General features: G+C 40.0%; 2 protein-coding genes across 2 annotated transcripts; one reads left to right on the top strand and one right to left on the bottom strand.

Moving 5' to 3' along the window:
* The first annotated feature begins 98518 nt into the window (after positions 1-98518).
* Hmcn1 (hemicentin 1) lies at positions 98519-523356 on the top strand. Its single transcript, XM_051147547.1, is given in 107 exon segments — positions 98519-99174; positions 208983-209053; positions 220316-220474; positions 221625-221747; positions 260718-260889; positions 263213-263319; positions 271696-271816; positions 272704-272967; positions 274201-274345; positions 277900-278021; positions 281912-282187; positions 301430-301571; positions 303112-303239; positions 305375-305488; positions 310644-310802; positions 319346-319540; positions 320622-320717; positions 321855-321982; positions 323523-323667; positions 327408-327520; positions 329015-329174; positions 329799-329967; positions 333070-333197; positions 334235-334507; positions 335717-335812; positions 338482-338676; positions 340142-340272; positions 340416-340563; positions 342999-343125; positions 345553-345707; positions 351559-351837; positions 352296-352577; positions 354398-354506; positions 355348-355517; positions 356931-357085; positions 368309-368432; positions 379810-379911; positions 380713-380889; positions 382904-383055; positions 384987-385110; positions 387966-388141; positions 392075-392171; positions 395795-395917; positions 396548-396709; positions 398581-398862; positions 400163-400330; positions 403008-403121; positions 404017-404103; positions 405950-406141; positions 406920-407093; positions 410184-410297; positions 411450-411595; positions 413639-413789; positions 415361-415555; positions 416454-416567; positions 419879-420066; positions 420543-420639; positions 421639-421800; positions 422760-422873; positions 422992-423194; positions 423485-423566; positions 423676-423807; positions 424307-424456; positions 426760-426919; positions 429522-429646; positions 429846-430029; positions 430624-430721; positions 433433-433711; positions 441014-441210; positions 444119-444200; positions 446463-446599; positions 447744-447885; positions 449010-449154; positions 449526-449653; positions 449924-450080; positions 453597-454060; positions 456113-456220; positions 456776-456916; positions 457046-457180; positions 460679-460948; positions 463442-463632; positions 466416-466629; positions 468539-468673; positions 469302-469492; positions 471597-471678; positions 473934-474203; positions 474683-474853; positions 474982-475152; positions 479492-479662; positions 479923-480093; positions 481389-481559; positions 481706-481876; positions 484894-485043; positions 485614-485751; positions 486845-486966; positions 487708-487945; positions 493498-493560; positions 494701-494820; positions 495253-495387; positions 501850-501963; positions 503013-503138; positions 505892-505995; positions 505997-506021; positions 509707-510057; positions 513557-513676; positions 520113-520239; positions 522703-523356. Coding segments are annotated over 107 exon segments (17088 nt in total). The 5' UTR covers positions 98519-98906; the 3' UTR covers positions 523070-523356.
* A 22733-nt stretch (positions 523357-546089) lies between these two features.
* On the bottom strand, positions 546090-547352 carry LOC127190510 (heterogeneous nuclear ribonucleoprotein A1-like). The gene has a single exon (XM_051147546.1). It carries the CDS (start codon positions 547315-547317, stop codon positions 546367-546369), a length of 951 nt encoding a protein of 316 aa, XP_051003503.1. The 5' UTR covers positions 547318-547352; the 3' UTR covers positions 546090-546366.
* Between the last annotated feature and the right edge of the window lie 29364 nt (positions 547353-576716).

Raw genomic sequence — 576716 nt, 5'->3', positions numbered from 1 at the left:
GTTTTATAGTTGTTTATGTTGTTCTCATGGTGTATGTGTGAATAGTGGAGAGATCATGATATTGTTTCAGCTTCTAATTTAGCCTTTTTTTGACTGCTTGGAATCTGCCCTGTGCATATGTTGTTCAGAAGTCAGCCAACAATATGGACAAAACACATCCACTGAAATCATGACTCTGCTTTTATGGCTGTTACACCCCCTGGGTGCCTCTCTCCACTCTCCAGCAAACTCTGTTTTCTGATTCTTTGAGTCACTGAGTCTGAGTGTCCTAACCAGGTCCCAGCTATATAATATTAGACAAAGTGGCGGACTTCCTTCAGCATCAAGGCTGACAAATGAGAAGCACTCCTTGGTAATGTCCTCAAAATGTCAGCACCCCTCCACTATCTGTTTGCTTTTTGGCTATTTCACAGTGCCTTCAGAAAACACCTTTTATTTTGTTCCCAATTTAATACTGTTGTCTGAAGCAGCTTCAGAAAGAGTTACCTAGTTAAACCTAAAGATTTCCACTTCTATTCTCAGAAGTATGTAAGTATCAGTTCATTAATACTCACAACTCTGTTAACACCTTAAGAGTCGCTGTCTTAGTTATTTTTCTATCGCTGTGATTAGACACCCACTATAACCAAGGCAACTTACAGAAGGAAGGGTTTATTTGGGGTTTATGGTTCCAGAGGGATAAGAGTGCATGACCTTCATGGCTGGGAAGCCTGGCAGCAGGCAGGCAGCCACGGTGCTGGAGCAACAGCTGAGAGTGCACATCTTGGTTCACAAACAGGAAGCAGAGAGAACTAATTGGCCTCCAGTAACACACTTCCTCTAGCAAGGACACACCTCATAATGCTTCTCAAACGGCACCACAAGCTGAAGACCGAGTATTCAGATGCCCAAGGGTATGGGGGATATCTCCTTCATACTGCCATACTCATAGATGAAACTGATGCTTAGAGAAATTCAGTCTCTTTTAGATCATATTGCTGGTGAATACAGACACTCAAGAGATAGATCTTCAAGCATTTCTTAAAGTGAGAGATTAGTGGTGGGCACAGAAAGAAGTGGACAGACCTTAAAACTATTAGTTTTGTGATTTGAGTGTGAAGTGTCCCCAGGTCATGTACTTAAATACTTTGTCCCCAGCTTGGTGGTGCTGTTTGCAAGGCTGTGCAAACTTTGGGTAGACTCTTGCTGAGGGAAGAGGTGAGCTTTGAGGTTTTATAGTCTCACCCCACTTTTGGTTCACTCCCCGCTGCTCCCTAAGTGCTTATGCAATGTAAATAACCACTCTTCGGATCCTGCTGCCATGCCCTCCCCACCGTGATGGACTGTGTCTCTTCCAATTGTAAGCCAAAACCGCATCCTTCCTTAAAGTGTTTCTTGTTAGGTATTCTGTCACAAGAATGAGAAAAGAAACGAATGCAATTAGGAGATCAGAATGTTTCTGAGATGTGGGGTAGGAGTATTGGAGACTTGTTCAGTTTGAGGTTCTACTACACATTTGAACAGAGTTGCTGGAATACAAACCTGGAGTGTGGGGGTGGGTTGGTTCACACTGGAAGCCCAACTTTCGCAGCCACCAGCAGATGGATGTCCTTTAAAGCCATTGGGTTGCATGAGATAACTATGGCAGAGACAGAGAGAGAGAGAGAACAGATGGCATTTCCCTCCCCTGGACACTTAACTTTAAAAGTGGCAGGAGAATTTGGCAAAAAGAGCCTAAGAAAGAACAGCCAGTGATTCTGAAGGAAAACCAGGAGAATGCAGTGTCCCGGAAGCCAAGAGAAGAGAAAGTGCGGAGAAAGAGGTGCTAACGTGTGAAACACGCTAGAAGGGCTTAGAAAGATGAGGACCGGATTTGGGGACCAGTCAGGGGAAAATGAAAGTTGAAATCCAGGCGGGAGTAGGTTGAGAAATCAGTGTTTGAATGTGACAGTGGGGGCTGTGGGGGGCTGAGGCTGAAACTTTATTTAATAAAGTTTTCTGTGAATTGAGAGTAGAGGAATGAGGATTTTTTTATATATATATATAAATAGGATTGATACAGTGCAGAGGGAGATACTTATCATCCTTAATCATTAACCCAAAGCAGTCAACCTGCTTCCATATGTGAGAACAAAATGGAATGTGCCTTTCTGTCTGATGTATTTCACTTAATATAATGCCCTTCAGTTTACCCCTGTTTCTGATCTCAGAGAGGCAGAGAGTAGAAAGGTAGTTAGCAGAACCTGGGAAGGTGTGGAGGCAGTGGAAGATGGGCAGAGGGCTGTTTGTGGTACAGTTGGGCAGGACCAATAACCTCTGATATTTGTTAACACAGTGGGATGATGATGGCTGGTAACAATTGATTGCATATGGCTATTACAGGAGGGATTTTGAATATTCCCAACAGATAGCAATGATAAATGTCTGAGATCAGGGCCAACTCCCCTGCTCTGATCCCTACACATTGAATGTATCTATTGTAGTGTCACACTATAGCCCATGAGTAAGCTCAATTACTGTGTGCTGATAGGAAATAAAAAAATATATATCTGAAGATTTCTGGTTTGGGTAATTTGTTGGATTGTTCTGAAATAGCAAATGATGTATTCAAAACTGCTCTTTATAGAACAAGTTGTGCTGAAATAGTTTTAGGAATATGCCTTTTCTAAAGTTATAGCTCTTAGGGATCCTTGTGTTTACCTCACACAGTAAATCCCTCATGGTCATGGTCCACATTGCCTCTGGCTTTTAAGTGCTGTACACAAAACTTGATGCCTAACCAGTGCTTTTTCTAAGTGTTCTCCTATGGAGCATCAGTGAATTGTTTCAGTCCTCTAGACTTCACTTTCCTCATTTTAAAAAATTGATGGCAAAATGTTTGCTGTCAGAGAGGTTCAAACATAGTGCCAAATGGAAACATGTTTTTTTGTGTTTGTTTGTTTTTGTTTTTTTAAAACAACGTACTGGGGACTGGAGAGATGGATCAGCAGTTAAGAGTCATGCTGCTCTCGCAGAAGTCCTCAGTTCTGCTCATCCATACCCGCTGGATCACAACACCTTTTATCTCTCCAGCTCTAGGGGTCTGATGCCCTCTTCTGACCCCAGAAGGCAGTACACACACACACACACACACACACACACACACACACACACACACACACACACGTACGATGATGGCTGCTAACAATGAGCTCTATGTTGAAAATAGCTAGTACAGGGAAACCTTAAATTAAAAATAAAACAAGTCTTTAAAAAAAAAAAAACCAGAATATTAGGGCCATGGACATAGCCCAGTGGCAGAATCTATGCCTGACATGTGCAGGGCCCCAGGTTCAAGGCCAGCACTATTACAAGAAGGACCAAAGAAACAAGCAAATCTCAGGACATCATATGGAATTTCACTTTTGCAAACAAAAATGGTATACAAGTATTTATTGACTTCAATTATTTATTTTATATACTGATGACTGAAATGATTTTAGATAAAATATCAAGGCTTGATATGAAATAATTTTTAAAAATGAGGAAACAAAGCCATGCAAAATCAGCTTAAAATATTTTCAACCCCAGTGAATAGATTTGCTCATTTGCAAGGGGCTGGATATCAAGTCCTGGGGGCCTACACGGCAGAGGCACGTCCCCGTGACTGATTTGTGTCTGCACTCCGACCTATAAAAGGCCCTGTTAATGCTGCTGTTTCCGGTGCTCTGGACTGAGGTAAAAGCCCCGACTACATTTGGCTGTCTTCCTGTTCTTCTCTAAAAGTCCCCACTTTTTTTTTTTTTCTGAGCTGGTCCTCCACAGATTCTCTCTACTTTTCCATTTGGGTAACAGTAACAGCTCAATTTCCTGACACATTTTCTTGAGCGACTTCTTGGGGGCTCTGCTTCTGAATAGGTTTGCCAGGCAAACCCGACTCCTTCTTTTGACTCTGGTCTTCCTCAGCTCAGTGTCAGGTCCAGGGCACAGGTTCGATGCCTGGCTCTGCAGGACAAGTGCTGCTCTTTGGGTGGCTTGTGTTGTCCCTGTGTACCCGCAGTGGCCTCTGCTTGTAATGTGTCCTGGCACCCTGCTGCAGCGGCCTGCCACTTGGAACACTGCACCTTGGCATGTCTCATCGCCCTGGCATTCTTTGAGACTGTCCCTCAAGGACTTCATGAGAAGCTGGCAACTTTGTGTTTACTTGGAGGCTGGGAAGAAAGTCTTTGAAAATCCCAAAACAAAAAACAAAAACACCTCATAATTTAAATAATTTTTGGTGTCGTTGGCTTTTTCCTCCTTTTAAATGCCTCCTGAAGGCTAAGGGGTTGTAGACCGTTCCTGTTTGTTCGGCGTTAAACTCGGGCCCTTCCTTTTCCTCTGCCTCTGTTTAGTGTAGTCCCGTTGGCCTTCAAGGTCCTTCCTGAGTCTTAACGGCCCAGCAGCCTTCCTTATCGTCCTGGCCTTGGGGCTTTGTCCTTCTCCGTGCTCTGATAACACACAGTTTCTGCAGGACTTCTTTAAACATGGCCGGCCCTGCTTATCTAAGTTTTGTCTTTTCACTTAGTTCTTTGGCTCACCTGCTCAAAGTGGAGCCTCTGTGGGCCCCAAGGTCTAGAATCTTGGCCTCAGGATTGTTTAGCCGTTTCAGGCCACTTGCCACTGCAATGCCTGAGGCGCCACCTAATTTACATTCCAACACGGAACAAACAGTGAACGCCTCAATTATTTATTTAAACACTATCCTTACGAGAGCCGCAAGGTGCTTTGAAAATGCCTGTCTTGCGGTGGAAGCTTGAGAAAGTTCCCCCCTAAGAAGCAATAAGTGAGTTTAGATTTGAAAAAGGAATAGGCCCGAACCAGTGACGTGTCGGAAGGAGCGCTCCAGGCAAAAGGAATAACATGGGGGTGAGGTGGACTCCCAGCTGGCAAGAAATCAGGGTGTAGTACCAGGACCTGAAAGATGGAATGCACGCAGCTGGAACAAAACGCTTGATGAGCACAGAGCTCCAGAGAGCCCGGCGTCTGTGCTGGCCATTTTCCCATTGTCTTCTGCCTGTTTTCCAGAGAGCGATATACATACGTGCGAATCATTTAGAGGACATGGATAAAGGGATTGATTGCTTTAGGCACCAAAATAAAGTCGCTTGGGGGGGAGGAGAGGGGAGGGGTCAGTGATATGTCACAAAGATCCACCCAGGAAAGAGGACGCTGCCTTAGACATTTGACTGTGAGGACTTAGGGCGAGGATCTGCTAGACCAGGCACCGTAGAAATGAAAAGCAGGAGAGGGGGTGCAGAAGTAACAAAGGGGAGCTGTTAAAAGCCGCTGCCTCTCCAGACCAGAATCTTAAGCTTTGTGTCCAATGCTTCCCTCTCCCTGATCTAGTCCTTCACAGCCCCCTATTTTTAGCATCCGGGGAGTAGGGGTAGGAGGATGGAAGCTGCCCTGCAGGTGCTATGTCTGGGGAGCTCTGGAATGCTGGGAAGCTTTCCCAGCCAATGCTAGCGCCTACGTTTCTGACAGAATACGTTCAGATTAGTTTGAAGACTCCTAGAAACAAATCAGAGGCTAAAAGCAACTGCCCATCGTAGGATGGAGGACCACTGCAAAGGCAGACACAGAGCAGGTGAAATGAGGAAGGAGGAACCGCAGAGTCTCCCTCTAGCGGCCACTGTTGGTAGAAACTACCAGGGAGTAGCCGGAGTGCCTGCCCAGGTACCCCATTACAAAGCAGAGAAGGGTGTGTGAAAGCTTTAATTTTAATGAGTTATTAGAAAGTACTCAAAGGATGGGGAGGACAGAAGGACAAGGAAGGCGCTGAAAAATGGCAAAAGGGACAGAATAAAAAGGCTGTCTCGTATCTCAAAGTGCTCTGAGTCTGTGCAACACACATACATACACACACACACACACACACACAGTAATAATAATAGTGATATAATAATGATAATAATAATAAGCTGACAGGGTATGTAGACAGACATGGCTATCACAGGGAACTCTCAAGCATGACTTTCATTTCTGCCTTTCCTCAGCACAAGTTGCTTTGGAAGCTGTTGTAGAAAAGCTGTCCCATGGGCCTTTTCTGGCATAATAAAGATGTGCTCTCTGTCTAATGGAGAAACAGATAAAGCCTCTTTGCTAGTTTTCTGAATTGGAAAGGAAGCACACACGTTTTTATTATATTATATTCATTTTATCCACTTAAGTGCATCTATTTTATGTTACTGATAAGGAAGAGAACTCTGAATTCTGACTGTTGGGTTTAAAGCTGTTGGGAACAGTGACCCAGACTAGTTAAACGGAGACCGCCAAAGGAAGTATAGTTTGGTTTCACCTCCTGAAGGATATTACCGTTTACAGCTCTCCTACCCAGGACCTCCTCTTTTTCTGGAGGGCAGTTGTCAACTCCCTACATACAGAGTCCCCCAGCCTTTGCTTTACGCTGGAAAAGCTGAACAGGACTCCAGGAGGGCCCTATTCAAATCCAGAGACATGCTTTTCCATCTTTTTGTTTTCTTTGCCATTTTTGTTTTTCTTTTCCCGCTCTCTCCCTCCTTCCTTCCCTCCCCTTCTTCCTCTCTTTAGTGTTCAGAGAGAGTCTTGAACTACATGACTGGAATTGCCAGGTAGAAAGGTAGGTTATAGAAAGATACAGTAAAAACAGGGGAATTCCTGCAGGCCTCAGATTTGTTGACATTCTTAGTTTTTTGACTAGCAACAGTTAGCTGTCTGTCCATTTTGCACATTATAAAAGATTTATTATCTGTTAGTCAGAGACACAGAAGTAGGCAGAGATTGCTGTTTAAGAGTGCTAAGGACAGCGCACAATAAAGTGTAACTGGGCTCTGTGGTGCCAGCCTTCCAGCCTCCCTACAAATAGTGAAGCTCTAATCATTTAATCAGCCTTCCAAAGAAGTTCTGTTCTTTCCAGAGACTTCGTTGACACTCTACAGCACACACTGGCTTTGAACTTGTGGAATCCCTTCCTCAGCATCTTGAACATCCTGGGATAACAGACACATACTGCTGTGCCTGCCTCAGAGACCTTTTTTCTTATTCTCTGCTCCTGATATGAACGATATTCAAACCTAACCCATAAACCATGCGTTACCCTCACAAATAGCAGTAGTCTTGAAAATAACCAAGACGGGGCCTGCCAAGATGGCTCAGTGGTTAAGAGCACTTGCCACTTGCAGAGAACCTGGGTTTGGTTTCTATTACTTACATGGTGGCTCATGATGGTCTGTAACTCTAGTTCCAGATGATGTGATATCCTTTGCTGGTCTCCATGAGCCTTCTACACCCATAGAGCACAGACACCCACAGGCAAGACATTCAGACCCCAAAATGAAAATTAATACCCACAAAGCTGAGGCAGGAGGACTGGTTTGAGTTCAAGGCTAGCCTGGGCTACAGAGTAAAAGCGTGTCTCAAAAAGAACAGAAAACAAAACAAAACAAAACAATAAGGCAAAATCCCTAGTTACCCTTTTTGATACCACATTGTCTAGATGCCAATCAGAAGCAAATTCATATTTTAGTCATCTGAAGCAATTCTAACACAAATAACTTGGTGACTTCATCACACAGTTTGAAGCAGTAAGAATTATATTTGTTTTCAAATGCACCATAATAAAGGATGTGTTTGTGAAAAAGATCGATGAAGTGCCAAAGGTGACTTGTGACAGGTCCCTTTGGCCAATGTCAACACATTAGCACTTTAGTTCTTTTCTTCCAACTCCTGCACTTCTCCAGAGAACCAACAACACGAGTACTTTGGTGTGAAAAGAGCTATAACCACACAACACCATATAAAAGGGGCGTTGAAATGCTATTGTTCAACTGGACTCATCTGTCTGAAGCAGTCATGTCTTGGACACGATTCCTCTGATTACCTGCACTAATTATTGCTGTATTTTACTGACCGCTCCCACGCTTCTGAGGCTTGACACTAGAAGGCAGTGAGGACTTCGATGAAAGGCAGTCTGTCCTACCTACTAATTCCTCATTAATGGCTCATGCTCTCACTCTGTTTCCCAAAATAGATGCAGATTGCTCATAATTCATTGTTTCCCAGCAAAAGCAAAAAACACTTTTAAATCAGGTTTACAAATTGACAATAATTATAAATATTTTTCATTTCAATGAAAATACAAGCTTGTTATGACTGTTTCCTAGGTCACCCTAGACATTAATTAAAAATAAATAAAATAGTCTCTACTTAAGTATTTATTTCGTTGTTAGTGGCAATATTAACATGAGAAGCAAGGACCAATTGTGTAAATACAGCACACTTTTGGTGCATCTTTGAGTGCTGCTTTTGACTTACCATTTGCTATCTGCTGTCCCTCCAGGGGATCGGTTACGAGGTAACAGACTGACCCCTGATATCCCAGGTACTCCCTGTGCTTTGCCACCAAGAGCTGAGTATAGATCATACTGTGGAGTCGCTCACTTTAATGCCAGTGCAAAACTCGGTCACTCTCACTAGCTTGGCTATGTGTAAAATACTTGTAAGAATTAAAGGATGTGGTTATTGCTTTTAAAGGCATCTACCAGATCCCACACAAAATGAAAAGCGATGAACAAAAGCCAAGGAGAGGTATGTGCCTTTATTGATGATCCTTAACTGTTGGCAACCAACTGTTATCTCTTCTCTCTGTCTCTCTGGCGAGAAGCTATTCATCTCTTGCCTGCTCATAGGCCCTTTGGGCCTTTCCCACACTATAACTATATTTTAACAGTGGCCCAAGGTCATCTTGTTTCCTCTATGATTTTCTTATTAGGGGCAGCCCTTCTAGCATGTTTAGCATCTTCCCTTACTATTCCTTAGTTCTCGTGCTATCCAAGTTCTGTGTACCCAGTTTCTAACTTTTGCCTAAATGTTGTAAAGCCTGCCTTGATGCAGAGTGCGGCTGTTAGTGAGAATTGCAGGTGGGACACTGGGACATGCTCTCCCTAATAGCAGCACACTGACTTAGTAATTGCACTCCTGGCACCCCAGCTATGGATTCACTTACTAGCTCCATGTACCCTGTCCTCAGGAAAATTGCTTCAAAGTTCTTTTCTTCTTTGGAGGTAAGTTGTTCATGTAGATTCCTATAAAAGAGAATGCATATCAAGTCAATGCCATACCTAGCCCCACACACGTGTCCTAATGTACTTTTCATGGTCCTATCAAGGTAAAAGTCTAGGCAACACCCAAACACAACTTTAAAACATTACACTTACCACTGCCAGAAAGTTAAAAAAAAAAACACACACACACACAAAGTAATTTCAGGATGGGTTCAAATATTGGGAGAAAATAGTATTTGTGTAATTGTACTTTTTGTAACTGAACACATTTAGAAAGCACCTAATAATAGTTCATGGTAGAGCAGAGTTTTGAGATCAGGTCTGAGACTTAGCAAGAGTCAAAGAGGCTCCGTTTCCAGTTTCAGTGTTGCTGGGACATCACCACTGGGTAGAGTTGAGGCTTAAGCTCCAAACTCTCCCTTAAACTGTATAGAATTGGCACCTGGAGCTTAACCCAAAGGCTTGCACGACAGTTTCACACATCTGTGATGTAAGGGTATGGTGGAGGCTCACCTAGAAATGACGTGGCACCTGAATATGCGTCTGTGATCGAAGACAACTACAACGGGGACCAGCAAGGAAACCGCTGAAGTGAACAAGCATCCCTGAGCATGCAGTGTTCCGTCACGGGGATGAGTTGCTACTGAGAGATTGGGCTAGTAGTGGGACACTTGGTTCCTCTCTGCTTTGTGGTCTGAAAGAGGAACTAAAACAAAATATCTGGGCTGAGTGAGACATAGGAAGCAGAGTTCAGAGCAAGCAGTGGTTTCTAAAAGGGGAACCTGAGCATCCTGTCAAGAAAGCAGTCCGCTGGCTTTCTAAAGGAGAGATGATGTCCTTTGTATTCCAAGCTGATGACAAAGTCTGTGTCGGAGACACATGGTTGAATATGTTAAGATGATCATAGTCAGTTTTTGTTTTTTGAGACAGGGTTTCTCTGTGTAGGCTTGGCTGTCCTGGACTCGCTTTGTAGACCAGGCTGGCATCAAACTCACAGCGATCCACCTGCCTCTGCCTCCCCAAGTGCTGGGATTAAAGGCATAAACCACCTCACCTGGCTTGATCAGTTTTTATATTCAAATATTTGTGCAATAATTTACATGCAAATATTTATGCACAGGTCTTCCCACTCCAAATTTTATTTATGGAACCCCAGCCCTTGCTTTGCCTCCCACTGGAACACAGTAGAGAGATGGAAAATGGGTGCCCAGGGAACACTCAGAATAGTCCATATGTTGAAAGAATCACATAGCTTCCATAAATAATTCAATTTGTTCAAGAAACTGCTTGCAACTGAAATTTGAAAGTAATGACTGTGGAGGCAAGAGAGAGAAACAGTCGGAGGAAGTGAGTCTAGAAGACACTTAAAAAGGAACAAAAAACCAGGAAGTTCTCTGCCATGCATATGCAAATTTGGATTTGTATTTTGAGCCTGCCAATGAATCTTTCTGGAAATTTTTGATCTTCCTTTTTTTTTTTTTTTTTTTGGTTTATTTGCCATGTCTTTTTTATGTATACACTTTATGTCATAGTAAACCGTGACTCCCCCCACCCCCTGCCTTTTTTTTTAGCTTTAATTATCAGCTTTGGAAAGTTTACATTGTCCTACTGTTACAGTCTGTATTCACTTAGTGAAACACACAGGGACGTATGGCACTCATCACTCATTGTGGAAATGAACTTGATTCTATCTTCTTTAACTCTGAAGGAATATGGAAGGATGGAGTGTAAGTTTGGTGACAGTTGTAGACTGAGATGGAGGCACATGCAGATGATGTTTTATTAATTGTCCCTCAGTATTCATTCCCCTTCTTAGCGATAGAAATCCCGAGTTTTGGGTTTTAAACGTGCAGAGAATGAAGACCGTGTTCCCATCTTGGCTTGAAGCAATGCAGGGCCGTATGCCTAAGTGCTGGCCAGTGGACCCGGGGGAGGTGAGCTGCCTTCTTCCTCTGTTTCCCCCAGAATGGACAAAGAAGTGAGCTTGTGGATAGATGCCTAATCCTTTGGACTCTGGAGCTGCACAACAATCCTGAGTAACCTACCTCTAGGTAGATTTTCTATGAGGAAGAAACAGATTACTGATAGGTTTAAGCCTTATATTATATTAGGTATAATTTTTTTTGAACAGGATGGAACCCCAACTGATATGTAATTTTAAGTTTGGAGGTCGATGTTCATACCTTTTCTTTTAAAGTGATATCATGCTTAATTCTATAGCTTAAGTTTTTTTTTTTTGTTGTTGTTGTTGTTTCTTTTGTTTTTTTTTTTTGAGACCTCAAACTTTAGATTGGGCCACTCTTATTCTAGTTGAAGTTATGTTGGTGGTCTGTTTCCCAAATAACCATGAGCCTGGTGCCCAGCCCATCGAGCCTGGCTGTGGGCCACTTGGGGGTTTTGTGGGGCGTTGGCTGTGGACCCTCTCCTTACTCTCTGTATGTGTTGTCTAAGTGGCCCCAAGGACAATCCTTACAGCTGTGACTTCAACTATAATGCTATCACTGTTCCTTTAGGTTGGACACTCTTAATTGGTTCTTAAGACAGTTTGCCATTACTATTTCCCCCTTCGGCTACTTTGCCATTTATTCTCTGACTGTGACCAAGCGTCACTTTCCGTGTTCTGCTGCTGTGGAATGAATATTCCTATCAAAATGCATGCTGCAATTTAATCTCTGTTGTGAGATAATAATAACAATATAGACACTGAGTCTGTGGTGTTTGGAGGGAGGATCTCTGAGAACTAAAGTAGACAAGCTTATTGACATAACAAGGCCTATTCAATGGGATGATGGGTTTTCTACGAAGACAAGAGACCCAAGCTAAGGACCTACAGCCCCTGTTACGATTTGACCCCCATACAACCAGAGGTTACTTCAGGGTCCTCACAAGCAAGAAGGACCTCATCAGACACGTTGCGCACTCTCAGACTTCTCAGCCTTCACCAGAGTGAGCTAATCATGCCTCTTTTCCTTTAAACCTACTAGTGTATGGTATTAAATCAAGGTAACAGAAAATAGATGAGGTCTCTGGTCATTGAAGGAGCAGAGGTACCATCCTGAGACTTGAAAGTGTGAAGGGTCACCGTTTTATTACAAGTGGTTCTTTTTTCTCTAAGGGGGGAAAATCACAGTTGACAACAGATGAGGAGGATAAGGTGAAATATTTTGGGAATGAAGATTATCAAATCTGTGTCTAAAAATGTCAGCACTCTATGGGAGATAAACGCAGGGAAGAGGGATGTAAGGAAGGAATAATGGTCAGGTGGTGGTTAGACTGTCTTGGATAGGAGATGGCAAAACTTGAGGGCTGGAGAGATGGCTCAGTGCTTAAGAACACTGGCTGCTCTTGCAGAAGACCGAGGTTCAGTTCCCAGCACTCACATAGCAGCTCACAACCATCTGTAACTCCAGTTCCATGAGACCCAATGATCTCTTCTGGGCCTCCACAGACACCAGAGGCCCCAGACACAAGGCACATGTGTGGTACACACGTGTATGTGTGGGCAAGAACACCCATTACACATAAAATATAATAACAGTTCATTTTTAAAGGGACATTACAACTTAAATCAAGGCACTTATTAGAGCTGTTAGAGAGGAAGGCCTTTAAAGGCCTCAGATAAAAGGATACAGAGATTACATGCATTGGGAAGGGGAAAGCAAAGGATCTGGAAGGACCCCAGATGGTCCCTAGATGAAGCCCAGATGAATATGCTAGAGTTTTTATTTCTTTGACAAAACACCATGACGAAAAACAACTTGGGGAGAAGAGGGTTTGCTTTGCTTACACTTGCACATTATAATACATCATCAAAGGAAGTGAGGGCAGGAGCTCAGCAGGAATCTAGAGATGCAGGAAGTGAAGCAAAGGTCCTGTAGGGTGCTGCTTACCGGCTTGCTTGCTCATGCCTTGCTCAGCCTGCTTTCTTATAGCACTCATGATGATGAGCCCAGGGGTGCTACTCCACAGGACTCTAGGCCCGCCCACACCAATCAAGAAAATATCCTCATAGAATATTCACTTACAGGCCAAATTTTTTTCTCACTAGTGGTTCTGTCTTTCCTAATGACTGTCTAGCTTGTGTCAAGTTGACGTAAAACGGGCCAGTACAATGTTTTAGGAAATCATTGTGACGTGGGCTGTTCCTTGAAATGGCAAAGAGGTAGGCTAGAGTATAATTTAGGTAGAATATAATAAGTTCAGCTTGGGTTGCTCTTCATTTGAGAACTTTGGGGTCACCTAGGTAGTGGTTCTCAACCTTCTTAATGCTACGACCCTTTAATACAGTTCCTCAAGTTGCAGTGGTCCCCAACCATAAAATTATTTTTGTTATTACTTCATTGTAAAAAACCAGGATTTACATCCACGGGGTCTAGGGGTGGCTGAGTGGGACAGCAGAGTCGGTGAGAAGGAGGGTCCCAAGGCTTTTGCTCTGGGTGTATTGGGGCTAGGAACTTGTTGTGTCCAGTGTTTCTCTTTGTACTTTAATAAATCTTTCAGGTTATTTGGGGCCCCGCTGGTCACAGCAAGAAACTCTGAACTTTCTTAACTCTTCACTGTGAGGCTGATGGCTCTGGGTGCTGTACTTTAGCTCTTAAACTCCCAGCCTTGCTATTCAGGGCCGCTGGTTGCAGCGAGAAGAAAGAAAGAGAAAAACCATACATTCACAAAACATAGGGAACTCCCACAGATCACTTATAAACATACATAAAGACATAGACAACCAGACAGACAGACACATATTTGGTGGATGGTGGATGGAGGAAACTCCAATCAGCCAACAACAACTTTATTTCTGTCCTGGGTTTTTTATATCATCTATTAAAAAATGACCTCATTCAGAAATAGATGCAATTGTTACATAAAAAGGGAGTTACCAAAGGACTATTGATTCTAAGTTCTTTCATTAGAACACAGCAATAAAATGACTCTTAGTGACAGATTGTTACACCCATAGCTCACTCAACCCTCATCACAGAAGCTTCTTGACATGGCAATCAACACAGAGACTGGACAATGTGCAGTTAGTGAAAGGCTTTGGAGCACTCAGTCCTAAACGGGATGTCTTCATCAAAGTCTTCCCTTCAAGGCTCAGGGGCCTATGGGGGAGAGTAGGCAGAAAGACTGGAAGAGCCAGAGGGGGGAGGGGGAGGATGACTCCAAGGAAACAATGTCTTCCAGATATAACAGAATTCATGTAGATGTGAACTCAGAGAGACTGTGGCAGCACACACAGGATCTGCACAGGTTCCAGTCAGACAGAGTCCCAGTGCTGAAAAGGGGAAGTGGTCATCATGTGGCATGGAAGTGGTCCCCTAACCATGCCACATGGCCATGAGTAGTTGGCCAACGCATAAGGTGATTAAAATGAAAACAAAACAAAACAAAACAAAACAAAGCAAAAAAGCCAACTGGCTTTCTTGTTTCATTTGTTCACTCATTTTTTTTCCTTTAAAAAAATGTTTGCTTTTCTTTCTTGTCTTTCTTTCTGTTTGTTTGAGAGAGAGAAAAAGAAGACATGAAGCAGACTTGGTAGAAAGTTAGGGAGGATCTGGGAAGAGTTGGCGGAGGGAAAATTTTGATCAAAATATATTGTATGAAAAATTAATAAAAGGAGAGATCAAGGAAAGGACGACTGAAAAATCGTGATCATGAGAGGAAGTAGCATGCAAGGCCTTTACTAATCCCATTGTTTAGGATTATAAGTAGACTATAAGTCGTTCAAAAGAGTCAATCCTTCCAGAGTCCTTTAAAAGCAACAAGAGCCTAAGGACTCCCAGAGGACGAAGGATTGAAAAATGAATTATTTGCATGAGAGCTATTTCTCAGCAAATAAAATGTGGTCTGTATGTCAGAGATGAAAATGAAAGCCTTATAACAGCAAAATTCTATGTTATACACAAATATTGTACATTTTCTGGTATTTATGAATATTTTACAAACATATTTTATATCCCATATCCATCCACACCTCTATCTACGTCTATACTTAATCTGTCTATTTGTCTGTCTGTCAGACATGAAAGGATAATGAAGACTACTTTGGAAGAGGAAGAGAACCAGTGATGAGGAGAGAGGACAAGAAAAAATAATAGGGTGACAATGGTCAAAATACATGATATACGTGAATGAAAATATGATACTCATAATTTTGTACACTGTGTATACACTAATAAAGAAGAAAACAACATAGTTGCTAGGCCTTTGAGGGAAGTACAAAGCAGGTAAATTCTAAATGGATAAAATATGTGTGCTTATTCTATTTTTAAGATAGTTGAATGGTGTTCCACCTCTCTCAGAGGAACTATTAGCAGTTAATGGTTGTCGGGGGGAGGGGTGTTATTTTCTTCAGTGGTGTAGTCACAGATAAGTTGCCCTTGCTCTATTAAATAACCTCCTACCTACACTTAGGCAAGTAACTCTTGTTTAATTCAGTGGGCCTCACACTAACAGAAGACATGAATATAGGCAGGAGGCTTGCTGAGAAGAAAAGCTCCAGTAAGAGACTGAGGGGAATGAGGGAAATATGAAACAGTCAAATAAAATTTTTCCAATAACCTAATGTATAAAAATTTGAGGTTGGTGTCCATGGCTTTGAGGTTAATGCCTTTCACCCTACAGTGTTAACCACTTAAAGGCCAGTAAATGTTCATGCCTTTTGAAAATAGGTTGGTGGATCATGTGGGAATTTACATTTAATGCTTTGTGGACATGCCATAATATTTGGGGGGAAGAGTATCTTACATTCCCACCCATACTATGTTGAAAGTTCCAATTTCCCCACACACTTTCCTTATCTGGTTTTAATTACAGTTCTTTTAGCATAGCATGAAGTGGTATGCCTTTGTGGGTTTTCATTTGCATTTCCCTGATGGGAGTACTGATGGTGAGCATATTTCTATTTGCTTATTGGAAAGTTATGTATCTTCCTTACAGAAGTGCTTATCTACATCCTTTGTTCACTAGTTGAATGTGCTAATTTTCCTTTATTATTAAATTCCTTACATTTTCAAGAAAAAAAAAAAAAAACCAAATTCCACACCAACAAATAGGAGAGCAGTCTGGATGGTGGAGGTAGAAGTAAAAACTTCTTACAGAGAGGTGGTGGTTGGGACCAGAAAAGTGAGCGAGATCACTGAGGAAGACCACACAGGTCGAGAGTCACAGAGCACCAAATCACACCGTAGGAGCGGAGATTCTTGGCGGGAAATGAGATAAGGTAAGAAAGAGGAAAAGAGATGGCAGAACTAGGAAGGCAACTGGTGTGCAGTTGCTTGAGCTTCAGTCTGGTTTGTCCTTTGAGGGTTCTTGGGTTAGAGACTTGCTCACCAACCTCTGGGACTATTGAGGTATCATGGCATCTTTAAGATGTGGAGCCCCTAGGAGGAAGCTACACCATTGGTAATGTACTCTTGAAAGAGATACTTGGACTCTAGCATACCCACCCCCACTCTTTTTTCCTTTCAGCCACCACGGAGGGTGCAGCTTCACAAGCCCGTGCTGTGAAGTTGTCCTTCACCCCAGAGCGGTGGAACCAACTAAGCATGGACAGACACCTCTGAAGGTGGGAATCACCTTCCCCATACATCTCTGTTCCTATCTCACGTACTTGTTATAGTGACTGAAGCTAACTCTTGTGTCAGTACCTACTTCTCATTGTAGAAACCTGGTTTAAGCAGCTTTGACAGATACAAGATTCTGTATTGAATAAACCTCTGTTTCTCTCTCTCTCTCTCTTTCTCTGTCTCTGTCTCTGTCTCTCTCTCTCTCTCTCTCTCTCTCTCTCCTGTCTCCTGTCCTCTCTCTCCTCTCCTCGCCTCTCGCTCTCTCCCTCTCCTCTCTTCTCTCTCTCTCTCTCTCCTCTCTCTCTCTCTCTCTCTCTCTCTCTGTCTCTCTCTCTCTCTCTCTCTCTCTCTCTCTCTCTCTCTCTCTCTCTCTCTCTCTCAAGGACATAATGAGCAAGTGTTTTAAAAGCATGCCAATTTCGCTAGTAATTAATTGAATGAAAATTATAGACTTAAAGTTGGGTTGACAGGGAGTAGAGAGCTAGAGTAGAGCGCTATGTGATAACAAATCCCGTTCACAAGAACACTCCTAAAGGGAGAGCTGACTGGCAGAGCCACTTGGAAAAGCAACCTAAACATAGAGGCAGACCTGACCTGTGCATGCTAGTTGAGCCAAAGCATGTGCTCTTGTGCTGTTGTTCTATAAGAGATCATCAGGTGTCCTGGATTAGAGTACTGGACCCACACTTGTCTGCGGTAGCAGGCAACCAAGTATCTGTAACTTGTAGGTGGATGAAGGCTAGGCTGGGAATGCACAGTAGAACACGCCATTGTAGCTGGCAAGCGTGGCATACAGGAAAGCAGACACACCTAGGGAATCTCAGTGTTGAGGGGAAAATGGGATTCAAACAATCGCCCTTCATTTATATAAATTAAAATGTATGTATATAAAAGAATGGCATGACTTTTTGAGATGCATCCATATCTGACCCACATTAAAGAAGTTGAAATGATGTCTTCCCAGGAGGAAGGACATAAGAATAAGAAAAAGGAATGAAGAAGGGGGAAAAAAATAAACAAGGACAGGATTTTGCAGAAGCCTGTGGACATAGCTTGTAGGGATGCTAGATTGACTTCTTCTCCTTTGGACCTTGAGAGCACACAGTTCAATCATCTGTGTGCTCTCAAGGTCCAAGGGAGAAGAAGTCAATCTAGCATCCATCCTGTTTTGGTTAATTTATTCTTTCAAAATTTCATAATATATCACAATGTATCTTATTCATATTCAATCTATCTCCTCCTCGCAACTCCCTCCCAGACCCTGGCCCCCATCACCTCTCTCTCTCTAAAGTTCATGTCCTCTCTATCTATATATGATCCAACTAATGCTGTCTACATGTGCACAGGAGTGAGGTCATCCACACATGTACAGAAGTGAAGTCATCCACACATGTACAGGAGTGAGGTCATCCACACATGTACAGAAGTGAAGTCATCCACACATGTACAGGAGTGAGGTCATCCACATGTGTACAGGAGTGAGGTCATCCACATGCACAGGAGTGAGGTCATCCACATGCACAGGAGTGAGGTCATCCACATGTGCACAGGAGTGAGGTCATCCACATGTGCACAGGAGTGAGGTCATCCACTGGGTCATGGAGAACCTCTCAGGGGCCACAATCTCAAAGAAAGATCTCTCTCTCTCTCTCTCTCTCTCTCTCTCTCTCTCTCTCTCTCTCTCTCTCTCTCTCTCTCTCTCTCTCTCTCCCTCCCTCCCTCCCTCCCTCCCTCCCAACAACCATTTACTGTCAATAGTTCTTTAGTTAGGGGTGGGGTCTTGTGAACCTCCTTCCTCTCCTGTGTGATTTTCACCTGGGTTGATCTTATGTTGGTGTTGTGTAGGTAATCACAGCTGTTGATAATTCATGTATGCGGATGCAGAAAATATTTCACAACTCTCCTTCCTGTCCTCTGGCTCTTACACCCCATGGGAGATGGTATAAATGGCTCCTCTACAGATGAGTACTCATGGTCACTTATTCTCAGTACTTCGAACAGTAATGTCTTTCCACTAACCATTACACATTGCAATAAGAAGCTTCTCTGACCAAGATTGGAAGTAATGCAAATCTAAGGAGATAAACATAAACATTTAGATGTCAGTTTGACAACAGGACCACTTTAAAAAAGAACAATAGGTTCTCCTCCAGGACCTTTATTTGCCCTAGCCATGGTTTTTAAAACAGTGTCTACAGTATCAACGTGAATTACCTGTTGCGGAGTAGACCTCAATCAAGAGAGCAGTTGGTTACCACCATAAACTGTCTTGCCACTGTTGCAGTAGTGGAAACATATCACCTATCTTGTTGATATTGTAGCAAGCATGGTCCAGTGCTGGGACTGATAGCTTTTTCTCTCCTAGCTGCCTGTGTAACACCTCCCGCACTAGGAAAGCTGTCTAGCTGGAAGAGTTTCCCGATTGTTCAGGACTGGTTCTCTGTGTCCTGAAAACGAAATGTTTGGTGTCTTCAGCAGAGTCCTACCACCTAGCTACAGTGGGCAACCACGAGCAAGCAATGGTCTATATTGTTTTGGAGCTCTCTGGGGCCTCCCAGACTGATAGAGAGCGTGTCTGACACCGAGACTTTTCACTTAATAACTCTTGGCTTTTTCGAGTAGTATTGGTCATCTAATGTGGAGTTGTTCTGTTCAAACTGGTTTTTCAAATTGTATTGTTAGCTAGTGTACAGTGTGGTTTCATAAAGGCTTCTTTATATATGCTTAGTTTTAGTTAACCCACCATTACCCTCACCCCATGCCAACTCAAATCTTTAGCCTAGTATTCTCCCTCTGTTATTTGATATCATATATATTCTACTACACACACACACACACACACACACACACACACACACACACACACACACACACACACACGCAGACATAGCACATTTTCATTGTGCCTTCATTAATTTCTGGATGTCTAACTTGATTCTGTGTCCTAGTTTTTGCCAGCAGAGCATCAATAAACATGGAGGTGCTCTGACTGGAGTGAAATGCAATGTTAATGTAGTTTTAATCTGTAGCTCTCTGATCTAGGATTAGTATCCCTCTTTTTAATTTTTTATTGGAATAACTGGTTGCTGCTCATGAGAGATGTGGATGCCTTAGCTGGATTTGACCTGCTTAGACTGGTCTCTAGAAAAAAGGAAACCTCATTATTTTAAAGGAATATCTAAATGTTAATTGTCCTAGAAGGGAAAAAAGTCTAGTGGGAGATTTGATTTCAGTGAAATTCACTGCACTCTTTGGCAGGAAGTGGGAACGGTGGTGGATGGGGACGAGTGAGCAGGGTTTCCATTCATCTCCTGGCTCGTTGCAGTCCAGTGGTGCTCTGAACTCAGTCATGTGAAAGACATTTACATTATGATTCTGTTTTCACTCCTGACTTGCAGTTTTGAGCCTTGGGAAGCCCCTGAGGACTTCCTGAGCGCTGGGCCATGACCAGAGCAGTTTTCCAAGAAGTCTGGCTGTGTGGATGTGGGTGGCCTCTGGAAGGTCAGAAGACAAAGCAAACACTGTACCCCATCCACCCCCATTACAATGCAGCAGCTTTGTGCATCCACAGCTTCTGGCATCTGCAGCATGAGCATATTTCTAAAAGTAGCCAACACTATCCTCGTGTCTACCGGTGAGAGGAAAGTGATGGATAAAAGGCAACCAGCACAATAATAAAACATTTTTGTATTTTTCTTTAAATGTGAGGCTCTATTATTTTTATGTATGCTAAAACCTGCTTATTTTAGCTTTCTAGTTTAAATGTATTGTATGTGAAGACTCCGTGACATCCCTGCTGTTTAAAAACCTCAGCTTTGTTTGGTCTGCAGAAGGAATTGTTTCTCTCTCTGACATTTAGATCTATGGATTTATTTCTGTGGCTTGAGAGAGGATAGTGTTTATTTCTTTCTTAATTGCCATTAGTAGACCAAATATTTAAACATCCTAACAATGTGTACCAATAAGCGTAAAGAAGGAGCATTAGAAGAAAAGCTTAATGCCATAAAATATTTAGCAATTATAACTATCTGTATTGGGGGTGTATAAATGAATGTAAACATCCATTAAGAAATAACAATACCACGGAATAAATAAACAAATGAATAAACAAGTGAGTAAACTGCTGAAATTAAGTCCAAAACAACCATTTTTCTTTGCATTCAATTGTAAATTTTGCATGCGATTTTCTTTGCAGTCAATTCTGCTCGAGGACTTTGGATTTGTGTTCCAACTCTCTAATCTACTCACCCTGAAAGTGGAGGAAGTCAGCGCTGTGGAAATTCTACCAAAATTAGGGGCACAGCCTGAGCTTCTGATTCTAAATGATAGAAAACTCAACAGTATAATAGAGGAAAGTTCAAGAAGAATATGAGAATTAATTCAGGGCAGGTCAAGCTTATGATCTCTATTGAATCTGTGTAACTTTTGGTAAACGCTCGAGTTATTGGCTGACTGGGACAGAAATATGGGTGGAATTTCTATTTGGACGTCAAGTGGTTCCCTGAGCTGCTATATGTAAGGAGGTTCTGCACATGTAGTGATTCAGTTTCCAGACAGGGAAACCATGATATGAAGAGGGTGGATGGATGGCATGGGGAGACAGAAAGAGTGGATAAATGGCATGATATCCCAGACCTAATATGAAGCAGTGAACACACCTGAGATGCTCTGTGGTCACCAAGGAACTTGTTGGAATAAAGACCAGACAGACTGGACACTTAGGCAGCACTGAGTGTCCTTCAGAGTCTCCCAGTGTGGGCTTTGCTCAGCACCTACAGTAGAAGCTTTTGAAGTACAGCGCCCCATTGTGCTCCGCTTCCCTCTAGTTTATCTGTGTTGGCCCCTTACTCATGTCTTTCTCTATGTAACCCAATCCTGTAAGTCAATTCATGTGTTTCTCATAATACTTTCCATCACTTTACTCTGACCTTACATTTTCTCACTCCTTCAGTTAAAATAGTTCTCATTCGCTTTTTAATCAAAGCCAAGAATTCATGCTGAACACGTAAGCACATCTCAGAAAGGAAATTTGAAGAGCCCACTTCCCAAATCAGTTTATCCATCAAGAGCTTTGTGGAAAATTCAGTGGTGGGAACTGGGCAGAGAAATGCACTCCATTCCTGCTAGCATGATCATGTAGGGGGATTAGTTTTGGGGGATTCCTTCTAGTCCTTCATGACTAACATTCACCCACCTAAACATGTATACACACATGCATTGATCCATGTTTTTCAAACAGCACATTTATTGTGTTGTTTATACCCAGCTTTGTTTAGGTCCTGAAATGACCCCACCACCACCACCTCACATACAAAATATTCCTGTTACCAGGAGGCCTTGTTTCGAGGTCAGGTTCAAGTCTCGCTCGCCAGGTCATTAAACAGCGCTCTGGGTTTTTCCTTTCCCTGCCTATTTATCTATGTGCTCTATCCATAAGAGATAGCTGTAAGAGTTCTCTTTCTCTCACGTGGGACATGAAACTCCTGACTTCCAGAGCTGTCACAAGCCAGAAATGCAAACAAAAGGCTTAACAGTACCAAGAGTCAAGGTGAATTCCCGAATGACATTCACAGGGGCACCAAATGAAAGTGAGGCTGTCTGTGTTGTCTAAAAGTCCACGACAGGGGCAGCCATGTTCTTCAGTGTCCCTTTGAGGCGTTGCTACCATGAATATATAAAACAAGAGAAACAGACACAGGGTTCCAGGCATAATTCACCAGGTTGTTGCTTCCTACCAGGGCAACTCATTGAAGCTCAGATTGTTTCTCTGGTTGTGATCTGATTGAATGTATCCTCCTTTTGGGGTGGGCAGCGAGTGGGAATTATGCAAAAAAAAAAAAAAAAAAGCAAAGCAAATATGGAGACTATCTGGAGGATAACTTACATATCGTTTGGACTATACAGAGTCTTGAATAATTGCTTAGTTAGCCTTTATTATTATTATTTTTTTTAAGGAAATGGCATCTAATTGCTTCTTTTCAAGGCTTCAGCTTTACATTTGGTTGAGTGCGTGTCTTCTGTCAATGTCTCGCTGCATGCATCTCCTGCAATGGCCCAGACCTCCCAGCACCACTGTGTACATTCCATTTGACTCCATTTAAAGCACTAGTGGATTAAGTGTCTGGTTTCTGGACCTGGCAGGCTATTTCTCATGTTCCCTAAGAAAACATTGCAAACTTCCTCATAGTCTTCCAAGGCGGGGCATATGGAACACACATTGCAACTTTCCAATTGGTTGCAAGCTTCATATGAAATGTTAACAGGGGCATGAAAAATTATTACAATACTGGCCTCTTTGTAAGCTCCATTTGTGCTGGTGAGTTTTGTGTTGACTTAACATAAGCTAGAGTCATTTGGGAAGAGGGCACTTCAACTGGAGAAATGCCCCCACCAGGGTGCGTGGTATTTTCTTGATGGATGTTTCATGTGGGAGTGTCTAAGCAACGCCACGCTGGTCCTGGGTTGCTATAATCAAGCAGGTAAACAGTATAGTAGAATTGTAAGCTGAAACACGCTTTTCTCCCTGAGCTGCTTGCGGCCATGGTGGTTTTTATTACAGCAATTGAAACCGTAAGACACCTCCCAGCTGTAAAACTGGTGACACAGGTCTTAAGCAGATCACAGGGAAGGCCTCCAGAGCCAGGGAATGGCTGTTCTTGTCATAACTTAGAAGATATTGGTGGGCTAGTTTTCATCTAGAGCTACAGTGAATGTCATTCGTGGATTTACATTAATCTCTTGTCTTAAAAAGTATTTATTCCTAAGACTTTCATATACGTACATGATGAAATATGATCCAAACCATATGTTAAGCTTATACCTCTTAAAGAGTGAGCTCATCTTTGCTGTTGCCATCTGTGCTACAGGCTGGATAATCAGTTTGGTAGCCTTACTTTTCTCTTTGGTGGAAATTCCTCAAGTCCTGAGCGTGGACAGCTAGCTTTGGAGCAGTCTTGAGCCCCTGAGGTGCTGCATAAGGTATTTAACAACACTGGGGCAGAGCCAATCATCCTGATCGTGTCCGTGAGTCTCAGAATTTTACCCCCATTTCCCCGACCCTGAATTTCCCTCTATCAGCTATAGGCAATCACAATGGAACACCCTTGCATTTCCCAACTAGAAAATCGATGGAACGATACTGCCTAGTAAAAAGAGCTAAGAGAGAGCAGTGTGCACTCATTCTTCTCACGGACAGTTTACTCTTAAAGACCTGTCAGCTCAGGCTCCGTCCGAGTTTCAGACGCAGCCGCCATCTGAGTTTCTTTGCAGTGTTTAATTAGTCTCTGTCCTTGAAGCTCATAAATTAACATGCCCCGTGATTTCCTCCTTGTGATGGCCTCTGGCTGTGTTCAGTGCCTTCACAGCTACTGGCAGGCAGCTGGTCTCCCACATTCCCTCAGAGTAAACAGGAATTTGGTCCCTGGGTTATTGGACGCTTTCCAGTGTAGGAATTTGAGTTATTCATGAGCCTTGTGGGCTGGCTTCTGCTTAAACCAGACTGTTTTCACCAGGGAGCACAAGGACAAAAGGAATTATGAAAGGTTTGAATCTTGAGGATTATCCCTTTGTGATAACCTGCAACTCTTCTCCCCAAATATTTTCTAAATCCTCTCTTGACCTCTTCCACTACCTCACATGTCATGGTGGTTACTGGAAAGTTACCAAGGAAGCTGCCTTGAAATTACACATTCCTTTCAGAATACAACTGGCCCAGACAGATGTTCATATGCTTCTACTTTCTAGATAGAATATGCTGATAAAGCTTTTAGAATTAAAATTTTGATGCAACCATAGGGTAACTACCCAGGTTATGTATAATTCAAGCTAAATGTTGGGAAACAAGAGAGGAGAAAACTTATTTTCAAGGATAAGGGGGCATGTGCTCTAAATTTTGAGATGGATTATACTGATATGCTCTAAGGAAAAATTAATAAGCTTAAATATTAAAAAGGCAAAGAATTACCTATGCATTATATTTGAAAATGAGATAAAAGAATTAATTCTAGGCTTCTGGAGATGGGTAACTAGAAGATGCGTCTTCTTTGTAATGTCACCTAAGAGGGTTGTATAGTAGCACTGCCCTTCTACAGTCAACTACACTGTCCTCAAGCCCCCAGGAGATCAGCATTCAAGATCTAGGCAGCCTAGTCTTTGACAGTTATTCAAGTCTCAAGAACAAGAAATAATAGCTGCTTCAGTTTACCAAACACTGTGTGTGAATGGTCAAAAGACAAAATGTTAAGTATACCACACAGACTGATTTGGATAAATATTTATTGAATGAAAAGTTTTGTGGAGAGATAGTGATTTTTTTTTTTTTCAATATGACCTATAAACAACTGATTCCTTATCATTTCATTCCCGGTCAGTCTGTGGTACTATCTGGCTTTCTTAATTATGACCCTATCAGTATTTCCCAATCATGTAGAACCTTCTGGATAGATACATGGAAGTATGTAGTGTGTGTGTGTGTGTGTGTGTGTGTGTGTGTGTGTGTGTGTGTGTGTGTGTAGGATGTCAGGTCCCTGAGGCCAAGGCTGGTCTTAAATGCAAGATCTAAGGCTTCCCTCTCATCCCCCCCCCCCCCCACCCATGCCTGAATAGCAATGTGAGTTCTTTTTGGCACACGATGCAGCTTTAAAGCCCACAATATTTCACAGATCAAACGCTGACACTCTAGCCACTAAGAGCTTTAGAGTTGAATGATATATGAATTTTGGCTTCAAAGAGTCCTCAGTTTGGTGGAGAATTTTAACACACAAGCCTATGCAGAGTGGGGAAAAATACAGTAAAGAGGGCGGTAGGCTGCCACGGAAACCAGAATAAGGCAGGAATCCATCTTGAAAGGCAGATGGCTCAGGTGAGTGTTAGAGAGCAGGCATGTCTGAGCTAGATATTGGAGAAGGTGGGGCTTGTGGGAAGGTGCAATAGTGTCAGGGATGTGGTCCTCTTGGGTGGTGGTAAGCGGAGAGTAGCTAAGATGTGGAAGTGGAGAAAGATGCTCTGTGCAAGCGATGCACGCCGGGCTTTCTTCTGCCACAGCTAAACCTTCAAAGAGAAGCACAGACTCAGGTGCCACGTGGGAGTTTACTCATGGGATCCAAATGTTTCACAAATGCTAATGAACCAACCTAAACCTGCGAGTGGGTTCATATATGATTTATGCATTTTGGCAAAGGTTTATTACCCTGTAGGTTTTCTTTAGAAATTGGGAAACTTCTTAGTAACTGAAAGTTTCTCCCTCGGGATATGTGAAGAGCAAGATAAAACTAGCCATGCTTGGAAGAGTTCTCACTGAAACCAGCTTAAGCAAGAACAGACATTTCACCAGTCAATCCCTTCCTTCGATGCATCTGCAGAAGCATTCGAATATTTGTTTTGGAGACATTTATTTATTGATTTTTTTTTGTGTGTATGTATGTGTGAGTGCATGTATCGTAGCATGTGTGTGGAGGTCAATAGACACCCTGTGGGACCTGGTTCTCTTTTTCCACTATGTAGGTTCTGGGGTTAGAACTCTTGGTTGTCAGTCCTGGCAGTAAGTGCCTTTACCCCCCAACCCAGAGCAAGTCTTAAACTGTGGCTTATGAGCAAATTGGTGGAAGCCATGAAAAGTCTGACAGCTGTAAAGGGTTTCTGAATGTACAATTGAACATTAACTCAATAAAATGTGTTATGAATCCCAGGTGCTTCTGAGTTCCTACCTTCCTGCATCTCATGACTGTAGCCTTAGTTCTGAACACACAGCACTCTCGCCCTGCCTTGTGCTGCCTCCACATAGTGCAGTGCTGAGCAGTAGGGCCTAAAAGCTTTGACTCAGAGTCCAGAGCAGTGCTTCTCAACCTTCCTAATGCTGTAGCGCTTTAACAGTTTCTCATGTCATGGTGACCCCCTCAACCGTAAAAGGATTTCATTGCTACTTCATTAACTGTAATTTTACTGAATTGTAAACATCAGATACACAGGATATCTGATATGCAATCCCTCTGAAAGGGTCATTTGACCCCCTGAGGGGTTGAGACCCACAGGTTGATTACTGCTGTTACAGACTATCGTGTGGTAATATATTATAGTGTTTTAACTGTGGCACACACAGTTCTGCTCTTGTAGAACTGTGATGATTTAATTATAGGAAGACTTTCACTATTTCTCTGCCACCATTTCACAGCTTTTTAACAACTTAGTACATCTTAGAGCTGTATTGTCAGGATATTTGATTCTAAAGTTTTCTATAGGAGATGCTGACCAGAGTTTTATATTTTAAAAAAAGTCATTAAGTGAATCTTGGCTTGGGATGAGGACAGAATTTCCAATATTTTCTGAAATGATTATAGACATATTTTGTATTCTATACTGTGTTTTTATGCAATGCAGTAGTCTCAGCATTGATGGTTATAAAATTAAAATACCCATCAGCTATAGAAAATACTCAAGATGTTCTACATTCTACATTATCAAATATTCAGCCAAAGTTGGAATTTTTTTTGAGATAAGGTCTCTCTAATGTAGTCCTGGCAGTCCTGGAACTCACCATGCAGACCAGACTGGCCTTGAACTCACAGAGATCCGCCTAACTCTTGCCTACGAGTGTTAGGATTAAAGGTGTGTGCCAACTGTGCAGTAACCACCAAGCACATTATCTCATTAGTTTGCAGATTTGCTTTCATCTTTAATAAGTAGTGGAATCTCAGGGATAGCAAATAATTGATTGAAAATAAATTTCTTTATGATTTCTTATCATTAAATGTTTTGTATACCTGTTTTCTATACCTATATATTTGAGATTATGTAAAAATTTACCAGGCAAAAAAGAGTCACAAGTAGGAAAGGTTTGAGAAATGCCACATCAAAACTCCTGGGTGTGAGGGTTAGGATCTTCTTGCTGTTGCCTAGCCAGCTGCTCACTCTTTGGTAAGCCACCTGACTTCTTTGGGTTTATCTATAAAAGGGGTGTGTGTGTGTGTGTGTGTGTGTGTGTGTTTAGAGCTCTTGATGGCAAGAGGTACACTTGAGGACTAAGTGAAGCCAAATGAGCTACGCAACAGATTTGGGAAACGTACGTGTAGAAGGATGTGGTTTCACTATCAAAAGCGGAAGTCTAACTGATCACAAAACACCTGTAAAGGTACTTCCCCAATTTTCACATAGGATCTCACTTAGTGAAATTCTCATAGGGAACACTTTTTTTCTGTCTGAAAGAAAGAAGGCTCGGCTAGGAGAAACAGCTCAAAGCTGCTCTGTCCCTACAGTGCTCACTTCTCACTTTAAAGTGAGGCGAGAGATCATTAACAGGCAGCTGAAAGTGTGCTGTTTCTAGTGTTTCTTTTCACTATCAGAACTAGAATCCTGGAGAAGGAAGTTGCTCTCCTTGCCTTTATTCCATATAAGAATAAGTACTATTATTGTTGGCTACAAATATATAATACTCTGGATTTTTGTTGTTAAAATATGACTGAAGGAAGAATGTAACATAGCGATCTTCTGTTGATTAGAAACAGTACTTTTTTTTTCTTTTGGTTTTTCAAGACAGGGTTTCTCTGTGTAGCCTTGGCTGTCCTGGACTCGCTTTGCAGACCAGGCTGGCCTCGAACTCACATCAATCCGCCTGCCTCTGCCTCCCAAGTGCTGGGATTAAAGGCATGTGCCACCACGCCTGACAACAGTACAGTTTTTAAAATTATGTTTTCTTTAAAAATAATTTTGTCCTTTAATAACAATGGTGCCAAAGAAAAGAATGTAGGAAACATGAAATGCTTGGCCTTATCTTCCTGCTCCAAATCCCATCTTTCTTTGAGAACTAAATAAAAAGCAGGAAGTTTGTCACATTCAGGACCATGAGGAGCTGAAGAAGCTGAGGCTCATAGAACTGTGTTCTGCAATTTTCTAAGCACTCTAACAGTGTTTTCTGTATCATTTACAAGTGGTGTAGCTTTTAGAGGCAAATAATTAATGTATACATATATACATATACAAACTTGGTTTCATAATGGGATAATAATTATTGATATAATTGACTTACCCATGGCTTAGTGTAATTATTCACTGGATTAAATGAATCCCAGCATCTGTTCTTTGTTGGTATGAGCCTTGTTGCATCACCCAGATGTACGTTCAGTAACTTTCAGATCATCTTTCTGTAAACAGGTATCAGTGTGTTAGCGTTGACCTGAGGAGCTGGGACTAGACTTCTGCCCTCAGCAAGCATGGCTTCTGTTGCTAGGCAGTAGGTGGCAGAGTTGAGCTTGTCTTTTGTTGTGGCCTTTTTTCTCACCTGTCTATTGGTGGAGTTAAATCCTAAAATCACTACCTAAGCCAGCTCTGTTTTTTTAAGTTAAAATCTGTGGGTCTATTTTATCCTACTCGCACCTTTACATTGTATAGTAAACAATGCTTTGATTTTCTTCCAAAAGTTTATAGTAATAATCTCAAAAGGGTAGTGCCCTCCTTTTTCTACGTTTTCTGTTTTATTTTCTTTTCTCTAATTTCATTAAGTTCCTAGTATCCTCTTCCATCCCATATGAATAAATGTGAAAATCAACACTGCATTATTTTCTTTATGTCTTTCAAATTTTCAGATAAATCTACTTGTCTTAACATTATAATATAAAAAAATCTGCCTATTAATGGTGAGAGAATTAAAGAATGTACCATGGAAGGACACATGATCATCTTTTGATGTAAAATTTATTTTTTAACATTTTATTTTATATGTATAGATATTTTGTCTGCATATATGTTCTAGCACCATATGCATATCTGGTGCCCAAGGAGGCCAGGTGAGGGTGTCATGTCCTTTGGGAGTGGAGTTACAGATGGTTGTGAGTCATTGTGTGGGTACTGAGAATCAAACCTGGGTCCTCTGCAAGAACAGTCAGTGCTGTTAACTGCTGAGCCATCTCTCTTGCCCCTAAATATGAGTCTTGAGATTGTTTTTCAAGAAACAGATACTCGAAGCCAAGGAGAGGCACTTGGGATGGAATTCAGGGATGGGCTGGGGAAGAATAAATGGAAAATGTGTGAAAGTAGGAATCTGAGAGTAGGGCGTTTTCTTCAAGGGTGTGAATGCTATGGAAAAAGCCAGACGCCAGTTGATTTTGCTCTGATAGTGAAAGTTGGGAAGCACAGAATACAACTTAGAAAATCTTTCTTACAGTCACATAAGGAACATGAGTGGCCTGATACCGAATGCAAAAACGAGCTAAGAGGATACCCCCATGAGAACTTCTTGAGATGACAACGTGCCAATGTCTTTAAAATTCAGTCTTTATCCTAAAGAGAGTGTAACTAGACACCAGTTTGCAATGAGTGGGACTAAGAGAAGAATCTAAAATTGATTTGGTGGTAGGAACAGACAGCAAAAGCTTAACCCTGAATCAAAATGAACAGTTAATTGTTTTACTCACTTATACATAACTTACTTTGTATTTCTCCTCTTCCTCCTCCTCCTCCTTCTTGATTTTTTGAGACAAGGTCTCTCTGTGTTGCCTTGGCTGTCCTGGACTCACTTTGTAGATCAGGCTGGCCTCGAACTCACAGCGATCCGCCTGCCTCTGCCTCCTGAGTGCTGGGATTAAAGGTGTGCGCCACCACGCCTGGCTCGTATTTCTTCTCAGAAATGTCTTTGCAATTTATCTGCTCAGTGAAACATTTTATGGAAAGCCTCACATAGCAGGGCCTGGTGATGTGTCCCGCGTAAGCCCAGCTACTCAGGAAGCTAAGGCAGGCTGGTCACAAGTTCAAAGATAGTCTGGATTACAGAGCAAGTTCAAGGCCAGCCTGAGCAACTTCATAGAGCCTCTCTTGAAATAAAGAGGCTCAAAGTGGGTTGAGGGTAGAGTTCAGAGACAGAGCACTTGTTTAGCATGCATGAGGCCTTAGTGCAATTCCCAACACCTGAAGAACAAAAAGTAGAAGGAAATAAAGAAAAGGAGGGAGGAAGAAAGAAAAAAAACCCATGCGTGAAAGATATTTGAAGGGAAAGAGGTGGCAGGCACTGGTGTGAGTAGAGAAATCATTGATAGTCACCAAGGCTGATTCACAAAAATTTCTACAGTAAAATCCCAAATTAACAGGCAACTTAGTCCCCTTCCAATTTTTCTCTTCTCCCTTTCTTTCCAGTGGAATCCAGAAACCAATTTTGAGGAGTCTTCCTACACAGGGCCTAGGGATGGAACTTAGGCTCTCAGATTTGTGTGGCCAACACTTTTATCTGCTGACCAATCTCTTGACCGGACCTCCCTGTCTAACCAGAAGTCATTACTCCCTCATTCCAGCCCTATGGTTTGCAGGAAGGAGCTATCAGAAAGGCTGTGAAGACTCCAGACGAGCCTTTCAGACCCTTTATTTAACACATTATTATATCAGTTCCCCTTGGCCAGTTGCTTTCCTACTCAGTTGTCCATTTTTCATGGAATCTAAGCTTAAAACACATATTATTTGGGTCCATGGATCTTTACTTCTGAAGGCTCCTTTGTCACATACAAATTTGAGTTGATTAAATTTGTTTCGCTTTTCTCTTGTTTGCTTATCTTTTGTCTAGGCGGAATGGTATTGCCCGAGGCCTTGGACCTTTCTGTCTGTAAAGGAAGAAAACATTCACAGACATGTGGCCACTATTTTAAAAGCCATGGTGTCTTAGTGTCAGTTTCTCCTGCTAATTGCTTAGCCAGTCCTTGGCAAGGGAGCAGCAGTCATTTTCCTAAACCTAAATTTAACAGACGCCTGATAACTCTGGCCTTGCTGATAGAGACTCAAGTAAACAGAGTTGCTCAGGTACCATTGTACACTTCACCCCAGGAATCTGTGTGGGAGCAGAGGCACAAAGAATGAGACTTGCTTGCAAAGGAATTTGTCCCTGACCAAGAAGTTAACCTATGTTCTGTCACATTTAACCCAGTGGAAGAAAGCCTTCAACATGATTTGAAGACCCTACACATGATGCAAAGAACTTAAGTCAAGTCACTCTTCTTTACTATAGAGAAGAGTCTGTAGCTTCAAATTGAAGAGTTCAGAGCTGTTACCCAGCGATTGTTAACCTGTGCGGAACAGTGCAATTGCTTAGAGAGCTGTGAGAGGACACTGGTGCTGGGCCCATGCCCTACCCCTGACTCTTTCATCTGTCCTGAAAGAGCCGGGGCAGTAAAATTTTAAAAGCTTCTGGGAAGTCCCAACTTGGGAAACTTTGGTGCCTGGAACAAAGGATGCCAGTTAAGGAATGGCACAGAATGCCATCCCCGGAAGAAAGAAGTCTGCACATTGAATGAAGGCGTCTGCGTGGAGAGTTTGACAGTTCTCTAGACAGAAGGGCCATCACTTTGCAAGGCCCTTTGTGGCTAGATTGGCCTTTGATTCATAGTAATATGAAGTAATTCGTATTATTACCTGCTTCAGCCTTCTAAGAAATAGCATTACAGGTGTGAGTTCTGAAGTTCACAGGTGCACGAGCAGCTCTCTCCTAAAACTGTTTCTGGTTCTCAATTTTAGCTTCTCTCTTGGAAGCTTTCTTTAAAATGATTTTTTTTTTTTTTCCTGCTGATGACTTTTTTTTCTAACTCGTTCCTTCAAAATAGTGTCCTAAAAGCATCCCTGATTTGGTAACAAATATAAAGCATGAAGTCTCTTTAGTCTGTAGGTCTCTTCTGTCTTGAAAGAGAACACACACACACACACACACACACACACACACACACACACACACGCGCGTGCACACACACACACACATACACACACACACACACACACGCGCGCGCGCGCGCGCACACACACACATCTCTTTATGCTACTCTTGCAGAAACCTATTCTTTCAAATAACCTGCTGTCTTTGTTAGAATTTTTATGGCTGTACTAAATATCATGACCAAAAATGACCAAAATCAACCTGGGGAGGAAAGGGTTTATTTCATCTTATGGCTTGTAGTCCATCATAAAGGGAAGTCAGGCCAGGGCCCTGAAGCAGGAATGAAAGCAGAAGCCATGCTCACTGGCTCACTCCCCACAGCTTTCTTGGATTGCATTTTTACACTACCCAGGACCACCTGTCCAGGAGTGGCTCTGCCGGCAGGGAGCTGGGCATGCCCACACCAATCTTTAATTGAGACAACTCCCAACCGAGTTGCCTTCAGGTGATTCAAATGGAGGCATTCTCTCAATTGAAATGGTTTTTCTAACTAACTCTACCTTGTATCAAGTTGACAAAAAACTAACTAGCACACCCAGAATTATAAATCCTTTTCAAGGAAAAATTCAGTGAACAGATTTTGGTTTAACCAATAGGGAATCGGTGATTCACAAACTGGAGGGTCAAATGGAATTGACTACCATTAGAAAAATTCAAACGAGGGTCACCAGTAAGAAATGATTACTTTCTTTTTAACTTAAGCCTCTGAAGAGACACTGTTGCTTGGCTTGGATCAGAGTCTCCCTCAAGGAGTAGTAAGTTGGTGACTATGCCAGAGATAATTATGAAAGAGCTTGAAATGAGGCATATGGGAGGTGCCCTTTCAGTCAAATGCTGTGTCTTTCCTAGTGTACCCTTGAAGCTACTTCGCTCCATAGAGTTTCATGCCTTTGTCTATTGTATAGCTGTGGATGGAAGAAAAGTGATAATAACACAAATGGTTTTGTCCAATGAACAAACAGACAGTTACCATCTACCCTGTGATTGTCCTCTTCTGTTTGTTCAGTAGTTGGCGATTCATTTCCGTATCAGTGACCGTCCCCCAAAGGGCTTGCACAGCAGCCTTCATCCTGGAGCAGTGAGCCCCGTATTTTGACAAACTAGATGTTCTGTTAGAAGTACAGGTCTATGGGCACACGGAGCTTACATGGCACTAGCTACTTGGTCTCCATCCCCCAGGGATCAAACTAACACTGTGTGGTCCAGTACATCAGACAGATAAAAATAGTCTTAGCAAAGGTCATCCCCAGAGTGTTAAGCTTGCAACTGCAGAGGATGAATAAGCCAGAGATCACTTTGTTAACTCTTTATATACACATGCTGTTTGTATTCTTCACTGACTGGCTAACACTATTGTTAATTTTGTCTTCCCAGTTTCCTTGTCAATGGGCTAAATAAAGTCTTTGGCACATTTAAATTCCACAAGTCATGACTTTACCTTTTTAAAGTTAAATTTAAGAAGCATTGGAACATAAAAGTCACGAATACTTTTGTTTTTATTTGTACACTATGCCTTCCCCCTCCCACCAGCTCTCCTTAACCATGTGTATGCTCACCAACGAGAGCACATAGAAACACTGAGGCTTAGCGTGCACATTTCTTATTTCACACTTCGTGCCATTGTGCAATGTTGTCTGTGTTAGTTAGGAGCTTGGTGTGTCTACATGGAACTTTAATATGCACAGGACATTCATAATAACTGCCTTGTCCACATTTCCCTCTCTTCTACGAGTCAAGTGTCACCGCCATTATGAAGATAATGAGAGAACTTCAGACTTAATAAGGTTATTGTCTGAATTTATAATTGGGAACTGGTCTGACTTCTGAGTAGAGACCGAGATCATATACTCAAGACCCTGTGGGATCTCAAATTTAAGATAAAAATCTGGTTTCCCTCTTCTTCTGACCCCATTTTTCCACTTTCCCAGTTTCTCAAATGGAAACCTAATCCTCTCCTCTCCTCTCTCTCTCTCTCTCTCTCTCTCTCTCTCTCTCTCTCTCTCTCTCTCTCTCTCACTTTCCACATCCAGCCTTTCTTTAAACTTCTTGGGGTCCATAATAGCTTTCTGTTTCTGTAACAAACACAAGATAATGAACTTATAAAGAAAGAGGGCACAGTTTGGCACATGTGTTTGGAGGATTCTGGCCTAAGGATGGTTGGTTAGTCCCTGTGCTTTGGGCCTGGAGAGAGGCAGCATCTTATTGGAAGGCATGTAAGCTTCCCTGATGGCTGGGGTATTAGAGAAAGGAGGAGGGGCCAGGGTCCCAAGCCCCCTTTTAAAACACATCCCCAGTGATCTAACTTTCTCTCACTAGGCCTTATCTTTTAACTCCCAAGTCCCTACAGGCTGGGGACAAGTCGTTGCCACGTCATCTCCGCTGCATGTATAGACCCAGACTCCAGCAGCTTCTCTCTGTCTCCACCCATAGATATCTTTCCATCTTATCATGTCCACTCCTGCTCAGGACACCAGGTCCTTCTGCAGGGCTTCTTACCTTTTTATCTTCCTTATATTTCAGTGTTCTAGCTGGAGTGACGAGTAGTTAAAAAGAAATCTCAACAATGCACTTAAAATCCTTCCATGCCATAGTTACTCACTCCCTAACATGCCCAGGTCTGTGTGATCTGACCCCATCTCCTTCCTCCAACCATTGTGTTTTTGTCCACCATACTCTAACCCTTTGGACTGCTCTGTCCCTCAGACATTCATACATGCTCTGACTGCTTTAAGGACTTTGACATATTCTTTTCTCTGCTTGAATGCTGCCCTGCCTTGCTCTTTGACCCCCTAGCTGCCTGGATAACACATTTGCAACCTTTAGTTTAAAAATATTGCTTCCTTGGAGTCTTTCTTTAAGCCACCCAGCTCAGCATTAGTCTCTCCTGTCATTTTCTAATTACACCTTGTTCTTTGCCTTGTGGTACTTATTAGAATTATAATTAAGTATGAAATTTTTCATGTCCCACAAGTTCTATGACAGCAACGATTATGTCTGTTTTACCCAGAGTTATTGCTTAGCAATGATAGTTAGGAAAGGGCTTGGTATAGGGCAGGGTCTCAGTACAGGAAAAAGCAAAGTGCATCCCAGAGCATTTATTTCTAAACTCAGAGGTCATTCTCTTATTTTTTTTTTTACTATTTATTGTGCATTTACACTTAATTTTTTTTTTATTTCTCCAATAAAGAAGAGCCAACCATTAATATTTTCAAATGTTCCACTAAATGTTTGAAGGTGAATGTGTTTTGAGGGGCTTCTAAACTGGTGAAAAGAATGTGGGACTCTTATTAAAAGAAGAGGTTTCTTCTTAAAATCCATTCCCAAACTTTCTAAAATTAATCTCTTTTATTTTTCTCTCATATATTACATCCCTACAGTAGAAACTTTTAAAAATGTCTTTTCCCTTTTTTCTTTTATTCTTCTCCCATAAATTACATGCCCATCATAGTTTCCCCTCCCCCAACTCCTCCCAGTCCTTCCTCCAACCTCCGCTCTCTCCCAGATCCACTCTGTCTCCGTTTCCCTTAGAGAGAGAGAGAGAGAGAGAGAGAGAGAGAGAGAGAGAGAGAGAAAGTGCAGGCCTCCCAGAGATATCTACCGAACATGGCCTAACATGTTAAATTTAGACTACACATAAGCCAAGGCCAGTCGTGCCAATCCAATAGAAGGAAAGGGGTCCCAAGATCAGACAAGAGTCAGAGGCACAGCCCACTGTTGGGAGTTGCACAAGAACACCAAGCTACACAACCATAAGGCATACGCAGAGGACCTAGCTCTACCTTGGAACCACACAGGGTCTATGTTTGTCGATTCAGGCTCAGTGAGCCGTTATGAGCCCTGCTTAGTTGACTCTGTGTGCCACGTTCACGCAGTATCCTCTCTGCCACTCTGGCTCCTACCATCTTTTCTCACCCCCTTCTGTGGGGTTGCCCTGGTTCGCCTAGTGTTTGGTTGTGGGTCCCTGCGTCTGCTCCCCTCAGTTGTTGGATGAAGTACTTCTGATGACAACTGGGCATGGCACCAGTCTACCAGTCTTTATTATAGCAGACTATCATTAAGGATCATTTCATCGACTTCTGTTTTGCTTTGTTTTGGCCAGTGGCGTTTCATTCTATCATGGGTCTCTCTAGGCTGTCTTGCCTCGGTGCCCAGGCAGTGTCAGGTGTAGGCGTCCTCTGGTGGATCCTAGCCATACGAGTGTGGCTCCTACCAGTGGGACTCCAGCATCAACCTAGGCACAAAACCTTCAGCATACAATCTGTCCTGCCTGCAAGATGTGCTGTGGTAATGGTGGCCAACCATTGTCTGGGTCCAACTTGAGGTCCCTAACTCTGTGTGTATGTGTGGAAAATATGATGCATTTTTAAAAGGGAGGTTTGAATGTGAGCATGCTGCCTTCTTAGAGTTCCTGTGTCTTGATTGCAGCAGCGCACAGGGTGTGATTCCCTCCCTATGAGGTGTACTGTAGTGTTCCCACAATAACCCTTTAGAGGCGGCTTCCCCGAGTCACACTGTAAAGATCTTATCACATCCATTGAATGGCTTCTAGATTATAGAAAGCAATCTCCTTAAATCTCAGTGGAAGAAATGGTTTATGTGTAAGGGAAAAGAAAATTACTGCCTCTTTCTGATAAGATCCAAAGAACATGAGCCTTTTGTTAGCATAAAGAACGGGGAAACAAGATAACCACAGCTCCCTGGTGGCAGGGAGCCTGCCCTGTGTAATTTGGTGTTCTTCAATTTTCTTTTTTATGTAGCCAGTTTTTAAAAAGCGTCCTTGCAATGGGTGAGTGAACTGCAGCACCCTGAACGGTAATGACTTCTTACACTCACGTGGCAGTCACGAGTAGTATGGATCACCACGCAGTGTCCGCAACTTTCTTCTAGGGTACTGTACTGAACAGCTAGCTCTTCAGAACGCTATTAAATTGGTCCAAAGAACACTTATTTTCCTTAGCAGCTTTCAGTGGGGGGTAAGTGAGCCATTGGCTAGTGCTTGGGAGCTGTAGTCCCAAGGGGTAGCGGTGCTGTAGGTACAGGACTCCTTCACCGCCCACAGCTCTTTCAAGGCATCACACTACAGTGCCTGATTGGAACTCCAGAGGGCGTTCATGAGTACTGTTGATGGATGAGATTTAGCATTCACACCCCTCGCTCCACTGTCATAAATGTGGCAAAACCCTTTTAGATCTGGAAGGGAGCGTAGGTCGATAATAACAAACGTTATTTTTCTAAGCAAGTAATCTAATTGGCCCCTGGCATTCAGGTGAAGCTGACATTCTATGGAACAGCGGTGCCGTCTGTTTGGATCCAGCAGGGTATGTAGATATGTATGGGGCAGAAATCAAAGTTGGGGAGCAGAGAGCCCTGGATTTCTTGTAGTGAGTTTGAGACGTTTGCAGGCTTGCATCCTCAGACCTCCATGCTATGGATGCCTGTGGCTCTGCTTCCCTGGGAGAGTGGATGCTTCAGCCAAGGTTGCATCTCCTCCGGGGCCTCTTTCTGCACCAGCATGTTCAGCCTAAAAATTGCTGAGTTAGGGAGAGACCGAAGGCTCAGGGCCCCGGATATCTCGCTTTATACAGAAGGGAATTCGTTAAATGCACGAAGGAGGTTTGAACGAGTAGCAACTAAGATTGCGATAGACGTCCATGGACTGCATCAGGTTTCTTGCCTTGAAGTGTGCTAGAGAGTTCTAAGGGCTGCTTTACAGTTGTATGGAGCTGAACAGAAACATCTGATCACCGACAGTCTTGTGCGCTGTGCCTGTGGTCAGGGCCCGGCCCTGTGTCAGTAGCCTGCCTAGGTCACTCTGCTGTGCAGACTTTGCTTCTCTTACAACTGTCGTTTGTGTTTGACTGTTTCCCATCTTCTATCCTGGATTAAGTTCAAGGTGGAACTGATATCAGCTGAAATGATAAAAATATTAATTTTTAATAATAATACAATATAAATATATAATATAAAAATATAAAAGTTGAGATTAGGTTGTGCCCTGTCCCAAGTTACTCCATATTGTATAAAACATACTTTTTTTCTGACTCTACTTTGTCCCATAGATTCCATTTTATAAGCAGCTGTTGATTCTATTTTAGGGACAGAGGATGATTCTACACCTGGGTGGACACAGGACCAGCAGTGTGTATCTGGCACAGTCTACTTGACATAGATGACAAATGATTTATTCCTGGGATTGCAAAGGGTGCCCCTTATAAATATATCATCAGAGTTAATAGAAAACATAGGGCCATATGGGCATATTAAAATTTTATTAGGAAAGCCAAGCCCAAGAATGTATCAGACATTCTAGACCAAGGAAAGGGTGAAACTCCTTCATTCCAATCTTGTAAAGAGCAAACACATAGACACCTAACACTGTGAAGGTAGTGGCTCCTCCTGTCCTACTGTTGTCTACCCACAAAGCAACCTGCTACCTGACCACCTAGTGTGTGCATCAAAGAACAGAGGGCAGAGAACTACCTGTCCAAGAGACTTCAGTTCAGCTCAATTGAAAAATATGGCCTACTTGAATGACCCTACATCTTGAATCTATGGTCCAGCAGCAGCCACAGTAAAAGCCACAGTAGCCACAACAGTCACAGTAGCCAGCCTCTGTAGTTACAGCAGCCACAGTAGCCACAGTAGCCATATCAGCCTCAGCAGCTTCTGCAGCTCTGGCTTAGTTACCTCATCCCTACAGACTCACATTCCTGGTATTTTCTAAGCTCTTTCAGGATTATTTGCCTCTTGAAACGTTTGTACCCATTCTCTCTCTCTCTCTCTCTCTCTCTCTCTCTCTCTCTCTCTCTCTCTCTCTCGCTCTCTCTGTGTGTGTGTGTGTGTGTGTGTGATTAGTGCTATATATGTGTATGACTATATGTTAATATATGTTATATATATAATAAATTACTATGTAATGAGCAATGTGTAAGAGTTAATAATATCAGTCAGTTCCCTTAGCCACTTGTCCACCTTGTCCCACAAGAAAGTTAGCATCAGTAATTAAGATTAGAATAAGAGCACTTGTGTTTGCCTTGGCTGGGTCTATCAAGGACAGCAGGAGTATTTGGACAGTGACACTGCAGTATCTTGTGAATTCATTCTTATCTGATAAACTCTGACACTGTGGAAAGACAAGTGTATTCCTCTGTCACTGTCACTGGTTTCACTCCATGAACATGTTAGGACTTCTTTAGAAATTGCATGTATTCCCTGGGATTTAACAGGCTGGCATCACCACAGGACAACATGTTTGTGTCATGATGTGACTTTTTTTTTCTTGAGGACCTTTCATGTTTCACATCTAGTTTAAGATTATTTACTCTTAACAAAACCTGGGTCTATGTAGCCTCTTTTCTGTCTTTGGGATTTACGCTGACCCCCTGCCTCCTCCTCTGCTTGGTTGCTGTTTTGTTTTTCTAGAACTCTGGTCATTTGCTTCTCCTTTTTACAATTCCTTCCCTTGTTGTCAATGACGCCTTAACCTTGAGGAAACTGTGGCAAAGTCCACTGAGCTGTTATAAATAGGGAGTATGCTGCATGTCCTAGATATAAAACAGAAAACCTAAACCTATCCCAGTAGTTCCCTACCTATGTAAACAAAATCCAGGGACACTGGCTTCCCTCAGGGACTTTAAACAGCAGGCACCTGTCCTCTCATGGGCCTGGAGCTCAGGGTTTGCAGTCAGTGCGGCAGTGGGTCACGCTTCCTCTGAAGGCCACAGGGAAGAAGCTTTCCTAGTCTTCTGCCTTCTCTGGCTGAAGTCAACCACCCCTCAGGTTCCTTGGCTGGCAGCTACGTTGCTCCAGTGTGCCTCCATATCCGTAGGTATGTCGTTTCCTGAGAGATCACTCACATTGTCCTAAGGCCCATCCGACCCTGGTGCGACCTCATCCTGCCTAATCTCATCAGCAGTTATGGGTTATGTCTATGTCCAGGTAAGATCACATTGTGAGGTTCTAGGGTAAGGACCTTAGTGGTGTCCTGGGAAGGACGAGGCCATGGTGTGGTGTGCTGTGGTTCAACCTATAACAGGCAGTGAACTTTCCAGGTAACATGAATTTTGTCCCTGATAGTTTTTCTTACGGATAGAGTCTTTTCTTTCATTAAAAAAAAAAAAAAAAATGTGAGAATCAAGTGTAAGATGCAATGACACTAACTGGACTAGAGAGAATGAGCTAGCCCTCAAAAAATGGCTTCAGTGGCGTCTGCTTGGGCTGGAGCAAAGCAAGGCACAGGATGCAGGAGAAGGGAAATGACACGGGCACCTCCTGGAAGGTGGCCAGAAAGCAAGTCTTCACTATCCAGCCAAACCAACGGCAAACCCTAGGCCACCGGGGGAGGGACTGCATGGGTTGGCCTCACTGAACCCGAGGCAGCAGTTCTGACTCCATGTTCACTGGAATTACTCCTGGGCTCTTTGGGAAACCCCAATTCCCAAGTGCACCCCACAGAAATTAATTAACAATTTCTGGAACTCGAATCTCAGAATGACATTTAAAAAAAAAAAAAAAAAAAAAAAAAAAGTAAGGCCCATGGTGATTCCAGTGTGTAAACAAAACATTATTTCTCAAGCCTTTAAGTCACCCACATCGCAGGCCTTCTGTTGACATGGGAATGTAAATTCCAAGTCATCTGGCCTGGTGGAGCCTGAATCTTCTCGCTCCCAGGAGCTGTTGATGCCCTTTGATTTCCTTTGTGTCTTTTGCAGTACCTCCAGGCACTTGCCAATGCCTAGTAAATAATTATCCAGTTACAGAATTGATAAATATTTTGGATATAAAGGAAGAAATAATCTTCAGAGATGTTTAATTTATAAATGCTTCAAAGGGAGTTTTGTTTTCTCCTTTCAGGCTTGAAGAAGACAAAAGAAAAGGAAAAAATAAAAAAATAAAAAACCCGAACACTTCAAACAAAACGTCTTTTGTTTTCTTGGGTTCTCTGTAAGAAAACAGACTCAATAAGAGATAACAGCTTGTGTTGTTTTCCTGTGCCTTGGACACAGTTTCTTCAAATTCTGTTACGAGGCTCCCTGGGTACAACGTTCAAGAATCGTTCCCAGAGTGCATTAAGTTCCCGTGGAGTCATCATTTCATTACAGCTGAGGTACACAGAGTAACGGCTCGATAGACACAGGCCCCTTAACGCTCTTTATTAAGGTTCACACCACTAACGCATCGTTTTCTGGTACACAGGACACATCCCAGATTTGTTTGAGAGATGCTGTTGAGGATAAAAGCTACAAGATTCCTCAGCCTCTCATCAAAGCTTAGAGCATTTGACTTAATTAAAAACACTCCTTCAAAATGCAATCCATTACAGAACCTCTCAGGGCTGAATGATCTATTAGCCCCGAGATGGTCTAGAAGGACAGGAACTAAAGCATGGCGTGCCCTAGCTACCTCATTCTTTCTTTCTTCATTCGCCCTCACCAGATCTATTTTGTTTTTGTCTTGGCTTTGTATCCTTTCCCCCCCCCCCCCCCTAAGGTGTTTTGGGGAAACTTTTGCTTGAAGAAAGAAATGTGTGAGCCACACAATTTTATGAGACAGTCAGACTAGATACCAGAACAATCTACTTTGCCCGGTGTTCAAACTCAGTTCCTGCTTAGCACTTAGTTAGGGCCTTCCTCTTCTCCCCGACCACCTCTCCTCCATCCCACAGGCATTTGTCAAATTCCAATTCTTTTCGAGTCTTTAAATGGTGGCCTTTGCTGTTTTATCTGTTGTAGACACTTAGCTTCGTGCTAAGGGTGCCATGGTGCAGGATGCACCCATTCTCTGAATTTTTCTCTTCCTTTTTGCCGACCTCCTCATGTACTTTTAGTGAGTATAACGCAATTAGGAGTAATGGCTCTCTGGTTTTCCTGTGGGCTATTTCTGACTCCCTAAGTAGATCAAAGACTTGCTGAAATCTTGCATTGGCAATATTTACAAAGGAAAAGCATGCCCGAAAGGCTAAGAAGGCCCTGGAAAAACATGGGGGTGGGGTGTGCGGAGGGGATCCTGTCCTAACTTTTGGGTCAGGAAAGTAATGAAAGAAGACAGGACACTTAGGCTAAGTGGGATGGGGGGGGGCAGGAGAAGGGTAGAACGAGGAAGAGTGTGGACGGCCGGTGTCCACACTCCAGAAGAATGCTTGCAGAGAGAAGCTGAGCTGGGACTTGATTTGTAGTTTGCAATCACTAAAGAAGCTTAAAGGAGGTAGAAAAAAAAAATTTTTTTTTTAAATACAAGAGATAATACTAATTGTACTTTAAAGTGTCAGAACAGTGCTACAGACACATGATTCAATGTGTTTATCCAGTTCGCCAGCCACTTTATACAGCAGACAGCGCTATGAGACTGAAGTGATGAACGAGGGCTAGAGCAGTAGCCCAAAAGAGAGGCATCCCCTGCAGGCTGGAAGGACAGGCTGAACAGTGGTTCCGTGCTGGCAAGTAGATATGATGGGCCTATGTTGCTTAAAGTGAGAGGAGACAGATTTGTTCCTTGACTTGTTGTGATGGGTTCAACAAAACACAAGCCGGACCTACTGTGTATTGCTTTGCCACCCAGGCATCAGGACACAAAACTATTCATTGCGCCCAGTTGTCAATTTTCTCAAGTCACCAAGTGTATTTTGTCTGATCATTAGTTCTTATTCATAATTACAGCATTGGCATTATTTATGTCCAAATTTTCAGTTAGACAGACTATAAATGTCTCCTGAAGTAACCACCAATGACCTAAATGGTACCGTGCAGCGTCCTTAGAAATGCCACCACGATTCTTTTTATCTACCGTCTTAACGCTCCTTCTATGTTCTAAGCACGGTGGAGCATGTTTTAGAAACTTCACGGCATCCAAGGATTTTCTGTGTATCTAGCACCCCCTTCCTCCTCTCGAAGTGATCTTTTTGGATTTGCTTTGTTCTGGAGACTCTGACTGTGTGCCATCCATTGCACGAATGTGTACCACTGACCCCCTCACTCTGGATTTTTATATGATTCTTATTATGGGAGGGCATGAGATTCGTGACAGGATTGACGTGGTGGGTCACAGGTGTGCACATCGTCCAAGATGACTGAGCCATGCTGGGGCTGACTCTGCTGGTGCTGTTAGTTAAGAGCTGCTTTTATTAGGGTCCCTGAGTATAACACCTGTGCAAACCTGCGCCTAGTGTGTTCCTCTGTTACCATGAACAGAGGCCAAATTCACAGGAAAGCAGAGCCCCTGGTCTAGAATGGCCATTTAAAGGCCCATTTGTTAAAGTTTTTGTCATCAATTTTGGCATTTTTGGCACGGTTAAGAGAAAGAACTTCATGAGAGGAAGTCAGCGCATTGGGAGCATGCGCATTGGCTGGGATAGCAGCACCTCAGCCCCTTCCTGTCTCGTTGCTTCCTCTTTTTGCTTACTGGCCAACGTGGGTTATCTATCTTCTTCTGCCATGAACTTCAGCAGTGATTTCCTCCCTTGCCACAGGCCCAAAGTGATAGGCCCAACAGCCACGGAATGAAAGTCGGCCGAGATGAATGTTTTCTCATATTAAGATGGTATCTTGGCTATTTTTCACAGTGGTGGAGAGCTGACAAATCACAAGTTCTTGGAATCTGCAGCTGGAACCCAGGCACCGTGGTGCACACCTGTAATCCCAGCACTTGGGGAGGCAGAGGCAGGCAGATCTCTGTGAGTTTGAGGCTAGTCTGGTCTACAAACTGAGTCCAGGACAGCCAAGGATATACAGAGAAACCGTGTCTTGAAACAATAGCAATAGTAACAGCAGCAGCAGGAGCAGGAGCAGCAGCAGCAGCAGCAGCAACAACATCTGAAGCTGGTTATTCCTTAGGAAGTATACTCCAGGCTTATTCAGTTCTGGTACCCAGAAGATTTCTGTTATTTCCTGCTGACTGGCTTGAAATGGGCTCTTGCTATTGGCTACAGCAATAGGCACGGACAATCATGAATCCTGGTCTTAACTGCCAGAATCTTGATGTGTGTAGGAAAAACACCTGAGTAAACTTAAGAGCGAATCCCTTTCCACCCCAACGTTCAAGAGTTCCTTAGGATTGTAGCTTAGTGAGGGAACAGTTTGTCCATGTGAGGGTAGGTAGCATTTACTTTCTGTGGACAAGCCCTACAAATATCCGCTGCAGGTGTGGAGGGGCTGTTTGGGGGTTCCACATATTCCTAGCAAGGATTTTATAGCACTTAGGGAAGTTGTTCTCAACCTGTGGGTCGCGACCCCTAGGGGGGTTAAAACAACCCTTTCTTTCACAGGAGTATCCTGTAGACCATCAGAAAAGGCAGGTGTTTACATTATCATTTATAATAGTAGCGAAATTACAGTTATGAAAATAGCAATGAAAATAATTTTATGGTTGGAGAATCACTGATTTAGAGCGATGATAAAAGGTAGGAGGCTCCCCATAACCAAGTGGGGGGAGGGACCCAATGCTCATGTGAAACTGTAAGCAAATGGCTCTCATTAAGAGATGGGCAACTTCTGATGCCTAGAACCAGGCTTGGAATGGTGCAAACACTGTCCTCTTAGAGCTGCTCCCATCTCCTCCTCCCTCAGGAAGGTCTTTCAAAGAGAACAGTGTCTCACCTTTAGTGATTAGTTGATTACATGCCCACAGTCTCCTGTTGGTTAAAAACTGCACAATTTATACTAATAGAGTCAAGAAATCCCCAGTCTCAGGGAGTTTGAACAGTAGCATAGATTGCTTTGGGTTTTGGGAGACCTGATTTCGCACTACTTAATAAGGGGGAGCTTATGGAATCAATTTTTCCAGTCGCGTATTTCTATTAAATAAATAAAACAGCCTTAACCCAACAGACTCACTTGGTTCCCACCCTGTTGAAATGTCCTTCAAGATTAAGTACAAAGTGAGTCCGGGACAGTCAAGACTACACAGAGAAACCCTGTCTCAAAAAAACCATAAAAACAAAACAAAACAAGATTAAAGCAGGGCCTGTATCAGATGATGAAAACGCACACTTCTGGAAATCCCTGTGCACCGTAGCTCGTTCTAGAATCATTGGATGGAACTGAGAAGCCATGAATAATCAGATACCCACACAGTGTCCTGTGCTGGAGAGAGATGGCTTCTGTGTTTCGGCAGCATCTGTTCTAGTACACTCCAGAGCAGCGGTCCTCAGCCTCCTAACGCAGAGACCCTTTAATACCGTTGTCGTGATCCCCCCACAATCTCACTGCTGCTTCATAGCTGTAACATTGCTATCACTATGAATAATAATATAACTATCTGTGTTTTCTGATGGTCTTAGGTGACCCCTGTGAAGAAGTCATTTAGTGCCCCCCCCCAGGAGTCACGACCCACAGGTTGAGAACCATTTCTCTAAAGGAAAGCTCCCCCCAAGTTATAAAGACAAGAGCTAATTATGTATGCTAACGATAATTTTCCTGCCTTTCTGTTATGCTTCAGTAGACTTTGAAGTGACTCTATGATTTTTGAAATGATTATGTTAAATGTGTTAGGAAGTATTTTAAAGCTCTGCTTCACTGTCAGGTTCCCAGGGGGAGCTCGTTTAAAATTAGTTGGAAAAATAGCTTTGTAGCTGTCAGTGCAGTGTTGAGCTCCTGGTCTTTACATCCCTCTTAGGTTCTAGAATTCTGACAGGCGTGTTAGCGAGAGACAGCTTAGAGCAGATGGGTAGCACTGACTCTTCTCTTTTTGAACCGTTCCTCTGGCTCTAAGGTTTCTGCCTCTCCTTCTCTTCCTCCTCTTCTTGCTTTGTGGATTCACTTGTTATTTGTTTGTTTGCTTGCTTGTTTTGAGACATGGTCTCTTTGAATAACACAGACTGCCCTCAGAATTGTGTATAGCACAGGCTGGCCTTGAACTCCTCATCCTCTGGCCTCACCTTCATGAGTTGTGCGACTACAGATGTGCTCCACCATGCCTGGCCCACTTAGCTGCTTCATCCTAAGGAGCATCTTCTGATAGGTGTTCTTGACGATAGTGACTCTGGTCAGGGGTCAGGGGCTCTTTAAACTGGTAGCTAAGCAACCTTATTCTCCTCAGGCCAGGTGTCCTGGTGGTCCTGATTGGCTGTCCATTTTCTGTGGCATTTCTAATAACTGCTGAGCTCATTTCTGAGGAATGGAGGTTCAGGCCTGCTCCAAGCTAACAAGAAACTTAAGCCTGACTTAAGCTAACCAGGCCTCTTCACTTGTAGACAAAATACTATAATGCAGAGGTGGGTGGTGGAGTGGGGTGGGGCATGAAGACCAAACTGCTATGGAGAAAGACACACTAAGAAAATAGAAAAGATATATTAGAAATTATAAATATAATAGGGTGGAAACTTAGAAGATAAAACTGAGGCTTCCCCGCCCCCATTAAAACACAAATAACAACAAAAAGGGGACAATAAATCAAGGTGAATAATAGTCAATTCTGAGTATCTCATATCTGATTAATAATGATCCTGAATAACCGATGGGGATTTTCAAAGTTAGGAGAAAATATGGAGTCCACAGAGTTTACGCAGAGAAAGACCTGATTAGAGGTAAGAAGGTACAATTGGCACATCCATTCTTGTCTTTTCTCTGGCTTTATGGAATCATAGGGGGGGGGGGGGGGGGAATGGGATGAGGAGGGGCAGGCGCAGGATCATCCCAGCAGCCGTGTTCCATGTGGTTTGATTTGAAAGTGTAGAGGTTGTTCCCTGAGGAGTAAGGAGGGCGGGGGGGTTGTAACTCAGGCACCATCTCTGTAGAATAACTATGTTTAATTCAGGCTTGTTTTGAAAGCGGACAAAAGTGATATATTCAGTACACTAGGAAGTGGACACAATGTAGCTGCTAAATGGAGGCCCTTAAATGTTGACAGGAAGGGAGTTCAGTGTGACATGTTTAGTAGGAAGTGGGAGAGGAGAGGAAGCGAAAACAGACCAAAGTAAACAGCAGCTCAAGACAAATGAAGAGCGGCATATCCTCCGGGGGCCCCTCCCCCACCCTGTGGGAACAAGACCATCAGCTCCCACGAATCCTTCCGTGTTTCTACTGTTATGAGTACAGTTGTGTTGTGCTTAGCACCTTCTGATGTTTTTTTTTTTTTCTACCTGTTTGTTTTCTAAATGCTAGATAAATGTTCCAAAGTCCTATTGCCACACCTCTTCAGGGATAACTGTCAACCTTTATTCGGGACTATGTCACATAGAGTTTCAAGCTTCAGAGGGTAGCAGTTGATTGAGATGGTGAACTCCTCCTCCCTGTCTGTTTGACCCTCTGCTTTACTCTTAGACTGCTTCCCATTCCGTGCTCTGCCGAAGAGCCCAAGGGTGAGGGATGAGCTCCAGGAAAAGACTGGAAGTGCTGTTGAAATGTGAAATCATGATTTAAGTAAAAGTTCAAGCAGGTGGAATTTCCACCCCGCCCCCCCCCCACTATCATTCAATGAAAGAGGTGAAAAGGATTTTGAAATTCAGGCAGAACTCTGGCTTCACACGTGAAACTCTCTGAGGCTGTAGTATGAAGGGGAAACTGCAGCTCATGTTTGAATTACTGGGATGTAGGCAGTAAGTTAAGGAGAGTGTGCCATGATGAGGCTAACAGCAGGAACCTGCAAACCAGACTGAGTTGGGTACCCGCTACAGTGGACTCTATCTTGGAGGGCTGTTGTAAATAATGTAACAGATTCATCCCAGCCCAGAATGCAGCAAGTGCCCATCAAATGGCACGTCCATCACCATAAAGAAGCTGGCACAGATACGAGGCAATGTGACATGCCTGGTGGAGTGCACCTGTCTCCTGCTCTCACTGCTCATTTTACAGTATATGGAAGGATTTCTTAGGATTTATTCCCTCCACATTTTTTAATCTTATGGAAGTCAATTATAAAATGCAGACTCTCTGAGTCCCTTTTGGTTTGTGGGATAGACAGTTTTATTTTCTAATGAGTATGTTCCAGGTTTTTGCAGTGATGATTTCATTCATCACCGCAAAACTTCTCTATTTCTGGAATCGGCTTATGTCATCGATATCTCAAACAGTGTTCATTTCATTGTGGCATCTACAGTACATGCTTTGTTTAGAAACAGAAGGGAATTAGTAATTGAATAAGATTGAAACAGACATGTTCGGAAATTCACAAAGTGCACAGCACAAAGGCCTGGAACTCTTCTCTGACAGAGAAGGAACTGTTGCTTATCTGTGACCTTCCCAAAGCAAGTGAGCAGAGACGCCTTCTTTTAGGTGAGGTCTATGGATATGCCATGGCTGCATTTTGGTTTAAGACTACATACTAGTTTTAAAAATTATTTTTTTCTTGACTTTTTCTGAGACAGGGTTTCACTGTATATCCCTGACTGGCTTGGAGCTCATTATGTAGACTAAGCTGGGCTCGAACTCAGAGAGATTCATCTGCCTCTGCCTCCCAAGTACTGCAAGGAATGTGCCACTACATCCAGCTTAAAAATCATTTTCTAAGTATAATAGTTCCCTGAAAAAAGTCAAAGGCTTTGAGATTAGTGATAGGTTAGTCTCTTGGGATGAGGAGAAGTTTAGAAGTTACTAGAAAGGGAGACAGGAGGACAGTGAACTCAGCCCAATGTGGAAGGAGCAAAGGAGAGGAAGTCATGTGACATCTGGTCTACCCAAGTTTATTCACAGGGCAACTAGCCAGTGTGTACCTTTAAATCAGTTCACCTATTTGGTCTTCAGTTCTATCCTGTGTCAAATGGGGTTGGGAAGGCAAGATAACTTCCAAAGTGCTATCTAGGTTGAATAGTGTAGTCTCAGATGATTTAGTTTTGAGAAGTAATGTATAACACTTTTGTACTTTGGTGGATGATGAGGTATAAGTCAATCTCATCTTTAAAAAGCATTTTTTGGAAACTCTTGGCCAATATTTTTTTGTAGTTGAAATAGTATTGTTTACTATTTAAAATGTCCATCTAGTTCTATTTGTTAAGATAAAAACTAAGTCAATAATGTGCGTGTGTGTGTGTGTGTGTGTGTGTGTGTGTGTGTGTGTGTGTTTTTAAATACTAGCAGTTACTTTAGGTGAATAGATCAACTCATGATTTCATTGCTTCATTTTTTTTATGTTCACTGGGCTTTCTGGCAAATGAATCGGATGGGTCTTTAAACAACAGCGGGATTAGAGGACACCTCGAGTGCTGTGGCTAACTGGAATCCGTGCATAAGCCTACGATTGTATTCCACTAATGCACCCACTGTTGAGTCAGGTCAGCACGGTCCTGGGGAGGGGTTGTTGTGTTTTCACACAGGCCTTCTTGTCAGGTGGTCGTTTTTATTGTGAACTGAGCTGTGGTGGATTTCTGAGCTTCATGGAGTTAATAGCCATAAAGTGAACTGGTTGACAGAGGTGGAGAATAAAAAGAGAGTTCTGGAAGGCATTACCAGCCCTGAATAAAGTATGCACTACACTGAAGTTTTTTGTTTTGTTTTGTTTTTTTAGTGTAGTAAGTAATTATGAGTCACTGTTTATAAACTTGCTTACATTTGTATCACGCAAGAGAAGTGTTTTGAGAAAACCCATAATTATTCTGGAAAATAGTTATTCATCACTATTAAGATAATGCTTTGAACACAAAACATGCCAATGCTGTTTGAAATGAAATTTTATGCTCATACTGCAATAATTATTTTTCTAACTTGCTTTTGCTCCTTCCCTTTAATACCTGAGAGCAATAAAACCACTTCCTGTGAAGCAAAAGTTCGTTTCCCCTGAAGACAGCTCAGTCTCACAAAACACGAAGTCTTGTTTCCAAAGAGACGAGAGCTTCGAATGAGTTGGATGATGGGATAGCAGCATTTACTTTTAATAATTTCCTTAAGAATACAGGATATATTTGAATTCGGAATTCCATAGCCATTCTCGTGTAGTGTTCATTCATTGATATTACAGTCACCAAAGCCTACTGGCTTCCTTCAACTTCAACAGTCTTCTCCTAGACAGGGCTTGGTATGTATTTACTGTCTTCAAAAATGCAGTGGTTCACATGACTCAGGTTTACAACTTCTGGGTGTGTGCCTCAAAATCACCGTGGAACAGAGCTACCTGCACACTCCTGTTTACACAACGCTGAGGTGTGGGGTCCACATGGGTGATCATCCAACAGACAAATGAGGAGACTGTGGTGTCCACATGTAACAGACTTACTCAAACATAGGGAAGAATGGAGTGATGCCAATGTAAGAAGAGAGATGAAATGGGATCATCGCGTTAAGTGCAATAAGCCATCCCCACAAAGAGAGATATTGTGTGTTTTCTCTCACATGTGAAAAATTGTGGAAAAATAAAGAACACGGAAGTAAAAAGGGTACTGTTGTGATGTGGAAATGGAAAGGGGAGAGAAAAGAGGGTAAGACTAAGCAACTAAAACGGTGCCTATGAATAAAGCATATTAAGTGCATATGGAAAATACCATTACGTTCCTTTGTATAATTTGTGTATGCTAATAAAAAAGGAAGAATACCATGAACTCTAACCCATGGGGATTGACCATCCATTCTCTTGGTATAAAAGCATTAGGATTGAATACCTTGATGGCAGACTGTAGAGGAGGTGGTGGCTGCCCTACAGGCTAACCAATGTGTAGCTAGCAATTGGAGAGGACGTGTTTCCTGTGCTCTCCTCGGAAGCCCTGTTCATTTTATCAGAGTCACCACAGTCACCCAAATATACATTGCTTCTTATTAAATGTCAACTCACAAAGAATATTTAAGGCAATCCAGAGAGACCTGCCCTTCAGTAGAGTCTAACTGGGAATCTTGGTAACTGTAAAGAAGCAAATGTTCAGATAGCAAGGAGAAGGCACAATGGCCTCGAATTTTCTGCAATTCAACATTGAGCTGTGGAGAACAGAGAACTGTTTTGTTTTGTTTTGGCTCATTATAGAACAAGTTTGTCACTGTGCACCAATACTATCCTCATTTGGAAAACAAGAGGACTATATTGGTTTATAATTCCATGATTTTTGTTTGACTTTTTGTTTGTTTGTTTGTTTGTTTGCATTTTAACAGTGCACTACAGTTTTAATTGCCTAAAGAAACAACTAAAAGCTTTTTAGTACTTTAGGAACTCTATTTAAAAAAAGAATTTAAAAATGTGTGTGTGTGTGTGTGTGTGTGTGTGTGTGTGTATGTGTGTGTGTGTTTATACCATATGTGTACATGTGCCTCAGAGGTCAGAGGAGGAGGTTGGATGTCCTGGGGCTGGAATTATTGATGATTGCGAACCACCCAACTAGAACGTTGAAAACTGAACAGGAGTTCTCTGAAAAAGCAGCAAATATTCTTAACTGCTGAGGTGTCTCTCCAGCCCCTGGAGTCCTATGTTCAATATACTTTCACATCTGAGATACTGTTACTAGACTCAGGCAGCCCACGATCTGTGTTCACCAGCAGGACCTGTGTTCTTCATCGGAGAGTTTCAACACTGAACCTGTATTTTGTTTTGTTTTTTTTTCTTTTTTAAATAAAAATTCAGCAACATGGTTATAGTACTGAACAGCAGGCCTGAAAGGGTTGCCAGTTGGCATCAACTTAAATCAGTGGCATCCACCTGAGAATCACCTTGAGCTTCTAGAAATTCTCAACCTGTTTCCTAGATTTAGTCCTTGTTCCAGTCCCCTTTCCAGGAAAAAACAAATACCTATGTGAAGGTTAAGTGCAGTGTCGGCACAGCCCCTAAGAGAGCGCTTGCGTTAGGGAAATTCTCTGGCGGACAGACAATGAGCATTTCCTGCCATTTGGCAGAGCAACTCAGTCTGTAGACTAAAGCCCCTGGAAGAGGAAGAGAAAACAAGCCTCTTTGACCTGGACTGAACTTCCTCATGCGATTCTCCCCACGGGGAGGAAAGTCAACTGGCAGCTTCTCAGAAGGACAGGAAGGCCGTGAGCAGGTGGCCCAGCACTTGGTAGAAAGAGCAGGTGTGCACAGCCACGCTGGGAGGCCGGTGGGAAGACCATACGTGCCGCGAGGCATCAAGTGGCCTCGCGGTCCCCAGAGTGTCTTCCTTTATTATATAACCTCTTAACAAGGCTTCGGTGAGGACCCACATAGCACTTTGTTTACTTGTCGACCATTGACCACCAGGATACCATACTATTACTTCCAGCAAAGTAAAATGATGGTTAGTCCATTTTCACTACGCCTTGGAGGCAGTCCGCAGGAAACCTAAAGCCTTCAATCGTTTCTACGTCAAATCTTTTGCCCACAAATGGCTTGCCCACAAGTCTTCATTCAGCTTAAGTGTCCAGCTTCATGCCTTTCCTCTCATCTGGCTCACACTGTTCAAGGAACAGGGGAGGGGCCAGGGTATTGGGATCAGGGGGAGGTGCTAGATTACACATAACTGCAACCAAGACAGGACTTTATGAGACTTGTTGCCTTAAAACTACTCTGCAGGGGTCAGAGCCATCAAATCAATGTCAAGAGCCAAGCTGTCAACTTCACCTTCACTCAACTCACGTTACAGTGTTACATCGAGTGCTGTGTACAATATGTGCATTCTTCCTGATTGAGCTCAGATGCCTCTCCCATCTGTTCCTGGGCTTAGCCATCAAATGGAAACCCCTTCCTGTGTACACTGCCCTCTGCCCGCCCTCCCAGGCTGCTGTCCTGACCTCTACCAACTCTTCTCAGTTCACTGTCTCTTCGCTCTTATCATGTTCTTAAGGTGTTTGTTTGTTTGTTGGCTGAATTGGAAACCTCTGCCATATATTTACTTCAAAACTGTTCTTTCCTCCCGCAGCACCCACCCGCATGTACTCACAAAGGCTGTTCCTCCCAGTGAGGTGGTGACACTGGGCTTGTCACACTTAACATTCTGAATGTGTTTGTCGAATGACTGACTGACTCCGCTACCTTGCCTCTTCTCACTCTGTGACTTCAGCTTTTTGCTCTCACCCTGGACTTCCAGTTTGCCTCACAGATTTCCTTCATAGATTGGCCCTGGAATTCTAGCCAAACCGAAGCCCTGACTCCCTTCATCCAGCAGGAGTTCAGAACTCCTTTAGGATCCACAACAGTGTCTTTGACATTTATTCCGGACTGTCTTCCCTTAGCTAACCTGCCCACGCTTCTGCTCTTTCTCTGTTTCTTAGTTTCAGCTTGACCTTTCAGGGACCGTTCTAATAGCCTGGTTTATTTCTAGTCTCTGATTGCTGATTTTTGGCGCCCTCTTGTGGATGTCGGCTTGAGTTCGCCCTTTCCATGAATTCCGCCGGAGGTGGTGCTGTCCAGCCTCATTTCTAAGGGAAAGGGTATGCGGATAGTGATAATATTCGATAGTACATGCTTTGATAAAAAATATGGGTACTGAATAGAAGGTGTTAAGGAAACTTAAGTCTCTCTAGGAGAGTCAAGCTGGGCTGTAAAGAATCATAAAGTGAAAGGGAAAGTGGGGTTCTTTCCGATAGACAAGGAGACAGACATAAGGCAAATCAGTTTGAGCTGGCTGGGCTAGGGGAAGGGTGGGTCCCCGAGTTTAGGCCAGGTTTATGGCAACGAGGGTGCTAGCCCTCATAGTAGGGGAGACTAAAAGTTGGGATTGGTGGGTAGTTCTTTCCATTTTATATATTTCTTTATAGGTGATCAAAATCATAACTATAAATTATTATTATTATTAAACATTTTATTAACATACTTGAATAATTAGAGAGATTGGTTATACTTAGATAACCAATCAAAACATTATTTTGGTGGCAAACACAAAGTTAGTTTTAAAAAAAATTTAATTAAGATAATTTTGGGGGGATATATTCCTAGTTTCAGATAATAAAACTGTAAATATATATTCTTATATAGTGTAAACTTTTAATATTTAAAGCTTGGTGTTATAGATCTTTTAAGCATAAACAAAAATAGAGAAATGCTTTAGCAAATACCTATCTATCACCAATCTTTTAAAAATAATTTGAGAAAATAATTTAATTAATTAATTTCCATTCCAATCTCAGCTTCCCCTCCTTTCTGTCCTCCCAGTCCCTCCCTCTCCTCTCTTCTTCCTCATCTCCCATCTCCCTTTCTCCTCAGAGAAGGGAGGCCTCCCATGGATATCAACCAGCCTTGGCATACCAAATTACAGTAGTACTAGGTGCATCTTCTTCTATTGAGGCTAGACTAGGCAGCCCAGGTAAGACAAAGGGATAGAAAGGCAGGCAACGGAGTCAGGGAAAGCCCCTGCTCCTGATGTTAGGGGTCCCACATGAAGACCAAGCTGCACATCTCTTACATACGTGTAGAAGGCATAGGCCCGTCCCATGAATGCTCTCTGGTTGGTGGTTCAGTCTCAGTAAGCCCTTATGGGACCAGGCTAGCTGATACTGTAGGTTTTCTTGTGGTGTCCTTGACCTCTCTTGTTCCTTCAATCCTTCCTCCCCCTCTTCTACAAGATTTGCAGAGCAGCACCTATGTCTAGTTGTGAGTCTCTGCATCTGTTTCCATCAGATGCTGAGTGAAGCCTCTCAGGTGACCATAGGTTAGGCTCCTGTCTGCAAGTATAGCAGAATATCATTAATAGTGTCCGGGTTGGTCTGTCTCTCATGGCATGGTTTGAAGTTGGGCAGATTATTGGTTGGCCATTCTCTCAATTTCTGCTCTGTCTTTATCCCTTCATATCCTGTAGGGAGGAAAATTGTGTGTTGACAGTTTTAAGGCTGGGTTGGTGACCTCATTCCCCCATTGGAAGTCTTTTCCAGTTACAAGAGATGGCTGTTTAAGTTCCATGTTGACTGTCGCTAGAGTTACCCTCGTAGATTCCTGGGAGTTTTCATTGTCTTAGGTTTCTAGTTCTTCCCAGAGATGCCACCCCCACCCCAGCACTGATTTCAGTCTTCTCTTCCAGTTCTCTTTCCCTTCCTCCTCCCAACACTTGATCCCTCTTGTTCCCTTCCTCACCTCGTCTCTTACCCAGTTCTTTCCCTCTACCCACCATATTTCCCCTTCTCTGTGAGAATCAAGCATCTTCCCTTGAACTTTCTTTGTTACTTACCTTCTTTTGGTTTGTGTGGATTGCTTTTATGTCAATACCATTAACTGTTTATTACTATTGCTCTCCAGTACATCTTGAAATCAAGGACGGTGATACTTCCAGAAGTTCTTTTATTGTACAAGATTGCTTTAGCTATCCTGTTTTGTTTTGTTTTTTTCTCATATGAAGTTGAGTATTACTCTTTTAAGGTCTGTAAAGAATTATGTTGGAATTTTGATGGGAATTGCATTGAATCTGTAGAGTGCTTTTGGTAAGATGGCCATTTTTACTTTGTTAATCTTACTAATCTATGAGCATGAGAGATTTTTCTATCTTCTCATATTTTCTCCAGTCTCAGAAGCAGATGCGGCAGCAAATGCTTGCTGGCTCAGAGAAACAGAGAAACTACCCTGCTGACCTTCTTACTTAGCTGACAACCCTGAAGGAAAAAGTCCTTTCTACTTTTTAAATACCTATTTTTCAATGTCCTTCCTTTCTGTTTAATCCCCATTAACTGGTTGCTTCCTGCACCTCTTGACCTAGGGTTAATTTTAATCCTGTTTACAGAAAGCTCTCAGATTAAAGGTGTGTGCTAGGACTGGGCACACCACAAGTACTTATTTATGGTAAACAGAAAGCTCTAGGATCAAAGATTGAGCCATACCACAATTAGAAACAGATTTTTACAGTTCACAATTTCAGGGTTCACAATAGGATCAAATATCCTACAATTGCCCAAGCCTGTACTTCAAGTACTGTATTGAATAGGTATGGATAAAGTGGGCAGCCTTGTCTTGTCACTGGTTTTAGTGAAATTGCTTAAAGTTTCTCTTCATTTAATTTGATGTTGGCTATTAGCTTGTTGTATATTGCCTTTATTGTGTTTAGATATGTCCTTTCTATGCTGATCTCTCCAAGACTTTTATCATGAAAGAGGGTTGGATTTTGTCAAAGACTTTTCCCAAATCTAATATAATGATCATGTTGGTTTTTTCTTTTTCTTTTCTTTTTTTTGATTTAATCATTTTACAGCCTAATCCCAGCTCCCTCCCTCCTCTCCTTCCACTCCTGCTCTCATGCTCCCCCCCCCTTCCCCCTCTCTCTTTCTCAGAGAAGGGGAGGCCCCTAAGGGGTGCTAACCCACCTTGGCACTTCAAGTCGTAGCAGGACTAAACACATCTTCTCCCACTGAGGCCAGAAAAGGCAGCCCTGGTAGGGGAAAGGAATCCAAAGGCAGGCAACAGAGTTAGGGACAGCCCCTACTCCCATTGTTAGGAGACCCACATGATGACCATGCTGCAATCTGCTACATATGGGTCTAGGACCAACCCATGCAAGCTCTTTGGTTGGTGGTCCAGTCTCTGTGAGCACCCATGGGCCCAGGTTAGTTTACTCTGTAGGTACTCTTGTGGTGTCTTTGATCCCTCCAAATGCCACAATCTTTCCTTCTACTCTTCCATTAAACTACTCGAGCTTCGTCTGTTGTTTGTCTTTGGGTCTCTGTATCTGCTTCCATCAGCTGCTGGATGAAGCCTCTCAGAAGACAGTTATGCTAGGCTCCTGTCAGTGAGCATAGAAGAGTATCATTAATAGTGTCAAGGGTTGGCTTGTTCCTATGGGGTGGGTCTCAAGTTGGACCAGTCATTGGTTTGCCACTCCCTCAATCTCTGTTGAATCTTTATCCCTACACTTGTAGACAAGACAAATTTTGAGTTGATGGTTTTATGGATGAGTTGGTGTCCCTTCCTGTCCACTGGAAGTCTCACCTGGCTATAGGAGGTGACTTCAGGCTCCATGTCCTCCAATATTAAGTATCTCAGCTAGGGTCATCACATATACTCTCGTGGACTTCCCCTGTCCCATAGATGCTCCACTACCCATTTCATTTCTCTCTCCAGGTTCTCCCCTCTCACCCCCACCTGCTTGCCTTTCAGTTTATTTACATAGTGGATTACACTGATAGATTTTCATATAATCATCCTTGCATGCCTGGGATGAAGCCTACTTAATCGTGGTGGATGATGTTTGTGATGTGTTCTTGGATTCATTTTCTGATTTTTTTTTAGAATTTATTATTATTATTATTATTATTATTATTTAGTATTTTGTATCAATGGTCATAGGGGAAAGGGTCTGAAATTCTCTTTCTCTGTTGAGTTTTTATGTGGTTTAGGTATCAGTGTGACTCAACCTCACAGGATGAGTTTGACAGTGTTCTTTTTGTTTCTATTTTGTGGAATAGTTTCAAGAGTCTTGATATTAGCTTTTCTTTAAAGGTCTGATAGAATTCTGTACTGAAACCATCTGACCCTGGGCTTTTTTTGGATGGAAGACTTTTGATGACTGCTTCTATTTCCTTAGGGGTGATAGGACTATTTAACTTGTTTACCTGATCTTGATTTAACATTGGTAAGTGTAGTCTATCAAGAAAATTGTCCAATTTATGTAGATTTTCCAATTTTGTGGTGTACTTGTTTTTTAATTAAGACCTAATGATTCTTTGGATTTCCTGAGTTTCTGTTGGCTCCCCTTTTCACTTCTGATTTTGCTAATTTGGATTCTCTCTCTCTCTCTCTCTCTCTCTCTCTCTCTCTCTCTCTCTCTCTCTCTCTCTCTCTTCTCTGCCTCTGGCTTTTAGTTAGTTTGGCTAAGGTTTTTTTTTTTTCTTGTTGATTTTGTCAAAGAACCCACTATTGGTTTCCTTGATTCTTTGTATTGTTCTATTTGTTTCTAATTCATTGTTTTTGTTGTTGTTTTGTTTTGTTTTTTGGGGTTTTTTGTTTTGTTTTGTTTTGTTTTTTTTAGCCCTGAGGTTGATTATTTCCTGCCATCTATTCTTTTGGATGTGTTTAATTCTTTTGTTTTTAAGCTTTCAGGTGTACAGTTAAGGTGCTAGTTTGGGTATGTTGTGCCTTTATTTTCATTGAATTCTAGAAAGTCTGTAATTTCTTTTTTTTTTCTGTTCCTGAGCCAATGGTCATTGAGTAGAGAGTTGCTCAGTTTCCATGGGTTTGTAGGCTTTCTGACCTCTGCTGTTGTTGACGTCCAGCTTTAATCCATGGTGGTCTGATATGATACAGGGGGTTATTTCAATTTTCTTTTATCTACTGATACTTGCTTTGTGACTAAGTATATGATCTGTTTTGGAGAAGGTTCTGTGAGGTGCTGAGAACACACATACACACACATACATACATTAAAAAAGATAGTGTACTTGAAATAAGGCTTAAACAAAGTCCCTACATGGCTCTTTTGTTTACATTGAAGTATATTTTAGTACTATGAAGGATTTCCCACCACAACGCAAAACTTATGTATGCAGAAGCTTGTGTTTTCTTTCACTGTTCCATTATGCTCTGGGTGTTATCATTGTCCAGTTTGGGTCACTCAGTTCCTGAGAAGTCCTTACTGCACCTCACAGGCGCACTGTTAGTGTTTGATGTACGTCCGGATGGATGGCTGGCAGAATGTGGGTAAGGAGGCACTTCAAGTTGAGAGAGTAGCTGCAAGTGTGAAGACATGAAGACACACGAGGTCAGGGCACTTAGACAAATATTGGTTTGTTTGACACAGGGTATCCTACTGCCCAGGTTGGCCTCTAACTTGCTACTTGGCTGAGGCCGCCATTGGATTCTTAATTTTTCTATCTTCGCCACCCAAGAGCTAGGATAACAGGTGTGCCTGTCTAAGCTCGGCAGTCAGTATTCTTTAGTTCCTCATGTTGTGGTGATCCCAAGTATAAAATTATTTTGTTGCTACTTAATAACGGTAAATCTGATACTGTTATGAACTGTAATGTGACTATCTGATATGTGACGCCTGGGAAGGGTAGTGATGGAGAGGTTGAGAACCCGTGTTTCATATGTATGGTTGGAACACAGAATCGGGGGATAGAAGGTGCGGTTGAACTTAAGTAGGAGCCAGGCCCCACAGTACTAGGCAGGCTGTTTAGTAACTTCTGCAGGACTTTGCAGAGCGTCGGGCTTCACACGGTCAGGTCGGGTGAGCGTTGCATTTTGGGAAGCCTGGGATTTTCCATGGTGACCGAGAGACTGAAAGATTCTGTGTAGACAGTGTCACCAGAGAAACACTACCAACCAAACAGCCAAAACCAATTCAAGAGAACTCAAAACATTTATTGTGGTGTCCCAGGAAAATTTCAGGGTGAACCTCTGCAAATGTCTCCTCCCAAGTCCTGCTCGTGAGCTTCGTTCACACGGCTTTCTCGGACCTTTGACCTTTTATCCTCTCTGCTCATCTATTTTGCTTTGCTGTCTCCAGCAAATACAGATATAAATACAGATAAGCGTCGGTCTTTTCCAGTTCCCTTTCAGACCATTAGGCCATGTGGCAATCTCAGTTGGACAGGATGGTGGTGGGGTGGGGGAGCAGTTGCTCTCCCATCTCCTGTTGCTGTCTCTTATGTAGTGCAGACTTCCACGGGCCCCGGAGCTCCTGTCTGGATGATGGAGAGACCATCCAGATGATCACGCTGTAATCCATTTCTTTCTACCTGAGCTCTGCCACGTCGCACCTTGACAGTGTATGCAGTCTGTTTTGCTGTCCCTGTCCCAGTCTTGGAATTGTACTGAGTGTTCCTTACCGTTTTAAAAATGAAGGTGAGTTTTTAGCAAAGGAAGCTTTTAGGCAGGTGAGGAGGGAAATAAGATGAGGTGTAAGGCTGGAGGTATAAGTCAGGGAGGGCTCCAAGAAGCTGATTTTGCTATGGGATTCAGAGCTTAAAGACTGTTTTGGGGAGCTGGGTTGTTTTAGATGAAATTTAAAGTAGCTATTGGAGATATAATGATTATATATTTGTGTATTTTATGGTCTGCTAATTTGTGTAGTAGCTTTGGAATCTTAATACTTACATTAGAATTTTATGTAAGTAGTATGGCTTTCCTAAAAGAAATCTGTATAGACCAATCATGAAATCTTCTTCTTCTTCTTCTTCTTCTTCTTCTTCTTCTTCTTCTTCTTCTTCTTCTTCTTGTCCTCCTCCTCCTCCACCTCCTCCTCATTCTTTTACTAAACAGCTGTTGCTAGAATGGATTTTTTAAAAATTAAATTTCTTTTAAAAGTCGATGTAGAATCACACTTCTCTGAGGAAACATTTCAGCAAACTTGTGTTACTGTATTAATATTTTCATTACTTTCGAGACCTGTATACACATATGCAGTGAAATTGATTACACCCACTCCTACTTCTTTCAACTCCTCCATATCCATCTTAACACAGTTTTCTCCCAGTGTCCTCTGTCTCTCTCTCTCCTCTCTGTCTCTCTCTGTCTCTGTCTCTGTCTGTCTGTCTGTCTGTCTGTCTGTCTGTCTGTCTCTCTCTCTCTCTCTCTCTCTCTCTCTCTCTCTCTCTCTCTCTCTCTCGCAGTGAGTGCTACTTATATGCACATGGTGTGGGGCTATGTACTGGAGCATGGGGATTGAATCAGTTGTGTATGTCACATTGTGAGAGGCACACAAGATAGGCCTTCGATAAATGGCTACAAAGGGGCTTTCCCTACCTTTAGATTAAGACTTGAGGACTTCCATGTAACAGGAAGCTGGACTTTCTGCAGCTCTGTTGACATAGAAGAGGTTTTCCTTCAAACGAATATTCAAATAACCAGATGGGGAAAATATTAACCATTCAGTTTTTAAAAATTCTGTTCACATGGAATAAAAAAGCACAGGTTTCATTGTTTCCATTCCATTGGCAGACATGCTTTGTCTACTTAAAAATGTATCAGTGCTCAAAGGATGAGTGGTTACTTTGTAAGCTAGAGACCAAGTCAGCCTGTAAGGCAGTTGTACAACAGACCAATCCTAAGCCTTGTAACATACGCAGAAATTCTCTCAGTAAAGCAGTATTGACTCACGTGAAGGGAGTATTGATTCACGCGAAGGGATAAGCAGTGCCTATCACCACCAATCTGGCTTGTCTCTAGTTTCCCTCAGAAATTCCCAGATGCAAAAGTTAATCAGTGGCAGAGTGGACCCTGGAACCTCATTTCTGTCTCTCTGTGCAGAGGGGGTTTTTCCTTGGGTCAGACGACTCTCTTAGCTTTTAAAATGAGCACTTAAAACACATGTTGATTCAGACTGGTGAGATTGCTAAGTAAGTGGGTAGAGGTACTTACTGCCAAACACAATGACCCGGAAGGAGAGAACTGCTTCCTGCCAGTTGTTCTTTGACCTCCACATGTGTGTCATGATACACGCACATGCACAATGTTAAAAAAATAAAACTTGAAAACACATAGATTTGCTAGCTTTCAAGTGCCGGAATGTGAGCTGACTTATAGAACATGTCAAAGAGCCTGGAGTCTGTGCTGGAGTGGCAGGGAGTTTGGAGTCACACTGGCACATCATTAAGTGTATTTTTTTTTAAATGTCTCCTAGTCTTTGCTCCTGTGACTTCTATCATCTCATCATCTCTACCTGGCCTCATTTTTACGCTGGTAACATACATTATGGGTTTGCCGATGATGTAATGAGGAAGCTAGTTTGGAATGTAGACATACTTGCAGCATGTGTGCACACTTGTGGCTTTGAAGTTCCTTCTTCTATTACAAAGGAAATAAATTGCAGAGCAGTATATAACTTCTGGCAAGAGTAGCATTTCTACTGCATTCTTGGAAGAGGAATTCCCCCCTTCCCCTGTGTCTGGTACAAATTATGACTCTTAACACTGGGTTTATTTTTATAGAAAGCTCAATTTATCTTAGAAACTACCACTAACAACCATTTAAGCTGAGGCCAAATGTTAATGCAGAGTTTGATGGCAAGGACTCTATCATCCTAGCTTTCAGTAAAATTTTGTATAGTTCTTTGTATTATGCCTTCCCTAGATTTATTGAGGTATAGTTGGCAAAAATATATTTATTTAAGATGTATGGCATGATGTCTTGATATACATTTATATTTGAAATGATCACTGTGATAGATAAATGTAGCAATAACTCCCTGTAATTTCCTTCCCTACCTCCCTTTTTCCATCTTTTCTTCCCTCTGATATGTCCCTCTTTTCCTCTATGCTCTCCTGTCTCACCCCTCCTTCCTGCCCCCTCTCTCTTCTATTTAAAATATTACTGATCACTGCAGGAAGAGGATGAGAAGCTCTGGCCTAACAGATGCCATATTTTTCTGAGATAACCAAGAGGTTTCACACTGACCTTGTGAATTAACAACAGGTTATATCAACTTCTATTTTTCTTTTACTCTGAGTTGTACCAGACTTGGCAAGTTCCATGAAAGTATAATTTTTTATTCTAATTCTCCATCACTTATTTATTTCTAGCCTTTAATGGCCTGAGCCATCTCGCTAGCCCCTCCCCACCACCACTTATTTCTATTGACCAATGTGTACCTAAAACTTCTAGACCCACCTGGAACAAAACAAGTCAGCAAACCAAGCAAAACAAAACCAAAGTCACCTCGACGTGAACTTTATGTACACTCTCTTCAGTAGAAACATCTACTAAGTTCAGTGTCTAGGATAGAGAAGAGGTCCATGCCAATAGCAAACCGTGGGCATCCAGCTTCTTGACTGGGACATCAAACTGAGGGATTTAACAGTGAGCAGAAGCTGGTACTGACACCTGGAAGTTGAGCATTTGTGGGGAGTCTAGCATTCATTCTCCTGACCACCAAGTGCTCATAGCATCCAACAATCTCCAGAACCATTTCAAATACCATTACCTATCATGTAGACTATATGGCAACAAGCCTCACTTTTCAAATTTTACTTTAAAAATCATTTCAGAAGAATGATCTCAAAATTCTTTAGCAGTTCACAAGTGACCAAATGGATGGCTCCCCCGAGGTCACTGCATGGATGAAGAGGGCTGAGGGTTATTTATACTAGGTCTGTTCTCTTCCATTCCCACAACTGTACACAGCTCTAACACGGTGCTTCTTAAATTATAGCAGACTATGAATTGCTCATTATTACAATGTAGATTTTGATCTAGTAGGTTTGGGGCAAAGCTAGAATACCTTTGTTTTACAGAAACAGTGCAGAGAAGTGAGCTTCAACTAGCTCTTCACCCTTTGCTCTATACATTGTAGAAAAATTTTAAGTCTATGAAAATTTGTGGACCCATTGGCAATAAAATTCCCTTTAACAACAGCAAGGAGTTGGGAAAGGCTCTTGGAATAAGTGGAGGATAGTAGTAAGGGAGTGAGGGACAGTAAGTTTATCTAAGTCATAAGTTTTTGACAGTGGGTCAGACCTCACACCTGGTGTAAGAGAGGTAAGCCAGCAAAGCCCAGCTCTTCGGGAGTGGCCAAGATCCCTAGGTCTGATGTATCAATTTTAGGGGAGAGACACATATAAAACTTTACGAGAACACCCTTTCCCATGGACAGATTAAAAGGGAGGGGAGATGCAGTGGTCTCCTGGACTGTGGGGGTGAAGAATCCCATGTTTATGGACTCAACCGTCTGTCTTTCCTGGATACCTTCAAAGAACCCAGGCTGTGACTAGGAAATTTATGACTGACACCCATTGTTGGCTGGTGGTTACAGAGAGAAGGCATGACGTAAAGCCAGTTTAAAACCACAGCCTGCATTTGAAACAAGCAGTCACAGGGCTGGAGCGCTTTAAGAAGGTGAATTTGTGTTTAATACCCCGTTCTTTCCCCTTCTCTGCTTTGGCCTCTCTGCACTTTCTGCCCTCTCAAGTATTCTAGAGAAGGTTTTATTTCCCCCAGAAATAACCTCATCTCAATCTCTTTGGTGGGGTTACTAGAACATAAATACTTCTGGAAGATATTTAGTCAAGGGGACTCTGAGAGGCAGTAAGTCTTTACAAAAGATGAAACTTTTTTAATTGCCACTTCCAGTTTCCTAGTGGATGCATCTTTTGGGTGATCTAGTCTACAACTCTGAAATAAAACAAAATCCTGTTCATATGTCTGATTATATCACAGCTTAAGTGAGAAACTCATCTAGATCATGACAGATTGCTGGAGAAGACCCCAAACAAATAAATGCTATCAGTCTCCTTTCATTAATACAAACCCAAATAAAACCAGATTCTAAATTTTCTCTTATATTTAGAACTCAACGATTATTGTTTACATGTGAATTGCTTTTTCATAATAGATCTGTAATTGAAAAAAATGCACCCATTAATGGAGTAAACACACAGACTATTAGCTGAATGGTGTTGGTGCATGCCTTTGATGCCAGCACTCAGAAAGTAGAGGCAAGTGGATCTCTGAGTTCAAGGCTAGAGGTCAGCCTGGTCTACAGAGTGAATTCCAGGACCACCAGGGTTATGCAGAGAAACCCTGTCTTGAAAAACCAAACCAAATAAACCAAAAACCAACCCAAAACCTGTATGTGCCTGACACCTGATGTATAGAATTTATTTGGTTTCTATTGGCTAGATAATAATGATTATTATCTATATCTTACAAAGAAAACATGGTTCTGGGAGGTGAAGTGATTTGCATAGATCTACAAATCCCCATGTGGTTCATTCTGCCCCCTTATTTTCTTAATTTTAATCTTCCTTAAAAAAAAAAAAAAAAAAAAAAGAAGAGATCCCAGTAGCTATTGAGGCTTACCATGTTTCCCCATTTTCTTTAAATATTGTGTCAGTCTTATTCATGTGTATAATGGTCACATTCATCCCCGTTTTACTCTCATCCCATCTAATTTCTACTCACTCCCTTCTTCCTCACAACTAGTTCCCCTCCTACTTCATGTCTTTTTTGGTGCAGGCCTTCTGCAGATAAACAGTTTCAGTTGTTCATGGTTGTCTCAGCCTTGCCAACTCCAGAACACTGCATTTCATAGCCCTCCTCCCATCCTCTCACCCTCCTCCCATCCTCTCACCTTCCTCCCATCATCCTCTCACCCTCCTCCCATCCTCTCACCCTCCTCCCATCATCCTCTCACCCTCCTCCCATCATCCTCTCACCCTCCTCCATCATCTCTCCTCACGCTCACCCTCCCCCATCCTCTCACCCTCCTCCCATCCTCTCACCCCCCCATCCTCTCACCTCCTCCATCCTCTCACCACCCCCATCATCCTCTCACCCTCCTCCCATCCTCTCACCCTCCTCCCATCCTCTCACCCTCCTCCTATCCTCTCACCCTCCTCCCATCATCCTCTCACCCTCCTCCCATCCTCTCACCCTCCTCCCATCCTCTCACCCTCCTCCCATCCTCTCACCCTCCTCCCATCCTCTCAACCTCCTCCCATCCTCTCATCTTCCTCCGATCTTCTGGATTTAACAATGTTTCTGCTTCTTCTTGCACTGTTTTTTGGGGGAGGGTTGTAGGGGTGTTATAAATGTTCTGTTTAGGACTGAGGACTCAACAGTCACCTATTTTAGCATTTTGACCAATTACACATCTCTACATTATCTGTCACCCTCCATGAAAAGAATCATCTTTCATCAGGGCTGAGATGAGTTTAAACATTGCATATTTAGAAGGCAGTTTGACCACATGTCCATTCAACAAAACATCAGTAGAATGATCTCCCACCACTTCCTGCCCAAGGGCATGTGACCTCTGCAGTCCTAGGCTTACTCATAATTAAAATTAAAACTTTTAATAATATAAAATATTTGAATGATAAAATGACAAGTATTTAATGAAAAAGAAACATATGCACACATTATGAGTTTGTATTTTAAAATAAAAACATATTTTAATATGCCCAGCAAATAAACATTAAAACCCTATTATTCACATACCAGACTTAGAAATATTGGGGTGTGTGTGTGTGCATGCATGCGCACATATGCATGTGAATGTGTGTGGGTGTTAAAAATTCTAATGTTAGTTTACAGTTTCCAAAGACATTATACTAACTTTCTTTTATAAAATAAACTCTATTATGTTGGGGTTTGGTCTGGTGCTATGTATTCTGATGCTAATTACTGGCCCCCAAGATCTGGTTGCTGCCCAGACGAGCACATTCTCATGCACACCGGTCTTTGTTGTATAGACCTTGCTCTACCTAATTTTAGGTTGATTGGTCAATAAAATTGCTGAAGCCTGTGACTGGGCAGAAGACAGGTAGGGGAGCTTAGGTTCCCAGGCTGGGGGTCTGAGAGGGACCACGAGGCTGGGAGGAGAGAGGAGAGAGGAAGCAGAAGATATAGACGGAGGGAAAGGAAGCCAGGGAAAGGAAGTCACCACGGGGCAGTATGGACCATGAGCACATGGCCATGGGTGCTGGCCTGATGGATCAGAAGCAGCCCAGCCTGGAACTTTAAGGCAAGTAAGTTGGGCTGTGTAGTAGGGAAATAACAAAATAGCTCAGAGTGTTGATACCTGCCCAGTATTGGTGCTTTAAACCTTATTGTAAGTCCAAGAGGTCTCTGTATTTATTATTTGGGAACTAGGCGGAGTAAGGAGGCCCATTAAGAGTCCAATATTAATCCCACAACATTATTATTTTAAAAAGCCTCGCAAACAAATAAAAAAAAAGTCACACACCCAAATCAACCAGACCTAAAGTCTTTACAACTATTAATGAACTTACACAGTTAGAACTGGCATTCATAATCCTGGGTATATATGTGTACATGTGGGTACAGTAAACATGAAGAAAGGAGAATGAGAAAGTGTAAATATTAAGGGATGAGAAAGCACTGAATGCAGGAAATGGTCCAAAGTTATGAGGGAGGATATAGCACGGATGTTTTCCCAGTTCTAATAAGCTCTCCTTTATGATTCTAACGCACTCTTTGAGAACCATTGCCTAGAGTTGAACACCCGGCAGCCACCTTGTCACTTACTAATTGGCACGGACTGACTGTCCAGAGATTGCTCCTGGCCAGGGCTTCCCTCTCTCCTTCCCCAGAGAGCTAGCACTTGTTTCGCACGCTGAAAGTTCCCTCTATGTTTTGTTCTAGTTTAAAACAGGGCACATAGGCTGCTTAAGTAAACAGGCAACATTTGAACTAAATTTAACCGGGATGTTGTGGTGCGTTGCAGAAAGCATTGTGCTCTCTGGTTGACAGTTTTTTGTCTCTCCGCCTTTGGCTTTCCTCCGGAACAGGAAGTGGGCGTTCTGAAGTACCACAGAGCCTGCTCTCGGCATTTCCGGGCTCGCTGAGACCAAGTGAGTGGCGGAAGAGACAAATCCTTGTTAGATAACGTTCCAGGTTGATTTCTAAATCAGGGTGCACAGGATCAAAGGTCTCCTGGGTACAGATCAGCATCCCAAACTTTGACGCTTATCTAAGCAAACCACTTGCAACTCTTCCTCAACCAGTTCTAGTGGGCAGGTGCCTGAGGTAGGGAACAAGTCAGCCCTGAGGAATGAGGGCACGGCTCCCACCGGAAGGATGAAAGCAACAGCGTTCCAGTCTGTGGTTGCCTTCTCTTAACTTTTTATGGCGTAGGTAATCAAAACCTTTAGTGACGCGAAGACTTGAGGCCTTAGAAACTGCAGTGGACATGGAGAAAACCAGCCTTCACGCAAGAGTTCTATCAGTGTGGCAAAACAAACAAACAGAACGGCATCAATATCCTCCTCCCAAAAGTTCTTTTAGGAATTCTTTCAAGAATTTTACCGGAAGCTGAGACTATGTGACAGCTCCCATCTGTTCTAGGACATCTAAAGCAAGGGAAAGCGTGCAGGGTAGAACAGACACAGAACATTCTATGCTGTATTTCCTAGAATTTTGGTTGTGATCCTAACTCCCTCTCAAATTGACAATGTCTTTTCCTATAGTAATTATTGTTACACATGTATGTATAAATATATAGATACAGCCTGCTTTGCCCACTTAGTGCTGCTTGGGTGAGTATGGTTTCATTGCCAAGCCCTTTGTATTGAATAACTAAGTAGGGCTCATCTCTGGGGAGGCTAATTCTCTCTCTCAGCAGTCTGCTCTTCTTTGTCTAGTGGTGGGATTCCCTGAGGTGACATTTCCACCTTTCCTGTTAGCATGAATATTGATATTGTCATTGTTCAGGTTGTCTTTAGGCAGCTGCTTTATTGAGTATTATGGGTGAAGCTCTGTTGGCTCTGTTTCTTAACTATTAGACTTTATCATGCAACCCAGCTATCCTGTACAGGAGGGGAAAAGGTTAAAGGGAAACAAGAATAAACCTTCTGGGTATCAACTCCATGGGACGGATCCCTTGGTGTCTCCGTGACTGTGCGCTGATCCTCTCCCCATCCGATCCACACCCTCGTGATCTGAACCTGCAGCCTTCTCCACTCCTCTCTGCCTGCCTGATTTCTTTCTTGCCACAAACACAGGGGAATTCCAGGGACTGGAAGATTCTTTGATGTGTTGAGCCTCCACCTGCTCTTTCACTAAACAGTGAAGCGCCTGTAACTTGCCTTTTGTTAAGGGCCACTGCTCCCCCCCATACAGGTCTGTTTGAAATCCATTTTAGGGGCAAGGCTGTTGGTATCTCAGCAGTGACCCCTCTTATGAATTTGGATACTGTAAACCTGAGAAGTTCTGAGGTTGGACAGTAGGCATAGCTTGCGGTCGCCCCTGATTACTTGCATTAATATCTTCCCCAGAAGCATGTACCAAAGCTCTCCTGTCAGTTCTGAGAGACACAATCTTAGAATATGGATGGCTTTTCCTTACCTTGAGAAATCTGTTCTAGGGTCCTTATGGACTGAAGGGATTTTCAGAGAGCTGCTATTGAATGATACACACAAAGTAAGGACTAAGGAGGAACTTGGTTGGTTGTGTACACACACACACACACACACACACACACACACACACACACACACACCACCTACATCACACACACACATATCACACATACCCTACACATACCCCACAATCACACACATGCCCCACACATCACACACCCCACCCCACCCCCACACCACCCACATCACACACACACACATACCACATACACCACATACACACCCCACACACCTCACACATACACCCCACCCATCATGCGTGCGCACACACACACATACCACACATACCACATATACACCCCATACATCTCACATACACACCCCACACATCATGCACACATACACATACACTATACATCACACACACACACTACACAACACACACACACACACACACACACACACACACACACACACACACACACACACACCCCTCAACCATTCCTTGGAAACTCAACTGGAAATGATAAGAAATCCAGGGCTTTGCAACCGTAGACCACTGTGGAGGTCTGCAGAAAGTATCTCAATACATGGTCAGCTTAACTTGGTCTGAGACAGACAGGTGATATCTCACAATGCGCTCTTTACATTTTCTTACTATGATGTAAAAATGCTGACACCTGCTCCATGCCAGCAGGACCCTTGCAGGATAAGGTCCACACAGGTTAGAACTTTTGGGTTGGGAGAGATTTGATTTATGGAGTATGTTATTAATTTCATCTGCTTACATAGTATCTCTGACCATTTTTTTCTTCACACCTTATAGCAGACAATACTCACTCTCTTTTATCCAGAATATCTGCCTTTTCCTTTTCTTTTTTTTCTTTTTTCTTTTTTTTTGCCATTTCCATCATCCACAGCGAGCAGACTGACCCTGTTAGGACATAAATCCTACCCCTGTCAACTCTCTTCTTAAAAAATAGGGACTCTTGTCTCACTATGGACTCCCCTTTTTTTCAGAAGAAGAGCCCAGACCCTTATGGGAGCCATCAGGACCTGCTTTGCCTGGCTGTGTTACCTGTCCAAGGTCAATTCTTTTGGCGCTTGTTTTCAATCTGTGCAGCCGCAAGGCCTCCTTCCTGACCTTGGTACAGAAGCATCTTGAGTGACCTTCAGTGGGCTTAGCTGCTCCCCTCCCTTGATACCCACATCCTGGCACTCTCACTAAAGATTCTTATGCCTTTCCTGGTCACCCATTTAAAACAATAGCATCTTTATCATGCTTCATAGCCTGGCCTTAGCTTCCTAGTTCATGCCTATGTCCTACACATTGTACTTAAAAAAACAAAAAAACAAAAAAACCCAAATCTCATGCATCATCCATCTTCTTCCCTAGGATGTGAGCTCCACAAACAGGTTTTGCTTTTTTTTTTTTTTTTAATTAATTAATTGATCTTTTTTTCTTTATAGTCTTATATTTTAGTACTTACAAACGGTGCCTGGCTCAAGGTGATAACAGTAAATATCTCTGTGGGATTGATTGTCTCACACATTGTTTCTTTAAAGCCCTTGGGGCCATGTATTGTTTGTTTGCATTCCTAGGACAGAGCACAGTGCCTGGCAGTTGTTTTTAATAGGCCTTTGGCATATCAGTAAATGCAGATCAGCCTTCCAGAGGACTCTCATGTTACTGAGTGTATAAACACAGCGTGGCTGAGCCCTTTCTTGTCTGATTTTTAAGTGTCTTCTACTGAACTGTCTTTAAAAGCATCTTCATTACATTTCGTATTATTCTTGTTAACTATCGGACAATGCTGTTTAAATGTTTAAAACTCTGCACTTGAAAATGTTTTTTTTTTATTAAACTTCACTCCAATGTTCTTCTCCTGGTGGCTATCAGTGAGGTAAACATTGAGTACATCTAGACTTTTACAAAAGCTTTTATTCTATACATCTGTGATTTATACCATTATGATATAGGATATGGTGTAGACAGGCAATAAATGGTAAAAAAAAAAAAAAAACAAATAACTATACTCTCACATAGTTAATTTTTTTTTCTGCAAAGGAGCAGCTAAAATCTTAAAAACGTCAAATGTCAGGGACTTCATATTTACAATACTTCTTTAGGTAACTCCATTCTACATCAGCGGTCCTCAACCTGTGGGTCATGACCCCTTTGGGGGGGTCACATATCAGATATCCTACATATCAGATACTTACATTATGATTTATGTAGTAGCAAAATTACACTTATGAAGTACTTGTGAAATAATTCATGGTTGGGAGGTCACCACAACCTGAGGAACTGTATTAAAGGGTCACAGCGTTTGAAATTTGAGAACCACTCTTCTACATATTTTCCTCTTTATATCCCTTGACCTAGACCTCCTTGATCGTCTTTCTACTTTCCTACCCTTCTGTAAGCACAATTTTAGTATCTAATCTTAATATTTGATTTTTAAAAAAAGAAACAATAAATGTTAGAGTAAACTGATACATAAAAAAAAAAAAACTAGCGTATTTCATTTAGCATAATATCCTTAGTTCTAGGATCCAGGGTCTTCTTTATAAGGTTTAATTTTCTTTTTAAAGGTTGAATAATATTCCATAGTGATGTCAACCATATTTTCTTTGACTACTTGCCCACAAACATTGTTTTCTTGATTTCGCTCTTTGATATAACTGCAGTGAACATGAGAGTTGAGTTTAATCTTCATAGGAGGAGGATTTACTTTTGCTGAGTAAACATCCAGAAAAAAGAGTTATTGAGTTACACAATGTTTAATCTTTAACTTTCAGAGGAATCTCTATGCTGTTAAAACCTTTACTACCCATAGTATTTTCCACAGTGACTGCCAGTCTATATTTCTATCTGCAGTGTATTTGGGTTTCTCATTCTTCGCACTCTTGACAACTTTGGTTCTCTGTCATCTTTGTCATTCTGATAGTAGCTATTTTAATGTGTATGAAGTGGTTTTAATTTGTATTTCCCTTCATATCAGAGATGGAGATTCTCCCTTCCTGTAGCCCAGGCTCAACTGATAATGTGAAAGCACCACTTTCCCTGGTGAAGAAGCTACAACCACTCAAATTTAAAATGTTGTTACTGTCTATAGTCATCACGTTTGTATCTCCTCCAGCCTGAGTCCCCATCTGCTGTCTCAACACCATGATTAGTCACAAGGCAAGGTCAGTTTTTTTCTCATTCCAAAACCTTTAATGCATCCCCCTACCCAAAGCCTGACTGTGTCTGCTCCCAAGGTTGATATGTGTTGCTTTCCAAACCTTCCATTCCTCCCTTTATGACTACCTTGGCATCCTGCTAAAAGAAGATTTTACATAGAAGAGAGACAAGTGAACTTTATAAAAACCAAGATGACTGGGCTGGCAGTGTGGCTCAGTGGTAGAGTGTGCGCTTAGCATAAAGACCTTTTGTTCAATTCTCTGAACCCAGAAAAACAAAACAAAACAAAAAACAAAAAAACCAAACAACCCGCCCCAAACCAAAACCAAAACCAAACCAAACCAAAACAAACCAAAACAAAACAACAACAAACAGTGATGATTTTACTCTCTGAGGTTTGGTTATATTAACCATAAATGTTGGTGGTTCCAGGAACTTGGCATGTAAGCTGCATAAACTGTTTTTTAAGACTGAGACATTGTTATGGGATGATGGGAAAGACCACATTCTGTATTCTGGTGCAGCTGATTAAATTAAGCAGGAACAGTCCAGCATGAGTGAGCCATGGACGGACATGCCCTTTCCCCTAAAGTTAAATGGTCTGAGTCTGTGACCTCTTCCTGCTGCTCACATCGCTTTAGGAACATATTGCTTTATGTAGTGTATCCCTAGAGTTGTCAGGAGGGCACAGATGAGATCTAATGAGCTTCTTAGGTGGACTGTATTCCATGGATAAGCACATGCCCTGAGTTGAAGTTTCTCTAAAGTCCCACTCTACTGATGTCTATGTGCTCCTCTTCTGCCACATGACTTTACACATTTGTATTGACAAAAAGAAAAAGGAACGCAAAAAAAAAAAAAAAAAAAAAAAAAAGTTTTACGTCTTAAAAAATTTGTATAGTGGAAATTCTACGAAGAGACTAGTTTCCCCTTTTAACAGTTTTTTTTTTTTTTTTTTTTTTTTTTAACTTTTGAAGTTACCTGAATGTATCATATCCATCTGGTTTTTTTTTTTTTTTTTTTTGCTTATGAAAATATTAATAATATTTTAAGCACAAATCCAAATTATCCATACTTTTATTTCTTTTACATTTTGGGTCTGTGAGTGTAGGGTCACTCATCTGGTTCACAGTAGTCACGAATTAGGTGAAAATAATGCCAGTCTTTGCGTTGACGAGCATCGCGCTAACAAGGCATAAAAAAGCTCACACCTCGGAGTCCAGCTTTGTTTTTTAGCCTCTCCTTTTGGCAGGAAGCCTGCAGTGAAAGTGCAACTTGTGTGCATGAAGCTAGCCAGATACTGTGTGCTTGTGCTAACACGAACTTTATCTCTCTACCACTAACAATGATTGGAATAAGCAGGGAAGGAGAAGCCCGTATCAATTACTGCAGCGATCTTGAACTCATTGCTAATACAGCTGTGGGAGAGGCTTTAGAATGCTGCCAATCTGCCCTCTGCTGCCACACCTGCCTGAGGCCCAAACACAAGCCTGCCCAGGTGGGAGAGAGCCCACGGAAAAAGACAGATGTAACAGATGAACCAGGAGGTGACAGTTCACATTGCTAAACGGCATTGCCATTTGTAAGATATTGGCCGTGGTAATTCTTTTCCTACCAAGTTTTCTCACATAATTTCCAGAAAATTAAAACCATGACCTTGCATGCAAATATAAAATGAACACATGTCAAAGATTTATTCAACTCATTTATTAGACTTGAAGAAATAAGCAAATGCTAACACTGTTCTTAAAAGTATTTGAAGACTTAAGTATTTTAAAGAAATTTAATGAATGACTTCTAGGATAACACTCCTGGATTAGATTTTAAAAATATGTTTACTATCCTATGAGACAATGAGTCATTGTCCTAGTGCATTTTCTGTTCTAACAAGAGCAGGCAGCTAACAAACGAGACGTATTAATCCCGTGGCTCTAGAAAGCCATGAGCATGGCGTCGGAGTCTAGTTGACATCTGGTGATGCTTTCCTTCTGGGTCACGACATGGCCGAGGGCATCATGTGTCAATGCAGCAAGTTACCTTGGGTGTCTGCTCCTCCTTAGCAAGCCTCTCCTACCACCACGGGGGTGCCTACTCTCATGACTCCCACTCCTCACCGCTTCCCACTGCACCAACTCCAAGTTCTAGTTACCTACGACATTGAAGGTTAAGTTTGAAATCTAGAATTTGGAGGGTAAAGTAAAATAATACCAAGCATGAACTTTGGAGGAATTTATTTTACAAAACAGAACAAAAGGCATTTTTATTGGAAGAAATTCTGCAAGTGTTAACGGCATTCTACCTACATCTCAGAGTTTTGAGTAGAAGGAAACAGCTGCTTCAGCAAGGACATTGCCCTGGAGTACACGTTGCCTGTATCTGTAGCCATGTGGTATTCATACAACTTACCATCTATACTTTTTCCATGGTGAAGATTACAAAACAAACAAACACAATGCCCCCCGAAATCCCCCCCCAAAAAACAAAAAACAACCCAAACAGGTCATTAAGGATTAAAAAAACTATATATTTTTCTAACAGAGGCATCACACATACAAAACCATATGGGAAATAACCTCAAATATTAGATCAACATAGGTGGTGTGGGGAGAGTGCTAAGTGCTTAGACAAATCCTTTGAGGTAGGGCAGCATGGACCACTTTGGCTTTACTATTGCTATTGTCAAATCTTTGTAGCAGCCCTGTTCATGTGAGCAAAAACCAGAGATAGCCCAGGGGCCCCTTCAGAGGACCATGGGCAGACAGCTACCCTGTTCTATCTCTAGGTGATCATTGTGCAGCCAAAAGGCACAATAAGGGTAGATATTATAAGTATTAAAAAAAAAAGCTTCAAAGACAAACATAGAGATGATATAATTTTGTAACATTAAAAACAATCAACTTAAGATTTATTACTAGATGTGCATGTAGATAGATGTTCTAATTGTGTGAGATGATTGGAAGAAAGAAACGTAGAAGAAGGCTGGCAGTTCCATTAGGTTGGACGATATAGAGGGATGTAACGGCGCTGACTATATATTGGCTTCTCATTATTATTTCTATATAAAAAACTCTGTAAAATTTAGTGCTGAACAAACCCAGCTGCTTAATTATATCTACAGATTTCATCGGTCAAAGATTTGGGTAAGACACAGAGGATTCACTTGTATTTGCTTTGTGACGTCTGTGTCTGTTGGGAAGACGTGAGGGATGGGGCTGACAGAGTCCTCTGGGGATGTCTAGCATTTTATACTACCTAATGGCAGGAATACCTATCTATGGCCTGTGCACATGGATTCACAGTGTGGGCTAGTATGAACTTCCTCACAATGCTTGTTTCATCCTAAGAAAGACAAAAAGATACAGCATCCTTAGGAGGTAACCCAGTTGCACAGTGTGGCTTTTGCCAAATGGAGTTGGTCAGGCAGGTATAGTGATCCTCCCAGTTTCAAAAAGATGGCACGGAGACGTCGCTACTCTGTGGGCAGAAGGCTAACGTCACAGCATATGCGATGGGAGCTGCCTCTGTGGCCATTTCCGGCTGTGTTTTGTGGATTGCTGTAGTCTGAATCTTACATGTCCCCTGCAAAGGCCCACCTGTTAAAAGCTTGTTAGTCATGCCATTGAGAGGTGGTAGGTAGTTCAGAGGCGGGACACAGTGATAGACTTTAGGCTACTGAAAGCGTGCCCTGAAGGGGACTGGGGAACATCTTCATCCTCCTCTTCTCCCTTTCTTGATGCTGGCCATGAGATGAAGAAAGAGCTCTGTGCAACCTTGGCAAGCTTCCTGCCCTAATGTGCTGTCTTTCCCAGGCCCGAGAGCAATAGACCATGCACCGAAAGAGTGATCCGAAACAAACTTCCTCTCTTTATATGTTGATTAGCTCAGGCATTTAGTTGCAGCAGAGGGTGGCTGACTAATGCACAGCCTCTGACAGTGGTAAAGATATTGTCAAATCTTGTTTGTTTGTTGTTGGGCTCTTTGCACATTATCAGAAAGACAAAACAACAACAACAACAGCAGCAATAGAAAAACACCTACCCCCAAGTAAATAAGAGCATTCTTATACCCGTAATGCATCTTAAGCAGTATTATATTTACTATGCTTTGCTGCCCTGGCAGTCCAACACACAAAAACTAACCTGAATATTAGTGTTCACTTCCCTCACCATGGATTACTAACCTTCATTGAGTTTCCTCCACACGGTGCTGCTTCAAACCTTCCCACTGTCTAGGCTCCCCAGTCCATCAGCGTTAAGATGGACTGTGTCCGATGAGCGTGCAGCGAACTATTTGCTCTTGTAATATTCTAGAGGATTTTTCTTTTTTCTTTTTTTTTTTTTTTGTCTTTTTAAAAAAGATTTATTTACTTATTTTTTTATGTATATTGTTCTGCCTGCATGTACACCTGCACACCAGAAGAGAGCACCAGACCTCATTATAGATGGTTGTGAGCTACCATGTGGTTGCTGGGAATTGAACTCAGGACCTTTGGAAGAGCAGACAGTGCTCTTATCCTCCGAGCCATCCCTCTAGCCCAAGGATTTTTCTAAGTACTGAAAGTCCACACTGACTCTTCAGTAGACACTGCACGTCACTGCCTCATACCCAATTAGGGAGGCAGAAGGCTTTGCAGTATTCTTTTATGCTGCATCACACAGCACATATATAGACTCCAGTCAAGATTTCTTCATTTGAAATAGTTTTTATGATCTAATACAGCCATTAACATTTTAAATGGAGAAGTTTTAGTCCCAGTTTTACTGCTTTGAGAGAAAGAAGAATCCTTGATCTGATATCTAGTATATTAACTGCCCTAACCAATTTTTGCCATATTCACACATTTAATTAACTAATTATATTTTGATTTAAGATGATCACAAACGATCAGACTCCTAGTAACCCTGTGTTTTAACATATGCTTATAATCACTCACTCAGGATGAGGACTCATGTAAGTCCAAAGTCAACTTGGCCTACATAAAGAATTCCAGGCCATCCAGGGCCCTATAGTGAGACTCTATGTCAACACACACACGCACACACGCACACACGCACACACACACACACACACACACACACACACCACTACCACCACCACCACCACCATCATCACCACAGCCACCACACCACCACCACCACCACCACAACCACCAAAATAATAAAACATCGGTGAGGTTAACTCCGCACGAGTTATTTTTAGCACGTGTCATTGTTTTTAAGGACACAATTGCTGCTGCTCATCTTAAGATTATGTGACTGTTTTATTTGTCTCCTGTATGGGCTTCAGAATCTATATAGTGGTAATGTTCATTCATTTACTTATTCATGTTACATAACCTATACATAGCCCTACTGGTAAGAATGTAGGGTGTAGTCATTGAGTTCAAAGGCCGTGTGCCCCTGCTCCTGCCTCTCCCAGCTTCCCCTTGAGCAAGGGCCTTGGCCAGTCTTTGGTCTGCTGGCACAGCTTCACAAGGGTCAGATTTCCCAAGAGTGTCACCTTAAGAAGGCAGGGAAAGGTAGGAGGTGTGGATTTGTCACCTTAAACAGGCAAGTCTTGGTAGAGGAGATAGGATCCCAGGAGGTTTTTTAAAACACTTGGTGGATTTTTTTTCTAAATCTTGTTTGAATTTGGTCAGTTTTGATATAAGCCAGAAACACCCTAGAACTCAGAAGAAATCATTAACTTGTCCTAAATCACATAATAAATGTGATAATTTTTATTGGTTTTGGAATAAGCCTTAGTATGTGAGAACCAACATGTAATTCACACCAAAACTACTTTTTTAAAAAAATCAAGTTTATTAAAAATTTCTCTTGAAGTTTTATTTTGATATTCTGTATGAGTGAATAAAGCCAGCCTAAATAAGCTTCTGGAAATAGTGCCTTGAGCACTGAAGAACCAATGTTTTTAAATTTTATTGCACAGCTAACTTTCTTCTTCAAAGCGGTTACTTTTAACTGCCTGGTTGTGCCCCATTAAGTGGTAATAAATCTATAGGGATACAAAATCAAAATTTTACTAAAAGTGATCCAAGTGTGACTTCCCCCCAAAACTAACTTGTTAAAATACTCCTCTCTATTATTATTTCATGACTAACATGTGCTTCATTTTACTATTTTATTCTCTTCAGCCAAAATTTTGTCCATTCTGCAGGGACTGCACACTTCACGTTGCTGCAGGCAATAGTTTCCCTTTTAGCTTGCTTTCCCCTCACTCAACAGCGACTCTCTTACTGGATGCAAAGAGAAGTGGTGGTGGTGGGGGAAGGATTTTCAACTCTCCTTTCCCAGTTCTGCCATTTTCTTTTTTGGGTGCTTTATTATTGGCCAAATGGAAGGTGGCTTCAGTGAGGGTGGTTTTTCTTAGGAGCAGCAAATTATTGAAAAATCATTAAGAGGAAGGCAGTGGAAGTGACATAGAGGCAGCAGAGATGGTGAGGCTGCATGGTAGTTGGTGCATGTTCATGAATATTTGTTCTGTTACTAGTTGTTACTTTGATGTCAGCCCCAAACTCAGCTCCTTGTCCTCTGAGAATGTCCTCAGAGAATGTGTACTTTTATACCGCTCTCTCTCTCTCTCTCTGCCTGAAAAGAAGAATGGAAAGAAGTAGAGTAGGAAGGAGTGTTGAAAACAAAGAATAAATATAAAGCCTGAATAATATGTACACACATACATACATACATACACACACACACATATTTGGCTTAAAGTTCTGAAGTTCTGAGGAAACTCAGGGTGTGACATTGGCATATGCTTGCCTTCTGATCTGGTGACAGTTTTCTTGCTAAGGGTATCATAGGGCAAGAAAAGCCAGAATGTGTCAACCTGGGCTTTTGTGTATTTTTATCTATGTATCGGGTGTGTGAGAGTTGTGTATATGTGTTTGTGCATATGTGCACATGTATGTATGTGCTGGTGGAAGTCAGAGGTCAATGGTGGGTCAGTGTTGGGCATCCTCAACTTTTTGAGACATATCTGCAACTGAGCCTGAAGCTTATTAATTTAGCTAGGTTGGATGGCTAGCACGCTCTGAGGATTCTTCTGTCTCTTCATCCTCCCCAGTGCTAGGATGCTATGCCCAGCTTTGTGTGTGTGCGTGTGTGTGTGTGTATGTGTGTGTGCGTGTGTGTGTGTGTGTTTTCTACATAGGTGCTGGGAATCTGAACTCAGGCCCTTGTGCTTGTGTGCAAGCGCATTGCTAACTTATCCATCTTCCCAACCACCCCCTTCCTCTTCTTGTAGTCCCTAATGTCACCAGGAGGTCCCTGCCCCCGTGAACTTATCTAATTTACTTACCTCCCAAATACCTCTTGTCTAAATAATATCACCATAGTAGCTTGATCACTAAGTTAGCAACATCTGAGAGTTGAAGGACACACCAAACCACAGATGAGGTGTTTTCCAATCAGAGGGGGGGGGGTCTGTCTAGAAACTTAACTGAGGTTTATTAAAGCCTGAGTCTGAAGACAACTTTATGAGACTGCACTGTTGATTTTGGTCAATGGATAGTGCATCTTGGCATTCATCATGTTAAGGCAGATTCAGAATTTCTATGATCTTTCTCCTGCTGTGATAAAGAAGGTTCTCAGGCAACAGCTTTGAGATGGATGCTTTTACGAGGACAAGATGATGGGAGAAGCACATGACACAGAACCATCGCAATCAGAGCACCCATAAGTTAGTCAAAATTAGGCGTTTGCTTTGCTTTTAAACACAGGATGAGCTTCTGAGCTTTAGTGATAACCATCACCTCCCTGAGAGTCTTTTAAAGAAGTCCTTCTGTATGCTTTTTGTTAGTGTGGTATGAGTTATGCAGAATAATAGTGTAAAATTTTTGCTTATGACCAATTTTTGTAGAGTGATTTATCAGCCATTACCTGCTAACAGATAGCCTATTTTCACTTAAATTTTTTTCTGTGTTTTTAAAAATGGTGCATGTGCCTCCATGTGTGTGTGTGTGTGTGTGTGTGTGTGTGTGTGTGTGTGTGTGTGTGTGTGTGTTTATACACATTAGTGTGGTGCTCTTGGAGGCCAGAAGAGAGCAGCAGATGAATTCAGCTGGAGTTACAGGTGGTTGTAAGCACCTGCGATGTCAGTGCTGGGAAATAAACTTGGGTCTTCTGTAAGAGCTGTGGCTTAGTTACAGTTTCTATTGCTGTGAAGAGACAGCGCGCCTATGGCAGCTGTTAACAAGGAAAGCATTTCATTGGGGCTGGCTTACAGTTTCAGAGGGTTAGTCCAATATCATCATGGCGGCAAACATGGCAGTGTGCAGGCAGACTTGGTGTTGGAGAAGGAGCTGAGAGTTCTACATAGTGACCCATAGGCAGCGGAAGGAGACTGAACCACACTGGGTGTAGCTTGAGCATAAGAGATACCAAAGCCCGCCCCCACAGTGATGCACTTCCTCCAACAAGGCCACACCTAATAGGACCACTCACTATGGGCTACGCATTCAAACACGTGAGTCTATGGGAGCCATTCCTATTCAAGCCGTCACAAGCAGCATGCACTCTTGCTTGCTGATCCACTTCTCCAACCCATGTGTGCTTTATCCCTACTTAACTCAGTTGTTAATTTAGCCCTTGAGGGTTCCCACTGCTGACTGAGAAGAGGTGTACTCTTCTACCACAGCCAATCTTTACCTTCATTGTAAAGAGTGACTCCATTTGAGAATGTGCTCAAAGTATGCCTTCCAGAAAGTATTTACATCCACTTTCCCCACACAATTTCAGGGAGGTAGAATATTCTGGAAGGTACAGGGATCTAAGATTAGCAGTACTTTTATGGAAGGACGTGTGATCAAGTTGAGAACAGATGATCTGTGAAGGACTAGATATAGAGCTGGAGTTGGGACAGAAACAGCAGTAGGCAGTTGTTGCCCACATCTTTGCACAGACCGTTTCTTGATGGTGTGAGAGTTGTTGATGAGAACAGCTGGCTGCCACTGGCACTGGGACACAACAGCAACGTCTGCACTGCACCAGGGAAGAAAACTTACAGGCACAGCTGTTTCCAATGGAGACTCTGCTCTGTAGCCCTACAGACAAGAGCTTCATCTTTTCCATTCCACTTAGACTCACTGTAGCATCTTTAATGTTGAAAATAAACCGAGCACTTCCCCGGAATTGTTAAAAAATATCACTAAGGGCATTCAAGCTTGGTACCAAACCTTGGGAAAGTAGCTAATTCCAAGCAAGGCACCACATGCTAGCTGTGAGTCACTGAGGGGGCAAAAATGAGCCCCAGGACTCAGGAGTTGGTTGTCTCAATGGGTAGGCTACAGGGCCCCTGCAGCAGGAGAAAGCAGGATCTGAGGATGCAATGCCTGATGTGGAGCCTCGGGGGCGCTGGCGAGTACAGAATGGCAGCGGCAAGGCAGATCACAAAGGACCCTTGGACAAATGGAAACACAAAGCTTCTAGAGTTATTTCCCACATCTGGCAGGTCTGCCCTCCCTCCATTCCTTTCCTTAGCTTCTTTTAAATGGGGGTTGATGCGCAACTGAAGTGAGAACGTGGATGGAATCGTTTTGAAGTCTAAGGATCTTTGATTGCAGGGAAGGTCAGGTGCAATTCTCCATCTTTGCCTAACAGGAGAATGGCTGACAGGCAGTGAAACAAAGACCCCTCTTGCCTTTTCCAAAAACCTCCTTTGAAACCAGTAGCAACTTTAAAGAGGCAAAATAGAGGCGGCTATACATTTCTACTAATTCTTATTCCTGTCAAGGAAATGAAAGACTTAAATGGGGACAAATCAATGTGAGAGCCGCAGATTCTCTTTCTCGATGTCTTCGAATGGATCCGAGACCACTTTAATCTATAGCTCTGATGATCAAGAGAGAAGTGAACAATTTATCTGAGAGCTCAAAAGAGAAAAAATTGGAATATTCACCATGTACCAGGAATTTTCCAGAACACACATTGCATATCCTATCCCTGTGAGAAGAAAGAGGAAAAAAAATCTTATTTTATGGATGGTGAAGCCACAGATTGGGGATATTAAGTTTACTCCCAACATATAGCTGGGTATCAAAGCCAAGGTTTAAGTCTAAGTCTGTATGGTTCAGGAGCAAATTTTAGCAAGAAAAGGGTCTAAAACGATTAAACTAGTTAATAAGCCTTAAGAACACAGTGCTAAGTAAGCATTGGAAATGCCAAGGTGAATTAGTGCAGTACTCATTCTCATGGGACTGGTGGCCAAAGCTGTTTTTATCTATCCATATCTACGGGGGAGGGGGGGCTCGGTATAAAATGCCAGAAGCAACCCCGGTGCATGCTTTGTCTTTCTAATTAACAAGGACTGTTGTTTCATGAAGCTCTGCCCGTCATACATAATATCCTCTGCTTTAGGGTTTATAAAACAAGTATCTTGAGATATTCACGCCCCCAGGCCCCATGCTACAGCAGAGTGACTGTAGCTACTTCGTGTACCCCCTTGGTGAGAGATGGAGGCAGAATCGTGTCATCGCCTCATGAGGGCTGATTACACTTGAGAACTTTCTCATTTGCAGGAAGATGAGAGTCCTAGATAATTAAATTCATCTTTAATCGGGTACAATTCTGACATCGTAGATTTTGAACTGTTAGGTTGTGGGACAATGCCTCTTATCATTTTGATGGAGCTATATTTTTAAAAAGCATTGGTTTTGGTGGATATATATATATCATCACTACATATTTTGCATTTTGTTTCTTGATGACCAAAAATATTACTGAAGAGAAGCAAACTCTAAATTCTAATCTCTTAATGTCAAAATAGATCCCCAAAGACTGAGAAGTGAGTTACCCCTACTAGCGCGGCTCACTGCAGAGATCGACCAGCAGAGGGCAGCATTAGTTTTCGAACGTTCCTTATGTTTCTACTGCTCTTAAAGCACCAACTTTGCAGGAGCTATTTGGTAGAAATCGTAGGCTCCGAAACATGTTTTTCCCCCCAGTCGTAGAACAGTAATAATATGGGTAAATTAAATCAAAGGGTGGTGAAGATTACTAACATTCCAACATCTCTGATAAGAATCAAGCAGATTTTGTCTATTTAATTTGTAGGTGGTGATTGTACACATCCATGTGGGTGAATATACATGCATGCAAGTCAGAAGATAATGTTGGGTATATTTCCCCATCACTCTCCTCCCTAGGTTTTGAGACAGGGTCTCTCAATGAAACGAGCTCATTGCTTCAGCTAGGCTGGCTGACCAATCAGCTCCAGGAACCCGCCTGTTTCTTCTTTCCCAGGGTTGGGATGAGAGATACACGCCCCTCTGCACTTGGCCTTTCTGCAGGTACTAGGGATCTGAACTCAGGTTCTCATGCTTGCATGGTAGGCATGTTACAGCACTCCAGCCAAGCTCCCGTATGGCGTTGCCAGGGAGCACCAGTTGACTCTAATGCCATGGGGGACCTCAGCACTAAATAGCTTCTGAGGAGCACGTGCTTACTGAATGTGTGAGGTTAGGGAGAGTCCAAGGGAAGGATGAAAACTTTTCACTCTAGTTCAGTGGCTCTCAGGAGTCACATATCAGATGCCCTGCATTTCAGATATTTATATTATGATTTGTAACAGTAGCAAAACTGCAGTCATGAAGTATCAATGGAAACAATGTTACGGTTGGGAGACATCACACCCAGACGAACTGGAATAAAGAGCTGCAACATTAGGAAGGTTGAGGACAGACTGTTTTGCTCTCACTTAAAACACACTTGTTTCTGTGAGAGTGTCTCAGGGAGTTTAGGCTCCATAGCTTTGCCTTCAGAGCGATGAATGTCCCTGGCCGACTTTCTATTGTGCAGGCCACACCTACATATGCTTGGCTTGACTGGACTTTTGAAAAAAGAAATGAAAATAGCATCTATCAATTGTTGGTTGAATTAGATAAGCCACTTGACAGAGCCAAAGTCATAAAAAAAAAAAAAGACAAAACCAAAACCAAATTAGGGAAGATGTAATGCAAGTTGTTAGTAGATATTTGGGCATGTGTGCAAGTGTGCATATACTTGTGTGCATGTGTGTATAGAGGCCAAAGGCCAGCCTCAGCACTAGCTATTTGTTTATTTGTTTTATGAGACTGGGTCTTCCAATGGCCTAGCACTTGCTAAGTTGCCCAGGCTAACTGGCCAGTGAGTCGCAGTGACTCATATCCTTGATGCTGCTTCCCCAGGGTGGGGATTACAAGTATAAAACCACCAAGCTAAGTCCCCTTCTCAAGATCTGGGTATCAAACTCACATCCTCATGATTGTAAGAGTCTACTGTCTAAGCCATTAAAAAAAAAATCTTACTTTTGTTGATTCTTAGTTTGTAATTATATCATTTATTATTATTTTGTTACATAGGTCGATAGCAGCAACACTGGAAGCTTACATTACTTGGCATGATGCCCATTTCTTTTCAACATCTGTTATGTATGTTTCTAATTTTATACTCTCAGTTTTGGGGCACAGCTAAATATTTGGCGTTCAGGAATGCCCGTCGGAGATGAGGGAATGAATTTTAATGCCTGCACCAGCCAGCGCACTGTGCAATTCTTTTGAGAAAGTCAACCTTAAGACATTAAGTATAGAGCAAGTGGGAAGAAGTCTTCCTTAATACACTTTTGAGGTTTCCTAGTTACCTCCACCTCCCCCAGCTTCTATGTTTCCACTAAAGAAATTGATGGGGTCACTTTCACAGCATGTCACATCTCCAGGTGGGCTAGGCTTCAGTGGGTGTGGAAGGCTTTGGTTGAAATTAGCTCATCAAATTATGTTGACGTTTTCTCTGACAAGAGCCGTGCTTGGTTAGAGCTCGCTCTGCCCCTGCTCAGGTTCCGTGTCTGGGGTCACGCAGGTCAAGTTCATCAAGGAAACAACAGCTCTCACACACATCCACAAGCTGTTTTGCTTATGCGGTTTCTCTAGGAAGGGTTTGGGTTTATGCTGCTGTAGGTTCTGTTCTGTCCTGCACTAACAGTTGCAGGGGAGGAAGCACATACTGAGCCAGAACCTGCCACAAATATAGCCGAGTTAACTGACTGGGGGCTACCGATTTTAGTCCCATTAGCAATCTTTCTGAGAAAAACAGTTGTAACTTAGAAATATGTATATATATATATATATATATATGTGTATGTGTATGTATGTATGTATGTATACCTACAATATGTATATATATGTACACCCATATACATGTATACATACAATATGTATATATGTACACACACACATATATACATATATTATTTATTCACAAATTGTTACCACTCTTAGTATTTGTGCAACCCGAGGTATATTTTTTTCAGCCTTGTTTTCATGGTAATGAATTGGCAGGTGGCAATGAACAACAGTAGGAATACTGTTTTAGGATGCATTGGCAATGTTTATGTTTTTCTTCAGTTTGATCTCTGTTAAGTCCAACCAAATTTCTCCAGGAGGTTCTGTCCTCAAAGTGTAAGACTTCTCCCTGTCTGTTAGGCACACTCATGATCTGTGATGGGTTATTTAGTTCACTTCGTTGTGTGGATGACACTGAGAAAGAACAACTTGTTTTTGATGTCTTAGTATTTGTCAAAAGGGTTAGTTTTTGTAGTTGAATTGTATGCATTAGCTTTAAATTTTATAACTGCTTTAGGCTTATAGAGGATTATAGGCAAGAGTAAATTCACCCAGACCCTAAGCCCAGCTCCCATGTTGCTGACATCTTATGCTGGTAAACTGGCAAGCTGTACTTTTTATAATTAGGGAACTGTCTTAGTTCGGATTTCTATTGCGGTGATAACACATCATGACTAAAAGCAACTTGGGGAAGAAAACTAATTTCTTTCACCCTAAACTTCCAGATAACACTCGGGGAAGGTAGTACAGCCAGAGTGTGGAGGCAAAAAACTAAAGCAGAAACCATAAAGCAGTGCTGCTTACTGACTTGTTCCTCATGGCTTGCTCAGTCTGTGTCTTAATAGCACCCAAACCCACCTGCCATGGGGTGGCACTACATGAGCTGGGCCTACTACCTTAACCATCAATTAAGAAGACACACCACAGCTTGCCCACAGGCCAATCTGGGTGAAGACATTTTCACAGGAGAAGTGCCTTCTTCTCACGTGACTCTAGCTTGGGATCACACAAAGCAATACTGATCCATCATCATTAACCAAATGTCATACTTTGTTTATATTTTGCGTTTTTGTGTTCTGTTCCATATTTCATTCAGAATACTACATTACACATTAAACTCCTTGAACAATGACAAGAAGCCCAGGGAGCATTCTTGGAAGGAAGAGCAGAGCCTTTCCTTCTCTGGTACCAAGAGTACATACTATCAGCAGGGAAACTCAACGCTGATCCCACCCCCCACCCCTCCATCTTTCAAAGGTAGAATGTGCTGGATTTCTCACGTGAAGTATGGCTCTTCTGTGTTCTTTCCCATAATATTCAAGAGCAAATCCATCTGTAGTCCACACTTATGGGATGGGTATTTATTCCTTGTTTTCCTGAGCATCGAAAATCTAGGCATAGCATTTTCAATTCTTCCATGTGAGGATTTTTCTAATCATTTCATTAAATTAGCTAGCTACTTGAGAAAGCTACATGGCCCAGGATGATCCCAAAATTGCACTTGGACTCATGATCCACCTGACTATGTCTCCTGATTCCTGAGCTTACAGACACGGGACACCGCACCTAGTGGCTTTATTTCAGTTACTTACTTATATCTTTGTGTACTCAGCGTATATACTTTAATGCTGTGCTATTCATTGCCTTGTTTAAACTTTTTTCTAGTTTTGATGACAGGAAATTCTTAAAATTTTTGTCCCTTATGATAAAGCCTATTGTGTATAGTTTTCAATAGTGTTTCTTATAGTTTCCTCACTTCTGATTCTACAAGACACACCAGGTTAATGTTGCTATTCCCTGTTCCAGCCTTAGAATAAGTCATTTCTCCAAAGATACTGGTTTCTTTTTATTATAAACAAAATTTTGTCATTGAAAACCAAGATTTGGGCGCTTGGCATACCATTCATGATGGGGTGCCATTGCTTCCGGAGTTCTTTTCAGCTGACTGAAAAAGAAAGCCTATGTGCACACTAGTGGGCATGTGTCCATGTGTTTATATATTTCTGCATGAGTTCATGCTTGTCGAAACACTGCCCATGCATGGAGCTGTGTGAAGAGCATTTTGAGCGCTTGTGAGAAAACTATAAGAAAACAAGACAACAGTCCTGTGACCTTGGTTTCCTCAAAACATGGAATTGCTCTTGGAACGTCTTTCGTGTTTCTCCCAGGTACAGCAGGTAGGAATGAGTTTACTTCAGATTTTCCTTACAAGTGGCCATTGTTATCTGTTTACATGCTTCCATGGAAAAATGTGTTTTTGCCACATGTGGCTTGTCCCTGAGTTAGGACACTTTACTCATGTGACTCGTCCTAAGCCTCAGAGTGCAAACTCTCTGATGCTCTGAACAAAGTTGGCCATTACATGAGACTTCAGCCTGCCTCATTTGGAGGCTCCACTCGCCAAGGTTCAGAATGCTGCCGCTGGGAGCAGTAAGCAGTACACACAACTCAGAAGCCATCAGCACGCGATCGTCACTCTAGCTTTCTGGAGACGAGTTTTTAGTTTAAAATATTTTAACTAGTGTAGATTGAACATAAAAGGGATGAGAGGAGAGGAGAGTTGGTTTCATGGTGCAGTTTCTTGTTTCTTCAGAGACCCCAGGAGTCATTTACTGTCTTCATTAACATGATTTAAACAGGACTGAGTTCTTAGCAAAAAATAAATAAATAAATAAAGGCAGTTGGAATGAGGCCAGTTCATTCCTCCTCTCATTAATTAGTACCGGGAAACAGTGGAAGGCTGCAAGCAGCTGTAGTTTCTCTGAAAACAGAGCAAGAGGAAAGAGTCTCAAACTGCATTAAAAGAATCACGAGGAAAACAAATGTGACAAAGGGCTACCAAGTGTTGGAATGTAGAGTACAAAGGTAGGTGACATTCCCAGCTGTCTAGATTAGTAGGTGTTCTGGTCTCAGAGCCCCTTTCTGACCCCATAAGGTGAGGTTTTGGGGAGTGCAAGTGAGTCCTGAGCCCAGGAAGAGCGTTGTTTTGAAGGCACAGAGGTAGGTCTGCAAAGAGAGAAGGAAGAAAGTTTTACCCTTTTAAAACAGAGGAATAAAGGTGCCAATGGGAAGCCGGTTGTGCCTACCACCTGAGTTCTAATAACGGTCCCTATTGTTCAAGGGACATCAAGAAATGTATATTGTAACATCATCTGCCCTTTAAAAATAGACCATGATCAGCAGGGGTGGTCACAGGTCATGAGGGTTTGCCCCTAGCAGACAGGCCATGGGTTCATGAACTCCTTTTATTTTCCTTAAGGAGCTTTCACTTCAAGTTTAACACATTCTGCTAAATTATCTTCACTTCTACAGCAACTCGATTACCTACTTGGAGGTAAGTAATGAGGTTTCACCCTAGCAAGTTGGTCTAAGCAATTTCTCTGTCCTTACAATGATCAGACTTGCTTTTTGTAATGTTTGGCTTTCCAGGAAATTCACGGGCAGCCTTATTATAGAGTCATTTTATGACAATACGTTGTGCTGACAACCGTACTGAGAGGCCTGCAGTTTACTCCTGCCTGTCCAGGCAGCACTGATGCAGTCTTGTCATTCTGAGTATTGTTTGTACATATTTGAAGTGGTTAAGGAAATGCTCACCTTACGAGGCTGTTGGGAATATTAGGTGTGTTCGTCCCTGAGCGTGTTTACACTTGTGTCTGAGTGAAAGTCTCACATGAAGTTGTTGTCATTGTTATGAACAACAGTGGATTCAGCAGTTCCTTAAAGGGCCATTATTGAATTCATACCACATTAGAATGAATAAAACACAGCTCTTATTTCAAAGGAATTCATGGCATTGTGGCAGAAAATAAAATTAGCTTTAATTTATAACTAATAAGAAAGAAAACTCAGGAAAACGCTGAGCAGGAAGAAAGGCCCAGCATAAAAGACTACTTCATGAATAATTTACACATCAAAAGACACTACAGATGGAGTATCATTTTCTCCTGAAGAGACCACAATGGTGTGTAATGGACCCAGACAGCATCATAGAAGGCAGTTGTGCATTCTCAGTGTTGCCACCAACGCTTTCAGTTCTACAACAAATTGACAGGGACAGTATGGACTAGAGGCAGTATGGACAATGACAGGAAAGGCAAATTGTGGTAAGTTGGCAGGTGCCCCAACCTCTCAGTATTCTTTTTTTTACTTTCTCTTTTGCAGATTATTATATTGATTACCTATAAAATTTTGGAACAAAGGTTAAAAGTGGTCAAGTCTGTCAATATGTACCAACCTCCAAAATAGTGCCTGGGATGTAGTTAGAACTTAGAACTGTTAGGTAGTGGGTCAGGTGAGGTGGGGGAAAGGCCAGTCATGGGATTAAAAAAGAAAAACCACTTATAGCACTGTTTCAAGTGTTTCCTTTTTGTTCTTAGGCAAACTGCTCTCTCAACCTCAGTCTCTTCTCTGTTTAATGAAGGTCCCTTGTCAGTTTTCTACTGAGGTGACAGAGCAGCTGAGATAACCAACATTAAAGGGAGAAAGACTAATTTTAGCTGACAGTTCTTGGGTTTCAGTTCACTGCTGCTTGGCTCTGTTCTTTGGGCCTGCTGTGGTCCAGGGGCTCATGTGAGAGCACACAGAAGATGTTGGTCATCCCAGTGCTGTCATGAAGCAAAGAAAGAGAGAAAGGAGAGCCCTCATTCTCCACAGCCTCTTCAAAGGCATCCCTCGATGACCTAATTTCTTCCCACAATGCACCACTTCTCAGAAAAGTCATACTATAGGCTGGTGACCAAGCTTTTTAATACATGGGACTTTTCCCCTCAGTAAACATTGAGTTCGGCTTTATGGGATTTTTCCTAAAGTATTAAGAGAACAGCCTGTAGGTCTCTGGGTCTTTATTGCAAGTAGAAGGGAAGTAGAGAGCCGAGTCTTTACAGAGCAGGCCATAAATGAAACACAAACTAGAGTCACAAACCTTAGAGAGCCAGGGTCTCAGCCAATCCCAGAGGACGAGCTTGCTTTTTTTTTTTTTTTTTTTTTTTTTTTTTATCCTCCTGCCCTGAGCCTATTCCCTCTTCCCAAGGCAGCACATTTCCTGTTCTATCACTGAAGAAAAGAGTTTTGTCTATATAAGGACTGGAAGATTAGACCCCCTAGTGTTCTCCCCCTTTGGCCTGTTCTCCTTCCTGACCACAGGCTTTGTGGCTTCATTAAAAAAAAAAAAAAAAAAAAAGTAAAAGCAAAGTGTTACATTCCCCAAAGCATGCCATGACATAGCTATTCTGTGCTTTCTTCTGTGCTTTCCCTTGACATTGGTACCCAAGGAGAGCAAGAATGTAAACATCTGTTTTATATAAGCCCATTCCAGACTTATAACTTGATTAGTATAGAGAATATTTGATGTGATTAATTTTCCAGTTACAGCACACACGATGGCTTTCTGTCCTTTTATTGCCTTCTGAAGGGAGACAAGAGAAGGGCAAACCTAGCTTTAATGTGTGTGTGTGTGTGTGTGTGTGTGTGCGCGCGCGCATAACTGCAATGCCAGTTATAATCACTCCGGCCCCTACAAAAGTCTACTTCACTTAATTCAATGGCAATTGCTAGTTACGCCAGCTGCAGAAATGTGCTAAAGCAAACATAACATAATGCTGGGCCACCTTCCATAGAGAAGCAGACATTTTGGAAAGGATCATTGAGGATACATGAAGCCGTTTAGAGATTTGCAAAAGGCTGGAGAGTCTTTTATGGCTCTAATTAAGTCAGTGTATGCCTGAGCTAGGCTTTATCAGGCCCAGAGCAACCGGTGATCCCAATTAGACGAGCGTGTAAAATACTTAACCAACACACTTGTCTGCTTCAGGGCACACGGAAGAAGTTCAAGGGTAAACACAGAGTTGGAGAGATCTTTCTATTGAGTGCTGGGAATGTGCTAGACTCATTAAGAAAAAAGATGTTTTCTTATATACTTCATTTCCCTCTCCCTCACCAATATCATAACTAATGAGATTGCAGGCAAAAGACTTTTGAGACTAATTTGGTGACTGTGAAGCAAGCAACTGGCAGTGTCCAATCATCTGCTACATGTTCGGGAAAAATCTGCTATGGTGTTCATAGCCCATCTCCACTCCCACCACTGCCTCTGGGAACTCTCAAGGGGTCTCAGGCAGATCTAGGACAGATAAACTGAGACATCCTTTTGCTTTTTGTCCGCTTGTCTCTGTCTCAGCCCTTAGAGTTTTCAAGGTTGTTTGTGAAGCCTTTATTTATTTTAGAATTCCATTTGTAGCAATTTTCATTAAAAGCAACTAAAATCTACAGATAATTTTGAGGTTGTTATCCTAGCCCCTCCTTGTACTGTACATGACTTATTAGCTCATGTCCTCCTGAAATGCAGCGACACTGAGGAGCCGTGATGAGCAAGGGCTTGAATAGGAGACTCTTCCTGTCTGTACCTTTGACTTAGCCAGGATGTCAAGCTGTACATGCCTCCATTCTCTGAGATGAGGGATGCTGTTAGTACTGGGAATGCAGTTTATTTCTCTCTCCTTTTCTAATTCACATCTTTTATTCTGTCTTTCAAAATCTGAGTGATTTGCCCCATGCTGCCTAAATGTTCTTTAGTTTAAAGCCTTTTATTGTCTTTGTGTGCCCTAAAGATGGAGCCCAAGCCGATGATGTATGCTGGTGTTCCTGTTGCTGTTGCCTCTTCCAGGGCTTGTCTGTTGATGTCTTGGTGCAGGACACAGTACACATCAGATCAGAACCTTGGTATGTGAGAGTTAAAAGTGTACATGGACTTTTGACCACTGGGGATGGGTCCCAATGGATAGGTGCCTCCCCATTTTACCCCACCAATTCTCCTTTCTCTTTCAAGAATAAGTTTTAGGTATTTGATAGTTGTAAGGGATTGAATAATTAGTAGCCCACAGCAACAGCTGGCATCATAAAGCAGTCATAAAGCCCTCACTATGGCCCTTCTGTCAGGTCCCAACCTGCGGGAAAAATCGAATCAGGGTTCACCTGAAAAAGGGAGTGGGGATTGAAAGTAGGATACAGAGATGCGAGAAATAATGAATCAAGTCAGGACATTTCTGATCAAGATTCACTTTATTGCCGACTAGCAGGAACATATATAGGGGAAGGACAATAGGATCTATTCTTATCTCACTCACCCTAGCCCCCGGGCAAGAATACAATAGCCTAAGTTGCTCCCTGTAGAACTTCCTAGTTCTCGGAGTAGTTCCTTGTAAGAACTTCCTAGATTCTCTACTTCTTTCAAAGGTAAATAGTCCAAGGATGGCCTAGAACACAAGACCTCGTGGTGAGGTAAAGGTCAGCAACTCGAAGGTCACAGCATACAGCCTAAGCACAGGATTTCTGACATGGAAGAATTTGGCATGGGTTCCCACACCATCCATTGTTTTTACCTACAGTAATCTGTACCTTCTTCACATCCTAAGGTCATATGGATAAGACTCTCAGAGTTATCACTAGAACAATTTTAGAAACTCTTTTATGTGTCCTGCAGGTAAATGATAGAGCTGAATCAAAGACTAACATATGATCAAATTCACAGACTTGCTCTTTCCAAATGTATATACTTTTCAATAGCAAAGGTAGAGAACAGGCTAGAATGCACTTTTTTTCCCCTGAGAAATCAACGCTGTTTTACAATTATGTTTTTGGCCTTCCCTTTCCTATCTTCAACCTGGGATGCGTATCTTTCCTAACTCACACCTTTTCCCAACTTATAATCTTGGTTTTCTCAAGTGGCTGCTGCCAAAACATGCATTTAGGGTTTCGTTAACTAGAGAGAATGAATAAATTTCCTGTCTACTTGTTTCTGGAGACATGCATTTCAATAGAAACCAGACTTTATTGAAAAGGAATGAGAGGGTATATGGAGGCCTTTGCTCTACCCAAGACATGGATCATTGAGTGCAGATGGGCAAGGCAGAGAGATACATCTGGGATTGTAGAGGGTACAAATACGCATGTCTCTACATAGACGCATATGTAAGGAGCATGTCTTTTAAGAACTGAATATTCCTTTTTGTGTTATCCTCCTTTCTAACAGTAGTGTCCTAAAGACATTCAATACAGTCTGAAGCATTACCACCCACTTGTTTCAGGATAATAGGGAAGCTATGTGCTAATTAGCTTTCAATCATTCTAAAAAAAAATGCACAAGAGAGTAAACTTATGAGAAGGGAAGGTTTGTCTTGGGCCAGTTTCATAGCTTTCAGCTCATGTTCAAATGGTCTATTGCAGTGGTGTTCAACCAGTGGGGGTCAAGACTCCTCTGATGGTCTAATGACCCTTTCACCGGGATTGCCCAAGACCCTCAGAAATATCAGATATTTACAGTATGATTCACAGCAGTAGCAAAATTACAGTGATGAAGTAGTAACAAAAATAATTTTATGGTTGGGGAGGTTACCACAACACGAGGATCTGTATTAAAGGGTTAAAGCATTAGGGAGGTCAAGAACCACCGATCTATTGTGTTTTTCAAGCCTCTGGTGAGGCATAGCATCAGAGTAGATTTCAGGGCAGAGGACATGCTCACCTTATGAAAGCAGGAAAGTAAAAGATACAGGAAGGGGCTGAGGTTCCTGGATCTCCTTCAAGGACAAACACTCACCAACCTAACTTCCTTCCAGCAGGAATAACTTCCTGTTCTCATTTCTCAGTTTCATCATCTGTAAATGCATCATATGTTGAGGTCAAAGCCACTGGGAGGCAGTCAATATCCAAAGTACAGCAGCTACTAAAGACATTCTATGAAAAAAATAAACACCCTCTTTAGTTGTTTATCACTTTTCATGCCTTGTATTCTTAATGTAAATGCACATAAGTTCAAACATTCAAATTAGTTAAATATGATGGCAATAAAATTAAACTTTGAGTATAGAGTGTATTGCTAGTTACTGGGCTAAATATGAGTACTGCTTTATTTTATTCCCAGGAAAAAGAAAGCTATCTTACAGAGATGGAAAACTACCAAGGTAGGACCTAGAGCTTTCTTAGTTTACCGTCTTGGAAGAATTCCCAGGTCTCTGAAGGCCAGTGGAGTCAGGACCCTGGTAGGGGCTAGTAGACTGCTTAAGCTAAGGAGAGGGACCTGGAAGTCCAGGGAGCTTTTGCTAGAATGTGTAGTAGACAGCCCTAAGAGGAGCCATGTGGATAGAGACCTTCACAGGTTTGCAGAGAACCAGTAAAGTCTATGTCAGGAAAACACTCAAGACTCAGGAAAGAAGCACTTAGTGGGATTCAAGGTGATACATACTCAGGGAAGAAAATTTGCTGCCAATTCTCACCGGTCCTGTCATCCAGCATCAGGTCACATTCAGTTATTTATAAAACTATTTTAGCTATACCAGTCTATGAGACTATCACTCAAAGTTCCTCAGAAAGCAAAAATGAAGGCATAAGTTGTGGTAAGTAAAAGAAATGGAACAAGGAAGAAGCTTATTTGAATGTTATAGGAAGCTGGCTATTGCTAAAGGCTACTACCTAATTCATTCCCACAAAAATTATCAAACGTCTGAAAGCTGCTCTCCAAGAAGAAAGGCGGATAAGTGGGGCACAAGCAAGATCCATTCTCTCTGGTCTTGACTTGCAGAGTACTGGGTGAAAGACACAGATAGGTCCTTTCCTAGCCATGGTGAGTAATTAGCTTTAGACTGAAAACTGTCCTGGTTATATATAAAAAATTAAAAAGAGAATTCTAAGAAGGAAATAACTGTTTTCCCAAAAGACTTAACTCTGTCCCAGGACAAAGTTCAAGGATACTTACAGGAGTACTGAGATGTCTAGTACCACTTAAAGTAAAACTCACAATGTCTGACATGCCAAGATTCCGAATCCTAAGGAAAAGCAACCCATGTACTGAGACAGATGTTAAGATTACCAAGCAATTACCAACTTCTATTCCTGCATGCTGTGGATGAAAGATTGAAAGGGAGGTATCAAAGTTTTTAAAAGGATCTAAATTGAACTCCTGAAGATGGATGAAAACTGCAACGTTTGTGATGAAAAGTATACTAGGGGGACCACTGAAGTTTTAGAAACAAAGAACAGATGATTAGAACCTAAAGAAATAGCATAGAAATTATAAAATAATGAAACTAGAAAAAGGAAAAATTAAGGAAAATGAACAAAATGCCAGTGAGCAGTGGGACAGCTTCAACTAAGTGTCCCTTGCACATATCTTCCCAAAAGGAAGTCAAGGAGGGAGACAGAAAAGGGCAGCAATGTTCCAAATAGTCCAAGTTTGATGACAAGAGATAGAAGAAGTTTAAAACCTCCAAGTACAGGAGATACAGAGACAGCAATAACAACAGCTAACAACAGCGATAACAATAAGACTCCTAACATCACCAAGAGGAAAAGACCTGGTTCCTACAAAGGAACATATAGAATGATGGGCAGAGATTTCTCACTGGAAACTGAATGAGAGGAAGCACAGGGGAAAAACAAAACAAAGCTGTGCAAGCTAAGATTAAAAAAAAAAAAAAACGTTTCTATGTTTTTCAAAAACAAAGATGAAATAAAGATCTTTTCAAACGTACAAAAGTGTGACAGTCAATTTCTAGTAGAACCACACCCCAGAAACTAGTGTGGTACCTAAAATGCACCACTTTAAGTTAAAATGGATGCAACATAGCAAAGCGGCTCAGGAGGGGTTTGCCCAGCCATAGTCAGTCCTTGGTTCTTCTACATGTAATATACCCGAAGAGAGGCTGTGTTCAATTAAAGATACAGATGATTAGAAACTCTATATCAACCACCAAGAAAAAAGTAATAGTTAACAATCTAATGATGGAGATATAATAAAAATCATCACCTGTAAGCATAAGGTTATTGTGTAGTTTGATTTTCTGTCTAAATGTTGTGTAAACTCTGCTCCCCAATTGTCCTCCTATTATGTCAATAAAGCAGCTTACAGCCAATCAATGACCAGGGGAGAGAATAGGGCTGGACTTCCTGCCAGCCAAGGGAGGAGGAGTCAGGGAGAGAAGCAAGAGGAGTAGGCCACTAGGAGAGGTCCATGGAAAATGAGGAGAAAGGAGCTGGAGCCGAGGAAAGCTACAAAGTGCAAGTATTGCTGGGAGTAAGACAAAATAGCATAGAAGGTTAAGAACAGACTTAAACTGCTCAGATTGTGTTGTGAAGCCTTGTATTATAAAAGAGTCTCAATTATTTGTGTGATAGCTGGGTCAAGAAATAAGCTAAAAGAAACACAGTTTGATAAAAATAATTTCAACAATCACCCAAACCAAAATATTCAAAATAAGGCAAGAAACTAGGAAAAAGAGGACAAAAAACAGCTAGACTTCAAATAGAAAGGTGATTGTTCTAAGTACAACTATACCCTCTAACACACTGAATGTAAATGGACTAACTATATTTATAAAAAGGCAGAGATTGTTGGCTTGAGTTTTTAAAAAGACTCAATTATATGATGACTACAAGAAATACATTTTACATGTAGTGACACAAGTAGGTTAAAAATGAAAGATGAAAGCAAACACTATACCAACACTAGTCAAAGGGAAGTCAGAATGCTGTTATTAATGTTAGTCAATGTATATCTCAGATAAAAAATTAGTATCATTGAAAATAAAGGTCACTTTGTAATGCTAAGGATATTTTTTATCAATCAAGAGGACATAATACTAACTGCATTTGGTTACAAACCTTCAAAATGCACAAAGCAAAAACTCACAGGACTTCAAAGAGGATTGACAAACCCACCGAGTCCTATATTTCAATCCTATTTTCGATTACTGATCACAAGTAGGTAGAAATCAGCAATGATACAGAACATTTAATTTAATTAAAATTTAATTTTAAGATTTATTTAACCCCATTAAACAAACTGGTCTGACATTTCTTGAACAGTCAAGTTTACACAACAACACCTTTTTTTTTTTTTTTTTTTTTTTTCCTAAAAAAACCCCAAATGCATCTGGATCATACATGGATCATTTACTCCTGATTAGGTAACCGCCATCGTTTCCAGTTACCAGTGAATACGAGAAAGCAGGAAAGAGGTAGGCAGATTGCTGAAGGTCACAGCTATTAAGCATCACGCAGGGCTTTGCACCGGTTGTCTGTAGAATGCGAATGCGGGTACTCTCCCACCTCCCTGAGCACCTGGAATAGCTCAGGTCTCTAAGACCTAGAATGAAATCCTTTTTAAATAAACAAAAGAATGGACTACTCACATAACGTTCCCTAAATACCCCTTTCCCCCTTCTCCTCTCATATTCCCACCCAGCGCAAATGGCCTGTGTGCTTCCTTGAAGTGACATGACTTACAAGTATCATAAACTCAAGTTCCACAGCTGGTGGGTCTGAAAGGGAAGACAATCGGATAGTATAAAAGGCTTGGGGGAGCTGGCTCTTTCCCAGGCTGCCCCGTGGTTGGAGGGTGGTCTCGTATACACACACACACACACACACACACACACACACACACACACACACACACACAAACTCAGTTTAAAGGAGCCGAAGGCTCTACTTGGAATACTTGCATCCAGACAATTAGTAACTCCTTCTCCGAGGGGGTGGGAAGAGTTATTAAAAGAGAACAGAGAGCAACTTTTCTTTGCTTTCCTTGTTAAACCTGTTCATACGGGGCTATCGTGTATATATAATGGTTATGACTTGGACGACCATTGTAATGTTTTCCACGGTAAAGTTTCCTTGGGTATTGGCAAGAAAATGCCATTGCAGGGAACAGCGTTTTAGTGGGTCTTTGCCTGAGAGCTGACACACAGTTGTGCAAGAGGAAACGTGAAATGGGGATATTATTCCGCACCACCATGCTTCGCAGAGGATTTAGACTGATCAGCCAGGTGAATCTTGATAATGGAATCACAACTCCCCTAGGTTTGTGATGTGAATTCAGTATGTCTCGTTGTCTTCTAAACCACCCACACCATCCATCCTGTAGCTGCAGCCCAGAGGAAAGAATTTTCCAGCTCCCCCTTCTGGTTGGGCTAAATAGGTGAGTTGAGGGACAAGAAGCTGAGCTGGGGCGTTTTTTTAGCTTTGTGTGTGTGTGTGTGTGTGTGTGTGTGTGTGTGTGTGTGTGTGTGTGTGTGTGTGAGAGAGATTATGAGAGAAGTGTCCTAAGCACTGTTGCACACACTAGAAAAAAAATGTGCATCAATTCCCCTGTGCTAGCTAATGTAATGCCCTTGAATTTGAGACTGGGCCACAAATTCTTGAAAACCATTGTTTACCTTGGACTTTTGTAATTTGGTTATAGTTCTAAAGGGAACATAGGAGCTGACTTTGAAAAAGCTTCCCCGGTACTGAAGTGACTAGGAACTCACGGAGGAGAAAGTAGCCCTCCGGGGTGGGGGCTCCAGCAGAGGAGGGACGGCTGCCAGCCAATCAGAAGAGGAGGTTGAGCCCGGCTTCGCCTCCCAGGGGCTAGCTGTGGAAAGTTGGGAGCCTCAGTCGCTGGCCTGGAGCGCAGCAGCGGCGGAGGCGGCACCGCAGGCTCGCAGCGTCCCTCAGGGCATGGACCCGGTGCTCTGCCGGTGCTCAGCTACTCGGAGCGCCCTGCACGCGCCGTAGAGCCAGCGACCTACCCAGGCGGACAAAAGGCGCCACATCCCTGCGCTGCCCAGCCCAGCCCCTTGAGGCAGCCGGCCTCCAGGCTGGTCCCCATCTCATTCTCCGCTCCAAAGTTTGAGTTAGTTCAGAAACTGCAAAAGGCTGATGAGGCACCAGAGAGGAAGTCCTCTGCCTGCTGTTGAGGAGTAAGCACGGTGCTTAGGAGCTGAGGGCAAAGAGAAAAGCGGCGGGCAAACAAGGAAAAAAAAATGACTGCCCAGGAAGTGGTCCACATAGTATTCCTGGTGGCTCTTCTGCATTCTTCCCTAGCTGGAGATGGGACCTCCCAGTCTGAGAGCAGGGCTGAGGAGATTCCAGAGGGGGCATCCACGTTGGCTTTTGTGTTTGACGTGACTGGCTCCATGTATGATGATTTAGTTCAGGTTATTGAAGGGGCTTCCAAAATTTTGGAGACGTCCTTGAAAAGACCCAAGAGACCTCTTTACAACTTTGCTTTGGTGCCCTTCCATGATCCAGGTAAGGGAAATACTTCAGTATTTGTTGTGATTCTTAATTCTATTACTTCTTACTGCTATGAATTTGTTTTATTGTCAGAAAGTTTCAAAAGCATTTTTTTTTTAAAGTGTGCAGCTGTAACAAAGAATTGCTTACTGGCATCTGGGTTTGCTCTCATACCTCCTTTAGCGCTCAGCGGGGCTTAGCCGTGGAGTGAGTAGATGTTTAGGGAGATTAAACAGCCGTGCCCTGACCTGGAGATGCGGTCCTCTGAAGATCAGAACCAGGAACCTGCAACAGCGCCCGCAGCAAACTAAGGGTTAACTGGTCTGCATTTTACAGCTAAAGGCGGTTTTAATTGCAAAGGCAGCCAGGACAGGGACTTGGTATTCAAGAGCAAGGCACTGGATTTTTAAGAGCAAATACACTCTCAAGATAACCTCACACAGGAGAGAAACAGACCTGCTGTGGGACACATGAGCAAGTCTGTAAATAGCAGCTGGGAATGGAACTGACGGCATGAAAATGAAACACAGAAGCCATTCATTTCTCATTGTATTCGGGTCATCATTAGTTAGATTCACAGACGTGTTGTAAACAGCGTGGCCATGTCTCCTGCGGTACAAATGCATGTAATTTGCTGGGTTTGTGCTCTTGAAAGGTAGTTGAAGAAAAATAGCTTTATGTTGTGCCTTGGAGCTGTGGGTTTCTGCTGCTGCACGGTAACATGATCCTATTTACTCTTTTCAGTTTCTTTTTAAAGTAGCACCTCTCTGTGAGCCTCATAGGAGCCCACATTGTCATCTGTTGAGGGTAGCGTTGCAGGGGGAGCCCTGGGGCTCGCTGTCTTGTGTCCACCTGAGTTTCATTAGTGCAAGTAGCTGCTCAGTGGAAGAAATAAAGCAGTGGTTTCTTAAAAGCCCTCCCCCACTGCTCTCCCACATTCCCCTTTGCTTTTGAAATTCTCCCTTCACGAGACTTTGGCATAGACTCTTTCACCATGAGAGCATGAGGTTAAAGATCTCAGGGTTGATTTTCTTCTTCCTTGTGCATTTGCCAAACATATTAAAATCCTAATTATTGCTAGTTATCAAATGTGGTACACTTCAGCTATTCAAAACTCTATTCTTCAATGGCAACAATAAGCCAGCTTGCTCTTCTTTGGTCTACATATGCATTTCCACACTGCTCAGGCGTGATGTGCTTTATTTATCTGAATTAAGAGTTAGATGGTCCTTGGCTGTGTTTACTGTCTCAGTGAGACACCTCAAATGTCATGATGTTTCAGTTTATAAGATGCCAAATGCCACTTACGATGCAGTCCTAGCTTGCTTGTGTTATTTTGGAGTAGCCTAAACATATTTTGTTAATAGTGATAGGTCCAAAGTTGGCTCACATATAAAGTAAAAGCTGATTTTGCTAATTTATAGCACAGTTTGCTTGCCTTCAAAAAATGACATTATGTTACTGAAAAAAATTAAAGTATGTTTCATCTTATAAATGTAAGCAAACTGCCATATTTTGGAGTGATGTGGAAATATTTTATAACAAATTGTATAAATGTGTGTTATTTCCCAACTGCTAGGCAGTGAGAAAGTCTGCACACTGATGCAGTTGATTTTCCTATAGTTTAGTAATCAGAAATCAAAGTGGGGGAAACTTGGTATGTTAACTGGAGGTCACTAATAAAACTAGAGCTTTTAAAAGTTAAACTGTATTGAGAAAATAATTTTAATTTTAAACTTGTTTAATAACATTGCTTATAATATTTGTAGCTCATTGTCATACCGATTATATTTCTATTATGATTAAAAGTAGAGAAGAATGTCAAACAATTCATATTATCCAAGAGTATTTAAAATATTTTTACAGATAGAGGAATATAAGCTAAAATATGCAATTAGCATTTAACTTCAAATTCACTTTAACAGATTACTATGATTGTGTTATTTTTTTTTCTGATTTCCTCTTTGTGTGTGTGTTCATTTAGAGGTTTTGTTTCTCTTTTAGTTGATGATCAGGATGTAATGATAAGAAGGACGTTGAATGGGGCTTGACTGTCTTACTGACAGTAGGGGAAGATCAATTTACATTTTTGAAGTTCAGTTTCAATATCAATGAGTGAGAACTGGATTTCAACATACCTAAGGATACTTCTAATTGTGACATTTTGTGATTCTTTATTTCACATATGGCCTTTTTGTCATCTCTAATACATATTTGTACTATTGAATAAAGCAACTAATGTGGAAAGAAACAACATCTAGCATTGAGCTCAAGTAACGACACTCACGACCCAGTGCTTGCTCTGTTGACACCTACCATCCCATGTAGCCAGGTGGGATAATGGGTGAGTTTGGGGGACAAAGTCTGAGACTTGTGAATAAAATCTTCAGGTCTTTGGAGGTGATTATTTGACAAGTCCACATGACAGTTCAGGCAATGGTGTGTGGCTACAGGTATGGACAGGTCCACATGACAGCCCAGGTGATGGTGTGTGGCTACAGGTGATGGACAGGTCCACATGACAGCTCAGGCGATGGTGTGTGGCTACAGGTGATGGACAGGTCCACATGACAGCCCAGGCGATGGTGTGTGGCTACAGGTGATGGACAGGTCCACATGACAGCTCAGGCGATGGTGTGTGGCTACAGGTGATGGACAGGTCCACATGACAGCCCAGGCGATGGTGTGTGGCTACAGGTGATGGACAGGTCCACATGACAGCTCAGGCGATGGTGTGTGGCTACAGGTGGTGGGAGTTTGAAAATACACGAGGAACATGGAGCCCAGGGAAGAAGAGTGTCTAATTGTGGCCAGTGTGGTGATAAAACACATCAGAAGATGCTCACATGGGAAAGGGTGGGAAGGATCCTGGAACACCAAGAGGCACGGGGAGGGAAGCAGCTGCCTTGGACTGCCTCAGTTCATGGAGGTGGAAACTGGCCTTTTAAGGATAATTAACTGTGTTGAAGAAACCTTTTAACCTCCAAAGTCATGCTTCCTGTATTAATTTTAATCAATTAATTACTTTTCGAGACACGGTCCTTTTAGCCCTGGTGGTCTGGAATTCACGATGTAGGCTGGGCTGGTCATGAACTCATGGACTACCTCCTGCACCTGATCCTGGTGCTGGGATTTCAGGTGTGCACCATGACACCCAGCTACTGCATTAGTTTGTAATGGCCTTGTTAAGACATATGTCCTTTATCATACAATTTACCCCTTTATCATATATAAGTTAATGATTTCTGTTATATTTACAGATTGGTGACATCATCACGATTGGTTTTAAAAACATTTTCTCACCCTGAAAAGAAGTCCTGTGCCATTTAGTTGTTAGTTTCCTACCCACTAATTAAAGTATTCTTCTCCTAAGAAAGCCACTAACCCATTTTCTGTCTCTCTGGGTTTTCCTGTTCTGGGCTTATACATTATAGATATTGTTTATAATCATATGTGGCCTGTGTGACTGGATTCCTTAAGTCAACATGATGCTTTCAAGGTTCATTCATATTGAAGTATGTGTCAGTCATCATTTCTTTGTATGATCAAGTTATCTTCATCACATAATAGACCACATTTCACCTATCTACCAGCCAGTGATGGAGTTGTAGATATTCTCTACCTTTATGTGAATAACTTGGTGAATATCTGCATATACATTTCTGTATAGACATGTTTTTATTTCTTTTGAGTGTATATTTAGAAGTGAAATCCCTGGGTCATGATAACTGTATGTGTAATTCCTGAGGTGTGGGCAAGCTATTGTTCAAAGCAGCTATAACATTTTATGTTCCCAATAGCAGTCTGTGTGAGATCCCATTTCTCCATATCTTCATCGCTAGGTCACCAATTATTAGAATATATAGTAAACTTTTCTGTTTTTGATACAACTCAAATTTCATTCCTGTGTTCCTCTGAGCACAACAGGAGACAAACTGATGGTCCCTCCTGTCCTTTTATCACTCAGTGCCCTATTTCCCCCTGTCTCTGTGAAGGCAGCTTTCAGAGCCAGGAGGAGGGAGAATGGGTACCACTTTAATGAGCTGAACATCTTCTTCCCTTTGACAATCACATTTCACTCTCTGGAACATCTCATACTGGTCTGTGTTCCTTATTCACTTGCTTGCTGTGTTTCAGGCATTGCTTAATGCCCTGTGGAGCCAAAAGAAAATAAAACCAAAAGGAAGGCTCCTGCCATCATGGACCGTACATTCTACTGAAGAAAAGGGAACACAGGCAATAAAGAAAATGATCAAAATACACACAAGCATTTGATGCCTATGATTGCTATGAGGAAAACAAAAACCAGGAAAAGGACATGAGGCGGATTTGCAGGTGTTAGAATTTTAAGTATGGTGGCTGAGAACAACCCGGAAGAAGAGATTTCATTTCAACAGTGTCTTGAAGGAGGGAACATTGAATATATCTTTTCTAGGCAGATGAACAATTAGCAAAATGTCTTAGTGATAAGAACATCTTGATACATTTAACCTGAATGCCTGTGATGTAGAAAGTGATAGAGGGAATTGGAAAATGAGGCCTGCAATAAAATAAGACCTGTTCAGGAAAGGACTCATAGCCTTTCTTTCTTTCTTTCTTTCTTTCTTTCTTTCTTTCTTTCTTTCTTCCTTTCTTTCTTTCTTTCTTTCCTTTTTTCTGTTCTTTACTTTCTTTCTTTCTTTCTTTCTTCCTTTCTTTCTTTCTTTCTTTCTTACCATGATTGACATGGAGAGCTTCTTTAGAATTTTATTGTTTAATTTATGTCTATGAGTGCCTTGTCTCCATGTTTGTCTGTGCACCACGTTCATGCAGTACCTGCAGGGGTTAGAATAGGGCACGGGTTAGAATGGGAGTTACAGATGATTGTGAGCTGCCATGGGAATGCTGGGACTCAAACCCATGTCCTCTGGAAGAGCAGCCAGCGCTCTTAACCCCTGAGCCCTCTCTTCAGCCCTTGACCATAGAGTTGCTAAATGGAGCAGTGACACAGTCAGCTATGTACGTCTACAGCATTATTCTAGCATTAGGTACCAATGGGAAGCAGATAAAGAGCAGAAATGAGTCAAATAGAAGACTGTGGATTCCTTCTTGTGTGGAGTTGATAGCTAGAGATGTTTGCTTATGTTTTGAGTAGAAAACCAAGGAGACTTGATGATGTGCTGAATGTGAGGTACAAGGGAAAAACAAGATCAAATGAGTTCTGAGACTCGGCTTGAGTAAACAGAAGTGTGGCAGCACTATATTCTGACATGGGAAGTAAGATACTGAGTGACAAAAGGACAGGAGAGACCATCAGCTTGCCTCATATTGTGCTCAGATGTGGGAGGGTCTTTCATTTTTGAACATGTATGAACTTGATACACATTTGATAAATACATGGAGATGGAATAAGGAAGTCATGCATATGACATAAAAGTCCAAGGGGAAAAAGCACAATGAAAGATGATTATTCCAGGCCCAAAGGCATACAGATATCATAAAGATTGTGTTTAGGGCTGTCAGACTAATGAAGGGGCTGACTGTGCTTGGGGAAGAGAGGCCTGAGGACTCATCCTAGAGACGCAGGGATGTTTAGCTAGAGCGGTGACAAATAACCAGTGACGCGTCCAGAGACACTGGAATCAGAGGGGGCAGGAGAAGCTCTGACTTCAGGAAGGAGACTGACGGTCAAGTGAAGGGAGTTTAATAATGTGGAAGCCATTGGTGACGAGTCGTCTCAGTGACATGAAGGTGATGAAAGCCTGTAGGGAGAGAATGCAAGAGAATGGAGAAGAGAAATTGAAAATCTTTGTACCTGTATTTCTGTGCGCAACTGCTGGGATGATTGCCTTATTCATAAGGCTAAATTTGAATGAGGTTGAGATAAATTATTCAGTTGATTCTTTTCAAAATGCAAAAGTCATGCAGTAGAGTGAGCATCCATTTTGGGATGGAAGGCTGAGTGGTTTTCCTGACTCTTGCCATTTAAGCAAGCTGTCTAATAATCTTGACAGGTCCTTCTTTTGCTGCCTATAAAATTAATGCATTGTCATTACCAGACGATGATTTTTACTGTAATCTTTTTTTTTTATCATAATAAAGTGAAAGGCAATTGACTTTAATGAGACTGGAAACAGAAAGGATTTGATTTATTGACAGAAATATCAACATTGCATTTCCCTTATATTTAAGAATTTCATTTTAATAAAACCCATAAGCCCTCAGTGGCTTTGCACAGTTTGATCTGACCTGTGTAGTGTTAAGAAAGCACCCCGAGACTTTTGTAATATAAAGATTCTTAGAATATTTCTCCGACCAACAGCACAATTACTCTAAACCACAATGAACAGAAAGATTCTTACATAATTTAGACTTTGAAAATTTAGCTGCTCTTACATGAACTGTACCTCAAGTTGAATGATTTCCACTTCAGTAAGTATGGGAAACAAGGAGCTGTCAGACCTCGCCATGTCTCTAGCATATTGTGCAGGAACAGGAATTTTCACGAAGGCAAAATACAACACACACACACACACGGTATACATATATGATGTATATGTGTATATGTGTATATCTATATGTATATGTATGTACACACATATGTTTATATATATGAAGGAGAGTGCTTTGAGGAACTAAGGAAACTGCACCAACAGTTAAATGAGGGTTTTAGTTTTTCCCCCCCCTTCATTCAGCTTTGGTGACCAGAGACAAGCAGTCTGTGTCTAATTGCCACTCCTCAGCACCAGAGTGAGGGGTCTTGGGCGAACAGCGATGATTTGTTTCACAGAATGAAGCATTTTAACCTGAGGTCATGGATTCTTCTTCTTTGGATAATTCTAAGGCTGAGTAGAGATACTTTGCTATGCATAATAAATACTCCTCCAAGAAGCTAAAAGAGATAGGGACTGGAGGGATGGCATAGTGGTTAAGAGCTCTTACTACTCTCAGAGGACCTGGGTTCAGTTCCCAGCACTCTTACTAGGCAGCTCACAACTGCCTGTAACGCCAGCTCCGGGGGATCTGAAACCATCTCCTGGTCTCTTCGGGTACCGGTATTAATGTGATTATACCCACGCAGAAGCACATGCCTATATAAGTAGCTAAAAAGTAAAGCAATGAGGAGTATATTAAAGACTGGATTATGATAAATAAAGTTTTTAAATTTTATTAAGGATTTTTGCTCAGGGTTACCACAGAATGAAGATATTTCATGCTTATGTGGTTAAACGGAGGTTAAACCCTTCTAATTATTGGTACTAAAACAAAATTTGGCTTTATGGTTTGCTTCTGTCAAACAAGCCATAATTGATAATTTTTGCTGCTTTCTCCTTAAGAATTCCATTCATGTTATAGGCCCAGCAACATGACAGATGCTTAGCTATTTCTTCAAGGAATGCATGGATGAATAAATGAACGCTAAACAATGGAGGAGTCCTCTGTGTGTTTTTGGTCTACTCTGTGCAAACAAGTGCTTCAAAGCGTATTTACATTTTGCTTTCCACATCTGTGAATTAGTTTTAAGTCACATTACTGAGGAGACAAAAGCTCCCGGCACATTAACTTGTCAATTAGGCCATTTGGTGATAGTTTACCTCTCATTTAAGCTTGACTGAGGAGGAATATTGTGATCTAGAAAACACTCCATTCTTGGGTAGTTACTGAAAGCTTGCGTAAGCAGCTGATTACACTGGGCAATGTGTCCATCATGTGGAATTGTCTCAGCCTCATGCCCTCCGGCAGTCTGCTTACTCTCCAGTTTTAACTGGACCTACTGATGGAGTGTCACAGCAAATAAAACAATTCCCAAGAAGCATTGTACAAACAAAAGAGCCACACTGTTTCTCCCCACAAGTCTACAGGGTTTTCAACTTCAGGTCTCTGTCTTCTGGTAAGCTCTGTTAGGGTTCTCCATATCTATGGAGGATTAAAAAAAAAAAAAAAAAATGAAGCTGGCTCCATATAAAAGTGCAGCAATGGCAACTCTTCATTCTGGTGGCATTACCATGGTTAAATAAAGCAGTGCATGTGAAAATGTTTTAGAAGTACTACAGAGTTCATGTCCAAGTTAGTATTTGATGACCTCCCATTGGTGAGGAGGCATGGTGGCCTTCAAAGAAAGAATAAGCAGACTACCAAGATGAGACTTGATAGTCTATAACAATAAAGTGGGGGAGGAGGCTCCCCTCGGTCACAGACCTAGGGGAGGGGAATAGGGTGAAAACTGGAAGGAGGGAGGAATGGGAGGATACAAGTGATGGGATAACAATTGAGTTGTAATCTGAATAAATTAATAAAACAAAATAAAATTAAATAATAATAATAATAAAAAAAGAAGTACTACAGAGATGGCCCAGCAAGTTAGGACACTTGTTGCTAAGCCTGGCTTGAGTTCAACCCTCTAGGTCCCCCATAGTAGAAGGAGACAGCCAACTGAAAGTTGTCCTCTGACCTCCACACATATACCATGTCCCACTCCTAATAAATACGTAAACAGAACCAAATTTTAACAGTAAAATGTACTATAATGTGGATAGTTCAAAGTCACATTTGTCTGTAAAAGTTGAAGAAGAAAATGAAGTTACAGGAGAAACTGTACAGTGTTTGTATAATTAGGGAATGGCGCTAAACAGATGTTCACTTGGTGACTTGGCTACAAGTCAACATACAGGCAAAAGACAGTTCAAACCGGTTCAGCATCAGTTCCGCTCTGATCCATGGACTGTTTCAGACACATGTGTTCCTTCTTACATCATTCCCCTGACCCCACACCACTGCCTCATTATAGAGGAAAACTGCAAGGGAGTAGAAATACTCCATTATAAACCTTTATATTTATTTATTCACTCATTTATTCATTCCCTAGTCAGCACATTTGTTATTGTTTATTAATATTAAGGATCATGCCATGTGTGTTGACTCAAAAACAGTGAAACACACTTCAGAAGAGGCTACGGGTCTATGAGGAGGGCCACAGGGGGAATGCAATACGATATACCACAGTATATTCTGTGGTGCAAAGAAACACCAAATTCTCTACCCTCTTGGATTCATGCGGGGCTGGCTAGCAAAGGTGTTCTGGAAGAAGTGTCATCTGGGCTGAAATCTGAGGAAAGTTCATGAATAAAAGCAGCTTAATCAAAATGTATTAAAGGTTTTGCATTTCACGATGAAAGCTCTTGGGAGCTGGGAAGATTGCAAGGATTATCATTGCATCGCTGCGTTTTTCAATTTAGAACTTTGTCTCTTGGCACAGCAGAGCAAGGGAGTCTTCAGAGCTGGTAGCTGAGGGATGAGGCCTCCGCCATTCAGGGGAGGAAATCCTGGGGGCATCTTCAGGAGACCTGTGCACCTGGAGAAAAGGATAAATTTATGAGTAATTAAGGAAGTCCAATTGACTTGACTTTGTCCTACTTATATTGGAAAAATAAAGCTAACAACTACTTTGTGAAGAGCGCATGCGATAGGAGAGAAGAGGTATGATGCGGTGTTTCCTCTGAGAGGCAGCGTCACTCCGAGGGTTGTGAGTATTGATAGCAAGCTCTTTGTAGATTACCTTGTCTGAAATGAACATCATCTACAAGTTCATGGGTCAGCAATAGTCACAGAAACATATTTGAGCAGTGTTCTAATTTCCAACCAAGTCCTAACCAGGACTCAATGTGTTAATTTATTTTGCTCTTGAATAACCGGGATTCCACTGTGGTGATGGACTGTTTTCCTTATAAATATGTAATGATGTCGTTATACATTAACACCAAACAATTAACTGTCCTTGTTCTGGTTGCCCCCACTCTAAACAGCTTTCTGATAATGTAACTTCATGTCATTCTTTATGGGGAGAGAGTGCTCCAGGCAGACACATACATCAGGTTCACCAGACAGTCATATTCTTCACTGGTAACTCATACTTTGGCATTCCAGTTGTATACATCAGCCTCCCTTGTTTAAAATGCTATGACAGTGTCATGCTCAAGTTTCTGGGCTTTTAAGTCTGGAAGCCAGATACTAGTCAGTGATGGCAAATTTATCACAGTCCATGTTTCCCTTGTGGGTCTGTTTGGGTGGCCTGTCTGTCTCCAGGTATCACTCCCAGCATTTCTCGCTGTCAGTGTTAGCTGAGTGTGCCAAGTAGCTGTTCTATCCACTTGAAACTTAGACAGATGACAGTTGAAGCCATCGGAATGGGTGAGATCATCCAATGAGTGAGGCTCAGAAAAGAAACTGGATAGAGCTGTGGAGTATGCAAATGTTCAGGGGACAGAAGAAAAGAAGGTCACAGGGAATTCGGAAAAGGAGAGACCATGAAAACAGTAGGAACAAAGGCTTTAAGCAAGCTGTCAACTCTTTCCATTTATAGATTGATGAAGGGAAAGGCCAAATAATATTAAAGTTATTTATTCAAAAAGTCTCATTTGACTTGTGGAGGCATAGGCTGAGTGGTAAGAAAATGAATCTCGTGAGTACACGCTGTTTCTGGAGTTTGATCTGTAGCTTGCAAGCCCAGCTCTTCCAATGGCTTCCTGGACAGTCATCTTTCTGTGTAATATGATGTACCTTATAAGGTTTGTGCATGGGCTAATTGTAGTAGATGTTCAAAGTTTCGTGCACATAGTAAACGCTCAACAGACGTTAGGTGTTGGGTCTTAGGGTTGTGTAAGGATGTTTTGATTTCAGACGATAAGAAAGAAAGAGTCTTTAAGTACTGTTTGAAAGTAATCCACATAGTTGAAAAATATTGCAAGTGACACCAGAGAGACTAGATAGCATATGGAACCAGGACTTAGAAGAAAAGAGATAAGTTACAAAGAAAGATCAGTTGTTGGCAGGTAATGTTCGTTCAGTATGAAAAAGAGAAAAGCAGAGAACAGATAGGCAGAGTTACAGACCCGCGGTACATGAGGATACAGGATATGGATTCTTTTCTGCGCATGCGTGGGTAAAATGGCAGCTCTCGATTTTTACGTACCTCGTAACTCAGGCTTATATGACCTCACAAAATATGCCAACTTATTTTTGAAGAGAAGTCGATTGTCACAAGTTCTTTTTTATTTCTGTTTTAATATTTTGTTTAGGGGCTGGAGAGATGGCTCAGAGGGTAAGAGAACTTGCTGTTCTTCTTCCAGAGGCCCTGAGTTCAGTTCCCAGCAGCCACAGGGTGGCTCACAGCCGTCTGTAATGTGATTCAATGCCCTAGTCTGGTGTGCATGAAGACAGCGTACTCATGTACATGCACCAGATAAATAAATCTTAAAAAAATAATATTTTGTTTAGATAAACGTGTGAAATCAAGTTGTGCCCAAGAAGGCAGGACAAAGTGTTTACTTGACCTATTGTAGCAAAATACTACAGACTGGATGACTTGAAAAATGTAAATTTACCATCACAAGTCTGAAGGCTGAAGTCCAAAATTCCAAAACTAAGGTGTTAGTAGGATAGCTTCCTCCTGAAGGCCGTGGTGAAGAATCTGTGCCAAGTCTTCCTCCCCGCTCCTGTGGTGTTCTTGGCTTGTGGTCCTTAGCCAGGTCTTTGCCTTCATCTCCACGTGATGTTCTTTCTGTGTGCTGTGTCAAACCCCACACATCCCATTTTTTTTTTTTTTTAATTTTTTCCTTCTGGTGGGGAACACTAGTCACACTGGATTAGTGGCCCACCATATTCAAGCATGATCTCATTTTAACTAGTTATATCTTCAAGAACCCTATTTCCAAATATGGTCAAAATCTGAAGTGCCAAGGATTTCAACACCAAGTTTTAGAGGACACAATGCCACCTATAGCAGATTATCCATCATGTAACATTATAATTCAAAAACTCTTAAGTGTTTTTTTTCTATCGGCACTCATGTCATTTAGCAAATTTCTTAAACAAAAGCTTGTGTCAGCAATCATCTTGGGTTCTAGTCTCGGATCCCTTTGTGGACATGAGCAGAGTCCTGATTGGCAGCTGTGGAGAGAAACAGCATCACAAGCACAGGATTGCTTAACCCCTTGAAAGAATTTTCATTAAGAACCCTGTGAATATTTTATTCATAAAGCATGGCATTTAATAAAAACTCTTTTTTGATCTTTTAAAAATGAATTTTGGGATATTTACTTTAATTTCAAAATGGTGGAAGTTGTACAGCGGTTAGGCATTCTGGGAATTCTGTGTAGGCACCAGGATATTTTAAGTTTTTATAACTCCAGATCCCTTTCTCGGAAACTTTAATGTTAGAATGTTTTTCTCCCATTGGTACAACATCTCTGAGAACTTTGTTTTAAAGTTTTATGGGAGGTGGGAGGATTCCTTGATGTTTCAAAAATAGAAGGTCGTTGCCACTGAAGATGCTTCAGGGCAGCCCAGTAGCTGCTCTTGCCAAGATCTGCAGGGAGAGCCTGGTTAGATGGGCCTTTGGGTGACAGGTAGCCACAGACATGGAGCTACTACCTATCACCTACTACCTACTATGTTTGTTATCAAGCAGAAGGTCAAGAAAACACTATGTCACAAAGCACAAGAGAGCCACATTGTAAACACAAAGTTCTACTATGCTAGGAAGTACATTTTAAAAATTATTTTATTTTTGTACATATATGTTTATATTATTACATATATATATATATATATATACATACATACATACATACATAAACAATAGATTGCCTATGGCAAGAAGAACCTTGACACAATCAGGAATTATATAAAGTTACATTCTTAGTGTTTTGACTTTTTGTATTTGACAGTCTAAAGAAGACATTTTTTCTATATTGAGCATCTAAATTTCTGAATGTAAATCAATCTCCATCACATATTGTCATTATCACCTATTTAGACCTAAAAACATCTTAACCCCTAAACAATTAAGCTTCATTGTAAATCTAAGCTACCTGGTCTTCAACTCCCTCAGGGCCAGAAGGCTGAAGAAGATGCTCCAACGATATAGAGAGTTTTGGGTGACTATTCAGGTAGAAAACTGTCTCTGTCATCTTTTCATTTGGAAAGCTACAACCTGCACTCCCAGCATACTCAGATAATCAAATTTACTCCTTCTCAAGTCTCAAGGGAACTACATTTTTGAGATTCAAAGTAGAATCTACTTTGCCTTTTATTTTGTTGGTTATTTCTGGTTCAAAGCCCTTTGCCAGAGCACATAGGAAACTTCATTTCTATTGTTTTCCTAGTCCCCAGAGGCTCGCCTCTGCTCTTCTTAGGTGTGTACTCTCATTGCTGCCTTGATCAGGTCTTTGCATTTTTGCCTTGAAGTTATCTCCTTAGCCACATCCAAAAGGAATGTCCTACAGTCCCCCCGCCACTTAAAGACTCCCCACAATGTTATGCCTCCCAAGGAATCATCCTGGAATACTAGAAAAGCATATTTCTTAATGTTAAGATACTTCTTTATGTTTATTATGTCTGCTATGCCCTTGGTGACTTTCCATCTTTTTATTTCTTACATGATCTGAGGAAAATTAAGAGTGGATTTGACTTATCTTGATAAATAGATTTTAGTAAGTTAGAATGACATAGGCTTGGAGTAAATGAATCCTAATGTCAGATAGGACAATATTGATCAGTAATTGATATATAATTACATGTGTGTTACAAGTTAGTGATTTACTTATTTCTCAAAACCTTAGTCTGCTAACATTAAAAAGGACAACAGTTATATTTCCTTCTTAGAATTGTCTTAAGATTAAAAGAAATACACCAAAACTCTTTAATGAAGAATGAGGACTCAGCAGTGTGCTAGCAAGGGAAGGTTTGACCGTGATGTGATTTTACAACTACAGAGGTCCTAAGTCTTATAGGGTCTCAGTTTCCTGTGCAAAGCACGGAGATGAAACTAAACCACGGACTCACTGAAGGTGGGGAAACAACTCTTTACTCGTAGCACTTGCCAGTCTCTATTGTTTAGTACTTCCCTTCCACACGGCCACTTCAGCCTAGTTGGACGCCACTGGAGGTGGCATTGGGAGTAGATATACCATATCCTTTCCCCACCCACCACTTGAAATTTCTTCCAGAAGTGGGGATGCTTAGGTTTTAACGAGTCTATTGTTGTGAAAGGACTTACTGTCATAGGCATCCTCTAAATGTTAGTTTAAATTTGCTTAGAAAGTGAATTCTGTGGGCAGAAAGTGGTGAGGGTAGAATTAGCCCCATGGTGACAAAAACATAGGGAAGGTTCTTCTTTAGTGTTTGTTCTTTTGTTTTTCGAGACATGTTTTTTTTTTTTTTTTTCTGTAGCCCTGGCTGTCCTGGACTCACTTTGGGTAGCTGATTAGCCTCGAACTCAGAGCTCTACCTGCCTCTGCCTCCCAAGTGCTGGGATTAAAGTCATGCACCACCACACCTGACTGTGGGAATGTTTTCTTTTACATGATGATCTTGGGGAATCTAAACAGCAAACACCCAGGGAGGCTCATCAGCCCCCAAACAACAGGAACATAGACGCGACATAAGAGGAAGGTACTGTCTGCCTTGATCTCCATAAGTGTGGGCACCTCACACTTACCAAATGCTTCCCTTCCATGTTACGTGTGTTTATTTTTTCCAGCCTTCTCATCTCAGCACGGGCATCAGAGTTTTCTTAGCTATTTGGGCAAAGTCCTCGGAGTCACCGGGGACATCTCTTTACACCCCAGATATAATCCCTCCACAAAATCTTTTGGCTTAATTTGCAAGATAACTTGGCGTCTCTTTGTGCCTTTTGATGTCCTGTAGCCTGAGACACTTTAACTGGTCTCCTTGGTATTCCCTCCAGAGCTGCCAGAAGGATCTTTTAAAAATGAAAGGCAGATTGCCAGCTCCTCTTTTTTTTTTTTTTTTTTTCACTTTTAGCGAGTTGCTGCATTATTGTCTCTGACTTGTCAGGCCCTTTCCCTCCAGGGCTCCCACTCTTGCTGTTCTCTTCTTCCTTACATGACTATGTGACATCTGTCACTATTTCCTATAGCTCATGTCACCTCCTCAGAGAAGCCTTCTCTGACTGCAGTCCAACAGTTTCCCTGACTATTGGGTTTAACCTGCTTGGCACTAGAAACTAAGCGAATCCATTTTTAAAAAAATGTTCTACTCTTTCCATTAAATGGACACTACAAGGAGGCAAGCACTTAGGTTTTATGATTTTATTTCCCAGGACACTCAGTAAATATTTAATGAAAAATGGCTTTTCCCCCTAAATGTTACTTTCTCAACGCTGTGATCAAATGGCTGACAAAAAGTAAAGGAGGAAGGGCTTATTTTCGTTCATGGTTTAGGAATCTGCCTCCACTATGACTGGGAAGGCATACTGCTAGAAGTGGCCCACAGGCGTGTGAGGCTGCTTACTCATGTTTTGATGGACTAAAAAGCAGAGATGCGACAGGAAGTAGGTAGGACCAAGCTATAACTCAAGACCGTCCCTCAGAGATTCACTTCTTCCAGTTAGGCTCCACCCCCGAAAGGTTCCACAACCTCCTGAAACAGCACCCCCAGGTGGTGAACAAGTAGTCAAACATAGGAGTCAATGGTTTATACTCAAATCATCATGTACGGGAGATTCCCAGGAGCTACAGTTATAGGCGGATGTGAGGTATCCGACATGCGTGTTGTGAACTGAGCTCGTGTCTTCGGCAAGAGCAGGAGATGCACTTAACTACTGAGCCATCTCTCTTTACTAGGTTTTTAAAATGAGCAGTGGCATGTAAGCAGTGACATGGTTAGCATCAGTGACAACTTCACACGCCTGGGAAGAGGGACCTCAACTAGGAAACTGCCTTTATCAGATTGGACTGTGGGGATATTTGCGGAGGGAGGTGTGCGCGGGAGCGCGGGGGCATTTCCCTAATTGCTAATTGATAAAGGAGGGCCAAGTCACTGTAGGTGGTGCTATCTTTGAGCAGGCAGCCTTGGATTGTATAAAAAGGTAGCTGAGCAAGCCACAGGGACTGAGGCAGTAAGCAGCTGTTTTCCGTGGTGTCTGCTCCAATTTCTGTTCTAGGTTCCTGCTTGATTGACTGAGTTCCCCGGTTGGATTCCCTCAGTGATGGCCTCTGACATGGGCTTCTTAAGCTAACCAATCGGTTTCTTCATCCAAGTTGGATTAATAAAGTTTTAAAATTCCATAACAGAAGGCAACCTGGGATAAGCAGGAAATCATTTCGATCTTTATTTGATAGTTTTTGAACAGCACCTTAATTTAAAAAAATCATCTTACATAATATATATATACTTCATTAAATAGTCATTGCTTTTGAAAAACCAGCCTTTCTTTGGTAAGTTAGGTACAACAAAAAGAAAGTTCACAGATTTTAAGTGACTGATTTGATGAGTTTGACAAACCTGTCCAACAACAAAGCAGATAACATTTTTTTTTTCCTGCCAAAACTCATTCAACAGCTCCTCACACGCCAACCCTCCATGTTAATGCTCTGACTCCTGCGCTTCTTCAGAATGATGAGTTTCAGATTTACTTATTTCTTTTGCATACATAAATAGTTCCTTTTTTTTTTTTTTTTATTACTGAGTGGTATTCAATGGTTACCGTTCTCTTGTTCACCTGCTTTCAATAGATGTTTGATTATTTCCAATTTGCAATTACTATGGATAGAATAACCATGAGCACTCACCCGTTAAGTGTTGCATGGACTTTTCTTTACTCCTGAGGTACATGGCCAAAGCATGCTTAACAGTGTAAGAAACCACTGATTTATGGTCCAGCGTGGTTGCACCATTTAGTATTCCTGTCAGTAGCTCTCAGGTATCTCAGTTGCTTTATATTCTACCACGACTTGATACTTTTAGTCTTTTTTTTTTTTTTTTTTTTTTTTTTTTTTTTTTTTTTTTATTGTGACCAGTCTACAGGGTATGCAGTAAATACCTTATGCTGGTGAACAGTTAGCTGTAGATAGCTGTAGAATTCTGTACTCCACTCACATACTGAGTGTTTTATTTTTCAGCTTCTTTTGTTGCCTTCCCTCTAGCTAATATTATCATTCTTTTAAAGGTAAGCTGGGTTTTCTCTACAGTTGTTTGTCCATTTCTTTGTCTTCATATTTTTGCAGCTTCTTTGTGTGTAGACATAGCCTTCGTTTTGTTTTGGTTTTTTTTTCCTGCTTTGTCTTTCTAAACTGAAGACTAAAATTCTTATTAAATGCTTGCATTGTGTAGATTTGCAGCAGGCTCCACATCAGCACAGTAAAATTGATAGCATTATGCTTTGTGAATATCAAATATATTTGAACCGTGTATTTAAGTCCTTTAAAGTTATTTTGTGATGACTTTTGGGTAATTTGTTTGTGTGCATACTTATGGTTTTGCTCTACCTGGACCTCAACAGGCAGTTTAATGTTGTCTTATTTCTCTCTTGATTTCTTGGGTAGAAATTTCTGTTAGAGTATAATTTGGAAATGTATTCATTAATTAACATGTTTAGTTATGCAGTATAATCCACAATGGACTGATTTTCAGCAACTTGTCAATGTCCTTGATAGAATTCCAAAAGCAGCAACTTGAGTAAAACATACGTTTATTTTGTTTAATTTATAACCTGTTTCAAAAAGGAAACATTTTAAAACGCTGCTCCCTACTAATACAATTTTTAATTTTGGGAAAATTTTTGGTTAACATTAAAATATACCTTTTAATTTGTTAAAAAAATTCTTGAGATCTTCTTTGCTATTCTTGGTGCTGTCAGAGATGGAACCTGGGGTCTTCCACGTGTGTACACACCAGACAAACATTCCATCACTGAACTACGTTGTTCTTCTGTTCTGACTATTTCCTTTCCTGATTTTTTGTAATGGCTCCTGGTATAAAATCCTGTTCTTTTAGATATTGATTCTGGGTGATTAAAAAAAATTCTATATTTCTTTTTAGTTATGTCCAACTTTTTCTCTTACAAATTTAGGTGTGTGTGTGTGTGTGTGTGTGTGTGTGTGTGTGCACGCGCACCACATGTAGGTGCCTGTACTGGATCCCCTGGAGTTACAGGCAGTTGTGAACCTGACATATTTGGAACTGGGAATGAAACTCAGGGACCCTAAAAGAGCAGCAAACATTCTTAACTAAGCCTGCTGAGCTTTCAATTTCAGTGACCATTGTTCTTTATTTTCATGTTTCTTTCTTTTCATACCTTTTCTTTTGTTTTTTTAATCACATGCTAATCAATATTATAGTCTATTTTGCTGTGTAATTTTTGCTTTTTTTTTTTTTAGAATTGGTGCCAGTTCTTCCAGTGTTAGGTCAGCTGCCTGTCTCTCACTGTGGGCTGTTTTCCTGTCTAGTTGCTAAGTGTTGACTATGAATGCAGTCTTATGAAGGAGTTAGGGCAGCGTGGATGGTTCACTGGACCCTCATATCTATAATGTAATTCACAGAGGGGATTGCATCCATTTCTGAAGGCATCCTAAAATTAGTTTGTGGGCTAATTGTTTTGGATTATGACTCATGTACCACACAGGAGTTACATTTTGCTTAGAAGAATTTGTTTTCCTTTATAGATTTGGGCAGATACCAAGCTTTGTTACCAATTTTCTGGGCTAGTAGAAGGAATTTCTGCCGAGCCTTGTTTTCCTGATAAAGTTCCATTTTAAAAGGCTATTCTGTAGTAACTCTCTGACCCCAAGAGCCTGTGACCATAAAAATTGTACCCATGTGGATATTAAAATCTCAGTAGCCAAGACTTGTATCAGGTTTTTTGTGTTGCTACGGTAACAACTGGTGTTTATTTCTGGTTTGAGTTCCCTTATTATTTCTGGCATTTGAGAGATTTCCCTTTATTCTCACCATCAAACTTGGCTATTGATTAAAAAGAAAAATTTATATTTTGTCTAGTGTTTCTGTTTGGCGGAAGGAAGATCTTTCATGTCCTGCAGTCTGTCATAATACTAAAGGCCGTGCCTCATAGCCCTGCACATTTCCTTGCCTCTGTGTTTGTTTCCTATGCCCGAATCTCTCCTATTAGAGAGAGATCTTTGTTGTAAAACATCTTCCTGCAAAGAAATCCCCAGGCCCAGATGATTTCTCAGGAAAAGCACCATCAAGGAGAAACAGCCATGGTTTCACAGAGGTATTTCCTGGCAATAGAAGAAAAGGGAATGGTTTTCACGATGCTAGCATAGCTCTACTGTCAGCTGTGTGATAAAGGAGACTACAGGAAAGAAAAGGCCTTTAATAAATCTGTGTGAGAAACTCCTCAAGTGAATTATAACAGGCTAATGGGACGGTATGTAAAAAGAAGCTTATGCAATGTCTGGGTTGTTTTATCTTGGGAACCAAAAGATTACTTAAGACTGGAAAAGAAGTAATTACATTGTAATATTAGTGAATAAAAGGAGAAAAAAAAATCACACCATCATATCACTACATACACATATATAGTGTTTGATATATTTATTCATGTTGATTGGCAAACAGCACCAGCAAAATTAGGAGTGCTTTAATCTGAAAAGCACCCTCAGACACTGAAATTAATCATAACAGTTAGTCGTTAATTCTTTTACATTGCAATGGAGATAAAAAGTGGCATGAGCAATGCATAAGTGCGTTCAAATGATGCTTGCGATTTCATCTCTAAGAATATTTCTGCTTCTGTCTTCTCATGAGCATCTTAGATCAGTTTTTCAGTTCTAGGAAAACTTCATGAAGTTTCTTTTTTAATCATCTGAATATCTAAATGTTTTTGCTTTCTGTTTTAAGTTTTGCCTCCTACATTTTATTGCTTCTCAGCTTCTGCAACACTTAGTTTTTTTCTGTTGTTTCCTTTTGACTTGTAAAATTCAATATTTTTCTTTCTCATTTATAATGCATATATTTAAAGCCTTTAACTTTAATAATTATTTTCATGAACCATTTTAGTTGTAACTTAATCAATTTGATCTCCTGCATTTGTGTTATAATTTAATTCTAAAATAGTTCATAATTTACATTGTATCTCTAATGATCAGCTCTTAAGAGCATGTTTCTTAACTCCAGTGAGACATGCCACCCTTTCAGGGGAGCTATTGCCAATCTGATGAATGATAACCTGTGTTGGTGAAAATATGGAACAAAAGAAACTTCTGTACAGATTATAGGAAAAAATAGTACAGCTATTATAAAAACTATGTTCCTCAGAAACATAAAGCTGGAATTGCCACATGATCTAGCAGTCATACTTCTAGGTTATTTGCCCTGAGGATTTGAAACGAGCACATTCCAAAGACCATTGTGTTTCCATGTTGTATTGTAATACTTCTGATAGCTCATTTATAAAGCAGTCATATTTATATTGTATTTTAAATGACTTGTTTTAAACATATTATAATGACATATGAATGTATTGTTGTGATTATAAATGGCTTATTTATAATGTCTGTATTACTTATAATAGTTAACTATGGTAAATGAAATGAAAGCCATGCACAGGAAACAGAAATACTGCATGTTTTCACTTATCTATAGACTCTTAAACAAGTGAATCCATAGATGCAAAGAGTAGGGATTAATTAACAGAGGCTGGAGGGGATAGGAAGACAATGGTCAAATGCTATAGGGTTTCAGGTAGACAAAAAGAGGTAATATTAAAAAATAATTTCAAGCTGGTGTGGTGGAGCATGCCTTTAATCCCAGCACTGTGGAGGCAAAGGAAGGTGGGTCTCTATGAGTTCAAGGCCAGCTTGGTCTACAAAGTGAGTCCAGGACAGCCAGGGGTATTACACAGAGAAACCTTGTCTTGAAACACACACACGCACGCACGCACGCACGCACGCACGCACGCACGCACGCACGCACGCACGCACGCACGCACACACACACACAAACCAAGCCATGCTAAATTAAATTTCCCATATAAAAATTACTATTTCAAAAGATATTTGTTTGAAAAAAAAATAATGGCTTTTAGATTTCAACATATGTACCTTAAAAATAGTTGAGACTTCTTAGGTGTGAGAGTTAGTTTTGATTGTCCATTTGATGCAATCTAGAGTCACCAGGGAAGAGAGTCTCAGGGAGAGACTGTCTCAGTCGGGTTGGTTTGTAGGGGCATTCTTTGGGAGACTTACCTGGATTCCATTAGTTGACATGGAGATCCTGTCCACCGTGGGTAGTGTCATTCCCTAGGTCCTGGAGTGTGTGAGTGGGGAAGGCAGTGAGCTCAGTGCCAGCACACATGCACTCATTCTTTTTCTGTTCTTGATTGTACATGTGACTCACTGTGCCTTGCCTTCGCTGCCATGATTGACCATAACCCAGAACTGAGAGCTAAAACAAGCCATTTCTCCCTAAGTTTCTTATTGTCAAGATATATTATCACAGCAACAGAAATGAAATTCAGACACCAAAGAAACCAGTTTGGTTAATTCTTAGTTTATAAACACGGTGGATACACTTGAAAAGTTTTGTTGCATTAATTTTTTCAGAAAAGTGAACAAATGTCTTTTTACCCCAGGCATGGGACCAAAGACACACTAAGGAAACAATTCAGTCAAAGTTTAGCATAGTGAACCAATGTGCCTATTGAAGTTACTTATAGGAGAATGAGTGAGAGGCTAGGTAGAAGTGTAGGTGACTCAGAGGTCAAGTAGCATAGTTGGTTAATCGTATTGCACAGAGAGGTGATGTAGCACTAGGTAAAAGTGTCACAGCCTCTGGAGAAGTTGGCATGGGTTTTAATACTTACTCTGGCTCTTTAAATTTGAGTATAACCTGTCTTCTTTACCTTTTGAATGTATATTCTGATGGTATGTCCTCTTAGAATACTTTTCAGTTTTAAATTACCAGCAAAGTACTTAGAACTGTGTTTAGAAAACACTAAAGGTGCATAATATTGAAATTACCATTTCTCAGTCTGTATTTCTGTTTACCTTTATTTTCTTAGCTCCATTAGTTTGGGGTAGTATTATATTTAATCCACTTACTGTAACATGCTTTTCCATTGATGTTTTGGTCTGTCTTTGTTAACTGTGTTTGAAGCTGTAATGTATAAATACAGAGTTAGCACATTTAATTAGTGTATAATCATTTTGGTATTACATGCTAACATCCATTGGATCCAGGGCCTCTTCTTAGTCTGTGTGGATATAGAAAGTCATACCATGTACTGCAAGCAATGTGTTTTGTAGCTTGCTTAGGAAGGTACAGCCCAAAGATGGCTGTATCACATGGCATCCCTGGACCAGGGCATGCCTGGAAGGTTTTTCACTGCCTTTCTACTGCAAGGTGCTGCCGAGCCTCAGGATGCAGTACTAAGGTAAGACTCTGGAAGAATTTGGCTGCTGTGATACCTCTGTGATCTACAAGGATATTCCTATATGAAGTCAGAAACCTAGATGAAAAGCCTCAACTGCAGAGTCATGGGCTGCCTGAGGAGATCCAGCAGTTCCAAAACTGTACATCTCAAATTCAGGTGTGAGCTGAGGAATTAGGCGGCCAGGCATACCTGATGAGATCAGAGGGCATGGGGAGTCCTCAGGGATAGGGTTTCTGAAGCCAGTGGGGATTCACAGAGAAGGGCATATAATCTGAAGGGATTTTCCATGTGGGGAGCAAAGGCAATTCAAAACTCTGCACAACCCAGCAACCTTAGAAAGCAAGGGCTTTTCTAACGTATTGCGCAGCATGGTCATAGAACGCTCATACATTAAGCCAACGAGGTAGGGTTAATGAGTTTGGGAGGCAAAGCCTGGAGAGACTGTAAGTTAAAGGCTTCACATGACGACCTTGATAAAATTCTGGAAGTAGAGAGAGTCGTTAAAGAAAGCAGCCAGCTTGACTTCCGGAAATTGCCCTTTATGCATGTATTCTTCAGTCAGACTGACTAACCTCAAGATTCTGTTTCATCCCCAGCCTTTCTTAGGGCCCCAGGGAAAGACCATAGGTCAAGAAAAGACACAACTTTGAGTCAGAAGACGCCAGATCTGGAATGTTTCTTACTAAATAGCAAGACTGTGGGCAATTTACTTACTGTTCCCCTCTCCCTGGGTGTGTCTATTTATCTCTGTTTTACCTCATAGGCAAAAAGCCAAGCAAAATAAAAACAACAAAAAGCCCCCCACAACAAAATCATAAAGGGAGGGGTGCTTCCAGCATCTTCTGTAAACTGTTAAAAGGTTTAAGAGAAACAGAAATACTGATAGCATGTGGCCAGTAACTATCCACCTCTTTCTTCCATGTCTCTCTTCTTTATCATGTCTCTCTAAATATTTAAGTCAAACTGCTTACACACACACACACACACACACACACACACACATACACACACACACACACACACACACACACACTTTTTTCTTTTTATTTACAAGTCACAGACCTCGTAGCTCCACTTCTGAGAATCTGTTACCCTTTCCCACTTATCGCCATTCTCCTCCCTTTGGCAACAGCGTCCTTCTTGGTCTCTGGCAATCTCTCTCCCCCTGATGTGACAACCACGGCTATCTAAAAATGTCATCAATAAGGTAACAACCTTTCAACAGCTTCCCATAAGTTTGAGTTCATACAAAATTCTTCCCATGTGACCTGTCCCCCGAATACTTCTCCATGCTTTCCCTTTCTTCCCTCTAGTCTCTTTTCAAATGCCGTGTTATATACAGGGCATTCTTGTTACAATTTCATTGCACCTGATCTTATTCCTTTTGCCAAGAGTGCTTTCAGGTCTCACCTCAAATGTTCAAAATAAATTTTTTTTTGTCCATTTATCTGAAGTTGTCTCTCCTATTCCCATATTGTTCTCCACTAGTTTCCATTTGTAATTTATTAAAAAGCATTGCAATTATCTAACTGATTACCATATATGTTTAAATATGTATGTTTGATTGTTATTTTCTTCCTCTACAGTGTATAAGTTTTATCTATCTTGATCAATGAAGTGTTTCTAACTCTTTAAATAGTACCTGACACTGGGCAAATGCCAAAATGTATTTGCTGAATGCATAGATGAATAAATGAATAAATACTTTCTTTAGAAGGCCTTTTTATAGTACCTCAATTCCTCCTTTTGGGATCCCTACTCTATTTAGAATCCATTTCTTTCAATATTATCATGGTCCTTGCATTTTGTTTGTATGTATTCCTAAGTATGCTCTACCAGACTGTAGGGTACTGGGGGGGGGGGAGGGGCACAGAATTAGAGAACAGATGTTCATTAAATATTTGTTGAACTCATAGATCAATCATACTTGATAACATTTCTCAGAGCTATTAGAATATAGATAGAAGAGACCACATTAAATACAGCTATCCCTTGGCTCGCTGCCACTTCTCCACATGTGTGGACAGTTGTGACATTTGGATTTAGATGAGCTTTTTGAAGAATAGGGATATTCTTTAAGACTGTTTAGGGGTACAGTTGTATAAATGGTCCTGAAAACAAGTCCAGACATCCAGTAAGTCTAAGAATCACATATGTCAGTCTAAGAGCCGACACCAGGTTATAGAGAAGGTATTTTAACAACTCATTCAAGTCAAAGTCTTCAAGGGCAGTGCACAGTGGAACTCAGTAGGAGAGAAGTGGGAAAGACTCCAGAGCATTGGAGGCCCTGAGGGTGTGAGTGGAGGGCCTGTCTGACACCAGAGAGAGGGCTTTTAAAGATACAGCACGCATTGTGCAAATGGAAGAATAAAGCCACGACGAAGGAAACATCATTGACAATATTTCACGTATTCTTCTATGCACATACATATATTTATTAAATATCTGTCATCTTTTGTATGCTTTAAGTTGTACTTGGTACACAGAATACAACAATTAGTAAGACAGAAGGTCCTATCCCTTATAGAGTTCCTAATCTGTTAATAGAACACAGTAGCACGGTACATATTGATCTAGTACTAATAGCAATAACTGGATATGGAGGATCTTGGCCTAATGGCTTATGCTCATTGATACATAGTTTCATCAGGTGCTCCTCTTAGCGCTTCACATGCACTGCCGCATTTGAGCCTCATAATTAGTCTCCAGAGAAAGTATTATTATTGTTGTCTCTGTGTAAAACAGAGGGCTAGAAAAGTAAACTTAAACTATTCAGTAAATATTTCACAACTAGTAGTGGTAGGTCCAATGTCTGAAACCCTTTTTAATTTGGAGACTCAGCACTTGTAACCAAGCCCGTTCCACATCCCCACTGCCTATTATCATTTCCGGTCTTTGGTAGGGAATGGGATTGGATCTAGTACAAGTAGCCAAGAAGAGGTTTCCTAAGCAGAGATGCTGCATAAGACCTAGGTGAAGGAAAGCATGTCTGGGTGGCTGTTAGGGACTGGGAGTGAGACAGCGCTAGGATGCTCATGAATCAGGGGTGCAAAAGAAATGACTAAGCTGTAGAGCAATCAGACATTCAAAGAGGAGTGACTGCCTGTTTCTGTTGATTGGTGTGTCAGTTGTTTTTTTTTTTTTTTTTTTTTTTTTTTTTTTGGTTTTTCGAGACAGGGTTTCTCTGTGTAGCCTTGGCCGTCCTGGACTCACTTTGTAGACCAGGCTGGCCTCGAACTCACAGCGATCCGCCTGCCTCTGCCTCCCGAGTGCTGGGATTAAAGGCGTGCGCCACCACGCCCGGCTGGTGTGTCAATTTTTACTGGGACCCAAAGTAGATATGCTAAAGATGCTAGCCCTGTAATCTTATCACCAGGCAAGGGCCTCTCTTCTAAGATCCATACACCGACCTACCTTTCCTGATCACGTTCTTTTTTTTTTTTTTAATTTCTTTTTTAATTAATTTATTCAGATTACAACTCAATTGTTCTCTCATCACTCATATCCTTCCATTCCTCCTACCCTCCCACCCCCATCCTATTACCCTCCCTTAGGTCCATGTCTGAAGGGGATCTCCTCCCCCACTTTATGGTCGCAGGCTAACAAGTCTTATCTTGGTAGTCTGCCTATTCTTTCTTTGAGTGCCACCAGGGCTCCCCATCGAGGGGAGGTTGTCAAATATGGGGCACCAGAGCTCATGTCAGAGTTAGTTCCTGCTCTCCACATAACTGTGGAGAATGTCCTGTCCATTGGCTAGATCAGAGTAGGGGTTCGGTGTTTACTACTTGTATTGTCCTTGGTTAGTGCAATAGTTTGGGCAGACCCCCCTGGGCTCTGCCTGATCACATTCTTTTCTGGTTTTGTGTGTCTAAAGTCAAATCTTTTCCCATGCTGACATCATGTAGTGTGACAGGGTGTCTGGACCAGATCCTTATTTCTCATTGTGATTTCACTTACTGCTCATTAACTTCTCCAAGAAAGGATTAACTTAGTATATGAAAAATTGGTAAATGAATGAAATGAAATGTAAAAAAAATACAGTAAATGAAAAATAGCCTAGCAAAGCATTTTATGGCTCAGGAAGTACATATTAAGTATAATAAATGTTATTAGAGGGAATAAAAACGTGACCAAATGGCAACTGCTCTGTCTTTAGACAGTTAGGCCGTTTTGGTGATATAGGAGATGGGAATTTTAAAGAACACAGAATCTGGGGATAATTTATCTGTGACTTCTGGTGGTGACTTTAGAACGAGTGTTTCTAACTTTGTTAATGCTAATCGTATGGCATAATTAATCTCAGAAAAGCACTAAATTTAAGTGCTTTGGTAGGAGAAAAAAAATAGTGCTGAGTTAGAAGTCAAGTCTGAAATCGGTGTCCATTGTTGCAATTGGCCATGTACGGCAACAGTTTCCTGGCCTGCCACTGTGCCTAAGCAGTGTTGTGGCATGCATTCCTGGCCTGCCACCGTGCCTAAGCAGTGTTGCGGCATGCATTCCAGCTTTCACACTGGTAAGCGACCAGATGGCTTTTTTTGTAGTTTCTGTAATTCGCACACCGGGGGATAGAGAGTAGAGGGATATATCCCAACAATGATTTCCTTTGTTTCTAGGAAAGGCCTTACTTATACTTTCCCTTACATTGTAGCTCAGCCTGGAAGGACTAAGTAACATTATTATTACTTTCCAAAAGGGGCAACCTGTATAATTTAAAAGCAGAGCTTCCTGAACTTTTGGGGGGTTGAGAGTTATATACTGTAGTCATTTGTATCAATGAGGCTGAAGTTTCATCAGAAAAAGGATTTTTCAGAAGTCGTGTAGGACTTTCACTTGTGAGTGCCAGTGCGTGTTGAATGCACACCCTCTGACAGAGCATGCACGGGGTTTCACACTTATCTTGAGCACGGCTATAGTTGAAGCAGCTAAGATTAGTGCTAGTGGTGTTTTAGTAACCCGAAAACTGTAGTCGTGATCCTTGTGCCTTCTAGGAAACAAGCAAAATGGGGGGCAGGGGGAGGATCTGGACATATCACCAGGTTAATCAAAGAGGGAAGCTGTGTCCTTCTTAGCGACAAAAGCCAGGGAGAGAGGGTAACAAGAGAGGGCTGAATTGATCCCAGCAATGCTGACCATAAGCATTAGATATGTCACCAATGGATCCATTTAGCACTGGCTCTGACAACAACTGCATCACTTTAGCAGCTTCCGCTCAAGGCTTTTCGTGCGGATGAGATTCCAGTGTTGGTTAGGATCAGAGGTTGATCCCAGGCATTTCGACACTCAAGAGTTTTAGACAAATGTTTGCAATTTCCTTAAACACTTTAACAAAACGTATATTCTTGTCTAATCTCCTTGTCTTCCTCAAACCAGAGGAAGTTTTTCCTTGGCTAACTTCTCTGTCCTTTCATTTATACTCCTAGAGTTCAGAGGTCAAGAAACTGAGTTACAGATGTTAGAAGAATAGAGATCTAGCCTGTGGGTGGAGTTGCCTGGAAAACTCAACTTGATTCTAGCATACTTAAATCCCAGGCTATTAATATATTGGTCATGCCTGACTTTCTGCAGCCAAGAACGAGGGCTCTCAGAGGCCCTTGGTGACATTGAAGATGACATTTAAGACAGACTGATGAGCACAAAGGTAAATTTAGGTTTTGGGGGGTTTCCACAGCTAATGTTGGGGACCAAAAATTGGCAGGAATTACAGAGAAACAAAAGGCTGATTCCAAAATTGAAGCTTTAGCGGCTGAAAAGATCTGCTTGAGGGAGGATCACAATAATCAGTCTGAAGGTAGAGACAAGGGAATAATTTTTATTAAAATGACGTCCTTGCCTTGTTCTCTGGCTGGAGGCTGGCTTTATCATTCTAGGGACATAATGGTATCTCTTCCTAAAATGCTTAGCACAAACAGAAGGCGATGCCACACTTTGATAAGACCGCACACCTCTTATGTATCATAGAGAACAATAACAGAGCAGATACATAAAAATTAAAACCCCAGCAAGGGCTCATGCCCACTGTCTCGTTTGGGTCTCATAATCTTGTTACAAGATGGATAATATCTTGTATACCCCTTTCATAGTTGAAAAGATAAGGTTGAGAAATTATATAAATAACCTGAAATCATTCATACTTTATTTTCCTTGTTACATAATTATTCAGGCTCTGTTTGGTGTAGTGTAATATTTACAATATGTATAATTTAGACAACATGGGCACACATAATATGAAGAATACCTATATACAGTGGTTTGGGCAAGCCATTTACTCAGATCAAAATGAAAAAAAAAAAGTGCCCTTAGACCTAAGAAACTGCACGATCATCCTGAGATAGGTCCTTGAGGATATACGCTTGTATCCATGATGGGAAGGAACCAACTGTCCTGAGTGGAGAACAAATATCTTCATTTTAAAATAGTTTATAACTCCCTTGGCTGATTTCTTGAGTCAACAAATAGAGTCTGGTAGGATAAACACAAGAAAGGTAAACATATACCTAAATGCTGTACTGACGGACATTTTGAGAAGAGAAACATGTAAATTTGTGCTTCTATGCACACTGAAATGGAAGGTAAGGGGAGACAGTGCACCTGTGGGTGGTATGGTTCAACGGCACAAGAAAGGCTCAGTAGACATCCCGGTATACTCAGAGTTGATGGATCTACAACCAGTATTTATGGAAGAAATTGGGATTATTGTGACTAATATTTTAATATGATGCTTTTAAAACCACAGATCTATAACAGAGTTACTATGAATGTCATCTTTCGAAATGATTGTTGACCATCTTGATCTCTGTCAAGTTCACTGTGCCTTCATGTTTATAACACAGACTTCCTTCTGAGCATCACACTGTGTGTGTGTGTGTGTGTGTATGTATATACCTATATATAATTATTCTCTTCTTTCTTGCTTCCTGACTGATGAGACTAATGCTAACATAGCTGTTGCTGACTTAAACAAGTGCTGCAATACTTAGAGAGGTGCTGCTGACAGGCTCCAGTGATTTGACTATGTGTGAAACAGATAAATGAGGACTCATTTATATATGAATAAAGCCCATATAAACTGTAGGTAATTTAGTGTAAGGGTACTTGATTATGACATTTAGCGCTAATGAAAGCAGGTGAGCAATATGTTTATTTTTCAAGTTGACAATTGTGCTTCATGGATGTGTCCATCATGGTGTCGATTCCATGTTTAGAAATGTCTAAGTGACTCTTTCCCATTCACAGACACTTCTGGAAGACAGCTTCCCGCTGCCTCTTCTGCTCACGCTCCGTAAAGAGCATGAGCATCACTGATTCCACAGGGAAAATGCCTAAGGCCAAGGGAAGCAACTGCATGGGCTGCTTGGTAATCTGTAACTTGGCATCATGCCAGATAACAAGCTGGACTACTCAGGTTATCTTTGGCAGTTTAAATGGAGGAAATATGCACATAATCAGGGCATCACAGTAATAAATCAACTCAAAGGTTGGGAAGGAGATAATCCATAAAATAAAGAGAGTCATAGTAGAGCTGGAGAATTTGGCCAGTGTATGCTATGCTGGAGTTTCTTAACTGATAATAATAGTAGTATTGGGTATCACTGAGTGCTTTCTAAGTACTAGACACTATTCTAGAAATGCTACAAGTTTTATTTTATTTGATGTCAACTCTAATGGTTAATATTGATTGCCAGCTTGGCAGGATTTTGAATTACCCAGGAGTCAGATATCCTGAATATTAGATATTGACATTATAATTGATAACAGTAGCAAAATTACAGTTATGAAGTATCAGTTAATTTTATGGCTTGGGGTCACCCCAACGTGAGGAACTAAATTAAAGGATCCCTGCATTAGGAAGGTGGAGAACCACTGCTCTAGAGGCTTAGAAAACCAAGGCGACTTCTAGGTTTGGAAACACAGGAGGCTAGGATGCTCAGACCTAAGGTCCTAAGAATTACTGTCTGAGGGTAGGACAAGTACAAGCCGACACTTCTTTCCTCCAGCCTCAAGGGATTTCAGCAGAAACCATTTTAGTAAATTGGGTGTGGTGGCACACATCTGTAATGCCAGCACTTAGGAGGTGGAGACAGGTGGATCAAGACTAACCTTGGCTACAGTTTGTTCAAGGTCAGCCTTAGCGATAAGAGTTCGTGTGTCTCAAAACCAAAAGTTATTCTAGTGCTGAATGGACAATGCCTCAAAATCATACAAGTAAAATAAATCATTGGGAACTTTTTTAGCCAAATCCTGGTTCCTATGTGTGTTTGGCAGAAACAAATAATTCTAGGCAACTAGTAACTCATATACATAAAATGAGATACTCACAGTCTAATTTAATCAAGTACCCAGGGAATTCTTGAGTAAAAAAAAGAGGTCCACAAAAAGTCAGGGTTTCATAATTTTTAGACTGATTATAAAATCAAATCTTTTCTTTAAAGAAATAAAACAACCAACATCAAACTAAATGGTGAGAAACAAATCAATTCCATGGAAATCAGGGACACGACAAGGCTGTCCACTCTCTCTGTATCTCTTCAACATGGTGCTTAAAGTCCTAGCTAGAGCAATAAGACAACTAAAGGAGATCAAAGGGATACAAATTGGAAAGGAAGACGTCAAAGGTTCACTATTCGCACATGATGTAACAGTTTACATTAGTGACCCCAAAAATTCTACCAAAGAACTTCTATAGCTCATAAACACCTTCAGCAAAGTGCCTAGATACAAAATCAACTCTAAAAAAAAAATTAGTTGCCCTCCTTTATACAAAAGACAAACAGGCTGAGAAAGAAATTAGGGAAACAACACCCTTTACAATAACCACAAAAAACATAAAATATCTTGATGTAACGCTGATCAGCAAGTGAAAGACTTGTATGAAAAAAACTTCAAGTCTCTGAAGAAACTGAGGAAGATATCAAAAGATGGAAAGATCTCCCATGCTTATGGATCTGTAGGATTAACATAGTAAAAACAGCCATCTTACCAAAAGCAATCTACAGATTCAATGCAATTCCTATCAAAATGCCAACATAATTCATTATAGACCTTAAAGAACAAATCTCAACTTCATATGGAAAAACAAATAACCCTGAGTAGCTAAGGCAATTATATACAATAAAATATCTTCTGGAGGAATCTCCATCCCTGATCTCATGCTGCACTACAGAGCAACAGTAATAAAAACAGCAGGGTACAGACAAGTGGATCAATGGAATTGAATCAGAAACACAGAAATAAACCCACACACCTATGGACACTTGACTTTTGACAAAGAAGCCAAAACCATACAATGGAAAAAAGATAGCATCTTCAACAAATAGTGCTGGTTTAACTGGATGTCTATGTATAGAAAAATGCAAATGGAGTCTTATTTATCACCGTGTACAAAACTAAAGTCCAAGAGGACTAAAGATCTCAACATAAAACAACCAGACACACTAAATCTGTTAGAAGAAAAAAAATGGGGAAGAGCCTTGAGCTCATTGGTACAGGAGACAACTTTCTCAACAGAATGCCAATAGCTCAGGCTCTAGGATTAACAATTAATAAATGGGACCTCATGAAACTGAAAAGCTTCTGTAAGGTAAAGGACACTGTCAACAGAACAGAACAACAGCCAACAGACTGGGAAAAGAGCGTCACCAATGCTACATCTGACCCAGGGATAATATCCAAAATATATAAAGAACTCTAGAAATTAAATACCACCAAACCGAATAATACAAACACAAAATGGAGCACCAGAACTAAACAGAATTCTCAACAAAATAATACCAAATGGCTGAGAGACACTTAAAAGAAATGCTCAGTATCCCTATTCATCAGGGAAATGCGAATCAAAATGACTCTGAGATTCTATCCTACAACTATCAGAATGGCTAAGATAAAAAATTCAAGTGACAGCACATGCTGGTGTGAATGTGGAGAAAAGGGAACAGTCTTCCATTGCTGATGGGAGTGCAAACTTGTACAACTGCTTTGGAAATCAATCTGGCACTTTCTCAGAAAATTGGGAGTAGTTCTACTTCAAGACCCAGCCATACCACTCCTGGGCATGTACCTGAAAGATGTTCCATCATATTACAAGGACATTTTCTCAACTGTGTTCACAGCAGCTTTCTTCATAATTGCCAGAATCTGGAAACAACCCAGATGTCCCTTAGCTGAAGAATGGATAAAGAAACTATGATACATTTACACAATGGAATACTACTCAGCTATTAAAAACAAGGAAATCTTGAAATGTGCAGGCAAAGGGATGGAACTAGAAAAGATCATCCTGAGTGAGGTAACCTGTTACAGTAATTTGTATCCATTCAGCCTATGAAGCCAACAGCTGACACAGGGAGACTGAAAAGTACTTTAAAGCTGCCAGCACTATGCCAGGCAGAATCTAAACTGGTTCTAATCTACTTGTAAACTAACATAAATTACTGTAAACCTCATAACATACATATATCCCAAGCACTTGCCACTATGATCCTTGGGCCGTCCCCCCCCCACCTCCCCCCCAGTCCCTTCTCTCAACTGTCAATCTTTGTTCTGCCTCCTCTCCAGGAAGTACCACCTTCCACTTCCTGTCCTTCTGCCCAGCTGATCCGCTAAACGGCGCTTTATTGACAGTTGTTACATCCACCCAAGACGTTCCTCCACAGTAACCTATACCCAGAAAGGCACACATGGTACATACATACTCATTTGTAACTAGATAATTAGCCACATAATGCAGGATAACCACACTACAATCCACATACCTAAAGAAACTAAATAGCAATGAGGACCCTAGATAGAACGCTTAATTCTCATTCAGAAGGACGAATAGAATAGACACCAAAAGCAGTTGAAGAAGGAACAGGACAGGAGCCTACCATAGATGTCTTCTGAAAGACTCCATTCAACAGGGGAGTCTAAGTTGGTGCTGATACAGCCAAACTTTGGGGTGGAGCTCAGGGAGCCTCATGGAAGAGTTTGGTATAGAAGGACCTGGAGGGGACAGGAACTCCACAAGGAGACCAAGAGAACCAACAAACCCAGGAGGAGGGGGATGCTGCAGAGACTGATACACCAACTAAGGACCATGCATGGTGAGGACCTAGACCCTCTGCTTAGATATAGTAGATAGGCAGCACAATCTGCTTGTGGGTCCCATAAAATGGGGAGTAGGGAGTATTTCTGACATGGACTCTGGCCCCCTAACATTGATTATTTCTCCCAGTGGGGCCGCCTTGCCAGGCCACAGAGGAAGAGGATACAGGCATTTCAGATAAGACTTGATAGGCTGGCGGGGGGGGGGGGGTCAGATGTTAGGGAAGGAGGGCTCCTTTTTCTGAGGACTAAGGGAGGGGGAGGGAGCATAATGGAAGGAGGGTGAGACTGGGAGGAGATGAGGGAGGGGCCTACAACAGGGATATAAAGTGAACAAATAAAAAAAAAAAGAAATAAAACAATCTTCAAATGTTTTCAGGTGACAGAAAGTCAAAATTCTAGGAGATAGGAGGTTAGGTAGCGTCTATAAAAGCAATATATCAAAGGAGCTCAACTAAGGGAGTAATGGTGAAACATTTTCCTCTGCTTGGATTTCCTTTTCCCTTTCTTTTACTTCCTAGCAGGGCAGCATTGTGTTGTCCAGGCTGGCCATGGACTCTCAGTTCTCCTGCCTTAGCCTCCTGAATACTAGAACCACAAGCAAGAGTGGCAGGTTGTTTTGTTTTGTTTTGTTTTGTTTAACATTTAAAGTTCTAGAACAATGTCATGCACATATAAAATATGTTGTGTGATCATAGTCACCTTACTCCAGTACCTTCTCCTCTCCTTCTCCCATTCCTGGTGATGCCCCTTTCCCAAACTAGTCACCCCTCCAGCATCTATGGTGTGTGTGTGTGTGTGTGTGGTGTGTGTGTGTGTGTGTGTGTAAGTTGATACAGCTGCTGTGTGATCATGACCGTGTCAGCCATGTCATATCCGGAAGACAGCACTCCACTCCATTCTCCACCATCTTTCCCCATCCCTTCTTGTGTGTTGTTTTCTGAGTCTTGGAGGGTGATAAAGCTGTCACGTTTAGAGCTAAGCTTCAACAGTCACTTCTCCTCAGCAGATTAATACTGTGGGACTCTGTATAAACCATTACCCTCTGCAAATAGAAACTTCTCCAACCCAGGAAGAGAACAACAGTAGTCTAATGGTGTAAACACTTAATACAACGTCTTCTCCCCTGGGGCTTGTGACCTTTTCAGCCACAGAGTTTTGACCAGGTTTGCAGTACCAGACATGTGCTCTGTCCTCTAAAGCAGACATCTAATCCAATCTGAAAGTGAGTGGATACCCCCTAAATAGTCTTGACACTGTTGCACCACTGAGTGTATCTTGTCTGTCAGGTTGGTATTGTAGTGTGAGGGGATCCATAGCTGGGAAAGACCTTTAATGGTTTTTCAGGAACCTGCAGAGCATCTTTTGGTACTATGAATGCTAGCCAGCAGGGAGGAAGCTGCCAGCTAGGTTCCAGTGTCATTTCTTCATCTCCTGCATCCAAAACACATGGTGTTTCAGTAATAGGATCTTACTCTATAGTTTCAATAGAGCAATGGCAATGGCACTTATTGATTTGGAAGCCTCTGGTGGCTTTTTGGCCAACAGCTCACAGGGAAGAATCTCATACCCGGTTATGGGACTTTTTAAAAAAATTTTTGTGGCTTCTGCAAGCATCATCATTAACCCATGCAGGATGTAATATCAACCATCAATTCTTTGGATGAGATTTTGTGAGGTATAATTTATGCAGTTAACTTTAGATTTAAATATATTAAACATAATGGCATACACCTGTAATTCCATCTACTCAGGAGGGGGATCTGAGTTGTGGGATTATAATTTTAAGAATGAACCTGGCTAGAGGGAGATTCTGTATCAATATTAATAATATTATCAATTTAAAATTAAATATAAATTGCCAATGTATGAAGATAATTTCAAGTGCATTAGACATACATTAAATTTGTCTTTCAGTTTCTGTATCCACTTGAAATACAGATACAGATAAACAGAACAAGGCCTTTTACCTGTTGGTCTTCATATGTCATGAACTCTTGGGTTTTGAAGGTGAATATTTTAGTTAAATATTGTCAGTTTCCCATACTACTTCTGAAGTTTAATTAAGTGTTTGAAGAGTATAAATAACATTGGGGAAAACGCAAAGATAAGACAGTAGAAACAATTTTGGAAATGTGTATATGATGCAACAATCTTACAATCTGTGTCCTCAGAAAATCACCTCAGTTTTCTGAACTGCTACATTTTCATCTGGGGCTGACTATGTGGAAAGGATGGAGCCATTGTATTCTGCCCATGAATAGAGGTATCTGCAGATGTTGGCTATGTCTTGTCCAATTCATCCCTGGAGATGCTAATTATTCTTTAAGAATGTGGTAATGAGGTGAAAACACACTATGCGCCAGCAGGCCTAATAGATCGTATTTCCTATCACTCATTCAAATCAGTGCATTAATTCTCATTACAAGATAAAGCCAGAGATAGAAGCAGAGGCAAATTATGGGGAAAGGAGAGTCTAGCAAGTACAGGCAGCAAGCCACACAATAGTTGGCTCTTGAAATGCTGATCTCATTAACTTGTAGCCAGACTTGCTGAAAGATGGCTATCAGAGGAAAAACAAAAATCCCCTCGATGGTGCAATATTCATGTTAATAGCCCTTAGCAAGGAAAAAACATACAGTTCAAGTCCAATGCCATAAAGGATAATTCCTTTAAATGCAGCGTTAAACCAGAGGGAGGAGTTACGCTTTCTACTTTTTTTCATTATTGTTTTTCAATACTCATTTACTGAACACCCATCGTGTCAAAGTAGAAGGGAGAGCAGAGTTTGTTCAGAAAGCTTACAATTGCTATGACCCAGGGCTGGGAGATCTCATAGCTAGGCGAAAGTTGGCCTCTTAGACCTAATTAATTAATGTGTTCAAGTTTTGATTCTCATTGTCTTTGTCTTCTTCTGTCTACTTCAGCTGTTGGTTAGAATACAGTCTGGAATACATAAGAGGGTTTAGGGGAGACAGCTAATTTGTTCTCCAGGAAAATGTATATGTAGGGGAGTGGGGGAAAATGGTTTAATCCAATACTGTGACCGCTGAGATGAGAAAGAAGCTGGAAGGTGGGCCTTAAACACTGATATTTCCCTCAGATCTTAAGGCTCAACACTCAAGAGTGGCGGGACCAAGCATTGCACTCTTATGCCACATCTGCCACCTGAATGAGTGAATAGAATAGGGGAACACTTAAGGAGTTTCTAAGTCATTTCAAACACTGAATTGAAGGTGTTTGGAAATAAACAATAGCTTACAAATTTTAATGGAAGGAAAAAAAAAAAAAAAAAAAACCACCTCCACAGGCTTAATCATCAGAAAGAAACGAACTTGAGCTTTACCTCTCACTTTTGACCTTGAACACTAGGTAAATATCCACATGGAAAAAATGAGATAGGCTGGGTGTATGGCTCTAGGGGTAAAAGCACCTACTATGTAAATGTGAGAACTGTGTTCTGACACCAGGAGGCACATAATGCTAGGTGTGACACTGGAGTGAGTCTTGAAGAGTGCAGAGAGGTGGCTCTTGAGGGCTCAGTGCTGATTGGAACCACTCAAAAGGAAAGGCCAAAGTTCAGTGAAAGGCCCTGTCAGGGAGAGAGAGAGAGGGAAAGAGAGAGAGAGAGAGAGAGAGAGAGAGAGAGAGAGAGAGAGAGAGAGAGATGTAGAAGTGATGATTGAGGAAAATATTCTAATATTGACCTGTGCCTTCTCCATATGCAACCATGGATGAGCACAACACACACACACACACACACACACACACACACACACACACGTGTGTGCATGTGCTAAATGAAAAGAGAGATGATCTCAAAGTGTTAGACACATAGTAGGTAATGATCTTAAAGTGATATTAAGGATTTATTTTTGTCTTATTTGATGGTTGTATTAATGTTTTTTAACTAATTGATAATTGGGAAATTTGCAATCTTTTGGTGTTGAATCAGTTTTTCAGAGGAACAGAGCCAACACAGTGTATGCATAATCAAAAGAGGGAATTTATTAGATTGGCTTATATGATTACAAGGTGAATGACCTGCAGCCCCCTTCCCCACCTGCAGGCTGGAGTTCTGTGGAAACCAGTAGCTAGTTCAAGAATCTAGAAGCCTCGGAACAAAAGGAACCAGTGACGTAGCCTCAGTTATGTAAGCCCAGTGGCAGTTCTTGGTACAGATCTGTTTTGGGGACTCAAGAATCTGGAGTCTGATTTCTGTGGACAGCAGGAGCAGGAAAACAAATTAGTTTGGTGTGAACGCAGGAGGCCCCTGTTCTTAGTTTCTGTTGTTGTTGCTCTGCCTGGGACTCCAGCTTAATGGGTAGCGGCACCTACATTTGTATGATTTTCCCTGGTGTTGGTTGATCCACAGGCCAGCCATTTGCTGAAAAGCCCCCATCTTCCAGAGAGCAAGCACATTTTTCAGTGTTCTACAGCAGAGAAGTAAGTGTTAGCAGATTTTATAGCAAGGATAATTTGAGAAAAAGCTACAAGATTTCTTGTTTTTGTTTTTCTATTAGGCATCAAAGTCAGAGTCGTTGTCTTAGGGTGCTGGGGAGCAGGTCCAAAGGGTGCCATGAAACATGGCCGGAGCTGGGTGTGGGAAGAGCACTGGAAAGATGGTAACAGGAGCTAGTGTTGCTTTCAACCAAAATAAGTGGACTACAGGGATGTTTTATAAAATGCTTTTATTCCATTGAGAGAGAAAGGGAGGGAGGCAGGGAGGGAGAGAGAGCGAGAATGAGGGAGAGAGAGAGAGAGAGAGAGAGAGAGAGAGAGAGAGAGAGAGAGAGAGAGAGAGAGAGTGAGAGCAAGAGAGCCTAGTTTTACCTGGAAGACTGCTTATGAGTGACGGCGTGGAGATATGCCTTATCCACCCTCAGAATTTATGCTCTGCTTTCCCACCAGAGCTCACTTGCCTCCACTACGGAGATATCATTTAGTGGGCACAATTTTCCTATTGCAGTTGATTGTCAAGAACCAAAAGTAAAAGACACAGTTAAGTTCAGAACCTTGGAAGGGTGGTGTCTGTGCTCAGCAGCATGCTAGTCAGCACGCCTCGCCTCACTCGGGTCAGGCTCTCTGACTTCCTGTTTCTTAGTGCTTGTAGCCGGTTTTGCCATTATTGCGAAGAGCTGCTCCTGGCTTGTTGCTGGCCAACAAGGCTAAATAGAAACCCAGAGAGCAGAGAACATAGGGCAGTACAATGACACTGGTGTACAGATCTCATGGTGGATACGAGATTTAGCAATGTGGTGGAGGCGCTAACTACATCTGTAGTGTTGAAGACACTGATTTATGTGTGCACAAGGTGAGGAAGCCCCTAGAATTAGACCTTTCTAAAATCCCCACTCCCTTGTACCGTGGCCAACACGACATCGTGGTTGAGGCTCCTCATGGTAGCCTGGAAGACATGTAGAGTTTAGCGGGTGGCGTAGGCTCTCTTCACCCTGTTCAGACAAGGCAGACAATTAAATACTAGGCCTTCCTTCATATTGTAAGGAACAGCTAATCTTATGATATTTTTGAAGTCAAGCCTCAGAAACGGCTGTAAGATTATCCCTTTTCTTCATGACAATGCTGATGAGGCTTACAACTGCAATTTTTGAATTGAGTTTTGAGCTTGTGAGACTTCACAAGAAGGGGAATCAAGCTGAGCCAAAAAGCCTCTGGCATGTTTTGTTGGCCCTGCCTCAGTAGCAATGTGCCCAAACACGGGTCTTTTCTGTGGGGCAGCTGTTTGTGCCTGGATGCACGTGTAAATGGCATTCACTTGAAATTCATCCTTTGTTGTATCTGACTTATAATGAAACTTTCAGCAGGTAACATAGTGCAGGAAGTCTGGAAAATAATTATGATATAAAATTTTCTAATGTGTTGACCTAAGTATCACCATGATTATTTTTGGTATATTTAGGCAGAACCTTCCTACAAGTAATTTTTAACTTGTGTAATTATAACAAGAATAAAATTTGTTAATACAAACATTTTAAATGTAAACATATATCTTTATATTTTCACAGAGATGCTATGTAGTTTTCAAGAATTATCCTTTCAGGTAAACATGAAAGAGCTGTGACTATTCTCTCTCTCTCTCTCTCTCTCTCTCTCTCTCTCTCTCTCTCTCTCTCTTAATATTTTTATTTAATTTTAATTTGTGTGCATTGGTGTGAGGGTGTCAGATCTTGGAGTTACACACAGCTGTGAGCTGCCATGTGGGTGCTGGGAATTGAACCCAGGTCCTTCAGAAGAGTAGGCAGTGCACTTAACCACTGAGCCATCTCTCTAGCTCTGTAACTATTCTCTTATGCTGGACTGGATTATAGGTCCTGCAGAAACAACTTGTGCACTTCTTTCTGGGTTTTTAATTATTTGCCTAACAAAGGTTTTTAAATGGAGTCTCTGTGACAAAGAGAACACACATTTTAAGAAGCATCACATTAGCTATCCAGGAACTGCACGCTGCTTTCCCAGTTTATAGATAGCCTGTGCCTTAAAGGATATGATAATGGACTGAAAACAGTTGTGCATCGGCGAGTGACTCTCTCCAGATGCTGTATGTACCTTGACCTATTTATTTTGCATTCCCTTTCTGCTCTTATCTGTCAGCGTGTGTGTGTGTGTGTGTGTGTGTGTGTGTGTGTGTTTGTGTGTGTGTATGTGTATATGTGTGTGTAAGCTCCCCATTTGTCTTTGGCTTAATTTCCCAGACCTGTTTGCGTCTCTTGTTTGTATCTCTCAGGTCTGGAGATAATCCTACATTATCTCCCATTCTCAGAGACACTTCCACACCCTGCTGAACGCTGGTGGAGAACTTTGTAGAGTAAACTGCATAGTGCCCAGAAGTGCACAAATGTAGCAGCCCCTGCATCACACGGAGAACTGCAGATATTTGGGGTACAGTGGTAATGGAGAGATGAGGTTCACTGGGTGCTTAATAGAGCGCACTGGTAAGAGCTGTTGATGTCTGGCCACCGGCAACGAAGAAAGCATCAGGATGACTGTAGAGATCTTAAGGTTCACTAAGTATTTAGAGACTTACATGTTAACTGATAAGAATCTAGGAGGATAAATACCCTTCTTGTTTTGACAGCATAGTAGTCATAATAATTACTTCTGATCTTGAGAGAAGCTATAACAGAGTGCCACAGACTGATGCTTCCTAGGAACGGGCATTTTTCCTCTTAGAGCATTGGAGGCTAGGAAGTCCAAGGTCAAGCTGTTGGCATCTGGTGAGCAACTTCCTGCTGTTTCCTCGCATGGCGGAAGGCAGAAGGACGAGCTTGAACAGACTCTGTACACTAACAAGGCAGGCAATGAAGAGAGAACACATTCCTTTCCGTCAGTTCCTCCTAGAGCATCAGTTCTCCGCCTTCCTGACGCTGTGACCCTTCAATACCACAGCTCCTCGTGCTGTGGCGACCCCAACCATGAGGCTATCTCCATTGCTACCTCATAACTGTAATTTTGCTACTGTTATGTAAATATCTGATATGCAGGAGATCTGATATGCAACCCTTGTGAAAGGGTCATTTGACCCTCCCCAAGGGGGTCATGACCCACAGGTTGAGAAACACTTTTCTACAGTGCCGATAATCTATTCATGAGAATGCGGTTCTCTTGACCTAAACACCTTCCTCAAAGCCCCTCCTTCCAACACTATTACACTAGGAATTAAATTTCCTACATTTGAATCTAAGTGCATAGCAATGACTCACATTTATGATGTTAATAACAGGTAATATAAAGAGGCCAGGGACACCTTTAGTCATCTGTTGTTCAGTGTGCAGCCCTCCAGAACAGTTATCTACCCCTAAATGTCAGTGGTCCCAAGTATAGAAACCCTACTGTACATAACTATAGCAATCAATCTATTTATTTATTTATTTATTTACTTTTCAAGACAGGGTTTCTGTATGTAGCCGTGGCTGTCCTGGACTCTCTTTGTAGACCAAGCTGGCCTTGAACTCACAGAGGTCTGCCTGCCTCTGCCTCCTGAGTGCTGGGATTAAAGGCATGCGCCATCACTTTTTTATTAAAATTAATACTTGGTTTAGGGATAAGCATGAGTCCAAGGCAGTCTACAAAACATTTCTCTTATAAGAAGTGGTACATTTCTCTCTATGGTTGGTGTTATCTCTGAATATGACATCTAGAACTCTTGTATTCATCTTGTTACCAGCTTGAGGATGAGAGCAACATCCACAATAGACGTAGAAAACTGAAGATGAAAAGGCCCAGAACTTTGATGCGCATCTGAACAATTTCTATTATGGGTTCCTCCTCTTCTTATATGGAGGAGGAAATTCATATATGGCCTGGGGCAGAACTCATGGGGAATTCCTGGTACTTATCCTAACAGATAAGGCCACTCCTAATTGCTTGTGATCAATTCAAAATGATGGCACTAAACAAGGTGTTTAAAGTGCAGTATTGGAGCATAGCAAAATAGTCAAACAGTTTGTGTTATGGAAGATTTCATACAGAGATGATGGGTGTGGTCATGGTAGTGATACTCCACTTCAAACAGAGCTTACAGAGCACGAAGGAAATGCAAGAAAAGCAGAGCATTAGAAAACAACTTTTTAAAAAATATATTTTATTAATTCATTCATATTACATCTCAATGGTTATCCCATCCCTTGTATCCTCCCATTCCTCCCTCCCCCCTGCTTTCCTCTTACTCCCCTCCCCTATGACTGTGGCTGAGGGGGACCTCCTCCCTCTGTATATGCTCATAGGGTATCAAGTCTCTTCTTGGTAGCCTGCTGTCCTTCCTCTGAGTGCCACCAGGCCTCCCCATCCAGGGGACGTGGTCAAATACCGGACAACACAGTTCAGGTAAAAGTCAGTCCCCACTCTCCACTCAACTGTGGAGAATGTCCTGTCCATTGGCTAGATCTGGGTAGGGGTTCGAAGTATACTTCACATATTGGTGCCATAGTTTGAGCAGGACCCCCAGGCCCAGATCTGCTCTTCATAATGTTCTACTTGTGGGTTTCTAGGACCCTCTGGATCCTTCTATTTCCCCATTCTCCATACTAGAAAACAACTCTTAACTTGTGAGGCTGCAAAGAGGATGACATACTGAAAGATCCTCTTAAAGGAGGTAGGCAAGCTATGCTTGGAACCTGGTGAGCAATATGGTGAGCTCCCATTTATACAAGTAGGCAGTGTTACTAACAGGTGACATAAAGAGATCGGGGATGACACTAGACATCTGTGGTGCATGGTGTAGCCTTCCACACCACAGAGTTATCTGTCCCTAAGTGCCATTGGTTCCAAGTGTAGGAAATTCCAGTATGGGAATTATTCACTGTGCAATCATCACCGGTATAAAGTTCTTGACTACATTTCGTGGAGATCTCTAACTATGAGAAAGCTGGGAGTTTGCTTGTGTTTTGAAAACTTGGGAAGTCTGAGCAGATATCCTACATGTCCGGGGAAGCAAGTCAGTGCAGCAGAAGAAGAACATTGCTAAGAGGAATGAACGGGAGGGCGGCTGGCTTGAGAGGCCACGAAAGGCTGTGTTCACTGAGGGGAGGCCACGAAAGGCTGCGTTCACTGAGGGGAGGCCACGAAAGGCTGCGTTTACTGAGGGGAGGCAGCTTTTGAAAGCAGCAGTGCAAACACCATCCGGTCCAGTGCAGGCAGCAAGGCAGGAAGAATGTGTACAATAGAAAAGAAGGGAGGAGCCAAGGGGTGCACACTTTAAGTTTTTCTTTTCTTCTGAGAGTTGACTGCTGAGGATGAGACCTGCTCAAGTAGGGAGTCTAGAGCTTGGAGGGAGTGATCAAAGCTTTGAATAATTTAGGCAATGGAAAGAGGAGCTGAGGTGGGGATGGGAGTGGGCGGGGGGAGGGGAGGTGGAGATAAATACATGAGGTCACCCAGCAGCTGGAGCTGAATCTCATACATTTGTGATGGAACCCATCAGCATATTTATGTGATTTTTGCTCTGGAAAAGCTCAGAGACCCTTGAAAGGAAAGAAGCCAGTTTTGCTAACCCTAGCTGTGGCTGGGAAGGATGCACGGAACAGAAGGTGGACCGACTAGGTAATTATGGAAGGCACGGGCTAGAATGCTGCAGAGGTGACTCAGCACCACATGTCCAGGAGAATACATTCAGATAACCTGCAAACAGGAAGCTGAAGAAAACGCTCTGGGCAGTTAGAACAGATCCATAGCCATCGTTTGATCTTGTATGGGGAATGAAGCTAACTGTGGGTAGGGGTTGAAAACTCCAATGTTCATGAGTGAAACTGGTCTGACATTCTCTTTCTTTGCTGAGTCTTTATGTAGTTTAGGTATCAGGGTGACTGTGGCTTCATAGAATGAGTCTGGTAATGTTCCTTCTGTTTCTATTTTGAGGAATAGTTTGAGGAGTATTGGTATTAGCTCTTCTTTGAATGCCTGCTAAAATTCTGCACAAAAACCATCTGGCCCTGGTCTTTTTCTTGATTGGGAGACTTTAGATGACTGCTTCTAGTTCCTTAGGGTTTATGAGACTGTTTAAACTGTTTACCTGATCTCAATTTAACTTTGGTAAGTGAAATCTATCAAGAAAATCATCCATTTCCTCTAGATTTTTCCAGTTTTGTGGAATACAGGCTTTTGAAGTAAGACCTAATAAATTTTTTATTTCCTCAGTGTCTGTTGTTATATCTCCTTTTTCATTTCTGATTTTGTCAATTTGGATACAGTCCCTCTGCCTTTTAGTTAGTTCAGCTTAGGGTTTGTCTTACCTAGTTGATTTTCTCAAAGAACCAACTCTTGTTTTGATTGATTCTTTGTATTGTTCTCTTTGTTGCTAACTTATTCATTTCACTCCTGAATTTGGTGATTTTCTTTCATCTACTCCTGTTTGGTGTGTTTGCTTCTTTTTGTTCTAGAGCTTTCAGGTGTGCTGTTAAGTTGCTAGTATGGGATCTCTCCAATTTCCTTATGAAGGCGCTTAATGCTATGAGCTTTCCTCTTAGCCCTGCTTTCATTGTGTCCCAGAAGTTTGGGTATAGACCCACCCCATGGGAGAGAACCAATCCCTAACATTATTAACAATATTCTGCTATGCATGCAGACAGGAGCCTAGCAGAGTTTTCCTATGAGAGGTTCCACCCAGCAGAGCTTTGAAACAGATGATGAAACTCACAGCCAAACATTGGGTGATGCATAGGGAGCCTTGTGAAAAGGTGTGGGGAAGGAGAAAAGGACCTGGAGGTGACTGAAGATCTACAAGAAGACCAAAAGCACCAACCCAGAGAAACCTGCTGACACTGACGTACCACCCAAGGACCTTGCATGGACTGGACGTAGGCCCCCTACTGGATGTAGCTGATGGGCACCTTAGGATTCATGTGGGTCCTCTAGTAAAGGGAGTGTGGACTCTCTCTGACATGGACTTTCTTGCCAGATTTTTTTTTATCACTTCCCCCTGGTGGGACTGTTTTGCCACACCACAGGGCAAGAGGACTAAGTCCTGATGTGACTTGATGAGCTGGGGTGGATGGGAAAAGGAGCTCCCCTTTTCTGAGGGATAGGGAGGGAGGATGAGGGAGAGGGAAGGGAGAGTGGGACTGGAAGGGAGGAGGGATGGGGCTACGACCAGGATGTTAAGTGAATAAATAAATAAATTATTTTTACGAACTCACTTAAAATTATAGTAGAATAGAAGAAAGTATGATTAGAATATCAAATCACTTCTCTCGTGAATTTTTCATAGTTGTTAATATAGTTAATATTATTATTTATATATTAATTGAGAAGTTTGTGACAATATATTTTGATCATATTCACCCCTCCCAAGCCCTTGCTTCTTCCAAAACACATCACACCCCATTCTCAACTTCCTATCTTGTTTTTATTTAGCTTTATAATCCACCGAGTCTAGTGATTGCTGCATTGGATGAGCATGGAGAGCCTGGTCCTTGCTCCTCATCCTTAAAGACAACTGATTTTTTCTTTCCCAGTAGCCATCAACTGTCAATTATTCTCAGCTAGGGGTCTGTGAGTTCCCTCACTCACCCATGCTAAATGTTGACTGGTTTGATTTTGTGCAGTCTTGGGAAAGCAGCTACAGTTGTTATGAGTTCATAAATGCATGGCTCTATCATGCCCAGAAGATACTATTTGTTACAGTCCTCCTTTACCATTGTCTCTGATGCTGTTTCAGCCCTTTGTCCACAATGTATCTTGGGGGAGTCAGCGATATGTATGTTCCACTTGAGGTTGACAGAATTACTTAAATTACTGTTATGGTTTTCATACTAAATGACTCCCAAAGGCCTCTGTGCATTAGTTTCCTGTTGTACTACTAGAACATAGTGGGACCTTTATTATATAAGTCCCAGTGGGAGGATGTTGGGTCATTGGGTGTGTCAGATGACCCTCCTCTACCATGACACTCTGTGTCACCACAGTCTCAGAGCAACCCGACCAGGATGTGGGAACCGAGTCCTCTGAAACCGCAAGTCCAATTGAACTTTTCATCCACGAACTTTGTTTATCTAAGGCATTTGTCACAGTGATGGAGAGCTAGCAACCAGCACTGGAGATCAAGAATGTGAATTCCAGAGGTGGTAAGGACAGATGTCAAGGTCAGGTGGTCATTTTCGCACTAAAGATTAGAACCAGGATAGCTCGGTTCTTGGCTGATCATGCAGTTCTGACACGTGTGGGGGAAAAAGGTGCTTTGCAAATCTCCAGGCAATGAGAAGGAAACGAAATGCGGACTTCCTCAGTTAAGCAAATACTTTGTAAATGCCTTTGCTGGTCTGGGGAATATTCTGGAGACATTTCTGTATTCTCCATGTTAGGGAGAGTCTCTATGGCTGGTTGTTGTCTTCTGGGAGGGCCAGGCTTGTGGGGAATCTGGCAGAAAGCCAGATGAGGCAGTTGTTTAGGAGTCAAGTAACAGGGTGATAAAAAGTCACTGGAGGGAAACAAAAGGGGATTTGATGTAACTAATTGATTGTGAATGCAGCCTGGAGCATGTGGATTGGGGGAGACCTTCACAGTCTGATGGCTCCGTGGACGGTTTAATCAAGAGGTTAGTGTTCACGATAAGTCCTGCTTTTCTTTTGAAAGGGGCTTATTCATTGGAGGAGTTATTGGGAACATGTGTTTATTAGACTGGGCTGGAGAGAGCTCTAACATTGTTGAAAGGGGTCAGCCGTGTTTCTCAGCCTCTGCCATAGTCTGTGGTAGTTGACACCACCACTAATAGAAAGTGACGGATAGAGAAGTTGCGGTTTTTCATTTGAGGTTTGATTGGCAGTTGTATATGAAATATACCACTCTGAAGTCTAAGTTTGTTTTCATGTGGGGCTAGAGACATGGCTCAGAATATGTAGTTTTCTGGGTGATAAGCCATTGGTGTTCATTTTTATTATTTTTATTATTATTGATTATATTTCTAGTTTACCATTTTTAATTTTAAACACACTGTCAGCTCATTCTTATTTTCTTCTTGGAGATTTCTTTTAAATTTTAATTTCTCTCTCATGCTCAGTTACGGAAGACCATAGATATCTCTCAGTGTTTTACTTTGTTGTAGGGTTTATGGGGCCTTTACTTCCTGGACTAACGTCAGTTGCTATGGTTGAGGTTTCCCACATGCTTTAGGTGGTGATTGTATGGTTCTTTTTTTCCTGTGTGTTTTCTTAATGAAAATAACCACACACCGATGTGGGGTAAGTTCAAGTAACTACAGATCATGGCTTCCTTTTTCTGTAATTAAAAATCTCCCTAAGTTAGTTGCTTCACTGGGTCTGACTACGATAAATTGTTTTGAAAGCTTGATTAAATAAGCAGGGCTATTGTGGCAGAGGGAAAATATATAAGCTGCTAGCAACCATAGATGCTTCATTTAATTTATGATATCAGAAAGCACGATTACATAAAATGCTCGTTATAAAGGGCATGTTGTCATTTGAGTAATTGCTTATTTAGAATATTCTTTTTTTTACTTTTATGTCTTCTTAGGTAGGATTTTCACTGTTAGGACTTTACAGATTTTCTTTCAACAACTGCTAGCTTCTTTTGGTGAGCACCATCTAGTCATTGGTTAAGGCTGAGATTCACATTGTCTTTGGAATTAACTCAGTTAAGCAGCCAGAACAAAAGAGTGAAGCCATGCAGTGTGCCTTATTCCTTGAGCTTCCTGTTTAAGTATAAAAGAGATAGCAATGGGCCGATACAGGAACATTTCCTTACTGTGCTGAATAGTTAATGTCAACTTGACACAGCTAAGCCATCTGAAAGAAGGGAACCACAACTGAGAAAAAGCCTCCTTAAGACTGGGTTGCAGGCAAGCCTATAGGGCATTCTCTTAATTACTGATTGATGGGGGAAGGCCCAGCCCATGGTGGGTGGTGCCCTGTGTGGGCTGGTGATCCTGGGTTCTATAAGAAAGCAAGCTGAGCTTCCTTTGAGTCCTCTGTTGAGGGGAGTGGGGCCTCTCTCTGGCATGAACTCCTTTGCCAGTTTTTTTGATTACTTCCCTGTGGGGAGGGACTGCCTTGCCAGGCCACAGGAGAAGAGGGCAGCCTAAGTCCTGATGTGACTTGATGAGCTGAGGTGAATGGGAAGAGGAGCTCCCCTTTTCTGAAGGGAGGGGGTAGGAGAGGGAGAGAAAGTGGGACTGGGAGGTAAGGAAGGGACAGGGCTACCACCAGGACATAAAGTGAAAGAAAGCAAGCAGGCTGAGCTCCTGTGAATAACCATGGAGGTGGAAGTCTAAGCCAAATGAACCTTTTCACCTCTTTAGTCTCCAGTTATTTTTGGTCCTGGTAGTTCATTGCAACAGCAGTGGCCCCGGCTGAGGAAGGTACTACCTATTTCACTGTGCTTTCAGCATTTAGGAGCTGCTGACATTTTCAGCACCTCTTTCCAGACTTTTCCTGCTTTTTCCCAACCAGGAAGTTGTGTAGGAAAATAGACAAGAATGAAGAAAAGACATCTCTTGCTAATTCCTCTCCATCAATATCTGTTGGAAAATGTCAAGCCTCCTGTACTGGGATTAGGCATTTACTGGTTATATTTCATCTCTTATGCTTCATGTACTGTAGTGTTAAAGCAAAATTTGCTTCAGATGTGTGGTCCCATGGTAAAGTTGGACTACCCATTTGCTGGGATGCATACTAACAAAACTTCTGATGTACGAGGCTGTTTTTCTGTATACTATTTATTTTATACGTAGGCAGTTCTGTTGCTATGAAAGAATTGTTGCCTCCAGCTGCTATGATGTCTGGTACACCCTTAACACCTTTCACAGGACTGCTTCCAAAAGCCACCAGCCCTAGGCATTCACATGCTCTGATATATCCAGCAGCTCTTCCTTTTAGTCACCGAGGAAAAAACTGTGTGCTTTGGTCATGGCCTGTGAGTGCTCAGAGGTGTGGCTACTGTCAGAGAGACCTGTGGTGTCTTTCTTGCTGAAAGTTGCACATTCTTTTCAGTAATCCTCTCTGCCTTTCGTATTCCCCTTTTCATCTCTCAAATCGTTGCTCTTTATTGCTGGAGGTTTAGTGGGTGTGTTTCACTAGCTCTGCCATTTTGCCTTAGCTTTCTTTTTCATCAGAAAGAGATGAGTTGGGTAGACTCCATGGAAATGTCTGACCCGTGGCACACTGTCATGGCCTTTCTAATCTGTAAGAGTTTCCATATCTTTTGCCTGTATTGTTACTTTCCATTTTAGTCTACTATATATATATTGATATGTAGTGAATTTGCACATCTTTACATATGATACATTTGATAATTGTGTATACTCACGGAGCCCAAGCTAAAGGCAGAGAATGTTTGTTTGCCCTGCATGTTTTCTGACGTATCTTCTTTGCACCATACAAGCACTCACTGCTTAATATCTCTTACCAAGGATTAGATTTGCATTTAACAAGAGCCATAAACTTTACATTTCTTTCTTTGAAACAGCGCACTGTTTTGCCTAGATCAATTCTTTTTTGTTACTAACTGATATTCCTTTCATTAGCATGCCTCATTTGTTTATTCTCCTGTTGAGAGGTATTTGGGTTGCTTCTTGTTTTTATTTATTTATTTATTTATTTATTTTTTTTTGCTGTTGTCAATATTTTATACACTATCTATTTTGGACATTTGTTTTTATTTCTTTTGAATAGTATCTGGGAACACAGTTGTCTGATTTTTGTTAGATATGTTGCTTAGCCCCATTCTGAAAAAAAATTGTGAATTTTTATAGAAAATCTAGGAATTGTATCCACTTTTTTTCAGACTATTCTGATACATATTAGGTATGCTTTGTGATAACTTCTGTTTTCTAGAATATTATTTCTTATTCTCTAATGACTATTTCTTAGGAATGGATATTAAGATCACAACTTATTCTTTATTTGTTCTATAATTTATTGGTTAATTTTATTTTTTGTTCATTTATTAGATGTGTGGGAAAGAATATTTTGTAATTCCTTGTATGTCCAACATTCAATAGAGAACATATAAAAGATTGCTTCACTAATTTAAGGTCCTTCCCCACACTGAATATTTAATAGGTAAATTTCAAAGCAAACCGATGTGTTTTTTGTTTGTTTGTTTTGTTCTTTGAAACTCTGTGTAGCCTTGGCTGTCTTGGACTTGCTTTGTAGACCAGGCTGGCCTTGAACTCACAGAGATCTGCCTGCCTCTGCCTCCCTTAGTGCAGAGACTAAAGGCATGCACCATACCCGGCTACAAACAGGTGTTAAATCCAAATGTAGCTCAGTGTGATTTTGCCTCAAAATGGTAAGACTTCTAGTTTGAATGCCAATTATGGATTGTGACAACTGTGATGTGATACTGTTTATAGTTTACAGGAAACTCTATCTTTGAACTTATCATTAGCATAAACAAATCTTGGGTGAGTTCTGAGAACCCTTCTCTAGTGTGATGAAGTGAACACGAGGGTCATTCTTCCTAAGAGATTTTGAGTGATTCTATTGTGAGCTTATCTGCTTGAGAACAACATTGACTCTTGTATAGAGGTGTATCACATTAAGTTGGGGACCCAGCCTGTAGTCCTGTCTCCTCACTCCTAGTTGGGAAGTCCTTGCTCTTTCCGCATAAAGGCTGCAGCCAAGGAAAGGCTGCAAGTGCATCTCAGGGATCCTCTTCAGATTAACAAACGAAGGGATGTCTGTAAGAGATTCTGAGATATTTCAGAAGAATGCATTTTGATTTTATAACATCATGCTGATGTTGTTATTTATCAGGCTCCAAGGAGGCCTCTTTTAGTTTCCTATTTGAAGGCCCAGAAATAATTTTTCCTAACATGATGTTTTCCATGGAAACGTAGAAACAGCCTTTGGAACATAACATTTACACAATACACATTCTTCTGTATTCTCTTTGTGAGCTCATTACTTTGTATTTAGCCTAGATTCCCCCTTCCTTAAATTATGTTAATTATCCATTTCTTCTGCCATTTTTTTCTTTGGAGGGCCATCACTATTTGGGGGTTTAGAAACAATACTAATTTTCTTTGAGGATGAAAATGCATATAGGCAGAGAGTGGCTGGGCTTTGATTTAAACACCACATCTTGGCTCTCTTTGCCTCATCTGGGTTCCCTTGTACCTTGGCTTTCTTTGGCTTCCTTGGGAATCTGTTCTATGGCTCAGCCAGGTTCCAGCAGGTGTAATGCACCATCATGCAGACCTTTGTTAGCTACGAATGCTGTCTTAAAGCGTATTTAAAATTTCAACCCACAGTGTTCATGTTAGAACTGCTTGAAGACAAACACATTTCCAGGCACGAAGCCAACATGAAACTTTTACACAAATAAATATGGCAGAACCAAACTAAAACTCTTGAATTTTCCTCCGTTCTAGATTTGGGCCATAGCAATTGCCTAATTTTCCATTTGTGGATATCATTATTATGTTCCATACTATGTGCCACCTCAGTTCTGCCTTGGCCAACATTGCATAGGGGTCCCTTTTGCTCTCCAGGCTTGCTACAAACCAAATATGCAAAGAAGAGACACACTTTTTATATTTGCCTTTAGTTGCATGAAATGACTTTCAATGCTCTATTATCTCTCTCCATCTTAATGTAATTTAGCAAATTAAAGCATGTTATTTAAAATTTGAAGCTATGAGTTGAATGCCTTTTGTGTGGGTGTGTATACACTTGTGTCTGGCAGAGTGGGAGACAGGAAACTGTGGGTGTGCTAAAATATGAGTTTTCTTCATTAAAAAATTTCGGCAAGAGAGAGATGGGAAATATGTACCTTTTGGAGTATCCGCTCTACCATTAATAGGATGAGGTTGGGCTTGACAGGTAGATGATGCACTCGGTAAGGTGTTTTAAACACCATCTGGGCTTGATCTACGACCATAGGTTGGGAGAATGAGAACCAGCAGTGCAGCCGCAATGAATTAGGATCTGGAGAGGTTGGCAAGAACACGTCCAGCATCCACGACGCCAGTCGCTGAAGCGCAAGGCACACTAAGATTGCAAAACCCACGGCTCTGTCGCCTGAGAGTTCACAGCAGAGTGTGGTAGGAAGGGAGTCACTGTTGTGGGAATGAGGAGGACAAAACCCCATAAAACTCCAAAGCACTTCCATCATCACTTCCCAGGTTTTCTTGCCAAGGCTGTCCTTACTGTGATCCTCGGTTAGCGAAGTGCTGGGGTAGGCTTCGGTTCTGCTTCTCAAAGTAGAAGAAGCAAATGCTGGAGAAAAAAGATGGAAGGGAGCTAATCCCCATCACACCTCTCAGTGCCTTTTCACTTTCAGTCTTTAAAGATAGCTTTAGCGATTTACATTTTGCTCTATTATATGACATACACATAGATGTGATACACATACATATATGTGTGTAACATTTATTTTACATTTATATTTACTTTCATATGTTATCTATTTATTTTATTATATTATAGATAGGAGAACAAAGTCAGAGAAGTGAGGGGACTTAAAACTAGGCAGCAGGTAAGTGGCAGTCAGACTTCAGGATGTGTGCTTGGATTAGTGTGTAGTACATTTTTCTGTCCCATATGCCCACTTACAAATACTGATATTCATTGTAGCTCATTTGTCTCAAATGAAAATCAGTTTGGCCTCACCCTCTCTCCCATAGTACATAACTGTTAATTAAGAGTGAATTAAATTAATTTCAGAACAACACTTGGTATGTTTGAGATACATAGATGTTATTTTATAATTTAATTTTTGTTTTAAAAAGGTATCAGCATTACTGCAATGTTCTAGCACTTCTGTAATGCCAACACAACAGACAAAAACAAAAGACTATAGCCTGATCAACACTTTTTTTAAGTGGCTTTGCAAACACATCCAGTTTCACAAATCCCCACACATATCTGTAAGGTGCTATGTTTAGCTCTTTCTTGCTGTCTTCCAAGACAAAGCAGAAAACACACACACACACACACACACACACACACACACACACACACACACACACACACACACCAGGGGTGGTGGTGGTGGATAGCAGTACATTAGAGTACATTAAAGTTTCTTTTTGTTTTATGTGAGGCAATAAAACATGTGGGACTAGAAGCAGAAGAGAGTCACTATTGACAGATAAATGTGGAGATCAATCTTTAAATAATAGGCATTTTAAAACTGTTTGAGTTGGAGTTTTGCCATATTGTTTAAATTAGCTCGAGAGCAGAGAGGAGGCTCTTACAGGAAGCCATTGTAATTTTCTGCCCTTAGACACTAGTGTTTTTACGAGTTGAAGCTAACTATCTTAAGGGACAATGGAATCTCTCTGCAATGTTTTTTGAGCTTGTTGAACTGTATGTTGGTATTTCCAAGCCTCCCCTTAGAAGAGCAAAGCCTTTATTTCATTCTGTGATGACACAACACTGTCCCCAAATGTCATTTTTTTACAGTAAGTTTTTTTTCAAAACTGTGTTCAGTAAAAAACACTTCAACAAATTTCTTCAGTAAATGTGTTCCGTGTTTGCTTTGAAAAAGATCATAGGGATTTAATTATTATTTGGCTTTTAATATCTATGCAACAAAGCAACAGATTAAAGAAAACCTAGTAAGGCAAATTTTTTCTGAGATATATAAAGTATAATAAGCATTTTGAGGTAGAGATATGAAAACATGTATTATGTTTGTTCCCATTAAAAATACTCAAACTTGTTATTTTTACAAAGTTAAAATTCATGTATAGTGCTTTTTAAAAAATAACTTTACCATCATTGATATTTATAAAGCAATTTCTAACAATGCTGCTTTGTTGGATGTGACTTGACAAACATTTACTGTTCCTTGCTTCTACAGTTGGGTCAATGGATTTCCTGTTTAGAAAAGTGACAGGGTGGAAGGGAGTGGGTGTGAGAAAGCAGGGCGATGCTGGGCTCACACTATGTCCAGATGGTTTGTGGGGTTGCTCAGAAGGAGTCATTGAGACCCTAGTAAGTCAAACTGAAGAGCTAACATGACATGCTATGCATATCTTGGTTTATAGCAAGAAACATTTGAAAAGACCAGTCCTCATTCTGACATAATAAAGGATGAGTGTTGTGCTGATAAGGAAGACTATCACACACATTGGCCACATTGTCACTTTCGTGCCACATAGATGTTCTTATAAATTTTACCTAAATTATGCCACGAATTGTAGTAGAAAGTTATCACATTATTTGTGAAAGGCACATGAACGCACATACATACACACACATTTTCTCTCTCTCATACATACATAACACACATGCATACATATATGCATACACATATGCGCTCCCCCTCTCCTCCCCCTCTCTCTCTCCCTCTCTCTCCCTCCCTCCTCTACCTCCTCCTCCCCCCACTACACACTGTATAGCTCTTCCCTACAAGTAATCCCTTGACATAGACATGAACAGTAGGTACAGATATGTGCTGGTATAACCCAACTATCCCATCAAAGCAACATTCATTCATTCATTGTCAGATTTACTAAAAGAATGGATGAGGTCTACTTGAAATCTGAAGCCCCTATTCAGCCTTGAATGCATTCCTAGTGACAGAGCTACCACCTTCTATAGTCACTACTGGGCCAAGAACAGAGATTTGCTCAGTCATTGCTTTTCTGCAGCCGGTGATGCTGCTAAGCACTCAGCCCTTTCTGGACTTCATCTTCTGGGCCTGGGTTTTCACACTGTTTTCTTATCTATTCTCCTTATCGATTGCATCTACGTTTCACATAATAAATCCACCAGATGGATGAAGCGGGGCTTTGCAATTTGGGCTTGGCGTGCATGACTCTAGTTGTGACTCTCACCATCTGTAAACAGGACCCAACGGAAGCTCTGGCTCTTGAGACACAGAGAAAAGAATGAAGAGGAAGTGTTTGATGCTGCAAGGCCTAGAGCAGTGCTTCTCAATGAGGCCTTGTCTGCATAGGGGTGGGACGGTTCTTTCCAAGGAAGGGCTTTCCCAGGCACTTCAGGCTCCTTGGCATGCCTGGCCTCCAGGCTTTAACTGCTGGTGACTTCCTCCACTGCGTCATCCACAGACTGCCCCATGCATTGCATTCACGGTGGTGGTGGTGGTGCAGGCCTGTGTTCAGAGGTAACTGGGGGTTGTAGTTACCCTTTTCCTCTGAAGCCACTCATCCTTTATCATTGTTATTTGGGGTAGAATAACATGGTGTATTCATTCTGTTTATGTTTACGTTATGTTATGTGTTATGTGTTTATGTTATGCCATTGCGAAGTGTACATCTCCCACACTATCCTGTTCATGGGCTTTCAAACTGTTTCCTCCTGCCAGGGCTCTGTCCTTATTGAAATAAAACTTTGATACGTAAAGAAGCTTCTCATACTTAGCTCAGCCCTAAACCCCTGGGATTCTAGTGTAAACCATCTCCCACAGACTCCCAGTGGCTCAGTCACATGTATCGCATTGCAGCGCACTACACTTCATGCCTACCTTTCAGTACATGTAAGAACAGATAGCATTTCGGATGTGCCAACAGCTATGTGTAGCACGTAGCAGAGTGTCAAGAAATCTTTTCTGTTGTTTAAATAAAAGGGAGGAAAGGTGTTGAGGTGGGAAACACTTGAACTAGCTTGTATCAAGTGGCCACATACACTGTAGAGTACAGTGGGTTACGTTTTAATCTTCAAGTATGGGGTGAAGGTGTGTGCTCTCTTGTTCTGACACTGGGGGAGAATTGACTAAGGATAAATGGTCTGGGTTAGCACAAGGCATCACCTGAGGTTAGAAAGAACATTTTTATAGTCAACTTAGCTTTTCATTGAAAAGATTTTCAAAAACCTGAGTGAGATTAAAACGTGAGAGACCGTGATTATTCAGAAGGATTTCAGAACATTGTATAAGCATGGCTCCAGTACTCTTCCTCCCTTTCTTTTTTTCCCTCCCTCTCTCCATCTCCCCCTTTCTTTCTTTTTTTAAATTAAATTTAATTTTTTTGAGACAGGGTCTCCCTGGGTAGCCCTGGCTGTCCTAGAACTCACTCTGTAAACCAGGCTGGCCTCAAACTCATAAAGATCTGCTTGCCTTTGCCTCCCGAGTGATGGGATTAAAAGTGTGCACTTTCACCACCTGGCCCTTTTATCCCTTTTTATCATAAGGCAGGGTCTCATTATGTAGCTGTTCTGGAACTAACTCTGTAGATCATGCTGGCCCAGAATTCCATCTGCCTCTGCCTCCTGAGTGCTGAGTTTAATGGCATGTACTACCGAGCCTGGAAATTTCTTCTTTCTTTCTTTCTTTCTTTCTTTCTTTCTTTCTTTCTTTCTTTCTTTCTTTTTTTCTTTCTCTTTTCTTTTCTTTCTTTCTTTCTTTCTTTTTTTTTTTAAACAGGATTTCAATATATAACCCTAGTTACCCTGGAACTCAACTATGTAGACCAGGCTGGCCTCAAACTTGTATTAATCTCCTGGCACACACCCTGTAGTGTTGGGATGACAGGCTTGCACTCCCATAGACAGCTCCCTCTCTATCCATGTTAACTTCAGCAGTTAGCACTAGACACAGCCTTTCCCACATGATCCATAGGCTGACGTCAGGTGCCACTGGAGAGAGGATGTGGGCACACGTGCTGCCCATTCTCTGGTCTTAGTCTTCGCTCTGTTGGTGCTAGTGAAGATCTCAAGTGGGTCAGGAGCCAGGGAAATGGTTTGCTTTTCAGGAAGTGCTCTATAATTCTATCAATAACAAGTCACTGTTCAAAGGGCTTTGTAGTTTTTTTTAATCCTGTGGTACAGAAAGTTAGGAAAAAGATGTTTACTTTAGTGTACTAACTTCATATGTATAGAGTTTTGTTTAAAAATAGCCTTTTATCAAAGCCTTAAAACGAGAAAAAAAATTCCCCTTAATGTTTTATTTGGGGATTTTATTCAGTTTATTAATTTTCTTAAGAGTATATTTTTGTATATATAATACACATCTATAGTATATACTATACTATGATATGTAATGTTATATATAGTATATAATAATGTAATATATTTCTGTATATATGTTTGTATATAAATAAGCCAACCAAACAAAACCTGATGTGTCCAGAGGTTGAAGTTGGTTATAATCAGTATACATATTCAAATTAAATGATGCAAGTTTTTGCCCATCTGAAATGTGTAGGACAGCCCTACCAGCTAGGTTAAATCCAGGCAAATTGTGATCTTGTAAACGGTGATTCACTTCCCTCAGGTACAAGGCAAGATGAGGTTGAAGGATACTGGTAGCAAGACTAATAGGAGACACATTTACAAATGCCCACTATCGTACAAACAGTGAGGACATAGACACAGAAGAGACAATAAATCTTGTCCTCATGAGACACGCCATCTGAAGAAAGAAGTAGGCATATGAACAGCTGCAATAAATATGAAAACAATGTTCAGGTCTTTGTAGAAGGGTAGCTCGAAGGGTGGGTCAGGGAAGAAAAGGAATTATTCACCATCACTGAGCAAGTAAGGGGAGGTCATTTGTATTTGCACAGACTCCATAGCATTAAATAAATCTAAAGCTATAAATGGCATCTCTTTGTGAGTGCAATATTGAGGTAGAACTGCGAGGAAAGCTGTTCCAACCTCTCGCCAATGTTTTATTGATAGTTCAATGTTTTTTGAGCATAAAATAGTTGCCCCAGAACATGCAGGGCTGTTTGACCAAACGACGTGCTTCATGTCCATGTCTCAGCTCCAAAGGACCCCATGTCAAAAAATAACCCTGACCCACCCAAGCCCAGGTCCTCTTTGGACATCTTCTGTTTTTTAAAGAAACAAAATTTAAAAATCCATTATAAGCAGCAAGGAACACACTCATGAAGTGTTCTTTTTTTCTTGATGAAACTCCAGACTGTAATTTCATGAGCTAAGATAACAGCATTTTCTGTCTGGCTCACTGTCAACTAATTCATGATCATCCCATAGCTGGGCCTCATATCCTTTCATGCTCACTCATGATGAGGATGCTGTGCTACCACCCACAAATCATCAACAAATCATCGCCCTCATAGTATTTTCTAACAATTTTAAAAATTTATTTGTTTACTTTTAAATTAATATGTACTATGAACATTCTGGCAGAGCTCTGAATTCTTAATTCTGGTCACTTCCTATTACTGCATTAAAATATTAGTTTATTATCTATTCGTTTTGAAAGTCAAAAGTCCAAGTATCAAAATGTCCAAATATAATAGCTCCCCTCCTCTGGAAGCTGCCAGGACCCATCCCTTTGTCTGTCCCAGCTGTCACTCATTTCCAGCTGCTGTTCCTTGTGATACAGTCCCTGCCTTGCACTGTCCCCAGCTTGTGTTTTTGTCTCTATTTCTTCTCTGAAATTTTTTGGTAAAATATTTTGTGATTAACCTGCCACCTTGGCAATTCTTCCCATCTCAGAATACTTCTCAGGTGCTTGGATTTCAATGTGGATGTATTGGTGGTGGAGTGTGGGGGTATTGGTGGTAGTGGTGTGGGTGTAGTGATGGTGGTGGTGTGGAGGGATGTATTGGTGGTAATGGTGTGGATGGGTGGTTTGGTGATGGTGGAATGGATGTAGTGGTGATGGTTATGGTGGTGTGGAGGGACGTATTGGTGGTGGTGGTGGGGCTCCTATCCTGTTGCTCGCAGATGGCTTCAGTGGCTAATAGTTGAGTTATTTTAACTAACATTTTACGTGAGGATAAAAAGATAGAAAACATTTACTAATATTTGAAACAAGAGATGGGCCTGCATCTTAAGAAGTATCCAGGCTTCAGACGGGACATTTCTAAAGTAGCATGAACCTCTGAAACTATTTTATGTATTCTTGGTGAGGAGTAAGGTGGCATTGCCATCTGCCATCTCTCTAGGTCTGGGAAGACTGAATTATATTCTAGAGACACGGGCGATTGAGATCCCTGTGTGGATGAAGTGTGTAAAGATCTAAGGAGCAGTTCTGGTCCAGACCGATAAATTTTGTTAGGAGCTGTCGGAAGGTCTATCCACAAAGTGTTTAAATAGGTTATGCCTCTTTGTGTGCAGTGCTAAGGCTAGCCACTTTTCACTCTACAGTTCACTCAATTATACAGCATAATATCTTTACTTGTTTTTCTTTAGTATGAAAAGACATACCTTTTGAAACATTGTTGAAATTGAGCTTGCATGCTTATCAGTGTAAATAAGTGCAACACATTCTAAGGGCAAATCACACAGTTAGCTCAGTTTTATACAATATATGCAAGATATTAAATTTTAAAAACCATCATAACAATATAGTCAAACTTGGAATTTTATAAGATATTGAGCCTCTACAGAGTGTTTCTACTTCTCCCTAAGGTCTCCTGTGTGTTTCTGGGAACAGAAGGAAGAACGTGAGTGTGAGTGTGAGTGTGTGTGTGTATGTGTGTGTGTGTGTGCGTGCGAGCGCGTGTGCCCATGTAAGGACCTTAATGAGTTCTTGAAGATACTGGGATTTGAAAGAGAGGTCCTGTGATGCAGAGTCAAGTTCTAGAATGTCATAGTTAAACTTCTGAGGTTTCTTTCCCATAGTAATTGGGCATTAGTTGACAGACACTATATCTGCTTTGATTTACTCATTTCTTTCAGTTGCCAACTCAAATATTTCAGTTTCTCAGCTGTCCAAGAAATATACATTTTTATATTATTATTTCATGTAATCATTAAGTCCTAAAAAACAAATTAAAGAGTCTTTTTTGAACTCTTTTCCTAAAAGAACACCCCCTCCCCAACGAGCTGTATGTATGAGCTGATAGGTCATAGCTCATCAGTTTCTGACTGTTGAAATGACCTTGTAGAAACTCACTCACTTGGTGCCCTTTCGCCAAGGATGCAACACAAGGAATTGCAATAAGAATTTTGGTGCCAGATTCTACTCAACCACTCCCCAAGGGGATGTCCTGAATAGACACACTTGTCCTGATCACTGAGCCTCCTCAGAAACAGATGTGATCTGTTTACAGTGAAAGGTCATGGAGAGAACCATGTCCAGGGTATGAGAAAGAAGAATGGGTCATTAAAAACAAAACAAAACAAAAACAAAAAACCTCTAATCCTAGAAAATAGTTGCTTAAGGAATCAGCCTTGGGGTATTCCTTTTAAACTCCAACACAGCTTTATTCCTGTGAATTTGAAAAGATGTAAACAAAGGTAGACGGTTGTTTCTTTGTTGTTCACAGTTGCATTCCACAGCCTAACATATCCTAGATGCTTATTAAAGGAATGGTGATTAATTAAGGCGTGTTAGTGGTGCTTGTCCTAACTGTGTTGCCATTTTACTTGAAATTTACTTTTAGCTGATAGGTAAAACCAAAAAGCATTGTTGTGTGCCACTGTAATGCACTGATGCATGCATGTATACATTGCGCAATTTTTAACTCGGGATGAATGTATCTACTTTGTCTTCAAACATTTATCAAGTGTCTGTGAGGTTTTCAAATACTATCTTTCTTGTAGCTTTTTCGAATGCACTGTACATTGCTGTAGTCTGTAGTCACCATCTGTGCAATGTTTCACCAGAACTTACTTCTGACTACAATTAGTATCCATTGAATGGTTTCTAGCAATTACTCCCTGCTTCTTGTTCTTTCCAGCCCCCGATAATGATCATTCTACAATCTCTATGATTTCAGTCATTTATCTATCTATGTATTGATCTATCTATTATCTACCTATCTATCTATCTGTCAATTGTCTGTCTGTCTATCTATCTAACTATCTATCTATCTTTATAGACAGGGTCTCACTATATAGCCCTATCTGTCTTGGAACTCACTATATAGACCAGGCTGGCCACCAACTCACAGAAATCTGCCTGCCTCTCCCAAATACAGAGAATAATGGCATTTGCCACCACATATGCCTTTTGAATCTTATGTACAGGTTGAATGACATTATGCAGTATTTGTCTGTCAGTGCCTGGTTCATCCTACCTACCACCATAACAATGGTCACTTCTGTATGTGTTGTTGTGAAGGACAGGACCTCAATCTCTATATGGGTGAGTGGCACTCCCTAACTTACATGTACCACATCGTCTTCATCTGTTTATCAGTTGCACTGACTCAAGTCTTGGTTATTGTGAATGGAACTCCAGTGTCCTGAAGTCTTGCCAATGTATTAGTTTCATAATCTTTTGCTCTATATCCAGAATTGAGTCACCTTATTCTATGGTACTTCTGTTTCTATTTTTAAAATAATATTTTCTGTGATTGCTCCACCTACAGCTTTGCAGGGTGCTATTTCCTCCACATCCTCACCGGCTCTTATCTTGGTAATAGTCATTCTGCCGGAGTCAGCTACCTCACTGTGGCGTGGAGTTGAAGTTCCCAGATAATAGTGCTGTTAAGACATCTTAAAAATATACTTTGTTATTTATATATCTTCTTTGGAAAATACCTATTTTAGTATATTGCTGATTTTTGCCTTTTATTTTTACTAGTGTATATTAATTACATACAATGGGTATTTAACCCCCTGCACTGTTCTTTCCTTCCTTCCTTCCTTCCCTCCTTCCTTCCTTCCTTTCTTTCTGTCTTGTTTGACTTTTTATTGGGTTGACCACATAGAAGCATCCCTGCTACATATGTTTAAACACAAGTAGAGAATATTATTTTACATTAATATATTCAGGTTTTATGCCTTTTATCTGGAGAGTGCATCAAAAGCTGCAACTTACAAGATAGATCAGTAAGCATCCATGCTTTCTAAAAGCCTTGAGCTCAACAAGAATTTATGAAATTTTCATTGAAATATTTGGTGTGGCATAAAGACACATTGCATTATTTCTTTTTAAAAATGCAACTGGCCGTGAGCACGTATGTGCTCAGCACTTATGTGGAATCCAGAGAATCAGGTTTTAGGACTTCATTCTTATTTCCTAGCTTGTTTGAAGCAAGTTTTCTTTCTTTTTCTTTCTTTTTTTCATCTGTTCAATTCTTTCTGTAGCGTCTTTGCTGGTGTTCACTGTAGGGCTCATTTTTAACTAGTGGTTTTTTCCTTTGATTGTTTTTTTCTTTCTTGGTATTGAAGTTCCTTATATATACCAGGAATTATATTATCAAAAGTATAGTTTACAGACAGTTTCTTCCACCCACTCTGCCTATTACTTCTTTTGTTGAGCAGAAGGTTTTCAGTTTGGTGTAATCCTCTTTGCCTGTTTCTGCCTTTGCTTCCTGTGTTTTGGGGTCTCACCTCCCTGCCCTTTCCAATGTTACCAAGCACATTCCTGCATTTCCTTCTACTACTTTCATAGTTCCAGGTCTCCCATCTAAGTGTGTAATCCATTTTTACTTGATTTTTGTAACTAATGCAAGAGTGGGGTCCAGCATCATCCTTGTGAAAGGAGATGTGCAGCTTTCCCAGCACCACTCACTAAGGACCGTTCTTTCTCCAGTGCGTGCTTTTAGCACCTTTGCTGAAAACCAGTTGGCTGTTAACATTTGTGTTTCCCAAAGATCATAACAGAAAACTTCCTAAACCTTGTTTAAATCACAGCCACCTGTTTAATCTTTTGCATTTTCAAGTTTCAGTGTCCAACTCTGTAATTTATTTCAGCATAGGTTATGTTTCACAGGTTTGAAAGTTCATGGTGAACACCTAATTCATAGGATGTATTTACTAATTGGTAATTATAGATAATTACAAGTGGAGAAGTCACAATCATTTCTCGTTTAAACTGGATGGATTATTTATTTCAGTAAATTTCAATACATTTCCAAGTCCACAGCTGTTATGCTAATCATAAGTCAGTTTGTAAATGATTTTACTATTTATAAATTCTTTTATTAAAAGAGAAAATAAATTCATGCTACAGGGCATAGGTAGGCTACACAGGAGACACAGCAATCCGACAAAATCTTTTCTGTTTTGTTCTTGTGGAAAGGAAAGTATTTAAAACTATGTATTTGTGTGTCAGCTAGGAAAATAAATTGCTGTTTCTAATAATTTTATTAAGAAATTATTCCCATTCTTTTTGGGTTGTTCTGAACTTTGCAGGTTTTAAAACAACTGGACAAGGTAAAAGGTGAGTTACTTTCGATATAATTAAAAGTAAAATAAATCCATGACAATGTCATAACACAAGCTCGGCTCTATAGCTCCCTTCCACCTTTTCTTCTCTCTCCTCTTCTTCCTCTCCCCTTCTCTCCTCCCTCATGTTACACCAAGTAGGATAACACCCTCCTTGCCAGAAGAAAATTGTATGCTTCTCCTATGAAAGGTTTTTATAGTTAGGGTTTGGTCAGTAATTCAGAATGATTCATGTTAGTGATGAGTGCTGAAACAGAGAAAAAAGTCAACTGGCTAGGATATTATCACTTGCGTGCTAAGAAAAATAAATGTTCTAGAAAAATAACAGCCCAGAGGACTGGATACATTCTTCTTTTGTTTCTTTCATGGGGCCCCCAACTGCAGGTTGTAATGGCTTAGTGCTCTGAGTTTCGAATTCCATCACATGCTCCTTTCTTCAGCAGATACTGAACTTCTGCAATGTGCTAGGCACTCACTTGGCATTGGGGTGCCTGAAAACAAAAACCAGATGGAGTCCCTCCCCTCTTTGGCTAACAGTCTGCAGAGAGAGAGAAATTGATTAAATAGTCAAATTAAACAGTTGAAAATCTAAAATGTAGCTTGGAGACTATGAATTAGTTGAGGGAGGCAGGCAAGGCTTCTCCACAAGGAGGGAGGACGAAACTAAAATCCTTGGAGAAACAGGAATTAACAAGGGGAATGATAGAGGCACGAACGGTTTAGGAAAAGATACGAGGAAAATAGCCTACGGGACAAGAATGTGCAAACCAAGTAAGAGAAAATAAAAGACAACCAGGGTTCTAAAGGTGGAAACCAGACCACACAGGACAACAAAGTCTCTGCTTAGGGGTTTCATCCTAACACTGGAGGGATTTAATTGGTTTATGATGCAATGGTGTTTATGTGTACTTGCTGCCCCATGGGCAATGGATTAAAGAAGCCTTCCTAATGCTGTATGGAGGGGCTGTCAAGGTTTCCTCCTATAGTGTAGGGTCATTGTAAGCCAAGAAGATGAAGCTAGGGCCAAGCTTGTAGCTGAGGGGATGAGACAGCACTGGCAATATTCAAAAGCCGTTTGATAGGTAAAATGGGTATGCTTTGGTGGTGGTTTGGTATGGGAGGAGCAATGTGGATGAGCATTGATTCAATGCTGATATCGCCTACATCTTGAATTGGGCTAACCAGAAGGACATAGATACGTTCTCCAGAGATGATAGACAGGTTCTAAGGAAGAACCAGATTTTAAGATAGAAGTGAAATTATAAATTTTTGTTTTGATATTTCAATGGAGATGATATAGGACCAAACACCATGGCAGATAGTACCGTAGCGAAGTTGCATTAGATGGGAGAGGTACACAGGTGAGGCACCATAATGGGGCAGTGCAGTCTACCATGCAGTGACTATTAACTTGCCAAGGATGAAATCACCCAGGGAAAATGCAGCTAAGATGCCCTGGAAAAGATCCTCTAAGAACTACAAGGTCTTTATTGACCAAGTAAGGAGGAAAGAGTCTGCCATAGAGAGTCCCAGACACAATCATAAAAGAGGAGGGAGGAAGCCAGGATGATGCATCAGCAAGGACAGAGATCATTTCAGGAAGAAAGAATGGTGCCAGATGTTGCTGGAAGATCCACGGAGATGGAGACAGAATGGCGTTTGCATGGTGTAATGTCATTCGGATCACTCATGATTTGATTCCAAGTTGTTTTAGTGAACTATTGAGGGCAGAGGCCAGTTTTGACACCACTTGAGACTTCAATGAAGATGGAGAGGAGCTAACCACAGACACATAGTTTGATCTTTGTGCAGAGGAGACAAGAGATGGGATAACTGGGAGGAGAGTTAGGGGAGCAGAGCTATTCTGTTGTCTTGTCACGCTTCGGGTTGTAGAGTTGTGATGGACTTGAGAACTGATAGAAATGAGATTAAGCATGAATGGCAGCATGATAAAGTCACAGACACCAAAGCTCCAAACGTCATGTTTGACATTGGTTTGCCCTTTGGTTCCTAGATTCTGACCGTTCACTTGTACCAACCCGTAAGGAGAAGGACGGCAGGATTCTCTGTGAACGTCTTGACTCCCTCCCACAGTAACAGTTGCTGGTGAAAAAGAGTCTTTATTAGAATCAAAAATCAAACAAGGAGGGCATGACTTAGGGAAGTAAACATGGATGAGATTTTAAAAAAGAGGAGGAAGAGGAAGAAAGAGAAGAACATCCTCATCATTCATAAACACTTTAATTCTTTGGACATTTTAATAGTTAACAGCTTCTTCATAAACTCACCCTGGTGATTCAAGCCTGCAGACATGAACATGGGCCCCCATGTGGTCATAGAAGAAGAAAGATTCAGTATGTTTTGTCTAATAGCATTTTCCCCCTTTGTCCTAGTCAGTTTTATTTTCCTAAAGGACTTGTGGTGGCAGGGAGATGGAGTTGAAATGTAAATCTCTAATGAACAATGTCCTTCAAAAAAAAGGATTAGTGAGGGGACAAAATAGGATGAGATGGAAAAGCAGTTTTGAAAAGACACTATCTGCTTAGGAATAGGGGAGTGGGACAGATAACCATAATGCTAGGATTTTGTTTTAATCTCCTTAGGTCTTATGTTGGATATCACTATTAAATTCACACCTTTCTATTTGGTCTTTGCTAAATCTTTCTTCTCACCTCCCATGAGAGTAAACTGGGGAAACTTGATAGAAGTCAGCTCTTCAGCTTTGTAATTTGTAAAACGAAGTGACTGGCAGGGATTGTATTCATGTTCTCTTCCTGGTTTGAAATTCCAAGATCCAGTTAACTTTGCTTATTGCTTGCTGGCTATCAGTTTGTCATTCCCAGAAGGTTCTTTGTGGGTCCCTGTTTTGTCAATGAAAATAAACTGTATTTGTTTCTCAAGTATCCACTTAGAACCCCAGATGTGTGAGCTGGTTCATAGAAGAGAGAATGCAACAAGTCAGGCAGGCACCTAGGTCCTTTTCTTTTGTGCATCTTGTGAGTACTTCACTAACTAACCGAAGCAAAGGAAAGTCCTGCTGTACCTCAAATTTACACAATGTAACTTGAGGTTGTGCAAGATCTTAGGACCATCAACAGTCTCCCACATCACTGTCTTTAGGAAATTTTATGACTCCCTAGGTTTTTAAAAAGTAACTTTAGGGCTTTCAGATCAAAGCACTTGCACACTCAAGCATGCCTTCTCTTCTATGATGCACATTTTTATTTAAATTTAAGGCGATGTATAATGGTGATTGTCACAGTCCAAGTCACCAAATTATACAGATACCACTGAGTAAATCTGTATTTCACCACCAAGTTAAAAAGTCATGAGAAGAAATGCCTTTTTTTTGGGGCACCACACAAATTTCTCACCCTTTTACAAACCCATCACTTATATATCTGTTTCTGTCACCTTTAGGTCCTTCTTAAATATGTCCTTATTTGCCTTGCTTCTGTAAAACTCGTATTTATGTCTTAATTGTTTCCTGTTGTGACTGTAGCAGTTCCCTTTGGAGTCTTTCTAAATCCCTACCCTTTAAACTTCAGAGGGGCTCAGACTGTCATGGCGACACCTTGGATTACTGCTGTCATAAAGAAATGTGCCTTGCATTGAAGTAAAGTGTGGTGACTCAGTGTGTTTTTCTCGATAAACAGTACTATCTCCCTATTGACATGCTGTAACGGCTTGATTAGAACACAGCTGAGATTGCTTTGGGAAGGACTGCACAGCTGACAGATTCAGGAACTATACCTTGCATCGTTTTAATTAATTTGATGGCAGACTTTCTGTCTGTTTATGGTGGTCTTTTGTCATGCAGTTAACTTTAGAGTGGGGACATGAGATGCTTGTAAAATGTAATCATCTCTTTCATATACTGAAGACCCTCAAATGCTTTTTAACATTATTATAATGAGATCGATCCACTTTTGCATTATTTCTATAGTTTTTTTTTTTAATTGATCACCCAACTCACAAATCTTTATAAAAGGAATACCAAGTTTTGCCTCCAACCCCTGAGTTATCAAGCAGTAGAGAAGCTACAAAGTTCAAGAATTTCCCCTGTGGAAATAGCAATGAATTTATGATTACATAATAACATTTAGGTAGAAATGGCCAATCTTTAGCTGTCAAATGCAGTTGGCTGATGAGCCTTGGGTTTTAGCTCAATGGTAGAACCTTCACCTAGCAAGCGTTGAAGTACTGAGTGTGACAGAGGCTTCTGAATCTTACAGGACATATTGGAGAGCTTTCATCACACCTTATTATAGGCAAGGGAGAAACTTGGTGTCTCTGTACTGCCTCCAGAAAAATCTTTAAGCAAGCTTATTTTTATGGAACAAATGTCTCAAATGTATAGCTGATTGAATACACTGATGCATCGTCACCAGCAGCTGGGGCATCTCTTCTCTTTGTGTTCCTGGTGTAAATTGCTTGGGCTCTGTGCTTTGAACCCAGCTTGATAAGCCCTTTCCTACTTAGCTCCTGCCCTGGCCAAGGAACCTCAAGTCTCCAGTCTCTCAGAGACCACAGCTGGAGTAATAAGCTTATAGCTGGGGATTTCCTTACAGAGTTTGTCGCATGTGGCTTCGTCAAACAGGACTAGATTGTTGAGCTTGTCCCAAACTTTGCCTTTGGATTACTTCTTCTTTTTGGCCTTGCCACCAGACTTATTGAGTCTTTGTCATTTTGGGCCAACTTTCCAGCATCTTTCCTCCTCTTGTTGTTCTTGGGCAGCACGGTGAAGCTCAGACTGGCGACGACCGCTGCAGCCTCACTAAGATGTCGGGATAAAGAAGCTGGAACAAATATTTTAAGTGTGTGAGCTTTTGCAATTTACTCTGGATAAGCAGGATATTGCTGCAGCCCACACTTCCTCCCCCCACCCCCTTTACTCTCTGCCACTGTCTCTGGCTCGTTACCACATGTCTAGTACTGATCTTTGAAGTGTAGGCTCTTCTGGAGATCTGGGTAGCACAGCTCGTCAACTTCATGTTTTGTCTGAAAGGCTCCTGTAGGGCCAGGGCTTGAATTGATCCTGGGGAAGCAAAGCATGAACTCTAATCAATCCCATTTGAGGCTACATTTATAGATGCGGTGTGGCTGATATTCTACTAAAAATGGGTCTTTTTTATTCCTGGAGAAAAAGTGTTTTTCTTGTAGCAGGCATACTAGCTGAAGGAGATCAGCATTGAGTGGAGGGGAAGCCAAGCATATACAAGTGACATTCTGATGAGAATAAGTGTTCTGTATTAAGAGATTGCCACAGCTCCAAACGCTTTTGTTCATTAACTCACTTATTAAATGTGTAATGAATTTATGAAGTAGTTCTGTTAATTTCTTTATTTTATTAGTGGAGGAACTGTTACTAAGAAGTTAAGTGCCCAAACAACCGAAAAGATACTGGTTTGAACAGTCAAACTCCAGAGCCCATGTTCTTTATTTTTAATTAAAAAAAAAAAAAACCTCCCATATATTACATTCTGAGTGCAGTTTCCCTTTCTTTTTCTCCTTCTTTTTTCTTTCTTTGTTTCCCCCTGTTTTTCAAGACAGGATTTCTCTGTGTAGCCTTGGCTGTCCTGAACTTTTTTTGTAGACCAGGCTGGCCTCGAACTCACAGAGATCCACCTGTTTCTGCCCCCAGAGTGCTGGGATTACAGGCGTGCGCCACCGTGGGCCCTCTATCCCTCATGCAGAGGGACCGTCTTCACTTCGCATCTCATGCTTGATGGGGTTCATCCAGTAACATCTTTAGAAGCGTTTTACAAAATGCCATTTTTCTTAAAAAAAAAAAACTTTTAATTTTATTTTTAAAATTAAATGTAACACACTGTAAGCATTTTTGTTGATCAAATTTGAAAGCAAATGTAAATTGCCCTTGATGGTGTTTAATTTATTGAATGCAACTGAATGCAGATGATAGACCAAGAAGATTAAGTCAGCCTTGTTCTGAGGAGCACACCAGTTTCACTTCTTGTTTTGGAAATACTTTTTCTTAGTTCATCAGTGATCAAGTTAGAACATTTTTCAGTTATTGATAATACTTACCACTGTTTTTTTTTTTTTTTACATTAAAGTGCCCTTGAAATAAGGTTGTCACAGTCATTATCAAGTGGTTGACGCTTAAGTCTCAAATGTGGATAATTTTTAAAGAAAACAAATTTTCTGTTAAAGTCTTTAGTCTACCTAAGAATATTCTAGAAGAAAAACACTTTTAAATATTTCAGCATGCTTTTTCAGGTTATAAGTTACATAAACTGTGTGTGTGTGTGTGGGAGGGGGGAATCAAAAGTCATGTTATGGTTCCTAAGTGTCACTCTTTAGGTTTTTTTATGCCACCTTTCTTGTTCTGAATAAGAACTATTTTGTGCTATTTTGACTCTGTAACTTATTCTTCATAGATCAATAGACCATTTCTTATAGTATGCAAGATAAATCTGCTTGAGGAAAGAAAGCTTGTACCTTCATTCATGTGTGGAATGTGCACATGTATTGAAACACACTCATGCACATGTAGGTTGCTACTGTACACCCACCCACACTTACAAACTCGTGAATACACTAAGCTACACATGTGCACCACTCGTGTGCTCAAATACACACAGTTTTGAAAGAGAGAACGGTTCTGGCTTAAAGGCTTTCTGTGGCCAATTTTGATTTGGTGCTAAACTCCTTGAAAACAACCTCTCGACATTATTTATAACTTGTCATAATGAGCCATGCATTCCTGCTTTTAGTATCACGTCCTGCATATTTATAAATTTTAAATTTCTACATTGGATCCTTTCTGTGAAAATTCTTTCATGACAAGAAGATTTCTTTTCCATGCAATCTGAAAGATAAGAGATAACAAATTAAGTGGTATAACTTTACTAACTTTCTAAAAGGAAATATTTTGAAAACATAATGTTCAGCAAAGGAAGTGAAAAATACTGTCCTTTAAAAACATTTAAGACATGAAGCTTTCTGATTTAATTCTGGGTGGAGAGACATTGTTCCTGCTTGGTGTTGAAATTTTCAAATAATTATAAAAATCTTTAATTGAAAAACAAACGTAAAGCCTGCCAAGTTTCTCTGAGTTGCCTTCATTCTCATATTGTTATAAACTATGAATTTTTGAATGGCCTATGGTGTTTCACACAAAATTTTCTTTTGTGGGAATAAATCTATGGCTGTGTTTTATATTACATTCTGATCTTTGCAACATGATAAACTCTATGAAATAAAGGATTCCTTCAAAGACATTCTATTTTCTCTACTCCCCAGGCATCAGAATGATAAGAGAGGTTAGCTATTCAATTTTCTTGGCAGATCAATATTTCTTTCTTTGACTCTTAATGATGTGATGGCATCCAGCATGGATCTCTGGGCAACTCTCACAAGACTCGGAAGAATTCGGAAGGGAAATAGCAGCAGGCAGTACGTAATGGATCAGCTCTGTGGAATGGAGAGCTATTAATTTATACCAGACCACTCATTCAAGGTCATGCTTCCCACCCTCCTCTGTGATCCAGAGCCAAAGGATTCTAATGGGTAATTACCTTGTGTCAAATTATGTTTTGACTTACCTTACAGCATAGAATTTTATCCCAAAGGGCTTATAGACACTTTATTAACATGTCTCTCATTCTTAACATATGCTTAAAATGAAGCTAGAAGCCAAATATTTTCATTTACCACAGGAAAACCCCCATTTTCCAGACAGTGATGGAGACTATGTGATTGTACACATACAACTTCTATAAATTTCTAAGAATCATGTCTAGAAACATATATACCGAGAAGAGGAGAGGTGTGTGAAGGAATTGGAGAAAGGAAAGGGAAGAGAGAAATGCTGTAATTGTAGTTTAATCACAAAGCCACTTGACATAGATGTATCTTTTTCATAATCTTAACTGTCTACCTTCATTTGGTTGCTTGATGAAGGCAGGAAGACAATGTTAGTAAAAAGGTGAGTTTTCCCCCCTTTCAGGTAGTAATACCGGAGGTCATAATGAGTGGTATGGAGCTTAATTTTTGATCCTTATATTGTAGGGCCATCCAGGCATGTCATATTTAGAACTACTCAGAGTCTGACTGCACCTACATGGTTTAGTGAAGTACCTTGTTACTGATCACCTTTGAAAGTTAAGATGCCTTGTTAATCAGTTCCAACACCTACCTCTATGTGTCAGAAAGTTTCTTGTTGCAGGATTCAGATCATCTTTATAGAGCTGTCCAGTTTGATATCAATATTTAGTCTGCACTCTAGGATTCTTTTGGCTTTACTTATGGTTAGTCCTCTCCTGTGAGGACATGAACAGCATGGGAGTAATAACTGGACCACTCAACTAGTGGATACTCTTTACAGGGATGATCAGTTTACAGAGTATTTTGACACACTAGATTGTACACTATATTTAAGAAAAAAGGCCAGGCCTATTTGAACCTTCTTCATCTACATTTTTTTTCATTATCAATGACCTTTCCTGTTTACAAAGAGTAACTTTGCTAAATGATATGTAGGTCATTTTCCCTTAACAATTGAACAGGTCTAGGCTGTACTGGAATTCATGGTGCTCTGGCTGCCTCAGCCTGGCAAATGCTGGGTTACAGATATGTGCTATAAAACATGGCAGAGCAATTTGGCATTTTGTTAATTACATAAAGATGGATTCAGATGATTGTATATGGTAAAATAGACTATTGCATCCATAATGAGTTTACACGAGATGTTACGTTCCTAAAGACTGATGACAATCAAATAAATCCTAACAGTATGTGTATATCTCAGATATACACAGCATGGATAGATCATGAACTTTTCCCATAACTATTTAAATAAAACCATATGGGAAAGAAATAAAAATGTAACAGATATATTGATCAGGAATATCAAATACATAAGTTAATTTATAGTAAATTGGTAAATTCCATTTTCAAAGTTCAACTGGGTGGTGGTTTCATGATAAAATATTCAGACATTTCAACATTGTTTGCTTATGGAAAACATTTGGCAATTTTGTTAGCAAAGAGCAGTGTCAAAAATCTAAACGTTTTCCCCTCAACATCTGCATTTGTTTATTAAAAAACAAATCCACTCCACACCCCCATCTCTCAAACAAGTTTAGTTTGTCACGGAATGCTTTTCAATTGTCGTGAAATTCAATCTTAAATTTTTGTATATGTAGGGCTTAGTTTATTTGTTTATTTCATTTCCACATGTCCTGACATCTAAGACTTTAGATAGGAATGATCTTATAGCACACACACACACACACACACACACACACACACACACACACACACACACACACACACACACTCCTACCTCACAGAACTAAAGGAAAGGAATCACTACTTTCGGGTTTGAGCCTCAAGAAGGGCTATTAGAGAAAATGGAGAGATTGGTTTCTAGCCTACACCAAGAGACATGTGTTCCCTGTCCTCCTGAAACTGTTCCATCAACTGAACTTCGCACATTTCTATGCCATTCTCCACACCTCAGTCTGCTTGAAGTGTCTTTTGGGTAGAAGTATATGAACGTGTGCTTGTCAAACCCAACATTCTCATTAAAACCAGAAGACTGACTAGTGAGAAGGAAAAGACACTGTTCTCTCTTGCTATAAAAATGTATAGGTGCACGCATGTGTGCTTCTTCACTAAATTCTTTTAACTTTTGTCTAAAAGAACACACTGAAATGATCCAGGGCATCTTCCTTCTTGACATTACTGATGCAGCTTTTCCATTTAGAACTCATTAAATATATCAAGGTTGCCCTGGTGAATGGGATTGAATACTTTCTAGGGCACTTCCTTGAAATTTGTGAAATAGAAGACTTGATGTAAGCATAAGCCATGTTCATAAAGGTCACTCTCTTTCTGTTTAAGGCAAGCCCTATTGGTTAGGACTTCAGAGTACTCAGCCAATAACAAAACCAACCTGTGTCAGGGTATCATGCATTACACATCGAGTGCAATTTTCAGGCCTCATCAGAAAAGCTTCTTACTGTGGTGAGGAGCAAGTAAGATTGAGACTCAAAACTGGTCAATGCGCAGATAATAAGTGACTGTGGAGGGTTCAGCAATAACTGGCACATCTTTGTCACATTTTTCGCCAAGGCTCAGGGACCACCAAGAGAGTGGTGGTGGAAAATTTATAGGAGTCAGAGGTCATGGATGACTGCTGTGAATCTGTCTTCTGGATGAGACACAGCCGTTACACTCAGGAACTTAAAGCACTTCTGTTTACCTGCACGAGACCAAGCGCACTGGTGTTATGATGGAGAAGGGACACACGAGACCTCACCCCTAGCTGAGGACATAATTGCAGTTGATGGCTAACAGAGAAGGGAGAGTCATATTTTTCAGGGTGTGACCCCTGGTGGATTGCCCATGAGCCAGTGAATGATTTAACTCTCATCGAGCATTAATTGGATGCACTGGGTTAAAAACAAGCAAGCAAACAAACAAAAAAAATTCCCCAAAATAAAACAGCAAAGAAGGCTTGAAGTTGATGTGTTTGGAGGAGTCCCAAAGCACCAGAAGGGAGAACATATATGCGCAGAAATGCACTGTATCCATCTATGAAACTCAAGATATAAAACAAAGCTAATAAATTTACATCTACTTAATAATGCGCAATATTTTTAGAGAGAAATTGTGATGTTAAACTGAAACAGCTTGTTGTATTTTGTCTAGCCTGTTTGACCAATTTCCTCCCAATAGCATTAATTTTCATGTTGTATTTGATGTGTTTTGAAAGCCTTAACACAAGTGTACACCCGCACGCTCAAATCAATGAGAACACATAAAACCGAGTGGGTCATCTTGAAAGATGATTGACTTGGAGTAAAGGAGCATAAGCCCAATTCACTGGCGCTGTCTCCTTAACCAAGCAAAAGTGACTCACTGTGTGACTCCAAGGAAAACGAGAATGATTTCTTATTTGAAATAGCTTTTGTGTTGCCATGTTTTTTGGTTATCTGTCGATTGCATGACACATAATACCCGAGAGTCTAGAAGTAAGATCCGCTTGATGTGTTGTGCACTGACAAGGGAAGCCACATGGGAGCACGCATGGCTCTAGTGTGCAGCGCTGGGCCGGGAGCCAGGGCTTCATGCTTTCATGGGTGCCACCATTGAGCCACGGCCCCTTGGTCCTTCATTTTGTGAGCTCTGTAAGTTAAATATTTAATGCACATATTAGGTTTTTGGGAAAAAGCTATTTTATATAAAGTAGGAATAGTGAGCAGTTCACTAAATAATTAAAGGGGAAAGCATTGAACATGACTTTGGCAATTTAGTTGTCCAAGGAATTGCTTCTTGGTTCTTAATTATCCCCATCTTGACATTTTCTTGGAATCTAAAGACATGGATGCACAAACCCACATGCACATACTCTCTTCATTAGTGTGCATCATGCTTGATAACGTGAACTGCGAACTCTTCCCTTCTAATGTAAGAAAGTGTGCGTCAGTATGTTCCCAGGCTTACAACAGTGTGCTTTCACAGATCTCAACACTGCATATTTTCCTCTGTTAAGTATTATTACAGGAATCCAATTTCCAAATGCTCTTTTTAAATTAAATTTATTTATTTTTAATTTATTAACTTTACATCCCGATTGTAGCCCCCCTTCCTTGTCTTCTCCAGGTCTCACCCTACCCCCCACCCCGTCTTTCCTCCTCCTCGCCTCCCCTAGTCCTCAGAAAGGGAGAGCCCTCCTCCCCTACCATTTGACCCCAGCCTGTCAAGTCTCATCTGGACTGCTTGTATCCTCTTTCTCTGTGGCAAGGTCTCCCTGCCAGGGGGTGCGGGGTTGCGGGGGGAGTGATCAATGAGTGAGCATCAGGGTCCATGTCAGAGGTGACCCCTATTCCCCATAATTTGGGGCTCACATGAAGACTGTGGTGCCTATCGATGACTACATCTGAGCAGGAGTCTAGGTCTTCTCCGTGCATGGTCCTTGGTTGTTGCCTCAATCTCTGCGGACTCCCTGGGCCCAGATTTGTTGGCTCTGTTGGTCTCTTTGTGGAGCTCCTGTCCTCTCCAAGTCCTTTGATCTCCCAACTCTTCCATAAGCCTCTCTGCTCTGTCCCAAAGTTTGGCTGTGAGTCTCAGCATCTGCTTCAATCCCCTGCTTGGTGGAGTCTTTTAGCGGATCTCTATGGTAGGCTCCTGTCCTATTCCCTCTCTTCAAGCACTTCTTGTGTCTGTTCTGTTTGTCCTTTTGAGAATTAAGCATCCTCCCTAGGGTCCTCCTTGTTATTTAGTTTCTTTAGGTCTGTGGATTGTAGTATGGTTATCCTGTATTATTTGGCTAATATCTACTTATAACTGAGTATATAGCACGTGTGTCTTTCTGGGTCTGGGCCACTTCATTCAGTATGATCTTTTCTAGTTCCATCCATTTGCTGGCAAATTTCAAGATTTCTTTGTTTTTAATAGCTGAGTAGTATTCCATTGTGTAAATGTACCTGAGCATCTTTATGCATTTTTTGGTTGAGGGACATCTAGGTTGTTTACAGATTCTGGCTATTATCAATGAGGCTGCTATGAACACAGTTGAGTAACTGTCTTTGTTGTGTGGGGGAGCATCTTTTGGGTATATAGCCAAGAGTGGTATAGCTGGGTCTTTTTTTTAAACACATTTTTATTGAAAAATAAAATAATTCATATTACATCTCATTTTCTATCCCATCCCATGCATCCTCCCATTCCTCCCTCCCTCCCACTTTCACCCCAATCCCCCTTCCCTATGTAGCTGGGTCTTGAGGTAGAACTATTCCCAATTTTCTGAGAAAGTACCAGATTGATTTCCAAAGTGGTTGCACAAGATTGCACTCCTACCAGCAATGGAGGAGCATTCCCCTTTCTCCACATCCTCACCAGCATGTGCATTTGTGTTCCAAATGCTTTTCTGATGAGAGCATTTCCGGCTGCTTCCTTACTGCATCTGACTGATGTGTATAGCAACAACCTGAGTGGGCAGTCGTTCAACTTTTCTCCATCACTACATTATAAATGCCATATCTGTCCTGTCAGCTGCACTTTCCAAAGACTGATGTGGAACTTGACTCATGACAGGTCCTCAGTTGATATTTATGAATGAAAGAATGAAAGTTACATACCTACATATGTTTATTAAAGTTAAAAGAGCTTAATTGTTAGAGTAAATTAATGTCTGATGTTTTACTTGATGGTATAGTTAAACATAAATATGTAAATTCTTTACATTGACATTCCTTAAAATTTTCTAGTTAATAAATGCCAAGTAAGACAGTGTGTGATTAACTTTTCTTGAAGAGAAATGTAGTTCAATAGCAGACAGATTGTCAGATAATTTTTACCTTAAAATATGTTCTTAAAAATAAAATCTTAATTGCTTTTGGAAGGTAAGCATCTCTAAGCGGCTTTTGAATAAACACAAATTTAGTAAGAATAACTGGCCTGGAAAGGGTTTAGAACATGGATATGGAGGTGCCAGAAGGTGGTGCTGTATTCCAACACTGCTTATGAAATGGAATCTTCCAGGGGATGGATACACTTGGTAAAACCAAAGTTCTATCACTAATTTTACAAGAAAGATTGCATATCACTCTATGAAGTACATATTAATTCATACATGTGATATACATTTGCTTGAAATTGAATGGGACTGTCTTTTCTCTTTTGCATTTATTGTTTCTAGGCTCAGGTCTGCTATCATATGCATGGGTATAGTTTCACCAGATTATATTTTCTTTTCTTTCAATGCATACTGAGATATATGAGCAGCTGGATTAAATATTACTACAAAGCCACGATCAGACTTGGCTTGGAGAAAATGTGGCCACATAGTGGAGGTGTTCTATAGAGAATGATAGGGAATTTTATGGTGTTAGTTCATGTGAGTATGTCTGTTTCACATGGCACTTCTACATTTATTGCATTTTGTTCACTTTAAAATTATTTACAAATTCTTTTATTTTTATTTTCTCTTTATTAATGAGCATGTATCTCAATCTCGTAGGATTCCAAGTACGTATTATGTGTCATTACCCATGCTGCTTAGAAACATAATTGGATATAAAATATCCCAGGAAGACTTGTTAAATGGAAACATCCATTTATGTCCTACAAGAACTTTAAAAATCTCTTCTTCTATCCCATGGAGTATTTACTAAAGAGGCAGTTTTGCTAAAAAAAAAAAAAATCAAACCAAGAGATTTAGGTTCAAATATTCATGATAGCATGTATGGCTATGTAGGCTAGGAAAAAACAAAACAAAACAACAACAACAACAAAGAAAAGAAAAACATATCTCAATTGTTCAACAACAAGATGTGCCAATTTTAGACAAATATTTAAGTGTCCCCTAACTTCAAAACTATTCATACAGTAATCTATGGGGGGTCAAAGCTATAACTTAGATCTTTAGTGTATCCTAAAAATTCCTAAGTCAAAGGCTTCATCCACAGACTAGCACTAGCCCAGGTTGTTGGAGCCTTTAAGAAGCAAAACCTCATGGGAGACCTCAAGGTCACCAGGGGATCCCAGTCCCCTTTTTCCTTTCTTCTTCCTGTCCACAAAGGGAGCACTTGTACACTATTGTGTGCCCTTTCTGTGATCTATTGCATCCTCACATGTCCAGCAAGCAGCAGGGTCAATCAGTGGTGGGCTGTGACTCCCCAAACCGAGCTGAAGCAAACTTTATGTTTTAATAACTTGATCATGTCTGGTTTTTGTTTGTTTGTTTTTCTGTTTTTGTTTTTTTTCTACAATGATGGAAAATAGACTCATATAGTATAACTTACAGTAATGCGATTAAGCTTTCTTATCCTGTTATCTATAAAAGTGCCATTTCAAAACTGGAGCTTATTGCTATTTTTCTCACAGATTGTCTTTGTTTACAACATAGCCACCTAAGACTTTTAGGTGGCTGCAACTCCTTGCTAAAATCATTGTCATTTTATATTTTGGATATTAATCCATTGTGCTCATTCCTATAGTTCCAAAAGCTGATGTATACTCAGTACCTTTCCTTTAGTATTAATGTGTACATGGCACTGTGTCATGGACAGAGCCAGTGTCATCACTGAGGCAAGAGTTCATGGATCAAGTCTTACACAGGCCAAAACTGGGATCAGTTGGCTAAGGCATTCTTTTGACATACCCAGAAAGTAATCTGAGTTATTTATTGTTTTTAATGGGTTGAATTACTGTTCAGAGAGGAAAACTGAAGGGCTCAAAAGAAGAGCATATTCAGGCAGCTACTAACAAAGGCCCATCAATCCGCATGTTCACCTCACGTTGTAGACTGGATAAGGCTATCTTTTGCCACTTTAACATGTAAAGAGCAGTTATTGCATGTTGAAGCACTCAGCTGACTATCTCATCTTGTAATATCTTAATTGATTAAAGAAAAAGTAACCAGAATTTTCTATTACCATGCCTGGATCCCCGCTTTCAAATCTCACAGCGAGTATACTTACCATGGTGACTTCCAACGCATGTCCGTTGATTGGATCCAGGCTAAGAGATTAAGACAGTTTATTTATCTGCGCTTTGTCCATCATAGTATATGTTTTAGATAATTGTGTATGGCTAGGATGCTCATGCCATCTGCATCTGATTAGCAATAAAGGCAGCTTGGAACATGAGGTGGAAAAACTGGTGGTCAGCATTGGGTAACATCCTAGCGGGAATGACTCAGCACCACTACCCGGGTGTGTGGGACGAGGCACTGAAGTACATCTTGTCTTAGGAGTTTTGGAAACGTCACTAGGGCAAGCACCTGGAACTGGTTCTAGCTGGGGGAAGGCCAAGAGACAGGAAGTGAAAAGTAGAGAGGGCTTCGGCACTGACACTGATGCTTTAAGAGGGGACCGCCTCCGAGCGCCTGTGCTGCAGTCTGATCCTCCTTTTAGTCTCTTGCTGAAACCTTCAACTCCACATGGAAGAGTCACAGGGGAAGAGAGTGCTGTTGTCATCTTATTTTATTGCATACATTTCCTTTGCTTGTATTTTTAATGTCTAGGATGGTGTGCAATATAAGCTCAGTATATTGGGGGGTGTGAATAAATTATTGAAATAACTTTCCTGAAAGACTGTTCCATGCACATTTACTAAGCTTGATGGGAGAAAAATGCAAATGAAAACTACTTAGCCAGGCCAGAATCCAATGTGTGTGTGTGTGTGTGTGTGTGTGTGTGTGTGTGTGTGTGTGAAGATATAATAGCTTAATATTTCCAAGGTTGTAGATTCACATGGTACCTGAAGTGCTTCTAGTTGGGAGGTAGGACTGAACTTACAGTTCTCCTCAGAGCTAATGAAATCTAGCTTGGTCTTAAGGGATACAGCCTATAATAGATAGTAGTGTTAGTGTGCCCACGTGCGTGTGTGTGTGTGTGTGTGTGTGTGTGTGTGTGTGTGTGTGTGCGCGTGTGCATGCACGTGCATGCACTGGGATATTTCCAGGCTGAGTTGACAGCTGGAGTAAAACTGGAAACTTCGGACCATAATTACAAAGCGAGTGGAGAGGGTAGGCTTGGGGTAAGGTGTGTGAGGGGGACAGGATAGGATGAGGGTTGACAGGAAAAATGAGGACTAACTCATAGAGAGCTAGCCAGGCCAGGACAAAGAAGCTTATATTTTAGCCAGTGGGGATTTGACCGAGAAATAGTGGTTTGTATATATGTCATAGTCATGAGAAGTGGCCAATACTAAAATCTTAAAGGTCACTGGCCATGATTTTTTGTGTCTTAGTATGTTCTATTACTTAGAAATGGCTGATTTGATTATTTTAATCACAAATTCACAGAATATATAATGTCTTTTATAACATGTCTTAGAAAGGGCTTAGGGAGGGTTCTTGCCTCTTATTTGTCTGCTGATGTTCAGTTGGGTTTTTTTGTTTTTGTTTTTTCCATTTAGCTTTTGTAACATGGAAAGGAAGACTGAGAACGTCTACAAATGGCCAATCTGTGCCAGGCACACAAAAGCTGTTTCGGGTCATAGAGTCTCAGAAGTGGGGAAGAAAACTTAGCCAGGCCTGAAGCGGCAGCTCCCTTGTGGCTGCTGTTTGCCCTCATGTCTGTGCTGTGCCACCCTTTCTCTTCCAGCTGTCCATCTCCTCTGGTGTTTTCTTCAAAGTTCAGACCATGCGATCCTTGCGTGGCACTTCTCCAGACACCTTTCTTCAACTCCCCCACCTCTGACAGGCAGGGCGCAATCCCACCTGCAACTGGGTATTCAGAATTCTTTCAGGGTACAGTAGTTATCTTTTATTGTAGAAATCAATAAATCATTTTAGCCATCATGTGTCCCTTCACAGCGCTGGTGAAATTGATTGCCTAAGCTTCTTCTACATACTTGCAGGGGCAGAGGACCAGCTCACCACAGCATTTTCAAATGTTAGAAAATGCCCTCTTATATCGAATTGAATTCTGTTTGCTTCTTTTAATCAGTGAGCCTTCTGTTCCTTTCCTTCTGAGTGACATGGCTGTTTGCACACCGTCATTTTCACTGGTACTGTCTATATGAAGTACAGGCTTGCAGGTTAAGATACTTCAGCTCCTAATAGTGGCTCTATGGACCTACTCCCATTGATCACTTAACTTCTCTCAAAATGTGTAGTTGTCTGTGAATATCTTCATGTGATTGACTAGATCCGAAATAATAGGTGCTAATCACCATCTATATACTTTTGGAAACCTAAATGAAAGACATATGTCTAACCTTAACAAAAATTATATTTTTCAAAACATTTCATTGGGCTGAAATTTCTCAGTCTTTGCACAAGCTTACAGTTTTCTTTTCTCCCTGAAATCAAGCTACATTATGTGGCTCCTATTTGAAAGAGATACGCTGCTGATTTGATGTGTTTTTTGAGTTTTATCCACTTATAACCACATCTTTTAAAAAATAATTCAGATTACTTTAGACATGTCCTTGAATTTAAAATTAGGTTCACCAATTCAGCTATACTTTCTAATATGTGCTTCCCAAACTATTTTGGGAAAATAACATATTTTCATATCTATATTTATGTTTATGACTATGGCATCTAGTTATATGTATCTTATATAATATATATCCTATAATTACATAGTATTTCTGTAAAATTGTGTTCTTTTATATCTTTTAAGAAGCTAAAATATGGCTCAATAAGAAATTGTAATAGATTATTTGATTCAAATTAGTTAGTGTTTCTTTTCAATGAATTTATACCTGCATTTCTTATTTTAATGATTTTCTTATAACTCTTAAAAATGTCTTCATTGTTTTATTTTAAAAATACTACTTTGTTGCATGAAAAGAAGTGGAAAATGGAGCAGTCTTTACAGAGAATTGCCCCAGTATTTCAAAATTGGAGAAATCCAAAATGAAGGAGGGAGTCCTACTGCAGGCCCCCATCTCCCAAGCCAAGAAGCTCTGTGGCCTCCAGCCAACAGTCAGAAATCTAGTTTTATTTTCCTCATGTTAACAATATACCATGCCTCATATTGTGTTTAACAACATCTCCTAAAGATGTTTCTAGGCATGGGTGAGAAACAAAATAGAGAACGCGCAGGAAGTAGATAAAGGATTTCTTGGGAAGACAAAAGTCACACTTAAAGTACTCAGAAACCAAGTCCCTAACAATATGTGCACACTAACAGTCTTTGGAAACTGAGCAAGGTGAGTGGTGATGTCATTTCCCAAATGACTTTGTCCTTATCCTCCAAGAAACAAATGGAGTTTGGTGGCATGGTTCCCAAGTTACAGTAACCTTTCATGACACTTTGCTGGGACCTCACTAGAATTCACGGAACTGGGTTTTGTGATGTCTGTTTCATTACCCGAGGCATTCCCCCTTTGTGTTCTTTCATCTGTGTCTTTCAGCCAGGAACCAGAGAGCACCCCAGATATTCGATATTCTTCTTTTCATTCCTTTTTAAAAATATATTTTATTAATTTTTTCATATTACATCTCAATTGTTATCCCATCCCTTGTATCCTTCCATTCCTCCCTCCCTCCCATTTTCCCCTTACTCCCCTCCCCTATGACTGTGACTGAGGAGGACCTCCTCCCCCTGTATATGCTCATAGGGTATCAGGTCTCTTCTTGGTAGCCTGATACCCTTCCTCTGAGTGCCACCAGGCCTCCCCATCCAGGGGATGTGGTAAAAAATGGGGCACCAGAGTTCATGTGAACGTTAGTCCTCTCAACTGTGGAGAATGTCCTGTCTATCAGCTAGATCTGGGTAGGGGTGTGAAGTTTACTGATATTCTTATTCAGTAGAAAGTTCAACCTATCTGCATCAGATTGCTCAGAATGGATGAGAGGTTTGGATCCCAGTGACCTCAGCTTCACAAGAGTTGTCTATCTCTCCTCCCCTTAAAGTAGTTTTTTTACAAAGCATAATCTGAAGTAAATATTTAAAATTGTACCTGATAAACTTTGCAGCTGCAATTTATGGAATGGTTATGATTCAGTCAAAAATAAAAGCACGTGATGAGTTCTTTGTGGGAAACAATGTCAATAGAACTTATGACACTTCAATCCTGAAGAACGGTGTTTTCTGGCTCTTAAGTGCTTACCATAAATTTTGATCAAAATGAATCATTTATAACCTCCAGCTGGATAAGTATATTTTCTAGTGTAGATATTACATACTGATTTTTACTTGTAAACATTTTACATAACCATTTCATACATTAGTCCTGATTGACAAGTTTTATCTTTTTCAAATAACCTAATTGATAGTATATTGAATATGAGCTTAGAATAAAAGTATATGAACTCATGATTCACATATATGCTATTTTTCCAATAAACCTTTTAGTGTTAAAATGTAAAAATTGGGCTGGCAAGATGGCTCAGCAGGCTAGGGTACTTGGTGTCACACCTAATCACGTCATTTTGAGCCCTTGAAAACCATATGGTGGTGAAAGGGAAGAACAGATCATGCAAGTTGTAAATACACACACATACACACACACACACACACACACACACACACACACACACACACACACCCTATACTTCAAATACAAAAAATCCACTTTAAATTGTGAATAATTGAAACAAATTAATACACATAAAATGTATAAACATTTATTTTTGTGCACCTTTTTTGAGATTTATGTACTAGATGTAGAGTCCACCGATATAAAGAGTTACATTGTTTGGTATAACCTAATTAAATATACATATATTGGAAGGGATTGTGAAAACGTTAGCTTCAAGTTTTGTGTTGTTTCATTTAAATTCATAGCAACCATATGTCATTGACATATGCTAGATCTTAGAAAACAACTTATTTTATGAATACAAAAGTTTAGAAAAGCTTATACTCACTGTGTCATGTGTCAATTAAAAACTAAAAACTGTTAATCAAGCTGAGGGCGGCCGACTGCAATCCATACTGACTTGTCAACAGCAATGGATGATTTTGTTCTCCAGAATTACTACATGCAACTTGCAGCAAAGTAACTTTCTAGAAAGCAGTTCATTTATCAAATGTGTGAAATCCTGATGACAATTCTACTCCCTGTCTGATTATGGCCTAAATTTCAGTTCTGGTCTGTTTCAGCTTTTTCAGCCTTCCTGTGAATCTTTGGGCCAACTTTTTTTTTTTTTTTTAATTCTTTGAGCTAATGAACATGTTTTAGAATCAGGGCCTAATCACGGTCTCCTTTTGCTTGGCCAACTTGAGATGGCTGGGAAAGCTAAGAAGGACAGGCACTGAGAAAAATGCCTGGATAGATTGAAATGACTCTGCAGGGATACGACTGGTGTGCCCCGTTCTCTAAGTAGAGCTATTACCTACTTTCTGATTTGCTGTTAAGAAAAGTTTTATGATGTTTAGAGATCGCTAATGTATACAACTGAGTGAAAGATGGCTATATTTAGGAAAAGGCCCAACTATACAGAAAGTAATAGAGATTGATGGTCAACATTGGGCAGAGGTGGAGAATGAGGAAGTGGAGGACAGGGGAGTCTTAAGACAGCGAACTTATTCTGTAAGTGCTGTAGCGATGCGTCATTATACACTCGTCAAAACTCATAGGATGCGCAATACCATGAGTGAACTGTATGAAAAACAATAAGCTCTGTACAATTATGATGAATCAACAAGACGATATCAGTCCTGAAAGGTACACGATAGAGGATGTTGCTACCTGAAGATGCTGTGCATGTGTGTGCACCAGAGGTGGGGCGGGATTATTGATATCCTTCCTGTGAGCCCGAAACAGCTAAAAATTGCCTTAAAAATAAATTAAGTATGCTTTCCACCATGCTACAGGAGTAGAGGGCACACACACACACACACACACACACCACACACACACACACACGTATATATGAAGAGAGCGGGAGGGAGGGAAGCAGGGAGGGAGAGGGAGAGACAGAGAGAGGAGAGAGAGAAACAGAGAGAGGAGAGAGAGAGAGAGAGAGAGAGAGAGAGAGAGAGAGAGAGAGAGAGAGAGAGAGAGAGAGAGACTTGGTTGTTATTGACCTTCTCCTCACTACTATAGCAAACACATGGTCATCAGTTTACAAAAAGAAGAGTGAAACCCATAGAAGTCCCATTTCCTGGTGGTGTGGCTTCATTGCTTTGGTTCTGTAGGAAGCAGGAGCACATTACAGAGCAGGACTCCTCACTAAAGGCTGGCATACCAAAGAGAAGCAGGAAGGGGAGTTCCACTAGGCTATGGCTCCTAAGGGGCCTGTCACTTCGCAATGGTACCCCAATGGGGATCAAGCCACTGGCTTTGGGAGCCATTCCTGACCTCACTGTAGCTCCCACCCAGACACTGAGTGCCCAGGATGTTGAGGCTTTTATTGTGCATGGGCATCCTCTCACCAATCAGAGATATTTGGTGATATCGAGGGTGAATGAATCAATTCTCTTTCCCATAGCTACACCGACGTATATGATTGAGTTGGTTATCCAAAAACACATTCTTGCTGTCAGGAAGTGTTTGGGGCTAAAGAGTCAAATGTTTAACATGACTTTTGGGTGTCATTATACGTTTATCTCAGGGAGAGTCAATGGCACAGTACTAAGGCATCCAAATAAACAGCATTCTTGCTGAGAACACAGTTTGTGATTTAACATCATGAGAATTTACAGAATTTTTTCTTAAGAAAAACATAGAATCCTTCAGATTTAATAAAATTTGTGTGTTGATGGAAGCAATTTATCCTTATGTAGAAAAGTGAGAAATGTCATAAAAGTGAGAGAGACAATACTAAATGAGCAAATTTCTAACAATCTCACTGCTAAAAAAATGTATTTCTCTTGCCTTTCCCTCATCATGCCTCTTATTTCTCATATTGTTGAATGGTGATTGTCTGGGATATTTTATTTTATATTTTACTTTTTTCCATACATTGTACCATAAAATTTTCTTAAGACATTTACATCATTTTAAACTTTACTGAAAATGATGGACATTGATCAACATTTATATGTTTTTTCAATGTTAATTTTTTGTTTTCAAGACAGGGTTTCTTTGTGTAACAGAGCCCTGGTTGTCCTAGAACTCGCTCTGTAGACCAAGCTGGCCTTGAACTTATAGAGATCTGCCTGCCTCTGCCTCAGAAGTGCTGAGATTAAAGACTCATGCCACCACACATGGCCTACATTAAAATATTTAAAAATTTTATTTTAAGTTATATGGATGTGTGTGTTCATGTGTGGGTATGTGCACAAGAGTGCAAGTGCCTGTGCAGGCCAGAAGAGAGCCCTGGATACACTGCAGCTGGAGTTTGGGGCTGCTAAGAACCCTCCAGTGTGGGAGCTGGGAGCTGAATTCAGGTCCTCTGCAATAGCAGTGCATGCTGTTAACCACTGAGCCATCTGTCCAGCCCCAGACTTTCCACCTTGATTAGATATGATTTTTTTTGGAAGCTGGCATTCTCATCTTGAGAGACACTATTTTATGGAAAAAAGATAGTTATTTTCCCATCAGTATTAGCAAAACTTTAAGTCAATATACTGATATTTTCATAATATTCTTGTCATGTCCAAGGCAAACAGAGAAAACACATGTCAGAGTGGAATTCAAGATACAGCATAAATGATGTTTAGGGTGAATTCCACAATCCCAAATCATAAATATTTATCGAGAATTTTTTCATTGTTCTGGTTTTCTCAATTGACTGTAATCTTGATGTTGCCTTGGATTTGAAGTTTCTACAGTTTTCTGGCAAGGCTTCTTATTTTTATGACCAGCCGGTCACAAGCCTCCCAGGGGCCCATCTCTTGGCTTTGTGCTTTTTGTGAAATCCAAACATGCTCCATTGAGCTGTTCACATGACTGAATGCCAGAAGATAGAACTGAACTAAAATAGCCTGTTCTGGAAAAATAAACCACCCAAAGGACTTGTGTGTCTTTCCTCATTTCTTTCTGTTTCTGACTTAGAGCTAAAATGTAAGCAAGAAGCAGTGTGTTGAATTCAGAACTGAAACAATCCAGACTTGGAGACACAGTAATTAAATTACCCAAGTTTATAGCGCAGTCTAGTGTGTTGTTTTATTTTTATTGCTTTACTATGCTTCTATTTCTATCTTTTTATTTCTTCCAAATATATCTGAGCGCCTTGGAATGAATATCAAATAAAATATATTTTATTTGTTCGACTACCATCATCAGTCGCCTATGGGAGATTGGTGCAGATTATCTTTTAAACAGAACATGCCTATTCATTGTTTGCGGAGACACTTAGCTGATGTTGATGGCACCATTACCAGCACACATGCCCTGGATATTAGACTTCATGCTGTGGCTGGACTATTCCTCTAAAGAGACCCATTAAGGTCTTCTCACAGGGAAAAGGACTCAGAGGCTACATGGTGTCTTCCAGTAAGAGATAGTAAATACTTGTGCATCAATTCCTATTGTAGACTAGGCTCTGGCTCAGGCCTGGGGCTGAGAGGACATATATATATACACAAGTAGACCTGAAAAGGTAAGTGGTGTTTTGATGGCAAAGCCTGTTACACATATTGTTTTTTATACATCTTCCCTTTTGATTCTACCTAGTCTGTCAGATTATTGTAAATAAAGGCATGCAGACTCTAAAAATACCAAATAACTTCTTGTAACTGGATCATGGGAAATCCAAGGTTAATATTCATATTTTCTTTGTTCCAAAGAGGTGGAGACTTTCTTTTTTCAACGTTTTTATTCTACCAGAGGTCTTTAATAAAGCATTGAGGTAGCACGGAAAACTCTCTTAACTTAGTCTCAGGTTAACTCTTGCTTCTACGTCATCATTGAAGACAAAGAAACTTATGGGGTACTGCTGTTCCTGGCTCCACTTACCCGCCCACAGTGACAAATGGTAGATCCTGGGAAAGGGAGCAAGACAGAAATGACCATGGGATGAAGACCTCAGCAGCAATGAGCACATGAGAAGCAGCTTTCTTGGGAAACAGCTTCAGTGAGACAGCTTGTTTAATTGCGGGGGCAGGGGTGGGGGAAGCAAAGAGTATTTAAACCTTTGAGGAGTGGGTAGAGACTTTTGGGGTAAGTATACATTATTGGGCCATTGGCCATTGCTAAGGTACTAAGAATGCCTTATTTGCATGAAGAGGAATCCCAGGGGCTTGCTGGACATGACCTTGTAAGGAGAGAGGAAGTTTAACCTGCAATCTGGCTGCCAGGGTAGGTGAGCACCTCAAGAGTGGCAGAGGGGAGAGGGTGGTAAGTCTACTGCAAACTCAAGGCACAGAGGGAGCACTTTCACTCCTGCCAATCTCAAGATGAGATTTTTGGGGGTTTGGACATGTCTCTTTCTTGTTCCAGGCTAGCCTTCCCTGGTCACATGACTCCTCATCCCTGCAGGGAACTGATACCTAAGGCTAACTACAAGTGGCCAATAAACCCTTGAGAAAAACTGCTCGATTCATTACCACTGTTCAGTGAGGACATACTACAACGGAAGGGGAAACATGATAATTTTGTATATATTAGGGTCTATGGAACTAATTTTATGTAGGTATTAGCCACATGAAAACTGGGGAGGGCTTTCTGCTAGGTCTTCTCTTACTGAGGGACATGCTGCAGACATGAGAATTAAATGACTTCTTTAAATCTACACCACCAACAAAGCACGACTGGATTAAAGACACAGGCCTTGATTTGAATACAATGCCCTTTCTGTTCCTACTTGCTTTAGTGCTATATTTAGAGATTATCTATGAAATTTTAATAAGACCTCATCTTGAGTGAAGGAAGTGTGTGTGTCTGTGTGTGTGTGTGTGTGTGTGTGTCTGTGTATGCGTGTGACCCGCGCAGACCTTGCTTTGTTTTAAATGCCAAGAAAAGTAAGGTAGCAATTCCTCATTTCGATCTGTAGCTGTTTGAAATACTTAGAGTGACTGGACTTCTCATACATACAACCAGTTAAGCCATAGGTGAAATAATTAGAATTAATTGTGCCTGAAGGGAAGCATGTGTAATCTTAGTTAAAACTGTAACTTGGATTTACATGTTTATTCTTTATGTTCTATTTATTCAAAGTTTACCTAGTTATTTATTTATTTTTAGGTAGAGGATGTATCAACATTCTTAATCTTTGTCAAGTTCATTGGCAGGCAAATTTATAGTAGTGTTTGGTCAGTTGCTTAGGGGACAGATCCAAACAGCATATTGGTTGTGTTATGCTGGGCTTTGTGGTTTTACAGTTTAGGGAGTCCAATCCTGTTTAATAGCATGCAACCATTTCTGCACTCAAAGTTTCCTTCTATATGGAACTAGTCATTTAAAAAAATATTTGGAGGAGACCAAAAAGCATCTAGACTCCAAAACAAAGAAATAACCCCACAGTGTAATCAATTAGGAATTACTTTGTTTCCACAACAACTAAACATTTAGAAATTATTGTTGGAGAATAGGATTCTGCTTGAGTGCAATTCAGAGTAAAGATCCTAAGCCTTAGAGTCAGACCAGTTCATGTGCAAATCTGAGCTGTGCTATTCACTGTTTGTTCACAAGATGAAGACAATAACAGAAAATGTGCGTGGCTGTCCTGAGAAAGGCACAGTAAGATAATAGTTTGGCTGTGTGCAGTGTCAGACAAAGTAGACAGTGAACATTATTTTCTAGTGCTTCCAGCCCAGTTCCTAGCTCCAAACACAAATAAGGGCTTTGTGCTTTTAGGAGATTTAATTAGGATAGAAAATGGAAGAATTTAAGGAAGGACTTCCATATTGCATAAAATAGTTTAAAGTTACATTAGCCTCCCCGCCCTCATATCCAACAAGGTGAAATGTAACACAGAATGTGAATAATGGTCTTTGGCTACACTCAGGAGATACCTTCCCTAGAAGGTCTGCTCCAAGCAGTGGCTACAGTAGCACAGCATGTAGAGACAGAGCTGATGCAGCAGCTCCACTCCAGAGAGTCATTTCCCACACAAGCGACATAGGTGCCGTGTCAGAGCTCCATGTTTCTATACCCAAGAGAGCAGCCTTCTTAGTCCACTTTGTTTCTAGCAGCGATGGAGGAGCTGATTATGTGGAAATATAGCCCATTATTTCAATCAGGTCCTACTATAGTGACAGGTCAACACACACACACACACACACACACACACACACACACACACACACATACACACTTTCTTAACATAAATATTTATAACCCCCCCCCCCAGTTAAAAATGTCATATAATCAAGTATATACCCAAGGTTCCTCGGTCAACATATTGTGGAGATACTTGCACATGCATGTTTTCTTTTAGATATAAAACTTAGATTTAAAAGTGTGTGTGTGTGTGTGTGTGTGTGTGTGTGTGTGTGTGTGTGTGTGTGTGTGTAAGTAAAAACTGGACAAGTTAACTGGAAAAAAGAATTCAGAAAAACAGAAATCTATTTCACACTATCATCCAAAACATTAAGGCTTTAATGATTTCACAAGAAAATTTTGCCAAATGCTTAAAAAAAAACTTCATAATGCCAGTAATATTTTAACTCTTCCCGAGAACAGAAGAGAAGTTTCTAAAATTTTAAAGTGTCATGAGTATTATATTGATATCAGAATTTAATAAAGATTTCACTTAACTCATATGAGGCTAACATATCGTTGATGGGTAAGGCAATATGCCTCAGAGATACTTGCGCCTACATGCTCATTTTTGCACGATTCACAATTGGTAGGAAGAGGAACCAGCCTAAATATCCATCTATAGATAATATAAAAGGAAATATTGTATTAATACAATGAGATTTTATTCAGTCACAAAGAAAGTAAAGGCACAGCATTTACAGGAAAAAGCAAAATGAGACAGAAAGTCTACGAAAATACCACTGAGTTAATTTCACATTGTCTAACTATTCTTAGGCATGGGGCACTCTAGACTGTGGTTACTATACATGTCCAGTGAGATGCTTTTGAGGGAAAGCTGAGTGTTTCTTTGTGAGCCTAGCATTTCTATGCCGAAGACTACCTGCCCGGTATGGTACTACCTTCTACTGTACTGGGCCCTCCTGCACCAATCAGCATCTCCCCCAGACTTGCCCATAGCCAATAGGATCCAGGCAATCCCTCAACTGATGTTCTCCTTTCAGATGACTCTAAGCTGTGTCAGCTTGACAATTAAAGCTAACAGGGACAGAACATGTCATGAAAGTATAAGATGCCATAGTGAAACTCACTACTTTGTATGCTAGCTTAAAAAAAGTTAATGCAAGAGAAAATTTAGGCCATTTGTATTATATTCATACAAATAACTTAAAAAAATGAAAGTAAAATGTTGGCCAACAGAGTATAGCACACATTTAAAAAAATAAAACATTAAGGGTGTTTCTTTCAAGTTCTTAAACACTAAAAGGAAATCTGTTAATATTATACTTAAGAAGAACAAGTCAGTCTATTAAGGGATGTAAAAGGCATTTAACAAAATTTAAAGTTTATACTTGAATTAATTAGGATGAAGCTAATGCAGTAGTTAGTTGGTGAATATTTTCTTAACCTGCTCAAGAGCATGTAATATTTCCCCACTCTAGTGTCATGTTTACTGGAGAGGGCCCTAGAAACACTAATTTTAGCAAACAAGTAATGATGCCCATTATAACCATTAATATATAACAGTGTTCCAGAGTACCAACCAATGCAATTAGACAGGAGAAAGAAATTGCAAAGACACCTATATGCATGGGGGCAGCTTTAGTTGGTATCAATAAGTTATATATGAAAAAAGGAGAGAATATGAAATTGTGTGTGAGAGGGTCTGCAAGTTGGAGGAAGGAAAAGAGTGGTGGGGATAATAAAATTGTATTCGTGTATGAAATTCTCAAAGAGTAAGTAAAATTAAAATCAGAGTTAATGCTTCCATGATCATATATCAGGAAGATAAAAAATCATCTGAAATGTCTTACAGACAGATTTTGTATAGTAGTGGATGGAAAGATGATACAGAGATCAGCAGTTTTTGCATATACAAAAAATTCAGAAGATCAAAATCTACCACATTTATAAAATAGAGAAGATATTTAACATAAAATCTACCAATATATATGCAAAATCCACCATGTAAAAAACAATCAAATACTTTGGAAGACCTCTGCAATCCACCAAAGAATGCTGTAATTATTGAAATAATACACCATGGGCATTTTCAACATGTCAGCTTCTCTTAATTCTTTATATAAATTTATACAACCAGGAAAATTTAGGATCTAGATAGGTTGCTTTTAAGTTAATATGGAAAAATATGCATGCATAGATGGCCAGGAAAAATCATCAAAAGGAGAATAAAGATGGAGGGCTGGCTCCACCGGATATTAAAACATACTGTTAACCCAGAGTTATTAAGAGGATTTAGTCTGGGAATGAAGTGAAGATTAGTGGAATAAAATATAGAATACATATGTGAATCAAAGTAGCCTGTAACATTCATGGGAAAAATGAAATTTTTCAATAAGGTGTCAGCCAGCTAGCTGTCTTGAAAAAATAGATACATACTTCAGACTTTACACTAGTATAATTTCCAAATGGGACATCAATGAATATGTAAAACATAAGCCATAAAAACACTAGAAGACATCACAGAAAATTCTTTTGAGTGTTATCATGAAGAAAGACTTTCTAACTATGATTAAAACCAGGAACCAGAGAAAATAACTGACTAAATCTTACTATATAAAAGTTAACTATTTCGCATAGCCAAAATTACTTCAAGAAACACTATAGGGGTTCCTTTCTCTTTGTTGCAGCATATACTACAGATAAAACTAATGTATTTAATATATTAAAGGGTTCTAACTACAACAAAACTAAAAATTCCATATGAAAAAAATGAAGTCTCTGAACACGTATTTCACACAAAGGAAATGAGATGGAGTATCCACCTTATCTGTGTCATATGCAGCAGCCAGCATCTCATTAGATAAGGCCATCTCTTCCCTCCTCCAGCAGCTAACAGTTGCCAATAGTTCTACGACCAGGGGCGGAATTGCAGTTTCAACTTCCCTTTCCAAGTTGGGATGTGGTCTCACTTGGGCTTGCCTAAGCCTTTACATGCTGTTATGACGGTTGTATTTCCATATGTGCAGCTTTCCCTGCTGTGTACAGAAGACCCTGTTTCCTCATAGCCATCCCCTGCCTCTAGCTCTTACACTCTTTCCACTCCCTTTTCTGAAATGTTCCTTGAGCCTTTGAAGGAATAGGTAAAGTGTGTCTGTTTCATTTAGGCCTGAGTATGTTCTGTACGTGGGCAGGCTGTGGGTCTCTGTGTTATTCACCGTCTATTGTAGACAGAAACTACTCCAATGAGGCTGAGAGATGCATTAGTCTAGGATTATAACTATGAGCTGGCTTAGTATTATGCCCATTTAACAAGACGGTAGGAATAGCTTCTCCTCTACGGTGCATAGTCTGTTTAGGCCCTAATTCTTGACTTGATATTGGCGCCAGGCAAAAGACTCACTCTGTGAAGTAGGACATAAATCCTATCACAGAGCGGTTGGTTATGCCACGATGTCTGTGCCAGTGTTGTGTCAATGGGCAGGTCTTGCTAGCCAAGTTGTTACTGTAGCTTGCTGAGTTTACAGGTGGGTAAGATTTGATGGTTACTTTTCTTCCTTAGTATGTGTATAGAATTTTCTAGGACTATGAAACTAGTCAATAGAGATGACGCTTCTAGTTAGTACCCTATTGATTTCGCCATGTCCTGTGACTTATTTATGTGGTCCTTCAGCAATAGGGCCCTACTGTCAAACTCTAGAAGAGGATCAAGAGCAAGAGCAACGTTTTTAAGTCTATGAGATGTCACAGGCCAACAGTTACAAAAGAGGTCACCTAGTCCTGGCAAAAGGCTGTTTTGTTTGTTTTTGTTGTTGTTGTTTTTTGTTTTTTGTTTTGGTCTGTGGAGTTCAGTAGTGGCATGCTATAGGGTAGCTCCATTTTAACTCTTTGTGTATGTGTATATATTTCCACGGTAGTAAGTTTCCATATGACTTAAAATTCCATATAACTGTAGTGTTATTTATGCCTCCTCCTATTGCCTTGTCCACTCTGCCCTCTCCACTAGTCCAATTTAACCCTTCCTGTTCTATTATTTCCTTTTAACCCTTTGTACTACTGCATTTTATCTTGCAAAATTTATTCCAATTTGCTTTGTCTCTTTGTTTATTTTAGTCTTTACTTCATCTAAAAGATTGTGCATTTTATGGAGAAAGTGAATACCCTCTTCATAGTTGTCCCTTTCCGCCAAGCTCAGTGGCCATGGTTATGTCCTATTCCTGTTGTACTGTTCCTTCTCCAAAGAAAAGTCCCTTTAAACAGTCTTAAATATCATCTGTGTATGTCAAACATTCATCTTTGTAAATACTGAACTCCATATATGGACTGATTTTAAAGACTCACTAAGAAACCACACACGCTCACCCAGGATCTGGGCTGCGGATCTGGGATGCGTGCCGTATGAAGCATCCTTAGACTTGCACCAGCTTCAAGATCAGGACTCGATGACCTCATAGGGACTTAGAAGTGGCTTACTGAACTAAACGTATCAGAAGAAGAATGCTTGCCATTAGAGACGTTAATTTTTTTCATTTTTTCTTTGGCAGGGTGCACTGCTTCATTAATAACTTCTTCAGAGTTTTGAATGCAGTTCCAATTGCTTTGAACTTTCTTCACTTCTTTCATCTGCCGCTTTGATTTTTTAAAACTTAATTAGTATGATGAGATGCATGGGGCTCATTAGAGATTATATGAATGACCTCAGTATCCTATTAATATTCTGTTTTCTTAGTATTTTAGAGATTAAGTAACTGCCATCTTGTAACAGATTTTCTAACAGTGCTTTGCAGTTCCTAAGGTATTTTTAAAAAATATGGTCACAATAATGATTTCTAGTTGTACCACCTACCAGTTTTCACTTCTTTAATTATTTCTTAATGTTCACTTCTAAAGATGTTGCTTATGCATTTGCATCTCTCTACTGTAGTAATCAACTATATACAACCATATGAGTGCATCTACACACATATTTTCTCTATTTGCAAGTTGTATTATGAATTCCTTTCTAAATTGCTACAGTGACTATTTTAAAGCAGTGATTTGTATATCCTGTTAAAAATGTTGCGTACATCTGGGAGTTCATCAGCCAGGGCCACATCTAGATTCAGAATGCCACTGTTGCTTTCCCAGAGCACTTAGTAACGACCGTGGGAGACGATACAGATAACAAACAAAACTGTTTAGTGCTGCACATCATTTTGTATTTCAATATGTTTTGTAAAACGGTTTCCAAATGTTGCTGCTTAACAGCAAAAACCGTGTATTATTTGATAGGTTTTGTGAAGAGGGATCTCAGTTTAACTTGGTGGGTCTTCTGGCTCAGGGTTTCTCATAAGTCTACAAAAGAATTTGCTGACTGGGCCTCTAGCCATCACAAAACTTGAATGAATAATGAACTGGATCCTGATTTCCTATATGCCTGTTGGTAGGACTGAGTACTCTATGAGCTGCTGCACTGGGCACCTCAGGGGCTTGCTGTGTTGGGCAGCGGCTGCCTTCAGTCTGTGCCATGTGACTCTCTGTGGGCTAAGGGGGGAACTCACACCCCTATTTCTCATGGCTGGCTTCCATTAGAGGGCAAGAGACGGAACGCAAACCAGGGCCCGTGATCCTTTAGTAACCCAACGTTGGCAATGACGTCCCACCGCTTTGTCGTATTCCATTAGAAACAGACATCTAGATCTAGTCCATAGCAGGTATGAGCGGGTAGGCAGAGTACAGTTAACAGGAGGTGGGGACCACTGGAAGCCTGTTCAGGAGATGCTGAGCACACCTGGTAAGTCCACCACAGAGTTCAGACCTAATTCAGAAGAGAGATGAGACGCTGTAGAAGCTTTACTAAAAAGTTGGTCTGTGAGTTGAATCATAAGGGAAAGTTTGCTAAGAAAACAAGGAAAACAGCCTCCGCAGCAGCAGATGGCAACATATGACATAACCACAGGCTCTCATTGGGTTTCTTATGCCGAAGTTCTCATGCGCAGCTAAAACACTCATTAGCAAACTCAGATTAGATACTGATTTCTTTTTTTTTTTCTTTTTTTCCTTTTTTTTTTTTTTTTTTGCCACACGGTTTTACTTCCTTTATGCTTGAGTATTTGTGAAATACACAAATATCATAAGGCATAAGCGAAAGATCAAGTCATAGTTGTGAAATACCATAGCATCTAATGTAAAATTAGGAGACCTGGTTCGTTGACAGGCTGGGGAAATGAATTTTTACCATCTAAAAATCCTTTTTGTAGAAAGAAGAAGTAGAGTTTAGTTATGTAAAAGCTACCCAGTGATCACAGTTTGAGTTCCCCCCTCTACCAGACTGTGAAAATGTAACACGTTAGAAAGATGTGACTAAGAGCACAATTTGCCTATCTCCTTCCGAGACTGGAAAGCGTAATTCAGTAAACCCTCCTAGGCATTAGGAAGCAGTATTTCTAACTTCCCAGGTTATGTCATGCGCTGGGCAGTTACTTAGCAGTTGTAACACCCAGATAGTGACTGGGAGCTACAGCAGCAGTAACCGGATTTCTCCTGCTTGCTCAGTCTACTCCAGTCACCTCTACACGGTCACCCCCTCACTAAGTCCTCATGCCGACCCTGTGGTAGAGATGCAGGGATCTCAGATAAGGAAACTAGAAGGAATTTGACAAAACTCTGAAACAAACTTAGCCTGGGATAGAGTTTTGATTGCAACCGAAGTTGCCTGGACTCCAATCAAAAGAATAAGCAATGGCTTAGCTTGGGCATTTAGCAAACGGGGAAAGTGAGAGAGCACTTCGGATCATATGAGCCCTTTCACTGGGGCTCAGTCGTGGATCAGGTGCAACCTAAGCCACCTTAGTCGGTTTGGTTGGGGGCTTTTGTTGGCCCACTCCCTCTTTTGGTGTGGGGAGCCAAGACCATGGCCGGCAAGCATCTCGGACCTTGGCATAATACATCGAGTGGACCTGGGGCAGGCTGCCTTGTGACCTCTTTCCCTCCTTGTCTCAGGGTACATTCCAGAAGGTTACCTTGCGACCTCTTCCCCTCCCTCAAGGTACTCTCCAGCTGTTCTCAGTATTCCCGGAATTACAGAGGCCTTCAGAGGATGAGCGAAACAAAGCCTATAGATAACACCTGTGGTTCCAGATGCCTAACAATTCCACCCAGCCCCAGAACCACAGGGGCCCTCGCCCTGCCAAACTTCCTGACTTCCCGATATCTTGCGAAAACCGCCCACCCGGATCACCCTACTCAGCCTCCTGCTTCAATGGTATATAATTGCCTGTGAAAAAATAAAATTTGGTCAGTTTAATCAGACTCCTTGACTTGCTGTCCATTCTTTGCATCTCTTGTCCCCCATTCTCTTCCTAGGGGTCCGAGGGTCCCAGTTGATTGTCCGGTGGGTCCGGACATTTTGGTGTCTCTGCTAATTGTTATTAATGGGTACCTGTGAAGCACATGTTAATTACAGGGTTTTTCTTTTGTTTGAGTTCAGAGTGTATAATGGACAGAAAGCATCTCTTGCTTTTTAGAGCACAGGTTTTAAAGGGATGGCTTGATACCATCAGTTAACAGGAATGTTCTTCAGAGCGAAGGAGAGAAGTGTGGGAACTGGGAGCAGAGGTATCGAAACCTCCACATTCGAGTCAGTTGGTAGGGGAGGAGTGATGGCTGTGATAGGAGGGAGGGCCACAGACTGCCCCTTGTTTCTCCTCTAGAGCTTTTGAAAAGTCTTGGATATATGCCACCGGCACTTGTGCATCTGTGGGGACACGAATGCCTCTCTTTGCTATTGTAACAGTGTGTTGGTGGTTTGAGAGGAGATAGCCAATGCTTTCTCATTTATCCCAACACCACGATGCAGTTTATCTTAGGCTGCAAGCCTTTGGAAAAGATTCAAAATAGAACAATGGAGGGAAAAAAGGAAACAAAGTAACTTACTTTGTTAACTTACTTTGTTAATTTACTCAGTAATTTACTGAGCTTTAAGAAACTTAGGCAACTTGCAAATGTGGGTTGTTTTTCTAATCTGCTAACCAAGGCAATACTCCAAACCTCTTCATATTAGGAGAAGTATTTATATTTAAAACGGGTGTGCTCAATTTAATAATTCAGGTTTGTATTCAATATTTACAACCATTCCAAATATTTTATATTCTACTAGTCAATAAAGACACAAAAGTAAGACATCTGCTTGTGAAAGGACACGTGTAACTGCAAGAATATGCAAAGAAAATAACAATTGATAGTCTAAAGAAAAATAACCCAAATTAGGCTGTATTTGGATTTCAGTGTGAAAGACCTGAACAGTATTTTATGGCATTCCTTCAACAAATTCCTTGTATTGTGACATTCCAGAGAGGTGTGCCCTTGAAAGAGTTGAAGGAGAGATGTAGGGGATTGGAAGAGAACACTGCATCAAAACAATGGCGGTTCCCATAGGACTCTAAATATGTAAAATGTTTAAACACAACTTTGACAGATGATGCCTCAAATTAATATTTTCTTATCTTGCCTAATGCTGAGAAATATCTCTGTGCTTTTATCAATGACCATTATAAGCAGATTAGTAACTTCACACAGCCAATAGTCACAAACATGACCTCAGGCTTGTAGGCGATGAAGTGAAATCTCTGCCTTGTTAGTTGTGAGTACAAGGATTAGAATTGTTTTAACTTTGTGCATGCACGCACACATGTGTTTTTGCTGCATGTGTGGTAGTGCATATGTGAGTGTGAGGGCGAGTGCATTTATGTGTGGGCATGCCGAGGCCAGAGCTGGATGTGTGATGTCTTTATTCACAACCCTCCGCCTTACTTCCTTGATGTAGGGCCTCTCACTGAACTGGTCGCTGGCTATTTTGGCTACTCTAACTGGACAGAAAATTGTCAGGATCTGCCTGTGACTGCCTTCCAATGTTGGGGGTCACAGGCCCGCATGGTGGTGTCCAGCTTTTATGTGAGTGCTGGCAATCGAAACTCACTCACGCTTACATGGCAAGTGTTCTTACACTGAGCCGCTTTTCAAGCCCTTGCTTAGAAAAATCTGAAAAATAAAAAGCATTTGTTATTGTTATTCTGTCAACTCCAAACATCTGTTTTTATTGGTGGTGCCTTTCAAAATTTGTCCTTACACCTGCGTTCCTTTATGAATAATTTCAATTAACACATGAAATTCTATTTGCCTCTTAATTTTATAGATAAATGCTGGCTTGTGCTTCCATGTGCAATGATACTTAGCTACAGTCTGACATTCTTTAGAAAACAGTGCAGTTTCTTTTTACTTTTACATATACATTTATATTATTACACATATATACAATAAACTACATACAGCAAGAAGGACCACGAAACAATTAGGAGTTATATAAGTGTTACATTCATAGTGTTTTGCCTATTTGTATTTCACAATTTTGGAGAAAATATCTTTCCTATCTTGGTGATTCTACAATCTGAATGTAGATCAATGAAAACCATCAGTTTAATCATGTCTCAACTTTTCACACTGCTCTTTCATATCCTGATAATATCAGTGTCTTTCCTTCCAGTGAACTGTAACAGGAAAATGACTTTAATCCCAAGTATCTTTCAGACTTAAAATACCTGCAATACAGAAGTATGAGCACTCCAGGTTTATCATTCTGATTATATGTTCTTATTCAGATTTGGTTAAGTAATTATAATGGTTATATTTACCCAATTGATCCATTTAGAGATTGTTTTACTATATGCTGCAAAATATGAATTAAAATTAGAATTTAAAAATTCTTTATGTATTTATTTGTTTTATGTGTGTTGGTCTGCCTCTGTGTTTCTCTGTCCATCTGTCTTGTCTCTCTGTCTGTCTGTGTCTGTCTGTCTGTCTGTCTCTCTGTCTCTCTCTGTTTCTGTCTCTCTGTCTCTCTCTGTCTCTCTGTCTTTCTGTCTCTGACTCTCTGTCTCTGTCTCTGTCTCTGTCTCTCTCTCTCTCTCTCTCTCTGTCTCTCTCTCTCTCTCTGTATGCATGAGCACACCTGTCTTGGCAAGTCTGTGGTCATAGGACAACTTTTGGAAGTTGGTTCTCTCCTCTGAGCTGTGGTTCCAGGTTCTGGGTGATCAAGCTTTCTTCTCACAAGTGCAAAGTTCGATCTTTAAAAGTAAAGATTCCTATTCTGTGCACTTGTCTCAAGACTTGTTTTTGTACACATCCACCCTACTCCGTAGTTATTTGAACAGCAGCACTCCTGTCATCTTACTCACTGGTAGGTATGATGTTTTCTTTGTCAGTTTTCATTGACCTAATTGCCTTTATTGTTTTGAAAGTAAATTTAAGAATAATATGGCAATTTCTAAAATACAGCACAAAGTTCTTGAGAATATATATTTAACAATTTAAATAAATTAAATCAATAAGGCAGCTTCAGAATGCATATATTTTAGTACTTATGGATTCCTCTTCATTAAAAATGCTTTAGGCCTTTTATCAGGAGTCCTATTTAATATAACTTCATGATAACCCTGGATTGTTCACACTATTGCTAGGATTATAAACTTTTTTTCATCAGCATTCCTTAATCTGGCTTGTGTTTGTCTCTTTTGGACAGCTGTAGACGCCATCTGGGATCAGCCGCAAAATATGAATTGTGTAATTTGAGCAAATCTGCATACCAGTTAAATGCTTTGATATTTGCATTTATTCCACAAAATAAAGATGGATGGTAAAAATCCATGCTAGTAATTTGAACCAGCTTTTAGAGGGTTCGAAGCAAAAAAAAAAAAAAAAAAAAAAAAAAAAAAAAAAAAGTGACCCCATATCTTTGGGTATAGAGCCTGCACTGGTAACCTGGGGGACGTGGATACTTCTGGGTTAAATGAAGCATCCTACGAGCACTAGAAGGTTCTTCATCATATGGGATGCTCTTGATCCATGGCAGAGATCTCATGTGAGACTGCCCATCATACAAGCCCTGAGACCCATGTTCTGTACCCCAAATGTGTTCAATGAGTCAATTTGAGCTGGACTTCTTCCCAGCAGCCCCAGCCTTTGGTGACTAGGCAACCCATAGCGGTCTTTAAGCCTGGGCACCGGGATGTGCTTAGAGCTGGAGTTTGTGAATGGCTTGAAGGACTTCAGACTTGGCCTCAGGCACTGCTGTCGTTCTGTCAGCCCTGAGCAAGGTTTGCATTCTCCATGCACTGCTCTTGGATAATCCATGGTCCTTGAGGGCCCTGGTCCTTGTGGGGTTGAAGGTGCCAGCTGGCCTGAGTCAAACTACTGGGTTGCATAATCTGAAAAAGGAGAGGCTGAGGCTGAGGACCTGCTCAAGAAGACAGTGGGAAGGCCAACTCAGGCATGAACTAGGACACATAGCCCTATCATCTAAAAATCCATCGTCGCATTGAACTTCACTTACAAAACGAATCCAAAGGAAAAAAGTACTTTCAGAGTAGTGACTGCAAAGCATTAGACTCTAGGCGGGGTTCTGCTGAGAGCTGGGCCTTGTACAGATGCACCGGTCATAAATCCATGCAGCTGCCCAGGCACACCCAGATACTTCTAAGCCTTTGAATCAAGACTTCCTTTAAATCATTTGTTTGCTTATGCTTTTTTTTTTTCCTGACAGCTGAGCCATCCTCAAGGTTACTTGAATTGACTTGGGTATTTAGAGAAAATTGCACCCATGTCATTAACACCTGTTAAATGTTAACACAATCTCCTGTAGTTTTGTAAATAAGACACTTTGCAAGTATGGTTCTGGGTCACTAATTACATTTTTTCTTGAAAGCACAATCAAAGGCGTGCATACATTTGTTTGATTGTTATGGAAACAATCAAGACTGAAGTTTAGCCTATTCTCTCAACATGTGGAAATCGCAACAATATTAGATTCTTTTGTAAATACTTGGAAAATACATAGTTTATAGTCTTAACTAATGATTTATTTTTTCTTAATTTCCCTTGAACTGATTTGTATATTTATTTGGAAGGATGTAAATGTTAAATAATAATTGTCTAACATAGCAATTTATTATTACTTTTTCTTTAAAAATTTTAGTTTTTAGTTTTGAGAATTTCATACATGAGCATTAAATGTTTTGATTAATTCAGTCCTCATTTCCTACCCTATAACTTCTTCTATACCCCCTACCACTTTCCTCTTCCAACTTCATGTACTCTTTAAGCCCAAAGAGTCCATTTAGTGTTATCAGTAGGTATGTAGATGTAGAGCCAGCCGTCGGAACATGAGGAATCTATCATAGGCCTCACCCAAGCTCTTCTGACTTCCCACATCCAACAGCCATAAATTGCCAAGAGTTCCTCAGTGAGGGGTTGGACTTTTGGGGCCCTTCCTCCATTCATGTTAGCATTTTTGACTGGCTTGATGCCGTGCTAGTCTTATGAATGCATTCATAGCCAGTGTGAGTATAAAACGTCCTTCACATGGATGCAAAGTTGTGTTTCACAGCATCCTTTTACTAACTTTGGCTCTTACCATCTTTCCACCTCTTCTTTCATGATGATCCCTGTCCTCGGAGGGGACTGGGACAGTCTCTAATTCTCTGCCCACTGATCTGCTTGTGAGTGAGTCTTCTAACAGAGCAATTAAAATTTCAAAATGAATTTCAGTAATTTTTGGAAAATATTTGACTTCAATGAAATTTTACCTATCCAAAGAATATATTGACAGTAAAGCAACATCCTTTATGGGAGAATATTATATCCTATATGGGACAACACATTAAAATGCAGAGTGTACATGAACTGCTGAAATGCAATAACAAAACAGACAACAGATTGCCTCAAAACTTTGCAAAATACCCAAGGAGACATTTTTAAAAAGGTTCAAATGTCCAATAAGTACATTAAAAAGATCCTCAACATCTAATCATGAGAAAAACCAATGGGAAGTCAACTACAACGAGATACCAGCACACGTTAGAATGGCTAATGTATAAAACAGCAACAATAACGACAACAAAAACAAATGTTGGAGGCATTTTGAGAAACTAGAAACATTGCGCACCACTGATTAAAAAAAAAACCTAAAACTTGGTAGCATTGAAGATAACAGCATGGTGCCTTTAAAGACAAGTAAAAATAGAATTACCATGTGATCAAGCAATTCCATCTCTTTTGATGAACTGCCCCACTTCTCTTTCTCTGTGACAGGACATAGGGCCTTGCTATCCATCCCACGGTAGCCTCAAACTTGAGATCCTCATGCTGCAGCCCTCTGCTGGGGGTCTTCCCCCAGAGAATTAAGATCATCATCTTTTCATGTGTGCTGACACATGCTTGTAATTTCAGCATTTAATTCTGAAAATTCCGATGTAACTTGGTCATAGTGACCCCCATCTCTTCCTCTAACTAGTCCCCTAAGACTCCATCTCATAACACTGTCTTCTTTGTCTTTAACCCACCAAGTTCTTGTGCTGCCTATATACTCATAAACGTGGGCCCATTTATTGGAGTATGGTTGACCTCCCAGAAGCTATCAGCTACCAATAGCTCCTCACTTTGGGGTAGAAGCTTGTCATCTCCTCCCTGCTCCATGCTAGAGTGCTGAATGGCCTGGTCCTGTGTGGGCAACCACAGCTGCTTTGAGTTCATGAGTGCAGAGGTCCTATAATGTTGAGAACACACTATTTCACTCTTGTTCTTCCTGAACTCTGCCTCTGACAACCTTTTACCCTCCTTTCCACAGTGGTTCCTGTGCTTTGGGTGTGTGTGATATAGATATTCTTTTTGTGGGTGAGCACTCCACTGGCATTCTCTGCAGTTATACCAGTAGTGAGTTTCTACATTAACCTTGGTCCACTGCACAATGAAAGTTTCCTGGTGAGGTCTGAGAGCTGTACTAATCTATAGATAAAAAGATACTAATTGGAAGTTTGATACTATGTCCATTTGGCAGAATAATAAGATTGGACCTTAAATCCAATCAGCAAGTGGTTGGTTAACCTCCAGACACTTGTGCCACTATTGGACTTATGGGCATGATGCCATGTTGGCCATTATTGCAATTAACAGCTGGGTGAGAATGTCGATTAAATTCTCCTTCAGCAGCCTACATGTCTCTAGTGCTATGCAAACCAGTCACCATGAAGGAAGCTTCCTGGTCAGTATCAAGTTGATTTCTCATCATCCGTGACAAAAATGTGTAGTATCTTAAGCAATAGATGGCTTTCCATCAAGTTCTGGTGGGCAACCAAACACAATGTCAGTAGCATGTTTGTTTGGGGGTGTATATGATACCCCCAATCAAGAACTCAAGTGAGGTAACCCACACCCAGCACCAGGCTTTTATTTTAAGATAACATATGGATTGCGCGATGAGCAGAATCCTCTGTGTAGGGTAATTCCAATTAAACTCTTTTATATGAACACACGAAAGGGAAAAGCTGACTAATGAGGAGAGAGGGTTAGGGACAGGGATGAGAAGGTATGGCAAAGGATAGAGTGGGAGGATAGCTAACAGTAAGCATGCCTGAAAAATCCACACAGAAACCTATTAATGCTACACAAGTACACACACATATACTCACTCATACACCCCTCATATACACAATATCTCATATACACATATACTAACACAACACACATACTCACACACACACCCATACACAAAGTCATACACGCTCATACAAAATAGTTTCAGTTTAATTCCAAAATTTAAGAAACATTTCTTTATAATAATATAGTTATTAAATTTAAGACGTGTCCTTTGGCATGATGTTGTTTTATTCTCTTTGCTTTTATAGTACCGCAACCATATTAGAAATGTTTAATTGAATCTTGTTAAATACACAATTTCAATATATAAGTCTCTCCTATCAGCACACAGATATAGTCGATGCTAAAAATCTAATTTTATGTTTAGAAGAGCATACAAAACTGAAAGTCAGTATTTTGTTGCCATTTAAAATCCCATACTTGTTTATGCACAAGCATTTGCCAATGCTCTGGCTAGAGTCCAGTCTAAGCGATAGCAGCCTGCTCTGCATACCTCATCTTCCACAGCCATTATGAAGGCATTCTTCTTTGCTTCCTGTTTGCAAGAGCTGTGTAATATTGCTGAATTCATTTGCCATTTTTTTCTACATCCTGTTCAGCTGCCCAGAGTAAATGAGCTGAACCAGGCTGGGCATTTTATACATGCTATCTGAAGTTTTGTTGAATGCATGTACTGCAGGTTATCACACTAGTCATTTGTTCAATGGAAACTTTTTTTTTTTTTTTTTTGATACTGGAACAGAATGCTATTTAGTAAATATTAGATTGCCTGTTTCTCATGAAATCAACTGTGAGTCCACTTTTTATAAAATGTACCGAATGCATTGCTTTGTGGCCAGGACAGTGATGAAGGGCCACTCAGGGGTCCTTACAGGTGCCTCTTCTAATGTGAGGAGGAATGTAATCAACTCAAGGAGTCCTGAAATGTACTTGGCACTAGCTCAGCTCAAACTCACGCATCAGTTCTGCTCTTGTCAATTTGATGCAGATCACCTTAAAATGATGCAGGACAACGATGGGGGGAATCTGGAAAGAGAAGGATGCAATTCCAACCGAGTACAGTTAGGAGTCTGATTTCTGTTGCATCTCTCAACAGGAAACATGATGTCTTTATTTTTATTCAGGAAACAACTTTAGTGCCTTGAATGTGTGTATGTACACTAGCCTTTCTGGACACACACAAAAAAATCATTCAGAATTGATTTGTCTTAAATTGAGAATACAAGTTTTAGAAAATGGATCAAGCCCAGGTTAAGCTGAGAGGAAATTTGAGGTCTATCACTCTGCTGTTTGTCACTCTGTTAACCTGGTCTCCAAGTCTACCAAGTCCCTTCCTGGCTGCCTCCTCTGTAAGTTCCTCGTGAACCCTGGGGTCGCTCTGTCTTTCTCAGATCCTGAGGACATTTCCTGCTTTTCTGTGTATTATTTGCAATTTCTGTGTATATTGTCCCTTTTCAGATGCTACCTGGGACTTTTTTATTTTTTTATTTTTTAAAGATACTCATTATTATTCTAAGTAGAATTTGGCTTTTAATTTGCCAGGCTCTGTTTGGTATGTGTTGCTTTGACGCTGTTCGTCACTTTCACCTTCTTATTTGGAACTATGAACATAAAGTTGAGGGAAAAAACACAAGCCATGATTGCAGCCATGAAATCAAGCAGACCTCCAGACAGGCAGCAGTGAGGTACAGAGAGAGGCTCTCATTATCACAAAACTGCCCCGAGCAAAGTGGAAACACTCCCAGGGCCAGCAATCTGTGTGTGGAAAGGAAAAAGGAAGCCGGGAGCTGGATATGGATCTTGCCAAATGAAGCAATGTAAGAAAATATTACATTGTGAATTTCTTTCCATTATTTTCTCAAGTATGCCCAGCAACTCAGATTAGGAGAACAATGGCTGAGATGCTGGAACGAAATGCAATGCCTTTGATAAAGCCCCAGGAAACAGGAAATAGCAGAGTTACTGAGATGAGGCAAATTCTTCTTAGAGTTTCAGATGACTTTTTTTTTTTTCAATCAAAAGGACTCTTCAGAATTATGACATGTATCTTATATTTTTATACATGCTACCAAAATGATTTGTTTTTAAAAATAAATTGGGTGGAAATTAAAGTATTAGGTATACCAACAACTTACTCCTAGAACAAAGCCTGGGTTTGTTTGCTGATGTGCTTACAACACACATAAGATGTCTTCAGTTGATGAACCTGTCATCATTGATCTGAGCTCAGCCAGGAGCCTCATGATGGGCTTGGGGTGAAAATTTAAGTTGGGCCCACAAACATTGGTTTAACTTTTTTTTTCCCCTCCCTCACTACCTCTTGTCTTTTGAGATTCTATTAAATGTTCATCCTCTCTAGGTGCAGATGGTTAAGGCAAGGGGACATAAAATGGTTTAGCAGCCAGAATCCTGTGGTATATGCTGTTGGAGGGACGTGATACCAGGCCCCACCCCCACCCCAGTGGCGGCTTTATCATCTAACCTTGGCTTGTTTGTCTCATTAGTCTATACTGCCTACCTACCTCAGGCTCTGAGGTGGACACGATATGTTATGGACTCTTGTGAGCTGTAAAAATACTTGCAAACATAGTCATAGGTAGTAACTTAAATGACTCAACATAGGAATGCATTGGAAATTTGATGAATGGACTTTAAAAGAAATTCACATTAAAAGGGATCTCATTTGGCCTCTACTTTGAAACCTACAGTTTTCTCTTTTGGGATGAGATATCCCTTAATTATTTTTTTAAGTATAGTGACCAAAACATAGACTTCCTAGGTAGCCTGTTAGATTGTTCTCAAACTTAAGATCCACCCAATCCCTCCCAGGCGCTGAGTTTGTAAGCATATGCTGCCACACTCAGTTCTCTTCATTTCTTTCCCTCAAATGAAATATTAAAAAAATAGTGTTCTTACATTACTTTTCATATAATTCTATTTGTCTACTTGTTACCTTGTAGTATAGTTATAAATCTACATTTTATATTTTCTGCTACATTATGAAAAATTTGAGAGCAAAGTCTATGTTAACTGTCAGATAGGAGTTTTAAAGTAGGTTTAAGCAGTGATTTTCCAGTGAAGTTCCTTTTGTGTTTGATTACAATATTTACTAGGCAAAAGAGATAGTTTTATATTGTTTATTAAGAAAATATCATAGCATAAAACAATAAAGGATTCTGTGCATCCAGCTTGGGATTCCAATGATGGCCCATCCCATCTACGGTGCAGAGTCAAGGAAGACAGTATTAGCAATGCTACAATCATTTGTAGAACACATGCTTTGCATAAGAAAGTAATTGGTGAGCTGCCTAGATACATCAGTATAGGAAGTGTTAGCTGTCTTTACTTCTTTGCCACCCAAAATTTTCGGTTTCATCCTCTCTGGACCTCAAAATTTCTTGTTTGTAGGATAAAAGAATGAAACCAAGGGACTTTTACCTCTGTAATTATCTTGTGAGATTGATGGTTATTTTGGATTAAAATTTCAGTGTAAACAACTCTCAGATTTGTAGAGTAATGGGGAGGATTTCTGTGTTGTGCTAAATATCCACTTTAGTCTTCCATTGTCTTTATTATAGTCAAAAGCATTGAGATAACAATAAAGGACATTGCTGAAAAGGCAAAACATCCAAGAGAGTGGATTTAAATGAGGCCTTATATGTAGAGAGATGCCTGAGCAGAGGGAGGCCAGGGGAAGGCCGTGGGGATGGTGAGAAACACAACAGGCTCATGCTAAGGCGTGCTAACAAAGCGTAGAAAGGAGAGCTTGGGTTGTCTTGGAGAGTTCCCATGAAATTTTGTGAACAGTAAAGAGTACATTCAAGCGGGAAGGGAGGACAGAGTCGTACCTGCTGAACATCATGGAAAGCCTGGCAGGAAATGAAACTAACATGAGTGAAGAGGAAGAGGAAATTGCTGGTGACACACAGACACAGGGCTGCTCTGTTAAGTGAGGGGAAAGCCTGGAATAGAAGCAAGAGCTGCAAGGGAGGAGGAAGGCTGTGTTTGCCAAGCAGTCGTATCATTCAGTGTTTTAAAACTTGGAAAGGATGCTTCCAGCTGGAGGAATATGGCAGCTTGGCAAACCGTTACCTCTCCCGAACATTTCTCATAAGTGATATAAGATTTATCTCGGCTGTCCAGAGTAGTTTGCAAAAATGTTTATTAATGAACTTTAGAACAGATACTGATCTTGCTTGAAAACAGGTGTACATTTGACAGTCTCTGGGTAACTAAATGAAGGCTTCTTCCTCTAATAGTACCTCTGACCCCAATTCTTAAAGAAAAGCATGTACGCAGACCCTTTTATTTTCTAGTTTTGTACTATTAGAGAGGCCACATTTGCAAGCTACATTCCTCACTTTTTCCTTTATTCTTTTATAGTTCCACCCTCCCACCATCTTCTTTGCATCCCTTTCTGCATTCTAGAATGACTTTAGTAGTATGCCATGCAGGAACATAGAAGATTGGCTTGACAGTGCTGCTGACAATTCATCTGTCAGGGTGTAACTGTCTGGCATGCCCAGTCATTGTTTTGCATTCCTTTGCAAAGTATGCCTTTGTTTAGTCTTGAGGGAATAGGCTTCCCTCATTTTTCCATACACTCAGAACATGGCTAATGGCCACTCTGCTTTGTGTGGAATGCAGATGTTTGCATTTTCACACGGTCTAGCCAATCAGCTCTCCATTTCTCTTGCAAATTGCAAGGTGTCTAATCTATAGGGAAGGTTCAAGATATTTTTCTTGTGCCATTTCTAAGAAAAATTACATAGGTCATGGCAGAGAAATTGTGCTTCTTTCCAATTTATCTCATTATTTTAAAAATTCTGCCATCTGCTTTCAAGCCATATGTAGCACGTTATAGAAGGTCTGGCTAATTAGCTATTATCCTTTGAAGTATAAAATCCAATATGGTTCTGAAATGAGACCATCTTTTTAAAAGCCAACTAGTGAGAATCTTTCTAGTTTTGTGTGGCCATTGCATGCTCCAATGTTCAGTGCATGCTATACCTTCTTTACACAAAATCGAAAACTTTTCATCTACTCTAGGAATTTAAATGCTATGTCTTTCTGCATGATACCCAGATGAAATTTGATACCATTGCTCCAATACATGTGATAACTTCTCACAAAAGCGGAGGGTGTCTATACATGGACATTTTCTTTTTTCTTTCTTTCTTTTTTTTTTTTGAGACAGGTTTCCCTGTGTAGCCTTGGCTGTCCTAGACTCGCTTTGTAGACCAGGCTGGCCTTGAACTCACAGCAATCCGCCTGCCTCTGCCTCCCAAGTGCTAGGATTAAAGGTGTGCGCCACCACGCCCGGCTGACATTTTCAATCATGTATTTTAAAAGTTTTTTTTTTTTAAAGAATAAGCTTTAGATATTGAAAATAATTGTTCCAAGCATGTTGTATTTGCCAAAAATAATGTGTGCATCTGTGTACATGTATGTGTGTTTATAATCATCTTCGCATGGGAAGTGGTGGCTTGCTTAGTCCCTCAGGGAATTCTTGGAGGAAACACAGCCCTGAAGGTAACTGTGACCCAAGACAGCTCAGGAGAATGGTGATAATGGGGCCTATTTATCCCAACCACAGGGAAAGAAGTTGCAAGGACTAGTCCTTGCATGGCTAATGCCTTTGTATCTGTGCCTCTCAAAGTTATTAAGAAATCTTGTGGGCTGCATGGTGAATAGTTATTTTTCTTTTTCTATTTCTCTTTCTTTTTTTTTTTTTTCTATTTAGCAGTATACTTTATTTTGAACGGAGATGAAATTTCCTCTATAATGTGGAAAATTGAATCATAGGATGAATGTATGATTGATTCACTTAGGTCTGAACCATCATGTATGTGCTCAATAATTATTTTCTTACTGATGAAAATAAAAAAGAACTAGATTTGAGATCTCTTGCCATTTCTTTCTAGCCCCTGTGTTTCCTAAGGTTAAAAATGTGCTTTTTAGATATGCATAACTCATAGTAAATTATAAACTATCTCTTGGTAGCCATAAAATGTGTCTTTAGCATTGTCCAAGTTATTAGTCAATAATTATATAGCACATGGAAAAAAAGACACGTGCAAACACAGTATAGCCTTTAATGTTAATGGTTACTGATCATTGATCTATACCATTTTCTTTCACAGAAATCGGTCCAGTGACAATTACCACAGATCCCAAGAAATTTCAGTATGAACTCAGAGAACTGTATGTTCAGGTGAGTGAAATGGAACATGATTTCTCTTTGGCCAACTCTTCTCATTTTTTAAAATCTGAAGGAAGTACTTGTTGTCTCCCAAGCGACTCAGGAAATGTCATGTCCTTTCCCCACCCATGTGTAGAATGAATTAAGCAATAGACGCAGAAGATGATACAGTAAGTTCATTTGGGCAGCGCCTACAGCCACCTTTGCCCTGTAACAACAGAGCTGAGACGTTGTGAAGGAGATAATTCGGCTTCTTTATAGAAAGCATCTGCTGAGTCCTGTCCTAGATAGGTCCTTCCCTTTGATACACAAGAAAAACGTTAATGATTCTTTCTCATAACATAAAAGACATAACTAAGGAAATTGTGATTCTCCTTCCTCAAAATTTGGTGTGTAAATATCCTGTGGTTAATAGAAAAGGCCCTTAGCGTTCATTGAAGTGTCATTGTGAGAGCAACACTTGGAGAGTGGTTGGCGTGTATTGCCCTCCTTGTGCTGACTTCAGATTATTCCTAACTCCGTTCATTAAAAAATAATTTGCTTCTGGGAGGCTGCTTTACCACACTCTCTCAGAAACTTCCGCTGTTCCCGTCTTATAGAGCTTTTGCCACTTTCCATGGTTCCTCTAGACCCATAGTAGCTTGTTCATAGTTACTATTCCCGTCAGGGCTATTGCCATGCCCAGTGCCTTGAGTGTGTCTGGCAATACCCTCGTTTGATAGCACCTCCACACTCCCTGATGTATTGGCCCATTCCAGTGGATGTTTTCCACCACATTTTAGTCCTGAACTCCCACAAACACCCTGGATCTTATTGCTATTTCAACTCTTCCGTTTCCCAATTAACTAATGTAAACATCTCAGTCTCCATCCACACACCATCCGCAGAGATAATGATGGTGCAGCTTCTTGTGCAGTGTCTGTCTCTTCATGCCTACCAACAAGGTCAGTCTGCTGGTTCATACACTTTTTCCCAGGCCATCGGATCTTTCGGTTTTTCACTTTCTGCCAATCTAGCTCAGAGATTTATCATTTTAAAACATTATCTTGTCTTCCCTGTGAAGTGCTTTTCTGTTCCAAAGGCAAAACCTCATTACTAAGTGGCTTGACCATCTGCATTGTTCGTGTGTGTCCACCAGTTGCTAAGGGCTGCGAAAGTCTCAGCAGAAAGCACAATATACTACCTGCTCTATGAGATAAGAACAAGTCTCTCGAGGAAATAATATTCAAGCTAAGACTTTGAGTATTTAAGATTATAAATTCTGTTAAATGAGTGCAGCAGAGAAGGAATTTAAAGATAGGAATTTCCAGTGAAGAAAGCAGCGTACACAAGCCCCAGGAGAAGGGCAAGAGCACATTCATAGGGAAGACCTATGCACGTCCCCTGAGACAGAATGCAAAGCCTGGGCAACGAGTGGCTCAAGAAGGGATGAGAGGTGGGCAGGATTCAGGCATTCCGACCCACAGGGAGTATTCTATGATGCCCAGCAGCGGGACACAATGAAACCGTAGCCACATTTTCTTCCATTCTCACAGTTCTACTGTGTTTCTTTGGGCAACTCAACCTCCAGTTCCTTTTACTGAGAATTTAAAATCTTACTCACACTTCTTAAACCTTTATCCCATAACTATTATAAATCCTGTGATAGTTGCTCTCTCAGCAAGTGTACTCAGAGCAAGTGAGGGACTTCAGTTTCATGTACAGGCACATAGAAATGAAGCCTTTGGCTTCTATGTTCTTCATAATTCGTTCCTTTCCCCTTGGACACTTCCTTTTTATTCCTCATCGATTCTATTTTTCTTCCTTCATCTTTTGGGTAAACTTCTTGCCAATGCCTCTGTCTGTCAAACTGATTAGCAAATATTGAGGTTAATCAAGGTTTAGGAACTGGAATCCCCTTCCTCCTCCTTTTATGGCTACTCTTTAGGTAAAATTGTACATGGTCACATCAGTTTTGAGCCTTAGACTCTTTTGAGGATAGATCCTCTAAAATGAGACTCATGATTGTTCCTTCTATGATTGTCCAAAGCTGGCCCTTAATCCTTGGTCTTTGTCTCCTGTTTGTTCCTGTTGTAAAGTTGCTATAGTATTGCAATTATCTAACCAGATATTTGATTTGTTGTTAATAGACTTCTCACACTAACTCTCATAAAGTATTTTTAAACTTCATAAATATCTTTAAATCTGTTGAGTTTACCTCTCTGGACACCATCTTTTTTTGTTTGTTTGTTTTGTTTTTTGAGACAGGGTTTCTCTGTGTAGTCTTGGCTGTCCCTGACTCACTTTGTAGACCAGGCTTGCCTCGAACTCACAGAGATCGACCTGCCTCTGCCTCCCGAGTGCTGGGATTAAAGGCGTAAAGGCGTGCGCCACCACCGCCCGGCCGGATGCCATCTTAAAACCAATGACTTTACTAGTCTAAAGTAATGAAGAAAAGCACCTAAGTGATGCTTTTTGACTTTGCTCTTGCTTTTACTTTTTAGACCCTTCTTGATTCTGTAGATGAAAGTCTCAGAACACATCTCTGAACATTTTTGCTTATCACTATTATTGACTTCACCCCGATGGGTCTCATCAAATATGAGTTGGAGCGACTGAGAATTGTCTTCCTATTATCCCTTTCTTGGCCACTCTTTAGCCCAGGCTCTGGGTTCTGTCTCAAGAGACTTGATCCACCTCCCCGGAACTGTGTCCTCATCCTCCTTGCATCAGAACTTCCTGTCTTTGGATCCTTTCTCTTCTGCATCCCTTTAATACAATTTAAAATGTTTAAAACACTAGTTTTATCTTGAATGTGATTTCTTCAGAGAGGCCCGCTCTATCCTCCAGGCTTGTTCTCATCTCATTACCCTCTTTGTCATAGAGCAGGTGTCATATTTGCATAGAAGGAACATGTTTGGCAACAGCATACATTAGACATCATACATTGTTAACTCCTCTGAGCATTAGAGTAGGCTCGCATGTGAATGCAAGTGAATTGATAAACAGGAATATGCCAGAATATGCACAAGAGCACAGACTAAATCGCAGTTGGAAGTATGTTTAATTAGTTGATGTGTTAGGTGAACAGCTTGATTGGGAACTCTACGGTAGCTTCTGTTTTTGCCTGTCTTGAGGTGCACCCCAAACTGAGTTATAATTAATGAAGCATCCCTTGATTTCGTCACCTTCCCTATCAGTAACCCTCCATCCTCTGCCCTTATGGCATGTGGTACAACAGTCCTTAACTTGCTATTTAATATCTAGTCACTTTTTTTCTCCCTTAGAATCGAAAAACTCTTTAGGGGAAGAGCCTAGAACTCATTGGCACAGGAGACAAATTCCTGAACAGAACATCAACAACTCAGGCTCTAAGATCAACAATTAATAAATAGGACCTCATGAAACTGAAAAGCTTCTGTAAGGCAAAGGACAGCCTACGGACTGGAAGAAGATGTTCACCAACCTTACATCTGACAAAGGGCTAATATCCAAAATATACAAAGAACTCAAGAAATCAAACACCACCAAACCAAACAATCCAATTTAAAACTGTGGTACAGAGCTAAACAGAGATCCTCCAAGGAAAAAGCCTTTGTAGAATTGCTTGTCCTGTTAAGGGATTATGACTTGAGGAATTCCCTTATTCTGCTGTGAGCCTTGAGGACAAGAACTTGTAGTTCTTACTGTAGCCTGCACTCTGCCTGCAGGATGAACGAGGGTAGTAGGGTGTGGTTTAAATAGTTGTTGGATAAATGAATGACCCTTCTTTTTTGTTTTTTAAATGAGCATTAGCAGCAACATTATATCAAAATGATTTAAACTCAGTAGTGTAAAAGATAGCTTAAAAGTCCAATCCCGGTTTTCATTATATTGTAGAGACCCAGAAAGGCCACTTTAGGGAGATTTCAAGATGAGGACCCATTAGCAAGAGATTTATTGTTTTCGCTTAGTTCTCTGTAAGAACACAGCTGAACTATATTCACCAAAGTCTGAACAGACTGAAAATAGCTACATTCCAAATGAGACCTAGCACTGCACTGCTGTTTCCTGCCTCTCCCCGCTTGTGTTTTGAAGGATCTTCAGGGAGTGCCTGTCACCTCCCTGTGCCATTTGTCTCCAGGGTGAAGGATTCTGCTTCCTGACTCACGCCCTGTTGACTTGTTTGGCAGAATCCTTCCCACCCCCCTCTGGAATTGAATCCAGTGCTGTCGATATCCAAGGCTGCTTGATTTTACCATTAACAAAACAAAACAAAACAAAGCAAAACAAAACAAAACAAAAAACTTTCTCTTGGAACTGGAGCTGGTGTCTATGTCTCTGGACATTTGCCCTGGGTGAGGCGCATATTATTAATTATTATTTAGTGCTGTTTTGTTTTGGCTTTGGGTTGTTGTAAGACCCACAAGGACTCAACTAGAATATCTTGTTGAGAAAGAAATCATATACTCAGTTTTTCCTTTCATTCAACACTGAGTACTATTACAAGCGTCAAGGATACCATGGGACATTTTAATTTGAAAGTTTCTAGTGAATGCTTCTCTTTTTAATTAAAGGAAAAAAGGGTCAAATTAAAAAAAAAAAATCCACACAACTCTAGACTGCATTAGCACTTTACATTTAATATAAGAACTAGATATTGTTTTTGTTCTTTTTGTGGAGAATATTTTATTGTTTCATAAATTGGTATGAGCAACTAAATATGTTATATATTTTATAAAATTTTCATGTGGGGTAGTACATCTTATTTTGGGTACAATTTCCTGACCTCCCCCACCCCTGCCAAATCACTAGCATCAAGTACAGCAAGGATTGATGGTCTATTAAAGCTTAGTTTGGACTTGTGGAAAAGCAAACATGTAAAAACATTCCTTTCAGATTTAAATTGGTTTTGGGATTAAGAAAAAAAAAAAAAAAGAATTCAGCTTGAAGTACATCAAATACTCGTCCATTAACATTGCATCTGTCTTAGTTTATTTTTCCGTAGAGAAATGGAGTAAGAAAGCAAATCCAATACTTCTAAGAAAAGCTGACAGAAGCCCTTACCCTTACATCATCACATTGATTGTATTGATTGCATTTTATTTCTTTTCATCTGGTTGACAAGAAAAGTAGGTTGAAAGGCGAACGGACTTTCTCTCTGGGGAAAAGAGAGAGAGACAAATGGCGACAAATGGTATTCAGATCACACAGAGCTTGGCAATTAATAAAGTTGTAAGTGTGTAGAGAAGAGTGCAGCCTTGGGTCACATTCTTCATAAGCAACTATAAAGCCTGTCGAGTTTTAGAAAATATTATTGGCACCGTTATGTTTCTAAGTATTTTATCCAAATGTTTTAAAGAACAAAAAGCACATTAGTCAAACATTTGAAATACCAGAAATATTCCACAAAAACAATAGCCAAAAGACTCCATTTAATTGACTAGCACTTATAACTTTTGTATATATTATTGATCCTCTCAAATTGCAAAGCTCTCTACAGAACTTATTTTTCTTTTGTGACATTTAATGGAATCAACTTTTAAAACAGCTAAATGTATGTGGGACCTCTATGCTGACATTAGCAACAGCAGAGAAATTTAAGATCAAGATAGGGTCTGATTTCCCTCAACCTTTACGGGGACAGAGGGACAAACATAAAGTAATAAGTGCAGCAGATGGGTTTGTCTGGGAAATGTTTTCTTGCCCCAGAAAAGTGGCTGATACTAAAACTTGCCAACCGAGACCATGGGACACTGTGGCTAAGCTGGCAAATAGTGTTCTCAAAGGGAGACCAAGACAATACCAACTTTAAAAGAATTCGCTGTGCCAGATAGGAAGCACTTTATGTAGCTTTTGTATTTTAATTCACATAGCTATAAACAAGTGTGCTTCTTACTTCTAGATCCAACACTGAAAAAATTAAGATGCCAAATAGAGACAGAATTAAACTGCTCAAAAAAAGAGAAGGGGTTATATATCACCATAGATGTAGATTAAATTATGTAAATGTTTTATGTAAGTTTTATATAAATAATTTATTTTAATATGAATTTGACTTACGTACCTTATATATTTATTATGTATGAAATATATCAATATATTTACACCTATATGTTTTTGTAAAATACATACTCTAAAAGAATAGCCTGTACTTTTAACTGTTTAATTTGAGGGAAATAATTTGATTAAAAAGTCCAATTTGTAATGCACATGTCACTTTCAGGAACAGTACCATGGCATCTGCTCTAAAAGGTAGAAATGGTGTCTCTCTGGCTGCTGTTCTCCACAGTGTTTATGTAAGGGAAATAGTCTCCAAATACTTATGACATTAATTTGCATTAGTTATGGAATGTGTGCCCTAGGGAAAATTTTGAAAGTGTTTCAAAGTCCCTCTTTCAATTTAAAACTTCCTAATATTAATATCCTTCCAACTATTGCTTTAAGTAACCATGTTAATCTAATCAAATTAACATATTTATTTACATAATTTCTCTTTATTTTAATTCAAAACAGAAAGATAGATAATTAATGACAGATGGGGCTTAGGGCTGACCTTATCCTTATCAAAGTGGATTTGTTTCTCAATTATTTTTGCTTCTTTTTCAGTTTCACAACTGCTTTTGAATAATTAACTCACCTAAAATTACTAGCAGAAAATGACAAATTTAATTATAATTAGAAAACTACTCCCTCTCCTCAGAACACTTCTACTAAATTAGAGAGACAAAGTTTACTTAAGAGTGATTACAGGTACATTTTTATGAGGTGTGGTGATGATGGTGGTGGTGGTGGTGATACTGGTGATGATGGTGGTGCAAATTTTAGTATTTTACAACATCTCTGTGAACAAACGAAACATCTTGACAACTGGTTTGCTTCTTAGAGTTTGTGTTAGACTTTATGAAAGATTAAAAATTCCTTGAGGAATAAATTACCATTTGTCCTCAAAGGTGAATGAAAGAGACTGAGAGAGTAGAGGTCACCAATAGATTGTGTAAATCATTTTTAGCTCCTCATTCTGGTGCCATATCCTGACTAAGTGAATGATTGATTTATTAATATTCTTTTGGGTTAACATCAAAGAACAAAGATAATAGAAGCATATTGTGCCTGTTTCGAAACAAAATATACAGATGGCTAGTGCAGGGTAGGTGTGGATTACGATGGGAAGTTTCTTGATCTTTCTTTCAAAGAACACTTGTGTGAGACTGTTTTTAAGGATAAATACATGACACACTGCAAAATAAACATTTCAGGCTCCCGAGAAAACAATCCACTAACATATGATGTCTTGACTTCATCTGTATTTGCCACTTAATCCACCAAAGAATTGTCTGTTCCCCACAGTAATTTATAGATGTGATTCTGTCTGGTTTTAGACAACAGTTGAAAGTCATAATGCCTCCTTGCAGAAATTTCACTTTACTAGAGTAAAATAAAACTGTTTCTTCTAACAAAATAGATATAAGGGGAAAATGGGAGGTTTCTTCTCAGTCTAAATAGATCAGAATGAACTATTTCTCTAAGAAACCTTTATTTTTATTTCTTGGATCTTGAAAAAAATGAAGATTAATTTTAGAGCCTTAGAATCAAAATTGACTTTGAATACTGTCTCTGAAATTTCCCTGTCAGATACTTGGCTCCTTCCCAGGGTAGTATCAATAGCCCAGACCCAAGCAATTTTAACTAGGGACTGGAATCCTGGCCTTTGTCAGAAGATGACACCTGGGACTGCATATAGCCACATCTGGGGCCCCTGATGATGACGGAGCCCCATATCTGCTCTGTTTGGCAGGCACATCCCATTAGTGAATAGTGGTCTAGTCAGCAGCTAAGTCCCTTGGGTTTCTGCATATAAACTTTTAAACCAAGTCTCCATCTTTTTTGTATGTGTTGATTTTTAATAATCCTCATTTGTCTACTGTGTTGCATATGTGGTCCCTTTTTGAGCAGATTGTTTTTATTGGTTGTTTACTGACCATAAACCCTATCCTTATAAAACTTCCCCCTGTGAAATCTTTATGAATTACAAACATCTTTTAGAAAAATGTATTGCACCAATGTCATAAAATAACTAGTATAGATGTATATTTTATCATGTTAGAGAAAAAGAGTCAGCATTACAATCTTCATTGATTAATCTACAATAGAAACGTCACCAAGTGTATTGCAGAGCATTAAAGCCCTGCCTGTAAGTATTGGAGCAGAACGAAGAGAGACTTTGATAGACAGGTCTAAGTAGCATAGAGGAGAGAGCACGAGGCAGGCCTGGGAGAACACCACGTTTCCCAGAGGAAGCTTTGGCAGTAAGAATGCCCAGTCTTCAGTGCAGCAAATGGCAGCTGCCAAGATAACACTAGTTCTGCCTGCCAGCCCTCTGTATCTCATCTTCTGAACACATGTGGACATCTAGCAAGCAAGACTGAGGATCCACTCCACGCAGAGTTATGATGGGGAAAGAGTTCACAATAAAACAGCACAGGATTCTGGAAGAACAAAGGAAGAAATTTTATAAGAAGTAGCTACAGCTGGGGAGGGAGGGTGTTATGATGGATGAAACTGGGAATACCAAGATATCACTTTCCAGCTTCACATTTTGTCTGCAGTTAAGCCTGTGTTTGTCTACCTGCCTTCTGGAATTAGGTGATGTCAAGTGCCAAATATGTTATGCTTGGTGGCCGCCATGCCATTGCCGTCTTCAATGGACTGTTTTATGTTACAACTCTTGTGAGTGATGAAGATGCTCCTGAATTTGGGGAACATTAAAATACATAATTTAAGATACATCATAGATTCCTTATGAATATTTGAATAGTAATAAACGGAACCACTTCTGGGGCTCAGCAAACAAAGCTCCATTTCCCATAAAAGTTCTAGCAAGTTGTTGATGAGTTGTGTTCTTGACTGACAGGCCTGGAGCATGGAAATGGTGGTTGTTACTTACGGCAGCCAGCATAAATGTCCACCGCTGTGGCTTTAATTGAGAACCCATCTTATTTAAATTTATTTCATCATCTATTTGTAGCAAAGTGTAGCATTTCACTCTCCTGGATATGTGACATGTATGCTTATGACTTGGGAACTCTGAGGCTTGGCTTGTGACGTACTCTCCTTGTCTCTGAGAACATCCTTGCTGTGTTTCCTACGAGGGACGAAGGGCAGCACATGTGCCTGTGAACTCTGTAGTTTCTCTGATTTATTTCGCCCTTGCTTTTGACGCAGTTTAAAATTAGACTCGATATAACCTAATCATTTCCACATGTACATTATGTTCTCTCAGTCTAGCGTCAGTGGCACTATTTACAACGGAGGGCTCTAAAGCATTGATGAATTGAAACGGAGGCCCACAGTTCAACTTTCCATGTAAAGTGTAGATTGAACAATTAAGTCCTTTTCAGCATGTGGCTTCTGTGCCAGGGGACTGTGTATGAGGCCAGGTTCAAACTCAGCAGAACGCAATCATGGTAGACTAAGAGCAAGATGTGATATTCCAATGCAAAGTTCTTAGAATTGAACATGATGACCTAGGCCTGTAAATCCAACTCTTACAGAGGTCCAGGTTGGAAGATCATTAATTAGAGGACAGCTGGAGCCATAGAGCAAGACTTTACTTTTAAAAGTGAATTATTTTGGAATTTGTCAGTTTTTGACAACATTGAGTTAGATGTCCTGAAAGACAACTGATAGAAGAAAGGCCTGGTTTGCTGATCATGAGGAGAAATGAAATGGGCTGATGAGAAGAATGCACTATGGAACCGTGCCTGCCCTGAAGTTGTCCTGCCTTGTCCCTTGACCTTTCTTTTGATGACATCTTCCCTTTAGGGTTTGGAGAGGGCCCTCAAATTTCTCTAACTCCTTGGAGTTCAAAGGTTCAGTTTATTTCAGTGTTCTTCCCACCCTGTCTTGTATTTAGAAAAGACAGCAAGACAATCTGTGTTTTATTACTTCCTCCACTGATAAGATTTATACTCACTGTATAATCTTGCTTTCCAGGAATTCATTATTGAACATAATTATCATTGTAACTCTGAGGCCAGAGTATTTTCAAAGTTTATTCCAGAAGCAACATTTACTGTGAAAAGGTCACATGCTTCTCTCTCTCTCTCTTTTTTTTTTTTTTTTTTTTGGTCAGTACATATTTTTACATATGAAGTATCTTCTGCAACTTAACACATTGGAGTTATCTGTAGAATTATAAAGATAAAATGAATATCAGAAGACTGAGCAGAAATGCTCCTACTGATAGAGATCAGTTATATTTTAAAGTTCAAAGAAAAACACAAAAGATCATAAAACCAGACCCTTCCTGTTACACTGTTTGGGAATTGTTCAAGTCATTGTATGAGACAGTTTATCTCCACTCTATCTTTACTTTGTGTAGGTCCATGTTTCTGTGGTTTTAGGTGACAAATTTAGGTTATCCAGTCATGCTTATTTTCTCCTTTTAAATATTAAACTTCACTGCATACTGAGAGGGAAGGAAGAAAGACAAGATACACACACACACACACACACACACACACACACACACAGAGAAAGAGGAGAGAGAGAGACAGAGACAGAGACAGAGAGGGGAGGGATAGTAAGCAAGAAAGCAAAGATGGAAGAAGTCTCATATACTGCTTATAATAAACATATCTAGAAATATACATATACACATATATGTACATGCATTTCTACGTATGCATGTATACATACATATTTATATATTTTCTTTTCCCATTTATGATTAAAGAGACACTTTCATCTTTGAACTTTCAGAGGGTTCCTTCAGCTCTGGAATGACATCACATGAAATGGGAGAGATTGAGTTTGAATGACGTTCAGATAGGATGCATCAAGTGTACCTAGAATGTGCCCAGATTTCTTTTAACAATACCATTTTCTTGTTTACTCACTCATTACTCATTCACATATCTTTTCATTCATCAAAAAACAGCAGAACACTGTTGAATTCTTAAATAAAAATGAGATTAAGTAGAAAAAAAGATGAGTGATAATTAAACTCAACAAATACGACAGTCTAAGAAGGAACAGTATTTTGTAGGTGCCCTGAACAATGAGAATTTTCTTCCTCTGATTTGACAGCATTTTAGACAAGCTTCTTGTCTATAGAATAGACATCAATAAAAGCGTCATACCAGGCAGTGTTGGGTTCAATCTCTGCTTCTTCACTTGATAATTGTGTGACTTGGGAAGAATTTTTCACAATTTGGTAAAGAGTGATTGTTTGATTTTTAAAATTTAAAGTCATTTAGGACAAAAACGCCCATTTCTTCATGAAATGACTTCATCTTGTTTTCTGTTCAACAGGGAGGTGGTGATTGTCCAGAAATGAGTATTGGAGCTATAAAAATTGCCTTGGAAATTTCTCTTCCTGGTTCTTTCATCTATGTTTTCACTGATGCACGGTCCAAGGACTATCGGCTCACCCATGAGGTGCTGCAGCTTATTCAACAGAAGCAATCTCAAGTAAGTAGACACCATTCACAGACATGCTTGTCTGACACACATGGAAGCTTGCCGGTCCCTTTTAACTATTCTGTGTGAGATAAATGTCAATATTCAGAAACATCTGACCAGAAATCAACCTTTGTAATATGCACATACATATTACAATTTCAATGTAGTAAATTTATACTTATCAACTGCCTATTGATACTTTGGCTTCGAATTGAAAAAAGAAATGAGTGGAGATTAAGTTAAAGTACTTACTAGCGAGCCGGGCGTGGTGGCGCACGTCTTTAATCCTAGCACTCGGGAGGCAGAGGCAGGCAGATCGCTGTGAGTTCAAGGCCAGTCTGGTCTACAAAGTGAGTCCAGGATGGCCAAGGCTACACAGAGAAACCCTGTCTCGAAAAACAAAAAAACAAAAAAACAAAAAAACAAAAACAAACAAACAAAAAAAAAATAAAGTACTTACTAGCATCTGACCATATGTGTTAGGCATATGTTTCAAACACTACTTTCTGCGGAGGTCTTCCCTGAGTTAGCTATCCAATACTATCAGTTAGTTATTGCTATGTAACAAAACTCAGCAATTTAGAGCACAGACTATCGCTTTCCCCATGTTAGCACACCTTGGCTAGCCTAGGTTAGTAATGCTTGCTCATGAGTCGTAGGATGTTGAGGTACTGGGCTTTGGGTATATTGCTTTCTTTTACAGTGATCATGGAGGTCAATTTAGGCATGCCCTTCTTGTGGCCATGGCAGGTTGGGTGGAAATGCAAAAGAAAGGTCTTTTCAGTTGAAGCCCATAAGTTGTAGAATGGCTCTTCCACCCCAAGGCAGAATGGCCAAACTAAGATCCAAAGATGACATTATAAACAATATATTTTTAATAAGAAGATTTTCAGAATTATTTACAGTGTGGATGAATGCTTGATGAGAGGAGGAACCGAGGCCACTGTGTAAGCTAGCATAGTCGTGGTCTTATTTCCATAGTCAAACTTGTTATAAAATATAGGTAACTGTGTTCCTGTGCAAGCCTATGGCTAAACAGAATATAGGGCTAATAATTATCATGTATGCTTAGCAATGTGCTAGCACACAACAGGTGCTAATAACTATATTTTGAATCCTGGAAACCTCTTAAACTCTCTTCTACTTTTGCAAATCTCAGGTGGTATTTGTGCTCACTGGAGACTGTGATGACAGGAATCATATTGGCTACAAAGTCTATGAAGAAATCGCCTCTACAAGTTCTGGTCAAGTGTTCCACCTGGACAAAAAGCAAGTGAATGAGGTCAGTTTAGTAAAATAGGCCTACTTTGTTAGCTGCATTGTCAAAACCAGCTAGGCCACTCGGACTGTGATAGTTCCGGTGTCCAGTGGAGTCATGACCTGCAGATTTTATACTTCGGCTGCACGTTGGTTGATTGCCACAGCGAACCCATGTAAAGAAACAGATTTGCTTAGTACTAATTTCCATATTGAGTAACGTTGCATCAAAAAGTCATTTGGATACCAGAGATTTAAAACTCAGTTCATTTAATCGAATCTTCTTGTACAACATGCTGTTTAGAAAATGCAGTTTGTGTTCCTGGTGAATAATTTTCAGATAACAGGTAAAATGAGGCTTGATTTGTTATTGAAGCTGAATGTGAGAAAGTGAATTATCAAACCAAATTCCAAACTTTATCAACTGTTTATATGATAAACATGTATTGTTAATTTAAAAAAGTTTTCTTAGAAGAAATATCTGTTGAGAGGACAGTAACTTGAGCCACGTTATGTCCCCTGAACAGTACCTAACAGCTTCAAGATGATCCCTAATAGTTAACTTGGGGGTGGGGGGAAAGTATCCCCAGGAGGATTTAGAAGCCTGGGGAGGACGTAGGAAAAGATGTAGGGCTCTCAGGAACTGGGTTGCGTGTCTCACCTAACACATTAGCAGGATGAGAAAGGCTTGAAAGAGATGAAAGGCTAGCTGGCTGCCCTGGGACACGTTCAGGATCTCCTGTGTAGGAGGCACAGATGAAGGGTTGTAATATTCTCTCTTGTGTCAGTAGGAGACTGTAGTTTAAGGCTTACTGAGATTGTGAGCCAGAGGTGATGATAGTGTCCTCGGCAGACAGAGGCCTATGGAAAACAGCAGCAGGCTCCTTGCCTGGTGATCACGGTGGCTCAGAGCTAAAGGTACTGGGGAAGAGAAGATGTTAGAAAAGTTACCCTGAGCAGAGAGGGCTTTGGGAAGAACAGGGTCTCTGTGCCATTGGTGAACAGTCAATACGATGTAGGGACTCCGACCAGAGAAAACCCATAGGACTTTTAACAGCTGAGTCCCGGACCAAAGAAGGTTAAAAAAAAAAAAAAAAAAAAAAAATCAACCCACTAGCTTATTAATTTTGTTTCCCAGAACATTACTTGATAGTTGGATCTTTAAATTTTGTCATGACAGGACCAGAATATATTTTTTTGGTGTGGTTAAAAGCACTTGTTTTTTTTTTTTAATTTTATTTTTATTAATTTATTCAGATTAGAACTCAATTGTTATCTCATCACTTGTATCCTCCCATTCTTCCCTCCCTATCGCTTTCAGAATTTTTAAAAAATGTTAAAATTTCCCTCTTAATTAAGGTAATTAATCAATTAATTAACTTTATTTATTTAAAATGGAGTTTGATAGTAGCAAGGATGAGCCTTGGCTCCTCTGTCAGCCAGTGCGTCTCCAGTTCCCTGGGTGATTGATTTGGGAAAGGATGTAATGTTTCTTTTACTGTGGACCAATAAGGCTCAAAGGCATTTTTGGCTAGGTAGTGACTTGGAGAAATTCTCTGCTCCTAGATCTTGTCCTGCATACTAATGAATGCTGATCTTATGCTGGCAGCTTGATACAAGTCTGGCAATGACACAGCTGTGAAGGATGCTGAACAGCTAAGAAAGTCTAGTCTCATTGTCCAGTCTCCGAATTCATTTTAATGCTGAGTGTCTAGAGTTATGGAAATGGTGCTTTCCTTAGGCCAAATGGGTAGTCAGTTACATAAAAATTAAAGAGTCCAGAAATTTTATATTTCTTTGTGGCACGGGCTCTTTGAAGCCTAGTTGCCTTGCTTATACAATGGAGATAATAGAATTTCTATTTTGGGGGTGTGTGTGATTACAACTTTAAATGAGATACTACAGGTAAAATGTTCTATATGAGGTACTGTACAGGGTATGTGCTAAACTAATGCTGACTGGTAGAGCCTCAAATATTGGAATGCTTAGCCTTCAGAGAGTGTAACTATGTGAGAAAGATTAGGGCGTGTGGCCTTGTTGAAGTAGGTATGGCCTTGTTGGAAGTGTGTCACTGGGGGTGGGGCTTTGAGGTTTCAAAAGCTCATACTAGGCCCAGTTCTCTCCTGCTGCCTGTGGATCAGGGAGCAGTAGCTCCCAGCTACCGCTCCATCAGTGTGCCTGCCACCATGCTCCCCATCATGAGGATAGTGAACTATGCCTCTGAAAACTGTAAGCAAGCCTCCCCGCCCCCGCCACTGAAACACTTTCTTATATAAGAGTTACTCTGGCCATGGTGTCTCTTCAGAGCAATGGGACTAAGTCGGAGACTCTGAACCCATGGTGCTGCTTTGCTTTTGCATTGAAGGCACTGTGCCCTGGGCCACTGTGTGTACTGGAGAACAGACAGGGGGCGTGGGGGGTGGGAGGGGGTGGGGAAACAACCCTGAGTGAGAGGATCCAGGAAGAGCTGGGCCATTTTCTTTTCTCTTGTTCCTGAGTTGAGATATTGTGAAAGTTTTCTGAAACTGTCTAAATCAATATATCCCGCAGATAGAGACACTAGAATGGAAGCATTGTTAATGGGAAGCATCGTGACACTGACCAAGTAGGACTTGCAAAGGTTTGGGATAGCAATCTAGTGTTTTTCATTTATTGAGATTCTCTTCTTCTATAAAAGCTACAAATTCTGAGGGAAATAGACACTTTTGTGCCGTGTACTCATTCACTAGACACAAAACCCTAGGCCTTTGGAACCATGCGTTTCACTCATGAGGAAATTGTCATGTACTCTTTCTAAAGGAAACTTGAGAGTATTGTGCTTCTGCCCTCAAAACCCAGTGTACCAACTTTATGACTGTGTGGGAGTGCATCCTCAGCTCATCTGAAGCTTTTCACTTTCCTTTCTTTCCAGGGGGGCTATGTAGAGGATCTAGGCATCTCTCATCTATATTTAACATAAAAGGAAATCCAAAGTGAAGCTATTTGGCTGGCTACCGGTGATCCGTAAATCACCGTGTGGTATCGTCTGTGTCTTGGAAACACAAGTTAAGATACACACCTTAGCTCACCTTTAAAGACAGAACAGACCATGCTTTACTGTGCCATGACACTTACTTGGAATCTGAAAGCTTATTAGCCTAATCAATGCTTGCTTTGATATAATAAAATGCCCAAGGCTGAATACTGTTTCAGAGAGGCAAGCAAAACGTACACATTGTTAATTAGGTCACTCACCTGCCTTGAACTCCCAACCTTACCCCATGCTTCCTACAGCACGGCTGCTAACATCTCCTTTGTCCCCACTAAACACTTCTCTCTGGACATCTCAGCCTGCAGAATCTCTGCCATCATAATAAGTGTTAACATCCCAGTAGATATTATCTCCTACGGACAGAGCTCTCAGTAACCATTACAGCAGAGGACACACGACTTACTCAAAGGCACCAAGGGGTGTTTCCTGAGTGACAGTTTGCCACAGTCTGAACAAGCCTAAGGGCAGCCATCAAAGAGCATTGAAGCACTGAGGATATAGAAGGAAGTGGCTACCTATGTTCTCCCTGAGTTTGAAGAGGGGAAGATGGAATTCATAGCATCACCCAGTGAAACTGTGGCCTGGGATAGGAAACTGAAGCCCCCTGGGATAAGTATGAAACTCCTTCATATTTCCCTAGATATCACTGGAAGGAAGAATTCAAGGGTCCTGTTTAAGGTTAGCATCTTGGGGCATGGAGATGGGTAAACAATTGTTCTGAAGGGACAGTGATGCAAAACAAACAGTACTGTGTAGTAAATAACCTTTCAGGCTCTGGATCGTGAGTACTTAATATTACATTACAGGATTTTTCAGGTTAAGATGTACAAATATTAAATTGTATTCATTTTATTCAGTGGTGCATCCTATTCCAAATATTTCAGTAATATTATTTTTAAGGTGATATGTCCTAAACCAAAGAAACATATATTGTATGTGATTCACCTAGGACTTTAGAACCATAAGGGCTTGGATTTGAATGACCTCTCTGCCTTTCGCCGGAAGAACGCCTCTATGAGACAACTTTATACAACATCTCCGGGATTATGTCCCTTTGTGTAAATAGGGCACTACCACTGTCTCATAGGACTATTGTAAAGATGAAAGAAAATGAGGAATGTTTGTAGTGAGCGACATAGAATCCCATGCAAATGGAAACAGCCATCCAGTCTGAAAGTCTTTAAAGAAGCGATTTTGCCTTCATTCGAAAGGGCATCTCCAGTTTGCTTGGATGACACTCCTGCTTTGTAGAGCCATCAGAAGGCTAACACTGTTTGGAAAGCATCATCTTCCCAGATAAATACCTAAAGGCAAATAGAGTCAGAACTATGAAGATGCCTGTAAGGCTTACTGTCAGCTTGCGTTTAAATTTTGCTTTACCCTCTATCATGGTTATTAACAAACTTCTTAAGGGATGAAGAATTCAACTGTTCATTTAAAGAATGATAATGGTAATAGAATGGTAACAATCACCCTGATAGAGGAATTATTTGTGTCCTGTGCACTCCAATGCGTGCATTCCTTCCACCGCCGTCCAAGCTCGGTTGTCTTGGGAACTCTGGGAAGAATAAAGCCTGCAGTCCCCCTGGAGTCAGTGCCTGCAGGTGCAGCCACTGAGAGGACAGAAGCCCAGGCCAGCTCTGGATAGTGTGTAAAAAAAAGTGAGGTGAAGGGCCTGGTGCTGCATTACGGAGCTAAGCAGGACAGGTCTGCAGGTTCCTGTGGTGGTAAACAGAAAAGATCCCCTGTCCTCACTGTACCAGGAGTGAGGACCTTTGTTTCAAGATAACATTTCCCCTATCCCAACTGAAGGATGTCCAATGGGAGGTGGGAAAGTGATCTCACTCGGTATGTCAAGGAAATAACTAAAGCGAGGAAAATGAAGTGACAATCTACGAAAAGTCCAACAACCTGGCAACAACCTGCCTCACAGGTTAGAGATCATCTGGCTTTGGTTTTCCCTGCTGGGTCTGCACTCATTTTCCCTGGGCTCAGTACTTAGACTAGAAAAAACTATAAACTTTGCCGGGGGATGAATTTGGCACAGCCCCTTCTTGTTACTTTGGCCAGCAGCTACTTTTGACTCCAATGTGGAAGAGCTCTCTGCCCGTGGGCTTAATTATGGGAACTGTTCAGTTTTGGACAATTAGCAATGTGAAACGAGGCGTCTGCCATTTTCTTCTTCTCTACTCTGAGTTTCACTCCAGATACCATTTCAAAATATAACCTTGCTGTTGACCTTGAAAATAAGGAGAAACGAGTGTTTCCTCTGAAATTTGAAAATATATCGGAGACAGTGCTAACACTCTAGAAAGTGACAGGAAATGTGCGGAGACGATGTGCTAAGGTTCCCAGCAACCTTTCTTTGAATTCACCTCATTAAATGTCAAAAATAAGGTGCAAAGCTCAAAGCTCATACATTAAAATGATGTTGATACTGTGTCTACATTCACAAACATGTCAGGAAGCAATGTCTACCTAGTGCCAATGAGATGCTTTTCTTTTTCTGCTGTTGTGCTTATGCTGACATGTGCTTGGGAGACTGTTTTAGGAACACATGTTTCAGGCACCTGGGAGAGTTTTTATTGGTTGCTGATATGATTAAATAAAGCCACATGGACATTGTGTCTCCATTTGTTTAGTTTGAACAAAAATTAAGATCATTAACTTATTATTAAAAGTATTGGTTGACCTTAGTCTTAAGAACATCTGGACATTTTTTCATAATGACATTTAAAATATACACAGTGCATAATATTCATCCAAAATGGTGGGAGGATGTGACTGTTCTCATCAGCCTCCTTTAGGCTAAACACACCAAAAGGGCAGCATGCTTGTCCTCCAGGGTGAGCAGCGAGTGGGAGCAAGGGGGCCGGGGGTAGGGGGTGGAGAGCATGTCGTTTAGAAGGAGAAGCCCTGGAAAGGACTCACTGTCTTGCTTCTTTGTCTTGTGTGCTGTTTCTGAGAACTGTTTGAAGTTCACTTTAGTAACTGCAGCAACACATTTTGTAATGAGTGGTGAGGTCCCTGAAAATGAGCAGAACTCACTGTTCTTTGAAACCTAAGTCTGACTAGGAAAGTGCTGTCCCGCAGCCCCTCATACAGTTAGCCATGGTATCCAAGCTCATAAAATGCAGAAAACAGAATGGATACCATTCAGTAACACTAAATTACTAGTTGCAATGTCTTACTAAAACACACACACACACACACAAGAGATCGAAAGAACGTAAGAAAGAATGGAAGGAAGGAAAGAAGGAAGGAAGGAGGGAAGGAAGGAAGGAAGAAGAGCTGTCTCCACACACAAAATAAGTACATAAATACCTAGAAGAATATTTTTTAGAAAGGAAAAGAAATGTTTGAAATTCAACTGGCCAGTAAATTGCATGGTTTTAACAGGACTAAAACAAACAGGAAAGGAAACAAATCTGTCCATTTATCTGATGCTATTTTGATTACAAGCTAAAACAAACTCTCGAATTCAACTCTGTCATAGCAAACCAAACCAAATCGATTCCCTGCATAGCTGCTTCTGATTTATAAGAGCCCATAACTACCGCAGTTACTGTGTTTACTGTGTCTATTTTCAAAGTGTCTGAAAAATTCATTTCAGCTCCACATGGCTCGGAGGAGATTAGCCATCCTGCCCATGTAGTCACTGAGTTTCTTTTCCTCTTCTTTCTTCCTTCATCTTTTTAATTGGCACTGTAATGGAAAATACAGATTTGAGTGGAGAGAAAGCTGCCACACATGTGTGACATCCAGAATGGAAGCGGCTAGCTAGCAGTGAGTCACTTTTGAAGAGTCAACTCATGGGGACCTACAAAGGGCACAGGGAACTCAGAGAACACTAGGAGTGCCGAGACAGATATGGTTTTAATGAGCGTTTCTACCCCCCCTCTATTTTTCCACACAGACTCAGCAATGTACACAATCTTTCATATTTTCTATATTGAATGTTTAAAGATTTCTCTCCAAAGTTTTTTGATTTAAAAAAGGCTCATACCAACGGTAGAATAAGAAGTAATACTTTTGGAGTATAGGTATTCTACTGTCTGTATTTAACTATACCTGATATTTTAGAGCTTAATAAAAAATAAATTATCATGTTTTGATGCATTAAGTTCCTGTGTTTGTATTTGTGTTGCATGGATGTTTTGAATCAGGAAGAAAGCAGTTATGCCGGGCGTGGTGGCGCACACCTTTAATCCTAGCACTCAGGAGGCAGAGGCAGGCAGATTGCTATAAATTCAAGGCCAGCTTGGTCTACAAAGCAAGTCCCAGACAGCCAAGGCTAACACAGAGAAAGCCTGTCTCGAAAAACAAAAACAAAAACAAGCACCCCCCCCAAAAGCAGTTATAATTCAATCCTGTAACCTGGAAATTATAAAGGCATACACAGCAAGATTTTGTGTGCATGAAGATGAAAGGGGCTAAAGAGATAAATAGTAGTTAAGAGCACTACTGTTCTTTCAGAGGACTGGGGTTTGATTCCCAGGCCCCACATGGAGGCTCACAACCACCTTTAACTCCTGTTCCATAGGTTCAAAACGCCCTCTTCTGGCTCCTGTAGGTACTGCACACATATGGTTCATAGACATACATGGAGGCAAACACTCATGCACACAAAATAAATGAATAAATAAAATAAATACATGTATAAAAGCATGCATGTAAGTGGTGTGTGTGTGTGTGAAAATCAGTGAAATCATCTGTTCACAGTGTTTATAAAAGGACCTAGCTTTGAACTTGGGTAAGAATTTTGAATCTTCCATGTCCTTTTTGCCAAAAGATTTGTGACCTTCTAGAGAAGGTGGTCTATCCTACCAAGAGATTTGTGTAGTGTGCGTGTGAAAGAACAGTTACTCATCTGGCACAGAGAGGCAGACTGAAAAGCCTTACTACATGGTTTTTTTTTTCCCTCCAGAACAAGAAATGATCCTTGGCCCTTTATATTCTGTGGTTGGGAGAGAACTCTGTAGTGTTTTTTCCTTAATAATGGAAACTGGGTGATCTAGCCTAAGAGACTGAGCTCCTGTCAATTGCTAGATATAGAAAACACATAAAATCTAACACGCTGTTATCTATTCAGCAGCCCCATTACACAATTACTATTCATGGAAAATAAAACTCTTTAAGTTGTAAACTAAACACACTCAATAAATATTGTTAATGTAGAAAGAAAAATAACTTCTTCCGTAATGTCTATGGCAGAAATAATTCTGCCAATTTAATGTAACTTAATGCATTTGGGGAGCCTCTATGTAAAAGTGTGGCTTTCCTAGCACAGTTTTAGGGGTGAAGAAATCTTAGGACTACATTTTAAAAACTCTTTCTGGGATTTATGAACCAGCAGGCAGCTTGGAACCCTGATGTTTATTTAATGACATGGTAAGCAGTCATTTGGTTCAACATAAATAAAAATGTCCACCGAGGATAATTTTTGCTTCTCTTTTCTCAATAGTGAAGAGGTGATGAATGAGTTAAAGAGGCAAAACAGGGAGAGTTTTGTTTGAGGAATTCCCTGAGACCTAGGATAATTAAGGAGAAGGAGCCCAGGCTTCATAGACTTTCTCCTTTCCTTCTGGTTTCCTAGCATGAACTGATGGTGATAAGGTTATGAGGGGAAAGCCCTAGAAAGGACATGAATTTCTCTAGCGAGAACTCCCATGGAACATTTGGGTTATGATCTGGCTTTGTGATAAAAATTAAAGTAGGCTTTTTCTCTCTCCTCCAGTAGAGCAGTATGTGTCAAAATCTTTTCTTTTCCTTTTTTTTTTTTTTAAACAAAAAATAGAGATTTATTCAATGTGGCCAAGAGAAAGAGGAAAAGGGGTACCTTGACACACAGACACCCCAATTCATCTTCTGTGGTCCTGGCACATCAAAATCTTATAGCATATTATCTAAATGACTTTGGTAACTGAGTAAGGAAGGAAAAAATTTAAAAATACTTGTAAAGTTTTCATCATTTAAAATAGGCATGATTTATTTACATTAAAGCATCTCCAGTTGATTTCATGTTTTATGAAATTAGAAAAAATATATGGGTTGGTCAAATGACTTACAGCTTAAATATCTGTAATTTGTGAGAAATAAAGCCTTTAGCAATTAGTGACAATATTTGTAAAAGTTTGGCTATGGACCTTTTAATTGTATTTACTAAATTACTAATTAACTTGGTAATAGGCCAATTAACAAAATATATTTAGTAATAGTAAATATAATTTTAGTTCAAGTAATGTTTATTAAAATTATGTATCTACTAAGGCTGCATTTAAAATGAATCTAATAGTCATAGCTATATGTATATTTCTTGAAAAATGTGGAAAGATTGTACCTAAGTATGTTTCAATGGCAATCATTTGAGAGTATAAATATAGATAATTTTTAAAATTTTATTTTATGCATGGGTGATGGTGCACATGTCTTCTTTTTTTCATATTTGTGTTATAATTTATTCAGATTACATCCTGATTGTTATCCTCTTACTTGCATCTTCTCATTCCTACCCTCCCTCCCTCTTTCACCCTATTCCCCTCTCCTAGACCTGTGACAGAAAGGAACTGCCTCCCCTACCATATGACCACAGCTTATCAAGTGTCATCCAGATAGCCTGCTTCCCTTTCCTCTAATGTGCCACCAGGCCTCCTGACTAAGTGGAAGTGGTCAAGTTGGAGGCACCAGAGTTCATGTCAGAGGCAGTACCCACTCCCTACAACTGTGGAGAATGAGCTGTCCATTGGCTAGATCTGAACAAGAAACAGGTTTACTGCATGTATTATCCTTGACTGGTACAGCAGTTTGTGCAGCGCCCCCGCCCCCCTGGGTCCAGATCTGCCCTCCTTGACTGTCTCCTTGTGGGGTTCTTGGACCCTTTGGGTCCTTCCATCCTCCCATTATCCCATACCATTCTCACCTGGAGTCCAGCAGCAAGTCCCAGCATCTGTCTCAATTCCTTGCTTAGTGGAGATTCTCAGAGGCTATCTATGTTAGGCTAATATCCACTTATAAGTGAGTCGATACCATGTGTGTCTTTCTGGGTCTAGGTCACCTCACTCAGGATGATCATTTCTAGTTCCATCCATTTGCCTGTACATTTTAAGATTTCCTTGTTTTTAATAGCTGAATAGTATTTCATTGTGTGAATGTACCACAGTTTCTGTATCCATTCTTCAGTTGAGGGACATCTAGGTTGTTTCCAGATTCTGGCTATTATGAATAAAGCTCCTGTGAACATAGTAGAGCAAATGACTTTGTTGTGTGATGGAGCATCTTTCTGGTATATGCCCAGGAGTGGCAAAGCTGGGTCTTTAATACCAACACTTGGAGAGCAGAGGTGGGGAAATCTCTGAGTTTCTAGGCCAGCCTACTCTATAGAGCTAGTTTCAGGATAGCCAGGGCTATATGGAGAGTCTCTCTCTCTCTCTCTCTCTCTCTCTCTCTCTCTCTCTCCTTCCCTCCCCCTTGTGTGTGTGTGTGTGTGTGTATGTGTGTGTGTGTGTGTGTGTGTGTGTGTGTGTGAGAGAGAGAGAGAGAGAGAGAGAGAGAGAGAGAGAGAGAGAGAGAGAAAGAGAGATTTTATCTTTTGAGATATTTTATTTTTTGAGATAGGATATTTCACTGAATCTGGACCTCAATTCATTTGAGATTATAGATGCTATGACTATACCTGACTTTTACATGGGCTCTGGGGACCAGAACTCAGGACCATATACTTACGTAGCATACACACCTTTAATCTCAGCATGCCAGGAGGCAGAGGCAGGAAGGTCTCCAGGAGTTTGAGGCCAGCCTGGTCTACAAAGTCAGTACAGGACAGCCAAGGCTACACAGAGAAACTTTGTCTTGAAAAACAACAACAACACACATACACAAACCAAACCAAAACCAAAACCAAAACCAAAAAACAAAAAGACTGAGCCATGTGCCTAGTCTCTTTTATATGTTCTTATTTTTTATATTTGAAGTGAGTATTATCTTAAAATTGAAAGACACTGAAACAGCCCCACTAAGAAGAAACCATGAGCCTAATTCTACCTTCTGCTTTTGTTTCTTTCTTTGTTCAACCCTTCTGTTCACCAGACTTTCTGAGCCCCAATTCCTCTCTCTGTCCTCACATACTTACAATTTCTGTAATCTTTGATTCCTAGGCAAATCCAAATTGCTATGCATATGTGTTCCAAGGCTCTGTGTCAGCCTTGCTTTTCCTCTGTACAATGTGACCTTGTGAACAGTTCTGCTTGGTGAAACTCTCCTACCCTCAGCATCTATACTATGATGTTCTTCCTCTAAACAACTCCATCCTTTCTCCACTCTCTTCTGCTATTTCCTACTTAGCAAAAAACGAGCTTGTATAAAATGTTTCTCTGCCTGCTGGAAAGCCAGATGTTTAGTAGATCTGAGAATACTTAATATTGATGGAGTGAGTGATTAGAGAAAGGAAAGCAGGCAATGGATTGAAATTTTGCATTCAGACAAAGTGGAATAAAATTTGTGACCTACCACAAAGTGCTAGTTGTGGGAGAATTAAAAAAAAAAAAAAAGAACCTGCTTTGCAAGTTGTTTTCTCATGTCTAGGGATGCCTTATATCCAAGGATAGTAGGTACAGCATAAGCTGGGATGCTGAGGTTTGGCCTCAGAATGACATAGAATCTAGGTTTAGAACTCTATAGCACTGGTTCTCAACTAGTGGGCCATGACCACCCAGGGGTCACATATAAGATATTTACACTTCATAACAGTAGCAAAACTACAGCCATGAAGTAGCATCAGAATAGCTTTATGGTAGGGCTTCACCGCAACATGAGACGCTATATTAATTAGGACGGTGGAGAACTACTGCATAGTGCTACTTTCTGCCATGGATCTGAGCTTTTTAATAGAATCTCTGGGGCTTTAACCTTCTGCAACTTTAATGGATTCATTCGATTCTGCCTGATCATCTGATAGTGTCTTTTGAATACACTGAGCTTTAATTTTTTTTTTTTTTTTAAGGCAGGGTCTCATTATGTAGCCCTGGTTGGCCTGGAGCTCACTTTGTAGACCAGATTAATCTCACACTCAGAGATCTGTCTACTTTTGCCTTCTGAATTCTGGGATTTTGCCACTACAGTTGGCTTTGAGGTTCAATTTTTAAGACCAGTTCTGCCACTGGATGTACTTTTCTTTTGGCCTGAAGATTCCTTACATATTCTATGATGTGTAAGTGATTAATCCTTAGAGACATCACACAGCAGTTGGACATTTGCTACACAGGGTTCATGTCCTGCAATGCATACACAACAACGAAGGAGTCATTGGTAATGCTGACAGCATTAACACAATCTGTTATTCTAACAGGAGAAAGCAGCAGATCAATGATCAGTGTGGAACACATTTTACACTGAGTAGTATGCACACACAGATAGTTATATAAGGAGATGAGGAGGAGGAGAAGGCACAGAATCAAGATCAATCTGATTTGCAGATGAATTGAATTTACTTTCTTCTCTTCTTTAGGAAGTAAATGTCATGAGTTCAGATGTTTTGCTACAGGCCAGTGTGACAGGAATAGATATACTTGTCCTAGAATTCTAGATCTTAATTTTAATTTGTTTTTATAGTTCCATCAATTTTTATTAGATGTTTGGAATAAGACCTAGGACTGAGTGCATTAAATTAGACAAATAATCACCTATTAATTTAATCTGTAAAATTGCACAGAATAAATTTCATCTTCAGATATTGTTTCCAAAATAAACCCAACAGAAAGAGCCAATATTTTTAAAATAAATTATAAATCAATTTCTACTTTCACCCCAACTGTACATGCAGTGTTCTGTTTTCTTCTTTTTTCAACTCCGAGGATATTTGTATAAAAGCTTCCACATTTCCTTACTTGGCTCCGTCTTTAGCCTCCTTTCTTAGATAAATCCTGGGAACTGAACTTCAGACTTCATAAGAAAACTTAATTCTTTTTGAAGACTCCCGCTTAAGAGAATGTAGAGAGGATCAGTCTCCCTGATGGAAAACCATTTATGTAGAAGTCAGTTTCCAGGCTGAGTTACTTTTCCTGAGATGTTTACATTGCCTGTTGTAGAAGATTTGCACGCCACGTCCTATAAAGGGCACATCACCTCATATGGCCGGCTCCAGCAGCGGGGCTGGACTTCATGGATGTACATACATGTGTGCAGCTGTGCCTGCAGCCATGCTGTCTGTAATTGGGAAGCCACAGCTTGTTATCCCTGCATGGTACAGTGCTAGGGAGCGACTTGCTGTCTTTCGGTGTTCTTCTCTGACTAGGCGTCTCTGTGAACTGCAGCAGCTCTTGGCTCTTCAAAAGTGGGCTCACATTCAGCTTCCATTAGAATAGTTTGCTTTTTGACCTCTTTTCCTTGTTAATTTCTGTGTAATTCCTTAGTGTCCTGTTTGTTTTTGTTGTTGTTTGTTTGTTTGTTTTTTAGAAACCCTGAAAAAAAAACATTGATATGAGTGGATTGTCACAATGACACTTTTGGAATTGATTTATGTAAAACAATGTCCCATTTTCCCATGTAAGAGTTTATAACACAAAGGAAATGTCAAAATAACACATGGTTTTTGAAATTGAAATACCAACTCAAGTATATTTTGTGAATGTTCTATTTTAGTTTTCACATGCTAATACTAGCCAACCATCAGTTTGGGTCTTTACTCATAAGAAGCATTGTTTTGTTTTTGGGTTTTTTTTTTTTTTTGTTTTTGTTTTTGTTTTTTTTTGTTTACAATGTATTTCAAAGATCATAAGAGGAAAATGTTGCTTGGTTTGACATTAAGCCACACATAAACTCCTCTCCCTCTCCCTCTCCCCACTGGCCCACACTTCTCTAATATAAAATGTCCCCTACAGGCCTCCTGGCTGGCAATGACTTGAGTCCTAGTTGCTGTCGTTTTGTTTGCAAGGCCTAGGAACTCCAGGAGGCGAGGCCTCTGGAGAGAGTAGGCATTACTTGATGGGTCTCTCCCTGCTACCTGTTTCTCTTTGCTTCCTGGAATCCAGGAAGTGAGTGCCTTTCTCACCTGAGCCCCTCCCTCTCTGCTGCCCTACTAGTAGTAGAGCCAGCCAACCGTAGGCTGAGTCTCCCAAATCATGGCTAAACTAAAGCTTCCCTTCTCCCAGGTGTTTCCCTGGGTAGTCTCCCCTCTCTCCCAAGCGTGGGAGTCCTCCAGAGGCAGCAGATTGGAGCAGGAGCCTTTGCACATGTGGGAAAGGTGGTCTTCCTTTATAGCTTCTGGTGCCCACGTCAGTCATTCTGTGTCTACTCTGTGCTGCTGTCTATCTGCTCTTTGGGGGGCGGTTTTTGCCTATTTTATTGAGTTCTTATATCTACTGCCCTTCTCCCCAATCTTTTCCAACCCCCCCCCAACAACACTTGGTAGGTGATAAAGAAGTTTAGAGGTGAAATGGGGCATAACTGTCATGAGACTACTTCCTGATGATGAGGCAGTTCCTTGCGGCAAGTTCAATCTTCGTCATCAGAATATCTCCAACCAGCCACCTACAATCCAGCAATAGCAGCAGCAGCAGCAGCAGCAGCAGCAGAGAAGCCTCTTTGGAATGCTTCTTGAGGACAGAGGGGCAGGACTTTTGACTTAAATACTTTTAGCATTTTATCCTACTATAACATTCAATTACTATACTTTAAATTTTTTAATTCATTATAATTTATTCAGATTACATCCTGATTGTTATCCCTCCCTTATATCTTCCCCTTCTCACCCTTCCTCCCCTTTCTGCCTATTTCCCTCCACTAGACCTCTGACAGAAGGGACCCTTCCCCCACCATATGGCCATGCCCTATCAGGTCTCATCCAGATAGCCAGCTTCCCCTTCCTCTGTGTGCCGAAGAGCCTCCCCTCCAAGGGGAAATAATCAAATCACGGGGCACCAGAGTTCATGTCAGAGGCAGTCCCCCACTCTCCCCACAACCGTGGAGAATGAGATGTCCATTGGCTAGCTCTGAACAGAAGTTTCTAGGTTTACTGCATATATTATACTTGGTTGGTGCATCAGTTTGTGGAGGTCCCCCTGGGTCCAGATCTGCCCTCCTTGATGGGGCTCCTGAACTCTGTAGGTCCCTTCATCCCCCCATTCTTCCATACCACTCTCACGTGGAGTCCAGCAGCAAGTCCCAGCATCTGTCTTGAGCTCTTGCTGGGTGGAGTCTCTCAGTGTACATCTATGTTGGGCTAATATCCACTTATAAGTGAGTATACATTGTGTGTCTTTCTGTGTTTGGGTTATCACACTCAGGATGATCACTTCTAGTTCCATCTATTTGCCTGCAAATTTCAAGAGTTCCCTGTTTATAATAGCTTAGTAGTATCCCATTCTGTAAATGTACCACAGTTTCTTTATCCATTCTTTGGTTAAAGATATCTAGGTTGTTTCCAGATTCTGGCTATTATGAATAAGTCTATTATGGACATAGTTTATCAAATGTCCTGGTATGGTGGAGCATCTTTCAGGTATATGCCCAGGAGTGGTATAGCTGAGTCTTGAGGTTGCACTATTTTCAATTTTCTGAGAAAGCACCAGATTGATTTTCAAAATAGTTGTACAAGTTTGTACTTCCACCAGCAATGGAGGAGTGTTGCCTTTTCTCCATATCCTCACCAGTATGTGCTGTCACTTGAGGTTTTTTTTTCTTTTTTCTTTTTTTTTTTTTTTAATCATAGCCATTCTGAGACGTGTTAGATGGAATCTCAGAGTAGTTTTCATTCACATTTCTCTGATGACCAAGGACATTGAGCATGCCTCTGTTTAAAATTCTCCATTTTTTAATTGGGTTATTTGGTTTGGGTGTGTTTAATTTTTGAGTTCTTTATATATTTTAGATATTAGCCCTTGGTCAGATGTAGGGTTGGTGAAGATCTTTTCCCAGGCCGTAGGCTTTTGTTTTGTTCTGTTGACAGTGTCCTTTGCCTTTCAGAAGCTTCTCAGTTTCATTAGGTCTCGTTTATTAATTTTTGATCTTAGAGCCTGAGCTACTAGTGTTCTGTTCAGGAAGTTGTCTCCTGTGCCAATGAGTTCAAGGTTCGTCCCCAAGGACACAATGAAAAGATGAAACCTAAGGAAAGAGAAGATGCCCAGCTCCTAGGCCCAGAAAATATTTTCAACAAAATTATAGAAGAAAATTTTCCCAATTAAAAAAAAAAAAGATGCAGGTAAGCGTACAAGAGGCCTACAGACCACCAAATAGAGAAGACGAGGAAGGAAAATCCTCCTGCCACATAATAATCTAAACACAAAATTATAAGCAGCAAGAGGAAAAGGCCAAGTAACATACAATGACAACCCTATCAGAATTAATTACTATACTTTTTGAATAGCAAAGAATTAAGCAAATGCAATGTGTGTATGTGTATGCATATATTTGTGTATCTGATATGTGTGTATGTGTGCCTATGAGTCTGTGTGTCTATGTACATGAGTATGTAAATTAGTCTATCTGTGTACATGTTTCTCTACATATATGTATATGCCTGTGTATATATATGTATCTGCAGAAGTGTCTGTGTCTCTCTGTATATACATTATGTGAATCTGTGTACATCTGTGTTTATGACTATATGTGTGCATGTCTCTGTATCTCTGTATATATAGATATATGAATGTGTATTTGGACATGTATCTGTGTACATGTGTCTGTTTATGTATGTGTGCATCTGCATGCACATGAATATATGTGTGTATGTGTCTGTGTGTATACATATACATGTGTGTTTTTGTATGTAGCTCTGTGTACATATGCATGTGAATGTATCTGTGTATATCTGAGTGTATGTATCTAGTTCCTTTACCCCATTGTGAAGACAAAGAAAGCATGGCAATGACACATTTTCTTTGTAATTTTTGTTGACCAATCCTATTTCTATACGTTCTATATGTTTGTAGGATATCTTAAGTATTAAGGTTAAAATGGAATTTGTGTAAAGTGAAATGCATTTACACTAAGTATACATTTCAATGAATTTTGAGAAACATATACACTTGTGCAACCACTAACGGTCACAATAAAGATCATCCATCACCCTTAGTGCTCCATGCATCCTGTGCTGCTTCCGCCTTCCAGTCTGTCAATCATTGATTGTCTTTCCATTGTGTAATTGGTTACTCTCTTCTTAAGTTTCATATGAACAGAAACCTTTGAGCCTAGCATTTTTCTGAGCTTCATATTTCTGGGAGATGTCTATGTTGTGTGTGTTTCTTTCTATTTAGTGTGTTGTCCATGTTGTTGTGTGTTTCTTTCTAGTCAGTGTATTAAGTTTTATATACATTTAAGTTCTGTTTATTCCCTTCTTCCTGCTGGCTATCTCACTTGTCTCAGTATTTGCTTACTTTGGATATAGCATTTCTGAGCATCGCTGTGTGGCTCTTTTTGCAGACACGTGTTTTCATTTTTCCTTAGTTCGTAATAACAAATAAATCTGATGGGTTATGTCAATGTAAATGTTTAACTTTACATGAAAGAGCCGGAGTGTTTTCCAAAGTGATTATACCATTTCAAGTGCCTATTAGCAATGTATGAGTTACAGCTGTCCACATTTTTCCTAATACTTCAGGGTTAGCTATAGATGTTTTCATCTCACGACATTTTAAATTTGCACTCATCTAAAAGCTAGTAATCTTGAGCATTGATGGTTCTATGCCTACCATACCTGCCATTTTGGTGCTCATTTCAATTGAAAGTTTTAGATCCTGTTTTCCTACTCTCATAGTTCAGTTGTCAACTTGACAGATCTGGGAAGAGGGAATGACAGCTGGTGAATTGCCTCCATATGATTGGCCTGTGGGCATATCTGTGGTGCTGTATTATTATTATTATTATTATTATTATTATTATTATTATTATTACTATTATTATTATTATTATTACTATTATTATTATATTGAGGACCCAGCTCACTGTGGGAAGTACCATCAATGGGCAGGTGGGTCTAGGCTGTAAAAGAGAAGTTGAGCGTGGACTCTGTTGCTTACTTTTTGATCACTTCCCCCTGTTGGTGCTGCCTTGTCAGGGCCCAGGGGAAGAGGGCGTGACTTGATATCCTGGGATGAGTTGGTTCCGGTCGGGGGGGGAGGCTCCCCTCTTCTGAGGACAGAGGGAAGGGAGATGGGGGAAGAAGGAGGGAGGATGGGACTGGGAGGAGAGGAGGGATGGTTCTCTTGTGGGAATCTGTGGATCCACCATAAGTCGTCACACCTGAGGGCAAGTGCCTCTGCATGTTAAATAATCTCACTGACTCGCTTTGCCAAATAGTTTGATATTAGTAGAAATATTGTTATTTCTAGGGCCTGGGATGTAAAAACGTAGAGGTAGATGAGAGAGCAGCAGGGAGCGGGAGAGACGCTGTGTCTCCATGCTCTGCTTCCTAGTGCCACCTTATCTAAATAAAGGAGAGATCCAGCGTGCACAATAAGTAGATAAGTACTCAAGAGCGCCATTGGGTGGATGTTTCTAAGCATTTTCTTAATGAATTTTAAGAGCAAGTGGGAATGAACATTATTTTGGGAAGGCTGGAGATAGTTACTCATATCATAGTTGAAAATGTACTCTTTCTACATCAAAATTATGTTCAAATTCCAATCTTATTTTTTTAAACGTGATTTTTAAAGGAATTTATGCTTATTCCATCATATGTGATTGTTTATCTGGAATGTATTCCAAGAAAATATTGTGTAAAATTTTACGAAATACACTCCCTAATGTCAGCACCACGGTCGCAGTCTATATCACGTCACACCTATATTTCAGCAACTGTTTCTTTCCCCTTGTGTATCCAGCGAGATAAACATCCTCTCGTTTTACTTTCACCATGCCTCACCCCTGTTCTAAAAACTGACCCTTACAGCCAACTGAACGACATCCAAATTGTTTTTCATGGAATTCCAGCCTTGCTGTGATCTCTCCTCATCTTGCCATCCAAACATATTTCCAGGTATCTCCTAACACCCCATTCCCACTTTGATCAGTCTCTCTTCTCTCTCCCTCCACCCAGGAGTGGTGCGCTGCTTCCCCTGCTCTCCTGCCACAAACTCTTCCCTAACTAGGGAAAGACCTTGCTGTCCTGCTTTTAATTTCTTTCACTCTGTCCTTCAATGATCACCTTTTGTCCTTCATGACATGCAAATCCTCCCTACTATATCCCTGCTGTATGACTCTTCTCTACTTCCTCTGTGGGTGGCACTGCCAGTCTGTTTGACTACTTGCCCATCCATTCCCAGACTCAATATTTTATAAATTAACAATACTCCTTAAATTTAGTTTATTTTATGATTTGCATTTTAGACTTTTTTCAGAAGTATTTCCCTATGTAATTGGCAATAAAATAATGGTACATTTTGTTATTTGTGGTAACTTAAGAGTTGAAAAGACAGTGTTTGTATTTATTATCTGTTATTTCTAGTTGTTTCTTAACATTTCAGAATTGAATGTATGGCCTGTTGTTTAAATTTTACTACTATGGAAATATTTGGTTTTCATTGTACTTCTTTTGAATACCCTAAAATTCTGTATTATACTTCAGCTTCTTGACTTAAACCATTAAATTTTATTTCAGTAAAATTAAATTGAGTAAACATACTAGATATACTTTGTTAGAAATCATGCTTTAAACAAAATCATTTGCATGAGTGTTTTGCATGCATATGTATCTGTGCACCACATGTCTACAGGCTCATAGAAAGTTTCAGATCCCCTGGAGCTGGAGTTATAGACAATAGTTTGCATCCATGTGGATGCTGGGAATTGAACCCAGATCTTGTAGAAGAGCAGTCAGTGCCACTTAACTTCTGAGCCATCTCTCCAGCCCCAGAAAGTGCTTTTTATGAATTATTATTATGTTTATTTTATTTCCAATTCTCCACTGATGTACTCTATTCATGCAGAGATGTACACATGGCATCCTGCGTACAACATTAATTCAAACCAAAGTTCTTTGGAGGAACCAGAAACAGTGCATGACCAAGACCTCAGAAACTTACCTTCATTCGACCTTCTGGTCACATAGACTTCTTAGCAGATTTTGCTTTTTGTGGCTTGAAAGCATAGATTAATTTGCTATGCTTTGCTCTTTGTGTAAATGAAATCACCCAATCTGCACATTTTAAGTGTCTGGCTTTTGTGTCCAAATTCTATTAGTGAGGTTTTGCTACAACCTTTCATACAGTTTTGAGTAGGTTCTTCTCAGAGGTATACTATTCCATATTATGAATGTATACCACAGTCTGTTTCTCCACTGTTGGTGTGTATTTGGGTAACTTCCAATTTTGAATGACTCTGAGTGCTCTGCTCTTGAGCACGCTAGGGCATGCCACTTGTCAGGTGCATATTTTAGCTTCTTTTGCTTGTGGATGTATGGGTGGGTCCTAGAGTCCAGTTTGTTTGCTCCTAGAAGATGTCAACCTCGTTTTCCAGAGCTGTTTTCAGTTCATACTCCTACCAGTAGTCTGTAAGTCCTGGTTGCTCTTTATCTACACAAGCAATTCTCAACCTGTTGGTCACAACCTCTTTAGAGGTCACATATCAGATATCCTGCATAGCAGATATTATGATTCATAACAGTAAGAAAAATTACAGTCATGAAATAGCAACAATAATAATTTTATGGTTGGGGTCACCACAGCAGGAGGAAATGTATTAAAGAGTCTCATCATTAGGAAGGTTGAGAACCATTGATGTCCACCATTCTTGGTGTTTTCTGTCCTATCCTTTAGCCATTTGGGCTATGGGGCATGTGGTCATTAGTTTTAATTTCATTACACATGAGGGTTTTTTTTTTTTTTTTTACTGCTTTTTTATTGGACAGGCGAAAAAATACAACCTGAAAATAATGTGGATTTATTCCTTCAGCATGTGGTGACAATTATGGGATACAAGCCTTTTAGACAGAGCTGCAGATTCACATGAAAGTGTCGAACCCAATTAGCAATGCACCCGATGAGTGACTTTTCTTGACATTGGCGATTAGGCTGTTTCTGGTGATACCGTCCTGTTGACGTTTAGCTGGAATCACTGCTGTCTTTGTGAACTCCACCAGTCGTTTCCTTTAGCCCCTGGAGTTATCTAACTCCTGAGTTGTAGATTTAGTTATGCCAATGCCTGTGAATTGGAGATACTTCAGTTTATATTTTCCAGGTCATTGCTTTGGAGCACTTAAGGTTTCTGCAAACTTTGGATTAGCACTAGCATTGCTTATCAGGTCTATAAAGTGAGAAATCAGACAGTCGAGCCCCGCTCATGCCCACTGAGTGAAAGGGTTTGAAATCTGTGCACTGTCTCTAATGAATTAATAGTTCTTATTGATTTCTCACAGGCGCCAAGACCCTCTATGTATTTAATGTAATAGATAATTAGCCTCTAAGTCTACTTGTCTCCCATGTGGTTGCTGAAAGAAACACTGTGGTCATTTTTCTTGCCAATATTTTCTTCCACTCATGTTTAGGCCAAGACATTTCCTCTCTTACTGAATCATGAAGCTATATGTTTTAAATAGCTATAAAATCAAAGATGGTGATTTAGTCTATTTAATTCCAGAAGATTGTACAGTCTGTATTGTAATTACAATAAAATTTATTATGTCCTAGGATTAATAAAGATTTATTCCCTTCTATTGCAATGCACCTTCTACAAAACAACGCCTTAGGAAATGAACCAAGGGAGCAGTGCAACAGGTTTATGGGGCCACGAGAATTTCCACCTCTTTCCACTGTGGTCTGGGAGCTCATCAGTGCTGTGCTCATCAGTCAATGGTGAATCGCATGTTAGTGGTCTTTTGTGATTGAGCACACGGAGACCTTCCTTGCATAGCTCTCCAGATGCAGGGTACCTGCCTAAGCCTTGCCTTTCTCTTTGGTAGGCTGCTTATTGATGAACTCATAACTGACATTATGTGGCATTTAGTTAGTCTTCTAATGCCAGCGTGGAGTATATTTTTATATTCTTATTTAAACATACTTCAGGAAATGAACTTTATCTAATACCTCTTGCATTCCTAAGTAATAAGTGTTCACAAATATGTCTATAAATAAGAAAGCTGTAAAATATATGTTCAATGTAAATCTGTATGTTAGCTTACACACAAATACACACATACATATATGGAGTGAAAACAAACTAGAGATATTTTCTGCAGGTATTGTACTAATTTTGCTTTTTATTTGGTTCCATACTTTCTATTTTTTTTTACATTACATATTACTGTTATGAAAATTTTTAATTTATTTTTGTTTTTATATATTACATACTGACCACAGTTTCTCCTCCCTCCTTTCCTCCATGTTTCTGCCCCCACTTTCCCTCCCCCCAAGATCTACCCCTCCTCAGTTTCCTTCAGAAAGGGCGGGCCTCCCGGGGAAATCAATTAAACATAGCTTAGCAAGCTGCAGTAATATCAGCACATCCCCTCTTATTAAGGCCAGTTGGCAGTAACCAAATAGGAAGAAAGGGGTCCCAAAAGCAGGCAAAAGAGTCAGAGACAGACCCTAGGTTTCAATATTAGGATTCCCACAAAACACCAATCTACACAACCGTAACATATATGCAGATGACCTAGCTTGTGCGCCAAACAGGCTCCCCGATTGCTAGTTCAGTCTCTGTGAGGCCTGTTTAGTTGATTCTGTGAGCTGCTTTCTTGTGGTGCCCTTGACCCCTCTGGATCCTACAATCATTTCTCCCCCACTTTCGGAGGGTTCCCTGAGCTCCGCCTACTGTTTGGCTGTGGGTTTCTGCATCTGCTTCTCTCAGCTGCTGGATGAAGCCTCTCTGACGAGAGTCATGCTAGGCTCTAGTCTACACGCATAGCAGAGGATTGTGAGGAACCATTTCACTGTGTACAGAATGGAAGAAGTCAAGGGACTTATCGCTCAGAACTTCGGCCAAACTCAACCATAGTGTCAGCTCATGGGGAATCTTGCATTCTCTTGATTATTCTAAATGACATTATGTACTAGTTGAAGTAAACTGGTTAAACTTATCTACTATCTTAACTTCTTTATTATCATATATAATTATATATACATTTATTTTTTTCTCCTCTCATACATTATATCCTATCACATTGTGATCATTTATAAAGTACTATATTTTGCCATTGTAGTACATTTCAATTATATGCTTAAATTTTATTAGTTCCTCCCTTTCCTTTAAATTTTCAGGTTTTGGCCTCCTCAGGGTCTGTGTCAGGTACTCCTGGGAATACTTTCTGTTAGCATTTCTTGTCACAAGTGAATTGTACCACCAGTGGTTTTGGTTTGCAATTTAGAAGCTCGAATCATTCTAGAATTTACCTTATCCTTCATATTGCATATGAAATTGCTCCCTAAGCAACTTGACTGCAAGCTACCATTAGACTCTGTTTTTTGTTCTTTCCCATGACCACAAATTATCCATTATTTCTATTTACTTTGTTTTCACGGTACGTTTTAGCTGCCACACTGCTGATCTTCATACCTGAGATCTTTCCCTAGCAGCCCCCAAGTCTGTCACTCATGTTCTTCCACAGTTTCCTTGAAACATTCTGTATCTAAAATTCGTTAGCAACTTCCATACTTCTTTAGGACGTGGTCTTTTATTTAGCATGCTTTTCCAATCTCTTTCTTTGCCCTCTTCCCCATGCATACCCACCAGGGACACTTGGGTGTCTTCAGATAGTCCACATTACATTTTCACAGTCTTTGTTCTTTCTATTCCTCAGCTCTAAATCCTCTTCTTCTGCTTGTCCATTTGGCACTTACTCATCCTTCAATACTTAGCTTCAAATGTGCTTGATGAGTCACTTTTCTGGGAAAAGCAAACCAGAGTTAACTATCTTCTGTGCCTCTCCATATATTCAGTTGACACATACTGAGTATACTATTAGAAAAAATAATATTTATATTTGTCTTTAAATGGTATATTTTCTAAGCTCTTAGAAGATGCTTTCTCATGTGGGATTTCTCTCCTAAATTCTGTCTTCCTGGTAAGAGACAAGGCCTTCCTCTTGATTCTTAACCTATTCTCACCCATCCCATTCACTTTTCCTCTTTATAGCTATTTAATTTTGCATAAGACCAATCATCAATTTTTTTCTACCTATTTTTTTTCAGATAATCTCATAAAATAAAGGGAAAAGTGCATTTTATCTTCATGGAGCTTATCATAGGGTGGTCAATGTCAAAACTGAATTGTGAATTAGAAGGAGCTGGATCTCTTGACTTATTTTAGGTTGTTTGGGTGCCCAGTCATGGACAGTGATGCTGAGGATGGTGAATCTCTCCTTCCTGAGGGGGCGTACATCAGCGTATATAGCAAGGCAATCAGAATGTGGAGCATCTGGGGCGATCAAAGTTTTTTTTTTTTTTAATTCATTCATATTACATCTCAATTACTATCCCATCCCCCCCTCCCACTTTCACCCTATTCCCTTCCCCTATGACTGTGACTGAGGGGGACCTCCTCCCCCTGTATATGATCCTAGGGTATCTTGGTAGCCTGCTATCCTTCCTCTGAGTGCCACCAGGCCTCCCCATCCAGGGGATGTAGTCAAATATGGGGCACTAGAGTTCGTGTGAAAATCAGTCCCCACTATCCACTCAACTGTGGAGAATGTCCTGTCCATTGGCTAGATCTGGGTAGGAGTTCGATCAAAGTTTATTGAGCCCAACCAAACAAGTCAGAGAAGCAAGGCCATGCATGAGCTGTAGTCCTATTTATTGGCAATCTAGGATCTTAGATTCACCAAGGGAAGTCACTTAAGCAGTCATGGGAGAAATAATTAAGGACACTTAGGAAGGAATCTCAGCCATTCACTCATCACTGTGAGAGTCAGGAGATCAGAGCCCTGTTTGTGATCTGAAGAGGTAGAAAGCCTTGGAGGCTTGATGTATGCAAAACTAACAATGCCAACCAAAACATAAGGAGACTGTTTTAGCTAGACTAAAACAGCATCCACTTAAAACTCATCATAGGAGATGGGTCCTAGCTTGTGGGAACCTTGGCAGATGGTCAGGGTCTCAGCAAGTCCTAGTTGCAGCATGCTTTTGTAGTTCTTATGTATAAGCAACAAACTCTTGGTTTTAGCCTACACATCGAACGTGAAAGAAAATGCTCCATTTGTAAAACTGTCCATAGTGTTGTCTCCAGCATGCTAAGTGAATGCTGAAAGGAAGCATTGGCAAACTCTAATATGGTACAAAAAGATCTCATTAAAAGAGCAATATTAGATACAGTGAAATGCACGTGGAACACTACCTCCTTTATATTTCCGTGATCCACATACATTTCCCATGAGTCATCTAATTTTCTATTTTACAGTTTTGCTACTGTCACAGTGTTATTGTGCACCTTCTATTCTTGGTAGTTCCAGTACTGTGGCTTGTACGACTTGGTACGGCTCAGGCCTAAAAGCTTTCAGGCTATTGAATCTGATGCTGTAGCCAGATCATTGGGTATGACAGATTCCAGGCCACCCAGCACTGTAGCCCATGTCTTTCAATCAGCCACACTTGCCTGCTGAACAAGCCTGTGTTTGAGTGAACCATCCTGCCCCACTGTTCTTTATATCACACACTCTGGGGAATTACTGCCCACCCCTTGGCCAAGTTTCATCTTCTTCATCTGCATTATTTTGTCACTTGTATGTGTCATGACCCATTCCTCAGGATTTAATGCCTTATGAATATTCACCAGCACAGCATTTAGCTCTCTGCTATTTTCTTCCTTAGCTGCTTTGGATCAGCACAAGTACTGACACCCTCACCTTTAAGCTAGCTGATTTTTTTTTTTTTTTCTGATTTGTTCTTGCAAGATTGATTTATCACTATATGGATCTGATTTGCATGCTGGATCCAACATATCCAAATGTTTATCAAGTCAATCAGATCAACCAAAGCCTCACCAATTACAACAATCATGCATATTTAAGAGCTCAGCAAGGCTGGGGAAACCAGTAGTTTCCAAGGTCCTTATTGAGTTAACTTCTTCACTCTCATGTGAACACGACTCTACCTAAGCCAGTGAAATGGTTATGGAACATTATCTTATGCCTGTTACTCTCCATTTTGTCTGTCCTTCCTTTGTTGTTTTTCAGTTTCTAATATTCATGGGGAACATCAGCTGTTGATACCCAAATGACCCTAGTGGCTCTTATGGGCCAGTCTACCAGGTGCTGATTTTCTTCTTATGTCTCCAGCCTGTCTAGCCTTTGTCTCAAGAAGGAATGGGTCATTAATTCTATTACTCAGTTTCTTTGCTTCCATGGGGTTTACATTGAGTCTCTCTGCCCTCAGATAAACCACCAATGTCATATCAAAGTAATGATTCTTACCATGTTTTGCTTAGTAAGCCAGTGATTTTATTGGTATTACTTACAGACTACAGGTGAAAGTATATTTACAGGCACATGGACAACTCAAAGGCAGCTGCATCACCAAAATACCCACCCCAGATTAGGTGATATTTACAAAAGCTGCATTCCTAAAGCTCCATTCATCACATACAGCAGATAAACAAGTCAGATTCATATGTCCCTAGCACTCTATACTGCTTGTATAATCTTGATAAGGCCCTGTGATTCCTGTAAGTTTCAGGAAATTTCTGAGACTTGTAAGCTATTTACTTCTGAGCATTGCTTCCTTTATTTATTGATTTTTTCTTTTAATTTTAAGTTTTTGGAAATGTTCATACATGAGTGCTATATTTATAGAATTTCAACTCCTTTCTTCCCCTCCAACTCCTTCTACGTCCCTCCTTATTTTCTTCCAAATTCATTATCTTTTCTTCAATTATCACAGTGGTACATACAAATAAGCCTTGGATCTCATTTAGTGTTTCTCATATTCACATGTGTTTAAGAATGACCACTTGCAACTGGATAACCCTTCAGGGCACTCATCCTTGAAAAAGTTGATTCACCTTATCTCAGAAGTCATTCATTGAGCATAGCTCTTCATCTACGGGTGACATCTTGTGAAATTCCCACACTCATGTTGGCATTCAAACGGTGTTATCCTTAAGCAGGCTTTGTTTAGGCAACTGTATTGTTGGGATTTTATAGAGCAGCATCCCTGTCATGTCCAGAAGACAACACCTCACAACAGAGATCATGGTTTTCTGGCTCCTACAATCCATGATCCCTTCTACCATCATTTTCCCTGTGCCTTAGGTGTAGGGACTGAGTTGGAGGTGGGCATCCCATCGGCCCTTGTTCTGTGGATTTTGACTAGTTATGGCTCTGTGAAAAGAATCTTCTTATTAAGGGAGACGATCCATACTCATCTATGAGTATAAGAATAATAGTATTTTAAATATAGTTAAATTTATATTGGTTTAGAGAAATGGCCTCAGTAGGTTCTCCCCTAGGATCCATAGCCATTCCAGCCATAGGTATTTCATACCTTGTCATATTCCCAAAGGATTAAATATCCTATTACTCTGATATACTTTACATGCTACTCTATTAATCTTAGCAAGAAAATGAAAACAACCTAAATGTCACTCACCTGATTAATTTATTGAATGAATGTGGTACATGTGTGCACAATAAAATTTTATTCATCTTCAAAGAAAAGTAAAATTATGAAAAAATATTGGTAGTGGATGGAGCTGGAAAATATTACACTGAGTAATGTAGCCCAGAACCAGAAAAGTAAATGCGACATCATCTTCCTTATTTGTTGTTCCTAGCCATGAATCTAGATGTAAATGTGCATGTAACCTGTAGTAACTGAAATAGCTTTGAGAGTGAAAGAGACCATAAGAGGCTGGAGGAGAAAGGAGCTCTAAAGGGGAGGGGATGATAGTAGGTCACAAGGCTATCCGGTGGAAATGGGAAAATGAGGGTAAATCCCAGCATCATCTTTTTGCCCATGTTTTTAAGACTGTATTTTTAAGACGGAGGTAAGACATTTAAAGTGTAGCTAACTAATGCTCCTGTCTCTATCAATATGTCTCTTGCTTACATCAGCACTGGGATGACTGTGGTTAATTTTTCACATTAACCTTTCTAGTTATATTACAAATGGTATGTAATATATTCAGATATATATAAATTTTGACATTTCAATGCATTTCAGCTAAGAAATTAAAAACTGTTAGTATCAAATACTGTATTATTTTTCATTTTTAAATAGAATTATTTTTTGCCACACAGACACTCAGAGAGTACGCATCTCAGAGAAAAAATATTTTTGTTAGATGTTTGTGAGATAATATCAAAATGACTATCATTTTATGAGTGTTGTAAATTTGCAATATTTGTAAGCTATTAAAGATTAAAAACATATATGAACTATTTTCTCCTTTAAGATAACTACTTTTATATCTACTTTAAAAGTTGGGTTCTACAGAACCCAGGCCTGTCATTAGAGTTGTGTGCACATCAACCTGGAAACTTGGAAACAGTTATTAAAACCAATGTTTGCATTGCTAATCAAGGTTTGTCTAATGTGTGGGAGCCTCAACAGAGTGGGGTCTCTTTAGACTTGTATGGTCTTAATTAGTGATGAAAGAATTATAGTCTGTTGACTAATAAGATTTTCCATCTCATTAATAAGAGCACTTCCGTTGTGAATTTGAGTTAATCAATCATATTCTAAAATGTTTAATGTATCTAAATGGCTTCCTCTGTCTTGTTTCTAAACTTGATAAACACATAAGAGGAATTAACATTTTAAGTTAAAGAAAATTGGAAAATTGAACAATAGAAACTATGCTAACAATTTTGTTGTCATCTTTAGATTTCTAGGATTGATTGTTTTATAATTCAAAATCTATTAATTTGTTTTCTTTCCTCCTTTCTTTTCTCCTCCCTTCCTTCATTTGCTTCTTTTCTAATATAATCTAAGATTTCAGCCAGATGTGGTGGTGCACGCCTTTAATCCCAGCACTTGGGAGGCAGAGGCAGGCGGATCACTGTGAGTTCGAGGCCAGCCTGGTCTACAAAGCGAGTTCAGGACAGCCAATGCTACACAGAGAGACCCTGTCTTGAAAATCTAAAAAACAAGAGAAAACAAACAAACAAACAAAAAAATCCTAAGATTTCTTGTAAAGGTAGAAAGGAAGCACAATGGCTACACAGAAAATTCCATCCATGCTACAATGTTACAGTGGCCACGTGCATAGAATTTTAGCTCCTGTGCCATCTTGAAGTCATATGAGAAGTGTATTACTAAAAATTTAAGCACCAAATTTTACGGGGCATGAAAACTGAGTTACAACTTGGCACATTCCGAGAATGGTATGTAGTGCTATTTTAGGAGTAACAATCAAAACAATAATGTGCTTGTAATTTACATTCTAGGATCCACTGAGGAGTAAGTGTCCTGACTCAATGACTTGTGTTCAGGAACATAGTTAGCCTTTTGATATCAATCATATGTATCTTTTTCTAACAAATGAGTGTTCCTTCCAACTAGATCTAATTGGTTAAGTTTCCTCTTTAGAGTCAAGAACCAGATCTGCACCTTGAGGTATTTGGGGAAGATCTTGCTAACGTTTACTATTTAAATGCTCTAAAGGACCATTTAGACTTTCACATACCAAGCATGAGCCAGGCAGTCTTTCATTGCAGTTTCTTTGTCAGTTACTTTTGCATACTGGTGATCAAGTGGCATAAAAAAGCAAAAATTTAATTTACTCACAGTTTCAAAAGGTTGAGGCTTAAATTGCTTGGCCCCGTGAGTTTGGACTGAACATCAGTTAATGTAGAATTTCTTACTGTTTAGAGGATAGGATGGAGAGAGAGAGAGAGAGACAGAGACAGAGACAGAGACAGAGACACAGATGGAGAGAGGTGAGGGAGGAATGGAGAGAGAGGGGTGGGGAAGGAAGGAGAGAGAGGAGTGGAGAAAGAAAGAGGGATGAGGGAAGGAAAGGGGGGGATAGAGAGAAAGGGTAGGGGAAGGAAGGATAAAGAGAGGGGATGGAGAAGGGAAGAGACTGAGGAAGGGTGGAGAAAGAGGCATGGGAGAGATAAGAAGAGGAAGAAGAATGGAAAGAGAGGGGAGGTGAAAGTAGAGGGAAAGAAATAAAGAAGAGAGTATGTGGGGAGGGAGGGACAGAGAGCCAGGGGAAGCTTTCAAAGGCATGTCTCCAGTGGTCAACTTTTCTCTAGATAGGCACCATCTCCAAAAGTTTCTCCATAGCTCCACCAATGAGGACAGCCTTAGGGGACTGATAGTATCCAGACCCAGAGTTTCTTTCTAGTAAAAGCTGAGAAGTAGAGAGAGCCTATCTGGGCACATGAATATCTGCTTTTCTTGGTTACTATAAATTACGATTTATTTCAGTAGTTGATATCACTCATAGTCCCCCCCCCTCTCTCTCTCTCTGTGTGTGTGTGTGTGTGTGTGTGTGTGTGTGTGTGTGTAGATGAACAAAGAAGGTGAACTGGAAAGAGATAAATAGCGTGGGGAAAGAATCTTCAAAAATCCTCAAGCATTCTCTCTAACTAAGTGTTCTTTTATTATTCATAGAGAGCATGAATATTGATTTATTAAGATATTTTATTATTCATAGAGAACCTGGATATCTTCCTGCTTTTAGGGTATACAGTAATGAAAGACTAATTGCTCTATGTTGTATGAGAACACACACACCTGTCTGAATGTGAAAGAGTGTATCTATTTATTTATTTAAAAGTCATTTCTTGAAGAAAAAAAAACAGTAAGAGTGAAAAATGGGTTGGCTGAACTCTGAAATTTGCCTATTCTAAACAAAATGATTTAATGGCAAAAGCATATGATAAAGTCAATCTTCTGTATTTTATTGTTTTAAATAAGCTGTATTTTCTGGCAAGCTAGGTTTCTTTTATCATCTATAACTTGCTAAAACTGTGTCAGAGGAATTTTATGAAGATAAATTAGTGAAATACACTGCAATAGTTTAAAATAACCAGTGGGATGACTTCACCCTTCAAGCGTGTCTGAAGTGCACTTCTGTTTTGTCAGCTGCTGCCCGCTAATGCGGTTTCATCATGCAGGAAATATGGCAACTTTACATAAGATTTAGGTGCTCACTGAGTTGAAGACATCTCCAGGGTCCCCACTGAGCCCACGTTTCCTTAGCAGAAAAAGAACTTTATTGAGATATAACTCAAGCTCCGTGAAACTCACCCAAAGGAAGTCCCAAGTGAAATACACATTCTGAGTGCTTGTATGGCCAATTTACAACCATCACAATAGTGTTTTCAATGCCTTTGTTCTCTCTTCATTTCTATGATATGAATAATGTAAAACTCCCTGAGAAAAAGCAACTTTGGGAAGAAAGTCAAATGTGTCAGGAGCTTAAAACAATGCTATCGTATCCACAGTCACCAGCAGAGAGAACTGTTTGCAATTATGTTCATCTACTAATTCACCTTTTCCACTCTTCACAGTCCAGGATCCAAGCTCATAGAAGAGAGATGCCCAGAGTTGGCTGGGTCTTCCCACAACAATTAATGTAATTAAAACAAGTAGTCACTGCACACACATGTGTCCAGAAGCCAACCTCATCTACACAATCAATCTTGCATTGAGACACTTTTTCCAGGTGACTCTAGATTGTGTCAAGTTGACAATTAAACCTAAACATCAGACCCTTTGAACTAAATCCCCTCTAACTGATGTGAACTGGATAAAATTTTAGTTGTACTATGAATCTTTTTTTTTTTTTTGTATTTTGTTAGAAAACTGTTTTATTTAAAGAATACTAAATGGCCAGAGCCTGCTTGCAGATGGATGGACGGACGGACAGACCGGACGGACGGACCGGATGGGAGGACGGAATCTTTTTTACATTATTTTTCCAACCCATCTCCTTGTTTCTCTCTCTCTCTCTCTCTCCTTCTCCCTCTCCCCCTTCCCTCTCTGTGCATGTGTGTGTGTGTGTGTGTGTGTGTGTGTGTGTGTGTGTGTGTGTGTGTGTGTGTGTGAAATATTCATTTGCATGCACAGAAGTAATTATTCTTTTCATCACATGGGTTCCAGGGATCCAACTTAAGCAATCTGCCTTGGCAACAGGTGCCTCTAAGTGCTGAACCATCTCTTCAGTCCACAAAGTGTTTATTTTGCCTAACACCATTTGCAATGACTCACCAACTATACTTCTCATATTGTCAGTAAATCTCATTGGGAATTTTTCCAATGGGAACTCAATACATGAAGGTAACACAACTGGATCTTATCTGTAAAAGAGCCTCTCAAAAGGCTTCAAGATGTAACATTTCTTTAATAGACTCACTAAGGTCTTAAGCAGTGACATTAGAATCTTTTAGCACTCTCAGTGAACATATTCTTACAAATAGTCACAAATTAGCCAAACCCTTAGTTTTATAAAGTCAGAAATCAAGTCATTTATCGACAGTGATCTCCTTAGCATACATCTGGCCATTCCTGAGGGCATCAGCAGTGCATTGGGTGTTGATGCACATATGTGCATGTGCAATAAACCACAACCTGAAAGTTCCTAGAGTCAGAACCAAAGGAACCTTACTTCAAAGATTAGTTCTGAGCCATCACACAGTTATCTCTAAAAAGTATGTTCTGAGAATGACATACATGCTTTCATCTAAGTTCCTGGTGGGGTGGAATGCAAGCAGAACTTAATGATCCTTAAGTTGTATTATATGACCTCAGTTCCTCTGACTGCACTTCAGGCCCCTATTTCTGATAGCTTCCTCAACACATATAGTTTATGCATGACACATATAGTTTACACACATATATGTTTACTAGGTCCTCAGTGGCATCTAAGAAAATTGGGAATCGTGGGCTCCGTTTTATACTACAACACAGTAATGAACTTGAATCCAGACCAGAATAATCCCCTGCTTATCCAGGCCAGACGAGGGCCAGTGCAGCCCACCAGCAGTGCAGTACATAGTTTTAACAGAATGATTGTCATAGAATGTAGCAAGTCTTCTTCACACTAAACATAATATTGATGTGAAGGCTTTAATAGTTTTAAATTGTTCAGTTCTTGCCTATTTACTGTTAAAATGTTATTAAAACATACACCAGTTAAATCATTGTGTTCTGCATGCCGTTTGTTTTAAGACATCTGCATTGATCTTTAGTGTTCTCCAGCTGCCTTTTCTTCTTTGATTCACTCTTGAGAACTGATGTTTTTAAATGGGGAAGACAGGAACATTGGGACCAAATGGCACATGTTGCTTTGTTGCTAATTTTGTGACTTGCACAAACTTTGGCATGGGTAACAACTCACTCTTATTCATCTGTAAAATAGAGATAATTGTGCATGTAATTTATGTTCAGGGGCTTTTGTGAAAATTGGTGCGAAGCTCTTGGAGGGGGCATGTGCATGTAAGAAGCACTGCAGATATACCCATTGCTAAGTAGTGATAGTTCATGTGTCTCCAAGCAATTGTCTAGATCAGTTTGGCATGTGAACGTGTCTGTGTTAATTATTAGATGATGCAGAGGGTCTGTCCCACTGTGGGCAGCACCTGACCTAGTTGGCAAATGGTCCTGGGCTGGATAAGAAAGCAAGCTAAGCAAGAGACTGAAGGGAACGAGCCAGTAAAAAGCACTCCTCCGTGGTTTCTGCCTGTGAATTTCTATTCTAACTCCATTCCATGATGGACTGAGACCTGGAAGTGTAGCTCTAATAAATACTTTCTTCCAGTAGGTTGCCTCTTGTCAGTATTTTATCACAGTATCAAACATCAAACTAGAACATGTTCTGAACGGAACTACCCAGGTTCTGCTCATTAATATGTGCACAAGAGTTCTCTTTCACTTCTGCTTTGTATTTCATCACACATAGCAATGCATGTAATTTTCAAACACCAGTGACTTGTTCCAGATTAAATAAATCTGTGAATTTAGGCACAAGTGTTGATCATTGTATGGGCTGAAAAATCTTTCAACTACAAGAGCAACTTCATGAACACGAGGAACTTAAGTAAAAATGTAGCCAGCAGGAGTCTGAGTAGATTAAAACAATACAAGAACTCACTTCAGACATGATTTTTCTCATCTATCAAATTAAGGAGCTGGATTCTTTGGTCTGTCTCCAAGGTCCGTTGAACATATACATTGCTAGGAATAGCTAGAGAATACTTTTTACAATAAAACAAAAAATTGCTACCAGTGGTTCCCTAGCGCCTTGAAAAAGTGTTGTGTTGATAGCAATGTACAACCCAAAGGCTCTCACTTTACTTTAGTTTTATTTCTTTTGTCATTATAATAGATCATTCTCAATCTCATGAGAATGTTCCCCATAGTCAGACAATTAGCGATGTTTCTGCCTTCTAGCTGGCAACTGGAAAAGCCAGAAACCTCAGGGCTAATTCTGCAGCTAGCATTGATATGTTCTTGTTCACATCTGTTTTCAATGAGGCGTTTCTTAGGGATGGATAGCGAACGGAGTGATCTGAGGCTCCTGATAGAGTCTGCACTGTGTCTTTCCCCCAAAAAAGTATGGTTATGATACAGGGTAATCTCTCTGTGAAAATCCCATAAATGTTGCATTGATGAATTGGAAGCAATATTAAATGTGTCTAGCACCTGTTTGTATTCTGTAGCGTCTGAACACACTTGCCCTAGGAAAAATGCTTCAGGAAGGCCGTCATTTCCCTAAGAATGCTTAGGACTTGGATAGGTTTCCAGTAATGCATAATCTTGCTACATTGTATTTGAAGGATAGATGCACTTCTGGAAGTACACAGAGACAAACTGTTAGCTTACTGGAGAGCATACATAAAATTATTTCACAGTGGTTCTACTTAACAGAATCACTTTATTACTAATCTGAAGATGCTGTGCACATCTTTTTATTTTGTACTTCCTTAAAAATATTTCTTAAAATTGGCATATAAAATAAAGAATTTTCACTGTGACACTGTCTCATAGTCACCACCCTGACACCATCTCTTGTCCCTAGTCTCCTCTCACTGGCCTGTGTCCTCAGTGGCCCTGTTTCTACTCAAGTCTTATGTGAATATTTCTTAACTCTGATTTTGCATGTGTGAGTAAACATACGACACTTGTCTGTCATTTCCACTATTATGCTCTTTGGCTTCACCTTCCATTTAGGGCCCTTCCTCCCTGCCCCCCAGATAGTCCCTTCTTAACCTTCATGTTTTATAGATTTTTTTCTTTGAAACTTTATATTCTATGCATCAAGGAGGGGAAAAATGTAATATTTATCTTTAGAAACCTGGCTTGTTCACTTGGTATAATGATCTCCAGTTCTATTCATTTCCCTGTCAATGACTTACCTTCATTTTCTTGAGCTGGAGAAGATGCCAGTGTGTCTAAGTACCACATTGTCTCTTTCCCCTGGAGGCTTGTTGCACAGCATAGAGGTGAACAGTGCTGTAATGCGCACAGAAGTCCAGGAATCCCTTTTGTATGCTTATTTAGATCTATTTCAGATATATACCTGGAGTGGGACATATGGTAGCTAGATCATAGATTTCTGCACCGATGTCCATAGAGACCACACTAGCTTACAATCTCCACAGCACTGTGTGCAGGTTCCTTCCTTTTCCTGTGTCCTTGATAGGTGTGATGGACTTTAAGTGGTTCTCGATTCCTGAGCCTTACCCACCTTTCAGCTGAGAACCAGTTATGGCCATGCCAGTCTTTCCTGTAGAATAGATGTTCTGTTGATCCGCTCATTCTTTTTCCCCCTTCCCTTTTCCTTTTCAGACTGTAAATTGGTTTTTATTATTGCTTAAATTTATTGATTGCATTCTCAGACACTAAATCAGTCCTTTGTGTTTTCTGGAGCAAAGCAAATCTTTACAGCCCTTTTCATAAAAATGTCAACACTGATTATTACCTCATATGTTCTAGAGATGTCAAATATTAGTTACAGTTGGCCTGGTTTCTGTTGTCATGTGGGGTGATTTGATGAAAAGAACCAGTAATACTTTCATATTCAATTGTGAAAGATTACTAAAAACTCTTAAAACAACAGCATCTGCTTCTTAGCAAAGTTGTGTTGGTATATTTGTAATTTTATATGGAAAATCCAGGTCCTTTGGACAGTTAAACTTGAAGGAAATATATCATTTGATTTATAGAACATATGTTCTTTTGAAGTCATTTATGATTGCATGAGTTTTCTTTTAAATACACTAATTTTACTCTTGTACTTTAAGTATATTAGTAACTTTCAAGAAATAAAAAGGCCTAATCCTGGCTTATGAATATGCATTCACGAGATGGTCCCAGTGCCATTGTCCTTTTACAGTTTTATTAGGTGCACAAATTAATGGTTTCTGTGATCATCTATGTATGTACATATGTATGTTTGTATGCATGTATGCATGCATCTATCTATCTATATCTGTCATCCATATATGTATATGTGTGTGTCCATATATATGTATATATACACCTGTATAATTGTACTTTGTTCACATTTCCTCCCTTATTGTCTTCCTGTTTTTCTCAATTCCTCACCTGCTGGTCTCTTTCAATGCTCTTTATAGGCTTCTTTCTGCCTTTGTGTCATATGTTCATAAATGTATGAGTATTTCAATCTAGAATCTACATATGAGAAAAACACAATATTTGTCTTTCCTTCCTTCATTATCCTTTCCTCTCCTATCTGTCTATCTTTAGACCCATTTATCACTTGCTTAGTCCTTTTATGTATGTATGTGTGTATGTGTGTGTGTGTGTATGTATGTATATATGTATGTATGTATGTATGTATGTATATGTATGTGTGTGTATGTATGTATTGTGTATGTATGTATATGTATATATGTATGTATGTATGTGTGTATGCCTGTATATATGCATGTATGTATGTGTGTGTATGTATGTATATGTATGTATGTATGTGTGTATGTGTGTGTATGTATATATGTATGTATGTATGTATATGTATGGTGTGTGTGTTTGTGTGTGTTATATACATGCACATATAAAATCTATCTGGCATGTATGGACACATGTGATATTTGTCTTTGAGTTTGGTTGATTTTGCTTTACCCAATGATCTTCCAGTTCCATCCATTTTCTTGCAAATGGCACAATTTTATTTGCTTTTACTTCTGAATAAAACTTCATTAGGTTTGTGTGCCACATTTTCTTCCTCATTCATCTTTGCTACAGTGAGCAGTGCTGCAATAAGCATGGGCATGCAGCGTCTTGGTGTGTGGTGCCCTGGTTTCTTCAGCTTATCATTTATGCGAGCACTTCCCTAGATGACGCCACTCCTCTTTCCAGCTTCTCTGTGGTATTCTTAAACATTCTATGTACCATGAATTCACTTTTTCCTTTATTTACAGAAACCACTTGTCTTTCATACATTTTTATTTACCTATGATATTTTTATTGAAATGCATAATCAGAAGAACAAAAGAATATTTATTTAGAGAAGAGCAAACTAATGTTATTTTAGTGTCAGCTATACGGGCACAGTGTGACGGTGCTTCCATACTTCAGCAAGCATTCATTGCTTTCTCCTGTGCTCTCCTATTTAAGAAGAGCATCAGGCTGGCTGTGGCAGTGTATGTCCATAACTGTGTCATTTGCAAGTGGAAGCAGAGTGACCAGATGTTGTGTGGCAAGCCTTAAGTCTGTGGTGCAGTCAATGCCAGCTGGGATATCTGAAACACTATCTCAATATACAAACAAACAAAGGACATTACTTTTGTCATTACTATAACCACTCTCTTTACCATTAACACACAGGCCACTTTTAATATTTTTTTTTCACACACCATTTAGTCTTAAATACACACAGAAATGTATATGATTTTTAGCTTGGAGCAATGGCAGGAATATGCGTGAAAAATAAATGATATATAATAAAAGCAAAAAATTCATTGAATATCAGTTCAGAGAAGGAAAGCTGTTACTAAATGTTGAATATAAATATGTCTATTGATATAGAATACCTGTGAGAGAATCTTAGACAACACACATTTATTTATAGAGTGAACACAACTGTCTGACATTACTAATTATACTAATATGTCTTCCTCTTTTCTATACTTTTTAGGAGGAAAACAACAAAGAAAATGAAAAGGATGTTTGGATAGGGAATATGAACAGTTTTTGTTGCTTGAGCACTTAGTTTGTTACTGCTTGCACTGAAATTTAATAAATTAAAAAATTTTTAAATATTTTAGCTTTGTTTAGTAGTTACTTCTGTTTAGGGTCTAGTGCCTAATAAAAAGGTGATGCTAAGAAGTAAAGGGGCATGCCAAGCACACATATGACATAAATAACTATGACCACATCTGAAAATTGGTTGAATTAAGATCTGTTAATCACTGGTTAGCTAAATGTGTACCATTTGTCTAACAGGGGAGTTGTATTTGTTGTAAAAATTATATGAAGTGGGTATTTGCCACATTCAGACCTTTTTAGAATTTAATCTTGTAATATATTCCTAAGGACAATTGTTCTTTGCACTCTTGGAGTTGATTTGAAGCTGAAATACTTTCTATTCTTTAAATTTTTGGTTGCCTTTCCTACTATTTGAGGTATTTATTCATTTTATCACAAAAGGACTATCTTATTGACAATGAAACTATTTTTCCAAAAGTAGAATACCAAAACTACTTTAATACTATCTACAATATTAAACCCTCCCAATTTCCATTTGGCAAAATGTTAAGGTGGTATAGTTTTAAATTTTTGCCCAGAATGAATAAAATCCCTTTTAAAGACAGGTTCTCTCCATTTTTCTTTATATATCGAAGGTTATTTGTAATGCCTCTTTGGTTTTCATCTCATGACGTTTAACCCTGAAGTTTAATTGTCAATAGTAATTCAAGATGGAAAACTTGGAATTGGAAAGTAGGATAAACTAGTGTTTTACAGCACAGGGAGGTGGGGTTAAGGCATGTCTGTTAAGGAACAGCCATGCCTCGCACCAGCAGAGGAAGAGCCTCAGTCAGGGCTTCACTGGCCAGGTGCTGAACCCAAAGTAGGCTGATCTGCAAATGTTACTCACTTTTCTCTTTCATGCTTTCTTTTCCTCCCAAAGGTGTTGAAGTGGGTGGAAGAAGCAGTCCAGGCCTCCAAAGTTCACCTCCTATCCACCGATCATTTGGAACAGGCTGTAAATACTTGGAAAATTCCTTTTGATCCCAGCCTCAAAGAAGTCACCGTGTCCCTGAGTGGCCCTTCTCCTGTGATTGAAATTCGCAATCCTTTCGGTGAGATGAATCAAACCCTGATTATTAAATATGAAGAACAGGGAAGGACACTTTCTGCACACTTGGCCAGTTAATTCCAGTGTTCTAAATAAGTCCAAACCATCCATAAGTGACTATAGATGTTTGAAAGAGGAAAGTTATTAGTTATGAATGTTTTGAATTAACATGAGAATGAACAAGTTAAAACTCACATTTAAACAAATTGCATTCATGAAATCTATTCTAGTTAGTGATGCACATGAAAAATAATTAAATATTTATTATGTTATGGTATTTTTATATAACACTATATGCAATAATGTTACAAACATCATTGTTTCAGTAGTGGAGATTGAACTCAGGGTCTGATACCTACCTGTCCAGTGGTTTACCTCTGAACTATGTCCTCAGGACAATAGTTTAATTTGTATAGATTTTATAGTAATTTATTCTTTAAAATTGAGCATCTTATGTTAATTTTTTGAACAAATCACTAAAATAACTTTTCTTTCAAAATAGCTTTCTGGCATTTCACTGTCATTTTGTAGAAAAGTTTAATTTTTAAGGAACATGTGCTTGCCATAAAAGTCAAATCTAATGGAGAGAGAGATGGCTTGGTGGTTAATGTGCTTGCCATAAAAGCATGAGGGAGGGCTTGACTTTGGACAGTTGGGACTTACATAATAAGCCAAGCATAGTAGCACATGTCTACAAACCCAGTGCTCCCAGGGCAAGATGGGAGGCAGCCGGGAGGAATACCTGGAAGCCATGGAGCTGGCATCAGCAGCAGCGGCAAATAACAAGAGAGACCTTGCATCAAAACATCAAGGGAAAAGACCAGAGCTGACACTGAAGTGGCCTTTGAACCTGTGAACCTGTGTGCCTGAGTTCACATGCAGACACAGGCACATACATCACACACACACACACACACACACACACACACACACACACACACACACAAACAGATAAATAATAAACAAACAAATAAATAAATAAATTTAGGCTAGGGTTAATTTTCAATGGTAGAACACTTGCCTAATATGTATAAGTTTCTCATTTTAATTCCCAATGCTGCCAAAATAAATTATATTCTTAGTGGATGAATGAATGTTTTAACTTACATTTTTCTCACTTGTATTTTATGAAAAGATCTTTCTAATTCTGCTACTGGTTGAAAGTGATGAGACTCATACTGGAAAGCCAATCTGAGAATAAAAGAATCTCATTTTTCCTAACATTATATTAAGCATATCTACTGGTTTTGATGGAATTGTTTCATTTCTACTGTGGTTTTGGTGTCTGCTGTACCTTTTCTCTCCTTGTAAATATTTATAAAGGAGAAGGGGGTAACTATATTCTTTATTTGTGTTGTAGAAGCAAATAACTCCCATAAGAGTGTGACATAATTTCTGTAAGCATATGAAATATTGCTCAGAGCCTGCGTCCATGCTAGCAAAACACTGAGACTTACAACGGGTGTAAAACCGTCCTTTTCAAGGCTCACAGAGCTGGTCTCAGCAGTGCATTTGTCTGCTGCAGCCACATTCCACACCCTGTAATAACTCCCATGCTACCCTGAAGAGCTAAACTCATTGTGACGTGTTCCAACTGCTTTAAAGATTCTCTGGGCGCACAATGATGGCCAGTCTTTTGATTATTTAAATTGCCCACCCAAGTAAATAGAGCACAGGGAAGCTAGAGGTGGAAAATTAGGCTTCAGTTCTATTTTATTTGTTTTTCCCCTTAGATCCCAACTAGTAGTTATTGAAGGTAAATATTAGGCAGATAGGAGATAGTACCATGCACTTGGTTACAGTGTTATTCTTTAATTATCCTTTGATAGGCCACCTTCTCCTGTACCCAACGGAAAACTGCCTAAAGTCCTGCTCTTTCTGCAGAGATTTGCTCAGGATGCTCATGATAGGAGCATCTACGCTGACCTCCAGAAAGACCTGTATTCTGGTGTGGGTTTTGCCTCTCTGCAGTCTACCTGTCTCTAGGGCCTGCATGTTAGCATCTTAGTAATATGTCAGTTGTTCTCTGGACCGGCGTTTATCCATTCTCATCTTCCCCTCAAACACAGAACAAACGGGGACCCTGCTACCTCAGCTGTGCTTCCCAGAAGCCAACAATTAAGTATATTTTAGATACAAATAAAACATTTTGAACTATGGACATGAGTATATATGTTAAGCAATGTACATAGTACTTAGTAAAAAAAAAAAAAAAACCTATATTGTGTGAAATTTGATCCTATTCTAAAAGACTTGTGCATGGTAAGTTAGCCTAGCTCTTTACTTGGGAGAGAAATTATGCTTTCTACCTTTGTTTTGTCTTTCAGGGAAGCTGATAAGAAAGGGATTCGGCTTGAACGAGCTGTTAAACATCCATAACTCTGCCAAAGTGGTGAATGTCAAAGAGCCCGATGCGGGAATGTGGACAGTGAAGGTACTTCTGTTTTGTACTCTGTTTGCTATTTTATTTTTATGTTGGCGTGTTTTATAAAGTATATAAAATAGCTTATTTGTATATTCTTGTCATCATGGGGAACACTTTTAATGAAAGCACATGTGTGGGAGGTCTTGGACACATGAGCTGGGTGGCATTGTTTTGGTGTCCATGGGCATCAGTGATGTTCTGCAACAGGGAATAAAATTCTTGGGCAGTTTTCCTGTCATCAGATCTGAGGACTGATGGTGGTCCATCGATCTCTTGCTTCCAAAGTCAGCAGCCATGAAGCCAGTGAAAAACAACAGTCAGGGCTGTGGGCCCTGGTTGGAACTGTGTAGAGTTGAACAGCACTCACAGTTCTGGGAGCAGAACTTGTCTATTCCTTGCTGTCCTCCTCTGTCACGTGACTCGGAGTTGGGCTGAGAAGAAAGTAAGCGGAGATATATGAAGTAGTGCAAAGCAAGGTCTCAAGACCTGTTGCATACCATTATTGGTTAGATGTACAGTCATTTTTTAAAAATAAAAATAGCATTTGTTTCCTTGAATTATCTGAAAGGACACACACACACACACACACACACACACACACACACACAGTCAATATGGAGTGAAGAATGTAACATGCAGTCAAAATTCAGGATATCATGAATCAGGGATGTGATGTTTTCATGGATTTTGTGTGTAATTGGCAGTGGTGGGCAATCGGGGTGATTGCCAGCGTTTCTCAGATTTATACTCTAGTCTCCGTCCACTCAAACATCCGCATTTTTATGTTTGAGAGGGTTTTCCCCAAGAACAGGAAAAGGTTGTTCTGCAGAGGTTTTCACACCACTCATGAGCGGTTTTCAGACCATTAGGGCAAAAACTCCAAATGCTCACCACAGGAGCTGGCTTCACACAGTGTGCTTCATCCACGTGTTTGCCCATGGTCTCCCTGCTTGCCATCAGCATCCTTAGCAGCTTTGCTCCAGGATCCTATGAGGGGACCTGCAACAGTGTTTCTCTCTTTCATTGCCTCCCAACATAATAAATGGGCTTCATGGGACAGGCATTCAAGTTACAGGAGTGCTGTGAATGCACATGCATGTGGGGATAGTGCAGCACAGAAATTCACGGAGGATTTTCCATGCCAGGCAGACTTTTTATGTTCAAAGAATATGAACATTAATTTTCTCATTTAAAGGAATTACAGTTTGCACCATAATCCCCTTAAAGCGTCAGAACATTTATTATTCCCAGAGCTCTAGGCCCTAAGGGAGACTACAAAGTTTAGAATATATCTTGGTGGGGACTTGCATAACCTTGAGTGAGAGAGTAGGGACAAAGGCAATGTATATATCATCTGGCAGTTTCTTAGCAAATGGACCATAAATTGTCACAACTGTTTTATTAACTCCTTTCCTTGCACACAGTAGGTGTGCAGTGTATGTTGGATGCCGTGGTGGCAACTGTAAAGTGTTTTTCTGCTATGGTATCTCGAATAAACATAGCTAAAATTGATGTTATACTTATTTTGATCAATCAATGTACCCACAATGTGATGTGCTGAGTCTTTTTTTTTTTTAAACCACAGTAGGAAGGACTATGAAATTCAAGTCTCTATGCCTCAGATGATTTAATTTAAGCATTACCTAAGCCAGCAGTGCCCTGAGTTGGCAGTCAGGTGTAACAATTAGGCATCCATTGTTGGCTGTGAGATATATGCAAATGTACCACTTTAGTAGTAGTTTGTTCTGGGGCATTTGAACCTTCTTCCAGGTGATTTGGATTGCTACCAGTGAGCTTTCCTCTAGTAAAGCTCTTGCCTAGAGGAATGATCTGATGTAACTGCAGTTTGTCTTGCGCTTGGCGTGCCTATTTCCTCGGCCATCAATTTTCAGTGTCTACGTTTGGCCATGTTTCATGCTATCTGCTTAGTGTGTACTAAGCATATTTAGTTGATAATTAGCACAGAGGAGTTCCAAGGGTTGGCCTGTAAGTAAAGAGAGTAAGGAGATGACGAAGCAATATAATCTCTGTTTAGACAAGTGTCTAAGCTCAGTCTCTTATAATTAAGAGAATGCTAAAGAGAGAGAAAGAGAGAGAGAGAGGGACAGAGAGAGAGAGAGAGAGAGAGAGAGACAGAGACAGAGACAGAGAAAGAGATACAGAGACAGAGAAAGGGAGGGAGGGAGAGAGAAAGTATGGTATCTATTTTTACATTGCCCCAAATTCATTCTACTCACTAAAGAACCACCACTTCTGGTTAACACTGCTCCCAGTTTACAATTAATGGCAGCGATAATTAAACAAAACATAAACATTAAAATGCAACTTACAAGTAATAAACTTATTTCGCTCCTATATGAAATGTCAAAATACTCTATCAGCATGATACAAAATAAATGGAGTTATATATACTGACATAAATATTGCTGTTAACATTGGATCTCCCTTTTAGACAGCTGGTGAATGACAAATGTTCTGCATGTGTGCTTTCTCAAGAAGAGAACCGAGATTAGATAGTGTATCCTGCCTGCTATCTCTTTTGCTCTACACTATCTGGAAAATGCCAGCTCTATCAGACAAATTGATAATGGCTTTTAAATATTTCAAATAGCACTTAATTCCAAGGATGAAAAACAGTCTGTTTTATGACCATAAGATACTGAGAGACCATGTGGTTTGGCCTCAACCAATCTTCTGGTTATTTTGTAGCACTTACATTTACACTGTAGTCAAATTTAATTATTTAAATTTAAGCTGGTCTTGTTAACCCCTCCTTTGCCCCATGCTTTGTTTGTTTTGTTTTGTGAAGTCAGGGTCTTACTGTGTAGGTCTGTCTGTCCTGGAATTTACTATGTAGACCAGGCTGACCTAGAACTGAGAGAAATACCTGCCTCCTGAGTGCTGTGATTAAAGGCCTGTGGCACCACTGCACCTAGCTTTATTTCTTCTAGAAGTTCCTTCTCCCTAGAATGACTTTTCTTTCGTTCTGACTTGAAACTATCCTCCAAGGTTCAACTCAGATACCAACACTTTAATCAAGTCCTGTCAGGTGTGGTCTAAAATACCATCTGTCTGTACCTCTCTTAGATTAAATTTTCTCCACTTTCATATTTATTTCTGAAAAGATTTTTCTCTCTAGTTATTGTTGCTACAGTTTTATCACCAGAGAAGCCACAGTTCCCAAATAAAAACTGTATAAACATTTATGAATAGAAATTAATGTTTACTCTGACAGTGTCTAAGACAGTGGTAGATTTACTTAGCCTGCCGTTCTTGAATTAGGATCCAGGACTTTAATATACCCATGATTTATGTACAACTAGAGTGGCTCCTTATTTTCTCTTGTGCTTTATTATGCAAACACTTTACTATGATGTTTTTGGGCACCTTTTTACACAGACAATGAGTCAACTCCTTTGTCTAATTATATGTATGATGCATATGTTTTAACTTGCCTCTGATGTAGGTAAAACACACTGAACAGAAGTAACTGAAAAGAGCACAAAATTTTATTAAAAACAGGAGAAAAAGTCGTTTTATGCCCCCAAGTTTCCATTTATATGGAGACTACAAATCTTGGATCTTATTTCTGAGAAGCAATATGAATTTTCCATTCAGACAGCTGTAGCTAATATATAGCTACATAGTCTATATAAGTCTATTACCACTGAGCCAAGTTTTGTCTCCTTCTACTTAAGGGAAACTCCCTATGACGATATTAAATAATAGATTGAGATAATACAAAATGTTTCTATTAGCCTAGGATTATCAGTGTAATCATTTGTAATTTAACACGTCCCCTGGGGTATGTTTCTGATAAGTAAATTTGGGTAAACTGTTCCTAGATAATACCCTAAGTACAGAAGAAAATATTTCATATCACATAGCTATATTGAGATTCTAAGACTGGAAGAAATATATTAGTTTAGATGGTTATATTAATTTTCAGTGCATACTAATGCATTTTCTGCAGGCTAATATGGCTGCCTAAAAAGACATACACAATGGCAACATCAGTTGACAAGGCCCTAACCCTAGACGAAGAGCTATAGACAATTAATGGCTGCTAAGAGAGAGGGTTCAGTCTTCCCCAGAGACCAGCTCCCTAAAAGAGAGGTGAATGTAAACACTTACAAATGGACTCAACAGGATCTATTTATATCTATATGTGTGCATATGTATGTGTCTATATGTGTATATGAATGCACACATATAATACTATTAACTAAAGAAGAGGTCATGAGTTTGACAGTTTTTTTTTTTTTTCTGAGACAGGGTTTCTCTGTGTAGCCTTGGACTTTCTTTGTAGACCAGGCTGGCCTTGAACTCACACATATCCACCAGCCTCTGCCACCATGAGTGCTGGGATTAAAGGTGTGCGCCAGCCACCACAGCCAGCTGAGGTCATGAATTTGAGATGTAGGGGGGCACTGGAAGGGCCATAGGGGGGAGGAGGAGGACTTGAAAAGATACTTATGCACGAAATTATCTAACACATTGTTTAATGTAAGAAGTACTTTATTCCCTAGCATTGTAAAGTTTGGAGATTTTATTGAAGTTCAATATTTGTTTACCTTAAGTATTTGTGATTTTGTTATCAATCAAATGTGGTATTTTAGTTTATGCTGACATCAAAGAAGCCACTATGCAAAGAAACTTTGTAAATAACTTCTATGTGTTTGTCTGTACAATTACATAAGACTTATAAACAAAGGAAATGTCAGCGCGTCAAAATAAAAAGTATTGTCATTATAAGAATGTATTCATTCAATTCAGAATGTTTTTATGAGAGAGTCCATTTTGCAAATCACAGTGTAGCCAACTGGCATAAGTGTGTTTAAGAGTCATTAGTACAGTACTCTTAGGTCTACAAAGGACCACACTGAGAGTTCTCAAATCTTCCTCAGCTTGGCCTATCATCTGCCTGTAGCACTCACTTAGTGGTTGGGGCAGTGGAACACATTATCACAGGCTTTTCCTAGAAAACTATCCAGTTATTTTGCCCTTTCAATATCAAAATGGAATTTTTTTTATTCCAAAAAGATCTGTTCACTTGAGCAGAGACCAATTTTGCTGCATGTAAATATGTATGGATGTGTGTGCATGTGTGTGTGTGTGTCTGTGTGTGTGTGTGCATGTGTGTGTGCATGTGTGTGTGTGTCTGTGTGTGTCTCTGTGTGTGTGTCTGTCTGTGTGTGCATGTGTGTCTCTGTGTGCGTGTGTGTGCGTGTGTGTGTGTGCATGTGTGTGTGTCTGTGTGTGTGTGTGTGCATGTGTGTGTGCATGTGTGTGTGTGTCTGTGTGTGTGTGTGTGTGCATGTGTGTGTGCATGTGTGTGTGTGTCTGTGTGTGTGTGTGTGTGCATGTGTGTGTGCATGTGTGTGTGTGTCTGTGTGTGTCTCTGTGTGTGTGTCTGTCTGTGTGTGCATGTGTGTGTCTGTGTGCGTGTGTGTGCGTGTGTGTGTGTGCATGTGTGTGTGTCTGTGTGTGTGTGTTTAAACTGAGTTCATTCTATGCGTAGACAACATTTCTTTCCTTGCTGGCGTATTCATCCAGAGAGGCAATTCCCAATAGAATGACATGTAAAATAAGCTGGCATTATTATATGTTTATGGCTGAAATGACGCCTGTATCACAGAAGTTCTCAATGAAAAAATGATGAAAACAATCATATTCTTTGATTTGGAAAGAATGATATCTCCTTTGAGAGCAAATATTTAAAAAGAGGTGGGTATCTATACTAGTTCAAGATCCACCTTTCATTAACTTTGTGATCTCAGAACATTCTTTAACCTTAAAAAATCTGACAAAAATGATAGCTACTTACTACTGTCACAGCCAAATGAAAGACTGGAAAGCTGTTTAAAGGGATGCTGGCACAAAAGATTAATTAGTTAAGTAACTGCCTCTTGAGTACATTTGTCATATCTTGCATCTTCATTTGAATGCATATATGATTATTTTGTAGGTTTTGTTTTGGCTTTAGCTTTGAGTATATTTGTTAATTTATAAAAAAGCACAACTCTTTAAGAGTAGGAAATGAAATCTAGCTCTGTTAATTAAATTTCAATTAGTGCTACTAGGAATTCTCACTGGCTAATTATTTATAAGGCCGGTATGTTCTTATTAATATTCATAAAGCCTTGGGTGATGGGTGCTCTGCTCAATTTTTTACCAGGAACATTTTTAGTCACTTTAGCAGAAGAAACAACAGCAAAATTGTGCATCAAATGAGTAAAAAGAAGGGGTCTGTTTCAACTCAGAAATATCATCTTTTATGACATGTATAACCCTTGGGCTAGAACTGGTACTATGGCCTTATAGTATGCCTGCCGCAGCTGACTTTTAGTGGCTCATAGGAAATCAGCTATATACTTATCTTGCTGATTACATTGAGTGACATCAAGTTGGGATCTTAGAATTAGCATCTTGTGTGTATTAACCTACATGTTCAACAATCCAAAAGTATAGAGCTCCCTTCTTTCAGAGAAAGGTTTATCAACACCTTCTGACTCTTCTAACAGAAAGAATCATTAGAAACCTATAGTAGGTACAACCAATTTGGAGAATAATATAATCTTTTATGCCTTGGAGTCCAAGGCTACATAGAAGTTGCTATTCTAAACTCCTATCTGTGAAAAAACAATGAACTTACAATAAATACCATTTGTGTCTATTGAGTAACATTCTGTATGTAATGGGTGTGCCATTTAAATGTAGGCAGGTATTTAGAAAACCAGTACCCTTAAGCTAGGGAGATCCATCTGCATCCCACCTAGCAGGCTACAAAGAACTGAGCTGAAATGAATCTTAGGAGGAAAGCTGCCACCCCAGGAGCTCTCCATGGTGCTTGTTCTAGTGCCCTTCAGGCTCTTCCTTCATTCCTCCTAGTCTCATGTGAGTCAGAAATCTAAACTCTGGTCCACACTGCTACTAAATTTTCACCATAATTTTTTAAAGGAAAGGCTACCTGTTCACAGTTCCAATACAATGGTATATTTTTAGCATCGAGTCACCTTTACCAAGCACTGATTGCCTTATCTGTCCTGGGTTCCAGCCCAAATAGCCTGCTATAGATGTAGGCGTTGGTGTAAGAGATCCCCAGAAAGTCCTTTGAGAGAAACTAAGCAGGAAGCAAATTCTAATTCTTAGTACACAGTGTCATGCTGAGGCGAGAAGCCTAGAGTTAGCCATTGAATCACAGCTCAGTCTCTGTGGAAAGCAAACCTTATACATTTGGACAAATAGCTTACCAACTTCGTGCCACAATTTCCCCATCTTTATACTGTATACAATTATGTCTCTTTTATAAGTTCACAATAAAATAGAATAAAGCAATGAGCTTGAGTAGACTGAAAACAGAGGAAAGGTACACTAAGAGAGGTGTTACTAATTCAGCCTGTGAACTAAATTAAAATAATTTAGTATGTCTGCACCTGCTCAACATTTTAGTGCCTACGCTCCAATCATCATTTAGTCCAGCATCATCCCCTTAGCTGAACAGACTAATTCCTATTTCTTTTGTATATTTCTCTCAGTGATGTTATTGCATTATATTAACCATTCCCAGTTCCCTGTCCCCAGTAATCAATACGCAAGCTCCTTGCTTTTCTCATATTTATATTTCAGCACCTTTGCTAGAATACTGCTGAACTAAGGATGGCAGGTGGTTAACATCTGGGAAATTGTCAGCTCTTGGGATTATTCTGGCGGTGCTGTTACAGAGAAAGAAAATGGGAGTATATATAAACATATCAGTAAATCTGCTCAGTCTATATAATATTAGGTATATATATATATATATATATATATATATATATATATATATATATATATATATATATATATATGATAAAGTAAAAGAGGCCAGAGACCACAAATTTGAGAGAGTGAGAGAGAAGGTGGAGGGTAGTTGGGGTAGGTGGAGGGAAGAAAGAAAAGGGAAAAGTTATGGCATGATTTAATTTAAAAATTTTAAAAAAGAAACATTTTCCAGAATTGAACTTGAGTGGGTTTTGTGGGGGGGGGGGGGATTTGGTTTTTTATTTCATCAACGTCTATTGAACATCTACCACTTGGCAACAAGGAACAAAGGAGAAGTACAGAAATGTGTGGAGCTTTTAGATTTACTTTAAGCTCATTTTAGCAACTGAATGTTTACCTTTGACCACCAGGTATGTGATGTTTACTGAATTTTACTTTAGAGCAGTCCACATGAGACATGCAATGCAAAACTTGCACTTAGAATGGAGAATCACAGCTAAGTTCAGACAGAATATTTCTGTCAGGGTCGTGGCACATCAATTGTCAACACTCTGTGGTTTGCCACACTAGTGGCATCTGCCATAACCAGATGCTGACTAGTCTTGTCGTTACACATTTCAGACTTCCAGCAGTGGAAGGCATTCTGTTCGCATCACCGGTCTCAGCACTATTGATTTCCGAGCTGGCTTCTCCCAAAAGCCCACACTGGACTTCAAAAAAACAATGAGCAGACCAGTGCAAGGTTGGTATGCCCGTGGCTCTTCAGTCGGTGCAACTGAAAGCTGTGCTCAGCTCGTATGACCGTGTAGCTCAGTAGCATCTGACTGCAGCATTGATGAGCACAGCAGCCATCTTACCTTAACTTGATTGTGATTTGTGTCTTTGGGCCGCTTTGTGTTTTGCAAATTACAGTCCAAGACCAGTGATTCAAGGATGACTGTGAGAGCAACTGAAGCTCAAAAGGCCTCTTAAAATCCAAGACCCCTGGGCCCTGCTTTAATCTGAATCAGAACTGCAGAGGTTGGGGCCGAGAACACGTGTTTTAGCTGAGCACACCAGTTGCCTCTTAGACTTACCTATATTTAGAAAAAGTACTCAGTGAGTTTTTAATCTTAATAATTTTTAAACTGCTTCGTCAAAATGAAGTACATGCATATTTCTGGAATGAAAGGTACTAGGCATTATTTTTGTTCAAAGATGAAATTATTACTGAATATTAAAGCTTTTTCTTGTTCCTACTTTATCCACCCATCAAGGCTTATTATGTTATCTTATAGCTAGAGGCAAAGCCCAGCCATAAGGGAACATTCAGAATTTTTTCCAGATATTTGCTAACTTATCTTTATTGGTGCAGTTTTAGTAAGGATAAAAAAGTGAATCCTTAAAAGTATTTACATAACTAACTACCACATAATATTTACAATTCTAATTTTCTCTGTATACAAACAGCTAAAATACTATAAGATGACTGCATAGGATGTCTCAAGCTTCATCTTTATATAGCAAAAATCCGTTCAGGGCAGTGTAGAGTGTTCATTCTTATAGTGTGTATACACAACTACAGTGCCAGCAGCATGTATGCAACAGGCGACCCCAACTGTGTGACACTTGTGACTCTTCCTCTTGTAGGAATACCTACCTATGTGCTACTGAACACTTCTGGAATCTCCAGTCCGGCTAGAGTAGATCGTCTGGAACTTCTGAGTATCTCGGGGGGGTCTCTTAAGACCATCCCTGTTAAACATTACCCAGACCGGAAACCTTACGGCATCTGGAATATCTCTGACTTTGTCCCGCCAGATGAAGCTTTCTTTCTCAAAGTGACAGGCTACGACAAAGATGATTATCTCTTCCAGAGAGTGTCCAGCGTTTCCTTTTCCAGCATTGTCCCAGGTAAGAAAATGCATCACTCAACACTGGAATATGAATAGCCTAAGGGGGATATCCCACAGATGAAAAATGGGCTATAAAGTAAAAGCTAATATTTCTGTGTTACTACTTCGTTGCTAGGTTGATGAGCACTTACATGCAGATGATTTGGTTTTCTTTACTTTTTTTTTTTTTATCCTGGTGTATTACATATATATTTTGAGTATTTATTAAAAATATAAAGCTAAAATATAAATACATCACTGGTCCCTTCTCTTTCTTCCCTCCAACCCCTCCCATGTTCATCCCTATTTTCCCCCACATAGATGGTCTCTTTCTTTGATTATTATTGTTACACACAGAGATGACTAAATATATAACTATAACCTCTGAGTTCATCTATTTATCTTTTTAGTTATCTGAGTTCGCTAAACATTTATATGCAATGGTCAAGCACCATCTATCCAACGAATAGTAGTGGACCGTAGTGGCGGTTCAGCCTTGCATTAGCTGGTTAGTTAATTACTAATCTAGTTCCTGATGTATCTCCTCATATATAAAGATGCAGTTACAAGTTACTTGTGAGGATCAGGTCTCTGTTTGTTTCTACCTGAGAGATTTTGAAATGACCAAATTTTGACTAAAACTTTAGGCTTATAGCTCTAGTCCTGTCACAGAGAGAATGTTATCAAAGCTGGGCAGGAACCAGCAGCTTATGTTTTATGTATGAGGTTGAGATTTGGAGATTGAGACACTGCTGTTAAGTCGTCATACAATCACGAGCACAGAGCCAAACTCAGGATTTCTTCACATTAGCATCCAAGCTTCATCCCCTATATTGAATGGGTGAAATTTGTTGGCTTCCTTAAAACATATTTCTCATTATTCCTTTAGGAAAGAGTTGTCCTATATATTTAATTCTAAGATATATGTATTCTTCTCATATTTTTACATATTTGGAATAAGTTGATGATGTAACTTATTTGATTTTTTTCTTAGCTTGGTAGTGGAGAAAAACAGTGTGCTTTCAAAAACAATTGAGTCATTAATTTGATGACTGTCACAGTGAGGGACTATGGAGACATCCAGAAATGAATCTGCTTCGACTAATGGCACTTAAAATAAATTTAGTAATTTAGATTAATTGGAATTCTGATGGTTTGTCAGAATCACTCAAATGTGAAGCTTGTAAGTGCATCCACAGAAAGTATTTACTATCACTATGACTTTCTTACTTTTTTTTCCCCTTTTTTCTAGATGCTCCCAAAGTTACAATGCCCACGAGAACCCCAGGATACTACCTGCAGCCAGGCCAAATCCTCTGCTCGGTTGAGAGTCTTTTGCCCTTTACTTTGAGCTTCATGAGAGATGGAATGGCACTGGGAGTGGACCAATATTTAAAGTGTGTGAATATTCCTCTCAGCAGTAGTTTACAGCATGAACACGCCGATACAATTCTGTATTCCTCTCCTGACCAGTCACTTATTCCTTTATCATTTTGGAAGGCAGCACTGGGCTGCTCATGTGGTAGTGGAAGGAGGCAGTAAAGGATAGTAAATATTTGATGACTATATAAATTCTGGAATATAGTCCATATAAGTCGGTTTTATAGAGTGTAAAGTTTATCTAATTGGAAGGCCCCAAATTAAGTCAAAGATGTACAAGATTATGAACTCAATGTTAGGTTGCAGACCTTGGAAGGCATTTGCGAAAGAGAGCACTGAAAACTTTAGCTTCATTGACTTTGGGCTAAAAATGTCTAATGGCTCTTTCTTAAAGTGTAATATAATAAGGGAATATGGTGGGTGTTATGACAAAAATACAAACTAATTATAAATATTAATATTTGGTAGGTTGTTAACAGGTAGCCTTTTCAATTTCAAGAAGCAAATTTAAAACGGGATAAAAAGCCAGATGTGATGGTGAACATCTTTAGTCCCAGCACTTGGGAGGCAGAGGCAGGTGGATTTCTGAGTTAGAGGCCAGCCTGGTCTACAGAATGAGTTCCAGGACAACCTGGGCTACACCCAGGTTGAAAAGCTAACCAACCAACCAGCCAAACAAAGAAACAAACCAACAACAAAATGGGGTGAGAGGCATTTGAACCTCTAAGGATGGTGAGAGAGGTGGTAGATGACATACCCTGGGACATTCCATACACTAGTAAGTGGAGATGCACAAAGGCCAAGGGGACTGGGCAGGAAAAGGAAAGCAGAAGTGAGGCCATTGTGTGTGGATCCCGGCAGACCAGAAAGAGAAAAGGCTACATGACAAGGCCCAGGAGGAGTTCATTGGATGCCAAGAGTAGAACACCATGGGTCACTAAGAGCATGTGTGGCTACAGCACAGAGAAACCAACAGGAGTGGGCTAGAGGGCACCAACTCTTCCTTCTAAAGTTGAGGGACCTTTTATTGACAAATGTAAGTAACCTAATTGGAAAAGATTAAGTACATCTTGAAAATTTATTTCTGGAGAATATATTGCCGTTTGCGTTACCACAAAACCCGAGTACACTTGGGAGTCAAAACCTCTAAGAATTACTTCAGCAATCTTTTAACACTGCTCATGCAATATTAACATAGCTCCATAGGATGTTAACTATTTGACAGTCTTAATTTATATAATCTCTTTATGGAGATTCATTTTCGGCAATGCTTGTGGCTGGGAAGTGAATCATATCTAGAATGTTCCATTCCCTAACAGCTGCCTGCTCCGTACATAGTCCATCCTGATGATTTACTTAGCTGCCTGCTTTATAACCAGCCACATAACTGAACAGGATATCAGATGATGGGGCCACATAACTAGCCGATGAAATAGAATAACTCGGCTTCCTGTTTAAATAGTGACAGTTTTCAAAGACACTTGAGATTCTTTATAAACATTAACTCATTGATTCCACACAATTCCTGGGAGGTAAGCCACAAAAATTTTCTTTTCTCATGTTTCCAGTGCTATGGCCCTGAGATGGGACAGGCCTTGCTGACATGTATTAAGCCGTGAGTGATGACAGACTCATACCCTAATCCCAGTTCACTCGCATGCTTTTGCCATAGAGTCCCAGTAATACGAACCGTGGGTCTTAGTGTTCATTTGTGTCAGCCACTTTGGCTGCCGGGATGCAAGAGAGAAGTCAGTTCGCATTAGCAGTGTACAAATCTTTTGGACATGCTCTTTGTCCTGTTCTGAAGTACATTTCTGGAAACCCTTTTCTTTATTGTGGTATTAGAATGCTTATGTCAACAGGGAAGGCTACAATAAAAAGAATGACTAAGTCACACGTATCAGCTCATACCTTAAATCCCAGCACTTGAGAGGATGAAGCAGGGGGATTACAGGTTTGGGCTACAGTACTGTGTCTCAGAACTTTTGTTTTTTTCTTCTTGTAGCAGTTCCTAAATAATAGGACTACGAGTCAAGTAGCGTTGTAAAGAGTGTTCTTAAAATGAGTAAACTGATTATGCACCCTTAGACAAAAGAATTGTCAGCCAACTTGAGACTAGATACAGTTTCATTTTCTGTTCCAACATTTTCATGAACCCAAGGTTTGATGAACCCTAATATATATTAATCTCTGTGCTAGGCACTGTAGAGAACACCTGAGATGTAAGCATTCCAAACTATTACCTTCTTGTGACTGACAGTACCTGCTAGAGAAGGGCACTTTTAGACTTGTGCCTAGTACCCTGCTGTAAAAAGTGTAGAGACACAGCCCAAGCACTCAGGGCAGTGCTGAGTTAAGTGAGTCTGTTTTCCTCAGAAGCTAACAGAAAGGGCCACCGGTGGACCATTCCCATAGACCGGACAGGAAACACTAGCTGAAGACTCCTGAGCTACAAGAGCACACAGAACAATGGCGACCTAGGTACTCACTTTCGTGATGATAGGAATCTATGCTTAACTTACTGTCCCAAAGGCCACATCAGGGCTGAACATGAAGTCAGAGCCCAGTAAGCACTTCCTGGTTGTTTTGCTGAGTTGTGTCTGGAAGGGGAGAGATGCCGAGCCTAAACTCCAACCGGAAGTCTCAAATCTGTGGAGGACTTTTTTACTTTACATGTATCTTCCTTTCTTTTAACAAAAGATTATGAATAATAATAGATGATAAAATAGAAAAACATAAAATATTTCTATCTCAACTATATTTTTAAAAGAATAAAGCCCACCCTTGTACACTTTAGACTTTTAAAAGCAATAATTAAAGAAGTATTTTCTCAGACTGCTCTGGAATATGAGAAAAAAGTTTGCTGGTGAATGAATCAATAGTTGTTAGATGGATGCATGAATTTGTTTACAAAATGAATGTATTTTTTCAATTTTTGCATTGTTTATTATATGTATAGGCTAACTCACCTCCAGGTGGATGTTACGTGAGAAAGTTAAGGAAAATATATTTTCTTTGAGTTAAAAAGTCTTGCCTTTGCATTTGTAAATTACCTTGTTTCATTGAATTGGTCACAATTCTCAGCTCCAAACTGGAAAGTATAGGGGAAAGAGCAATTTTGTCAGGGGTTATCAACTCAAGGATGGCTTGTTTGTCTGTTTTGGTTTTTTTGAGACAGGGTTTCTCTGTGTTATCTTGGCTGTCAGGGACTTACTTTGTAGACCAGGCTGGCCTTGAATTCACCGTTATCTACCTGTCTCGGCTTCCTAAGTGCTGTGATTAAAGGTATGCACCTTTAATCTTATCTTTAGGGAAAAAATTCCTAAAGATAAACTTGCATTCTTACAATCTATTGTTTCTTGTATGTATTTTCTCTGAACAGAGAAGCATAACACTTTTCAAAATATAAAAGGCTTATGATTTTAAGTTAAAATTCAACCTGCAGTTTTCACAACTTAACTTTCTATACATTATTCATTGGAACAAGTGCTTTGAAACAAATCGTTTGTTATTGCTTTCAGTTCTCTCTTGTTTGGCAAACACTAAAAGCTTTCTCTTTTCTTGTCTCCAGAGAATCTGCCAGTGTGAACTGGGATTTCAAAAAGGTCACTTCGTCTGATGAAGGCTTCTATGAGTGCATCGCTGTGAGCAGCGCAGGGACCGGACGGGCGCAGACCTTTTTTGATGTATCAGGTAACTGTCACCTGCCTGTCAATGTACCTATGGGAAGGAGATGCTGATGGCCTCCTGAGTTTATACTGTGTTCGTCACAGTCATCTGTGATTGTCTGTCTGCTTTACTGCATTTTGAACTCACATGTCAGTTTCCCCACATTTGGCCTTTGTGTCTTTCCATGTGCCATTCTTCAATGACTTGATATCTTAGTTTCCTAATTCTGAGTTCACAATGTAGTAAAAAGTAGATAGAACTAAAAATTATCTAGGAACACGGAACCTGATTGGACAGACTATAGTGTAAAGAAGGACAAATGTGATGCCGGTTATTATGCGTTCAGACAGTAAATTCCTGTGAGTAGATGGGAGGCATGGTACGAATAATTAGGGAAGTAGGCTGTGACATACAATCAATGATGAGGACCAAACCACCTACTCAGCATTATTATAATTCTTGGATGCTTTTTATATACTAGGGGTTGAATCCAAGGTCTCACGTAGGCAAGCTGCTCCCGAGCTAAATCCACAGCCTTGAAACTCCATTTTAACTGAATTATTCTATCCCTGCCTTACGCTACTCTGTACTTAATCCTATCCTAGTCTGACCCTCGTGTTATGGCTGCTGAAGCTGCAACAGCACCTGTATTTGTTTTCAGTGTGTATTTTCCTGAGATAATTTAAGACAAAAGAAATGTTTTAGATGATGGTTTAGAATCCTAGGGTTTGTTGTATCCAAGCTGAACTTTGAAAGAGAGGCATGTAAATCAGGCAGGCGTGTTCTTTCAGTGAAACTATTTGCATTCTCTTATTCTTAGGAAAATAAAGATTGTCTTCTGTAATAAGTTAAGCGAGTTGACATACATCACAAACTATTTATTTTTTCATCTCCAAAAATTATGAAAAGCCCTGGAATTGTGTCAACATTCTTCAGCTTCTGGGAAAGCAAACACTTGAGCACTTGAGTGTTCTTCCGAGCAATGTTAATTAGAAAAAGGACAGGAGGTAGAGAAGCTTCAGCAGGCTGTTTCAGGCATCTTGTGAAGTAACTGGGAGATGCCAGTAAGAACGTGTGGACTGACTTATGAAGCTGGCTTGGTGGTGCCAGGAGCTGCCTCTGGCCTCTACTGCACCCGCCCCACTTGCATTCTTCCATGCCGGTCAGACAGTGGCATAACTGAGGAGCTGGACTGTTCCCAAGCTGGTTCCCAGGAATTCTTTGCGTTTAGTCACTCGTGAAAGAAGTCAGAAAGCTTCAGTGGTAATGGCGATGGCTTGAAGAGAAGCAGCTCCTTGGAGTTTGAAAGAGTAGCATTCCTCTAAGGATAGCTATTTGCGTAGCACACTAGCCATTAGCCTTTATCTACTTCTCAATTTCCCATTGCCCAGGTTAAGGTCCCAGATTAGCCACCATACTGTTGTTATGAATCCAAATCTTGGAATCAAGTACTGATTAACTACACAGCCCAGTCTTATGGTCTTAGAAAGTATTAGGAGCATTATGGGATAGTGGTATTCTTGTGTCACAATAGTTGTCATCATATAAAGCCAAAGAGCATCCAAGAGACACCCGAAGAAAAGCTAAACTTCTACCAGCGTCTTCCCTCATTTTTTAAAGCATTTGTGGTAGTTGACATTTTCAAGAAATTTGTTTTTTTTTTTCTTTTTGTAATGTTGGTTGTTGATTGTTTTAAACATATGAGCATTTAAATTTGCATCTTTAATACAAAGTGAGCATTAGAAAGTACTCATCAATTATACATAGATATGACAATGGCTAAAACTACACAAGTGTCCAAAACTCGTTTTTTTCTGGTAATATTTGGAGGCTAAGTTTAATACTATTATATTAATTTTTCTGTATTAAAATTTTATTAGTACAAAACCATACACATACTAAAATTCTAGGTGTAAGTAAATTCTAAACAGAGATCCTGTCAAGGCATGCCAGTGAAAAGAATTATTTATTAGGAACATTTGTTTGTTTTATTTATGTGAATTTTTGCCATCATGTTTCTGCGTGAACCATATACATGTTTAGGGCCTATGGAGATCAGAGGAGGGTATCATAACCCCTGAAACTGAAGTTACAAATGGTTATGAACCATCGTGCTGGTGTCAAGAACTAAACCTATGCCCCTTGTGATAGCAACAAGTGCTTTTCATGTTGAGGCATTTCTCTGGCCCCAGTGGGGAGAAAAATCCTAATTTGATACTCTAGAACAATCTTTTAGAACAGTGGCCGGTAACCTTCCTACAGCTATAACTCTTTAATTTTATGGTGAACCCCAGCCATAAGATCATTTTTGTTGCCAGTTCCTAACTATAATTTTTGCTCCCATTATGAATTATAATGCAAGTATGTTTGGAGATAGATGCTGGCCAAAGGGATTGTGGCCCACAGGTTGAGGACTGCTGTTTTAGAACAAGGGAGGACTTGAAAACAACCTGAGGGCATCTCTCTAGCCAAAGAAACAGATACTGAGAGTGAGCACTTGAGCCATTCATGGTCAGGTGGACACATGTAAGAGGCTCATGCAGCGAGGTGCACCTACGGCTTCTCGATCTGGTCCAAGTTTCTTGCGTTATGCCTCCAGCCCATGCATACTGTGCTTCCTGTCTCCGTACGGGGTCTTTCTCTGACCCTACCTTCAAGCATCCTATTACTTCATTATGATTAGTCCTTATGTTCTAGGAGCAGATAATATTTGGTAATGTATAACCTTAGCCTCCTCCACAAACTGGTACGAAATCTCTCTCGAAAGTCTCTGTCCCCATATGTACTTACATATGTTCAGATATTTTAATGTGCACAATTTTCATTGTCTTTATGTATTTGTGGACTAGCATTATGACACCTTGTTGTCGTGCTGGGAGAGTGGTTTTGGTGTTCACTGGGCAGAAGAACCTGTAAGTAAATGAGAGCAGAAGAAAGACATGAGCTTTGTCCAGAAGTTGTGAACAGTTTCAGGGCTGGCCACTTTATATTGGATAACCAATTAGGAAGAGGCTAATTCTTCATCTCTTTCTTTTTTTTTTCTTTTTACAAAAATATATTTTATTAATTTATTCATATTACATCTCAATTGTTAGCCCATCACTTGTATCCTTCCATTCTTCCCTCCCTCCCATTTTCCTCCTATTCCCCTCCCCTACGACTGTGGCTGAGGGGGACTTCCTCCCCCTGTATATGCTCATTCTTTAGTTTCATGCAGTTCTTTGTCTGGGGATGTGACCCAGTGAGATGCCCCTCTTCCACATTAACGTATCTATTGATATTGTCATTGTTCAGGCAGCCATATTGTTAAGGTATCATGGCAGTAGTTTCCTTGTCATTGCTAGAAGACAGTCCTACAATAGACTTCCTCATCCTCCTAAAGAGTGTCCCTACAATTCATTCAGCCTTCTGAGATGAACCTGGTCCTCATCTTTACTAGGAGCATGTTTGTCTCACTCTACAGTTGTATTGGTTCCGTTTACTAAGATGCAGCCCCTTTGAAAGGTGACATTGCTGTATCTTGCCATGTCTGTCATCTGTTGGGTGGTATGTACTTTAAAACACCCAGTAGCTATCTTTACAATAAAAGGCCACTCCCAACAAAACAAATGAAAACTGCCTCTTTTCACAATCCTAAAGCCTTCCAGCCATATCCTTTTGCCAAGCCAAGTCAACTCTCACATTTACAACCTAGGGACTTAAATCTGATATGGACAGATGCCTTGCCTTCTAAGGGATCATGAGACTTGGGGGTCTCATTGGCCTAGGCGTTTGTCAATAGTTTCTGTTATATACTGAAAACTCCTGACAGATTTTTCAGTATACATTTATGTATGCACAGTTCTTAAGTCACATGTATAAATGAGCAAAGTTGATTTTAGGTTTATTGATATGAGTCTTCTGATTTCACACAGAGCCACCTCCGATCATCCAAGTGCCTAGTAATGTTACAGTCACTCCTGGAGAAAGAGCAGTGTTGGCGTGTCTTGTCATCAGTGCCGTGGATTACAATCTTACCTGGCAGAGGAGTGGCAGAGATGTCCAGCTAGTAGATTCAGCAAGAATTAGGACCTTGGTCAACCGCTCCCTGGAGCTGAGGAATGTGAAAATTGGTGATGCTGGGGAGTACCGTTGTATGGTTTCCAGCGAGGGTGGATCAGCGGCAGCTTCGATTTTCCTCATAGTGCAAGGTATTGTGCTACTAGAAAATTCTGCCCAAAGGTGTCCTTCCACCTTTACTCTTCAGCTCCTCTCCTTCCATGTGTGCCCTGTAAGAGTTGCAGCCTCTACCCAAACACTTATCTTTGGATGCGAGAATGCTTGGCGTGGTCAGTTGTTTGAAGGTGACTAAACGGGAAACTGAAATATTGCTAGATAGCTTTACTGCAGTTGTAACTTGACCTGCTAGTTGCAGATGTCCATTTTAAGAGGCTATATAAGCTGTCCCTGGATATTTTCATTTTCAAATTCTCTCGTTCACTATGTGGCTGTCAGACAAGATCAGATATGCTCAGGGGTGGTACGGCCTTAGACATTCCCCAAGTGGATTTCAATAACATTTTAATTGTTTTCATAATTGCCTTCAAGGATTTGGTCTTCATTTAAATGTTATACTAGGGCTTATACAACTAATTAAACAGTTTACTTTTAAATTAAATTTAATAAATTTTACTAGTATATTTTATTTTAGTTCTTTATTTGAAGTGGCCCTTGTGTTAATGATCATTAGTTGAGCCTATCTCTCTTTACTTATTTAGGATTTAAAAAATTTATTCTTCTCTCATACAATACATCCTGACCACAGCTTTGCACCTCCTCTCTCCTCCATATCCATTCCCACCATCTCCCACTAGAAATGAGCAGGCTTACTAGAGACATCAAACAAACACAGCTTAACAAGGTATGATAAGAGCAGGAACAAATCCTCACGTCAAGGCTGGATGAGGGAACCCAGTAGGTGGAAAAGGGTCCCAAAAGCAGGCTAAAGAATTAGAGACCCCTCATCTCCCACTGTCAGGAATCCCACAAAAACATCAAGCCAGCAACTATAACATATATGTAGAGGACATTATGTATACTCAAATTTGGTAGAATTCAAACAAATCACTTTTAATTGAACATTTTCATACATATATATCCTTATGTTTTGTTCTTTTTTTTTTAGTTAATTAACAGATCATTTTGGATATGTTTTCTTCTTATTTGACCCACAATGCCCTCTCTATTCCCCCTTTCTTTTTCAATTCTTCCTATCCTAAATAAGAGTTCCTCTCTGTTCATGACATATATGTTTCATTACTCTTCCTCCCTACTCTTCCTCCCTTCCTCTCTTTAGATCGTTCTCCCTTCTCACAGTCTCCTTTCTCCTTTTACTCTCTCTCCCCTTAGATAGTATACATAGATGTGTAGCTAAAATCTAATCTCATATGTGAGAGAAAACATGCAACTGATCTTCTTTAACTTGGCTAACTTTATTTAGGCACAATCATCTCCAGTTCTATCTATTTTCCTCTAAATGTCATATTTCCATTTTCTTTATAGGTGAATAAAATTCCCTTGTGTTTATGTACTGTTTCCTTTTAAATCCACTCATCTTCAAACAATCTCTAAGCTGATTACATTTCTTGCCTATTGAGAAAAATGCAGCAATTAATATGATATATCATATGCTCACTTGAAAGTCTATGGTCACATGACAAGGGGCAGGATAGCTAGATTACAGGGCAGTTCTACTTTTCGTGTATCAAGGAACCTGCCTTCTGGTTTCCTTACTGGCTGTAGAAATTGGCTTTCCCATCAGTAGTGACTAAGAACAGGATGAGAGCCTACCACAGAGGTCCTCTGAAAAACTCCACCCAGCAGGGCATGGAAGCAGAAACACAGTTTCACAGCCAAACTTTGGACAGAGGTCAGGGAGTCTTATGGAAGAATGGGGGTATAGAAGGACCTGGAAGGGACAGGAGTTCCACAAGAAGACCAACAGAGCCAACACATCTGGGCCCAGGAGGGCTGTTGGAGACTAATGCACCAAACAAGGACCATGCATGGAGAGGACCTAGGCCCGTACTCAGATATAGCCAATAGGCAGCTCACTCTCCATAGGGGTCCCCTAGTCAGGGGAATAGAGGCTGTCCCTGCCATGGACTTTGTTGCCTGCTCTTTGACCACTTCCCCTTGTTACCAGGCCACAGAGGAAGAGAATGCAGGACGTCCTGATGAGACATGGTAGGCTGAGGTCAGTTGGTGGGGGAGGAGGGCTACCTCTCTTTGAGGACTAGGGGAGGGGCATAGGGGGAAGAGGGAGGGAGGCTAGAACTAGGAGGAGTCAAGGGGAGGGCTAAGATTGGCCTGTAAAGTGAATAAATTAAAATAAAATTTTAAAAATTTCTCCTTAATTACATCCTAGATTCCATTTCTTGTCATTTGCTTTCTTGATGGCAACCATGCTGACTAGGTGACCTGGGGTCTCCGGATAGTTTCTATTTTTGTTTTCCTATTAGCTAAGGATGTTTAAAACTTTCTTTCTTCAAATATTTATTAGCCATTTGTCTTTCTTCCTTTTAGAACTGTCCGATTCAGTGTTGGATGTTTCCTTTTTATGTTTAATTTCAAAATGCTTTATAGATTCTTGATATTAACCCTCTAGTTGATGTGTAATTGGAAAAGGATTTCCCCTATTCGGAAAGCTGATAATTTCTTCTGCTATACAGAAGCTTTCCAGTCTCATACAATCCATTTATTTTTTGGTTCTTGGGTTTTTTTTTTTTTTTTTTTTTTTTTTTTTTTTGCATTATTGGGGTCCTTTTCAGAAAGTTCACGCCCATATGGTATTTCTCCTATCATTTTCACACCCTTGTTATTCTAAATTTTTCAGGTCTGAGTGAGGTGGGACTAACTTTCTCTGTATACACTTGCCTGCATGTGGCAAGTTTCATGGTGCCTACATTTTCTCACACTCTCTGTAACTGGCTCTCAGGGTTTTCTCTCATCTTGGGTCTGTAACATGTTGAATTAAGGCACCTTGACTTGGAACTGTTCCCTGTTCTCATGCACCCCAGGATAGCTCAGTTTAAAACAAAAGTGGACTGCCACCATTTAAGTTGTCTAATCATTGTTGATCCATTTCTCTGAAAACAAAACAAAAAACAAAATAAAACCAAACAAAATCCCCATTAGTTCAGCAACTGAATTTGAGGCTTGTGAGTTGTAGGCTTGTGTTACGAATACGACTGTGTTGTGTGACCCTTCACGGGAAAGCGGAACTAGTGTCTGTTCATCCTCAATGAAGCATTACTAAGGGGGGCTTCTAAGAAGGCTCCCCTTCTGCACCCCATGGCCACTCTGTGGCTGGACCTGTGTCCAGCCTGACTTCCTTCTTAATGCTTTGCTCTTCTGTGTCCCTGCATTTCCCAGCTGTCTTATTGCTTTTGTGGATTTCTAAAGCACTTTCCCTTTGGAAGATAGAATTAAAATTTTCTTTTCTTGACATTTCATCACTGTGTTACATGGAAGAAGCTTCTAAGTCTGCTGTCTTACCAAAAAGTCCAGCGGTCCATTTCTTTGAATAAATGCATATGCGTGCAGTGGCATATGTGTGTGTGTATGTGTGGGGTATGTGTACATGCATTTGTGCATATATATGTAGGCCAGACAACCTTGGATTTCATTCTTTATGTATCCCCCCCACTTTTATCTATCTGTATGTCTATCTGTCTGTCTGTCTGTCTGTCTGAGACAGGGTCTCTCAGTACCCTGGAACTCACCAAGTGTGGTGGGCTGGCTGCCCAGTGAGCCCCCAGGTATCTGCTTTCCCTACTTTCCCAATGCTGGCATTATAAGCCGAATCCACCAGGCCTGACTTTAGCATAAGTCCAAACTCTCAGTTCTACAGACTTGTAAAATAAACATTGTATTGACTGAGCTATCTCCCAGACCTCTACTAATATGCTCTAAATACAGTTTATATTAATTATAATATTGGTGAACTTTTGTTACAGCTTATTCAGATGCGTTTTGATGTCATTTTTCTTTCATTTATACAAATGCACATGCAAACACATACTCACACATACAGGCATTCGCGGAAAGTCTGCATAGACTAAGTGTTCAAGTCACTGAAAACTGGTGTGTTAGTAACACAGTTGGTTTTGAGAGCTATTCCTATGAAGAATAGAAACTGCTTCAAAATTTCTGAGTAGGATTACTGGCATCTAAGTGCCTACAGACTGGCTGAAAGTCTTAATGTAATAGGAAAATTACTCTTGGCACCTTTTCAACATTAAGTTGAAAGATCTGATTGCTGCCTGCATAGAATATTTAATTTCAAGTCCTTGATGTGGGAGACTGATTTCATCAGAACGGGCTCTGGCTATTTGGTAATGTTTTTAGAAACAATGTAATAACATGCCTTAAAGTAAGCCCCAGGACAACTTTCTAGAAGTCTTATGTTAGAGAACAACCAGTTCAAGGCTTACAGTATTGTCAAAGACAGAAAACAGAAACTGCAAAGAGATTAGGAAAGATGCTATGCATCTGATTGTTGTTTTATTCCGTAGTCCCAGAGGTATCTTCTGCAATTAGAAGGCAGGTCTATTGTTAGTGAATCTGACAAGGCCTCAAGGGAGAAGTTGCTTTTGTAAAGGGCTCAATGAATCCCTACATAGTGATGACCCAGAAGATAATCTGAATCTGTTCACTTAGCACTTAGGCTACTAGGTCTCCAGAGTCATCCCAACATTCTGATGGTTTTGAATAAAGAGAATGTCAATGGGCTTCTGGAAGTTAATATTTGCTCCTTATTTAAAAGCCCTTCCAGTGGGATTGTAAAATAAAACCAAAACGCTTGTTGAGAAAGAAATTAAAAAAAAATAGCATTTACAAGAGCTACAAAAATATTTATAAATATATTTAACCAAAAATTGAAGGTCTTTACAAATGGAAATGACAAAAACTGATAAAAGAAATTCTGGAACACACCCAAAAAAACAAAAATGGGGGGGGGGGCGGGGAGATAACATATGCTCACAGATTAGCAGAGTTAATATTACGTCCGTGACAATGCTTCTCCATGAAATTCTCATCAAAATACCAATTACTTCCTTCATAGAAAATGAAAAAGAAATCTTAATTTCACATGTAACCACCAAAGGTCCAGAATAGCCAAAGTGATTCTAATCCAAAATACAGAGAACCAAACAAAGGCTGGAGTTAATACAGTATTTGACTGCAAAACACACTACAGAGCTTCATCACTAAAATAGCAGAGCTCTGGCATAAAAATACATACAAAGACCAATGGAGTAAGAACCAAAAACTGTTTTCAGACCCCTTGTAGATATTTGACAAAGGCTGTAAGAACATGCAGTTGAAAAGAGACGGTCTCTTCAGTCAATGGTGCTGGCAACGTTGTGCAGGTACAGAAGAATAGAACTAGCTCCCTTCCTTTCACCATGTACGGAAACCAACTCAAAATCAATCAAAGAGATGAATGTTAAAATTATGTACAAATTATTAGAAAAAAAGACAAATACTTCAAGGGATTGTCACACAGACTATATAAGAAACTCAAAAATATTAATACCAAAACAGTAACTAAAAGCCCCCTACCAAACCAAATATAACCCCAAATCAAAAACCAAAACCACTACCTGACTCCCAAGACATCTAATGTAATTAGAAAGATATTAAGAGGCAAGTAGGTATTTCTCAGAGGAATGAACTCAAATAATCACCCAAGTTTGGTCTGATGTATTTTGATGCTAATTACTGTTTACTGTCTCTGTGCCCCACCTTGTACCTTGCCTAAGAGCCTAACCTGCTTGACCAATAAAAGGCCATCACATGTGGGCAGAACAAATGGGATAGGTGTGGCTAAGGTTCCAGGGCTTTGGAAGACAGAATCTTGGGAGGAAGAGAGACCAGAGGAGAGGGGAAGAGAAGAAGGCTGCACCATGGGTTAGGTGGAGGAGACGCACGTGGCCAGCATGGATGGAGACTTGGCCCAGATGATGATAATGAGCAAATATTTGGGATTATGCATGGGAGGTAGCTTGACAGAAATTATCAGTAGCAGATGATTTGAGATTACGGCAGGTATCCCATACCTGCCCCTCTATGGGAAGTAGTTTAGGGGATTAATATCTGCCGTGCTCCAGGTTAACTAACGCTATTTTGTCTGTGTCTTGATTGATTTGCCATACTGGTAAAATAACTGCCAACAAGTAAGTAGGTATTTCTCAGAGGAATGAACTCAAATGATCACCAAATGTGTAAAGAAATGCTCAATTTTATTAATCATCAGGAGAGGCAAATCAAAACTACAGAGACACATCATCTCATTGTTGTTAGAACAGCTGTCATCAAACACATAAAAAAAGTTCACAAATTTTTGTGAGGCTGAGGAAAGAAGAGATCACTCATGGACTGTGGGTGGCAATGTTAATTAGTATGGCCATTTTGAAAAACAATAGTTAGATTCTTGCAAAAATTAAAAGTAGAATGCTGTGTGACCCAGTAATTCTACTAATGAATCTGTATACCACAGAAATAAAATCATTACTCTATAAAGAGACTTCCATCTTTACTGCATAATTATTTACAATAGAAAAAATATGGAATCAGCCCAGATGTGCTGCAGATGATGAGTGGATAGGGAACATGTGTCATATAGACAAACAATGGGCTAGAGACATAAAAGAGCTGAAGCCCTGATTTATAACAACCCGATGGAACTGGAAGTCACAATGTCAAATGAAATGAGACAAGCACAGAAAGAATGTTCTTGCTCATATGTGGAACCAAGTCGGTCTCATAGATTAAACGAACTCAACAATGCTAGTTAGAAACTGGGAAGAGTAGTGTTGAGTGTGAACATGGGGGGATAAAATGAAGTTTAATAAGAGCTACAAAAACACAGTAACCCTGCTAGCATTTCTTCTGGCTTTTCTTAAGTGCAATAAGATATATGTCTATTAAAATAATTTATGGTAGTTTAAAGATGATTATAAGAGTGTGAAACTTCCAATATATAAAATGACTAATGTTTGAAGAGGTGAAATTCTTCTTATCCTGATTTGGCTATTATATATTGTATCATGTTTGTATTATATATATGCATATACAATGTATTCTGTATGCATTAAATTATTATAATGTATCTCATACATATGAATAAATATTATATTTTAATTAAAAAAGATGACATAGCCAGGTGTCATGGCATGTGCCTTTAATCGCAGCACTCAGGAGGCAGGAATAGGTGGATCTCTGTGAGTCTGAGGCCAGTGTGGTCTACATAGTGAGTCCTAGGACAACTGAGGCTATAGAGAGAGAACCTAATTCAAAAAACAAATAAACAAACAAAAAGAAGATAAAAGACACAACAATATAGTGGAAAAACTGACTTACAGGCACTAATACTATATAAAACTAAAATTAGAGATATAACACATAAAGTTGAAAAAATTAAGAACACTGAGATAAATATAAAATATTTGAATAACAAGACCTTCTTAAAAATGGAAATTCCATCTAAGATTTATGTCTATTGAAGAAACATAGTCAACTGAAACAAACTAAGGAAATAATTAAAAGAGTCAAAAAGAAGAAAAAAAAAAAAAAAACTGTCCTGGGGTGTGGTTGTGGGGAAATTGTCCAGGATGACCAATTCAAGCAAAGCAATGCAATGAGAGTTTCATCTAGATGCATCTTGGCTGAAATCTGTTGCTGGGTGTCAAGCAAAACCTCCACCAACATGTACCCCATGTCAATACACTGTAGCAGCAGGGGTAAAAAGCATACTGACATGGGGCTTATACTTTAAGGACAGAAGATAATTGCAGTGGGTCTCCTCCATGCATGTATGTCACTTAACGTTACAATACATTCCTTAGTTTTGGGTGGAATTGTTTTTTATCTTGATGGGTTGTAAAAAAACAAGTGAGATTAGGCACTACATTCCAGGTCCCCTAGAAAGACACATAGTCAGATTCATATGTCCCAGTGGGGATGTTGACTCTTGCTTTTATTCTTGGCAGCTCCAAAGGATGCAAAATTCAGTGATATCAGAAGCCAATGTCCCAGTGACCGTTCACCATCAATCTGAGTGTTGGCTGGCTGAGTTTCTTTGTCTTTCTTTTCTATTTGTTATCAAATCTCCTTTTAATTTAAAAAACAAAACAAAACAAAATTTTTACTTTTAATGAATTTCTTTAAAGTTAGGTCATGGTGTTTCCTGCTGTCTGAAGCTAAGAATTGCAGCTGGCCCAATAACAGAAAGATACATGGAATTTGGGAAGGAAAGATGGAATCCAAGAGTTCGAGATCTGAGTAATTTGTCTGTCTTATAAAAGGGCACTTTGAAATGTTTCCAAGTTGAGGAAAAGGATACCATCCCTATAGCCTTCTTTGAGTGCCCAAATTTTTTAAAAGGAAGATAAATCAAAATTAGGCATGTTGAGATAACATACTACTGACTTTGTCTCAGCAACACTTACAGGCTCAGTACCAATCCACTAGACAAGTCTCAGGATGTGTCCTAGTTGGGGTTACTATTGTTATAAAACAGCATGACCAAAAGCAACGTGGGGAGGAAATGGCTTATTCAGCTTGTACTTCCACATTACTGTTTATCACTGAAGGAAGTCAGAACAGGAACCCACCAAAGGCGGAGACCTGAAGGCAAGAACTGACGCAGAGGCCATGGAGGGTGCTGCTTACTGTGCCTTTTTATTTGTGTCAATGGGAGTATAAAGCACAAAATGAGAATCTGGTGCTATTTTTCTTAATAAAAAGTTGAGTTTTAAGCAGTTTGTCATATTGAAATAAGTCTTCCTAAACTTTATTTGTAGGCAATAATAGTTTGCTTAGATTTAAAGATAGGATAGACAATTTGTTAGTGCATCCTGATTTGTACAAAGTCTTTTCAAGGGTAGATAATTTAAACACTGTTTGTTCATGCTGCAAAAGTATTGCTCCTGAAACAAGTAAGTAAGTTTAGAGCTCACATGATTATATTGATGTGGAGTGTATCTCTTTGTGTAAGTGGAAAATAAGGTCAGGAGCAGAGTGTCCTTGGGGCAGCTTCCCATTAGCTCCTTCCATGTTTTCCATTCAGTTTCTCTTGTCGCTTTGAAGTTGTCATACTCAAAACAAGACAAAATAATATGGCTGACGTTTCTCTCTGGTCTGTAATAATTGAAATTTAAAGTTACACCTTTCCAATAGTTGTTAGTGCATGTTCTCACTGTGCTTCCTGGTGTTAATGAGCACTCTGTATTACTTGTATTTTTATATGCTTTTTATTTGTTTGTTTTTGACTGTGTTTTAAGCTTTCTGACTCAGTCCAACAAAAAATTTATATTTGAAAATTTAAAGTTATAGACTTTTGCATTACTAAATTACAAACTAAGCTGCCTTAAAACCTTTCTGACCTAGAAGTGAAATCTAACAAAAGGAATAAATGCAGCATTTCAGTAGATAACTAAATTAGCTTTCTTTTTCTTTTTCTTTTTTTGTTTTGTTTTGTTTTGTTTTGTTTTTCGAGACAGGGTTTCTCTGTGTAGCCTTGGCCATCCTGGACTCACTTTGTAGACCAGGCTGGCCTCGAACTCACAGCGATCCGCCTGCCTCTGCCTCCCGAGTGCTGGGATTAAAGGCGTGCGCCACCATGCCCGGCTTCCTAAATTAGCTTTCTTGTAATAAAAGTTTAACATTCAATTTATCTGCTAAATGCAGTCTCTTGCCCCCATAGATCACATTTCTGTTTCAACACAGTCCAACTCCGTGCATTCAAATGGCAACAGCTAGCATATGCGTCGTGATCCGTTGCCTTTCATCTAAGGCATCTCTGCACTGCAAAGATGTCAGGGAACTCTGATTCTGGATGGAAGGAATTATTTCTCTCTACAACTTAAAAGCACAAATATTAAAGTTTTTTAAAATAGAATTTATAAGGAAAAATTTAAGAAATAGATTTATTTAGATTGTAAAGCAAAGAGGATTTGGATCACTTAGTAGATATTCAATTATGTAAAAATAAATTGTTTTAAAGAAGGTGTAAACAATGAGCATTTGGATTTTCAGCAAGGAGGGACCTTGTGAAAATGAGCACTGACACAACCCAGTGAGAGAGCCAGCAGGAAGCATATCCAGATGTTGGAGAGGTCAAATGCCGGGATGAATGTACTAGCTAGGTGAAAGATACTTCCTTCTCAATACAGCGACTGGCAGCTAGGAAGATATGGAGCAGATGAAGGGTCAGCAAACATAATAGAACTGCTAGCTAACAACTGGAAAAGGGCTGAGAAAGTAGTGTGCCATCTAATCCTGGCAGACTGTTTAGCACGGGCTGTTTCCATTCACAGCACTCGGACCCCTACATAGGGCTTTTCTATTCCCACTAAGCAACTCTCCAGGTCTTTGGACATGTCCAGTTCTGCGGTTGCCACTGCCTCAGGTTAGTATTAGATACACAGGTCATCCCCAGAGAATGCACTCACTTAAGATGTGAACCAACAGTCAAAGCCTCCTGTACTTCTGACCAACCAAATGTGTGTCAGAAGGATCCCGTGACCACTTCCTGGGAATTCAGTAGTTTGCTAGCATGGTGCCAGCAGGCAGCAAGGCTCTATCCCTTACAATTAATGATAAAGCAGTACTACTACACACTGCTTAGTTATTTTACAACCACTGCTTTAGTGATTCTGATAGAGTAGAAACAGTCCGCATTTGTTGTTTTATTAAGAAAGGCTATTTGAGCAATTGGACTAAGAGCTTTGAGAGGATCCTGAGGCTTCTTTCTAGATTCCTGGGTGACCACCTGTCAACATGTACATTGTTCCTTGAAGTTCTGTGAGCTTCTCTAGCCAATTAACCCAGCTTGAGCAGTGGCTAGTGTTAACCTTGGATTTGTATCTTGTTTCTCAGACGTATATAAGATGACAAAATGGGCAGTGTTGAGGCACTCACTGAGCCTTAAGCTGAACTAAGTTGAATTGCCTCTGCATGTATATGTGGGTATATGGGATGCCTCCAATATAGATGTCTGGGTGTTATGATGAGTCGAGTGTGAGTAGGGGAGGGGCTTCATTTTTTTTCCTCTTACAAATACACCACAGGGACAGGCTAGCAGGAGAAATACCCAGAGCAAAGTGTGGAGGAGAAGGGTGGCCTGGAGTTTCAAGGATAGTGATATGTTCATTGTGTGTGCATGGGAAGAATGTACAAGACGCTGAATGTTTAGGCAAGAAATTTTGAGTATAAAAGATGTATATATCACATGTAATAAAGTTATTTAATTACAATCTTCCCCAGAATTGACTAATTGACTAAAGTCTTAACTGCCCAATTGAAAATAATAAGATGTTTTCTGTTTTTGTGGTGTGTGTGTGTGTGTGTGTGTGTGTGTGTGTGTGTGTGTGTGTGTGTGTTTGGCTATTATAAATAAAGACTAGAATAGAACTAATACTACATGGTTAAAAACTTCTTGACTACATCTGAAGGAAGTACCAATGGGTTAAGAGCATCTGTCTAGTGAGAGAGCAAAGCAGACAGATAAATAGCCAAGGAAGGAAGAACACAGAAATATGGGCCTGCTGAGGGAGTGCCCAGTGCAGTTTAGAAAGCCATCCTCCTGGTGGTGTGGTTCCCCCTCCCCCTCCATCTTCTGTAGCCTTACTTATTTGCTTACTTAACTGGTGTATTCATTTTGGAGACACAGTCTTGTTATATAGACCTGGCTGGACCGAACTGACAGAAGTGATCCACCTGCCTCTGTCGCCTACATCTCTCAGAAGCCCTTTTCTTGTAGAATGGTAGGAATCACTTAGGTTTGAGAGTTTATGGCATCACCGCAGTAAAATGGCAAGACACCTAGAGGGGAAAACAGCTAAGTGATGCTGTCAGGGTTAAGCTGCAGAAGGAAGGATGAGGTTCCGGGCCTGACCTACTATACTAGAATATAAAGAAAGGGGGGGGAAGTTGTGGTTCTGATAAAGGTAGTGAGGGGATGGTGAGCTGGCAGCACGGGGGGTTGTAACCTCGCACTGGACTTCCATGGCAGGTCCTCTTCAATGTCACGGCGGCTGCTTTCCTGATAAATAAGGTAGCAAATGGATTTGGCCACCAACAATATTGGCTGTCAGATTCTAAAGGTTCCTATAAAAAGTCCCACAGAGGAGCTGTGTTTGGTTCTGAGTCTTACATGCCTCTGTGAAGTGATCCCTTTTATGTGCTAACCGACTAGATGCAATCAAGAGTAAGTTTACAGGTACCAGGCACCTTTGTAAATCCCCAGTAGCCTAATACGCCGCAAAGTGATAGTGCGCGTTTTCATTTGCTGCTATTTAAAAGCCATATGAAAATATAAACCTCAACTCTGTCCTTTCTCTCTTATTTGGAAATTCCATGATTTAGAGAAAGTATTGTTAAACCGCCACTAAAGAAAAGACCTTGTAATAATCACTGATAGCCACTATTCATTTAAAGACTTTAAAAGTGAGAGTAAATATTCTTAAAATTATTCCCCCTTACTCATCATGTTGTTGTTGCCTTTTATCTTGACATATTTTAAATGATCAGTACCAAACAATGCCTAAGTAAGTGAGTGATTAATTTTGTTATGAAAAATAGCATTAAGTGGAAACATTAACATGTGAATGATCGCTAAGAATTTGTTAAAATGAATACCAATGTAATAAATAAACTATATTAACATTGGACAATATAAAAATGTAGATTTCTTGTATAATTTGTAGGGTTTTTTTGCCGTTATTATGCTATGATTAACATGGAATATAGCCTTATTTTATCATTGTATGTCTTTGAAACGATCAGTCTTCTTTTAGTAGATGAATTTCACAATTACATTGTCATTTCAGTGTGGATTTTAAATTGGGGAGGGGGATAAATTCAGCATCTGTCAAGGTGGATTTTGAGTTTTGGATAGCTCCTTGCCTGTGTGGTTTGTTGCCAGTGCGCCACCTACTGGCAAGTCTACAGATTAGCCGTCTTCCTTCTGTTATCAATAATTCTGTAGCTTGTAACTGGGAAGATTAGTCTTCCCCAGGAATGAATCCCCTAGGTGGTCACCCAATACCAAGAGGTCAGCCCTAAAAACGTGTACATGCCAGAAACTCTAAATGGACTCATTCAGCTGTATTTATACATTTATGTGTATACATCTGTAATGATAATAATTAGAGAAAGATGCTGTGAGTCTGAGATGGAGTTGGTGGTGGTGGAGATTTGTGGCCACCATATTGAACAGCACGGATGTCCTTTGTGGAAAGGATAAAAGCAGACACAACAAAGAAGTTTCAGGAAACTTACTTTAACTGTCACATTAAGAAACCATGACTCAAATTCTCTTGTATTATTAACATTTAGGAAATAATTTCCATCTGGAAGAGGCTATAACCAGGTTTTTGTATTTTCCATTTATTAAGTACCATTTGGAAAGTTTACTTTTTGGTTTTGTTTTTGAGACTAAGTCTATCTATATGGCCCAAACTGACTTCAAATATGCAGTTTTCCCACCTCTACCTCCTGACAACAGGTGGCACTTCCTTGCAAGCCTGGGAATGCCTGACTCGGTCCCATAGATCCCCTCCCTATCTGTGGGATTTCAGTGGACTGGCTTTTGTGGCTTCTTGGGGCACTGACTTCTGGTTTTGTTGCCATTGCTTGTTTGGTTTGTATGGTTGGTTGATTGTTCTTGGTTGCCATGCTCTGTTCTTTGGAAGGAATCCCTGGCCACTTATGGACCTTCTCTAGTAGGCAAGAAAGAACTTTGAAATATTGAAATATATTCATCTGCCATTTCTTCTGGTTGCAAATTAAGGGAACGTTCAGGGAGTGAGCACTTGTCTCTTATAAAGTGTGCTTACTGAGACCACGCCATTCCGATTGTGCGAACTCCGTGCATACAAGTCAGCGCCAGCACCAAGGGATTACTCCCCTAATCATAAGTGGAAGTAATTCATTTGAGAACAATGTCAACATGTTTTGAAGAAACTCAATGTCCTAAATCAGTAGGTAAATAATAGTTTGTCAGGCTAGGCTACAGCTACTAATTACAGTTCTCAGACAACTCAACCAGTGGGGGTCATTACGTAGTGTTTTGAAGTCAGCTTGCTCTACGATAAATACAGTTGTTTAGAAGAAAGAACAACTTCTGCAAAATTCATTTTAGGGTTGGACAACACCATAGAAATCAGTTTCAGGAATTCAATGCTAATTATTTTCCAGTTTCTCATGAGAATCTCATGGGTCATTTAACATGCTCACAACACATATTACCCACAATGAAAAGTAGACCCAGAAACACAATAAATCAGCTACAGTTTCAAAAATACAAGTCAGTTGAGTCGCTTGCTTGAGTGTAGGTCTTCACCATGATCTCTTGGGTCTCTCACCTGATCTTTCATGTTTTCTTAGTTTCCATTGGTTTCGTTGAGTCACAGTCCCAGTTTTAGATTTCACTATGTAAGTGTTTTCTTTTCCAGTTGTAATACATGCCAGCATATTACTGCTTACATTTAAAACCCAAACTTATAATATAATCTGGTAATTCTTTCAAAAAATATTTATGAAACTGTTACTTTTAAGTGTTGTCTTAATTAGTTCACCCCAACTTAGGAAACATGACGTGTGAGTTTTGTAGTTTTACACCAGGCTAAAGTGATTTTAAAAAAACTTTTAATATGATTCAGTTGCTGTTAGACTTACAAATGTTTGTGCTGATCAGGTTTGTAGGTTAGAATAAGTGATGAGTTATATTTGTACGGATGATGTTAGTTTTAAGTCTTGTTCGAAACAGCCTCCCACTTTTTGAGGCAACAAGAATAGGGATCCTCTTAGCTTCCACCCCCCTCCCCCCAAATAAGGATGCTTGCTGCTGAAGAATAACACAGAACATCTGCTTTGTTCTGCCCAGATTCAGTGGGTAGTTAGAGCTGGAGAGTCACGTGCTGCCACATGGAAAACAGAGGACCAAACAGCCTTCAGCTCTCCTCCATGCTGTTACTATAGGAACAGGAGGTGGATTCTTATGTTTTCTAAGCTATTATGAAAGGGTAGATATCTGTCATTAATTAGTCCCTGTCACCAGAGATAATAATGCAATAGAAAGACAAATACTTTCCAAGATGATTGATGAAGTAAATCTTTGAGGACCAGAATTACTTCACTGACTATGAAATTTACAGGAGCATAAACACATGCTCATTGCATCATTAGTTCTTTAACATGTACCAGGTGACATAGGTATTAGCATGTCTTTCCCTGTCAGTAAAGCAGAAAAATAGAGCCAAGCAGTGCTGGTGCATGCCTTTAATCCCAGCACTCAAGAGGCAGAGGCAGGTGGATTGCTCTGAGTTTGAGGCCAGCCTGGTGTACAAAATGAGTCCAGGACAGCCAGGGCTACATAGAGAAACTCTGTCTTGAAAAACCAAAAAACAAACAAACAAACAAACAAACAAACAAAACAAAACAAAAAACCCAACCAAACAAACAAACAAAAAACAGAAAAACACTTAAAACAATAATAAAATGTAAGTATCTAGACTCAGTCCTATGTTTTCTAAGAAGTAATAAGCATTACTTACAGGTAGTTGGATAATCAAAATAGAATATTAGGATAATGGGTATCATGCCATAGTATATATGCACAGGGTTATTTAAAATTCTGCATTACTTATTTTGTTATACTCTGCCAGATAACAGAAGATTAACATTTAAACCAACACACTCAGAGGAAGGATAGCAGGCTACCAAGAAGAGACTTGATACCCTATGACCATATACAGGGGGAGGAGGTCCCCCTCAGTCACAGTCATAGGGGAGGGGAATAAGGGGAAAATGGGAGGGAGGGAGGAATGGGAGGATACAAGGGATAGGATAACAATTGAGATGTAATATGAATAAATTAATAAAATATATTAAAAAAAACATTTAAGGCCACAATTAGCTAGCATCTACTAGGTACCAGGAGTTGCTCTGTTTCGTATATACAAATGCAGCTGTCCTGGCATAACTTTCTGCAGAAGGTAATGTTATTATATCTATTAAAATATAGACACCATGAATCAGCAAGAACAAAGTTTACTCCTAGCTCTGCCTTTCAAAGACTTTGGGGGAAATTATTAAAGTATTCTGAGCTTTAGTTTTTCATCTGTAAATAAGTCTAGCATCCAATACCCACAAAGTTGAGCCTGCCTTTCTACTTCAGTAAATTGACTAGAAAGAAATGCAGCCTAAAAACAAAATAATGTGTTTATATTTGTGAGATTTTTTTGACAGTACAAAGTGCTTGAAACACTGTAATCTCTTAATAAATGAATGTTGAATGAAACGAAATAAAAACATACAACAGTTTTCCAAAGTACTCTACATACGCCCATAGCGGTAAATATTGTGAATAGTGTGCTTAGGTGAAAAGCATTAGTGTTATCTGATTAATTTGTCACTGATGATTAAATCTCAATGAAGAGAAAGCTTTTAGGTGTGGTCTTTGAAATTTCCCAACCAGAGACTCAAGAACAACAAACCATTTGCAGCAGTTAGGACAGACACCTTATTGTGCAAGGATGATCCTGATAATTTCCAAGGGGTGGTGAGATTTGTTTTTAATTTGCTGACCTTAGTAGGTGGGACGACGTTGTTTTCATGAGCATTTATAATCCATTTCAATAGTTCATAAAGGCACCCAAGACTCAAAAAATTGCATCAATGCATCAAATGTGTGTATATTTAATTATTTTTAATCTGGTGAGAAATTATTCTTTTTAATATATAACTTGGTTTTGTTATAACATAGACATGAAATTTCAGTGTTTCCTTTTCCCACCTCTTCATGTTCTCATGGGTCAGGCTAAGCGTGTGCTACTGCCACCATGGTTGATGACAGTACTGACAGGTGACCTGGTGGTAGGAAAGTTGGCGAGGGCTGTGAAATTATAATACAAACCTCAAACAGAAACAAACAAAACACTTAGCTCAGGACCTAAAACTAGGCTTTGGCTTCTAAATTCAACTTTAATATGTTTTTCCCATTAAATGGAGGCATGGATTTGATTTGCTTGCAGGTAAATAAGGTCATTGAACTGAAGAATATGTTATGATTCTTCTTCGTTATACTTTTGCCCCAACTCCCCCACTTTACCAAAATGGGAATTCTTTCCATGTGGATTAAAAATTAACAATTAAAGCCATTAGAGCAAGAAGTATTATGTCCTTATTAACCTAATTACAGGCTGACTCATTTTTACCATCTTTATTCAATTGTGACTTGACAGGCAGCCAGGTTTGCCTCCCTGTGTTTGCTCATGCCCTTTTTGATTTTCTTATCATGGGCAAGAATAGTCTTCCCAGGGCAATGGTAAATTTCTCACCTCTTGCAGGATGAAGTCATCCCATCTGTATGTTACACACAGATCGATTTCATGACCCTGGGCAGCACCCTACATCCAGGCTTTATTTTCTCAATAACCTCTTCACTCTCTGCATCCTGGTTTGAGTAACTGACATTTATTTTTACTTTGATATCTGAACCACAGAGCCTACCAGTGGGATTCTTGCTGGGATACATGCCAGGCCGATTCTGGCAGACTTCATTGCAAGGCACCAAGTTTAGACAAAAATCTTGAGAGCGGCCTGAAGCTTTGCAGCAGCCCCATGTTAACTGAGCTAGCCCTGAGAAATATTTTATTTTAGGAAGGTAGGACTGAGTCAATGTGAGTATCCAATAAACTGAAAAAAAATAAGAAAAAGAAGAAAAAGAAAGAAAGAAAGAAAAGAAAAAGAATTGCTCCTCTTTCTGTTCTCCTCCCCTGAAGCTTGTCAAGGACACCCCTGTACCATGTGCAGTCCCTCAGCCTTTCCGAACTGATGGAGTCCAGATGGAATCACAATGTGAACTTACTGGCTGTGGCCGGTCTGCCCGTGACCTCGTGCATTTCTTTAGCTCTATGGTCACTGAGAAGAATCTGTGGAATAATGAGACTATCACCAAGTCCAGAGGCCGGAAAAAGCCTTCAAACATTGACTTCAAAGGCCAGATCCTAATTCGAAAACTGCAATGTAAACAAGGAAAAGGGAAAGGAGAAGGGTGATTGTGAGCTGATGGCAATTAAGCACTAATTAGGTTCTCTGCTGGTGTAGCAGCGTCAGTGCTACCTCCTTCAAGTGAGCAGGGCTTCTGGAGACTAATTTCTCTTAGTGAAAGTAAGCCACAATTTGTCCTTGAGCCTGCAGTAGAGTGATAACGCCATAAGCATATCCGGGTCTAGGCTGTTAATTGAATCATTCAATTTTACTTAGAGTAAAAAGCAAAAAAACCAATGAAATAGAATGAGAAGACAGTAAGCCATTCAGTTCATAAATTGATTGAAGTTAGCACAGCAGAAGCAAACCCCAACTGAATCAACTTGATTCTCTTAGAACTGATGGAATCTTCCCATTTCAAACACATCAAAGAAGAGTTTGTTTCCTTTTACTCCATCAACTGGAGGATTTATTTCCCAAGCGAAATATTTCCTATTTCTTTGGTAGTACCTTCTGTGGAGGTGAATTTTCCCGCCTAACATACAGATGTAAAAAAGGTGACAGAGGAGGAGCTGTGTCAACATCCCAGTTATGTTTTGACAGTTAATTGCAGGCTTCAAGTTTCATTTTCAAAAGTGTTTTTCTGTCCATACAAATGGAAAACATTAGCTAATTTGAGTCATTGCCATTTCTTGTTATATTGAGGTCTTGTGGGTCTGCATGTGTGAGTCACATGACCACTACACCTAAGTCTTAAGAGGGACTGGCAGTTATTATGATTAAAGAATGGTTTTTATTACATCAACTGTGTTAAGTATCTTTTTGATCCAACCCATTTCAGACTAGACAATGTTAGATTCTATCAAAGAAAATGGAAGATGCATACTTTGAAAGATATGGTCTCTGACTTTAATAGAAATATAATTAATAGATTGAAAGAGGAAGATGAGTTCAAACAAAGCAAACAGCATAATGAGAATATATTGTGTCTACAAATCTCCTTTCACTGCTTGAAAAGAGTTGATGGCTCCACTTGAGGACTTTGCTTGAAAATAAGTCTAATGGGATGTCTTAGAGTAGCAAACAAAAACTAGAGCCCAGAGGAGTGGAAAGGTAGCAACACAGCTCATGGTAAGCAGTGGAGACAGAAACTTGACATGAGGATTAAATTCATTTGCTTTGCAAAGGAAGTTGGCTTCTATGACCTTCATTTCTTTTGGTTCCACCCTTTTGCTGATAGTGCCAGACCTGTGCTGGGGGTGTGGTGGGGGTCTCCTCCAAATAATAAAGTGTAGATAGTGGAAGCCTAAGCAACTTCTGATCAAGCACACACATCACCTTGTGCCAAAGTAAGTGGGAATCTCACCATCAAACTTTCATTCCATTTACAGAAAAACCCAAAGTCACTGTGATGCCCAAGAATCAGCCTTTCACAGGAGGATCTGAGGTCTCCATCATGTGTTCTGCAGCAGGTTATCCCAAGCCAAAAATTGTCTGGACCGTTAATGAGATGCTTATCATGGGTTCACACAGGTACTGGGTTTGTATCATCTTCTTTGTTTTTATTGAATCAGAAAGGTTGATGGAATTTTGGGAGCAAGTGAATCAGACCTGACCCTTCGTGCTAAAACCTGAAAGATTTATGGCTTTCTACTTTCTAAACAGGCTAGAAAAAATGACAAAAATGCAAACGGCAACTTTAAAAAAGTCTGAGGTTATTAAATCCTTAATTTCAATATTGAGATCAAGTGTCCGCCCATCTTTTGAGTTGTAAACATGACACCATGACTAGTCATGATTTAACTTGAAACTGAAATGGGTTTATAAACCTTATCTGGGGATAAACTTTATCTGGGGAATATAGTTATAACCCATCTATGTCAGGCATTGCCATGAATTCAGCGGGGGAAGAGGAAGAGAGAGAAAACTTGAGGGGAAGGACACAAAAGAAGTTCTATCACAGGCTGCAGATGTTCTTGAAAACTGCCTCCACTGTTGCTATAACACACTAAGGAGGCTTCTATGCTACTGTCTACTTCCTAGAGAGTCTTTTAGGCTCAGGAAGTAATAGATGTATGGATCAGAAACACCAAGACTTCTGGCCATCAGGCTTCCATCACTCCTGGTTGGAATGAGAGGGAGCCTTAGATTTGCTCCAGCAAGCTGAACCCAATTCCATTCTCTGAGTCATCACAGATTCTGCGTGTGACATAAGGTGTTGCTTCTCTCAGATTTTCATGTTGATGAGCAGTTCACCGTGTGAACCAAGACTACCTGTGTGAGGAGTCTAGTTCTTCCATTTGGTATCTCTGGTTTTGAGCAAGTGGTGTGACCTTGTCACACATCTGTAAAAGATACTTATATTATCTGAGTCATTAGCTTATTGGGAAGATTGAAAAAGTAAATAAACAGAGGGCCCCTATAGCAGTCTCTAGTATACAGCCTATTCTGGATACATTATATCTATGATCATTTTGCCAACTTAACACAGTCTAGAATCAGCCAAGGAGAGTCTCACTGAGGGACTGTCTAAATCTGGTTGGCCTATGGGTAGACCTCTGGGAGGTTCTTCATAACTGGGTTAGTTGAAATGGGAAGACCCACTCTGTATGTAGGTAGCACCATGTCATGGGCTGGGCGTTGAGTTGTCTAAGAGCGAATAAACAAGCTAAGCAAGAGGCATTCATGTATTCACTCTCTCTGCTTTTGGCTGTGGATGTGATAAGGAATGCTACTTCAGGTTCCTACCTTTTCTTCTCCATGATGAGGAAGCATAACCCGCAAGCGGAAGACAAATAATTCCTTTCTCCCCATGTTGCTTTTTGTCAAGGTATTTTATCAGAGCAACTGGGCACAAAAGCATGACAGTATCACTTCTTTTTATCCTTATATTTTCTTCTTCTTATATTATTATTACACATTTCCTTAGAGTGTGATGTTCTTAATGATGTCTGAAGTGAACACAAGGCTATAATTCTAAGATATTTGAGGAGGGTACTACAGTGTCTTGGTACTAAACTACAACATTACAATTGCAATATTTGTCATTTTACTTTGCTTTTTTAATCCAAAGATACAGGATGACCTCAGAAGGCTCTTTATTCATCAAGAATGCAGTTCCCAAAGATGCAGGGACCTACAGTTGCCTGGCAAGCAATGCAGCTGGAACAGATAAACAAACGTCCATTCTTAGATACATTGGCAAGTATTACTAGCTTACAAGGCAATGGAGATAGGGTGAATATTCTTGTAGGAGTGGAAAGATACTTCCTGATCACTACTGTCAGAGAAAAATTGTACCCAATGTTGTGATTTATAATTAATTTCACATGTTGATTAAAGCTATTATTGTTCACAAGTGAGAAAACATATTTGTCATCAGAAATCAAGGAAGTTTCCTTGTGAAAGACTTCTAGGCTGTTCATAGAGTTATGCCCTACCATGGTTTGTTTTTAGTAATATTTCAAGTTCAAGATAAAAATGTTTATGTCTTTTCTCACCTCCCCTTCCATTTTATACTTACCTACTTATAATCAAAATTGTGTATCATATTATTTTCATGTTTTATCTGTGATTTTCTATTCCAAACTTAAAGAAAATTTATTAAGGTATATATATATATATATATATATATATATATATATATATATATATATATATATATTGCTATTTGAAAGGTTTTCTGTATTTAATTTGAACTTCTTGATATTGGCTGAAAATATCATGATGTGCCCCAGTGTCAGGTTGCAAACTGTGAGTGATATGTCTGGAAAAAATATGCCTTTTCACCCACTTCAACTTGACTCCAAGCATGGCAGCACATTAAAACTGTTAGTGTTGAGGTGAGCAGTGTAGAAAACCCACAATAAACATAGACAATGAGCTGACGTATAAGGTGATGGAGGGATGAAAGTGGTCGTGTTGTAAGAGCCTGGAAAAAATGGTTGCAAGACAGGCACATGGAGAGGAATTGTTTAAGGGAAGGTGGGCTCAGAGTCTGAAATCACTAGATTAAAAAATGTTCACGGAAAACGTGAGGTGGAGAGGTAGCAGAAGACGAAGATGTGGACGTGGTGATGAAAACAGAATTCTGCACTGCAGAAGTAAATTTTCTGTTATTCACAAAGAAGCCAGAATATTCAGCACATTTCTTTGCTGTATAACATCCTGAGCATGGCAAATGTTCTGCCAGAGACTGAGTGTTAAAACAAAAACAGTCAAAATCTATGCCACAGTAGTCATTTTTTTTTTTTTTAAAGGCTCATATAATGGGAGTGGAAACATGAAGCGATAAAACAAAGCACAGACAAGTGCTATGGGGTCGGGGTGGGGCAAGTGTCAGCAGAAGTAAGATGAATTCAAACTGAAGAATGTCAAAGACTTCCCAAAGGAGATAGGATTTAAGTTAACTCTGGAAGAATGAGTGGAATTTGAGAAGCCACCCTGGCAAAGGAGAGTTTGGGGGAAAGCTAAGGCAGGAGAATGAATGAAAGAACGCTGTGTTTGGGGCTCCCAAGTGGAGGTCTCTAGCCAGTGATAAGGCAGCAAGTGCACTGCAGATGAAGCTAAAAAGGGAAAGTTTATGGGCTTTGGGGGCAGCAGGGACTTTTGGAGGGTTTTATCAGGGGAGTGATGTGATCTTTGACGTTGTTTAAAACAACCTTAGTTGAAGTTAGGAAGGTTTCGAATCATTTAGGTAAGAGAACGTGTGTGCTTGAGCTAATGCCAGGGGGTAAAGCAAAAAGCACTAGGAAAAACACATACCATAAACAGAAGAGAATAAATCATTATAAGAATGGGCACCCATATGTAGCATGGCACTGGAAAGCAGAGGGGAAAATGTAAGACAATTAATTACAGATTACAACATAGAAAGTATGATTAAACTCATTTGTAATTGTATTAGCCTCAAGTCTTAATTTAGCTGATGATCTGAACACTATTCTCTTTCAATTCCATTTTTATTTTGCTCACCCCTCCCTTCCATTTTTAGTGCGGTAGCTACAGAATGCATTTACTTCTCCAAGCCCATTCTCCTAATAGACCATCTTTTCATCAAGAGCTTGTAACTAGTTGCCTACACTTTATACCTTTGTTTCCTAGTGATTATTTTATACTCTTGTCATTATATTTGCCTAATATCCTTGTTTTGGCCTCAGCATTCATCTTTTTAGCATATGCATCTGTACACATATGCAGGATGAGAGAGTTTTTCTGCTTATAAACATAAATGGGGACATATTAAGGGTGTAATGTTTTGGTGCATTCAGTAAGCATAAAAAAAAAGTGTACATGGCAATTTTTTTAGATATTGACTGTATCTTTGTGTTTTGCAGAAGCCCCAAAGTTGATGGTAGTTCAGAGTGAGCTCTTGGTGGCCCTTGGGGATACAACATTAATGGAATGTAAAGCCTCTGGGGTTCCCCCACCTCAAGTCAAGTGGTTCAAAGGTACATTTCTTAAGTATGTTCATGTTTGGCTCAATTCGTTTGTTTTCCTTTTTCTTTAAAAAATATTTGTTAAAAATTTGTTTTGGTGTGTGACTTAGCAGGCCTATAAAATGTGTTTATGCTCTCACTGGAGACAATAGTTCAAAATTCTGGACTCTGAATTTCAGGATTTGACATCTGGTATGGATTACAGGACCGTGAAATCAAAGCAGGAGAAGTCTGCCTCGCTAACCCAGCTGAACGTTCTCTTTGTTAGTTTAGGACTGTTTCCTGTAGAAAACTGTCCAAGAATATTCAGTTGACGTTTAAAATAGCTCTCCTGGTTTTAGTTCACTTTTCTTAGAGATAAGTGTTCTATTAAAATGCTAGGTCCTCAAGGATGCCTTCTGTAAACTGTTCAACTGCAGATAACACACGGAGGCTCACAGGAAATTGACAGGCAAGCATGTGTCTTGGACAGTTTCAATATAGTCCCTCCCATCAGTTATAGAATTGATATCTATATTTTAGTGTATAGACTATATCCCTGATTTTATAAGGAAGACACAGCAATGCTTTATTGCATCTTAGTGAAGCTTGGTCCATGCACAAATGACAGTAATCCGCATTTGTGTACAACTCTCCCCCTCCCTCCCCCTCCCCACCCCATCCCCTTCTACTTTCCTCTCAGCTTTTGATGATAAAAATAAAGAAAATGCTGTGGACGTTCTAAATGGGAGGTTGCTAGGATTATTGAGATGCTGTTTGCAAAATACTTTTTAATCTCCAGATGAAAAAATGCTAAATAGCACAAAGCACTGTTGTTATGACTCTGTTTATTAATTCATAGATGTTCCCATAGCAACTGGGATTGATGTCATAATCACAAAATTATGAATTCACCTTGGGTTCAGACTTAGGGAACGTGAAGTCAAAAAGAAAGGCTTTATGTAAAAAAAAATTTTTAATAATGCAAATAAAAAGTCAAGAGAAAATAGGAAATAATGGCACTTCTATGCTTTTCTATGCTCAAAGGTTGTTAGTTTGCGTGTTGTTCTTGCCAATAATTTTTTAAATTCCGGTTTTGTTCCTTAATGAGGTATATTTTAGTGACTATAAGCTAATTTTACTTATTGGAAATACCTAAACCTTTGAATTTCCAGTTAAATAAACATACAACTTCAAATTCAGATAGTGGTTAAGTAGGCACAGAAAGTCATTTTTAAAAAAAAGTGTGACTTGGTAGTGATGACAATAACACTTCAAAAAGTTATGGGTGACTCCTGTGTACATCACCTGCAAAGTCTTGTTCACAAACTAGTCTACTTATCTGAAAAGCTTAATCCTCATGCCAGTCTCTGTCCCACAAACAGCTGAGGAGGAGGTAGGGGACCATGCAGCCACCACGTGGAACATTCTAGAATTCACATGTCTCTCCTCTCCACCATAACTATTGCAGTTAAGCGAGTTCCACTGACAATATCCCAATGGATTCCAATCCACATGGGCGTGAGACACCGAAACATCATACTGTTAGATACAAGCCAATGCTTATTAACCTCCCACACCTGTGAACTCCGTATCAGCTGATCTCACCCTGACAATCACAGGCAGGCAGGTTAATGTGCAAGCAGTCAGCATCATCCAGAGAAAACCAGAAGCCAACTCCGTCTTCCTGTGTACTGGCACTAATGTGAGTGAGTTGGAGGCAGGTGGGGACTTGTATTCTGGGAACAAGGCGATATGGAGGTCAGAAAATTGAACCTCATGGAAACCATGAGTACAGAAGAGAGGAGTGGAGAGGAGAGGAAACAGGAGAGGAGAGGAGAGGAGAGGGGAGGGGAGGGGAGTAGAGGAGAGGGGAGAGGAGTGGAGTGGAGGGGAGGGGAAGGGAAGGGAAGGGAAGGGAAGGGAAGGGAAGGGAAGGGAAGGGAAGGGAAGGAGAGGGGAAGAAGGACTGGAGCAGAGAGAGGAAAGGAGAGGAGAGGGGAGAGGAGAGGAGAGGGGAGGGGAGAGGAGAGGAGAAGGGGAGAAGAAGGGAGAAGAAGGGAGAGGGGAGGAGAGGAGAGGAGAGGGGATAGGGGAGAGGAGAGGAGAAGGGAGAAGAGAGGAGGAGAGGAGAAGGGAGAAGAGGAGAGAGGAATGGAGAGGAGAGGGGATGGGGGAGAGGAGAGAAGAGAGGAGAAAGGAGGAGGAGAGGAAAGGGGAGGGGAGGAAGAGAGGAGAGGAGATGGGAGGAGAGAGAAGGAGTAGATAAGAGCTCCTGCCTTAACCTCAGAATAACTTTTTCTTGGACAATTCTGTTTGAATAAAGTTATGTTAATATGGGTATATCATTCGGACCACTGACAAGAAGAAATCCCATGTGGCAAAGTGCCTCTGAGAGTATGGGCCTTTTGTTGCTAGAAATGAACAGTATAAAGTAGTTTTAAGGGAAAAATCAGGGATACTGTTAAAATCTTATGAAAAGGATATTTATGGTAAAATATAAAATTGGATTTATTTATTGAGATTGATGGTTCTTAAATGTAGTTTGAAATCTCTGGGGGTTCCTTACTATTCTTTGAAGGGATCCACATGCTCCAAATTATATTCATAATAACACTGAAATGTTATTTGGCTTTTTACTTTCATTGTCTTCCGAGTGTGTAGTGGAATTCCTGGAGGCTACATGATGTATGGTTTCCAATAAAGAAAAGGCAGAAGCAAGTATGAGCCCTCAGCTGCCTTCTATTAGACCCTACGGAAATTTACAATAATGTAAAACAATGCCACTCTTCTTACTAAATTTTTCTGGCTTGGAAAAATATTAGTTTTGTAAAATACAATTATTATGCAAAAATATATCATGAGCTTTAAATAAAATAAGTTATGTTTATGTTTTTAAACTTCCCAATTTGATTTTTGATATATTAAATACAAATAAATATAAGTTATACAAATAACAATTCCCTGGGTTCCTAAGTCTTTTTTTGTTTTTTGTTTGTTTTGTCTTTTGAGACAGGATTTCTCTGTGTAGCCTTGGCTGTCCTGAAATTCTCTCTGTAGACAAAGATGGCCTTGAACTCACAGAGATTTGCCTGCCTCTACCTTCCCCCAAGTGCTGAGATTAAAGCATCCCCAGCACATGAGGGCCATTGAGACAAATGTTTCTAGCAGCAAGTTAATTACCATCAACTATGTGAAAAGCTCTAGTGTTCAACTTCAAATCCACGGAGTCGAGAACTGAATTTAGATGGTGGGAGTGTGTGGACCTTCCTCAGTAGTAATGATTATTAAATCCTAAAACAGCTCTAGAAAGTTTATTATCTTACCAAGTATAATGGTCACCTCGTTGTTTTTTAATATTAAGGCTAAATAATCCACATCCCAGCTCCATCTGAGAAGCTCTTTACTTCCTTGGCTTCTCAGAAATTTGATAAGTAATCTTCACTAGAAATCGAGAAAAGGAAAACTATCAAAATGTGATCAAAGTACAGCCTTGATTGAACGTATGCTTCCCAGCTCCTGCTTTGTTTCATGACTACCGTTGCTTCCATCTTTTTACTTGGAACAAAAGCTACCAGCAAAAGGTCTTAAGTTCATCTTCTGACACCGATGGTATCATCTGACATACACGGGAGAGCTAAAAGTCAGAAGTAAATCACAAAACTCTGGACGCCTCTTACTTCAAACATTCTAGGCTTGAGAGCAGTGAGGTCACCCTGCATCCTCCTGTGGTAGGAAGAAAGTTATGTCAACATCATCTGCTTCTGTTTATTAAACTCTCCCGAAGGCACTTAGACAAAGCTTTTATTGCTTCTCCCATTTGTGAGTGGAGTATGCAGTAGCAAGTGTAAGGTTGCCCTGAGGGTTGGAAATATTGGAATACTGGAGAATACTATGTTTGGGGCATTGGCAGTTGCTTACTTGGTGGAATTTTGTTGTTTTCACGTTTAGAGAGCCTCTGACAACCTCTCTTCAGAAAATTAGATAAACAAAAGAGAATTGTCTACAGGTTGCTAAATCTCACTGGTTGGCACCATGCACAATGTTCTCTCAGAGAGCTACTAGCTCTCAGGTCTTTTGTTTTTTGTTTTTTGTTTTTGTTTTTGTTTTTTCATTTGTTTGCTTGTTTTTTGCGTATTTGAAGCAAGGAATTTATTTCATATGTGATCCTCATTTGCAGGGTACAACAAGATTGACATGTGGCATTTTAGAAAGTAACTTTCAGATTTTGGGAACGTTATTTAAACCCTAAGAGCAAGGGCTGTCAAACTTCCAGGGGGATTTTACTATCCTCACATACTTTTTGTCATCCTTTATATAACAAATGGAAAAAAAAAAAAAGGCCTTAAATGACATTACATATTCCTTGCTATTTGCTTTTTTAAATCTTCTGGTCATTGTAGTCAATTTCATTTTTTTGATCAGGAGACCGTTTAGGAGGAGAGCATGGGAGATGCATACAAAATCTTCCTTCTGACTGTTGGAGGTGTTGAAGGAGGACCAGAGCCTCTGTTGGAACTCACAGCATGTAGAGGCACTCCACGTGTAACTAGCTTTTTTTTTTTCCCACCCTGACCTTGCACAGAGTTCCCTATCACTCCAAATCCAAATTTTTAATGAATGAGATTTCTGCCAAGGTAACGCAAAAGATTAATATAAGCTAACCACTCTTCCTATTTTCTTAGCAAGCTTCCCCATCCCCGTTCAAACCAGCCCTCTTCTCCAACCACTCACATAAATGTCTCAGCCAGTTTTGACTTACCACAAAACAAACTGTAACTGACATCATTCAACCAAGAGCCTGGTCACTCACTAAACAGATACCTGTGATATCTCCAGCACTCCCAGGGCCACTGAAATGCCCCATGCCCCAAAGATAGTAGAAACCTCTCCTTACCCCTTACCTTCTTAACTCCCTTTTTACTGAGCAAAGCCACTGTTCTGGTTTCCAGCTTGCCCCAGCCTTCCATGTAGCTTCCAAGAGCTCTCACCCTTTGCATACAGTCAGATGGAAGAAGCAGCTATATACAGTTCATTGCGGGACCAAAGCATCTATGTTGTGCGAGACACAACTGGAATTTGAAACATTGCAATCCTTCTTATTCAGAAGTTTTAAAATTGTCTCAGTGGCAGGGTAAATCATGCGCATTATTTAGCACTTAATGTTCTTGCCCTTGTTTTGACTTAGGAGATCTTGAGTTGAGACCCTCAACGTTCCTCAGTATTGACTCTCTCATGGGACTTTTGAAGATCCAGGAAACACAAGATCTGGATGCCGGCGACTATACCTGTGTAGCCATCAATGATGCTGGAAGAGCAACCGGCAGACTAACTCTGGATGTAGGCTGTAAGCTTTCATGTCCATTGGCCACATTATTTTTCTGACACTGTGTTATTTGTTTTTTCTGTTGATCAACCGTGAAACATTTTGGTATAAATGTTTGGCAAATCTAGTATGGGCATTTCAAATGACCAACTTCATAACAGTGGCTAGCAATTTCTGGGACCTTCCAACATGCTGAGTGTTGTACGAATTATTCCACTGAGCCAGTGGTTCTCAACCTTTCTTCTGCTGCGTCCCTTGTTAAAGGATTAATACAGTTCCTTGTGTCATCAAGACCCCCAGGCATAAAGTTATTTTTGTTGCTACTTCATAACTGTAATTTTGCTACAGAGTGGTGTCTCAGAAATACGCGTTTTTTGATGGTCCCAACCCACAGGTTGAGAACTCCCACATGTCACTCTCACCCCAACCCTACCCTCCCCCCATACACACCTAGGGGAGATGCTAAGATTATGTCTACTACAAATGTAAAAGCCTGAAGCTAACAAAAGCTGAACCATGTGATCAGGGCTGCAGAACTTGAGAGGGGCGGAGCCTTGACCGCACTATCAGAGGCCAGACACTGTAGACCTCACTAATTTGTGTCATCTATTGCCATTTTCTCGTCAATACTCAGCCATCGTGCCATCAGATTCCTAATTATTAACATCAGGAGGCCAGAATGTAGAGTTTGGCCCTAAAAAATAATCTAGAGATGTTGATGACAGCATCGGTAGCAGATTATGCATTTGTTATAGCTTCAAAAATCCACTAAAAGTTACTCCACAGTATTTGAGTTAAAGTACTAACAACAAAAGAATGTCAATCACCATGGGAGGATGCAATGTGCACATGGCAACAGTATTTGTGTTCTCAGGAAGCTTGGTTCTCACTTCATCTATTTCACATTTCTTTAGAAAATAATGCAAAACAAAGAACTCTTTACACAGTGTGGTAAAACTAGAAATTAAACAAAACCTGTTTTTCATGGAAAAGAATGTGGCAGCTTAGTTTTAACAGATAATTAAATATTTACATCTCTTTAAACTTATAAAGCATGGAATGCTGTTAAATTATATTTTCTTTTCTGTATGTTACAGTATGGTTTTTTTGCCATGTCATGAGTGAAGAAAATGAATCTTCTTACAAACTATTTAGTTCTATTATCTTAAGCTTTTAAGTGAAAATTATGGCCCTGAACACTTGATATTTTGTTTCATGGAAACTAAATTTTTTTCCCTCCTGGGACCAGTTATGATTCTGGTCCCTTGCCCTTGGCTGTCTGTTGAACAGTATTCATTCTTGCTGAATATACCCTGAAATTTTAATATAGAATGCTGGAACTGGCACAAAGATTACTATAGGCTCTGTCTAGTGTGGTGCAAAATGTCCAGGGTGTTGCTTTAACTGATCTTTGTTATTATTAAGATAAATACCTTGGAAATAAGGCTGGAACTGTTGGGTGGAGGAGGTCTATGATTCTCCTGGAAGACTTTCAAATATATTAATGATGTTGGAAATGGTCATTAGATACAAAATTCTTGTTTTTAAGAAACACAATAAGGGTAAAATTCAATTCCTAGCACCTTCCACTCTGTTGTCCCCAATTCCCATGGAGACAATTTACGTTTACAAAGCATTCCTTTCTGAGTTCTCCCTCTACCCAGGGAGACATGGTCTTGGTAACTTTTCCAAGCAATAACATTGTGATCTCTTAGACGCACTTCGAAGTTCTAGAAAGTCTGAGGATCGCATACATACTTCTTTTCTTACTGACTGTTTTCTTCTTAATCTTTTCTGCTTCTGCATTTTCTAGATTCTCTCTACTGTCCAGCAGCACACTAGAGAAGGGCTAGAGATATCGCTTGGTGCCCCGTGATGATGTGTTAGAGACTTTTCACATTACAAAATACGTGAGTGGCTAGGAAGTAGTAACAGACCAGTACTGGTGTTCAGCTTGCTTTGTCCTTTTCTATTCAGCCTGGGGTCCCAGCCCACAGTGCCATGTGTACTCAGGGTGGGTCTTACATCCTCTGTTAAACCTCTCTGGAAACATCCTCAAAGACATACCCAAGTGATTGAAAATCCAGTTAAGCTGACAGTTAGGCTTAGCTATAATAGCTGGATCCAGAAACTTCCCAGCAAACACCTTCTATCTATAGTTCACTCTTTTAAGTGTAGCTAACTAATCTTTGACTTCTAGAACTTTCTCAATTTTGATCCCAGCAATTGATCTGAATGAGCAGTTAACAGAAACAAGCCGTCTGTTCTTTGTGACTTTAACCATTGCTAACAGCTGGCAAATGGTTTCATATTGAAGTCGGCACCGTTTTGCTTCTCTTGTACCTTCACATGTCCATCTTCTCCGTTGCATCCTTCTTAGAGCAGTAAGTGTGGCGTGATTAGGCTGACCTGCTCACAGGAGGCCAAGGTTACACGTTGTGTTATCTCTACAACAAACCACAATTACAGAGATGATTGTAGTTTTCATTATGAGGTTTAGAAGGAAACACGTTATGGATGGAAACTTTCTCCAGAATTAATATAGTGATTAAGAGAATAGGTACTTGAGAGGCAATGGGTTGTCTACTGAACTTTCCTTATCTTATAGATTTAAATGGCATTTACTTTTCAGGTGAATTGAAAAGATGAAATGAGGCATTATCACTCAAATACATCTAGCATGTTAACTAGTACCTACGGGGCTGCTAAGTGCAGCACATATCTTGCGTATAACTTCATTATGTGTGTAGTGGCTATTTTCTTTCTTTGAGTTCCAAACATGATATCGGAATGCCTACATAAAGTGATATGGCATTTAAGATTATACTTTGGGATTTTTAATATGAAGCTTGTTATTTCAATTTGGCTTCTTTTTTTAGAAAGGACTTGAGACTAGTTAAGTACTAAGCTTAGTATTGCATAAAATTATTCATTTGGGTTCCAAAATTATTGAGCGTACGTCTGAGTTGCTTGTGACTTCAGAACACAAACATGCTTTTGTCCATATCATCTAGCTGTTTGGACATTTAGATTGTTCTGTGGGCTTGTTGCTTCACAGCAGCCATACTAGATAAAAAAATTAACAAAAGTATTGTTTAATGTTATTCTTGAGTTTGAGCTTCTTGCAGTGAGCATCCTTTCTCCTGTTCCTCACTATCATGGTTTTAAGTTATGGACGTTTCAGGTCAACAGGGAAAGTTACCAATGTGTTTCATCCCTTGGGAAAAGGGTAGTGAATTGTGAAGTCATTTGGAAGAAAGAGGGGCTGGAAACATCAAACAAAATGTTGGCCTGGCAGGGTTTTTTTTTTTTTTTTTTTTTTTTAACATTCCACACCACACAGGGTTTGAGTCTTAGACTGTGGTTTTGTGTTTTGTGGTTTAGTGAAACCAAAGTGATGTGTCTAGTCATTTTAGGAAAGAAAAATCTCTGACTGACATAATGCAAGAGTTGCCACAGAGGGAATATATATTTAACTGTGTTGGGGGCAAGGGAAATAATTCAAAATAGTGTTTGGAAAAAGATGATAAATTTGTTTATGATGTTTATAGTTTTAAAACAATGAGTTTTCACTGCTATAACTATCTCTGAAGACAAAAGACTGCACTGTGGTGTTAGCCCATGCATATCTCAATGTGCTATGCAGATGCTTAGGAACTTACTAGGGATCAAACATTATCCCTCAGGGGACTGTATGAAGGACCAAAAGCTAAACCAAATACAAACATCAAACTCCAGAACTGAGATCTAACAAATTAAGTATGATTATCATGTTTAATACTGCTAGTATTGAGATAGTTATTGCATACTACATGATTAATAAAGACTATCTCTTTTGGCTTAAAATATGAAGTACTACTATTCTTTTTTCTTCTCAAAGAAATTAAAACTGGGGAGGGAGGTGAAATGACTTTCCCAAGATCACAGACTAAAAACAGTGGAACCACCGTTTAAACCACTCTGTGTGTTCTTACCCCTCTAAGTAACACATTCTCTTCTAGAAAAGCATCATTGCATACTGTCAGCCACTCACTACGGCTCTTCTGGTCTCTGGTTTTGCTAATCTATTCATGACTCATCCAGAAAAACTCACTCAGAGGCTGTGTTGGCCACAGTTAGGCGGAGGAAGTATTTAAGTCTTCTTGGCCCAGCTAGAAGCTGCTTCATTTTGGAAGTTGGTTTGTGGTGGACGTTGTGTTGGCTGCTCTCTCTGGCCTGGTGTTCTCATTAGCCTCTTGTTTTGAAATTCAGCACTGATGTTCCCTGATCTAATGTCTTATGCCTGACACTGTTCTAGAATTCTCTTGCAATGCATTACTTGTCCCATCTTGATTAGGTTTGTGGGTGTAACTTGAGTTTGGTTTTCTGTTCTGATTCCAGATCCCCTCCCTCCATTACTTCTGAACATGCTAGTGGATCACTTTTCATTGATGATTATATTTTAACATTTCAATAAATGGAGATTTCTCTTCCCCTGAGTAGTTGGTGGATATCAGTCTTCTACATAACTTTTACTATTTAAAAAAAATTTTTTTTTGTCTATTGTTACATTCTGCTACCCAAGATCTGAGCTTTGCACAGTTTCAGACTTTTAGACTTAGTTTCTCTTTTATCTCAGAAATATATTTATATTTTAGGATATCATGATCATCATCATCGAAACATATTCCTTACTATGTAGCTCTGTCTGGACTAAAATTTTGGAAGAGGCTGGCCTTGAACTCACAGAGATCTCTCTACACCTGCCTTTTGAGTGTATTATTATGTCTCCTCAAGGTTCATGTTACAGATTGACTCCATTCACTCCAGAAAAAAGTAACCAAGTTGTAGAAATGAAATAAGCAAGCAATGTGTTACTTTATGAACTATATTTAAAGTATGCCTATAGGCTATTTTTATAAGTTGAATTGCTATGTATATGAATTAAGAAAAAATATCTAAACAGAGGTGAACTATTGTCTTCTCATATCATTGTTTTCAGTTGTTGTTTTTTATTTTAAATTTTGTAGGCAGGCTTTTGAAATTGTCATGTTTCTTTTAAACGTGCAAGTTCAAATGTACTGGGTTGAGGTGTCTCATATGTACATTCTGACACATATACACAAGTTTGAATTTTACCATAGCTTTTCATGCTGACTCAATAATTCATTCACTATTCTCCAGTGGTCACATATAATGCACATGTAATCTGTTAGCTACTATTAAAGGATAAAAACATATAGTCATAAACAGAATATGTCTGGAAAGCAAAGAAGCAGATAATCAAGTAATAGCTTGTATTTGGAGTTTCATGAGTCTGGTAGAGAGGGTTCTCCTAAATCTCAAAGATTTGTGCCCATTTATGACAATAAAAGACGGCATCATAGAGGAGTGTCCTTTGGAAACTGGGTTAAAAAGTTGCCCATATCTCAACATCAGACATTAATTACACTTACAGGGGAGGTAATAAACCAAGTACTAAAATATGAAACGTCAACTCTTGGAGAAGGGCAAGGATTGCTGACTACCCAGAGGCCAGGCTTTATGTAGCATAAGAAGCAATGGAAAAAAAGCTATAGAGTGAGAGGCAGTCTAATCAGGCTAAAATCAGAATACTAGCACTGGTGGAAGACATCTGTACATCCAATCTGCAGATGTGGGATTAGAAGGAAGGAAGTGATGTCTACTTCATTTTTAAAAAATAAGACTGCTAACCAGTATGCCCAGGCTTAGTGATTAGAACACGTAGAGAAGGAGAGGCTGATAAAACGACAAAGAGGTTCAACTGTAAGGTCAAAACTAGCTTTCCCTCATGTATGTATGTATGTATGTATGTATGTATGTATGTATGTATGTACATACATATGTATGTATGTATGTATTATTCACTTTGCATCCTGCTCACAGAACCCCTCCTCCGAGTCCCACCCCAAACACCCTCTTTTTATTCCTCCTCCCCTTTTCCTTAGATAAGAGGAGCCCCTCCCCACCATGGGTACCAACCTGCCCTGGCACATCAAGTTGCAGCAGAACCAAGGACATCCTCTTCTACTGAGGCCAGACAAGGCAGGGAAGCTAGGGGAAAGGGATCCAAAGGCCGGCAGCCCAGCTCCGATTGTTAGGGGACTCAACTGATAAGCTGCACATCTGCTATACATGTGTAGGGGACCTAGCTTCAGCCCAGGCATGCTCTTTGGTTGGCAGTTCAGTCTCTGTGAGCCCCAGCTAGTTTATTCTGTTGGTCTTCTTGTGGTGTCCTTGACCCCATCTGCTCCCTCAATCCTTCCTCTCATTCTTCCACAAAACTCCCCAAGCTCCACCTATTGTTTGGTTGTGGGTCTCTGCATCTGTTTCCACCAGCTGCTGGATGAAGCCCCTCAGAAGACAGTTATGTTAGACCTTTATCTACAAGCAGAGCAGAAAATCATCAATAGTGTCAAGGGTTGGCTCTTTCCCATGGGCTAGGTCTCAAATTGACCAGTCATTGGTTGGCCAATCCCTCAATTACTGCTCCATCTTTATCCCTGCATATCTTGTAGGCAGGACAAACTTTGGCTCAAAGGTTCTGAAGGTGGGTTGGTGTCCCTCTCCGTCCTCTGGGAATCCCACCTGGCCACAGGAAGTGACCACTTCAGGCTTCATATGCCCTGTTGCTAGGAGTCTCAGCTAGGGTCACCTCCATAGATTCACCGGAGCCTCCCTGACCCAGGTCTCCAGCTTGTCACAGAGATGATCCCTTCTGATTTGTGTTCTCTCTTGCAGCCCTCTTCCCACCCCTGGTCTCCTCATATCTGATTCCCATCCCCATTCCCCTTCCTACCTCCTCTCCCACTCAGTTCCTTCCCTCTCTCCATTTCCAATGTCTATTTTGTTTTACCTTCTGAGTGAGCTTCGAGCATCCTCCCTTGGGCCCTCCTTATCACTTAGCTTCTTTGGGTCTGTGGATTGTAGTGTGGCTATCCTGTACTTTATGACTAATATCCACTTATAGGTGAGTACATACCATGCGTGTCTTTCTGCATCTGGGTTACCTTACTCAGAATGATATATTCAAGTTTCATCCATTTGCCTGAAAATTTCATGATGTCCTCATTTTTTATAGCTGAGTAGTATTCCATTGTGTAAGTGTACCACATTTTCTTTATCCATTCTTTGGCTGAAGGACATCTAGGTTGTTTCCAATTTCTGGCTGTGACTAAATCTTCTATGACCATAACCAAGCAAATGAATTTGTGGTATGGCAGAGCACATTTTGAGTATATGCCCACAAGTGCTATAGTTGGGTCTTATGGTAGAACGATTCCCCTTTTGTGATAAACTGCCAGATTGATTTCCCAAAGTGGTTGTAGAAGGCAAACTAGTTTTTAATCTGATCTTGCTCTTTTGACTCTATTGACACTTAGCAAATCATCTAAGTTTCAGTTTCTTCATCTATAAAACCAGAGTGGGATCATTCTGAAGACTGGAAACCATTGAAATCATTTGACAAAAGCCTTGGTTCTAACTGTGATGGCTTTTGCATTGCTAGTCTGCATGCTTTCTTTACTGCCTATGTACCAACTCTTAAATTTTACACAAGTAGATTCCCCTCGCTGCTTCTAAGAGAATCCCATGTATTTATTCTTATCAATGATGTCTCCAGCATTATTGCTCACAAGCTTCTGAGATCCTCATCCCTGAGTGGTTCCCAACAACATCCTTCCTATGTGGCAGGTCTGTCTTTTCCTAAGTGTGCCCATCATGGATTTCAGTTCTTCTTCTCCTCAGTTTCTCTTGTTACTGGAACCGTGTGAACTTCTAAATTTCTTTATATGTCTCAATTCTCCTTCAGATGCTAGGACTTACTATTCTTTCTTTATCAAATATCTTCTGTTATTCTAACTTACATTATTGATTCTCAAACTTAAATTTCTCTGACTTAAAAATGTGAGACATGATGAGCAAGAATACAATACAAAATATGGTTATACTTCAGGAATAAATGTTGTTAATATGTCAGATAGGAATTAGTAAAAAAAAATACTTTGGTACAAATTAATCTCATTTAAAAATCCAGCCAATAGCTGAGCATGGTGGAGCACACCTATAGTCCCAGCACTTGGGGAAGCCGAGGAAGGCAGATCTTTTTGAGTTTGAGGCCAGTCTAAGTTAAAAAGTGAGTCCAGGACAGCCAAGGCTACACAAGAAAACTCTGTCTCAGAAAAAAAAAAAAAATACCCAGCCAACAAGATTTTTAAAATTACCAGAAATAATCATATTCCATTATAAAGCTAATTTGTTTAGGAGAGTATAAGGTTTGACACTATAACATATACTAATATTGAAAGCAAATTTCTATAATAATTCTTGTTAAGATGATTTTCATATCCCCTATAGCTATAGGGCAAGGGTGAGTATTTATCTCACCATTTATTCATACAGAAAAAATAAACCTGGCACATGCCAGATAAGAAAGCTATAGGGTAAATTTACAATATTTTATAAAATGATTTGTTTCAGATTCAACCTATTGATAATTTAAGAAGGTTTATTCTTAATGTGTCCACATCCTCTACCAGTGACATTTTGTCCTTTGCTTCTTCCAGCACCTCCAGTCTTCATACAAGAACCTTCTGATGTGTCCATGGAAATTGGCTCCAATGTGACATTACCTTGTTATGTTCAGGGTTACCCAGAACCACAGATCAAATGGCGAAGATTGGACAACATGCCAATTCTCTCAAGACCCTTTTCTGTTAGTTCCATCAGCCAGCTGAGAACAGGCGCTCTCTTTATTTCAAGTAAGTTAAAGGGTCTCTCTCTCCCTCTCTCTCTCTCTCTCTCTCTCTCTCTCTCTCTCTGTCTGTCTCTCTCTGCCTCTCTCTCTCTCTCCCTCTGTGTGTGTGTGTGTTTGTGCATATGTACATACATACATACATACATACATACATACATACACATATATATTTGTTTTTTGGGTTTTTTTGTTTTGTTTTGTTTTGTTTTTTCGTTTGCGAGACAGGGTTTCTCTGTGTAGCCTTGGCTGTCCTGGACTCACTTTGTAGACCAGACTGGCCTTGAACTCACAGTGATCCACCTGCCTCTGCCTCCCGAGTGCTGGGATTAAAGGCGTGCACCACCACGCCCAGCATATATTTGTATATATGTACTTTGCTTTTTGATTTTCTTGTTTTGAAACAAAGACTCAGTATGGTCTTTGAACTCTTGCTCTTCTTGTCTCAGCCTCCTTTGGGCTACATTGCCAGGCTGTATTATATACAAATATGTATATTCATATTTTGCTAGTAGATTAAACTGGACATGCTTGACTACAGTGTTCATAAAATAAAAGTTATTCCCTTATTTAAAAATCTTATCTTGGTTTTCTTATTGCTCACAAGCCAAGAGCAATACTTTAAAGGCTTTAGCTCCAGGCTCCTGACTATGCCGTCCAATTTGTAACTAATCCTACCCTGCTTCCCAGTGCTCTTGTTGACTGCACAGCTCCCTTGATGCTCTTCACGATCTTGAAAAGCAATACTGTGTGTTTGTTCTACCTCCACACTAAAAATTTTATCAATAGCCAACACACAGTAAATAGAAGAATGAGAAAAGCAATTTGCATTAAATATATGTTTTTGTGTGTGACTGTGCTTGGTCTCTATGCTAATCAATCAATGGGTCATTCCTGTGTGTGCTTCCACAGCTCGTTGCATGAGCCTCATAGAGCGTTTGTAACCCTGCTGTATTCTCTGTCTCCTTCCCTAGAAGGGAATGACCAGAAGGTGCTGGTGTGATTTCTGTCGGATCTCAGCACTGTGCCTGGTGCATTGTCAAGGGTTCACAATGCTCCTGAATGAGTAAATGAGTTCTTCTTTCTAGATTTATGGGCAAGTGACAAAGGAACATATATCTGTGAAGCTGAAAACCAGTTTGGAAAAATACAGACACAGACGACAGTGACAGTGACAGGACTCGGTAAGAGTAGTTAACTTCCTAGAGGCAATGTTCTTTACAAACTTCAGACCTCTTTGATGACGACATCCTTTACATGTGATAATTTGTATTTGATTTACAACCAGGCAGAGGTTTGTGTCCCTAAGCCATATGTCATACAATGTTGCAACTATATTTAAGTTAGAGAGCCTGCTTCAGGCTCCTCATCTTCTATTTGATCATTGTTTGGTTTAAGCCTAAATGTGAACGGACAGACAGACAGACAGACACACACACACACACACACTCACACTCACACACACAGACAAGTGGTGTGTCTTATGTTTATCACTCCACTCCACATAGGATTATGTTCATAGGAGTTGTGAAGCAAAAATAGAATACAACTTATTTCCAAGTGGTGGGATATTTGATTCAGTATAATTCATCAAGTGGTCATGTATGACTAATGAAACTATTAATTTGTTCTTGTATTGAATTCATATTTCTACATTTATTCCTTGGAATTGTTTTTTCCCTAGTATTATACCGTTCAAATTTTTATAGCATTAAATGTGATGTTAAGTATTTCACTGCATGTGTGTAGGATTAATCCCAGTGTATAGAATTATTGGTATGACTTCATTTGTCCATCTATATCTACATTTTTTGGGTCTCTTAGGGATGTTGTGCTAATCTGTAGTATTGTTCTGTTAATTTCTAGGAAAGAATAGGTTGACCACGCCTCTCTACTATTCCAGTTCAGGAAACTAACTTTGTTTACTTTGCTTGTGCTATTTCAACAGGTTCCTATGAATCCTACTGTAGCCAGTCTATTCTGTTTCTGGCTATTTCTGAGAGGGAGGGTTCTGATAACTCCATGTCTCCACTCCCAAGCACTCCCGCCCACTGTCCATTCTAATGCATACGCTGCTGCGAGCATCAGGCCTTGACCCTGCTGGCCCCGTGTGTGTAGGCTTTGCTGTTTTTCTACGGGGTCACCTATTCTCCTTCTGTTCGGATCTATTCCTTCCATGTCAAGTCCATTTCCATTTCATTTCCAAGTTCTGTTCCTGGAAACTCCAGTTTTATACACCATAATTTGTAGTTGACTTGCTTGTAATAACTCCCTGCCATGCACCCATTTTGATGAGGCGGAGTGCTCTCTCTCTGATGCAGTTGCCCCGCTTATTGGAACCAGCCCTTCTGTGGCCAGCATTATTGAAGGACAGCCACTCACTCTACCTTGCACTCTCTTGGCCGGAAACCCCATCCCAGAGCGGCGGTGGATGAAGAACTCAGCCATGGTAAAGAGTTTTTAATACATGCCTTTCTACTTATTTTCTCCTAAGAATTAATGCAGCAGATCACCCATAATGAAAGCCTGATTTCATAAACATTATATACATGTTTTGTAAGCTTATCAAAGATTTTCTTGAAAAAAATTATTTTTCATTTTTAAGTATGCATGCTGTGCGTGTGTGCGTGCATACATGTATGCACGTTTGTAGGTGTCAAGAATCAAAAAGAGACTGTCGGATACCCTGGAGGGAGACTTACAAGCAGTTTTAAGCCACTGACGTGGGTCCTCAGAACCAAGCTTAGCTTCCTCTGCAAGAGCAATGCTCTTGACTCCTCATCCATCTCTATATCTCCAAGGGCTTTCCCTGTTTGCTGCTATGTTTATGCCACTTATATTATTTGGAGCTTGAATTTTAAAAAAAATAATTGATAGTATAATTTTTATAATTTCACATTAAATTTAATGTTACTGATAAATTGCCTTCAGGATATGTGAAAATTTAAACTAGCAAGGTTTTCATAGTACTTAAAAATTTTATACCATTCTGTGTAGGACATTATGAAATATTAGTGTTCCTCTAGAATCTTCCATTTTATATAGTGCTCTTTTTGTGGTGAGCTTTAGATTTCTTGTGTGATGGATTTTTTGGGAAGGTAGATCCGTAGCATGTTCTGAATAATAGTATATAACTTTTATTTAGAAAAGAATGCGGGCGACATTTCAGTTCTATGAAAATTTTCCATAAATGTGTGCTCTATTGAAACAGAGCTCCGTCTAGCTCAGACCACTTCTCCTGTTTTCCAGAGTATCTGGCCTGACTGTCTTCTAAAGTATTCGTTAGACGTGAATCAACTCCATATGAGTAATTGCAAGCTTACTTATTTTTGCATTATAAACTCAAGGAAAATCAGAATGCTTCACAGACAAATAAACACCCTTAGTTATTATGCTAGCTGGCAAAATGTAAATGTAAAGCGATACAGGCTTAAAAATAATCACTTTTATCCTAAAATGTTGCCAGCCATCTCTGACGATTTCTGGACCACACTGTGTCCACTGCTTTTTGAGTCATCAGCTGACAGAGTTGGGTGCCAAGATGAAGCCACACTCCCTTGGCGAAAATAAGTACCTACTTACCCCAACAGAAACATTAAAGAGCTTGCTGGTGGTGATGAAACCTTCTTGGAAAGAACAATCTCAGCCAAAAGAAAAAACTACTAGTCAAATTTGGGTTCTGAGCAACAGAACTTATAGAAACACAAAATCAGTGGCACCCTCTATCACTCCCTTTTCTGGGGTGTGCACAGCTCTCTGATAGCAAGTGGTAGGAATAATTCTGGAAAGAAATGAATATTGAATATAATTGATAAGTTCTTAGGAACATTTCATGTTGATTGTTTTTTAACTTTAAGGCTGCTAAAATTCCAGTTGCTTTATAATAAATCTAATAATGAGGTTGACAAAAACAGACAGATCTGATTTAGAAACATATCTGACTTATCAGATTAAAAATAAATGACCTTTTTAAAACTTCCATTCAAAAGTTGGTACAGAGTCCTTATATAACTGTGCGCAGCGATGGGAGCCTCCATATTGAAAGAGTTCGGATTCAGGATGGAGGAGAATATACTTGTGTGGCCAGTAATGTTGCTGGAACCAATAACAGAACAACGTCTGTGGCCGTGCATGGTAAGAGAGACCCGATGTAATTGCTTCCAAACCTTGCTCAAAACAAGGTTCATAGGTTTTAATCAAATAACTCTGTCCATCTAATTACAATAAGGAGAGCTTTCTCCCAATTGTTATTTTGTATTTCTTGAACAATCTCTACATTGTTAGCAGTGTTTCCAGATTTCCCTTCCCTATGTATACAAAAAGACAGGCTGGGGAGTCACCAGCCAAGTCTGGCCAAGGGCTTTGTAAGTGGTTTCTTTATTGATAAAAGTGAACTCAGCTCTCAAAGAGTCATGTTTAAAAATACATTTTAATTTCAGGCAAGCTGAACTTAGTGTACCATCCAAATTGCCTTAAAATGCCTTTTTTTTTTTTTTTTTTTTTTTTTTTTTTTTTTTTTTTGATTGTGGAACAAACATGCCCTTACTAATGACCCCTCTGTGCTGGAGCTAAATATGACCTAAGTTTTTCTAAAGGTCATCTCATGTGTCATGTGCTCCAAACAATCTTCTTTTGCATGTTAAATAATTTAAAGGTCATAAAGAAGAAAATCCAGAGGCAATCTTTTTCTGCCACTTGTAAGACTTACCAGATTTTTTTTATTTTTAAATCTCAATAATAATAGACAGCTTTGTGGTTTAAGCAATTCTCATACCATTTTATATTCATCTTTAAGAGCTTGCTGCATTGTTTTTATAATGTAATATTAGAAATGGGTTTATATTCAACAAATGGGTGTCTTAGGATGAAAGGAGCACAGAATGCTTGGTTTTATCTGTAGACTCAATCTTTATTTAGAACTTGAAGTGGGGACTCTACCAGCTTACACTTTTTGTTTTGTCTGTTGAAAAGCCCAGTGGCCACAAACCATCCCCTTCTGTGTGCCAGCTCTACCATCTCCTCCAGCTTTATTCCAATAGCCACCAACATCACTCGACATGTTCTTGAGAAGTTTCAATGAAATGCCCCCAAATAAGTTTAGTCAGAGCTTCAAATAATAAAGGCATGTCACGTTGCATGTTATCATGTGACTGTTTTTAAAGAACAGAGCACAGGTTTCCTGGAGGGCACTGTGGACCGGCTTAAAGATGCAGCCGTGGAACCCCCTCATCCAGTCTCCCCTTTTCTCCTAGTGATTGTCCAGGCAGTTGTGTTGAGAAGGGTGCTGAGGCCAGATTTCCACAGGGAGGAGTGATAGGATTAGTCCTGTGTTTGCTGTATCAGAGACGTGAGATGGCAGACAATCCAAAGACCTGATTTACACTTTACCCGAGACACAAGAAATGGTAATGACTAAAGTGTAAGACGTCATTTCACAGCCTTTTTGGTCCATTTCAGTCCCAAACAATCAACTGATTTAGTCAATAGCATTAAAGAATCCGCCTGATGATCAGGTGTCAGCTAAACCCTGTACAGCGCAAAGCATGGCAGTTTTGTACCTGCTTCATGTCAACGAGGGGCTCATTCCTCATCGTATCCACCTTCAGGAATACATATGAAAGATGCTCGACTAATTCTAAAATGGAAGAGATGCAAAAAAAAAAGAAAAAGAAAAGAAAAAAGAAATCGGAATGGATTCCAATACAAATGCAGATGAGAAGAACAGCATTTAATTGCCACATTGATTTATGTAGGCTCACGATCTGCAGGGAAACTGCTTCTCTGTACCCAGATGTCATCAAGCTTCCAAAGTGACCTAAATGTGCAGCGTTTCTTCACTGCTGTCTAACTTAATATGGCTTTAAAGACATGAGATCCCCTTATGTTGCCGCAAATTGACAGCATATTTGAGAGTCGGGTACACTGTCATGATCCTGGAAATTCAATTTCTTGCTGTCATGAGTAGCTCGATGTTCTTGCTTAGAGCTGAAAACTTGCTGCCAAGTCTTTAAGACAAAATTAGCTAAAGACTAATGTCAGCCATAGGAAAGTATGAGTGCATGGTATACGTCATTTCAGCCTTCCAAGGAGTTTTTACACTGGGGGCGGCGGGAGGGTGGTCTATGGTATCTTCTGCTTTTAACAAATTTCTATTCCAGGGTAGTATGACAATTCTGGAAAATTCTGACTTTAAGAAAAGAAATGTGGTAAGCAATTGAGCTCCAGGGGAGAGATCTAGTCTCATCTTCCCACAGGATGCAATAGAGAGATCTGAAAATACCAGACTTTAATTGTGTCCCTTTTGCTAGAAAACATTTGTGTATAGAAGCCTTCAACAGATCTGTTATTTTGAGAGTCCTATGCATTGGTCATTTCGGTATGTGCTGGTTCTAAGAGTAAAGGGAACCAAGCTGACATTTTCCTTTTCCTTTCACGGCTACTCATATGCTGCTAAGATTTCTCTGGCTTCCTAAAGGCAAAGGTATGCTATTCTTTTTTCTTCTCCTCCTTTTTTTCTTAATTTGTTCATTTTACATCTTCATCATAGCCCTTCTCTCGTCTCCTCCCATCCCCACGCTCCCTCCCTCTCTTCCTCTATGTCCTTCCCTAGTCCTCAGAGAAAGGGAGCCCTCCTACCCTACCAACTAACACCAGCCGAGTCGAGTCTCATCAAGACTGCCTATATCCTCTTCCTCTGTGGGCTAGCATGGCCACCCCTCCAGGGGGAAGTGATCAAAGAGCAGGCAACTAAATCCATGCAGAGACAACCCCTGCTACTCTTACAAGGGGACCCATATGGACACTGAGTTTCCTATTGACTACATCTGAGCAGTGGGCCTAGATCCTCTCCAGACATGGTCCTTGTTTGGTGCATCAGTCTCTGCAGGCCTCCTGGGCCCAGATTTGTTGGCTCTGTAAGTCTTCTTGTGCAGCTTCTGTCCCAGCCAGGTCCCTCTATCCTCCCCCCCCCCCCCCCCCCGTCTACTCTTCCATAAGACTCCCTACACTCTGCCCAGGGTTTGGCTGTGAGTTTCAGCATCTGCTTACATTTCCTGCTGGGTGGAGTCTTTCAGATAACATGGATGGTAGACTCCTGTCCTGTTCCCTCTCTTTAACTTCTTCCAGTGTCTATTCTATTTGCCCTTCTGAATGGTCATCCTTGTTATTTAGGTTCTTTTGGTCTGTGGATTATAGCATGATTATCCTGTATTCTATGGATCATATCTGCTTATAAGTGAGTATCTACTGTGTGTGTCCTGGGCCTGAGTTACCTCACTCAGGATGATCTATTCCAGATACACACACTCATTTATGCTACTCTTAACTGGAACATGTTGCCTTGTCCTCTATTTTATCATTTTGAATGTAAATTCTCAAGCTCTGTCTAGTTTTACTAAATTCCTCTTAAGAAACTGTCCTTTTTATCAGTTAAATTTAAGTAAAGCACTGAGTGGCTCTGGTAGACGTCAGTGTGTTTAATAAGAGGTGGTTAAATGGCTCATTCGTTTGGGGGTGGGCTTGCATCAGCTCGTTGGAACTCAATGGGCAATGGACAGTAAGAAAGACACATGTTCCAAAGATATTGTGTATAGTGGTTAGATTATAATCTATTTTTAATTTTCAGGAAATAACTTATTTTCTTCAGTCCTTTTGTGTTTTTGTTAGGGAGGTCACCATATTAGACATCACCTGAAACTTAGTTTTAAGGTTTTTATAAGATCTATCCAGATTGTACTCATTGTAAATTTTCACCATGCATTCCCTTAGTAAGATTGTTAAATTACCTCTTTTCATAAACATTAGGGATAGAATGAAAATGTTCAATTTTAAGCATATGACACTAAATGGAAGAACAACCTTACTTTCATCTCCAGTTCTGCCAACCATTCAGCACGGACAGCAGATACTCAGCACAATTGAAGGCATTCCGGTAACTTTACCATGCAAAGCAAGTGGGATTCCCAAGCCATCTATCACCTGGTCAAAGGTAAGTTACAGATCTAGTGGCATTCCCTGAAACACAGTGCCTGGGAGGACTCACATAGTTGTCTCTGAAGACTTTGGCAGGACAGTGAGAGAGCGAGACACAAGAGGGAGCGCAGGGAGCTAAATCAAGCATTCCCTGAGATGGCTTCCTCTGTGGCTGGATACCCTCCAAGGTGCCACAAAGATGTATCTTAGAAGAATCTCTTTGATTGGCAGGAAGTGGGATGTTGGTCCAGGACATGTGCCTCCCAGAAGTAATAGCACCTCTGCACATTTGGTTGTCCTTCCTGTTGAAGGTGTAGCCTGAGAGAAAAATGACCAATGGCATTGTATGGGCCTGCTGTGGAACCAAGAGGACCAAGGGGAAGTGACAAGGAGGGCTCTGCCTCAGATGTGACATGTTCAGAATGATTCTTGGCACACAGCCTTTCCTACAGTAGTGTTTGTGGTTGTGCTGCTGTGTGCTTCGAGCATCTAGTAGGGAACTGCATCAAAGACATTTTACGGTCTCTCCCACATGCTATTGCTTCAAGGATTTCATGCAAGACCAAAGAGAATAAGATACCTACACAAATGAATAACTGCCTTTTACACCCCTGTCATGTGGTCGAACTTTCGCTAGTGTTCTTGCATTGATGAAACCCTCATTTCAAAGAAAGTCCATTCCTTCTTTAAGTGGCCACAAAGGTGGCGTATTTTTAACAGGTTGACAGATAAAATGTACTATAATATCATGACAGAAAAATAGAATGCACTGCTTACATAATGAGAACAGCCAAATGGTTTGTCATTCCATCTGGTTTTGTCATCTAAAGAAATCTATGAAACATGGAAAGGTTGATGCCAACATATATATACAATTTTTTTGGTCTTGACACAATTACAATAATGAAGATAAGCCTGAAACTGCATAGTACCTGGCACCTTGCAGAAATATGCCACTTTAAAGAAAATGCAGAAATGAGATCTTCCCGAGTGACTCTTATGCTAGGGCCAAACACAGAAGATAAGATTTGGCCTCAAGGGGTCTCTAAGCCAGCTCACTTCTTGACTAACTTAGTGACCCGGGACAAATTTTTCTACCCTGTCTCTGTGCTATAGGGCTCTGAATTGGACATTGGAGGGTCCAGCAGTTTCTATTGATAAGACTGTGTGAGTGTTAAAACACTTATATAGGATACAAGATCACCTTGCTGTCTTGCACAATGGCGGCTGTGGTGGTGGCATTCACCTCTGCTATGGTTATACTTTTCTTGTCCGTCCTTTAGGTGGCTGTATGGTAGAGGAGCCATGGCTTGTGATGGAGGACTATGGCTTGTAGTGCACTTGTTTACCTAATTTCTCTTCTATACAACTTTGCTCCAATTAGCATTTTTCAAATCTAGTTGTTCAGCCATTGGAGGTATTTTTCTCTCTTCTTCTTGCAGATATAAAGCTACTGCTTCAACATCCTTTAAAAATATATACAAAAATATTTTTGCTTTGCTGTTTACAGAAAGGAGAACTGATTTCAACCAGCAATGCCAAGTTTTCTGCAGGGGCTGATGGCAGTCTGTATGTGGTGTCACCAGGAAGCGAGGAGAGTGGGGAGTACATCTGCACAGCCACCAATGCTGCTGGCTACGCCAAGAGGAAAGTGCAACTCACTGTCTATGGTGAGAGCCACCCAAGGGAGGTCTTTCTCTGAAATAGCCATGAACCAAATCTCATAATTTCCCCATGTTAAGGTACCCAAAGGTGGTAACATCAAAGTGAAGCTCTCCCTGAAGTTGGCACTGTATAAACAAACAAAAACCATTTTTATTTTCACTGCCAACCAAAACCACCTCCACTTAGATTCTGATTTTCAGGGAAGTAGTTGTATAGTCCTTTGGGAAACTTCTATCCTGTTTTCCCAAGAAGTATGCTTACCCCCATTCAACGTTTTTTGCAGGGACAGCAGTTAGTTAAAATTCCTTGTCAAGCTAAGCCTTGGCAGTGTCTTAGGTAGCAGCCTCCTGCTACAGACTACTGCTCCTCTGCTGGGTAGAACTGAGGCCATCACAGCTGACCTCTCCATCCTGTGCTGAAAGGAATTATTGAGGAGGGAAGATCACTCCTCCCTTCCTTTTAGCTCTCTCTATAAATGTATTAACAGGAAGTTTTAGATACACCCCAAATCTTGGGAATCCACATCTTGTAAAGCACTTATGCGCGTCAGAAGTCTATGTTGTAATGTAAATGAAACTACTTTGTTTTCAATGCATTATTTTCCCTTCCACATCCTGTGTTTATTTTAGTAAGACCCAGAGTATTTGGGGACCAAAGAGGACTGTCCCAAGATAAGCCTGTGGAGATCTCTGTCCTGGCTGGGGATGAGGTGACACTTCCCTGTGAAGCTAAGAGCTTGCCCCCTCCCATCATTACCTGGGCCAAAGATAGCCAACTCATCTCTCCATTTTCTCCAAGGTAGGAGAGCTGGGTTGAACAGCAACACAGGGAGATGTAACCTGCTGGGATGGTGCCTCTTATTGCTTGCAAATGTACCAAAATACAACCTACACTTGAGCTCATTCTCATGTATGTCTGAGTTATGTACACCTTGCCCATCACTTCCTGAGGCTGTAAATGCTCTGCCACAGTTCCCACTGGTGCATTTTTACTAGGTAGCTTTGTGAAATGGAACTGATTTGTGTGTGAGTTTCTCTCAGGCGCCTGTGTGCAGCACGTAGAATTCTGTTGCTCCCAGGAGGCCCTAAAACACCGTAAGCGCTGTCATGTGTAGGACTTGATGTTCATTAGTTGGTTTTGTAAATTGTTTTGATTAAACCCATCCCATCCATAAATTAAGGCCCCCTGAGATGATGTAATTTAAAAGCTAAGTGACACAGCAAGGAGGATGCCAGGGCTTTAGGACACAATTTTTGTCATTCATATATAACTTTAGACTTATCTCTGTTGCCTGAAGTTTACCTAAATGGCATTTTTCCCCAGGAGACATCTTCAGATTTCCTGTCTTTTTTGTACAATGGGACGATACTTCCCTGAGAAAGTTCTATATGATAACAGGCTGGGGAGATGGCTCAGTGGTTATGAGCACTTGCTACCTCTTGCAGGGGACCCAGGCTTAATTTCCAGAACCCACATGGCAGCTTGCAAACATAGGTACCTCTAGTTTCAGAGGATCTGCCACAAGTTTCTGACCTCTGTAGGTGCTACACGCACATGGTGCACGTACACACATTCAAACACTCACACACATAAGATAAAAATAAAATAAAATAAAAATAATTATAGGTGCTAGCTATCATTTGTTAGGCTTGTTTGTATATAACTGTAAAGCTATGAATTTATATAAGCATACTTTTTTATGATGATAAAAATAACAAGAACAATGTTACGTAATTTTACTCACTGTTTGAAAGAATCTTACTGAAAATTACAAAGTAAAATATAGAGTGTTTCTTTTTAAGGCAATTCCATTGCACCCTTCCCCAGTCAGGATTTCTTTCTTTCCCTGTTAATCTTTTCATTTTCAAATAGCCCTAAAAACTGTTTTTATGGTTTCAATTTTGTTTTCCTTTTTTTGTTGTTGTTGTTTTTATTTTGCTCTTCTGAAATATATAATTACTATTTTACCCCTTGCATTATTGGGTTATGTGCATTCACTTTTCTACACATTGTCAACATATCCATTTTAATGAGTCTCCATGCAATCTACCTTTCATTTAACCATTACCCTCTCTGTAGATGCTGTGGCTTGCTTATTATTTCTTTTGGGTCATTTTCTTTAATTAAAAAAAAAACCTTTTTAAATATGTCTATTTGCACGTGCATGCATAAGCATTTTAGAACCTGAAACATAGAACTACACTTTCTTCTCAGAGCAAATGCCTCCCTCCAGTCTTGTAGGTACTGCCTGCTGCTCTCCTGGGGGAAGGTTCTTATGTCTTTTCCACTAACAGGAAGCAGCTGGCCAGGCTGTACTTCATAAGGAATGTGACTGGTTTAAACCTTTCTGCTATTCAGTGGGTGTGATTTGCGATCTCCAAGCACTTTTAATTTTTATGGGACTGAGTTCACGTGAGCATTGGATGTATGTGTGCATGTTTGCTGGCCATTCATGCTGTCTGTGTGTCTTTAAAGGGGCTTCACAGTTTTATGGTGACTAGCCTTTTTCTTACTGTATGTGGGCATTTGATACTTGTTTTTGATAGTTTTTGTCTGTTGCATGTGTTGAAATGCTTCTCGCAGTCAGTTATTTAAGTTTTAAGTTTATTTTAGAATGGTGTGTTTGAGGATAAGTTTTAAATAGTTCAAAGAATTAACTTATTCTTGTAGCTTTATATTTCTTGCATCTTTTTGAGATTATATTCAAAATTTTAAATGTTTTATACCCCTTTTAAAGTTTGATTTTTTCATATTTTAAACTCCACTCCATCTGAAATTTTATAATGTGTAGGATGTTAAATAATACTGTAATTTAGTTTATTTTTCTCAACTTGGAAAGTCAATTACCCAAGATCATTTTGAGTAATCAATCCTTACTTTATGGTATGCATTTGTTTGTTTCCTGGGCTTGAATTCGGGGCCTTACACACTCTACGTAAACGCTTTACCACTCAGCTTCATTCCTGGACCTTGTCTGTATGATTCTCTATATTCTAACATGTGTTCCCATGTATGCATATGTCATTCTGGAGGTGTCTAGTTTGATTTAGCTCTGTAAGAAACCTTGATACAAGGTAGGTCTATGTGGCTCTGACAGTCCCCCAAAAGGACTTTAATGATATGTAAAAACACCCTATGACTTTAATGATATGTAAAAACACCCAATATATTACTCAATGAGGGATACATTAAAGGTATATTTGAAAAGACGTACTTGTGTTTGCCTTTACCGAAACACACTAAATTATTTGTGAAGCATTTCAAAAAATAAAAATAAAAGATGCTTCATTCATGAAGTCATTGGTACATTGCTTAATGCCTCTGTAAAAACCCTTGTGCCCACACTCGTGTGAGTAACGATAGTTAAATTTGCTGAGTCACACAAACAAAAATCATGATAGTAGAAGGGCCACTAGTTGAGAAAATCAGTGAAAGTGGAAGGGAGACAGGAGTATGATAGTGAGGATAAATAAAACCAATATATGAACGTATAATTAAATCTATTCGCGTGTTTAGAAACATATGCTAAATACAACCGAAAAAGAAGAGAAAGTGTTCAAAATAAGTTGTAAATTCTACATTACACATTTGCTTTGAGTAGCTGAACCCTACAGAAGCACAGAAACATACAGTCGTTTGATAATTTAAGACAACTATGTTAGGTTATAAGTATAAAAAAACCTGATTTTCTGTTTATAATCGTAAACATAACAAATCATAACAGAAAACAAAAAAAAAATTATTGTGAAAATTCCCTTTCCATGCTTCATCGATATGCGTTGCAGAGGGAAGGGCTGTTTCAAAAGTTGCTTGCAACCCAGTAATTTCATGCTGAGTGCAGCTGTGCAGGGGGCAATTGCATTCTCATGCTCTGGTCTGATGTGTGGGTTTTCCTTTTAGACACACGTTCCTCCCTTCTGGCTCAATGAAGATCACAGAGACTCGAGTTTCAGACAGCGGGATGTATCTCTGTGTTGCCACAAATATTGCTGGGAATGTGACTCAGTCTGTTAAATTAAGTGTCCATGGTGAGTGTTGAAAGGATGGACAGTGGTAGCTCTGTCTACAGGCCCACAGTGAAGTGACAGTGAACCTTCCATTGTATTTAGACTAAAGATTCCTAAGTTATTAGTCTGTTGTTTTCTTTTGCTTATTCTGAAAGTTTTATTAGCCATCTCCAAAAAATTGCCCCCTTTTCCATTTTCAAGTGAGTTGGATTTTTTGGATTGCATTTGTTCTAGCTGTCCAGTCATTTATTTTAATGAGTTGACATACAGTGAGGGAAATGTGTTTAAAATGTTGAGAGCTAGCTGTACTCTCATAGAAGAACATAATATTTTTTTAAATAGTCATATTTGACACATAAGGACCTCAGTAACTGAGAAAATGTTTCTTTCTATCATTAATTGATACTTCACATTTTTCTAATTGAAGTGTTGTATACCTTTGATTTACAACAATCCACCAATTATCGTCTCTTCAGTGCACTGTCTTTCCATGACAGGTACTGTGTAGATACAAAATTTCTGAATATCAGAGAAAGTTGTCTGAGAGGGTATTAACTTGCCTTTGTCTCTAGGCCAGCCATGACAATGCATGCGACTGACTAGAGTTTTGACATCATTTACCAACTCTTAGGTATTAGGCATTTTTACTTACCCTCTCTTATCTTTAGTATTCTTTCTTTCTTTTCTTTTTTTACAAAATGATGGTAATAATTGTTTTCAAACTTAGACGGGTTTGTGACTGACAACCCTGAGAAAGTACTAAGTAAGTTAAAGAGAACAGAGTAGAGAATAGGGCTTTTTAGAGAGCTATATTGCATGAATTCTAATCAGACCCTAGTGGCTCAACCTGACTCCACAGTACATAGTGCAAAGGTCTTTTTTTCTAGTGTTCTGACAAAGGTGCATCAGTAAATTTTCTAAAGGAAGACACATCTTGTGATACAATACACCCTTTTGTGTGACTTCTTGATAAGGAGTTTTCATTCAGAGTGGTATATACACACATATATATGGATTTAAAAAATATTTGATGGTTAATACTAAGTTGTGATTTCCAGTTCCTCCAAAAATACAGCATGGAATAAGACACATAAAGGTCCAAGTTCGCCAGAGAGTGGACATCCCATGCAGTGCCCACGGGTTTCCACCTCCTGTGATCACCTGGTTTAAAAGTGGAAAGCCCATTCTTGTTGATGGAGTGCAGCATCCCAGCAATCCAGATGGGACTCTGAGCATCGAGCAGGCTGTGGTTTCAGATGCTGGCGTATATACCTGTGTTGCCACAAACATAGCCGGCAGTGATGAAGCAGAGGTCATACTGCATGTCCAAGGTGGGTTTTGACATAAGAAACATATCTTGTAGGATGAGAAAGACCCCTAGGCTCTACACAGGATGTGATATCATGGATCTCTTTAGGGAGATTTCTACATAGAACTTTAGCTTAGAAGGGAGCATTACCCAGAAGCAAATAAATGATTACTGTCGCTAACCTTGGATGGCATCTTTGTGTTTACTTTTGAAACTAAAGTCACTAGTGTATATAATGAAGTGGTCCTAGGTAACGGCCTACCCAGTGTTTCTTGTTTGGACTAAATTGCAGCTGGAGCTAGTTGGAGTAGCATTTCACCTCATACCCCAGCTCAACTGATCCCTGAGAGGTCAGGGTTCACTGCTCTCCTATTATTGTTGGCTTTATTTTGAGGTTTGTTATTAAGGTTGGGCCAAGTGTCTGTCGTGTTCCAGGCAACAGTGATGAAGTGACAAAGAGCTCCTGCTTTCTTGATTTTTTTCCTAATGCAAGTATACATAAAAGAAGCAAAGAACTAAATAAGGTTCATAGAGAAGGAAAAAGTATAGTGGGTAAATTAAAATAAGATTACTGTTCTAGAAATTGGGTTGGATAGCCAGGGAGGAATGCTCTAATTCTCTAAAGAAGTAGGATTTAGGATGAGAGCTTACTGGATGGCAAGAACTCTGGTCATTTTCTGCCTCAGTCTGCCAGAGGGAATACCAACACAAAGGCAGGAAGTAAAGATAAGCAGGTGTGGTAATCAGCGCAACACTTAGCAGTTAATAATCAGGACGTCACAATTCCTGAGGGATGAACGTCCAGAATGCTGGCAGGGAGCTTATCTAGCTCGTTTATCTACTAAGCAAACCTTTCTAAGCTCTTATGTTTAGAATTAAAGGAGAAAGAGTCGTGTTTCTAATATTGGAAATCTCAGAGGTCCATAATCACAGACTCTACACAGAGGTTGTGTAGAATATTAATCTAAAAGGGACTGTATTTCATGATAGTATACCTATAAGAAACCTATTAAAATGGGTAACAAGAGTGTAGAGGCTTGCATGGGAATATAAGGATGTGAAGATCTTGATATGGGAACGTGCATGGTGCTACATGATTTAACAACAGGTAGATGTGTCTGTCAGGAGATGGCAGAGAGGCGGAAAATTACTAGGTGAGCAAAGAATAAGAGACTCAGAACGGAAAAGTGTCCAAAGAAAGCCAGAGGCAATGCATTTGTTTTTCTACTAGAACCACCTACAGTAGAAGACCTGCAACCTCCTTTTAACACTCCACTCCAAGAAAGACTGGCCAATCAACGCATCGCATTTCCATGCCCTGCAAAAGGTATGTAATACTCAAGGAAACAGGCATGGGCCGCGGGCTGTAATTGTGTGATATGGCTCCAGGATTCTGCATGGCAAATTCCTCCTGCCCACCCTTGTAACCTTTGAATGTAATAGAAGCTCTCTTCCTTCAGACAACTTTTTGATTTGATATTTTCCTATCCAGTGTATTTTATTCCTCATGAAAAGGATCTCTCAATCATTCAAGCTCACTGAATCTAAGATTTTTTTTTTTTTAAGAGATAGTTCAAGGCTTCTCTGTTACTTTTCATTTCATTCTTTCTGGAAATGTTTTCTTTTTTAAAAGGTTGCAGTAGAGCTGTTCACAACATTCTCTATTAATGTCAATTAGTAAGCACTGTATATTATGGTTACCCCCTGTCTGAGGCAGTTTTATGTTAATCCTTTTTTTCTAGGTCTACTCACACCAGTAACACTGGGACTGGGTTATATGCAACATGTATTCCAGTAGCTTTTTAAAAACCATGTCTTTCCTTGAATACTACCATGATTTCGGCCAGGAGCTGGTCCATTCCCTCTCCACTGTGGGGGCACGTGAAAGTGCCATTGTCTTTGCTATCTGTGTTCTGGGTGCCAAACACATGTTTAAAGATATTCTCTCACACAGGCATCTGTCTACAATCTCCAACTAGCCTTGTGATAGTTTAAGCAAAGTCCAAGCAGGGTTCTTTGCATAACCTCTTGGTCCTGGCAGGAGGGCCCCAGGCAGTCACTGGCATCACTGTGCCCATGTGTATCTCTTCTTAGTTGTACCCAAAGGTGGCAGCAGTTAAGACCTTCAGACCTGCCTGTGTTTAGTAGCAAACACTCAACTCTTTCATCAGTAACTATTCCAGTGTTTGAAGAGAGATCACTTTAACAGGCTTTTCAGACATCTGAAAACTTAGCACTAATAATTCTCAAGTCATTGGGAACTAGGGATGCAAGCCCTGGAGAGGAGGCATTCTTCAGAACGGTGTGGGTTTATGTACGTCCTATGGTGTCTGCTGGCCCTGGACTCTACCTGTGTCACAGCTGCTCCTCAGTTGGCCTGGACCTTTATGCTCAAGCTAGCTTCTTTGATTTCCCGTTTCCATTAGGAACCATGTTTTCTTAGGTCCTCATTTTCATCTGGAATATAATTCTTAAGTGCATTTAAAAGTAGCTAGATGATTTTTCATTATCTATTATTACTATTACTATTACTATTACTATTATTATTATTATTATTATTATTATTATTATTATTATTATTATTTGTGTGTGTGTGTACAACTTTGAGGAATCAATTCCTTCCTTCCTCTGTGGATTCTGGGGATCAAAATCAATCATCAGACCTTACCACAAGGGCTTTTAGCCAGTGAGCCATCTCATTAGTCCACTTTCTGTTCTCTTTGTTATAAATTTTGTCTTGAAAATAACTATTCTAGTTTTTATAAGTATAAGACTATGCTCTGATTTCTTTTGTTTTGTTTGTCCATTCACTTTTATGTGTTATTTTAGTAATTGTTTATTGTGAAGTCTGGCTGGTTTTCATAAAGGAAAGAGTGGAATAAGATAAAAGAAAAGGATTATAACCTTGTATTTTTCCTCAGAGTGTGGACAGATGACTGGAGTTGACCAGTTTTACTGTCTTTTCCACCACAGTCAAAATCTTACACTGATCAAGATTAAATATGCTGATTTTTTCCTTTCTCCTTACATATATGCCTTACACAATTACTTTTATAAGCCATTGATTAATATTCAGTTTACCTTTACCATTATATTGCATATATTCTCTCATCCTTTGTGGCTTATCTTAGATTGTATTACTACTTTTAATAGATTTGTTATCTTAGTGTTGATTGCTAACAACATCTTATGAAACCATATTAGTTTTGGTTTAATGTGCTCTGTCTTCAGTATAGAAATTAATCAAGCTTTAAGGTATTTAGAATAGTGCCATGTAACATTCAGAGCACAGTTACTGCTTGTCTATAATAGTCTGTCTTGCCTTATTATATATTTAATACAATTTTATCACTTTGATACGTAAACATGTTACTTCCATTTATTCTTCTATTCATAAATAAACTCAGAAAAATATTTTTCTTATTGCATTGTCAACTTCTTTAAAGAATTGGACTCCTGTCTTTTGATGAACAAATAAGATATTGAAAAAATATATAGGCAGTGGTGGAAGCTTCTCATATTTACTAATAGAGCCTTTTCCAAAGTATATAGGCACAATTTCTATACATTCCCTATTAATTCTATTTGGTTGGTTGATTTCCTGACATATTTCTGTAACTTTACCATGCTTTTGTTGTCTTTACTTCACTCCTCATTTCCCTACATATCTTGTCAATATGATGAATGTACTTTTTTTTTTTCACTTCTAGTCACTGTAGTGAACCCACCAGGAAAAAAGTTTTGCTTCTATTCTGAGTTTTCTGATTAAAAGCAACTTTGATCAACAATAAGCCTCATGTCTGAAGACTGATCAGGAACTGGAGTCATTAACTAATTCTCATTAGATGTAGTTTCTTCACTTTTATCTTGAAAGTGGTGTAGTGCCTCAGGATGCACATCACAGTCGTAGCAAGAAATTTATCTGTTCTTAGTGTGTGTGACTTTTAAACATTTTTTTCTAATTTTTTCATTAAAAAGCTTTAATTTCCTAATTAGGTACTCCTAAACCGACCATCAAGTGGTTACACAATGGGAGAGAACTGACAGGGCAAGAGCCTGGTGTTTCTATCTTGGAAGATGGCGCACTGTTGGTAATTGCCTCTGTTACTCCACACAACAATGGTGAATATATCTGTGTGGCCATCAATGAAGCTGGGACCACAGAAAGGAAATACAACCTCAAAGTTCATGGTAAATGTAGATTAAGACACTAAAACCAAAGCGCTAAAATATGGCTCTTTCTAGTTTTTGCATAGTTAGTCATTTAATCAGTATATTATTTAATACTAATGTGAATATATTAATGTCAAACAGAAGATAGAAAATTGGTTTGTACTTTCTCATTGCTCAACATTTCATGCAATTTTTTTTTTATTAATTTATTCTTGTTACATCTCAATGTTTATCCCATCCCTTGTATCCTCCCATTCCTCCCCCCCCCCATTGTCCCATTATTCCCCTCCCCTATGACTGTTCCTGAGGGGGATTACGTCCCCCTATATATTCTCATAGGGTATCAAGTCTCTTCTTGGCTACTTGCTGTCCTTCCTCTGAGTGCCACCAGGTCTCCCCCTCCAGGGGACATGGTCAAATGTGAGGCACCAGAGTATGTGAGAAAGTCGTATCACACTCTCCACTCAACTGTGGAGAATATTCTGACCATTGGCTAGATCTGGGAAGGGGTTTAAAGTTTACCTCCTGTATTGTCCTTGGCTGGTGCCTTAGTTTGAGCGGGACCCCTGGGCCCAAATCTGCCTATCATATTGTTCTACTTGTAGATTTCTAGGACACAACAAGAAAATTTGCTCAACCATGTTCATAGCAGCCTTATTCATAATAGCCAGAACATGGAAACAGCCTAAGTGTCCCTCAGTAGAAGAGTGGATAAAGAAACTGTGGTACATATACACTATGGAATACTACTCAGCTATTAAAAACAAGGAATTCCCGAAATTTGTGGATAAATGGATTGAGCTAGAAATGATCATAATGAGTGAGTTAACCCAGAAGCAGAAAGATTCATGCAATTTTTTATTGAGACTATATATATCCCTTTATGAAAAGATCATTCATGATAGAGTATTACACCCACTCTCTTTGCCTGGGCAATTTCATTATTCTAGGTCTTTAACCGTTATCTAGAACATCTACCTCACAGGGTGGGTTCATAGGATTTACTTATTAACTTTTCTCTACTAATGTAATTTGACAAGTATTCAGATTGCTATCAGCTACTTACAACTATTTAAATTCCAATGAAAATTTTATGTCATCTTGTAGGGTATGTAAATTTTAGATTTTGTTGACCATGGCTTTCATAGGCACTGTGTGATACTCACTCCCACCCGTCAAGTAGTAAGTACTGCAGTACTTAAATGAATCCCTTAAGACTTTCAGTATGGGAAATCTTTCTTCCTTGGAGTTATCCTACATCCCATCCCGAATGTAAAACCCTGACATAAAATAAAATATTACACATGGGTTTTTATTACAATTGTGTTAGCTGACACTTTGTGTTTTATGAGAAGGCATGTACTTGCGTGACTAGCTTTCCTACCATCATTCATCTTTGAAACTTTTCTAAAGGTCTCCGTGGAGACACTTGGAGCTACTGTCAATTACAACACTCTCTAGTCATGATTCCTCTCTTTTGCAGTTCCACCAGTAATTAAAGATAAAGAACACATGACCAATGTGTCTGTGTTGGTAAACCAACTGGCCAGTCTCCACTGCGAAGTAGAAGGAACTCCATCTCCGGTCATAATGTGGTACAAGGATGAAATCCAGGTAAATGGAGATAACTAAGTATGCATAGTTCCCCGCCTCTGTACCTAAAATAAATTGTTCAGGTATGAATTTCTTCTCAACAATAATAAACACTGCTTTTCTGTTTTATTACCTTTGAAAATAACAATATTTATCACATGCAGGTGACAGAAAGCAATACTGTTCAGATCGTGAACAATGGGAAAACACTAAAGCTCTTTAAAGTGTCTGCAGAGGATGCAGGAAGATATTCCTGCAAAGCCGTTAACATCGCAGGCACCTCTCAGAAGTACTTTAGTGTCAGTGTGCTAGGTAAGAAAAACCTCTTTCTAAGAAACCCACATACTAGATGCGTTTCTCACTGTATGGCAAAATAAGAGACAAAAAATAAATTGATAGAAGAAATATCCTTTATGTCGTTTTAAAATGTAATTACCTATTATATAAAGATGGATTTGACTCATGTACCCCGAGATACCATGAACTTAAATGTGTTACAATGTATGTTGAAAGATGCTTCACTAGGCAATATCTATATAGAGAATTGGTACATAGGTAGCTGTGAGGCACAGTGCAATGTGATTATGATGTGGGCATCTCCCGAAGCTAGTAGGATGCTTGAAATGAAAAAGGTCATGCATCCATTTCTACTGCCCTCTAATTAATTACTGGAACCTAATCAACACTGGTTGTAATTAGAGGAAGAGAAGACTGAGAGAGTAGGATGGACTTTTCTGTCAAGGAGGGAATTCTGAAAGTGCATAGTTACTATGCTAGATTAGGATACAAATAATTTTAATGGCTGTCGTTAGTTTAATTTAGTAAAGTTATACTTTACATTTTAAGTTAATTTTGTTACAAATGACTTTCACTTTTTTTCAGTATTTTGTTATCAAAATAGGCATGTAATTTGTGGTTTTAGTAAAAAAAACAAAAAAACAAAAAAACAAACAAAAACAAAGCCTAGATGTGATATGTTCATAACAATTAGCATTCATCAATACAAAATAATTAACTCCCTTTTTCTCTCCCAAATCTTCACTACATTGTGCTTTCTTTTCCTACAGTCAGATTTATGTTTGACCACAGGCCATATAAAGAGCCTTCGTGCTGCTGCTCCCTCCTCCTCCTCCTCCTCCTCCTCCTCCTCCTCCTCCTCTTCTTCTTCTTCTTCTTCTTCTTCTTCTTCTTCTTCTTCTTCTTCTTCTTTCTTCTTCTTCTTCTTCTTCTTCTTCCTCTTCTTCTGTCTTTCTTCTCTCTTCTTCTTCTTCTTCTTCTTCTTCTTCTTCTTCTTCTTCTTCTTCTTCTTCTTCTTCTTCCTCTTCTTCTCATTCTCCATAGTCCTCCTCCTCCTCTTTTTTGTTTTATTTTGTTTCAATATAGAGTCTCTCTGTGTAGCCTTGGCTGTCTTGGACTCACTTTGTAGAGCAAGCTGGCCTCGAACTCACAGAGATCTGCCTGCCTCTACCTCCCAAGTGCTGAGATCATGGGTGTGCTCTGCTGGCCTCAGCAGTTTTCTTATCACTTGTCTTGGCAGTTTTTTCTTCTGCTATTCATGCCCTCTATATACTCCATCTATGTGCTGATGATTCCCAAATGCTCAGCTCTAGCTCAGAATTCTTTGAGCACTAGGAAAAGCTAACTAGTCTTCACCTTGCTATCTTTTAATATTTTTCTCTACTTCTTAATTTTCTACTTTATTTTCAAGAGAGTCTCACTAGTGTCACCACCTGGCCTCACAGTCCCAATCTTTGCACCTTAGCCTCCCAGCTGGGGTTACAGATGTATTCCAGGGTGCCCATGTTTCTTTAGAGTGTTGGCTTGAATATTGTCATTGCATACGATTGAATACCGTGGTGCTATATCAAGCTGAATGACCCCCAAGGACTATTTTCTTCAGTAAATGTTGGTGTCTCTGTGTGACCTGCATCTCCATCCCTGCCCTGATTTCTCTATAAACTTACCCATTCCTCTATGTCTACTTCCTAATCGTCAACTTCTTTCCGTTCCATAATGAAGGCATGTTTTCATTTACAACATCCTCTTAACTTCCTTCCTGGACCCACTCGTCACAAATCTGATGCACTCTTCACTCAGCAATCAGTGAGGTGTTTATATAATACCACATCATGCCATACGCCTTCCATACAGAATCTCTTTACTATCTGATACTTTTATGAAGATCAATATCAGGCCACTCAACATGATACAAACAGGAGAGTTAGATGGTAGGAAAATCATACATGAGAACTTTCATTTGTATAATTCCAAAAAACGATTAATTCTTTTTCATATTGTATATCATACTCACGCCAAGTTTTGTATAGGAATCCTTCAGAAATGACTAAGGTGGACATGACAGCGCATGTAGAATTTGACCCATATGTGATTGATGCTGCTCATGTCATTCCTTATCTTAAATGCACATCAGTAGTGCATTGCATCACGTGTTCTTTGCTGCTCAGTTACGTTCCATGAGTTTTGCACATTTACTATGCTTCAAAATACAACTTCTTTTCCGCCATTATGCTTGTGGATAATTGTCCTGCTAACATAATTTCATTAAAATATTCCTGGGTTTTAACTTAGAATTTGGGCACACAGTATGATGTGAAAGGGAGTCACCATGGGATGCTTTGTTCTTACAGTAAACGATTGCTGAAATACTTTGATAGTCACTAACTTCCTGCTTCTTCCTAATCTTTCTGCTAAATCATATACTTTATGATTAAATGTCTTTGTTCAAGTCCCACCCAGCATAATAGGTTCCAGCTCCCCAAATGAAGTCTCAGTTCTTCTTAGCCATAACACCAGCCTGCAGTGTCATGTCAGAGGCAACCCCTTCCCTGCTGTTCACTGGTTCAAGGATGGCAAGTGAGTAAATTGTCTGTATTCGTTTAAGGGTGTAATTTCTAGGAAACAGGCATGTCAATGTGTAAGGCTTACTTCTCTTTTAATCAACTTAAAATATACAACCTTAAATGAGCACGAAGGAGAAATAATTGTAATAATCATATAATGTCTTTCAATTTTCAAATAATGAAGCTCTTCACAGATTTGGGGAATTCATTATATAAACAGATTAATTTATAATTATTGCTCACCAAAATCCTCTGCATAAATATTAGCAGTGAAAAAAGTCACATTCCGATGATGAGATGGTTATGCCTTGACATGGGATTGAATTGTTGAGAAGGAAAATGTGTCTGCAACAATATAAATATGCATAGACCCTGCCTAAAAAAGTGGCAAGCACAGAGAGGAATCACTATTGTCAAGGGCCATGCCCACACTGGAAGGCTGCAGCGGCCTATGGTATGAGGAGCCACTTCTCACAGTGTAGCTGCAGTTGTGCGATAATTTCTGTCTGAGAAGAGGCTGTATAAGCCTAAGTAGTAAAGAGTCTAGATTGTCAGTGTCTAAAATATAGGAATTCATTGAAGCTTCCAAGAAATCAGCAAAACAGAGGCTACAGGGGAAAAAAAACAAATTAGGTCTATAAATGGGCAATTGAAATACAACCACACAATGAGCATTAAAAGATCCTCATCCTCAACACTATGATAAATACAAATAAAATATAATTTTGTTTCTCATGGGTCAGTTTTAAAAAGCAAAGGTTTGAAAATATCCAGTGTTGTCTGGATATGGGAAGCCAGACCACAGTCCTGCAGAGACTAGGAAGCCATATCCTTAGAGGCAATTTGCTGCCGTGTATGAAAGTTGTAATGCTCGGCCGCTGTGATGCAGGAGTCCCGTCTCCATTCTATGGGGCGAAAGCAGACATGCATGCCCAGCAGGAAGCTCATTCGCTGATATTCTCTGCAACACCGCAGTGGCAGAAGAGAGAAGACTGGCTCACGCCACACATTAAGGGACAGATAATATGGGAAAAAGAGGGACCAGATCATAGTGACCACACAGCTGCTGGGATGGAGCATAAAGGAACACAGGAGAACAGCACACTGCCATTTACATTAAACTGTACACTTCTTCTGAGATACATTTGTGAATGCAAAATGTGTAGTGAAAACATACATGAGTATAGCAATCTCCCATTTGTGACAATACATCAAAGATCACTTTCCAGTACTAATACTTGGCCTTATTTGTTTAACTTTTATATTACTTTTATACTTAACAATGAATAAATGCCAAATTTTCATGAACTTAAATAACATATTATCGAAAGGTTATTCTTTTTAAAAAATCTTCAGTTGTACTAAACCAGAGGTTCGTGATTCCTTTGTGGGACTAGTGATGGTTTTCACGAGGGTTTCCTAAGACCATTGGAAAACATAATTTATAACAGTAGCAAAATTACAGTTATGAAGTATAAACAAAAATAACTTTATGGCTGGAGGTCACTTACAAGATGAGTTGCAGTGTTAAGATGATTCAGAACCACTGGTCTAAACTATGATACTTTCAACATTAGAGAGCTTTATATTACAATGTCATACCAAAGATTAGTGACGAGCAATAATTTACTGAATTAATTTCTTTTCACATATTGAGTAGACTGGCTGCCGGTTTATTAATATAGCAACACATTTAATCATTTATTTTGTGACTAACTCATTAAAAAACCTAACTATAAGTTTAAAAATCTTTTTCCTGAAAAATGATTAAAGGACTTTAAAGCAAGGATTCTTAGGAGATCATAGACTTTACTAAGCAAGATTTTTCCAGTATTAAAACAACATGGTTGCCAATGATATGACATAAGCATTTCACAGGGGTAAATGACTGCATCATAGAAACAGACCTCTCTGGAAAATATATGCGAGCTTCTTTTGGGAATAAATACTTTCAATATTTGTATTTGTATACTATTCGTATGTGTTACACTTTTTAGAAAACTTGGCACAGTCAGGATCATTAGCAAATCATAACCACACAGTCTGAAGTTCCTCTGAAGCACTATAAAACTTCTTAATTCTTCTTTTCCACATAACAGTAGAAGTTTGGCATTAAATCAAAAAATACAAAATAAGTAAGAAGAATAACAATGGATAAATGAATGAAACAAATAATAACCCTACATAGTTTCTAATATTAGTAAATGATTAAAGATTAAAGAGGGAAAAGCTTTTCATCTCAAAGTAATAGCTACCAAGTTCTTTTAGTAGTGTGACTTAGCACTGTCAGTCTTCTGAACAGGAACAATACGTTCCATGTATTTTGACAATCAATTTTGCCTCGTATTTTAACTTAAAACCATGTACTAGTTTTGTAGTTAATTATGTGGGAAACATGGGGAACTTAAAAATGTAGCCACGAAATAATTTTTTTTTCCAGGCCTGTATTTTTGGGAGATCCTAACATTGACATTTCAGACAGAGGACAAAATTTGCATGTGAGGAGTGCACGGAGAAGCGACAAGGGACGCTATCAGTGTGCTGTGTCCAATGCAGCAGGCAAGCAAGCCAAGGACATAAAACTGACTGTCTACGGTAGGTGTGGCTTCTCAGGCTGCTACGTTCCAAACAGTTTAATTATAGATTGGAAGCTGAAGTTCGCGCTGATGTTTACCGTCCCTTCTCTCCATATTGAGTGCTTTGTACTGCTACTCAAGTTTAGAAAAGAAGGCTATCTTTATGTTTTATACTATAACGATGCATTCAGTTTTTAAATTCAATGTGTCCTGAGCTATGGATTTATTGTATTTTTTTTTTTTTTTAGTAATTTTGATATGTAAAGAACTCCCTAACTGGTTACTATAAGCATCAATTACATGCTTTTTATACTTTTAAAAAATGTATAAATATACAAAATACACCAAAACAACTAGTATACTAGCAGTTAAATTGTTATACTTCCATCTTGGTTTTAATCTTGATCATTTTGAATGCAATGCATTGTTCTATTTTTTTCTCATTGTGTCTCTATCGGAAACGATGTGTCTTAAGCTACGTTTCCGTTCCTTGACAAAACACTGTGATCAAGGCAACCTATAAAAGAAAGCATTTAATTTAGAGCTTACATTTAAAGAAGGTCAGAATCCATGGCCATCATGGCAGGGAGCGTGGCAGTAGGCAGACAGTAATGCAACAGAGAGAGCAAACTGGGAAGAGCGTGGGGTTTGGAAACTTGAAAGTCCACACTCAGTGACTCACCATCTCTAACAAGGCCATGCCTCCTAATCCTTTCTATACAGTTCCCCGATCTGGGAACCGAACATTTAAAAAATATGAGCCTACCAGGGCCATTCTCATTCAAAGCACCAGATAATGTGTTCCATTTTACTGAAAATTCTGTCCACTAATTAAGGTGGCTATCAAAGGCATTTTTATGAATGGAGCCAGTAAATAGACACATGAATTGACATTCACAGACACAACTTATACAGTAGAGAAGACTAGAACTCTATGCCAGTGGATCTCGGCAGGGCTTTGCAGTGCTCTACCCCTGCACTAGCATATTCTTTTCATGTAGTGTACAGCACTCAAAGAAATGTTCATACACCTCAGTGTTGCCTCTTCACAGATAGAACTCCAAGTTGCATATGAGGTTAAAGTTTTTATGTTTTTATTGAATAGTAGTTTCAGTAATAAGTAAGATCATGGCTAGTGAGAGGACAACAATCTAGATGTAATCTGAATAAATTGTTTACATAAAAAAATACAAAAAAAAAAAAAAAAAAAAAAAGATCATGGGCATTAGAGACTGATCAACTTGTGTTTTGACCCAAGCACTGACACTTACTAGCTTTGTGACTTCATATGAATTTCCTCGCTCTTCTAAGTTTCCATTTTTTCAATGGAATTAACAATAATGCCCATGGAATAGTGTTACTGTAAAATGATAGATTTGACAAATTTTATTTGGCTGGCTTCTTTCTTTCTTTCTTTCTTTCTTTCTTTCTTTCTTTCTTTCTTTCTTTCTTTCTCTCTTTCTTTCATAGTTTAACTCTTAACCCAAGTATACCTGAAACGTATGATGATCCTCCTGCCTATGATTACTAAGGGTTGAGATTTCAGATATATGCCACGATGCTCAAGTCTAGCTTAATTTGTACTTAATTAACTGCATTTTAAAAATAATATTTTTACAATATAGTTATCTGTTTCAAGTTTTAGTATCTGTTTTAAAGGAAATAAATTATATTTAAAGCCAGTTTTAAGTCATTTATGTGTATAAATGAAAGCCTATTGGGGAAATCAATCATGAAAAGACATGTCCCCTCTAAAACACCATTACTGAAAGATTTGCTGTCGATGCCAAGTTAAACAAGAAATGTTATTACTGCCATTGCCTTCCTACCAGAGCCAGCCACTGAAATAAGTATAATGCCTCCCCAAGCTGTCATACGGTTGCTAGGATCTATCGTGAATATAGTTTGCAGCTTCAATAAGACTCCAATTTCTGTAAGGCTTAGATTTATTCACTTGGGATGCTCATGTTTACTCTGTGTTATGCCCTCAGGCACCCAGAAGAGAAGGCTTCTGGGATTGTCTGATTGAAAGGCAGTGCCTTATTAAGAAGTTCTGAGTATTGTAACCCAGGAAGCAATATCCTTACTTTTCTAGTAAGCTGCCCTGTGCCCTCAAGTGGGTAGCCTTAAGGCTTACTTTATTTCATTTGTGAAAGTGTAAACATCACAAAATGAAAAAACACCTCACAAGTGCTATACTTCAGATAACTGTGAATAATGTGTATGAAGATTTCAAATTGAGAGTATATTGCACCCCAAAATTGATTTAATTGTTTTCCTTGTTTACATGCTCATATCTTCACATGAGGATGAGCAACAATAGATAAGAACATGGACATTGTATCTGCATAAACAAAATAATGGGGACATAATGATTTTTAAAAATCAATATGGAAACACTACTGTAGTAGCTTTTCAAGATATGAATAAAAAAGATATGAGTATACATATAAAAATATAAAAAAGAATTTAAATGGAGTTACTCTACAGTGAGAAGACAACACTCAACTAAATACCACAGACTAGCCAATAAAAATCCAACTTTAAAAATGAGTTACTTCTTTTTGAATTGTTGGCCAGTGTGTTACCATAGAACCCCAAACATTATAAGCTGTTGCCAGTGCTCTTGGTCACTCTCCAAAACCTGATGATAAAACTATATTGCTGAAGACAGCTCATATTGATTCATAGAACATGGAAGAGTCAATCTGGTACTGACCTGGGAGTCTCATCCCTACTGGCACTTTTATGATGCTAAAAGGTACTATGCATGATAGTAGAAGAAGACAGTAATTATCAGTGTCACCAGCTGTCACCTGCCAGTTACCTTAACAGCTGGCCTGATAAGATATGCTCACTCTACAACAGTGGCACAAACATGGGAGTAACCAACCACTTTCTTCTTCTGTTCGGAGCTAAGGCCTACTGCAAGAGATGGAACCCAAACCCGTTTTATTATTATTCTGCTAAGTGGAGATAGTATTAAAACATTCTGTGTTTATAGAACAGTACATCTCTTAATTCTCTTCAAATAGGTTTCTACTTACAGTAGATAGCTATTAATACTGGGGCCTTCAACAGGTTAGCAAACAGAGAATACGGACTGTGGAGTGCTCAGCACTAAATGAGATGTATATATCACAGTCTTCCACACAAGACTCAGAGATCTTCCCTGAAGAGAAGGTGGAGAGATTGTAAATGCTACAGGTGGTGGGTAACTTCCAGAGGCAGTGTTGTGTTTTATGGGTACAATAGAGCACACATGAATTCACAGAAGCTTTGACAGCATACACAAGACCTGCACAAATTCAGGCCAGACCAAACCTGAGCATAGAATTGGAGAGATGGAATATAAAGTTATCTAACAGGGCTAGTTTTCCCTGTCATCCAAATGGACAGCAAATGTTCATATGTTGTTGGTGATTGGTAATAAGACTTTATCTGTTACATCTTTGAAAATGCGATTCCCTTAGGTAGGTTCTGCTCAATACTGATGTTAATTTTTCCATGATTTTTATTGATTATATACATTCTTACAAAAGCATGTAGAACATTCTGTTGCATATTTTGATATTTGCTTTTTAGCCTGCTATTACAAACAGGCAATTAATCGATTCTAGTTGAAAACTATATGGAAGGTTCTGCTTCAAGGATAAATGGGCATGCCTAGAATGTGGAAACATGCATTTATATTAAAGATTGGTAGAAAAGTTGTTTGGATTCAGAAGATAAAATAAAATTTTCTGAGAGGATAAATGTCTCACTTCTGGTTTTAACTTTTTACAGCTTGCAAAATGTGTTAAGGAGCCTTACACTATGTGAGTTTGAAATCATTGAAAAACACTATTTGAAGCCAAACAAATTTCCCCAACTCTTCAATGTTTAATAACAATATTTAAACATGGCCCTTGTCATTGAGAAAGAAATTCAGTCTGAACCTTGAACATAAAACATTCCCAATGCTAAGGTGTGCAACTGCTCTAAGCCTGGGTATTCAGTTCTGATTCCCAGAAGTGGTCATGGTACTCGTGATGTTCAAGTTAGTAACAACAAATAAAACATGCCCTTGGTGCCAAGGACTCATTCACATACAGCCATTCTTCACAAAGCACTTGCCAAGAAGTAATCCAGCCACGGAACCCAGATGTTTAAACACCACATCTGCAAGCTCTGCATACTTCCCTAATTCTTTTCTTACTTCACATATTTATTTATTTATTTTACCATCATCGTTACGACACACCTTAGCAAATTCTACTTCAATTAGTGTTGCTTGGACTTCAATGAGGATCTTTGTGTTGATATTTGTTCTTCATAGATTGTTCTTAGAGACTAATTCTTTACTTTGTCAAACTTTACATGACTCTGCCAAACACGACAGAACAGCTTAGTATTGGTAACATCTGTCAGTGTGTCAGAGGCAAGAACAGTTGACAGAATAAGTTGCCCTTTACAACCGACTGTTCATATTGTTCCCAGTGTCATCAGGGTCCTTGGTTATTCTCACTGAAGAGCTAATAATAACAAATTGGTTTTCTCTGGATACTTCTCTTCAGCTGCCACACTAGTAATTAACTTAATTATATTACCATTGAAAAACAGCCTTCTTTTCTGGCTAACAAGTGCCTTATAAACTTATTTTGGTGCAATAAAGTAAAATAAAATAAAATGAACTGGTATATTATAGGAGCTAACTAAGAGAGCTCTGGTGGCCACAGCCAGCTAATTAAACACTGTGCTGGGTTATATCTCAAAGTTTAATATAAGGTTTAAAGACTTCATAATGAGAAAATAAATGAATGGAATTAGCTATATAAAGTGGGTAAGAGATACAAGCACTGTCTCCCATATAAAATTCCAACTATATTATGAAGATATTATGAAGAAAGTAAAACATAGCTGCCCTTATAAAATCATATGGGCTGGAAGTAGTTGGGAAATATATATCTCCTGGTATAGAAGCCTGGCAAGCACAGCCCTTAGCCAGGTAGCCAGGCCGACAACCTCAGCAGCAAGTCATATTCACATCAGGATGTGATAAGCAGAACAACACCTTACCCCCCACCCCCAGACCTGCCCCCCTCTCCCCCCAGAGCCCCACGCTCATCACAAGAAGGAAACTCTACAGAACAGTCTTTTCTAAACTATAAACATTGACTAACATTCTATATTAAGGCACTCAACTGTAAACACATGCCCTTTGAGTCTGAGTTCTGCAAATTGTTGCAATTGTAGTGTGACTTTGCAAGAGTCAAGTTGCAAATATGTAGCTGAGATTGAGCAATGTAAGGTATTGTTTTCCAACAACTCCAGTCCTCAGTGGCCTGAGAAGCCAAGCATGAGGCCACCAATTAGTGGAAGCTACCCGTGGAGCCAGTTAGACGTGTACAGCTGCATGAATGGACTCCTGCACTTAAAAACTAATACTAATAAGAAAGAAGAGACTCCACAGCTGCTTCTAGTAACTGGTCCTGAAAGTACTCAGAGGTGGAGCTTACGTATTTTGGAAGAAAAGAGCACCTGATTGTCCTTCGGTATGAGTTGTGAACACAATGTGTCTACTTTAAGTGAGGCTTTGGCTTACGTTGCTATGTTTGTTGAAGCTAAGGTGTTTGGCTATCCTCCTTTGATCTCTCACATGAGCTCCTGAAACTGAAGCTGTGGCTTTCCTGTTTTCCTGGAAGCTGGAACCAGAAAGGGGAGTGATAGAGATTGTCTGGACCAAATAGCCAAGCAGTCACCTGTAGATGACCACAGACTTCCTATCATTGATATGCATTTATGTTAAACTAAAGATGTAGGAAACCATAGCATTTACTGTCATGGTGATGCAGATGCTAAACTTGAATTCATTTTGAAATCTTTTGTAGTTCCACCTAGTATTAAAGGAGGGAATGGCACCACGGAAATATCAGCGTTGCTCAACAGCATAGTTAAACTGGAATGTGAGACACGGGGTCTTCCATTGCCTGCCGTTACCTGGTATAAGGATGGCCAGGTGGTCATATCCAGCTCACAAGCACTTTATGTTGATAAAGGACAATTTCTTCACATTCCAAGAGCAGAGATCACTGATTCAGGAACATATACATGTCGTGTATCCAATGTTGCCGGAACAGCTGAAAAATCATTCCATGTTGACATCTATGGTAAGGACATGTAACCTTCACTGGATACCTTCCTCTTCACATCTAGCTTATTCATTAATAAAGCCTTGGTGGGAAGTTTTCTCACTATATATTGGAAGAGTTTGCTATAGTTTTGAAAAAAAAATTTACAAAAGCTAAAGCTAGCAAAATGTAGCTGATTCCTTTAACTAGCCTTTCTGCTTGGCGCTTGGAGCATCTCAAGGTAAAGTGGTTGTTAGGATTAAGATCTTTCTCTGCTCTTTTTCTTGTGTTAGCCTGACAGTCCATAGCATTCCAGAATACATAGAGTAGTTGTAGATCAGCTGAACCAAGAAATTTTTCCCTCACCAATTTAGAGGGGAGCAAGCCTATAGACATTCATATGGTCAAAGCATATGAGAAAAAAAATCCCTTTACTTATGATGTTCTTTTATAACTGGGAAAAGAATTACCTGAAATACTGCTTTTGTTCTTCCTAGTTCCTCCAATAATTGAAGGTGACTTGACCACTCCTTCCAATAAGCAAGTTGTTATTGGTCAGTCATTGATCCTGGAGTGTAAAGCTGCTGGCAATCCCCCTCCCATTCTCACTTGGTTAAAAGATGGTGTACCTGTGAAAGCTAGTGACAACATCCAAATAGAAGCTGGTGGGAAAAAACTCGAAATCTTGAGTGCCCTAGAAGTTGATCAGGGAGAATACACATGTGTGGCTACCAGTGTGGCAGGAGAACGGGAAATCAAATATGAAGTTGATGTCTTAGGTAAGTAAGGACGCCAGAGTCTGGATTGTCAGACTCACAGTTCTGGATTACTGAACACATTTTGGATCATGTAGTAATAATGCAATCTAAGTTCATTATAGTGAGCTGTTCAAGTCTGTTCAAGTAGTGGGTTTCTGAAGAGTCCTGTTATCAAACTTTCATGCAACCATTTCATTGATTTTGTTATGAATGTGCTTTGTTTTTGCAAGGCATTCTCATAACTCTATTCACTGCTGGTCACAGTGAGTCACAAGTTGTTCTTTCAGCATAATCACTGCGTCGGACCACAGAAAACAATCTCTGGATCTTGGGAGATCATCTTGCAATCTTGAGACTCCATAATTGCAGCCAGAAGATTCTTAAATGGATGTTATTATGAAAACAAACAACGTAAACCATGGATAAACTTTACATTAGTATAGCATTTATATGACAGAGAAAATTCTCCAGTGACAGAAGTATATTCATCATGGCAAATATTTATTGTAAAATATCTATAACTTCAAATTGCTTTGAGTATTAAACTCCTGTGAAAAATATAATTTTTTAAAATCTTCTACTTAGAATTGCTTGATGTCAGGGTGGGTTCCTTTCTGTAGATATTTCAATTTGGGATGGGGAACCTGCTAGCTCAGAGAGGCAGAGACAGCACCCAGCTGATCTTCCTACTGAGCTCACACCTCAGATGAAAAAAGCCCAAAAAGCTCACTGGCTCAATTGACAGCACAGGAGGAAAAGACAAAAAACTAAGAGCCAAAGGGCTTGCTAGCTCAAAGCTCAAAAGCCTGCTTCTTCTTATCCATGCTATCTTAAGTACCCTTCAACCCAAAGTCCCTTCTACACTTTAATCCCTGTCAACTGGTTTCTTGATCCAGGGTTATCTTTATTAAATACTGTGTACAGAAATCTTTTGGATTAAGGTGTGTGATAGCTGTACTATAATAACCTGTTTACAATAAACAGAAAGCTCTTGGATTAAAAGTGTGTGTTGGTGCTGAACCACACCATACAAATGACATGTTTTTATAGTACCCAATCTTGGGTTCACAATGGGATCAACTATCCTGCAACATTTCTCCCTTTTGTCTAAACAAAAGACTTTTCTCTAACATCAATAAACTACAATATCTGGTTAAAAAAAAAATACACTCATAATGTCCTGCCCATTAGTATTTGGCAACCTTGGAGAAAGTATTCTACTATCTGTCCTATCTTGGTGAGTCCAAAGTTCTATACCTAAATCACTTTGTATCATAACTTGCATGACCAGTAAAAAAAAAAACATCCTTTTAGACCTAAAAAATCTTAAATCTTAAAAAATTTAAGCTTAATTGTAAGACTATAACTATTTAGTCTTTAACCTCATCAGAGACCTGAGACAGATAAATATTATTTAAATAAACAGGAAGAGCAGAGCAAGCAGCTTCCAAAAACTATAGAAATGACAGATTGTTGGCTGCTTGGACAGTCACCCAAGATATCTCTATAACACTGAGGCATCATCTTCAGCCTTCTGGCTCAGAATATCTGGCAGATTTTTGTGTGAAGAATATAGTATGAAGGACTTGCCTACTTTGTCCTTGCAAAGCTCAGCACTTAACTTTCCTGTGTCCAGTTTGTCCATTTTAGGCAGAAACCTGTCCATAGAAAATCAAGAGAATTTTCTTATCCGGTGGCCATCTTACCATATATGAAGGCAGAAACTTAAAAGAGAATGTTTTGATGCTCATCTTCTTCAAAGTCGAAAGAGGGTGCTGCCAGGAGCTGACATGTCTCAGTGCCTTTCCTGCTACATTTTATCTTTTTTTTTTTCTTTCTAGTGCCACCAGCTATAGAAGGAGGAGATGAAACATCCTACTTTATTGTGATGGCAAATAACCTCCTGGAGCTAGATTGTCAGGTCACAGGTTCTCCCCCACCAACTATCATGTAAGCGTTTTGGTATGTCTTCTAAATACCTCTTGCTTTTGAATATAAGTGTTTTGGAGTTGTTCTGAAGGATTTTGACATTGAGGATTCTCAATTCAACATCATATTCCTCTTTGAAAAGATACAGTCCATTCACATGGCAGCTGGTACTTGATACTCAAGAAGCACATACACTGGCACAATTGGAGAAAGACCAATATATAAGCTTAGAAATTATATCATATTCAGAAGATATAGACAGTTAAGCACCATTAAAATTACACCTCCTGGGATACTGACATGTATAACAGACTATTTAATTTAAAAAATAGCAGAAATATTAGGGAAATGGAAATGGGAGAGGTTAGCATTTACATTCTTGCCCAGCTGGTCTCTTTCCTATATTCTCAAAGCATTATTGCATATACAATTTACAATTCCAAAATAATATGAGGCATACAAAAGAAGAGTTGGGTGACTACATTTCATACATTATACAGTGACAATACACAGAACTATAAAGCTCTATGATTTCAATATTTGATTTACAAACATTTTAAGCTCATTTTCATCTTGTTGGTTAATGTTATTTAAATATTACAGTGAATAGTATCATTTGTCCTTTTCTACAAACTAACTTACTAGAAGAATAACGAAGTCATTATATTCTTGAGTTCCAACTGTATGTCAATTTCCCTGAGAGACCATGTTTCCTTTTTACTTCTCTTTCTATCTTATTTTACATTGATTGATTAGGAGATCAGGCGAATGCATAGCAGAGAATAAATACAACATAAACATAACCTCTAGGAAAAGCTTAAATGCAATACGTATCTAGATATCTTTTTGCCTTTTCCTACAGGTGGCTAAAAAGTGGTCAGCTAATTGATGAAAGAGATGGATTCAAGATCTTACTAAATGGACGCAAACTGATTATTGCTCAGGCTCAAGTGTCAGACACAGGCCTATACCAGTGTGTGGCAACAAACATTGCAGGGGACCACAGGAAGGCGTTTGAAGTAACAGTTCATGGTATGCCAAAGAAAGGATGGATGCCCTGAATTTTAAACTACCTTGTGCTTTATTTATTATCTAATTCAGATAGAAGCAGAGCCACCTGGAGAAATCTTGCGTTGTATAAAGTAGTGTGAAAAGGACAACTATAGTTAAATAATGGCAGATTTACATTATTTTCCTGATGCCGAGGTTCACCGAAAGTATCGTGGGAATTTGATTAGACAAAAATTAAAAGTTAGTAAGTGTATTCAACATGGTGTCAGAAGGTGTAAAGGGAGCTAGAATATGATAGAAGAGGAAGGCAGCAACTTCCAAGTAAATGGGGTTATGTCAACCTTTAAGGATTTGACCCAAACAGAAGTGATTATAAACAGTGTTTTCCAGAAGCAAGGCTTACTGTGTAATTGCAGGATCCAAGAACATAAGCACATTCAGAGTGCTGGCACATTAAGGTTATGACCATGAATCTAATGACAAGGACAAACTTCTGCCAGGGCACTATGTGTCCCCCTTGCCAGCAGAACATGAAAAGGAAAAGACTGTGACCAGAAACTGAAGAGCCGTTTGGAACGCATGGAAGAGGAATCTCTGAATATTGACTACATTCTTCCCTCTGGCTCTGTAGACTCTTTTAGATTCCATTTTCCGTGTCCCTCTATGGAACACAGACACATTTATTCCACAGTCTCAATTCCAGGAGGGAGAGGGAGAGGGAGAGAGAGAGAGAGAGACAGACAGACAGAGAGAGAGAGAGAGAGAGAGAGAGAGAGAGAGAGAGAGAGAGAGAGAGAGAGAGAGAACTAACTGACATGGCTAGCTTCAATGACCTTATGACCCCAGGTTCGGTCGGTCAACCTTACTGGGAACAAATCCATATGCATAAATGTTGCTTGAATCTGGAGTTAGTTTAATGAGGTCACTTCAGAGAAATGATGGTAATTATCAATTGGGAAAACAAGCCAATAGGTAGGAGTTAAAAACACAGGATAGGTTACAGTAGCCATATAGACATTTTGGCTGTTTGAATTTATTAAGACTCCGAACTAAGAATGCATGTTATCTAAAATGACCAAAAGTTAAAAATTAAATGCAAGATGAAGTTGTGCCACTATTTGTGAAATATATTATGTTTCAAATTTTAAAGTTTCAGGTCACTTAAAAATACTTTAAACATGTTTTTATTAATCTTTTGAGAATTTCATGCTTTCATACAATATAGCTTGATCACACATGCTCCCATTTCTCTCTCAACCTCCTCTGGGAGCCATCCCACACACATATCCCAACTTTATGTTCCAGAGTTGTTTTTTTTTATATGTATATATAACTAGAGAGACCTTTTGTGTTGCCCAGGTATACATGAGTGCCTCCCACATCCTTTTAGGTCTGTTGTGGTTTTAATTCTTTCCCACCCGTCTTTTCATCTAGTTCCTCCAACAATTAAGTCCTCAGACCTTCCTGAGAAGACTGTGGTGAGATACAAGTCAGTCACCTTGCAGTGTGTAGCCAACGGTATTCCAAACCCATCCATTACATGGCTGAAGGATGGCCAGCCTGTGAACACTGCTCAAGGAAACCTTAGAGTGAGTAGAAGACATTGAGCCCAAATTGAGACCACTGTATAGGTCTTGCTAATTCTATCATCTCATTCTTTTTTAATTATAGATTTTCCTAGCTATGTGCAGTGGTGCACACCTTTAATCCCAGCACTTGAGAGTCAGAGGCAGGCAGATCTCTATGAGTTCAAGGCTAGAGTTTCCTAGAGGGAAGATTTGGTAGAAATTTGGTTAAAATATATTTTCTTTCATTTCTTAGTGGAGTTAAATAACCGCACTGATAGAAAGTGTAGTACAGGAATTGTGATTATTTTGATTTATGCCTTTAACACTTGATATCTTTTTTTTAAGATTTTATTTATTATGTATACAGGGTTCTGCATGTGCACCTACAGGGCAGAAGAGAGCATCAGATCATATTATAGGTGGTTGTGAGCCACCATGTGGTTGCTGGGAATTGAACTCAGGACCTTTAACACTTGATATTTTATAAATGAATGAATATCATTTCTGTTTCACATGCTGACTGTGCCCTCTGGAATTAGAACCTAGGTAAACAGAGGCATAGATGACAGATTTCTGAGGCAGATAATCTAATTGATGAGCTTTAAAATCAGAAATAGCCAGACCTGGTGGTTTAGCCACATTTTAGCTATTTGGTTTAGCTATTTGGGAGGCTGAGGCAAGAAGATTGATGGTCAGGCCTACCTTGGCTACAGAACAAGTTTGAGCCTGCTCTAAGTAACTTGGGGAATCCCTGTCTCAAAGTAAAAACACATAGCTAGGGCTGGAGATGCTTCTCCATGGGGGGTGATTGCAAGGCCCTGGTTTCAATCCACATTCCTACGAAAAATGCTGAATCAATATATTTTTCTAGTACGATCAAGTTAATTGGCAAATGGCATCTTGACTTTTACTTGCATATTTTCCATATATGGTAAGTCTTGAGTTTTCCTCATTATAGATGACATACATATCTGTTTACGAATCAATTCGGATCCTCATGTGGGATTAAAAAAAAAAAACCCTCACATATCTGTACAAAAGAAAAACTCAGTACACAGACTTCAAATACAGTGCAGGTAAGAGATATATCCACTGGACACACAAATAGACCATTATGGAACATAATGACTATATTAAAGAGGGAATACAGAGAGGTGCAGACTATGTGAGGAAAGGATTTGGGCCAAGTTGTGAAGAGTGCACAGGATCAAGTGAAAAAGAAATAAGCCCCGAGAGTGTGTGCACAGGCCAATGCTTTCAGGAGAGTGTGGTCCCTCGTAGGGTGGTCTGAAGAAGAGAGGAAAGGGAGAGTAGAGGCTGGCATACAGCAGTGGAGATTAGGAGATTAAAGAGTTAAAAGAGGAGTGACATGACCAGGTTTACATTTATTTTTATTTTTATTTTTAAACAATTTTTGTTTAAGTAATTTATTCAGATTGCATCTCAATTGTTATCACCTCACTTGTATCTTCACGTTCTCCCTTCCCTCCTTCTTTCACACTATTCCCCTCCCCTAGGTCTGTGACATAAGCAGACCTCCTCCCCCACCATATGACACAGCCTATTAGGTCTCATCCTGATAGCCTGCTTACCCTTCCTTCCTCTGAGTACCACCAGGCCTCCCCACCAAGGGGAAGTGGTCAAATAGGGGGCACAGAGTTCATGTCAGAGTAGTCCCTGCTCTCCACACAACTGTGGAGAACATGATGTCCATTAGCTAGATCTGAATAAGGATTCTAGGTTTACTGCATGCATTGTCTTTGGTTGGTACAGTAGTTTGAGCAGATACCCCTGGGTCCAGATCTGCCAGTCTTGATGGTCTTCTTGTAGGTTTCTAGGATCTTCTGGATCCTTACATTTCCCCATTCTCCCATATTTCTCTCACCTGGAGTCCCACCAGGAAGTCCAAGCATCTATCCCAATCTCCTGCTAAGTGAAGACTTTCAGAGGATATCACTGTTGGGCTAGTGTCCAGTTATAAGTGAGTATATACCATGTGAATCTTTCTGGATCTGGGTTAACTCACTCAGGATGATTGTTTCTAGTTCCACCCATTTACCTGCAAATTTCAAGATTTCCTTGTTTTTAATAGCTGAGTAGTATTCCATAGTGTAAATGTACCACAGTTTCTTTATCCATTGTTCAACTGAGGGACATTTAGGTTGTTTCCAGATTCTGGCTATTATGAACAAGTCTGGTATGAGCATGGTTGAGCATATGTCCTTGTGTGGTGGAGCAGCTTTTGAGTATAGTCTAAGGAGTGGAATAGCTGGGTCTAGAGGTATGATGGAGCATTTTTGGGGTATATTTCAAGGAGTGCAATAGCTGGGTCTTGAGTTATCCCTATTCTCAGTTTTCAGAGGAAGCATAAGAGTGATTTCCAAAGTGGTTATACAAGTTTGCACTCCACATCCTCACCAGCATGTACTGTCACTTGAGTTTTTTATCTAAACCACTCTGATGGATGTAAGATGGAATCTCAGGGTCATTTTGATTTGTATTTCTCTGATGACTAAGGACATTGAGCATATCTTTAAGTGTTTCTCATCCATTTGATATTCCTCTGTTGAGAATTCTCTGTTTAATGCTGAGGCCCGTTTCTTAATGGGGTTATTTGGTTTGATGGTGTTCAATTTCTTGAGCTCTTTATATATTTTGAATATTAACCTTTGTCAGATGTAGGGTTGGTGAAGGTCTTTTCCCAGTCTTTAGGCTGTCACTTTGTTCTCTTGACAGTGTCACCTGCCTTACTGAAGCTTCTCAGCCTCATGAGGCCCATTTATTAATTGTTGACCTTAGAGCCTGGGCTGTTGGTGTTCTGTTCAGGAAGTTGTCTCCTGTGCCAACGCATTCCAGGATCTTCCCCACATTTTCTTCTACCAGATTTAGTGTCTCTGGTTTGATGTTGAGGTCTTTAATCCACTTGGACTTGAGTTTTGTGCATGGTGATAAATATGGATCTACTTGCATCTTTCTACATGTAGATATCCTGTTAGACCAGCACCATTTGTTGAAGATGATATCCTTTTTCCATTGAATAGATTTGGCTTCTTTGTCAAAAATCAAGTGTCTATATGTGTGTGGATTTATTTCTGGGTCTTCAGTTCAATTCCATTGATCAACCAGCCTGTTGCTGTGCCAGTACCATGCTGTTGTAATTGCTGTTGCTCTATAGTACAGTTTGAGATTAGAGATTCCTCCAGAGGATCTTTTATTGTATGGGATTGTTTTAGCTACTCTGTTTTTTTTTTTCATATGAAGTTGAGAATTGATTTTTAAATGCCTTTTAAAATGTGTAGGTATTTTGATAGGGATTACACTGAATCTGTAAATTGCTTTTGGTAAGATGGCCGTTTTTACTATGTTAATTCTTCCAAAGATTTCCCTTGTTCATTTTTCCATCTTTTGATGTCATCTTCAATTTCCTTTTCAGAGATTTGAAGTTTTTTTCATATAAGTCTTTCACTTGCTTAGTTAGTTATACCTAGATACTTTATATTACTTGTGGCTATTGTGAAGGATGTAGTTTCCCTAATTTCTTTCTAAATATGATTGTCACTTGTATACAGGAATGCTACTGACTTTTTTGAGTTAATTTTGTATCCAACCACTCCAGCTGTAGGAATTCTCTGGTGGAATTTAGGGGGTCACTTATGTACACTATTGTATCATATTTTCTGCAAATAGGGATAATCTGACTTCCTCCTTTCCCATTTTTATCCCTTGATCTCCTTTTGTTGTCTATTGCTCTGGATAGAACTTCAAGAACTATATTGAAGAGATATGGAGAAAGTGGGCAGCCTTGCCTGGTCTTCAATTTTAGAGGAATTTCCTTGAATATCTCTCCATTTAATTTGATGTTGGCTATTTGTTTGCTGTATATAGCCTTTATTATGTTTACATATGTGCCTTATATGCCTGATTTCTCCAAAACTTTAAACATGAATGGGTGTTGGATTTTGTCAAATGCTTTTTCTGTGTCTAAGGAGGTGATCATGTGGTTTTGTTCTTTCAGTTTGTTTATATGGTGGATTACATTGATGGATTTCTGTATATTGAACCATCCCTGCATGCCTGAACTGAAGCCTACTTGGTCATGGTGAATGATACCTTTGATGTACTCTTAGATTTGGTTTGCGAGTATTTTATTGAGTATTTTTGCATCAATGTTCATAAGAAAAATTGGTCTGAAATTCTTTGTTGGGTCTTTGTGAGTTTTGGGTATCAAAGTGACTGTGACCTCATAGAATAAGTTTGGTAATGTTCCATCCATTTCTATTTTGTGGAGAAGCTCGAAGAGTATCAGCATTAGCTCTTCTTTGAAGGTCCAGTAGAATTCTGTGCTGAAACCATCTGGCCCTGGGCTTTTTTTTGGTCTGGGAGACTTTCAATGACTGTATCTATTTCTGTAGCAGAAATAGGAGTATTTAATTTGTTTATCTGATCTTGTTTCAACTTTGGCAAATGGAAACAATCAAGAAAGTTGCCCATTTCCCTTAGATTTTCAAATTTTGTGGTATATATGCCTTTGAGGTAGGACCTAATTATTCTTTGTACTTCCTCAGTGTCTGTTGTTATGTCTCCCTTTTCATTTCTGATTTTGTTGATTTGGATAGTGTCTCTCTGTGTTTTAGTTAGTTTGGCTAATGGTTTCTCTACCTTGTTGATTTTTCTCAAAGAACCAGCTCCTGGTTTTGTTAATTCTTTGAATCATTTTCTTTATTTCTAATTTATTTATTTCAGCCCTGAGTTTGATTATTTCTAGATGTCTACTCCTCTTGGGTGATTCTGCTTCTTTTTTCCCTGGGACTTCTTGAAGTGTTTTTAAGCTACCTATATGAGATGTTTCCAATTTCTTTATGAAGGCACTTAGTGCTATGATTTTTCCTCTTAGCACTGCTTTCAATGTGTCCCATAAATTAGGGTGTATTGTACCTTCATTTTCATTGAATTTTAGTAATTCCTTAATTTCTTTTCTTCTTTTTAAATTTCTTTCCTGACCCAGTTGTCATGAAGTAGAGAGTTGTTTGGTTTCCATGTGTGTGTAGGCTTTTTGTTATTTCTGTTGTTTTTAAGTCCAGCTTATTCCATGGTGATCTGATAGGACATAAGATATTATTTCAATCTTCTTGTTTCTGTTGAGGCTTGCTTTATGACCTACTCTGTGATCATTTTTGGAGAACGTTCCATGAGGTACTGAGAGGAAGGTATAATCTTTGATATTTGGGTGAAAAGATCTATTAGATCCATTTGATTCATGACATATGTTAGTGTCACTATTTCTCAGTTTAGTTTCTGTTTCATTGACCTATCCTTTGGCGAAAGTGGAGTGTTGAAGTCTCCCACTATTAATGTGTGGGGATTGATGTGTGGTATAAGCTTTGCTAATATTTCTTTTACAAATGTGGGTACCCTAGTATTGGTGGTTAGATGTTCAGAATTGTGATGTCATCTTGGTTAAACTTACCTTTGATTAGTATGAAGTGTCCTTCCTCAAATTTACTAAATATTAAAATGGGTACACTATCTTGCTCCTTGTGTCTGTTTACTTGGAATACCCTTTTCCAGCCTTTTACCCTGAGTTAATATCTACCCTTGTGGCTGAGATGTGCTTCTTGAATGCAGAATTATGTTGGGTTTGTTTATGCATCCGATCAATTCATCTGTGTCTTTTTATTGGATAATTGAGACCATTAATGTTGAGAGATATTAATGACCTGTGACTGTTAAGTCCCTTGATTTTGATGTTGGTTGCAGTAGACTGTTTGTGTGGATCTGTTTTGCAACAGTGAAATTATCTATTTCCTGTGTTATTTTGGTTGTAATTTGTCACTTTAGGTTGAAGTTTTCTCTAGTAACTTCTGTAGGGTTGGATTAATTGATAGGTACTGTTTGAATTTGTTTTTGTCATGGAATATCATTTTTTTCTCCACCAATGATTATTGAAAGTCTTGCTGGGTATAGTAGTCTGGACTGGCATCTGTGGTCTCTTAGGGTTTGTAGGACCTCTGCCCAGGCCTTTCTGGCTTTTATGGTCTCTGCTGAGAAGTCAGTATAATTCAGATAGGTTTGCCATTATATTTTACTTGGTCTTTTTCACTTGCCACTTTTTATATTTTTCTTTGTTCTATACATTTTGTGTTTTGATTATTATGTTGTGGGAGGATTTTCTTTTCTGGTCTATTCTATTTGGTGTTCTGTAGGCCTCTTGTATGTTTGTATCTATCTCCTTCATTAAATGGGGGAATTTTCTTCTATGATTTTGTTGAAAATATTTTCTTGGCTTTGGAGCTGGGCATTTTCTCTTTTCTCAATTCTTATATCCTCAGATTTCATCTTTTCATAGTGTCCTTGATTTCTTGGATGTTTTGTGTCAGGAATTTTTCAGATTTAACATTTTCTTTGATGGTTGCATGACGTTCTTCAATTGTATATTCTATTCCCAAGATTTTTTCCTCCATCTCTTGAATTCTGTTAGATAAGCTTACCTCTGCATTTCCTGCTTTCTTCTCTAAGTTCTCTCATTCCTGGATTTCTTCTATCTGTGCTTTTATCATTGTTTCCATTTTCATTTTAAGATCTTGAACTGTTTTATTGATTTCCTTCATTTGATTGTTTGTATTTTCCTGGATTTCTTCTGGTGATTTCTTTATTTCCTCTCTATAGTCCTCTTTAAGGTCCTCAATCTGTTTGGCTGTATCTTCCTGCATTTGTTTATGGATTTTATTCATTTCCTCCATTATCATCTTCATTACTAAGGATTTGAGGTAATTTTCTTTTCTTTCTTTTTTTTTTTTTTTTTTTTTTGGTTTTTCGAGACAGGGTTTCTCTGTGTAGCCTTGGCCATCCTGGACTCACTTTGTAGACCAGGCTGGCCTCGAACTCACAGCAATCCGCCTGCCTCTGCCTCCCGAGTGCTGGGATTAAAGGTGTGCGCCACCACGAGGTCATTTTCATGTGCTTCATTTGTGTTTGAGTTCCCAGGGTTGAATTCTTTGGGATAGCTGGGTTGTGAAAATGCCATATTGTTTTGGTTTTGGTTGTTTGTGGTTTTATGTTGGCCTTTAGTCATCTTGCTGTCTATGATGTTGGGAGGTAGTTTCTGGTGTCTTTCACTGGCTGTTGGGAGCGATTCATTGGTGAGTGTCTATAGGTCAAGAACAATCACCTGTGTGGATCAGGGACCCCTTCCTTGGATCCTGTCATCAGATGACCTGGTTTCAACTCCAGGGTACGCTGCTCCACACCCTGGTGTAGACTCAATTTTCTTAGCAAATATATTTTATTACAAACTTGTTAATTGAGAGTACCTCACTTATAACCCAACTAACCTAAACAATAGGAAAAGAAGATTAAAGAATACAATAATGAAACCATATGGATATCAGTTCAGAGGAACAATTCTCCTGGCATAGTCAGCAGGATTTCTTCTGCTGTAACCTGGAGCTACCAGAACCCAGAACCTCAGCTGTATCCTGGAGCCCCAAAGCCTTCCCTTGAGCAGTTCTCTCTAGGAGCATCTCAAAGTGGAGCAATGAACAGCCAAAACTATCCGAAGTCTCCAAAGGCCCCACCTCTTGTTTTTAGGTCACATTTATACCTCCTCTCAGAATTTGTTCAAAGATGTTTTTCAGCTGGTTAATAACCAATCTCCCCCACATGGTGGTTCGACTTCTAAGGGGATAAACATCACCTGCTTTCTCATAAATCTTTTCTCATCCCCCACTTGTGATCTAAACCAAAAAAAGAAACCATTTTTATCTCTCCTTCACCCTGGGCTCCCCACTGGGTTAGCAAATGCTGGTGCTGGTGCTCTGCAGCCCAAGGATTAGTTCAAGGTAACATAGGTATAGCTGGTTATCCTGCCTTTGACTGGGCTTTAGAAACCCTTCTCTCTGGCACTGGGGCTTTGAGGGCTTAGGCTCAGTCTGCCCTAGAGTGTCTGAACCCCTGCTGACTTGTGGCAGTTGGTTAAGGTTTCACCTGATCTATCCAGGCCATGGGGTGTAGGTTCAGTCCTGCCTAAGAGAGCAGACACTGTCCTCTGGCTTGTGGTGGTTGGCTAGGCTACCACCTGATCCTTCAGGCTATTTCATTCCTGCCAGAGAATATGGGAACAGCTCTCTGAATTGGAGCAGCTGGCTAGGTTTCTGCCTGATCCACTCAGGTTGGTTCAGTCCTGCCTGAGAATGTGGGAACCCCCCTCTCGGTTGTGGTGGCACATGAGGTTTCTGCCTGCTCTGCTTAGGCCAAGTCAGTCCCACTCAATTGTGTGGGAACAGCCCCCTGGCATGGCTGGCTGGGTTTCTGCTGGATCCATTCTGGCCATACTGCCTTAGATCAGTCAATCTGAGATGTGGCTATGAAACTGTAGCTGAAGAAAATGTCCATGACTGCCTGCCCCCACCTCTTCCCCCTCCCCCTAGAACCTGGCTCTCTCAATGGACTGGCAGGATGATCTGAGGTCAGATCTATCCCAGTTCTACACTCTCAGCTCCCCATGGGCCAGCAGACACTGATGATGTTTCTCTGTAGCCCGCTGATCACTCATAGAAGGAGTGAGAAAGAGTGCAGGTACAGCAAAATAGGCTGCACTGGGCTTTGGATACTGTGCCCCTGTGGTCTCTGGCCCCTGGGGTTTTCTATGCATTGGTGGAGTGATCTGAGGTCAGATCAACCCATTTTCCTGTGTTCTCCCAAGGCCAGCAGACACAACTCTGGTGCTTTACTGCCCACAGTTGTGTCTCAGATACCAAGTCCATGATGTAGAGCAAGGCTGTAGCTCACAGACAGGTATGGGTCCAGGCTCTGGGAACTGGGCCTCCATCTGTTGGGGTTGGTCTGATGTATTTTGATGTTAATTACCCATCCTCCAGTTGGATAGCCTGAGGCCAGACCTACCTGTGCTCTGTACTGTGTGGAACCCTCTTACCTAGGGCTCTCCAGGTTTTGCAGTCTGTAGCTCCCAGCCAGGTCCATAGTCTCCATCTTGCAGATCAGAAACTGTGCATGTTTGGTACTGCCATCTTGGATCCCAAGTTTACATTTTAAGTATAGTCAGGCACTATCAAAAAATGGGGATATATAGAAAGAAAGACATCATTCAGCACTTTATCACTGAATATACATCACAGTACATTCCACAAAACTAGATGGCATAGTATAGGGTACAGCTGGACTAGACAGCACATGTTGTCATCTATATGGTCTATCATTGGCAAATCACTGCTGTATGGTACAAAACTGATGCTGCTTGATTCCTTTATGAAAAAAATAAGTTAGTGGGCCAAGAGTAGGTATATAGAACTACTTAGAACCAATTTTCATTTCTCTAGGAGAGGGAGGTACAAATTTCAAACCTTACGCTAGTTACAGAAAAGAGGATAATTTGATACAGTAGTCGAGTCATTGATGATTGATGATGGATAGTTTATGAAAGATGAGAGAGGCAGGGGTCCGCTCTCCTGAGACTCTAAACAACATAATTCCATGGATGATACTGAACACCAATGAGATGACATTCTTGAAGAGCATAAGGGAAAATACTGCAATTCTAATTTCGGGCCTCTGGAGTTTACATCAATTTGAGATACACTGGTAGAGATGGTGGAGATGGTGAAATGGTGAGATGGTGGGGATGGTGGAGATGGTGAAGATGTTGGAGATGGTGAGATGGCAGAGATGGCAGTAGGTCATTGCATATGGCCATGGGGATCAACAGAATGATATGGCTAGAACTATTGCCACACTGTTTATATTTCAAACTTTGGGCACAAATAAGATAGACTGAAGAGTAGATAACTAGTGTAGTGTCAAGAAGTTGTGACATTAAAATCCAGGTGCAAAATGGTAGGGGTGGAAATAAATGTATGAACATGCTGCTTAGCATGACTGTACAGCTTGACTGGAGAATAGATTTACTGGGAATTTGCTTGGGACTGTGAAGAGATCATTTGGGGTTGGACTGTGGTCAGCCTGGAGGGCTATGCTGAGTTCAGATTTCCTCGTGGGCAAAGTAGGGAGCCATGAATGAGGTCTGAAAGTGGACTGGGGAAAGGATCAAATTTCCATCTTAAATAAATTATTCTGGCAACAGTGTGCAAGATAGATTAACAACTGGGGAGGTTGGAGACACTGGAACATCAGTTAAGAAGCCCTCATAATCCCACAGTGGTGGTGGAAGTGGAAAACAGGGGATCTGAGACATATGGCTGTGGTATAATTAATAGAAGTCAAAGTGGGAGCCAAAACCCAGATGACTGGAAAAATCATGGGCACCATTAAGCAAGACTGGGGAAAATGCAATGACAAGTCAGTTTTAGGAATATAAGGGAATAATTTACAGACTTAATTCTAGAAAGTTCACATGTTAACCTGTCCTAGGACTATGAGTGTTGAACTCAGACTGGTGGAGGCTGTAAATTCAGGTGTGTTCTTAGGGTTTTTTTTCCAAAGTCATGGAGTTTGGTCACAACTCCAGAGAGTTGCATTTTCTGTTTGTGCAAGAGAGAGAAGCAGGTTCTGTAAAGTAAGGTCCTAGGAGAGCCTGAGAGTAAGAGTGGAGGAGCACTCTATTTTTAATGTCCAGTAAGTACAGATCATCAGAGCTCAGGACACCCAATGCTGTGGATGGTAGGAGACTATGCATTTGACTCCAGACTACTGGGCAATGTGGTTGACTGTTATTGGTGACTTAGGAAGAATCAGTTTTAAGTAATGACCTCTGTTTCACCAGCTTTAAAGTGGCAGAGGCACAGTTACAGTGGATTTAAGAGAGGAATAAGGAGAAAGAAAGAATTTATCGGCATTCCTATTATTCATATTTTATAACTTTTACAGTTTTTCTGGCTCCTGTGGCAATTTCATCAAAAAGGATCGTTGCCTTAAAACCATTTATGATGTGTTACATAAATGTGGTCTTGGTTTTCTTTTTTTCAGAGAGTTTAAATTTTCATCACATGCTTTATGGTCCAGTCTTTTATTCAGTGGGCTTTTATGACTATACCAGCAGGCCAGCCTTAAGTTATTTTATTTTGTGTCTTCAAATGAATAATAATATGTTCTTTTAAAAATCAAATTAGCCTATTTTCTTATTCGTAATGAAGTGATCTGGCTCTGGCATATTGAGTTAACTAATATACAAAGCTACAATTAAATATTATACATGTAAATGAACTTTTCTATCTCAGTGAACATTTTAAAACACAAACACAAAATGATGCCATACTTTCTGCTCCCAATTAGATACAGTCTTCTGGTAGAGTTCTACAGATTGCCAAGGCTCTTGTGGAGGACGCTGGCAGGTATACGTGTGTGGCTACCAATGCAGCTGGAGAAGCGCAGCAGCACACCCGATTGCACGTGCATGGTAAGAGTATCTTACGGCTCTGTCTTGTACGTGTGTATGCATGTGTGTGAATTCATGCAAGGGGGTGTGTGTGCACACATTGTGTGATCACACATATGTATGTCACAGGTCAACTGCCAGTGTCATTTCTCCTGTGCACTCCACATTGTGTGTTTTTTAATTTAAATATTTTAAGTTTTGGAGAATTTAAAAACGTGTATCTGATATTCAAATCAGAACACCCTTCCCTCTCCTACCTCCCAGCTCTTCCCATGTCCTCCCACTTCCTCATAACCTCTTTTGTAATTATTTATTGTTTAGCAATATGCATATACTGAGCCTATTTAATATGGTTTTTATGTATCCATTATTGCCATTTTCCTAAACTACCTTGCTACTGAGATATGACCTCTCACCTGGGCTGGTACTTGCTGAATAGGTTGGGCTGACTAGCCAGCCAGCCTTGGAGATCTGCTTCTCTCTACCACTCAAGCAATAGGATTACAAGCAGTGACTAGCATCCCCACTTTAATGACGCTCTTCCTTTAATGGGTTCTGTGGAAGCATAGGAAAAAAGGGAACATAGTTTTTATAAACTGCAAATGTAGAAAGAAAATGTTTAGTTTCATCTATATTCAAATAAACTATATTGTTCACTGTAATTATAATTGCTCATAAATATCTTCAGTTTTTAGGCTATCAAATAAGATGCTCATATTTATATGGGCATGTGTGTGTGTGTGTGTGCACATGTGTGCATATGCACATGTACCTGTTGTACATATGTGGAAGCACGAAGTTGATGGTAGGTTTCATTTTCCACTGCGCATCACTTTGTTTGTTGAGAGAAGGTATTTTGCTGAACCCAGAGCTTACCATTTATGCCAGTCTAGCTAGCCAGTTTGCTCTGTGGATTCACTATATGACTTCCTGATCTGAGATATCCATAGGCTGCCACAACCATCCAGCTTTTTAACATGGGTTCTGCAATGCCAAAGCTGGTTCCTCCTTTTACATAGCAAGTTCTTTACCCTCTGAGACATCTCCTCATTCTCTAATGTTTTAGAATAATTCATATCATTTTAATTAATAATCCTCTATAGAAGCTTTTGTTGAAAAAGATGAAGTTGCAGGGTTGAGCCATAACCTTGTCTACAATTTTCTTACACAGTTTTGATTTTGTCAATTGGAGCTACTCTGTATTCTGAGTCTGCTCCTATGTGCTTTCATTAAGTGTCTGGGTGGCTGTGGAGCACGTCATCAACATCCCAGCTGTACTGTAAGCATGGAGGACATAAGACCTTGAGGAGAAGGCCTTGGTTCTCCAGAGGTTTGTCGGAACCGGTCTGTGTTTGTGTAGAAGTACTTGGACATCTCTATGTACACATTATGTACTTTGTTTTATTCATGTGGTTCTTGTCCAGAATTTTGTTTCTCTAGATGTTCATTAACACATATATTCATTCTACATTTACTGAGAAATCCAGCCAAGTATGTCATCCTAGGATCTAAGTTAATTCCAGGTACACAGAAGGTAGTTGAAAAAAAATTGGCATATAAAAGAATAAACTGAATGATTTTAAAATTCCAAATGGTCATTGAATTCTTCTAAGTTGCTTCTTTGCATATTTTCTTTTATTTGAATGAGCCTGTGAAAATATTTTGTCCCTTAAATGTTTCTAATAAACCAATTTATTCTGTCCATGGTTCATCAAATAGGGACACCCAGTGTGAACATATTTGCACATATAAACATGTTCCTTAAGAGTAGTTAATTTGAAAGGCAATATCAAAAATAACCCATTTGTTATTGGCTCCTTTCGCTGGAGAGGCTGAGAACGCACAGACCTCTTAGTTGCCTTTCCCTTCATCTGCTTTGCATAGGTCTACCTCTGTCATCTCAGTGTTCCCTGACAGCTGGCTGCAGCAGCTCTTCAAGTTTCCACTTGCATCTCAGAGTTGGCAAATTGTGTTTTTCCTGTAGCCTTTCCTTCCCTGAAGTACCTTCTGTCTTGCTTGTGTGTTAAAATTGCAGCTTCCGTCTGTCAGTTCTTCTCAGTGTCTCTGAATCCACTGGTCTGCTCACCAGTATTTAGACAAATACTGACTCAAATATTAAAGTCTCCTATAGAGCTTCATCAATATGTTCCAGAAAAACGGAGAACTGGATTCCGTGAAAGAAATGAAATATTCATCAAGAAAGAACAAAGTACAATGGCATAAAATATATATTAAAATGTCATAGTGAAACCCTTATTATATATGCAAATAAAAATATTTATTTAAAGTATAATAAAAAGCAACCAAAGGAAAAAAGGAAAAAGTACCTAAGAAAAATACAAGTCTGCAGATGTATGGTCTGAAGATGGTAGCAAAATGTCAGCTGTTGGAAGACACAGTTTGGGTGCACATCTACATGGAAAATCATCAAAGAGTAAGGAAGCAAGTGGAAAACATCTGAGTTCGTGTGCAAAGAAAGAAAAACAGAGCTTAGTCACGGCAAAGGTTTAGTGGAGATTGCCAAATGAGATGGACAACATGGCGCTATCTCATTCACACAAATCGCAATGTAGAGGTAGGGTCGAGCAAGAGCTTAAAACATTCCATCTGCTGTGATATTCATTTGTCTGGATAACAGCTCATCTCCCTGAGAGGAGACTAATGATGAAGTGGGCTTGTAATGATTAACCTGGAGGAAGTGGTTGACTTCATGTTTCTGCCTGGAATCTGGACAAAAGCCGTGTCTCCTCTTGGCGCTGAGGACAGCAATGTCCCAATGGAAGCCTGGGGCTCCAAACTTGAATCTTTCTTCTACTATGCATATATTAATACTCAGGATGATAATTAGAGATATGAAAATATAGGAATTTCTAAGAAATTGATTAATTAAAGACTTTGAATAGACCTCAACGGTTGAGAGGACAAGCTAATGAAATGGGGAGAACTATGTAAAATAGGTTTTGAAAGAAATTACTTAAAGATGCACATATTGAAACAATTGCATATTATTTGGACTTGGGCTCTCCAATTACTGTACATACAAATTTGATTTCATAAAGACCTCAGTCATAGAAGCTAATGTACTAGTAATAGGGAGAAATGATACCCTTTCTAGTCTTACTCTCTGAGTGCTACAAAGTATCAGATCCAATTCCTTTGGTAACCAATTGAAAGTAGAAATGAGAAAATATATAGAAAAGCAATCATTTAGTTTCATTCCATTATTAACTTATATAACAACCCCAGCAATCACGTTTAGTTAAGATTTGTTAAGTCAATCTTTACAAATGGGCAATGCATTCTGAAAATAGGCATTTATTGCAGTTGTTACAGAAAATGCCCAATCTACAATATTCAGTATTCCAATTTCTCAGTACTTTAATTTCTTATAAAAATATCTTCTATTCTTCTCCGTCACTGTAAAAAATTAACAAGAGTTGAAGTAAATGCAGCAAGGATGCATGGGCCCCTTGGACTAGCTGACCAAGCCATGACCATGAGAAGAAGAACAGTCTCATGGAATTTTCCAGGGAGGGATTCTGTCCATTATAAACAGCAGGAGCCCTCAGTAGGTGGTCTTTTTTTTATCATCAAAAGTTTCATAATTCTGGAAGTTTTTGTTCTCTAGACCAAACTATGAAGTTATATCTAAACCTCAAATATTTGCCAAGTGAGACAGATGTTTCTACAAACAAGTAATTATTTGAAGTCTAATAACTCAAGCATTCATTTCATCTGCTCATAATTATTTCCTATGGAAAAAGATCTGCCAAGGTGATACACCCAGAAGAAATAAAATGTTGTAGTGTAAACGGATGGGCTTCAAATTTGGGTCTCATATTGTCACTTTCTGTCTGTCAGCTTCTATATGAATTCTTAAGGCTAAGAGTCCTCATCTGTATGGTAGGAGAGATAATAATACTGTGTAGTCACAAGGGTTGTTTGAGGCTTCAATGAAAGATGACACATGAAAGTCTGAGCTTGGTGCCTGCCTTCGCGTCAGCATCTGTAAATGGTAGCATGAGGACTGTTCTTGGCAAAACACATGTTTGGCTCCTGGCTCTTCTCACTGTACTCTTTTAACAAATAGGCTAAAGGCTTGCTGCCTTTCCCGTTGGCTGGGAAGCCTCTTGTATCTGTATTAGTTGTCTCATAAAAAAACATTAGGAGGACTCCTTATTTTTATTTTATATTTTAAAAGTATTTGCTTGGCTAACATCTGCTAACACCCACTCAAACAAGGTTTCTCTATCATTTTTTGCGTTGTTTAATAGCTTGCCTGTGGCCTAGTGGAGACTTGGGAATGTTCTAGGGAACTGTTTTGTTTCTTTCTTCATGGCCAAGTTGAGGTCAGGATTCTGCTGAACTATGTTTTCAGCATGGATTAATTTATTTCCGCTATTTTCAAATACCAGTGAATAGGCTGGATTAACTCAAAAAAGTCACCTTTGCATCAGTTTTAACTAATTCAGACTCACCCAGGATTTGACATAGTCAGTTTATGCCCCAAATGGCTAAAAGACTAGACAGTCTAGCTCTTGGTGTTTCAAGAAGGTACTGTGGTTTTGGCATAATGTGTACATGCAGTTTTCGGAAGAAGAAATGAGTGAAAAGAGAACAGTAAAATAAGTAACACTCTTGCCTAGGGAATTCATACATCTTACTGTTGGCGTGAGATTTGGTCTCCTCATTAATGACATACACAGAACAGTGGCCTCCTAAATCAAGACTCTGTAGGATTTAAATGGTATGGGAAAACCATGTATTTATATTGTATCTACTTTTATCTCCAATATTAGGTAAAGACATTGGGTTTTCCTTATAGATTTTGTATGGATTTATGATGTTACTCTCTGTCACTCAAGGTAATGATTCATCACAAACTTCTGTGGACAGGCTTGTATTTTCTTGGGAATATAATCAGACAAGATCAAGCGTGTTCAGGATGCCATGGCCGTAGACAAAAGGCAAATAATCCACTCAAAAATTTGGGGGATTTCCGATCCATTTGCTTCTTCTCAGCCTGGGGTGCTAGCCACACCCAAAGAGCATACCTGGGTAGGAGCCTTTGGTCTTCAGCTTTCTGAGAATAGTGTGTGTGTGTGTGTGTGTGTGTGTGTGTGTGTGTGTGTGTGTGTGTGCGCGCGCACGTGCATGCGCGCTGAATGTTTGTGTGTATGGTGTATGCAGGTATGTACATATATGTGCAAATGGACTTACCTGTATCCCCAGCGGTCAACTTTAGATTTCTTTCTTGATTGTTTTTACCTTATTTTTATGTGTTATTCAAAGTAGGACATCAATGTCATCAACTTTTAATGATAATTTTTCCTTTTGTCAATGCTTGTTGGGACTCTGTTGTTACATGTGTAATGTGTGTGTGTGTGTGTGTGTGTGTGTGTGTGTGTGCCTATATATAATTAGCATGTGATTTTGAAGCAAAATTAGAGCTTATAGTGAGAATATTTAGTATAAGCTTGGGTAAAAGAAAGAGACGGCTCAGGAAAATGACTGGTTTTACACATTAAGCATGCAAAGGTCTCTGAAGTCACCAATGGTATATTTTCTTTACATATATATATATATTAGTTTTACTTGTAGTGTATGCTCCGAGGGTTATAACTAGCATCTAAATGAATAATAATGCTTTCAGGCATAATAATGTTTTCAGTTAACAGCAATTTAAATTTAGTGAGTATTATTTTTGTTTCCATGTAGCTCTTTTATCTTCCCGCTACTTTGTTCTTATACTCACATCCTCTTCCATCATCCACTGGTCAACTTAACTTACAACTATTGTTCCACATTATTGTATTTCAAATCAGTAAGAAAAGAAACCCCTCCAAATTTAGTTCTCGCTGTCTCTGACCCTTATCTGTCTTGTTACTTTTGCTGGTGTCCCTAATTTATTCCTGCATATTAATTACCACAGTGAAAATGTTGTTTTAGCATTTAGCATTTCTTATGGGACATGAGCTAGCACAAACCTTTTTGAGATTTTGTAGGTTTGCTTATGTGGGGAAATCCTAAATGCCAAAGGACAGACTTGCTGGCTAGTGAGTTCTCTCAGAACTGTGATTTGTTAGCCCACTGCCTTCCAAGTTTCCAAGTGTTTTGATTAGAACTTAGCTGCCAGACTTACCGGAGAACCTTGTATATGATAAGCTATTTTTTCTCATGCTGATTTTAAGATTTTTCTCTTTCACTTTTGGTTTTAAACAGATCGGTTGGTTATATTATAGGTTTCTTTAATGTTTTTCGAGTTGGAGTTAGTTGACCTTATCAGACATGAAAACTAATGTTAGGTTCATTGGATATGGAAACACGCGTTTCTTCAGACGTGGCGAAGATTCAGGCATTCTTTCTCATGTTGTCCGTCCCCCCTGTACTCACCTACTCCCAATATGTTTGATAATATCCTGTATATCTTGAAAGATCTGCTCTTTTTTCTTTGTAATTCATATTTCTTCTTCTAAAACTGGGTGATCTTATTTGACCTATCTTCAGATCTACTGACTACCTCTTCCAACACGCTTTTCAAACATGCTGTTGAGCCCTGACTGAATTTTGGAATTCCAGACTTTCTAGTTAGCTTTTAAAATCAACCCTACCTCTTCATTAGCCGCCTGTGTCTTGTAAAGTGCTATTTTTTTCTTTCCTTTCACTCTCCAAGCAAAGCTTCTGTGATCCTTGGAGAGAGGGAGATTAGTTACAGACAGAATAGCTAATGTCAAATGTGACCTTATAAATCGAGTATCTGGACTTCCTACGAAAGAGCCTATTCTACTTCCTGTTCCATGAATGGCATGCTCTTATTTTCCTTGCACATCTTAGTTTTTGCTGAAAAGTTGTTTAAAATAATGCAGTGTGACAATTCTTTAAATATTATCCTTGGGGCTCTGTAGTTCCTATTGTTGTCACTACCCGGACTTTCCTGGGTGCTTCTTGTTTATGTAGCGAGTGTGCAGTTCCTGCCACTCACCAAATGTCCATAGTCTCATTCTGGAAACTACTACTATGGAAATTCATATATTATGAGGGAATTAAATTGGTAGATAGAATTATTAATCAGCTATACTTAAAGTTGGGAATGTGTTCCTGATTACTTGAGGATCATTATAGGTAGAAGAAGTGTGTATGATAGAAGACTGATATGACTAGCTTTAATGAGAGAGGAAGGCCGTAGGCCAAGGAATGCAGACAGCCTCCAGAATTTGGACTAGCCAAATAACAGCTTCTCTTCCCATACTTCCCCAGAGAGGAATTCCGCTGTGTTGGCACCTTGGTTTGCACCCAAGGAGGCTGTGTTGACTTTCTGACCCACAATTCCGCATTGCTATAAGCCGGCAAGCATCCCTACCATAGAAGCAACAGAAAGTAAGTTAGTGGCCTCTCTGAACAAATCAAATAAACTTTGTTTATACAAAATTAAAATACCCTTGAGTGAAGTTTGCACTAAGAGAATTCAAAGCCTAGTTAAATAATGACAGATCCTGCAAATGACTCCAAGGACAAATGACAGCAGCTGTCTTGAAATGATAGGGTTTAGTTTTTCTATTACTTTATTTAATGTGTTTGGGTGTTTTGCCTACATGTATGTCTGCACAACACATGTATGCCTGGAGTCTGCAGAGCCAGAAGAGGGTGGAAGATTCTCTAGAACTGAAGTTACAGATGGTTGTGAGCCACCACGTGAGTCCCAGGAATGGACCGCAGGGTCCTTTGGGAAAGCAGTCAGTGCTCTTAACCACTAAGTCATCTCTCCAGCTTGAAAGTGACTTTTTGATTTTAATTAGCTTCAAATCTATGCTGCTCACTTTGATGTCTACCCTAATTTTTTCACTGAGAGTGTGGGATATTTGGTTTTGGATTTTGTTTTATTCTTTAGGTTTATTTTTTTTTTTTTGTCATTTTATGTGTGTGAATGCTTGGCTGGCATATACGAATGTACACCAGTTGCATCCCTGGGCCTTTGGAAGTCAGAAAAGAACCTTAGAATCCTCTGGAACTGGGGTTAGGGATGGTTATGAACCATGATGGAACTGACGGGACTCAAACCCTGGTCCTCTGTAAAAACAAGTGCTCTCCTCTGTTGAGCTGTCTCTCAAGCCGAGACTAATTGTTTTTTTCATTTGGAAGACTCCGGTGAGTTAAACTGTCATGAGTTCACCATCTTTAATGAGGTTGGCCTTGTTTGTTTTTCTTGATTAAACACTTCACTTCTGAGTGGTTACACATCTTTGGTTAATTTTCTGAATTCTGAAATGGTGGGGTTTTGGTAGCTTTCCCCATGTTATTATTTCTTTAATTGAGGAATGGATTTTCCAAAACCCTCCTCTGTCATTCTCATGGAAATTCATTGTTTTTCTTTTTAAGCTTTCTATTGTTGTGAGTGGCAGCCAGCCCCCTCCATGGCACCGTGCTTCTGGTGCCTGGCGCAGTGTTTTATTGTAGCAGTTGTGACTGTCAAAATCCTCATTGAGCACTTCAGTCCAGAAGGCTTTAAGCAAGTGTTTTAGTGAGTGTGGTAAGGAATGCGCCATGCACTGGCTATTATTCATTTCAGAACTGGAAAACCAAGTCACCATGGCAGCCATGTTCAGAGCTTTATTCATTCTTTTTTTTTTTTTTTCTTAATAAATATATTTTATTACAAACTTATTAACCGAGCATACGTCACTTATAACCCGACTAACCTAAACAATAGGAAAAGGAGATTAAAGAATACAGTAACAAAACCTTAAGGATATCAGTTCTGAGGAACAATTCTCCTGACGTAATCAGCAGGTTTCTTCTTAAACACTGTACTGGTAATCAGAACCCAGTGATCACACAGTTGAACAGAAAGGATTAATACACTAAGCTACATGAATGTAAAAGGAACTGGAGGAGTGAAGAAGGGAGCTTTGACCTTCAGAAAAACAGGCATCTGCCTTGCCAAGAGATCTACCTCTGATAACAGACTTTATTATAAACTTACCAAGCAACAACTCTGAGTCTTATTGTCTCTCAATTTCCTGTTTGTTTTCTTTGGTGGCAGTCTCAGCTTTTTGCTTTATTATGATAAATTAATTATAATAAACTAAGAGGCTTTATTCCTTGCCTCTTGTATTACATTGGTCATTTCCTAGGTTTTAAACTGAAAGCTTAGGACATTTATTTGTATTATAACATATATTTTGAAATACACTAATTAGGCACAAAAATTTGCTTGTGTGGTGCCCTGCCATGGTGACAGCAACAGCTTCCAAAATCGGTTGACTTCTTTCTGTTTCTGCTTTGTACTCTAATTGAATACTTTTGTTTTGTTTTTATCTTTAATGGGGCTTTATCTTACATATATTTTAATGCTTTTGATATTGGTTCCTGCTTCTTTCATTGTAACTCCACACACACATAGTGACCACTGTCTTGTGGCTGAATGCCCTAGTGGCATTTGCAAAGGATATATATATTCTTTGGTAGCTTGAACTATGTACACAAATGCATACATCTGCATAGGTAATTTGATTTTTATAATCCTTTATAACTTTATTTTTGTTTCACTATACACCTGATTCTGCTTTTTAAGAATTTTGCATTTGTTCTACCCATAAGACATTGTAATTATGAAGGACTATTTATGACTTTTTATAAAATTTGAATGAATATGGAGCAAGTTGCTTTGTCATAGTTAATGATTTTTATTTTATATATTAATTTGTCATATATTAATGTTCAATTGTTGTCTGAGCATACCTCCATCCAGCTTTTCATATTAATGCTTTCTGAGAATTGTGTGGTGTTTGCGTGTGTTAATGTGTATATGTGTGTATGGTGTGTATGTGTGTGGTGGGTGTGTGTGTTAGTGTGTGTAGATATGTGTATTGTGTGTGGACGTGTGGTGTCTGTGGTGTGTGTGTGTGTGAATGTGTGGTGTGTGGGGGAATATGTGTGTTGCATTCACCTGGAATAAATTGAAAAGTACTTTTAACTCAAAAAATAATTTAAAAACTGAATTAAAAAAGAAATTATCCTAATGAAAGCTGAGTGGTGGTGGCATACCCCTATAATCCCATTCCTCAGTAGGCAGAGGCAGGAAGATCTCTGTGTTTCAGAATAGCCTGGCCTACAAATTAAGTTCTAGGCCTTCCAAGGGCTACACAGAGGCATCTTTTCTTGAAAAACAAACAATTTCTAATTAATTCAAATTTGCAACTTGATTTGTTTGTTAGATTTTACTTTCCCCATGATATTCCAATAGGCAAAATGTGTTACTTATGCAAAATTTGAATGCTAATTTATATCTATGGTTTCATCTTCAAGTAAGAAAAGACAGGATGGCTTTCAACCTGGCACTTCCCACAGCCCTTACCTTATTATTGGGACATCATACTGACGTTCCAAGTTGTTATTCCTTTTGTAGATTCCTGTTTCCACAAATATAAAATAACAACAATATCATTAATGGCTATTGTTTAAAATTGGAAGTTTTTAAAATCATCTTAAATTTATATAAAAAAGAAAATATTTCTAATTAACATACAAAATAATTCTAATTAAAAAAAAAAATTGAACGGTCTTGCCCAAAACAAAGTTGGGTGGTTTTAGTCACATTCGTTCTTTTATTGGAAGAGTTTAAATGGATAGAACACCAAATTACAAAAGTAATTTATCCTTAGTCAGTGAATTGAATTTACAAATTATACTTTTAACTTTGTTTCTTTTTCTTTTATTTTTGGGATTATAATATAATTATGTCATTTATCCCTTCCCTCTCCTCCCTTGAAACCCTCTCATATATACTGCCTAATATATATACTTATATTCATGTCCTATTTTTAATTATTGTTACTTGTATGTATATATGCATAATATTTCTAAACATAATATTCTCAATCTGTATAATATTGTTTGTATATGTGTTTTTCAGGGCTGACCATTTGGTACTGGATAACCAATTGGTGTTCTCTTCTCTGGAGAAGACTATTTTCCTACTCTCATCATTTCTTGGTTGCCTGTAGTTCATTGTGTAGGTTAAGGCCATGTGGGCTGGCACATTAATTGTTGGTGTTCTTGTTCATCCCATGTTTAGGCAGTCATGTTGGTCAGACTTTATGAGTGTAGCTTCTGACATTCCTGGGATACACAACCTCACAGCAAACTTTCTTATCTGTTCAGCTCTTTTTTACTGCTAATCTATAACTGAAAGTATTTTCCTGTCTGACCACAGAGAAATAGTTGACCCAGAAAATCTATAAACAATTTTTAAGTTTTTCAGTTTTCTTTAATAGCATACTTTAGTTTTGTTCCAAACAGCAACATGAGGAAGAGAGAAATATTATCGTTTCCACTGAGAAAACAGTTTCAGTTTAGATATCATATTCACGTGACCTCCTTGTATGCTTGCCCCTTGCAGAACCTCCCAGCCTGGACGATGCAGGGAGGATGCTGAATGAAACAGTGGTGGCGAATAACCCCATTCAGTTGGCGTGTAAAGCGGCAGGCCATCCCACTCCCAGTATGTTTGCTTTGCCTCTTTGTCATTGAATTACATTTAACATCTCAGAGAGTAGCAACATTTATATGACAATATACAGATTGGTAACAAACAAAAGTGATAGAGTATATTTCTAGTGATTGTATCATTAGGGAAGTGGTATTTTTTAATTTTAAGTAGCTTTTAATTGCATGAAAGATTTTCTTCTACTTAATATAGAAACATGTGAGTTCCTTGATCAGCCGGTCTCTATTGTGATCACAAAACTTACCATTGTACTTTATGTCCATGTATTTTGAAAACTCTATTGTAGACTTTTAAAAGAATATTAATGGAGTTGGATGAACCAAAGCTGCTTCCAAATCATAGTCATACTAGTGGCCCTGTCATTTTGTTTTGTGTCTTCCAATCACTGGTAGGCTATTCTTATAAAACGCTGATAATGTAAAAACATTAAGTTCAACATTGTACATGGTGGATGGTTTTGATTTGACATGCCAAAATTTTTGTAGGGAATACACAATAAAATAGAGTAGGTTAAAAAGTTTACCATCATGTAATATTGACATATTAAAAACAATACAGAGAATGCCTTTCATTGGTTCTATTCCAGGATTCACTCATTGGACTCAGTAGTTTTTTTTAGGAGAATTTTCTCATGAAAATCAACCATCAAGAGATATTTAAGCCAATTAAACTCAAACAATAAATAAAATGATAAATCATTTTTAGATGTGTCTTACTGTATTTACTTCAGATTCAAGTTAGCATATTGAATTTTTGAAACAAAAGCTTTTATTTCTCCTCACATTTACCCTTCAGCTATTACATGGTACAAAGACAACCGTCCACTCTCTGGTTCTACAAGTGTAGCCTTCTTGAACAGAGGGCAGAGCCTTCATATTGGAAGTGCTCAGATCTCAGATGCCGGCATCTATAAATGTGTAGCCATCAACTCTGCTGGAGCTACAGAGTTGTTTTACAGTCTACAAGTCCATGGTAAGTGCTGCATCTCTCAGGTACATCCTGGGTTAAGGAAACGTGCATGATGATCAAAAGTTCTTATAAACTCATAATATGAATACTTAACACACTTATGCTATTAAAGACCCCATGGTCTGAAACTGGTAAGCTTTCTGATGCTGGACATCCATTAACTGCCCTGTTTTCACATGCTGTTGAACTTCAACTTTAGACTACTTGTTGAAATAACCAGTCACGGTTCTGTCGGCTAATAACAATACCATCTTTGATAGTGCATTCTAACACTCATGGGTATGACGTAATCTCAAGAAAAACCTTTTTAGGAGTAATTAGAATATGGCAGCATATGCAATGGAGAAAGGTACATGTGCACACACACACACACACAAACACAGTCTCTCTTTATGGGAATTAAGAATTCACTAAGGGCCAGTGAGATAGCTCAGCAAGTACAAGCCTTCTCCTCAACTTGTGGGGGAAAGCCTGCTGTGGTAGCACCCATTTGTTGTAGCAGCACCCCTGTCTCCAAGATGGGTGTTATAGGTAAGAGTATCTCAAGGTTGTAGGTAAGAAGCTCAAATGCCACCTAGCATAGAGTATAAAGCCTGACAGAAATAAAAGAGACCTTACCCCAACCAGGAGCAGAGAACAGACTTCCTAAATTGTCCTTTGACCTCCACATATATGCTATCACATGTATGTACCAACACACACACACGGGTACATGTATACACGTGTGTACATGAGCATGCACACACATAAAGATACACACATGGGTATATGTATACACAGAGAGCTAAATGCATACACACACACACACACGTCCATGCATAAACACACATCCATGTATGCATACACAGGTCCATGCATGTACACACACAAAGGAACATGCAAACAAGGTCATGCACACACAGGTGCATGCATACACACAGGTACATGCACATACACACAAAAAGGCACATGCACACACACGTACACACAGCAACACCAATAACAATAATAAAATTTAAAGGAATTATGGCACTAAAAACTGATTTCTTGAAACAGTTTCTTATTCTCCTCTGCCAAACTGGGAAAGCAATAGTTGCTCCACATACCTCCCGGGATTACTGTGATTAGATCTTTGATACAATGTGAAACGCTTAGCCAACACAAATAAGAAAAAAATTACTTGTTAAAATTTATTCATAATAGCCAGAACATGGAAACAGCCTAAGTGTCCCTCAGTAGAAGAGTGGATAAAGAAACTGTGGTACATATACACTATGGAATACTACTCAGCTATTAAAAACAAGGAATTCCCGAAATTTGTGGATAAATGGATTGAGCTAGAAATGATCATAATGAGTGAGTTAACCCAGAAGCAGAAAGAATCAAATGGTATATACTCACTTATATCTGCATACTAGCCCAAGGGGCATGTCCCACAAAAGCCTTCACTTACCAGGAAACTGGGACAGAGGGGAAGGCATCCTATTGGGACTCTAAATGAGAGACACATGGGAGAACAGCAAAATAAAAGGATCCAGAGGGTCCTAGAAATCTACAAGTAGAACAATATGATAGGCAGATTTGGGCCCAGGGGTCCCGCTCAAACTAAGGCACCAGCCAAGGACAATACAGGAGGTAAACTTTAAACCTCTTCCCAGATCTAGCCAATGGTCAGAATATTCTCCACAGTTGAGTGGAGAGTGTGATACGGCTTTCTCACGTACTCTGGTGCCTCACATTTGACCATGTCCCCTGGAGGGGGAGACCTGGTGGCACTCAGAGGAAGGACAGCAAGTAGCCAAGAAGAGACTTGATACCCTATGAGAATATATAGGGGGACGTAATCCCCCTCAGGAACAGTCATAGGGGAGGGGAATAATGGGAAAATGGGGGGGAGGAATGGGAGGATACAAGGGATGGGATAAACATTGAGATGTAACAAGAATAAATTAATAAAAGAAAAAAAATTATTATGGAAATTATGTATGGTTTTCATTTGCTTGTGGTGACAACATGCATTACTTTTTCTCTTTTTCAGTGCCTCCTTCAATCTCAGGTAGCGGCTCCACAGTGGAGGTAGTGGTGAATAATCTAGCAAGGTTAGAATGTGAAGCCAGGGGCATCCCTGCCCCTAGTCTGACCTGGCTAAAAGATGGAAGCCCTGTCTCTAGCTTCGCTAATGGAATACAGGTATCTTTTTTTTTTTTTTAATGACTAGCATGTTCAAGACAGGATACTCAGACTCATGACACTGTTGAAAAGATTTGGAGAAAAAGAGTTAGCAAATGTTATTTTTTTTAGTTAAATATTTTTATTGTTTACGTATACATTTATATTATTACACATACATACAATAAATTGCCTACAGCAAGAAGAACCATGAAACAGTCGGGAACTATATAAATGTTACATTCATAGTGTTTTGGCTATTTGTATTTGGCAGCTTTGAAGAAAATATCTTTTCTATCGTGGTGAGTCTAAAATTCTGATTATAAATCAATATCTATCATATCTCATCATTATCAACTTAAAACATTTATCTAGACCTAAAAACATCTTAACCCCTAAACAACTAAGCTTAAACAACCTCTTTATGGACATGGCTTCAAATGTAGCAAACAAGCCACTGGGGAAAATGTCCTCATTTCTACCACAGACAGAATTCTGCTTTAAAGAGGGCAAGCTTGGATGCAAGCAGAGTCAACAGCAAAACTCTGCCAAGACAGGGTAAGCAAGTCCTCAATAATTCCTGCCTCACAAATATGCCTGTCAGATGTATTGGGCCAGGGGCTGAAGATGATGCTCCAACATTATAGGGAATTTTGGGTGACTATTCAAGTAGCAAACTGTCATCTTCTCCTTTTGGAAATTGCTAACTTCCACTTCCTGTGTACTCAGGTAGTTAATTTTATTCCTCCTCAAGTCTCTCATGGGGTTGAAGAACAACAGTTTAGTTTTACAACAAATGTTCTTTTCAAAAGAATTTGCACATGGGCCCACATATGCCTGTCATAGCCACACAGCTGAGATTTCAAATGTATAAAAGGTGCCGTATGTAAGAATTCCCATCCCTCACATGATGGTGTTAAGTTGTACCCATTTGCTAGAGATGGCTGTTCTTTCCTGCTTGCACCTGCTTCTACTCCTGGCACAAGGAATACTCATCAACAAAAAGCACAGGAAATTTCTGGTAGGATTTTGTTTAAATGTCTGGAAATAATGAATCTGTGAGGCACATAAACCATGCACATGTCCATAAAACATCAAAGAATAAAGTACGGAAAAATTGTAATAGACATGTTATGAAAAATGAAATCTGAGTCTCTGAAAAATGCAAAGACAGTACAATGATTTTGAGTTAAAAACAGAAGCACCCTTGACTCCAAGTTAGACACACAGAAGCACAAACACAGACATTCCTCATCTTATGTGCTTTCATTTCATTGTCTTTTGCAGATACCATATTTTTCTTTTTACAAATTGAAGCTTTGTGCCAACTGTGCATTGAGTAAGCCTGCCAGCCTCTTTCCAACAGTTCAGATGGTCACTGGTGCTTTCAAGCAATAAAATAGCATTTTACTGATAAATATATACTTTGCTTCAAACTTAAGGCTATTGCACACTTAATAGATTGCAGTACAGTGTAAACAGCACTTTAATACGCATTGGGGAGCCACAATTCTGCATGCAATATTTTGCATGCAATATTTGTTTTATTGCGGTGGTCTGAAATTGAACCCAAAATATCTCTAATAAGTGCTTGTGTCAAATATAAAGGATAATTTATTTTGCCTAACACAGAATATAGTTCTGATATTTTATTTTTTAATTCAGTTGTTCAGAACTGATGATATAAAAAAACACAAAGTTCATGTCAATATTAAAAGAAATTGGTAGATCTATGAGATAACAGAGCAATGAGTGTGGCTACATTTTTTGGTTAATATTGCTGTGATGTCTTATGTATTTGATCCAAGAAAGTTTTGGAGAATTGCCTCCTTTTATTTTCTCTTCTCTTTGGTATGTGTTGTCTTTCTCTCCTTTATGAATACTTGTGAAACTATAAAAAGAACACATCTACTATTCTCATATTGGTTAATTGGTATTGTTTTCATTGATAGGTTCTCTCTGGGGGCCGAATTTTAGCATTGACCAGTGCACAAATGAGTGACACAGGAAGGTACACCTGCGTGGCAGTGAATGCTGCTGGGGAGAAACAAAGGGACATTGACCTCAGAGTATATGGTGAGACAAGCTGGCTGGCTGTGTGCTGAAATAGATGTTAAGGGAAATTGTTGACAACAAGAAGAAACAGATAACGTGACAATTTAGCAAAATTAGTTCAAATCAAATGTCATTTCTGCTTTGTGTTTGAGTTTAATTTATTTTAGCCCTTTTAAATTCCAAGGTATTGGGGCCAGGGAGAGCACTCAGGACACAAGAGTGCTTGTTGGAGCATGAGAAATTGAGCTTAACCCTCTGATACCCATGTGAAAAGCTTGGCATGGTCTTATGTGCCTATAACCCCAGTGTTAGGGGTTGGGAAAAGGTAGTTGGCTCCCAGCAGCTCATTGTCCAGCCAAGCTAGCCAACCAGAGCTCTTCAGGCTTATTCCCTTGTCTCCAGGGAATAAGGAGAGAGTAATGGAGATGCCTCACATTCTGCTTTGGCTTCTGTGCTCATATACATATACCCCAGACACATATAACAACACACAGGGCTGATATGCAAATACCACAGACACATATAACACACAAGGCTGATATGCATATACCCCAGACACATATAACAACACACATGGCTGATATGCATATACCCCAGGCACATATAATAACACACATGGCTTATATGCATATACACCAGACACATATAACAACACACATGGCATACATCCATAAAAATTACAATTTAATTAGAATGTATATATCAGTGTAGGGTGTTTTATAAGGCATTCCAAATAACATGACTACAGCTATTAGCTCTACAATTAGGAAGACATAATTTAACTATAGTAGATGTCTGTTAAAAAGCTCTCTTTGGGTATTATATTCAGAACCATGTTTCATTGCTTTTAATTATACGTATAGGAGACATTCTTTGTGATCGGCCCAATACCCTTGAGTTGAGGGTTGTTTGAGAAATATAAGTTAAACTAGACATAAATTCAGAGAAAATTCATGATTTTTCCCTATTCACAGTACAGCTAGGTGGTCTAAAAGGGGATAGCATTTGATCCTATCTCAGAATAACCTGCCCCAAGAACGAAGTTGGGGTTTCACTGACCTCAATTCATAAATGGTATCTGTCACTCTACATCTTGGTCTACCTTGGTGTCTAAAACAGTCATAAAGAAAGCATGTCCTTTTAAAAATTCTACAAATAGCCTAAGACACAGTCGAGATAATTTTTATCCAACAAGGCCAAACTTAATTCAAAATTTGATCAAGATGCAGAACTGGCCATTAGCAATTCCTGGGCCAAAGCTTATGAATATGTTTTCATGCTATATTACCATGCTATTAAAATTGTCTGTTTTGCCACTTCATAGCATTCTTCATTTTGAGTAGACTATCCATACATCTGTACCCTATGTGTCACCTATCAAAATCAATCCCACTGTCTTCTGGTCCTCAGAGGCTGCCTTAAGCTTCTTCAAGTCCATGCCTAGTGTGCTGCTCGGTGAACAGGGATGTCAGATCTAAGCACTAATGCTCCCTAGTCTGCTCCATGTACTCTGCTCCTTTATAGTTCATTCATTCCTGGTGTGCTCGAGCCATGGACCCAGGGACAGCACACAGACGTACCCCTTGTGTCATAGCCCTTTCCCTCTGAAGGAGGTCTGGTAGCTTAGAGCCCTGATGGCTACAGACACAGAACATTGGTAGTCGGTCTGAGACCTTAATCATTACTTTATCACAAGCAGGGATATTAAGCATGAAACAGCAGCTCATAGACTATAATAATATATTTTACTACGATAATCTTATCTCTCCCAAAGCATTTGGGGGGCCCTATGGGACACAAGTGAATACAGACAGGTGAGTTTTTTCCTGTGACCACAAAAATCAAAACCAAACAATAACCATAACAAAAACAACTATAAATATATTCCTGAGTGGTTAGGTAATTTAGCGAGGATTGGCCATGGAAATTCACCCCTGTGCTTTTTTTCATTAGTCATTTGTCTTTTCTGAATGTAAACATATACAGGCCTGAGTGAGTCCTTGATGGAACCTACTCTCTTTCAAAGCCACACAAAGCCACCTGGGGGAAAAAGACAGCTTATTTTCAAGGCACTCAAGGAAAGGGAATATTTTAAGCTTCTGTCTGGACATGTTTCAGCATCTGACAAGTCTGAAGGCCAGGGAATTCTAATTTTAATGTCATTAAAGTTTCAATAGACCTCCTCACTTTATGTAATTATGAATATATTCTATAATCAGTCACTGATTTAGCCTCTTCTCTATTGTGTCAGTTTCTCCACAAAGTCTTTTATGCCATGGAAAGTTGGTTCGGCAAAGAAGAGAACTCTAAACCTCAAGTCAGTAGACTCTCAGCTTTGCCACCAGCAATAGCGTTTTGTGTAAACCCTCACCTATTTTACCTGTGGACACTGTGAAGTGAGGGGGCTAGATAGACAATCCCTACAGTTTCTTCCTCATACTTTGAAAGATGTTGATGGAAATGAATATAAAACTTGGGTTTTTTTCCTTGCAAAAGATACAGATAAATATTGAAATCATATTTTAAAATTTATTGCTTTCCAAAATATTTCATGGATGACTTGCTGTTTTTAAATCCCTGAGAAGTACCATCCAGTTCTATGCAGTTCTTAGATCTAACTTCTGAGAACTTTGACTTGCAAAGGCTCTTTAAGATGAACAAAAAAAAAAAAATGAGTGATTAGAACACGAGTGCATTAGTCTGTAACTTAACAATGACTCTGACTAAAATGAAGCCAACAGTGTATCCAAGAATGATTGTGGTCTTCCATCTTAAAAAATAGCCTAGTTCTACAGTGTGTATCTTGTATCTTGATGATTAAAGGACATCCATAGTGTGCAGCCCGTTTCATGAGGAAAATTTCATCTTTCACTTAGTTCCACCCAATATTATGGGAGAAGAACAGAATGTCTCTGTCCTCATTAGCCAAGCTGTGGAATTAATTTGTCAAAGCAATGCTGTTCCCACACCTACTCTGATGTGGATGAAGGATGGCCGCCCCCTTCTGAAGCGACCGGGTCTCAGTATCTCTGAAAATGGAAGTGTGCTGAAGGTAAGGCTGCAGATCCATCTCAAACACATGGGTTCAGTGTTACATACGTTAAACTTGCTGATATTTGATAAATGTTCTTTTGTCATCTAATAAAATTCTAAGAACTCCTTATTTAATGGTGCCAAAAGCCATCCCCCACCCACCCCCCCCCCAAAACAAAAACAAAAACAAAAAAAAAAACCTCACAAAAAATATTATAAAAATACTCTAAGATTAAATTCCTGACATGTAGCCATTTAACCAAAAAGTGTCAGCCCACTTTGGGTGCTATGGATAAGGATGCAAAAATTAGGACACATCTCATATCTTCAGTATCTTGTAATCTTACCTAAATCTATAAAGAGTTAAATGTCACTTCATCTTACATGCGCAGAACTACTGTAAATTTGAGTTGGTGACCAAATAGTTGGTACAGAGCTTGCTTAGACATATGTTGGGAGACAACCTAGTTTTATAGCTCAGAGAGGAGCAAAAGTCCTGATTAAGGAAAGCAAGCAAGTTAGATCGGAGGATGTGGAGAACTTCACAAAGTGAATGTTTGAAGAAAGGAAAGGTGAAGCCAGCTCAGTAACTAAACAAAAATGGATATGGCAGCTGACTAGGGTGGGAGAGTTGGGTGGGGGTGGGGAGTACAACTCATGCTTAGGAGCAGAGTCTAGTGTTCTAGAAAGCACCTGGCAAAATCTCAAAGCTTAGATGTGGCTGAGTGACAGAAGGAGGCATTTATGTGAACATAAATTTCAGTGGGTGTAGGTGCTCTTTTCTTTAGGTAATGGGAAATAAATCCTTATATCCACTGATCTGTTCCATGAACCCATGCCAGACAACCTGGGATGTACAAGTCCCGTTGGCAGGAGTAGAGAGAAAACACATACAATGGAACATTCTACAGATCCCAACCCAAACTAGTTAGTTAATAGTATCTTAAGGACATACCCGGCATTTTTCTCACACGTAAGACTAAATTAAATAATGGAATTTTGCCAATTTTTTAACTAGGTGTATGCTAGGCACTCCTTTAAATGTTCATCTCTGTTTTTCAGTATACTAATCTTTAGTCCAAAATCGTTTTGTGAGTGCTACAGTGTATTGGTTACCTTTGCCTTACTGTGAACGCATAACTTAACAGAACAACCTAAAAAAAAAAAAAAAGATTTCTTTGGGCATATCATTTTAAAAGATTTTCACCTATTATGACAGACAAGGGATGATAGGAGCCACTGGATTGAGTATAAGAAACAGTGAATAATCAAAGAGAAATGGAACAAGCTGGGGACAGGTATAACCATCCAGGGCATATTGACAGTGGGCTACTTTATCCAGAGACACATCACAACAGGAATCCACAGATATCCACACCAGCACTGGGAGCTGGTAAGGAAATGTTCAGAAAAGGAGCTTGATTTTAAAAACTTCATGTCTATTTTACAATGCAAAATTATTTAATCCAACTTCAAGAGTTCCCGGTCTTAAATTCCAACATCATGCAAAATCCAAGTCCAGGGTCGCTTCTGAAGCAGCACAATCTCTTGGCTGAGAGCTTTCCAACATTTTTTAAGTGACATACTTCCAACTTATAATAACAAGGAATAAACACCCTAATTCTAAAATAGGGGATATCATTTTTTTTTAAGTGACAAAAAAAATGAATAAAACTTAGCAGAAAAAAAAGACCATTAACTCCTGTAGTTCCATGTCAAACATCTGGGGTACAGGTTTCAGGACATGAGCTCCAGTGGGTTTGGGGAACCCCAACCTGTGGCCTTGTCACTTGCAGCTCCTCCACTGACCTAGGTATAGTCATTGCCTACAGGTTTCCTCAGAATATGTTCCTGGCATGTCCAACATCTTGTATCCATTGTAGTGTAAGCTTTGGTCCTGTAGCTTCATACAGCGGCACTCTGGAAAGAACCTTCTACAGGAAATCTGAGCGTGCTAAACATTGCTCCACCTTTGAGCCTTTTCTCAAAAACTTCTTCTTCTGGACTCCATAACTCTTACACTATGCGTACCTGCAAAATCAGAACCATATAAATAATGCCAAGTTCTGCCACGCAGTAGCCATCCCACCTGGGACCATGCACGGCTATCGCAGCCTTTTAGTGCCTGGGTTGAACCTGAAAAGGGACTTCCCCAGGCGCCTCTGTGCGAGCAGAGTATCCCAGAGGCACTGTCTTTTTGAAAGGAAATCTTGTCGTAATGACCTCAAGCCACACTTACCACTACCCTGGTGCAAATTGCTTGGCTGCTTTTTAAAGGCGCTGGTATGTTCAGCACTGGTAGCTGATTTGCCCTCAGCTTCTTTTCTGGCTGTCCTGCACACTTTCACATCCTCCTACAGTAGTTCTTGCTGCTAATTCTTACTGTAAACTGAACTAAAATTACCATTAATTGTCATGCCACAGGTGCCAGTGAGACGGCTCAGCAGGTAAGGCGTGTGCCACCAGGCCTGACAACCTGAGTTCAGTCCCTGAACCCATCTGGGGGAAGGAGGAGCAGCAAAAAGATATGAAAGTTTTTTAAACCATTACACCCTCCTAGATGCTCTGCTGCCTTGTGTTTTCCTTTGCCAAGTTAGTCTATTGCTTTTGAATTCAGCTTCACTCAAATTGTCAAACTATGAGCAAGATTTAAAGACATGGTTTGCCAAAAGTAACCCAAATAACCTCTAGTCTAGGTCCCAGTGAAATGTTTGTTCCTGTCTTGAGTGGCGTAAGTGCACTCTTTACCATCTGCCTTTCTCGGAGCATGCTAACTTTCCCAGATCCCACCAGACTCCTCCATGACGCTTATATTTACAACCTTCTCTCCCTACATCTCCATCTCTTTCAAAATAGTGCCATGAGTTGGAAAGCAAATACTCATAAGATAAGCAAACCCCAGGGGGGACACATAAAATTCCAACAGTAACATAAGATTTGCATGAGGTTCAGAGAGAGGGATAGGTGGCTTAGAGCACTTATTGCTCTACCAAAGGGCATAGGTTTGGATCCCAGGAACCCACAAGGCACCACACAGCCATCTGTAACGCCAGTTCCAGGGGATCTGACACTTCCTTCTGGCCTTTGCTGACACCAAGCACACACGTGTGCACATACACACATGCAGGCAAAACATTCTTACACATAAAATTTCACGCAAACTTATGATGAATGAGTCACTGATTTATGCTTCTTATACATGAAAGAAAATATTTTATTGATGCTCAATTACCTACTAAGTGCTGAGCATAGCTCAATGGGCAATTGAAGCTAACTGAATATAATTTTTTACTTGAAGAAACCTACAGATCCAATGTAGAGGAAACATATGTAACAAACCAATCATAAGAACATTAACTTACTTCCTGAATACATAAGGATCATATGTTAAAATTTGAGTGAACTTTATCAAAAATGATGGTAGTTGTTTTAGCTATTTTTTCTAAATTTTATTTAGAAGACTTTTGTATTGTTTAACAACTGTTGTAAACTAGGTTAAAATAGAATGTGGCATAGATGAATATTTTTAAATCTTGATAAATTTTTAATCTGAGTGCTGGGCATTCATTTTACATTTTTCTATGTTTATTGTTTAGAACGTACTGAGTTAAAAATAAAAATAAGAGACAACAATGTACATTAATACACAATCCCAGGTTTTCAAGGTGAGCATGGTGGCTCATGCTAGTAATTAATACCAGCATTGGAGAGGCTAAGATAGAAAAATTGATGTGAATTTCAGGCCTTTTGAATAATGCTCTAGTGTGTTCCAGGATACCCTTGGTACATAGTGAACATTTTTAGGGAGGCGGGCAAAAGAAAAGATTGTGTGGGTGTGTGTGTGTGTGCATGAAAGAGAGAGAGAGAGGGAGAGGGAGAGGGAGAAGGAGAGAGAGGAAGTGGGAAGGGGCAGGGCTGGTTTCCAAGCATGATTTTGATTGTTTGATTTCAGATTGAAGATGCTCATCTTCAAGACACTGGCCGTTACACCTGTGAAGCAACAAATGTTGCTGGAAAAACTGAGAAACACTACAACGTCAACATCTGGGGTGAGTATAATGAGCATTTGTCGAACAAAGCAGTCAGCCTATGGTGTGCTTTCACTCACTGCGTGGGTTTTAAAGTGGCGTTCATCCGTTGTAACGTGTAGATGGAAATAGTCCATTTCCTAAGTATCAACTCAAGGAACTGGCCCAAAATGCATAATGGATAGACAGAGGCCCTAAGCCCTAACCAGTTAGTCACTGTGACTTCCATGTGGCATGATTCATCTCTCCTTCCTAACATACCTTTTAGCTTTTACAGCCAGGGCTTCTACTGTTGTGCTTTCTGTAGACAATAGTAGTTGTTTGTCAAGTTGGAGTCGATTAAAAAGTTGTGTTACATATGCATATCGTGTTCGTGCCATGTAAGGTGTCAGAGGAGATTGCCATGCTGAAACTTGAAACTTTTAACATTTTCTGCTAATATGATGAACAATGCCTTGGATGTGGCTATCCACTAACTTGTTTGCCATTAGCTAAGATACTGCTTTGTGACCTAAAGTCTCATTTTTAATTATGTTTAAATTTTTTACCTACTGAAACAAAGAAATGAATTTTATATTTGACTGACTTAGAAATTGACATTTTTAAGTAAAAACATATGTACAGAATGTCTTCTCTTAATCTTGATGAACAAGTTAGTTTTAAAGGCATATACGTGTATGGATATGACTTGTTAAAATAGTGATAATGTTAATAATCATTGCATCATGTTATAACAAAAGCTACTGCTCACTCTGCAAAAAGATTAATTTGTGTTTAAATGGTAAAAGTTGCCATATAGAACTTTTCTATTTACTACATATGAATTATGCATCATCAATTTTTGTTCTTAGCTCTTTCCACTCTTCCTCTCCATTTCACTTTCTCTTTCTTCTTCATTTCTTTCAAATGAAAAAAATATTCCCATATCTCCCAATTTGGGCAAGGCATTGAGTTAAAAGTTATAAAGCTTGAGAGGGTGGGAACTTAGAAGTCATGATCACCTGGAAAGTGAGACGAAGCAAAACTAAGTTGTGTGTTTTCTTACAAATGTGGGATCCAACACTAAAACAAACAGAAAGCCTGAAAGTGGAAGAGGGACCATTAGAGAAGAGAAAGGAGTTGAGGTGAAATAAACAAAGGAGATGCCAAGAGACGGTAGGAGAAAGTTGGAGGTACACACAAACAAAAAATAATGCATGTGCAGTAGAAGGTGCCCAGTGAAACCACTTAACAAAACAAGTGAAGTGAAGACATGATGCTGTTGAGGTCTATATGGACCACCAGTGTGCAGCTATCGTCCACACAGTCAGAAATGCGAGCAAAATTAGAGGCATGCTACATGTAGATAGAAGCTGAGATTCCTGAAAGAAAGTAAAGCAGTGTGTCCAGTACAGTGCTGTACAGAAGGCCTTCCAACAGTACTGTACGAATATGGGAGTAGAAAAGGAGACCCTACGTGGGAAATTGAACAGTTAAAAAGTAGGAGGAAAAGCTACTAAAAATGATGGCATGAAAACTTAGGATAACAATGTCTCCGGAAAAATAAAATAGGCAATGAATAATTTGTACATAAATGAATGGATAGGTTAATGGATAATGTTATGTACTGCAGAGAAGTCACTAAACATAAACTGTAAGATGTTCCTTACTAATATATAAACTAATACCTCTGAAGGAAGGGGTTTAACAATGGAAAGCAGAACGCAATAAATATAATAATGATTGATAGGAAAGACAGTTGAGATATCACTGGAAAAAATATGCAGGTTTTCTCTGGTCTACCACTATTCCATGCAAAGTGGCTGATGAGAAAGAAGAAATTTTCAGGTTAGAAAACTCTCAAATAGTCAAATTTAAATGCAAGAGTTGTTTTAGGTTAGATAGAAAGAGATAATGGGTTCTGTGTCATAGTCATATAACTGAGACCATAAGCATGAGCTGCCTTAACTGTGAGCAGGATGAAAGCAATACAAAGGCCTGAAGAATTCTATCTCAATCAGTAAACTCAACATTGCTCACCAGGGACTAGTACAGTACAGCAGAAAGAAAGGAAATACGTTGGTAGAAAGGCAAAGCAGATGGGTTGACAAAATTTCATCAATCGGTGTATTTGATTCTAAGTGTTACAAAATATATTAAATAGTTTGACAGAAGAACCAAGGTGATCTATCAATTTTTAAAGAAAGCAACTATACTCTAGATGTGTTTTTAAAAAAAAACTGAATCAAGTATCTGTGCTTCTCCATCATCTGAGCTTGTGGCTAGTGGATGTCTCTCCTCGAGAAGGAAGAAGGGCTTCTTGTGTTCTATTTGGACAGGCCAAGCTTGGCAGTGCTTCTTGAACAGCATACGTGACATGTGATGTGAGAACCAGTTTGCAGTGAGAGCTAGATTCCAGGCAGAGTCTTCATTAGGTTTTTAACTGCTTATATTCATGGAAGCCACAGGAATAGCTTGAGGATAGAGTTGAAAGTGGAGATTATGAGTTTAGAGTAGTGTCAGTCTATGACTGTGTCATTTTCTTTTGTGTAACCCATTGCCTGTTGGATACTTGATGACACTGTACACAGTAGACTCCATCTAGAGAAAAGGTATTGCCAACTAAGGGTGAAAAGTCAGGAAATTGAGATTATTGTCAAAAGAGACATTGAAATTACTGATTATGAAGTCTAAGATGCAGGGGGGTCAATAAACACGAGAAGACACCTGAATATGGAGAAATTAGAATGGTGACTTGAGAATTGGAAGTACTTGATTGAGAAAACAAAAGGTGTAGCAATCATGAAACTGCCTGAATTTATAAACATATAGAAGGAATGTTCTAGATAATGTAAAGGCCATTGTATAGTCTCTGATGCAGGAAGGTAAGAGTAGACAGAAGAACTGAATCAATGGGTCTATAGACTGGTTATTCATGTGGAGACTGCATTCTTTCAGAATGATGGAAGGGCTTGATATGAAGGGAAAGAGAAGAAAAAAGTTCAATAGCCAATCAGTGGATAGATGAGTGGCAGATTCACAGATGAGGCAAAAAGAAATTAATTGGTTTCATGAGCTTCAGATGGGTAGAATTGTTTATATAGAGGTAGGTAAGGACTGACACTTAAGTGGGGCATGAAAAGGGTTCTATGACCACTTAATTCCCAGTAGCTTGGAAGAATAAGTATTGGTGATGAGGCAGTGTGCCTGGGGGAGGGGAGAGTTTAGCCAGTGTCTTCAACTGAAATCCTTTTGAGAGAAGCTTATTCATCAAGAGGGACTTGGAGGGCTCCAGTAAAATTCTGCAGATCAATAAAAGACAAGGTGTGCGATCTAGAGTAAGTGAATGTCCTCTAATTCTATTCAGCATCTGAGATGTCAAAACTGGCTGGGCATCAGTGTTGAGGTTAACTTTAGATTTGATAGGTATCAACATTTTCACACCCATGTCTAAATATCTATAATAAACTATGTCATTCTGAGGACTTCAGAATTGAATTTCTGTGACTGGAGGAATTTGTTATTAGGAATTGATTGCATTCTTTAGAGGTGATATTCAGCAATATGTGCTTTTGGTTAGAGAGCCCTTTCTACTATGTGTAAAGCATTAGGGAAACGCCGTGACACAAAAAAATTGTAGAATCAATACTTTTTTTTTCCTTCAGTACCACCTAGTATTTATGGCTCTGATGAGCTTGTGCAGCTTACAGCCATTGAAGGGAACCTTATCACTCTGCTGTGTGAATCAAGTGGAATTCCACCCCCAAATCTTACCTGGAAGAAGAAAGGTCAGTTTCCACTCCCAAACATTTTAAATGGTAGACAGACAAACAGATACATAGAGATGGATGGATCAGTATATGATGGATAGATAGATAGATAGATAGATAGATAGATAGATAGATAGATAGATAGATAGTAGACAGATAATAGACAGACAGACAGACAAAATGAATATCTATTTTGTTTAGTTAACTTGACAACTGTAAAAGAAGCAAAAACATTATCAACAGAAACCTTTTCAGGGATTTGCACAATAAATTCTAGATGGCAAAATTGCTTTATATTAACTTTTAAACTGTGATACTTAGATATTACCTTAACAGAGATAATTTTTAGACTAACTGTTCATCATAAAAGTCAACTTATGTATTATATCCTTGCTTTTTAATCAAATGCATCTATAGTAATCAAGAGTCTACCATTCAAAAAATTGTTTCTTTTACAAATAGCCTTAAAATTATTTTCTAAAGTAAACATTTATGACAGTTTTACAACATATATTAGGATTGAAGTCTGTAGTTGAGTAGATTTTTATTATCAAATATTTAGGTAATTAATTAACTAGCAATTAAATAAATAAGTTCTTAACTGGGCATGAATATAGAAGCTACATTTTTTTCCCTCTGATCCTGCAGGCTCTCTGGTGTTGGCTGACTCTGCAGGACGAGTTCGCATTTTATCTGGAGGCAGACGGTTACATATTTCAGTTGCTGAGAAAGCAGATGCAGGACTCTACACATGCATAGCATCCAGTGTGGCTGGAACTGCAAGGAAAGAGTATAACCTGCAAGTGTACAGTAAGTCATTGGCCTCCTCACACTCTGGGTACAGGATTCTCTTAAAAGGTTCTATCATTCCTTTCCATTTCTCTTTAGAGCTGTAAGGTTTGTTCACAGTAGTACAACTATAACTCATGTAGAAATTGTGCTGACATAACCAGAGAACAGTTACTGCCTTCAGACTACTATTTATCCAGCAATATGGGTCTTCATCTCCATCAGATCACCAGTAATATACACATCAAGGTGGTTACAGGATGCCAGGTGGGAGAAATGTACAGAAAGGAAGAAGAGAGGGAATATACATTATAGTTTTGTTCTGTTTTGTTTTTTTGCTGGTGGTGGTGATCTTGTTTTTGCTTGTTTTGATAGATTCTCATGTAGCCCAGGCTATTCTCAAACTTGATGCATGGGTTGAATGACCTTTAGTTTCTTATCCTCCTACCTCCATCTTCTGACTGCTGAGCTTACAGGCATGTGCTAGCCTGATATGTGCTAGGCAAGTACTACCCAAAAACTGAAATACAGCCCAAGCCCTAGAGCATATTAAAACATATAAAATCTTTTGTTTTAAGAGAATATGTACACTATAACCTGTGCAACATTTTGGAGTTGATCAAGGTCATGCGGCTTTATGTGTGATAGAACGGTCGCTAGAACACAGGTTTTCTGACACTGGCTCATTTTCCTTTCGGCACACCCATGAGGGCAGGGTGGCCTGGCTCTAGATTCTGGTTCTTAGACTCATTATCAATTAGGTCAGTTCATCTGCAGAGAAACAACATGACTACCTGTGGCATAAACTGGCAGTTTGCTTCCTCCTACAAGGAGATACCTGAGGCTGGCATTGGCCTGTGGAGACAGTCTTCTATTCACTCCTAGCAAGACAGAGGCTCTGTGGTCTTCCAGCCCTTCCTTCATGGTTGGGATTGTTGCTGTATTTGTGATATCAAATCCACACTGAACACACAAAAGGGAAAGGGTGTTAGTATCTTTGCTTCATGTCAAGAGAGCCCAGCTACCATGGGGCCTATCTTTAAACGCCAAAGGCTTGAATTATGTAAAAAGAAACAGGCATGTTTATCTCATTAGTATGCACATTTGCCTTTGTCTTTGGCAAATGATAAAATTATATACATACTAAAGATTTATTTCAAAATAACTCTATGATTTATCAGTAAGTGTTTGGTTTGTATTTCTGGTTTATGTGCTTATATCTCAGAGTCCCATAAAGCTTTATCAGGTGAGAAGGAGTCGCTCATGAAATAAGTTCAGAAGCCCTAAGTTACCACATCCATTGTAGTACTAGGAACACTCCTGTAAATCAGAGTTATAACTGATAAATTCAACCACTGTATTTCTTAAAAAGAATTAATTAAAAAACAGCAGTCTTTTTCTCCTGCATCAATAGCTTTTAGGTATTAATCCACTTAAGAACTCTACCTTGCAATATGCTAATAATTTTGTGGTTTTTTAGTAGTTAATATACTGACATAATACTGTATTTAACTTGCCACTGCGGATGTAGCTCAGTTGGTAGCATGCGCAAGGCCTTGGCTTTCATCCCCCAGCCATATAACCTGAGTGTGGTGGCGTATTCCTGTTATTAGTTCTTTTGAGGCAGAAGCAAGAGAATCAGAAATTCAAGATAAATTAGAATGGAAGCACCTGGCGGTGGTGGTGCACACCTTTAATCTCAGAATGTGGGAGGCAGAAGTAGATGGATCACTGTGAGTTCAAGGCTAGCCTAGTCTACAATGGGAGTCCAGGATAGTCAAGGATACACAGAGAAACTCTGTCTCAAAAAACCAAAAGGGGAAAAAAAAAAAAAAAAAGAATGGAAGCAAACATTTCCTAAACTGTTTCTCACTATCTACTTTCCCTCAAAGTTCGACCATCTATAGCCAACAGTGGCAGCCAGCACTCAGAGATTATTGTCACCCGTGGGAAGAGTGTTTCGTTGAAATGTGAGGTGCACGGTATTCCTCAGCCAGCAGTGACCTGGATGAAAGATGGCCGTCCCTTGACCAAAGGAAAGGGAGTGGAAATACTGGATGAAGGTCGCATCCTTCAGCTGAAGAATGTTCATGTGTCTGACACAGGCCGTTATGTGTGTGTTGCTGTGAATGTAGCAGGAGTGACTGACAAAAGACACGACTTAAGTGTTCATGGTAAGTAGAAAGGGAATCACCAGATCTGTTCACAGGATGATCCATCCTGAGTATCCTGGAAGCAGAGACCTCAGATCTGAAAGCCTTATATTAATTACCCATTTGGCTTTTTAATTCTTTGAGAATGTCATGCATATATACAATGGAATATGATCATTTAAACATTCCTTCCCCCATTTTTCCTCCAACTCTCTATCCATATCTCCCTAACACCTTTCCCTCCTAACTTCTCCTTCTCCTCCTCCTTCTCCTTCTCCTTCTCCTTCTCCTTCCTTTCTCTCGCTTCTCCTTCTTCTCCTTCTTCTTCTTCTTCTTCTTCTTCTTCTTCTTCTTCTTCTTCTCCTCCTTCTTCTCCTCCTTCTTCTCCTTCTTCCTACTCTTCCTCTTCTTCTTCTTCTTCTTCTTCTTCTTCTTCTTCTTCTTCTTCTTCTTCTTCTTCTTCTTCTTCTTCTTCTTCTTCTTCATAAATCACTAAGCCCATACAGTGTTGGCCATATGGCCATCTGTGCATGTTGTGGGACCATGAAGCACTGGAAAGCTTCCAGTGGCCACACCCTCCAAGAAGAATGATTCTTCGTTCCTCAGCAGCTATTAACTACCAATGTTTCCTTAATAAGTCATAAGATCTGGCGTTATTGCCCTCATCTAGGTGTGACTTCTGACTGGCTGGATCTTGTATAGATAGCTCTTATGCAGGTAACTCCAGCTAGTGTGAAATTGTGGGTGCAAGAAGACAGTATTACACAAAGCCACCTTTCTGTACATATTTGTTATTTTCCTAGGTTCATCATTTATCCCTCTATGCCTGATTTCATGTTACTTGCTGAGATAGATACATATTGGGTATTCTTTTGAGGATGCATATAGTAAAGTAGAAAAATTTCAAGACAAGCTCTCATTAGGTAATCAGCTTGGCCTGGAACGCACTATGTAGACTAGGCTGACATCAAACAACTTGCTTCTGCCTCATGAGTCCACGCTAAATCCATTAATTATGCAATTTTCAAGTTCAAGTCTTAAAGAAGGTTGTGAATGTATATTATAAATTTGTCATAAAATAGGACTAACTCAGAAACCAGCTCACCATTGCTGGAATATCAGTGCCAAATTGATAATAAAAAAAAAAAAAAAAAATTGAAAAGCAGTGACATAAATTTTAAGTTCAGAGCTAGCATTGTTATGATCAATATTTACCAAAAAATGGGAGGCTCCTGCTGGAAACAAGCTATTGAGGATTAGTGTCTTGTATGTATCGACTACCTTACTTTCTATTTCCAGTGGCTTTTGTTTTGTCTTACAGCCCCTCCCAGCATCATAGGAAACCTTGGAGTCCCTGAGAATGTCAGTGTGGTGGAAAAGACTTCTGTATCCCTGACCTGTGAAGCCTCCGGTATCCCCTTGCCTTCCATAACCTGGCTTAAAGACGGCTGGCCTGTCAGCCTCAGCAGTTCTGTGAAGATTCTCTCAGGTACTCACAACTTGGAGAGCCTGACCATCCGGTTGCCTCTGTGTGAATGTCCTTTCTCTTCAGTTTTTCGTTCACTGTTAATGTTGTTTCACTTTTCTTTGTGATCTAGGCAGTCAACTATGCTACACATTTATCATATTACACAAAAACATTTAAAACATTAAAAAAAAACTATACTAAAGAGGGCCTGGCACTGTCTTTTAAGCATGGTACGGCATCCTCCTTGTACTATGTGTATCAGCTGAGGGGTACTTACATTTCCCGGAAGAGCATTTCCTGTGTGCTGAGACCTTATCTCTAGTTCATCTTCTGATGATTTTGCAGGAAAACCCGACTATCTTACCCTCCATAGGTAAATCTGAGCCTGGAGAGACAGTTTTTGAGGCATGTCACAGGAAATCTACAGTTGGCCTACTTTGATAATGGCCGTCATGTAGACCAAAAAGACAATCTTTCTTTAGCTTTTGAGAAAGTTAGTCAGCTAGGTTAACCTGGGTAACATCTGCATCCTGTGTCTTTTATTAAACTGATGTGAGTTTATATCACATTCAGCTATTAACGCAGTGCTTGTCGAAGTATCCAATATTCAATCCACATCCTGGGAGACTCCCTGCATCCTTCTTGTGTACACACACACACACACACACACACACACACAGAGAGAGAGAGAGAGAGAGAGAGAGAGAGAGAGAGAGAGAGAGAGAGAGAGAGATATGGAATGGAATGGTACTGTGATACTTGGATATTATCTTAACAGAGATAATTTTCAGACTAACTGTTCATCATAAAAATCAAGGGACTCTGTGTCCTTACAAAGTGGGGAGTAGTGGCAAAGATTTTATTATAGTCTGGCTACCAAAAGCCTGAGCAATTATCTTTTTGTCTCAAAAGTTATCTTCATTTCTTTAAAAAAAAAATAGTTTCTGGAAAGTTCGAATCTGTTAAACACGATAACATCAAAGGTCACAGGAATAAAAACAGCATGGCAGAGTGCTATCGGCTGGCTTCTTCCCAATTTACAGGAGTGGTGTTTTGGTTCTATTTAGTTTTGTTTTGATTGACCAGCGGCTGGAGATCCCTGTGCAAAGCACATTAAAAGTATTTTACCTTGTGACTGCCAAAGGACTCATTCAGCTTTACCATCTGGATGTGTTTTGTGGGATGCGTAAATGGGAAGCAGATGAGTGGCATGTGACTCGCAGACTGCTGCTCTGCTGCACAGTCTTGCTTCACTAAGGCTAATCCTCCTGAGGCTTATCTGCAAGCAGGGCTTTGCTGATGGCCTTATCATTTTCACAGAGTTATCTGCCAAGAACAGATAACTGCCATAAAAATCCAGTAGACACGAGGAGGGATGTCTTCATATAAATACAAACAGCTATCGTACTCGTTTCAGGCTTTCATGAGATTAAGTGAGGTGATCAGGAAGCAAAGAGAAAAGAAAGATAACTGTGGGCCCAATAAAGAGGATTGAGGACCCAATAATGACTCATAAAAGCTGTATCACTTTAATATCACTCAACAGGAACCATATTGTGGTCTCACTAGTCTGAGCGAGCAATGAATTGGTGAATCCTTTCTAACAACAACAACAACAACAACAGATTTGTTTATGTTGTTTACCTCTGTTCTGCTAGGAAAAATAAGATTCAGTTCAGGAAATCAATTTTGATTTTTTTTTTTCAAGTGAGATATTGCTAAATTTACCTTTCAGTGAATTGAGGATGGGGAAGTTGCTGGTTGGCCAAGCACAGAGTCAACATGTTGCTATAGAAACTGAAAGCACATGGTAGCTCCTCAGCAAGATCCAGGTGACTATTTCAGTGACAATTTTATGTGTGTTCATTGGAATGTTTAGTAAAAATTCAAAAGACTAAGCAAAAACATTCCTGCTTAAAAATTATTTGGAAATCTGAGTAGTGGCTTTTTTGCCCTGAGACTATTATAAATCATTTGGAGTTCTCTGCTTCCACCGTCTCTACTGCTTTTCAGAGGCTTTGCTTTGTCTTATTTGCTGACTCTTCTCCCTGTGTCCTTAAAGGAAATTTCCTGCCATATTCCATCTTTCAACATGTCTCAGTCTGTGTGCATTTCCTTTTCAAGCGAAACAAAAGAATCAAAATACGGAAAGAAGCCAAGGCCGCATTGTACCCATGCCTGAGGTGACCCCGGTAACCCTGGTATCAATGGCTCCAGGATTTCCCAGAAGCTGACCTGATAGTCAGTCCTTCTTCATGCTTCTCCCTCACTTTCCCATGGATGCCACCCAGATCTGGGTCACCGATCTAGTCCTCTTGCTAGGTTTCCCATTTTTTCGTCCAGCCTCATTTTGTGGTCTTTTCCTGAGCATCGGGTCAACACCCACTTGTCAAAGCACCAATCAGATAGTGAGCCTGTTTTATGTGTGCAGCTTCCCTCCTTCACCTCCAGCAAACACTGAACTCCTTAACATAACATCCAAGGGCACACAAACCTGACCAAACTCTATCCCACTTCATGTGGTGCCATTTCCCACACCTATTTCACCGTAGCTACCACTCCTATCCTTACCTTCTACCTCCATTGCTTCATATGTAACAGCAGTAAGTCTTCCCCATCTCTGCAAAATTCCATTTCTCACTTGATGTCACCCGGAACTGTATTTATCTTTAAGTCATCTGGTGTTTTGCTTTTCCAGGAGGCAGGATGCTGCGGTTGATGCAGTCCAGACCAGAAGATGCTGGCCAGTATACTTGTGTTGTAAGGAATGCAGCTGGTGAAGACAGGAAAGTGTTTGGACTTTCAGTATTAGGTACTTGTGTGCATTACAATATTGAAAGGGAAAACCCAATTGGCTTCAATGCATTCTGGACACAGAGTTAAAATGTATTCACAGCTGGAATTTATACCTATGTGGTCTTTGGCCCCTGGACTATGAGTTTTGGCAAGGTTTCACCATTGCAATTATTTGGAGGAAATGAGTCCGGTTCAACTGCAAAGCTGCCTTGTTGTGCCAGTTCACAACTGCTAAGAAATGTTCTAGGAGACTGTGTGACTTGCTTAAAGCGAGGGATCTTAATCCTTCATTTGTGGGCACATTCTTAGTTTAATTTGTCCTGCTGTAACTTAGAGTAGAAAATAACTCAGGGTAGGAGGTAACTTAGAGGAGAAGGGGTGTATTAAGTTACAGTATGAAGTCACAGCCCATCACTGTGGGGAAGGAAGTCAAGGTAGCAGAAACGTGAAAGCATTTACATGCACAGTCAAGAGCAGAGACTAGATGCCCTGTTTGCATAGACTCCTCTGCTTTTCACCTCTCTTACAGAGTCCAGGACTCACACCCAGGGCCTAGGGCTACCTAGGGAGAGTGGGTCTTCCCACGTCAATTAACGTAATTGAGACAGACCACAGGCCCACAGGCCAGTCTAATATAGTTTTCCATTTGCAACTCCATTTCCACAGAATTAAAGATAGTATCAAATTAACAATTAAATATATCTTATTCATATGTATGATTTAAATTTCAATTTCATTCATTAAAATCAGATTTTTAACAATTTTATAGTACAGGTGAAAACTAGAATTGACAATAAAACAACACATTGACGTTCTAATGACTCAGTAATGAATGAGATGTGCTGGAAGTTTAGGCATTTAAACTGATAGAGCTGTAACTTCCTTTACCTGTGCTTTTGTGTTTATTCTAGTTCCTCCTCATATTGTGGGTGAAAATACATTGGAAGATGTAAAGATTAAGGAGAAACAGAATGTTACGTTGACATGTGAAGCGACAGGTAAGGAGTCAGTTCTTGTCCTTCTGGAACTTGCTGCACGGGATGGGCATCATTGCCTCCAGAATGCGCGTGCGTGGGGGGGTGGGGCATGGGGTGGGGTGCATCATGGGGTGTGAGGGTGGGGCGTGGGGGTGGGGCATGGGGGTGGGGTGCATCATGGGGGGTGGGGTGCATCATGGGGCGTGGGGGTGGGGCATAAGGGTGAGGTGCGGCATGGGGCATGGGGGGTGGGGGTTATGTCTTCATCGTCTGGGGTAAGTGGAACCACAATAATGGCTATTTAAAATAGAATCATGCTGTTGTGTACCTAGGTGAAGGGCAATAGGAAACCTTACAGATTCACTGAAGATTAAAACAACAACAGCGATGACAACTTTAGCAGGAAGGACAGAAGGGAGGAAAAGAGGAGGAATGCAGAACATTATTTCCCTAGTCAATAAATGTTTTTCTTATTAGGTTCATGCATTCATATAGTTTTTTCCATGCCCACCCCTTTTTTTTTTCTCTCTCCTTACTCATGCTTCTGCCTAGTTTTACTTTTCCTGTTTTCTTACATTTTACTTTTAAAAAGTAGAAATTTCATTTAATGTTGAGGTCTGAGCAAGAACAACCCTATCACCTTGGTTAGCATGTTTCCATGTTGCAGAGAGAATAGAAACTAGGGCAAAAGAAAGATTCAAAAGCCAATATTACTATCTTTAACCAAGTAGATGATTTGTTGCATTAAAATAAAATTTAAAAATTGTGTAAAAGAGTTTTGGAGGGAGGAAAGGAAAGGAAGGGGCAAAGGATGTAATTATAATTTCAAAAATAAAATAAAATTTTAAAACAATAAATCAATGAAAAATTTAAGATATCTAAAAGAACATTTCAAGCTCCTCAGTTTTAAGTGAACAATGAGAATATTTTATAGAAACATCAAGTTTTAGGAGAGATTTGATAAGTTTATTATTTCACAGTTTATATGCCTTGTGTGAGTAACAAATTTAATAAGGTAATGCTTTAAGAAAAACCGCTAAGAATGCTGCATACACCAGTGACCTTTTATTTATAAGAAGCAAAGGGGTAATTAACAAATGTCTTCTAGAGAACAGTTTTATCCCATGGAAAGAAAGAGGTGTCTCGGGTTTTGTTCCTCTTTCCCTGACCTTCCCTCTTTCCCACCCTGTCTTTGCCTAAACTTTATAGCATTCTCTGTTTACATTCTGGTTTTAATGGTCCATTCTAGCCTTCTTTGTTAATGTGACTTGCTTGTGTAGCTTTTAAATTACGAAAAGTCCTCTGAATAATTTTAAATGATATTTAATGCACATCTCCATTTGTAACTTTCTAAAGTATTCTCCATTGACTACAAATGCTGAATAATTATTTTAATTAAATCTGTAAATTCTTGGTAAGAATGCCAGTATAACACAAAATGTTTGTTCAAATAAATGATTCATCTACTGTTTTCTCTCAAAAGAATAAAAAGGGTTTTAATATGAATAGAAAAAAATAATATTTTTCATAATGATATGTGCTCCAGTCTTTTAAAGTAATTTACTGTGAAAATAGTGAATTATCGGAGTTAAGGGACTCTACATATTTAAACACAAGACCGGTTTTTAGAAGCATTTACAGATAAAAGCTAACTTACATATGGACTGATTTCTATTCATTATGTCTTTTTTATCATAATACAAAGATTCATTTATGAAAATACTTCAGAAAGAATAGCCATTTCATTGTTTTAAAAGTGTGATATAGAAAAGAAAGCAAGTATGTGAAAATGCCATTTTTGGATATTGCCATTTATAGATGTGTGATATTGGGCTGCCCTAAAGAAATGTGACTTTTTCCTTAACAGGCAATCCTGTGCCACAGATCACATGGCACAAAGACGGACAGCTTCTCCAAGAAGATGACGTCCACCACATGATGTCTAATGGCCGTTTCCTTCAGATCACCAATGCTCAGGTGTCTCACACAGGACGATACACTTGTTTGGCCTCTAATACAGCTGGTGACAAAAGCAAAAGTTTCAGTCTCAATGTTTTTGGTAGGTATTTCATTGGAGATTGTGCACTTCTGGTCTCTGTGGCCTGGGTGGGATTAAACATTGCTATGTATTGATGCGTCGGCATTGGTCCTACTGCATCAAAGCTATATTTATGTGTCAAGAATATCACTGAAATGGATTCTAAGTTCCTACTCAGGTTTTCAAGTTTAATATATACCCTACCTAACATTTGATTATTGACATATAAAAAAATGCACTAAATCTGACTGATCTGTATGTGAATTTACAGATATTTGGAGTTTTTTCAATTATTTTCACAGACTACATAAATCCTCTCATACATACAAATACTCTTATACTCCCACATAGAGCAGGAACCACAAAAAAAGACTGTAGTCTAAATGGACCACACGTATATATTTATATTTGCAAGAAGGGTCCAACAAAATGCCAGTTGATGTATAGGTTATCAAGTGAATTACATCAAGTAGTAGCATATAGAAATAATACATCATGTATAAGACAAAACATTTCTATAGGCAGAACCAATATAGCTTCATACAGAAAGATATATATGAATGAAAGCTCCTGAGTCATGCCTGGAAGATTTGTGATACACTTGCCACATGACGTTTCTATCTCTTTGGTGTCCTCCTCTACCCTATGACATTTTTCGCTTATTTTATGTAGAAAATACTGATTCTTTTGTAACTCTTAAAAACTTGGATTACCTAGATAAGTACAGTGGCAAGCTGGGAACACATATCTAGAAATTTTTCCAAGGATGATTCTTTAATAAAACTTCAACTCTTTTCAGTATCTCCTACAATTGCTGGTATAGACAGTGATGGCAGCCCAGAAGACGTCATTGTCATCCTTAACAGCCCCACTTCTTTAGTCTGTGAGGCATATTCCTATCCTCCAGCTACCATCACCTGGTTCAAGGATGGAGCGCCTTTAGAATCCAACCGAAATATTCGAATTCTCCCAGGTAACTAACTGACCTCAGAGAGCCAAGATGCATTTGGATCGTTTACTACTGTAGAAAAAAAATGGGTTATTTTTCATAAAAAGTGCCTGTGTTTTTGTTTTGGACAATCTATTTTACCTTACTATCTATGCTTTTTGCATATATTTTAAATTTTAAAATACCCAAATGAAAGACACAAAACAAACCCAAGTAAAGAAATGTCACAGTGTCATTAATTGCTAAAATATATTGTAATGTGGAATGTCACAGAGGATAGAAAGTCAATTTTGATTGAATTTAGCCTTGAAAGATTTAATATGTAGATTGAGTTTATTCTTCTTTAATACAATGTGTGTGAGAGGAGGCAAAGAAATAAAAACTATAATCATTGCCTGTAAGACATTTAATCTGATGTGGAAGAGAGATAATGAGAGAGACTATTTGTCAACATGAAGTTGAAAACAACTGTGCATCACAAATGAAGAAAGGGTTATGAAAAGGGGTGTAGTGACAAGTTTTATAAACATTCAGAAAACAAAGTGGCCATTTTAGACTTAAATGATCAGAAAAATGTCTTTTCCTTTTTTAATCTTTTAATGTTTTATTAATTTTTTACATATACATTTATATTATTACACATATATACAATAAACTACCGAGCAAGAAGAACCATGAGACAATCAGGAATTATATGTATGTTACATTCATAGTGTTTTTGCTGTTTGTATTTGGCAATCTTTTTTTAATATATTTTATTAATTTATTCATATTACATCTCAATTGTTATCCCATCCCTTGTATCCTCCCATTCCTCCCTCCCTCCCATTTTCCCCCTACTCCCCTCCCCTATGACTGTGACTGAAGGGGACCTCATCCCCCTGTATATGCTCATAGGGTATCAAGTCTCTTCTTGGTAGCCTGCTGTCCTTCCTCTGAGTGCTACCAGGCCTCCCCATCAAGGGGATGTGGTCAAATATGGGACAACACAGTTCGTGTGAAAGTCAGTCCCCACTCTCCACTCAACTGTGGAGAATGTCCTGTCCATTGGCTAGATCTGAGTAGGGGTTCGAAGTTTACTGCAATATAGTCCTTGGCTGCTGCCACAGTTTGAGCAGAACCCCTGGGCCCAGATCCACCCATCATAATGTTCTTCTTGTAGGTTTCTAGGACCTCTGGATCCTTCTATTTCCCCATTCTCCCATGCTTCTTTCACCTAGAGTCCCAATAGGATGTCCTCCCCTCTGTCCTACTTTGCTGGTAAGTGAAGACTTTCATGGGACCTGCCCCTTGGGCTAGTGTCCAGATATAAGTGAGTATATACCATTTGAGTCTTTCTGCTTCTGGGTTAACTCACTCATTATAATCATTTTTAGTTCAATCCATTTGTCCACAGATTTCAGGAATTCCTTGTTTTTAATAGCTGAGTAGTATTCCATAGTGTAAATGTACCACAGTTTCTTTATCCATTCTTCAACTGACGGACACTTAGGCTGTTTCCATGTTCTGGCTATTATGAATAAGGCTACTATGAATATGGTTGAGCATATGTCCTTATTGTATGCTGGAGCATCTTCTGGGTATACTCCAAGGAGTGGAATAACTGGGTCTTGAGGAAGCCTTATTCCCAGTTTTCTGAGATAGCAATATTTGGCAATCTTGAAGAAAACATCTTTCCTATCTTGGTGAGTCTAAAATTCTGAATGTAAATCAATATCTATCATACCTCATCATTATTAACTTAAAACATCTATCTAGACCTAAAAACACTTTAACCTCTAAACAACTAAGTTTAATTGTAAAACTTAACTATCTGGTCTTCAACAGAATCAGAGACTTGAGAAAGAAGAAAATTAATTACCTGAGTATACAGGGACAGAAACATATCTTTTCTGCCTCACCAGAATATAGGCCTGGTTTGACAGAAAGTAGTAGACTTTGGTTGACTGGTAGTAAGTTGGGAGCAGCTTTAGATCCATCAGGATGACTAGATGGCAAAAGACATCAAGTGGGATTGGCATGGACACATGTAGCCACCGTGTAAGGGAGGCATTGTGGAAAGAAAAAGCCAGGAAGGAAAGCTGAGTATTGTTTTGAAGCCTAGATTAATTTAACTTCAGACACTAAACAATTGAGAACTGTTGACGGGGTTTTTTTTTTAGGATTCACTTTATCTTTATTTATGTGTCTTGGAGGGCATGTATGTAGATGTATGTGGATGCTTATAGAAACTAGCAGAGGGCACTGGACACCTTAGAACTGAAGTTATAGGCAGTTGTGAGCCACCCAACATGGCTGCTGAGGATTGAACTCCTCAGGTCCTTTGGAAGAGCAGCAAGCACTCTTAACCACTGAGCCCTCTCCAGCCCCTGTTGACAGTTTTAGAGAGAAAGGTATCATATTCAAAACTATGTTTTGGCAAAATTGATTTTCTCTGTTAGGCCAGGTCAATGAGAGGAAGACAATAACAAAAGGTGGAGACTTTTTAATGAAAGGTATGAAATAGAGAAAGCTGAGCCTCTAACAATTGCTAATTGCTCATGACTAGGGGTGGGACTATCCTTGCAACTACCCCTCTATGCTGAAACTCGCCCTGGCTTGGGCCTGCATAGCTTTTGTTCCTAGTAAGTCAACACAGTTCAGTTGAAAGATCACACACCCAAAACTATTTCAGTTAGTACAATTTGGTCTTACATGTTTTTAGGGGCTTTGCTTCTTTTTTTAAGGGTGCAAAGTTGGGTGGAAAGAGTTGTGGAGGAGTTGAATATGACCAGAACTCGTATGAAACTGGAAATGCTCTAAGAAGTAATTGAAAAGTGTGAAATAAAATAAAGTTCTTATCTAGAGTGATGCACAGAGGCATGGAAGTGTCAGAGAGAGAAAATCTAAAAGTCAATGATGCCACACAGAGGGCATTGACAGATGGCCAGAGAGACCATCTCCGCTACTCCGTAGGTTCCATGTACATTGTAGCTTATTTTACAGCAAATACCTACCACTAAATTGTATTCATAAAAGGCAACATTTATAATAAGAACTAAGGTCCTAGTACTTTGTGGAGTCCCCACTTATACTATGATGTCAAAGATCCTTTGATGTTCCTTGATGTTTTAGGAGGCCGGACTCTGCAGATCCTAAATGCACAGGAAGACAATGCTGGAAGATACTCATGTGTGGCCACTAACGAGGCTGGGGAAATGATGAAGCACTATGAGGTGAAGGTCTACAGTAAGTTCCAAAAGAAAGATTTTTCTCACCGCTTCCTAAAGATTTCTAGTGTTTTCTATCTCATTTTTTTCATTATTTTTCCTAGTTGTTTATACTGATCATGAAAGACTTTTACTTATTTAGCTTCTTGCCTCATCAAGGACAGAGGATGCATTAACTATTAGGCCCATGGCCTCAGTTGCTCACAGATATGAAGAGCCAGGGCTGATGAGGTGGTCCAGTGACTAACATGGTTGCCATGCAAGCATGAGGCCCAGCTTAAAGAAGCCCAGAACCCATGGAAATGTCAAATGGGTGTGAAGACCCGCCTACTGGCCCACTGCCTGAGAGGCAGACAGGAGACACCCAGAAAAAGCAGGCTAGCTCCTCTAATCAGAACAGCAAGCTCTGGATGCAGCAAGACACCATGCATCAATTATCTAACATAGAGGGAACAGAAAAGACACCTGGCATTAACCTTGGACCTACAAATGCGTACACGTACACATGCTCCTACACACACACACACACACATACACACACACACACACCACCACCACCACCACCACCACATATACATATCCAGAAAACATTGTGAAGAGTCCACTGGATCCACTTATTTCCTACCCGTTAGAGTGCTGTTTACGTGCAGACGCTTACCGCAGAGCTCAAGATGAGATCAACAGTCGTTTTGAGTTACCACAATATGATCAGCCTATAAGTAAAAGGCAACACGCATACTGTCATTAGTAGGCGCCATTACCGATAGCCTTAAAGGTTTTAAGGTCTTTATTCCTATGTTATTGCTGTTATTTTATACTTTTCTGATAGTCATTTTTACTTTGACTTGGTGCTATAACGACCAATATACTGTATTTTATGGGTCACGGTTGGACTGTGTGAATTGGAACAGATGAAAATGTGAAGGGCATTGACTTCTCCAGCAGTTTTATAAGGATGAAGAGATAAAGATACTTTTTTCTCCACATTATACATCCGAAAGCTCCTGTTTCCTAGGATGCTAACTGAGGTTCTTCATGGAAGGCCTGTGAAGAAGTGTCCTCATCTGCTGGGGACCTTGTTAGTTGCTCCTCCTTGTTAATTGTTATTTCCATGGTAGACTATGTATTTTAAACAACCAGTGTTTGACTCTTTGATACTCATTTTCTGCAGTTCCACCTATAATCAAGAAAGGAGACCTTTTGGGACCAGGTCTTTCCCCTAAAGAGGTGAAGATTAGGGTGAATAGCAGCCTGACCCTGGAGTGTGAAGCTTATGCAATTCCTTCTGCCTCCCTTCGCTGGTACAAGGATGGACAGGCCAGTCACAACTACATTTCATTTGTTGATTATTTCTTTTTTATTATAATTGATTATTTCTTAAATATTAAAATACAAACTTAAAAAGAAACAGACAGAGGTGATTCAGAGATTTATCCCACAAACAGTGAAGACAGTAAAAGCAGTCATTCCATACTCCTCAAATCTGAAACTTCTTAAGTAAATGAAATGAAAAAATACCCATGTCCAATAACTGTGGTATTGTTCCCACAGTGGGAGGTTAGTAAGACTTGTTTTGTGTACATTAGCATTTGACTGAAAATCTGGCTACCCTCCCACTGGGGAATTAGAGAAATCGTGTCTTACCCAAATAAGTAAATTTAATAAAGAAGAAACCTATGAATGGTCCTAAAAATTATTCATAACTTTCCCTAAACATCATTAACTCTTTTACAAAAGATAACATTTCTGATATCATAAAATATGAGAAAATTAAAAGATATAAAGGCACACTATGATTACCCTAAGGCAGTGAGATCAAATCAAAACTCAATTTGAGAGTGAAAGGGCGGACATGGGAGGTATTGGAGGGAGAAATGGGAAAGGGAGAATTTATATAATTATATTTGAATTAGAATTGTTTTGAGAAAAATCATCTTTCACATTATAAACAAATTCAGATCCTTCTGTTTATGATAAAGTTTTCAGACCACACACCCTAGTCCTCACTCAATCCTGTTCCTGCTCACACGCTGGAAGGACACATGTGCTGGTGCTCGGGGCAAAAAGAGAATGTGTGGCTGTTGTTAACATGACTAAACACAGGTGTGAAACAGCCAAGCTGCTCTTTATCCTGTTTTACACATAATCAACCAAATGGTCAGTTAAGTTCCAGTTGTAGAAATTTAGGTCACAGTATGATGTAAGAGGCAAGAAAGATGTAGCTTCATGTTTTTCTTCCAGATCCCAGATGGATTCTGCTATATCAGCAGTAGGGGGGGGAAATATTTTCATGTAAAATAAGCACATATCATCTGGAAGCCATTGCTAAAAGGAAAATCAGAACTCCCAGCATGCTCTGCTTCTGTTGGCTTTTTGGAGTCTGTGCACACAGTGCAATGCATTATCAATTCTGTCAAACCTTTTTTTTTTTTTTTTTTTTTTTGCAAACAAATAACTTCCCTGTCCTTTGTAACTATATCAATAACTTTTTCTTAGTGTTCTATAAGCCTTTTCATCCCTTCTGTTACTATACTGAGAGAGAACCATACATGTAAAAACCAGGGAAGGACTAGAATTTACATAGAAACTAGACTGCTTTCAAAGTTGGTCACCATACATGTAGAAAACATTTTTGAGCGGCCTCAGAAGATCTGTCAGTAGGCTGCAGCAAGAACCATCCCCTTAGGACTGGAACCGTCTAGTAGGTTGAAATAAATAGATGCTGCCCTAGGTAAAACAGGAAATCAAGATACTGGGAGAGTGTAGCTTTGATTGATAGGAGACACTGAAATCACTAAGATTTATGAAGGACATATCTTTAGAAGGAACACCAGTGAATCAGGAATAAAATTTTCAAATAATGAAGGCTTACAATGCCCATTTCAACAAAGTGTCATAATATAGCACCCGCTTAAAACAGTTTATGTATGAAGTAAGGATGTTTCTGAATGAATGATAATAATTTTAGATGAAGTCTTATTGCGGTAATGTTCTCAGCTTTTAACAACGTTTTCTTTATTAGAGCTGTCTACAAAACTGTCAACAAGCCACACTTTTTAAATACTTGATAAGATTAGCTGGAGACACTTTTGTTTATATGGATAAGTGAACATCGTGCTACAAACATGTTTTCTGCTATAAAGAATATATAACTATAGCTCCAGCAATTTTCTGGATGATATGACCTATATTAGCTATAATTTTCAAGAGATAAAAAATTATATTACTTTGAAACCAATTTGCTATCTTAAATGTCTTACATATCTCCATTTATCAAAGAATAGTAATAGCAAATCATTTTCAAGGTGTCTCAGTTTTATTAGTATACTCAATGCTGACATTTTTATAATTGAATCACAGCCCCTTAAGTCAGATGATCATGTTAACATCGCTGCAAATGGACATACTCTTCAAATAAAGGAAGCTCAAATATCCGACACTGGACGATACACTTGTGTCGCATCGAACCTTGCAGGTGAAGATGAGTTGGATTTTGATGTGAATATCCAAGGTAATACTACTATGCTTGTTGCAGAACAATTCCCACATTAACAGAATATAATGGAAAAGAGATTTGACTTGGTTTATTTTTAAATCAATTTCTTTCCCTAAAATATATGTTCATTATGAAAATTTAAACAACAAATAGAAGAGAATAATATCATTTCCTTTTATAGATGTTTTTATTTTATGTATATGAGTCTATATGTATGCATGTATGTATCTATGTATGTAGACCACTTGTGTTCTGGTGCCCATGAAAGAGGGTGTTGAATTCCACAGAACTGGAATCCCAGAGGGTTGAAAGCCTCAATATGGTTCTGGGCACTAAACCTTGATCTCTTATAAGAACAAGTACTCTTGACTAGTGTGCCATCTTTCTAACCACCTTCATTCTTATTTTGTACATTTCCTTCTGGCATTTTAAGGAACGACTTCATTTACAAAATTCAATGACAGACCTCTCTTAAACCAGCATTGACCTAACACTATATTATGAAGGTTACATATTACATAACATTATTGCATAGAAGACGATAAAAGCAGTAATAATGGAATTCAAATTAGACACACTTTGAGAGGCATAAGTATACCTATGAACTTTGTGTCTTGGGAAAGTAACCAAAAATAGTTTCCATTTCCATTATTTTCTTTAAAAAATTAATACTTCTTGGAATTACTAAGAATAATACATGAGATAAGGCACCTAAGCTCTTCCTAAAGTGATTAAGGACTAATACCTGCTATTGTTCGTATTGTTTTTCTGGGTGTTTACCACCTTCCAGCAGGATTATTTTTGCCAGTGCTGGATATTGAATCTAGGACTTTATGCATGCTAAATACATTCCCTTTGAGCCATACTCCACCGTCCAACATAACTTTTAAGAACTTTGCTTATCTCATCAGTTGTATGCTCAAATATTATTTTAACTAAACTCCGACAGTTAAATATCCAGGTTGTCTTAAAGTTTTCATTATTTATACTAATACTATACTTAACATCTGGGTCCACAAAATTTTCACACATCTTTGATTTTTCATATGTGTCTAAAACTTGGAAATTCAGGTCAAACCTCAAGCCCCTTTGAAATCTTCGATAAAACTCATGCTTGCTATCAGAGAAGGGTGAGACAGTCCTAGTTTTGATAGCTTAGTCCCAATTGTTTATTTAGGTAATTTCTTTAGTAGAAGAAATAATTGATAGTGTTATCAAATGAGCCCATATTTTTTTTCGTATGTGCCTCAAAATTAGCTTCTCCTACAGCGATCACATTTCTTATCATATTCCTCCTTGAAAGGGTGCCCCACTGTTGCTCAATAGAAGAGCCTTTTTACGGGAACAGCTAAGACAAATGTGGTCTCTGAGCACCGTAGATCATCTTCTTCTACCCAAGAACCAGCTCTGACTGATGACTACTCTCTGTCTGGCTGTGGTTGGAAAGCATATAAGTACTTGAAAATATTTGGCATTGACTAACACAAAATCCCAATATCATTCATCAAGATATAGCCAAAATTATTGTCTGACATACCAGTTGTAACAGTCACGGTGTGAATAGATGTCATGCCTTCCCTCTACAGTCCCACCAAGTTTTCAGAAGCTTTGGGAAATAGGAAACATGCTGGATACTGGCAGGACTGGGGAAGCCAAAGATGTGATCATCAACAATCCCATTTCTCTGCACTGTGAGACCAACGCTGCTCCTCCCCCAACTCTGACATGGTACAAAGATGGCCGACCTCTGACCTCCAGCGACAGAGTATTGATTTTGCCAGGTAAACGCTGCCATGTAAAAGCATGAAGCTCTTCCTAGTGTTTAAATTTTTATTTTTCAGGCCAGTTCACTGTAATTCAACAGTTATTTGGGTTGCTGAATGATGTGGCTTCCATATACAGAAAAAGCTACCTTGAGGAATTGACAGTAGAAGACTTTTAGCTCACTTTCCAGATCTGTTCCATGGTCATTATCAATTCATGCAAGTTTTTGGACTTGCTCTTACCTCTCTTTCTGTATTGATGTCTTTCATCAGTTTGGTTTCTGTGCATCATTAATATAAATTCAAATGTATGTTTGAAAATAGTTATTATTCAATTAGTTGATTGCATTGGTTGCATTTTCATGAGCAATAGTTAGGACTTTTACTTTTAAGTATTTTAATCATCACCTGGTTTGTTAATGGAAAAGATGCTTAACTTCTTGGAACAATATTCTCAAGGTTTCAGTGTAATTATCACAAGTATTCAAATATCTGGGTTAGTTAAAACTCACACATTGTACTTTAGGGTCAATGCTGTGCATAATATATGCAAAGTTAACCCAAATTAACTAAAATAATATCTTTATAAAATAAAACAGTGAAAGCATCACCACACTGCAACATTCCACACAGGACACAGTGGAGCCACTGAGTAGCCTTCTACCCTCTAGGAAAATTGACACCAGCTATTTATTTCTCAAAAATTCTGACTTGTATTACAGTATTGGGTGACTTTATAGCAAGGCAATATTTGCTGTGAAAATGGATATTATCTAAGATTAAACTGAATGATTAAAGGAAGTGGGAACACTGGAAAAAATAAATATAAGTCATTAGTGGGGAAAGGTGTAGCCCTGTTCATGATCCATGCTCACCCTCATACTTGGAGAAGTGACATACCACGATATATTTTCAGGAGGGCGAGTGCTGCAGATTCCACGGGCTAAAGTAGAAGATGCTGGGAGGTACACATGCGTGGCTATGAATGAGGCTGGGGAAGACTCCCTGCAGTATGATGTCCGTGTGCTCTGTAAGTTTGCTTTCTTTTGTTGATTAAGCATTTTTCACTCCAAAATAGTTTTCAGTGACCACTGCTTGCAAGATGGTCCCCTAAGCCCTTTAGAAATTATAAACATAACAGAAATTGATAGTTCTTCCTAGGATTATCATCTTGTATGCAAACTGAGAGTCATCCATGTATCAGTCAGGACTCCTAAGATCTCAACTAACAAAACTGGAGAGCAGAAAGAATGAGGAAAGGAGGGAAGAAGGGATGGAGGGAGAGAGAGATGGAGGATGAAGGGATTATTGATCAGCAAACTTGCCAAGCCCTAGAGTAGAGTAATTTGCAATCACTGACTTCTGACTTCCATGGCTCAAAAGAGGTCAAAGCTATCCAGATGTTTCTCTTTACTTATTATTATTAATTATTGTTGTTGTTGTCATTATCAACAATGGTTCTTTTGGGTAGCAGGGTAGACCTTAGAAGTTCTAGATTTATTTCTTCCTTGTTTCACATTGAATGAAAAATTTCCTGACTAATATTTATAACTGAAGTCCTAGAATTGATTGTTCTTCTGCCCTGTGTGGATCACACAAGAATCTTTGAGTCTGCCACACACATCAAGACTTGTAGAGTTCTAATGATGAAATGTAATTCTAATACCTGCTGTTCAACAGGAATCAACCCCATTTGGTATATGAACATCAAGTGCAAAAACCATTATTTCTTTAAGATGAATGGAGTCATTAGAAGCAGGAGTAAATGCATTGGTGAAGGCTAAGCTAGTGATGTGGCCATGGCAGTATATAGGGATCAGTCAGTCTGTTCTGGGTTGCTTTCCATTGCTGTGATAAAACCAGGACCAAAGACTCTCTAGGGAGGAAAGGGTTCATTCATCTTACCTATCCCAACTCACAGTCCAATGAGGTAGGAGCCTGGAGGCAGGAACTGAAGCAGGAGCCTACCTTGTAAAAGCACTGCTTGCTGTATTGTACCCTTTGGTTTGCTCAGCCTGCTTTCTTGCACAACCCAGGGCAGCCTGGCTAGGGGTGACACCTCCCACAATAAGTTGAGTCTTTCATCATCAATCACTAATTTAAAAAAATGTCCCCACATACTTGCCTACTCTCCAAATTGGTGAAGTCTTAACTCCTCATTTAAAAATTCCCCTTCCCATCTCTGCCTCAGTTTTATGACATATTGACAAAAACTAGCCAACACACAATAAAAAAGGAAATGTTTTTTAATGCAAAAAATAAATGTTGAAGTGGTATGAGAGATTAGACAGACACTCTTTTCAGCGTATAACTGGGACTTTGATGCCAAGTGATTGGGAGAATGATAATAAGGTCAATAAAAGTAGAGCTCCTGGGAAAACAGGCAGGGTTAAAAGGAAGGAAGTCAGCTTTGTTTCCGGTGTGCTAAATCTGACATGATTCAAGAATGCCCATGTATAACGCTGGCTAGGCGCTTAAAAACAAGGAAGTGTCAAAAGGACAAAGAACTAAATCCAGACTCTGCATCCCACAGTTGACCCCAGACAAATGATACTCAAAGACAAGATTTCCAGCAGAAATAATGGTATACTTCTTGACCAAAGACTATCATAGGGAAACAGTTGGAGATAAGAGAAGGAAAACAGAATAGAAGGAGACAGTCAAGGAATATGGGAACCCAGTAAATTACTATAACCAGATTCCGGCTATTAGAAAAAGTTGTCAACTGCTTGGTTTTCAGTGCTGAACGTCCAAATGAGTTTCAGAGAATAAAAAGCCTTTATCTTTGAAACTTCAACTCTGTTGGTGAAGATCAACAGAACAGTTTAGGTTGTGTGATTCACTTCAAAGCCACAAAACACAGATAATTTTTGAGCATACATTAGACATGAGATGAGAGACACGAGTTAAAACAGAGCTAGCTGGCAAGAACAAATTTAAGAGATTTGAACTTACCCCATAGACCAAGGGCAGACACTGAATACAAAGAGATTCATTAAAGTGTCGAAAATGTGTGTAGAAAGCAGGGGTGGGAGAATTGATATTATATGGGCCAAGGGCATATATATCGAAATAATGGAGCAAGGAATTAAGAGAGCAATAAGCCATTGGGGGAGACAGAGAAAGAAAGGGGACATGGCAAAACCTATATTGAGCATATTTATCAATCTTGTTTCGTATGAGTGTAAAACGAGCAGGGCAGGCTTGAAAGGCCAGCCTGTGGCAAACAGGAAAAGGTCTGCAGTGGCTGCTGTGGGCATCTGACGGTTATAGTTGGAACCATTTGACTCAGTCATTGCTTTCATTATCACCTGGATGAGGCCTGGAAGCAGAGGTGTAAAGAAAAGTAGGAGGAATGGCCACCGAGCTCCCTGTGTCAGCCCATCACTTACGTGAACACTGTGAGGTGTGGGCTGGGGATGAAGAAAGTTAACCTGAAGAGAGGCTGATGGACAGCTTGTAGAGGGGCAAGCTGGAAGGGCTAGAGTTTTCTATGCAAATAGCAATCTGTAAAAGCGCCTCCCCCCCCCCAAAAAAGAGGTAGACATTAAATTTCAAATTGTATTTATTTGGCAGATATCTGTTGATTGCTCAGTGTGTGACAGGTCCTGTCCTGGGCACTGAGGATACAACATAGAAGACAGTCAAATGGTGTAACTTTAAGTGTGAATTATGTGTAAAATAACACTGAAGTTCCACCATGAACTTTGCAGCACTGAGAGTTTCAACTTAATTGTTGGAAAATCAAATACCATAAGGCTGAGTCTACACTAAATGTACACTGGTTGTTGAAATCCTGGTGTGTTTTAACAGAGTGCAGCAAAATTAATCAAGCTTTATAATCCTCTCTTACAAAAAAAAATTAATATCTGCTTTTACAAATGTTACCAACACAATCTCTTAATTTATTTAACCTTTCCAGATTCTATTCTACAGAAAACATGTGACTTTTCCTAACTTAAATGAGTATAGATTGTGGGAGGTGTTTTAAGAACTTCTCAGAATTTAACGTGCTGGAGGAACATCTGGAGAACTTTTTCAGCCATCCATTCCTTGCCCCTCCTCAGAGATGGCTCTGGAGGAGGTGAGGGAGAGGTTCTTCTTCATCAATATGAGTGCTAAGCAAGGTCCCGGGTGATACTGATGCCTGTTCAAGTAATGCTGATGCTGGGTGCTTAGAATAGCTCAGATGATTCCTTTACAAAGACTAATTCTGAACATCACAAACACACTCTAGAAGCTGACATTTATCCAGCTCATCCAGCTGACAAAGTGGGGTAGTATGCTTTCCTAAAGCCACTGTTGACCATCAGAATCCCTCTGTTGCAACCTTTTTCCTAGTGCCGCCATTTATCAAGGGAGCAAACAGTGATCACCCAGAAGAGGTCACCGTGCTGGTGAACAAGAGTGCACGGATGGAATGTCTGTCAAGTGGTAACCCAGCACCCAGGAATTCCTGGCAGAAGGATGGACAGCCCTTGTTAGAAGATGAACATCATAAGTTCCTATCTGATGGCAGGAGTCTTCAGGTAAAAGGGAAAGTCTAATTTTAAAACAGTGTTTTGCACAATGTAATAATTGTCTCCTAGACTGCTAAAACTATTAGTTTGTAAACAAATCTATTTAGACCATTAGCCATCAAAAGCAGACAAAAATTATCCTCCACTCTGTTCCTACAATTAGAAATGATCGCAATGACATTTTTGTGTAAGTTCTTCCAAAAATCTGTACATAGACACACATCTAACTTTAACAACATAATCTTGGATTTAAAAAAAAACCCTATTATTGCAATCTTTCCATTAAACGTATGTGATGATAACAATCTAAGTGGTAAAGGCTTCTTATAGATTAAACGCATCCTGTGTTGGCATAGGCAGTAGGAAGTCATAAGGTGAGCCACTTGCATTCGCCAGAAAGAATGCATCTTGTTTGTTCTAAAAGATAAACTGTTACATGTTCCTTTATTAGCTATTTCAGTTGCCATTTCTCCATTTTCATTTAGATACTAAACGCTCAAATAACAGATATCGGGAGGTATGTGTGTGTCGCTGAGAACACAGCTGGGAATGCCAAAAAATACTTCAACCTAAACATTCATGGTAAGAGCTCAGGGCCCCGGACATCTCGTAGGCTCTGCTTGACAAAGCAGGGACCCCAGGCTTCAGATTTTGTAGCCTATGCTCTGGTTTTAACTTGTTCAGTGTGTGAAGCCTCATCCATTCTATCACCTCGTCTTTACCTCCTTCAGAACTCAGCAGAGATTCCAGAATATAAATCTCCTAAACAGCCCATTTTTTTAATCCCTCAGGACAGAAGTTCTCAACCTATGGGCCCCAACCTCTTTGGAGTCACATATCAGCTAGCCTGCATATCAAATATTTACATTACTATCCATTCAAAGTTACAGTTTCATACTTGAGGTTACCACAACAAGAGGAACTGTATTAAACAGTCACAGCATTAGGATTGTTGAGAACCACTGCCTCACGAGAAAGCCTACAGGAAAGATTCCATGTTCATGTGAAGGCAGAGTCAATAGTGTATCTTCTGCTCATGCACGAGCAGACTTCTTGGCACAGAGTTACAATGTCTACATGCTACTATGCTCTCTCTAATAACAAAAGACCACCTTGTAGAGCTAAAGAATTTTTTTAAAGCAAGCATGACTAAATTGTGTTTGAACAATAAGCAGTAGTATTGTCTATTTCTTAATATTTTTGTTTCTCTTGAACGTCGCATGGATTTATATTACAAAGATAATTTGTATGATATGTTGAAATTCTAAAGTTATTTTTGCCATAATAAGAAACATCAAGATATGATTTTAAAAATAAAATTATCCAAACCACTGAAAAACATTATGTTGTTTCTTTGTAATTTGAAAAACCACATTTTGGGGGGCTGCACTGAATTTTTTTGACTTTGAGAACTTTGAGACACTCTTACAATGAAGAAAAATACAGGTTTGATAGTGTCACTATAAATTCTAATAACAGAATCCTTTGCTTGTTATTTGTATAGACCACAGAAAATTAGAATATGTTTCTGATACTGTCAAAGTTCAGTTTTAACGTATATATATATATACACTTTTGCAGTTCCTCCAAGTGTCATTGGTCCTAACCATGAACAGCTCGCTGTGGTGGTGAACCATTTCATCTCTTTGACCTGTGAGGTGTCTGGTTTTCCCCCTCCTGACCTCAGCTGGCTCAAGAATGAAGAGCCCATCAAACCGAACACTAATGTTCTCATTGTGCCTGGTAAGGAGCTTACTCATCTCACAAGGTGGGCCACACACGACATGACCCTCATTTCAAAACAGAGATCCTTTCACATTAGTCTCTCGCCAAAGTTGGGGCTCACTCTCTCTGTTCACTGGACCCAACTATAGCCATAGAGTAAAGACTTGTACAACTTCAGTGGAAATGTACCGTCATGGAGTACTTAATTATGGAATTAGGGATCAGAAAAATGTGGTGCTCCTTAATGCAAATGATAAATAGCCACTGTACAAACTTACTGGTTATTTTCAGTGAGCCACAATCTTCTGGAGCATGGTAGCTAAACACAAAGGTAGATGATGCTGATAGGATAGGGAGTGCGGGCCAGCAAGAAGGCTCAGAGGCTAAGGGTACTTGCTATAAAAACTGACCGCCCGAATCTGATCCCTGGGACCCAAATGGTGGGAAAATAAAAGTACTCCCACAACCTGGCCTCAGACTTCTGCCTGCTACTATAGCACGCCTCCTCCACAAAGAAGTTTGTAAATGAAAAATAGCATTTAAAAGAGAATTGACAGTGAGAAATATGTAGCTGGATGAACAGATGGAATTCGGAAGCCAGCTGTAGCCTATGTCCCACATTGTCTCGAGACAGTGTGCAGATGACAACACAGGGCAGCAAAGGCAAAAAGCCAGACTCGCCCAAGAGAGACAGATGATAGACCGAAGGATAACCCATGAGCTCTGTACTATGGGGAATTTAGACTCAGAATGGACTAGCTAATCCCCAGACCCACATGGCAGGATAGAACTCCCACAAGTTGTCCTTTTCAGACCTCAACACATGCACTATGACAGGTGCATGCATGCACACACAGACACAAAGACACATGAGAGAGAGACACAGAGAGAGAAAAACAGAGAGAGAGAGAGAGAGAGAGAGAGAGAGAGAGAGAGAGAGAGAGAGAGAATTAAAAACAACCTTATATCTTCCCCAGGTGGTCGAACTCTACAGATTATTCGGGCCAAGGTATCTGATGGTGGTGACTACACCTGCATTGCCATCAACCAAGCTGGAGAAAGCAAGAAGAAAATCTCCTTGACTGTTCATGGTGCATTTTTTTACTCTCTCTCTCCATAATATAATTTTATTTCATATTTTCTAGCTAAGCAACTGAACGAGGGAAAAAAAACCAATTTGAATATTCTCCTTCTTGTTTCCTGCCTCAGTACCCCCAAGCATTAAGGATCATGGCAGCGAGTCTCTTTCTGTAGTCAACGTAAGAGAGGGGACCTCGGTATCATTGGAATGCGAGTCAAATGCTGTCCCTCCTCCAGTCATCACCTGGTCCAAGAATGGGCGGATAATAACGGATTCTACCCACGTGGAGATTTTAACTGGTGGACAAATGCTACACATCAAGCGAGCCGAGGTGCATCTTTGGTCCTTGTCTGAGTGTTGTGCCTCCATGGTGGGGTTGTAGAAGAGATATCTGGAAGAGGCCTTCTCCCCTTACTACAGTGAACAGTGCTGTTCATGGAAAAGTGCATGGTCAAAGCCATTGAACTTATTTGCATTTAAAAAAAAAACCAGGATTTCTGAAGGCGACTAGAAGTGGGGCAGTTGAGCATAAAGATGACTGATGCTTAATCTACTCCTGAACCTTGTGATTGGTCATCTGTCACTTAATGGAGCACGTACAATAGTATCTTTTTCTTTTAGGTGTCTGACACAGGCCAGTATGTGTGTAGAGCTATAAATGTAGCAGGACGAGATGATAAAAATTTCCACCTCAATGTATATGGTGAGCATTTGCCTCTAATACAACTCTCTTTCCCCTAGATATGCAAATGAACGAACATGTCTTGAATTAACTTAATGGCGGCATGAGATCTTCTTCTGTCTCTTTACAGTGCCTCCCACCATTGAAGGGCCCGAAGGAGAGGTAGTTGTGGAGACCATCAACAATCCAGTGACACTGACATGCGATGCCACTGGGATCCCACCCCCCACCATCACATGGTTAAAGAACCACAAGCCGATAGGTAACAGCTTGGACATTTTTTTTTTTTTGTGTTTGCCTTGCTTTGCCTTTAATTCACTCCAGTTGTAAGTTAGCAGGTTCTCAGTCTTGTGCTCTTGGCTGTGGTTGGTTCAAGAAAGCAAATCTACTGAGGAGACTCCTGCGTAAACATTTGCTTTGTTAAGCAGCTTTACACTGAAGAGAGGGCCTCATGCATTCAAGGCAAGGCCCCTACCACATTTTTGTTGTTGTTGTTGTTGTTGTTGTTGTTTTGAGGCAGGATCTGATTAAATAGACCAGACAAGCCTTGAACTCTCAATGTCCTTCACTCTGCCTCTCAGCTATCGGGAATTGTAGACTGCCTCACTATAAACAGATTTTTTTAAATTGTTTATGTTTGAAAAATTCTCATTAAAAATACAAAGGAAAACCGTTTAGAAATGTATAATTTTTACGTCAAGAAAATGTTCTTAAATGTTATTTTTTTCTCTTTTTTTTTTTCTCTTCATTTCTACCTGTAGAAAATTCTGACCCACTCGAAGTCCACATTTTATCTGGAGGAACCAAACTGCAAATTGCCCGACCTCGGCGTTCAGATAGTGGAAACTACACCTGTGTTGCATCCAATATGGAGGGAAAGGCTCAGAAAAACTATATCCTTTCCATTCAGGGTATGTTAACTACACTGTAACCTGTCCTCCTTTTTTTGACATAGTCTTTCTAGAGTACAAATGGTCTGTATTGAAAGAGACCATTGACTATAGACTTGGTCATGCATTTACTAGTGCAGTCTACTTTCATGGAAAAGCACATAAATATGGAGAGAGGAAAAAAACAGAATTTAGGATATCACTGCTAATTTTGTTATAATGAACGTATAGCATTTCTATGTGCAATGCTTTATTTGTTACAGTTTATTTTGTACTAAGACTATAAGCCTGTTCTTATTTTTCTAGATATGTACTATTTAATTTGTGAGATTGTGCTATGGTTTCACATGAGAGAACTTAAAATCATCATGAATCCTGCACAGTTTCGTACTGTGAATAGGAAGCATCAATTCACCCAGGAAACATTTAACCATTGGTGCCTGCATTGTGGCAGAGTACTGAGGACTATAGGGAAAACTTGTTGCTTTTTGATTTTCAGCAAACCTCTGAGTGATGTATTTGACTCAAAATGGAATGGAAGTCTTGCTTCCTGGTTTCATTACTGTTACTAAAGAATTTCTAATAAAGTGTACCCTTGGTTTTGAATATAATATATCTGCTGTTGCTGTGTTAAAGCTAACTCCCTGAAATTATAGGAAAAGAAAATTGGTTCATGATCTTTGCAACCACCACTGATGCTCTGATATTTCAGAGACAGACAGCTATTCAGTGCTATAATATCTTACCGGGGGTGGCAGGATGGCTAAGTAGGAAAAGACATCTGCCATCAAGTCTGAGGAACGGAGTGAGAGCTGCATAGTGGAAAAGGGAAACCAACTCCTACAAGTTGTCCTCTGACTTCCAAACGTGCACTGTGGCACATGTGGACTCGCATACATATAAACATATACACAAAATAAATAAAATGTAATTTAAACTTAAAGAAAAATATGCTTAATTATGCATATGCACCAATAATGAATAATATAAATTATAAAGTATGTTGGTGTGACCAAACTTTTTCTAAAATTCATTTTAATATATTTACATTATGTCTTAAAACTAGAAAAAATGCATACACATAGGCCCTAATTGGGACAAGTTTCATTAGTATATCTAGTGACAATTTCTTTGGTGCTCTACCTTCAGCTAATTTGTTACAATTATCTCTGGTGACTAAAATGACATTTAGAAAGGTAATACAGTGTTAGTAAATATTTAACAACTGATTCTTGAAACCAAAAAAATAGTGATATGTGGCTATGATGTGCCAATTTCCTGGTGTGTGGACACCCAGAGTGGCCTATTTCCAACTGTCACAATGAATGACTGTGAGCATGGCATAGGAAGTCAGGCCAGATAGGCTCCTATGAGCAAATATGAGCTGTTTCTAGCATGCCTCTGTAATTCTATAGCACAGGAATCTAAGTGTGTTCCTTTCTAAACTTTAAATTCTTATACTTTTGATATGTAGTTGTTTTGCCTAAGTATATGTCTTCACCACATGCATTCCTAGTGCCCAGAGCCCAGAGGAAAACATCAGATCCCCTGGCACAGGAGTTATAGGTAGTTGGAAAAAGCCATGTGTGTGCTGAGAATCGAACCTGGATTTCTGATCAGTGTTAGTATCTTTAATATACACCAAAGATAACCAGATAAAAAAGAACAGAAACTATTCGAGCATAGTATGTCTATCAAAATTTCATAATAAATAATAGACAATAGACAAATAATTAATATACAGCTCTCCTGAGACCATTATGCCAAAATGTCTTGAAAGGCGATTGTCCTGAACTACATGAATTACATACAATCCACTGAAGCTTAAGCTAAGGACGATTCCATTGGTTTCCCACAAGATCAATTAGTTATCAGTCCCTATGACTAAACAGTTCCAGGAATATCAGGAACATTGAAGTAACTTGGTGCCTTTGTCTTTCTCACTTAATAGTAATGACATTTAGAAACTATAGGCCAGTCCTAACCCAGGAAGTATTCTGAATTAGAAATTACATTTTTCTGAACAGTGAGGTTGATCAGCAGGTAAAGCCTCTTGCCACCAAACCTGATAACCAGTTCAATCCTGAGACCCACATGGTATACGGAGCAACCCAGCTCCTCCAAGAGCAACCCAGCTCCTCCAAGTTGTCCTCTCTTCTCTACGTGCATGAGCACACCAGAGGAACACTTGCATGCAGGTACACACAGACAAAATAAAAGGTCACAACAACCAAAACGAAATGGTATAGTCTACTATTTTTGTCCCATTCGTTAGCATGTACAGCCTTATACTTTCCTAATAAAAAAATCTTCTCTCTCTAAAGTCCCTCCAAGTGTTGCTGGTGCTGAAGTTCCTAGTGAAGTCAGTGTCCTTCTTGGGGAAAACGTTGAGCTGGTCTGCAGTGCAGATGGCATTCCCAGCCCACGTCTCCAGTGGCTTAGGGATGGAAAACCCATCGTGAATGGTGAAACAGAAAGAATCAGGTGTGTTTAAAAGAATGACTTCATTATAAACCATACAGTCTTCCGTAATGCTCTACATGCTTCAGATTTATGTGAATAATAGCAATTTCTGTCCTAGTCTGCTTTATATTGCTGTGGTAAACATCATGACCAAAGTAACTGTGGGAGGGAAGAGTTTATCTCACTTTACACCTTATAGCCCATCGTGAAATAAAGTCCAGGCAGGAAGTCAAGCCAGAAGTTGGTGCCAAGCACTGAATCAGAGACAATAGAGAAATGCTGCTTACCGGCTGTCTCAGCCTGCTTTCTTATCCAACCCAAGACCACTTGCCCAGAGACGGCACAGCCAACAGTAAACTGGGGTCTCACCCAGCAATCACTAATCAAGAAAATGCCCCTACAGAAGTGTCCACAGGACAGTGTGATGGAGGCAATTGCTTAATCAGGACTCTCACTTCCTGGATAGGTCTTTGTAAAGCTGACACCACCAGCCATCAAAACTTTTGTGTCATTAGGTCTCAGCTATTATTTTATTTACAAAGAGAAAAGATAACAACTTTTTGAGCATTGAGTAGAGAGAGATTCTCTTTAGATAACTCTCCAATGTTTATCTATGTATACGCGTTTGTGTCAGTGTGTGTGGTGAGTAAAGGGATAAAGGGGGCAAGAGGGTTCTTATTCACCAATTCTGATTACAAAACTTTAGACGCCAAGCCATTAAAATGGTAGGCAACTGTCACTGAAAAGATTCCTCTGGTTTTAGAATGTCCAATACAAGCCCATGTCATAAAATAATTAATCCTTTCCTGTTAAAGTCTAGCCAACAGCATCCTACAAAAAAAGGTCATCAATGTTCCTAGATGTGGGGTTTTTATCTTAAAGTTACCAAACTGCATGCAAGGACAGTTGATTGGCTGGTTATGAGAAAAGACATAATAGCACCACAGTCTGCTTCATTTTTAAGAGTGGTTTGTTCCCATGCCACTCTCAGCTGATCCTTGTTTCACCTTCTACAAAGAGATGAATATCAGTGCAATAGAAGCTTCATACAACTTGAACAAGTTCCTTCAGAGGAACAATCTAGAATCTCATAAAGATATTTCAACATGAACATATTTGCACACATATACCAGAATAACTATATGCATAGATATACATGTACTATTAATTTTATAGGCTTAACCAGTATTTTAGTCGTTTGAATATATTTTCTAGTCAGTGAGTTGAATACATAGAACTTAAATACATATAAGGATCAATTTCTTTCTATTAGTTTTGTATTAAAATGTAGGTATTTGTCTCCTTTACGAGATTAGGTAAGCTGTCAGATAATATTCTCAGAGATATTGGACATTTTATTTCTGTTACATGAATGAATATGGACAAGTGTTTAGTTATTTTCATTAAGTAATATTGGCTATTTTTCTAACTTGGTGAAACCTGAGGCTCTAGATTGTTACCTGGGAGGTTGGAATTCTGAATTCCTAAAGTTGCTTATTCCACTTGGCTGGTAACTTCATCACTGTCTCATGTAGCTATCAATTTATCAAGGTCGTGTTTTCAAAATCAACTTAGTGCTTTGACTGTGACAAGCTGCAATTTAGCCAGCAATATAGTTAAAGTCATGTGAGAAAAGTATAACTACACCTAAATACTTGCTTTTTTTTTTTTTTTTTTTTTTAATTTTTGATGCAGGGTTTCTCTGTGTTCACCTTGGTTGTCCTGGACTCGCTCTGTAGACCAGGCTGGCCTCGAACTCACAGCCATCTGCCTGCCTCTGTCTCCCGAGTGCTGGGATTAAAGGCGTGTGCCATAATATACTTTCAGTGTCAGTCTCAAGATGTGATATTTAATAGTGTACTGCAGTACAAATCCTTTATCAGATGTGCTGATGAAATAGCTCTTCTTAGAATAGTTGTAAATGACATTTTAAACTTCTCCTTAAAGCATAGGAAGTTGTGTTTGGTGGTTAATGGTATATGGAGAAGATGAATAGTTTAATAATCTTAACTTAGACATATTTTGTTATCTAACTTTATATTTATCATTTATTTTTACAAAATCAAGAGAAACACTTAGCCACTTGAAAAACTTCAGACTATTTCTATTCATGTACAGAGTCATCACTGTTTAAGTAGCTGCACTTCTTTGTTCCTTTTCATTGAAGTATCATTAGGGTATTCACAATTAGTTTTATATTCATTTTTTCACCTTGTCATGTTCCTCAGTTCATATTAGAATTGTCAACTTTTCACTTGACTAGAGAACTCATATCGATCACTGAGATACAACATTCTAAGGCTGAGAGAAAGGCACCTCTGCTTGTCACATTCCTGACCTGACTTTCTTTGTTTCCTTCTTCTTGGAAGGAGATGATAGATGTGAAAATAGTTACCATATAATTTTATTTTCCTGAAATGGCCATCAGTTTCTGTGGCTCTGACTTCTTTATTCTTCTGTGTACTTGTGAACTAGACTTGAATCATTCTATTCAAGATGAAGACATCACACACACAGACATATATATATATATATATATATATATATATTTAAGTGTACAATAAAACTGAATGAGTTTTCCATATTTAATCCCCACAGTGCCTCTGTCTGACTTTTCCCACAGGGTCACTGCAAATGGAAGCACACTGAACATTTACAGAGCTCTCACATCTGACACGGGGAAGTATACATGTGTGGCTACTAATCCCGCTGGAGAAGAAGACCGAATATTTAACTTGAATGTCTATGGTAAATATGAAGTGCCACTGAGTTTTGACTTTGCTACCTTAAGAATCCATTAATGGACCTTGGGTGACTTGAGCATTTAACTGAAATCTGATATCAATGATATTTTCTTTGGGGATACAAAACAGAAGCAGGAACAATTATACTGCAAATGATTTGAATTCCTATGTCTTCTTTCTTACTCGCTATGTGCATTGCATAGTTCCACCTAAAATCAGAGCAAATAAAGAAGAGGCGGAGAAACTGATGGCTCTGGTAGACACGTCAATAAATATTGAATGCAAAGCTACGGGGACACCTCCACCGCAGATCCACTGGCTGAAGAATGGCCTGCCCCTGCCCCTGTCCTCCCATGTTCGCTTGCTGTCAGCAGGGCAGGCTGTCAGGTTAGATTGTATCATGTGTCACTACCTAACTACTTACAATAACAGTGATTGACAGCTCTTTTTCACCTACACAACATTTAAGACGTGCTTCTCCCTCAATTTCGACTGCTATTCTGCCACACCATCCAGATGTTTTCAAGAGGCGAAAATCAGGAAATAAACATCAAAAATGGCTTTGTATTCTTATTTAAATGCACATGTTTTACTAAATATATGCCCAATGGGTCTTGAGAGATGAGTTGTTACCAAGTTTATGTTTCTAAGAGCTACATTTAAGCAGGGTGTTATATGGTAAGATAGGAGGGTGTTGACAACATTCATGATTTTCAGGCTACCATTTTTCTCTGTTAATGTGTTTGAAAAATGGTCACTCTACCAATTTTGTTGTATTCTTAGTGGTTTACCATTACTGCAGTTACCTTTATAGAACCAATTGCAGTTGGAAGTAGCTACATTTTTTTAGTGATGGTAACAAGCTTCATATCTGAGAGTTTTCAATATAAATTTCATTCTGTAGTCTGTTTATAAACCATAATTCTCATCTTAGTATATGTTGAATGGACTGATTGTGAAATGTGGGGCCCTCTTTTGCAGGATCGTGAGAGCTCAGGTGTCTGATGTTGCTGTGTATACTTGTGTGGCCTCCAACAGAGCTGGTGTGGATAGTAAGCACTACAGCCTCCAAGTCTTTGGTATGTCACAGAAATGATCCTACTGCAAGTTCCGCAGCACTAAGCAACATGCCTGGAGAAACTGATGTCCTCACACACTTGTAAATTCAACTTTCCTCTGTCAAAAATAATTGGTAGAAAATATCTTGCTACTAGGGTAGAGTGCTGTTTTCTGTCCCACAAGAATCTGTGTTTATTGGTTCTCAGCATCCGTCAAATTTCTCTCCTAATACAAAATCATATCAGTTGTAAGGGCTTTTATTAAAATTTTGGCAGCATTTTTCCCAATGAATACAGACCTCTCTCATACCCCACCCTCTAATGCATTCCTATCACCTGTCTGCCACTTACTCCTCCAAAGCTCTTTCTCATCTTCCTGTGTGTTTTGTTTTGTGACCCTCTGGGTCAGCCAAAGCTGTCTGTGCAGTCATGAGTTTGAAGCTATCCATTGGAACTTTGTGGGCTTAGCAGTGGGTTCGCAACTGAAGATAACTGTCACTCCTCTTTAGAATCTCTCAATAGCCAATAGCTAGTGGTAACAGATAGGGCCTTGGTAGCCCCTATCCATTCCTTGACTGATTATTGGCAGGGCCAGAATGACTGTTGACTGGGCCAGTCTTGTGTGGGTAGTCAACGGCAGTCATTGTGAGTTCATGCCTGCAATCGTTGCATTGAGTCTAAAAGATGGCTTTTCAGCTCTTCGCCTTTGCCTCATCTTCTGTCTCTTACATGTATCTCACCTACATCAGCTTGTTTCTCTATTGCTTTCATGAAGCAACATGAAGGCAGAAACTGAAGCAAACCACAAAGGAACGCTTCTTCTTGCCTTGTTCCCCATAGTGTGCTCGGCTTGCTTTCATAATCAGCCAGGGCTACCTGCCCGGGGATAGCACTGCTACAGTGTGCTGGACCTTCCTACAGCAATCGTTAATCAAGGGAATGTCCTGCAGACATACCCACCTAACGGAGGTAATTCCTCAATTGGGGTTCCCTTTTCCCAAGTTTATAGCTACAAAACTAACCCAAATAAGGTCTCGTCTCATGTAGTGTTCCCAGCTCTTAATGGGAGTTGTGTAAATGACATGTTCAGGGCTGAGCCCTAACTTACTCTCAGCTGCTTGGGCAATCATGAGGCTTTAAATCCATCACTGTCTATTGCAAGGAGAGGCTTCTCTGATTGGACTGATAGGAACTTTGGTCTGTAGCATAGCAATAGAGTTTAGAAGCAGCCTGGTGTAATTTAATTAAATAACCATAGTACAGTCTCCGTTTGAGCCTACAATCTCCTCACTCAGTGGTTTGTAACCCAGAATACAGTAACAGGCATGAGCTCCTTCAAATGCAACAGGTCTTGAATATGACCAGAGTGGCTGCTATACCCTATAGCATTTGTGCCACTGATGCACAGTGGCTACAACTTGCCCAGCAAGTTGTCTTCTCAGTTTAGAGGATTCACAGCTGAGTAAGACAACTGCTGCCTTTTCTCCCCAGCAGCCTGCATTGTACAGCACAGTGAACGTTAGCCAGTAAGAAGGACACCTCCGTCTCATGTACAGCTTGCCTTTCCGCTGTCTTGAAAGAGAGATGTGTGCTGCCCATAGCAATATCATATTATAACTCTAGTTCTTGTGGGTCACCAAGAAGACTGACAAGAGCCTAATTGTTTGGGAGCCTTTGACGCCTCACTGACCAATTACTGTGGTGGTATCCCACTTCCAGGACTGGGAATTCTATGTTTGGGAGCATCATAACCTAGCCATGGACAGCCACTCCATTCAATCTCTCTCTCTCTCTCTCTCTCTCTCTCTCTCTCTCTCTCTCTCTCTCTCTCTCTCTCTCTCTCTCTCTCTCTCTGTGTGTGTGTGTGTGTGTGTGTGTTATAAAATAGCAGGGTTTTATGTAACTTTTTCATTTTGTCTAATCTATCTTAGCTGTCACTCTCAGCTCCCTGTCCCTACCTCCCTTCCTGCTCAAGTAATTCCATCATCAATATTCCCCCTCTGTACTATCTTTCCTCCTTTAAGGCATCCCCTGTGCCACCTTCCTAGTATCCTGGCTTTGTGTGCACTCTATGTTAAACAAACAGAACTAAATTTTTAAAAATAGTATTTCAATCCAGAAAGAAGATATTTACTTCATACACACACACACACACACACACACACACACACATATTTTCTAATAACATTAGCAATTCACTTAGAAATATAAATTTTTATTTTTTTGAGATATAAAATTTTAATAGATGCATTTGCATGTATGAGATACTGTGGATTGCTGGTCCACATTTCTCAATCTGTAAGAACATCTCAGAACAACTCAAAGTAACTAAGAACTTCAATCTGTGATGTATATAAAACTTACTCTATTGCTCTGTTCTCCATATAGTCATTGGAAGTATACTATTGGATTATTATAAGAACTACTATAGCATTATAACAAATTAAAAAGACGATGCTAGCAAATTGAAAATATAACCAAAATATAATACAGATTGAGTCTATATTCCATAGGGAAACAGTTTTAGACTTCGTTGCTAATCTGTGGAAGATTGCTAATTAGCCTAGCCAATAAATAACTTTACAACAAATTCTTCAGTGTACTCTACACTATTTTAAAACACGTCATCTTATGGAGTATAAAAATAACATAGATTTATTTAAATACTGTTACTTAAGTTCATCTCAAATTTAATAGATGTATAAATTTTACCTGATTTATTTTCTGTGTAGTGCCACCAAATATGGACAATGCAATGGGAACAGAGGAAATCACCATTGTCAAAGGCAGTTCTACCTCTATGACGTGCTTTACAGATGGAACCCCAACTCCGAGTGTGTCTTGGCTGAGGGATGGCCAGCCTCTGGTGCTTGATTCCCATCTGACCATCAGCACTCAAGGAATGGTCCTGCAGCTCATCAAGGCAGAAACCGAGGATTCTGGAAAGTATACCTGTGTTTCCTCAAACGAAGCTGGAGAAGTCAGCAAGCATTTTGTCCTGAAAGTTCTAGGTACATAGCCATTCTGACATACAGAGTACTTGAGAATTCAGTGACAACCGAGGCTTGAATAATGAGTATAATTCTTAGAGAATCATTCTTGATGGGACAAACTTGAATGAAAACTTTACTGTATTTCCATTTCTGTTCTATAATTCAGCTAAATTCATCTAAAGCATGTTGAACTTGAATGGTGGGTTTTCTATGTTTGAAAAGATTTTTTTTAAACCTCCTATTAGTAAGATATTATTAATTGAAAAAGCATAATACTCTATTAATATTAGACTTTTTCATGTGTATGTGTCTGTATGTTTGCACATGCATGGGTGCACATGCATGTGTAGATGTGGAGGTAAAGTGTATCCATGCCAAGACTTAGAATTAATGTTACATATTGTCCTCGATCGCTCGCTACTCTATTCTTTGAGGCAGCATCTTTCACTGGACCTACAGTCTCACTGGCCATCTTGCCCCAGAGATCCCCACTCAGGATTCCTGAGAGTTGTATTGACAGGTGGCCACCATGCCTACCCCACATTCACATGGCTTTGGGGGATTCTAACTCCAGTCCTCATGCTTCCAAGGCTAGTGCTTCACCTATGGACTCCTCTGCCTGGCCCATAGTAGATGACTTTTAAATTTTTTCTAAGAATTTAAAGCACATTGAATGAAACTTGGATAAAATAGGATAATATTTACACCACTATTCCAAACAGTCTTATATTATCTCATTTTAAGATTACAGTCAAAACAATCACCTTGAATAGCCAATTTCTAGTTACTCTTGAGGACACTAAAAGTAAATAGTTTAAGTTTATAATACAACATTTTACCAGCAAAAACCAGCATAAAGACAAAGCACAATTTTTCTGTGTAACAAACATCTCGATGGTGGATAGAAAAAGAGGATAAATGAAATTATTACCTATTATGATAGTGAAAACTTTTTAGATTCCTCCCTGCCCCCTGCAACACACACACACACACACACACACACACACACACACACACACACACACACACACACACACTATGATACTGGAGAACTTCCATACTCCTTTCACAGAACAGATATGCCCCCTACTGAGAACAGTAAAAAGAACTTTGGCAGAAGTCTTGGTTTGGAAGGTCTAACATATGTTTTCAGAGTGCTCTGTAATCTTTCTCAGAGCACCTATTAAAATTCAATTATTTATGTGACTTTAAAAGTTGTCTTTATCCCTAGTTAAGTTTTATGGTGGTGAATGCAGCATGCGTCTTACTTATGGCTGGTGCCCAGTGCTCAGTATGACATCTGACACACCAGAAATTCTTAGTGTGTATTTGTTGCATTGAATTGAAACCAAACTAGATGCTTCGGAGCTGTATTAATGGAAATTTTAACTATAAAAGGAGGCAGAATCATATGTAAAGAAACCAAATGAGATGGTCTGGTATATCTGAGTCTTCAAATAGGAAGACAGGTGGTGGCAGAAGATTATTTTTTTCAGGCCATTTAGGCACATATGAAACAACACAAATTTTGGAGTTGTACAACTGAGATGAGCAAGTCACAAATACCTACCCATCAGTTTACCAACACGCATAACAACGGGTGATATAATGCGACCTTGCTATTCACTGCTTACCTATTAAATGTTGTTATATGTATGTTGTGTTTTGGGTTGGGTATGTTTCTATATACCAATTGTGAAGACCTACTATGTAATCATTGACTGGCTGGCAATTGAATTATCATCAAAGAAAGGATTTGAATTCAGCCCTCCTACATTTAGATCAGGAGGCAAAGAAACTGAAGAACGAATTGTTTTTGGTTTAGAAGAGGGTCGTGTGGTTAACATAACACTTTATTGGACAGTAAGTTCCAAATTAGATCTTCCCTCAAATCCATCTGAGCCTGGAATGGTGGGATGTGGTACTGAGGGTGAGTTGAAGATTTTTGCCTGTCTCCCCTGTAAGTGATAGAGCGTAATTGTGAGTTTGTACTCATAGAAACTGAATGTGAGTAATTTTGACAACACTCCAGGAAGTTTAGACTCATTAAAGGACCAGAATAATATTAAGCAGGAATATGTTAGCAGCAGCCGTCTCTTCTAACAAAGCCCGTCTGGTGACAATAAAGAATGGATTAAAGAAGACACTGTGTGCATGCAGGCCTGAAAACACAATGTCCTGCTCTGCGTGTGACAATGGAGAGAGAATCCAGAGACAGAATCAGACACAGAAACATTGCTGCAGCAAAAAAAAAGGCAAGAACAGCAATGCTGCTGCCTGGGTGATGAAGAAAGCCCAGCCCTCAGGGCCAAGAGTTTATAGGATAATGTATAGGCTATTTTTTTCTTAACAAATATATTTTATTACGAACTTATTAACCGACCATATGTCACTTATAACCCGACTATCCTAAACAATAGGAAAAGAGGATTAAAGAATACAATAACAAAACCATAAGTATATCAGTTCTGAGGAACAATTCTCCTGGTGTAATCAACAGGATTTCTTCTGCTGGAACCTGGAGTAACCAGAACCCAGAACCTCAGCAGGAGCCCAGAGCCCTGAAGCCTTCCCCCGAGTGGTCCTCTCTAGGAGTGTCTCGAAGTGGAGCGATGAACAGCCAAAACTATCCCAAGTCTCCAAAAAGCCCCGCCTCCAGTTTTGGGCTCATTTATATATCTCCTCCCAGAGTCTATTCATGGGTCTTTTCAACTGGCAACAATCAAGCTCCCAAACAAGGTGGTTTTCCTTCTATGGATTACCATCACCTGTTCTCATAAGACCATTCTGATCTCATACTTGGGTTCATAACAAAAACAAATTTATCTCTCTTTCAATCATGCTTCCGTGAAATGGAAGGATGAGAAGTGTCTCACCCTCTGTGGAAAACCAATCCTCTTAAGCTCTGAAAAGCTCCTCTCCTGGAGCAGAGCCACTACTCAGCCTGCAGACATCTCCACCTAGGAACTGCCACGGTGACTGCTCTGCTCTGCGTGTGGTAGAAGGTGTCAGGAATCCATCAGTGGCGGTGAAAAAGCACAGTGTGGCTAGAACACAGGAAGCAAGAGAGAACACCAAACACTGTGAGGCTGTGAGTTGAGCAGGGCCCAGGATGTCATGGCCAAGTATGAAGTCTCCACACCAGTGCATTTCTCAACCCTCATCAGAGGGGCTTCTTTTTGCAGTACAGTGTGATACAGAGGCCCGCAACTAGTAACCAGGCAGAGAACCAGAGGACTTGGAGTTGTTAGGTCTGAATGGGACAGCTATGTCACACCCTTCCCCAAACCCTCAGGCATCATCACAGAAGAGGGGTTAGACAGACCGTAAGAACCAGAGGCAGTGGACGTCTGAAGAAAAACAGTATTTGCTGGGCCCAATAAGACCATTGCACTCATGAGTGTACAGTGTCGGTAACCTTATGCATCTGACCTGCACAAGATCGAGCCTGACAAAATCTCAGAATGGGCAGGGGAGACACTCAGTAAGTTTCATCTCCTCACTGAGAAGCTATTGGCAACTGATGGCTGATGAAGAGAAGGCAGTCGGCTTTTCTTCAGGGACACGATCCCTGAGAGGCCAGCAGTATTCCAGTAGATTGACTGTAACCTATGCACATACAGACAGACTCTAAGTGGACTCAGCTCACTGGGTTTAAAAACAGATCCCATGAAACTGGGAGTTACAATGGTGCAGGGGTGGGTATGGAAGAAATTAGAGGGGAGGGAATGGGGCTTATTTAATCAAAAGGCATTATATGCTCGAAAAACTTTTCAAACTATAGATTAAGTAAGTAAAATTGAAATGTGTACATTAATTCTGAAAGAAAGCTCCAGTTTTGTCCTCTAAAAATGAGAAATCACTACAAATTGGAGTAAGTGCAATAACATAAATAGAGCTTTAACTTAAAAAGAGCGATCTGGCTGTGAGGAGAAAGCCTGTAAGTCAACAGTGGATTCTGAGGGCACTGCGCTATTAGGAATTATGATACCAGCTGTTACAACACTGTGAATATGGTGACACATGCCAGACTAGGTTTGTCATTTTCAGGCTTGCATGAACATAACAGCTTCCTTAAATCACTCTTCATCCTGTCACTAGGATAGGTTTTCAAAATTAAATCAGATTTTGACATTTCCTAGCTTAAGACTTATCCTGGGTTTTAATAAGATCTGAACTTGTTTGTGTGATGCGGAGGTGCACCCAAGGCCCTGAGCATGCTAGGAAAGCACTCTGTCACCAAGTGACATCCTTGCTCCTAAGAAGATTTGCTTTTCCCATTCAGCGAGATGTCGGGGAAGCTGGCCATTGTTCCCCTTAGCTAGGCAGTCCAGATGTTTGTCATTCTCTTGATGCCCACATCATGGTCAGTCTTGTAGTGTCCTATTACCTGCAGTAGAACTCAGCTTTGACTAAAGTAGGACAAAGAGGGAAAGCATATGGCCAAGGAGTTGCCTCTTTATAGACTGTCATAGAAGCTCCATGAAAAGCTCATCCACTTAGTCCTCACTGCTCAACAGTGCAATGTACCATTCCACCTAATATATGCTAAATGGGTTAAGAGATATATTTACCACTTTGCTGACCCTAACAAAACTGGGGTCACTTAAAAGCAATTAATCATTAAATAAGATTGGGTGGGTAAGTGGGATATCTGTGTTATGTCCCCTTCCTCACAAGATTACAAATTCATGGAAAAGTTATTAGAAGATTATACAAGCCAGAGGTTGGGGAGAATGGGGCAAAACATTGGCTTCATAACCATTTCAGTTACATGGCATCTGTGGTTGCCTGCACAGGACCTGCCCAAGATAATGCCAGTCAACATTCCAGCATGGTAGGGTACTCCCACCCTAATGGAGGAGCTATGGACAGTTGATGCCTTTGAGGAGAAATCAAAGTCAGTTTTCTTTAGGGTTATGGTCCCTGATCGATTAATGATGCTCCAGGGACTGTCCCCACACCCATGCCTGCATGGGCAGCATTGATTGGAATCAGTGGGTTATATGTAAATGAAAGGAGGTGAAGTTAGAAGGAAGAGGGGAGGGGCTCTAGGAGGAGACAGGTGGTCATATATGATCAAAATATACTTCATACATGTAAGAAACTTGCAAAGAATAAAGGCAAAAGGTTATATTAAAACCAAGGTCATAAGAGTTGCACATATTAGATGCACATATAGCTCAGATTATACTGGTGGAAATAAGAGAAAGTGTATGTTTTTCTAGGAGCACTTTCAGATTATTTTAACTTAGTTGTGCATTGTGTATGTGGAGAAGACTCTAGGATGAGTATCATTTTCTAGACCATGTGACTAAATGATTAGTAGATCCATCACCTAAGTACAAGGAATGTGGGGAAAGGAACCAAAAAAGATGTCTAAATGCCATCTCAATTTGGAGTGTTTTTATAAAGAATTAAAAATGGAGCTGTTTAACTGATAATAGTATTTATTATATTAGGGCTCAAATTTGGGATTTAGACAGGAAATACAAATTCTTGAGTGTTCAGCGTGGGAGCAATTCCCACTCTTCCCTGAGTATTAGACTTGTGGGGCAAATACAAAGTGACATAGTTGGCCTTCTCCTAATATACGTAACAGCTGGAGGCAAGAGTTTGAAGCAATAGCGACCATCCTGTTCTTGCTGCTGCCCTAACCTGGTGACCACAGCTTTTGCGGGAAGAGATTCCTAACAAATCTTTCTGACTGGCATGTGTTAAATAATAAATGATGAAAAATAGATTGTAGGCAAATGGAGAGCCAAGTTAACCCTTTCACCACTTACAAGTAACATACAGTGGGATTTAAAGAAAGCAGAGCCTTTACAAGGATACCTCAGCAAGCTCAGGTAGTGGGTGGTGCGGACTGTGAGAGGCAGTAAGGACAGGGCCACTGGAAGGAGAGAAGTAGCCTAATTTGATGTCTCGGTCTTACTTGAGTATATTAAAGTAGATATTGTTACAAGCTTTAAAACTGATTTTTGTTTAATTCAGTTAGCTCTATGGAGCCACTACAATGTTTTAATCAGGAAACCATATATCAGACTTAAAATACATGGAAACTATATTTTGACAGTTGTATGCCAGGCGGGTTGAAGGAGGACCGCTGGGGTAATGATTCAGACACAGACTTTCTACTTGGAGTCTAAAAAAAAGACTTGCTGTGTTCTCTTTTTCTAGATAAGAAAATGAGGGTTAACAACAATTTTAAAAGAAAATTCAAACAGTAGTGTAAAATGTCACAGTAAAAAGGACAGTGATTGTTTCTTTTTTAAAAAGCCTTTCATTAGCTGGGTGGGCACCGGGTGCCGCATGCCTGTAATCCCAGCACTCAGGAGGCAGAGGCAGGCAGATTGATTTGAGGCCAACCTACTCTACAAAGTAAGTCCCGCACATCCAGGGCTACACAGAGAAACCCTGTCTCAAAAAAAAAAACCCAAAAATTAATTTAAAATAAAACATACATAAATGTAAAAGAAATGCGGAGGATCTCACCGAATCGTTACGATGCTATATGGTAGCTCATGACGCCTGTCCTCTTTCTGAAGGCTTTTCCTGTTCTACTGAGCTAACAAAGCTCCTGTGCTCAGTTCAGACTCACTCAGACATCAGGTGTGAGGCTATGAGTCAGACTCTAAACTATGTGCCTGAGTTAAAAGAAAAAAAAAAAAAAAAAAAAAAAAAAAGACACAAACCCCTCAGCTCACTGTGGGAGCTGTCCAACATCCACTTTGACTCCCTTCTGACCCCAAAGCCTACAGCTTGAGCTATGAATTTTTCACTGAAACATTTCACTGATCACTGTAAGAAAATTCAGTTTTAAAAAGATTAAATTTGGAAGTAGTGGAGCCAAGGGTCCCTAATGTTCCTTCCCAGTGTTTAGACTCTTTAGCTTTCTCTGGAGGAAGGTAACTTTAGAAGAATGAACAGTGAATGAGAGAGCTACTCCTGCCTAGACATAACAGATGGGTTCCTTGCAGAAAGCACTCTCCTCGGTGTTTTGAAGCCTTGCCAGAGAGAGGAACTAAGACCCTCTAGGAATGGTCTTTTCAGTTTCTGTGTTCTAAATGTCTTATGTCAGAGGAATGTACATTCGAGTCAGACTTTTCTTTTCAAGCTTTTAAAAATCACATCAGTTTAAAGAAAATTATCTGAAATGTGAATATATTATGTATGTGTGTGTGAGAGAGGGGGGAATATTGTTGTAAATATTAATAATAAAGCCAAACTTTATATTGCAAAAATTCTATTGTTGCCCTAATGTCCTCGTTTATAAAACAGCAAGCTTCTTTTTTCTGCTGTCTGCTTCCATTTCATTAGAGCCACCTTACATCAACGGATCTGAAGGGCCTGGGGAGGTATCAGTAATTGTAAACAGCCCACTTGAACTGTCCTGCATTGCTTCTGGAGTCCCAGCCCCTAAAGTTTCCTGGATGAAAGATGGCCGGCCCTTTCTTCAGACAGATCAAGTGCAGACTCTGGAAGGAGGAGCCATTCTCCGAGTACCCAGAGCTCAGGTAGGATGCCTTTCAAACAATTATTTTATCTACTTTCACTTCTTGTTCCATAATAAATGGTAATTGCTGAATAATGACATCTGTGCATCTGAACAAATCACTGGTCTCTGCAGCTTTGCAAAAGATAGACTCCCCGATGATATATATGACTAGGAAGAAGATGAGGAAGCAAACATAACATTTTGAAGAAAACAAGATACCCTACTCATCAACTTAAGTGTGTTTTCAAAACTCCCTGGGTTAATATTTTTCCTGAAGCTCTTACTTTTTCCTATGTAGTCCTTTACTACACAGCAGAAAGCAACTCAGTGTACAATGTGTGAGATTTCAGAAATCATGTTTGATCCCCAAAATGAACCAGCAAACATGGAAGGCTGGAGAAACAGTTTTATGCAATGACCTTTCAATAAGATTGGATGGTTATTCTGGTTTATGTTTAAAGAGACTGATATGAAATATGAACATATTAAATTAAGGCTGAAATAAATTGTTGTAAGCATTTTTCATGTTTATATAAAAATAATAAAGACAAACTTTATGTTAAAGATTCTTCATCAGTGCCCTAATGCCTTCATTTGTAAACTTCAGATATAAATAACAGCAATAATAATAATAAATATAATTGCATATTCTGGGGGTCCTGAAGATGATGATATATTTGTGTTGGTTGCCATAGAAATATATTATAAACAAAAATCCAGATAAAAGAGTTAAAATTCTTGTTGCCGCAACTGTTATAATAATCATTCTGTATGATGTAAAATAACAAGACTTATCTTGAAAGAGGCACAGGAACCAAACACAGTGGGGAGTGGGGCAGTAGACCTCAACACAGCTCACTCTCAGTGTTGTGGGGCACATGCCTGCTTCTCCTTTCATTCCAAACACAGCAGGGACCCAGAAAGGTCAGTCTAAACTTTCAAACCATACACTGAGTCAAAAATCCTTCAAGAGCTTTCCCTCTCTCTCACGGAAATAAAATACCGTGAAAGATACCACCAGGAGTGAGACAAGCCAACCACTGGAAACAGAAGAGAGATGGAAGATGGCACCATGTCCAAGCCTCAAGCTTGCTTACACTGTGCTGCATGGCATTTTGTGTGCACCTGTTACAGCATTTACTACGTTAGATTTTACATGCCCAAATGTTGTCTTTTGATGTACTTCTTGGCTACATGCATTATGCCTGGCACATAATGGCTGCCTAGCAAATTCTGAATTGAATGATATAGATATTAGTTTCCTGAAATATCTTCCATTATAAACTAAGTCTGTGCTTTGCTCCACGGCAAGAGGTGTCCATCCTATAAGCAAAGGCATTTATCAAGCTTTGTCACTATACTTATTTCTCCTGAAGCATAGCACATGTCAACAACTGTCCAAAGTCTGAAAACATCTACTTAATTACCATTTTTCAAACTTATCAACAAAGCACACATTAAACCATAACTATAAATAATGACCCTGACTATGCAGAAGGGAACAAATTGTTGGCAAATATTTCCTGGAGGAAGTAAAATTTGAGTAGCGCCAGGTTTGGCAAACTGAAGACAAGTGAAGGGAATTTCATCAATCTGGAATGACCAAGAGTTGGCAGAGAAGAGTTAGAGGTCTTAAAGACATGATAAGAAAATCAAATGTTATTATCTAGTAAATGACGTGTGTGTGTGTGTGTGTGTGTGTGTGTGTGTGTGTGTGTGTGTGTACGCACACGCACACAATGTGTTTCTCTCTATGTAGCACATGCATGGGAGTGTGCAGAGCATGTGGAGGCCAGAGCAAGATGTTAGTTGTGCCCCTCTGGCACAGTCAACCTTATTGCTACAAGTCTGCCTTTCAGCTAGGGTGGCTGACCCCATCTCCTGAACCTTGTACTCATCTCCCCAGTGCTGAGACTGCAGGCACATACATACATGCATGTATCTCTTCAAACAGCTGCTGGGCATTTGAACTCAGGTCCTTATGCTTTCATAGCTAGTGCTCTTCCCCACTAAGTTATCTCCTCCAGACATGCATTTTCTAATTCCCAATCGAAGGCTTATGTGAACATTTGTCTAAAGCATTTTTAAAATGTTTTTCATTATAGTCTTACATTTTTCCAAAGGGATTTGTGCGGCCTAACAGAAATCTTTTTTATAACCTATAAAGTTGATTTTGAATATAAGAATTTTTTTAAAATGCCAATATTCTGAGAATGTTCAAGTAGTAAAATAAATGAGATGGCTAGGGATTTCTTACTTTTACAGAATATGTTTCTGTTAATAATAAGGTCACCTGTTTGCCGGAATCATATCTCCAGATGTGGCGTCCCATGTAATGCCAAACATACAGGTGAAAAACAACTTCCAGCACAACATGTTTGTGAGGATTTTTAAATAATTGGCTTGGGTTTTGCTCAAATAGATTCTGCGGTCAAACAGCATTCTGCCACCGTATATCTCAATGACAGAGTCAAGATGTGGTATTACTGTGCTTGGTTTAGTAATCTAGTGTTTTATTTATCATTTGCTTTTGTAAATATACTCCATTTCCTTCAGAAAGGGTGTTATTGAAGTTTATGGTCTGCAACATGAACCTGTGGACATTATTTCTTCAAATTAAATATTGACCACCCAGCTACCGTATCTGGTACTAGATCTTTTATAGTCATACATAACTATATACTTATATGTGCTTTTTTGAGTCTCTTATATTAATCTCTAAAGCTCCTTTAAACATAGTTTTGTACATAACAGAGATATAAGCCAATGTGCAATCCAAACACTAACTATAGTGATAAAGTTTGCTTCATCTGTTGCACGGCCTTATGTCATTTTGCCTTATATGGTAGTCCTGCTAGTTCTACTGAATTCTTATTCCCATCGGCAGCATGGTAACACTGCATAATTTGTTTGTTTGGGTTTTGCAGGTGGAGGATACAGGAAGATATACGTGTCTGGCGTCCAGTCCTGCAGGGGATGCTGACAAGGAGTACTTAGTGAGAGTACATGGTAAATGTGCTGATTTATGTTTGGTTCACACACAAACCGAGTTAGAAACTATATCAGAGAAGACGTTGGCATTTCCCAGCACATCATATGTCTATAAATTAACAAATATCTATGTACCACAAATTTTATTGTTACAATAAATAACTTATGTGTTCTTTGGGATGTAGTTCGGTGGAGTTTTGAGTTATTTGTCTTCTTTTCACACAAACAACTCAAACCTGTTGATTTAAAAACAATAAAATATAAGTTACAATAAAGGGGAGAATAAAAATAATCCTTAGTCTTACCACATAAGGATACAATGTGTTTTTTTTTCATGTAAACATTTTCCTGCAAAAACATAATCATAGCTAGACATAGTATAGCAAACATCTTTAGTCCTAGCTTCTAGGGAGTTGAAGCAGGAAAATTGCTTAAGCCTAGAGCTTGCAACTGGCTGGGGGAAGCACAGGAAAAGGTGATAGCACAGAACAGAATTTACATCGCCTTATGTCTCACTTAACAGTGTAATGACCATTCCTTTGTTAACAATTATATCATCTTATGGCCTCATTTTTTTTTCTTTTTTAATTTTTTTATTAATTTATTCTTTTTTTGAAATTATTTTTATTTTATTTTTTACATTTTTTATTAATTTATTCATATTACATCTCCATTGTTAGCCCTTTCCCTGTTTCCTCCCATTCTTCCCTCCCTCCTGGTTCCCCCCTTCTCCCCTCCCCTATGTCTGTGATTGAGGGAGACCTCCTCCCCCTATATATGCTCTTGGAATATCGAGTCTCTTCTTGGTAACTTGCTATCCTTCCTCTGAGTGCCGCCAAGCCTCCCCATCCAGGGGACGTGGTCAGAAAAGGGGCACCAGAGTTCGTGTGAGAGTCAGATCTCACTCTCCACTCAACGGTGGAGAATATCATGTTTGTCGGCTAGGTCTTGGTAGGGGTTTGATACAGGCAGTAAACTTTAAACCCCTACCCAGATCTAGCCAATGGTCAGAACATTCTCCACAGTTGAGTGGAGAGTGGGATACGACTTTCTCACGTACTCTGGTGCCTCACATTTGACCATGTCCCCTGGAGGGGGAGACCTGGTGGCACTCAGAGGAAGGACAGCAGGTTACCAAGAAGAGACTTGATACCCTATGAGCATACACAGGGGGAGGTAATCCCCCTCAGGAACAATCATAGGGGAGGGGACTAATGGGAAAATGGGAGGGAGGGAAGAATGGGAGGATATAAGGGATGGGATAACCATTGAGATGTAACAAGAATACACTTTAGGCGAGAGTAGCATGGAAGAATGGGGAAATAGTAGGACCCACAGGGTCCTGGAAACCTACAAGAAGAACTTTATGACAGGCCGATCTGGGTCCTAGGGTCCTCCTCAAACTAAGGCACCAGCCAAGGAAAATATAGGCATTAAACTTATGGCCTCATTTTTAAGATTGCATGTTACCCTACTATACCTTACTCCCTTTGGGGGATATTTAGGCAGTTTCTGTCTTTTTACCTACATTGACAATATGTTAGTCTATTCCCTTTATTTTTAATTTTTTCTGCAATACACTTACTTGCTTTCACATGCATGCACATACACATAATATACTCCTAAGGATTTTTAAAATCCCTGCCATGCTACTTTTCAGAAAGTTTGTATTAACTAGGTCCTTTGAATATTACTTTCACATATAAATTTAAGTTACTGTTCATGAGGAGGAATGTGTGAAAACTAAACAGATCTTTATCAAATTTTCAGAGCCTACATGAATAGGCAATGCAGGTTGTCTGGAACTGAAGTGTCCCTGATATCCCTACTCAAAATTTAGACGTACCTAAATAAATCTTAAATATGATTTACTAAGCAATGTTTCTGTATAAATAAAGAAAAATGGGCATGGTCCTTCATATTGTAATAGGCAGTGTCTGACTTGGTAATTTTTTAATAGTCAGGGGAGAGTATTGCCCAGTGTGGATGCTAACTGAGGGACCGGTGTGCTTCCACCTCCTCACCACCTGTCAAATGGTGATGATGCTATGATTATGTTGCTATTCATGTCTTTGTTGGAAAGATTTCCTTATTTAATTAATACAAAACTGCTAAATAATAAAGATCCAATTTGTTAATTATCTGCACCATAAATTGAATGACCCACATATCTGCAGCCCATGCCTCTAATTGTACAGTAAATGTAACCATTGTTGGACACTGATGGATCATTTCCATCCCATTTATCAAATGCTCTTGATATGATGCTGTCATACTTAGTGCCTCCTAATATTGCTGGAATGGATGAACCCCAGGACTTCACTGTGCTGAAGAACAGACAGGTGACCCTGGAATGCAAATCAGATGCAGTGCCCCCACCTATGATCATGTGGCTCAAAGACGGGGAGCAGTTACAGGTAAACCTTCCACTTGACTCCATAGATTCATTTTTAAGAAGCAAAAACAGTTGAGGATCCTTTGCTAAGTGATAAAAACCCAATCACTTCCACCTACTAGTTACTCCCAACTGCACAGACAGGCAAAGGGGTCTTCAGTCACCTGCCTTCTCTTTCTAGCCTTTGCTTAGTAGTTGATTTGGGCCAAACCATAGATATTTAAACTCATGGCCATCTAGAAACTGGCACATGGTTGTGTCTCCTGAAACCTATAGGTTGAAGTACAAACTGAAACTCTCGGCTCTGTCTTAAACAAAGGGTAGAGACCATCAGGGGCTCGAAAGAACTGGTCTACCATGTCTCCAGGATGAAGCTGTTAATTAAATTTCCATGGTTGGAATTTGGGCTCAGTGGCCAGACATATCTATAGTATCTCCCACAGACAGCTCTCTGAGATCAGAATCCCAAAGGACAGCCCAAGTGTCTCTAAAGTTCCTTCTGATTGGGCAATGTGTCCCTGCTGACAGCATCAACTCAAGATTCTCACCAGCTGTTTACAGTCGAATGAAAGCTGACTTTGAAGGCTTTGGTTATCCTCATTCTGGTAGTTACTGGCTTCTAGAAAAAGTCCTAAACAGGACTGAGAAAGGCTTGACTTGAATCACCCACCCACCTTCCCTGCTTCTCTTCGTTTTATGGCATTGGAGGCACTGTACCATTGACTTAACCAAAGTCATTGAGGCAGTGAAAGGGACCTAAGCTATTACATAAGCAAGCCTTGCTAGTTGGCAATGCTGTGGTTCACTCTTTTTATTTTTGCTGTTATAAAATAGGATTTGGTGTTTGAAGAGATGACACAGTAGTTGGGAGTACTTGCTGCTGTCTCAGAGAACCTGAGTTCAGTTCCTAGCATCTATGGTGTGTGCCTCACAAACAACTGTAACTCAAGATTCAGAGATCCAGTGCCCCCTTCTGGCTTCCACAAGGCCCCTAACCCAAATGCACATAGAACACATACCCTCTAAACACACGCACACATGCACACACATGTACACACACACATACACATACACACACATACACACACACACATACCAGTAAAATAACTAAGAAAATGTTTTATTTCACTGACATTTTGATGGTAGCTTTTACTTTTTAAATCCAGGCAACACCTCGGGTAAGAGTTCTGTCTGGAGGAAGATACTTGCAAATTAATAATGCAGATTTGGGAGACACAGCCAATTACACCTGTGTAGCCAGCAACATCGCAGGAAAGACTACAAGAGAATTTATCCTCACTGTAAATGGTAAGACAAGTTGCCATCTCACAATTTGAAATTTTCACCAAGGATATTCTAAGAGATGATAATGTTTTCAGAAACGTATTAAATAAATCCTGTGGCCATGCTATTTACTTGAGAAAGTGCCATATAGGCCTGATATTAGACCTCTATTGCAAATTAATTCAGCTCCAAGATGTAGATCTAGAGATATATTACGCCGTCATAAAGGAATACCACACAAACACACACACAGGGGCACACTCACATCCAGGTACACATACACATTCCACAAACACCCACCACACACACACACACACACACACACACATGCACATACACACTTCCACATACAGAATTATTAGCAGATCCAAACAGTCTGCATCGTCCAGCCGAGAGGGAACCACCACACTACATCTGTGCATGAGAAATGGCCCATCATTTCGTTTGCCTTTATTGGTGGTGGTTCAACATCACACTGTACATCCGCACAGTGTTCCAAAGCTCTTAAACTCTGCCATACTACTGTAATTTTCTTAAATATGCATATCTAGGTGCCGAAACTTGCCAAAAGTCACAAAGATATGTAGATTTCCATCCATAACTTTGGATTTTAACACAAGAAATTTTACGACATACTGGTTGACCCACGCGACTAATATCTCTAATACTAAAATTAAAGTTCAGGCTTCGTATTCCCATGTGAACTTTATGATTAATAAAATGCCTGTTCTGAGACGCTCATGATTAAGCACAGATGTGCTGTCCATTAAAACAGCCCACTTTCTGTTCTTTATTTAAAGTGAAGCTGTTCCAGCATTAACATTCTTTGACCATTATTTGGCTGAAGAGAAATAAGAAATATCAACTTTAATTTGCGTCAGACCCAAACTGGATTATACTCACGCCTCTATCACAGAGGGCCAGACTTCACATACTGTGTCAGGGATTTAAATCCTTCTCCCCAACTAGCCTTTATTTTCAAATGCAGGATGTCTTGAGTGAGACTTCACAGGCTAGACTATAATTCTATTCATTCTAAGCTAGATTAGTGTAGACAAAGCTACCCATTTCACCTAAAGCTCTCCGGAGTCTTAGTGAAGGCTGCGCTATTTATTTTAACTAGACTGTTGTGTTTGGTTTTGGTTCAGTTCCTCCGAGCATCAGTGGTGGTCCCCAGAGTCTTGTCACTCTCTTAAATAAGTCAATCACACTGGAATGCTTTGCTGAAGGTGTGCCAACTCCAAGGATAGCATGGAGAAAGGATGGAGCTGTGCTAGCCGAGAGCCATGCAAGGTAACAGTTCTAAAAAGGGAAGAAAATATGGTAAGGAGAAAAATGAAATGTGAGTCTTCAAATTGTGTTTCCTAATTAATTGTTTCGGTCCTACTATGTTTACAATGAACATTTGCATCCTAAGATGAGAATCAAAATTTAGTATTTTATAAGCATAAGTCCTATGATTATAACTCATCAAGACCACACACCTGTGGCTATACACCTTTGCGCTGCAGCCTTTCCCTCCTCCAGTGGCACTGTAAATATGTGTCACCCGGAACAGAAAAAGACTAACAGCAGATTTTGCCAAGTCTTTAACAGTTATCTGAGTTGCAGTGTAAATACTTGAAAGGGATTGATTCGGAGCTTCTCTGTGATCTTTCTTATAGATACTCCATCTTGGAAAATGGATTCCTTCACATTCAGTCAGCACATGTCGCAGATACTGGGCGGTATCTGTGTATGGCAACCAGTGTGGCTGGAACAGACCGGAGACGAATAGATCTTCAAGTCCATGGTGAATATACACTTACAAAAATACACCCAGGCTTTGGGTCAGATTTCTCTTTTGTAACTGAAACTAATGAGTTCACAAAGATCTGAACTTCAATGACCAAGAAAAGGCCCGTATTGACCCTTTACTGCGGGTATTATTACCGTAGTACAGTTTGTGACTATTTGTGGTGACTTAATTATATGGTAAACTACTAATAACAAATTTCAGGTCCTCAGGACTATTTCAAACAGCTTTTTATTTGCTGAGTATGTTTCCCTCTTGTTGCATTAGTTCCTCCATCTATTGCTATGGGTCCAAGCAATGTAACAGTGACAGTGAATGTCCAGACTACTCTGGCCTGTGAAGCTACAGGGATACCAAAACCATCGATCAACTGGAGGAAAAATGGACAACTTCTTAATGTAGATCAAAATCAAAATTCCTACAGGTAAGAATAATTCATTATTTTTAATATTTTAAATTTTTTCTTTTAAAAAATTTATTATAAATTTATTCAGATTACATCCCAGTTTTTATCCCCTAACTTGTATCTTCTCATTCCCACCCTCCCTCCCTCTTCTGCCCTATTCCTCTCCCCTAGACCTCTAAGAGCAGGGGACCTCCTCTCCCACCATATGACCACAGCCTATCAGGTCTACTCTAGATGGCCTGCTTCCCCTTTCTCTGTGTGCCCACCCTGGAGTCCCACAAGGAAACCATATTCTTAAATTTTTAATTGACACAATTGTACATAGTTATTGATACTATATATTATTTCAATACATTTATACAATGCATAATAATTAGATTGGGACAATTGCCATATCTACCAACTCATACATGCATACCCTTTGTGTTAAGAGCATTAAAAATCTGCCAGGTGGTGGTCACACATGCCTTTAATCCCAGCACTCAGGAGGCAGAGGCAAGTGGGTCTATGTGAGCTTGAGGCCAGACTGGTCTACAGAGCGAGTTCCTAAAGAGTCAGGGCTACCCAGAGAAATCTTGCCTCACCCCTCCCCAATAAAAGAACATTAACAATCCTTTCTAACAGCTATTTTGAAATGTTCAGATAATTAGTTAGACATATTCCTCTATGTAACTGCACTTTTGTACCACCTGCATTGCATGTCCATCCCCCGCTGTCATTCCTAAGACCTGGTAACCGCTATTCTGTTCATCACTTCTGTTAGCTCAACTTCTTTTTTTTTTTTTTTTCCTTTTCTTTTTTTTTTTTTTTATTAATTTATTCTTGTTACATCTCAATGTTTATCCCATCCCTTGTATCCTCCCATTCCTCCCCCCCCCCCATTTTCCCATTATTCCCCTCCCCTATGACTGTTCTTGAGGGGGATTACGTCCCCCTATATATTCTCATAGGGTATCAAGTCTCTTCTTGGCTACTTGCTGTCCTTCCTCTGAGTGCCACCAGGTCTCCCCCTCCAGGGGACATGGTCAAATGTGAGGCACCAGAGTACGTGAGAAAGTCGTATCACACTCTCCACTCAACTGTGGAGAATATTCTGACCATTGGCTAGATCTGGGAAGGGATTTAAAGTTTACCTCCTGTATTGTCCTTGGCTGGTGCCTTAGTTTGTGGATAAATGGATTGAGCTAGAAATGATCATAATGAGTGAGTTAACTTCTTATCATCAGTATATAATGAGAACAGACAGAACCTCTTCTGTGCCAGGCTAATTTCACTTAACATAATGTAGTAAAGGTAATGCCACTGGAAAACAGTCCCACCTAACATTTAGAAACTTTTTTTTACATAATCAGCATTTTGTCCCCAGCAACAGAGGAAGCAAGTGTATAAAGAATGAAGAATTAGCCAACTCGTAGACAATATTCCTTTAAAATGGAATTTGATTTCCACTTTTTTTATTAAGTACTTTTTTTTTAGTTTTTACATATACATTTATATCATTACACATATATATATGACAATCTACCTTCAGCAAGAAGAACCATGAAACAATCAGGAATTATATAAATGTTAGTTCATAGTGTTTTGGCTATTTGTAGAAAACATCTTTGTAGAAAGCATCTTTCCTATCTTGGTGCATCTAAAATTCTGAATGTAAATCAATATCTATCATATCTTATCATTATCAACTTAAAACATCTATTTAGACCTAAAAACCTCTTAACCCCTAAACAACTAAGCTGAAATGTAAAACTAAACTATGTGGTCTTCAACCCCATCAGAGACTTGAGAAGGAATAAAATTAATTGCCTTTTTTAAATTAAAGATGCAACTTTCCCATACACATGCCCTATGGTGGCTTTTGTTGAGGTGTGTAAGCTTGTTTATCCTGGTTTGGTACTTTCTAGATTTTATGACAATAGACATAAACATATCTTTTCATGTAAAAGGCAAATTATTATGTGGAAGTCAATACAAGCTTTAGTTGTCAAATAAAAATCACATTTAATACCTTGAATAGAACATAGACATTTGGTTGTTTGGGTGGGTAGAAGCAAACAGTGTGTTCTCCAGTTTCTCACACTCTTCCAGCTGTCTTGCCAGAGCTTCCAATATGGAGGTATATATTTCTTGAAGGCTAAACTTTAAGTCACTGAGAATTTCTACTGCTTTGAGACAACAACATCTCTCAATTGAGCTAATGGTTAGTTATCCCATCAAAGGATCTGCCAGAGTGCTAACACCAAATACCGTCATAGTATTTGACAAGAAGTAGTTCTGATTTGCCAGAAAATATGAAGCCCAGAAGGATTCCACTTAAATTCTATCAGCTCTGGCCTTCTCACCCTTGTAATGTTCAGCATTGGACTCGGTGACTTAAAAGCAGATCTTGTGTGGAAAATGCATAGGAGGCATGTCAAATACACTTCCATGAAAAACAAACTCAATTCTTTTTTTCTTCTTCCATTATCAAGTATACATGCATATACATGTAATGCGTATATGTGGGTACATGTGGGAGTGTAGCAAAGCTGCACATGTATGTGCATATGAAACCCTGAGGCTGACAGCAAGAGTAGTCCTCAACTGCTCTTCTGTCTTATTCACTGTATCAGGAGCTCTCAATCAACCTGCTCACCTATATGGCTATTCTTGTGAGCCGGCTTACTCTGTTACCCGTCTCTGCCTTCCACGTCAGAAACTACACATGGGCCACTGTGTGTGCTTGGATTACAGGGCATCTGATTACTGGTCTTCACATGTATGAGGCAAGTGTTTTACCCACTGAGCAATCTCCCCAGCTCCACATTAAACTGCTTCTATTCCAATATTGCAGTTTAAAGAAAGCTGGTACCCTAATTTAAAGTTACATTAAAGTCTTGTGTGAGTGTTTCTAAGCCTCCTAAACATTCATTTTGTTTATTAAGTATACATTATGGAAAGCTTGCCAATAGATTCACATAGATACACATATTATGCATGTTAAATATATGTGCATGCCCTTATATACTTATTTATTTATTTTATGGGCATAAATATGCATATACACATATGCATGGTACATCTCCAAAATAGCCATGACATGTAGAGAGGCATGTGAAGCAGGGGAGGAAGTGAAACAGATAAAGCCCTAGTCACTTACATATCATACTGGTAACCAAATATCCACCAACAAAATCACTGACGAATTTTGAGATCCTTTATGTGAAGCATGTCAAATGAAGCCAGGAATATATTCTATGCTATTAAACAGTGGCTGTCAATATACTTTGCCCACTAGGATAAAAAGTTTGATTATGATACATGTATTTGGAAAATGTAAGATTCAGTGTTCAGTCACTTCCAGGCAGCTGTTTCTCATTAATACAAAGTTTAGACCATCTGTCATATAAAGTTGGATTTTGATAGGCAAAATTTGCATCAGATAAGTGACTTATTTAACACGAAAGAGCAGTGCTTTCCCTAGGCTAATCTGAGCCCCTTGCTATACCAACTGCTAAAGACATGGAAACTAACATGGAATCTCTCCTCTAGGCTCCTTTCTTCGGGTTCACTTGTCATCATTTCCCCCTCTGTGGATGACACGGCCAGTTATGAGTGCACGGTGACGAGCGATGCTGGGGAGGACAAGAGAGCAGTGGATCTCACTGTCCAAGGTAGAACTGGCTGGAAAGTGGATAGAATGTCACACAGTGCTGTCTTCTCACCAGCCAGCTTCTCTTTCCACCTGCTTAGCACTCAGTCTCTGAGCATCAGAGAGAAGAGGGACCAATGGCTTTGGGGCTGTGAAGGGATGAGTGGAAACGTATGGCTTTCTCTCGTTGCTGTTTTAGTTCCTCCCGCCATAGCTGATGAGCTGATGGACTTCCTGGTAACCAGACAGGCTCCAGTGGTCTTGACCTGCTCTGCATCAGGAGTTCCAGTTCCCTCAATTCACTGGACCAGAAATGGCATACGACTGCTTCCCAGAGGAGACGGCTATCGGATTCTCTCCTCAGGTAGTAAAGCCGTGTCCCGTGAGTTCACCTTTACGGATCAGAGTAGTTAGCAAGGGGCAACCTTGCCCAGCCTTTTGTAACAACTGAGTGAAAAATTCAAAATGTCTTCATTCCTAAAATACAATTGTGATAAGAAGGGGAAGTAGGTAAAAGACAAAATAATAATAATAATAACAACAACAACATGTAATGTCTAAAACTAACCTTATATAATAAGCGTGGTCACAGGTATACTAAAAGCAAATTCTCCCCTTACTAGAACTCACACTTTTTCCACTGACCAAATAAAATGTTTATTAAGAAAACCATTTAGTGCCTGACAGAATTGTACTATCTTGAGATGGTGTGACAAAGATAAGCTTCTTGGTTTCATTTTTCTTTTTGTTTATTCTTCCCTCATACAATACTTCCTGACTGCCGCCACCTCTCCTTTCACTCCTCCCAGGTCCCCTCCCCAGCCTCCCCTCACTTCACTCCTCCCAGTCTCCCCCCACCCCCTTCTCCCTCAGATCCACTGCTCCTCCATTTTCAGGGTTCATGTAACTGAGCAAGAAAGGCTGCGTGGTAAATACTGTAGTGTACTTCTTGACAGTGGTTATAGCTAATATTTGTACAATTTATAGCTGAGCAAAACAGTTTAACTAAATGAAAATATAAAATATAGGTGACTTTCACTAAAAATGGATCCTGAACTAGGAAGTATAATGAAGGCAAAGTGAGTAGCAACTCTTCCTGAGATGTTATGAGCATGTGTGCTCTGTTCTTTTTTATTTTTTGTTTATTGTTCACTCATATGGTACATCCAAACCATAGCTTCTGCTCCCTCTACTCCTCCCAATACCCTCCTCCAGCTCTCCTCTCCCCCAGATCCACCGCTCCTCTGCTGTCCTTCCTAAAAGAGCAAGCTTCCCAGTGAGGTCAAGCAAACATGGCATGAAAAGATGCAGAAGACTAGGCACAAGCCCTCAAGCCGGGGCTGGACAGGGCTACCTAGTAGGAGAAAAGAGGTCCTAAGTGTACGCAAAAAGAGTCAGAGACACTCCCACTCCCACTGTTGGGAGTCCCGCAAAGCCTCAAGCTAAACTATATTGTTCTAAGAGAATTTCTTTAATAAGTGGGAAATAATAGGGCATTAATTCTCAGCATATAGCTTTGGTTTTAAGGCAGGATATTTTGGCTATCTCAGATAATTAGTTGGATAGAATTCTATCATAAAACAGGTCACTGGACACCAGTGTAATCACAAAAACTGTACTAGAACTTTCTTGGGTTACAGAGTTGCTGTAAAAGTCAGTGCTCCATCCGGGTTCTTTAGTCAAGATGAGTAAAATCCTGCCTGCTCCTGTCCAATACAGATGCTTACAGACTCATCCACAATAGCAGAAAAGGAAAGCAACTCAGATGCCCATCAGCCAGTGAACTGATCTCAAAAAGTGGTATTGTTCACAATAGGAAATCTGACCGTTAAAAAGGGATACAATATTACACATGCTAAAGTGAATAAATCTCCAAAACATGCTTACAGTGAAATTAGTAACAGAAGCAGGGCAAAAAGAGTGTGTGATTCTACATTGAAAAGGCACTTAGAAAAGGCAAACCTATAGATGGATGGATGGATGTGACTTGGGGCTGGGTTTGGAAGATGGGAGTGACCGCAAATAGACCCTAGGTTTTGGAAACTTTCTGAAATTAGATTGCAGTTATCATTAATTAGCTCTGCAAATATTTTGTTAAAACCCTCACTAAATAGTATGCTTGATAGCCTTTCTGGTAGGTAAAGTATGCATCAATAAAGCTATTAATAATTAAGTACTTGTTGGTAACCTCAAAAGAAACATGAGAAAGACATATCTTACTGAATTAGGAAAGCAAAGACATGCTCCATAATAAAACATTATCAGTGGGAGGAAGAGACAGGAGGGCTGTAAGCTTCAGGCTAGCTTGGGCTACACTTGAGGTTTCAGGATAGTCTGGGCTGTGTGGCAAAACCTGTCACAAAAGCAAACAAACAAGAAAAACAAAACAAAACAGAAAATTTCCTTTTCCTATTAGGGGCCATTGAGATATTTGCTACCCAATTAAGCCATGCAGGAAGATACACTTGTGTTGCTAGGAACGCAGCTGGCTCTGCACACCGGCATGTAACCCTTCGTGTTCAAGGTATGGAAGGTTGTTCATTTACTAAAATCTTGCTGGAAGGGAGGGACAGACTCCCTCTGTAGAATATGCAGATCCTGGAGTTTGCTCTTCGGCACCACACCCTAAAAGCTTGCTGATGTTGGGGGTAAGGCTAATTATTTATTTGTGGTTTTATTGCCATGTTTATTCTGAAAGGATGGTACTATGTGAAACTTCAAGTCATGGCAATGTCTTGGGATATGTAAGCCTGGAATATAATGTTCAATAGACTAAAATTGCACATGATTACAAGCCACACAGAACAACCCAAAAATATGTTTCTTCTCTGGCTTTTGTGATCTCTTCCCACATCAGGGTTTTCCACCAGAGGTTTTTTTTTTTTTTTTTTTTTTACTACATCCACTATATAGCAAGATCTAAAGCAGTGTAATAAGACCAGTCATAGCTTTTTCTCTTATACAATCAACTCACGGGTGTTTGGGGTCGTGGATATAGCGCTTTGAAACACATCGTGATAGCAGGCAGTTCTGCTTTATAATAAGCAGCGCCGCTCTTTCCATTGATTGGCTTTTGCAGAGCCTCCAGTCATTCAGCCCCAGCCAAGCGAACTGGATGTCATTCTCAACAACCCCATCTTACTACCCTGTGAAGCAACAGGAATACCCAGTCCATTCATCACCTGGCAAAAAGAAGGCATCAATGTCCTTACGTCATCAGGTACCTACCCTGGTCTCAATAAAGATTATTGCAGCATATGTAATGCTTTGCGATTCAGAAATCCAATTTGCCTTTGTATAAAGTAGAAATAACGTTTCTTTACACTCTGCTTTTCTGACTACGGTACAGGCAAAAGCCTTGCAGTTCTGCCCAGCGGCAGCTTACAAATCTCCAGAGCTGTTCGAGAGGATGCTGGTACTTACATGTGTGTGGCTCAGAACCCAGCTGGGACAGCCTTGGGTAAAATCAAGCTGAATGTACAAGGTATTTAAGTAATTCACTCTCTGTGTGGTCAAAATGTTTGTAACAACATAAACTAAGTGTTCATATGTAAGTAGTAAGCCTCCTCCTCCCCACTGCTCTCTGCGCTCTAGCCTGTAGTGTCTTACTCTTTCCCCTAGGAAAGCTTCCAGGCCTAGAGCCTTTCTACAAAAGATGGTGTGATATCATATGTTCTTTGCACTTCATATGAAAAAACTAGGACCTCCATCCTTTTTAACATCTATGAACCTCTACTTGGCACGATAGCCATATCTTCATGGCTTCCCTCTCCCTGTCTTTGCTTACCCTTAGTTAAACATGGTTTTAAAATATGAAATAGAATATCCCAGAAATGAACAGTTTGTAAGTTTTCATTTCTTCTGAGGAATATAGTAAAATCTTTCCTTCAGTGTTAAATATAAGTCTAACTAGCATATCCATGCTCCATAAACTGTGTCTTAGTCTTGGCATCAGATTACCTGTCACAAGAGTCAGCACATATGCCCAGGCTCTTCTCTTTTACTTCAAGATCGTCTCAAACTACAAACGTCACAATATGGGCAATTCACATATGCCACCAAAATGGAACAGTGTTTCTTGTGAGTCAAAAATGGAAAGCACGCTGTGACATTTTAAGAGAGAGTAGGGTAGCAAAAGACCACAGCCATACAGTTTATCAATTGCCCTGCTTCATTTGGGGACATTATTCATCTTCTACTATATCCAAATTATAAATTAAACTTTATCATAGGTATGTGTGTAGGGAAACATAGAGTATATTAAATTCTGTGATAACGTCCTTTTCAGACATCCAGAGGATCTTGCAATAAATATATAGACTATGAAAATGGAACAAATGTACTTTCTCTTATTCATGGTAGTATACTTAGCAAGATTGTTTTTCGATTGTGTGTGTGTGTGTGTGTGTGTGTGTGTGTGTGTGTGTGTGTGTGTGTGTGTCCTCACATGAGTGCTGATGGCCATAGAAGCCAGAAGAGGGTGTCAGATCTGATGGAGCTAGAATTTCAGGCAGCTACTGGACTGCTATGAACAGAATTCTGGTCCTCTAAAAGAGCAGCAAGTGCTCTTAACCACTGAAGTCAGTTATCCAACCCCTTCAACAGAATTTTTAGCAAGAAAAACAAGCTGAAGCTGTTGAAGTGGCACTTAACTAAAAGTGCTTGTCACCAAGCCCAGTGACCTGCGTTTGAAGCCTGGGTACACATGATAGAAGAAGAGACCTCACTCCTACAAGTTATTCTCTGATCTTCATACATGAGCTGTGCATACTCATACAAAGGAGTGATAACAAGATATAATTTTAAAATTGCGATACAGTTCTATATTGCTACTTTGGTGACACTGTAAAATATGAGTAATATTAACAACTACAGCTAAACTAACAATGAAAAATCAGGGATTGTGGGTTTGTGTGTGTGTGTGTGAGAGAGAGAGAGAGAGAGAGAGAGAGAGAGAGAGAGAGACAGACAGACAGACAGACAGAGAAAGAGAGAGACAGGGACAGAGAAAGAAAAAGAGATATAGACACAGACACAGAGAAACAAACAGAGACATAGATAGAGGGAGAGTAAAAATTCTTCACGTTAAACTGACAGTTTCATAGTATAAATTCTATGTCTTGAATGAAGTACTTTCTGGAATATGAAGTAAAGTGGTGATATGCTTCAAGACACTGAATTTAAATGAATTAATTCTGAATTTCCTCAAGTGTGTTTTTTCCTGTAGAGACTTAGCAAATACAGTAAAGCTCACATTCTTGTTATTTGAAATTTTTATTTCTTTGTCATTTACAGTGTGTATTCAACACCAATAACTGGAAGTACACTAAACATTATAGACATGTTTCTTCTATGCTTATTGTGTTAGTGGAGAAGGAAACATAAATTACTTATAAGTGAAATGATTATTAATTTTGGCCAGTGTCGTGCCAAGGAAAGCCAAAGACTGAAATGATGAATAATAGAAATAATATACATTGGGTCATTTTATTAGGTCACTGGCTGCGATTCTCTTTGGGGTCAGGGGTGAAATAACAGCTCAACAATGAATTAGGACAAGCCATCTTGCCAAAGTGTCAATACTGGTGTGACCAGACAGTGGTGAGCAAGGAGAGGGCAGAAAAACATGCAGGAAAATAGACCAAGGCAAGGCCATTGTTGAAGGACCAGACATACCACAGTGGATTTGGCTTTCAGTCTCTGCACAATAGAAATGGTGCAGCCAGGATCATGGTTTGGTTTGTACTGGACACTTTTGGGTACTATGTAGATAATACCTTTGAAAATAGGCAAAACTGGAGTGGTTAGATTTGCCTAGTCAAGGTACCTTGGTTTGAGAGAGGAAGACAAGGTATGAGCTGCACAAGAGTTAGAAGAAGTTATGGATTAAAGATTTCTTTGGAGGTATAAAAGCCAACACCATGGATGCATTGGAAGGTTGGAAGAAGAAATTTATGTTTCCTGGGCTTCAAATTTGAGCTTGAGGGAGTGGGCGTGCCACAAAAGAACACTCAGGGAAGGAAGCCAGGATTTCTGCTTAGTCATGTTGAATGCAAGAAACCTTTAAAAGTTGTGCTGAAAATGTCAGTTAGAACATTGGTTGTGTATTAGAGTTTATGACAAGTGTAAAGTGTAAGATAAAAGACAATATGCAATTACTATTAAGTACAGAAATTAGATGTATTTCCCTAAGGAGAAGGAAGAAAGCCAAGGATGAAGTCCTGGAACTGTCCATGACTTTGAACTCTGATAAGGGGGACTACATTGGGAAGGCAGAGGAGACCTGGTTGGGGGCTGGAGAAGAATAATATTTAAGGAGAAAGTGGTTTTGAATGCACTATAATCACACACAAAAAATTATTGAATAATTTTGACATTATGGTCATAGAAAATAAGTTTAGTATTTGACTTTTTCTTCACTAGATAGTTAAAATGGTTGAACAAAGAAGAGGAAAAGATACACACTAAATACTGGATAGTATCTAAACATTCCATAAACAGAGAGGTATCTGTAGATCTCAGAGGCTTGAGAGATTCTGGCTAGGCGCTGTCTTTGCAGATACATTATATGATGAGATGCACTCACCCAGGTAATGCTAGTCACTAGAAGGAATAGCAGTGCAGTATCTCACGAAGCTTGATGGAATCCATGTTAGCAGTTTAAGTACTCAAATAGATCACAAAATTTATGTGTGTTAAAACACTTCTGTAGACCCTCATGACTTTATTAAAGACTCTTCTGAAGGAGTCCGTTCCCAACCCTCATGAATATATGCTTATCTCATTTAAAATTGACTATTGCTTACATTTGCTAGTTAGCAAAGTCCAGTTCATGAATTTTAATGCTTCAAACAAAACCAAGCTACAGTGTTCCTTTCTGACGGTATAGAAGACTCCGGGCTTTGTCCCTTTGCGGTGTGACGTTACTGTAGCAGGACCACAGGAGGGAATTTGTACACTCTTTTTGAATCTTCTCTTTCAGTTCCCCCAGCCATTAGTTCTCATCAAAAGGAGTATGTTGTTACTGTGGATAAACCTGTGTCCTTACTGTGTGAAGCAGAGGGCTTCCCACCACCTGACATCACCTGGCATAAAGATGGGCACGCACTTAGTGAATCCCTCCGTCAGCGCATTCTGAACTCAGGCGCTCTGCAGATTGCATTTGCTCAGTCTGATGACGCTGGCCGATACACTTGCACGGCAGCTAATGCAGCGGGATCGAGCAGCGTGAGCACCACACTCACGGTCCACGGTAGGTTGTTTAACACGATTCACTTCCATCTGTCGAATCACTATGGCAATGAGAAAAGATCGTCAACAACAAATGCGACAGGGGTCAAAGCAGAAGAGTGTGTGAAGAGCACCTGTGTGCTTGGCCTTCAAGTCTGTGTTCTGTAAGCTGTGTTTGCTTGTGAGTACACGCGTCTGTGTGAGAGATGACATCAACATTTCCAGGAAAGCAGTGTGTGGCCAACACCCCCTTCGTACTGTAATTGTCCAGGTTGTCTTACTTATGTGGTGATCACATGAATTTTGTGGGCCTTCTGTTTCACTTCTTGAAGCTTCAACTCATTTTGGCAAAGTAAATAAATAAATAAATAAATAAATCAGCATATGGCCCAGACATGCAGCTTAAGTCTTATCAGAACTAAAGGTCTGATTCATTATTTCAAAGTAACACAACATTAATCTGTACATTCATTTTTTCTTTGTATTAAGATGTATAACAAAATATCTAAAAGTCAGCATTAATCAACTGGAGAGATGGCTCAGCCTTTAAAAGCACTGGCTGCTCTTCTAGAGGACCCTGGTTTAATTCCCAGCACCCACATGGCTCCTCACAACAGTCTGTGACTCCAGTTCCAAGAGATGTGATGCCTTCTTCTGGCTTCCATAGGCCCTAGGCACAAACGTGATGCACAGACATATATGCAAGCAAAACACTCATACACATAAAATATCTTTAAAATTTAATATCAATATTAAAGTGTTAGTTTTACTGTATATTTCAAGGCCTCAACTTGATAGCAAGAATCATTATTTAAAGTGGAATTCTTTTTAATTAAATAAATATTATACTCAAGTTAGAAATCCTCATTCATTATTTTTAACATGAATATAATTATTTATTCAATAAGTTTCTTGCTGTTAGTTAATCTATTGAACTAGTGGTTGAGTATTTAACTTTTACCTTAAAGCAAAAAAGTTGTTCTTTTAAAATATTTTTAGAGATTTTATCAAAATTGTCCATGTGTCAAGTAACAATAAAAGCATTAATAAATTTTTAAAATGTAAGCATCAATGCCTATGCACTAAGGTGCGCGATGAGAACAGGCTTTTTTTTTAATGAACCATTAAAGCTAAGACTCCAGTCATAGGGGGAAAAATTTAACCTTCTTATAGCTAATAAGCAGGTTTGATATATAGTTTATTTTCAAATTATTTATAAACTATTTCTAAAAGGAGGCCTAAATATTACAAGTACCATGCATGAGCAAAGCAATTGTCACCCACAAAGTCATAGCCTTAATATTTTATTCAAAACAAATAGAAAACTGTAAGAAATCTACTATGAGCAAGGTGTGGTAGCACTGGCCTGAAAGGTGAGCTCTTGGGAGGCAAGAGAGTCAGGAAGTTGAAACCTTGACTAACTAGTGAGTTTGAGACCATCTCTTCTGCTACAAGAGACCCAGTCTTACAAAGCAACAAGACAGAGAAGAAGTGTATGTCCATGGTCCTAAGTGGGGCGGGTCCCACACCTAGACGTAGTCAGCCAAGCAAACTGGACTACATGGGTCTGCTGTCTTTCCTTGCTGCTATTCTTCTTAGTTTTGCTTTGCTCTGTTTTTTTAAGCACAAGAGAGCCTAAAGTTGGATGGGGAAGCAGATAGAGGAGGATTTGGGATGGGTTGGAGGAGGAGGGTGAATATGATGGAAAGCTATTGTGCAGAATTCCCAAAGAACAAATGAAATAGTGAATGACCTGCCCCAGATAAAGCCAGTTGTAGCATGGGTGAGGAAAGGGTGTAAGACCCCGCCCCAACATGAGACGCCATTCCCCGTCAATGGCTGTGCGAGAAGGAGAGTTAATTTTTTTGGTGGGTGGCTTTTCCGTGTCCCAGTGAATGCCCTCACACACATTCATTTACATGCAGCAGTCTTGAACTCAATGAGTTTTTTTAAACAAAACAAAACAAAACAAAAAAACCTATTTAAGCCAGGCAGTGGTAGCAAGCACCTGTAATCCTAGCACTTGGCAGGCAAAGGCAGGGGATCTCTGTGACTTGGAGGCCAGCCTGGTCTACAAGGTGAGTTTCAGGAGAGCTAAGGCTATACAGAGAAACCCCATCTCAAATAATAATAATAATAATAATAATAATAATAATAATAATAATAATAATAATAATAATAATAATATAGAAGATAGATAGATATAGAGATAGATAGATACAGAGATAGATACAAAGATAGATGATAGATAAGAGTCTACAAACTGAGTCCAGCACAGCCAAGGCTACACAGAGAAACCCTGTATCAAAAAGCCAAAAACCAACCAAACAAAAAACAAAAATTAAAAATAAAAATAAAAAGATTTAAGAACTTTCTGCTCATACACAATAAACTATTTCACAGTTTGTTTGTTTGTTTCGTATCCCGCACAAAGTTGTCCTCAAAGGGGTGTTTTATGTGCTGATACTGAATGTGAGCCCCATTTTCTGGGTGACCATGTTTAATTTCTTCATAGTGCCACCGAAGATCCAAAGTACAGAAGAACACTACACGGTCAACGAAAACTCCCAGGCCGTCCTCCCATGTGCTGCTGATGGAATCCCCATGCCTGCAATTCACTGGGAAAAAGACAGTGTTCTTATAGCCAACTTGTTAGGGAAATCTACTGCTCAGCCAGATGGGGAACTCATCTTGGAAAACGCTGTGGTAAGGTTAATGGATGTGAATAGACACTGTCGAGCCAAGTTGTTAATTCACCTCCTTCTTTTTTGAAATTTAGCTCGGAAGTATTTCCTTTAGTACTGGAAAAAAAAAACACTCATATAAATTCAGCGTAAGATTCATTGCTCTTGTGTTTTGTTTTATATCCTTGAAATTAGAAGCATATTTAATAAAAGAGCTGAAACCAATAAGTGGCCTCCTCCTAAAACTATATTTTTATTTTTGTGGAAATCTGTATCAGGAAGAAATTCTAAGTGATTGTACTGTGCTCAGTGCTCACATCTATGTATCAGAGTGATGAGACAGAGACATTCCTGCGCATGTCTGAAATACGATGAAGTAAAACGCCAAAAAAAAAAGTGTCTTTATTCAGATTTTAAAATAACCCTTGCTAATAATTAACTTCAAATGGAAACCCTGTGGAGCTCAGGCATCCTGTTTGGGGTCTGTAGAACAGCAGCCATCAAGCAGAAACAGCTCAGTTTCCAGTATTATCGTATTTGAGAACTCTGCTTTGAGATGCAATTTCTCCCCTAGACCTTAAGGAAATGAATGAGGGAACCTGTTTAAAACCCGCGAGACAGTGCCTCAGATACATTAAAAGGGTCTCGTCAATAAAGCTATTATGCATAGCAGACAGGAGACATGATTAATATGCCAAATTGTTTTTGTGAATACCATATATAAAATAATGTTTTAATATTTAATGTCCATAAAAACATATTTTCAACCCAAGTTATCACAAGCTGGGACAGTTAGCGATATGCAGGTGAAGAAATGCTAAGATTTCATTGAGAAAAAGCACATGACCAAATTTAGATTGTTTCTATACTGAATGGTGATAACTTATGTTTCTGATTATTTGGTGCTTGAGGTAAAATATATATAATTAATATTTTAGATCAGGGCAAAACAATCAGTAATATATACACAACCTCAGTGCATCTAGCCATATTCAACTAATTCATTGCATATTTACTAAGCGTCTTCTCTTTGAGCAATTCTGCTTTACTTATGTGCTGAGATGAGCCACATATGTGTGAGAACCTGGCAGGCAGTAAAAGCAAAGAAAGAGAATGACTGAGAAAAGGAGCCAGAGAAAAGTGGAGACCACACCAAGTACCATCCTGGAGATCATAAACCAGGGATTCTTCCCAGTTGTAGTGAAAGTCAGAATTCCTTGCAGTTTTCAGAAGGGGAGTAATATTCCCTATATGTTTCTGAAGGATTAGACTCAGTTGCTATCTTTGTCAGGGCCACTATTGCTACAGTGAGACACCATGACCAAAGCAAGGTGGAGAGGAAAGAATTAATTTGGCCTATTCTTTCACATCACTGTTCATCAACAAAGGAAGTCAGGACAGGAACTCAAACATATGAGGAACCTGGGGGCAGGAGCTGATGCAGAGGCCATGAAGGAGTGCTGCTGACTGGCTTGATTATCATAGCTTTCTTATAGAACCCAGGACCACCAGCCTAGGGATGGCACCACTCCCAGTGGGCTCATTCCTCTCCTCATTGGTCACTAATTAAGAAGATCGCATGGGGCATTTTCTCGGTTGAAGGTCCTTCCTTCCCAATGACTCTAGCTTGTGTCCAGTTGACATAAAACTCTCCAGGACAGACATGATGATTAAAGGAGGCAGTGGGATGCTAGGCTAAAAGCCGAATTGTGTTAGGAATAGAGTCAGCATCATTGCTGAATGTTGGCACCAAGAGAGAGAGAGAGAGAGAGAGAGAGAGAGAGAGAGAGAGAGAGAGGTTGGGATTCTGCACATGCTTTGAAAGCAGCACATCATGAGAGGCTCTTGCTGGCAGTGTTAGAGAGGATGAGAACAAAGGATGACTCAAAGACATGACTCCAAAAGTTTGAGCAGTGAGGAGGATGAAACAGCCATCAGAGAAAATGGGGATGGCTGCAGGTAGCAAGGGAAGAAGAGATGTCAACCCCTGGCTTCTCCCATGGCACCTGGCATGTCTACTAGTTATCCAAACAGAAATTGGAACAAGTTCAATGTTACTAGAATTTTTAAATAAAATCTGGGTTTGAGATACCAGAAATCATCATTATCATCATGATGATATCATGAGCTATGATCCTAGATGAAAATTTCAAGAGTCTGACTGCAGAGAGAGACTAAAGGACGACCAAAGACTGAGTCCCGCACAAGTCAACATCAATATATTGATGTTTGGGGGAAAACATAACAAATGATGGAGAAATAACAACCAGAACATTGGCTGGGAAACTATCAATGTGATAGTCAAGTGAAGACACTCAAACCCAGTTCAGTGCTGCCCAGTATGTGAGGTATAATGAGTGATGCAGTTGGCCATTGGACTCGGCAAGGGTAACTCCAGAAAAGCATTAGACTTCATCCCTCTGTCTCCTCTGATGGTTTTTGTTTCTGATCATATTACCAAAGGGTTCACTATGTTGTCAAGATCCAAACAGACTTTGGAGTTCCTTGTTTTTTTTTTTTTTTTTTTTTTTTTAGTCCATTACAGAGCAGCAGACCCCATGGTGTTTTCTAAGTTCTTACGGAATAATTGTTCTAGTTCTGGGTAGTATCGGGTTTATGCTTAAGCTCCTACATTTTAAATTACAGTATGCAAGATCTAAGTTGATTGATGGTTTATGCTAAAAGATGGAAATTTAAAACACCATTAGGTAAGAGTGTTCCTTGGGGGAACAAGTGCTGAAAATCTGTGTATTTTATGTAGGAGATTGTAATGTATTAATACTTGGAAAACTTTTGTTTATTTAGCTGGAAGATTCTGGCACCTACACATGTGTGGCTAGCAATGCTGCAGGTGAAGATACGCATACTGTGACCCTGACTGTTCATGCCCTTCCCACTTTTACTGAACTTCCTGGAGACCTGTCATTAAATAAAGGAGAGCAGCTACGGTTAAGTTGTAAAGCCAGGGGCATCCCATTGCCCAAACTAACATGGACCTTCAACAACAATATTATTCCAGGTTGGTGATCTAATTCTTCAGATACGAATGCAGGCATCCATTTAGCAATTGGGCCCAGTCTCTATATCCTCTTGGGAGGCCATTGAGGAGTCACAAATATCAAATTGACTCTTTCTACTCTGAAAAAAATGGCTGTTAGTGGTAGAACACCTGGAATCCCCAGACTTGAGAGACGGAGACAGGGTAATCAGGAGTTCAGGGTCATGTTTACCTACTCAGTGAGCACAAGACCAGCTCTGCTATTGGAGACATTATCACTAAATAAAACCAAATGTCACCCAAAAGGGCCAAAAAAAATTCTGAAGGATGGTGTGCCTTTCCTCACACAGACTCATTGTTCATTATTTTCAAAGGATAAGTGGATCACAAGACAATAAATTCTATGTTATAAGTAAAACTTTAACAACAGCAACAAAATACCCTTTCCCCCAAAGCAGACAGGAGCCTGTCTTAGGAATCTATACTTCCTCCTGATGGATCCTCGGCTTTGCTGACCAGTGGGATTCAGGGGCTGTTGTTGGAGACCTGCAGATTCACTCATCTTACAGAATAGAGTGCTTCTCACTAGGGGAATGAACCTCAGAACTGAAGAGGTCAAATGACACATCAAATTTCTAGCCACTGCGTATTGTGTTAATGTAGTGCCTAACCCAGGAGCACGCACCCCTGGAGGATGCATGTCTATTTACATTTCTCTGTGTGTGTCTGTGTATGTGTGTGTGTCTGTTATTTTTGAGATTATAATATATCATTTCTCCCCTCCCTTTCCTCCCACCAAACACTCCTCTATACCCCCATCTTGTTCTTTTTCAAGTTCATGACTTTCTTTTAAATATTGTGAAATGCAAATGTGTGTGTGTGTGTGTGTGTGTACACTTGTTTGATTTCATCACCAAAGGTGCTATCAATAATGTATAAAGACAATATCGGTAATGAGTGCTCATCCTGTCCCCAGACCTCTGACTTACATATACCAAATGCCTTGCTAGAGTAGCAGTAATAGCTTGAGATTTTTCTGTCATAATGAATTATGTGAATGACTGCAATTCATCAACTGCATCATCCTAGTAATAACAAACTATACCTTGATAAAGAAAAGCAATGTCTAAAAATCGGGACTCTTTTCTGAAGGCACAGAGCTAATTCTGGCCTTTCAACTTTTAAGCTTAATTTTCCAACCAATGTAGTTGGATTAGTTCTTTAAAAAATAAGTGATAGAATGTGTACAAAGTAGTCATACATAACCAGGGGCAGCTGTTTAGGTTAGAGTCTTATTTAGTATTGGGCTGCTATTTAGTATTGGTTGTTTTAAAATTAGTTTGCTCATATTATGTTCTCATTCAAATACTATGGCTGCCTTTGTAAATATTTACATCCTCAGCACTTCTGATTTATGGGCAGGTTTAAGTTATTATAGATTTGATCATTATGTTGTTATTACCTACCAGGGAAGCACTCTCACGATTTCCCTACGGCCTGCCAAGCCAGTTGGATTACAACTGAAAAGGTCTTCCCATCATTGATGTAAATTGTTTGCGAAGAAAGCTGGTGGGGAGATAAATGGGATGGAAAATGCCGTGTTTCTGAATGAAAGGTTTTTGAAACTTGGAGCAATCATGAGCCTGATTTAAGCAGCAGGCTGAGATGAAAGGAGCGCTTTAAAATACGTTTGGGAGATGTTTGTTTTCGTTCACTTTTCCTGTTCCGTGGACTGTTTTTGGTCCTTCAGATGAGTGTCTATAGAAGCCGTAAATAGCTCAAGGGAGGCCCGGCCGTAAGACCTCTCTTGTTCAGTTACGGTTCAATTGCTGACTTGCTCATAAATCTAACCTGAAAAATATTACACTGCTGTGACATTTTCCTGTGTCACTGAGAGGCATCTGTGTTGTTTCCTAATCTGTTTCCCCAGCCCACTTTGACAGCGTCAATGGACACAGTGAACTTGTTATTGAAAAGGTGTCAAGGGAGGACTCGGGTACTTACGTGTGTACAGCGGAGAACAGTGTTGGCTTTGTGAAGGCTATTGGATTTGTTTATGTGAAAGGTAGGTGAGAGTGTTCCATGTTCCCTTTGTGATTTATGCATAATAAAAGTCTGTTTCCTCATTATGAAGTAATGCAACATGGCTGCAGTTTATTATTCCAATGTCACAAACATGTATAGATTCACACGGAAAAACAAAACAAAACATGAGTTTCAGACTGTGGAGGTTCCTCCATGGGTGGAGTGCTTGTCCTTTAAGCATTAGGATATGACTTTGGATCCCCCAAACCCATGTAAAACCTAAGCAGATGTGTCGGCCACCACAAGCCACCACTCAAGAGGCAGACTAGAGATCCTGAAGAAGCTTGCTAGATAGACTAGCTGAAGATGGTGAGTTTCAGGCTCAAAAAGAGACTCTGCATCAATAAATAAATTGATGAGTGATTGAGGAAGACACATAAGGTCAACACACACACACACACAAAGTAAGGAAAAGGTAAATGGAGAGATTACTTGACATGAAGTGCCATCGTCCCCATACGAGGGCTCAAATTGGCAACAATTATTAAAAGCGATGGTTCTGGAAAACCCATGACATTTTAAAGTGGCTTTCTCCTCATTGCTAAGTTATATGTCTGTGTGTGTCAAAAGTCACACAGGAAGTATCAGTGCCTGTTTTTCTTTCCCAGAGCCTCCAGTCTTCAAAGGTGATTACCCCTCTAACTGGATTGAACCACTTGGCGGTAATGCAATCCTGAACTGCGAGGTGAGAGGAGACCCTGCCCCAACTATCCAGTGGAGCCGCAAGGGGGCTGACATAGAAATTAGTCACAGGATCCGGCAACTGGGTAATGGCTCCTTGGCCATCTACGGTACTGTGGTAAGTGTCACTGGAGTTGTTCATGCCATCTACATTGCTATGCCTTGTGTCCGTGCCCGTCCTAGGTAAGAATGATTTCTTCTACAGTCCTATGCAAATCATGAGATCTAAGCTGTGTTTCCTTCTTTTAACTTTTAAATATTTTAAATGTATATTTAATTGATATATATATATATAAGCATAAAATTGTAGCTATTAATAGTATAGCATGAGGTGCTTCAGTCTCTGTGCACTGTGTAATGTTTTAACCAAATTACATGTTTACTGGATGTTATGATAGAGATCCTCAAAACCCTTTCTCTGGCTTTTTGTTTTATCTGCATTTACCTTACTGTGCAATAAAACACCAGAAACTTTCACATTTACTAACCATAACTAACACCCACTCATGGTGGTTTTCCTATCACTCCCTCCTCCTAACTCCCCTCAGTCTCTGGTAACTAGCATTCTACTCTCAACTTGTACATCCCACTGTGTATCACACAGTGCTTATTTTTCTGTACCTGACATATGTCACTTACCATAATGGTTTCCAGTTCTGTCTTGTTACAAACAACAGGACTCCATCCTTTATTGTGGATGATGTATTCCATTCTATGTATGTATCTATGTATGTATGTGTGCATGCGTGTATTGTGGATGTAGTATTCCACTGTATGTATGTATAACATTACTTCATCCAGCCACTAATTTCTTTTGAAACTATGTAACTATAAGTTGATGCTGTTGTTCTTTTAATTAACTAGAGGCAATAAAACAAATTTGTTGTTTTTTCACAGTCATTGATTTATGATTTAATACTAGAAGATAAGCTTCTCAAATCTATTTTAGAACAAGAAAATCAAAATTTGTAAACATGGTTAAAGGTAACATATAGGATAAATTTCACCAGCAAACTAATAAATACACAAGGCTTTGATTAGGGTTCTGATTGCTCAGAAAAGGAGTATAAAGAGATGATTCATCTAAATATTTCTTATCTAGAATTTCTTAACTCACACTTGGTGAGCCCTCTTATATGCTTTTATATTTAATTAATTGAAATAACAATTAAAATACACCACTGTCTAATCCAGTGGGACTTTCTTGGGCTTTATATTCCTTATTTTTAAGTGTTTATACTTCAGTTTTGATAATTTTTTTCTAGTTATAATCAATGTCATATTAGCCTCAGTTTCTTCATTTGTGCCCTTTTCTTCCTATACAACTATTAGTATTTCTCAAACTTTTGAGACTTCTTTGAATACCATTGTTACTGTTACAAAGTCTTTTACTTATACAGCTTCATAGTGCTAAGTATGTAGCATCAGCCCAGAGACTTCCTAGTCCCATCTCCAGATATCTACTAGAAATTTCCATATGTATAATATATTGAAACTTCAAGCTAAGCACATATATAGTATTGTAAATAAGTAAGATTCATGTAGAACATGTTTTCTGTGTTATGTATCTATAAATTATTGAAAGTCTATGACTTATTATTATATAAAGTTATTTTTCACTTTCCTTAATTTCAAACTCGCTATGAGTTTGGTGCATTTTCTCTATGCTTGATGCATTTTCAAAAACTGCAGTTGGAAAGAACTCAGTATTGGTTAATTTGTTCCGGAAGGTTTCATGGATATTAAGAAAGCTATGATCAGGCAGCTGGTGGTGGCACACGCCTTTAATCCCAGCACTTGGGAGGCAGAGGCAGATGGATCTCTGTGAGTTCAAAGCCAGCCTGGTTTACAAAGTGAGTCCAGGACAGCCAAGGCTACACAGAGAAACCCTGTCTCAAAAAACCAAAAGAAGAAAAGAAAAAGAAAGAAAGCCATGATCATGACATTTTCATTTTTTCATAATTTTAAAGAGGTGGTTATAAAATGATGCTACTTTTACTTTGGTTTCCTGGAAATATTAAAATTTTTAATTTTGGAATTTCTCTTTTGTTCCCTTCATTTTTACTCTTCCTCTCATTTTTTAACTTAGCTATGACATGAGTAGGGGTTTTCTATTTCTATTAAAATGCTTTCCCAGAACTGAAATTCCAAATGAACTATCATATCGAAAGAGTGGCACGCACTGAAGACCCCTGTTCTCACAAGCACCCTTACTTCCATAGAATGAAGATGCTGGTGACTACACATGCGTAGCTGCCAACGAGGCTGGAGTGGTGGAGCGCAGCATGAGCCTGACTCTGCAAAGTAAGCCGCGCCCTCAATCTCCAGCCAACACACAGCCGGGGTTTTACCTAATGGAGAAGGACCATTTCCTTTACACCTGCAGCGTGTACTTGGACAGCAGCTTTCACAGTGTGTTGCTTCCTTTCCTGGAGATAAGTGAGCAGCATCCATGAAGCAGAAGACCAATACACTTTTTCAGATTCCTTTCCCTCTCTTATCTGACACCTGTAGTTTATAGTCACGGTGTCTTGGTGGCAGAACCTTTTTGACAACAGTGAGTGCCCTATGTGCTTGACCAGATTTTTGCCACACACTTACAACGATGCCATCTTATATGCTTTAAAAATATGTGCTAAATAAGTTGTGTGAGGAAAAAAAATCTATTTTAAATAGAAGGAAGCATATGCATTAAAAATAGAGAGCAATTTAAAGGAGCTCAGAAGGCTTGCAAGTGCATTGGCTTCCACAAAATAGTTGTGTATTCTGAATGGGAGTCTTTGGTCTTCATGGCATCCCTTGGTGAATTCCATCAGCAAGCAGAGCTTCCTTAGAGAAACACCACAGTTTCTGCCAACCCAGGTCAAGAAAAACGTCATCGGATCAGCTAACATACATATCCTGGCAGTGGATCCTTTCAATGCCTAAGAGAAAAAGGCCAAAAATACTATTGACATTAAGATCAAAGCACAGAGCAGTGTATTCATTCAGATAAAATGCTTACATGTGATTGATGATTATGTAAGTTATGTGCTTTATTTGACCATGAATATGTACACATGGAATATTCTTGGCCATGGTATCATGAGTGGATAAGCTTAAACAACTTTATTGGCATTAGCCTGAGGTATTTTTCTTTATTTATTGTCAGTTTGCAAATACATAATGTTATCTAAATATAAAGAAATGAGTGAGAGCAGTGGCCATTTTTACAGTGCTATGGATGTGAATACTGATTGAAAGGTGAGTTGATGCTATGGTTCTGTGTGGTACATACAGTTCTATGTGGTACATACAGAAGAGCAGGGTGCCATGGGACAAATGTTGAGACAGCAGAGCTAAGGTGAGAAAATGACTTTTCTCAAAGACATGTCAGTAATCCTTATTTAAAAAAAACCTTAGTGTGTAAGCTTTACAACAAAATGTGTTTACTTCCATTTTTATTTTATGCATTAGATAGTAAGGCACATGTTTCTATATATAAAATCGGCTGCCGCCACCACCAGAAGTATCTGATGCTTTTTCCTGCCACTGAGCAAGTCAGCCACCTTGCAGTTGAGCCTCACCATTGCTGTGTGGTCATCCCATGGGTCTCATTTTTCTCAGTGTCCTTGCTGCCGTCCACTAACTTGCTCAACAGCAACGTCATCCGAGAGTCTGTGGGGGAAAGGAAAGCGTAGTTTTAGCAAACACGGAAAACCCCCTGGGTCAAGCATCCTTTCTAGTCTTAAAAATGCCAAGTCTATCTCTATGCTGTGTGTCTCAACAAAAGGAGGTGTCTTGTCCCTACTGCAATGATCCTCAGTCTTGAAAACAGTTGGAAACCTTTCTCCCTAAGGAACCCTTTTCTGAACTAACTTTCTAAGCATGTCAAGCAATATAGAGGTAAGCATCCTGCCAGCAGCTGCAGTCAACTCCTCTTACATCTGGTCCTTTCCAGGAACTTTACTTGGGTTGCTGTTCATGCCCAGATTCTGACAGCCTCTCCATCCTCTTGAAACTCATTTCTTTCATTGCCATGACCTCCATTTCCTCGTATTTAACTCCCCGGCAGTGAGTTCTTTGTTAAACCTGCTTTCTGGCCTTCTCTTAAAACCCTCATATGCTCTCTGTGTTTTATCATCTTTGTACCACGCTGCTTTCTCTTTTTGAAGGGATCTCATACAGTTATGAAAGCTAGATCTACATTCCTTGTTGATATCTTGACTTTGAGAATCCTGTGTGGATGTATCTGAACCCACCTTCTATCCAGGCCTGTTCTTGAGTGTCTCACATATACCTCTAAGTCAATGGCCTAAAAAAAAAAAAAATAAAGTAAAAATATGGATCAGCACCTACTCCTCACTGCCTCCCATCAGAAGACCTCTTCTGTATGTTATTGAATCGCCCAAACACAAACCCTATTGCCCAGCTTCAAACACCACAATCATCGCTTCATCTCTTTAATCCATACTAGTCAATGGCAAAATTCCCTTCAAAATAAAGTCATCACATCTTATGAGATAAAATATTAATGTAGCCCCTCAACAACTAAGAACTACTGTCTACTTTCCCCACAGGTCCTCCCATCATCACTCTTGAGCCAGTGGAAACTGTAGTGGATGCTGGTGGCCGAGTCATACTGGATTGTCAAGCAACTGGTGAACCTCAGCCAACCATCACCTGGTCCCGTCAAGGACACTCCATCTCCTGGGATAACCGACTTACCATGCTGTCCAACAGCTCACTATACATCGCTGCTGCTCGCAAGGAAGACACTGCTGAATATGAATGTGTTGCCCGAAACTTAATGGGCTCTGTCCTTGTCAGAGTGCCCGTCATAGTCCAGGGTGAGTGGAAACCAGAACCCAAGACAGCTCAGATTCCCAGTCTCCTTCCAGTTTACCAACTAATGAGATTGAAACAACATGGCTTATTTTTTCAAATGCCATTCTAATCATTCATAATCCCAAAGCAAATTTTTATTCAGAGCTAAGCAAAAAATTTTCAAAAAGTTTTATATATATATATATATATATATATATATATATATATATATATATGGAGAGAGAGAGAGAGGCAAAGTTAAGCCATATGTAAACTTCTTCATCTCTTATTCTTACTATACCCATCAGAGGGTCTTACAGGGAATATATTGACTGAGTTACTGTCTCACTTCCAGATATTAATTTTACCTCTAAAGAAGAGTTTCTGTAGCTGTTCCCCAGCAATCACACTCAATTCTACACTCAGTATGTAACATCAATGAAACTAGGCTTAGAATTTTTCACTTGAAAACCTAAGACAATATGCAATGTTTTATTTGCAGTGCATGGTGGGTTTTCACTGTGGTCTGCCTGGAGGTCCTGCAGTGTCACCTGTGGAAAAGGCATCCAAAAAAGGAGCCGACTGTGCAACAACCCACTTCCAGCCAATGGTGGGAGACCATGCCAAGGGTCAGATTCAGAAGCACGACACTGTCAGAATAAGCTGTGTCCAGGTAACTTCTGCACTCATGTGCAGACAGGTGTTTAATAGATACTAATCTATGTTCCCTATGTTTGGCCTTGGAATTAGTGATTGCCATTTAGTTTTACCTGATGGTAAACTGGTTTTGCCTCCCTGTAGTGGATGGTCACTGGTCAGAATGGAGTTTCTGGGAAGAATGCACAAGAAGCTGTGGGCATGGCAACCAAACCAGAACCAGAACTTGCAGTAACCCATCAGCTCAACATGGTGGGCGACCATGTGAAGGACAGGCTGTGGAAATCATCATGTGTAACAATAGGCCTTGCCCAGGTGAGAACCCACCATTGACACCAGCTTTTGTACTTTTATTCCCGCCATGCAGTTAAGATCCTTTTTTTCTTCATTGTGAAAAGATCTTATGGCTTCTATCTTTGGGAATATGCTCATTCTCTGTGTTCTTTTCCTGGTTCATGAAGAATCTTAGGAAGGAATGGCGATGATGCACTAAAACATCTCACTTAATGGAAGAGGAAAAGAGCTCTGCACTCGGTTCATTTTCAATTGTGCACAGAAACTTACGTATATAAGAATTCATAAATATGAATGATGATGGGGACTTTAGGAAACATATAATCTAGTCATCCATTTTGAAGTGAGGAAATGAGCTTAGAGGGGTTAAATATTTGCCAAGAATTGTGCTACTGATGAGGAGCATACCACTTACCATCTTACTCATCGACCTTGCCAATGAGCACCATGCAAGATGTTGTGGAGTCCTGTTGTTGCTCACATATTCCATGAGTCTTTCACATTCAAGTGACAGAATCAAACTTAAATAAATAGGAAATTCTTCTTCCGGGTATAACCGAATGCAAGGAGTTGGCCAGTGTTTCTACTACTGTACTTTGTATCTCTAATCACCACTAATATTCTCCTTGGCTTAATTCTCCACTAAACTCTTCCCATGTGTGGAAAAAATGACCACAGGCAAGTAGTGCCTTATAGGTGGCCTTGGAGGAGAAAAGCTTCTCTCTCTGAGATTTATTTCAGCTTCTGAGAAATAACTGTGTTTGAGCTTAATTTTGTCCCATGTTTTGATCTTAACTGAACTAAATCTAGGAGGCGGGCACACTGCTGGCAGCTTGAGTGGCATGCTCATGAAGGCAGTCAAGGGGTACTGGGCTACTTGTTGAACCTCTTAGGAAAGGTCATGAAGAAGACAGAAAGGACCAGTCAGGAACTAATCCATTCATTCGTTCGTTTATTCATTCATTCATTTGTCTAGACTCTAGACAATGTTTATCATATACTTTGATTTGAAATTGAATTTCTAACCACCTCCTATGAAATGTTCTAGTGAATATAAACAGAATATTAAGTAGACAGCCATTTAAATATTGGTGAGCATACTGAACAAACTCAAAAGAGTGCGCTGGTGGAACAAAACTGAGAGAGAACAGCCGAAAACGAGAAGGAATGGAAAACAACAGGAATTTATAAACTAATTAATTAGCTAAGTCTTCAAAGTTAGAAAGAGAGAACTGAAGACTTGAACACAGGCTGTCATGATTCCTAAACCTCTAACTTGGACAGTGGGTACCTAACCAGAAGTTTGGCTTTATTCTATTGTATTTCAAAAATAAAATACTGATTTGGGAGTGGTGGTGCGTGCCTATAATCTTCCCCAAAATATAAACAGACAGACAAACTAAAACCACTGCCCTGTAGTCTTTAACATGAGTAAAAGGCCAAACGTTTGCTTTCGTCTCAAAAAACAAGCAATCTAAAATAGTAGTAGTATTCTAAAGCAAAAAGAAATGTAAATACCTAATTAGAATTTGCATACCTTTTGTCAGCTTAGGAAATTATATCATGAATATCTGAAGGATGTTTGTAACTGTGTTAAAATAAATGTCAACTTTTCTCTACAGGCTTGGTAACTGTTTACTATTATTTTGCTTAGTGCTTTATTTACTTTGGGGAGAGCTTAATAATGCCACCCCAGAACTAGCATGTGCTACTCTTTTCCCCGATAGAATGTATGTGTTGGGTTACTTTGCAACTAGATAAACAATTTATCAATGTTTTGCCCACTAGAGCTGGAATCCATTTGGTTATTTCTTGCATTTATTACTCAAATATTTCTCATAAAATACTTGTTTTTCTGCTGTATCTTGTACAGCTGTTATCATTTCCTACTGCAAAAGAACTTTTTGTTTGATGTTTCTTTATTGATTTATATCAATAAGGACTTGGATTATTCATCACCATAATGACTCAAGTATAATTAGTTAGTTAATTATACTTGGTATGTTGTGCTCAAAATATCCTGGGCTTGGTTTCAGAAGCTTCATTGCACCTTGAGTGTTGAAGCTTCAGATACAGAAACCAAGCCACCTGCCCAGCGTTGCACAGCCTCTCCGACCCCAAGTCTTCTGTAGAAGTTCTCCTCCTAACACAGTCCAGAGCGTCCACCCACTCAGCAAATGCACTTATAGTATTTTAGTTCTTCCTTAGCAATTCCTCTCCATTTGTGTTGTTTTTGTGGATTGATTTGGCTGTTTGAGAGGTTTTTGGTATCATACAAACACTACGCTCGTGTGTACTTCCTCTGGTTTGTTCTCTCTCTCTCTCTCTCTCTCTCTCTCTCTCTCTCTCTCTCTCTCTCTCTCTCTCACACACACACACACACACACACACACACACACACACACACTTTCTCTCCCTCTCTATGTCTGTCTCTGTCTGTCTCTGTCTCTCTCTCTCTTACTCTCTTTCTCTCCCTCTCTATGTCTGTCTCTGTCTCTGTGTGTGTCTTTCTCTCTCTCTCTCTCTCTCCCCCTCTCTCCATCTCCCTTTGCCTGCCTTCCTCCTCCCTCTCTCTCTCTCTCACTGTGTGTGTGTGTGTGTGTGTTTATCTGTATATAAAAGAAGGTTTTCAATTCTACTGCATCTCATGTCATCAAAGTCTATCTTGCTTAGAATTTCTTTGCGAATTAAATATTTAAAAATCAAAACATTTTAAAAGGAGTCAAACCTCTATTTGTATAGAGCAGAAACAAGACAAACATTACATAAATAAACACCACTCAGTTCTAGCCTTCATTGATAATGCATTCTTATGTTGTCAGAGGTTTGGACTTTGATTAGCTAACATCCTTGAAATGAGACCTCGTAAAGTCACTGGGTCTGAAAAATGTCTTCAGTGATATAGAGAAGGTGAAGACTAAGCATTACAGTCTCAGCCTAGTGTTTAAAGCTCCCTCCTAGCTTTCTAGCCTAATGTTGTCTTAGAACAAATTCTTGTTGGGTACAATAGGTGAGTGTGATTGCATTTGCCTCTGTATACAAAGCAGGAGAATAAGTAGTCACTGTAATCAAGGATCAGTTAGCTATGAGGAACTACAATGTATGTTAAAATTTTCTTTAAAATAAGAAAAATGATAATCTCATTGGTTGATTTTAATGTTGTGGTTTCTTATAAGTAGTGTTGAGAATACTTGGATACAAATCTTAGCCCCTCTCACACGAACTCTGGTGCCCCATATTTGACCACATCCCCTTGAGGGGGACGCCTGGTGGCAGTCAGAGGAAGGATAGCAGGCTACCAAGAAGAGACTTGATACCCTATGAGCATATACAGGAGGAGGAGGTCCCCCCTCAGTCACAGTCATAGGGGAGGGGAGTAAGGGGAAAGCAGGAGGGAGGGAGGAATGTGAGGATACAAGGGATGTGATAACAATTGAGATGTAATATGAATGAATTAATAAAAAAAACAGGAAAAATCTTAGCCCCTCTTTTGGTTCATATCTTGGTAAAGCTAGTGACCAAAGAAGCATATGATATGAGTGCCATATCCAGAAAGGTCTTTAAGGAAAATATGGCCTGATAACTGACTCTTGCATAAGAGAAATCACAGCACTGATTCTTGTCCCACGCACCTGGTCGGAAGTGTGGGGTTGTTCCAGGCCTGTGGTCAGATGCTGTAATGTGTTAGTTATCGAAAGGAAGTCCTTAATTGCACTCCTTGGAAACTACTGGTCAGCTTTGCTTCTGTTGTTTAGCAAGTAGGTGAGTGTGTTACCCAGAATTTCGAAATCATGAACATTGTGTAATGGAGAAAACTATTCAAAGACTTAGACCTGTGCAAATCACCCTGTTGTTGAAAGATCCAAGAACATGTGTAAGTTGGAAGCCAGGCCACATTTGCAGATGCACTCTTGCAGTCTTGGGTCCAAAACAGCATTGTTGAAAATTTCATGTTGCCCACAGCACATTTAGATCTATACGACAGACTTGCTTTGCTGTTTCCGGTCTCCCCCACCATCCCTGGAGTACCAAATGTGGACAAGTGCTTAGCTAGAGCTTAAACACTTGGGTTCTGTTTATATATGGTTGCTTGATTCAATTTGATTTTAATAAAACAGCCTCTTTTGAATAATTGTAAGTATTTATTTTGGCATTCGCTGGGCCTTCTGAATGTCACTGGACACAAATCCCTCTGAAAACCAAACATGAAAAAAGAAGAATGTCGTTAGTTATATTTCTTTTGGTTTGATTTTAGTTATTTTAGATTGTGGGATTTTTTTTAACTCACTGAGGAGTTAATTTATCTGCATAATTTTGTTTTTTAAATAAATATGGTTCTCCGGCTTGGAACTCTTTGTAGTTCATGGAGTGTGGAGTGCTTGGCAGCCTTGGGCTACATGCAGCAAAAGTTGTGGAAAAGGCAGCCAGACAAGAACAAGACTTTGCAACAACCCACCACCCTCATTTGGTGGGGCCTACTGCAGTGGAGCAGAAACCCAGATGCAAATCTGCAATGAGAGGCATTGTCCAGGTGAGAGACGCAGAGGAGCGTTAGCATGTTTACCCAATTATCATCTACCTCCCAGAAGAAGGGGTCAAATACCCTGGACTTACAGGCAGTAGTAAGCCACTCAACATGGATGCTGTGAACCAAAACCAGATCCTCTGGAAGATCCACAAGCATTTAACATCTGAGCCATCTCTGCAGCCAGTCCCTCTGATCATTTTTTTTTTTTTAACCTGACCATTTTTACATAGTAACCAAGCACATACGTTTTTCTGTTAATCCAGTTGATGGCAAGTGGGCGACTTGGGCCAGTTGGAGCGCCTGCACTGTATCCTGCGGAGGAGGTGCTAGGAAGAGAACAAGGGACTGTTCTGACCCAGTGCCACAGTATGGAGGAAACAAATGTGAAGGGAGTGGTATCCAGAGTGATTATTGCAATAATGACCCTTGTCCAAGTGAGTGTTGGAAACAGTGAGTCGATGTTACTTTCTTAAAGCTTTGTTATGGCCTCTAATTCTTTTTCTTTTTTAATGTATATTTATTATAAAGTATTCAGATTACATCCCGATTGTGATCCTCTCCTTCTTATCTTCCCATTCACACCCTCCCTCCCTCTTCTGCCTATTCCTCTTCCTTAGACCCCCATCTTTTTGAGGACAGCCTATTAGGTCTTATCAGGTTAACATGCATCCCCTTCTGTGTGCCTGCTAGGCCATCTTGCCAAGAGGCAGTGACTAAATAGTGGCCACCAGAGTGTATGTCAGAGGTTTAGCAGCAGCCCCTTCCAACATGGAGAATTGGCAGTCCATTGGATACATCTGAACAGGGGGTCTTGGTTCTCTGCATGAATGGTCCTTGCTTGGTGCACCAGTTTGTGCAGACACCCCTGGGTCCAGATCCACAGGCCTTGATGATCTCCCTGTGGAGCTCCTGCTCCCTCCCCCAACTCTTCCCTACAACTCTCAGTGCTCTGCCCACAGTGCAGCTTCCAGACAGTTCTTCCCCATCCTCCACTGGGTGGAGTCTCTCAGAGGAGATCTATTTTGGGCTAATATCCACTTATAAGTGAGTATATACCATGTGTTTCTTTCTGGGTCTAGGTTACCTCACTCAGGATGATCATTTCTAGGTCCATTCATTTGCCTACAAATTTCAAGATTTCTTTGTTTGTAATAGCTGAATAGTATCCCATTGTGTAAATTTACCACAGTTTCTTTATCCATTCTTTGGTTGATGGACATCAAAGTTGTTTCCAGATTCTAGCTATTATGAATAAAGCTGCTATGGGCATAAGTGAGCAAATACCCTTGTTGTTTGGTGGAACATCTTCCAGGTATATGCCCAGGAGTGGTATAGCTGGGTCTTGAGGTAGCACTATCCCCAATTTTCTGAGAAAGCACCAGACTGATTTCTTAAAGTTATAGTATTTTGTTGCTTGTTCTTTGACCGTTAATTTAGGACACCAAAGTGATGTTTGGTTTTAGTGTGTTCTGAAGGTCACAGTCTCAGCTCATTGAGAGTAAGGGAATCCCACTGTTATTATATTATATAGTATTATTATTATTATGTTCTCTGGCTCTATTAAAAACATCACCTAAGTTACCTGCTTTGGAAAGACACCCATTTATTGATTTGTCATCTTTCTGTTTAGTCCTTGAAGGGTTTTCCTTGCTTTGGGGATGAATGTCATGGTTTCTTTTAGTTACCATTTTTAGAGCACTGTTTTATGTCAAATTATTTTATGCTGTAGCCCATGGTAACTGGAGCCCTTGGAGTGGCTGGGGGACTTGCAGCCGGACATGCAATGGAGGACAGATGCGGAGGTACCGCACATGTGATAATCCACATCCTTCCAATGGAGGAAGAGCCTGTGGGGGTCCAGATACCCAGATCCAGAGGTGCAACACTGACATGTGTCCTGGTGAGCTGCTCAATCCCCATCTGTGGGATGAGTGAGTCTTTTCAGTTAATGATCATTGTTGCAGCTGTCACTTGCATATCATGTGTATCCTAAGTGAAGATTTTAAAACAGATTCATTAATATCAAGCATTTCATTCTTGTTCCAGTGGATGGAAGTTGGGGGACATGGCATAGTTGGAGCCATTGTTCTGTCTCTTGTGGAGGAGGTGAAAGGTCTCGAAAGCGGCTGTGTGACAATCCAGTGCCATCTAAAACTGGCCGTTCCTGTCCAGGAGATACCACCCAGGTGTCCAGATGCAACACACAGGCATGTCCAGGTAATTAAGTGGCCCGCTTTGACAAGACCGTTGCTAGCCCAAGTTTAGAGTCTTCATGCAAATCAGAAAAATGCACCATTTGGAGACCACAATGAATAAAACAGTGCCATCTCTGAAAGCGAAAGTCATTTCTTAAAATGTGTCATTTCTTACAATTGAATTTTGGCCCTCTGTTTGCTCCTTTGGGGCTTCCTTGTGTCAGGGAACAAATTTCTAAAGATTATAGGAAGACCAACATTGACAGTTTCATATTGTTGAAATGGCAAGGTACTATTGGAGCTTACAAAGCTTTAAGTTTTCTTCAGAAATGAAATGTCCCTGAAAATCGAGAAGGCCCCATTTGACAGGGGGAGAATGATTAGTGTTGAGTGACTTTTACATATAAGTTGACAAAGCAAAAGACCAAGTATCTACTACTCAACTGTTAGCAAACCTGATGCTCTATGCGCAAATGGTCACAGAGCATTTTGAGACACCTTCCTGAAGCAAGAGACCAGTTCGGGCTTTAGATGATGTGTTTTATCATCCAGTTAGATGGACAATTTGAGCCACAGAGTCCGACAATTCTTCAAGGAACCCAGCCAGGCAGCCAAATTCAGGAAACATCTGTTCAGTACTGGGACGCAAGCTCCTCAGTTCAAACAGAAGCCACACTTGTTGGTAATCACAGAAAACTGAATTAGCAATCATGCCCACCATGTTCCTCTTTCTCCTGCTTAGGACCAAGGAAGGAGGAACTTATCATGTTCTATCTTTAATCAGATTGTTTTGGTATGAATTTTATGGTTCTGTCAATATTATAGTATAGTTCTCAAATTTTTTGCAAGTTAATTATTGTCTGATAGGTATGTGCAATAAAGAATGTTGTAGTTATAGGTCAAAACTGCTGAGACCCCCATCTCCAAAGGAAGTCATACATACATACATACATACAACACACACAAACACACAGACACACAGATTTAGACTGTATAGATGTCACATTTATGCTGGCAGCGATCTGCAACAAGGATTAGATCGTATTTTGTTTGTGAGATCTTTATTTTACAGGAAAAAAACAATCCATAAAAGAACACAGGTTTGTATTATTAACAATAATGGCCAGTTCTACAGTAGATATGTTTAGATTTTCTTTTTTCATTAATTTGTTTATTCACTTTACATCCCAATTGCAACCCTCTCCCTCCTCTCCTTCCAGTTCCCCCTTACATCTTCCCTTCCCTCTCCACCCTCCCTCCATATAAGGGGAGGGCCCCCATGTCTCCCAACCCATCATGGCACATCAAGTCACAACAGGACTATGCACATCCTCTCCCACTGAGGCTAGACAAGGCATCCCAGCTAGGGGAAAGGCCAACAGCAGGCAACAGAGTCAGAGACAGCCCTTGCTCCAGTTGTTAGGGGACCCACATCAAGACCAAACTACACATTACACATCTGATGCATATGTATAGGGAGCCTAAGTCAAGCTCATGCATGTTCTTTGGTTGGTGCTTTAGATTCCGTGAGCCCTCATAGGCCCAGGTAGTTGATGCTGTAAGTTTTCTTATGGTGTCTTGGCACCTCAGGTTCCCTCAATCTTTTGCCCCTCTCTTCCACAAGACTTCCTAAGCTCTGCATAATATTTGGTTTGGGTCTCTGCATCTGTTTCCATCACCCACTGGGTGAAGCCCCTCAGAGGACAGTTACACTAAGTTTCTGTCTGCAAGCATAGCAGAGTATCATTAATAGTGTCAGGAGCTGGTTCTCTCCCATAGGATAGGTCTCAAGTTGGGCCAGTCATTGGCTGTCCATTTCCCCAATCTCTGCTCTATCTTTATCCCTGCACATTTTGTAGTCAGGACAAATTTTGAATCAAAGGTTTTGTGGTCAGGTTAGTGCCCCCATGCCTCCACTGTAAGTCCCGCCTGGCTACAGGAGGTGGCCACTTCAGCTCCATAGCCCTTGCTGCTAGGAGTCTCAACTAGACTCATCCCTATAGACTCCTGGGAGCCTTCCAGGTCTCCAGTTCATCCCAGAGATGCCTTCCACCAATTTATAATCTCTCTCCCATCCCTCACTGCTCCTCACATCTAATCTCCCATTTTTCCCTCCCCATTCCCTCTCCTACCCAGTTCCATCCATGCATCCACCTCCGATATCTATTTTATTTCTCCTTCTGAGTGAGATTCAAGTATTCTCCCTTGAATATGTCTAATTTCTTTCCTTCTCTCTAACTTGGCAGCCTTGACCAGAATGTCCCCAAGCCTCTGCCTTAACCCCTGTCCTACTGTGTCGACTTGCATGTTGTTTTTCTACATTCTCCATACTTGCACGGTATTCTTCAGTGCTAACAGAATAGATTTTAAGTATGTCACTACAAAAACAGTAGGTATATGAGGTGATGAATATGCTAATCCTTTAATGTATACCTATTTTAAAACAACACATTATCCACATTTAATATACACAATTTTAAGTCATTGATTTAGGTGAATAAATAAGTCTCTATGCCAAAACATGTTTTGAAGCCAAGAAGATAATGTGTTACTAGACCTGTGATGATGGTAAAGCTACATTATTTCTCTTAACTTTGTCTGCCTAGCCTGCAAACTGTGTCTACTTAAAAGTACTGTCTAGTACTGATGCTAGGATCAAAAGAGTTAATGCGTATGAAGTGTTTACTGCCACAGACAACTTTCTCTGTAAACTCACTGTAGCCATGGTTTCATCATCATCAACAAACATATGCTATATTTAGGCAGTGAGAATGGACATACTGTATTCATTGGCTTATGAAACAGTTCTATGATGTGCACAGATCGGAAGGATACTAGATTTATGGGGATAATGGGTGTTATGTGAAAGTGGAATGTTTTAAAAGCCTATTAATTTCACTTTTAATTTTGGATGCCATAGGACTCTTTTGATGTCTGAGAAAAGATTTGTAGCATCTCTGTGCATTGGTTTTCCTTTCCCTCATGTAATGTTGATGGAATTGCTTCCTTATCCAGGAATGTTTTTTCTTCCCCCAATAGGTGGACCCCAGCGAGCCAGAGGAAGTGTTATTGGGAATATTAATGATATTGAATTTGGAATCGCTTTCCTTAATGCCTCAATAACAGATAGCCCTAACTCTGATACAAAAATAATACAGGCCAAGATTACCAATGTGCCTCGCAGTCTTGGTGAGTCACTTCATTCATGGAACTTTTAATAAATTTAGTTATTACACTTATTTAATTACTTGCTATGTATTTGTGTGTGTGAGTTCATGTCAACAGGAAAGCTTGTGAAAATCAGTTCACTCCTCCCACAATGTGGATCCCAGAAATTGAACTCGGGCCGTCAAGCTTAGCAGCAAGCACCTCAATTCATTGAGCCAACTCACCAGCCTTCATAAACTTATTTTTTAACATACATTAATTTTTATCTTACTATTTTTACCTAACAATTCTAAAGGATTAAAACTTAAGTCATTGATAATATGATATAATAATATGATGTAATACATTGTTTATCCTTATTCTAAAGAGAAAGGAACTGGTCAGAGAGAGGATCAAGCACATTCATGCATGTATGAAAATGCTATAATGAAAGTTAGTATTTTGTATAACTAATATATGCTGGGAAAAAAAGATACACAGACTCTTTGACTGTGTAATTAGTCAGCATTAGCATCTACCCTTGTGAGTAATATACTCTGACAATTGACTATAAATGTTTTGCTGTGTGACCGGTTTCTCTTTTTTCTTTAGGTCCAGCAATGAGAAAGATCATTTCTATCCTAAATCCCATTTACTGGACAACAGCAAAAGAAATAGGAGAAGCAGTCAATGGTTTTACCCTCACTAATGCAGTCTTCAAAAGAGAGACACAAGTGGAATTTGCAACTGGTTAGTGTCAAGTGAACATAGTGGTCTACTAGACAGATAGATACAAACAGACAGACAGACAGACAGACATAGAGGTGGATACCTATAAAGCTTGGTGACTAAGAAAATTATGGTGCATACTCCCACAAAAAGTTATTACAAGCTTTCAGTGCACTCTAACACACATAATATAAAAGCAGTTTTATATTTACTTGTCAGTAGATACTAGAGCAAAGTCTGTAAGGAACCATGTGTTCTCAAGCAGAGTAGTAATTTTTATGTCCCAGAGACTTCTTTTCCTTTGTGTGCCCTTTTTTTTTTCCTTTAAAGCTTAGAATTTAAAACATGAATAAGGAAGAAAGATAAGTCGTTCTTGTGATTAATTAAAGCCTTGTCCTTCACCATGAATCAACTTTACAGTGATTCTCTATCAAACAGATGGACACAAAGCCGAGCACACTAACACTTTCCGTTCTGCCTTTGCTCTGACCACCATACGTTAGCTCTTTGGGCTCTTCCTGTGTTAACAGAAGTTCTTACAATGCTCCATTTCAGCCTCCTTGGAGTGAGCCAGTCTCGGTGGGATTGACCTTTGACGACGAACAATGAAGGAGGGTTCCCCTTAACCAATGTTCAACCGGCACAGAGGACAGGGGGCCTGTTGATATCTATCCACATCTGAAGATGCCGTTTAAACACTGCTAAAGCTCTAGCAGAAACAAAAGCCCATAGCTAAGTGTGTGGGCATCACTGGTCGCTGGTACCTGGCCCATCTCACAAGCAATGGTTTTGTAGAAATGTTTGATTATTAGTTGTAAGTCTAAATTATGGAGCCTGCATAATCAACTGCTATACTTTTGCCACATAGAAAGAACTCTGGGAGACAATTTAACAAGCCTTTCTTAACTGGGAACCTTTGTGCTAACTTAGTTCTCTTACATATTTATTCATATTTGAAATGACACTATTGTATTAGATCAATCTTCTCCATGCTTCCGATAATAATAATAATAATAATAATAATAATAATAATAATAATAATAATAATAATAACAACAACAACAACAACAATCTGTTATCATTGCTGTGGAAATGAATACAATGTCATTCCCAGGAGAGGTCTTGCGGATGACACACGTGGCTCGGGGCTTGGATTCTGACGGTGCCTTGTTGCTTGATGTCATTCTAAATGGCTATGTCCTTCAGCTCCTGTCACCTGCTGAAGTCACTGTGAAGGTAATGGATTATAGGAACTTCATGGCCATCCCTGCAATGAGGAGGAGAACAGACCAAAAAAAAAAAAAAAAAAAAAAACACCACACACACACACACACACACACACACATACACACACAAACCTGTAGACAGAGCACAGAGATCTTAGGCTCTTACTGTTCACTCTGGAGATAAATTACTGCTCCCAGAAGGTTGTAAATAACCATCTGGTCTTTGGGAGCTGTTCGAGCTCTCTGAGTGGTTTTATTACCTAGTGCATCAGAGCCAGAATTACCACCCTGCTGAGTGAAGCCACTTGTGAAATTTTCTCCTGAAAAAGAAAATAGTGATTCCTACAGTAATTTTTATTGTGTACCTTCAAAAAAGAGGGGGAGAAAGAAAATGGAAGGCAAAACGATGTAATTGTGTTTTAATTTCAAAAACATTTTTAGCTAGAAAGAAATGAAAAAAAAAAAAAAAAACTTTGTGAGCTGAGTTCACAGAATGATGAAAACAGTCCTCACATGACTTGCTGTGTCCATGACCGACAACCTCAGTATCTTAATGACAATAAATTACAAGCTGATTGTAATGACAAAGATCAACCCAATAGTTACTTACAGAGCTTTGCTGTGCAGTTACAGCTCTCAGTAGGAACTCCCCTGTTGGTCTCTAAGGCTCTTTCTTCTCCTCACAGTACATCTCATAGCAAACTATGAAAAAAGCCAGGTGCCACGTTCACCCCCCAACCCTTTGCCTTAGGATTACACAGAGGACTACATTCAAACGGGACCTGGGCAGCTCTATGCCTACTCAACCCGGCTCTTCACCATCGATGGCATTAGTGTCCCCTACACATGGAACCACACCATTTTCTATGATCAGGCCTGGGGGAAGATGCCTTTCTTAGTAGAGACACTCCATGCGTCTTCTGTGGAGTCTGACTACAACCAACTGGAAGAGACCTTGGGTTTTAAAATCCACGCTTCAATTTCCAAAGGTAATGATTACAGAAAAATCCAAATAGCTGTGCTGCCATCTTGTTCTTTTTAAAAGGATAAAGACAGGTGCCTTGAAGCCGCTCAACATGAGAACATGAAGGGCTAGACCTAGCATGCTAGAGTTGGGGTTTCCACGTGGGCTATAGTCTTTGTTTTTGTTGTAGGTAAACCTATGCAAAGCTTGTTCAGTTGCATTTAGTTTATTGGGATGTCTCTTCATATTACCTGGCAGGGTTGTTGTTCTAGTCCATATTATTGGGGAATATATATATGATTTTTCTTTAGATAATAAAGTCCATTTTTGAATAATGTGTTTATTCAAAATTCTTCAAATATGATGCAAACTATGTCACAGCTTAAACTAATTAGAAATTTCCAGATTTTCAAAGGAGCTTTCTTTAAACGTTTTATTCTCTTTATTGAGTATATGGATGTTGTCACTCGGGATGGCCCAACTAGTATGGATCAAGCAGAGATAGAATACAGAGAAAATGAGAAAAGAAAAGAATTCATACTAATACATTTGTTTGTTGGTTGGTTTTGTTGGTTTTTTTGAGACAGGGTCTCTCTGTGTTAGCCTTGGCTGTCCTGGACTCACTTTGTAGACCAGGCTGGCCTCGAACTCACAGTGATCCACCAGCCTCTGCCTCCTGAGTGCTGGGATTAAAGGCGTGTGCCACCACGCCCAGACCCTTACTGATACATCTTAACAGCCACTTGGGGCTTAGTTAGATTAATGTGTCCATAAAATTTATCATCCACACCAAGACGCTTGTGAGCAAAGGGGCAGTATCGCATTGGAATTTCCCCGGGACTAATTAGAACATTTAGTCATCCTGGGTAAAAGTGGTTTGCAAAGCCTGTAGAACAATAGTTATGACACTATTGTTTCTTTTTCATGGATATTGTTGTATAATACAATGTTTCTGAATTGCTATCCTTTGTCTAAAAACAATTCCTCACCTCGATCCAAGTGGTCCCCTGTGCTGGGTGCTTGTTTGAAATGTCTGGTTCCCAGTGTTCCTTCTCAGTCTCCAAAGACAGGGAGCTCTATATTCTGTGGAGCTTTGAGGTTTCTTTTTCTTTCTCTTTCTTTCTTTCTATTCTTTCTTTCCTTCTTCTTTGTGTGTGTGTGTGTGTGTGTGTGTGTGTGTGTGTGTGTGTGTGTGATTTATTTTGTAACTCAATTGAGTAGTTCTTTTTCATTGTAAAGATATCTCCTTAAGCAGGTAGAATGTTTATTACGTTTTACTTTTCATGTGAGCTAAACTCAGCTCTCCTCTGCCACATAAGAGTAGTGGCAGACTACGAACATGGCTTATTCCTCACTCATTTCACTCAGCAGTTCCCACAATGCATGCATTGCGCTCAGTTGTTATGCTATAGCCCCAGTGCTTGAGATGGGTTGATTGCAAAGCTCGTGCTCACAAACTTTGTTGAGGAATGAATCATGTTGCAGCATCAAAAGGTTGGATGTACCTGGGAGGAACTAAAATGATTGCCAAAATGGCCATGTATACCTCTACATGTTAGGCTTAAATGTTAAATGTTGAGTCTAAGGCCATGTGAACATCTTTGTGTCCTTTCTGAGATCATTACTAAGCAATCTAGGTCCTAGAATATAGGTAAACATGTTTAAATACATATAAGTTTTATTGCAGCCCTTACATGTATGATTCTATTGATACACTGCAAGTTGCTTACCTGCGGTTTCTCAATCACCACCAGGGGGCGAGCTTGCATTCTTGGTTGTTTAACTTTTTATGCTCAAAATCTATCCTAACAGAAGAGGTTCCCCTCATATATAGGGGAGGGGAGTAAGAGGAAAATGGAAGGGAGGGATGAATGGGAAGATACAAGGGATGAGATAACAATTTAGATGTAATGTGAATAAATTAATAAAATATATTTTTTAAAAAATCTATCCTAACAACATAACAGAAATAGCCCAAGGTGACTATTCTAAAGGTTTCACCTAGTATTCTTTACTTGAGAATGAAAGGGAGCACATTTTTGATGTAATAATGACTGACAGGCAGTGCACACTGATAAAGCTTGTGTTTTCTACGCCGAGGGGATCATATGAAAATATTCATACTACTAAAAACAAGTTTATTTTCTTTTCCTTGACATTTATTATAGCGGCCTAAAATAGCTACAGTGTGTGTGTGTGTGTGTGTGTGTGGTGTGGTGTGTGTGTGTGTGTGTGTGGTATGTGTGTGGTGTGTGTGTGGTGTGTGTGTGTGTGGTGTGTGTGTGTGTGTGTGTGTGGTGTGTGTGTGTGGTGTGTGTGTGGTGTGTGTGTGTGTGTGTGTGTGTGTGGGGGTGTGTGTGTGTGTGTGTGTGGTGTGTGTGTATGTGTGGTGTGTGTGTGTGTGTGGTGTGTGTGTGTGTGTGGTGTGTGTGTATGTGTGGTGTGTGTGTGTGTGTGGTGTGTGTGTGTGTGTGGTGTGTGTGTGGTGTGTGTGTGGGTGTGTGTGGTGTGTGTGTGTGTGTGTGGTGTGTGTGTGTGTGTGTGTGTGGTGTGTGGGTGTGTGTGGTGTGTGTGTGTGTGTGTGTGTGGTGTGTGTGTGTGTGTGGTGTGTGTGTGTGTGTGGTGTGTGTGTGTGTGTGGTGTGTGTGTGTGGTGTGTGTGTGTGTGTGGTGTGTGTGTGTGTGTGGTGTGTGGTGTGTGTGTGGTGTGTGTGGTGTGTGTGTGTGTGTGTGTGTGTGTGTGGTGTGTGTGTGTGTGGTGTGTGTGGGTTGTGGTGGTGTGTGTGTGGCTGTGTGTGTGTGTGTGTGTGTTGTGTGGTGTGTGTGTGGTGTTGGTGTGTGTGTGTGTGGTGTGGTGTGTTGTGTGTGTGGTGGTGTGTGTGTGTGTGTGGTGTGTGTGTGGTGTGTGTGTGTGTGTGGTGTGTGTGTGTGTGTGTGTGGTGTGTATGTGCCACAGCACTCATGTAGCGGTTAGAGGGATAACTTGCAGGAATCAGTTCTTTCGTCCTACCACATCAGCCCCAGTATCAAACTCGGGTCTTCAAGCTTGCCAGCAAGCACCTTTACCGTGTTTTCAGTCCAGAGCTACATTTTAAATAAGTTCTCCAAATGATCTTTTTATTCATAAAGCTTGATAATTACTAGTCAGTGTTTTCATACCTAATATTTTAAGTGTGGATTAATTAAAATGACCCAAAGGAAAAATGCCATGTATCAATAAACTGAAATAGTGTGTTCCTACTGATAAAGTTATAGGGAATTTCATTTCAGGCTTTCACATTTTCTATTATTATAATATGGTATTATAATCATAAACAAATAATTTGTATTGTCTTCTCCTATCTTCATCTCCTAGTGAAAATCACAGCCACAATTCAAAATAATCTACTTTTACTGTAAAATAAAGAATGGGCGGCAGATGAGACGACCCAGTGGGTAATGGTACTTGGCACCAAGCCTGATAACCTGAAGATCCAAATGTGAAACAGGAGAGCCAACTTCTCCAAGTTGTCCTCTGACCTCCATGTGAGCGCTGTGTCCCACAGGCACCCATAACACATATAGACACAAATAAAAAGTTCAATAACAACGGGGCTAGGGCAACATCTCGGTGGATAGAGCGTTTTCTATACAAGCATGAGGACCGGAGTTTAGATGTCTAGAACCTACTTAAATGTTCAGCACAAAGGTACATGTCTGCCTCCCCAGCAGAGAAGACACAAGAGAGTCCGGGAGGCTTCCTGGCCAACTAATAGAGTAAAAATGGCAAGCTTCAGGTTCAGAGAGAGAGAGAGAGACAGAGACAGAGACAGAAAGACAGAGAGAGACAGAGAGAGAGACACAGAGAGAGAAAGAAAAAGAGAGAGAGAATATGGTGGCTAGCAGAGGTTGATGAAAGGCATCATAGCATCAACATTTGGATTCCACACACTCAGGCACAGACAAGTGTACCCACACACTCGTGTGTGCAAATGCATATATAAAGCACAGTACACACGGAAAGAAAAGAATAAATAAAAGAAATGATTAATAACAAAATATCATTTATAATATGTGAATCTTTGGATAAAGAAAACTAGTCATATGCCTAAACTTACCTCTAAAATCCTACTGTAATTCTTTGTTATCTTGTAAGTAAAATGAGCAATCTGGAAAAATCTGTTACATATTTAAATCATGAAAATGTTTACAATGAAGTACATACATTGAAAACGTCTATAATTGCAGCCTCCTCCTTACATCAAAGTCTTTCAGAGGAAGGAACAAACAGTCAAGACTTTTCTGCTCATTGCAGAATTGTAGAAGCCTTCTCCACTCACTGGGCTTTTCTTTAAAAAACAAAAAAAAAGAAAAATTCCCACTAGAAGCTCCCTATAATAGGCCGGGCTGACCTCAAACAGACCATCGTCCTCCTGTGCCCTCTCAGGGCCTAGGATTGCAGGCATGTGCCACCACACCCAGCTCCAAGCACTGAGCTTTAATAGTCCTCTTTATCATGGTGGCATACAAGGAGTCTCTCCCTGCAAAATTCCCCAAATGCTATCTAATGAAAAATATCTCCCAATTAAATTTTTAAAATGCAAAGCCTCTAAATGATAATAGTGTGTTATGTTTCTATGACATGACTTTTTTCATCCCCAACATTAGCCTACGGACACACTGGTTAAGCTTAAAGAACACAGCAATAGATGAACAACTGGACATCACTTGTAAACACCAATTAGCGCATGAAAGTCAATGAGACTTTCATCATTAAGCCTGCCCACACTAGCTTTTGCCCTCCAGCAGCTTATAAATTGTTACTCTCAGACTCCTCGTATGAAATCTAAGTATCATGGCAGCAGTAAGGATGTCACGTAGTTTGAATAAAATGGAGCAGACGGGAGCCATCGGGTAGGATGTGCCCAGGATGCTTTGGTTCCATCCACCTTTATTCCCACTCCCGCCCCTATGCCTCTATCCCCGTGAACAGCCTCAGAAAAGATCCTTTCAGGCACCTATTCCTAACGTCAGCTTCAAGTTTCTTCTAGCTCAACCTGCCCGTTGTCCTTGCTTCATTTGCTCAGAGCAGGAAAACAGTCGCGCATAGAAATTTGGCCAAGATTCTCCGCATCGCAAGTGATGAAGACCCAGAAAAAAAAAACAAACTGGGCACTTCGACTAGAATGTTGGTTTTCCACTGAGACAAAGATTTCAGTTGCTTGCACATAGTATCCTTCCTCTTTCAATGAAAGTGTGCCAGTGCCTAGCACGCAGTATACACCTGTACCTGTGGCGGGCACACGCAGTTATCTTGGGTTTCTCTATATCTATAACAGAATAACGTGTTTTGTTTCCTTTTTATTGCGGTATCTAACTTAAACAGAAAGCATGTTTCCAGTGTCAGCTTACCAACAGTCTCTAGACTAATTCTTTTAACTCTTGGTTGAAAAAACACAGTTTCCCCTTTCTTGTTTGTTCTCAATACTGTACTTTTATTGTTTCTTCTTTGACATGTTTTCTCAGGGAAGGCTGTACTGGGATAAAAAGGGCCAGTGTTCTAACAGACCAATTAACTGTGATTTCCTCTCTTCGGCAGGAGATCGCAGTAACCAGTGCCCCTCTGGCTTCACCTTAGACTCTGTTGGACCCTTTTGTGCTGGTGAGTATAGGAATCGATGAAGTATTTTTATTTCATTATAATGTCAGCAATAGTTATTTCTCCTTTACATTAATTTATTTAGTATGAGAGTAGGCAGACCATGGCTCATGACAAAGGGGAAAAAAAAAAAACCAATGTTATAAGAGGTAGTTGTCTCCCCCTGCCATTTGATACTACGGATCAAACTTAGGTCAGCAGGCTTGACAGCAAGCACGTTTACCTGCTGATCCATCTCTCTGGCTCGACTAATAAATATCTCTTAATGGACTTCTGTCACCATTCGCCTAGGCATTTAATCATCACAGCTGCCTACAAATGTCCCATTTGATAGCTAGGTAAGAGAAGTTAAATAAACTCCTTAAGACCACCTTGTATCAAATGGCAGACAACGTTCGAGGTTAAGTGGGATGACAAAGCCCACGTGCCTTCAATTTGGCCACAGTCTGGTGCGACCAAGTACCGAATAAAGTGAACAGAGACAATTCATCTCTCTCCACTGGCGCTATGGCTGTGAGCTGTCGGGGATCCAACATGAACTTGTCTAACCACAGAACTGCTCCATCGTGGGACAGAACAAGATAGTGGACCCATAAGTCACCATGGGTCCAGCTTTGTCCCACCAGGAATTCTTGCAAAAGACTCCCACGCAGCAAGCCACAGCTTAGTAAATGGCCTAGGATTTCATGTTGGCACGCGGAGCGCTGCTCTTCCACTGACCTGCGTAATGTTTAGACTGTACTCAAGTCTGAGCTGTGGCAGCAATGGCCTTGGTGACTAAGATCATTCCCTTAATCTCTGCTCTCCAGATTTGTCATGCAAGAAGAGAACAGCCTCTTAAAAATTCTGTCTTTGGAGAACAAGTTGCAACTGCATTCAGAGCACAGAAAATATTGATGTATTTTAGCTATCGTTTCTGTTTTAAAACAAAATCTAAACATGTATTCACCATCAACAATAACCTTGAGATTTCAAGTTAATTTCCCCATAGTAATTCCACTCTGTGTCACTTAGGATATTCTTATGTTATATTTGATCCAACTCCTAGGCATCTAGAAGTGGTTATTTTCATAGACTTTAACAGCACCTAAGGAGGGATCAGGAGGTTTGCACACTGACCGGCCATTTTGCTTCTTCTCCCAGATGAAGATGAGTGCGCAGCAGGGAACCCCTGCTCCCACACCTGCCACAATGCCATAGGAGCCTATTACTGCTCCTGTCCCAAAGGCCTCACCATAGCAGCGGATGGAAGAACCTGCCAAGGTAGTAACAAAGCTAAATCCAATGACCAAGAGAACCTTACTAAGAAAAACATGGTAGGCCAGTCTTCTTTCAGAATGCTCTGCTCACAGCTTTGCAACAAACAGGAAAGTCCTCACTGTGTTGAGACAGAAAAAGAGTATTGGCCAGCCATCACCTTTAAAGGGGCACTCAGAAACTAGGGGTGTCTGGGATAGCTCACTGAAGGTCTCCTGATTTATAAGTACTCTAATACCATGATTGGCTTATGAATTACATCGCATCATGCTGCTGTGAACTTTCTAACTCACTTTAAATGACTCGAACAAAAAATTCAGTCTTTCTTACTCTTTGGTATTTTCAAATATCGTCTGGTTTCTAACCCCTGTGTCACAGCAAGTTCTTAAGTTAGCTGTGTTTCCAACTCCCCTCAGTTCTATGGCTCTTCTGTTGTAGACATCGATGAGTGTGCTTTGGGTGGACATATCTGTCATGCTGGTCAGGACTGTGACAATACCATCGGGTCCTATCGCTGTGTGGTCCATTGTGGAGCAGGCTTCCGGAGAACCTCTGACGGGCTTAGCTGTCAAGGTATGATGTGTGTGTGTGTGTGTGTGTGTGTGTGTGTGTGTGTGTGTGTGCACGCGTGCACGTCTGTGCACATGTGTGTACATGTGTGTGCATGTGTTTGTGTGTTATGCAAAAATATGGATTTGTGTGCTCATATGTGTTTGGGTATATAATGTGGTTGTGCACATGTGCATACATGCGTGTGAAACCTAGTGGTTGACCTTGGGTGTCTTTCTCAATTGCTTAACACTGTTTTGTTTTGTTTTTTTACTGAGGCAAGGTCTTTCAAAGAATTTGAGCTCACTAATTTAGTTGATATATCTAGCTGGCTATCCCTAAGGATCCTGTCTCTACCCCCCACAACACAACACCCACACACACACACACCACACCACACCACATACACCCAGCACACAACACACACACACATCACACCACACCACACCCACCCACACCACACCACACCCACCCACACCTATCCAGCTTTTATGTAAGCACTGAGGATTCAAACTGTAGTCCTCGTGATTATTACAAGCCCTTTATCCACTGAGCGATCCTTCTAACCCCAAGAGTTAGACTTTGCATTTTCTTTCTTTCCTTGTAATTATAATTTATTCACATTGCATCCCAACTGTAATCCCCTAGCTCTTGTCTTCCTGTTCCCACCCTCACTCGCTCTTCTGCCCTATTCCCCTACCCTAGACCTCTGACAGGTGGAGTCTTCCTCACTATCAAGTCTCATCTGGATTGCCTGCACCCCTTTCCTCTGTGTTCCCACAGGGCCTCTCAGCCAAGGGGCAGTGATCAAATCGAGGCACCAGAGTTCCTGTCAGAGGCAATCCCCTGCTCCCACCCCGACCCTTCCCCACATGGAGAATGAGCTGTCCATTGGCTAGAGGGGGTCTAGGTTCTCTGCTTGCAGTGTCCTTGGTTGGTGCATCAGTTTGTGCAAGGCTCCCTGAGTCCAGATCCACCAGCCTTGATAGTCTCCTTGTGGAGCTCCTGACAACACACTCCATCCTCCATGCCCCCACCCCATCCCCTGTCCTTCCATCCCCCTACAATTTGCAGTGTTTTGCCCAGCATTCAGCTGTGAGTCCCAGTATCTGTCCTGGTCTCCTGCTGGGTGGAGTCTCTTTTTGAATCTTTGAAACTTTTAAGGAAACAGATAACAGATGAAAGAGAAAGAACCAGGACCTATAAGGCTAGTGGGACTCTGCTATTTCAGAAGTTAAACATGGACAGTCACGGTGTACATGCTTTGTAAGTGAAGTTGACTGGCAGGTTCTTTTGGAAATCTGATGCTTCGTAGCTGTTGATAGTATCTGTAGCACAGTAGTTTTGAATAGCATTTGCTTCTTACCATTTGGGAGAGCAGAGTATACAACACAATCTAATAGTCTCCATTCCACAACACCCAAGACTCAATGCAGACTGTGATGCTCTTATATTATTTTAATAGACATTTTGTTTTTAAATCAGTGTGAAGTTTAAATAAAAACTTAGCCAAAAGACTGGAGAGATGGTTCAGCTGTTGGGAGCACCTACAGCTCTTTCAGAGAATCTGACTTTGGGTCCCAGCCCCAATGTACAGCAGTTCACAACTCCTGAAACTCCAGCTGCAGGGGCATCTGATGGTTCTGGTCTCCTTGAGCACTCACATGCATGTACCCCCACATGCAGCCGTGCACTCATAAACATGAGTGAAAATTAAAGTGAATCTTGTTTTAATCAACAGAAAGTCGAGTTTTACAAGTTTCTGATTCCCTCTTCACTTACCCACACGCCTGTACTACCAGCATCCCTACACGCCCACACTACCAGCATCCCTACACGCCTGTACTACCAGCATCCCTACACGCCCACACTACCAGCATCCCTACACGCCCACACTACCAGCATCCCTACACGCCCACACTACCAGCATCCCTACACGCCCACACTACCAGCATCCCTACACGCCCGCACTAGCAGCATCCGTACACGCCCACACTACCAGCCTCCCTACACGCCCACACTACCAGCCTCCCTACACGCCCACACTACCAGCCTCCCTACACCGCCCCACTACCAGCCTCCCTACACGCCCACACTACCAGCATCCCTACACGCCCACACTAGCAGCATCCCTACACGCCCACACTACCAGCATCCCTACACCGCCCACTAGCAGCATCCCTACACGCCCGCACTACCAGCATCCCTACACGCCCGCACTACCAGCATCCCTACACGCCCGCACTACCAGCATCCCTACACGCCCACACTACCAGCATCCCTACACGCCCACACTAGCAGCATCCCTACACGCCCACACTAGCAGCATCCCTACACGCCCACACTACCAGCATCCCTACACGCCCACACTACCAGCCTCCCTACACGCCCACACTACCAGCCTCCCTACACGCCCACACTACCAGCATCCCTACACGCCCACACTAGCAGCATCCCTACACGCCCGCACTACCAGCATCCCTACACGCCCGCACTACCAGCATCCCTACACGCCCGCACTAGCAGCATCCCTACACGCCCACACTACCAGCATCCCTACACGCCCACACTACCAGCATCCCTACACGCCCACACTAGCAGCATCCCTACACGCCCACACTAGCAGCATCCCTACACGCCCACACTAGCAGCATCCCTACACGCCCACACTACCAGCATCCCTACACGCCCACACTACCAGCATCCCTACACGCCCGCACTACCAGCATCCCTACACGCCCGCACTACCAGCATCCCTACGCCCACTACCAGCATCCCTACACACCCACACTACCAGCATCCCTACACGCCTGTACTACCAGCATCCCTACACGCCCACACTACCAGCATCCCTACACGCCACACCAGCATCCCTACACGCCCACTACCAGCATCCCTACACGCCCGCACTACCAGCATCCCTACACGCCCGCACTACCAGCATCCCTACACGCCCACACTACCAGCTCCCCCTACACGCGCCCACTACCAGCATCCCACACGCCCCCTACCAGCATCCCTACACGCCCTACCACATCCCTACCCCCACACTACCAGCATCCCTACACGCCCACACTACCAGCATCCCTACACGCCCACACTAGCAGCATCCCTACACTCCCACACTACCAGCCTCCCTACACGCCCACACTACCAGCATCCCTACACGCCTGTACTACCAGCATCCCTACACGCCCACACTACCAGCATCCCTACACGCCCACACTACCAGCATCCCTACACGCCCACACTACCAGCATCCCTACACGCCCACACTACCAGCATCCCTACACGCCCGCACTAGCAGCCTCCGTACACGCCCACACTACCAGCCTCCCTACACGCCCACACTACCAGCCCTCCCTACACCCCACACACTACCAGCCTCCCTACACGCCCACACTACCAGCCTCCCTACACGCCCACACTACCAGCATCCCTACACGCCCACACTACCAGCATCCCTACACGCCCACACTACCAGCATCCCTACACGCCCACACTAGCAGCATCCCTACACGCCCGCACTACCAGCATCCCTACACGCCCGCACTACCAGCATCCCTACACGCCCGCACTACCAGCATCCCTACACGCCCGCACTACCAGCATCCCTACACGCCCACACTAGCAGCATCCCTACACGCCCACACTAGCAGCATCCCTACACGCCCACACTAGCAGCATCCCTACCTCCACACTACCAGCCTCCCTACACCCCACACTAGCAGCATCCCTACACTCCCCACTACCAGCCTCCCTACACGCCCACACTACCAGCATCCCTACACGCCCCACACTAGCAGCATCCCTACACCCCACAAGCTCCAGCCTACACGCCGCCTACACCGCATCCCTACACGGCCCACTACCAGCATCCCTACACGCCCCGCACTACCAGCATCCCTACACGCCCGCACTACCAGCATCCCTACACGCCTGTACTACCAGCATCCCTACACGCCCCACTACCAGCATCCTACACGCCCGCACTAGCAATCCCCTACACGCCCACACACTACCAGCATCCCTACACGCCCACACTACAGCATCCCTACACACCCACACTACCAGCATCCCTACACGCCCGCACTAGCAGCATCCCTACACGCCCACACTACCAGCATCACTACACGCCCACACTACCAGCATCCCTACACGCCCACACTACCAGCATCACTACACGCCCACACTACCAGCATCCCTACACGCCCACACTAGCAGCATCCCTACACGCCCACACTACCAGCATCCCTACACGCCCACACTACCAGCATCCCTACACGCCCGCACTACCAGCATCCCTACACGCCCGCACTACCAGCATCCCTACACGCCCACACTACCAGCATCCCTACACGCCCACACTACCAGCATCCCTACACGCCCACACTACCAGCATCCCTACACGCCCACACTACCAGCATCCCTACACGCCCACACTACCAGCATCCCTACACGCCCACACTACCAGCATCCCTACACGCCCACACTACCAGCATCCCTACACGCCCACACTACCAGCATCCCTACACGCCCACACTGCCAGCATCCCTACACGCCCACACTGCCAGCATCCCTACACGCCCACACTACCAGCATCCCTACACGCCCACACTACCAGCATTCCTACACGCCCACACTACCAGCATCCCTACAACGCCCGCACTACCGCCCCCCACTACCAGCCGCCTACACGCCCACACTACAGCATCACTACACGCCCACACTACCAGCATCCCTACGCGCCCGCACTAGCAGCATCCCTACACGCCCACACTACCAGCATCCCTAACCCGCCCCACACTACCATCATCCCTACACGCCCACACTACCAGCATCCCTACACGCCCACACTACCAGCATCCCTACACGCCCACACTACCAGCATCCCTACACGCCCACACTACCAGCATCCCTACACGCCCACACTACCAGCATCCCACTGCACTGTGCCGCATGTGTTATGTTTGATGAACCGCATTGTACACTGCCACTCAGACTCCATATTTCGAACTCGCACTCAGTCAATCTCAGGGTTGAACATTCTATGCGTTTTCACACCTTCATATGGGTAAAGTAGTTTCATGATCCTAAGAATCCTCTGATCCCCACGAGTCCACCTCTGCCTCTCCAGCCCTACTTTATTTACTGTCTCCATAGCTTTTCCTTGTCTAGAAGTTATATTGCTGGAATCCTTCAGCGTACAGTCTTTGAGAAAGGTTTTTCTTCCTTTGCTTAGTGATTAGTCTCCTCCATTGCTTTATTTGGCTTCACAGTACATTTCTTCTAGGGCCAAGTAACAAACCACTGTATGCATGCTTCACACTTTATTTTTTTCACCTACTAAAAACCACCATGGCTGCTTCAAAGTTTTGACAATTACTAATGAAGCTGGGGTCAGGATTTTTCACAGGGGCGAAAAGAGTAGATCCCAAATTAAATAGTAGGGAGAGAAAGGGAGGTGATTCCTTTTAACCACGAGCCATCATGCAGAATGAGCAAACCAAGCCATATAAAACCATGCATAACTTGAATAACTTGTGCCTTTCAAGGGCTAGATTAGAAGCTCTCAAAAAGAAATAGGTACAAAATAAGAAATATTGACAGTCTCAATTTTTAGAATAACGAGCCTGAATATAACAACTGCCCTTTTGAAGGATGTAGCTTGAACAACAGAGAAGAGGCAGGAGCTTGAGGTATATATGACCTAGGAGAGGGATTGCATGACCATAGAAGAGGCTTCATTATGCCCAGGGGTAAAGAGAAAGACAGGACGTCAATGCCCCACACGAGGAGAACCACTGGTGCCCTACAATCCTCATGCTGATGACGAAAGAGAAGGCAGGCTTCAGAGGTACAAGGCTCGGAAAGATTTTTCTTATGAGAAGGGGTCTCTCTCTTCCTCTGGGACTGAGAAGGTAAAAAGTGTTAACAAGAGCAGAGACTTTGTGTCCTCCTCCTCTGTCTACTGCAAGCCAGGTAATATTGGGACGAGTTTGGCAGTGACTGGAGACAAGGAGCTGAGAGCTGCTGAAGTTAAGTCAGACACAGCTTCACAGAGCCGGTCAGGAGAGGAGCAGCAAGGACAGAGAAATGAGGCCACTTGCAAAAGGCATTCAGCTTTGTTTTGTTTTGTTTTGTTTTCCTCTATCTTCATTCCAGGCTTTAAACAAAATTCCAGAGCTAAAAATTCCTAGAAACAGGGATGGGGGCCACATGGTAAAATACTTAAAACAGGCCAGAATTTGGCCAACAGAGTTCTGAACCATAAGCAAATATCTATGTTTAAAAGTATTGGAGAAAGAATCCCTTGCCAGCAGCTAATTTTATTAATTGTGTGGCTGAAGCGACTAGACCAAATCCGTGAGGGAGGTTAGTTTCAATTTAAATATGATCATCATTGGGATCGGTAAATGATTAAACATTTGGAATGAATTAACTTGTTATAACAACATATACTGAAAGCTTGCTTTCATTTAACAGATATTAATGAATGTCAGGAATCCAGCCCCTGTCACCAGCGGTGTTTCAATGTCATTGGAAGTTTCCATTGTGGATGTGAAGCTGGCTATCAACTCAAAGGCAGAAAATGCATCGGTAACATACTTGCTTTGAATGCGCAGTGATGATATCGGGGTAACTCTGTGTGTTTGTGTGTGTGTGTGTGTGTGTGTGTGTGTGTGTGTGTGTGTGTGTGTGCGCGCGTGTGCATGTACACATTTGTATGCACATGTGCAGAGTCCAGAGGAGGACATCACATGACTGAACTGGTCTATAGCTCTCTCTCCCCCTATACCTTTTAGACAGACTCTCTCACTGAACCTGGATCTCACTGTTTTTTCAGCTAGGCTAGGGATCCAGCAAACCACAGCAATCCTCCTGTCTCCACCTCCCCAGAGTGCTGAGGTTATAGGTACACATGCAGCCATAGCAGGATTTTACATGGAGTCTGGAAATTCAAACCTCAATCCTTATGCTTGCCCAGCAAGAATTCTTACCCACTGTGCCATCTTTCCAGACCCCTCTAATTTTTCAGTGTTGAATTGTCTAAATGCACATGCTGTGTCCTGGGACTTATTCAAGTATAGACCATCAGCCATGCCCATGCTTGTAATCTGTACAAAAACAGAATCAAATGATAGTTTATGGATTCCTTTCATGCTACACTTGAATGATAAGTCCATTAGGGTCTTACAACATGTATGTGTGTGTATATACATGTATATACATAGATTTGTGTGTATACACACTAAGTTTATATATAATACATATATGTACACACATTAAATTTATGTATAAACATATATATGTATATATGCATGTATGTATGCACATTAAGTTTATATATGCACACACATATATGTACATTGTTTATATCATATATGTGTGCATATATATAGATATCAATTCATTTTTAATGACAGTAGCAAGCATACTGTCGAGCTCTATGTAGCAATACTTTGTCATTCTGGTTTAAAGCAAAGTGAGCTAGCACACCTTGTTAGACTTAAACACTTTTACCATATGCAGCAATTGTGTGATATACATGCATACTGATTTATAATCACCTTAAAATCCAAAGGAGTCTTTTCTCTAGAGAAATGGAATCAATCCTTTAGTTTGTATTACATTTGTTTTTTATCAAGATGTGAACGAATGTAGACAGAACGTGTGCAGACCAGACCAGCACTGTAAGAACACCCGTGGCGGCTATAAGTGCATCGACCTTTGTCCAAATGGAATGACCAAGGCTGAAAACGGGACCTGTGTTGGTGAGTGCCAGCCTCTTTCCCAGGCAGAGAACGCTTTAGCACCAACAAGTTAAGCAATGGATTTATTTAGAATACAATGATGAGGTAAACTTAGTTAACAAGAAGAGACTTCTCCATCAGTTCCTCTGACCCAACCTCATGGTGTACAAGGACAATCCCAAATGGATCATGTCCATTTGAGCTCCCATCTATCATACATTTTTTCAAAGTTTAATATCCACACAAATTAATATTAACTCATGTCATTTCTAACTTGAAATTTAATACATTGGCTTAGAAATCACAGCAAGGTCAGGACGTATTTGTAGATTATTTATTAAAAATATATAATTACTCTAGAACTACTTTAAATACTGTCAAGGAGAAAAAAAATAAATATAAATTCTATTTACCTCAAGTTTACTCTTTGTAGTTTATTCTGTTTCAGCTTAGACTATAAAATAAGTTATGTTTCTTCTAAGTTTTTCTTTGCATATCTATTCCGTACCAGCCTACATGAGTTGGTAGAGCTAGAAACGGCAGAAATTGATTTTAAAAAAAACAAAGCAGGTGAGTAAGATGGATCAGCAAGTAAAGAGCTCTGTAGTCAAGCCCAAGCACCTGAGCGCAGCCCATGGGACCCACAATGTGGAAAGCGAGGTCCGACTCTCAGAAGTTGTCCTTCGACTTCACATGTATGGTGGTATGTGAGCGGCCTCCACACACACAATGAGGAAATGTAATAATAAATGAAAACAAAGAGTCAGTTTGGTTTACTCGCCAGGCAAAAAGTAGGTGGAAACTCTACAATGCAAGATAAAGTGAAACCCCATAAAAAGAACAAATAATATTGAACAGTGCACTCAGGGGGAGGAGGTCCCCCTCAGTCACAGTCATAGGGAAAGGGAACGGGTGAAAGCCAGAGGGAGGGAGGAGTGGGAGGATGCAAGGGATGGGATAGCAAATGAGATGTAATATTAATCACTTTATTTTTCAATTTAAAAACTGTGTAAAGAGGGCTGGAGAGATGGCTCAGTGGTTAAGAGCACTGTCTGCTCTTCCAAATGACCCGGGTTCAATTCTCAGCAACCACATGGCAGCTCACAACTGTCTGTAACTCCAGTTCCAATGGCTCTGACACCCTCACGCCAATGCAGATAAAAATAAAATTAAATAAATTATTTAAAAAAATGTGTAAAGAACATTGAACAGTGCCTACGAGAGTGACCCTATATAAGAAGCATGACTATCAAAAACACCGTGGAGATGATCATATTTAAATGTGGCTGTACTGGGCTGATAACTGTGTTGACAGTAGGATGGAGTAGGCAAGAAAGCCCTGTACTCAGAAGAAATCGCTAGACCCAAAACACTGACCACTGGTTGATAACTGAGGTACATGAAGGCTTTGAATACCTAAGAACTTCTGGAGACAGGTATATTGGACTATCGCTTCTCGAAGACTTTTTAGCTCTAACGCTATGCACATAGGTAACTATTTTCCTTAAGTGGAGTAGCAACCACCTCCAAGCATCACATACAGTAGCATGCAGCTGTATTTGTTTTAAGGGCCCTGTAATTAGGTCTAAGATAATTAGCAATGGCATGAACTGAGATGTCAGAATAATAAGTGGCAGCACAAGTCTAGCCTGGTGAGAATGTTAAGTGTAAAGATTTACGGCCTCTATGTCCCACGAAAGCCTTCACTTACCAGGAGATTGGGACAGATGTGAGGACATCCTCCTGAGACTCTAGGTAAGAGAAATATAGAAGATGGGGAAATAGAAGGACCCAGAGGGTCCTAGAAACCTACAAGAAGAACATCGTGATGGTTGCATCAGGGCCCAGGGGGGTCTGCTCAAACTATTGCACTAACCAAGGACAATACAAGGAGTAACCATCGAACTCCTACTCTGATTTACCCAATGGACCGGACATTCTCCACAGTTATGTGGAGAGCAGGGACTGACTCTGACATGAACTCTGGTGCTCCATATTTGACCACCTCCCCTTGGTGGGGAGGCCTGATGGCACTCAAAGAAAGAATAAGCAGCCTACCAAGATGAGACTTGATAGCCTATGACCATATAGAGTGAAAGCAGGAGGGAGGGAGGGAGGAATGGGAGGATACAAGTGATGGGATGGCAATTGAGTTGTAATCAGAATAAATTAATAAAAATAAGAAAGAAAAAGAAAAAAAAGATTTACGGTCTCTGCTGAAGGTTACAGAACTTCCCAACTGCAAAAATTAATTTAAAGATGTCTCTGATATCAGCAGCCAGGGTGGCTTCAAAGGAATGCTGTTGCTATAAAAAATAAAAATAAGAGCGTATAAGAGGCGCACGTGCTAGCTTTGCGGTTAAGGTCAGAAGAGGAAGTGGAGGTGTCCAGCTGGCAGCTGCAACCGTGGACCTGGGGATCAGAGACAGTGTGGCTCTATGGCTCCAAATCTGCCTATACACTGACCTCTAAGGACAAATGAGGTTCCCAAAGGAGGTGTAGAGAATTATAGAGAAGCAACAAAACCACAAGCAAAGATGAGAACAAAACTCTTTCCACAGTAGCAAAGAAGGGGGTGGGGAGGACCAGTTAACAGTGGCAGTGCTGAGATTCAAGCTCAGGTTTACTGACTCCAAATCTTCAGTCCTAATTTAATATAATCCCAGTGATGTAATGAGAAACACAAACCTTGGCAATCAACAGAATGTGATTTCTAAGTATTCCAACCAGGTTTGAAGAAGAAATGTTGCTTTTTATTGCCTCTGTGTCTGTAGACATCGATGAGTGCAAAGATGGGACCCATCAGTGCAGATATAACCAAATTTGTGAAAACACAAGAGGCAGCTACCGGTGTGCATGCCCCAGGGGTTATCGGTCCCCAAGGAGTTGGAAGACCCTGTACTGGTAAGTTAACAAAAACACTTCCAAAGTAGTACAGCGACTGATAGGGTTACCTAGACTTATAAGTCACCTGTGGTCATGCTCTCCTGTTACATTTAGAAGATATATAAGTCGGTTAAGTAAGTCATAACATAGTCTGGTTACTACTTCAGAGACTTGACATTGAGTTTAATTTATATTCACATGTCAAGTAATATTATGGCCGTTTCCTAAGTGTTTCCTATATAATGCATATGTCAAAGTGAACTTCCAGTACAACAGCCATGGCAACTTGATTCTCATGATCATCTTATTACTTGTTTATGTACATGACATAAATGTTTGCATAGATACATTTTATTCAGTCTGAAATATATTTTTATATAGTGTGAAATTTTAAGCATAAGAGATTAAAACAAACACAATTTAAGTGAAATGGTATTTATTACATTGTCTACAATATTTAGTGTTCTCTATATGCAAGTCATTGGACTAAATATAAATCTATTGTTCAAATTGCCTATTTGTTTCTTGTTACTATGTACTTTTTAAAAATAGTATATGTGTAATCAAGAAACTAAGCTATTAAAATTTCCTTATCAGATTATTTATGAAGTAAAACACTTTATAGACTTTTAAATAATGGAGTTTTCCTATTACCCTTAGGGTCTAATGGTCTGTTTTTAAACGTGGTTGCCTTATTTATCAATTAAACAGGTTATTGCAAATTCCTCTGTAAAGGCTCAATTAGTTCTGTCTGTATACTGCTCCCAGCATATAACAATATGCACATAACAAATGTTCAAGCCAGCATCATTTCTATAAATTAATCTATTAATAGCAGAAATGTGTGAAACATCAGTTTATTCTTATATTTAGATATTGTAGCTTACATTACATAATATATAATGTGTAGATCCTGTAATTAAAATTCTTGATCACCCATTACAGTGATATATGGAGTCTTTATTTATTCAGTACTTGGATTAGGATATCTAACATTGTACTGAGTGATAAAGAAAGGTCATTATGCTAAAGAGTTTAAAATGTTCATTAAATAAGTTTTAAAACAGAAATTATGATGATGGAAAGGAGGACTCCCCCTTTCTGTGGACTAGGGGAGAGGGAGGATGGATGAAGGAGGAAGGGTGGGACTTGGAGGTGACGCGGGTAGGGGCTACAATCAGCATGTAAAGTGATCAAATTTAAGATCAAAATAAAACAAAAAATATTTATTTTGATTGCCAAACAGCATGTGTATGTACTGACGTGTGTGTGCATGTGTGAAATATTGCTGTTGCATATACCAGCATTTTGCTCTCTTTTATGGCTTAGTGACATTGTATGGACCCTTGGGTCATTTCCAGTTTGGAGCTGTTTAGAATAATGTTGCTCTCTGATCATTAAGATACAAGTCCTAGGCAGCATGCTTTCATTTCTCTCAAGGAATGGCAACCAGTGCAGTTGCTGAGCATTGTACTAAACTGTGTGAGGGTGTTTTGTCAAAAACTCTATGCCAGACAAAGGCAGCTTTTCCTATTTTATGGATAAACTGAGGCACAAAGAAAATGTGATGATTTACTCGGAGTTTTCTGCTAGTAAACTTGGAACAGGTTAAGACTGGGAACAAGGAAAAACAAAAACAAAATTATTACTTTTGTTTTAAACGTTTTCTGATATTTCCTGCCACTGTGGTAATAGATTAAAGAATTTCATTTTGATATCTGACTATCATGTGGTTTTCCAACTTATACGATGGGATGCAAAGAAACACTTTATTTGTTGACATATAAGTAAAAAGAAAAACAACATTTTAAAATTCTCAAAAATAATAATGAGCTCTTATCTTACCAAATATGTGAATCCATGTCTTTTTCCTCTTAATATCTATAAGGAAAGTGTACTTAGCTCAACTATTAAATCAAAATCAGTAATTCAAAGCAGAAATGCTTCAAGCTTGTAGTTATGCCAGTATTCGTGCATCTAAACTTCTGACTGTAGGAAGGTTGGATGCATTGGTGAAGATATTACAGTTGAATGCAAACTCAACGTATAGCTTCAGCCCTCCCTGTACCAACAGAATTAAGATTCCATCAGCCTTTAAATTCAGGTTCTTCCGTATTCAAGGTAGAGTTCCTTATACAACACGTTTTGTTTCTGCTGTTAGTGGTGACTGGACTTGAGCCAAGGCATCAGTACTCATTCCTTCTTTATGTCAAGATGAGTTTACCAAGCACTTGATTTGTTCTGGGTGATGCGAAAATGCAGGTCTCTGCCTTCACAGTGTTTCCCTTCCATGAGGAGAAAAGGACTCCCAGAAAAAAAATACAAGTGCAGTTTCGTGTAGTGATAAACCATCTAAGACGATCAAACAGGGCCAGGGAAAGAGTGAGGCCGGCCGGGGTGAGAGGCACTGCTCTAGAGAGTGAAATGCACGGGCGGCCAGTATGTGCAGGTCTGAGCAAGTGCTGAAGGGAAAACAGACTAAAGGCCTGCAGACGGATGCACACTGTCCACACGCAGATGGCCACAGGGCCTGGCTATCAGGGCACAGCTGGGCAGAAGATAAAAAGGCCAGAGTCAAGAGCTTAGATGTTCTTTAAGCTATGAAATGGCAAGCAGTGTGGTTTAAGGCAATTTTTACATGGAAATGAGCCTTCCTGCAGCCTACGTAGGAAACAAGTTATGAGGGCTCCATCAATGTGCGCAGACAAAGCTCATCTATATGAAGAAAAGATAAGCAGACAGATCTTTAGAGAGTCATAAAAACTAGATCTAGATGCCCTAGTGTTTCCCACACTGACAACCAACCAGGAAAGCCAGAAGTATCTCTGAAGGATTTGTTAGTCAAAAGAGAAAAAGAAAGGGCTGGAGAGATGACTCAACAGTTAGGAGCATGCACCCCCTCTTCCAAAGGACCCAAGTTCAGTTCCCAGCACCCACACCAAGCAGCTTGCAAATTCCTGCAACTCCTGCTCCCAGGGCTAATACCCTCTTTTGGCCTCTGAGTGCACCCACAAACGCATGGAAAGAACACATATGTACACATGAGTATTAAAAAAGGAAAAATTTCAAGTGTACATATATCATTTATTAGCTGATACACAGCAACATTTAAATAATCTTTGTTTCATTAAAATTCCACTAATTTGGATTCTATCCTTTTTGTGTCTTTACTCTGGAAGGAAGGTGAAACATTTTTAATTGTACAGCATGCCCCTACCTAGTTTGATTCAGAAAGCTGAGTGTGGGGTTTATAGTAGTTCCATAATTAAATCTATTACTATATGTGCTAGCCTAAAATAAGTTGAACTATGGGATAATCTTGCATGTTACATATAAAGATGTGTATAAAGCTTAGCCCAAACGGATGCACATACAAGCTTGCTTTGAAATCAAGAGGACAAGGATGAAACAGCCCATTGGGCCTTAAGGCCATAAGAGAAAAGTAAGGAGAGGATAGATTCCCAGATCTAGTGTCTGGGCCACCTGCCGGAGTGTGGATGTTTAAGTAAAACATGTACATATGAAACAGTGCTTAAGAAGAGGCACAAACTCTAAGTATCCATAACTGGGTGATTAAAGTGATCATGGTTGGAGAGTAACATGTCTTTGCTTTGTTTCACAGCCTGGTTGTTTATCCCTGTTTTTTGTGTATATATGTTTTTTTTTTTTTTTCTCTCTTTTATGTATCATGGCACACGAGCAGACATTAATGAATGTGAGCAAGTACCAAAACCTTGTGCACATCAGTGCTCCAACACCCCGGGCAGCTTCAAGTGTGTCTGTCCCCCAGGACAACATTTATTAGGGGATGGGAAATCTTGCGCTGGATTGGAGAGGCTGTCGAATGTGGGCGCTCAATACAGTCGCTATAACCTTGCGCGGTTCTCCCCTGTGAGAGGCGACTATCAACCTCCGCAGCATTACAGACAGCACTCACAGCTCTACAGCTCCTACTCAGAGTTTAGGAACAGCAGAGCATCTTTCTCCAGGAATAGAAGGACTATTAGGAAAACTTGCCCTGAAGGCACTGAGGCAGACCATGAAACATGTGTAGGTAAATGTCAGCCATATTGCATTTCCTTTCTGTGAGCTCATTTCCTGTCTGGAGTCTAAGTATGTATATAGCACCTGTGCTTGGTGCACTGAACTACATCTGACCTCAAGTCTGGACTGACTCAAAGTTTTAAGACATATTTGCTGGTGCCTAAGGTGATTAAGAACTTTATCCAAGTAAGTGGTGTAGTTGCACGTGTTTGTTCTAATGATTTATTGTGCTGTAAGTTTCTCTTCCTGATCAGTCTTGAAGAGTGTTACTGAATCAAGTCCTACATAGATACAAATGTCACTATCATACATAATATGAATATTAGTGACTTCTTCACATCCTATTGGCTGTTGTCCTTAGTCTTGCCATGGAATTTCTCAGCCGGTTACTTTGTATGTTTAAGAATAGGAAGATAATATGATCCAGAGCAAAAATTAGGTCCCATTGCTTCAAAATATGTGTGCTTGGTGTCATTATCTAAACTCACAAGCCAGCAACTGAATTTTACAAATTGTAACTGGAACCGTCCTCCCGAAGAACCCAGACCTCATTTTCAGCTAAGTTCTAAACATCACCATTTGCCATATGTTTAACTCGGCTTTTTGGTATGTACCTACAGTTTGCATGTCCATGTGATAGGCATCAAGAAGAATTAGCAGGCTGCAGCCAGTCCCACTATTTTGTTAGACGGCAAAAGACAGCAAACAGGAAAGGAAGAACAGAAGAAAGATCTCCTACTAAAATTCAAAGACCATTAGACCAGATCATTCACCCTTACAGCTCTCTTGAAAGACCATTTAGACCATCTCTTACAGTGCTCTGCATGTTGTTTATCCTCAGTGACATACACATCCTGTTAAAACATTTTTAGTGTTTTAAGGTTTCTTCACTTTCTGACTTGATTCATTTCTTTTTCTATTCTTCTCCATCCCATGATCTTTTCTGACATGTTTCCTTGGTCAACTTTAGGTGAACCCAGATTCTCCTATTGCCTAGGCTTAGCTGTATCCTCCAGAGCCTCTGAAATTTTATTGTTACATTTGTATTTTTCCAGTGTTTTTCTCTCTAATTATCCTGGTGTAGGTAAAATGTATCATTATGGATATGTTAACTTTGTTTTATGATGAGCTTTCCAGAACTGTGGACACTGTCAATGGCTTATGCTTCAAACTTTAATGCATTTATTAGCAGTGCCCTACATTTGGCCAATGTAGACGCACACCAGGTCACTAATTCTCTGCATCACACATTATTCTGAGTGTTTAGCAGCTTTCCATGCCTACAGTTTTGACCAGACTCTGCTACCAAACCTTTCACTATTTATTTAGTAACATGTTGTCTTTAAGTTTCTTCTAAACAGTTTTTCTTACTGATGGTTCTTTATAACCTCCCATCATCCCTCTTTTGTCTCTATTTTGGACAAACTCACTATTTCTACTCTACTTTTATTGTCTTGCTTCAAAACCGTTGCTCATGCCCATGCCAGAAGTGAACTAAACAACACCCTCACACCAGTCGTCACCTGATCCCTGTACTCTCACATCTGAAGGTGCCTAGAGCCACAGCTCCATCATACTAGGGTCTAGCGAAGTTTTTCCTGATGGTTCTATTACACCAATACTGTGATACATCAAAATTATCTTCCTTTGATAGGCATGCATTGTTCAAAACTATTTTAAAGTGGGTATCAATCATGTAAAATCTAAAGTAAGCTTTTATAACTCATTTACTTACAGCTCTTCCCATTAGTTGGACGGGCAGTAAGGAGGCTTAGCTATTTGGTAAAATATGGTGAATATTTTATTGTAGCTAATAAAGATATTCACACTGAAGTTGCAGACAGCTTTGAAATCATCTAACAAAAGAAACTGACAACAAACACCGACTGCCTTTAATTAAGCATCTGGGACAGACAAGTTACAAAAGGATTAAATTGACATTGTGGAATCTTGTGAGATTTGGGCAAATTTTAGTTTTTAAAGAGTTGGTCCCAAGGCTTAACAGAAATAATGAACTTTGCTTCATTCCTGAAAGCAGAAATCACACTTTGCTATTTTTAAACTCATGTAAAGCTCTATGTTAACAACTTCAAGTTTAAAATCATTTGAGTTTCTGTTGTTGTTTTAGATTAAAGCAAATATTTAAAGAGAAAAGTCCAAATAACCCACACAAATTATTAAATGAATACTTTGCTTAACTAAAATGATGCATAAACATAGAAAGTGAACATTTGCTGAGTGTTTATCATTGACATATTTTGAATTATTACAATTATGTTCTCACCATGAACAAATCACGCAAGAACAGATCCACTTGCTCTGAGTCATCTCCCAGACCTCACTTTGTCTTTGCTGTATTCCTGCCCTTCTGGGCTCCTGTTCCCACTGCATGCCATATTCTTCAATGTTCCGTGATTAGTGTGTGCTCTGGGGCCATGAGAAAGCTGATCCAGGCAAATCACAGTTGAAACACAATACAAATATTGAATTTGAATTATTATCTATTCTCACTGTACTTTTAAGTGTGTGTGATTCTTTTTCACATAAATGACAGTCAACCCCTTGTGCTTTATAGTTTCACCACTTATTACAATGTACTCACCTTCCAACAAACCCATGAAGCACAATAAATGGCCCCCATGCTCCCTCTTGGCAGAATTGACTGAGGTCTTGAGACCCAACTTAGCACAGCTATAGACATGTATTTGCCAGTAGTTTGCCATTATATAAAGAGATTAGGAAATATTTCCCACAAATATGGAGACATTTCCACCGGAAAATATCTGTGTATGAGAAAGCTGTCTATAGATATTGTAGGGAGAAGATGCAGAGAGAGATCTAAGGCTCACATAAAATAAAAATGGTGGGTTGGAGAGATGGCTCAGCGCTTACAAGTGCTGGCTGTTCTTCCAAAGGGCCAGGGTTTCATTCCCAGCACCCACAAGACAGCTCACAACAGTTTATAACTCATGTCCCAGGGGACCTGATGTCCTCTTCTCACCCCCACATGTAGTGCACAGACATGGTACACAGACATCCATGTAGGCAAAACACTTTTATGCACACAGAATAGTGAAATAATACTTTTTAAATGGATACTTCTTTTTCTATTTAATATCAAAAGAAACATCTAAGTAAATTTTACCATTCTAGGACAAGATTAGTTCTTTGGTGGTTTAAGATCTTACACCAATCTGTCATCTCTGTCGTTGTAATGTAATTTAGCAACACAGAAAAAAAAATTGATGAAGTTGAGGCTTCAGTGCATACACGTACGATGATAAAGAAAGGTTCATACATTATAATATAACATGGTGAATGTCTAACAGACCTAACATTTATATCACTAAAAACAGACTTTGACGTACAATAGCTCTAAGTGCTTTTAAGAGCATGAATGTGGAATCAGCAGGAAATGTTTCTCTATGTTGGCCTCTTGTATGGATGGCTCTGTCACAGATCCTGCCAGCATTTGTCATGATTATACACTCTGCTTTCTTTCTCAACAGATATTGATGAATGTCAAAACAGAGATACTTGCCAACATGAGTGTAAAAATACCATCGGGAGCTACCAGTGTGCCTGCCCACCAGGCTACCGACTCATGCTCAATGGGAAAACATGCCAAGGTGAGAAGATGCTGGAACACCTGTTGTTCCAGCCTGACTTTAAAACCAATATGGTGGGAAGCATGAGAACGTTCTGTAAATAATCATTCCCCTAGCTGCTTCTCCTCCTCTGTACTCACTGGTCAGATGTGTGTCTAAACCACTGGTCCTTGGCCTAGGGGTTGTAGGCCTTTAGGGGCCCCATACCAGATACTTTGTATATCAGATATTTACATTACAATTCATAACAGTGGCAAAATTACAGTTATGATATAAAAACAAAATAATTTTATGGGGTTACAACAACATAAGGAACTACACTAAAGAGTCACAACATTAGGAAGGTTGGTCAAACAGTACCCTTGCAAGTAGGAAAAGCAAGAGAGAGGAGGCTCAGTCAAGGAAAACAATCAAGGCACACACTTGGTGTGGACTTCCTTGAGGAATAACTCACTCGGTTCCCATTAGAGATCTTTTTTTTTTTTTAAACTGGAAAATATTTAATATAACAACTATATATCACTTGAACCCTCTGATTATTATAAATTTCACTAATAGTGGTACAAAAATATATGCTTATAAAAGTGTTGTAACAATTTGAAAAATAAATTGAAACCTAATTTGTTAAAAGGATGAGGCAACTTACATTTATTATTTCCTCATAATTACAATTATGCATCACCATACCCACTGATCTTTTAAACACAGAGGGAATGCGTCTTTTCAAAGAGCTTCCTCACCATTTGGAAAATGAGAAGAGGGATTAGTGCACTGGCTACACTGTGGGGGACTTCTCTGCATTTCCTTATTAGATTTAACTCTAGGGTGATGAGTGGAGAACTGGCTGTAATCTCTTCATTCTTAGGCTCTACAAAGGAAGACTCACATTCATCTACTGGTTCTGCCAGAGGGGAGTAATGAAGACATAAGGCTTATAGGCCTTCCCCCTCTTAATTTTATTTTTATTTTTTTATATTTATTTATTTGGCTTTTTTGGGTTTTGGGGGGGTTGTTTTGGTTTGGTTTGGTTTGGTTTGGTTTGGTTTTGGTTTTTCCAGACAGGGTCTCTCTGTGTAGCCTTGACTGTCCTGCACTTGCTTTGTAGACCAGGCTGGCCTCGAACTCACAGCGATCTGCCTGCCTCTGCCTCCTGAGTGCCAGGATTAAAGGCATGAGCTACCACGCCTGGCTTGGCCCTCCCCTTAAGAACAGACAGATGCTACCAGGTGTGGTGGTGCATGCCTTTAATCTCATCACTTGCGGAGGTAGAGGTAGGCAGATAGCTGTTCAGGGCCAACTGGTCTACAGAATGAGTTCCAGGACAGCCAAGGCTACACAGAGAAACCCTGTTTCAAAAAGAAAAAAAAAGAGCCCACAAAAGCAAATAAATCAAAATACTAACTTATAGATACTATAGTGAATTTGAGGGCAAAGCATAGTGAAAATAGAAAGGAAAAAAAATACTATCAACCACCAGATTTCCTTGTTTTGTATGAAATACATGAAAAAAGACTAGCACTTTCTTGTCATATTATATTGCAAAATATACTTACATTAAAAGAAATAGCCTATTAATCTCCTTGAGAGCTTCCCTCAATTTTATGAATAAAATCTAAGCACAATGTATGCCTCTGAATTGCACTCTTTTCGGTCATATACAAACTAAATCCCTTCGAAAAGTATACCAATAAAATATTTAAAAGAGCATTTTATCAGTAGCCATAAAATTGAGATTGAATTTTCCCTTTTCCAACTTCACAAAAGACCTGTTAAGAGAGTAATTTATAGGAGATGTGTCCTGGAAACCAAGGCCAGCAGGGAGGGTGGCTTTACTTGCAGTACCAAGAGCTTGTCCCTTCGGTACTCTACTCTTCTCACTGTCTGAAGGACCCCACTTCTGCTGTTGGGGCTGGAGAAACTGGAACTCAGTAGAGCCTTTGCCCTCATCCACCAATCACTGAACATTATTAAGAACATACCCTACATCAATAACTCAACTCAGCAATATAGATACAATGTACACTCATGTATATAAATGAAACTACTACTCAAGGTGACTGTGTGGACCTCCAGGGTCCTAGCATAGTCAAGACCAAAGGTAACACTACCTCCGATGGCCTTTTATCTTTCCTAAGGTGCTGTGGGCACTGCAGGCAGTGTACTCCTGAGCAGGGGGTGGAAGTGCAACTCTCTATACTCTAGAACTGACTCCGCCCAGACACCTTCCTAAAAGAATGCCAATGTCACTAGGTTTGGTGGCAAATGGTTTTTCAGGCCAGTACTCTGTAGACAAAGGCAGGCAGATCACTATGAGTTTAATTGCCAGCCAGGGCTGCATTTTGAGAGAGAGAGAGAGAGAGAGAGAGAGAGAGAGAGAGAGAGAGAGAGAGAGAGAGAGAGAGAGAGGAGAATGAGAGAACCAATGCCTAAATCTACAGCTACCCTTCCTCCAGCGGTCTCAGAAGGATGCAGGGCAAATACCAAAGCATTTAGAATTATCAACTGAACCACAAAGTCCCTTAAGCAAAGTTAAGGGTTATATGATGTACTCATTAGAGAGATTTTTTCTTCTTTTCTAAATCCTGCCAGTGGTTTTTTTTTTTTTTAATTGCCTTCGTTTAGCTCAAAACATTTTTCAGTTTTCATTTGTGCTACAGAGTGGAAAATACTGTGAACAAATCAGAAACAGGTGTCATGGAAGTGTCTGCATTTTAAATGGGTTACATATTTTTGTGGTTTTAAAAAGACATGAGAGAAAAGATTCCTGTCTTTTAAAGAATTCTTTACTCTAAAGAATAGCTTAGAGTCTCTTTATAGCTTTAGAAAATGTTTGGGGCATTTACAAGGAGCCAGAGGCTGTTTTTCATCCAGGTATTTTTTTTTTAAAGCTTTATACACTGGTGATGGTCGTGTTGATAAGAGCCAGGAAATTACAATGGACAGTATCATAGGGAACAAAGACAGAGAGTCCTGTCAAAAGAGGAAGTCATTGAGCTATAAAATTTAAAATGAAATACGAAAGTGTGACCAATCAAGATTTGACTGAGAAGCAATGAGAAGAAACTGAAAGAGCCTCAGCCTGATTTTGCACACCACAAATATTTAAAAAGGAAACTCAGGGGCTGGAGAGATGTCTCAGGAGATAAGAGCACTGTCTGCTCCTCCAGAGGTCCCGAGTTCAATTCCCAGCTACCACTTGGTGGCTCACAACCAACTATAATGGCATGCAGATACACATGCAAATAGAGCACTCACGCATAATAGAAATAAATAAAAATCTTTTTAAAAAAGAAAAGAAAACTCAAATACATGGCAAATAATGCTTTGTTTGAAAAATATTAATAAAATAATGTACTTTTTAAAAGAAAAATTGTATTCTAGTGATACTGCATTTGAAAGTTCTGTCTTCAACATTATTAAAGACAGGTGCATGCTGATCAAGAGCCCAGGTTACTTATACTTTCTATAGTACAGCTGTCCCGAGGATATTTATCCTGAACTATTTTTTAAATTTCCAGAAGGAATTGTTTAAATCCACCATATTTTCTAATGCTGTTGATATAAAAATCTTTCCAGCTCATTTTGTCATTCTTTTTTTTTTTTTTTTGTAGCAAGGATAATTATATAATTGCCTCCACCCCAACTTTTTCTATACTATTCTTAAAATGTTTATTAAAAGCTAGACATCATCGCTTGGCCCGTTATAGAAGACAAGAGTATTACTGATTTTTTCTTTAAGACCAGTTCTCATTATGAAGTGTGCCACCAAGCCCAGCTTTACGTCTCTAGTTTTGTTTGCCCTTTTTCATATTGTTTCTGTTTTGCCTTTCTTCTTTAAGAACAGGGAATAGAAGTACAGACCACAGATATTGGAGAGCCACCCTCCTAGTAGCATAATGCTTACAAAGATTCCTTTTGGAAAGCATACACTATCATGGACTAAAGACAGACTCTTTTTCTCAACATAGACTACAGTCATACAGGCCACTAAACACGTCTCACATTTGCTTGAAGCATCCAAGACCTTAGCAAAATACAAATGTTTATTAAGTGATATTAACTTTTGATTGTTTAGACTGAATGTATATGGAAGATGTGGGGAAAAATATGAATAAGTCTTAAGTTCAGGAAATAATTCAATGAATCTTTTATATTTTTATTAATTTTAGTCTACAAAACAATGTGTTTCACTTTGCCTCACAAGTGCTGGGATTAAAGGCATGCACCACCACCACCCAGCTAGACACCATTTTTTTTGTTGTTGTTTTACTTTGTGAATACTATTATTAAATTAGAAAACAATATGCTAGTAAAGAAATCTAAAGTACCAATTTCAATAGAAAAAATGCAAGCAATAAATAATTCAGACTTGGCTGTTGGCTGTATATGGCTAATACTGCGCCTCTTGGAATCGTCTCTCTCTTTTTTAAATATATTTTATTAATTTATTCATATTACATCTCAATTGTTATACCATCCCTTGTATGCTCCCATTCCTCCCTCCCTCCCATTTTCTCTCTTTTCTCTCTGTGACACTGCTCCAAGTTATTTAAGAGTTCACAAAAGCACTTCGCAGCTTTAACTCAAGCCCACTGTAGTTGTCATTATGCACTTAGCTGCTATAGTGAGGTGAAGGGAGAGTTACGCAAGTAGGCAAATGAGCACCAATTCTGCCACCGCCCTTCATTTGGCTTTCATAGACTGCATCATGGGAAAGCTGTTTAGAGCTGTTTGGTTGTCATGCCTTCTGTACAAGAGGAACTTCTTAGTTGCCTTGGTAGGAAAAATATACATCCCATGGGCAGGCAGCTGACAAGGACTGACAACCTTAGCCCGCCCTCACATGGTCTCTGGTGAACCGCTAAGCCTAGAACCTCTGTTTAAATGCTCAGGAGAGGTGTGAATCCTGTCTCCATTTAGGATGCACCTAGACTAAATATAGTCTCATCAAAAGTTTGTAACTTCTGATTTAAGTTTCTTTCTTAAAGGAAGGATGACCATTGCCAAAGCAGGAAGAAAGCCATTTTTGTTCAAACTGAAATCAAAATTTAAATTGCTTGCTCCATGGGTTTGTAGTCATGATTTTTTTTTTTTACAAGAGCCTTATGTCCATCAATATGTAATATTGTTTTGTGGTACATTCAACTTGTTGCTCTAGGATTCATACAGCCTTTCTCTGGAAAGTATATGAAGGTTGTGAAAGAAGACCTCCACATCGTGACCTGCTCAGGCAGACTAATGTGGGAGATGGGAAATGGGGGTGGGGGTAGAAATTGACTCCCTGAAGAGCTTGCTGCCTTCCTCCTGGTGGAAATCCTCCTGGACCACCTGGCAGGTTCAGGTCACCACAGTGAGAAGAAGATGGAATGAAATAATAACTTTAGGATCTCAAAAATACCTCAAAGTATTTATTGACTTCTGTGAGCACTCATTCAGAAATCAGAGTCTCTAAGACTCAGTCTCTCTCTCTCTCTCTCTCTCTCTCTCTCTCTCTCTCTCTCTCTCTCTCTCTCTCTCTCTCTCTGTGTGTGTGTGTGTGTGTGTGTGTGTGTGTGTGTGTGTGTGTGTATTTCTGTCTTCATCTGGCACTCAATTACAAATTCAGAATTAAAAATTATGGCACAAAAACATTTTCAGCAAGCTTGAAGGTTTCCTTCAGTTCTGTTACTTTTTTAAAAAAATATCTTATTACATCAATGTTTCCATTTAATAACTCTGTGAGGCAAGCACAGAATACAATGTCTTTTACTTGCATAATTTTGCCCTGTTTTTGCCACTGCTCTGAGGAACCTCCCCATGACACACTCCTAGGGGGTACGCTCTGCTGTCCGAACAGTTCAATTCTGTTCAGCTTGATCAAACTCGAACTGTGGTTCAGGGACCATTTGTTTGACTGTAGGGTTTTGTCTTTGTCAATTGATCTGACTCACCTCATTGTGTCCTGTGAGTTTACAGCAGAAATCCTTTCGTTTTTACTGACATCATTCCATCCTTACTATTTGAACTTGCAGCACAAGAATTGCTCATACTACAAAAAGATTCTTCACTTTGCAATGTATTCACAAGTGACCCTGAATTTTTAGCTTGGTCGGCGTTCATTTAAAATATTATTTGCTTGACAATCTCACATATGTTCTGCTTTTCAAATGAAAGAGACATGTGAGTGCTCTTAAAAGGTGCCCTTTTACTTTTACAGCTTTTTTGTTTTGTTTTCCTTTTGGCTTTTAACACATATCAAAGAACATTGGCCAATCAGAGCAATCAGGGAAATACACAGACTGGGAATCGGTTCCCCATTTTGTGGCTGAAGCTTGGGTATGACAAATAAGCTCATTAGAGGGTGAAGGTAGGAGGACTCCCTCTATATTCCAGTCAAGCACCAGTGTAGCAATGACCGTGGCAATGGCCCTTATTGACCCCAACTAACGATGCCTTGCATTTTTCATGTGGCCCCCAGATGTGGATGAGTGCCTGGAGCAGAACGTGCGCTGTGGACCGAATCGCATGTGTTTCAACATGAGAGGAAGCTATCAGTGCATTGACACGCCCTGTCCACCCAACTACCAACGGGATCCTATTTTGGGGTAAGTTTTACCTTATTATCCCAGACACGCTTCTCGAAACCCTCTCTTCTTTGACCAACATAAGCTTGTCAATGGTCATGTTTAGCTCTTGGGAAGTCAGTAGCCCCGAGGGGACACAGGCTGACCGTGTGTTCCTTCTTCTATGAATTGACAAGAGATGAACTCATTACGCACGCAACTGCCACTGCAAACCAAACCATCATTTGTGACTCCCTGGATGAGGCTTCCCAGCATGGAGTCAGAGTGCAGCCTCCAGGGCTCTCTCACAGCAGCAAGTGGTCTATGGGGTTCAGAGCCTGACTTTCTTTCCTTGAAAATTTCTCCCATTTCCATTTGTACTGTCTCGAGCTGGTTAAAACTGTCAGCAGGTAGACTGATCCAAGAAGTACCTTTTCTGTTGCTATGGTGATTCATCATGCATCAAGAGACGGAGAGAAACAAGAATGAGTCAATAGTCTGCCCACTGGTGATGTCTTGCTTATATTTCTTGAAGCTGACTCTCTACTTGCTTCTAGATAAACGGTTCTACTTTTTCCCCACCCTGTCCAGGTACCAAGGTAACTGGATGCTTGAGAACAAGTGTTAATGTTCATCTTGGAATGTCTTTGCTCATTACCAAATGTTCACTGAAACTCACATTTCATTTTCCTTTTAGTAATGCCTCAAGTTAATGTAGCATGGTCGACTGTGTGATGCCCAGAACCCACCATAAACCTGCATCTGTTTAGTCTCATAGAAATGGAAAAAGGAAAAAGATGATTAAAAAAAATAGAGAGACTTATAAAGTATCTAAAAAATATATTTTCATAAAATAGTCCTTTGTGGGAGTTTTCCCTCTAGATCTCTAGAAAAAAGTAGTTTAACTGTCATTATGATTGGGCTATGAAAGGGGAAATTAGTTTTTAATGTAATATAATATGAAAGAAAGGCTAGAAAGTAAGTCATCCCCTGCAAAGTCCTAAGCGACCTTTAAGTATCCTGAGAAAAATAAATCAAATAACTATATATCCTGTTTCAACCTTCAGCCAGCACTATAGCGTAGCTTATCTTATAGTCGTCTCTCTAGATAGAGCTTATTTCCAAGATATGCACGATGCTTTTGTTTGTACAACTGACTTTCCTTGTTAAGGACAGTGCTCTTGGGACTGAGCTGGAGCTGTGATAAAGTGTGTGCTAAGTGTGCATGGGGCCCGCATCCAATCCCAGCACTCCACCATGAAGTAGTCCAGGTTATTCCCTTCGCCACCTGCCATCTCTTTTGAGCCAGTGATGTAAGACATAGGGAGAACCACATTTTGTAGGTAAACAAATGACTAAGAGTCACCATGGGCCGTGATCACCTGTGTCATGTTTTGTCTTGTTCCAAGGTCTATGACTGTTGGCATCTCTTTTCTTTTTTTTTTTTTAAATTTTTTATTATTAATTTATTCTTGTTACATCTCAATGGTTATCCCATCCCTTGTGTCCTCCCATTCTTCCCTCCCTCCCCTTTTCCCCTTATCCCCCTCCCCTATGACTGTTCCTGAGGGGGATTACCTCCCCCTGTATATGCTCATAGGGTATCAAGTCTCTTCTCGGTAACCTGCTGTCCTTCCTCTGAGTGCCACCAGGTCTCCCCCTCCAGGGGACATGGTCAAATGTGAGGCACCAGAGTACATGAGAAAGTCATATCCCACTTTCCACTCAACTGTGGAGAATGTTCTGACCATTGGCTAGATCTGGGTAGGGGTTTAAAGTTTACCGCCTGTATTGTCCTTGGCTGGTGCCTTAGTTTGAGCGGGACCCCTGGGCCCAAATCTGCCTATCATAATGTTCTACTTGTAGGTTTCTAGGACCCTCTGGATCTTTCTACTTTGCTATTCTCCCATGCTTCTCTCATCTAGAGTCCCAATAGGATGTCCTCCCCTCTGTCCCAGTTTCCTGGTAAGTGAAGGCTTTCGTGGGACATGCCCCTTGGACTAGTATGCAGATATAAGAGATTCCATCTTACACCCATCAGAATGGCTAAGATCAAAAACTCAAGCGACACCACATACTGGCGAGGATGTGGGGAGAGAGGAATACTCCTTCATTGCTGGTGGGAATGCAAACTAGTACAGCCACTTTGGAAATCTATCTGGTGCTATCTCAGAAAAATGGGAATAGGGCTTCCTCAAGACCCAGCTATTCCACTCCTTGGAATATACCCAGAAGATGCTCCAGCACACAATAAGAACATTTGCTCAACCATGTTCATAGCAGCCTTATTCATAATAGCCAGAACATGGAAACAGCCTAAGTGTCCCTCAGTAGAAGAATGGATAAAGAAACTGTAGTACATATATACTATGGAATACTACTCAGCTATTAAAAACAAGGAATTCCCGAAATTTGTGGATAAATGGATTGAGCTAGAAATGATCATAATGAGTGAGTTAACCCAGAAGCAGGAAGACTTAAATGGCATCTCTTTTCTAACCTTAGGTTCTGCCTTAAGAACTGCCCACCCAATGACTTGGAATGTACCTTGAGCCCATATGCCTTGGAATATAAGCTTCTCTCCCTCCCATTTGGAATAGCCGCCAATCAAGATTTAATCCGGCTGGTTGCGTACACACAGGATGGAGTGATGCATCCCAGAACAACTTTTCTCATGGTTGATGAGGAGCCAGCTGTTCCTTTTGCCTTAAGGGATGAAAACCTGAAAGGAGTAGTGTACACTACACGCCCACTGCGAGAGGCAGAGACCTACCGGATGAAGGTCCGCGCTTTATCCTACAGTGCCAATGGGACCATTGAGTACCAGACCACATTCATAGTCTATATAGCTGTGTCTGCCTATCCGTACTAGGGAGTTTTTCAGAACCTAGTCCACATATTTAAAGTGCTTTAATCATGGCAAACAAGGACCCCTCCAGTTTACTATCTCTTGAACAGTTGCAATCTTGGCAACTTGAAAACGGTGCTGTTCCCTGTTGCGTGTGTGTGTTCCTCGGTACTGCTGAAGTAGTCGTATGAGCCCACTATGACCATGTATCTTGTAGTAAGGCTAGAAGAGTCCGCTGTCCTTTTCTTTATTTATTGCACTGGAGCAGTTACTTCCCAAAGATTATTCTGATCAGCTAACAGGGCACGTCAGCGATGCTGCATAGTAGCTAAGACCGCTTTCTCGGAAATGATATAAAACAACAAAAAAATTCAAATAGATTTTTGAGCATTTGGCCATTCTTAGAATGGTAAACTCCAGTTACTATGTGTTTTGATAAAAGCTTATGACATAAGATTTTTAAAATATTGATATAAAACTTATACATCTGCTTTCATTTAAAGTTAAAAACACCACTATTTCTGAACTATAGTACAGATACAAGAAAGTTTGTTTGATCCTAAACAAAGTTTACCTTTATTAAACACTCAATATCTATTCCCTGAGGTTTTGTGAAATCATCTAAACCTTGTACTGTCCCTTTAGACAATTACCCATGGCATGGTTCTTTGACATTTTTTTATATAACTGTTTATTCATTCAGCTCCATAACTTTTACATTCCATGGTTTTTCTGTCAAATAAAAATAATTATAAGACATAGCAATAGAAAAGATTTCTTGGTTATTTGTAATCATATATGCTCAAGTTAACATGTCAAGCGTCAATACACTGTACATGGTGGTTACAGACTCTGTAAGCAATTCTCAAGATGTATTCTATTTTTATGAAGTGTATATATTACCTTAGTATGTATTTTCTATATAATATCTTGATGGACTCTTTTATAAAATTATTTTATAAAAAATTATGGTAAAAATCAGCCTAAATAAAATTTTCACCTCTTTTTCATAAGAACCTAAACTGTGTTTCCTTATAGATTGTATTAGTTCCTTTTCTGTTTATGTGATAAAATACTCAGAAGGAAAAAATTAAGTGAGAAATGGCTAATTTTGGCTTACAGTTCTGTAAGGCCAGTGTCCATGATAGCAAGCAAGATGTGGCAACAGCGGGGAAGGCATGAAAGCTAGTTGATTACATTACATTCACACTCAGGAAGCAGGGAGAGAATAAGCCGGGAAATACCATAAAACCTCAAACACCTCCCTTGATGATAGGTACCACCTAGAGGTGCTATGTGTTAAGAATGTGATGGTGAGAGGAGAGGACATCCTATTGGGACTCTAGGTGAGAGAAGCATGGGAGAATGGGGAAATAGAAGGATCCAGAGGGTCCTAGAAACTATGGCACCAGCCAAGAACAATACAGGCAGTAAACTTCAAACCCCTACCCAGATCTAGCCAATGGACAGGACATTCTCCACAGTTGAGTGGAGAGTGGGGTCTGACTTTCATATGAACTCTGGTGCCTCATATTTGACCATGTCTCCTGGATGAGGAGGCCTAGTGGCACTCAGAGGAAGGATAGCAGGCTACCAAGAAGAGACTTGATACCCTATGAGCATATACAGGGGGAGGAAATCTCCCTCAGTCACATTCATAGGGGAGGGAAGTAAGGGGAAAATGGGAGGGAGGGAGGAATGGGAGGATACAAGGGATGGGATAACAATTGAGATGTAATATGAATAAATTAATAAAATATATTTTTAAAAAAGAATATGAAGGTGATGGATGGGGAGGGGTATTGGCTGCTGTGGGTGCTAGGGTAGGCAGGCAACAGAGAGGCAGTAAAGGAAGGGTCTGGCCTCCCTGGAGTGCAGATCCTCAGGGACAAACCGAGCTCCGCTTCATGTGGGCTGGAGTTCTAACCCTAGCTCATCCCAGCTTAGGGCTCAGATATTACAGCTAATGGTAATAGCGATGCCATGTGGTCATTTAATATGGTCTTTTGACTCTGAAAAGGGGCTAGACAGCTCCATAACCTTCCCAAACAGAGTCACCACGTAGGAACCAAGTGTTCAAACACATGAGTCTTTGCAGGACATTTCACATTTGAGCCACAACCCAGCTATCATAGATACTGAAGTTTTAGAAATAAACATAAATGTGCAGGCATCCCAACAGCTCAAGATACATGATATTATCATTCACATTTTAAGGACTGTGAACATATACAACATGTGCAACTTAAGAGAACGCAGTTAGTTAGTGACAGAAGTGTCATTCTTTTTGTACTTTATGACTATGCGTAAAAGTTCTCACTACGTCACAGTTTCCTCATGATCTATACAGTCTCCCAGTAGCTCATCTAATGAATAAATCCCTTAAAGAGATATAGGAAAACACAAGCAGTGGAAGGAAGGAAACAAAACAGTTCAAGATATAAAAGTGGAAATGGAATCAATAAAGAAAGCCCAAACTGAAGGAAATCTGGAAGGGAAAATTTTATAAACTCCACCAACAAGCCTCTATTCTATTGGCAAGCCTCACCTACGGCATACCAGAGATGGGAGAGATAACCTCAGGCATTGAAGACACAAATGCAGAAATAGATACCTAGCAAAGAAAATGTTAAATCTACAAAAGTTAAGGCATAAAATATCCAGGAAATATAGGATACTATGAAAAGTCCAAATCTAAGAAGAATAAGAGTAGAGAAAAGAAAAGAAACCCAGGCCAAAGGCCCAGAAAATATTTTCAACAAAATCATAGAAGAAAAATTTTCCTAACCTAAAGAGCCAGATACCTATCGAGGTACAAGAAGCATAAAACAACACCAAAGAGAAAGTCCCCTCGGCTCACAATAATCAAAGCATTAAACCTGTATAATATTAAAAGCTACAAGGAAAAAAAAGACAAAGTAACTTACAAAGGCAGACCTTTACAATACAAGCTAGAATAGCCTAAACAGACTCTAAGAGACCACGGATGCCAGCCCAGACTATAGTACCCAGCACAGTTTTCAACCACATTAGGTAAAGAAAATAAGACATTCCATAATAAAACCAAATTTAAGTAACAACTCTCTATAAATCCAGCCCTACAGAAGGTTCTAGAAGAAAAACTCGAACCTACAGAAATTAACTACATCCAAGAAAACACAAGACTTAAATAACCTCAGACCAGCAAATCAAAAGAGGAGAAATACACACACACACACACACACACACACACACACACACACACACACCACAATAGAAGAATAACAATAATTAAGCTGGGTGTGGTGGCACATGCCTTTAATCCCAGCACTTGGGAGGCAGAGGCAATGGAATTGCTGTGAGTTTGAGGCCAGCCTGGTCTACAAAGTGAGTCCAGGACAGCCAAGGCTATACAAAGAGACCCGTCTCAAAAAAGGGAAAAGGAAAAACTTAAAAAAAAAAAAAAAAAAAAAAAAAAAAACCTGCTCATTGATATCTCTCAACATCAGTGGTCTCCATGGCCCCCCAAAAAAGACACACAGTGGATGCAAAAATAGGACCCATCCTTCTTCTGTATCCAAAACCAGACCTTGACATTAAGAATAGACATCAGGGTAAAAGGGTGGAAAACACAACTCCAAGAAAATGGACCTAAGAAGAAAGCAGATGTAGCCATTTTAATATCTGGCAAACAGACTTCAACCAAAACTAATCAGAAGAGATAAGAAAGGACACAACAATAACAACAACAATAACAAAGGAACACAACATACTCATCAAAGAAAAAATCCACCCAGAGGACGTTGCAGTTCTTAACAGCATGCTCGTATATGGACATTAGCCGTTGAATCAATGATGACCAAGCTACAATCATTAGACCCACAGGAGTTAAATAGGGAGTAAGGTACTAATGGATACAGATAGATAGCGTTAGGAAAGGGAAATAGAATAAAGAGTAATAATGGGTGGAACAGAGCTGGAATGGGAGGACCAAGTAGGAAAGAGGAGGAGAGAGAGGGATGAGGGAGAAAACAAGGGGAAGAGACAGCTAAAATTAAGGGACATTTGAGGGGTAGTATAGGAACCTTATACAGTAGAAGCTTCATAAAACATATATATATATATATATATATATATATATATATATATATATATATATATATATATATATATGCAATCTAAATAAAATTGCCAACTAATGGGGAAGAAAGAGCCTCGAATGAACATCTCTTGTCACCAAATGAAGCTTCCAGTACTAGGATTAGGTGACATCTCATTACGTCATTGGCCAAAGGCATCCCAAGGCAACCTCCAAATGAACCAGGTTGTTTCCAAAACTGGTTGCTCTCTACAATCTGGCATCAAGTCCCCATTGCTGAAGACAACACCTATACAACTCACTAAATTTTGAGAAGCCAAGCTGCTGCCTGCATCGCACCTTCATCCCTTTGTGCTAGCATCTTTGGTACAAGAAAGTAGTACACACTATACAAGGAGAAATGTAAACACCATCCAAGCCGCAAACCTTTTGATCAACCATGGCGCCCTGCCTTGCTAGTACAATGGTGGTACAAAGCTTGACGTAAGACCCATTCTATGAGATGGAGCTGATCCCTGACCCTGATTGGATGACCAAGAACCTGAGACTAGATATCCCAGGGACCTAGAGAAAACCAAACACTGGTCTGTGAAAAGACTGTAGCAATAAAATGACTCCTAATGACACTCGGCTATATTCATAGATCAGTGACTTGTTCAACTACCATCAGAGAACCTTCCTCCTGCAGCAGATGAGAACAAATACAGGGACCCACAAGCCAGACATAGTAGTGAATATAAACATGTTTTTGTTTTGATCCCAAGTATGGGATGAGGAACAGACTTGTGAGAGAACAGGTGATATCGATCCACTAGAAATCAAACCACCTCATGTGGGGGCTTGGTTTTTGCCAGCTGAAATACATTCTAGTACAGACTCTAAGAGAAGATGTATATATGAGCCCAAAACAGGAAAAGGGTGGGGTTGGGTCTTGGAATTGTTTGGCTGTTCATTGCTCCACTTCGAGACGCTCATAGAGAGAACCGCTCCAGGAAGGCTTCGAGGCTCTGGGTTCTGGCAGCTGTTCCAGGTTCCAGCAGCAACTTTGGTGGAATTGCTGGTCTGCTGAAATCCTGCTGACCACACCAGGGGAATCGCTCCCAGGAACTGAGAATTAAAAAGGTCTACTTCTCTTGTTCCCATTAACCTCTTTTCTCTCCTATCTAGGGCAGGTGGGTTGGAAGGGAGGTGTAAGGATTAAAGAACCCCAAGTAAAGTAGGTTTGGAAAAGGCCAAAGCCTACAAAACATTATTCAGACAATGCAAGAACTTGAAACATCCTGCCCCAAAAGGAATGTCTCCATCCAATCCATGTAGCCTGGCAGCCAAGTTACAGCTTAAAATTCCTCTCTCCTGATAAGGTTATGTCTGGGAAGCCCCCAGAATTCATTCCTCTTTGCTCAAATAAGGCATTCCTAGCACCTTGGTCCCAACCAATGATGTACACTCACCCCAAAATCCTCTACCCACTCCCCAAAGGTTTAAATAGCCTTTGTACACCCCCCCCCATTAAACCAAAGCTCCCTCTCCAGAGGGTTGTTTCTCATGTACTCATCACTGACTGAGGTTCTGCACTGTACACACCTGCCCAGGCTGAGCTCCCTTCCCTGCAGTCCAGCTGGGTACACAAAGAGCCTGCATACCCTTTAGGGGGAAGTAGACATGGGGTGGCACACTTCTCTGTCAATATTCCAAATTTTGTTACTATATACACAAAATACCCTACATCCCATCCAGAGACCAGAGCTTCTACTGTAGGGAAGCAACTTGAACCTGAAAAACACACTTGTCCAGAAACATTTTTTTCCCTTCCAGATAGTCCTCTGCTGTCTTTGACTCCTTAGATCATTCTGCTCTCTGTAGCCCTGAGGCCTTCCACGTTGGCTACTGTTCCTGTTCCCTCCAAATTACCTTCCTCATCCTGGAGAATCCAGATGACCAGCTCCAGGTAGCCCCTATACTCTCTTCATCCTCATAGTCCCTGCCAAGGTTCCATCCTGCCTGCCCTCCCATTCCTCTCACTGTCTCAAAGACCTAGACTTTTCCCAATTTAAATGTGTCTTCCACATTTAATTCATTTAATTCTTCCATGTCCAATTCAGATGTGCTTTCCTCTTCTACAAGGACACCAGCCTTCAGTTAGAGCCCACTCTTACAGCATTATTTAAGCCACTTATCTCATTTATAAGCTTCATCTCTAAATGCCATCATACCAGTGGCAGGACTTCAATACAGAAACTGGAAAACAGAACACAGCGCACAACAAGAGTGAAGGGTAGGATGACCAGGCAAACAGGTGGATTGCAGGTAAGTGTTCAAGGGGCAGTAGAAATAGAGCCAAAGTAATAATGGGGATGAATTATAGATCCAGTGGAAATAGAAGATAGGAAAAATTAGAGGTATTTAAAGGTTTAGCTGAGATAATGCTGAGTCGAATTTTTTAATTATAGACATTCCTGCCTTGTTTGTATAACTTTCTTAGTGGACAGTTAGTGCCCAGTGACATGCATGAAAAAGCATGCATGAAAATACATAAATATATATTGATTCATAGACAAAGGTTTACAGAGTTTAAGAAAGGCACATCCACCAATTTCAAACTGGGATGTGTGCAGTGGCAGCAGTATGAAAAATTAGTAAATCTTTGTCACGGTGACAATGGAGAAAGATGCTTCCTGTTGCTTCTACCTTTGTGATAACAAGATGGAACTAGGGGGGTCTCAGAACAGTCATTTATGAAACCATAGCAAAAATGAATCAGGAATAGACATCAGAAACATCCGTATGAAAGTTGACAAGTGTTGCTAAGTGCAAGACAGAGGTCAGATAACTTGCACATGTATCATTGGCATGTCAGCTACTGCCATGAAAAAGGGTGTATATAATTCAGGTAATTGAACACACTTCCCAGTGGATTAAGTAGGTTAAGTGATAAATACTGCTGAGACAATGAGTTGGCTGGTGTTACAACTAACAGCGGTTGCTGAAGAAGTAGATGATGGATTCTTGACAGAGGGAAAGGGAAATAAAGAAATAGAAGATATCAGAAGATGGAAAACCCTCCCATGTTCATGGATCAGGAGAATCAATATAATAAAAATATCCATCTTACCAAAGGCAATTTATAGATTCAATACAATTCCCATCAAAATTCCAAGACCATTCTTTACAGACATCGAAAGATCAATTCCCAATTTCATGTGGAAAACAAACAAACAAACAAAAAACAGAAAAGCTAAAACAAATCCTGTACAATAAAAGATCTCCGGGAGGAATCTCCATCCCAGATCTCAAGCTGTACTATAAAACAACAGTAATAAAAACAGCATAGTACTGGCATGGAAATAGTCTGGTTGACCAATAGAATCAAATAGAGGACCAGGAAATAAACCCACACACCTATGGGCACTTGATTTTTGACAAAGAAGCCAAATTCATACAATGGGGAAAAGATGGCATCTTCAACAAATGGTACTGGTCTAACTGGATGGCTACATGTAGAAAATGCAAATAGACCCATACTTATCACTAACACAAAACTGAAGTCCAAGTGGATTAAAGACCTCAGCTTAAAACCAGACACCCTAAATCTGTTAGAAGAAACAGTGGGGAAGAGTCTTGAACTCATTGGCACAAGAGACAACTTCCTGAACAGAACACCAATAGCTCAGGCTCTAAGATCAACAATTAATAAATGGGACCTCATGAAACTGTAAAGCTTCTGTAAGGCTTTTAGGGTAGGTTTTTGTTTGTTCTCTTGGGTTACAGATGTTTACTTTCATTGGAAGTTGGTTATACATTGTTATTGGCCTTATACAGAGAGAAAAAGTAGGTTGAACTCAAGGATGTCTCTCTTTTCCTTTATCTTTCTTTCATAGGTAAGGAGATAGGAACTGAAAAAGAAGAAAGGGGATATAGAAAAGTGGAGGGATGATAGAACAAAAGGTAGATTATTGACTCTATTCCTCAACTCAAGGCCTTATTTGTTATTTGTTACAAATAAGGTTATTTTTAATTCATTGGTATAGAATCTTGTATATTGATGCAAAATAAGTGTAGTTTTGATACATTTGTATAGAATTCAAATCTAAGATTATTCGTCACACACATTATATAGAATATATATATTTCTACTCTAATATGAGGTATTATACCCATTCAATTCAGTTGCAATACAAGATTTACTTCCAGTACCTTGAAAATGGTACTGCAGCCTATTTTGGATAATTAAGTAATACAAGCTAATTGTTAATTGAACAAATCATAGTCATGTCAAATACTAGTCTAATTTTATCACAAGAATATATATCCTAGGTCAAACAGATAGATAAGATTATATATATATATGTATATATGATAAAATAGTTAAATAGGGTCTTCAAAAGCCTCAGAGACCTACAGAATATGGTACTTAAAGATGCTTTTGTATTATTCTAAAGGTTATTTGACAATAAGACAAGTTAACTCCTGGCAATACCCAGCCTACCTTAAAGAAGATGATAAGCATCAAAGAACCTCCTTATGGAGATGGATCCAAATGTGGCAAACAAGCCACTGGGCAAAATGTCCTTGTTTCTGCAGCAGACAGAATTCTGCCTAAAAATGGATATGGGCAGAATCAACAGACAAACTCTTCCAAGACAGGGTAAGCAAGTCCTCAATAGTTCCTGTCTCGCAAATATGTCTGTCAGATATATTGGGCTAGAAGGCTGAAGATGATGCTCCAACATTATAGAGAGTTTTGGGTGACTATTCAGGTAGCAAACTGTGTCTATCATTTTTTCATTTTGAAGCTGCACTTCTGGTTCACTCAGGTAATTAATTCTTATTCCTTTTCAAATCTCTGATGAGGTTGAAGACCAGATAGTTTGGTCTTAAAATTAAGCTTAGTTGGTTAGTGGTTAAGATGTTTTTAGATCTAGATAGATGTTTTAAGTTAATAGAGACGAGATTTGATAGATAATAATTTTTCATTCGCAATTTTAGACTGAACAAGATAGGAAAGATGTTTTACTTCAAGTTTGCCAAATAAAAATAGCCAAATCACTATGAAGGTAGCATTTATATAATTCCTGATTGTTTCATGGTTCTTCCTGCTGTATGTAGTTTATTTTATATGTGTAATAATATAAATGTATCTGTTAAAAATGAAACATAATAAGAAAGAAAGAAAAAAAGAAAGAAATGATTAAAAAATCATTAAAGTTAAAGGTCTCTTTCCCTTTTCACAGTATCCTTTGGGTGCATAATTTTAAAGTCTTGTACTTTACCCATTTTAAGGATAATACTTTGTGATTAGCAAGTTACAGAGTAAAGTCATTATGACCAGGGTATAACTTGGGAGTGTTTTTCATCACTCCAAAAAGGTCCATTTGTGGCTATTCCCTACTTTCACCACTAACCCTAGACATCCACTAATCTACTTCCTGGCTGTATAGATACTCCTTTTTTTTTTTTTTTTTTAGATGTTCCTATAAATGGAATCATAAAAAACAGGCTTTTGTGCATCTCTTTTTCCATTTAGTAGATGTTTCTGAGGGTCATTGACATCATCAGTACTTCCTTTTTTATTGAATAGTGTTTCATTTTGTGCTATATTTTTTATTCATTCATTTTTCAATTGAAGGAAAATTGAATCACTTCCAGCCCTTGACTATTTTAAACAATTCACCTATGAAATTTTACTTGTAATATTTTCTGTAAAAAAAAAAACACTCATGTCTCTTGAAATAGAATCTTAGGAGTCAAATTTATGAGTTCTTTGATAAATTTCTTTTTGAACTTAATTGCTCAACAGTTTTTCAAAGTGACAAGTACCTTTTATTTTCCACATACCTCCTAAATTATGCATGGGAATTTCACTTTTTCTCTGTGTTAACCAATATTTATTTATAGCTGTTATGGTTGGTCAGGAGTGTACCTCATTTTAATGTGCATTCCTCTGGTGAATAACAGTAGTGAGCATCTCTTCATTTGTGTTCCAGCCATTCGCTATTCTCTTTAGTGAAATACCTGTCTGCAGAATTAGCCAATGCTGGGCTGAGTCACTGGTCTTCTTGCTGCTATCTTAGAAGAGTTCTTTTTTTTTTTTTTTTTTTTTTTTAGAAGAGTTCTTTGTATGCTCTAGATATCAACCCATTATTGCATATCTGATTTGAAAATATGCTTTCGCAGCCTGTGGCTTATCTTTCCTTTTTTACCTTATGGTGTTTTTGAAGTATAAAAATTTTAATGTCTTCAGTTGCTTTTGTAGTGGTGTAACTAGTTAATGTTTGTCTAACTTAAGGTCATAAAAATGCCCCCTACCTTTTCTTCTAGAAGGTCAGAATGTCAATTCTTATACTTAAGTCTAGTTTATACTTGGTTAATTTTTGTATGATTAAAAATAAGGGTTTAAAGTCATTGGTTCCATATGTATCCAGTCAGTCTCAGCACCATTTTGGAAAGGGCTATCTATTTCCATTAACTTGACTTAGCATCATTATAAAACCTCAGTTGATCATTTGATTGCTACAACTGTATAAAAAAAACTGTATCGTCAAAAAGTTTATATATATAACGTTCTGTCTTTTTTTTTTTTTTTTTTTTTTACAGCTTTGTTTCTATACTCAATCCTTCGCATTTGAACATAAATTCTAGGGTGAGCTTATATTTCTGTAGATGCAACTCTTGGTTTAAAGGAAATGGCATTAGATCTATTGACATATTTGGGGATTTCACAGTGGTTGCAAGTGTGAAACCTTACAATGATCTGTGATCACAATTAGGTCTACTTCTGGTAACTAAATCAGGCAAGTTCACCTCTCCAAGCCTCACTGAACCTCAGCCTTACCATCCTAAAAGTGAAGATCTGAATAACACAGTTTTTACCTACAAAAGACACACTCCCTACTAAACCCTTAGAAAGGTACTTTGGTTAACTATTATTTTCATATTGTTGCCTCTTGTTCTATCTGCAGAATGGTGTAGCCATTAGAGATAAAACCCTACAAATTGAACAGCTCTCAGTGAAAATGCAGAATCTGCCTGATTGTGGTGTTTTCATTGTTCCAATAAAATGAGGTACCTTAGGAGGTGATGGGGAGCAGGGAAGGTGGTATTAATTTTTTAAAATTTTAATGTAGAAGAGAATGGGGAGGAATTGCCTCTACTTTGTCAAAAAAGAAAGATCATGTCTTGTAATTATTCAACTAATGTCATAACTCACTAAATGTAAAAAAAGGAAAAGAAAACAAGTTCTCCATCTCCTTCTCTTCCTGAAGTTCATTTTTGTCTTAAAGACTTAAGTCATCTTAATTTTGTTTCACATGGAACAAATGGGTCTGCAGATCCATGTGGAGAAATGTGGGCAGGTGTAATTGAAGTCCTTTCTTCTAAGAACATTCTGTATTGTAGCATTGTTTGCCACAACAAAACAATTATTTTTTTTTCTTTCCTGATGTTCTACAGGAACAATGGAACAAACAAAACTTTAGATTCCTACATGACTTCCTTGTGCTGGTGGTTGCTGTTATGCACTCTGTTGTAATTCTCCTAACAAAAGTGAAAATAGCAGTGAGCTACTATGCCCTTCCTGAGACAGGATAGAAACACAGGAGAAATTGAGGGTTTGTGAGAATGGAAAGGAGCTCCCCACTCTGGAACCTCTCACCATCAGTGAAGCACAAATCCAAGCATAATTGACAACTACTTAAGGCCTTTAGCCCTTCCCAGCTATAAGCCTGCAATTTGGTAGGACTCACCAGAAACCCCGTTTATAGTGAAAGCCATGTCCTAAATTCTCTGCAATCCTAGAGGCTCCTGATCTTTATTTTAACAGATTGAATTCCCATCCACGGCACCTCCACAGCCAACCTGTTCCGTAGCCCAAACTCTAATACCAATTAATGAAGAATAGAAAGAAGTAGGAGAAGGGTGGAGTCCTCAGAAATTACGAGCCAATGAAGCAATGAAATTCTGAAATGCTTCCAACGTCTTCCATCTAGTCCTCCCCAGGACACTGCGCATGCTCTGGACAAGACACTTTGCGCATGCTCTGGACTATGCTGCTCTCTTCTAGAGTGCCTTTCTTAATATTTTCATAAAAATCTCCAACTCCGCTTCACATTGGCTTTAGCATCAAAGCCAAGCACCTCAGTATGCCCAGTCAAGATTCCTGAAAGATGAAGGGACCACCTCAGGCTGCTGAGTCAGACAGCATGAAGCTGTGACTGTCCCCTCACTGCTCACAATTCCTTCGGCTACCAGACCATTGAGCCGATACATCCCAAGGAAATGAAAGCTCTCCAGGTGTCTTGGGCTTAGAGAAAGAAAAGGCTGAAAACTGGAACTTGCCTTCCAGAAAGAGATATCCCACAGTTCAGATAACTTTATCTTGCAAGAGTGAGTAGAGCACAGAAAGGATAAGGGAACTTGTTTCAAGCATGAACCTCAAGGCAAGACTACAAAGATAAACTTGAAGAGCCAAAGAACCTCTTTGTTTCTGCTCCCTAAGTGGCCATATCAAATTATCAAACTCTCTTTTTCTGCTTTTCACTATTATTTCTTTTCTTTAATGAGCCTACTGAGGATGGCAAGCCCTAGCTTGCCAGGGCTCTCGAGGCTCATGTTCTGACCCTAACAATGCCACTAGCAGAATCCACTTTGTCCTTCTCCAGTTGGTTTGTGGGCTCCTGCAGTGTCTGTGAATCTTTAAGTCCACAGTGTCCTGATGTTTCCAGGCACTTCCACCTCTGAGTCAGACGGTGGGATAGAGACGAGCTCATCGTTTTCTGGCTCAGGCCCCTAAACAAAGTATTTCCATGTGTCCAGGCAGCGCCTGACATGGCCCATTGGCCACAGGCTACTCCAACTCTGCAGGGACACTGAACAATGCACCAGCAGACTTGCTCGGGTATCTAAACCACATTTTCAAAATGTCAAGTGACCCTCGATGACCAGCCTGCTGACTAACTGCTTTGTCCCAGGGGTCCTTAGTGAGGGCACGCTGCAGCCAAGTTCTCAGAGTGTGATCACCTCTCCACCAAGTCAGAACAATCCACTGCCAAGCAAACAGCAGCAGAGCATGTCACTGCTCGGAATGATTGGAGTTTTCCAATCAGCACACTCTGCCAAGACTCTGGTTCAGATTTTCTATTCTCAGAGAAGCAGCCAGGGAATATGGGGGTTTTTCATTGTGGATCCTGCAAGAGCTTCTCAAGATCTTTCCCTGAGCCCTGCTAGTCACTCACCTTAGGTGCATCAGCCTCCCCTGCCCCCACCACCACTGGCATCTTCTGTTAAGATTTACCTATCCTCCCCCATCCTCTGTTAGGATTTACTTGCCCCGTCCAACCCCACCCCACTGCCAATCTTCTTTTAGGATTTACCTGTCCTCCTTCATCTTCTGTTATGACGTGTTCTTCCTTGAGGACTGTAGCAGTGTCTCTTGAGGACGTAGGCATGATATAAATGAAGTCACTAGTGTGGGTTTGGAAGATCTCTCCTGTTTGTTTGTTTTTTTTTTTACTAAACTGCTCATGTTTCATTTCAGAAATCTATACAAATATGGCCTCCAGGATAATTTATAGCCTGATCTATTGTTTTGTTGCGTCTTTCCAATATTTGTAATCTTCTTGCCAGTTTTTCCCAACTATAATGTCCATGCCACTTTCTCCTTTCAATTGTTCTCAAGACACCTGTCTCTAGAGGCCTCCTCTACTGCGGCATCAGAAAGTGTAGGGGCAATCTTGAAACCCTGATTCAAAGGCCGACAATTTTAACTCTGCCTCTGTTTATTTATTCTAAGTCCATTCTATAGAATAGGCCTGGTGGGTCCATAGTATCCTACGATATAACAAGCATGGGAGATGCTCACTTCTTTCTTTAAAATATTTTTAAGATTCATTTATATTCACTTTACGCGTGTGAGTTTTGCTTAGACAACTGCTCCCCATGTGTGTGCCTGGTGCCTGGGGAGTCCAGAGGAGGACGCCATGCTCTCTGGAATTAGAGTTACAGATGGTTGTGAGATATCGAATAGGTACTGGGATTTGAACCCAGTTCTTCTGAGAGAGCAACCAGTGCTCTTAATTTTGGTGCCATCTTTCCAGCCTCAAAAGGTCATGTATGTCATGCAAGCTGATCGATAATGAGTATAGAAGACTCAGCACATGTCACATATTCCTTTATACGTAGCTAACTTATTCTCTTCTGGCTTTCTTAAAATCTCATCTCCAAACCAAAGCAGACCGGCCCCCCTCCTGTGCACATGCGCAGAGGACTGACCATGGGCTCACCAATGGCTGTGTCATTGTCTAGAGCTGTCATAACACAATGGCACAGCTGGGAGGCTTAAACATCAGAAATGTTTTTATGTACTTCTGGAGGCTTGAAGTTCAAGATCAAGATTGATACTATTTTTTTCTGGGGCATGAACCTGTGTTCATGTTGTACTCTGATGTGAAATATGTCCCATAAAAACTCATGTGGTAAAACTTGTCTCTTGTGTCTTCGCTAGGTCAGATAGTTTGAGAAGTACTTTAAACTTTAGAAGATGAGATGGTGGGACCTAGAAGAATTCTGTCTCTCTCTGTCTCTGTCTCTCTGTCTCTCTCTATCTCTCTCTCTTCCATTCCTCCCTTCCTTCCCCTCTCCCTTCTCCCTTCTGTCTCTCTTCCCTCTCCCCTCCCTCTACCTGTGCACTGGTCACTATGAAATGAGAAACTTTGTTTTGCTCTGCCATGTTCCTCTCCCATGATACTTTGCTTCACCACAGCTCAGAAACAATGGATCCAGCTGACCATGTGGTAAAACCTCTAAATAATACGCCCAAATGAACCTTTCCTCCTTTAAGTTGCTGATGCATTTGGAGGCAGGCATGGGCCCTGACTGGCACAACCCACACATTTCTGAAAAACATTTTGAGGGATGAAAAAGGTCCACACTAATGACTTATTTTAACTTAATCAAACTTAATCACCTCTTTAAAGCCATGGCTCATAAAACAGCCACATTCAGACTATCAGGGCTTTGAAGTTCAATACAGGAAGCTCTCAGAGACTGCATTTAGTAGGTGGATAGAGGACGATGAGAAGTTCAAGGTCATCCTCTGTGACACAGAGAATCCTAGGCTGGGACACATGAAAACATGAGACCCTGCATCAAAGAAGCAGACTGAGGAGGGGCTGTGTGTTTGCCTTTTCCATGCTTTTCCTGGATGTTGAGACACAGAGCAACCTCTTCAACTCTCACCTCCCAGCACATCAAGGGTAAGAGAAAGAACCACTTACTTGCACTGAAGGATTACGGCTGCTAATGCATTTGTGTGTAACCTTTGACATTTCCAATTTATGTTTAATGACATTAGAAGCAGTGGTAAAAGACTGTGGTAAGAGAGATGTGCCTGTCTAAGGAGTGCATAAAACTGGCTATTGTCACCACTGGCTAAAGTGGGTGAGGGGCCTATGGAGGAAAGAAAATTCTACCACAATGTACTCAGCAAAGCATACATCATTTTGAGTAAGAGAATTTGGTAAAGGAAGAAGGAGGTAGTGGTGGAGGAGGAGGAAGAGGAGGAGGAGGAAAAAGAAGAGGAGGAAGGGGAGGAAGAGGAGGAGGAGGAGGAAGAAGCCACTGCTACCACCAGTGTGGAGCATTTCTCATTCATTGTATTGAACTGGTGTGGGAAAAGAAGTCCCTTTATAAAGGGAAAGAACAGAGTGTTAACAAGCATGGATTGCATCTTTGCATTTCAAATTATTTATGTGGTGTCTTTAGGGGTTACTGATTTGAGACATTAAAGAGCATTCTTTAAGTGACTGGTGTAGTCAGTTTAAGAAACAGTGGTGAAGTGATAAACTATAGTTCCTCTTTGGGACAGGACGATCTACCTACACATCAGATCACTGCAGCTAAGGCCGCTATACCTTTCTTTCCCAAATGACAACATTTCATGAAAAGACACATTGATAAGGAAAAGAATGAGGCACAATTTGGCCACACAGAAGTACACTAAAGCAGGACTAAAGTGTTTGTGGGGTATAAGGAGACCAAGATAGCACCTCAACCCTAATATTTATTAAGCCAGATAGGTTTTTCATGCACAATCTATGTTGGCTTCCAATCTGTCCTTGATATAGGTACTTCAATCTGTTCCCAGTTACAGCAAACAAACAGGGAAGCAAAACCAGCGATTTAACCTTCTCGAACTTAGTGAGGACAGTGTCAGAGCCTTGATATAAAATCAAGTCACATTTGGCTTTTAATCTCTGGGCTCTACAATACAGTGGTCCATTGGTGCACAGGAGGCAAGGACGGGGAACGGGCGGAACAAACCAGTCATGTAAACCATCATTCTTTAAAGAAATAGGTGAGTGAGTAGTTCCATATGGCTAAGTGCTCGAGAACAAAGCAGATATGAAGTTTCCCATAAATTGTTTTAGGGAGTTGTAACATTATTTCCAGGGTAATGTGAAACAGAATTTGTTTCAAGAGACTGAGAAGGCTGAACTCAATGAGATCAACCCCAATTGAGGGATGTTATAGGAAACTCAGGAATGGGATGTTTTGTGATTCGATGTGGGATTTTTTTTTTCATTTCTTTGTCCCTGTAAATGACTGACTGCTATTATTCTAGCCAGTAAAGTCTGATGAGTCTGACTCTCCTTGTTCCTAAGTAGGATTATAACAGGAGACTTACAGGGGTGTAGGAGAGCAGAAGTGGACTTACTGGCACCAGAAAACCTGTACTACATGGCTCATGGCTCAGGAATTGGATTCTTCTTAGTAATGGCAATTGCCCCTCCTCAGCTTCTTGGCAAAAGCCTGCACTTGGCCACTGAAAAGCCAGCATGGTCCATGCCCAGTGGATGCACAGGATGTTTGTCTTCAATAGAAACTTTTATTTCTGGTCAAAGGCCAACATTGCCAACAATTGAGGAAGAATTATAGAAGGAAAGAACACTTGGCAGCATTCAGAAAGCCATTGTAATAGGCAGGTGAAGATTCTACACTACAATATGCAAGCCTAAAAGCCATTGCAGAACTTCCTTAATTGCCATTACCAAGTTAAGCATGTCCCAGTTTAAAAAAAAAAAAAAGAATTACAAGTAGCTTTGTTCCTGGATAATACAGAAGCCAGCTTTCATTCAAAACAGACAATAAAAATGAAGAAACAATCCTCGTAGGCCATTTACTTAGCTCTCTGTCATCAGGGCATTACTCCTTGGCCCAAGGAAGAGCATGGAGACTCCTGAACTTTTCTTATACCTGGGAGCTTCAATCTCATAAACCAAGTACCACATCTGGTTTCTAAGCAAATGGAATGGGCCCTTCTTATCCTCTGCCTAATACAGGCAGGCAGAGGCATCTGTCCTCTGTTGACACACACCCAGCTCAACCCCTGCAGCCCACTGGCCTTTTGTCATTGCTCCCTTGACATGAAAATAACATTATTCTGGCTCACTGGATCAAAGACGGCTATGCATTTGATGCAGGGCTGTCTCAGTACTCTTTAGAACAACACTTCGTTGTTTCTATCTTTTTGGCAACAGGGCATAGAGATGGAAAAATAGGCAACTTTGAAACCCAGTGGAAACAGTGACTAAATCTGGAAGATGACCTTGGCCGTGTGCCTCATACACTATTAAACTGTGACTTCTACGGCTCCCCTGTCCTTTGAAGGTTGCTTCAGACACTTGGTTTGGACAGCCTGGAAAGTGTAAGACAGCAACAGGACAGGAAGGTTGCTGATGTGGCCACTTCAATGGAGAAATAAAGATGTACCATGGCTTGGGGTCTGGTCCCGTTCTACCTGCCAGTAGAGCTTGTTTCTGACTGTCCTGCTCTCTGGCCTTCAGCTTTGCTTCCAAATTACTGTATCCTCTGGTTTATGCACGTGTAATTTGGGTAGTACCAACATTTTACACACAAGGAAGTTGAGACCTGCAAACGAGGGATGGTTTACAGACAGGCAGGCCAAGTGTTTAAGTCCCACAGTAATTTTCACTTTTTTCCTTATTTCTCAATTTCAAATTCTATATTGGGTGATCTACATATAGAAAAAATTGTTTCTATTATCACCACTAAGGAGAGATTGGACGTTATAAGAGTTATAGGTAGGGGTAGTTGTAGAAGAGGTGCGTACGGAGTGAAGTAGAACCAATAAAATATTATAGGCTGGCGGAGGTGGCACAAGAGGTAAAAAGTTTGATGACCCACGTTCAATCCCTTGCACTCACCTGGTGGATGGAGAGAACTGACTGCCACAAATGTTCAGTGACTTCCACATGTATGCACACATACGCAATAAATAAATGTAATAAAACAATTTAAAATACTTTTATTCGTTGAAAGCTGCATACATTTCTACAATGTATGTTGACCGTATTCTTCTACTACTCCCTCTTTCTAAGCCCCATTTAGTACCCCCATTCCGTAACCTTCCTCTTCCTATTTCTTTTTTGGGTTATGAATACCACCCCAAGACCAGTTAATGCTGTCCATATGCACATGAGTGTACAGCCACTCACTGGGACATAAGCAACCTACTGGAGGCCACATCTCCCTCTCAGCAGTCGTCAGCTGCCAAGAGCTCTTCCAGTACGGATGAGGCCTAGGAACTCTTCCCTCATCCAAGATGCAAGTTTGACTTGTTTGATCTTGTGCAAGTCCTGTGCAAATAAATACAGCTCCTGAGGGTTGCTGCCTGTCGTGTTATGTCTATAAGTCAGCATTTCACAGCTCTCTTTACCATCCACCCATTCTTATGTTGCTTTTGCCCTCTTCTGAGATGTTCCTCCGGCCTTGGATGATGTGAGGCTGACATAGATGACTTGCTCAAGCTGAGCGCTCGAAGTTTCAGTATTCAGTATTTTAACCAGTTAGAAGTCTATGTGATTCAAATACAGCATAAATATGTATGTATATAATGAGAATGTCATAAAACCCTGGGCTCAGCAGATAAGAACACTGTCTGGTCTTCCAGAGGTCCTGAGTTCAATTCCCAGCAACCACATGGTGGCTCACAACCATCTATAATAAGATCTGATGCCTTCTTCTGACATACAGTATACATGCAGATAGAGCACTCATACATAAATAAATAAGGAAAATCTTAAACAAAAGATATGGTTTTTTTTTTTTTTTAAGTCTCTGCAGTCACCACTACTCACTGCAAAAATGGAGTTTCCCTGGCTAAAGCTGAGAGTAGCACAAGTCTATGGTATAAGTATAAATATTAGAAAGTAATTATTTAATTAAAAAAATAAAAGAATAGATTACAGAGAAAAGACTAGATAGTGCAAAGAACAAGTAAGATATTTTATGCATTAAAATATATCCTTTTCCTCCAGTTGCAATCCTAGTCCTTGGGTTACAGATGTTTCCTTATTTGGAAACTGTCTTTTCAGATATAAGTTAAAATGTTATTAGGGAGGGCCCTGGTAATGTGACTGATGTCTTGTAAGAAAAGGAAAACCTGTGGACTGAATGGCACAAGGGGAGGGGGGGGAGATGCCAGCTGATGAGAGCTAGAAATTGGAGTCGTGCTGCTCCAAGCTGAGAAGTGACAGCCCCATGAGAAGCTAGAAGATAAGAGGGGTCATGTCCCCTGCAGGCCTTGGTTGCACGTTGGTTTTGAACTTAAAGCCTCCAGAACTGGGAGAGGATGGAGTCTATTGTCTCCAAGACATCCAGTTTGTGGCATATTGTCATGACAGTCTGGAGAGACAGGATCGAAGGAAGGAGGGTGAGCCTGATGTGCCTTCTTGCCTGATAACAAGTAGAATTCCCTTTACCCATAGGCTTCTAGACTCTTCTTTGCCACTCTTAAAACTGAAACACTCTTTACTCGTACTGAGCTATGCAGCAACTCTCCACTTGTTTTTCACAGGCTTCTGAAGCTGACTTGATGATTTACCATTGGCTAGTTCTGTTAGCACCCCAGGACTGACTGAACCCAACAAGGCCATCTTTAACAGCCACGATGCTAGCCTTTCATCTTTACAACACTCTTGCTTTGAAAACAAACCTCAAGGCAAGCCGATTAGACTTCCATCAGCTTAGGGGTCTATTACACAGCACAGCTCCCCTATTGCACTGTGCGTAGTGTTGCTGCTCCATAGCGCCTTATCCACATCATCAAAAGGCAAAGTGAAGAGAACCCATTTCTGGCCATTTTCCAGTCTGGAACCTTGCACAGCGCTCAGTCACACAAGCAACCCAAAGGCACCAGGATTCAAGATGGATACTGTCCCAGTATAATCCACTAATGCAACCACACCCCACTGTAGCTTCTATGAAGGAGTGACTACAACTTAGCCTCTTTGTGCCTTCTTATTTTTTCCAACATATATAGGTCTAACCAATGATTTCTTTACATGCATCTTTGTCACCTAAATGATTTCTAGATGTAGGATTGATGAGATTTCTGAGACATTTTAGCACATTGCTCTATGAAAGTTGCACCAACTTACACTGCCGAAGAAAAAGCACTTGACCTTAACAGTATCTAAGTAATCTTTCACTCATAAAATTACAATGTGTGCATCTTATTACAAATGTATGTACTTGTAGTTCTGCCTATTCCATACTAGTTGTCTGTGACACTCTTTAGAAAAGGGAATGAACTTGATTCAAATATCATCCTGGCACCTCTGCAACTTCTAACACATGCATTGATAATAAATATTCCAATCAATGAATCCAGACTAATGAGTGAGAGACCTTCTGGAGAACAAAAAGCAACGGTAAAAGGGGAAAAATAATTCTTTCAAGAATAGAAATTTCATTAATCAGTACCAGAACAAATAATTCAAAGAAAAAACTTCACTCTCAAGATTTTGCCAGACAACAGTTTAATCTCTTCTTTGGCATGAATTAATTACCAAGGAAAAAAATGACTCATACAAAGGCGAGAAGTCAACATCCTTACCATTCCTGCTCAGCCCCTGCTTTTCTCCCTAGAGATAACTAGTACACAGCCAAGCAACATTTTCTAATAATTTTTAATTCTCTGAGAGGCATTCTCCAAATTCCTTCAATCAAGGAACACCATTCCTATAGATAAAAGCATGCTTTTTGGAGCTTTCCACAATTTCTTTTTCTGCTCTTGGATACAAATGTAGCCAGCAAAGCTCTGTGATGAGGAATGTCATCTGGAGACCAACATCCCTTCACAGACCTCCAGGAGAGCCGTGACCATCTGTGGAGGGTGTGCAGGCCTCAGCTGAGCATGCCAGAGCACTTTGTGTGTTCTGATGGCGACATCTACTGGTCATTAACGTCAGACATGAGATCTGCAGATGAGAGGTTCTTTACTTGAACATTGGACCAAACATTGTATTGATGCAGTAACGCTATATTTCTAAACATGGCGAACAGAATGCCTACTTTGAGTACCAGAAGAGAAATTATGGTGAAGACAAAAATCTAGTTATGTGTGTAAGGAAGCAATATATGCCCCCAGGCATTCATTTATTCATTTGTATCACAAATAATATTCAGCATGAAGGCCTCCCACATTACTAGTAACAATGAAGACAAAATCATGGTTCCCACCCTCAATGACACTTTCAGTTGGATCCAGTTTGGCTTGAATGAAATTCCAGGCTTCTAATACCACCAATGTAACTCCAGCATAGTTCATAGACCCAGAGCTGCTACTTGTCCACCTTCTTATGCCAACAGTTACTTTGTATTTCAGAAAGTGATATCTAAGCCTGGAGAGATGTCTCAGAGGTTAAGAGTACTTATTGCTCTTCTGGAGAACTGGGTTTGGTTCCAATCACCTACATTGGGCAGCTTACAACCATTTGTAACTCCAGTTTCAGGAAATCTGATACCTTTTTTGTCCCCTTAGGACACCTGCCCATATATATATTGCACATATAGATCCTTGGAAGTACACAAACACACACACACATTTTTAATTACTCAAAAAATTTTAAAATACATCTCTATCACAAAACTATTTGAGATCCCTTGCTCCTAAAACTGGTATCAAAGACTAGAGCTATAGCTCCATAGCAAGCGAACCCTTGAACATCACCAAGATTCCTCTTATGGTCTTGTCACTTCATCTCTCATCAGTCTTGCTGTGTCAATATAGGCCCTTTGTTTGTACCTCCTTGTGAGCTAAACTCTCTTAGGCAAAGGGATTCTGGCTACAGGCTTGTGCGCCCAAACACATACAAATTGTATGAGTGACATTTTCTTCAGAAAAGTAAACCCAGCTGTGGTTAGGTCTTCAATAGGAGTGTGTTGCAACGATTTGACCACATGTAATTGTAGGCACTGGGAAAACACTGTTAATTTCTTCAGATTTTTTTTTCAGTATCTGTTGCTTGTGTTTGAGGTCAGCAAATGATGCATTAGGGAGGAGAGATAGCTGTGGATTAGAGCGGAGCGATTATAGTGGATTAGAGTGTCGGCATCCTACAGCCTCCCAGCCTCTAATTTCATTACTGACAATAGCCTGCAGAAGCAGAAGCTATTCTTCACCATCAAGCTAAAGCTGCGCTTGGTCCTGGGATAGAAACCAAGAAGCCTTGGGTGCTAATGATGTCCAGCTTCCACACCAAGAGGAGCAGGCAGATCCCGGACCATGTGTGTGAGCTGCCTGGTCATCCAAGTAGAACAAGAATGTGACGGGTCCTTATTTCGTCTTCCAAACAATCTATAAAATGTCTTATGGGGAATGTGATCTACTTTAAATAAATTTCTATGAACATAATATACATACAACGCCATTCTTTGAAATGAATTGATTTTATTTTTCTTTAAGCCGTAGCTAAGACCAATCTTGATTGACTTAGTTAAACTAATATATCAATTCTAATCTAGTAGTCAGGTAACACCTAAGGAAATGAGCTTTCATTTATACACAACCAAACAAATATCTCCTTGTATTTAAAAAAAAAAGACACATTTATTCAGCGTCATGATCAGACTATTACATTTAGCAATCAACAGCATGGGTGAAAAAAGGTCTACAGTAAATCCCTTTGTTGGAATGCTTTACACTTTCCACAGAACAGAAACTAAAATAACCTGTTATACAGTTAGTCACAAATACAGTCCTGGAGTTCTTTTTGCCCATACACATGAGTATTGTCTAAAACATGTCTTCTTTGTAGCAGCTAGGCCCTGCCACCACTGTGCTTGGCTGAGTTCACAAATCTGTTGTAACCTGTAGCTTCCCTGTCACTTCTCTGGCTCTCCTCTCTCCTGCTAAGCTTTGTTTCCTGGATGCCATGTATGTAATTTAGAACCTCCTGCCGCTGCCATAGCTGCTGCTGCTGCTGGAACCTCCATAGCCACCTTGGTTCCGTGGTTTAGCAAAGTACTGGCCTCCACCACCATAAGGACCAGAGCTCCTGCCTCCAAAGTTTCCTCCCTTCATTGGTCCAAAATTTGAAGACTGATTGTTGTAATTGCCAAAGTCATTGTACCTTCCACCACCTCCAAAATTGCCAAATCCACTATAGCCATCCCTGCTGCCACCATAGCCACCACTACCACGGCTGCCACCAAAGCCACCACGACCACTGAAGTTTCCTCCTCGGCCAAAATTGTCATTGCCACCAAAACCACCTCCTCGACAACCACCAAAGTTTCCAGAGCCACTCCGACCTCTCTGGCTGGACGAGGCACTAGCCATCTCTTGCTTTGATAGGGCTTTTCTTACTTCACAGTTGTGGCCATTCACAGTATGATATTTTTGAATAACAATCTTATCCACAGAGTCATGGTCATCAAAGGTGACAAAAGCAAAGCCCCTCTTTTTGCCACTGCCTCTGTCAGTCATGATTTCGATCACTTCAATTTTCCCATACTGCTCAAAGTAGTCTTGTAGGAGATGTTCTTCAACGTCTTCTTTAATACCACCAACAAAGATCTTCTTCACAGTTAAGTGGGCACCTGGTCTCTGAGAATCTTCTCTTGACACAGCTCTCTTGGGTTCCACAACTCTTCCATTCACCTTGTGTGGTCTTGCATTCATGGTGGCATCCACTTCCTCCACCGTGGCGTAGGTGACAAACCCGAAGCCCCTGGATCTCTTGGTGTTTGGATCTCTCATTACCACGTAATCGGTGAGTGTCCCCCATTGCTCAAAATGGCTCCTCAGGCTCTCGTCGGTTGTTTCGAAGCTCAGTCCTCCAATGAAGAGCTTCCGCAGCTGTTCTGGCTCCTTGGGAAACTCCGACTTCAACATGACTACGGCAGGGCGATGGGGAGTCTCCGGCGATGCTACCACGGACGGACGCGTCAGCCATCAGAAAAGCTCTCCTTGTATTTTACCTAATAAAGATAATCTGGTGGAGAAGTGAAGACAGATGCCTTCCACGTTCCAAGTAAATCCCAACCTTCTTCAGCAGCCTCAGTATCCACCTGAGTTCTTCCTGTGTCGTCATAGCTAAAAATCAAGAAAGTTGAATCTAGAACTACAGGTCAATACTGAATGTCTAGTCTTTCTTTCTTTCTTTTTTTAAATCCAACCACTGCCTACACGAGATTCAGTAAGCCGGTGAGTCTATAAAGCTAGAAACTGGTGATGAGTCTATGGGGGCAGTGAGCAGGGCTCTCCACCCATCCTGCACTGGTAAGACTGGAGCAACTGCCATAGCCAATGAGCATGAAGGCTTGGGAAGCTAAGGAGATAATCTCCAGCAGAGTTTAAGGCAGGACCCTAACCACCCAGAAATGTGTCTCTGGTCTTTACAATGCATGCCTTCCCCCTCAACCCCTTCTAAACACTTCACAGAGTCAGGGGATCAAATAACAAGCCCCTAACTGATTAAGCAAAAACAGCTGGATTTTCACACACACACACACACACACACACACACACACACACACACACACGTTCATCTAAGCACAATTTTAATTTCATTTTAGCATAAATTCAGATGCTAGTTATATAGTGTTCTGTCTGCTGAATATTGAATTAAAAGTCCGAGGTTATCAAATTCTATTATATCCCCATGTTTAGTGCCAGCTTCCAGAATATATCACATAACAGATTAAAAAATAAACTCAACCATCTGCAACTGTGTGACTATTTAAAGTAACAAGATATCATACTCTTCAGTAATTTTATACTGTGGTCTGTGGGAGACCAATAAGAAGCCAAGGAGAAATTCTGTTAAGCCACATCACATAGATCGAAAGCCACCGTGCGCATCTGTGAGTGATCATGGTTTCATTAGGTTGATGGCTTCAATGCCCTTTTATGTCCTCTGAAATGAAGCATTTAAGATAGTCTGCCTTATAAGTCAATCCTTATTGCTTCAGAATCTAATCAAGTATTGGGTTTGCTAATTATAGAATCCATGCACTGTAATCTGTGCAAAATCTATGAGACCAAGGAAAGCAGTGATTTTTTTTTTTTTTTGGTTGTTGTTGTTCCACATTGAAACTACTAATGATAGAAAAGGAATCCTGAAAATCAGAATATTCCCCAGAGATGGCATGAATACTGTGAAAGTATGTTGCATACATATATAAAATACTAGAATGAAAGTCATTGATGTGTGCAATGCTATACATTAAGAAAAAAAAGAAAATATATAATCAGTGTACAATATAAAAGTCTATATGAATGGATTGCCAAAGACGTATAAGGCATTGCTCTATTTTAGCCAATAGGATCCTCTGTGCAGAAAGTGTGTGTGTGTGTGTGTGTGTGTGTGTGTGTGTGTGTGTGTGTGTGTGTTTGACAGAGAAACCATCCAGCCAAAACCATAATTTTAAAAAAAATAACGTGTTGCGTGAATCATGCTAAGATGTGATCAAAATTCATGTTTAAAGCTCTGAAAGATACTGAAAATTGAGGGACATGGAGAACAATAAAAGCCGTACACAAATAGGCACATGATCCCAGTGATAAGCACCTACAAGGAAAGTCTGAAGTGTGACAGCATGGAAGGCTGGGCACTGAGAATGCTGTGTGCTGAGAGTGTCTTGTGATGCCGAAAACAAATTTCTTCACAGAGTTTGGGACTAAGCAGAGCCTTACCGCTTTTCTCGGATGACAAGCCTCAGTCCCAGCAGGACTTGCCGTCGACACACCTGACCCATGCTCGTGTTTATTTAAGTCACAGCTTGTATTCTTGACAGAGTGAAACCCATATTCAGTAAGTCCCTAATTGTGTGTTTTTCTTATGAGAAGATTTTTTTTCTCTCTTTTAATCCACAATCTCTATTTGTAAGGAAAGTGAAGCCCAGAGGTGAAGCAACTCTGGGAGAAGTGAGTGTGTGGAAGAGGAAGAACTGCTCGAAAATCTTGCTGACTCCAAGGTCCCTGCTCTTTGAATGGCTGCATTTGGCTCTTGGCACCCACACCGTGCTGCCTCCTGGCTTTGCTCAGGTGCTCGCCTGGCCCCTACCAGCTCTTGGTGTGTAGTAAATTTCAGATGCCCCGGGGACATTGGACACTGTCACCTCTCCCAGACAGAGCCTTTTACTGTATTTTATTTTTCCTTCGGGGCACAATCCATTGCCAAGTTCCCTCACTGACACTCCCTCTGTTCTCAGAACTGCCAAAATGCCTCACAGAATCTTTTCGATGGGACTTTTGGAAAAGCAAAAACAAAAATACAGGGAGCCATGCCACACACCTCCCCATGAAGCAGGGGTGGGCAGAGCACCCTGGTAAAGTGGATTAAAGGGAAGGGAAAAATCCATGGAGGAAAAGTCTGAGTTATGTGCACAACACAGGGGCATTGTACAGGGACCTGCTCCAACTTGCTTTTTAGGATCCTCACTTTAGTTGCAGCATGGAAAGTACTAATGGAGGAACTAACACAAACACAAAGAGGTCAGTGCAGTGACCCAAGCAAGGGCAGATGCACAGCAAGTACCTTCAACAGATAATGACACTGGGGATAGAGAAGTAGAAAATATACTCAAAAGGGAAAATCCAGAGTTGGGATTAGGACCAGTGAGTGTCTGTCCTGAGTCATTTACTTATAGCCATTAGAAAGCAACTTTTTTTTTCTACATTAAAAAAAAAAAATCCAGGTGCACCAGGGAGAGAATGTGTTTGCTATGGCAACCACGACACAAAGAACAGGAGAGCCTTTTGCCATGGGAGAATGGAAATTTTTACAGTAAGAAGACCGTTGGGCCTCTAAGACTTAAAGACTCTTTAGAAAGGGTTATTTTATAGAGTGCCACTAATGGGGCTAGGAAGAGCCAGATGTGAGAAAATGGGATGCAAGGAGGCCTAGGTAGACAGAAGGCCAGAGAATGTTCTACCCTAAGGCTGATTTATTCTCAGGAGGGCTTGGCCACTGGACTAAGTGAGGCAAAGTGTATGGACCTTGGAGAGAAGAGAAAACATAGACTCAAGTGTCGTTAACGAGAACACTTCTATCCCACTGATCAAGAGAGGCAACAAGTTCTGCTAACTGTTTAGGGAGAAGAGAATTCAGAGACAGTAGGTCCGACCTTCCCATGAGTAAATAAGAAAAGTGTTTATGAAGCTTATCAGAGGCACAGGAAAAAAGGGGCAGGCTTTCTTAATATTCACCGATCACAGGATCAGTTAAAATTCAACATTATCAATACACTTGATCATGTTTTATCTGGTCACATCCAAATAGCTAATGGATGGGGACAAGGATAAACATCCTCACTGAAAAAGTAAACACCAGTTAGGGGACACTGGATGAAACCGCCAGGAATTGACAGTCTCCTCACCGGTTCATGGAAACATCTCTCCTGACACTCTCCTTTAAGTGCATGTATTCTTGGAAAAGCAGTTGAACTAAGAACCATGGGTAGTCTTTCATGGAACTTCACGGTGGAAAGCAGCTAATACTTTCATGAGATTCCCTTTGAGCCTACACACATTAGTGCTATTCATTCATTTACTTTCTCATACAAACATATTTAATGGCCCTTTACCACGTGCCAAGTGAGCTCTACACTGCACAAATTTAGCCATGGAAACACACTGAAAGCTCTGACCTCTCATATCCTTCAGCCTACTGGGAGAGTCATCAAAACCAGATACAAAAACATGAGTTACAGAATCACTTTCCACAATAAAGGCTATAACAAAAACAAAATCAGGTTCAAAAGACAGTGATTGGTGAATTCCCATATTATGTAGGAAAGCTCAATAAGGCTACTCCAAAAGAGGAAGCCAAGCAAAGTCAGGAGGAAGATTACACCAAGCTAAGTAAAGGTGCCTGATACCAATGGGCTGTGCAGCTCAATGACTCCAGAGAAGGGTGCTGACCATTGATGCAAAGATAGCAATTAAAAGAAGTACAGCATACTAAAACAAAAACCAATTCTTCTTCCTTCCTTTTTCTCTTCCTCCTTTCTCCCTTCCTTCCACCCTCCCTCTCTCACTCCCCTCCTCCTTTCTCCTGTTCTTCCTCCCTCCCTCTCTTCTTTTTTTTCTTCTCCCTTCCCTCCTTTTTTTCTGTGTCTTACTTCTTTTAACCCTCACAATGGCCCATTCAGCCAGAGTAAAAACACATAAGATTCAGGAGGTTCAGTGAACTTCTCAGGGTCACACAGTTGAGAGTAGAACCATAATCTAATTATGAGTTAGGACACATGGAAACCACATATTGGGAGTGACATAAAAAGCACAGGTAGAGCATGAAGAAGATGGCTCTTTGGACCACATCTTTGCCTAAAGCTGGTTGGCCTGGATCTTTAAATCCTTGGATGATGAGTATGCTTCATAATTTGATTATAACTGGAGGAGAAGGAGGACAAGGACGAGGAGGAGGATGAGGAGGACAAAGAGGAGGAGGAGGAGAAGAAGAAGAAGAAAGTAGAAGAAGTTGTAAAGTGAAACCAGGTTTTAAACTCTCATTGCTTCTGTAGGAACCATCTTGGCCGCACTGGGCTGGCTGGAGACCATCACAGTAGTGAGATGAATACCACCACCACCCTTTTTTTCAGTGTCCTTCCTGTCTGGGTTTCCAAACTTCTGACACCAAAATGGTGCTTCTCTAATCTATTATGGCAAAGATCATGTATAAATTAAAATGCTAGCTGTATTGTGTGATATTTAAGAATAACAAAAGGCATACAAATTCCAAAGGGAAACTCATAAAGGCTAAAAGGCCCAAAGTTGGCTTTCACTACCTAATCTCTACATTAAGCTCACGTGGGAATTGCTGTTTACAACGCAATTAACCTCTTCCTAAGAGACTGAGAGACAATATTTTGGCTTTGGTTACCACTGTTTTACTCTTGGTTCCTACTATTCACTCCCCTCCATGGCGTAGTCCCAGCATGAGACCTAATTTTGCCACTTGAGATGTTCACCCTGGTCTGTCTTCTCAGCTTCCTGCAGGAAGCTGGGACTTGATAATAAATTTTTTTTTCTGTTTTTCACTTTAGTTTCCCTTCATATTTTTATTGTTTAAAATAGAAGTTGAATTTAGTAAGTATCCTGCAAGGTACTGTGGGTCTGTAGCAATTCATCTCCAATGTATTATAATAATTAAATAAAGTGGCAAATGCAAAGTGCGTAGAGCCTGGCGTGGAATAGGCACTTAATTAATAATGGCTATTACTGAAATTAAGTTAGGCAGGGAGTTAGATGTGAAGTAACCCAGGAAAATCCAGCTAGGTACATCTTGGAAGCTGTGCCATCTCTTGAAGGCAATTTTACCTTTGTAGCTAAACATCCTTGAAGCTCAGTTAGGTTCTTTCTGTTATAGCAGAAACTAAGACACTAGAGGACTTTCTCAATTACCATGCACGTGTGTTCATCAGCGGTGCATGCCCGCACAACATCCCAGCATTATTTACAATATATATTTAGTGTATATTATTTACTGCATATTACATTATATTATTTACGTTGCTCTTTTGACACCTTCTCCCATGGATTTAGGATTCTCAGAAGCAACTTCATAAAAATGGACAACTATTTCACCATGATAAACTCACAAAAAAAAAAAAAAAAAAAAAAAAAGCAAGCCCAAGCTGTTTGGTGGCTGCCTACTTCTTGCATTAATCTGTCTATTCGTGTTTTCCTCTGCATCTGCTGTTGGGGTCTTTCTTCAGATGACCATGAATCTCTGGGGCCCCCAAGTCCAATGAGACTATGACCATATTTTTTCTGGTTGCACTCATCATCCATCCACTTACACGTTTGTCTTTCCAGACAGCCTTTGGCTCCTCTCTTGCTGGTCTGAGTCTTACCTAAGACCAGCTCAGTTGCTGCCACTTACAGGCAGCCATCTCCTCTTTCTCCCAAAGTATTTGAACAAACTTTTGCTCTTATTTTCCTCCAGTTTTACGCAATATATATATATATATATATTTTATCATATATTTTTCATAATATATTTCATTATATATTTTCATTATAATTTATTCACATTATATTCCAATTGTTATCCCCTTGCTCTTATCTTCCAGTTTGCACCCTCCTTCCCTCTTCTGTCTTATTCCCCTCCACTAGACTTCTGATGGGGCTCTCCTCCACCACAATTGGTCACAATCTGTCAGGTAGCCTGTATCCCTTTCTTCTGTGTGCCCCCAAGGCCGCCCTGCCAAGGGGCAGTGATCAAATCGCAGGCACCAGAGTTCCTGTCAGAGGCAGTTCCCTCTCTCCCCACTCCCTGTAACACACAAAACATGATGTGTCCATCAGCTACATCTGAACAGGGGGTCTAGGTGCATTGTCCATGCATTGTCCTTGGTTGGTGCATCAGTTTGTGCAGGTCCCCTGGGTCCAGATCCACTGGCCTTGGTGGTCTCCCTCTAGAGCTCCTGGCTCTTCTGGGTCCTGCTATCCCCTTAACTCTCTTCCCTACAACTCTTAGCTCTCCTCCCAATGTCCAGCTGCAAGTCCCAGAATCTGTCCAAAATCCCCGCTAAGTGGAGTTTCTCAGAGGATATCTATGTTCAATATATGTCATGCATGTCTTTCTGGGTCTGGGTTACCTCACTCAGGATAATTTTTTCTAGTTCCATCCATTTGCCTACAAATTTCAAGATTTCCTTGTTTTTGATAGCTGAATAGTATTCCATTATGTAAATGTACCACAGTTTCTTTATCCACTCTTCAGTTGATGGACGTTTAAGTTGTTTCCAGATTCTGGCTATTATGAATAAAAACTGTTATGAACATAGTTGAGCATATGTCCTTGTATGCTGGAGCATCTTTCAGGTATATGCCCAGGAGTGGTATAGCTGGGTCATAGTAATTGATGTGAAAGAGAGTATTTTATTTAATTTTATAATTTCGTATATGGCTGACTGTTTACAGATTTATTGTAATAAAGAGATTAGCATGGTGGATGCCAATGACAAGCAGGGCCAGGAGGCACAAATTTGAAAGGTACAAGAACAGATTCAGAGATAGCTTGGGAGGGAGAAACATCACTTTGAAAAGAAAAAGAAAGGCTCTCCTACAACTAGCTTCCCCCTTTCCTTCCTTCCTTCCTACCTACCTTCCATTCCTCCTTCCTTTGAAAATTTATTAGGCCAACTATGTCAAGATGTTTTATAGAAAAGCAGTAATAGATTAATTCACTGGATTGGCTACCAGTGATATCACTGCCAGACAATGACAAAGCTAGTACTGAATCCCAAGTTTGCCTGAATTTCCCAGGCACTCTCCTTTATCTTTTCTGTGTCACTCAATGCTTAAGTTACAAGTCCACAGTCTCCCCCACCAGCAAATCACAGAGTTTGTTATCAAAGTGAACTCCAGCCTGATTATGGAAAGGGAACCACTGAACATGCTTCACAGCCCTCCATGTATTTCTGGGGTCTCTCTTCTCTTCTCTTCTTTTCTCTTCTCTTCTCTTCTCTTCTCTTCTCTTCTCTTTTCTTCTTCTTCTTCTTCTTCTTTTCTCTCTCTCTTTCTCTCTCCCTCTCTCTCTCTCTCTCTCTCTCTCTCTCTGAACTATTTATTCAACAGAGACATTTAAAATTTTGGAAATAATAAATGGGAGGTATTATTATTATTTTTCTCAAAACATATTGACATGTTGGCATAATCAATTTTCAAGGGAAGGAGAGAAAAAAAGGAAGGAAGGAAGGAAGGGGAATATTTGACCCTTAAAATTTCCAAAGATGATTGTGGACTTCATTATCGCCTGTGGTTTGGATATAGTTTGCCCTATAAAAGTGAATGAATGGCTCTCCATCTGACAGTGTTGGCATGGTGGTACCTTTAAGATTGGGGCTAGTGAAAGTTAAATAGGCTAAAGGCTCCACCTTTTTGAATGGATTAACTCTGTCCCCTAGGAATAGGTCAGTACTGGTATGAGCAGATTAGTTGTTATAAAAGGAATGATTCTGGGTCATGCTGCCACCTGAAGCCATGTTGATGTCCATGGCCTGTGCTATAGCCTGAAACCATGAGGAAGTCTATGCTCTGTGCTGCTGCTGACTATAAAGGGCAAGGAAACTTCTTTTGCAATGGCACTGATAACTGCAGACTTCCAGTTGAAAATGAGAGACATAGAAGGCTTCTGTGACACACACCCTAAAGGAAATAGTCTAGACAGGAAGCCATTGAAGAGAAAATTCTTACAACTTGTGATAGGGGTACTGAAGCATAGCTCTTCACAGTTGATGGCTTCTGGCAGGGGTGGGGGTGGGGAAAGTAAGGAGAGGGTAACTAGGAGTTGGACCATGTTCCAGTGTGTATATGGGCAACATAAACTAGCTTGGTGGGGTTTTTTTCTTTTTTCTTCTTCTTTTTTTGTTTTGGGGGAGGTCACAAGGGAAGGGGTGGACCTGGAAGGATTAGGAAATGAGTGCAATCCAGATGCATTATGTAAAATTTCCAAAGAATCAATAAAAATATTATGTTAAAAAAAAAGAATGAGTTTGGCCTTCCCCATTCTCTTACTCATGTGCCCATGTAAGTACTTTATCCACACATGTAAGCTGTTCCCTTTTCACCTCTTTGCCACTTTGTCATGCAGCCAGCACACCATTTGGAAGTTTCTTTCAGTGGAATCATGAGGCAAAACTTCATGATAAACCTCTATTTATAAAGTACTTAGCCTCTGGCATATTGCTATAACACACAAAGATCCTGCAGCTCAATGTCCTAAGTGGAAATCTTGCCCCCAGCTAGCAAAGCTTCTGGAAATCTAGGTTGGCTTTATTCTGTAATTCCTTGTTATTTAGCAAAATTGCTGCTTGGGAGCCCAGACAAGATCAAATTCTTGGCAATCTGGGTGTCCAAAGACAAACAAGAACAAAAGCGTATTTGAAGCCTAACAAAGATGGTCTTAGTTTATGTCATCAGGCTGGATCTGACCAGGGGCCAACTTCTCTCTCTTGCTGGCCAGTGGCTTGAAATTCCAATTCCTGGATGCCTCAGCAAGTGAGATCCTGATATTTTTAAAGGCAGGGGGAGACAGAGAAGGAAAGAAAACACCTTTGGTGGTTTACTATACAAAGAGCAACAACAAAATCACTAAAAAGCATCAAAAGAGTTCTACAAAGGCAAAATATTCAGAATGTATTACCAAGACTGGGATTCAAGATAGCCGTGCCCAATGCATATCAAATCTGAGTAGTAGGAGATCAAAGACTCCAGACCAAGAGAGTGGCCTGGCTGATAACTCCAGAAAGCCAGCATCTGCGTTTCCCTGGCCAGGAAGAAGCATCTCTGAGGCTAGGGATGTACAGTTCCAGTGCCCTCAGGGTCGTCTCTGAGGTCCAAGAGTAGTGCGCAGTTCTGAGCTTGTGGCACCTGGTACTTTCTGCCTGACACATCTCCAAGTTCCAGAAATGCTGTCTCCAGTGACCAGATCCCAAGCTCCTCCTGCTTCCCTGAGAACAACTCCTGGTTACCAGAGACAGGGTCCCAGCCTCTAGTCCATGGTTCTATGGTCCCCTAGTGGAGACCAGCTGGACAGTAGGCGTGTACAGGGTCCTCATTCCAAGATGGCGGAGTCCAGCTGAGTCTGAGTACCAGTGTTTGCTGGGCGAGGACGCCGCTGTGCTCCAGACTCCAGAGTGCCAACATACAAGGTAGACAAACCGCTAGCCAAACTAACTAAAAGTCAGAATGTATTGCCTAAGAATAATTTTCTTATGAAACCAAGCTACATGGAAGGAGAGGATAGGCTACAAAGAAAACGCAAAGCAAAGTATCTGTTCTTCTCTAAATAAGGGCATTATTATCCTTGTGCGCCAATTGCTGCGCAGTTATTATCTCACAACTGAAGGAAATTCACAGATGACCTGCAGGAGTATCATCCAGAGGAGAACAAAGAACAACTGATCGATTAAAACCTGTCTAGATGGCATCCCAGCTTTTCTGGTTTAAAGCAAGCCTTTGCTGTCTCTGTATCCAATGTTTAGGGACTATAGATGTTTACCACCACACCCAGTTCAATTTACAAATTAGAGCTTTTGACCCATTGTGAGAATGTCCTAGGAATATGATATAGATAGCCAATGTGTCTTAAGGTAGAACAAACCAGAATATAAATTCTGAATCTGACCTTAAGTTTTGCACCTTGAACAGGAAAATTCATGTTTTGGCTCCTCAGATTCTGCAGATGTAAAGTGGTGAATATAATGCCTTCTTTCAAGGCTGGTAGTGAGAAGTACAGGGAGTAATATAGGGGGCTGGGAAGAGAGCTCGGTTACTAGCATGTTAGCTTTATAAACATGAGGCCCTGAGTTTGGATTGAAGGTATGGCAGTGCATACTGTAACCTCAGTTCTGGAAAGACAGTTGGGGGATCCCTGGGCCTTGCTGGGCTGCCAGCCTGCTGATTGGTGAGCTCTAGGTTCAAGAAAGAGAGACCTTATCTAAAAGAGACAAAATGGAGAGGGAGGAAGAAGATGCCTGACATTAAACTCTGGCCCCCACATCATGGATGCACACACACACACACACACACACACACATGCATCCTCCCACCCACAAACACACACAAGCATGTATACACTCACAAGAACATGCATACACACAGAGAAAAGAAAAATGAGTGAAACCATCAACCACACTACCTAGAATATGACAGCATTTACCAGAACTGTTATGTGGCCACAATCAACTAAAAACTAAACACAAGTTACTGTTTTTCTTCCCTTGACACAGTATGTTTGATGTATTTCAACAGCTAGAGAAACTATCTAGTTTGAAATTATGAAATTCGTATGTTGCTTTTGCATCATTCTGATTTAGCTTGTTAGGTACTTTGTCTAAATTCTTTTTTTATTATTTTTTTTAAATATTTGTTTATTATGTATACAGTACTCTGTCTGCATGTACAACTGCAGGCCAGAAGACCACACCAGATCTCATTATAGATGGCTGTGAGCCACCATGTGGTTGTTCACTGAGAGCCATTTCTCCAACCCCTAAATTCTTTTTTAATAGAAAAGACTCTGCTCTGTGGAAATCAGTAAAGGATTTCTCCAAAAAACTAAATAAAACTGAGATCTAATCCAGCTGTAACATCCCTGAGTATATACCCAAAGGTCTCCATATCATCCCATGCAGATACCTGCACAACTATCAACCTTGATGGCTACACTAGTCACAATAGGCAAAAAAATGGAACCAGCCTAGACACCCATCAGCCGATAGATAGATAAATAAATAAATAGATAAATAGACAAAATGTGGTACATATACACACTGAAATTTTATTTCTTTGAAGAAAATGAAAATAGGGCACCCACTGGAAAATGAGTGGAACTGAAAAAAATCATCATGTTAAATAAGTCAGATACATAAGCATCATGTTCTCTCTCCAGTGTAGATGTTTATTTAAATGTAGATATAGGCATATACAGATTTCTAGAACATTAAAATAAATGGGTGAGTCCTGAAGTGGAGACAGAGGTCTAGAGAGAGAGGTATGGGAAACAAGAGACAGTGTGGACTATGTAGATCATGGAAGCAGAAGGAGGAGCTAGGAACCAGGAAGGGTGGGGGAAGGGCTTTGGGGACAGCAGCAAAGAAGAACAAAATAGAATGATACATATGTATGAAAAGGGAACATGTAGCTCATTTCTTTGTGATTAAAGATTAATTTAAAAAGAAAAGACAAAATAAGACTGGATGTGGTGGCATTTAAGAGGTTAAGGTGGGAAGATGTTAGTTTAAGGCCCACCTAAGCTATATAGTGAGTTCCAGGCCAGCCTAGGCTATGCTGTAAGACTGTCTCGGTGGCGCGGGGGTGGGAGGGGGAAGGAGGCTTGTATGGGGGGAGGGGGGAGTGGACAGGGAGAGAGCAAATAAGAAGGGAAAGGGATGAGAAAAAGCAAAAGGAGGAGGAGGGGGGAAAAGCAAAGAAAGGGAGATGGGAAGGGAAGGGAAGGGAAGGGAAGGGTGAATTCCTTCCTGGCACATCACAGCACCCACTGATGTTCATAGCTTGGGTCGCATTCTATGGGTAGTATTAGGGATTCTATAAATGATGTTCTCTCCACTGACCTCAAACCCCATCCTACCCCTTCATGGCCTTTTATAATTCAAGACCATCTTATGCCCTAGTATATCTAGGTTTCCTCGTGCCAACCCATCTGTATCTGTACATTATTACAGTGCCAGTAGACCAAAACTTTATGGTCTGTCTTTACGCAGCCACACAAAACCGAGGGGGGAAAATCTTAGGTCCTTCCCTGGATTTTTGGGGTGTGTGTGGGTATGGGTGTGGGTGTGGCCGTGGACATGCACACGCTCACACACACACACACACATTCACACACACACACACATGACTTATGTCATGGCATGCATATGGATGTCAGTGGACAACTTTTCAAAATTGATTATTTCTTTCCACTAAGCAAGGTCCCGAGAGTCAAACAGGTCATCAGCCATGGTAACGAGGACCTTTACTGGATCAGCATCTTATTGGTCTCCAGTCTATGGTTGGTTTGTGTTTTTTACTTGAAATATTACAATAGTATTTCTTTATATGCCTCTCAAAAAGGTCAAGAAGTTACAAAACATCACATTCTCTGAAAAGCTATAGGAGGTCCTCTTTGTGTCATTATTTTCCCCTTCCATTGTCTCCCTCCAAGCCCTCCTATGTATTCCCCCACCTTGCTCTCTTTCAAGTTCATGACCTCTTTTCCTTTAATTTTTTTACATTTGTGTATGTGTGTATCCCTAAATACATAAATAGAATGTGCTCAGTCTATATAATGCTGCATATATTTATATTATGTGTAAAATATTTATATGAAAACACACATTATATATAATATATTTATATAATATATAATTAGACACATTATAAAATATATAACATATAATTATATATAACCTTATATTATAGTGATATAATGATTTCACGCTGACCATTTGGTATTGGATAACCAGCTAGGGTCCTCTTCTCTGGGAAGAATGTTTCTACCACTCCCAGCATTCCTTAGCTGTCTGCAGTTCTCTCTCTAGGGATGAGGCACCATGCTATTTCCTCCTTCCATGTTACCATGTCTGTTGGTGTCACCTTGGTTCAGGTGGTTGTGTTTCAGCAGCCATGTTGGTGAGACTTCATGAGTGCAGCGTCTCTGACAGAGCAAACTCCCTGTTCCTCTGGCTTTTACAATCGTTCTGCCCCATCTTCCACAATGATCTCTGAGCCCTCAGTGCAGGAGTTGCACCATATATGCATCAGTTGGAACTGAGCTTCACACTCTGCAGCTTCATTTTTTTGCAAAAAGAGGTCTCTTTGATGAGGAGTGACAACTACACTTATCTGTGGGTATAAGGACAAATGTTCAGAATGTAGTTGAGAAGTGTCTTAGTTCGGTTCTATTGCTGTGAAGAGACACCATGACCAAGGCAACTCTTACAAAGGAAAACATTCAGTTGGGGCTGCCTTGCAGCTTCAGAGGTTTAATCCATTACCACCATTGTGGGAAGCATGGCAGCAGGGAGGCAGACATGGTGCTGAAGAAGGGACGAGATAACAATTGAGATGTAATATGAATAAATTAATAAAAATATTTTTCCAATTTTCACTGACATTTTTGATATATGGGTTATTAAAGATAATATTGTTTAATTTTTTTAAAAAAGAAGCTGAAAGTTCTACATCTTGATCCACAGGCAGCAGAAGGAGACTGCATTACACTGGGCATAGCTTGAACATAGGAGACCTCAAAGCCCACTCCCACAGTGACACACTTCCTCCAACGAGGCCACATCCACTCCAAAAAGGCCACAGCTCCTAATAGTGCCACTCCCTATGGGCCAAGCCTTCAAACACTTGAGTCTATAGGGGCCATTCCTATTCCAATCACCACAGGAAGTAGGTTCATTCAGTAAAGCAGTATTTGTAGGTTTTCCTCCAAGACCCATGATTGCACTAGTCCTTGATAGTTGGATAGGTTTCCAGTACCAGGCATGAGTTCCCTCTTGTTGAGCGGGCCTTGAAGCCAACTAGCGAACTGTTACTGGCAAAGTATGTGTCGCACTATTGCAACCCTTAGGGCTGTCTTGCCATGCTCGTCATAGCTCATTAAATGCTATAGCTAGCTAAGACTGTTGCTTGCCTCCCTCCCTTGGAAGCTTGAATAGTGCTTTTTGGTACCATGAAAACAAGTCTTCTGGGAAGAGTCCATCTCAGGCTCTCTGGGCCCTGTGTTCTCAGTACGTAGTGTCTTCAGCAATAAGGACTTGCAACCACAGGCACAGCAACAGCCTAATATTGTACAATGTTTGTTCTCTTCAGATCCCACCCTGGGTTCCCATTGTCGCAAACATTTTGCTGTTAAACTCATGCTTAATGCAGGGCCCATCACCAACTCTACCCAGTCTTTGTGCAGTCTGTGTATGTACTGGATGAATAAATGAACAACCTGCATATCCCAGAGACACTCCACAGCACCCTTAAAGTCACACCACATTCTTCCGGTTTCTGAAGAAGCCTTGTTGCTTGGGATGGAAGGCTTTGGAAGGGAAAAAAAAATGCACAAGATACAAGCTCATCTGTAATTTTAAAGCCATCTTCCCTTTCAATAATAAAGTACAAGATGTTCTTCTGTGCTGAAAGCCCCTGGAGACTGGGGAAGGGAAGGGAGAGGGAGCTTGTGTTTTCAGAAACAAATCATTAGGATTCAAGTTGCTAAGTCAAGAAATCACAAATGATGGATGACTGTATGCTAAATGCTCCATATAATCCTGAGATCATCTTCCCTGTGACTCATGCATTTGGTCAAACTAAAATTGAAAAAAAAAAAAAAACAAACAGAAAGAAAAGAGAAATTTTGAATGGAATGAAAGAGGGAATAACCTTTTCTCACAGTTGTCTTCACAAGCATTGTCCTTTAAAAAATATGTGGCAAAGTAGAAGGATCCAGAGGATCCTAGAAACCTACAAGAAGAACATTATGATAGGCAGATTTGGGCCCAGGGGTCCTGCTCAAACTATGGCACCAGCTAAGGATAATACAGGCCGTAAACTTCAAACCTCTAACCAGATCTAGCCAATGGACAGGACATTCTCCACAGTTGAGTGGAGAGTGGGATATGACATTCACACATACTCTGGTGCCCCATATTTGACCACATCCCCTGGATGGGGAGACCTGGTGGCACTCAGAGGAAGGATAGCAGGCTACCAATAAGAGACTTGATACCCTATGAGCATATAAAGGGGGAGGAGGTCTCCCTCAGTCACAGTCATAGGGGAGGGGAATATGGGGGAAATGGGAGGGAGGGAGGAATGGGAGGATACAAGGGATGGGATAACCATTGAGATATAACAAGAATAAATTAATAAAAAAATAACAAAGATGTACAGAGAGTTCCAGTGTCACCCCCTTTCATTAATCTTCACCTATGCTGTTCTGACCTTTTGGGGGAAGCAGCTGTGTTCCTGCTCCTGTAAGAATGTCCTCACTCATACCTTTAAGTAGTCTCAATAAAAACTCTGATTCAGAGAGTTGAACTTTAAAAAAAAAAAAAAAATGTGGACAAATATATAAGATCGGGTGTATGCAATCCTATAAGATATATCAATTCTAAATATCCAGAATATTACCCTAAACTAAAAGCATCCTCTCACATTTTTGACACCACCACCACCCAGCCTCTCTCTGATCTATTTAATAGCATTAAAGTTTCCATCATCCAATAAGAGCGAAGGACACTTTCCCCTGAAATGCCACTTCTGTTATCCCAGGAGAATTTCAAGGCACCCCAGGAATACATTTGCTCTCCATTGCAAATGTTTTGCCACCTGTTTTTGTTATGATTGGCCGAGCATGTGGCCACCATGATTTAATTAGGGCAAGATTTAACCTTCTGAGAGGCACTTCATGTTTTCAAGATCTAGCTATTTGAGAGTGCCCTAGCTCCCAACTATAAATCAGAAGGCATAATTCTCCAGTGACACGATTTCCATTCATGTGAGGAGGGGGCAATTTTAATATTCTCACGTTGGACACTGGCACAAGTAATTTCAAAAGTCAGGCCATCGGTTTTGGAAAATAAAGAAAAATGCCTGGTTTTCTCTGAGCATATATTTGCGCATTTCCAGCTGACAAGATTGCATCATGGGTATATTTAGCTGCGATTTCTAATTCAGGACATTTGATTAAAATATGTCAAATTAAATTACTCATCATCATGTTCAACCCTAATGTGGATTCCTTCCAGAAGCATTTTTTTTATAATTATCTCCATTTGTTTTATTTTTTCCTCAGAATTATTTCCCTTGCTTTGCACAATCTCTTTATTTGTAATTCTTCACAAATAAAGGAAATTCATGCCTCTTCACAATGTTCATGTTGTGTGCAAAACTACTAACCTGAAAATGGATGCTTACAGAAGTATTCTACGCGTATCTTAACAAGCACCCTGGTGCTTCTTCTGAGACAGGCACCGTTCTGGATGCTTTGCCTTTCTTAACTTAACCCTTGCAACAGCCTTGTAGGAAAGAGTACCTCACTTTACAGTGAGGGATTTGAGGCACACACAAGGCAATGCAGTTTCTCACATATAGCAGAGTGAGGTTCCTCTGCACCACTGCTTTAGCTGCTGTTGCCACAGTGATTATTTCAAATGTACTGAAGTTATCTGTTATTTTCTTGGGGATCAGGCATTCTGACACCTCCCACTGGCCTAAGCATCCATAACTTGTCCATACCACACATGCACTTCACTGTAATTACTGCGGCAGCATTATCTATCCTGCTGTCATAATCAATAAAAGACACAGACACCTGATAGATTTTTATAATAAGCTTTATTTTATCTGGGGCTGGGCAGATATTAATCTCCTAAGCTACCTTTTATCTCCAAGTCCCACATCCTATGCCAATTGTTCTAATCATTCCTACCTGGGCTAATTCCCATCTCTACTCCATAAATACTTGCACATATTCCTCATCTGGGCTGTTTTCCTCCATCCATGTTGGTCCGGTGCTTCTCTCCATGCTACCCTGTGGTGGCTTTCTTCCTTCTTTCTCCTCTCCTCTTCTCTTTCCAATTACCCTTCTGTCCCCAAAGCCTCTGAACCTTAGCTCTGCCCATCATTCCTGTCCTGCCCAGGTGCAGCCAATCATGGAGGCAAGATCCATGATTCAGCCAATCATGGAGGCAAGATTACACATTGATACTTGGGGTGCGCATCTGCTTGTAAAAGACAGCAAACACAACTTGAGTGACAACATAGTTAACAATCAAATACAAACCACCAGACCATGCTGTTACAACACAGACAAACATTTCTACACATGAAATAATAAAATAAGCATTTAAAAGTAAAGAGAGAGAGAGTGAGAGAGAGAGAGAAGAGAAAAAAAGACACAGTTGGCTGAGTCAGCACCTCACAGCATTGTTGGGAGATGGTGAAACCATTAGGAGAGAAGTCTTTTGGGAGGTCTTAAGGTTATTGGGGTGTGGCCCTGAGGATAGTGGTGGGCCCCCAGCCCTTACTCTCCTCTGTCTTTCATGTCCTAGCTATGAGATGAGTGTCTTTGCTGTGCGGTGTCACCACACTATGCTCTGACTCATCACAGGCCTAAAAGCAGTGGCAACAGACCATGGCAGAAACCTCCAGAAGCATGACTCAAAGCTTTCCTCTTTCTATGCTATGTCCCAAGTGTCTAAGGCAGTTGCAGAAAGATGCCTAACACATCAAGGGAGGAAATGCAGGAGCTTTCATGGCCTCCAAAGTACTACTCCATAAATTAAATTGTGGCCAGATAGAGCCCTATTTTATTATCATTTATTATATGGGAGAGTATGTATAAATTGTTGATGCCTTTTGTGTGTTTAATATACTTTGTAATACTTTAGTTACAGGCTCATATTAATCAATGAGAAAAACATTAGGAAAACTATTCATACCACCACAAATGTCCAGATAGTTGAAAACTCAAAGAATGAAAATACTAAGTAATAAAATGTATATATACATACTTGCATGCACACACACCCCATATACAATGAACTGGGTACTCATGTTCAGTTTACTGGGCTGAAGTATGTTTCTATATAGCAATTTGGCAGTATGCTTTAAGAACCTAACAAAGAGCTTACAGCATTTGAGTAGTCTCTCTTCTGGTGATCAAGCACATATTTAGAGTGTGAGTATACCAATGCTCATCACTGTGATTCTTGGGTGTGGGTTAGGGGGTAGGGGGCACTGGGGATGGAGATCACCATCTCTGATACAGCCCTTTCAAGGACACAGCTTTCTCTATTGGGGAGAGTAATGGTTATATAAACTTTGGGCACATGGGTAAGGGTTTTTGGGTGAGTGTTCATCATTGGACTGAAGTGATGGGAACGCTTCATTTGCATGGAGAAGAATTCCAGGTGCTAGTTGGATATGTCCTGGTCATCAGGCTATGTGACTACCTGGTGGAAGTGGGGATCACATAGTTACATGCACCAGGGCGTGCAGGCACCAAACAGGGAGGGAACAGTCCTTACTCCTGTTGGTCTGAAGATTCAGATTTTTGAGTTTGGACATGTCTCGACTTCACTCTTGCTTAAGGCTGCTTTCTCTGGTCACATGGTTCAATTGCCTCACACATTTGAAGATCTCATCTAACAAAGAATATGAAAATAAACCACCCAAATTTAAAGAAATGGGCCAAAGACGCTATAGTCTAAGAAGACTCATGGTAAATGGGCATCAGAAGAGAGTCTGTGCCAGCATAGGGTGATGCAAATTAAAGCAGGCTGTTAGGATGGCCAAACTTGGGAACAGCGGCTGTGCCTCCTGCATGTGAGCATGAGAAATAATAGGAAGTTTTCTTCAAGGCTGATGAAAATGCAACAGTCAGGTCACTGAAGAGAACAGAGTCGTGATTTCAGTTAGCTCAGCGCTTAAGGGCACTTGTTGCTCTTGCAGAGGACCCAGGTTTGATTCCCAGAACCCATATGATGGCTCACAACTATCTGTTAACTCCAGTTCCAGGAGATCTGGCATTTTCTTTGGGCCTCTATGAAGGTGGTATATGTATACACACATGCAGGCAAAACACTCATACAAGTAAGATAATAAAATCAGCAAAATAATTATATATATAAGATGATAAAATAAGTAAATCATTGAAAATGTAATCATTTTCCTGCACAATCCAAACAGTGAGCCTCTTGGTATTTTACCCAAAGCAGCTGAAACAAACAAACAAACAAACAAACAAAAACCCTAGAAAAGGCTGTATATGGATCTTTATTTCAGTTTTATTCTTAAAAGCCATCAAGAAGATGCATTTAAAAATCTTTGTATTTCCTTCTCAATTTTTTTGTGAATTGAAAACTCCTCAAAATAGTCTATTAAAATGTTCACATGTTCTTTCCTAATGAGAGACAGGAAAGGAGTGGATCCAGATGGGGAGGAGATGGGGAGGAACTGGGGAGGAGCTGGGGAGGAGCTGGGAGGCTTAGAGGGAGGGGAAACTGTATTCAGATTGCATTTTGTTAGAAAATAATCTATGTTTAATCAAAAGGAAACATTTTACATATAAGACTACACATGTATACAAAATGGTATTTCTAATACTTTTATTAACTTAATAAACACACAGTTAATACCTACTCTGTCTAGACACTGGGCTATGTTTATAGACAGGACTGACTTGATCTCTACTCTCAGAGCTTACATTCGAGGAGAGCAGACAGAAAATAAACAAGAAAAAAATCCCCAAAGGTCTGGATTTGGACAGTGACAGGAAGCAAATATTCAGTGTGGTCTGAGGAGCTGAGGATATGATGTCATTTATTGAAGAGGAAGAAAATGTTTCGAGTGAGGTGGATGCTTTGAGGAGTTACTGTTTAAGAAATGTGAAACACACAAGACTAATACTTCCGGGTCATGGCTGAAACAGACTGTAAAGGATAACTAATTCCCTATTTCTTCCAACCTATGAAAAGGGGAGAATCTTCCTGAAAATTTGGGCTTCATTGGTTATACATTATTACCAAAGAAAATGACTGAGTGTTGACGGGTTCTGAAATTCCATGGTCCCTTACAGGTTCAGGTTTGAATCCTTTAGCTTGCCTAAGATGATGAATTAGGCATGGAGGCGTCTGAGAAGCTCCTGCAGATCTCCTGGCCGAGCTCTTTTCACTGTTTCCATGGTTTGTTTGGTTTTTTTTTTGGGGGGGGGTGATTTTTTGAGATTTCCATGTATTTTAATGATTCTTTCCACAGCCAGTACTTGTGCATGGATGGTGGATTAACCATGTACCATTCATTTTGGAGAATACTTCCATGTAAGAACTAAGCAATCAAAAATAAATAGATAAATAAATAAGAACCACGCGATTATCTCCAAATGTTTGGATATCTCCTTCATACTGTTTGTCAGTTATCTGAGATGTGTATGATGCTATTAAGCGACAGTTTATAGTGGATTCTTAGTCCTAAATAGGCCATATTTACATACACATATGCTTGGGAAAATGACCTGCGCTCCTGAAATTTAATTAAAGAAAATTGTTAGCAGCACTCGTATGATGGAGTCATAAGAGTCTCACTATTATTTGGTCCCTGTCGCCTGCTGATTCGCTGCACAGGAATGCTCTCCCCATCTGGCTCACTGCTGCTGTTCTTCCTATTGACAGTCATATTCCACAGACCATTTTAGGAGCTCTTCTCACCTAATGACCCTCACTGATGGTTTTTCCCCTGTTACCACTTTAGGTGCCTCTGTGTCTTCCACTCCCTGGTCAAACCTGCATCATCCACACTCCCCTCTGCCTGCTCCCCTTAGAATACGCAGTTGCTTCTGCACACTTGAGAAATGATTTCAGCTCCTTCCTTTACATACAATAGTTACTCAATAAAATCTGTCTTTGACATTTTAACTAATGTCCAGCTGTGTTTGCTTTCAGCAGCTGGGCCAACATAAAATCAAGCAGGTCATATAAGGGGGAGGATGGAAAGTCTTAAAGAGAAAGATGTGATGATTGAGACAGAGGTTGGAGTGATGCAGGAGCCAGGCAAGGAATGTAGGTAGTCTCCAGAAAAAGAAAGGGGGAGGCGAAGGGTTCCTCTGGAACCTCAAAGATGAGTGAATGCACCTTGAGCAATGCAGACCCGCTGCTGCAGACACCAGACCACCAATCTGTGTGGTGCTAACCAAGCTGCATTACCTACTGCATTTAGGGTGTCTTGTCTTGACAGTAAGGGGACCCCAAAGCACCATCTGTGTTATATGAGTAGAGTAGCTTCAATCACTCACATAGCCACCCAAGATGGTATTAAATTGGTCATCCGTGTGGTTTGGGGTGCCTGTGAAAGATCACTTACTTGTGACAAGTACATCCATGACTCAGAGTCAACTGCCTTTCAAGTAAACATGTAATACTAAATGTCAGAGTCCTTACAAATGACTAAGAAGAATTTTTCATAAATATATAAAAGTGCTTTAAAAATCATAAAGATTTCTTTACTTCTTTTTGCAAGGTTGATGCACCTTTGCTAAAATATCTTCACCTCACAATTTAAGGGAACTTTTTGAATATATGACAATGTTCACCAGAAAAGTCAGTCTTATAATTCCCACACCAGCTTCTTAGGGAAACTCCATAAGGCTGCCCTTGCCTGCTTGCAGTGCTCACCTATAGGAAGGAAAGAGCGGAGGAGAGAAGAGACCAAGCAGGCAGCATCTCCAACTACATTATCTGTCTGCTGGAGTTCATATGTGGTTTCTTTTTCTCTCATCAATTAGTACATAATAATTTTACGTACTTATGATGCCCAGTGTGGTGTCTCAGTACGTGTATACAATGTGTACTGATTATGAAAGAGAAATTGGCACTCCTAGTACCTAATTACTCTTTGGAGCATTTAAACCCCCTTCTTCTACTTCACCATATAAATAGATTAATGGATTCTTGTGTGCTATTGTCGCTTTGCTGTGCCAGATAACACTAGAACATAGTCCTCCTACCTGATAGCATTTCATTACTGATTATTCCGGCTGCTTCTACCCACGATTCACTCTCTCCCAGCTTCTGGTAATTACTGTCCGCTCTCTTGTACTTTGATTTCCCATTTTGCTTCCATGTGTGAAAGGAATCCTGTGGTACTTGTCTTCCTGTGTTTACCTTATTTTACTTAGAATACTCTCATACAATCTTGCTCTTTCTGATGAAGATGCTACTAAAGATTTTGTTCTTTCATGAATAAATATGTATACATGCTAGACTTTCTTTAGTCATTAATTCAAATATGATTCCATGTCTTGAATATTGCAAATAATGCAATTAGAAACATAGAAATGAATATGACTTTTTTTCTTAAAGTTTAGACTGACTATAGACACATTTCAAACTTTTAAAATTTATTTATGCATATGAGTGCTCTATTTGCTTATAAAGCCTCCATGGTGGAAGAGGGCATCAGGTCCTATTATAGATGGTTGTGAGCCACCATGTGGTTGCTAGGAATTGAACTGAAGACCTCTGGAAGAGCAGTCAGTGCTCTTAACCACTGAGCCATCTCTCCAGGCCTGCATTTCAAACTTTTTAACATATAACCGCATCTGCCACTTCTTTCCTGTTTCTCATTTACTTTTTAATAAATGCCCTTAGTTAACATCTTCTTAGTTAATATTTTCCAGAACATGCCATCTGTTCTGTTTGATCACAGGAAGATGGCTGTGAACATTCCAAGCAATAGCCTGCCTCTCAGACACTCTAATGTGTGTCTCTTTTCTGTGTAAAGGAACATTGTGCTTATTGCTAATCTATTGTGTTTTGTCTATATCAAGAAAAAGATAACTGAAAAATCCCATATTTTGTGACACTCATTGATATTGGTCTAGATTCAGAAGTGCCCACGATTCAAGCTGTATGCACACTTGTGGCAAGAGGAATGAAATTTTCATTTTTCTGGGAAGTCTTGCTTTGTCATCATGAACTCACACTATAAAATGGCTTCAGATTGGAAAGGCCCCAGCTTTGCTGCATCAGCCCCATGGTTCCAAATGGCATTTCCCTCCACACTTTAAACATCTGTTAGCTTAGTTTAATTTTAAATTAATTGTTAGCTTATTTTAATTTTAGTGGACAATTGGTAAAAAAAAAAAAAAAAAATTATATTTCAACTGTAAAGTTGGAAGGGTCTGTTGTCATGCCCATTCGTGGGTTTTGTAATGCCAGAGTGACATTGATTCTGTAAACAGGCCTTCTTTTCACAGATGTGCACAGTGGCTCACATGGGTTAGGAAAAGAGAGCCAGTTGCGGCCTCACTTCCATTTGTAATGAAGTAATGTCTCCAAAAGAACCACTAACGTTTTACCTTCCTTGATGACAAGGCTTGGGAAACCAAAGGCTAGATGAGTAACTTGGTACTTCAACTTGGGGTGGTTTTTAACTGGTATTTCTTCCCATGAGTACCTGGATGTCTGATTAATTAAGAAGCTAAGAACCACATTCTAAATTTAAAAAGACTGAAGTGGGAGAAAGTAGAGCCGGCCAACTGAGCTGTGAAGCCCTGAGATGGGAGGGTGCCTGGAACAAAGCATCAAGTGTTCTATTAGAGTCGATGGCTTTGACACTCCATCAAGGATCCAGGAAGTGAGAGGTTGGATGACAACTCAGTCTTACGGATAACAAGCTTGAGACATATCCAAGTTATTAATGTCATGTGACAACTTTAAAGGTAATAAAATATGATTCGATTTTAAAAATAATAATGTATAATTAACAACAATTAGCTATGTATTTCAGAACAGCTAGTAAAGGGGACTTTTAACAACAATTAGCTGTATATTTTAGAACTAGTAAACAGGACTTAACATTTCTAACACAAAGAAATTACAATTTTTTTTTTCTAAAACAGGGTTGTTTTCACTGTGTCCCGTGGGTTTTAGAATGTTGCTTTCTTTTTTGTTTGTTTGTTTGAGACAGGGTTTCTCTGTGTAGCGCTGGCTGTCCTAGATCTTGCACTGTAGACCAAGCTGGCCTGAAACTCAGAGAGATTCACCTGCCTCTTCCTCCCAAGTGCTGGGATTAAAGGTGTGCACAAGCACCACTACCCAGCTGAAAATTACAAGTGTTTAAGGTGATGAATACGTCAGTTACCTTTTCTGGCTATGTCATATTGTGTATACGTATATAAATATATACATATTATATTATGTAAGTTCCATATAACGCTACATATAGCATATATCAATTTAAATTTTTTAAACTTCAAAAAATATTATGATATAGCTTTGTGCTTTTAGGAATACCAGACAGGGATTTCCTCTGAAGATAACTGAAATAGAAAACCTGCATAAATTGGAGGTGGGGCGGGTAGAATGCCTTGGGTCTGAAGTTATAGCTCAAAAGTAAACTTTTTTCCCTTTCGTGATCGAGGTCCTCATGTTGCTACAAATGTGTGGGAAGTCACTTCATTGCCAACAGATGACATGAGGGAACTAAGAGTTCTTTTTTGTGGTTCTTTGTCTCATCAACCCCGTAGCTGATAGATCTTACAACAGATCTATGCTTAGACTATACAAAGTCTTCTCAATGCCTGCAGGATGGCTCAGCCAATAAAAGTGCCTGTCACCAAGCCTGGTAAAATGTGTTTGATCCTGGAAAGACTCCTGAAAGTTGTTCTCTGAGTTCCATCTGTGATGTGTGAGTGCCCCCACACAATAAATAAAAACTTTTAAAAATTGATTTTTTTTTTCAGCCGGGCAGTGGTAACACATGCCTTTAATCCCAGCAACCAGAGGCAGAGGCAGGTAGATCTTTGAGTTTGAGGCCATCCAGGTCTGCAGAGCAAGTTCCAAAATTACACAGAGAAAATAATAATAATAACAATGATCATCATCATCACCAAAGTGCAACAGCAGACCCCAATCCATCAGAAAACAAGAAGATGTATTTTCTTGAAGAGGATATGATGCCATGCAAGGACTGTGGCCTGATGTGCACTAAAGTCATACTATGATGTTATTTGTTATTGATATTGTTTTAAAGAACCGAATTGCTGAGCAGTCAGCATAGAGGATGCAAAGGCTCAAATCTACTTTTCTGATCAGTAGATGGGAACATTTATAGGAAAGGAGAGGGGAAAGCTGATCATTGACAAAGAGGGGGAGTTTTAGTTTGATAGTTTTCCCCCCACATGTATGATACCCATTGTCCCTTTTCATAAGGCGTGTGCTTCTTTTCAGGGACTTGCCATGTTCTGTACAGAACTTTGAGCTTGTGAAGGTCATCAGTCATCCATGCTGGCTGCTATTGAGCATTCTCTTCATTGGAACTCTGCTGTCAAATCATCAATAGCAGACTCTGCAGGGACTTCTGAAAAACACTGAAGCCCTTGGTTATTCATGGTCTGCCCAGGTCTCAGCTGGCTTTAAACATGTAAGTGGCAAGCAAACATGTGGAAAGATTTTCAACAATGTTGGGTACGAGAGAAACACAAATAATAGCCACAGCTATTTGTATATCCCTATCAGAAAAGTTAAAAGAATTAGTGACAAGATCGCATGCTGCTGGAAACACAGAGAAACTGGATTGCTTAGAAATTGTTTGCAAAAATTAAATCATGTAATCAATCTGGAAAATAATTTGGCAATGTCTTGAAGAAAGAAACAACTAAATGTAATTTATTATATGATCCATTAAGAATACTTCCAGACATTTGCTCCTCAATAATGGAAACATCAGAAAACCTTCACGATATTGTAATGGAATATTTGTTTAAATTAGGAGGAAAAGGAAATAAACCTGAAATAGTTCAACAACTGATTAAAGAAATAGCAATACATTCATACCAAAGAAAACTCCCTTGCCTAAAAGGCAAACAAACAGACAAACATAAATGACTGGACTTACTTACTGAAAATATCCATGAGTCTTCAAAAAACCATATTACTGACTCGAAGAGGCCCATGCTACACAATTTCACCTTTAAAACGTTCTTACAACAATAAAATTACAAAAATGAAAGATACATGCTGTATGTTCCCTCTCATATGCAGATCCTAGCTCCAAATCCCTTGTTCTGTGTGTTTAATTGAAGGACAAATGGAAGCCATAGAGGAGCCTTTGGTGTGTATGTGTTTGTGTGTGTGTGTGTGTGTGTGTGTGTGTGTGTGTGTGTGTGTGTGTGTGTATAGGGGGACATGTTAATAGAGAGATCATCAGCAAAACAAAAGCAGAATGGCGGTATACTAGGAGTGGAAAGGCTCAAGCAAGAAAGGGTACAGGAGTATTAGGGAACCCTTGGGGCAAGGGGCAGGCCAACCTAAAGGAAAAGTCTATAAAAAGCCATATGGAATACTACTGTCTTACTTCCAATTTAAAAAGTACAATTGCATTGTATTGATAGTAGAATGCACATGATATGAAGGAGGAGGGACACATACAGGGAGCTAAAGGATTAAGCAGGGATGTGGTGGGGAAATTGGGAAACGCAGGTGGTAGGGAGGGATTAACCAAAACTATTGATGTCTGGAAAAGCCTTTTTTTTTTTACACCTACTAGTTAGTCAGCTCATTTCTAAATGTAACTTTAAAGGGGGGGGGGCAGTGCTCAAACAGAATTGCCCTTCGTGACTGAACAATGTTGATTCCAGACAATGAAAATAATAGTACAGGTATTGCCATTGCCCTCCATTACTCATCATAACTACATGGCAAGACCTTACCGCTGAAGATACCGCATTCTTTGGCTGCAGAACATACTGAAATCAGTCTTATATCTGGAAACTTCCTCTTTGGACTTTATGGCATAGAAGGTGCTATGTAGGCTTCTAGTGGCAAAAAAGACATTAATGATCTTACCTAGCATGGGAACCTGCTACAACACTGACCCGACATAGAAGGTTTGCCTGCTAGTCCAATAGTGTCATGACTGTTACGGATAGCCAACTACTTTCTGACTGGATTTGCGGCTTGCTACACAGAAGGTACCATACTTCTTGGACCATAAGGATAAGGTACATTTCCCCCAAAAAGGGGGGGGGGGAGGAATTATGGTGTGCCTCATGGTCAATTGCTGGTTTTGCTGGTTTTATTGTTTTAATGTTCTAAAAACTGGGTGCGTCTTATGATCAGGTATGTCTTATAGTCCAAAAAATACAGTATTTTCACACCTGGCACTGTAATGTTAGTTGAAAGCCCTTGACTAGAGAAGTCATAGGCCCTAAGGTAGAACCTGCTATTGTGTTTGTTTGTTTGTTTGTGGATTTTTTAAGACAGGGTTTCTCTACATAATAGACCTGGCTGTCCTGGACTCACTTTGTAGACCAGGCTGGCCTAGAACTCACAGAGATCCACCTCTCTTTGCCTCTCTGAGTGCTGGGATTAAAGGTGTGCACCTCCACGCCTGCCTGCTATTGTTTTGTTCAATGGTCATGTTTTCAAACTGCCTTGTGAGTCTTTGTATTTATACCCATAGACCTAGGCTGCTCTCAACTTTGATCAGAGTAGTTTATTTTTGAAGTGGAAGAAGTCGATGCAGAAATGCATAACTGGCCAAATGCTTAGGAGAGAACAGAAGACTGAATACTCAGCTGTAAATGGAAGGGGTGAAAATGACCACCTTAGTCTATTATCTCCGACACTGAGCAGTTGGGAGTTCTGGTTTTAATTGTCATCTACTGCAAGAGGAAGCTTCTCTAATGAGGGCTGAGAGATGTACTGGTCTGTGTATAGCAATAAGTCATTAGTTGTTCTAGCGTGATGTCTGTTTAGCAAACTAATAGAAGTAGCTTCTTCCCTAAAGCCTATGACCTATATAGCCAGAGCTCTCTTAACAGTGACAGGTATGGGTCCCATCTCATGGAGCAGTCCTTAAATCAGATTCGAGCATGGATGGTTACTCTGATAGCATTTGGACCACTCTGGCACTACTGGGCACATCTTGTCAGGACAATAACTGCTGTAGCTCAAAGGGTTCCCAGCTGGGTGAGACAGACGATTACTGTTGTCCTCAGTAGCATGCCTAGCACCTTCCTGCATTATGAAAGCTAGCCAATAAGGATTGAGCTTCCACACGAGTACCAGCTTGGTATCCTTGTGGTTTTTTCGTGATTTTGCTCTCTTCATGATTTCTTCAAGTACGTTGTGTCTTTAACAATAAGACATTTCTATCAAATTCTAGAAAGCAACCAAGAGCACTGACAATAGCTTGTAATGTTTGGAGGCAGGATCTATGAGATCCCATTGGCCAACAATTTATTTGTTGCTGTTGTTGTTGCTGTTGTTGTTCTTGTTGTTGTTTTTCGAGGCAGGGGTTTCTCTGTGTAGCCTTGACTATACTTTGTAGACCAGGCTGGCCTCAAACTCACAGAGATCCACCTGGCTCTGCCTCCCAGGTACTGGGATTAAAGGAGTGTGCCACCATCACCTGGCCTGGCCAACAATTTAAAGAGTGGAAACCCATTCCTAGTACTAGGGTTTTTATTTGCTAGCATATGATGTCCAGATGGGATACTGTCTCTTATTATAGGGTAACTTCATTTAAACTCTTTATATATGAATATGTATGCCTTTATGTATAGATTTTTAAAAGAAGTTTCTGTTGTAATAATATATTTCCACATGCTTTTCAATGGGTCTTCAGAGTTAGTTTCCCTTTCCCATAATATTAAAATGTCCTTCAAGTTTATAATTACTTCAAAACTTGCTCACTGTCATTTGACAGTGATTAAATTTGGAGGAGTTTTACTTAGTCATACTCTAGTGATTTGGCATGGCCCTCTGGGACATCTAGTTGAAATTTAAGTGAATTGCCACTAGATGACACCATTGATTGCATAACCAAGCCATAAGAACATCCCCTAAAGACAGGGAACTTATTTAAGACTCCATTGTTTAAAAAGAAAAAGAAAAAGGTTAGAAATAGAAAACATGAAGCCTACAAGTGAGGGAAAAACAATTGGGATGTAATCTGAATAAATAAATTAAATAAAAAAATAAATGCAAAAAAGTGATAAATACCTAAAGAAAAAAGAAAGAAAGAAAAGAAAAGGAAGAAAACACGAAGCCTATAATCAGACAAAATTTTACTTTGTTGATCTTAGAAGCATCCTTTAACTGCTATAAGCTCTATTTTAATTATATCTTTAAAGTTCCAGATTTTTAAAAAAAGATTTGGCTCCCCAATACCTCCACCCACCCCCGTCAAAAAACATCCTTTTTAGAAAAAAAAAAAAGAAAGAAAGAAAAGAAAAAGAAAGAAAGAAAGAAAAAAAAAAGCTTTTAAAG

This window comes from Acomys russatus, chromosome 6 (genome assembly GCF_903995435.1).
Source record: "Acomys russatus chromosome 6, mAcoRus1.1, whole genome shotgun sequence".
Classification (NCBI taxonomy): Eukaryota; Metazoa; Chordata; class Mammalia; order Rodentia; family Muridae; genus Acomys; species Acomys russatus.
The sequence above is the reverse complement of the archived record's forward strand: the minus strand, read 5'-3'. Positions and strand labels throughout refer to the sequence as shown.

What these genes read in the sequence shown, in the direction of transcription:
- LOC127190510 (XM_051147546.1), bottom strand. Translation starts at nt 547,317, where the DNA reads ATGTTGAAGTCGGAGTTTCCCAAGGAGCCAGAACAGCTGCGGAAGCTC.